We start from the raw sequence: 576,716 nt of genomic DNA on the forward strand, positions 1-576,716 counted from the left end.
TACCATCACACAGCATATGTGGCGGATATTACAGATCCATGCATACTCGGATTGGACTTTTTAAGGAAATACAATTTTTCCTTAGACTTGAAAAACAACAAACTGCTTTCAGGATCTGAAGACATGACTATCCATCCTAAGAAGGGATCCTCACCTGGAAATGCCGACGCTTTGTCCGAAAGAACCAGCTCGAGAAACAGCCGAAATCATGCTAGGGTCGAAAAGAAACACCAGACTACCAGCTATTCTCCATCTCAGATGCTCTTCGGTCGAGACCTTCGTCTGCCTTGTGACCGCCTGTTTCATCGCCGTACGGATGCGCCTTCATCGCCTGAGGAACACATCCAAGATGTCAAGGCCCGTTTTGAAGTGATGCACCGTTCCGCTCGAAAGCGAGTGAACTTGGCGACGGAGAAAGTGAAGACCAGATGCGACACAAGAGCTACTAGACAGAGATCCAACAAAGGAGACAAGGTGTGGTTTTGGAACCCAATTCAACGAAAAAGACTGAGCCCTAAATTACAGTCACCTTCGGATGGTCCATATACAGTGCTGAACACGAATGACGTCGTGGTTCGGATCCGTGAGTCTTCGAACTCTTACGAAAGGTTAGCTCATTACTTTGGCCATAGTACGTAATGTAAATAATTGTAAATAGTATCAGACCATGGTCTTTTTTGTTTATAAATGTGTATTTGATTTGATTTGTATTTAGTATTTGATTTGTATTTAGTATTTGATTTGTATTTAGTATTTGTTTTGTATTTAGTATTTGATAGCATTTGATTTGTTTAAGCTAGTTATTGCATTTATTGTTTATATTGTTTGATATTGTAATGTAATGTTTATGCTTCAGTTGCATTTATGCCACAGTTGTAAGTTTAGCTTCCTGTCCAGGGATTGTACTGCCCGGGACGTGCAGTCCTTGGGAAGGGGGCAGTGTTACGAATTTGGTATTTAAAAAGCTAATGTTAATTCAGTTATAAATTAAATGGTTTTACTTCTGGCGCAGTGCAGCGCGTGACGAATATTAAAAGAAAGCTAAGCCAAAAAAAAAAATTAAAAATATAAGAGCGCGTGCGTTAAATAAATAAATATCTCTTTTTGATTTCGAGAAAGTGCTGGAAAATTCTAGCGCGTGATTTTAAAATCTTATAAAAGGAGGAAAACATCTCAGTTTGTAGTAGTTGTTTAGTTTGTTGTTGTTTAGAAAACTACTGTTGTTGATTGTAGCGAATTCGCGGATTAGCGTTCTTTAGCTGTTTTGAATTACGTTCTTTAGCTGGACATTTGAGTAGTTAAAAGATAACTACTGCGAGATATTGTAATACTGCATGATAATTTGAGAAAATTTAAGCATTTTTGTTGTGATAATAATAAATTTTTGTTCATTTTTCATCGGACTTGTGCATTCATTTCATAACGAACCCGTACGCACGCAACAATATAAAGGAAGTATTATAATCACGAAAATTTTCAAGTATCACATTTCAGTGGAAATATCCATTTTGTCCATATCTGAATCCATTTGGATTATTATTGTGCGACATCTCATACGGACAGAATAAAGACTTCTTCCTTTTCATAGTATATTTTACAATGCATTCAAAAGGGATTTTTTCGTGTTCTCTGTATGTATGTAGATATAATATATGTGTGTATGTATCTCGCATAACTCAAAAACGATTAGCCGAAGAATATTGAAATTTTTCTAAAGAGTAGGCTTGCTTCTCTCTTTATATTGCAGGTTAGCTGTACCAACCGTATATGTATATGCTCACGTATATGTACACCAACATCCTTTATCCGGCTTAAAAGTCCCTACACGACCTTTATTTTTGCAATCGTTGCTTGTAGTAATATACTTCCAGTTATCGAAATGTTTTTAAATCACGAAAATATTCATGTTTTGGCGATGTCAAATATTTAAAAAAATTCTTTTTTGACAAATAAGTAAATCCAAATTTTAATACAGTCTCGCGGTTCGTATACTTACATTTGGGAAAGTTTCATACTTGTTATCTATATAGTATATAAAGAAGAAAGTTTGTGTGTTTGTCCTCTCATAACTCGGTCACTACTATAGCTATCACCACCAAACTTTCTACAATTCTTTTATCGGTCCCAGAATAGGTCGACGTCACTTTTCTCAAAAAAAAAAAAAAAAAAAAAAAAAAAAAAAAAAAAAAAAAAAAAGTAGCTAAAATCAGAGCTATAAATTAAAAACTCGGAAAAACGATAATTTTCTTTCTCATTTTCCGAGTGGCAACAGTCTCGCAAGCTGGAGATGAAAATCTGCTTTATTTCGAAAGTTGTTACCATTGATCTGTTTCAAATCCTAGAGTTTGTTAAAATACGAAAATAGATAAAAGATGAAATAAAAATAGCTTTCCCAAATATTAAATACGTTATTCCCGATTCCGAAAATTCGAGGGAAGCCATTTCGACTATTCTCATCTTAACCACTTTCATGAGCCAAAATACTAATTAAAAATTCTGAAAGTTCTAATTTTCGCACTCATTTTTCCTAGTGGTAACAGTCTCGGGCGTTGGAGATAGAATTGTTTTATTTCGAAATGTGTTGCTACTGCTCGCTTGCAACTCGTACATTTTGTTAATAAAAAAATTTGTAAATTTTACATAACCTATATATATAAAGAAGAATGTCTGTTTGTGTGTTTGTTTGTTTGTTTGCGTTATTGATTTCTGATCAATTATGATAATTATTTTGCGACATTGAATCGACTAAAGTTGAATATAGGTGAAATATTGGATGGAACTTGAGCTGTTATGGCCATTTGATTAGAAAGACGAAAATCACTAAAAGCTGAGTGACATTGCTTCTGATACAATGAGAGAGAATTATATTTTTCTATCGAAATTTTTTATGTGGGGTTGCATATCGCACCAGACTGAAAAATGTATAACTATGAATCGTATTTTTTATATCGTTAGAGAAGGATTACAACGGTATCGTTCTCTTGATTGTTAGATACATTGCTTTCAATCTAACTTAATTGACATCGGGTACTTCCGCTAATAAAGAAATAAAATTAGAAAAAATTCATAAACGCACGACCAAAATTGTGCAGTATACGTAATTTCAAAATCAGCAACTTTCTTTTAGGAATCGGGTATTCAAGTTTGAAAAAGCAATTCGAAGAAATAAATTTAAATGATCAGCAGCAAAAAGTGTGTATATTTTAGTAGGCCTTATAAGGAAATTCACATAACTTATAAGGAACAACACATAAGGCCTTACAAGACCTTATTTGTTGTTCGCCTGAGATTTTTGATTTTAGTGAGCACATAATTTTTCGATTTTTTTCATTCGAAAAAATATGCGTCTGTTTCTCGTACTTTTCTAATATACAGTGAATTATTTCATAAGGGCATTACGCGGAAGTTTCTAATTATTAGTTTACATATAGTATATAGACATTGTCAAACATTCGTTTCCTCCAGATGTAAACCACCTGTTTCTCGACCGGGCCCAAACAGCTTTTTACATATTGTTAACTGCAAACAATCATTCGATTTACTGCATAGTTAAATGGAATGTATTCTGAGAGCTGAAAAATGTCATCTAAGCAATTTGCAATTTGATTCGTTACTAGTAAACCTGAAATCAGTTTCGTTATTTTAACAAGAAAGGGCGTTTTTATGCATAGTGCTGGAAACAGATTAAAGATTTAATAAAAATTAAATTTTAGATTCGAGTTCCATTTGACGAATATCAAAATGTTTACCTTGAAATATTAATAAAAGTATTTTGAAAATAGGAATGTAATTTTTAATTATTTTAAATCTATTTACTCTAAAGCAAAATGCCGTTACATTAAATATCAGAGGCACAAGTAGAAGATATAGAACTGGATATAAATGGCTAGAAGTAAGAAACAAACAGAAAAGAAAGAGAGAGATCAGAGTAAAATTATTCATGTTAAATTCAAATGGAAAGAATTTGAAAATGCTATATTTCAATAGCTAAGATTTAGTTAACTCTAACAGGGAGAAGTACCTCATATGGGCATAGTATACATCATAAGTGAAGTGGTGAAAGCATACGGTATCGTGTTTTTACTATTTGAACACTTTCGAAGATCTGAATGATGAGTTTATATATGTCAAATACTCTATTAATTACTTATATCTATCTATCTGTAATTATACACGTACTGTCCAGCAATGAATGCTCGATGTATAGGTCACAGCCACTATCCCACCAAAAGAGAAAACTTTCATTTATGAAACTTCCTAGTACGTCTGCCAGGGAAACGAAAACAGGCTTTACATCTAACATTATCCTGCACATTTTTATGAAACATTAACATTTTGATTCGACCCTTTTGTTTTATTTTGTTTTGAGTTTTGTTCAAGCAAACGTTTCGAAAATCATTCCTACTTGTAAATACCTGTTTGTTTCTTGTATGTTTGGGGCACCATTGGTCATGTGGTTAGGATTGCAGAATACTGAGAGTTTTATGGAACTGATCATCCCAATTGTAATTTCCATTATTTATATACAAAAACAATATAGGAGCATGAAAAACACCAATATGGATAGTTTAATAAGACGAAACTTCAGCTCGTAAGTGCTGATAAAAAACAATGTACAATAACTAAATGTTACTGTAGGATGTTTATTATAGCTTAATAAACAATATTCTGTTTTTGCTCAAACACAGCGTTAAAAATACCAAGTGGTTGACACGAAGCCACATAAATTTCATTTGACTAATTATTAATATATTATTATATCATAATATTAGTTAATAGTGGTAAATCTAGGTATTAAAAAACCGTAAACACGATATTTTGAAAATTTTAATATTTCTCCTTTGGCCACGTTTGAATTATCCATTTGAAATTAGGCATCAAGAAGGTGGCAAGGGGCCTTCATTTTCAAGGAATGATTTCTACCGGCAGTAATTTTACAATAATATTATAAGATTAGACATAAGAAATCTGACAGCATGAATGCATTATATGAAAAAAACCAGGAATTTGCATTATTTTGCTGTAGAATGTTATACTAATTCTCGATTATCCGTGTGTGGAATAGCCGTCTTGCAATTTGGAACTAGGTACCGTTGAAGCAATTTTAAGCGACCAGCGAATATATTTTTCATTTAGTCAATTTGTCGAAATTTTAATCTTTTTAATTGCAGTTTTACATTATTTTGATTACCATTAAAAACGAACTTGAGTAACTCATCTGAAAATCTATAAGCTGTGAGAGAAATCATATTGAATGATCTGAGCATACAGAGGAGACTAATTATATGCCTTTGGCTTTACAATCCTTGTTAGAATATTTCATTTTCAGAGTAGTGTTTTTGTGTTTATTGCAGCTTGTAGGATGATGAGTGAAATTCCTTGGAACTCCGTGCATTAAATAAGTGCAAACATTGGTTACAGACCTTGTTAATTTAAAAAAATTAAACTTTACAAAAAATAATGTTACAGAATACATATATTTCTTTTACATTCCGAATCAATTTTTCGTACCTAGTTGAGTCACATAAATTATGACAAACTTTGAGAAATTAATTTAAAAGAATTAAATATGAAAAAAAAAAGAATTTAACAAAACAATTATAACTTGGCTGTGCGAGAAATCTCACAAATACTACGTTTATGTTTCTGAACAAATGCATAATATTCCCGCCATTTCTATCTATCAATTTTATCATTTATCTCTCACACCCTTTTTTTATGAAAATCTGTGATAACACTTTACAAACATATAAACAAATAAATGAAACTTATACAGATTGGACTGTCAAATACCTCGAAAAATTAGTTGTTAAATTTCAAAAAATTTCAGATTTCATTACGAGATATATCTGACATCGAAACAGGTCTCAATTCGATAATGTCATGGATTTTTAGAATTATGTTTACAGTTTGAAATTATCCTTATTATATGAAAAATATTAAATAAATTTGTTATATATCAGTTTCCTTGCACACTCTTGTCCTATATGTACTTTAACGTACAAAGAACGTTATAGAATAATACGTTATGGAACGTTATAGAATAGTGTTATCAATGGTTATTTAAACCAAACTGCTGTGCGTTTTTAAGGCCGAGCGGTAGCTTTCTAATTAACACGCTGAGTTCGGCGCCGAATTTGCTGTCCTTTCCGTTCAGCCGGCAGCGAGCTAAGCCGTATTTTTGTTTAGAATGTTTCAATACATTTCATTAATGCTAAATTTGATCACATTTCATTGAGACTATATTTATTTTTTAACTTATACTGTCGGTTCCGTGGAACGACGCCAGGCAAACGAAAATTCCAGTGTCGGTTCCCAGGGACCGACGCCGGCCACACGGAAAGTTCACTATCGGTCCCCAGAGACCGGCGCCGCGCTCAACGTGTTAAGAAAGTTTCGGGCCGGTAAGTAAATATGTATTTAATTCAAGTATATGAATTGATATGTAATCTATATATATGATTGATTGTATTTGAGTTCCATTTCGAATACTCAAAACTTAAACACAAAGAACTAGAGGCAGCAGATACATAAATCAGTTTATTGAACGCAATTTAACAGAATCGTTACAGGTGATGAGATGTGGGTAGCTCACTTCACCACAGAAAACAGCAACTCACGATTGATTGGCGTCACAGGGATCCACGCGCCGGACGAGCCTCAGTCTATGCACGGAAATTGAAGTCCACGGTATTCTGGGATAGTAAAGGCATTCTGCTCATTGACGTATTGGCGAGTGGTGCTCTGGTGAAAGCTGATCTTTATTGCGCTTTACTAGAGAACATCTGAAGAGCCATTCAGAACAAATGGTTTGGGATGCTCAGTGCTGGTGTTGTGGTGTTCTACAACAACATCGGACGCATACGGGGAATTCCACAAAATATATGTTGCAGACGTTTCGCTGGGAGATGTCTGACCATCCATTCTGTGGCTCCGATCTTGCTGTTAAATACTTCCACGTGTTATTGCACCTGAAGACGTTCTTGTCTGGGCACACTTTCCTACAGGTGAAATGTTGCAGACAAATGTGATTTGATGCCTTTCTTCCCAGGCGACAGACTTCTATGACACTCTAATGGAAATAGGTAACCGACGCTATGACAATTGGTATAGTTCCGATGTTTCTTATGCTGAGAAGTAGCAGAAATATAGCTGTATCTTTTGCAATAAGTTTTTCCAGGTAATAAGACTTTGTTTTTTATGGTTTACGGCAAAGTAATTTTTCGGACGACCCTCTTATTGTTTAAATAATCATTATCAAATGAATATACCTTCATCTAAATCAATATCTAACTCATTAAAATCATCATCTATATAAATTTCCTTCTAAATCCAATCAACTTCATCTGCTAATCTAAGACATCTAACTAAGCATAACTACCCAAAACACATCTTCATGTTAAACCATCATATATATATTATCATCATCATCGTCATTGAAAATATCGCCAAATTAAGATAAATCATCATAGCTCAAATCAACTAAATAAAAAGCAGTATCATCTAAATCACCACCATCAACAATATGATTCTCATTTGATCATCGTCTTCATCACCTCAACCTTCTTATTCACCATCAAAATTGTTCTCTGAATAACCAAGAAAGAAATTATAAAATTATCACCAGATAATTCAAAACCATCATTTAAATAATCATCATCATCGAAATCATACCTTCAGTTTAAACCGTCGTATATGTCATCATCACCATTATCATCGTCGAGATAGATAAATCATAATCTTCCAGATCATCTAAATAGAAAGCAATATCAACCAAATCATCATCTTCTTCATCCTCATTTAATCATCGTCTTCATTGTCTAACTCCTCTAAATTATTATATAAATCACTCTCACATCATGTATAAAATCGTCATCAGTCAAAACTATGTCACCATCAAATTCATCTAAATATTTATTATCACTTAATACACATCGTCATTTTAACCATCATGTATATCGCGTCACCATGATCATCGTCAGAATAAGATAAACCATCATCACTCAAATCACATCAGTCATTCTAAACCATCCTATGTATCATCTTCATCATCATCATTGAAGTCGTCGTCAGAATAAAAGAACTTCACCTAGATACAAAGCCCGATCACCTAAAGTTTTATTATCATCCTACTCAATTATTCATACTCTTCATCACTAAACCATATACTCACGATCACCTAAATAAAAAATCATCAGCAGTTAATCTAAATTGTCGTCCTCAAAATTCCAGTTAAATTATTCAAATCATCGTCGTTTAAATCATGACTTTTTAGTGTTTCGCTAGTGTGCCGTCAAATAGAGCCAGTTTCATTCAGGTACAGACAGAAGGATATCACTGGAAGTTCACTATCGTTGGTACAGGTGTAGTAACCAACCGCCCTCAGGAGATGCCAGAGGCTTGGTGACGTAGCCGAAACCTATGCCATCTTAGATAACGTGACACTCGGAAGTGACGTAAGAGTTTGAATAACGTAATGTTTCAAAAAGTTTGATTTTTGTGACAACGAAAATATTTTTTAAAGTTTCATTTCTTCCGGAAACGACGAATTGTTTTCTTTTTTTTTTAGGCAACGGCCTCTTGAACCCCTTGAAATCTTGTTTGTAATGACATTAAAAATTTCCCTTTTATCATTAAATCTGTATTTGTTTTTAATTGAGCATCTCATTATTTACTGTTTGTTCATTTCGCATAATTTTAATATAATAATAATAAGCCAAATGCAAAATGTTAATCTTTAATTTGTCATTGAATACTTTGATAATTGAGAATTTTTACATAAAATCGCGTTTTTCCCCCGAACGTTATTTTTTATACTCGATGTAGTACCTGTTCTCAAGAACTACTGCTCACAGGTATCTGAAATTTTTATACCTTATTTACTACGCTTCCAAATATTTGCCGAAATGAGCTTTTGATTATAATCAGTGCTAAATTTTACTATGCGTAACAAAATATACTGTAAAATACTCTAAAATTTAAAATGATAAAAAAGCTCGTTTCAGGATATTCAGCTAGGTATTGTGATGTTCCTTCCCTTAGCGAAAGACGTTTCCAGAACATTTTATCCGCGAGGGGCGAAAGACGGTTAAAGGAAGGGACGTAGTTACGCCGGAAAACAGAGTGGGGGCAAGCTGGTGGGAAGAATACGAGACTTGTGACTTTTGCGGTTGGACCGGCTGTCATGCCGTGTGCAAAGAGATAACTTAAGCTAAATGTATAGTAGTGGTATTTGTTTTATTGTGTATTGTTTAATAAATTAGTGGATAAAATTTCAAAGCTGATGGAGATTATTTTCCTATTATAGCGAGTGCATGAGAAATGACCGAACCCGCCTCGGAGTTGAAACGGCGCGAGGTGCAAATCGGCGCAGTCAATAGGATAAGATTGTGAAAAACAAAATCACTAAATAGTGAAAATAATAAATAAATACGGTTGTAAAAAGTTACTGAAAGTTATAAAATGAAATTCGGTTTTTGAAATGAACTCATTATGCAGCTTGCCAAAAAAATTAAAAAGACTTCTCTCAAAATTTAATTTTCAACCTTCTATTTTGGAAATGAAAATACCAATTAACAATAGACAGAACTCGTCCTTGACTTTCTAAATTATTCTAGAAATCCTTGACTTCCTATAGCTGGTAAAAACCTGAAATCTCTTAGTAAATTTGTCATGGAATATGCCAGTAAATTTCAAACGTAAAAATGTGCGCCATTTGTTTTTACATAAAATTTCTCATATAAATAATTCTTGGTTTAGACTTTTTTTGAAAAGTATCTTGACCCAAAACGTTTAAACTGTTTTCTTAAAACATTCGTTTGCTATTGAAAATTTTATAAATATAACTAGACTGAGTTTTGAATAAATGAAATTACAACGCATAAGCACATTGTTGGAACATTTTGTATAAGAAAACGTAATCGCATATAAATCAAGTTCTTATATCGCTTAATTACAATGCATCAGATCTTTAGTAAATAAAGAAAGCAATAAAATACACATGGCGGTTTGGCAATACCAAAAACATCATATCCCGCAACAGCTCTTCTTGATTATTTCATACCTTAGGAAACACGAGCAAATATGTCAATTGCGGAAACATTGCAGTTTGGCAAGCGATAAGGTGCTGCGCAGGAGAATTGATTATCGGGGAAAATATTTCTGCAAGGTAGGAGGTGATTTGTATTCATTCTGGATGTGGAAGAGATTGTTATTCTAGGACTTCGAGAAATAAGGAACATAATTTGGATAAGAGTGCACTTTCGACCAAAGTGAATTTGCGGAATTAGGAGTCATGTTTCTTCTTTCTGTAGTCATTTGAAGTTGTGGTTCAGATGTCAACATCAAAGACTTAACGATATCACATTTGATTTTAGTGAAGTGTAGTTCATCCAGTGCTTTCTTCAGCAGTAGTTATGGCTTTCGCCGAACGAAACAAACACAATGCAAGTTTCAAATGTTAAGTCATTCAGTTTGCGAAAGAAAATGGAAATCATGCAGGTTGGTTTTCGTGAATGCTTCGTACACGAGTGGAAGAGGCATGAAATTTTACAATGATTATTGCGCCAAAGAATAAATGTGTATTGCATAAAGAAGTAATGAAATAGCTTACCGTCGGCGAAAGTGTTGGAAACTGCATTGTAGAAAATCCCCATCATCACTAGAATGGATTAATTGTAACAAGAAACAGCGTACGTTTCTTTGCCTTAAAAATAGAAAAAATGGTGTGCAAATGGAAGTGAAAACTCTAAAGCAAACTCAGATTGTGTATTCGATTTACTTCACGGAATAATTCAGTTCTCCGAGAAAAAGAGATAAAATTTTTTCAAAGGCTTCGAAAATATAGAGATAAAACTTTGATGAGCTTTTAAAAATATGTAAAAATTTATTTACTATCACGTGTTGCAAATATGGATGTCATTCCTGTAGTTTTGATATAGTAGGAGATAAAGAAACAATGATATGAAAGAAAAATAACGGTTAACATAAAATCAATAGGCCAACGAGAAATCTCACCTCACCGTACTGATCTCCTGCTTAGCCGACCGTGCGAAATTAAAAGCTCATCGATATCTTGAAAAGAAAGACTTTGCTGAAGTGCAGTTTCCCGAAAGTGTTTTCATCCGTATTCACGAGAAATGATCGGCGGAGAAAAATGTTGTGAAACTGTGGATAAGAAATATTTGGCAAAAGCTTCCTTTTGCCTCAGATAATCAAGAAGGTCTAATACTTTGGGAACATGCTCAGCCTCCATCTAACGGATAACACAAATATGTTGTTGAAAGAGTGTTATACAGATATGACAGTTTATCCAGGCGGATTATTGCCATTAGTTCAGATATTAGACATATATGTCAATAAATCATCGATAGAATATTTTAAACGTTAGTGGAATACTCGAACAAAAGTGAAGGTGAAAAAAACATATACAAATGGAGACCAAATACGTCATGCCAGTCCATAAATAGTGTGTCAGTAGATAATAAAATCACGGAATAAAATTAAACCCGTTTAATTTATGTGGTATATCTGACGGTCTAGATGCAACGAAAGATGATTATTTATGTGTGGATCAGAGTAAAAGTAACGGCAAAACTGAAACAGAATTCGATGATGTGCTTGAAGTTATTGCTTGAGACGTATATGAGGACCTTGGATCTGTCTATGCAAGTATGGATCAGAGGTGAAGGTGAAAATGAAACAGAATCCGATAACGAAAATTTTTAAATACATAAACTATGTTATGTTTCTCTTAAATAAAAAGCATTTAATTACACGCAGAAATCTAATTTTATCTAATTCTAATAACTTTTTCCATATTTCTAAACATAACATTTTTATAGCTGGCGTACAGCGCGTACCCATAAATTTCCATCTTGCATTTTCTTTTAAAAGTGCGCCTTATACGCCTGAATATACTATAACAAACATAGCTGAAACTTAAGTGATAGAGATATTTACATGCTTGCTGAAGCATTATATTCTGTTTTTTTTTTCCTTCTATTAGTGTATAAATGTTTTCAAAATTTCGATGTTACGTTTTTCAATCTTTGTGTTTAGAAAAGGGATAGAGAATTCAAACTTTTATCTCCGAAAACAAAATTCTAAATCAGATTTCTAATGAAGAAGGGAAATTCTCTATACCTTTACTTTCCGGACTAATTAAAATTAAGAAAAAGAAGAGAGGAAAAAAATAACTGATTTGGGTAAGCAGAATATTTAGCCATTCAGTATCTATTGATGGGAATGTATATAACTCTAATGAATAGTACAGAAATAAGATAAAGTTGAATTTAAGTTTGTAGGCCTTACATTTCAAAATGGTTTTAATACAGCTTAAAGCGCATAGCCAAAGATTATGCTCTCAACCGCTTTTTCAGTAATAACGTCAGAGAATAATTCTTACAGTTACAATGTTTTCAAAATATCCATTCCTTCAAAAGTAATCTATTGTACTAAGATAATGTGTTTTCGAGGGCAGAAAATGAAACAGAACGGCGAGATCCATCAGAGTATGATCCTGTAATGCTTTAACAAATCTTTCGCAGTCTTAAGTAATAGAGAAATGTGGTAGAGCTTCATCTTACACTATATTCTTGTATTCATATTATTTGTATTATGTGACTATGTGTCTCTATTCGATGTGTGGGAAAAAAACGTCTCCAACAGGTTTATATATACGATACCATTCAGATAAACGCAAAGGAAACCAACATTTCCATCTAATAATATTCATTTTATTTTAATTATACCATTTTCTAGTTAGATAACCAATTTGTGAGCAAGAATTTGCATCGTAACAGTGAATCATATTGCTGCCAAATTTCAAATATAAAAAACTAAAGCTCACGAATCACAAACCGAGAGTTTCTGTGAGATTTGTGAGGTGCGAAGGAATCTCCATTTTGAAAGAAATCGAAATTGATATAAATTCGCATTATAACATATTATTCAGTTTATTTATCTAATTATATTATAATTCTGATGTAATGTATACACACATTTTAAAAGTTATTTCTTTCGCTCATTTCAATTTGTAATCTTGAATTTTTACACTGAAAAAATCCTGAGTAGAGACGGAAACTGTGGTATGTCAAACTGAATTTAAACAAGGTGAAAGCAAATGAAAAGCTAATGTACATACTACAACAGCTTTTAATTTGTTTAGAATTACAATCTTAGTAATGCAAATCATGCTGATTAACACATAATTAAAAGTGGATAAACATTCCTTTTTGAACATTTCTTTGAACCTTGATATAAAGTTCTATGAATATCTGCAGTTGGATAAGACAGCTCAGGGTCAAAGAAATTTTAAAATGAAATTTGTATAAATTAATTTCATGAGTTCAATTATGAAAGATATGCCGTGCAATATTTATTTGCACAATTTAAAGCCAGTAGCACAACTTAAATTTATTGTTGAAAAATATTGTCATGTGTAAAGCTATGTGTTAAAAAAGTCAATAAACTGTGACTTTCCAGGTAAAACCGGAAGACCTCGCAGCTATGAAAGGCACTGAAAACATAGATCTGAACTACGAAAGAGTGTACTTAGTTGCTACTAAAAGAATACTGGTATCTTTAAGTTAGCATGACTAATTACTAGCTAATAATATATCAGTAGTTACACTTACCGAGCAAAATATTATCAAATGCCGTCCATATACTAAGAATACCATAAAGTTCTTGATAATAAAAATGTTGTTAATAATAAATTTTGGTAAAATGAAGCAGGTATATGATTTATTTGTTCTATTTTTCTTTTCCGGGTCTTGCTTCGTTTGGTCATTAAATCAATCGTTCTGCAGTCGGAATCCAGTTCTGGCTCTTTTCGCAGTTCAACCGGTTTCCTTTTCGGGTTTGACAGTTCTTTTCCGGTTCCAGCTTGTCTTTCAGATTTGGAATCTTTTCCGTTTTTTGCTTCTTTTCCAGGTATTGCGTCTTTTCAGACTCCTCTATATTTCCATTTCTGGCATCTTTTCCGGCTCTTGCTTCTTTTCCAGTTTTTGCATTTTTTCCAGTTCCTTCTTCATTTTCAGGTCTCTCTTTTTTGGTTTTTGCAATTTTTCCCTCAACTTTTGCCTTTCCAGTTCATTTTTGTGTGCTTGTTTTAGCATCTCTTCAATATGTTTCTCCATTTTCAGTTCTTCTTTCTTTTCTAGTTTTTGTATTCTTTCCCGTATTTTCTTCTTTTTCAGTTCTTCTTTCTTTTCTAGTTTTTGAATCCATTCCAGTAATTGCTTCTTTTCCAGTTCTTTCTTCTTTTCTAGTTTCTGTTGCTTTTCCAGTTTTTGTTTGTTTTTCAGTTCTTCCTTCTTTTCCAGTTTTTGCTTCTTTTTCTGCTCTTGTTTCATTTTCAGTTCTTGCTTCTTTTCCAATTTTTGCTTCTTTTTCAGTTCTTGCTTCTGTTCTAATTCTTGTATCTTTTCCTGTTCTTGCTTCTTTTCTAGTTTTTGTATCTTTTCCAGCTTTTGTGTCTTTTTCAGTTCTTGCTTCTTTTCTAGTTTTTGTGTCAATTCCAGTTTTCTCTTGTTTTTGAGTTCTTGCTTCTTTTCCAGTTTCTCCTCCTTTTCCTGTTCTTCCTTTTTATTCAGTTTTTGATTCTTTACCAGTTTTTGCATCTTTTCCGGTTCTCGCTTCTTTTCCAGTTCCTTCTCGTTTTCCAGTTCTTTCTCGTTTTCCAGTTTTTGCTCCTTTTCATGATCACAAGGAGGATTTTCCAATCTACAAAAAAATCGGTATATCTTTATTTCAGTAGTAAAATAGTGAAGGTAATGCAATGACGATCACGTTTAACATGTACAACACTTCCATATTTAGATACTATATAACACTTTTGGCTCAGTTTCATAGGGAAAAAACTCCCCGTAGATTATTGCCTGGAAGAATTGTTTTCTACAAAGGGTGAATTTGTTGTTTTCGTTGTTCTGACCTAAAGCCAAGCAGATAAGTTAAAGTACTTTGCGTTATTTGTATGCAATAAGCGGCCTCCATGAATCTCACGTAGAGCGTAATAATTTGCAAAGTTTCAGTGCCTTACTTTTCCTTACTTAATTTTTACATAATTTGCAATAATAATAACAGAAATAATAAACAGGTGGCTTAAAAACAGAGGGAAACAATGACGAAAATTGCAAAATAGGAGGAAAAAAGGAAACTGAAATGAAAAGGGAAACAACTACAAACAAAGGATGGAAAAAGCATTTTAGAAGATATACACGTAACGTTCTTTCTGAATCAGCAAAACCTGTATTTTAACGAGTCTCTTTGCATCGTCTCTGCACAGATTTCAAATTTTCTCTCGTTATTCCAAATTCGGATCATATTACTGGTCTTTTTCGTAGTCCAGCAGAGCCGCACTAGGATTTTTGCCACCATTTGTTTTCAATTGAAACTTTTATTCTCATTCTTCAGTTGCATTCTTAAAGTTTATTTATTTATACAGGAAGAAAGAAAGAAATCAATCAAATCAAAGTAAATTAGGAAAAGATATACCTGTTTTCTCCTATATTTATTGTTCCCTGTAATTTCTTTTGCCTGTTGCATTAAATTTATTGAAGGAAAATTTACAAAATCTTTCAAAATTTATTTCCTAAATCCTTATGCGAATTTAGCCCTTCTGATCATCTCGGCCACACTTTAATGGCTTTTAAAATTTGATGTTTGAATATTGACAGCTGCCTATAATGAAATATGTTCTCCATTGTCCTCGAAAAAAGAAAAATTAAAGTTCCAGGTAATTTTGCAATGAAGGACACATATATCTTATTTGAAGGGCAAGAGATAAAGAAAAAGATATTTTCGGATGGGAATATGTAGCATTTTAAACACCGTGTTTGTAAATGTCATCATATAGTAGCAACACTTGAGTCATAAGTAATTATACACATATATGAGAGAGACTACGATGACGAAAAATTAAATGGCAAAACATGGCCGAAAACACTTTCCTGGCCGGTGCAAACAACACAAAACACACGAAAGATCGGACACCAGTTATGCTTAGCACAAGATAAATTAAAAAGTAGGAACAAAATTGGATACTTATGGACCTCAAAAAAGGTGTTCGAAATTACGACCTGCACCCTGTTACAGGTATTCCATCTCTCGCACATCGAACATGAGATGTTCTGGAAAATACCGTGCATCCCCAGGACTTTCCCAGCACCTGCCACAATATGTGCCACAAGTTCCTGTTGGACTTCTAACTGGGGTTTCGTGCACTTATGTGTTGAAGTACCCCGAGACGAACTGATAATGCAAGTTAGGTCTCGTGATCTTGCTGAACAATGCACTGGACTATCCCTACCAAACCCATGTTTAGGATACGTTCCGAAGGAACTTTCGAATACTTTCTTTGATGGCGATCCCCTGCTTTTGTTCTTATTCCTTGGTTTCTGCTGCGCTAAGGAAAATAAACAAATATCTTTACAATGTTCGTACCCTATTTTTCTTGTGTTGTCTCTCGTCACTATGGGCCAGGAAAGCGTTTCCGACAATGCATTGCAATAAACGATTATATATATATATATATATATATATAAACAATATATATATATATAAACAATATATATATATATATAATCTTATAAACATATATTACCGTGAAAGACCGAAATTGGAGAATATCGACATTCACCGGAGAATGTCAACATTCACCAAATACGTCGGTGAAAGATCAAATATTGCATTACATTCTTCTACATTCGGACCCTCACCGGTGTATGTCGATAATCACAGATATGCTCTGGTGTAGATTGAAAAGAGCGGAGTATATGTACACACTGTTATTGCAAAAGGAAGTGTTCCACAAATAAATGCAGTTGTAAAAGCAAGGGCCTCTTGTGCAATTGAAAGTGTCATAACAGTTTAAGTTGTTGCAATAAATAAGATTTGAATCACGTAATTTAGTAAACATAGCTTGAGTAAGCTCCCTGTTCCGAGTCAGGATAGTTCATGTTTCCAAAGCAAGTAAAGAGGAATACAAGTCCTGATATTGGCGCCCGACAAAGAAGAATAACCATGGCCGAGTTTCAAGAAGAACCTGTGGTGCCTGCAGAAGCGGCTCAGAATCCAGAAATGCCAGCTGCCGCCCTGGAAGGATTTGGGTACATCGTACAGACAATGCGCGCATCGATGAAACCAGAAGCAACATTTAATGGAAACTCACCGGTAACCAGTTTTTTGGGAAAATTGGATGACCACTTCATGCTGTATCCAGTTCATGAGTTCCGTAAAGTCACCTTAGCTACCAGCGCTTTGAGGGGCCAAGCGCTTAATTGGTTCAAATGTATAGGCAGAAGCCTCTTGGGTCAAGCGGGAAGTCCCACCTATACTTACGAAAATTTTAAGACTGCCTTAGTAAAAGCCTTCCCTGTCGTAAGAGATCGTACAAGTTTAGAAACGGAACTCTTTAGCATATACCAGCAACGAATCGAAAATCTTTCCACCTTTATTTTAAGAAAAATTCACGTCTTTAAACTCTTGTATGGAAACCGTCCGGATCCTGAGATAATCCAAGTGATTTTGCCGAGTTTAGTTCCCCAAGTACAAGACTTTATTTAATTAGGGAATCCGACTACACTGGAAAAGTTATTTGAGCTAACAATCCAGTTTGAAAGTAGAAGAACGGCGGACATCGAATGAAGACGCCTGTATGAGCAACGAAGCCAATTTGGCGCGCCAAGACCACAGCAAAGGCAAGAACACGGCTACGGAAGCAAATCGAATCAGAGGGCAAGGAAACCTGAGTATCCAAAAACAACCGGCGAACGTCGACAGTTCAAAAGTAAGCCAGAAAAAAAGTCTGAAGGCCAGCGGAAAAACAAGGAAGGCATGGAAAGGAAGAAAGAAAATTTAAACTAAAACGGATTTCTGCTGACGGGAGGGTGCGGAAATCCGAAGGCCAAGAAAAGCCCTCTTTCTTCAAGTTAAATACAGTTATTGTGAAAAATTTGACTCTTCCAAAGATTGAAGTTAGAGTTTTATAAAAGATTTTGCAGCTATTGTTGAACCATTGTTAAAATTAAAAAGGAAAAAGGTAAGATTCTCGTGGACGGCCGAAGCCAATAGTGCTTTCGAAAAATTAAAGCAAGCATTAACGCAAGCCCCTGTTTTGAAATTTCCTGAAAACGATGAGAATTTAGAAATTTCAGTGGATGCTTCGGATTATGCGCTAGGAGCGGTACTTTCGCAAAATCAGCCGCCCGTGGCATTTTTTAGTAGAACTTTAAATCAAACACAAAGAAATTATTCCGCGACTGAGAGAGAGGCACTTGCAGTTCTGTTAACAGTGCAAAAGTTCCGAGTCTATTTTGGAAAGGTCCAATAACAGTGTATTCTGATCATGCGGCGGGAACTAGATTGTACTCAGGGAAAAACTTATCCCCAAGGTTAATAAAATGGGCACTAAAGTTACAAGAGTATAATCTGGTAATTAAACACACGCCCCGGAAAGGAAAATATCGTAGCAGATGCCCTATCCAGAATAAAAATAGATGAAGAAGGTAATACTGTAAAGGTGGCAATGCTCACAGCATGTAAGTTACATTCCCGAGAAACTGTGATAACCGAACTGAGTAAGGATCCTGAATTTTAAAATATTTATGATTATTTAAAGGATCCTGAAAATTTTAGCCACCAATATATTGTGGCGATAAGAAATAGGGCGGCCCATTACGAACTAATAGATGGTCTATTATTTTATACAAAAACTACGAATTCCAACAACGAATTTCGACCTGTTATCCCAGCTAGTCTTAGATTAAATATACTGCAGGAGTTACACGACTCCCCTTTAGCTTCTCATGCTGGTATTCAAAAAACCATCCAACGCGTACGCGAAGCAGTTTATTTTCCTGAGCTGCAAAAGTTAACAAGGGCGTATGTCCAGTCCTGCCCAACATGTCAAGCAGTTAATTATATTAATTTACGCCCGGCCGGGTTTCTAAATAGTATTAAATCGGAATTTCCAAATGAAATAATTGACATCGATTTATTGGGCCCTTTCCCAAAAAGTCAGTTAAATAAAAGTGGCTATCTCCTTGTTATGGTTGATCATTTTAGTAAGTGGATCGAAATTGTTCCCTTAAAACGAGCCTCCTCGAAATTAGTTACTGATTCTATTTTAAATAAATATATTTTAAAATACGGGGCGCCCCTAAAAGTAATATCGGATAATGGTCCTCAATTTGTAAGTAATATATTTGAAGACATGTGCCAAAAACTGGGCATACGTCATTTAAAAATGGTCCCGTATCGGCCGCAATCAAATATAGCGGAACGAGTCAATAGAAATATAATGAAAATTGTCCGTAGTTATGTTAAAAATTTTCATAAAAGCTGAGTTAACTATGTCAATGAATTAGGTTTCGCCCTTAGGACCGCAAAACATGATACGACGGGCAAAACTCCTGCTGAGTTATTTTTAGGCAGAAAGATTTTAACGCCGTTAGATAAATTATTTTATGTTCAACAAAGACCCCCAGAATTTAAAATGGGCAATATAGAAAAATAAATTAAAGAAGCAAAAAAGAACACTGAAGGAGCACAGAGAAAACAGAAGCTTTATTATGATATGAAACGACGGGGAGTAACTTATAAAGTAGGAGATGAAGTGTTAAAAATTAAGCATTAACTTTCTTCAGCACCAGAAGATAAAACTGCCAAATTTTATCCACGATTTGAAGGACCATATGTCATAGAAAAAGTAACTCAGGCTTAGTGGTGTTAAAAGCCAGGAATGATGAAACCTGCACCGCAAACGTAGACCAGATAAAACCATTTTATAACCGTAATAAAATGCCAATATTTCAAGATCTTTTGCAGGATCCGACACGGCAGGCACAAGCTCCGGAGGTGGAACAACGACAATCCCAAGGGCAAGCCATTAGTAGACAGGAGCAATTGAAAAGAAAGTTCCCCCGTTGGAAAACTGAAGGTAACAAGAAAAAGAAGTCGTTCCACCGACCAGAGAAGAGAGGGCACAACCACCCCCAGAATGAAGAATGGAGAAGTACGACTAATGCAAAGAAAGCCAGGAGAAATGACAGCAACTATAACACGGCTCCAAAACAGAAGATCTACCCATCGGATAGGAGTCTACGCAGCAAATGTCGAAGAATTGATGAAGGAAGACCAGCTGCAGATGCAAAGACGCAAGAAAAATTTGAACAGCCAGCAACGAGATCCAGGCAACAACGAGAGACAGTTGTCAGGGTTCCGCCAAGACCAGCTGCCATCAAACGGCCGAGACCACAGGCAGATGCTAAAAAAAAGGTCTTCAAGGGTGACCGAACTGGAAGAAAAAGAAAGCTCATGGAGGAAGGAACCGAAGGGCGAACCCGCACAAGAAGGAAGATCAACCAGACCGTAGTCTTCGCCACCTTCCAGGACTGGGCAGAAAAAAGGATGTCTGAATATCACAAAGATAAGTAAAACTTTATGTTACTTTGAAACCATAAGTTAATTTTTCAATCTTACTGCAAGTGGCAGAATTCAAGAATTTTTACCTCATGTGAGTCCTACCTTTATCGCCAAAAAGGCGAGAAAGGAGTTGTTACCTATTTTAGTATTGTTTTTCAATTACTCGCGAGTAAAACTAAAACTAATGTATAATAGGAATGTGTAAATACTTGAATATTGAAAAAGCATTGATAATCTTTGAGAAAGGTACCTTAAGAAAATTGTAAAAATTATTATATAAAATTTTATTTAAAATATTCTGGCAAGAAAGAAGTTTTAATCTGAAAGACTTTTGAAATGTAGAATTTCAATGCAGAAGAATTGGCACTTGCTTGGAAAAGAATAGAAGTTAACAATGTACTACTAATGTATGTTTTAAAATGCGTAAAATTAACGGCATGTTAATATGTCCTTATATACAATGTGAACTGTTATCTTAAAAGTTAAGAAATATTGTGATATGTTAAAAGTAAAAATATTAGAGTAATGCCAAAAATTTTAACTTATTCGTGTGACTGTAAAATGAGCAAATTATTGTGAATATGTGATAAAGGTTGAATGAATGTAGTTAGGCTCTCTGACGCTACACTTCAGAGTTAGCCACTTTTCAGAATAGTACCTCAGGGTTTAGAGATGAATATAAGGTGTGTTCTGAGGTTTTGTTATGTTGAATTTTAAGACGTTAGTGTTTTGATTGCAGGCGGTAGTGTTGAACACTTGTACATAGACACGCTCGTGTTTGGTGTTTTTCTTTACAACACAAGTCAGAGAGCAAGGGGAGATAATTAAATAACGTCATGAATGAAATAAGAATTTTAAAGGAGAAATATAAATATTCATGTTACTTGCCTTTTGATTGTGTAACATTTCATTAAACTAGTTTTCCTTCCATAAGGAACCATATTTCAACTAAGAAACTCCTGTTTATAGATGCAGTACAGATGAAAATACTTGTCCATAGAGATGATAATGTAAAAACGACTTTTTAATATCTAGTTCCTAGAGAGAAATGTTTGTAAAAGATTGGCCTCGCGTTAGATTCTAGAGCTAAAAGTTTTCAACAAGGTCGTTTTAGACCTCAGTTTCAAACTAATTAACTCTGGCGGGTAGTATGTAAGGATCCTAAGTTTTACTAACGTTTTTGATGTCATTTAAAACGCTTAATTACAGAGCCGTAGTACAATACACAACACCCCCCCAACCCCAGAAGTATAGCGATATACAATAGTGACGTGATCGAAGACATGCATATTCTATTTAAGTAATCGTAGTCATCGGCTTTTAATATTCTTTGCAAATGATCATTGTCATCAAATAATCATTGTAAAGAATCATTCTCATCGGATAATCATTGAAAATAATTCTTGTCGTTACATAAAGGGGCATACTAGCTGATGTATAAAGAATTGTACTCAAATTCTAATCAAAAGAATCGCATATGTATGCAATTTATCATATGATCATTATTTACAGCAATGATTCTTATATGTTTTCGACCTACGGCTCCTAATGACGTCGCGGAAAACTTGCGCAACAGTGACAAAAAGAATATTTAAAAATACAATAAAAGCTTGAAAGCTAGGGAAAATGTGTGAATTTATTTTCCTTTTATTTAAATGAAGCTTAATGTTTTTAAAGGAAATTGAATATTGTAAACAGGAATCAGCAGTTTAAATATATGTGGGATTTTGCGTCTTTGTTTTTTTTTCTTCATAACATCATATCCTCCGGAACGGGGGGGGGAGATTTGAGTTTAGAAGGAGGTACCCTCGGATTTCAAAAATTCTTGGTAAAACTTTTCGACTATTGTTATCTTCCTACGACTATCACTCGAGATGTCATATAAAATTTCGGAAAGCGCTGGAGATCAAATTGCTTTATTTAGAAAAATGATGGCTCTTCTCACTCTCAAATCGTATTGTTTAAGAGAAATTTTTAAGTTAAAAAAATATGTAATAAATAGTATTGCCAAACTCGAAACTTATTGTTATTATTTACGGTTATATTCTAAGTTGAGGAAAGCACGTGATTCCATATAACGTCACTGTATGTCGAAAAATATTTCGTTAATTTCAGTATTTTAAATGAATAGCTGCTTTTGGCAACTTTTATGGTTCACCTTTAGATACGTGACACGATATGCTATCGCTACGTTAATTCTTCTATTGAGATTTTGCAAATTTGTTATATTAAAATAAATTTAAATCATAATTTCAAATGTATTACCCCAAGTGTCAAAGTTCTTTGTTTCCTGACTGGGCAAGAAAAATTTATTTACGAATCGCTGGTTGCTTGGAAAGAATGAATACATTTTCTTCATAATGAAATGTTTCTATGCATTTTATGCTATTCTAATTTTATTTATAAAAATTTAATTTCTTTTATTGTATACTTCCTTTCTGAGTAGAAGTTTAAACTTCTGTAGGTATTTAACATATTTTAGATGCAATGTTACTTTACTACAGTTACATAATTTTTTTTTTTCAATTTACTAAAATGTCTGAACGCAAGAAGACAGCACAAATGTTACAGCGAGCTACAGAAAAAATGTAGTAAAAAGCACTAGGAGACTCAGCAGGCAAGTAGAAGAAAACTTGCATGCTTCAAAAATGAATGAAGATACAACTAGAAACTCAGAAGGCAAGCATAGTGACAAGAAAGGTTACGCATTCAAGAAACTGAAGAAGAAACGAATAGGAGTTCCAGCAGACAAGCAACAACTCAAGAAACTTCGCTTGCTCAAACTGTATCAGAAACTAGTAGCAGACGCAAAAGACATTCAGAAAACCAAGAATCACTGCGTGCTCCGGAAAGGTAAGCAGAAGCGAAACGGAGGCCCATTAGGCAAGCGGAACGTCAAAAGAATATGCGCGATGACGGGAAGAAGTCGCAAGTAAACGAAGGATGTAAGACTGTCCGCGTCATCGTCAGATTCGACAGGAAATACCAGAACAGCTCAAGAAGCTGCATAAACAACTCAAGACGCTGCAGATTACGGACAATTTCGGTTCGAAGAGGCAGAGCTCATACGAGGAAACAAGCTTCGCATGAACGCATCACGACATACACGTAGTACTCTTCACAATGCAGGAAGTTTACTTTGAGCAACACACTGTATATGTAGAGCTCGTAGACTTATATAGTAAAGATTTTGCTTTGTCAACAGTCCCCTAGTAAAATGTATGAAGTTTATATTGACATCTCACAATACCTGAAAGAAATTTTTCTATTTACTTCTTCATTTACTATTTTCTTAAATTTCTTATCAGTAATCCTGTCTATATATTATAGATATCAAAATCAGAAAAAATTAATTAATTATCTTTAAATGTATCTAAGTGATGAATACTTCGCCCCTGTTCGTACCGAAACAACACGATGTAATTGTAGATACCTAGAAAGTAAAATGTATTCAGCAGGCTGTACAGCAAGCGACAACTATAAATGGTGATAACACAAGAATTTTATATAATGTTATATACTGGCAGAATTTTAAAAAAAGAACATATACATCAGTGTTTTAAAAATACGAATTTTGCGTAAAATAAATTTTTAAAAATACGAATTTTGAATTTTGCAAAACAAATATCTTAAAATCTGCCTTTCCAGGCATAAGAGTTCAGGATTCGGAAAATTATATTTTCGTAAACGGTTTAGCAAAAATAACAAAAATTATTGCCTTGAGAAATGGATAATCTTGGTATGAATACGAATTACACCAAGACTACTCGTCAATGGTTGTTTTGAACACGCCCTTAATGTATATATATAACCCTTAAAAAACGTAAAGTGAGTGAATCTACTATTCGAGTGTGTCTTTATATCTTGAGTATTTAAGAAATAGGAATTGCATTTATCTATATCGATAAAGCTAACGCTATTGCCCGAATAACAACGTTTATTTAACACTTGATATTACCAACTTCATATATATCTTGAAATAAAACATAAATTTCCTAATCAGATACTACCAATTGCAGAAAAAATACAAAAATAATGGAATTTCTAATAACACTACAAGTAACATACCGAGGAATAAATTGCGCTGTAAAACTGATGCAATCTACAATATGTAAACCACAAAATTTATGTACTGCTATAGAAATGCAATAGAATGAGAAATGAAACTGTCATGAGATTTATAATGAAAAATTTACCATAAACTATTAGTATATGGTATAAGTAAATATATACTTTTAATACTGTTCATTTAAATATGTTCAAACGTTCATAATATTCATTACTTACAAACGCTTCTTCATCCATCGAAGCATAGCACAAGCCATTCTCAATTCAGTGCTGGTGCACGTCAATAAAATAAGGATAAATCCAAATTTTTACAAAAAATCAATCGCCTTGACTCGTTTCTCAAAAAACGTATGTCTACAAATGCAGTATTAATATATCACATCAATATAATTCGGGATCATAAAATCACCAAACAACGCATTAAACGCAAAAAATCGCATTAAGGCAGAATGAAGAATTTTCACTCTTACAATGACTTTTACAACAATATATAATAGAATCGAATTTCTAAACTAAGTGTTCATTGTTACACCATATTTCATTCTTGGGGAACCTTTCATGGTTGTTCAGTAATTCTAACTGTTAACTGGTATAAAAAGAATTAGGATTTCATATATATGCACAGACTTATATATGTATTATATTAACACGTATCTATAGTAACATACATCATCTTATATTATATGTATTCGCATAATTCTAAATTAATTATACTAGTCAACATAATTTGTATATTGATAGCAGCACAGTTTTAAAATTGTTTATTACTATCTGCTTGCTAACGATTATATAATTAAGTACAGTGGTACCTCGACAAACGAGTTTAATATGCTTCGTAACCTTGCTCGTATCTCAAAGCAATTTTCCGCATTGAAAGTAATCGAAATGCCATTAATCCGTTCCAGCTCCCAAAACACGACCTCAGCTGTTTTTTTAAGTGTTTTTGAATAAGAAAAATGTAGTTTCTTATTCAAAAACAAGAAGAAACATTTATTTATAAATAACAAATACATATTCTATAAAAAAATAATTAAAAGAAAAAGTGCCTACGGAAGCGCTTAATTTTTGTCACTGGTCTTCGCTCTTTTTGTCATGATCTGCTCATTTTCACCCGCAGATCGTTTAAAAAAACTGTCCAAGGAGGTTTGTTTCTTCCTACCTGTCAAGGTATTGCGGAATCGAGTTAGGCAAGTTTCGTTGAACAACTCCGATTTAGGACTAGTTGCAACTTTTTCGCGGTGACTTTTATCCACGAACTCTACAACTTTATCCCACATTCTCAAGATCTCTTTTATATCTCTTGTAGGGATAACCTCCTCCATCTCTGGCTCCTCTTGGAAAATTATTTTTCGTTGAACCACCGTATGCTCCTGCAAATGCAGATCGTGTAACTCCTCGGTTGTCAGCTCCTGAGACTTTTCCTCTACGAGTTCGTTCACGTCTCTCTCCTTCACCTCCAGACTCATGGATTTTCCGAGAGAAACAAGCTCCTCTACCACTGACACTTTGGTTTCCAATCCTTCGAATTCTCTTTCAGCTACAGCCTCAGGCCACAGCTTCTTCCATGCAGACGTTGTAACACCCAGCCAGGCCTGAACAATAATTCTTAGGCACATCACGATGTTAAAGTGGTTTTTCCAGAACTCTCGAATGGTAAGGTTTGTGTTCTCTGTCACCTCAAAGCAGCGGCGAAAAATGTGCTTGGTGTACAAATTCTTAAAATTAGAAATCTCCTGCTGATCCATGGGCTGCAGGATAGGAGTGGTGTTGGGTGGTAGGTAGGGAAATTTTATATACTTGAACTCTTCGAGTAAATCATCTTCGAGATTTGATGGGTGAGTAGGGGCATTGTCGAGGCCAACACCAGAACAGAACACCAGAATTATCCACTCCACAAAGAAGTTCATTCTGTCCCACGACTTCGGATTTGCCCTCCACATATCTTCTTAAAATTATAACTGGCAGGTTTTCTTTTAAAATATTATATGACTTAAAGCCTCTGGGGTTTTCCGAATGGTATACTAGCGGAGGCTTGATTTTACAGTCGCCACTCGCATTGACGCAAATTGCTAGATTTAATCTATTTTTAATGGGTTTGTGACCTGGCATCTTCTCCTCTGCCGTTATGTAAGTTCTATTCGGCATCCTTTTCCAGAAAGCCCTGTCTCGTCACAGTTGAGGACTTGCTGGGGGGGGGATGTATCCTTTGGCTACTATCTGTTCGGAAATCATTTTGATGTAAACATCAGCTGCCTTTACATCCGGATTTGCTGCCTCACCATGCCTGACGACGGAGTGAAGGTCGGTCCTTTCCCTAAAGTTGTCAAACCAGCCCCGACTGGCTTTAAACGGGTCTTCCGATTCCACGTTTGTAGAAGTGTGTGGGATCTTCTGTAGAAAATAACCGTAAATCGCTCGTAAATAACTCGTAATAGTGCCTTCTCACATATGATGCTTTGTGTTAAGGTTCCTCCTTGAAGCTGCTTCTCTCTCACTCACACCATCAGTAGTTTCTCCATGTCTTGACGGAGAGAGGTCGGAGCTTAAAAATTAGTGTAACGCCCTTAGTTGGCGTTATTCTTTATCAACTCCTTTTGTTTAAGCACAGTAAATATCATTGATGTGTTACGCCCGTACATCCTCCCCAAGTCAATTACTCGCACACCTTGCTCATGGTTTTCTATTATTTAACGCTTTAATTCAATAGACATCATCATCTTCTTTGGACCCAGGGTTATAAAAATAAATATGATAATGTTTTCTAAATGTACAAAAAGCAAAAAACGCGAACCCAACTTATCAAAAATTCTTCCAAAACGAGAGAAACAAGCACCAGACTGAGGACTAGTCTGAGGTGGGAGAAACTGTTAGACGCTGCACACGACACCTACATGCGCGCGCATGTTGCGGTCGTGTACAGCGGTGTAGTGTGCGATTCCTCGTATCTCAAATCTTGCTCTCGTCTCAAAGCAAAAACATCGCTCTCTCGGTAGCTCCTGTCTCAAAACACTCGTATGTTGGGGCATTTGTATATCGAGGTACCACTGTAAATACAGTTTATAGTTTTTTTAATGTGACAATCATTATAAGCCATGTAGATTTTTCCTTGTGGCTTCATTTGTTTTCTCTTCCAAAATTTCGAACGTCCAACAGTTTTGTCAGTTTCGGGCTTTTGGTATGGAGAGTTAGAAAATGAGATAAGACCAGAATGAACTTCAGTTCTGAACTTTGCAGTTCAGCATAGAGTAAGGAGTATTGACAGATTTATGTTCGCTCTTTACGTGCGCTTTTCATCGTATTTTCTTCATCATTCTCAGCACTTTAAAGTGATAACTACTAGCAGTGTTCTTTTATATTTCGTATATTTTTGGAATTATATTTTTTTACTCGTACTTTTCGAAAAACTCCAGAATTGTTCAGTGTTTTTTCGAGACAAATAATTTCTAACAAGCTACCAGCTCTTCCGCATGCTTTACGAACCTTTATGCCAGGAACAATTTTGGGTGTTAGAAGTAGGACAGATGCTAGAGACAAGAACAATTGAGGAGCATCTGAGGCAGCTTGTGACAGTCTTTGCTGCGTTCCAAGAAGATATAAAAGGAGAGGTTGATTCCTTTACAGAAGAGATAAATGCGTCCAACAAAAGAGGGAAAGGGGAAATAATACCAGTTCAAGGAAAGATGGAATCTATCCAAAATTGATACTTAAGCCTGTCAAGAAGAAATAAAAGACAACAGTAGAAGATTTTCGAGGATTTTGAAAGCAGAAATAACATGGTCGAAAGGAGAGTTAGAGAAACTGGAGAACGTGTTTCTGCTGTCAAACAGCAAATCAAAGAAAGAGTTAATGCTGTCAAACTACAAATCAAAGGAAGAGTTTCTGATGTCGAACAACAAATCGATGACAGAGTTTCTGCTGTTGTCGCCAAAGAATCTGACAGCTTTAACACATTCACAATGACAACTGGAAACGATTCTGATACCTTTAAATTGGTACCTATGTTTTCCGACCCATTTCTCATGCTTTCCACGTGTGATGGAAAAAACATTTGGCATATGTACAAGGCTCAGTTCTGTATAGCTCCAAATGGAAATGGGTAGGATTCCGAAGACAAACCTGTAATTTCGCAGCTTCTCTGAGAATAGAAGAAGACGATATCGGTCCCACTCTTCTAGAAACCCAGAGGCTAGATTTTGATGCTGTACCCGGTACGCGAAAGCTCTACTAAGAAGTGTTTAAAAGGCTACAGAAGGCTGCAGTTAATATCTCGATAGCAGAAGCTCACCAAAATAATCCAGAAGCTCGCCACTGATATCGAAATGCTCTCCCATCTCTCCTTTTTTGACTGCTCAACAGAAATACGTGAAGTACAATCCATGAAATACTTCCTCGGTGGCATACGGGAACCTGAGGTATAGAAACAACTGCGAATAGTGGATCTCAAGGATTTAAAAAATGCCTAGAGTGTACGCCATGAAACACGTAGCAGTCCTTTCAGAAACTTGCACACACCATTGCCCAATCGGAACTACTCCAACCCAGAAGCTAGTGGACAAGTGACAGCTCGTCCAGGCAGTCTACCCACTTAAGTAAGTGCCTTAAAGCGGAACAGACGTCAGACGAAAGCGACCTTAGTATGCTAGAACTGCAGTGGTGATGAACACTTACGAAAGAACTGCAGAACACATTAGGACACAGAAGATAATGCTGCTAATCAGCAAGAAGTCACGAAAACAAATCGTGGATGTTGAGCGGAATTTGCCAGAGATTGCCAGATATTGAGAAGTCCCACATAAAATCCTTTCAGATTTCGGTTATGGTTGGTGGAAATAATGGACTTTTCAATCATGAGGCATACAAATAGAGTTCCCTTTGTATAACAATCGATACATGAGTAATTTACCATCATCCAAAACCTCAAGTCGAGATGATAGAACCAGCATGAACAGAACTTTTCCTTCCAGGATTATAGCTGAAAACAGAAATTTCCGGTAAGGCATTATGAAATATGCTAAGAACGTTAAGAGCACGAAATGAGTACTAATAATATGTTCTTTCGTTGAATTATCAAGGCCGTCATTCCGGTGACGGTTGAAACGTAAGTGCCAAAGCTAAAGTCATTGGGGAATGAGAAGTGGTTGCATCACGTTCTCCATTGAACTACGTTAAGGGGTCTCGTACACCTTAAAACCCTCAAAATCTCTGAATATGATCCTGTTGTAAGAATTGGGATAGCATGTTTATTTTTAAAGCTATTACTTCCAGTTTTTTACAGCTGACTACATAGCACAGCTGAATTAGTAAGCAAATATTTTGTGTTGCCACAAATGTTTTTATAATTTAATCTTCTTTGTGAGGTAATTTTTTATATGTTCACGCAATACTCCCACTTTGCGTGCACAATTTAAAACATTCTGTTATATATTTTAACTTCATAGCTAATATACAGCTTGTATAGCATCTAAAGACTACTGTGAACCAAAAATCTTAAGAATTTCATGTTAAATTCTCATTTTATTTAGAACTAAATTTATACAATGCATTTTAATAAAGAATTTTTAATATTTCCATGCGTAAAACTTCTGACTATTAAAATATTCAATATATTTTTTGGTTCAGTTAGATGATAATACTCATATAAAGAAGTCCATTAAATTTAAAGTGTGTACCAAGAACCGTTTTTAAAATATCATGCGCGCAGCAGTGAAAATTTATGTTTTGAGATAATCAAGTTTTAATGTAAATATTTTTTTAAATACTTCTCTTGTTATAAAATATATAAAATGCTTATTTTCTGAGAGATATTTTAATATTATACAATTTCGAATAGTTGGTATAAGCATAATTAATGTAAAATAAGCTGCCATCATCAAAGTATAACATATCAACTAAAAATGATTTGAAACTTCTACGCTATCAATGATACAACTAAAATTTTTCTTACAAATTGGAACTTACTTATAGGCAAATGTTTCAGGTAAAGTTCTCTGTAATGTATTATTGTATATCAAACATATAAATCATTTAATAGTTCTTCCACAGAGTAACTTTAGCATACTCTAAATGATATGTATACAACTGGGAAAAAATGCATTTTAAGAAAATCGAGTTTTGATGCAAATATTTCAGTATACAACTTTCTAATAATAAAGTGCATAGTATATTTATTTTCGAAATGATATATTTAAAATGTATAAATCCTAATAAATTGCATAAGCTTTTGTCAATATGAAACACATTAAAATTACCATACTATATAAAATACCATGACAGAATGATAGCCGTGTATTAAAATACGTGTAGCATATTTGAACAAATAATTTATTTTTACATAACCACATCAGTTAAGTACTTTCAAGCATTTAAGCATATGATATGTATCATATTATGCAATATTATTTAAACATAGGTGGGAAAAAATCCTTTACGACTTATTTGAAATTGTATGCTAAACTGCTACATTCATCGAAGTATAACATATCGACTAAGAATGATAAAACTAAAACTTCCTTACAAATAAGAATTTACTTATAGCCAAATGTCTTAGCTCAAGTTCTCTGTAATATATTACTGTATATCAAACTTATAAAACATTTAATAGTTCTTCCACAATGTAACTTTAGCATACTTTAAATGCTATGTATACAACTGCGAAAAACCGTATTTTAAGAAATTTGAGTTTTAATGCCAATACTTCAGTATATAACTTTCTAATAATAAAGTGCATAGTATATTTATTTTGAAAATACATTTAAAAAGTATAAATCCTAATAAATTGCAGAAGCTTTTGTTAGTATGAAACACGTTAAATTTACCTTGCTATATACATTACCATGACAGAATGATAGCCGTATATTAAAATACATGTAGCATATTTGCACAAAAATTTATTTTTACATAACCACTTTCTTTTCTGCGTTATCTATTCTCTTGTTATCAATTTGTAAAAATCCTTCAATAGAAAACTTACTTCTAAAAAGCTGTAGCTCATTCATTACAGAATGTCTACCAACAGACCTTTCGTTAAAAGCAATTACTGCTTCATTTCCAGCAATTTGAACTATCCTACTACCAGCACGACATGTCTTTGTACAAAATTTCCAAATTAAGGAATTAAATGATTCATTAGTATTTTGTGTTTTGCCGCCAAGGCAACGTCTCAATAACGAAGGTTGTCACAAATCTATAAAAACTGGCTTTATTGCCTCCATTACAGCGACTGGTTCAGAATTTATATGCTTATAATCAGCTTTATTTTGCTTAGCTATATTGTATTTGCACCATGTGGTTTCATTTGCAGGGCAAACGTCATGAATCGGCTTTTCATCACTCGATATTTTGTGGTAGTAAATTGCCCAAATGGCATTTCTGATATCACTAACAGACTCATTATATTCTCTAATCGCATTACCATAATACGAAGTTATTTCATTTATTAACTTATCTGTTAGTCTCCCTTTCCCAGACAGATTTTACCGTCATTTAATTTTACTTTTTTTCTTTCAAGTTTTAATTTGCGTAGCCATATTCCCATTCGTTTTTGAATATGTCCAACACACTCAATTTTTTCTATATTTAATGAACCATATGGTTTGGCGTCAGTTATACCTGCAAATGGTTTTGCATCACCTATGTAAGGATCTTAAGTTTTACTAACGTTTATTTTATTTTAAATCTTTACTATCACTTCTTATTTTCTACTTCCGGCCAGAATTAAAAGCGTTAACTTATTTATGCAAAATTTGTGTGGCGAACGCCAAGTACTTAAGATGTGGCTTTTTGCCAAGCGAGAGAGAGGATGGAGTTAGTCGAAGCAGGCCGCTTACCTTAGAAGTTTTACTCAGTTGCTGGTTGCCTTCCAGGCCAGAGGTTTAATCCTCGTGATAATTTTTAAACGTATTGTAGTGTTAACAGTTATCTGTACTACATACGGCTTCCTGTTAATATAAGGCCAATCTTCCACGTTTATTATTCCAAAGTTAAGTTAGAGTTTAGTTAAATATTTTTATATTCTTACGTTTAGACCACAAGTAGTGGGTCTTTGTATTCCGAAGTACGGAAATTATTGTAAAGAGAGAAAAATAAAGGGTTTTGTATACCTTTCTTGTGTATCCTGTCTACTTCCCACAGTTATTGAACATAGCTTTAGTAAGCTCTCTGTTCCGAGTCAGGTCCTTGCATATTCCCGAAGAAAGTAAGACGGAACATTGAACCTGAGAGTGGCGCCCAACGAAGAAGAATAACCATGGCCGAGTTTCAAGAAGAACCTGTGCTGCCTGCAGAAGCGGCTCAAAATCCAGAAATGCCAGCTGCCGCCCTGGAAAGATTTGGTTACATCGTCCAGACCATGCGCGCTTCGATGAAACCAGAAGCAACATTTAATGGAAACTCACCGGTAACCAGTTTTTTGGAAAAATTGGATGACCACTTCATGCTCTACCCCGTGCACGAATTTCAAAAAGATACCTTAGCTACCAGCGCTTTGAGGGGCCAAGCGCTTAATTGGTTGATATGTATAGGCAGAAGTCTCTTGGGTCAAGCAGGAAGTCCCACCTGTACTTACGAGAATTTCAAGACTGCCCTAGTAAAAGCCTTCCCTGTCGTAAGGGATCGTGCGAAATTAGAAACGGAACTTTTCAGCATATATCAGCAAAGAATCGAAAATCTCTCAAGCTGTATTTTAAGAAAAATTCACGTCTTCAAAATCTTGTATGGAAACCGTCCGTATCCTGAGATAATTCAAGTGATTTTGCCGAGGTTACTGCCCCAAGTGCAAGACTTTATTGAATTAAGAAATCCGACTACACTGGAAAAGTTATTTGAGCTAGCAATCCAGTTTGAAAGTAGAAGAACGGCGGACATTGAAAGAAGACGCCATTATCAACAGCGAAACCAATTTGGTGCGCCAAGACTACAGCAAACTCAAGCACACGGCTACGGAAGCAAAGCGAATCAGTGGGCAAGGAAACCCGAGCATTCAAAAACAGCCGGCGAACGTCGACAGTTCAATAGCAATCCAGGAAAAAAGTCTCAAGGCCAGTGGAAAAAGAAGGTGGTGGTGTGGTGTATTTAATTATGGCAAAGCACACTAGGGCTATCTGCCTAAGGGGAGGGATGCCTTCGTGGAGGACTTTCTAAGGGAAACTGGCTCGTATACACGTTACACATGGGGAAAACCACGAAAACACCCATGCAGCCAGCCCGTTCGCGGGATTCGAACCTCGGACCGAACTACCAGTGTTCAGCGACTTTACCGCTCGGCCGCTGGTGGGCGGAAAAAGAAGAAGGAAAGCACGGAAATGAAAAATAATTTAAACTAAAACGGATTTCTGCTGACGGGAGGGTGCGGAAATCCGAAGGCCACGAAAACCCCTCTTCCTTCAAGTTAAATACAGTAATGGTGAAAAATTTGACTCTTCCGAAGATTGAAGTGTTGGTGAATAATATCCCAGCCACCGCACTCCTGGATACAGGCGCGCAGTGTTCCTGTGTGGCAGAAGATTTTTTTAGGAAGTATTTTCGTAAATATCGTATATATAATTCGGATAATACGACAGTGTTAGCTGCACAAGGAGAAAGATGTAAGTGTATAGGTAAATTACCGCTGTATGTCCGTATCAAGGACGAACAAGTAAAGGTTATGTTTTTCATAGTAAAGAATCTGCAAGCACATATTATCTTAGGAATAGATTTTCTTTCAGAGGCACAAGCAACGCTAGATTTTAATGAAGCGTCCCTTAAGCTGACAATGAAACTAGTTCGTGAAGAAAAGGCTGAACCGCCGATGTTAAACCTTGACCACCTGCCTAATGAAGAGCAACGAAGAATCCGACAAGTGGTAAGTGAATTTGCTTCGTTATTTAGTGATATTCCAGGATTTACTCAGGTTACTAACCATAGTGTTGACACCGGAGATTCAATGCCAGTTCGCCACAAAGCATACCGGTATGATAAGAATAAGGAAAAAATTATAGAATGGCATATCACGGATATGCTACGTAAAAAGATCATAACGCCCATCTCAAGTAGTTTTGCTAGCCCGGTGGTTTTATGTAAGAAAAATAATGACTATCCATTGACACATCCAAAAAGGTGGAGATTCGCAATTGACTACCGTAAATTAAACTCCATAACTAAATATCCGGTATATCCGTTACCTATTATTGAAGAAATTCTAAGGAACATAACATCCACCAAATATATGACGACTTTAGACTTAACGACTGGTTATTTTCAAATAGGGGTTAGGCCTGAGGACGTGCCTAAGACTGCTTTTATAACCAAGTCTGGCACTTATGCATTTCTGCGTATGCCGTTTGGCCTTTCAGGGGCACCGGCAACATTTCAGCGATGTATTGTGTTAAGGCCTGTTCATGGAAAGTCCACATTTATCTATTTAGAGGATATCATTATTACTAGTGATAATCTAGACCAACATGTACAGGATTTAAGACAGGTGTTTTCTTTATTAAATGAAGCCGGTCTAAAAGTTAATGTCAAAAAGTGCAAATTTGCAGCCCCTGAATTAAAATATTTAGGTTACAAAATATCTCAGAAAGGAATAGAGACAGACGAATCAAAAATAATCGCTGTACAAAAGTATCCGACTCCAAACACGGCGAAGAAGCTCTCTTCTTTTCTAGGACATTGTTCATATTATAGGTCCTTTATAAAAGATTTTGCAGCTATTGCTGAACCATTGTTAAAATTAAAAAGGAAAAAGGCGAGATTCTAATGGACGGCCGAAGTCAATAGTGCTTTCGAAAAATTAAAACAAGCATTAACGCAAGCTCCTGTGTTGAAATTTCCTGAAAAGGATGAGAATTTAGAAATTTCAGCGGATGCTTCGGATTATGCGGTAGGAGCGCTACTTTTGCGAAATCAGCAGCCCGTGGCATTTTTAGCCGAATTTTAAATCAAACACAAAGAAACTATTCCGCGACCGAGAGAGAGGCACTTGCAGTTCTGTTAGTATAAATCACTATCATATCCGCTATAAAATCGTCATTAGCCAAATCTATATCATCATCAAAATCATCTAAATATTCCTCACCACACAAAACACATCATGATTTTAAACCATCGTATCTCTATCACCATCGTCAGAATAAAATAAACCACCATCACACAAATCACATCATCATTCCATACTAATCAATCGAAACTATATATCATATACACCATCATCATTGAAGTCGTCAAATAATAAAATCACCTGAATACAAAGTACTATCACCTAAAGTTTTATTACCATCATACTCATTTAATCACATTCTTCATCACTATAACATATAATCACGATAACGTAAATAAAAAATCATCAGCAGTTAGTATAAATCCTCATCCTTAAAATACCAGCTAAATTATTTAAATCATCATCATTTAAATCAAGATTTTTTTTTTTTTTTGGTGTTTCGCTAGTATAACATCAAAACGAACCAGTTTCATTTAGGTACAGACATGTACAGGTAAAAGTGTTGGAGCTTCATTAAAGATTGCACAGGTATACATCCCAATAACTAACCGAATACAGCACGGAGGGAAGGCCAGAAGAATAAGAATCCTACTGGTAGTTCTTTAAAGAGAGATTTAGAAGTTAGTTTTTAAGTGAGGAGGACAAAAAGGGAGAACGGGTTATAGAAGAAATGAAGAAATCTAGAAAAAGGTTCATTAGAAAGTAGTAATAATATTGTAGTGGCTAAATCAGTTATTAGCCCAATGGATGAGTCCAGATCTCGAAACTTTGTGCTGTTGGAAAAGGAGGGAAATCTAATAAAACAAGTTTTATATCAAGCTTGTACAGAATACTAGCAGCTTAGCTGCCAGCCTTCGTCTGGCTTTTAAATGTACCGGGAAAATGGCTGAAAGAAACACCAAACTTGAAACTTTAAAACAGCGTAGAATTTTACTCTGCAGAACAACTTCATAAAAAAAAAGTTATTACGTATAACAAAATTACCATGAAATAAGCAATATCCCTTAATACAAATATTAATGATCTTAATAAATAAATTAACCAACTTCCCTTTGCAAAATCTTAAGAACTCAAATGGTATAAAGGAGGTTAAGAACTTTGTTTCCTAAAAAAATCACTCAAAACTTTTCAGTATCTTAAAATCAGTGAAATGAGCAACAAAGAACACAAAAGAAAACAAAAAACAAAAAAATTCTGGAAAGCAAAGTATAATTAATGATAATGCAAAGTATAATTAATGATATCCCTTGTAATGTTGCGCGCTTCCAACCTGCACGCAACAATAGTGGTGACTGCTAACAACTGGAAAGTAGACAAATTCTTGAGAAGGGTTTAAATCCCTTTTTATTCAACTTTAGAAATTACAAATGCGTGCTCTTGACGCTCGCAAACTACGCCGACCCGGCGGTAAAATAAAAATAAAAAACTAAAAAAAGAATAATAACAAGTGACTAACTACGAGGCTCTCTATACGTAACTAACCTCACCGCGTTCTAAGATACCGCTGATAATTCAGCAAACTTCTGAATATTACGTTGAAAAATTAACAACAAGAACCTAAACGCGTGGTTCTTCAATTTCTAACTAGCCACCTCCACGCTCGTGCAGCAAGAAACACACTTTCGAACTCGTTTCCCTTCTATTTAACTCAGATTACTTCCGCTGACAATTTGAATCCTTTGCGCGTTCTACTAAAATTTACATACTCTGGCATTGGCAATTCCAGGGGAAAGTAAGGCTTAACAGGAAAGATAGTTTAAACTTAAAATAAATATTAGTTAAAATAAATATAAACCCTACATTTGCCGCTGCCAGAATTTGGAAAACTTGGAAGCAGGTCCTAGAAACGACCTATTGGAAAGTTTCCACAATTCTGATCTAAATTTTAAGAGCCTCGTTGACATAAAAAAAATCTGTTATCTCACAAAAGGTAGAACAAATTTCTGTAGATACTTATTTAATTCTCTCTTCTTACAGCAACCTTTCCCGGACTTCAGCAATCAATCTGTTCTCTTCCTTCCAGTATCTGGAAGGAATAAGTATCAGTATCTTTCTAAATACATTATAATTTACACTTTCTTGACACTGAATAAGTTTTTGTTTTTGAACGATTTATTTTCCTTAGTTACTGCTTAATTCACATTCATTCAAGCATTCAAACATGAATTTAACTTTACCCTGGCTCTCCACCATGTGTGGTGTCAAACGGGAATATTCGTGTTTTAGTATTGCAACACTTCTCCTAACCACAATGATTTGTTAGAATTCAACGACCAAATAGACACACCTTACTCGACATTATACAACTCGATGAGCTACTTTAACATTCTTAAAATTCAAGTGTAGGTGGAGAACCCTACAAAACACATTCATTCTAAATTCCCCCTCATTTGTCTTTAGACATGCAGGCTTTCGCTCTAAAGCATGATTTTATCTACAGTTTAATACTTAAATTTGAATTCATTGCTTTTGTGCATTTACTTTTAGCATCTAAAATTTTATGCTTCTAGACTAAATTCTACTTTTACATAACTTTCAAGCAGTTACGTATATTTACAAAATTCTAATACATATGATTTTTACAATTTACCATAAAATGAATAAGAGAAAAATAAATTTTTACTTTACTCATTCTTCGCCAAGCTGGAGGCACTGAAACTAAAGTTGTTATTAATACAAGAATACGAAGTTATTTTTATCTTCGGCCAAATTTTGGCTTTAACATAAAAAAATTAGTCTTTCGACCAACAGAAACTGCTTCTTCCTAGATTTTATACTTAAAGAAAATAATACTTTTGCCTTAGCTAAATAAAGTAAAATAAAACTAAATCTCAACCGAGACACATTGACTTCCGTCAAAACATAGAACTTTGTATTTACGCATAACATTTCGGAACAAAAAAAAAAAAATGTTATAGAAGATTTTAACTTATCTTTGAGTTTTCGATGATTGTAACTCCGACATCCTCTTCTGGCAGAACTGCTCCCATGTTATAGATTTCATCGACGTCAGTCGTCTCCTTAGGGTCCTTCGAGTGTCGTCCACGTTGCTTCTTCTTTTTCGCCCTCTGCATGCTGGCCTCTTGGAGTGGTAGTCGTCGGGTTGCTGTCTTTTCCGTTTTGCCCCTGGACGGCTGGTCTTGGCGTCCTCCGGTCTGGAATCGTGCTTGGATTTCTTCTGTTGGTGGTGGTCTTTTCGTTCCTCCTGCCGTCTTTTCGTCCTCGGGAACGGCAGCCTTGTTTGCACCTGACTCTCTGGCCCTGGAAGCATTCTCCTCGATGCAGAATTTCTACTGCGATAAGTTGTAAGTGGTGTTTTCCTCTTTACCAAAGTGTCTTTACGCGGCGGCTTTGCTTTCTTGTATTTCTTAAATGCTGGAGTCTGACGTTTTCATTTCTTCTTTTCGGTACCGTCGCATGACTTATAGAACGGCTAGGTTTCTCTTCTTGTTCTCTGCTTCTTGGGTTGTGGAACGGGTGACGTTATTTCTGGACCTTCTACTTCTTTTACGCTTGAGTCCTGCAAGAAACTTTCAAGGATTTCAAAATCATTTTGATTATAATATTTTTCACCTGGTCGGGACTTGCTTTACAGATTTCCCCTCTCTCGTTGTTAAGGTACAATACGACTCCCTTGATTTCCTGAATTACATAGGGCCTTCAAATTTTGGAGCTAACTTTGCAGTAAAATTGTCTGGGGCACTTGATAAAGAAAATTTCCGCTTCAACACTTTATCTCCAACTTTAAAATCTGCTTCACGGCGTTTTCTATCATAGTATAACTTTTGCCTATTTCTTGCCGTATCCGATCTTTTAACCGCCTGGTCAATAAGTGTTTGCACATCTTTCTGTTTAAATTCTTGGTCTCTTTGTTGCACAAAGAATAATTTATCTAATGGCGTAATTAACTTTCGTCCTAAAAATAATTCTGCTGGGGTTTTCCCGTAGTATCGTGATTTGCCGTTCTTAAAGCATAAGCTAACATATTTATGTAGCCATCCCAGCGCTTGTGATGTGTGCTAACATAACTTGGATTTATTTTTACAATGTTTTTATTAACTCCTTCAGCTATGTTTGCCTGTGGTCTATACGGAACCATTTTGATATGGCGTATGCCAAGTCCAGTGCATATGTTTTCAAATATTTGGCTAACGAATTGTTTACCGTTATCGCTATGTACTTTTTTCGGTGCACCGTATTTATGTATCTGTGTAATGTATCTGTGTAAGAATGCATCTGCGACTGTTTTGGCTGACGCGCGTTTAAGTGGAAGAATTTCTGGCCATTTTGAAAAATGATCTACAATTACTAAAAGAAAACGATTTTTATTTAACTCACTGGAGGAAAGGACCAAGAAGATCTTTGCCTAAAATTTCATTCGGAAATGTAGCGCGAATGTACCGGCCGGGCTGTAATTAATATCATTTATTAACTGACATTTATTGCAGGACCTGACATACGCAGTTACTATTTTGTATATTTGCGGGAAATATACCGCTTCGCGTACCCTTTTTAAAGCCTTTCTGACCCCTAAATGACCCGCTGTTTTCGCGTCGTGTAATTCCATCAAAATGCTTATACGAAGCGAGGCTGGGATGACTGGTTTGTATTCCAGATTTTCGTTTGTTGTTTTCGTATAAAATAATAAATTATCTATTATTTCATAGTTTTCTGCTCTATTTCTTATCTCATCGATATCTGTGTGTTCAAAGCTTTCGGGGGTCTTTCAAATACGCATAGATACTTCCAAATTCAGGATCAGCTTTCAATTCAGCAATAATTGTATCTCTAGAATCTAAAATTTTTTGAAGTCAACACAGCGCATTTAAGTTCATTGCCTTCATCGTCCAGTTTTATACGAGAAAGTGCGTCAGCTACATTGTTTTCCTTACCCGGTTTATATTTGATTATGAGATTATATTCTTGGAGTTTTAAAGCCCATCTTATTAACCTGGGCGTTAGGTTTTTCCCCGAGTAAAGTCTACCAACAGCCGCATGATTCGAAAAGACTGTTACAGGCGCTTTGCCGAAATACACTCGAAATTTGTGTACAGCCATTAATACGGCTAATGTTTCTCTCTCTGTAGCTGTATAATTCCTTTGTGTATGATTCAACGTTTTACTAAAAATTGCCAAAGGATGGTCATTTTGCATAAGAACCACACCCACACCATAGTCCGACGCATCTGCTGCAATTTCCAGGTTTTCGTCCCCCTCCGGGAATTTCAAAACAGGGGCATTGATAAGCGCTTCTTTTAACCTTTCGAATGCGGTATTTGCTTCTGCTGTCCACATGAATTTACTTTTCTTTCTTTTAATTACTAACAAGGGTTCAACAATATTAGCAAAATCTTTTATGAATGGCCGATAATAAGAACATAACCCAAGGAAAGAAGAAATTTTCTTGGCGGTGTTGGGAGGTGGGAAATTCTTGATTGCTTTTATTTTTGAATCTTGAGTTTCTATACTCTTTTGCGAAATTTTTAACACAGATATTTAAGTCTTTAGTTGCGAACTTGCATTTTAAGGCGTTAATTGTAAGACCGGCCTCTGTTAATAATTTAAAAACTTCTTCTAGATCTTTAATATGTTGTTCCAAGATACTACTCTTTATAATTATATCATCTAGATAGATTAAAGTCGATTTTCCTAGGACAAGCTTTAGAACAATGTCCATAGCTCTCTGGAATGTTGATGGGGCCCTACACAACCCAAAGGACATGCGTAAAAATGCATAAGTGCCCGATTTTGTTATAAACGCGGTTTTATGTATGTCTTCGGGTCTAGGTAACTAGTTGGGGCAATTTTTTCCCACCCCAGTTGGGGCAATTTTTTCCCACCCTAGTTGGGGCAATTTTTTCCCACCCCAGTTGGGGCAATTTTTCCCACCCCCAGTTGGGGAAACTTTTTCCCACCCTAGTTGGGGCAATTTTTTTCCCACCCCCAGTTGGACAATTTTTTTCCACCCCAGTTGGGGCAATTTTTTTCCACCCCAGTTCGGGCAATTTTTTCCACCTTACTTGGGGCAATTTTTTGCACCCTTTTTTGCACCCTAGTTTGGGCAATTTTTTCCCACCCCAGCAATTTTTTTTGCACTCTAGTTGGAGCAATTTTTTTGCACTCAGTTGGGGTAATTTTTTTACATTTACATTAATAATTTATTTATCATTTATTTAATTATCCGTTTTAATTCTAAAAATAAAATTGAAAAGCAAAAGAGAAAAACATATAAAAATAATCTTATTATTATATTTAACTATCCGTTTTAATCTTCTTTTATTGAAACTCCAATTCCGAACAATATATGTAAGAATAATTAATCTTGTTATTATATTTAATTATCCGTTTTTATCTTCTTTTATTGAAACTCCAATTCCGAACAATGTATGTATTAGAATTCGTCTATTTGCATTAATAATTTAGCATTTATTTAATTATCCGTTTTAATTCGCATTTAACATTATTATTTATTAGTAGCGTCTCGCCCTAGCAGTGAACTTGCTTCACGCATGCGCAGTGACAAGCTTCGGTGGCGTTATTGGCTGCTGTCCGTTATACAGGATTGGCGATGCATCATCAGATCAGCTGAAGACATGTTATTCCACTAAATTCCACGTTGCAGAAGTTAAGCCTGAATAAGAAGTTTGAAGTTAGTTATGGTGTTACTGATTTTTTTATATTTAGCGTCATTAGTATGGAAGGTAACATCTACAAAGGCAGAATTGCGTTTACGCGTGCGCGTAAGACCTTTACGGCTACGAATATGAGTGTGCGCATGCGCGTTTAATGTATAACGGACGGTATAAATTATCTAATTCAGTTAATGTTGCAGATTGCGTTGTTCCTTAATCTTCGAATTGGATCCGGCTTATTATTTTTTGCAGACTGTTAGAGCAATTTTATAAAAGTAAGCTTGAACTTTCGATTATGTCAAATAGAATTTCCGATATATATTTACTAATATGTAAAGAATCTACAAAGCGAAAGTACGTTTCGAAATCCATTAACAGAAGTGGAACAGAAAGTGGAATTGCTGCAAAAAATGGATAAAGGCATATCCTTTGATTATCTAATCATTCCGAAATATGTTTATCAATTTCACTCTACTCTGCTGTGGGAGGGAAACGACGCGGCGCGCAATGAATTGGAAGTTGATCTGTCAGCACTATCCTTATCTTCAGGGCAGATGTTTTCATTTTATTTGGCTTATAATTCCCTACTAAATGTAGTATTTCATCTCGATGTACTCCGTCTTTGATATGATTTAAATAAAGTTCGACGTCATTATAATTCGTTTCCGATAGTGAAGAAAGTGACGCAGAGTTTATTGAAAACGAAAATTATAGACAGCAATTATTGACAGCAATTATAGGACTTGAACAGCGGAACTTTGTAACTAAACAAGAAATTATGTCTGTTTAATAGAATTAAAGAGAAAGTATAGTCACATGAAACGAAGCAACTTAAACAACTTACATTGAAAGAAATGTTTAATAAAGTAAACAAATGTATTTCCACATTTGTATGGTTTGAGTCACTATAACTAAAGAGTTCTGCGAATTTGTAGATGTAGAATGTGAAAAAGGATCTTCAACATAACAACAACCGTTTTCTTTTACTACTTCCAACTATTGCAAAATTCTTGAAATCTACAAAGGACTGAAATCTTATTTTATTTCACAAGAACACCTTGCAGAGATGACAATGATTGTAGTGAAATGTACTATTTGTGGTTTGTGCAAAGGCAACTTAAATTATTTAACAAAATTATCTATTAAGGAAAGTACAAAAGCAACTGCAACTGATATTGCCAATGAAATTGAAATGTAGAATTTTAGAATACTACAAAATGATGAATTATTAATCGTACAAAAGTTTACATTTTATGATAGATGTTTTGCTTACACTGAGCTATGAGACAACAGTTTTGGCGGAGCTGACTCTTTTATTTATATAAACAACAGTGAATTAACACGATATCAAACTGAAGCTTCAGATTAAAAAAAATTAATGAAAATGTCGCACATTATACAATTAACACGGATCTATTTTTCGAAGAATTAATGATTTCAAAAGCTTTTTGGTGAGCCAATTATAAAGTGCATATTTATGGATACATGTTTTCAGTCGTTTCATTGAAAAATACACTTCATTGCTCAGTTCCATTCAAATAATAGAATACATTTCCAAGGATGCCAAACACATCCACACCAGTCCAAAGAGTATTCTCATTAATGAACGTGATATGGTTTGCAGAAAGAAGTAAAATGGCTGAACCAAAGGTTGTAGTAAGCTGCAACATTAATAGTGAACAAAAACTGCAGTGAATTTTTCGATGCCATTAAAAATAACAAAGAATTTTTAAAGAAATTTCACACTAGTGAAAAACACGACTGAATGAGGTATGTTGAATCACCAGAAATTTATTTTAACTCATTGCTAATTTTTTGTTAACAACTTCTTTACCTGAAAGTAATACCTATACTTTTTGAATTACTACTAAGGTAAGATAATGTAATCAATATGAAAAGAAAGGACCACAGTATGTTATTTTGCTGAATGCCTGTTAAAAGATGAACTTTTATGATAAATGAGATTAAATTAATTATGTTAAGCTCTCAAGAATTATTTGCCAAGATCTTTTATGATACCTGTAAATATGAAATAAAAAAATTGTAAAATGAGGTTAAATTAATTGATTATGTCAAAGGACTGGAGAGTTATTTGCTTAGGATGAGACATGCCTTTAAGGAAAGCATGAATTTAAAAAAAAAATGTTGATAACGGTATAATATAAGATGAAATATAAAACAAATAATATAAGATGAAATATAAAACAAAAATACATTTGGAAATAAATGTAAAATACGGTTAACTGATTATTGCATGATACAAAAACACATGTAATTGCTACAACATTAATTTAGGCAACTCGAAAACATCATCAACACAAGCGAAAAAAAGATAACGTCTATTTCCCTATACGGTTTTTAAGTCCCCAGTAAATAAATTCTCATATATTTGTGCACAATGCGCACCCCGTATGTTTTTTTAAGCACCTAGCAAAGAAATGCTCGCATAATTGGGCACAAAGTGACGGAATTTCACGCATTCCACAACACTTCACTCAATTCTTTGACTTGACTTACGAATCATAGAAATCTCAAATCATCGCCAAGCCAAACATACATAGATGTTCTTCGTTCGGCCAAGCGACGAAGGTTACCATGCTGAAAATATGCCTATTGCGCATATGGTAAAATGGTCACGTTATCCACGCAGCAGAAGCGAAGTAAAATGGTCACGTGACCTTCAATATGAGCCCTCAGAAGTTTTCCCTAAATCCCTCCCGTTACTCCGGATTCTACAGTAACCTAAGGCTCCTATAGAGCCTTACAGTAACCTAAACGTCAGCAGAAAGTTGTCGGGGTCGGTAGCCGGGTTTGGCGGTGATCTCCCCCACCGGCCGCCGTAGCCAGGTCGCCAAGAGCGAAAACTGCCAAATATTCCAAATATCCGAAAACTGCCAAATATTCTTACACATATATATATTTTTTAGACCAAAGGGGCAATTTGCCCAGAAGGGCTATTAATTTCATTTTGGCATTTTGCGTTGGTTCACTATAAACGGTGTTTCACTTTTCGAATTTTTGCCCCAAAATTTGCCCAAGGCCTTGTATTACATTCAAAGAAATTAAATAATGAGGAATCTGCATGTTTCTCGTACTGTGAAAAAAGAATGGTACCTACAGACATCAAATTTTGAATAGCGTAGTCCTCCACTCGAATATGGACATCTGGAGGCCCAAATTTGGAATTTTTTTATTATCTACTTCATATTTTGTAAAACTTTAACGGATTTTTGATTCACAAACTCAATGATTTCAAAGAAAGCAATGGCAATACTCTATACGGGGGGGGGGACATTTTGATCTCCAGCGTACAAGATTGTATATTGGAAATTCTGAATATATGCTCTTTTTGCCTTACTCCATCTATCTAACCTCCGTGTTCGCACCTAAACTTGATTTTTCCTCCTGTGGCCAGAAAGACTTATAGTGGGTGCCAAACAACACGTCTGTCTGTCTACGCTCTCAGTTTTTCATTATATCGTCAGCTTTCAGCTATATCTGAATTCGGTCCTGATAACAGAACAACACCAAATAGAGGTGCTCATTTCCGTCGTAGCTACTGTATGACCTTAGGACCTGCTGTATGTAGGGTTTAAGTTGTTAAGTTGCTAAAATAGTTGTTATGTTACTCCAATGTCGGGTCCAATCCGTCATTAGACGTTGACCACTGCTAAAACCAGAAGCGGTGGTTAATTTATTATGGAGGCAACAAATAAGTGGGCTCCCGCCTTTGTTCCTGTTTCAAATTAATCAATTTCTGAACTTATTTTAATAACTTCGGACGAATGGAAATATATTTCGCAAAGAAAACCTTTTTAATTAACAACAAACCTCTTTATTTAGAATTCTAAACATATATATATATATATATAAAGGAATAGCCCGTGCGTTATCACGCTGAGACAGAAAAGCATATGTAAACAAAACATCACTGTTGCCATAAAAATTCTACCTTATAATGAACTTATTAAATTATTAATCCAAAGGGGCTTAAGGACAATTGTTTTCGTTTTGCGATTTTGCGTTGAATCACTATAAATGTCCGTTTCACTTTTCAAACTGTTGCCACCAAATGTTAGAGTCTTGCATTATATTTGAAGAAATTAAATAATGAAAAATTCGAGTGGCTCCTAAACACTATACCATCTGGGGGGGCAAAATCTTTTTATTATAAATTAATTTTAATAGAAAAGTTATTTTAACATATGTGGGTTTAAGAAAGAGCAGCGAAAATTTCCCAAAAACCCAAGAACATGAATTTTGGCAGCATAGTTTTGTCAAAAATTGCGCGATTTGGCAACACTGCGTTGCAACGTAAAGCTGATTCGCTGGTTCTGGTAGCGCCAAAGAACAAATGCGTAGTTTACTGTGTGCTTTGGTTTTTAAAAGTTCCGAGACTTGAATGGATATGGAAGCGGTTGATGAAGAAGAACGCTTCAAAAGGCTTGCTTTGTATGTATTCACTTATATATATTTTTTTCATACATTTAAATAAAATCAGGAAGCTAAAACAAAGTTAAAACTATCATGGTAACCAGAAGTGAGGTTTCATCGCCAAAATTTTTAAAAAATTGTCGCGAAGCGAAGGGGCACTCAATTCTACACTAGAGCGAAAATATTTATATTCGTGATCCATTTGTACATAGAAATTCAGTATACAAGTAAAGTAAAATGTTTGATATCCAAATGTAATCTAATATGTGTAGTTTCCTAAAAAAGTGCCAGAATATTTAAATGTGCGAAACTAAAAGTATAAAATGTTAGTTTCCTTGAATTATGCGTTTTCTTAGTCTTCATTTTATAATAAATCCAGATGTAAAGTATAAGTTCAAAAATAGGCTGATCGTATTTTCTTCATATCACAGTTAAGTTGACCATTATTCGGCTGATCTTTAGAATATGGTAACTGGTAGTTTAGCGACATTTTGCAGGTGATAAAGGTTACTACCTGGGACTTTGGTAATAATGTGAGCAGTACTCAGTTCCGATTACGCATTATTTTGTCTGAGGGAAATGAGAGATCGTGGGATATGTCATGTGATATTAATGGACGAATTACGGTTCTTTAATCGGAAAAGGGGGGAAAAAATCTGGAAATTTTGTATTTGGCTTTATTCTGTGTTGTGTTAAACAGTGTTCCTTAATTTAGAGGTAAAAGTTTTTGGATATTTTATTTATTTTATACGTGGAAATGTTCATGTTTGGAAAGGGTATATACTTTTTCGCTATCAGGTAATTTCATATATGTTCTTTTTACCGGGTTTAAAGATTCAGAAAATTGTCATGTATTTTTGTGAAATTTTTCTAATTTATGAGAAAAAAGTAGTGTACATGGATATAGTTAAGAGTGTGCACAATGCCATTTTTGTGTAATTCTGGGATGTTTTTTTAAGTAAAAATAAGTCGACGTGTACATGGTTTATGTGTATGTGTTATTTTGAAAAACGCGTAAGGAGTATGGTATTGTGCACTTTTTCCCAATTTTGCAGTGAATATTTGTCATGATTAAGCAGTTTTGTTAGATAAAATTTCTAGCATAAGTGTAATTTGGCTATTAGATTGTTGGAAGAACTGTTCAGTAGATAAAAAGAAAAGAAACATGGGTATCCATGTACCACCAAGTTTCGCCAAGGGGTACCCTAAACTATACTTTTACTGCATTGTCATCACAATGAAAAACAGCTGATCTTTGAAATATGGTAACAGGTAGTTTGGCGACATTTTGGAGGCGATAAAGGTTACTACCTAGGACTTTGGGAATAATGTGAAAAGTTTTCAGTTCCGATTACGCATTATTTTGTGTGAGAGAAATGAGAGATCATGAGATATGTCATGTGACATTAATGGACGAATGACTGTGTCTTTAATCGGAGAAGGGGGTATATTGTAAAAATATCTGCTGTACTTTATAGGAGTAGTTTCATTCTATGTTCTGTGAAACAGTGTTGTTTAATATTTGGATTCCATGGCCGTATATAAAGTAAATCCGAAATTTTTATTACGTTTATGTGTAATTGAAAAGAATTGCTTAATTGCGGATAAGTATGAATGTCCAATATGTGGGAATGAAATGAGATTGTGTGAAAGGAAGGATATTACAGATAGTTTGAATGGCGGTGCAAGAAACCTGGTGAAAATGGACATTTTGTGATCCGCCATGCACTCAAGATTCTGTAGAAGATTAGGTAAGTTAGTATTTTTAATTATTTGAAGTTATTATTTTTATGCATTGTTCTAACTGTAAGGAGTAAATAAATTAATATGGTATTATTGGAAAATTGTTATTAGCACTGATTTAGTTTAAAGTAATTAGGATTGTAAGCTAATTTTTATTAATTTAATGTATGTGCTTATTTATATTTCAAGTAGTGTTTTTTAATTTAATTATATTTTAATTTAATGATCGTGATTTTGAGAGTTATATGTTTGTAGTATTTTGGAATATGTTTGAGTAGAAGTAAATGTGCATGGAAAGAATTTAAGTATTTGACACTAACTATTTGTAATCATTTTTAATGTTTTGTTATAAATTCATTGGTGATGTTTATAATAGATAATTTAGAGGTAAAAGTTTTTGGATATTTTATTTATTTTATACGTGCAAATGTCTATCCTTGGTATATACTTTTTCGCGATCAGGTAATTTCATATATGTCCTTTTTACCAAATTTAAAGATTCACAAAATTTTCATGCATTTTCGTGAAATTTTTCTAATTTATGAGAAAAAAGCAGTGTACGTGTATATAGTGAAGGGTGTGCGCAATGCCATTTTTGTGCAATTCTGGGATTTTTTTTAAGTAAAAATAAGTCGACGTGTACATGGTTTAGTTATATTTTAATTAAATGATAGTTATTTTGTGACTTTTATGTTTGTAGGAATTTGGTATACGTTTCAGTTGAAGTAAACGTGTATGAAAATAATTTAAATATTTGACACTAAGTATTTGTAACTATTTTTAATGTTTGCGTATAAATTCGTTGGTGACGTTCATAATATAATAGATAATTTAGAGGGTAAAAGCTTTTGGATATTTTATTTATTTTATACGTGGAAATGTTCATTCTTGGAAAGGGTATATACTTTTTCACGATCAGGTAATTTCATATATGTGCTTTTTACCGGATTTAAAGATTCACAAAATTTTAATGCATTTTCGTGAAATTTTCTAATTTATGACAAAAAAGCAGTGTACATGGATATAGTGAAGAGTGTGCGCAATGCCATTTTTGTGCAATTCTGGGATGTTTTTTTAAGTAAAAATAAGTCGACGTGTAAATGGTTTATATGTATGCGCTATTCTGAAAAACGCGCAAGGAGTTTGCGATTGTGCACGTTTTCCCAATTTTGCAGTTAATATTTGTCATGATTAAGCAGTTTTGTTACATAAAATTTCTAGCATAAGTGTAATTCGGCTAGTAGATTGTTGGAAAAAGTGTTGAGTAAATAATAAGAAAAGAAACATGTCTTTACTTCGTGAAGACAAAATGGCGGCGGGAAAAAAAAAAATAGAGGGTTGCTGTAGCAGAGTTGGTCACCAAATTTTCGCCAAGTTACCATAATCCAAAGATCAACCTGAAAAACTTCTTTTATATCATCCTCATTTTTTACACCTTATCCACATTTCTTTATAAAATCCGTTAATTGGAAAATTTTACCTTTGTTTTCCTGGCTCTAGTGTAGAATTGGGTGCCCCTTCGATTGGCGACAATTTTTTTAAAATTTTGGCCGTGAAACCTCACTTCTGGTTACCACGATAGTTTAAACTTTGTTTTAACTTCCCGATTTTATTTAAATGAAAATAGATTGATGTGTACATGGACATATTTAAGGCAGTGCGCAATGTTTAGTTTGTGCAATTTTAGGATGTTTTTTCAAGTAAAAACAGATCGATGTGTACATGGACACAGATCTTGTGCAGCTCTTTGACTTCTTATTTTGGTTTTGGCCAACCAGCGGCCGAGCGGTAGAGTCGCTGAACACTGGTAGTTCGATCCGAGGTTCAAATCCCACGAACGGGCTGGCTGCATGTGTGTTTTCGTCGTTTTCCCCATGTGTAACGTGTATACGAGCCAGTTTTCCTTAGAAAGTCCTCCATGAAGGCATCCCTCCCCTTAGGCAGATAGCCCTCGAGACTTTGCCATAATTAAATTACTTAACCAAACCTAACCTTATCATGGTTTTTGTAGCGGCCATCTTGAAATTGTGTCTTCCTGGCGTTGATCTTGGCGTCAAGAAAGAATCGCCAATAAACAAGGGGCACCCAATTGTAAACTTTTACCGTTTTGCTATATCTGAAAACCTTGAAAATTAGTGGCTATCATCATCAAATTTAGCTATCCTTCACTGTACATATTTGGCTATGCATCATGAGCTTGGCGACTAACGACAAATTGTTCCGTTAAATTTTATCTTTCTTCTATTGCGCGCTGAGACAATTATGCCTGAATTATATTAGTTTTGTTATATATTATACTTATGTCTATTTCTTGCACGTCCTTAAGGCTTATTATAGTTCTGAATAAATAAATTCCCACATGCATTTAAGCCTTACTGAGGGCCGGCGCCGGATATCTTACTGCCTTGATGCAGTCTCTGTGGGTCCTAAATTCTCCAAGTCTGTGTGGCCATCCGACCCCTGGCGCTGGTTTTGGGTTTATGTGAATAACAAATCAGGGTACTTTTCCGTTTCGCCGGCGCAAATCTCGCCAAGTAGTCTTTATTGGCGACAACATACAGTATACACATAAAAAATGTTAAAAAAATGTTAGTTCTAAGAATTCTTTTTTTGAAGACATAAACATTTTAATATCGCTTAAAATTTTATAAAAAGCCAATAAATAAAGACAATAAATTTGTAAAAACACATTAATTTAAGAATTTACTATGCTTTCACGGTTCAACATTCTGATTCGCCGGTTTATATCACGTGACCCCAAGCGATCTCATCTCACGTAAACTACTCTACAAAAATCTAATGCTCTCAGTAATTATCTACATTAATTTCAAGTTAAATCTTAATTTGGAACACAAGTTTAAATGCAAGAAATATTTCAATTCGTGCGAATAGCTTACTCAGAAATTATGTAAAACTGCAGTGCTTTACTTTGCTAATGCATTCTCGTTAGAATTGATGAATTTAACCCTTGACTTTACCTTTTCTATATTTTCGGCTTCGGGTAAGCACTGTGATTGCATCCTAATTAACTTTATTACCGAAAATGGCCTTAGACATAAAACTGAACTATCTGATAAAAATTCTATGTAATTATATGCCAGTATTGAAAGAAACAATCAATCTGATAAGAAAAAGCTGCGACTTGTTTTGAAAATGAGGCTTAAAAGGTTACCAGCGAGAATGTTCCGTTTGGCATCGGTTGTACCATTATTGGCGACTTTATCGCTTGCGCCGGCAAAACGGAAAAGTACCCAAATCAGTTATTCTTAATTCAAATAGCCATAAATTTAATCTTTGGGTCTATGAGTATCATCAACGAAATCTAATGGAAAGAAATGTTTGGTAAATGTTTCCTCGTAAACGTTTTTTAGCACATTTAACTTAAATCTGTAATCATCGTCAAGCGTAATGTCAACATATAAGGTTACCATACTCCTTTATTATTCAATTACTAACAAAAAAAATTGTTTAGGCATCCCTACATGAGTCATTACTGAAGTTGTCATGTTTTGATAAACATGCGGTGATGAGAGGAAAGTATAATAAATAATGATTCCTCAGGTTGGCGTCAGATCAACGATGTATCTATGTGGAATGTTTTGGTTTGAGATGTGTACCAAAAAGCAGATACGCAGCAATGAAACCAAATTACTGATCCTGATCGTACATATTTATGCTAAAAGGTTTGTTTCTTCAATAACAAGGTATTTCATTTAGTGTCAAAGTGAAGTTAAGAATTGACACTCTCCAGATATTTTATTATGTGCGGAAGGGGGGTGGAATCAAATGTGCATGCGTAAAACCTAGGAGAAAAAGGCTATTGGTGGTTTTGAGGTCCGGATTTTAGATAATTTCGGATAATGGACGTCCAGATTTCTGACTTTGTACTGAATTTCTTATTTATTTTGATTAATATAGCAATTGGATTATATGGATGATCTTTAACTTTGTTAGAGATTTCTTACTCGTAACTTTATGCTTTCTTGACTACTGTTATTATAATGACTTTTGAAATTGCTTGTTTTCATGAATGTGTTTGATTTATTTAGAAATTTTGGGTTTTCATCCGCAGAGAACCCGTTGGCGCCGTTTGCTGTTTTACTCGCCAAGTTCACCTATGGTTGATCGGCGTCAGTTATGAGATATTAAAACACATGGAAGTAAGCCGCGTAAATGTGATATTTAATGAATATAATCAAACTAATTAAAGAATAAGTAACATAAATTCACGTTAGCCGAGAAAACAATATATTAAGCATATGGAAGTGAAAATTCAAAATTAACCGGTTAAACACAATATACGAAAATAAATTTGTATTGAATTCAAGTTAGCACAGAAAACAATATATAAAGCCTAACGGAAGTAGAATAATCATGTAATATTGAGCTTTGTAATAATGACCCTTTTTCTTGGCAATTTCTTGGGAAACTTGATACCTGTCTTTGAATATCTTTCAGTATTATAAAATTCCAAAATATTTATGTTTTTAACAGTGCAGTTTCTAAAGAAATTGTGAATTTACGATTAATATCTTCATTGCATAATTTTAAAGTACTTCCAAAACTATGATTGAAATTCCATTATTATCACATAAATGAAATCAATACGTATTCTCATTTAAATAGAAACTTAATTGCAACTGATTACATAAAAGGTTTTTTAGTAATAAATTATATTCTGCTCTGACTCATTTTTTAAATTTTATGCATATGCTCATGTATTGCACAAAAAAAAAAAAAAAAAAAAAAAAAAAAAAAAAAAAAAAAACACCCAACATATTCACTTTAAATTTGGCATATTCATTTTTATTAAGACTTGCTTTTTTGCATGTAACTCGTAACAGGAACCAAAGAATATATTATTTTTTGTTCGCTGCTTTGCAACTGATATACACCTCATCAGCAGCCAAACAGTAAAGTGTCTGGTAGTTTGGTTAACCAACTAATGGGCAAGTTGTATGATTGTTTTCATGGTATTCTCAATATGTAACGTGGATTCAAACCAGTTCCCTTCAGAAAGACCTCCTTGAAGGCATCTTTCCTCTTAGGCAGATATCTCTCCCATGTTTTTCCATAATTTAAACAAACCCAAATGATGTATGCTGCTAAAAATTTTATTTAAAGTCCACATTTAACAACATTAGAAAACTTGCAAATATGGTCCAAGTTAAGATCATTTGTAAATGCATATTAATTACACTAATTGTATATATTTATTATATGAATATTTTGAATGTCTATTTTATCATTAATTATTATTAATATATTTATGGACAACATTTCTTTTCTGATTGTTCTGTTCAATGTATCTGATTTTAATTTCACTTTTAAATTTTCACACCATAATTTTATCAAAGTCTTCTGAAATTTAGTCACAATTTCACTCAGTCAAATTTAACTGTGTAATTCACAGATGCAGCATAAAAACTATGTTAAATATCAGTCACCAAGGATGTATGGATTAGGTTTTTCATGCCATCTGTTTTGTTTATTTCATGCATATGATTGCATAAGAAGACTTACGTGAAATAAATGTGTCACAAGCAGTGACACTGAGATGTTATTTCACATATAACTGAGAAGTACAGCACTAATTAGCACTGTAATTGTTAAAGAAAGTATCCTAGCTTTTAAAAAGCTTCGTTGCATGTAATGTGAACTTAATAACTTTATCATTTTAAAAATAAGAAGGGTTTGTGTGTTTATTTAATTCAATGTGCAAAGCATGCGAGGGCTAGCTGAAAAAGGCATGCTTTTGTGAATTTTTTCTAGGGTAAATAGGCTCATATTTACACCACTTGAGGAAAACCACGAAAATGTCACAAAATACGTGCAAAAAAAAAAAAATAACCTGCCCAGCCAGCTCGTTTTTCAGGATTTGAGACGAGATTGAACTACCACTATTCAGCCCTCTTAACCACTGGTAGGACTAAATATGTAATACAGTCAAAAGTCTAATCCGGACTCGTCGGCGATTCCGGATTATCGGTTTTTCCGGATTATAGATCATCAACTTAAATCTGGTAAGAGGGCATGCAGAAATTATAAAATTAAAAATATGAAACCGTAATTTATGAAATAAAGAGCAATTATGATCTAATGGGTATCAAAATATAAACAAAAATAGCTTTATACTTATTTGTTTACTTTATTAAACATTTCTTTAAACTCGCGCATGCGTAAAGCATACATTACACATAGTCGAAATTAGAAAATTGCAACCAGAAAACTATTTGATGTGTATTCGTGATATTTATAATGACGAGGAATTTGATTTATATCATATCAAAGACGGAGTACATCGAGATGAAATACTACATTTAGTAAGGAATTATAAGCCGAATAAAATAAAAACATCTGCTCTGAAGATAAGTATAGTGCTGACAGATCAACTTCCAGTTCATTGCACGCCGCGTCGTCCCCCCCCCCACGTGCGCAGGGCAGCGTGAAATTGATAAACAGATTTCAGAATGGTTAGGGAAACAAAGGATATGTTTTTATCCATTTTTTTTTTTTTTTTTTTTTTTGCGGCGATTCCACTTTTTGTTTGAAAATACTTTCGCAGTCTTATGATACATTGCCAAAACAAAACATGCTTTCGCTTTGTAGATCCTTCACCAGCTCCAGAATCGGAAATTCCTTTTGACATAATCGAAAGTTCAAGCTTACTTTTATAAAATTGTTTTAACAGTCTGCAAAAAATAGTAAGCCGGATCCAATTAGATGATTAAGGAACAACGCAATCTGCAACATTAACTGAAATAGATAATTTTAGCTTATACCCTCCATTATACATTAAACGCGCATGCGCACATGCATGTGCGTACGCGTAAAGGTATTACGCGCATGCGTAAACACCTATGCGCATGTGTGAACCCATTACGCATTGACGCCTGCGCAGAAATTTTGTAGCTTTGAGGTCCGGATTATGGGTGTCCGGATTAACGACTTTTGACTATCATGTAATCAAAAGTTAACTATGTGTTGTGTGGCAGGATTGCTTTCTCAAGTATCGAGGTAGGAAACACTTAATCTATTCTTTTTTTTAAGTGTTTGGTCACGGTATTATTCATTACATGTACTTTCCATAATTCATATAGAATACTAATATTTCTACTACAAATGTCTTTTTTTTTTTTTTTTTCATTTTTTAGTATAATAGGTATAAATACAGTAGACGTATATAATCGATCGGGAGTGGCCAAACTTTAGGTCAGTGAGAGCCACAACTGCATGTTTACATCATTCTAAAATAGGTGAAGTAGGTTTCAGACAGCAAGAAATGTCGATTCCAAACACTCATTCAGTGACAGTCTTAGTTCAGTAAGAGCCATGTGCCTGTAATAAATTAATGAATGCTTGACTTTTAATACATCCATTTTACATAAACAGTTTTTCAGTGTTATTTTTTTAATGTACTTGTAAACAGTTTAAAGCATTTTATGTTGAAACAACTGCCTGTCTTTCATAGTATATTTGACAGTACCAATAATTTTCAGTACTGAAATTCTGTTCAGTAGCATTGTTAATAAAACTAGAAAATTGTACATTTTATTACTTTTGAAGAGTCATTTGCACTAGGATTCATTACACAAGTAGTGGTTTGCTAATTTTGATGACTTTGGGTATCCATAAAACTATTCCGTCATTTTAGAGAATAAATAATACTTTTTTATTTCAGTTGAATCATCTAATTGTGCATTAACAATATATTATCTGGTTGAAGTTTTAAGCCATAAATATTGTTTTTCTCATTATGACCATAACCAATAATAAAAACATTGCTTAATTAATTATTTTAAATGCATATTTTGGTGGCCCATGAAGTCAAAATATTTTATCGTTTGGAAACCTCATGATTCTGCGTGCTTAACGCTACGTTAACAGCCATGTTACCAATTACCATTAACCCCCTTCCACCATATTTTCTTCCACGAACTAGCATCTGTCACCGAAAACTTCCTTAATTATATGAAAATATTTCTATGTATTTATTAAAAGTTCATAAATAATAACGGGAAAATACAAAAAAAAAAATAATAAATAAGTGAAGAATAATTTAAATCGGCAAATGCGAACAACGATGGGGATAATTCAACAAAATGAACGTTAGAGTAATGATTGCAACCTTCGTACAAGCGAATAGGTTGAATCTGCCGGATTACCAGGTTTGAACTATTATCGGCAAAGTTGGGGATGTTTGCATTTGCCGGGTTCTTTGCGGAAGTGTATCGAAATTCTAATTAGATGTAAACAAATTTAATTTAATAATAATTGAATGCCCTGGAAAGCTTCAAACTTCTTTTTTTTTTTTTTTTACTAGTACTTAAAAGATCTAACATTGTGGTTCTCAACCTATTTTGCCCTATTCCACGCCTTTCACCATTGCTAGAAGATCATTCCAATCATGCCCTTCCTTGGTACTTGGAAAAATGCATATATATTTTTATTTAGATTGCTTTTTAACTTACTTTATAAATTAAAAAAAAAAAAAAAAAAAAAAAGAGTACAGAAATGTTGGTATATACCAGGATTCGAATAAAAATAGTTTTTTATATTCATAAACCACAGCTGCCAACTCTGGTTTTTCTTCTTGTCTCTTGGTAGATCAAATCTTCCAGTTTTCAATTTTTAGCCTTTATTAAGGAAAATGTTTCCCAGAAATAAATAAATTTCATTGAGTGAATTAAACTTAAATTGTGCTAATTCCATCTTTTCACCTTTAGTGATTTTCAGAATAATTTTTCTTATTAAGTTTTATTACACCTGAATTGTATTTTTTATTAATTTTATTAAACACCATCTGATCTGAATTATCTTAATCTAATGGAGATATTTGTAGATGTTTACATCAGGGTTCAAGCTGTGTTTAATCAATTAATATTTACGTCTAATTTAATTTTATTTCGATCTACGGTACATTACCGAGTTTATCCGGATTTAAAGTACTTTGATCAGTAAAAGCTTTTATTCACTACTTAAAAATTTCTCAATTCATACTCTATTTCGATTCTATTTTTACCATCAGTTCGTACTCTATATCGATATGTTGTTTAATGAGTAAGCTACAGTTGAACACATTTTATAAAACTTTCATTATTTTTTCTGTGGATGACAAAAGATATCTTAATTCAGAAAAACTGTAAATTTTAACATTACACTGATCATTACATTATGTAAGTATAATCAAACATCAGGCTGATCTTAACTGTAGGGTAACTCTTGGTTTCTGCTTGAAAAAAATCGGCAAGTAGTATTGGTTGTTTCTGAAATCTAAAAGCCCTAATGTTGGCGAAACTAGCCTTTGGGAAAATTGTGGGTTTTTTTTAAGATTTTAATAACTTAAAATAACCTAACCTACCTTTGTCATATTATTTAATAATGTGTTACTGCAGTTGGTTTATGTTTTAAAGGTTATAAAATATATTGTTTAGGCATCATTTAATGCACACAGTACAAGCTTAGCATACAGAACATTACTCACCTTTTTAAAACGTTGTAGTAGATGATGAAATCAGGCTTGTGTAGACACGTCACGTTCAAAACCATAACATTTTATTCCCCTTTAGGTGATAGGGTACTCTTTAAAATGTTTTGGTTCTGCACTTTATATAATGTAGGACATAATGGCTGTACAAGCTTTATCCATTAAGATCACTTCTGTAATTGTAAATGTAAGCAGGATCATTTAGTTTGAAATATTTGTATCTTCATTTTTCATAATTGACTGGCAGAGTCAGAATCAGTAATCCTAAGAGTGTGTTAAGTATGTAAATGATGATGCTTATCTTGTCTTAACCGTAAATTAGAACTACCACATGTTAACACAATAAGTCTGATATAATTCTTTTCCGTCTATATGTTGGTTAATGATGTTTTTGAACTTGTTTTATTTAACAGTATTTAATTTAGCATACAAATTCTTGACTTGAACTTTTTAATATTTTTTTGAGGGTTCTTGAGATTTAAATGGTTGTCCTGTTCCCCATGAATAATTCAGAACTCAAATCCACTATTATGATGATGTGACTGAGTTTGGGTCTAAAGTTAATTTTATGCTTCTTAAGATGTGACTAAAATTGCTACAGAAAATTCCAAGTTTGAGTTAAGTGACTACATGACAAGTGTTTATTTCTGGGAAATGCTGCTGATTTTTGAAAGAAGCTGCCGCAAGAAGGTTCATTGTATATTAAATGTTTAAATCCAAATCACGTGGCTATAGGATCCATTAGATTTTTTTAATTTAATATAATTTTTAAGTAAACCTCTTAATTTTTACTAGTTATAATTTTTGTGTTTTCCTATTCAGAGTTAAATACAAAATTAAACAATTGTTTCCTGTGCAAATACCGATACCTTTAATTGAAATCAAATGAGGAAAAAAAATTATGCGACATGTAATTAGCTAAAAATTGAGTAATATTCTAATTGAATAATAATCGCAAACCCTGACTTTAAATTGTATCTACAATGGTGAATCGAAATCTTTTTCCTTGGGGTCAGGCCTCGATTTCAAAAATCATTACCTGTCATGATTCAGCCCTCTATTTTTACTAATGGATAAGGCCAGCAGCTAGCATATCTTCTTGCAGTGGGCGCAGTGAGTGGATCTCCAGAGAAGTGAAAAGGGGGGGCAATGTAGCATCCTGGGTCTGGGGCCCATCATAAGATATAATATTTCTTTCCTCAAGTAGTTTTGAAAGTGGACTCTCGTTTATTTGCTTTTTCTGTTCCGAAGAGGCAGTTTGAGAATATCTGATAGGGGGTTGAACTGGCCATTTATATCGCAGGGGTCTTAATTACAAACATAGTCATAAATTACAAACAAACTTAAAGATGGAAAGTGCCGAAAAAGGACGTGACACAGCTCGCTTTGGAGGCATGGGAAAATGTAGGTGTCGTTTAAAACATCTAACTTCTCCGCATTCAATTTTATGGAGAGGAAAACAAGTTTAATTCTATGTATGAATGCAATTTTGTACAATAGGAATGGATTATTCAATGATAAACTGTAAGGCAAATAGCATCTTTTTTTTTTTTTTTTCTTTTTTTTTTAAAGGCATGGGAGTAGAAAGGTGCATATTTGTTACATCAATAAATCTATAGTGTAAATACCCAGATTTGCATTTCGAATGCTATGTTACATGTGTACGAAGTATCTGAAAAGTCTAAACACAAGTGGCTTTCGACCTTTTCACGTCTAAGGATCGTTTACCAAATTGCAAATACATTGCGGTCACTGCACTTTTAGTTAATTTTCTAACGCTGCGTAAACACTTAATTGATTTTGATTAGGGACTTATGAATAAAGTAACGCAAACTAGACTGCAGAAAATTCTTAAGAGTGCAGTTAATCTTACTGAACTGTGCATTATTGATGCAGTTTTTGGTTATATTCGTGTTAGTTAATGTGGAATTCTTAATTATATATATATGAACTTATAGCATCTAATTAATTTTTATATTTTTCCTTTTCGCATTTTTATTTTTTGAGTTTGTTCTACTAATAAATTCTTATTTTAATTTTCAAATGTTTAGATATTAAGTTAAACCTCTTATATGCAGTTGCAATTATTAATATTGGCGAGGAATTGCCTTGCTTTGATTCCAATTTAATTCTAACTTTAGATGCTTTAAGTTTATTTTACTTCAATCCTGCAGCTATAGCACAGGACGGGTTTAAAAATTTTGTTTTTAATTTTTAGCCTATTGTTATTTTTTTTATATGTATGTATATAGGCATAAATAAATGCAACAAAATATGGAACAAGGTTATAAGGTATTTCTCCTGCCTTCGTAGTGTAGTGGTTCTGCACGCTGAGCCGGTATTGTCAGAGGTCCGTGGTTCGATTCCCGGCAAAGGCGTTGTTAATTTTTCATCTTGCCTGCTTCCAGAAAAAAATACCTAATGTCTCTACAAGGTATAAAATATCAAAGAAAAAAATTTTAAATATACAATGTTCATTAATGTATATATATGTATATAATATCTATATAAATGTTAGGTTCTGAAGCAATTAGAAAATTTTTAATTACATATATATACCATTTTGTAAGCATATATAAAATATAGCGATTTTTAAATTACTTATATGGTTTGTTGTGGTTTATTTAAATATAGCAAAGCACTCGACGGCTATCTGCCTAAGGGTAAGGATGCCTCTGTGGAGCACTTTCTAAGCAAAACTGGATCGTATATGCGTCACACATGGGGAAAACCATGTAAACGCCCATACAGCTAATCTGTTCACCGGAATGTGAACTCCGGACCAAACTATCAATGTTCAGCAGCTTTACCGCTCAGCCGCTAATGAACCTTCTCCTCACATATACATGCATATATATATTATAATATTTACATGTAGAACATACGTTACGGTGAAACACTGAAATCTGGAGAATGTCGACTTTCACCGGTGAATGTTGAACATATAAGAATATGATATTTTCTTTACCGTAATTCAGTCGCGAAAAAACGCACTTGAGACTTAAAATAAGAACATAAGAATTTAAAACACACAATACATTCAAAATGAGAAAGGAAAATAATAGAAGTCAAAAACTTACTTGATTATACAGTGCGTTCTGAATGAGAAAATAAAATAATAGTAATAAAAAACTTACTAAATTATGTGACTCAAATCTTATTTATTGCAACAACTTAAACTTTTATGACTTTTTTTTTAACTCTCTTTTCGACCTACACCAGAGCATATCTGTGATTGTCGACATACACCGATGAGGGTCCGAATGTACAAGAATGTAATGCAATATTCGATCTTTCACCGATGTATTTGGTAAATGTTGTCATTCTCCGGTGAAAGTCGATATTCTCCAATTTCGGTCTTTCACGGTAACATATACATACACGTTAAATTATTAAATTATATTTACAGGTTGATCATTGATAAAAAATTATAAAATATGGTATGGAATTACTTCGCTTCCTAGATTTTTCGTAAGCTTCATCATATTTCTAAAACAGAATCTCAGTGGTGATCCCATTTCCAAGCTGTTTATATGTCTTATTTTGTCTGCACTGAATTATATTTAGAGAATTATTTCACATGATTATAGCTGAAAATGCAGTTTTACAAATGAAGAATTTAAGGGCAAGAAGAGAATTAGGTCCTTTTCTAATTATTCTTGAAGCATTTAAATTAAGAAAAACAAATGGCAAATTAATAGAGATCACTGAAGTAAAGTCTTCACAGAGGACAGATTAATTAGCAAATAAATTTTAGTTTTCATTAAGTAAAACAGAATTCATCCGCATTCTATGAGAAAGGAAACAATCCAAGAAAATATTTTTCTATTTTCGCAGTCATAATTTTTTTCTTAAATATTCAAAGAATTCATATTCAAATATTGCAATCTATTATAATCAGTAATAACTACCTAAAATGCAATTTTAATCTATATTAATTCTCATTTTCTCTCTGATAACCCCTCCTTAGAGTTAAATAGCAGTCGCAGCAGTTTTCGGCTACATTTTCCTTTATAATAATACGCTTACGTTTTCATTTACAACTTTTAATACTCTGGGAAAATTTCAATATGAGAACCCAGAAAATTATTCTTAACGATGCTAAGATTATTAAACATTGTCATGTCGCAGTGCTTCAAAAGAAATCCCGTTGTTTAAATTTAATATCCTTAACCCTCCGACATTCATATTCTGGCCTAAAAATAAAAGCTGCGAGTCAGAATTAAAGGGGTTGCTCATAGGCAACCTTAATTAAAAGTTAGAGGAAATGTTAATCAGTGCATAATATTATCTTTTGAATTAAACACTAACACACTATTTGATCAAGTTCAAATAGAAAACAGATATTCGGCATTTGATTTGAAAACAGATTGAACTTGCAAACAGATATTCGGCATTTGTAAAGAAAAAAAAGGATGAATCAATATGAGTTTGTTTTCCGACTGCAAAACCATCTTAAGATACTATCAAATTTGATCTTTAAATTTTTCCAATAATATTCAGAATAGAGGGGGGCACTATTGTTAACTAAAATTCACTAATGCAAATTCTATTTTGGGTTGAAATGATTTTCATTAATTACATTTTAGAACCTATTAGGTTACTTTTTTATAATACGCCGAGAGATATTTTTGAAAATGAGCGATGTCTTTTGCCAGGACTCGAACCTGAACCTTTCGAATACGCGCCGAGTATGCTGACCATCACACCACAAAGACATGCTGGAAGGAAAGAGAAAATACATTATCCCTTATAAAGGGCGAATGGAGATTAGGGAACCCGATCGTTAAATCCTGGTTGTGAAGAATCAACGCTCACCACGTTTTAGTTCGGGCACCACTGTAGAGTCATTAGGTTATTTTAAGGCAGGAGGTGTGAAGAATGTGCAAAGGCGTCGCCGGGACTCGAACCTACACCTCTCGAATACGCGCCGAGTGAGCTATGGTTACATTATGAAGGCATGCAGAAAGGAGGGAGAAAATACCTTATAACATTAATGAAAAAATACTAAAAATATCTAAAAAGTTAAATTTTTAATTACCTCAGTTTTTGTACTGATAAATGATAAACTATTATAATATGAAAGAACAAAAGGACTAAAATTAATTATTTGCTGATTATTTGAGAAAATTAGGATATTTGGGAACTCACTTTTTTACTTCCTTGTACGAAGTAAGTTGTAAATAATGAGACGGTCAATGAACGAAGTTGTTGTACGAAGTAAGTTGCACTTTTGTAAGAAGTGTCGCAATCATAAAAATTTTCGAGTATGATATTTCAATGAAAATACCCAAATATTAACTGCTATCGGATACAATGAAGGATGTTTTTGCGTGACATCTGTAGGTAAGAACAGAATAAAGGACTCTTTTTTCCAAAACGGGTTGCAAAAAGGATTTAAAATGGACTCAGGACAGATTTTTTTGCGATGTCTGGACGTACGTACGTATGTATGTATGTAACTCGCATAAATCAAAAATGAGTAGACTCAAAACGTTGAAATTTTGTATATGATATAACATGTAGTTGTGCACCTACCTTTTTGGTTGAATTCGGCTGCACCAAACATATATAAATATGCAAATATACCCACTTTGTTACTCAGCTGCGTGAGCTCATTTTTTAAAAAATTATTTTTATATGTTGGTAAATTGTGCATATTTTGCTTTAAAAATGGTTGAATTATGTTGTTCTTATCTTCCAGTTAAAGTTCTTATGCCTTTAGTTAATCTGCATGCAATAGTTGTAGAATTATTAGCTATATAAAAGTTTTTTAAGTGCGGTTAAACCTAATTTTTTTTTACTATAGCTGCCATATTTGTTTGCATTTGAAACTTAGCAAAATAGTGAGTTAAGTCCGTTTCTGCACCTTTAGTGTCTTTTTGCCGAGTGGGACCCAAAGTAAACTCAGTTTTGTGCACCGAAAAATCTGCCTTCTTGCTTGCTGGTGTAACTACTTGTTTTTGCATAGAAACAATAATTTTAATTGTAAAAATTGTTTTTTTTGTTTTAATTGTATTTGGTGTTTTAAGTTTCTCTATATTTTGCAATTTTTAATAAAGCTATTTTGAGGTTTTCTGTATTTTTGTCTTGTTGCGAAGTGAGAACTGAATTAATTTAAAGAGAAATCTATTTAATTTAAAAAGATTCGAGGAAATAAGTTTCAATGAAATGCAGCCAAAAAAGTGCTCATAATTTAATATTCCGTGCAAGGGAAGTCATGTGGTCTACACATCAGACTTTTTAATGCTGTGCCTACAACAATTGTTTAAAATAGATTTTGACAACTAAATATAGCAGGACAAAATCGGGTGTGTTTCATTCACTATATGCACGAAGTTCTTGATATAATCTATATCCATGACATTTAGGAGCTCACTTTCAGTTATATTAATACCAAGTAATTCAGTGAAATACTTAAACCAGCTAATTTAATAAAAGAAATTCACACTTGTATATCCACACACTGAAAATTTTCTTATCCGTAATATAAAACACAGCACAAGAAATAAATATTTTGCAAAACGTAAAAAAAAAAAAATTAAAAATTAAAAATAAATAAATAAATAAAATATTAACATTAAATAAGAATAAATCAGATCATGCAGATTTGAAAGGTAGTTCTGAATATTTTTAATTAGCTGTTACGTTGGCGGACGGCACGTCCAACTGTGTGACTGGAAAAAGTAGTGGTGCTGTCTGTTACAAAAGCAACTGTAAACACTTAAAAAACAGTTCATTTTAATTTACCGTAATTATTTATATACAAAAACTTTGAATGAAGCAAATTTAAACAGCATTTAGAAAGCAAGGGGAAAACCACGAAAGTGCCCATGCTGTCAGCCTTTCCATCGGAATGTGAACCCCGGACCGAGCTAACGGTGTTTAGCCTTTTTACCACTTGGCCGCTGTTGAGCCTTTGTGCCTACATGAAAAGCTTAACCCCTTCCGGTAAAATGACGAGTCAAGCTCGTCATTGGTTTTTCATGCCATATCGCACAATGACGAGCTACACTCGTCATGCATACTGTTGAATATGATAATTAATTTAGTTTAAAATTTCTAGTGTACTGAATTTGGCAACACCTTTTTTACTTGTGGAAATATCACAGATCCTATCACATGTTGTTACATAGAATTTCTTGGTACAAGTCACGCCCAAATTGTTGTTAGTCTGTAAGATTTCATTCTTGTAAAAATTTAGTGTGAGCATCGGTCAATATATATTTCTGTAAAGGAAAAATGGTACTTTTCCGTTTGGCTGGCGCAAATTTCCATTTCGCTGGCACAAGCGATAAAGTCGCGGAGTGTTGAGTGGTGTGAAGAATTAACTTCAGTTAAATGGTATGAAAAGTTCTTTCAATATTGTTCCAAAATTCAATATTTAAATATTTTTTATTTATGCATTCAAGATAAAAAAAACATCTTAGAACTAACATTTGCTGACATTTTTTATGTGTATACTGTGTGTTGTTGCCAATAAAGCAATAAAGTCTGCTTGGCGAGGTTTGCGCCGGTGAAACGGAAAAATAACGCAAAAATGTGTTGTATAGTAAATACCATAATAGATAAGAGTTTTGCAGACTATGAAGGTAAAGGTGATTGGAGCGATTATGAAGAATCAGAAGAAATAAGTGTACACTTACCTGATACTGATAATGAAGATAATAATAGTGAAATATTACCAAGAAAGCGAAAACGTGTTAGGCGACTAATAAGTGATGATGATTGTGAACCTTCTGGAATCGCAGACAAATCATCGGAAGAATGGTGTTGGAAGGAAATAGATAATGTGCCTGAAATAAAAAAATTTACAGGAATACCTGGTGTAAACCCTCTGATTATGCAAAACTAGGTGCTAATCCAAACCATTAGAGGTTTTTGAAGAAGTATTGAATGTGAACTTTTGGGAAATACTATCAATAGAAACTGACAGGTATGCGGAACAAGTAATAAAGAAAGAACATTGTCCAAGCAAGAAAATAGATGTAGAATGGTTTTTAATCTAGTAAATATTTCATACATCGGTTAATCTTTATTTCATACAGTATTTCGCAAGTTCATTTCTTGTATTATTGTAGACTCTAATATTTTACCTATATGTATTTAAAATTATGAGTTCATTTGTTTAATTAGTTTTGCGATTTAGAGACATGTTTTCCATGCCATTCTTTTAGAAAAAGAAACTCAGTTTTGGGAAATAACAATACAGATGTGTGATTTGATGATCGTGGATAGTTACCATTATGACATCAAAATGCTTTTTTTTAATTTGAGAGAAAATAATAAAGACTTTGAAATAAATTTTATTTACTTTTGAATAGAAGCTCAATATAGCAATATGCACGTAAATGGCACATAAGGTATCATTTTTGTTTTGAATCTGAAATCTTAGGGGATAAACTAGGGAGTAAAGTTAGGGGAGTCTACTGAGAGGATGATAGAGGAAAAGATTTGCTTTCATATTATTCTATCATACACCAAGAAGAGCTATGTGCGAAAGAACTAGGATTTGACCGCCTAATGAAAGTAGTGAGCGATACAATAAATTTTATTCACTGGCATGCTTTAAACCACAAGCAATTTAAGGAAATCCTAGAACATACAGATGCACCACATAGTGATCTCATATATTACTCTGAAGTATGATGGTTGAGCCGTAGAGAGCTTTGAAAAGGATTGCTGATTTGATTGATGAAATAATACTATCCCTTGATGAAAATGGGAAACAAACTAGGTTTTTAAAGGAAAAGGGCGTAGCTAGGGTTTCCAGCGCCCGGGGAACTCTAAAGTATGATGGTTGAGCCGTAGAGAGGCTTTGAAAAGGGTTGCTGATTTGATTGATGAAATAATACTATCCCTTGATGAAAATGGGAAACAAACTAGGTTTTTAAAGGAACAGGGGCGTAGCTAGGGTTTCCAGCGCCTGGGGAAAATTGAAGAATTTGCGCCCCTTTCTGTGTGCCAAGAATGGAAAACATTTCATTAGAAAATTTCATAGCATCAATTTGGCGCCCTTTGGATGTTGCGCCCGGGGACAGATGTCTCCCCTTGCACCACCCTAGCTACGCCACTGTAAAGGAACCATCTTTCAAGTGCGACTTAGCATTTTTAGTTGATGCGAGAGCCCATCTGAATGACCTAAACACAAAATTGATGGGAAAAAAACTAGTTCATCAATCACCTAACAAGCAGTATCTGCTTTCAAACTAAAACTCCAGCTGTTCTCAAAGCAGCTTGGCTGTCAAAATTTTGTCAATTTTCTCTACCTGAAGAAGCTAAAAGAAAATTTTCCTGATAAACAACTGGAAAGGCTGCTTATTTTTTTTGTAAAGTGATTTACAGACTTTGAATTGCATAAGATTAAATTTAAACTGTTCAGGGCTCCATTGTAGTCGAAGAAGCTCCAGAAGATGTTCAATCAGAACTTATCGATGTACAAACTTCTGACTTATGCAAATCCAGATTCCATGATTTAGATATTCTGGACTTTTGTAGAACTCCACCTGCCGAATTTTTGCACTTAAAAAATAATGCAAGCAGATGTGCTATCATGTTTGGTAGCATATATATATGTGTGAACAAACATTTTCTCTTATGAATCTAATGAAGTCAAAATTAAGAAATAAAGTGACAGATCAACACTTGCAATCTGTGTTATGAATATCAACAACTAACTTTAACCAAATATATCAAAAATTTTCATATAAAATTCAGTCTCAACCATCACACTAATGTATTTAATTATGGCTAACTTTACACATTTTTATTAAAATATTTGTATGCAAGTATTAAATTATCATGCAAAAGCATAAACTGTATTTTTTCCCCCAAACTGAACTGGGTGTTTTGGGTCCAGTAGTACATGCAAGGGAAACCGCATCCCTCTTAGCTTAGTATAACAATGGGCCCCCTTTTCCCTGAAGATGTGCAAATAAGTAAATCCTAATGGAGTTTCTGCCACACCTGAGTGGTATCGTACAAAGTTCAAAATCTGGACGTCCATTATCTGGAATGAGTTAAAATCCGGACCTCAAAGCCACAAACCATCAAGAAAATCAAAACCATCAACCATAATAAAATTTTTCTCGTAGGCTTTACGCATGCGCATTTGATTTCCCCCTCCGTGTATAATAAAACATCTGGAGAGTCCCAATTCTTAATTTCACTTCCACACCAAATAAAATACCTTGTTACTGAAGAAACAATCAATTTAGCATAAATTTGTATGATCAGTAATTTGGCTCCATTGCTGCGTATTTGCTTGGCACGCATCTCAAACCGAAACATTCTGCATAGGTACATCATAGATCTGATGCACACCTGGCAAATCATTATTTATTATACTTTCCTTTCATTACCACATGTTTATCTAAACATCTACTTGACTAATGACTCGCAGTACTCGTTATCTACTTGAGTAATGACTCATAGCAATACCTAAAAAAAATATTTTTTTTAGTATTTGAATAATAAAAGAGTGTGGTGACCTTATATGTTGACATTACGCTTGATTTCAGTTGTGCTAAAAATTGTTGATGAGGAAAAATTTACCAAAAATTTCTTTCCATATGCTAAAAATAGATTTTGTTAACCCAAAGATTACATTTAGGGCTCTTTGAATTAAGAATAACTGATTTGGTATTCACATAAACCCGGAACCAGCGCAGGACTCGTATGGTCACACTGGGTTGCAGAATTTAGGACATATTTATTCAGAACTCTGATAATGTGCATGTGCAAGAAATAGACATAAGTATAATAGATAACTAAACTAATACAATGCAGGCTTAATTGTCTCAGTGCATGATAGAAGCAAGATAAAATTTAATGGAACGACGTGTCATTAGTCGCCAAGCTCATGATGCATAGCCAAATATGTATAGTGAAGGATAGCTAAATTTAATGATAATAGCCGCGAATTTTAAAGGTTTTCAGATATAGCAAAGCAAAGGTGAAATTTTCGAATTAACAGATTTTGTAAAGAAATGTGGAGAAGCGGTAATAAATGAAGATGATATAAAAGAAGTTTCTTATTGTGATAACAATGCTTCTCAATCATCAATCAATTAATGAATAGCGAAATCTGTAGTATGGTTCTAGATCCAGAAATTACCGCTACCGATAGTGAAGAAAGGGACAGATAAGTTACTGAAAACGAGAAAATTTCGATTGACAAGTTAGTTGGAAGTCTCAAAACAGCAGTTACAGGACTTCAACAATGTAACTGAACAAGAGATTATGTCTGTCTACAGAATTAAAAAGAAAGTACAGTCAAAAGTCGTTAATTCGGACACCCATAATCCGGAATGATCTATAATCCGGACCTCAAAGCTACAAACTTTTTGCGCATGCGTCTTAGTGACGCATGCGTGTAAGACCTTTACGGCGGCGAATACGCGCGTGCACAAAATACGTTTACGAATGCGCGTTTAATGTATAACGGACGGTATAAGCTAAGCTAAAATTATCTAATTCAGTTAATGTTGCAGATTACGTTGTTCCTTAATCTTTGAATTGGATTCGGCTTATTATTTTTTGCAGACTATTAGAGCAATTTTATAAAAGTAAGCTTGAATTTTCGATTATGTCAAATAGAATTTCTGATATATATTTACTAATATGTAAAGGATCTACAAAGCGAAAGTATGTTTCGAAGTCCATTAAACAAAAAGTGGAATTGCTGCAAAAAATGGATAAATGCATATCCTTTGTTTATCTTTAACGCCGAAAAAATTGAAAACAAAAAAATTTCGATTGACAAATTAGTCGGTATTCTCGACACAGCAATTATAGGACTTATACAGCAGAACTTTGTAAGTGAACAAGAAATTATGTCTGTTTATAGAATTAAAGAGAATGTATTATCACATAAAAAAAGAAGCAACTTAAACGACTTACATTGAAAGAAATGTTTAATAAAGTAAACAAATAAATAATAAGCTTTTTTTTTTTATTATTATTATTATTATTATTATTATTTTTTTTTTTTTTTGTAAATTTTGATACCTTTTAGATCATAATTGTTCTTTATTTCATAAATTACGGTTTCGTATTTTTAATTTTATAATTTCTGCATGCCATCTTACCAGATTTAAACTGATGATCTATAATCCGGAAAAATCGATAATCCAGAATCGCTCAAGTCCCGACGAGTACGGATTAATTACTGATATTTATTTAAAATTGTGAATTTCTTTATTTTATTTAGTTTTGGGATTTAGAGATGTATTTTGCATGCCATTCTTTTAGTAAGAGAGTCTTTTAGTAAAGTCTGCTGTCACTACAATAAATGGTACATGTATACAGGTTTAAAAGAAACACTCATTTTAGGAGACTTTCATCTCACATTAAAAAAAGTGTCTTCATTGTTAATCTGCATTTGAAACAGCCTTCTGTGCCTGCCTTTTTGTTATCCAGAATAATTAATTTTATTTCAAGGCAGTTTAGTAAACAACGCTTTAGTGAACTGGTTTGAAATAAAATATAATTTGAAAAATTCTCTTCTGTTGACCAACATCTCCAGTATGTAAGTGTCCAGTTTTTGTGGCCCATAGGCTCTACTTGCATCGTGTGATGCTGTGCAGAAGCCCTGGTGTAAGTGAAGCTCTTTTTCGGATTTCTTCTAGTAAGCAAAGTCAAATAAAAGTGAAGCTTTTGGTAAAAGCAAACTGGTGTAAACTATTTCAAAGCAAACAATATGTGTATAAGAAGTTATATGAAGTGCAATATATTGCACATATCTAGTATAATAATGTATAAGAATTTCATGTTCTTTTGAATAGAATCTCAATATTGGAATATGCAAATGAATGATACATAGGGTATCAATTTCGTATGAAATTTGAAATTTTAGGGGATAAATTTTGGAAATATTAAATGTATTTATAGTAAATTCTCTTTAATTCATAATTCTGGGGTCTTAAGTTCTTCGTAATGTAGGATAGTATAACAAAATCTGACATACATGGCTCACCATAAATGTGCACGAAACTGTTGAACTCGAAAAATTCATTTCCAGCAACTCATAATTTTTTCATAGTTTATATTAGTTTTACTTGATGTCAGTGCACTCTTAAAACTTGCATGCAGCATTCTCTAGGTTTTGATATGTGATTGTAAATATAGGAAATGTTTGTAATATGCACACTAACTATTCTGTTAGTTGTTTCTAAATACGTTTGTTACTTTTATATGGCAGCATGAAAAGGAAGAGAACAGAAGCTGCTGCTCCATTGCCTCAAGTAAGTTATTTTTTTGCAACAGAACTAGAAGTAAATAATGGTTCTAATCTGGTAGCATTTTAGACATCTTGTATTTAATGATAACGATATTTTTTTTACATATTTCACAACACACTATTAATGCCAAAAATTGTTTGACAAAATACATTAAACACACCAATGTGAATTGGAATTTATAACACTAAAACTACATTAATCTTCAATACTATTCCATTTTTTGTATAAATATCTCTCTGGGTGACCACAAAAGTAGAGTTGTAACTGTAAATGTTATTTATAAACTTGAAGCATCATTAATGGGAATTTCTACAAATCTGTGTGCTTTGACTCTAAAATGCTAAATGATAAATTTTTTCTATAGAATCCATACAGCATCTCATTTTATCCAAAATATGTTTCCACAGTATTTATTCTGCTCATACGAGGGCTATCCAGAAAGTAGATTACGTTTTGGAATAAAAAAATAAACAAAGTATAGGAAACAAATTTTATTATATACAGATGAAAGCCACACTCAAATACTACTTTTCTACATAGTCACCATACAAATTAAGGCATTTATCGTAGCGATGTACGAGCTTGGAAATTCCTTCGTCGAAAAATTCGGACGCCTGCGCCTTCAACCACTTCGTTACCTCTTCTTGCAGCTGTGCGTCGTCATCAAAACGCTGCATAGCCAGCCACTTCTTCATTGCTGGGAATAGGTGGAAGTCGCTCGGTGCCAGGTCGGGACTGTACGGCGGATGAGGAAACAACTCCCACTTAAAAGATTCAAGAACTTTACGAGTGACATTTGCCGTGTGGGGCCGGGCGTTGTCGTGAATCAACAAGATCTTAGAGCTCAACATTCCTCTGCGCTTGTTTTGAATTGCTCTTCTGAGTTTTTGGAGAGTTTGGCAATACCTTTGAGAGTTTATTGTAGTGCCTCTTTCCAGGAAGTCCACCAAAATTACACCTTTTCTGTCCCAAAAAACAGTCGCCATCATCTTCCTTGCCGACATTGTTTGCATGCATTTCTTGGGTTTTTGGGGAGAACTTGTGTGCCCCCACTGCATTGATTGCAATTTTGTTTCACAGTTCACATGTTTCACCCATGTTTCGTCACCAGTAACGATGCGATCGAGTAAAGAGTCACCATCCTTATGGTAAGCGTCCAAAAAGTTCAACGCTGCAGCCATTCGCTGATTTTTGTGGTCCTCTGTCAAGATTTTTGGAATCCATCTTGCACAAAACTTGTGGTAACCAAGCTTTTCGCTGATGATTTCGTGCAACAAACTTCGCGAAATTTGTGGAAAACTCAAAGAAAGTTCCGTTATTGTGAAATTTCGATTTTCACGGACTTTAGCATCGACTTTTTCGAGAAGTTCGGCGGTCACTATGCTGGGTCTCCCACTTCGATCTTTGTCGTGAACATTGGTTCGGCCATTTTGAAATCTTATGACCCACTGACGCACTCCATCTTCAGTGATAATGTTGTCCCCATACACTTCACGAAGCTGCCGATAGATTTCTATCGGTTTACAGTTTTTTGCAGTCAGAAACCTTATTACTGAGCACAGCTCGCGGGATTTTCAATTAACGCAGACATTTCAAACCGTCACAGTATCTGAACGGAGCACAGCACGAACCTCTCACTAGCATGGCTAGATGCAGACTGAGCTGCGCAACGCTCTGACCCCAAGATGGCCGCGCTAGCCCCGCCCCTAGCGGACACAGACGGAAACGTAATCTACTTCCTGGATGGCCCTCGTATTTCTTACATTGTAAAAGGTTCTATATATGGGACACAACATATTTTGAAGACTAATGTTGATTATATGAAACTAAATCTTCAGAATTTCCATCATATCTTGTTTATACATATCTCGAAGATTATGCAATGATGTTTTTAACTGCAGTTAGGTTTTCTGTAACTGCAATGAAAAACTGCAGGATTCTATGTGGTGAGAGTTTTTAAAATGTTGCTTTTATATATTTAAATAGTTTACTGATATTTATTTAAAATTATGAATTCCTTTGTTTTATTTAGTTTTGTGATTTAGAGATGTGTTTTGCATGCCATTCTATTAGTAAGAGAAACTCAGTTTTTGAAATGGCAATACAATTGTGTGATTTTATGAATGTGTGATCTCAATATAGCAGCATAAACATAAATGTCATGTTGTAATCTCAAGGTTTTGATATGTGATTGTAAATATAAGAATTATTTGTAATTTATGCACTAACTATTGTAATAGTTGTTTCGAAATATATTTGTTCCTTTTATAGGGCAACAGGAAAAAGAGAAAAAGGGCAGAGTCTCCTGCCTCAGTGCTCCAAGTAAGTTATTTTTTGCAACAGAATTGGAAGTAAATGATGGTTCTAATCTGATAGCATTTTAGACACCTTGTATTTAATGATAACAATATTTTTTTACATATTTCACAACACACTCTTAATGCCAAAAATTGTTTGACAAAATATATTAAACACACCAGTGTGAATTGGAATTTTTAACACTAAAACTGCATTAATCTTCAACACTATTCCATTTTTTGTATAAATATCTCTCTGGGTGACCGCAAAAGTAGAATTGTAACTGTAAATTGTTTATAAACCTTCAGCATCACTAATGGGGATTTCTACAAATCTGTGTGTTTTGAGTCTAAAATGCTAAATGAAAATTTTTTTCTATAGAATCCATACAGCATCTTATTTTATCCAAAATAAGTGCATTTCTACAGTATGTTAATATGTAGTAAGGTTCTGCAAGTATATGCAGATCCTTAAGAAGAAAGTATTTTTCCACAATATTTATTCTGGGTTGAGAGGAAATTTTCAGAAAGGTGCCTTTTGATGCCATTTCCCTCTAGGCGTCAAAAAATTCCTCCCAAGGATATAACGATTCAAGATGGCGGAAAAAATTGCGCCAAGTGCCGCTTATCTGAGTTTTCCTGATTTTTAAATTCATAATTCAACTAAAGATTTTCTTAAAATTTAATTTAACTTGGTTAGTAGCTCGAGCGGCGCTGCTGCGGCACCCAAGTGATTTGAAGTCATAAATCGAACGACGCTGCTACGACACTATGGTCTTTTGTAACGCAATCTCCTTACTTACGATGTGAGATAAGATATTTTTCTTGGAAGTCTTTTCATGGACTAGGCTCCACTGACATTGTTGCCAAATCTTAGCTCAGTTTAGTTAGTCTCAGCATTCGCTTGAAACAGTCTTGGTAGTAAATATAGTAATTAAATAGTGTTTTACCCTAAAAATATGGAGGAAGATCAGATCAGCTCGAGTTCGGACAAATTCGATTTTGCTGCTTTGGATGACCAACTTGCAGCGATTTCCGACAGAGTCCGCCGCGAAACGAACGAATCCAGTGGAGAAGACAGTGATGCAGTAAGAGGTGTGAGAGGACGGAAAATTAGAATTATAGAGAGTGACAGGGAAGTTGAGAGTGATGTAAAAGAGAAGTTGAAAGTGAACCTGTGGAAGGTGCAAGTAGTTCAACATGAGTACTTTGTGGAGACTACGACGAAGTGCCTCCAAGCGTACAATTTATACCTGGCCAAAGCGTACAATTTATGCTTATTTATACCAAATTCATGGCCACAGAAACATGAATAGTTTCTAACATAAAACAACCAATAGATTTTTTTAAACTGTTTTTCACTAATGAATTGTGAAACTTGTGAAATTGTGAAACCAATACATATGCAAAAAGAAAATTGGAAGGGAAGACGCTATCTGCAAATTCAATTTGGCAAAGCTGAAATCATGCTCGAGTTGCTGGTGAGTGCAAAGGGTTAACAAAATAAGCTATATAAAAGCAGTAGATGCAGTTCGTAAGAATATTATTCTTTAATTTTCTGATGGATTCTGATCTGAGCACCATTACATATGTCCTGTTATTTGCTCCGTATGTATTGAAGTTCATGAACTTGGCCAGTTTCATGTATAAAAAAGATGGAATCACTGTTGGCAGCAGTGCAGGGCATTATCAAAGTTTTAAGAATTTCTGTTTTGCACATTTGGACCATCAGGGAGGAGATTCATTCTGAATGAAGTAGAAATCAGTACATCCGTATATCCTGAAACAAACATGCTACTTTCAGCTAAACAAGTTGTTTTTTAGATTGTGTTTGAGTGTTGCCTTCTCTCCATGTCAGCAGTCATGGATTAGCTGTCTCTGGGCTAAATCTGGATTTCTTGGGGAAGAAAGCTTGACTGTGCATTTGTCCAGTCTCAGAGTTTTTAAGTCCAGTATCTTCAATCCTACTCCACACATGGAAAAGACCTATGTAAATTCTTTGCATAAGCTTCTTGTTATAGCCATTGGAAGCTTTCTTTGCAATGTGGCAGTTTATTACCTGTTCAGAGGTACCATTATTAGCAAATAAGGGTCATTCTTTTGAAGTTTGAACTTGTTAATGATGTTGATCAATATGTCTATAAATGCGTTCTATCTCTTGGAATCAATTCAGCCAAATTCGGAGGCTACCTCTTTAGTTTACTTGAATGTTGGATGGTATTATCAGTTGATACTGGCTTTCCATCTTGGTGGTGTGGTGTGTTGAGAATACGGCAAAGCACACTAGGGTTATCTGCCTAAGGGGAGGGATGCCTTCGTGGAGGACTTTCTAAGGGGAACTGGCTCATATACACGTTACACATGGGGAAAACCACGAAAATGCCCATGCAGCCAGCTCGTTCGCGGGATTCGGACCTCGGATCGAACTACCAGTGTTCAGCGATTTTACCGCTCGGCTGCTGGTGAGCCTTCCATCTTGGTATGGCTCATCATATGAGGTTTTAATGCAAAATACTTTTGACCCTGGATTCTGCGATGAAAGACTAAAAAATCTGCTGTTACTACAATAAATAATAGAAGTGTGCAGGTTTTTGTAAGAATCATTCATTTTATGAGATAATTTGTATTTTAATCAGCTTCCTATGCCTGTCTTTCCATTATCTGGAGTAATGAATTTTATTTCAGAACTGCTCAGGAAACAACGCTTTAATGAATTGGTTTGAAATGCAGTTTGTTTTGAAAAATTATCTTCTGTTGATCAGAATCTGTACTATATAAGTTTCCAGTTTCTTTGGCCTGCAAGCTATTACTAGCATTGTCTAATGCTGTACAGAAGCCCTGGTATGAGCAAAACTCTTTTTAGGATTGCTTTTTGGTAAGCAAACACAAATACATGTACAGGTTTTCCATAAAAGTGCAGTGGTGTAAACTATTACAAAGCAAAGAATATATGTGTTAGAAATCATATGAAGTATAATAAAATGCTTTCAAATTCACTGAAGTTTTTATTTAAATGTAAAAAAAAATTTATTTAAATGTATATGTTTATTTAAATGTAAATATATAGTATGTATATGCAGCGCTCTAATTCTGATTTTAATCCTTTTCAGAATCTTGAAAAGATTAAAACTCTCTGTAAAGAGGCGGAGGGCATGCTCCAATGTGCAGCCTCCCTAGGTAATTAATAGTAATTTTTTTGGCATATGTAGTAATTTAATGTTTTATATATATTTAGTTTGATTTTCTTCTTTTTTATCACAATCAAGGTGCATTATTTTCTGTTTGGCTTTTGTTAATCTTGTAATGATTATAAATGTTTGAATATAATGATGTTTGAAATGCACTGAAACCATCTGTTAATGAATTTATACAATTTTTGATTATTTCCCTCTTCTGAGGATGTATTTGTCCTAGAGACAAGCAAGTTATTGCCTCATTTATGAAATAAGAACTGAGGTTCAAGAAAATTTAAGCAAACTTATTTTTCTAAAAAATTCTAATTTCTGTGAACAAAAGGCATGTCTGGTGTTCGTGTTTTAAAATTCTGTGGCTTCTTGGCTATCAGCAGAAATTTTATCTTTTGATTTAAGTTCATGTAATACTGAAGACTAGCAATGTGAAATAAATTAGGCTAGCAAAATAAATTCATAGTTCTTTGTGGTGCACTACACTTTAAAATCGGTATTTCAACAAGAAAATTTGTATGCAGTCTATCTACGCCTAAAGGAGTATACAGATAAAATTTTGTAAAAATTGTACTTACCGTTTCAATTCTGTGGGTGTTCCATGAGGTGGAACACTGCGCCACCAGAGCTCTTAAAAGAGCGACTAAGCGAGAATTGCAGTGAAGCACGGAAATTAGTAGAAGCTTATGTATAGTAATAAAAAAAAAAAAACACTGTATTATAGCTGTATACATGGTTTTCTGGATATACACAACTTTCTTGAATATATATGGATAAATGAGATAAATATATGTATATTCACGAAAAATGTGTAAATATTTTTGCATATACATAAATATATGTATATGCAAAAATATTTACACATTTTTCGATTTCGTAGCTTCATGAAATTTTCAAAACATGTCGCATCTTTTTGATAAAAGTACAAAACCAACTTTGCAGGTTTTGAACAATAAACTTGTTTTGTGTGGCTTCTGTTCCGTGCAACAATATGTTTAGAATTCCAAGTAAAAAGAAAGAGAAAAAGAAATTCTTTCCTCTTCGGAAAGAGTTTTCCTGCCATTTATGGAAAATTAATAATAAAAAAAAATTAACTGCAATTAATATTAACAATAAAAAAATAAGCTAAAAATTATACACACACAAAAAATATCTACACAATTATTATAAATAAACGGGAATGAGACTAAAAAGCGATAGCAAAATAATTCGTGCAGCTTCCCTAAGTAAAGATGACTCAAGCTGCTGATAAAATTCCCACCTGAAAACTACTCACAAAATTTCCCCCCAAAACAATGTAAATAGAAAACATATACAACAGATGTTTTCTCCTAAGATGGATGTTCTGATGCGTAATAGCATGAGATCGCTAAAGGCGCAGTGTTGCCACTAATGGAACACCCCATTATATTTAATGATTCTGCACATGCTTTTTGTATGAAAAATGTAAAAAAATATATAACAAGTGATATAGAGTACAGCCATCAAAATTATACAGAATTTTTTTTCAAACAATTTTTTTTTTTTTTTTTTTTTTTTTTTTTTTTTTTTTTTTTTTGCGTTGCCAAAAAATATAGAAAATAAGTGGATTTTAATAACACATCATAAATGAAAATTCTGGGTCTCCTTGTGATATGCTGCCATCTACTATTTAAAAAGAGAAGTTTGAAGTATATTATAAAGGCATTTCAGCAATAAGTTGCCTTCCCCCCCTGATTATTTTCAACCAAAAAACGTTACCCATATGAGAAGATATGATGTAGTCTATCAAAGTAAAGATAATGCTGTGATAAATCGTGAGATGAAATTTATGATGATTCACTAATGACTGAAAAAGAATTTCTGGATTTATTGGCAGATTCTGAATTGAATCAGTATTAAGGATTAGAATGAAATTCTTTAAAAACTTTGTACATATTTAAAAATTTTTTGGATTGGATTGAATTATTTAATTATGGCAAATCACACAAGGGCTATCTGCCAAAAGGGAGGAATGCCTTCATGGAAGACTTTCTAAGGGAAACTGGCTCGTATACCATTACACATGGGGAAAACCACGAAATCGACCATACAGCCAGCACGTTCTGAAGCAAATGCGCATTTAGGAAGGTTGCTAGTCAAATTAGGCTTTTTTAATCTCTTGTAAAACTCTTTATGAATGACATATTCATTGAGAGATGAGGAAGCAGTCAAAATATCCTATACATATATATAGAAAATAGTAACTGAAATCTGACAAAATTTGCATAGTTTGCGCAGCATTACCTAAAGCAAATGCCATGGAGTTAAAAGGAATAACTATTGCCAGTTTGGGTATGGCGTCTTTATTCATTGGCATCTGGTCATACACTTGAGGCATAAAGCCAGAAAATTTTCTTTATTGTTTAATTTTGACGTAAAATCATATTGATGCCTAATTGGATAGTTGTCTGGAATAGTGACAGAATTTAATTTAATGGTAGTTGTCGCAAGGTCACCAAAGACCCATCCGATTTGTTTTACCATATGCTGAGAGCTACTCCAGCAGCTTTTAGAAGGACTAAAATGCCTTTTTGTACTAAAGTGAAATCTGGTTTTGGAGCAGCGAATTTATAAGGCACTAAGGCTTCTAAACTTAGCAGCTACTGGAGAATCTTTAGTTTTGATTACGTGTGTATTTCATGGATATCCGTATCCAAAACCTGTTTTAAAACATCCTCAAAGAGAGAATCCTATTTTAAGTAAGTATATAAATACATGTAAATTTTATAAAACTGTAATTTTGGTTGCAATATCTGGAGATATCTCACCATCTGATGCAGCATCAGCTGTCAGTTGTTTTTGAGATTTAAAATTAACAGCTTCATTAATTCATTTTCTTCAAATTAATCATTTCTAGATTATTATTAAACACCAATTTGTAAAGAATAAGCAGATTTTTTTTTTTTGGGGGGGGGGTGGTGCAGTTAAAATCATGCAGCTTCTTTACCTTCCAAATCTTCTATTTTCTATTCCATTTAGCATTTATGTTTTGAGAATGCCCAGAAAATCATTTATGTCTTGCTGACTATGAGTTATGAAAGTGATGGCTTCTATGTATGATTTCCACTGCAGTTTTGCCCACCTGTCATTTTACACGGGAAATTCAAAATATCCAGACCGATCACATCCATGCTTTCCTTTATACGTTATTCTCTGAAGATCAACTACGTAGCAAGATCACTGTCCCCTTTTTTAGGTTTGGTTTTTCAAGCAGGCCTTTGAAGTATATAATTATGAAATAGAATATAGTATCTGCCCTCCTTCATCCTCTGGCATGAGCATTTAATAAAGATTTGAGAGGCTATTGGGTGTTCAAGCTTTGTGCTTGAAATTTGCCTACAGTTATGCTTTCGAAATTAGGTACTGCTTCACAAGAGGGCTTGATATTCCATCAAATGCTTCTGCTCTATGTTGCATACAGTGTGTCAAAAAGAGGGATCCATCCTCCTATTAATAAAGATGTTCTATGTCAGAGGTGTTCTTCACATGCATTCTTATTTTGTACCCCTCCTGATTTTATACTCCATAGGCTGCAATAATAAAAAGTAAATTTTTTAACAGATAGTGGTGGATACACCATATTTATAACATTCACAAGAATATACAGTATTTATTTAAGCACAGGCAGCAAAACTCACAGCAAAAATCTATTTATTTGAGACTAAGTTTTGAGAAGCTTCAAGCAGATTTTGGGAATTCCGGAAGGCCTGAGTATCGGAGCGAGAAATTTCTGGTATGGTGTGATTCCGAGGAACAGCCGAGCATTATTTTCCTGGATTGATTAAGGAGCCTCTGGGAAGTACATAACATAGATTGGGAACCACTGCTTTAGAGATTAGAATTTGCTATCAAAATTGTGTTTCTATTTATCAGAATTTTACATAATGTAAGGTATATACTTCTAACATAGAAAACAGCTGTTATCTGGCTTTCCACAATATTAGGCTTGTTTCTCTACCCCCCCCCCCAAAAAAAAAAAAATTTAAGATGTTTGTAATTGGTTTTAAGTCGCAGTAATATTAATATAATGATATATTTTTCAGTTAGTCTCCCAAAAATAAAACTTAAAATCATATTGATAACTAATTCTTTAACGCAGCAGTTGTCATTCCTTTAAAGAAAAGAGTGTTTATTGTTGTTTCTGCAGCTTTGAATTTTATTATGTCACCAATTGCTCTTGCCTGAAAATATATGTATACAAATAAACAAATAATTTCAGTAGCAAAAAGAGCTTTTTTTTCGCTCAAAATCAGTACATCTTCCTTTAAAACGTCAAATAATAATTTTTTTTTTTTTTTTTTTTTTTTAAGCTTACTGGGACCAAGCCCTCCAAAAACAGATAAAAGGAGTATGTATAATTTTCATGAAACTTTTCTAAATATTATCCATTTGATTTTTTGTTGATGTTGTCATCTGAGAGCAGTGGCCTCAAACATAGCATCAAACAAACACAAACATCTTTCTTATTCCAAATAATTGTAGTATGTTGAATCAGTGATTAACTTACATAAGCTAAAAATAAATTAGTTCCATTGTGAATTTTTTTCCGATTCTTGTACTTATTTTTAATGATAAGTAAAATAATGTAAAACTGCACGCTGAAAAATTTAAATATTGAACTTTGTCTTCAAAGTAATGGTAATTAAATTGCTGGAAATACTTCTGCAAGCCGTGTGAAACTGCTTCTACATGCAGCCTGCAGGTCACCAGTTTGAGACAACTGCTGTAGAAAAGTTTTCTTTTTTGTCAATATACTTCATTTTGAATTTTATTAAAATTAATCAGATTGGAACATTAAATATTTTTGTACAATTATATAACATATTTTTTCACTTTTTAAATGTACAGAAAATACATAATATTTCTCATGTCAGTCTAAATGAATATTCATCTAATTTCCTATAAAAAGTTTTGCTTTTCTACCTGGGCTATGTCTATAGACCAGTGATGGCGAACCTGTAGCATGCGTGCCACAGTCAGCATGCAGAACCTCATCAGCCGGCATGCGACTAAAATATTACTTCCTTAATCAATAACCACAATAAAATGATACTATGTAATTTAAATGAGTATTTTAGTTTGTTTAGTTAGTTTAAATAAGTATTTAGTCTTGAACGTTTCACTTACTAACTGATCGCATAATGCCACTGACACAGGGCCGAAGCCTATATATAAGCTTTTCATTTATCGCCACAGAAATGATATACATATCTATTGACCCAATTTATGACATTTCAATTGTTTGGGCCAGTCATATTACTCGTTACACAGCAAAGAATATGCCAAAGTTGAAGCAGCTAATGTTTGCTAAATGAATTCAAATTTATTGCAGACTGCCAGTGAGTTTTAATACTTTCATTGTTAAATAGATTCCACTTTTCACATCTCAGCATCCTGTTATGAATAATTCTAGTGTAATATATAAACAGAATACACAAATATAACGGAAAAACGTGCGATCTGATAATATAACAAAACACGAAAGCTTAGTAGAGAAGCCAAGCTTATTCACATGCGATGAGCCAGAATAAGCCCGATAAAGCCGAAAAGGAGCACATGAGGTCTAAAGTTAGAAGTTTAGCAAAGAGATGTCTGGGTTAATGGTTACTGCTATCCTCTGTTCCCATTTGGTAGCCATAGATTGTTGATTCGTGAAAATCCAATTCCTTGCTATTGGTTAATAATGTTGCCTCATTTTAGTATATGATCAATTTATATTTAATGCATCATTTTAAAATTTTGTGCTTTTCTCTACTCCATGTCTTGAAACCCTCGCAAATGAATCTAGCATAAAAGGAAAAATTCAACATTGATAGTGCAAGATCATTTCAAGAGACCTGGGCAGATTGACAAATCAGCATCTTTGACAAATCAGCTTCTTGTATGTCATTACCACTGCGCTTAGATTTTTTGGAAGGCCTTTTTGGCTCAGGGTTCTCAACATTCCCAACACAATGAGTATTAGATACACAATTTACATCAGTTTTAACATTGCATTTATCTGATTTAGCACTTTTAGCACATAGAGAAATAACATTATTAGCAATATTAGTAAAAAAAAAATTCCTCAGAATTGAGCACACCAAAAGATTCATGCTTACCTTTGAACAGTTGTACGAGTCCTTGGGGATTCCTTTTTCTTATGAAAACAACTAAGTTTCGTTTGTTTTTCATCTTCAGTCTTAGCACTAGCCAGTATCTCATCAATATCCCAATTCCTCTGACTAATGGCATTTTGTAGTATGCTAATTTGTTGAGCAACAGTGACATAATCATTTAAAGATTGAGTATTTCATTTAGTAATTCAATCCAGTTATCATCAAGCAATGCATTTGCATATTTATGTATTTCATCAGGTAGCCCTACCACGTGATTACGAACAGCAGCAGCAGCATCCATTTTGTTGAGCGGAGGGAATTCATTCTCCTCCATCATATATGTTAATAACCAAAGTCACAGCTGAAAATTAGCACACACAGCACAAAATTAACTGCACACTCATTCGGTTTAATCCACGGGAGACTGAGAACACTGAGATAGCACAGCCATAAAAAGAGCTTGAAAACAGCATAGAGTAGCTTGCTCTGCTCAGAACATCAAGCACTTAAAGACTCTCTTCTCTTGACCAGCATCTATACTATACATGTTTCCACTTTTGTGGCCCATAGGCTGTTACTTGCATTGTGTAAAGCTGTACAGAAGCTCTGGTGTAAGAGAGAATTTTTTCCGGTAAGCAAACATCAATACAAGTGCAGATTTCTCATAAAAGCACACTGGTGTGAACTGTGATAAAGAGAAGAATATTTATGTTAGAGATTATACGAAGTGCAATAAACTGCTCTTAAACTGTTTTTATTTCAATGCAAAAATAATTTATACAGCATTCTAAATGTGACAGGCACTAAAAAGTGTGACAGCAGTGAAGGCTTCTGCGGAAGTTGTTCTTAACTCAGGTAATTGATAGCATTTTTTTTTTTTTTTTTTTTTTAGCATATACAGTAGTTTAATGTTTTATATATGTGGGATTTTAAATCCATAGCTTATTATTTTTCCTCGTGCGCTGTCTAAATTTTAGCTGTTGACTGCACGAGTGAAATTGATAGAACTCTCGCCCCTTTGTTTTATGAGAGGATATGCAAGATGATATAGATGGGGTATTAAGAGATGTAAGACGTTATAGCTGCCATGTTAATAGATATAAGATGTTATAGATATCGTGGTAATAGATAAACGATGTTATATATTTTGTATTAATAGATGAACTATATTATAGATGTATTAATGTTTTATTAAATGTGTTTTGTTTGAATATGAATTGTGATTTCGAAACTAAAGAACCCACATATATATTTAGTGTCATTTCCATCTGTTTTTAACTCAATGGTTAGTGCAGTATTTTCTGTTCGACTTTTGTTAATATTGTAATGGTTATAAAAGTTTGTGTAAAATAAGCTCTCTTGTTTCCACTTCCAAATTAATAATTATTAATGGCCAAGAAACATGGAGTTAATAAAAGTAAGTGAAATTACTTATAAAATACAAATTACATGTAATGTCAAATCCCACAGATAGTATGAAAAAGTTAATCATAATATAAGAAAATAAACAATGGCAGTAAATGCTTTATTCCGTGAAAATAAAACTAAAAATGACTGAAACAATGACACTTCATATTTCCAATCAAATTCCATTGTTCTGAAAGTGACGATTTTGATACCTTAAGGGTCTTGAGAGAATGTTGATGTCATGAAGCGAGTCTTACTAAACGTATATTCTGAATATCTCTAACATGTTCTGTATTACAGTGCCATCACTAGCCATAGCAAATATTTTCTAGGCCCACCGGCAGCCGAGCGTTAAAAATCGCTGAACTTTGGTAGTTCGGTCCGAGGTTCAAATCCCGCAAACGGTCTGGCTGCATGGGCGTTTTCGGGGTTTTCCCCGATGTTTAGCATGTATAAGAGCCAGTTTCCCTTAGAAAGTCCTCAATGAAGTTATCCCTCGCCTTAGGCAGATAGCCCTAGTGTGCTTTTTCGTATTCTCAATACACCAAGCATTTTCTTCCTCTAGGAAATCATGGTTCATTTGATGTGTCTTCATTGTCAGCAATAAAAATAAAATCCTCTCAATACCTCCACGGGAAAATTTCATATAAGGTTAAAAGGCCCATTTTCGTAATGTTGGCTTATCACAGTGCTTGCATCGGAGACAGACACGAGATGAGAGTGGTCCTTGGGCTCTCTCGTGACCTTCGTGTACCTCGACACTTAGAAGACATAGCACGAAACTGCTATAACTGGTTCTAAAGATAGCAATGATTATAATCAGTATTTAACTAAGTGCTTAATTTATTTGCATTTCATAGTGGAAAAACCTAAGTTCCAACATTCTTATTTAAAATGAGATAATGATCTAACAAATAACATATATGACTGTAATATTTATAAAACTTGAATTATGTAGTGTTTGGAAGTATAAATACCAAAAGAAAAGCAATAGAACTGTAGTTGGCAATTAATAAAAATCTATCTTTTTTTTTTTTTTTTTTTTTTTTTAAATATTAAACAATCAAAATGCAATTATTGTGGATTACGGATATTTAGTAGTAGTGCTGAAGTCTTAAAATGTGACTAGATCTACCCAAATGTTGTTACCTGCGAATTCTCTCACGTGATTGAAGATGAACACAACCAGGGAAGGGTATAAAAGACCCATTTATTGTTCACAAAATATTTAACATTTGGCTCGGAATTGCGTGATTACAAGAAATATTGGCCACTTGCAGTGAGAACTTAAAACAGGAAGTAACAATAAATTTAAAGTAAAGAGAAGTGCCAGATTACACGATTCAATTTAAGCTAACAGGTAGACTCAGAAATCTACACAGGCAGAATACTAACTCAACCGCAAGAATGCGTAGCCACTTTTAAGTTTAACTACAGGTAGAAACCATTAACCTTCCAGCACATGCACTTGGCAATTTTACATGAGCACGTGTGTGCCATATTTTTTATGACATCTGTTATTATACCATTTTTGACACGAAAAAGGACAGAAATGAGTGAATATTGGTAATAAGTTTGTTAAAACATAAAATATTAACCTTATTATTGCAGAATACAAATGATGTCACATTTAAATGATAGTAAATTCTTTTTAAACACTTATATTAGTCAGGTGGAAAAGCAATGATGTATTTTACTATAGAAATTTTAAAAGGTATTATTTAATAACTGTATTTTAAAATCCAAGCTAGTTTTAATATTCGTCTGTCCTGTTGATTTATCGTCGGATCGAAGATAACTTCTCAGAAAGAATAAATCTCTTGTAGTACATCTCAGTTAGCTATTTCAATTCCAGTGCCATCACTTGAGAACAATTCTTTCGCATTTACATGGTATCCTTTTTTTATTTCCATCATATGTAACAATCTCTGTCTTTCGAGTATTTTATCTTTTAGCAAACTTATATATTTATTTGTACATTCTAAAATTTCATCAAGCATATTTATATCAACTATTTTAAAAAATGTTTCTATTTCATCCTTTACATTGTAATGTATTTTGCAGTAATTTACAAAACAGACAATCTTCTTAATAGAACATAAATTTTATTTCTAGTTCACAGTGATAGACAAATTTTATACAATTCTTAAGTGGCAAAATTTTCATCCTACTCCTTCTTCAGAATACTAATCTTTTTTTAACAATATCTCTCGTTGTTGAGTAACGGTTTGATACAAATATGTCGTTGCCACTTCAACAATAATTATACTTATTTATTAAATAACAAGATATTACAACCTCTCCCCCCTCCTTACTTTTTTTTTTTTTTTTTCAAAACAACAATATCAGCACAATACAGAATTGAAATACAAGATGTAACATAATAAGATACACTAAGGAAGAGAGGAAGGAACAAAATATTTTTTTTATCTACATAGAGAAACAAATTATTTAATCAGGCCAGGGAGTACGACTTAATGCGTCTACATTTTTATGGTTTTTACCACTTCGATGAACGATCGTGTAATTGTAGGGTTGTAGTACCAGTGCCCATCTCATAAGTCGTGGATTTAGACTCGCATTATTTTTGAGCCAAACTAAGGGATTATGATCGGTCATGATGAGGAATTTAGTATGCCCGTCTAAATAACATTGAAGTTTCTTTACAGCAAATATTATGGCGGCGCATTCCTTTTCTGTGGTGCAGTACTTTTTTTTCAGTTTCTGTAAACTTCTTACTGAGGTATAATACTGGATGTTGATTGTCTCGTTCATCTTTTTGAGCTAAAATGACACCCATACCAGAGTTTGACGCATCAGTTTGCAAAATAAACTCCTTATTGAAATCAGGTGCATGTAGTACAGGCCTTTGAGCTTTAGCTCTTCAAATGCTTTTGTGCACTCTTCTGTCCAATTTATTTTCCCTTTCTTTAAGTTTCCTTTCAAAGTTTCTGTTAAAGGTGCTGCGATAGATGAGAACATGGGAATGTAATGATTAGAATATCCCGCTAATCCTAAAAATGCTCTGACTTGACTTTTTGTGGATGGCACTGGAAAATCAAGAATAGCTTTTACTTTCACTTCACTTGGCATTCTTATACCACGACCTACAATATGTCCTAGATATTTTACTCTATCTTGAGCAAATTTACATTTTATTGGTTTAATAGTTAAACCAGCGTCCTTTATTTTGGACAAAACGGCTTTCAGGTGACTTAGATGTTCTTCCCAGGTGTTTGAAAAGATTGCCACGTCATCTAAATGTGGAACAGCAAAGTTTTCACAACCGTGAAGGATTTCGGCATCATTTTACTAAATGAAAATGGTGCATTTTTAAGTCCGAAAGGCATCTGTAGAGGTCTAAATGTGCCAAAACTTGTAACAAAAGTGGCTAATCTTTGAACATTGGGTGTTAAAGGTATTTGCCAGTATCCCTTTGTTAAATCCAAAAGAGTTATATATTTTGCGCCTGCTACCGTTTCTACTCGTTGTTCGATGTAAGGCAAGGGGAAGAATTGTGTTTTAGTCAATTTATTCAATTTTCTATAGTCGATACAAGGTCTTGGATCCCTCCTTGCTACTTCTACTAAAATCATAGGAAAAGTGTAATCTGAATCTCCTATTTCAATTATTTTATGCTGAAGCATTTTATCAATTTCTGTTTTTAATATATCCGTTTGTCTAGGAGACATTCTGTATGGTTTACAGTGGATTGGGGTGTTTTCTGTCAATTGAATATCATGCGTTATTAAATGAGTTTTTCCAGGTTTATTAGAAAAGATTTTTTAAAACTTCAGCAGCATATCATGCAATTCTTGAATCTGTTGTTCATTTAGCTTATCACTTAAGGAGCTGTTTTCTTTGATGTCCTCAAAATCGAACAATGTTGGTTCAGAGTCAATTGTTGGGAAATTTTCCTCCATATCATCAATTTCAGACTGATCTTCTGTAATCATAAGGTTAACCGATTCTGCTCATCTATGATAGGGTTTTAGCATGTTAACATGGTAGACTTGGTTAAAGTCATTTTTTTCTTCGAAACTCACAACATAATTAGTTTCGGATAATTTCTTCTCAACCTTCCCAGGACCTTTCCATTCAACTGCTAGTCTGTTTGGTTTATTCGTTGATACAACTAATACTAAATCCCCTTCAGAGAATTCTCTTTTTATAGCTTTACGATCGTACCACACCTTTCTTTTGGTTTGCATTTCCAGCATTTTATCTGTAGCCAGCTCTTTGCATCTTTTTAACCAATTTATCAATTGAAAAACGTTTTCAACAACATTATTTCCTTTGTCTTTAGGATTCATCCATTGTTCATATAATAATGTTACAGGTGTTCTAAGATTTCGATCATATACTAATTCTGCAGGTGTAAATCCCGTACTCTCGTGCGTTATTGTTCTTAAAGCAAATAGAGCTGCGGGAACTTGCTTCTCCCACTCAGGGGCTGCTTTGATACATAAAACTTTTTAAATTTGTTTGATTGTTCGGTGAAATCTTTCAACAGGGTTGCTCTGCGGATGGTGTACTGAGCTTCTAGTTTCTTTTATTCCAAATTTTTCTACAAATTTTATGGCTAGATTGCTCATAAAGGAGGTACCTTGATCAGTTTGTATTTCTTTCAGGAAACCCATTCTACTAAATATTTGTAACACGGCTTCAATTACTGACGTTGTGCCAATATTAGGAACAGGTACAGCATCCGGATATTTTGAAGCTAAACAAATAGCTGTAATTAAATATCTATTGCCATTCGGTGTTATTGGTAAAGGACCGCATGCGTCAAAGTTAATTTTTGAAAATACTTCTGCAATAATTGGTACTAAAGTCAAAGGTGCTTTGGCTTTATCATTAGATTTTCCCACTCTTTGACGTGTATCGCAAGTTTTAACATACTCTTCTATTTCTTTATAGCAATTAGCCCAGTAAAAGTATCTTGTTAATCTATCTTTAGTTTTCACAACGCCTAAATGTCCAGATGTGCTATCATGACATAATGACTTTATTTGATCCCTATATTTTTCAGGAATAACAATTAATTCCCTTTCATTTCCATTTTTATCTATTTTCCTTTTCACCAACAATCCGTTTTCTTTTACTTTGAAATCATTTGTCTTGCTGGAATTTTCATTTTTAGCTTCGTTAAGCAATGACGCTAGATCTCTGCTTTGATGCTGAGATTCAATTAATTCCTTTGAATTAACATTAATCACTTTCTTAATTTCCTTGTCTTCCTCATCAGCTTGCGGTAAAATATCTTCGTCAGTGTCAATAAACGTCAATTCTTCTAGTTTCTCCATTTCAATTTCTCTGCTTCGATCATCTTCAGGAGATCCTTTTACTTGAGATCGTGTCAAAACCGCATTTATTTTTCCTAAATTTAAGAATGATTTACTTTTGAACAATTGGGCAATTTTGTTACCCAATACATATCTGCCTGGATCATTTGTAACAACAGCTGCCTTTGTCTTTATATGACCAAGTTCGCAATTAATTTCAACTTCCGCTAACGGTAGACACACTAAATGGTCATTTAAAAGATATTGTACCCAGACATGTTCTCCAGTCATTTTTGCGTTATCTATGTAGTTCCGAGAAATAACATCAACAGTGGCTCCTGTGTCTCGAAGAATAGGCATTTCATACTCATTCACTAAACCGTTAATTGTATATGTCTCTAACAAATCATCATTTGAAGATACGCAATTTACCTTTTCATTTGGTTTTAAGCGAGGACACTGAGGCTTAAAATGTTCATATGATCCACACTCGAAACATCGTGGTCAATATCTTTTGTCATATAAATTTTCTTGTTTTTTTTTTTTTTTTTTTTTTTTTTTTTTTTTTTTTTTTTTTTTTTGAACTGATTCCTTTGCTGATGATCTTTCTTGTATTTTGAATCATCCCATCTATCAGAATGCTTAAAATGAGGTGGATGCTCTTATTTTTTTCACAAAATTATCATAACGCGGTTTAAATGATCCTTTGTTAAATTTCTCAGTCTGATTGGTAGAAAATTTCGGTTTTATTGTTTTTCTCACATCTTCAAAATTTTCTTAACCATTTCAGTAGGTGAAATGATGGTTGTCCATTGATCCATAAAATGTTCTTTGAAATCAGGAGAAGTACGCTTTTTTATTTGATCAACCAGCATGAGATCTTTTAGCTGTTCAAAAGTTTTAATGTTTAATCTGTTAAGCCATCCTTCTAAATAATTTTTTAATTCATAGTAGAAATCATACCAAGTACTTTCAGTAGATTTTTGGTGTTTATTAAATAGTTGTCGAAATTTTTTTGCAGTCAATTTAAATCGTTGTAACAGTAAAGTTTTTACATATTCATACTTTTTCTCTTCCTCTTCTGGTTCTCTAGCAATAAGCTGAACAATGTCAGGAGGCAGTAATGAAATAAGTTGAGTCACTTGATTTTCAGCAGGTATATTCATTATTTTAGCTTGATGCTCAAATAACACCAGGAATAAACTTATTTCATCTTCTTTAGGGTTGAAACGTGGCATGACATCGTGAATTCTGATTTTTAAAGGCTGCTCAGGTAACTGCGTAGTTTCTGCCGGCTGTGCTGTGGCAGCCATTGCTTCCAGCTGAAGTTTCTGTAGCTCAAAGGCTCTAATTCGCTCTTCTTTTCTTTTTTCTCTTTCGCGTTCCCTTTCTCTTTCTTCTCTTTTGCATTCCTTTTCTCTTTCTTCTCTTTCGCGTTCTTCTCTTCTTTCTCTTTCTTCTCTTTCTTCCCTTTTGCGTTCCTTTTCTCTTTCTTCTCTTTCGTGTTCTTCTCTTCTTTCTCTTTCTTCTCTTTTGCGTTCCTTTTCTCTTTCTTCTCTTTCGCATTCTTCTTTTCGTTCCCTTTCTCCTCTAATTGCAGCCAGTAGTTCTCAAGTAAACTCCTCATCATAATCGGGACTTTCAGTAATCAGTTTATGCAACTGAGCAATCTTAAATTCAGGTTTCACGGTTAAACCTAACTCTTCTGCTAGTGCTTTTAAATCCTGTTTTTTACTCCTAGCTAAGAATGACATGTTGACACAAGTTACTTTTAATAGGCTTCCTTTTGAAATTCAATCTAAAAGCTCGTACTTGTATTAAAAATATATAATTTCTGGCGAGATTTAATTTCTCGAATACGAAATTCACACTAACCAATTGGAGAGAATTATTTAAACAACTTTGCCAGGTTGGCACAAAATAATTTAATACTATGTCGGGTTGACGTTTTAACTCACTATTCACAAGCCTCATTAGCTATAACTATATAAACACCTTTGCCAGTTCGGCAATACAATGGAATTTTACCAACGTCAGTTTGACGATTTTACTATCTATCTCCACGCCTGGTTGGCAATAACAAAAACAATTTTTGCCAGTTTGGCAATACAACTTTTAGAATATACAATCTGTAATACGTCGGGATGACGTTACTATCTACCACACGCCTGGATGGCGAGAACTTAGACTTTGCCAATTCTGCAGTATAATCAATTCACTCTACGTCAGTTTGACGTTACTACCTATTTTCACGCGCCTGCTTGGCAACAAATTCAAAAACTCAGCAGTTTATATATATATATATATATATATATAAATGCCGGGATGGCTTACACATATCAATTATCAACATAAAATTTCAATACAAATAAAAGTAAAGCATAAATAATAATTTCAAAATACTTCTTTACCACGAATATCAATTATAAATTTAAGCTGAATAATTTGTGGGTCAGTTATTTTAAACAAAATCTTACACGATAAACTATAATTCTGAAATAAAGTATTAAAATTCAATAAAAGCTTTTTTTAAGAAAACCAAAAGTTAATCTTATCTTCAGAGATCAGCAGTATCCTATTTTTGACAGTTTTTGCTCAGACGTAAGTTACAGAAGCACAGAAGATAACCTTTGAATGATCCGCTTAAAATCTGGCTTTATAACGGCAGACTTCTTACATCCATTTCTCCTTGAAATAAAAAAAAAACTTGGCAATTGGTATTAGCAAACTTGTTCTAAAAAATTCAGTAAATTTCTGGGATTAGGAGACCAGCACCATCGAAATTGATAATTGCACTCCTAATTTCCAGTATCTCAGTGGAACCTCCAATTTATTAAGACTGTAATGTATTTTGCAGTAATTTACAAAACAGACAATCTTCTTAGTAGAACATAAATTTTATTTCTAGTTCACGGTGCTAGACAAATTTTATACAATTCTTAAGTGGCAAAATTTTCATCCTACTCCTAGCTGTAAAATCTTCAGAATACTAATCTTTTTTTAACAATATCTCTCGTTGCTGAGTAATGGTTTGATACAAATATGTCGTTGCCACTTCAACAATAATTATACTTATTTATTAAATAACAAGATATTACAACCTCCTTGGCATAGTGTTTTAGACCAGATAACGCTCACAATATTCATCTTGTTTGTCTTTGAGCAGTTTGTCTACTTCTGATTTTGCCACTTAGAAGATTTATCCTCCCTAACATAGAATATATCAGGGTTGGCCAAGCTTTATGTCAGTAAGAGCCGCACGTTTGATTTCAGGAATGTTCGAGAGCCGCATCTAGATTTTCTAAAAGCCACAAATTCATATTTACATCATTATAGAATTAGTGGAGGAGGTTCTAAATAGAAAGAGATCCCTGATAACTTTGTAAAAAGAGTCTAAACTAATTAATTACTTCTTTTTGGACACATCTAGATTTTCTAAAAGTTTGTTTACCATATTTCATACATATGTTTTATATGCATGAGCCACACAAATTGTCTGCAAGTGCCATATCAGGCTCGCGAGCCGCACTTTGGCCACCCGTGGAATATATCATCATCCTTCCATTTTTCTATATCATTATTACTATCATCATCTGAAATATAATGTTCAGATTTACAGCTGATATTATTTATCTCTATATTTTCCTTACACCTATCGCTATTATTCTCGCATCCAAAGGTTTCTTTGTCTTCTTTTTCTTCATCAGATAATTCTTGAAGAATGCAAGCAAAATCAGCTGGTTGCACTTTTTTTTTTTTTTTTTTTTCCTGTGAAAACCGATATAAAAATTATAGAGTCAAATTTATACAAATTAAAATAATACACGTCAATTAATAACAAAATTACAAAATATTTGAGAAAAAAATACTTTCCTAATTTTCAGCCACAACCATGCGCATGTCGTAACTTTTAAGAAGAAGCTGCCACATAGCGCAAAAGCCCAGTAATAAAACAAAAATGTCATATGACTTCCTGTTGGCGTATTCCATGATGTGGGGAAGGGTTGAAAGGAGAAATAAGAATGACATTCAGACGTCTCAGCCGCCATATGCGAGAAGTATGCATTAAAAACCGAATTTGTTGTAAACTTTGTGCATAGTGCGCATGCTGGAAGGTTAAACATGCATTCACAATAGCAAAAACACCGTCTAACCTTTTATCCTAAATACTCTCGTTCACCCTACTTTGTTTGCAATGTGGGGGAAAGCTAAGGGAATTCAGGAAAGGTTCACAATGTAAAATAAGTATTAGTAAAAATAAACAGAACCCCACAATATGTAGTCTACATTTTAGTTTAATGGTAGATTACTGTGATTATTTCATATGGTTTTTGAAACCAATACGTGGTACTAAGTTTTGTACATTAAAACCTGCACTTGTTAATGTTCATTGTTGCACAATGAAACTTTTTTTATCATTTACAGTACAAAGTCCGAAATCTGGACGTCCGTTATCCGGAATGATCTAAAAGCCAGATTTCAAAGCCACAAACATTTTATTATTATTATTATTATTATTTATTAATGCTTTACACATGTGCATTTGATTTTTCCTTCCATAATAAAAGGTGTGGAGATTTTCACTTAAAAATTCCGATTCTTAATTTCACTTAGGCAATAAATAAAATACCTCGTTATGGAAAAACAATCATGTAAGCATAAATTTGTGAGATTGATTAATTGGCTCCGTAGCTGAGTATCTGCTTGGCATACATCTCAAACTGAAACATTCACCTATTTTATATCCCTGATGCCGACCTGGCGAGTCATTATTTATTATATTTTGCTTTCATCACTGCATGTTTATCAATAAATGACAGTTTCAGTAATAACTCATGCTGTGATGTGTAAACTTTTTTTTGTATTAATAATTGAATAATAACAAGAGTACGGCAAACGTTTATGCTAACATTATGCTTGGCAGTGATTATAGATTTTTAAATGCTCTAAGAAATGTTGACGAGAAAAAATTCAATGAAAATTTCTTTTCATATGCTAAAAATAGATTTTATTAATGAAACTCATAGGCCAAAAGATTACATTTAGTGCTATTTTAATTAAGAATAACTGATGTGTTATTCACCATAAGCCCAGAAGCATCGACAGAATTTAGGGAAGACTAAATTTTTGGAATTTGGGGAAGCACCAAGGGGCAAAATCAAGGGATGAGAAGTTTTTATGATTTAGGGAAGGCACTGGGATCCAAAGTTTACGCATGGTGAAAATTTAGAACTTAGGAAAGTGCTTTGTAGCAGAATTTAGAACCCATAGAGACTGTACCAGGTGGTATCGAGCCCCAGCCCTAGATAAAGCCTTAACATTTATTCAGGACTCGGATTAGTTTGAAACATGTGCAAGAAATAAACATAGGTGTAGTAAATAGCTAAACTAATACAATTCAGGCTTAATTCAATATGCAATAGGAGCTAGACAAAATTTAGCGAAACAACTTGGCTTTCGTTGCCAATCTTGTGATACATAGCCAATAATCTATAATGGACGCTATTAAGCTAGGCTAAAATTATCTTTATTGATTCTAATTAATAAAGATAATCATTCAATTAATGTAGCAGACTGCACTGCTCCCTGATCTTCTAATTTGATCCAGCTTATTATTTTTTGCAGACTGTTATTATTACGGGAATTTTATAAAAACTAAGCTTGAACTTTCGATTATGTCGAAAAGAGTTTCCAATTCTGGATTTGCCAAAGGATCTACAAAGCAAAGCATGTTTTGATGTCCATTAAACATAAATTTAAACAACTTACATTGAAAGAAATGTTTAATAAAGCAAACAAATAAATATTGAGCTTTTTTTGTAAATTTTGATACCCTTTAGATCATAATTATTCTTTATTTCATAAATTATGATTTCATATTTTTAATTGTATAATTTTTGCATGCCATCTTACCAGATTTAAATTGATGATCTGTTGTCCAGAAAAATCCGGAATCGCTGAAGTCCCGACCATTCCGGATTTCGGACTTTGTACTGCATTATGAATTTCATTGCACTCAAATATAATGAAATCATGAATTTTTATTCGGTTTTCTTAATATCGCTTTTTATTATATATTAACTAATGTACACCTTGCCCCCCCCCCGAAAAGGGAGGGGGGACAGTTCTATATCTTCTGCTCTATTGGACCGATGGTCGAAATTTAACTTATGTTTTCCATGTCTCAAAAGTGCGACTTGACATGTATTAGATTTATATATAGCATTCTTCTAGCATAAATATATTTTGAGACAAAATTGGAATACCTGCAAAAAATGAAAGTTTTTATTCAAAATTTCCTAATATATACGTGACTTTTTTGAAATTTTGGCGCGTTTTGAAGTTTGGCATATTCATTAACCCTTTCCAGCACGCTACCTTTTAAAGTTGGAGTTTTGATTAAAAAAAATAAAAGATCGGCAGTCTAGGCCTAGAGAGTTGTGAAGATAGCACTTATCGTTTAATTCTGTGGGTGTGCCCAAAGTAGGCACACTGATTGAATAGAGTTTCAAAAAGAATTCTGAAACGAACATTGTTGTCTATGAACTGACCGATGAGATGCAGAGAAACAAAGAATACAGACTCTCAGTTGTCCTAGATTATCGGTGAGCTCGGTCTAGGCACACCTAGGGTTTACCGTTTGATTTTATTTCAGATTTCAAGGTTAAACATTAAAACTAATGTAGAATAAGGAGATTACCATACAGCCAAAAGAATAACAGAAATTTATTTTCAAACAATTCCTTTTATACCCTAAAAAAAAAAAAATTGGAAGATCTCTTTGAAAAATGAGGGTCTTAAAACTAAACATGGCTAAGATATATGGGCTGGTTTGTGTTGAGCTGCCATCTACTATAAATAAAGAAGGTTCAGAGTAACCTATAAATCCTTTTTCATTCAATTTTTCTGTGCATACAGAAGGAAGTTTTTAGGTGTGTCCACACCGGACACACTGTGCCGCAAAGCGTTAAAGACATTAAATAATGAATAATATGCATGAATGTATGCATGTTTCTCAGTAACCTAGAGTCATCCAATTTTGAATATCATAGTCCTTCGCCCGAAAAACCAGGCACACGAACATTTGCATTTTCCGTTACTTAAATATGCATTATCTAAACATGGAGAAAATCTTTCAAAAACTGCTATTCATTCAGTAGCATAATGAAGCTTTGTTTTTTCATTTAACGTTGGTATCCCAAATATGAAAAAATAAAGCCATGAAAACTTAATAATAAATAACATAAGTTCAAACATTCCTATTTATAATAGGTTTTGGGTATAACGCATGAACACGTTTAACTGATTTTTGAATGGTAATAAAGAAGCAGTGCTGTGAGTTGTGAATACTATTAAGAAAGTTGTAAAACTTCATTTTGGGATTAATGTTATAAAAATACTTTGTTGTGCTCTTTAAATTTTTGGTTAATTTGAAGCAGAAAACTTGCTTTCAGTTAAAACTTTGGTATAACTGTTGAAATGAATGTTTGAAAATATATTTAATATTCTTACAAAATGTTCAGCTGCAGTAAGATAGGGCAAGGCGGATTTAGGGTTGCCAGAAAGTGGCAAGGGAAAGCAGGTTAGTTGCCTTGGCACAAAATCTTCCACATGCCGACAATGTTGGCAATATGCCGTGGACTGACGGAGAACATTCTAGAACAAATTCTTACCGGTTTGACATGAATGTTCTTGAAGGCAACCCAAAAGCTATATAACCCTGCTGGTATGCGAAGTAGGAGTGTCTCGTAGTCTATCGAGTTGATGTATTCTAACGTCGAGGTGTCTAGTCCGAGTATTGTGAGTTGATGCATCGAGTGCATCACGATTCATAGCTCGGATAGTCTCGATAGTACGTAGAATTCCGAGAACGAACCGAGTCGGGAGCCATTCTCCGGTGTTTCACCGTGAGGCTTTCTTCACCTTTATAGCCTGAAGTCTGTGTTGCTGATTGTTTTAGCGTTATTTGTCGTAGTTTTTCAGTGACTGTAAACGTGTTTTTGGAGCTGTCCTAAGTAATACTGTCTAATAAATTGTGTTTCCATTCTTCATCAAATGTTGTTATTCGAAATCCAAATCTACGAACTCGTAAGTACCCCACAATATTTTGATGACAATATTGGAAGAAATTAAAAGGTCGATAGATTTCATTGCCAAATAGTCAACTATTAATTAGATGCATTTTAAGAAATAAGGACTAAATGCTGATTTTCTCCTTTATATTATGCTTTTCGTATTGTTTTGTTATAAATATTCTAAAAATGCAGTAACAACAGATATTATTAAAGGGAAGGTCTCTCAATACCATTTCTGTTTGAAATGGAAATGAATGGAATTAGGAGAAAAATCTGTGTCAAAGTAAGAGTGAACTGATGATACAGAGGAAGTACTGTTAATTTAAAATAAATTTACCCTTTGATTTGTTTACAATTTTGGTTTTTATTTATTTATTTACTTTTTAAATGAAGTGTTTTTCCCCCAAATCCATTTCATTGTTAGATTCTATGTTAATGTTAATTTTTTATTGAATATGCATTTTTGTTATTCATGCACTGTATACATACAATTCAATTCTCTCTCTCTCTCTCTTTTTTTTTTTTTTTTTTTTTTTTTTTTTTAAAGTTAGGGCAAGTCTCTGGGGGCCAGAAGAGGTAAGAACAATTTCCCCCCTCAACATTTCTCTAAAGCATGTCTTTAAAAAAAATTCATGAATTTTGATTTATTTTTATTTTAAACATTCAAAATATATTTTCATTGTTACAGCAGTATTTTTAACAGTGGAATTTAGTATTTTTCTTGAGTATTGTGTTTAGGAAATTCCTAGCAGATTTATTATTCTTTTTAGTATGGAGATTTAAAACTCGCAAAAGTTTCTATTTTTATAAAACAGGAATATCATCAGTGGTTCTTTGAACATCATAATACTATCTAAGCAGTTTCTCTTTTCAAATTTTAAAGAAAATTTACCGTATACGCTCGTGTAATACTCGCACCCCAACTTTACAGATATAATTTATGTTAAAAAAAGTGACCCACACAATGTCTGCTCCCCAAAAACTAAAGCATTTCTTACTTTAAAATATATATTTTTTAACATTCCCTTTTTCCCTTCAGTCAATATCATTTGTTGATAAACATCTTTAGAGAAAGAATATGCATTTGTTTTGTCTTTGGTTGATGCCAGGATGGAAAGCAGAGACTTTCCTGGCTTTCTGGTATCCAGTCATAACATGGGTGCAGACACGATAATAAATGAAGGCATTCCAAACAAATTTAGTAATACTTTGTAGTGGTGATACTAAAGGTTTTCAATTTTTGTTTAGATGGCACAATTAGGTAAAAGGTTGAGAACCACTGCTGTAAATGTTTGACATCTGATTGTAAATTTAAGAACTATTTGAATATGTGCGTTAACTATTGAAAGTTTAAATATATTTGTTACTTTTACAGAGTGTGAAATCACCTCCACCCCCACCACCCAAAGTAAGTTTTGTATATTATACTTCATATATATTATAATGAGAATAAGTATCTCTCAATTAAGAGTATGAATGTAAAATTTTATGTAACTTGGTTATTAGCTTTTTTATCAGTAGTCAACTTAGTGTAGGAGCTTTTATTAGACATCGGTCCTCAGTTTTAACTTGCCAGTTGAAGTTAAGTCTTGCTTTTTGAGAGCATTATTTATGTTAATGTTTAAATAATGTAAAATAATGTCCTTTATGGTTATTGCAAGAAATCTTCTTTTTCTTTTTTTTAATAGAAGATAATTTTGAGGTGTGTATGGATAAGTTCTTCATAGTATATCGAAATGAAGCAGTAAAGAAACATAAAATAATAGCCGAAGATTTTCCTATAAAGCTGTGTGAGAAAGTCAGTTCAAAGATCTTAAAATATCTTACGCTGTTGTAAAGCTGTGAGCAGCTTGGAAAATGATTTACTTTATTCTGTATCCTAACGGAGTTTAAGCCTCATCTGAGACTTTAAGTAATGACCGACATAATGCATCGTTTGTGCAACTGCCTTTCTCATCCTCTACAGCTATAACATCTAAAGAGTAGAAAGATTAAACACGAACACTGACATAATGCATCGTTTGTGCAACTGCCTTTCTCATCCTCTACAGCTATAACATCTAAAGAGTAGAAAGATTAAACACAAAAGACATGAAAGGTATTTTCTTGATTATTTATTGTTACTAAGAAGATCTTTGTAGGTTTTTTTTATGTAATATCTTAGCGGCACATTATTGCTGCACTGATCTCGTAGATATATATATATCTGGTACTTCTTTAACACAATGTCTTTCAATTTTAAGCATATAGAATTACAGATCTGTAAAACTATTTGAATGCTTAATTAATACAGAATAACAAAATAATATCAAGAGTCATGTTCCATTCATTAAAGCTCCAGTTTTCATTTTCCTTTCAAAATCGAAGAGACATAGCTCATGAAAAATGCGCACAAAGTTTATTAAAAAACTCGGATACATTTGTAGCAGCTGATAATGTTTTTGTAATTCATTTTGTTTTTAGTTTAACTTGATGTTAATATTTTATATAAACCGGCATATAGCTAATTCAGAAGTCAAACAACAAAAATCAGCGTTATATTTACAAAATTTTCACAGGACTAGTTTCGATGGTTTTACCGAACCACCATCCTCAGCTGCAAAATGCATACAGCTATTTAAGATTTTTTATATGTAATTGCAAATATAAAATATTTGCAATATGTGTTGTAACTATTGAAAGTTTCTATTTATATACTATTTGTATATTTATATACTATATACTATTTTTAAAGGACTCCTCATCAACGACGAGAAGCCGAAGGCAGCGCCGCCGGCTCCGTCCACGACGTCCGAAGCCTGTAAGTTTTGTACATCATCGTGTATATTATAAAGAGAACTGTTAATCATTTTCAGTTAAGATTTTGAATGTTTTTTAATTCATAATTTAACTATTCTTTTAATATTTCAATTAACTTGGTTATTAGAATTTTTATTAGACTTTATTTTTGGAGCTTTTATTAGACATCAGTTCTTTGTCTTAATTTCCAAGTTGAAGTTAACTCTTGTTTCTTAGAGCATGGTTTTGTTGTGTACATGTTTAAATAATGTAATTATAAATAATTTGTAATCATTTACTTGCAATTTTTATTTGTAATAATTAAATATCAGGAAATTTAATGTTTCTTCATGTGTCGTATACTTACCAAAAATAAATTAATTTTGAAATTTCAGTTGTCTGTTTAAGAACTTCAGATAAGAACAAATTTAAAAACGTTTTTCAAATACAGAACATTTCTGTGCAAGCCAAGAATTTTTAATATACTGTCTGTTACTGATGTTGATTCTATTCTGTACACAAATTCAATATGATTTGCAAATAATTTGAGTACGAAAGGTATATTTCAGATTAACCATTTGAAAAATGTTTTCATTTTTTATTTAGTTCTAAACTACATACTAGTCATATTTCTTATTATGAGTGTCTGAGTCAGAATCTGTTAGGAATTCCCCAAAGAAAGATTTTAATTTTTTTTTTCGTATTAACATTATACTGCAAATCCTCAGCTAGATGGGAAAACCAGCAAATTTATTTAAATCCATTGAAGACAGTAGGGCTGGAAGAGTGACAGGGGCCAAGTCCCTTTGGTATGTGGAATCTGAAATTTTAGCATAAATTTTATATACTAGCATAATTTTTATATACATGAAATTTTAGACATATGTGGAATCTGAAATTTTAGCAGATAAATTTCAAAAGTAATAAAAAGATAGTCGATTCTATTTAATATATAATTTTGGGGTCTTAAGTTCTTCATAATATAGGATAGTAGGCTTATTTCTAATTTATAAATTTTTATTCCAGCGCCGGCCAATAACAAGGTCATTATCTAAATCGCAGGGTCCTGGGACGGGGACGTTTCAGTAAAACAAATTTAGTTTAACTTTATGTTTTTTCATATATTTAAATTTTTAATGAAGATATTATGAGTTTTTATGTATTTTTGCCTTGCCATGAAGTGAGAACTGAATGAATGAGAAATATATCCCAAATTCGAGGAAATAAGTATAAATGGAAATGCAGCAAAAAATGTGTATTATGTACCCCATACAAGAAAGTCATATTTTGTTCACATCAGATTTTTTTTTAATAAGGAATGCTAAATTTTCCTAAATAAAAATGCAAAGAAATATATAAAATGATTTATTTTGAAATTTAGAATATTTCACGTTTAAAAATGACAACACATGAATATTTGGTTTCATTTAAAATACTTTTTTAAGTGGAAGACTGTATATCTGTGACATAAGTAAACAGACAAACAGTTATATAAGTGAAGGCCGGGAGAGGAACTTTGCTGGATTTGATGCAATTTGCACATATGTGTCTTCGATTTTGACTGAATTTTTGCAACAAAGTCTTGGATTGTATGCAGGTTCTCTTATATTTATATATAGCATTGTTCTAATGCAGGTATTTTGACACAAAATCAGATTTTTTCTGAAATGACAAGCCAATTGTTTTCCATATTTCGGTTCTGGGACTCAAATTATGCCTAAATATTAAATTTTGAAATTTTTGGTGAGAAATTTAAAAATTTATCTTGGCACATTTTTTTCAGTTTGCTCCAACAGTAACTCACTTGGCAAACTTCTTAATTTATAGTAATCTATTTTTTCCCTTTTTTCATTGTACACGAGCGGGGAAAAAAGTCATCATTCATACTTTATAATAATTGTAACAAAGTCTTAACCCAAATTTGGCGTTATTATCGCTTATAACAAATATGCCAAATTTCAAAACGCGCCAATATATAAATTCGCGTATGTTTTAGGAAATTTTGAATAAAAAACTCTAATTTTTTGCATGTATGCTTAAAAATACATCTTCTTTATGAAGGTATTAAAAATTTCATAGGTTATAATTAAAAATGTTTTTGAAAAATTTATAAAAAATATTTAAAAATAAATCATAAAAAATGAGCGAATTTTATTTGGAATGAAACAAAATTTCGAATTGTTGAAAACTTGCCAGTTTGGCATAATTTGAGTCGTTGAATCGAAATATGGAAACAAATTGGCATGTCATTTGAGAGAAAGTCCGATTTTGTTTCAGGATAGCTATATAAGAACAATGTTTAATATAAATCTAATGCGTATCCTTAGTGGAGCTTGTGATACATGAAAAACGCAAGTTGAATTTCCTCAATCGGCCCATAGAACGGGAGATGTAGAACTGTGCCCCCTCTTTTTTGAGCAGTTTACTTCGTGCATATTTTTCGATTGTGCTAAGCAATGTAATTTGCATTCACTTTGTTAATTGTAATATGGCTGCCTATTTGCCTGCCTTCACTTCACATCTTTTTGTGCTGCATTCAGGAGTGAGCAATGTATTCCATTAGTTGAATAAGCAATGTGCATGAACTCTGCTCACTATGGTTATTTCAATTGTATTTTTGAATGTTTAATATTTCTTGTTATTTGCAGCAGAATAGTGCTTGTTTGAATGTAGAGCAGTCAGATGAATTCTGTAGCTCCCTTTTTTTGTTTTCTATTAGTCGTCTTTCAAAATGGTTCGAAAAATTATTTAGTATCCTCTTACATAAAATTTTTGCCTTATAAATAAACGTCTTTTCACATAATATGATGCATGTGCATTGAGTTACAAATATATATATTTTTTAGTTTGCATATTTTATATCTAATTCTTGAAGCTGATTCATGAAATATCAATCCGTAGTTCTACAAAAATGAAACTCGTATCTTACATTTTCATGTTACCGGCAAAGTATAAAATCCAGCATTCTGTAAAATGCCTAGGCAGTTGTATACAATACCTATAACTAGCCGGCAATGAACTATTCATATTTCCTGGCTAGCCGGCAATGAACTATTCATATTTCCTGACTAGCCGGCAATGAACTATTCATATTTCCTGACTAGCCAGCAATGAACTGTTCATATTTTCTGGCTAGCTGGCAATGCCGGCAATGAACTATATTCGTATTTCCTGGCTAGCCAGCAATGAACTATTCATATTTCCTGACTAGCCGGCAATGAACTATTCATATTTCCTGGCTAGCCAGCAGTGACCTATTCATATTTCCTGGCTAGCCGGCAATGACCTATTCGTATTTCCTGGCTAGCCAGCAATGAACTATTCATATTTCCTGGCTAGCTGGCAATGAACTATTTGTATTTCCTGACTAGCCGGCAATGAACTATTTGTATTTCCTGTCTAGCCGGCAATGAACTATTCATATTTCCAGCCTAGCCGGCAATGAACTATTCATATTTCCAGGCTAGCCGGCAATGAACTATTCATATTATACTATGAAACTATTCATATTTCATACACTTCCTAGGCATTCTATGGAATGCTAAATGACAAAACGGCAAAGTAGGAAATACATTTTCGTTTTCGTTTCAAAGAATCGAAACTACTTACCAGAAGTTAATAAATGATGTGAACTAGCCAATACGACCACTCGGAAGGAACCACCGGACTACTGGCCCCTGAATCGCTAGAATGGGTTGTTTGTGGAAAGCAAAAGTACATTCATTTATCCTGTTAAAGAAAGCATCAGTACTATGTCACAGACGCCGAGTTATTTCCCATTCTTCATAAAAACACATTTGAGTACTGGACACGGACGAGGCGACAGAATGTTGAAAGAACTTTCCACCAAATACAAAAATGTTACGCGTAATGAACACTAGGGAAATTATGCAGTTCTTCAGATGCTATAATTTTTGTGCATTCTGAGTTATAAAATGAATGAGACGTAACGCTGTTAAGCAAACCTAGAGCCAGAGTTTTGCTATGGTAAATAAATACAGTGAATTTTAAAGAATGCATTTATTATATTTTGCTTTATGCACTATCAATGAAGTAGATTTAATTTAATTTTAGGTTAAGTATAAATGGAATGCAGGAAAAATGTGCATAATTTAATATTTACAAGGAAGCCATGTGGTGTGCACATCAAATGTTTCCTTTGAAATGCCCATAAAATATCCATCCATCTTCTCAGTGTTTATTTTTCCAAATAATCCCGTTCCAAATTTTCAAACTAGCTAGCCCAAAAAGCCTTTACAATCATCAACTTCATCAAAAGGATGATCTATGCTTACTGCATTATTTGCAAGAACTTCATTAATAATTTCACCCGAAGCTTCAATTTCAGACCCTGTTCATTCACTGCTGTATATCCAAATAAAAGTTTCTGTTTCATCAAAACTTCTTTCCCATGCCTCAGTGTCAGAAAGAATGTGTCGTAAAATGTTGTCAGCTCTTGTGGGCTCGTATTAATATCATTTATGTGTATTCTGGACTTTTAAAATTTGAACACATAAGCGGGAAAATCTGAATGACTGGCTGGGACGTAGGTACCACATCATCAGATGGGGTCAATTCCGGTCAAAAGAGGATGTCTGGTAAGCCTAATGATATTCCAAGTTTTCTGTCAATTTAGCTAATATCTTAATTTTCATAAGGAAAACTAATATTTAAATAACAATGTTCTGTTATGTAACAATGTTACGCTAACTGTGTTCTGTTAATAGCATTTTGATCTTTGTGTTTAAATGAATAAATGCTTATTTAAATATTGACTTAGTCAATATCTCTGTATTTAGCTTCTCAGCTAATATCTTAATTTACAGCTAATATTTAAATTTTGTTAATGTTTGTTTAGCTTTCGGGATAGCTAATATTTAAATAACAATATTCCGTTAACAGTGTTCTTTCAATAATATTATGTTTTATGTGTTTAAATGAATGAATAAATATTTATTTAAATATTGACTAAATATGTATTTAAATATCTTTTGAATTTAGGTGAACTTTTGTTAGAATAGGAAGGTCGTCAAGCTCGTATCATCCACCCAGATGAGCAAACTGTCAATGGCGCCATACATGTGATCCATCGTGTAATGATGATAAGGCGTGATCTTACCAAATCGGGTGCTCCCATTGGTTCATTTAGCAATGGCTTCTTATCCATCATTCCAGCTTTTTTTCGGTCGCCATATTTTTCTGAAGACCAACACATAGTAGAAAGAATAAAGGAACACATAATAAGGCAATAAAAACTGCTGTCAAACACTTACTGTGTTTAAGTAAAAAAAGAAAGATTTTTGTAAAAAACTGTGAAATGTGCATTTTAGAAGAAGAGGCTATTTCTGTGCAATCTTGTGTTCTTTTATTGTGTACAAACGTTAAACATCTTCAGACCAATGCCAGAAAATGTATTACAAATTCACGAACTGAAGTGTAAAAAAATGTATGTTTTGTAATAGAGTATGAATAATTCAGAAATTTGCTTATATTTCATAGAAAGCCAGTGAAGTGACACCATGGAAAAATTTTTGAGCCCTTTTGGGTAGAATTAATCAAAATGCGTTAAATGGAGAAGAGTAAAATTTATTACAATGTCCAAACTCATTTTTTAATTACAGTTCTGATTGAAAAATTTGCTGTCAATGTACAGCTTTTGTTAGTATTATCTATAAGAGGAGAAAGTTACCATTCCAGAATACTTGGAATTTTGTAGGAATATTCTATGAATCCTCTACTACGATTCTTCAGTACTTTACAAAATTTTAAATTTGTTATTATTGTATATTAACACAAAAATTGTTTGTTTAAGAAATGTTAAGCAATTATTCATGGCAAAGCAGATTGAAGTGTGTCGAAAACTATTTAAAGTACATTTATTTTATTAATGACAAATTCTATGTTTTGTAGAATGCAATCATTAGAGTCATAGTTTGCTTATTAAAAATGGCATCATGCAGCTGCTTCAAAAATTATCATTAGCTGTAGATCGAAAATGATTTAAAAACAAAGGGATTGTATATATTATAGTATGCCCATGTTATACTTATAAATTATAACTCGGATGTTAATTGAGTTAAAAGTACACGAGATTATTACTTCTTGAGTTCTATTTTCAAAAGCTTTGCTAGTGAAACTAATTAAAATTAATGAATTAGATCTGTTATGTGAGACCATGTTGTTTAATGTAGTTTCTTACTTGCATATTGTAGTAAATTGTTCCCCCCAAAATGACTGCTATTCTTGTGATACTAAATCATATTATTTGCAATAATGTTATTATTACTTGTGTAGCGAGATATTTTTTTTGTATACATGTAACGAAGAAACACACCCTTGCTGAAATCCTTCATAGCACACTCTGCTGTTTTGTCAGTTTGCAGTAATATATGCTTGAATGTTTATGTTTGACCAATTTATGGAAATGTTGTAAATTTTACTGTAAATGGATATAAATGAAAGGACCACTTCGGTTCACGAAATACTACAGCAAGGAAAAATAGTGACTTGCTTTAGTTTTTCGTATTTCTGTGCGCAGTTGGAATAGGTGGCACTATGATTTCGTAGTATATCGTATTGTTATGATTACTATTTAATTACAAAAATTGTTCGTGAATATTATCGCAGCAGCACACAATGAACCATTTGCTGTAGGTATTAGATGTGAACGAAACTTTGTTCGTTATGGTCCTCGTCCCCCCTCCCTTACTGTGAATTAATAAGATTGTAAATCCGGTATTTTAGAGAAGGAATTATTTGGAAAAAGACTTTTCCTTAATTTTTTGAACTTGTATTATAGTTGCAAATTTTATGATTGATATGACTTTTTTTCTATTAAATGATTTAGAGAGATTCTGATTTAAATTACTTGTTTTTAAACTATTCACTGTTATGTAATAAATACGAGGGCCATCCAGGAAGTAGATTACGTTTCCGTCTGTGTCCGCTAGGGGCGGGGCTAGCGCGGCCATCTTGGGGTCAGAGCGTTGCGCAGCTCAGTCTGCATCTAGCCATGCTAGTGAGAGGTTCGTGCTGTGCTCCGTTCAGATACTGTGACGGTTTGAAATGTCTGCGTTAATTGAAAATCCCGCGAGCTGCGAGGTGCGCTCAGTAATAAGGTTTCTGACTGCAAAAAACTGTAAACCGATAGAAATCTATCGGCAGCTTCGTGAAGTGTATGGGGACAACATTATCACTGAAGGTGGAGTGCGTCAGTGGGTCATAAGATTTCAAAATGGCCGAACCAATGTTCACGACGAAGATCGAAGTGGGAGACCCAGCAGAGTGACCGCCGAACTTCTCGAAAAAGTCGATGCTAAAGTCCGTGAAAATCGAAATTTCACAATAACGGAACTTTCTTTGAGTTTTCCACAAATTTCGCGAAGTTTGTTGCACGAAATCATCAGCGAAAAGCTTGGTTACCACAAGTTTTGTGCAAGATGGAAGGCAAGAAGAGGTAACGAAGTGGTTGAAGGCGCAGGCGGCCGAATTTTTCGACGAAGGAATTTCCAAGCTCGTACATCGCTACGATAAATGCCTTAATTTGTATGGTGACTATGTAGAAAAGTAGTATTTGAGTGTGGCTTTCATCTGTATATAATAAAATTTGTTTCCTATACTTTGTTTATTTTTTTATTCCAAAACGTAATCTACTTTCTGGATAGCCCTCGTATATGATTCTTTTCTATCTAATTGCAAAACTTCTAAGGTTTTTAAATTGCAAAACTTATATAAATTAGTAATTTTTAAGTAGTTTTTTAAAGCTGAAATTGAGATTTTTTTCAAACAAAAATAAATAAATAAAAAGTGAAATGAATATTTAAAAACAAAAATGGCAAAAGACGTTACTAGAAAGAGTTAAAGTCCAAATTATGTAACTTTAAGCATTTAACTTTTAGAATTTTAAGATAAAATATTATATATGCATACTCTAATTTTTAAATTGTGTAAATTTACTCGCTTGAATTTTTTTTAAGTTAAACAAAAATAAAAACACATAAAAATATAAACAAACACATTAATGAATAAACAAACACCTACAAAAAAATCTGATGTGTACACCACATAAATTCCTTGTAGGGAATATTAAATTATATGCATTTTTTCTTGCATTTTATTTAAACTTATTAGATTGAATTAAACCTACTTCGCCGACAGCGCATAAACCACAATAGAATAAATGCATTCTTTTAAATTCACTTTGTTTACCACAGCGACACTCTGGTGCTAGGTTTACTTAACAGTATTATATTTCATTCATATTATAACTCAGAATGCACAAAATGTATATATCATTTAAAGAATTATCTAATCGTTGCCACATGTTCTATTCAAATACTATATTAAAGCTAGAACTATGTATAAAAGAAATTAAGCAAACAAAACAAAAAAGAAACAGTTTTTCACAGACGATTGAGTATTTCTCATTTAATTAATTCAGTTCTCACTTTGCAAGAAGGCAAAAATACATAAAAACTCAAAATATCTATATTAAAAATTACAAAGTAAATCTCAAACGCTTATTTCCTCGAAAAAATTCCAGAAAGAATTAAGCATGATTTAATTGGCAATAATAAATGAATGCGTTGTCTTTGTTGTTGCGAAGCTAAGTTTCTCTAGATTGGCAACAAATCCACTAGTCTCCTGTTTCAAATGTAAACATCAATGGCCGCCATTAAAAACAGGCTTAGCGGCAATTAAACAACTTTAGAATTGTTGATAATTCTAAACATATTGCATACAGATTTACTAAAGGCATAAAAACCTTAACCGGAATATAAAAACAACATAATTCAATCATTTTTAAAGCAAAAAATGTGCAATTTACAAACATATAAGAGTAAAGAAACTGAGATCACTGAGCCGGGTAACAGAGTGAATATATATATAAATATATTTATATACGTTTGGTGCGGCCGATTGCAACCCAAATACGAGGTGCACATGTACATGTTATAGCAGTCCTATATACAAAATTTGAACGTTCTGAGGCTACTCGTTTTTGAGTTATGCGAGATAGGTACGCACGTACGTACATACATTCGTGCAGACGCCACGAAAAATTCTCTTCAGAATTAATTTTAAAGCAGTTTTATAATTTTTTGGAGGAAATGAGTCTTATTCTCTCCTTACATACAGATATCATGCAAAAACCGTTAAATTGCATTCGATAGTGGCCAAAATAGATATTTTTGTTGAAATATGTTTCCTGAAACTTTTCGCGATTACAATACTTCCTTTTTACTTCGTACAAGGAAGTAAAAAGCACATGAAATTAAAAAACTCTTTACAGTTTAATAATTATGAGTATTTTTTGTTTGAATTTTAGTATTTTAAACTTGAACTTTTATGGCAAAATTGCACACTTTGAATTTATCTGTTTTGATTCAAATTATGAAAGAGTTCTTAATGTTCTATCAGTTGGTTCAGGGATCAATATTAGTGACAGCTTTGGAAAATACATTTATATTTAACTAACACAACATTGATCAAAATGTTCAAACGGTAAGCGTATATTTTTTAGTCTAAATTGACTCAAAAATATGTTCCCCGTTTGATTTAATTTGTCAATATTAAGCATTTTTTTATTAATAATTTATATTAGGCATTTTTTCTTAATTTATATTTAGCTTTATAATAATTCATTTTTATTAAGCCTTTTTTTACTATTGCTATATTATATTAAGCCTTTTATTTTTATTTTTAATGCCTTAATATTAATATTTTTAATATCATAATCCCTTTTAATACCTGACAAGAAATGAATTTTTTTTAGTTATCTTCATGCCTGCAAATTTAGCACGAAATATTAAGTAAGTTTATTGCGTACAACTCACCGTTCTTTTACATTGAGTGCTGATTGATTGCAAAACAACATAGAAATTATTTCAGTATACTGTAGTAATTTTTTATCATGTTATTTCAGTATATTATAGTAACTGCTTATCTTGTTATTTCAGTATACTGTAGTAATTTTTTATTTCGTTATTTCAGTATATTGTAGTAATTCTTCAAGTAATCACTAAGTATATTAATATATTCGCTTAAGCGAAAAGTTTTCTTTCTTGTGCCCAAAATGCGATCCAATCAATCCAAAAATTAGCTTAATAAAAAGTCACGCTAACTTTGGAAAAATCAGTGCCATAGAAATGTATTATGCCCTCAATTATAACATGATTTTAAGGAATGAAGGTTGTAGAAAGAACCTTACGAAATAAATGAGCTGGCCTTAAATATATTATTGATACCTAACGCTTATATGTATTAGCCGGAATAGTCCACTCTTTGCATAACGCTGGAGATAAACTGAAAGAAAATAATTGTGATATAACCAACAGAAGGCGCTTTTCAGGTATAGGTCCTTTGAAAATTATAAAACATAAGCCTCATATATTGGCATAATAATTGGGGTTCGACTGAAAAATGACTGACGGAGAGAGCTCCTCACTAGGGGGCAGGTGTCAAATTTCCGTTGCAGTGATGTACTATTAATTTTTCCTTTTTATTTTTTTTTTCACCTTAGATTTTAGCTTTTTTTTTAAGCCTCCCCCAGTTAGCATTCGAATTCTACGTAATTAATGAAATGTTGAAAATACAAAATGTGCATAAATTTGGTGTAGCGACAAGTCGAGTAAAAACTGAATGAGGACATCCGGTTTGTAGCATCTTCCCATTACGAAATTCATTTCTAGCTCTAAATATTAAGTTCAATTTCTTTTCCAAATAAAACGAATACAGGCTGAAAAGTTTCATTGAAACTTCTAGAATAATAAATGAACAAATCAGATCCTTTTTATATACGTAAAGGGAAGTGTTACACTGTAATAGCACTAAAACAAATTATTGTAATGTTTTTTGATAAAAGAAATAAATTTAAAATCCGGGTAGAAAATTATTCCTGGTAGTATTAGGTTATAATAATTAACTGGAACAATAAAATTTGTAAACATAATTCCTTAGGATTTACACTAACTTAACCCCTTGTGTACGGATTTATTTGAGAAAATTTTTGCTTGTGGAATGGATATAATTTTTGGTTGCGATTCATCAATAGCTACTTCACTTTAGGAGTATAAATGTAACAAAATTTAATATTTAGATAATCCACTATATTTCTAATCTTCCTTATTCTGTCATCTTCATTATCCGTAAAATGTAGAAAGCTTGAAATATCAAAAGCCTATCGCATGCCATATAGTGCTGGCAAAAATTGGAGTACTTATTGCATATCGTTTTGACCAATACATATGCATTTTTGGCTTCTTTATGTGCAACATCAAGATGCAATATAAGCTTTCATTTCATCAGAACTTACAGGAAACCACTTTTTTTTTTCCCACAACCTTCTTTTTCTATCCCTTGTCTGGCATATCTATTTGTCTAAACCACCTTTTTTTTTACACAACCTTCTTTTTCTATCCCTTGTCTGGCATATCTATTCGTCTCTTCTACTATAGTGTCCCAAAAATCTTCATTCAAGACTTCTTTCAAAACATCCAAAGGTGTAGGATTACTACCTAGTCTATGCAGGCTCCTTCTTCTTCCCAGATTCATTCCTCTGATACTGGTCACGAGAAGATTCACTATCACTGCTCGATAGACGTCTTGTGCGTCTTCGAAACCTTGATATTATATTACAATTGTCATCATTTTCTAGTTTGATATCGTCTTCATCACCTTCGCTTTGTATTTCATTGCAATTGTCAATTTCAGGATCACTAAACAATTCTTCTTTAGATTTCTCAGTCACTTTCACTATCATAAAATATATTCCTTGTTTTTGACATAATGGGGCAGTGTATCGCAAATAATGTTCACCGAAATACTGTAATTGCCTCTTCTATTATGACTGATACAAGCTCCAATGAAATGAACAGAATTGTGCATAACCTCAAATATCATTTTAGACATGTCATCCGCTCCTAGGGAAAACCAGTGAATGCCGTCTCTCAGACGTCAAATGTACCCAAGAGTTTAATTTTTGGTTTGACGTCTTAGACACGTCAACCGCTCCTAGGGGGAAAAAGTGAATGACGCGTCTCAGACATCAAATGTACTCAAGGGGTTAAGAACAAACAAGTAAACTTTTATCTTTTATTTGTTTCGAACGGATTTTATAATATTGTGAGGAATTGATTTAAAATAAGGGCTGGAAAAATTGTTCGTCTTTCGACAACTGAAAAGCTTTAGCTAAAATATTTCCATTTCATTTCGTTTTCCCGCTCTTCCAAAAATTAAGCAAAACATAACATTATACGAATCCAGAAATTTCATTTATACAGAGTGGATCAAAAATATATAGCACAAATGTAAAGGGGATCGAAATAAGCCAAGTTTGTAATAGAATGTGTGCGTAGAATGGCACGTTGAGGACGTACATGGCGACCCGCAGGCAAAAATCTGCATTCCCCGTGCGAAATGTAAGTCTTATCTATCGTTCCATGAACGCAAAAAACCACCGACCTACATTTTATCCCTGGGGCTGCGGATAAATGGAGCAGTTATTCGAAGGAAGCGCAAAGAATTCTTCCCCTGTACTTCCTATGAATAACTGCTGCGTTCCTTTCGCCTGTGAATAAAATGCATATCGTCGAGCTCCGTATTCAGGTTGCGATGCATACCACTCAAAATTCACACAAAGAAAGAGATTTTACATAGCTTCATCATTTACAAGCCCAGTTCAATTGACTGGTTAATATCCAAAAAAAAAAAAAAAATGTTTCATTATTATATGATTAACAAGACCTTTCGATATGTTTCTCTGTTTTTATGTCAATAAAGAAAATATATGAAAATCTTTGTCTCATGTAATCTGGTTTGCATTGGAATTGTCATTTTTATAAAAAATCATGTATGCTCGAAATGAATGGACAGTATCAACTTTATAAAGTATTGACTTCGGACTATATTTTGCTTAGCCCAAAGGGCTAGTAATTCCGAAACGCCACTTTGCGTCGATTCACTTTTCAAATTGTTGCCGCCAAAAATTATCGCTATCAATTATATTTAGAGAAACTAAGTAATGAAGAATCTGCATGAATGTTTCTCGCGCTGTGATGAAACAACGGTACCTAGAACCATCCAGTTCTGAATAACGTAGTCCTCCAATCGAACATGGGCATTTAGAGGCCCGAATTTTGAATTTGTTTTATTATCTATTTAAAATATTGTAAAACTTTAACAAATTTATGATTAACAGAACTCTACGATTTCAAAGCGAGCAATGGCAACACTGTACAAAAGAAAACACCATTTTTATCCCCAGCGCTCGAGACTGTGTGATGGAAATGCTAAAGGTATGCTGTTTCGATGTGTTTAAATATTTTGCGATGTTGCTGTCGAATTGAATTTTATGTGTTTTAAGTGCAAGGAACGTGATAATTAATACGTAAAGGCAGCACACAAAACGTTAAAAGAAGCCCTTTTCGCCTTAATATAAAATCTGAAAGTTTTTTTTTTTTTTTTTTTTTTTTTTTTTTTTTTGGTTAACTTTAATTTCTTCATGTTCCACAAAATATACCATGTAAGAAGTAAGTTGTATCACAAACAAACTAAATAAACAAAAGTACAGTAGCACTTATAGTAATTTAATAAAAGAGAAAACTGAAATAAAATACTAATAATACTGTAAATGCATCTTTATTATATAAATTGATAACTGAATTCCTAAAAGCAGCAATTTTCTCTTTAGTTCGTAAAAATTCAGAAAACATTTTGGCCTGTGTGGTAACACAGGTACTTTAGAGTGGCCGGAAGTGTGTTAAGTTTCTGGACGTAATGAACACATTCAAGAAGAATGTGATTCGAGTTAATTTCAAACTGTTGAAAATTGATCAACTTGTGACGCAAGATTTTCCAAATATAAAAAGCAATATTTCTATAATTATATTCTGACTATGTTTAAAATAATCATAACGCAATTTTTTTAACTCGGAGTTCAATTAAAGTGTATTCCTATATTATCTTTAAAAGATGTGATAATAATTTAGCAGCGTCATATTTATTAAAATAACGCATTTTTTAAAACTACCTGTTTCTGATTTAATATCTGTAGTATCTACATACATTCCATAATGCTTCAAGTCTATGCCACATTTCATCAACCGTTTTACCTGGAGAGGGGTGGTGTGCCATTCTCTCAGGAACCCATGACCAATGTTTTCAATGGGTGACAAATCTGGAGACCAGAGCAGCAATCAAATGTGATGACCCTGTGTATCGAGGAAGATCAGAATACGATCTGCAACATATGATCTTGCATTATCTTCTTGGAAGATGGCGTTTGGCAGGCCTCGAAGATAGGGCACATCCACTGGACGTATAAGACACGAGAAATGTATCGATTTGCGTTCAAATTAAAGTCGATCCGAACCAGAGATGTGCGTGTCGTGTAACCAATGGCTGCTCAAATCATCACACCAGGTGCAGGGCCCCTATGCCGATATCGAATGCAAGCAGGCGACGTGCGGTCTTCTCGCAGCCTCGAGATACGCATACGGCCAACAGAATACTGCACGCTGAACTGGAACTCGTCTGAAAAGATGACATTGTACTATTCCTGTATCCAGCTTTGTCGTTCCGCGCACCAGAGTGGCCGTGTCTTGTCTACATTGTCAAGGGAAGACGAAGTAACGGTCGCCGTGTTGATAGTCCGCGCTGCTGCAAACGTCGACGCACCGTACGAACGAATACTGGGCGTGCTGCAAACATGCCCGTTTCCCTGACCGTCTGTGGTCGTACGGTTTTGCGGGGCTGACTTCACAACATGTCTGTCTTCTTGGTCGTTAGTCATGGAAGCGCGTTGAGATTCTGCGTGCCGTTTAGTATGACCCTCAGCAACTCATTGAATCCATATTCGCGTGACTGTGGTTGGATGTCGACCAATGCGACGGGCGATATCATGGAACGATAATCCACACTCTTGATAGGCAACGATCGTGCCTCTTTATTCTGCATTGTCAAAAACTCAAATTCCGACACTTGCTGGTAAGCATTTATTCTTATTATTCGAGGCATAACAGGAGATTCTGAGGAAACCCCGATCTTACAAAGCGCTTTCCAAATGAGAAATCCACTGCACAACTTTTCTTTTATGAAGTGTTTCAGATGTTGTTTCTCCGTCCTGCGTTGTCTAAATGCGATGAAATCATAATACTAAACATTTACATATCCCAATGTCTTCTTCCTCTCTTGGGATTTTGATGTTCGTCAGATTATTCCTTCCTGGTGTTGCAATTTTAATGGCCAGCAGCGTATATTTAATATTTTAAATTAAATATATCATTAATTTTATGCATTTTTATTTAATTTTAATAACTGCATCTATTGTTTTTAATAATCTTAATCTAGATAATTAATTAACAGGCAGATCAAATATGAGAGAATAATATATTACGCTTTTCCGAATGGCAGCAGACTCTAACAGGGTTCGTAGCGGTCCTTGCAAGTGCTTATAAGGCCTTATATTTGAAAATAAAATATAAAGGCCATTATAGGTGCTTACTTTTTGTTAGCCCTTATTTTTTTGTTTTTAGTGCTTATTTTTTGCTTTTAGTGCTTTTTTTAATGAATGCGCCCCGTGCATGAGACCCCTCAGCTCTCTTACAAAAAAAAATCACTTTCTCAGCCATTGGCTACTCTATACCACCTGACCTGATGATTCTCCAGCCTTCTCTCCGCCCACCGACGCCGCCTTCAACTTTGTTTCTCATCGCATCGACCTGATTCCTGGGAAATAGCCTCCGGTTACTTCTCCCCAAGTGCAAGTATCGCCACCTCACCATCGACTGGACTCTATGCCATATTTTTTTGCTTACTGACATATTTTCTGCTTATTGACACTCTGCCAGAATTCACTTATGCTCCCAACGTTCGAAAAGTGATTCAGCATCGACAGGGATAGGACTCTTCAGTCCGGGAGCCCTTCGAAAGGAACCTAAAGGTTCACGGATGATACCAAAGCCGAAACTAAATAAACAACTTTTCTTCCTTATATGGAACGTCAGATGGTGAATCCTACTCCCGGAAATAGCTTTTCCCCCTTTCTCTGCATTAACGTAATCTACGGTGCGCGCGAGAGTACAAACAGGTGCACATCGTTCTATTGGTCTAAGAATTGCGAAAACCGTAGAAAATTCCGGTACATTCGGTATTCTTTTCCTCCCACCCAAATACTACACACGTTTGAATTTCTTTCTATCAAGATTTTAATAATTTGCATTCTCGTTCCGCGTGGTCAGTTCATATTCGTGTTTATTATGATCGTTATGCTTATATTATGAGAATATGTATTTTTTTTTTTTTTTTTTTTTTTTTTTTTTTTTTTTTTGTGTGTGTGTGTGTGTGTGTGTGTGTGTCACTGTCCAATCTGCATTGAATAGGACTAAAAGTTCTGTGGTCTACCCAACCCAAGCGTTTCAAGATTTGTTTATGAACACTTAAAAGAATTTTACTGTGCTTTCTAAGCAGATTATTTCTCAGTTTGTTTGATAGTGGTCTATTTTTATATGATGCACATATCGAAATGTCAAAATCATTTATTTAGCCGAGAAATCTAAAGAACGGCTACAATCTCCCCTACTCCTCTTTTTCCAGTTACTATCCGGAATATTCGGCAATTTCAGAGTATGCAGGTTAGTTAAGCTTTTACTGTTGAAGGAGACTGCATGAAGCAATTTCACGTCTTCTGATTTCAGAAATGTGCCTCTTTTTTACTTAAATTACTTTGCTTGGAATAAATGTTAAGGGAAAACTGTTATGCAATGAAAATTTAGAAAATGTTCAGAATTTTGATTTAAGTTAAATTATTTAAATATTAATGTGAGTGGAAAAATAATTATTATTAGATGCCAAACGAATACAATTAAAATGGCTTATTATTATTTATTTTCTATATTTTGAACTGAAATTTCATCATTAAATCTTGTAATATAGTTTAGTTCTGCATAGTTTTTTTTTCCCTCTCATTATAAACTAATTCTGTAAATTGAACTGTCATTTAAAATTTAAAAAAAAAGAAGAAAAAAAGTTGTTTTCCATGGTTGAGGTAATGCTCATTTTCTTAATAAATATTGCAGTGCTCATATTTTAAAATACAAGTCTAATTTTTCTTTTAAGGTTATGCAGTTGTGTATAATGTGCTTATTTTTTTCTTAAAATGTGCTTGAAAAGTGCTTATAGGTGCTTATTTTTTTAACTAAAATGTGGCTACGAACCCTGGGGAAATTAAAACTGAGAAGTACAGCGAAAAAAAAATGGTCTCCCAAAGTGAGTTTTCTCTAAGCCCAAATCTACCAAGACGAATGGAATCTGGAAAGTGTTCAATTAACTTACTCTAAAATTATAGAAAAATGATTTAATTTAGATTTAACAGTTTATTTTCTTTGAAATGAAAGGAACGCCTGGGATTTGAGCTATGAAATGTTTATTATTTTAAGTTAAAAAATTCCAGTTTTAAATTTGGAGATATCATGGCTTTCAATACCGTTGTCTTGAATTTCACCGACACTGAAACGATGTAAATTAATCTAATTTTCTCCAACTTTTTCATAAAAAACAAAATTAGGCTAAAAACTACTGTTCGAATATTTTGGTTTATTAACTTTTGTTGTTTTCGGTTACCGACTGTTTCCCATTTGATTTAATTTTTATATATATTTTCTATTTTTTACTTTTTTGCAGATCATTTGCCATTGCTTTTACTTTGTAACTTGTGCTTTTTTTTTTAACTTTAGAAACTTAAAATTTTTAACGGACGAAAGACTAATAAATAATTTACTATTAATAACTCAGCAATAAGTTTGCGCATAATTGTTACTTATTTGAATGACTACATTTGGTAGTATTATAGCTTCGTTATTAATTCAACTTAGTTTTCTCATTCCCCGCTCCGACTACGTGTATCCGTCATTTTTAGCAGCAACAGTATCTATCCGCCGCTGTTTAAATTCATAGGCTAGTATACTCAGCCGCTTATTACGGTCTATTTTCCTGGAACCAAAATGAATACATGCCAACCAATTGAAAAACCGTTTAGTAAATTCATCTGCGCTGAGTATTAAATCCGACTGCCTAAAATACTAATTCTTCAGTGACAGAATATGCTACTTCTCCACATCAAAGCTTTCCCTAGTTCATCCATATAATGTTAACCAATAAATAAATAAATAAAAATTCTTAATGCTTTTTGATTTTACATTTAAAGGTCAGGTGCTGTAAGTGCGGACAAAACCACAGATCCAATACCTGTAAATTAAAACCAGATGAAAAAACAACTTGCATTTACTGTTAAGAAAATCACGTTTCTTATCGTGGTTGTAAGGTATACAGAAAAAGATTCAATCATTTAGAGAAGATAGAAAAACCACAAGAAATTCCTACTAATGACTTCCCCGAATTTATTCAAGTTTCAGGCCAAACTAATCAAGAAATGCCTAAAAACCTTTACAGTGACAAAGTTAAGCAGAAAAACCCGCAGGAAAATTTAGCAGAAATCATTAACATTTTCAAAGATCAGAAAACCCTTTTTCTCATTAAATCAATAACCACAATAATTCAGAGAATTAAATCAGCTAAATCAAATATGCAGAAACTTTGCCTAGCTTTTCAAGCCGTTGAGATGATTCTGAACTGTGCAGATAAAGATTAATTCGCAGCTTCTCTCAAGACAAGCATAGCCGAGCGGCAGAAATTCTCAAGTAACAGATCCTCACATCGTGGAGCCACGTTTACTTCTTTTCTAGAGACTCTGCACTAGGTGCAAAAAGTACGTTCTATCTTACTGGATTCAACTCATCTTTAAAGACACTCTACTTATAATATATTGGTAAAGGCCGCACTAGGCCGATTGCCTCTTAATAGTGTTATGACATAGACATAGAGATGATTTTACATTAAGCCCAAAGGGGCGTTTTTTTAACGTTTTGAATGTTACTTTTATTTATTAAATATCATGTTCTACGTACTCAAACTATAAAATTCAGTTCAACAGCAATATCTCAAAATAATTTTAAAATGAGCATATTTACAATTTCAGATACAGAGTCTCACGCGCTGGAGACAATTTTTTTTTTTTTTTTTTTTTAACACAGGGCGATAATATGTGGTGGCAACAATTTGAAAAGTGAAACAATGCTTATCGTGAATCGGCTCAAAATACCAAAACGAAATTAACCCTTTGTTGCATCATATCCACTTTAGTAGACGCAAGTTTAAATTTGTTTATTCTTTTGTAAATGCCTTAACAGATTCCATTCCTGTGTTTATTCATTCTATATTATTAGAACTTTCAACTGTGGATCATAGATGGCTGTATAACATCACTAAGTAAAGCATTGATATTTGGAAAATGGCTGCTACTTCTGTTTCCAAGTTAGTACTATTTCTCATAGTAAACATTCTATAATATTGCTTACATTTTCTTATACTGCCATTTTTTATTCATAATTAGTCATTTTAGACATTTTATTTTAAATGTCAGTTTGAGAAAATTGTGGAGTGGGTAGATAAAGATCTACCGAAAAGAGTGAATTGAAACCCAAGTACTACTTATCACAAGGAAACAAGGAAATGTTTATGTTTGGCAAGGAATTTCTAGAACATTTGACATTTGAATTCAACAGGTACAGGTTACAAAATCGTAGCAAAATGAATTCAATCACAATCGACGAAATGAAGGTATTTTGGGAGATCTGTATGTACATGTCAGTTGTAGATTTACCTTTAGAAGATGGTAATGATCACTGCAAACAAGGCAGGAAATGATTTCAATTTCAATGACCGTAAATCGTTGGGAAGAGATTTGTATGCATGTACGTATATGCATGCTGTCCACTGTAGTGAACAAACTGTAGCAATTATTTAAAACGAAATTTGAATAATTTTTTATTATTATTATTATTATTATTATTACTAAGGTTATTTTAAATAGAAAAAATACAAACATTTTCGTTTAACTTCTCTAGATTATTTGTATGCAACAAAGGGTTAACAGTCCTTCTGGGCTAACGCAGTTTGGAAAAAAAAATCCTGTAGAGACAGTGTAAATGAACGAGAATTCCTTCCCGAATTCTAAATGATCAGAAGTGGAAGTACAACTGATGTGCCATCTTTTAAGGTCTCCACATTCAAAACCTTCCATTTTGGGATAGATAATGTTACCAGCGAGTTATAAAAGGAGTTCATGAAGTGCATTTTACTATTATCATATCTTAAAAGTCTTCGAATGGAAAAGAATTGAAAAATTTTTCCAGACTGAAGAGAAAGCAAGAAAAGTAATTGTCATGTTAATAACCTTCATGCATGCTACAAGCATAATTTTCATGCTAATAAGCAATTTTTATGTTAATAAACAGACAGAAGCCAAACTTTCTGCAGGTTAGAAACGTAAATTTTGAAATTTGAATGAACCATTGGTAGGAGCATTTTTTTTTTTTTTTTTTTTTTTTTTTAAATTTGCCTGTATGCTTAACATGTGCCCTGTCGAAATGCCAAGCGAAAAGATTTAAGCCACAAATTCCAACATTCAGATTTTAATTTTAGCGTATTAGAAAAGCTTTCAAATGACATCACAGGAAATATTCAATAAATAATTGAATTTTGGGAAAATGCAAACACTGGGAAAGAGATAAGTAAGACGATATCTCTGTTAGAAGGCCGTACATATAACATAAATGCGAAGGCAAAGCTCTCTAAATCCTTTAAAAACTGTTCCCGAAAATATGGCATTTATGTAGAAGAAGCTTCGGCGAAACTGCAGGCTATAATCTAATGTTTCAAATATCAGTCAAAGAAGTTGTGTGCTTTCATTTTTAGAATCTGTGTCAATTCGCAAAGTTATTCAGACAACCTGTATAAAAACTAATTATGAATGTGTTTAAAGAACTGCAGAAATTGACAGCAAAAGTGATGCAATCCAACCATCCATCGAATCTAGAAAAGCACTGCAAATTCTAAGCAAAATTTTTGAATTAATTTGCGCTGTTCAAAACAGTAGTTTATGCGTTTGAAAATGGGTTATTGAACAATAATCAAGCAAATTCAAATAACGCAAACGAAACCGTTTGGTTTCTTCTTAACCTCCTCTAAATTCAAATAACGCAAACGAAACGTTTTGGTTTCTTCTTAACCGCCTCCAAACGCTAAACCGCTTAACTGCTTCCAAACGGTTGATTGTAAAATTTCATCGAGAACGTAATTACAAAAAATTTTTTATAATAAAATTTGAAATTAATGAGAGTTGCATAACTAATTTAATTTTAGCATTAATTTTTAGTCCAAAGGGAAAGAACTGCAGAACTGCGATAGCAGTTTTAAACTTTTCAATTAAAATAATAAACAACTGATTTATTAATTAATCCTAAAAATAATTAAAAAAAGCCTTTCAGATTAAAAAGCCTGAAACCTTTCGAATTTGAATCACTCTCAACGTTCGTTTCACTTTTCAAACTGTTGCCACCAAATATTATCGCCCTGTATTATATTTGAAAAAAAATTAAATAATGAAGAATCTGCTTAAATGTATGTATGTTTCTCACATTGTGATAAAACAACGGTACCTAGAGTCATCCAGTTTTGAAAGATGTAATCCTACTGCGAATATGGACAAAATTTTAAATTTAGAATTTATTTTATTATCGATTTCATATTTTGTAAACTTTAGCGAATTTTTGATTAACAAACTCAAGAATTTCAAAGCGAGCATGGCAACGTTGTACAGTAAAAACATTTTATTTAAAGGATCAAGGAGGTTAGAATAGAAGGAGGGAGGGTTCGCAGTTTCCTCCACTATCGGGGAATGAAACTCCACGGAACAAGCAACGTCCATGTTTGTTACTTCAAAACATTGCAATACGGCAGTGAAACGTACGTATTTGTAAGCTGTTCTATGCATGCATTTTCCAGTAAAAATATGTTAAATTTATAATGAAATGCTTCGCTATTGTTAGTTTTTTGTTTTAAAGTTATAAAGATGATGTCTGTAATTTACTAAGTACAGAAAATCATTAAGAAATAGTTCGAAATCTAAATGCATGTGCATAACATTAAAGCCTTTAAAAATTATGATTCTGCATAATTTCAAGAATTTGCTTAGGTTTTATTAGCAACTTCTCGGGTATTATACTTTCCAATTGTTTCTTTAAGAAGTGATATTTCTGATTTATTCGCAATATTATTATAATTTATTAAAGAATCATTTTTACCTGAAATTAATAACAGATAATTATCTAAAAAAATGGTAACATGTTGCTTTTTTTTTTAAATGAAAGTTTTAAATCGATTCTTTTCACAACCAATAATGAACTTATATCAACAAGAAAATAAATATTAATAAAATAAAACAGATTTATGTGAATTCAATGATTTCAGTTTATGCGCGTTTCATATTTATGAATCTCAAAGAAATTACCTTGAATTAAGCTGAATTACAGAAATATACCTATATAAATTTTTGGATATATCTTTTCACATGTTCAATTGTGTAAATATTTTACTTACATTTATCGCTATACTGCCCAGAAATGTGTAAATTTATGCAAAAACATGTTAACAACAGAACAGTTTATCTTGATCAAATGCACAAATTATATCCGTAACAGTTCACAAAACTTAAGAATGAACAGTAATTAATAAATAAAGAAAAGCGTTGCTTTATTTAACACCTTCACAATTCATAAAAATAGTAACAATTGATTTCTTACTTTTCATGAAAATTATAAAACGAATTATCTAAGCGTTCACATTATACAGTTTAAATCCTAGCATATATCATTGTATGTTAAGGAACGAAGATACCAGCTGTAAGCAAAACATTAAAATGTATTTAACATGTTTCGATTATTATTAAGTCATTTTTGTCACATCTGGAAAGAAAACAACATGACATTGTGATATTTTTAACATACTTATAAAATTACATAAAAAAAAGAAAATCAATACTTACGAGAGAACAGTAATCCCAGGAATATTTTTCGAAAATCTATTTGGGCATCCATATGCAATATAAGCTGACAAGCTTCAAAAAGAAAAGGAAAAAAAAAAAATGTTACAATTACAGACTTCCTTGCGCAAGTCACAGCGATAACAGTAACATGGCCGTCAAGCTTCACCGTTTAAGTTGAACCTTCCCTCCTTCTATTCTAACCTCCTTGTAAAGGATAGGGTGAATTTAAAATTATTTTGCGATATTGCTCTTGAACGAATTTTAAGGTTTAAGTGCCTTTTATTTATAGGCTCAATATGCGTTTAAGCAAATATTAATTGACAAAAACCAGTTTCTTCTATATCAATTGCATGAATTGGGTCGTCATTCGCAGCAATTCATTTCACATTCCGAATATGAGGTAATTAATATTTGTTTAATATTTGTTTTGTGAAAGTTTTCAGTTATTTGTGAATAAATAAATAAGATGTATGTGCGTTTGCTTTCAGAAAGTGGAAGTATGAACAAGAAATAGCTGGTCTCCTATAGAAAATTGTATTGCAGGATATATAGCGATATGGTTCGAATGGTTTTGTTTCATCTTCAAGTAGAGTAAGCATTTGAAATTAATTTTTTTTAATAACTTTCTACGATTTGGTTTGTATGATTAGGACAAAGTCTCAAGAGGTACGCCTTCGGAGAGGACTTTCTAAGGCAACTCGCTTGTATACACGTTACACATAGGTATAACCGCGAAAACAACCATGCATCCGTTCGCGGGATTCGGACCGAACTACCAGTGTTCAGCGATTTAACACCTCGGCCGCTGGTGGGCAACTTTCTACTGACTAGAGGTAGAGTAGCTTCAAAATTACTGGATGTAACCAAATACTCGAGAGCTATGCCACAGTTAACTTTTAACATGTTATTTAATCAAAAGCAATATGGGCTGTACCGTGTCCTTAAATCTGCATTTTGTATATTATAAGTACAGCACAAAGTAAACAACGTATGTTTCTGTGTGCAAATGTAAGAGCTCTTAATTTATTTATCTGTTGTATCAAGTTATTTATTTCTGTCTTATATAATTAAGTTATGTACTATATAATCAAGTTATGTCTTACTTAATCAATTATACGTTGTTCAAAATCTATGTTGAATATTCAAGAATAATGTTCAGCGTAATATGTTGAAAAGAATATACAGCGTATTAATTGTAGCATTGAGTTGTAAATGTTCCTTAAGTACAGTGCAATGATCAACGCAATGCATATTATGAAATGTATTGTGTAGCAATGTGTTACATGCGATGTAGCCAGGAAAATGTTTACTTCAGCATGACAGAAAAATCTATATTTTGCCCATGTACTTTGCCCTTGTATTGTTTTCTGAGTGTAGCTTCAGATAGTTGCGGGATCCGAACGATACCCGTATAACGTTGCGCGCCTCCAACTTGCACGCAACCAAGAGGTGACTGTGAAAACTTGTATAAAAGATAGAGCCTTGTGAAGGGTTTAAGTCCCTTTTTATTCAACGTAATAAATTACAATTGCGTCCTCTTGACGCTTACAGACTGTGCCAACTTGGCAGTCAAATAAAAATAATAACCTGAAAAGAAAGTAAAGACAAGATTCTAACTACGAGGCTCTCTAAAATAACTAACTCACCGCGTGTTACAATACCGCTGCTAATTCAGCAGGCTTGAAGCTCACTGGAACAATTACCACTACTTCCCGCCAAGCACATAGGCCGCAACGCGGGGTTCTTCAATTCTCGCTAACTACCTCCGCACTCGCTAAGTAAGAATATCACACCGAACTCATTTCCTTCTATTTAAATCAGAATACTTCCGCTGATAATTTGAATCCTTGCGCGTTCTACTCAAATTTACATATTCTGGCATTGGCAGTTCCAGGGGAAAGTAAGGCTTGACAGGAAAGATAGTTTAAACTTAAAATAAATGTTAGTTAAAATAAATATAAACCCTACATTTGCCGCTGCCAGAATTTGGAAAACTTGGAAGCAGGTCCTACAAACGACCTGTTGTAAGTTTATCTAATTCTGAACTAATTGGCGAGAACCTCGTTTACACACACAAAAAAAAAAAAAAAAAAAAAAAAAAAAAAAAAATCTTATGTAACAATTATACTAAAATTCTGTTGATCGTTACAAAGCTCTCTTCTTACAGCAACTTTTCCTGGACTTCATCAATCAATCTTGGTCTTTCCTTCCAGCATCTGGAAGGAATAAGTATCAGTATCTTTCTACATACATTATAATTTACACTTTCTTGACACAATAAATTTTTGTTTTTAAACGATTCGTTTTTCTTAGTTATTGCTTACTTCACATTCATTCAATTTTTCAAGCATTAATTTAACTTTACCCTGGCTCTCCACCGTGTGTGGTGTCAAACGGGAATATTCGTGTTTTAGTCTTACAACACTTCCCCTAACCACCATGATTTGTTAGAATTCAACAACCAAATAGACACACCTTACTCGACATTCTACAACTCAATGAGCTACTTTAATATTCTTAAAAATTCAAATGTAGGTGGAGAACCCTACAAAACACATTCATTCTAAATTCCCCCTCATTCATCTTTAAACATGCAGGCTTTCGCTCTAAAGCATGACTTTACAGTTTAATACTTAAATTTTGACTTCATTGCTTTTAAGCATTCACTTTTAGCATCTACAATTTTATGCTTCTAGATTAAATTCTACTTTTACATAACCTTCAAGTATTTACATACATTTACAAATTTTTAATACATATGCTTTTTACAATTTACCATAAAATGAATAAGAGAAAATAAATTTTTACTTTACTCATTCTTCGCCAAGCTGGCGGCACTGAAAGTAAAATTCTTATTAATACAAGAATACGAAGTTATTTTTATCTTCGGCCAAATTTTGGCTTTAACGTAACAGAATTAGTCTTTCGACCAACAGAAAATGCTTGTTTTTAGCTTTTACACTTAAAGAAAATAATACATTTGCCTTAGCTAAATAAAGTAAAACAAAACTAAGTCTCAACCGAGACATATTGACTTTCGTCAAAACATAGAACTTCGTACTTACGCATAACATTTCGGAACGAAAGAGAAAAAAAATTATAGGTTTTAACTTATCTTTGAGTTTTCGATGCTTGAAACTCCGTCATCCGTTTTTGGCAAAATTGATCCCAAGTTAGAGGTTTCATGGATGTCAATCTTCTCCTTATTGATCTCCGAGTGTCGTCCACGTTGCTTTTTCTTTTGCGTCCTCTACATGCTGGCCTCTTGACGGAGTAATCGTCTGGTTGTTGGCCCTTCCGCGTCTCCCTGGGACGGCCGGTCCTGACGTCCTCCGGTCTGGAGTCCTTCTTGAATTTCTTCTGTTCCTCGTATTTTTGTGCCTCCTGTTGGCGTTTCAGTTTCCGGAACGGCGGCCTTGCTGGCACCTGACTCTGTGGCCGTGTGCGCGTTCTCCTTGATGTATAATTTCTCCTGCTATCCTTTGTAGGTGGTGTTTTTCTCTTTACCACGGTTTCTTTACCCGGTTCATCTGTATTTTTGTTTTTCTTAAACGCCGGAGTTTGAAAATCATTTTTTCTTTTTGATACCGACGTCCGGGTTGTAGAAGTGCTAGGTCTCTCTTCAGTTCTCTGTTTCTTGGGTGGTGGAATAGTTGTTGTAGTCTCTGGCCCTTCTATTTCGTTTAGACTTGAGTCCTGCAAGAAACTTTTAAGGATTTCAAAATCATTTGGATTATAGTATTTTTTCACCTGGTCGGGACTTGCTTTACAGATTTCCCCTCTGTCGTTCTTAAGATATAATACTACCCCTTTGATTTCCTGAATTACATAGGGGCCTTCAAACTTTGGAGCTAGCTTTGCCATAAAATTGTCTGGGGCACTTGATAAAGAAAATTTCCGCTTCAATACTTTATCCCCAACTTTAAAATCTGCTTCACGGCGTTTTCTATCATAATAATGTTTCTGCCTATTTCTTGCCGTATCCGAGGTTTTAAGCGCCTGATCAATCAACTTTTGCACACCTTGTTGTTTAAACTCCTGCTCTCTTTGTTGCACAAAGAATAATTTATCTAAAGGCGTAATTAACTTTCTGCCTAAAAATAATTCTGCTGGAGTTTTTCCCGTAGTATCATGATGTGCCGTTCTTAAAGCATAAGCTAATTCATTTATGTAGCCATCCCAGCGCTTGTGATGTGTGCTAACGTAACTGCGAATTATTTTTACAATGTTTTTATTAACTCTTTCTGCTATGTTAGCCTGTGGTCTATACGGAACTATTTTGATATGGCGTATGCCAAGTCCATTGCATATGTTTTCAAATATTTGACTAATGAATTGTTTTCCGTTATCGCTAATGACTTTTATCGGTGCACCGTATTTTAAAATGTATCTGTGTAAGAATGCATCTGCGACTGTTTTGGCTGACGCGCGTTTAAGTGGAACAATTTCTATCCATTTTGAAAAATGATCTACTATTACTAAAAGAAAACGATTTTTATTTAACTCGCTCTGGGGGAAGGGACCAAGGAGATCTATCCCTAAAATTTCATTCGGAAATGTAGCGCGAATGCTATTTAAGTACCCGGCCGGGCTGTAATTAATATCATTTATTAACTGACATTGATTGCAGGACCTGACATACGCCGTTACTATTTTGTATAATTGCGGGAAATATACCGCCTCGCGTACCCTTTTTAAAGTCTTTCTGACCCCTAGGTGGCCCGCTGTTTTTTTTTCGTGCAACTCCTTCAAAATGCTTAATCGAAGCGAGGCTGGGATGACTGGCTTATACTCAAGATTTTCGTTTGTTGTTTTCGTATAGAATAATAAATTATCTATTATTTCATAGTTTTTCGCTCTATTTCTTATCGCATCGATATCTGTATGCTCAAAGCTTTCGGGGTCTTTCAAATAAGCATAGATATTTCCAAATTCAGGATCAGCTTTCAGTTCAGTAATAACCGTATCTCTAGAATCTAAAATTTTTGAAGTTAACACAGCGCATTTAAGTTCATTTCCTTCATCGTCCAGTTTTATACGAGAAAGTGCGTCAGCTACATTGTTTTCCTTACCCGGTTTATATTTTATTGTGATATTATATTCTTGGAGTTTTAAAGTCCATCTTATTAACCTGGGCGTTAGATTTTTCCCCGAGTAAAGTCTACCAACAGCCGCATGATCCGAAAAGACTGTTACTGGCGATTTGCAGAAATAAACTCGAAATTTGTGTACAGCCATTAATACGGCTAATGTTTCTCTTTCTGTAGCTGTATAATTCCTTTGTATCTGATTCAATGTTTTACTAAAAAATGCCAGCGGATGGTTATTTTGCATAAGAACCGCACCCACCGCATAGTCTGACGCATCTGCTGCAATTTCCAGGTTTTCGTCCCCCTCAGGGAATTTTAAAACAGGGGCATTAATAAGCGCTTCTTTTAATCTTTCAAAAGCTGTGTTAGCTTCCGCTGTCCACGTAAACTTACTCTTTTTTCTTTTGATTACTAAGAGTGGTTCAACAATATTAGCGAAATCTTTTATGAAAGATCGATAGTAAGAACATAATCCAAGGAAAGATGAAAGTTTCTTGGCGGTGTTGGGCGGTGGAAAATTCTTAATAGCTTTTATTTTTGAATCTTGCGTTTCTATACCCTTTTGCGAAATTTTATAACCCAGATATTTAAGTTCTTTAGTTGCGAACTTGCATTTTGAGGCGTTAATTGTAATACCGGCCTCTTTTAATAATTTAAAAACTTCTTCTAGATCTTTAATATGTTGTTCCAAGATACTACTCTTTATAATTATATCATCTAGATAGATTAAAGTCGATTTTCCTAGGACAAGCTTTAGAACAATATCCATAGCTCTCTGGAATGTTGATGGGGCCCCACACAACCCAAAGGCCATGCGTAAAAATGCATAAGTGCCCCATTTTGTTATAAACGCGGTTTTATGTATATCTTCGGGTCTCATAGCTATTTGATAGTAGCCAGACGTTAAGTCCAAAGTAAACATATATCTTGTCGATTTGATCTGTCTAATGATCTCGTCTATAACCGGCAAAGGGTAAACTGGAAATTTAGTAATACTATTTAGTTTTCTGTAATCGATAGCAAACCTTCAAGCCCTTTTATCCGAAGGAGGAAACTCGTTCTTTTTCCTACATAGTACGACTGGACTCGCGTACTCACTATTTATGGGCGTTATTATTTTATTCGTTAACATCTCCTGAATATGTTCTTCGATGATTAGGTCTTTTTGTTTATCATAACGATACGGTTTAGTCCTACAAGGTTTTTCGGCATTTAATTGAATCTTGTGAGTCACGATTTCACAGTTTCCTGGTTTTTCTGAAAATAAATGAGAAAAATTACTCACCACTTGCTGTATTGCTTTACTTTCCTGGTCATTCAGATGGCTAAGGTCCAATTCAGGTGTCTCCACAGGTTCCACCACACTCTGGTCCATCTCCAACACCACGGAACTATCTTGAAAATTTAATTTGGCCCTCGCGGCCCTTAGAAAGTCCATACCTAAAATAAGAGAGTGTTGCAGGTGTTTCACCACAAAAATTAATACTTTGAGATTTTCCTCTTTTACCTGTAAGTTTAATGATAATTTCCCGATGCAGTGACATGTTTTTCCTTGCGCTGCTATAACTTCCGTATTTCTGGTTTTAAATAGTCGTATCCTATAAAAATTCTTTTTGAAGAACTTTTCACTCATAAAATTTCCTTCTGCTCCTGTATCGATGAGGGCTTCTACTGGTACATCGCCAACCAGGACTTGTATAATTGGTAGCTGTGAGTTTTTTACGATGACCGTGTTTAAATGTCTATTTGAGGGTTTTTTTAAAACTTCCGGGGTCTGGACCCTCCCTTTCACAGGCCCCTCTAGTCGTTTAAAGCTTTCCTTTCAATCTGTGTCTTCTGGGTACGCGGATGTTTATTTTCAAATTTTCTTTTTGGGCCTTGACCTTCGAGTTTCGATGCGTTAGCTTGATAGTTCTTTCCCCCATACGAGCGATTTCCATTTCTGGTTTCCTCCTTCCTTCGGGTACTTTGAGAATATGTTTCCCCTCTCGCTCTTTCCGCTATTCTGCGATTTTGAAACTTCACCGCCAATTCGAAAAGTTCCTGCAACGTGCTTGGGTTTCTAATTTCAAAGTAGTCTTGGACAGCGGGTAACAATCTTGGTAATATTATTTCAATTATCTCCGCATCGGGTTTTTTTCCATACAGCATATCCGTTAGCTTGATTTTTCGTAAAATAAAGTCCGTCAATTCTGCTGTATCCTAGAAACTATATAGTTCGGCTTCCAGCCGTGCGCGGTCTTTCACTATGGGGAAGGCCTTTACTAACGATTTTTTGAAATTTTCAAATGTATACGTCGGGCTTCCAAATTCACCTAGAAGAAATTTGCCTATATTTTTCCACCATAGCGCGGCCTGTCCTCTTAGTGCTGATGTGGCGATGGCAACTTTTTGTCTCTCAGGCACAGGGTAGAGCTGAAAGTGGTTTTCTAGACCTTCTAAAAATACCGCCACCGAATTTTTTCCGTCGAAATGGACGTTTGGATTGATTGATGCTCTCAAAGTCTGGACCAGGTATCCAAATCCTTCTAACTGAGTTGTCATTTCTTGGTGTTGTCCAGCGGCTTCCATCCAGTTTTCGGCCATTTCAGTTCGATAAGTGTTCGGGCGCCAATATAACGTTGCGCGCCTCCAACTTGCACGCAACCAAGAGGTGACTGTGAAAACTTGTATAAAAGATAGAGCCTTGTGAAGGGTTTAAGTCCCTTTTTATTCAACGTAATAAATTACAATTGCGTCCTCTTGACGCTTACAGACTGTGCCAACTTGGCAGTCAAATAAAAATAATAACCTGAAAAGAAAGTAAAGACAAGATTCTAACTACGAGGCTCTCTAAAATAACTAACTCACCGCGTGTTACAATACCGCTGCTAATTCAGCAGGCTTGAAGCTCACTGGAACAATTACCACTACTTCCCGCCAAGCACATAGGCCGCAACGCGGGGTTCTTCAATTCTCGCTAACTACCTCCGCACTCGCTAAGTAAGAATATCACACCGAACTCATTTCCTTCTATTTAAATCAGAATACTTCCGCTGATAATTTGAATCCTTGCGCGTTCTACTCAAATTTACATATTCTGGCATTGGCAGTTCCAGGGGAAAGTAAGGCTTGACAGGAAAGATAGTTTAAACTTAAAATAAATGTTAGTTAAAATAAATATAAACCCTACACCCGATTTGTCTATGTAAGCCGTCCGGATGTCCGGACCTGCTCTGACCTGTCACCTGCCTTGCTATATAGGTATTCATGAGAAGATAAATAGGTACTCCCTCTATCGATGATAATTAGAAGCGCTGTAATTTCTGTCGGCTTGTATCAAACCGCTGTCCGTTGTATTTATATAGACGAGGCTCACCAGCGACCGAGCGGTAAAATCGCCGAACCCTGGTAGTTTGGTTCGACGTTCGAGCCCACCAGTGGCCGAGCAGTAAAGTCGCTGAACACTGGTAGTTCGGTCCGAGGTTCGAATCCCGCGAACGGGCTGGCGGCTTGGGCGTTTTCGTGGTTTTCCCCGTGTGTAACATGTATACGAGCCAGTTTCCCTTAGAAAGTCCTCCACGAAAGGCTTCCCCTTCTTATTCAGATAGCCCTAATGTGCTTTGCCGTAATTAAATAAACCAAACCGACGTTCGAATCCCGCGAACGGACTGGATGCATGGGCGTTTTCGTGGTTTTCCCGATGTGTAACTTGTACACGATCCCCTTGTACATGAGACCCTCCTTGTTACCTTAGAAAGTCCTCAACGAAGGTATCCGTCCCCTTAGCCCTCGAGTTTGAGAAAAGTGTTAATTTAGATTAAAAATTAAATAAATTCCCCTATTCTATATGTCGTACGTTTCAGCAAAGGAAATTCTAACTTTTTTAAAAGAACAAAATGAAATTCATCATATACCTTGATTTCTAACTAAAGTTTCACGTTACTAAAATTGTTACTAATAGTAGATGTGTGCTGTTAATTTAAATGTATTTCATTCAGATACCGCTGAAGTCACAAGATTTTGTAGGGCTACGAGATATACGGAATACGATTTGATTTTAGGATTACGTTTCTCGAGTATTTCGAGCGATTGAAAAGGCTAAACTAAACAAATGGAAGCGGTTTCGTGACGAAGCCAGAATTTCGTCAATCGAATAAAACTTTGCCTTCATTACAAGCATAAAAGAAATTACACGAGTTTCGCCAAAAGTGGGATCTATGTAATTTTCTTTAGTCTTCCTCAAATTAACTTTTATAGTGCACTTTATTTTAAAAAGAAACGGTATTATTGAATTTTGGTAAAAGGGCAAAATTTTAAAATTGTAATCCCCCCCAACAACCAGATGCACTACGCTTTACATAGATTACATCCTGTTCATATGTTATTTAATTAATTTGGACTTCTAAATGCAAGCAAAATTCGCATTCTTCTCTTCAGATTGGAAGATAACGAGGGCATACAGACAGCATTGATTTCGCAATGGTTACTAAGAAAATGTTATGTCAGCTGATTGTTGTGTGGCAACAACTTAATTCATTGCACAACAACGAGCCGCAGTTTTTTGGCTTAGCTGGCAACATTTATGAACAAAGAACTATAGCAATATACTAAAGCAACATTTATTATGAGCCGCCTAACCGGTATAGTGGTTAGCGTTGCTGACTGCCGTGCCGAAGGGCCCGGGTTTGAATGCCGGAGAAGACATGGATATTTGCAAATGTATAGTGTTTGTAAATGTATAGATGTTTGTAAACGCATGGCTGCTTTTTAAATATGCGACAAGCGGTTTGGTGGAAGGGAAGAGGAATGGAGACCCCCCGGGGTGCTCTCCATCAAAATGGGGGGCGGAACTGAGCTCAGTCGCACTGTTACCTGTAAGGTGTACAAGACTGGTTGCCAACGCTAGGTGTATCTTGCGCTTCTTGCCAAGAGGAATTTTGTGGGCGTGGACTGATGTTACTGTCAGACAAGTGAGCGTAAGTAACAACATAAAAATGGAATATCCAGTCCGCACCTCAGTGTTGAGGTATCACCGGAGCCATAGGCTAAGAATATTAACTAGTCAGCCAAAGCTAAGCTAAAGAAAATAAATTTAATAATCAGTTATTTTTTAATTTGAGTCCTAGCAAATTTTGAGGTCCGCTAACTGAAAGATGTATTGACCACGCCAAAGTCTTTATTTGCAAAAAATTATAAATAAAGTGATCAATCAATTTTTTGACATCAGAATTATAGATAATACAAAAACAGTGTCAAAGACCAAAATTGGGTACTTTTCCGTTTCGCCGGCGCAAATCTCGCCAAGTAGATTTTGTTGGCGACAACATACAGTATACACATAAAAGCTGTTAACAAACATTAGTTCTAAGAATTTTTTATTTTGAAGGCATAAACATTTTAATATGGTTTAAAATTTTGTAAAAAGCCAATAATTTGTAAAAAGGCATTAATACGCTTTCATGGTTCAACATCCTGATTCGCCGATTCATATCACATGACCCCAAGTAATCTCATATCACGTAAACTGCGCTATAAAAATCTAATTCAGTAATTATCCACATTAATTTTAAGTTAAATCTTAATTTGGAATACACGTTTAAATGCAAGAATTATTTCAATTCGTACGAATAGCTTACTCAGAAATCATGTAAAATCGCAGTGCTTTACTTCGCTAGTCCATTCTCATTAAGAATTGATGAATTTAACCCTTGATTTTGCCTTTTCTTTATTTTCGGGTGAGCGGTGTGATTGCATTCTAATTGATTTAATTACCGCGAATGGTCTTAGGGCATAAATTTAACTATCTTGTAAAAATTCTATGTAATTGTATGCCAGTATTGAAAGAAACAATCAATCTGATAAGAAATGGCTGCGACTTGTTTTGGAAATGAGGCGTAAAAGGTTACTAGCGAAGGTATTCCGTTTGGCATCAGTTGTACCATTGTTGGCGACTTTATCGTTTGCGCCGGCAAAACGGAAAAGTACCCAAAATTGAAAGATATCATAAGTTTTGTTACGGTTCGAACAGAAAATAAAATACAAAGTTAAGCATATAATAGAAAATCAAAATATTAGAAATACATTTTCAAGCCACAAATATTTTATGTTATACATAGATTGTGTTCTCATTGGAATACAGGAATTCCATAAATTTGGAAAGCAGTTGGCGACCTTTGTCTCATAGAATTAATTTGCATAGAAGGTCGAAAGTCAAGGTTTGCGGAAAAAGTTCATTTCTTTTTCTGTCCAAACTCGGACAGTGAAGAATGCAGTGCGTCCGCTGTTTCTTGTCCACATGTACAGCGACTGGGCGGAGTCTTGAGTTTGAATCTATTAAAGTAACTAGGAAAGGCTCCGTGATTTGAGAGCAGTTGATTAAGAAAGAAATCATTGAAGTGTCTTTTTTCAGAGATTCTAGGAAGGATCTTGTATTCTAGGAAGAATCTGCCCGTATCTTCTTCTTGCCATCGATGTTGCCACAGAGTGAGAGCTTTTTCTTTAGCTGTTCTTACTATGAAGCTCAGAGGAAGTTTGCAGTCTAGATGCACTTCAGAAGATGTGCCTTTTTTGGCGAGTTCGTCCGCTTTTTCGTTACCTCTGTAACCTTGATGGCCTCATATCCAATGTAATTTAGCTTTAGTTTGATAGACGAGCTTTTTAACTTCTATGATTTCTTGATTCAGAATGTCAAATCTTTCCAATGATTTCAGTACGGCTTGACTATCCGTATAAATGTGGGCTGTATGCGTGTGTATTAATAGCCAGTTTAGAGCTGATTTCAACGCTTGAGTTTCAGCTTGGAATACTGAACAATTGGGGTTCAGTTGAAAAGAAAATTCAGCTTTTAATGTGCCGTTCCAATAGACACAAAATCCCGCTCCTGTGCCATCTTCAATTTTGGAGCCATCCGTAAATAATTCATAATTTCTATTTAATGGGAGATGATCGTTCCATTCACAAGTCTTTATTGTGGCAGGATGGGTAAACCATTTATGTTTGGGAAAGTCGAGGGCTTCTTTTAAGAAGTGAAAATTTTCAAATGAAAAGTCTGACCAGCCTCTTTTAGTTCTTTGGATTGCACTTTCTTGATCCAATTTAATATCTAATGGAATCAGGCCGGCTAAGATCTATAGAGCTGAGGTCGGAACTGTTTTGTAGCATTTTGTCATAGCTAGTAGGGCTACTCTTTGAATAGTATTTTCTTTATTTCGCATTTTAACAGTTGGTGGAAACCACCAAGCTGCACAGGCGTATACAGCTGTCCTTTCTATGGCTCGTTTGTAAAGTTCCTTCATAACTGCTTTGGAGAGGCCAGGAAATTTCATAAGCCGATTTATAATCTTGCAGACTTTTGTTTTTATGTAATCCAAATGTGGAAGCCAGGTAAGGCATTCATCTATTATTATACCTAGGTATTTGATTTGTTTGCGCCTTTTAATAGTAGTGCCATTCAACTTTATTGTGGGGGCTGAATATGCTGCGCCCCTCTTTTTGACGGCAATAAACATTGAGCTAGATTTCTCCGGGGAGAAGCTAAGTTTGCTCTTCTTCGCCCATTCAGTTATTTGAATCAGGGCATTGTTGGCTCTATTATGGATTTGTTGGTGGGTAGCTCCTGATACTATAAATAGTACATCATCTGCATAAGCTTGTATTTGAACTCCCTCTCCATTTGAAGTGCAGTGTTCATGACAATATTCCAAAAAAGTGGTCCGGAGTTTGATCCCTGGACACAGCCTTTTTCTTGAGAGTGGGTAAGAGAAGTGTTGTTTGCTTCATAGATGATTTTTCTATTTTCCAGCATTGATTCTATTACTTTATATAGGTTGATTAGACATAGGAGATATTTCTCAGTTCTTGTAAAAGAAAAGGCCACCAAACGTTATTAAAGGCACTTTTAATATCGAGAGATATAATGTTCGTATAGCAGTTGTTTTTCCGGTTATTTTCAACTGTGTCGATTATATCTTTAATGGCGTCCGTGGAACAAACTCCAGCCGTAAAGCCATATTGTCTGTTACTGAGTTTGCTGTTTGAAAATAGGTAATAGTTGAGCCTGTTAGTTATTAATTTGTCATAAACTTTACTCCATGTATTTAATAGACATATTGGTCTGTATGCCTGTGGAAGTTCCAAGCTTTTGCCTTCTTTAGAAAAGAGAACTAGTTTAGCGGTTTTCCAGCATTCAGGAAAGATACCGCGTCTAAGAAGTTCATTGAATAATGCCGTGTGTACTGTTGGGTTGGCGTAAAATGCTTCTAGAATTATTTCTTTAGGAAGGTTATCCAAGCCAGGAGCTTTACCAGAATTAAGTGATTTAATCGTGAATTCAACTTCCTGTCTGGTGAACGGAAGATATTGTTTAGCACCAAATCGGGTCTTAATTTGAGTTCTAATTTGACTATGTTCTATTGAATCTGTGCTCCGGTCATCAGCTGGGAAGTGGTGCTCCAACAGCAATTTTAGAGTCTCATCAATGGTTTCAGTCATAGAATTATCAGGTTTAAGAAGCGCTTTGATTTGAAAAGGCAAGGAAATATTTCCTTTTGCCAGATCATAATGAATGCCAAATGGAGATTTTGGATCTATGCTTTCTAAGTGATTTTTCCAACACGTTCTTTTGGAACGGAGGATTTCTCGTTTATATTTGGCTAAGTCTTTCTTATAGATAGTCTTATAATAAGCTCTTAAGTTGTCGTCTTGAGTACAACGCTGATAGCGTTTTCTTTCTGCTAGAATTCTTTTCTTCATGATATTAAGCGATTGAGTCCACCAAGGGACCTCTTTGTGCTGTACGTTGAGGAATTTGCCCTTTGCTTTTATTGCTTGGTCGAAGATATCTTGGATCTTTTGGGTCCAAGTTTTTATTAAGGCTTTTAAGTCAACAGTATCTTTCACATATTGAGGATTAAAGGTAGAAAAATAACTACTGAGCTTTTCCTTAAGTGTAAGCCAGTCCATCTTGTTCAGTTTATACTTCCTTCGTATAATCTGATCTGTGCTTTTGTCACGAGAAATTTCAAAAGATACATAGCAATGATCGCTGAGCGATGAATCATCCAAAACTCGCCAATCATGAATAATATTTCCTTGGCTTGCTGTTAAGTCTATCCAGCTCTTTCCTCTGGAACAGTTATATGTTGGGGGACAATTTGGGTCATTTTCAATAATAAATTGTCTAGAAATCAGAAATTCTCTGACCATTCTGCCTCTAGGGTCTTCAAATGGAGAACCCCATATTTCACTTTTAGCGTTAAGATCACCCAGGATAATATTGTCTGTATTATCCGATAGATTTCTATCGACTAAGTCTAGGAGAGAAGTTAAGTCTGTAAGGTCCGTGATTGGTGGGCTATAACAGTTAAAGATCGTTAATGATCTTTGTTCAAATTTCAGTTTTATAATATTCAAAGTTGGAGTGGTCAGCGTGTTAAGAACCGTGAGGTTAGGATTTACGACCACAGTGGCCGTCTTTGGTAGTCCGTCGGTTGTTGAAATGACTTTAGTTTGTAATGGGAAACCAACTGGTTTGTTGTCAATACAGTATGGTTCTTGCACGAAGACCAGATCATAGTCAAAAATGTGCACTTTAAGTTGTGCGGTTGCAACATGAGAGCGTGCTAAATTAATTTGTAGTGCTCTTAAATAGTTCTTTTGAGGTAAATTATCCATGATTTATGCGTTTCTTAAGTTCGTCTATCTCTAAGATGCGGCATGGACAATTTTTATCGAAGCTTGAATGTCCTTCGTCATATTGTTGCTCGTTGTTGGCGTTTCGTTCCGCACAATTAATACATTTGAGAGTTGAGCTATCGCAGTCTTTGTGAGAGTGGCCCACCTCACCACAATGACCACATGCTTCTTCCGTCTGACATTGCTTTGAGATGTGCCTAAATTGGCAGCATTTAAAGCATTGTGTAGGTCTTAAATATTCTTTGATGCTAAATCGTTCCCAGTTAATACATACTTTTTTAATTTTTAGGAGTTGTTTGAATAATTCTGGAGTGGCCTCGCATACCCAGTGGTTTTTATGCTTTTGTTTAATGGGGAATTTAACTACTAAACCTTCCCCGTCAAGTTCTTCATTTTGAGCCTTTAATGATGTTAATAACTCTTCTTTTGTGATATCCTTTGGGATATCATAAATAATGATTCTTGGAGACCGTTTTAATGGTCACAAGCTCACTCTTGTTGGATGGAATTTAATGGAAGTTGATCGTTACATTTTACCGCGTTGCTGTTTATACATACAGCACAGTCCCGCAAACTCGACGTTATGTGGACTAAGGATCTAGGATCGTATCTTTTCTTCTGGCATCAACTTCTATGAGTTCTAACCAGTAGTTAAACATTTTACCAAAGGCCCTTAGTAATCATAATAAAATAAGAGGTGTATTGAAAAATACACCACACCCGAAGGCAAGATCGAAGTCATGAGATGAACTCAGTAAATATAATTTTTTAAATGCAATTAAATGGCATGTCATTAGCAGTGGTCGGTGCAAAATAAGTCCTAAGTTTCATAAAATTGCTGAATAAAACGTAAAATAAGACTGTAGAAGTAACACCACGTGATGCGAGATGGCCGTAGCGAGTGAAGGAGTCGTAAGACCGCGAACTAAAATTTTTCCCTGTAAGCAAAGTCTTTGCTATAAAGCACTTTACAGTACTAAATAAATTCTTGGTTAAATAGAAATAATAAGTAAAATAAGTAAGTAATCTAAGTTGCAATCAAAGTCCATAAGCTTTGTCAGAGCATTGTCCAAAACATAAGCAAAACTTGATTCAATGAAGAGTATTAAAATATGTGAAATAAGTAGAATAATATATATATATATACTGTACACTACCACCATAATGCATTAGGATGGATAGTTCGCGGTCTTTTTACTACATGTTCTTCAGTGGGATCATAGTTTGTGAGTTCTTTAATAGCCGGGTATTGCGAGTTTTTCATTTTTTTCAAAGAAGTTGTGTGCAGTAGTTAGTATTTGATCATGAATCGGCAGAATCTTTAAATCCTTATGAATTTGCGCGTTACGCACAAACCAAGGTGCTTTGGTAATGCTTCGAAGAATCTTATTCTGTAAGACGTTTATTTTCTGGCGTTCAGTTTTTCCAGCAGTCGCCCATGCAGGAACTGCATAAAGCAGAATTGGTCTGATGAATGTGATATAAAGTTTTCTCTTGATGTTTAGATTTAATTTAGATTTCCTTCCAAGCAGGAAGTAAAGAGACATGAATGCTGCATTAGCATTATTGATGGTATACTGGATATGATCCTTGAAATTTAAAGCTTTGTCGACGTACACTCCTAAGTATTTATATGAGCTTGATACAGGAACTGGTGAATTATCTATTTTTATAGTAGTTAATAGGATAATTTTTCTTATATCTGCGGTATAAAACAACACAACATTTAGCTGCGTTAAGTTTAATTTTCCAATCTTCACAGTATTTGTTGATTAGATTAGCTTGCATTTGGAGTTTGTCAAGAGCATTTTGTGGATTTCTAGAACTGGTTAAGATAACTGTATCGTCAGCATATTTATAAATACTTGAGTGTAGTGGGACAGGCATGTCATTTATGAAAATATTAAAATATTTCGGTCCTAAAACTGAACCTTGAGAGACGCCTCGGAAAATCGTTTTGAAAAAAGTATTATTACGTGCATATGGGTTTATAATAGATTATTCAATCTACAGAACCGGTGGTAACTTGACGAAATTTTTTCAAAAGAAAAAAATTTATTTAATATTCAATCATGCTGGAATGACGGCAGAAATGTTGCTACCCAGGAAAAGAGGGCTGAAATATTATCGATTTCATTTGCTGTAAATTAAAACGCCAAACGATAATTTTAATTGTGGTGACCTTATATGAAGCTAACGCATTCTTACCGTTCTTATGTTGTCTTATATGTGATCTGTGGTTTCTTTAACTAAAAAACAAGTTCAAGAGTGTAGAAAAAATGTTTCGAAATGGCGGGGATGCCAAAATCCAGAAAGGTGGAAGCACGTGGATAGTTTTCAGTCAAGCAGTTACAAATTTTGCCAACGTCAGATTTTGTGGTTTTGACAATGGAGTTACACAAACCAGAAATGTAAACCGTTTCGAAAATTAAATAATTCATTTTCACAAATCTAATGATATATTTCATTTAGAGTTAATAGTTTTTAACAAACTTAATAAATATATACTAGATAAATAAAAAAAGGCTATATTTAAGAATTTACCAATTGTGACCGGCTAACAGAATAGTATCTATATCTTCCTGATACAAGCGTATCGGTATATAAGCCGACCAGCTTAATTTAGCTTTATAAAAAAAAGTTTCTAAAATTCTTACCGTATATACGGAAATATACTGTGTTCTTCTGCAGAAAGCATGCGGATGTGTTCTAATTTAACAAGAATTTTGGAACAAAATCGTGTAAGTGAATAACAGCTTCGTATGCGTTTTTCCATGCAATCAAGTGTTACTTCCCTGGAAAAAATGGAACAAAAAACGAGTATCTAGGACATATCCCTACTAAATTTCCTGTTCTATCACCAATGTGTTTTTGAGCTTTTGGACTTTTAACCCTTTGGCCTATAACCACGAGCCTGACTTGTGGTAAAGAATTTGTGTCATAAACAAAAGCCATGAGTCTGACTCGTCGTCAGGAATTTGTGTCATAAACAAAAGCCATGAGTCTGACTCGTCGTCAGGAATTTGTGTCATAAACAAAAGCCACGTGTCTGACTCGTGGTGATTAATTTGTGCATAAAATGCCGCGTATTATTAGAACAAGCGGTTGGTGCTGATGTATTTAATTATGGCAAAACACACGAAGGCTATCTGCCTAAGGGGGATGCCTTCGTGGAGGACTTTCTAAGTGAAACTGGCTCGTATACACGTTACACATGGGGAAAACCACGAAAACGCCCATGCAGCCAGCCCGTTCGCGAGATTCGAACCTCGAACCGAACTACCAGTGTTCAGCGATTTTACCGCTCGGCCGCTGGTGGGCCCAACAAGCGATTGGAGTTATTCTACATCGAATATTTTTCCTTTGATTGTAACGTCAGTATTTTTTTTTCAGTTATTTCTGACGAAATTGGATGATCTGTTACTTTAGTTCCCCGTAAAGCTTCGTTACGTTCACACATTTCATATACAATTTCGTATAAAGAATTAAAAAACTCTTATACCCATCACATCCATCGTGCAATTATGTTTTTCAACTGTACAATTGATTACGATTACACACAATTGATTATGTTTTAAAATTACTATTTGTACCTAAACATTGTTTATTATTTCACCATTCCTTTCGTTACACTGAAATGTATATGTCATGAAAAATATACATTTTGCGCCAGTTCGGGTACACGGCTGAACAATTGAATGGCACGGCACGCGACCGATTTTCTTGTTTACTATAGCTCGCGCAATTGGCAGATATCGTGTAGTCCAAGGGGTTAAAAAGCGGTCTTTCTTAACGTCGACATACAACCTAATTAAACTTTGGAAAAGATGTTCGAGTTCTTCCGATAATGGTAAGCGCTTTATTGTTGTGGAAATGACGGTGTAGAAAAACAGTAAAGAAATATCAAATAGGTCATTTAAAACATAACAATTTTAGGTAAACTATTTCTGTAATTAGGGTAAAAAATGTACGAAAAGCCTCTGTACGTACCGATGTCACGAAAAAGTCTTCTGAATCTCTTTTGAATCCATTTTATAATCCGTTTTGAAAATCATCAGTTTAGCAGAATTTCGTTCGGTGTTCTGCCCACCAGCGGCCGAGCGGTAAAGTCGCTGAACACTGGTAGTTCGGTTCGAGGTTCGAATCCCGCGAACGGGCTGGCTGCATCGGTGTTTTCGTGGTTTTCCCCATGTGTAACGTGTATACGAGCCAGTTTCCCTTAGAAAGTCCTCCACGAAGGCATCCCTCCTCTTAGACAGATAGCCCTAGTGTGCTTTGCCATAATTAAATACACCACACCACAACACCGTTCGGTGTTCTATCGAACAGAGCGAGAAATAATCTTTTAGAAGAACACTACTAGTCTTTTGCAATACCGCTCCTGCGTATTTGTCAATCAATATGCAGATCAACCATTGTGCTTATTAGGTAGTGAATACAGCTTATTAGGTAGCTCCCTTACAGCTTATTAGGTAGTGAATTTTCTTATATAATTTATTAAAAGTGTGCGAGCAATGTCTAAGCTCCATCATAATTTTGAGATAACACACACACAAATATTTCGGCTCCAAACTTCTTAACCCTTTCGAGACGGCGCGCCTGTGTTTAAGACGTTCTCTCCGGACGGACGAGAGTCTAAAGGAACGCTTCCACAGGACAGGAGATTTTACAGCGCTAAGCCTAACTTTAGGAAAAAGAAATAATTAAAAAAAGTTCAAATCATAATTTTTACCATTTTAGATTGTTACTTAAGCTATCATGTACTTTAAAATTTAATAGTTTTTTCTTTAATTTACATGAAAAATCTTAAACGATTCTTACTTTAGAAATTTTAAATTTAAATAAAGTTTTAATTGGCAAAACACATTGATAAACTTAAAATGTAATTAAAAGATAGTATAAGAAATATTATTTACCAGAAATGACAAAATCTTTCACGGAAAGTGGAAGGCAGGCACTCAGAGAGCTCAACCTCTGACAACACGTGACACGCCCTGTTTGCTTTCCTTTCCCATCCTGAGTCATGTTTATCTCATTTTTAGAAGGTCAAATCTATATGTATCTCAAATCCTACGGACGTGCAAAGCCATTTTGTGTCAAAAGTTGTAGTTTTTGAAATGTTCTAAGACACTGGCACGAATATGTGACGAACATGTGACGAATATGACACGAATATGTGACGAATATGACACGAATATGTGACGAATATGACACGAATATGTGACGGTGGGGCAACAAGCAGACGATTAGAATCGAAATCCATTTGATAACGAGTATTTTGTCGAGAACAGCTTACCAAATAGTATTAGGAAGCATACATTTATGTTTCCGTTAATTTAGAAGCAAAGCACGTTCCGTTCTGAATGAAGCAAACCGTCAGACCAAGAAATCTAAATCATGGCAATGTAACATAAAAATGAAATCTACACGAATTTGAAAATGCAACAGATGCATATGCGCTTTGTTGGATAAAGAAAATCCATTGGATCAACAAATTAAACACGTTCTGAGATGGATGATGTAAATGAAATTATACTTTTCAGATGCTCAAGAGAGAAAATAATAATAATAATAATAATAATAATAATAATAATAATAATAATAATAATAATAAAAAAATCTGAAATCTTTCAGATTTTAAATTACGTCCAAAGGGGGCGTTTTTTAACATTTTGTGTGTTACCTTTCTTTATTAAATATCATGTTCCTCGCACTTAAACCATAAGATCCAGTGCAACAGCAATATCGCAAAATAGTTTTCAAACGAGCATATCTTTAGAATTTCCGATACAGAGACTCACGCGCTGGAGATAAAAATGTTTTTTCTGCACAACGTTGCCATTGCTCGCTTTGAAATCCTTGAGTTTGTTAATCAAAAATTCGTCAAAGTTTTAAAAAATAGGAAATCGATCATAAAACAAATTTCAAATTTCAAATTTGGTCTTCCACATGCTCATATTCGTTGGAGGATTACGTTATTCAAAATTCGATGACTCTATGTACCGTTGTTTTATCACAATACGAGAAATATACATACATTTATGCAGATTTTTCATTATTTAATTTCTTCAAATATAATGCAGGACTCTAACATTTTGTGGCAACAGTTTGAAAAGTGAACCGACGTTTATGAGTCCGACGCAAAATCGCAAAACGAAAACAATAGTCCTTCAGAAACAAATGCCTTTGGACTAAAAAAAAAAAAAAAAAAAAGACCTGAAAGTTTCCAGATTTTATATTACGCCCAAAGGAGGGGTTGTACCTTACTTTTATTAATTAAATATCACATTGTTTGCACTTAAGCCATAAAATTAAATTCAAAAGCAATATCGCAAAATAATGGGCATATCTTTTAGAATCTCTAAAACATAGTGTCGCACGCTGGGGATTAAAAAAAAAAAAAAAAAATTTTTTTGTACAGTGTTGCCATTGTTCTCTTTGAAATCGTTGAGTTTGTTAATTAAAAATTCGTTAAATTGTTACAAAATATGAAAGCGATAGTAAAACAAATTCCGAATTTTGGTTTTCAGATGCCCATATTGAGAGGAGGATTACGTTATTCGAAATTGGATGGCTCTAGGTATCGTTGTTTTATCACAATGCGATAAACATACATACATTCATGCAGATTCATCATTATTTAATTTCTTTAAATATAATACAGGGCGATAACACAGAGAGCTCAACCTCTGACGACACGTGACAGGCTGCCCCGTGTTTGTTTAGATTGTGCTTTCTTTTCTAATCCTGAGTCATGTTTCTCTCATTTTTAGTAGAAGGTCAAATCTACGTGTACAGTGGTGTTCAAATTGTGGACACTTTTGGAAATTTTTATGTTTTTGAACTTTGTATGCTTATAGAAAATGTTACGTTTCGCAAAATGCAAACTTGTGTATATCATTTTAAAGAGAATTTATTACTGAATTCAATACAAAACACAAAATTCAATTATTTGCAATACAAAAAAAGTTATATGTACTTTAATATAAATAAAAAACACAGTTATGAAGTGGTTTGTAATGTCTAGCTTTCCTGGTCAATCACTGTTCTTGTTCTGATAACCAATCAAATGTTAGTAACTGCTAGTAGAAGCTGACATCATGTTTACACTTGAAACAATTCATTATTTTACTTTGTTCTGTAGAAGGAGGACCTGTTTCTTATACACTGCAATTACAAGTAGGAATTTTTGTAAAAATGTTTAATATTTAGTCAAGAAGCAATGACATCAAATAAAAGAGTAGATCTGACATCTAAAAGATGTAATATTATTGTGTTATGAGAGAGTGGTCTTTCCTATGCTGAAATTGCAAGACAGGTGGGGGGTTCAGTGACTACATCTGGAGTCCGAAAGTTTTGTTTACGATATCAGGAGACAAATTCAATAAAAAACAAAGAAGGAAAAGGCCGAAAAAGGTGCACCACATCTATTGATGACAGAAGAATAAAAAGACTATGTCTCCAAGATAGAAAAATGTCATCAGCGGCAATCAGAAGTGATCTGAATGATGCTGGTGTTTCTGTCAGTTCAAGAACAATAAGGAGAAGATTAACAGATGTTGGACTGAGAGGTAGAATTCCACGAAAAAAGCCTTATCTTAATTTTCAGCAACGAAAGAAAAGACTACAGTAGGCAAAGGAACAAATTAATTGGACAGATGATCAGTGGTCACAAGTTATATGGAGTGATGAAACTAAGATATCGTTATTCGGTAGTGATGGGCGAAAATATATAAGACGTAGAATAGGAGAAGAGCTACATCCTGACTGCATTCAAGCAACTGTGAAACATTCAACCCAGTTAGTGTTATGATTTGGTCATGCATGTCAGCAGATGGTATTGGCCGCCTTCATGTCATCGATGGGACCCTAAATGCCAGAAAATACATTGACACTATTCTAGAACCAAAACTTCTACCTTCCATCAGAGATCTCTTTCCCAACAATGCTTTGTTTATTTTTCAACAGGATTCTGCTCCTTGCCACACGGCCAAAATATCGAAGGAGTGGTTTCGTACAAAGAGCATTAAATTGCTGTCATGGCCAGGAAACAGTTCTGACCTCAATCCTATCGAAAATTTGTGGCACCGTTTGAAAACTCTTGTCCGAATGAGGCGCCCATCAAATAAAAGGGAACTAATTGAGGCTATAATTGTTTCCTGGCATCATGTAATAACGAAAGAAGAGCTTAAAACTCTTGTCAGCTCAATGAAACGTCGAAGTGAAGCTGTAATCAAAAATAAAGGGTACCCTACTAAGTACTGATAACTCACTGCAATCATCACTATCGATAACTATTATCGTTTAACTTCTTTTGTATTGCAAATAATTGAATTTTGTGTTTTGTATTGAATTCAGTAATAAATTCTCTTTAAAATGATATATACAAGTTTGCATTTTGTGAAACGTAACGTTTTCTATAAGCATACAAAGTTCAAAAACATAAAAATTTCCAAAAGTGTCCACAATTTTGGCCACCACTGTATCTCAAATCCTATGCACATGCAATGCCATTTTGTGGCAAAAATTTGTAGTTCTTAAAATGTTTCAAGACACTGCCACGAATATGTGACGGCCGGATATGATTTTTCTTTAATAGTTGTGCCCTCGGATGTCTAAAGATGTCAGCGGATTCTCATCTACCGTATTTTTAGAAGTAAAATATGTTCTTTCTACTTCTAAACTTTTTTAACTATAAGACGTGGAGAAGAATGTTTACAGGATTTAGCATTGAAGAAACTAAACTCGAAATAACTTCAGTATTGATATATGCGCTTTCTCCGTAAACCTAATGCAGAACATTTTTCAAGCATATAAAATTTAATTATTAAATTTTTTAATGCCTTGAAATTTTTAACGGTAAGCTCTTTAGTAGACAGCAATCTGAAAATCTCAATTTCGAGTCTTTTTATTCATTTTATTTTTGATTTTAAACAGTAATCGGTAAGATAGGATAAAACGTACTGTAGAAAGGTGATTTTCTGAGACTGACTGGAAATGCGTGTGTATTTTAGGAGACAATTAATACAGGATATAATTTTCATAATGTCTGCTATAAAATATTGTCAGAGTTTTTTAAACAATCGCAAATTAAAATCAAATTAACGTCTTTAAAAAATAAAAATAAAAAATTTCCCCTCGTTCACTGTTTTGGTAGCAGAAAGCCGCATAAACTCTTAAAAATTAAAAGAAAATAACTTACTACCAGATTTTCTTAATTTATATATTTTACTTTTAACTAAGCGAACGGTCTTGGGGGGGGGACGGAATTTGACCCAAACTGCAAGGAATACGTTGTTAGCTCTTCCGGTTTCAAGTTTTAATTATCATTAAATTAGTATTCGTCACGTTGAGATAATAGTGAAATATTTCACATAAATTAAGATAACGAATAACACGCCCTACATTTCATACTATGATGAACTATCAATTTCAACTGCAGCTTCACTGCATAAAAAGATTATTATCTAAATACGCTGGATTTGGCAAGAAGTCGCCAAATGTGTAGCAAATTGGAGGAATTGAATATCCGCGGGCAGTTTACTGCGCATTGATAACTTGAAGAACAGGGTGAAAAGCTGTGAAAAGGTCGTTCTAGCTTTGTATGTGTTCTCAAGTTAGCTTGTCGCGAAGTGTAGTTGGTTCGTATGGTAATTAAGTGATTTATGATGTGTTAGCAAAGTTTTAGTACAACTATTTTTTCGGTTGGCTGGAAATTCGACAAGTATTTAGAAGAAGGTTTTGAACATTAATTTGTGAAACATAGTATGAACTTTGTGGATAGTGAGTCTGGCTGTCATATAAATAATAAATTAAAATTACGATGTCATAATAGATTACGTGGCGGCGGGTTAAAGCGACGTTGTCAACAGAAAATAGGAAATGCAATTTGGAGTTTTATTTGGTGGTATATTTTCCATCGTTGTTCTGACACGAGAGAAGAGGCTTTTAACAAACTTGTGGTGAAATTGTTTTGGTGATGTTTGAAATTGGTATTTCTGCTGTTCGAAGAAGCATTTATTTATGGTAAGTGCGTTTTGTTTTATTCTTGTTTTTAATCTAGTAGAATGTTATGTTCATTGTTTTTTTAGTATGAATTTCTGTCGTTATTGTGGTTTTTTAATTGTTCGAAATTTATTTTAGTTTATTTTGTTCATTAGTGCGCAATGCCTAGATTGTGCAATTCGTAGATGTTTTTTAAAGTTTAAACAGAACGCTGTGTACACGGTATTCTTGAAGCTTATTATTATGTTAATTTATTAAAGCGAGGTGTTCGTAGATTATTCGTTCGTTACCTAGATAACAGGATGCTGTGTACATGATATTCTTTGAAATTTAATATTGTTATGCTAATTTATTAAAAAGTGGTGTGCGTAGTTCGCTATTTTGTTTCGTTGTCCAGATTGTGCAATTCGTAGATTTTTTTAAAGTTAAATCATATCGCTGTGTACATGGATTCTTGTCAGATATTTTTGGTTAGAAACTTTACGTTTTTGCTATATAAATTTTTTGTTTTTATTTCAAATTTTTAGCTTAAATTGTGTGTTTAAAACATGGTTTTTGCATGTGCGAAAACCGCGTTTTGGGAGACATTTTAGGCTTAAAGTTCGAAATGTAGATGTTACGGTGAAACACCGAAATTTGGAGAATGTCGACTTTCACCGGTGAATGTCAACATTCACATAGTCACTTGGTGTATGTCCGAAATATTTTCCAAATACTCTTATTTCTGACTTACACCGGTCAATGTCGACATTCACCATGTACTAATGGTGAATATTGAACATATAAGAAAGTTATATTTTCTTCTCCGTAATTCAATCGCGAAAAAACGCACTTTTTTGACTTAAAATAAGAACTTCAGAATATTAGAACTTAAAACACACAGTACATTCAAAATGAGAAAGGAGAATGATGGAAGTTTAAAACTTATTAAATTATGTGATTCAAATGTTATTTATTGCAACAACTTAAACTATTATGACACTTTGAATTGCACAAGAGTCCCTTGCTTTTGCAATTGCATTTATTTGCGGAACACTTCCTTTTGCAATGACAGCGTGTACATATACTCCTCTGTTTTCGACCTACACCAGAGCATATCTGTGATTGTCGACATACACCGGTGAGGGTCCGAATGTACAAGAATGTAATGCAATATTCGATCTTTCGCCGACAGTTCTTCGGATGTTGGAAATTCAGTAGCTGTAAATTGTGAGATATTGTATGAGCCTGCAAAACATCACCGTTTCGTTTTGACCTCGAAGGCAGCATGTTGTTCCCGTGGGTCTCTTTTGAAGTTTTTCTTTCAGTTTTTTTAAAGTATTTTATCGGGGTACAGTGTTGTCAGAAAATTTTCAACTAAAGTAGCAAAAGAAGACTCAAAAAGTCTCCAAAAATGGCAAATGACGTCAGAGATCACGGAAGTTTGACGTCATAGTTACGCAGGCTCATATGACCTCTGATGTCATCACAAATTTACCGTCTATTGGTTCTGTAAGTTACAGACTATTCAATTCTTAGTCTTTTTAATTACATAACTTAGCTTTAACGAAAATTTTAAAACTATATTGCTCATTTTCAGTTGTTTATATATCCATTTCTTTTTTAATTAATTCTCATTTAATTTAGTTTCAATTTTTAAATTAATTTGCAGATATCCATTCTTAAGAGATTCCTCACGTTTAGACTGTTAGCTCTTTTGTATTAAATTTTTTTAGTTGGCAGTTAATTTTTTAATTTATTTTTTTTTGCTTAATTGTAAACAGTTTATTTGAGGCATGCTTTTTAGTGAGTTTTCCGTTCTGTGTGGTGGATCTGTTTCAGATCCTGATTACTTAAAGAATTTTTCTTTCACTGTTAAATTTATTTTTCTTGTTATTTAGAAAAATGCCGTTGCTTTCATTTTCAAGTCATTTCCATTGCTTAGTTCTTAGCAATATTATAATCAGGAGTATGAATTTATTTCTCTTTTGGGTACCCAATATATGGCGCGCAAGCTGCAAGTTCTTTGATTCGATTCATCATCACCACAGAGCTCGGGGGGGGGCTGACTGAAAAACAAAATTCACGGGGGACTAGGGAGGGTGGTGAGATGTCCCGAAGAATTTTTTTTCTTTCTTTTTACTTTTTTCACTTCCCTTAGCCCCTTTCTTGTTATACCAGCATCAGGCTGTGTAGTCTTGAAAATGGAAGCCCACATCTAAATAAGATTGCTAGATGTCAACTTCTATTTTAAGCCTAAATAAACTATTTTTAATATATATTTAATTGATAAATTATTTTAAAATAAAAGCATTTTACGATATATTAAAATAATCTTTGAAGTCGCAAAAAGTAGCATAAGAAAATGATAGATTTCGCAAATACTAAAATATTAGTAGCACAGGTTCGTCAAAAGTCGCAAATTTGTGCAATATCGCACGATCTGGCAACAGTGTCAGGGTACTACATTCTCAGATGATCCTCCAGCTTGGATGGTTTCATAGAGCCATTGCTTAAGACTTTGCACACTTTGTTAAGACGGCACATGGGCAGGTGGTTGCCCTACAATGAAGGAGTGAAGCCAAACTTTAAGCAAAGAACTGTATACTGCCTTTCTTTTTAGATTCAGCCGTGTCTAGTATCAGTTATTTGTGATCGAAAGTTAAGCTGTTTAAATGCAAGGCATAGCAATTCAAATTTGATTACCCGTTGTAATGTATTTTGCAGTAATTGACAAAACAGATAATCTTCTTAGTAGAACATAAATTTTCTTTTTCTTTTACGTAGATAGATAATTTCAAGAAAATTATTTTGTGGCAAAAATTTCATACAACTACTAGCTGGAAAAACTTCAGAATTCTAATTTTAAAACAATTTCTCACCTTGCTGAGCAACGGTTACATAATACAAATATGGCGTTGCCACTTCAACAATAAATATAGTTATTTATTAAATAACAAGATATTACACTGTGCAAAACCTTATTTTAATCTTGAGGAAATTATACAGCATGTTTTTTAAGTTGGAACATTACATTTATTAAGCTGTAGTACTTACTAAATAGAGTTACTCTAAAATTTTCATTATACAAGTAAGTTAAAAAAAATCCCGCTTTACCTCCACCAAAAAAATGTCTTCATTCGTCCGCAAGCAAAACATACTAATTACTTGGTCGATCTGAAATTGTGTTATACTCGATATAATGCAAAATGTTGTTTCAGAGGAATGCTTATTCGCCACGAGCATAAACAGTACTCAAAATACCTTTGTTGTTATTTTTAGACGCGCCTGCTTTAAATTTTATAAGTTACATTGTACGAAGGAACTACAAAAGTAATATTGTATTTAATAAAGATTAATTTTTCTTAAAATACACAGCATGATTCTTTTAAAATTGTATGTATTCTAAGCATTACGAATATTATGTATAATAGGTACTTATGTATTAATGCAACTACTTTAATAGAAATCGCCAAATTTTCAGCCACACCCTGGCAACCATGCGCCTAACGACTGGCAAATATGCCGATAACAGTCCTTCAGTCAAGCAGAGCCGCCATTTTCGTATGTCTTGTTTTTTTGTCCTATTCCAAGTTCCAACGGTCTTTATAAATAAATCGTGACATGTTTTACATTAGTTTTAAAATATGAGCTTGGGGAATTAATTTACCAGCAATAGAAGAAATTGTAGTAAAATTATTGCAGGAATGCAAAATTTTGCTGAAAATTTTCTGAAGGGAATAAGAAAGATATGCGTTTTCCAGATGGTCGCTGCTGCCAAGGTTTGCGCTAAGCCGAGTCTCTACAATTCTCTAATGTTTTTTAAACGAAAACAGATTGCTGTATACTTCGGGAAAAGAAAATAGCGCATTTGAAGAAGAATGTAAGTGTTTTATTTTTTAATGCATCACGTAATCCTTATTCCTTATTTTATAGCTAAATTTGCATTTTAAATTGCTAAAGTATGTTTTCTTTTCATATGTTGATAATGTTTGTTTCGCCATTCTTTGACGCAAACTGAAAAAAGTGCGCTAAGACAAATTTTTGACGTTTGACGGGATTTCTGCCAGCTTTCATGGTTCGATTCTAGCCAATTTGCATGATCGACGGAACAATGCTAACTGCCATAATTTTTTCACCTTAAGAATCAATAGATTTGATGGTACTTACGTACTATGACGACTACCTAGATATCTCGCCAAAACTGGCGACCCTTGTAGGTTTTACAAGTTAATCCTAACATAGGTCATAGAGGAGGTAAACGAAAGAACAAGGGACAACGTGGGACAAGCCGCCATCATTTGGATACCTATTTAGCTGAATTTATTTGGCGGGAAAAACACGAAACTCCTTTCGAATTGATTGACTATTTCAAAAGCTATTTCCCACCACTTTCCTCACCATTAACTTCAATGTTTCCTTTTAACCAGTTTTAGGTAAGTTAATATTTTTAATTCATATTTAGTATATAGTTTATATATATTGTTGCGTGCGTACGGGTTCTTTATGAATTGAATGCACAAGTCCGATGAAAAATGAACAAAATTTATTATTATTATAAAAAAAAGCTTAAATTTCCCCAGAAATTGTTATCTTTTAACTACTCAAACGTTCAACAGAACTTAATTCAAAACAGCTAGAGAGAAAACTCACGAGTTCGCTACAGTCCACAAGAGCAGTTTTCTAAACAAACTCTTAAAACAACTACTAACTAAATAACTAACCAATTGAGAGGTTTCCATGCCGCTTATATAAGCTTTTTAAATGCGCGAGAATTTTCTTGTATTTTCTCGAAATCAAAAAGAGATATTTGTTTATTAAATGTTAAATTCACGTGCTCTTGTATTTTTTTAAAATTATTTCCGCTTAGCTTTCTCATAATATTTGTCACGCGCAGCACTGCACGGGGAATAAAACAATTTAATTTATAATTCTACCAACATTAGCTATTTAAATGCCAAATCCGTAACACTATATATACATGCGTTTATTTATAATAATTTATATATATGTTACGGTGAAATCTGGAGAATGTCGACTTTCACCGGTGAATGTCAACATTCACACAGTCTCTTGGTGTATGTCCGAAATATTTTCCAAATACTCTTATTTCTGACTTACACCGGTCAATATCTACATTCACCATGTACTAATGGTGAATGTTGAACATATAACAATATTAGATTTTCTTCTCCGTCATTCAGTCGCGAATAAACGCACTTGAGACTTGAAATAAGAACTTAAGAACATGAGAACCTAAAACACACAATACATTCAAAATGAGAAAGGAAAATAATAGAAGTTATAAACTTACTTAATTATACAGTACGTTCTAAATGAGAAAATAAAATAACAGTAATAAAAAAGTTACTAAATTATGTGATTCAAATCTTATTTATTGCAACAACTTAAACTATTATGGCACTTTATAACCTCTCTTTTCAACTTTCACCAGAGCATATCTGTGATTGTCGACATACACCGGTGAGGGTCCGAATATACAAGAATGTAGTGCAATATTCGATCTTTCACGGACGTATTTGGTGAATGTTGACATTCTCCGGTGAAAGTCGACATTCTCCAATTTCGATCTTTCACCAGAGCATATCTGTGATTGTCAATATATATATTCGGTTTCTTTGGTTTTCCAGTTTTTGTTCCTTTATAATTAGGGCTTTTATTTAAAAAAAATTTATAAACATAAACCGCCGATAAATAATTTTTATCGCACTTTTGGTTTGGATTTGCTTCGAGCTGGTTGTCTTTCACGCATCCGGATTCTTGGTAAGCATTTTCAAGCTTTGTTCTTACGATTGTTTTCTTTTGATGAACAATGCCTTGCTTCGAGTTACGTTAAGGATCTCGTAAAGTTTAGGTTTTTGTTATGGATTTAGATTTTCTTAGGAATAGAGATTTAATTCATGATATTGTTGCGTGCGTACGGGTTCGTTATGAAATGAATGCACAAGTCCGATGCAAAATGAACAAAAATTTATTATTATCACAACAAAAAAATGCTTAAATTTTCTCAAATTATCATGCAGTATTACAATATCTCACAGTAGTACAATAGAACTACTCAAATGTAGTTAACTTTTAACTACTCAAATGTACAATAGAACGTAATTCAAAACAGCTAAAGAACGCTAATCCGCGAATTCGCTATAATCAACAACGGCAGTTTTCTAAACAACAACAAACTAAGCAACTACTACAAACTGAGATGTTTTCCTCCTTTTATAAGATTTTAAAATCACGCGCTAGAATTTTCCAGTACTTTCTCGAAATCAAAAAGAGATATTTATTTATTTAACGCACGCGCTCTTGTATTTTTAATTTTTCCGGCTTAGCTTTCTTTTAATATTCGTCACGCGCTGCACTGCGCGAGAAATAAAACCATTTAATTTATAATTGAACTAACATTAGCTTTTTAAATACCAAATTCGTAACACTGCCCCCTTCCCAAGGACTGCACGTCCCGGGCAGTACAATCCCTGGACAGGAAGCTAAACTTACAACTGTGGCATAAATGCAACTGAAGCATAAACATTACATTACAATATCAAACAATATAAACAATAAATGAAATAACTAGCTTAAACAAATCAAATGCTATCAAATACTAAATACAAAACAAATACTAAATACAAATCAAATACTAAATACAAATCAAATCAAATACACATTTATAAACAAAAAGGACCATGGTCTGATACTATTTACAATTATTTACATTATGTACTATGGCCATAGTAATAAGCTAACCTGTCGTAAGAGTTCGAAGACTCACGGATCCGAACCACGACGTCATTCGTGTTCAGCACTGTACATGGATCATCCGAAGGTGACTGTAGTTCAGGCCTGACTCCTTTTCGCCGAATCGGGTTCCACAACCACACCTTGTCTCTTTTGTTGAATCTATGTCCAGTAGCTCTCGCGTTGTATCTGGTCTTCACTTTCTCCGTCGCCAAGTTCACTCGCTTTCGTGCGGAACGGTGCATTACTTCAAAACGGGCCTTGACATCTTGGATGTGTTCCTCAGGCGATGAAGGCGCATCCGTACGGCGATGAAACAGGCGGTCACAAGGCAGACGAAGGTCTCGACCGAAGAGCATCTGAGATGGAGAATAGCTGGCAGTCTGGTGTTTCTTTTCGACCCTAGCATGATTTCGGCTGTCTCTCGAGCTCGTTCTTTCGGACAAAGCGTTGGCATTTCCAGGTGAGGATCCCTTCTTAGGATGGATAGTCATGTCTTCAGATCCTGAAAGCAGTTTGTTGTTTTTCAAGTCTAAGGAAAAATTGTATTTCCTTAAAAAGTCCAATCCGAGTATGCATGGATCTGTAATATCTGCCACATATGCCGTGTGATGGTAGGCGGCACTTCCAAATGTGATTTTCACGTTTAACTTCCCAGCTATGTCGATCTTATCACCAGACGCAGTCTGAAGGGTAACACAGGATGGCGTCCAAATAAGTTTATCTTTAAACTGTTCAGCTAAATCTTTCCTAATGATGGTAACGTTAGCTCCTGTGTCAATGATCATACTGCAAGGAACTCCATCGATATTCCCATTGATGGACAGTCCATTATTGTTGCCACTCACTGTATAAATTTTAAGAGCTTTAAAACAAGGTTTTTCACTATCTGGCAACCTCCGTTCCTCGAAATGGTCACTAATTTGTTTACTGCGTTGTTGCTGGGAAATGGTCTTATTTTCCGTACCTCGGGGTGTTCTGCAGTTTCTTCGTATGTGGCCTTCAACTCCGCAGTTCCAGCACTTTAGAATTAGTTTCTTTTCACTTCTGTTCCGTCTCAAGCCACTGACTTGTCTGGTAAAATCATCTGCTTTATATTCCGTACCCTGGGGTGTTCTGCAATTCCGTCTTAGGTGACCTTCACTACCACATCTCCAACACTTTAGAGCCACTTTCTTCTCGCTCCTACTCCGTATCAAATCTTCGACTTGTCTGGCTAAATCATCTAAACGAGCCATCAGTTGATCCACTGGCTCATGGACTCGCACAGCTCTAACTGGGTAGCGATCTCTATTAGTTGCTTCCTGGGCTGCCTCGAACTTCATGGCGTACAACAGAGCGCTTTTCAAATCTTTTACATCCGCCATTCGCAGTGCTTTCTGTATTTCAGGGTCCCGGATGCCATCGATGAAATATTGCAGGGACAGGATTTCCCTTGTTTCTGTCGGGCACTCCGAAAAGGCGTGATGTGACAGCCTTTCAACATCCGTGGCGAGCTCCTGAAGCGTTTCGGTGAGCTTCTGTTGACGAGATTTTAATTGGAGCCTGCTGTAGTCTTTTAAACATTTCTCGCCGAAGCGCCGGATAGAGCTTCGAAATCTAGCCTTTGATTTTCGGGAAGCGTCTGCAGGATATCCGCTGCGTCTGCTCTCAGAGAAGCGGCGAGATGACAGGCCTTAGCTTGGGAATCCCATCCATTCGCATCCGCAACGATAGAAAATTGTGTCCTATACACCTGCCAGGAGGTCTTCCCATCATATGTAGATAGTTTCAGAACGGAACGAGCAGGCATCGATAAAAATCTAAAACCTTCAGAATTGTTTCCTACCGTCGCTATGCACTTCTTTAGGCTGTCAACTTCTTTGGCGACGGCAGCAGAAACCCTATCATCAATTTGTTGTTCGACGGCAGAAACTCTCTCTTCTATATGTTCTTTTACAGAAGAAATTCTTTCTTCTACTTGTTCTTTTACCGAAGAAACTCTTTCTTCTATTTGTCCAACTTTAGTTTCAACCGCGTCTATTCTGCCTTCCATAGCCTCAAATTTATTTTCTATTACGCAGGTAATTTCTCTTTTCATTTCGTCCTGACCTGCTTTCATCTCGTCTTTAAGGGATTTCATCTCTTCCTTAACGCATTCCTGGCCCAATTTCATTTCTTCCTTAACGGATATTTGACCAGCATCCATTTTCTCTTGTACAGCTTTTATATCTTCCTTAACGGAGTTGACGGCTCCTTCCATCTTTTCTTGGAAAGCAGCAAATGCAGTCATCATTTGCCAGAATTGTTCTTCCATCGCTCTTGTTATTGGCATTCAAATCCCACTTCTGACACCAAAAATTGTTGCGTGCGTACGGGTTCGTTATGAAATGAATGCACAAGTCCGATGCAAAATGAACAAAAATTTATTATTATCACAACAAAAAAATGCTTAAATTTTCTCAAATTATCATGCAGTATTACAATATCTCACAGTAGTTATCTTTTAACTACTCAAATGTACAATAGAACGTAATTCAAAACAGCTAAAGAACGCTAATCCGCGAATTCGCTATAATCAACAACGGCAGTTTTCTAAACAACAACAAACTAAGCAACTACTACAAACTGAGATGTTTTCCTCCTTTTATAAGATTTTAAAATCACGCGCTAGAATTTTCCAGTACTTTCTCGAAATCAAAAAGAGATATTTATTTATTTAACGCACGCGCTCTTGTATTTTTAATTTTTCCGGCTTAGCTTTCTTTTAATATTCGTCACGCGCTGCACTGCGCGAGAAATAAAACCATTTAATTTATAATTGAACTAACATTAGCTTTTTAAATACCAAATTCGTAACAATATTATTGATAATGGCACTCCGGAGGATAAGTATAAGTTATGGATTAACTTAAATACGCATCGCAATCAAATTCTAAATGGAAAGGTTACTGTTGCTCTTGATATTCTTGATGAAATTTGTAAACTCACTGAAGTCCTTAACTTAGGCATGAAAATGTTCAAAAATGTTGATGAACTTAATGAAAATTTTCCCATTGATAATGAATCTTCTGTTAGTAAACCAACTGATTCTCAAAATATGCAAAGCATAATACCTCCCGATAATATTCAGAAGGCTACTGCTGATAAACAGAAAGAGGAATGGATCTATCCCCACCCCCAAAAAAAACCACCAACGCAATCTTAGCGAAGATAGCAATCATTCAACCACATCTGTTAAAAATAAATATTCCGCTTTCCCTAACGAAGACGATATGGATGTTCAAGTCATCAGTTCTCAGAACTCTCAAGATAGCGAAGGATTCGTTAAACCCAGAAAAACCGCTAATAGAATACCTCCTATAATCATTTCGGACGTAAACGATTGGAAAAAACTCCGCGATGAAATTAAAAAACTAACTTCTCAAATGGAATGCAACTTTAAAGGCACTGATATACACATCAAAGTTAAAAGTTCAGATGATTACAGATTAATCACTAAATTCTTAGATGATAAAACTATTCCGTATCACACATTTCCTCTGCCAACTGAAAAACCCATACGCGCTGTGATTAAAAAACTCCCAGCACACACTAAAACAGAAGACATCTTTGAAGCGTTAACTGAAAAAGGAATCACAGTTAAAGCTGTTAAGCAGTTCACCAAGAAAATTAATGGCGAAACTGTCAAAATGCCCACCTTTTTAGTGGAAGTAAAAAGAAGCATTGAAGGGGAAAATATTTATAAAATTACACATATCCTAGATTTAGGAATTAAAGTTGTTAGCTTCCAAACTACGCCAGGTCCGACACAGTGTCACAACTGTCAAAGGTACGGTCATAGTAAAACGCACTGCAAGCATAAAACGCGCTGCCTAAAATGCGGCCAAAATCATGCTACGTATACTTGTACTAAAGACAAAAAGCTACCTGGTACCTGTGCCCTTTGCGGAGGTCCGCATATAAGTTCTTATCGTGGGTGTGAAATGCACCCTGATAATATAAAAGAGAAATCAAGAGAAGAAAATCGTAATACCAGAAGAAATAACCCACCTCCACCTCCAAGGGACTTAGAAAATTTTCCGCCGCTTCCTACTCAAAATCAAACCCAAAATGTTGAAAATAATAACAACGAAAATAATACAAGTCAAACCAATCGGAACCCAGAAAGTTCAGGAGAAGCACAAAACTCCGCCCCCGGATTCATATTATGGCTAAAAAACTTATTCAACCAAGCCAAATTACTTTTCTAGAAATTTATGACAGCAAAATCACTAATTGACAAAATCCAAATCGGATTTGAAGCATTTGAACTCTTAAGCAATATGAACTATGAATTCTAATCCTTATATTAATGTTACTAGTTATCATATCACTGCCTCGAGTAGTTTAAATGTCGCATATTTTAACGCAAATGGTATAAAAAATAAAAATACCGAGATACTTAATTACATTAATCGTCAAGATATTGATATTTTTCTCGCTAACGAAACTCATCTCAGAGCATGTGACAAATTTATCGTCATGATATTGATATTTTTCTCGCTAACGAAACTCATCTCAGAGCATGTGACAAATTTAAAATACAAGGATTTAGAACTTATCGTTCTGACCGCTCTCATAATAGAGGAGGCGGGACTTTGATTCTTGTTAAAAATTATCTTCGCTCCACTCCATTTAGCCTCAGCGGCAATACCAGCATCGAACACACAGCTATCATTGTGCACTCTCGTACCAACGAACCAGTGGTTTTTATCTCTGCCTACAATCCACCAAGGAACACCATCAGTGGTCACGATCTCATCAGCTTTAGCAACATCGCTTTTCCGGTTGTCATAGCCGGCGACCTTAATGCCAAACATAATTCATGGAACTCAAGAATCAGGAACACTAATGGTAACATACTCTATAGTTTCGCACTAAATAACGATCTCAGAATTTATGGCCCTACTCACCCTACCTGTTACCACCATACAGGGCCCACCAGCGGCCGAGCGGTAAAGTCGCTGAACACTGGTAGTTCAGTCCGAGGTTCGAATCCCGCGAACGGGCTGGCTGCATGGGCGTTTTCGTGGTTTTCCCCATGTGTAACGTGTATACGAGCCAGTTTCCCTTAGAAAGTCCTCCACGAAAGGCATCCCTCCCCTTAGGCAGATAGCCCTAGTGTGCTTTGCCATAATTAAATACACCACACCACACCACCATACAGGTACAGCTGATGTTCTTGACATTGTCATTACGAAAAATATTCTTCAAATTCCATATCTTAAAGTCAATAATGAACTGAGTTCAGATCACCTTCCAGTCAATTTCACATTTTATGGATATGAAAGGTCACTTCCTCTCAAAAGCATCACTAACTGGACTAAATTTAAGGAAATTCTTGAAACACTACCTGCACATCCGGTTTTAGCTGATATTTCACACATCGAAGAACAAATCACTAAAATCAACAGAAGAATTAACACTGCTATTATCAATTCTACTACTTTTAAAGAATATCAGAAGCCCAAATTACCTGACTACTTAATTGATAAAATCAAAGACAAAAATAGGACTGCCTAGCAATGGAGAAGGACGGCTGATCCTACTATTAAAAACCAATTAAATAGAAAAATCCGTGAAATTAAAGAAGCTATTTCTGAATATAGGTCAAATTCTTGGGATGATCTCCTCGATTCCATGGACTTTAACCCAGGAACTGTCTGGAAAATTGCAAAAACACTCCGTAAAAATCAAGACTATAATATTGGTTCTATTAACACTAATTATGGCATCGCCTACTCTGAAAAAGATATTGCAGAAGCTCTTGCTCCCCATCTGGAAAATACTTTTACTAACAACAATTATTACATTGAGGAAATAGAAGAGGATGTTTATAATTTTAATATTCACCTCCCGGACCGCATTGCTAATGAGCATATTAATCCCACCTCACCTAATGAAACATCATCAAAAATCTAAAAGTCAGAAAAGCTCCGGGTTCCGACGGGATTTCAAATAAAATCCTAAATATTCTGCCCAAAAGCTACATTGTTCTAACTACTAATATCATAAATGCGTGTCTCAGGTTAAACTATTTTCCACAGCAGTGGAGACATGCAAATATTGTTACTTTCCTTAAACCGGGGAAAAATCCAAGAGAGCTTAACTCATATCGTCCAATTAGTCTGCTTCCTGGGCTGGGCAAAGTTTTCGAAAGGGTCATACAAACAAGACTTACAAAGCACCTTCAAGATAAAAATACCATAAATAGTGAACAATTCGGCTTCAGAACTGGACACAGTACTGTTCATCAACTGCTTAATGTAACAGAGTATATCGCTGATTCATTCGTTAAAAAGAATACAATTGCAAGTTGTTTTTTGGATTTAGAAAAAGCATTTGACAAGGTGTGGCATGATGGTTTAATTTACAAGCTACACCTTGCTCATCTGCCAATTAACTTCATTAAACTTCTAAAAAGTTATCTGAGAAACCGTACCTTTCAAGTAAAAATTAACAACACTTATTCTACGAATAAATATATCAAAAGCGGAATTCCACAAGGAAGTGTTCTTGGACCCAGTCTTTTTTGCATTTATACAAATGACATGCCCGTCCCACTTAATTCAAAAATAGTTAAGTTTGCTGATGATACAGCGATATTGACCAGATCAATGAAACCACAACTTGCTGTTGATAAGCTTGAAATTGCAGTGAATCACGTTGTGTATTACCTTAAATCATGGAGAGTCAGCATTAATCCCTCTAAAAGCAACATTCTACTTTTTCGCCGACATCGAAAATTCACCCCAGTTGAAGTGAACATTAAAATTAATAATCAAGAAGTTCCTGTGGTTAACAGCACTAAATATTTAGGTATCTATTTTGATTCACAATTGCTCTTTAAAGAACATTCCGAATATGCACTCAGAAAAGCGACTGTCGCAAAAATTGCTCTTCAACCCTTGATTGGCAGAAAATCCAAGTTAAATGTGAGAATTAAAAAGAAAATATATATTACACTTATTCGCCCGGGCTGCGGCGGCGTCTGGCGGCTTGGCTACTCGTGCTTTTTTCGTGCCTGGATTACTGTGATCGCCATGTGATTACAAGTTTTTCAGTGTGTTTTGCGAATCTACAACGTGTGATTTGTGAAATTCTGTTCACTCATCATGAGTGAAGGTGATAATTGTGTGAAAATTATGGAAAAGGCTGCTCGGCAAATTGTTAATTTCTCTGAGGATTACATCGATTACGGTAACTCGGTATTAGGTGGAAACTGGTGTGACATTCTTCATAAAGAGGATTTCGGACCTAGAGATTACATCGCCTGTGTGCAATTTCGTGACAAAATCAAAGCGGATATTAACTCACAAGGTCGATATTGTGCAAACAGCCTAAGGATTATGACGGATGATACCCAGAAACAGATTGTGGAAGAAAACTACAGAAAGACCAGAGCGATTGCCGAAGGACTTATTTCTGCATGCATAGGTAAGTGCCAGTTCTTTAGTAGTCTGGATCCTGGTTTTGTTAATCGATTTAAGGAAAATGTAATTAATAGGAATCGTAATTTATCTGATGTTTTGAATATGTGTAATGTTATTGATGCTTATAATACTACTAACAATGATAACAAACTTAAGCCCAAGGCTAGAAAAAACTCGGTCAAACGAGTTAAAAGATCAATAAATGATACTAGGGATTCTCTCGAAGAATACCTCCCGCCCTGTTAAATTAGTTAAAAACAATATTGATCTCCCTTTGGCCAATAAATTTGAAAACTGTCTTGTGCAAATAATGATGCTAATGAAAATGTACCAAATAATTGTAATGAAAATGAAGTTGAAATTATTGAAATGGACACGCAACAGGGTTCTGACAGTGTCATACCACCAGCTCTATCGCCAAAAATTCGGCCTATCATGGTTAAGCCTGATATAAAATTCAGCGACTTCATTAAGATATTAAAAACTGACAGCAAAGCTGACTTTGTAGGCAAAGTCAGTGGAGAATTCCTGAAAATCTTCCCGGCTACAGAAAATGACCACAGAATTGTTACGAGCTACCTGGACTCTAAAAAAGTGGATCACTATGTTATACTCACAAAGCATGACAGACCGATCAAGGTGGTAATCAGAGGGTTGCCAATCTACTGCCCAGTGGAAGAGATAAGCGAAGCGCTGCAAGACCAAGGATTCAAGGTTCGACGAGTCGCTCAAATGCACAGAATAAAAACCAGAATTCCTATGCCACTCTATCAGGCCCAAATTAACAATGTACCTGGTGTTGAGCAGGTGTATGACATTGTCAAGCTCCTGGGATTTTATGTTAAAGTGACTGCTTACCAATCAAACAGAAGTGTTGTGCAGTGTCACAACTGCCAACACTTCCATCATTCTTCAGATAACTGCAAATTTAAACCAAGAAGTGTAAAGTGTGCTGGGCCACACAAATCTGCCGAATGCTCTGCCAAAAGGCTTGATATTGTTAAATGCTGTAACTGCTTACAAACAGGGCATACTGCTAATTATAGGGGGTGCTCTAAGTTCCCCGTCAACAACACTATTAAAAACAAAAATGCAGGTGCCAAAGTTGGTTCTGATACCCTAAGCGCTCCCAAGCAGAGCGAAACCAATGTTCAAAATTCTCATGTGTCTAATGGTCGTACCTTTGCTGCGGCAGTTAAAAATGTTATTTTTGATAATTCTGAAAATGTTGTAAATAAGCCATCTACTAAGCCTCGTAAAAATGAAAATGTACAATCTCATGTTGATATTGCTAAAAATTGTAACCCCTCTGCTGAGGGAGGCTTTAGTGCCATTATGGAATTTTTAAGTTATTGAAAGAATTAAGCTGTGTTTTTAAAGGCCTCTCAGTAGGCAATGTTATTAGTAAAATTAGTGCCAGGCTGCCAGAGTTACAAGCAGCTAATAATGCCATTGACAAGCTATTTGTTGTCTTTAACATTTGTGAGGACATATTTGGCTCTAATAATGTAAATAATGAATAACTTGATGAATGATTGTGTACATATTTTTACATGGAATGCGAATGGACTATCCCGTAAAATTCATGTACTTCGGGATTTTGTAAATAAGTACGACCCCGATATCTTCTTCCTACAGGAACACCGCCTTGGCCCTTCATCACCTATCTTTGTGCAGAATTATGCTGTACACAGATATAACAGACCAGCTACAGATCAGAACCCTCATGGCGGGGGCACAGCACTTCTTATTAAACGCTGCATTCCTCACAACCCTGTTCCAATTCCACGGCTTTCAGCTTTTGAGGCCTCAGCCACCTCACTCATAACAAGCAATAATATAACATACATTTTTGTCTCCACATACATTCCACCCACACGTAACCCTCAACTTGTCCACATGGACTTGCAGGTTTTACTCTCACTTGGCACACATGTTATTATTGGTGGAGACCTTAACGCTAGACATCGCGCATGGAACTGCTATAATTCAAATGACATAGGACATGTAGTTTTCAATTTGGCCAAATCGGCGAATCTACACATAGCAGCTCCCAAAACACCAACACGGTATACTGCCCGTTCTACTGGAATCTTGGATTTCTTCCTGCTCAAAAATACCAGCGTTCCGCTGGATATTTCTGTGCTCGACGAACTCTCTTCTGATCACAATCCGGTCAGACTGATTCTGAACGTCAGCAGCTATACTCCACCAGACACAAGAGTCTTTCGCACGGACTGGCGAGCCTTCGCCAAAACTCTAAACAACATGCACTACACAACCCCCACAGTACAATCGAGGGATGACATTGATAGTTTAATCAAGATTTTTACCGATGATATCACTCATGCTTACTCTGCAGCCAGAAAGCCTGTGCCGAAGGGGCGCACTTACAGAAGCCAAGAGCTCAGACTACTCATCAGACAACGCAACGCTGCCAGACGTCAGTTCCAGAGGTCCCGCAACCGAGAGGACAAACAAAGATTCAACAGACTCTGCGGAGAGGTCAGATCTCTACTCAATACACAGGCACAACTCAGCTGGACCAGGTACCTTCAAAACCTCTCCACAGACGATAACTCGCTATGGAGAGCCATCAAAAGGTATACGAAATGCCACAACAACATTCCGCCCCTTAAAGGTCCTCAAGGGATCCATTACACCGAAATTGAGAAAGCAGAACTTTTAGCGCAGCTGGAATCTCAGTTTCGCACTAACAACATTCATGACTCCACCACTGAAAGCACTGTTCAATACTTTCATTCCACTTTCTCTATAAGCCCACGCACTGACAACATTATTCCAACCTTACCTTCAGAAGTCCTAGCTATTATCAAGAAACTCAAAAACAGGAAGAGCCCTGGCATTGATAACATCACAAACATCATGCTTAAGAAGCTGCCAGTCAAAGTCATCTTCATTCTCACCAAGATCTGTAACATCATCCTGGAATGGCAATACTTTCCTGAGTGTTGGAAAAAGGCTAAAATAGTCCCTATACTAAAGCCTAAAAAACCACCAAACAAACCAGAATCATACAGGCCTATAAGCTTGCTTTCGTCCATCAGCAAAGTGTTCGAAGCAGTCCTGCTCAAAAGAATCAACGCACACCTGGAGGACAACAACATTCTGATTCCCCATCAGTTCGGCTTCAGGAAGCAACTCTCCACGGCAAATCAGCTCTACAGGGTTGTTGAGACCATCGCTGAAGGAATGGCTAACAAGAGGATCACTGGTGGAATTTTTCTTGATATAGCAAAGGCTTTTGATAGAGTCTGGTTGGAAGCACTCACATACAAGTTACATGTTCTGGGTTTCCCAGAATACATCATTAACATCACCAATTCCTACCTAACAGGTAGATACTTTGTCGTTCATGTAGCAGGCACAAACTCAACTTTCCACCCCATCCATGCAGGGGTCCCTCAGGGGTCCTTGCTTGGACCTACATATTTTAACATTTACGTGAACGACATTCCCACCACACATGACACAACATTAGCTATGTATGCGGACGACACTGCGATCCTGGCACAAAGTGCATTTATTGGTCCAGCAATACAACGACTACAGAATCACATCCATGCACTTAGAGACCTGGCTCACCCAGTGGAAGATTGCAGTTAATGTCGACAAAACCAAGGCCATCCTGTTCACTAGGAAAACCAAGATCAAGAAAAATCTCCAGTTCTTTGGTACCACCATTCCCTGGGCCAAGCAAGTCCTATATCTTGGGGTGATCCTCAACAATACTCTCACATGGTCCCCACACATTACTTCTATTATCCAAAGGTTCCGGGTTCGTAAAGCGCAACTCAACCCCTTAATTGCTCGGAACAGAGTGTAATCTATAGACAACAAGTTACTTATTTACAAGTCCATTCTCAGACCATTACTCTGTTATGCCAGCCTTATCTGGGCCCACACACGCAAAACTAACAGAGGCAGGCTGCAGGCTTGTCAGAATATTGTTCTAAGGCAAATTACCAACGCAGAATGGTATATCAGGAATAATAGAATACATGAAGAGCTGGGCATGATGCAGCTCAGATCATTCTACTACAGGCTGGCCAAAAGATTTCACAGTAGGCAGCAAATTATTGACAATCCCTGCATCAAAATCTGTGAATATGATTATAACGATCTTGCGAATATTGATCGTCCCCTTGCTCAGCTCAATGTGTACATTATGTAATTTATTCCTGCTTTGTGTATACTCTTTCTCACCCTTTTACCTGCCTCTGATGTCATGTATGTTCTTATTTTTATTATCTTCTAATGTTTCATTAATTATTGCTCATATATTTTTTGAATCATGTATCATGTACTTAATGGATCCAGATTATTGACTTACTCACTTACCATGTAACTTTGTAGTCACGGCTCGACAGCTTTCCTGGGCTTCCACCATAACAGCAATTTACCCTCTAAAGACCTAAAAATTTATATAAAATATATATATATATATATATTGGTAATTACTTATATTGAATGGTTAACTGTAAATATAATATTAAATGGAACCAGACATATTCTACAAGGGGTAAGGCCTCTGGCCTAGGCACCCTGGTGTTGCAAACACCGCTCTACTGGGTAATACTTATTCGCCCGATACTTCTGTACGCTATCCCTGTTTGGGCCACCGTTTATAAAACCTACAGAAGAAGACTACAAATTTTTCAAAATAAAATTCTACGCGATATCATCAATGCGCCGTGGTTTGTCAGAAACTTACAGATTCATAAAGAATTGAAGATCCGGCCCATTCCTGATGAGATACTCACTACAAGCCACAGTTTCTTTCAAAAAATAGCTAACTCAAGATATGACCATATAAGGGAGCTAATTAATTATGATTCTATCCTGGAATGTGCTGCAAAGCACCTTCCATTATGTGAAGTGGTGAATTGTGAATAGTGTATATAAAAAATTATATTACATGAGATTGTATAATATCCCGCAGCATCGGACTTTGGATTAAAGCTCACTTATTCTTCTTATTTTCAACTACCTCAAATGAACATTGCGACATCCTAATGGATAATGGCATTGCTCTTTGGTAGCTTTTTATATTTTTCAAGTTCAATTTGTTTTCTACTACTTATGATTGACTTTGCGACACCCACATAGGTAATAGCTTAGCTCATAGGTATCTGCTTTTATGTACATATTGTGTATATACAGAAATTCACCACTTCGCGTTTTGAGAACAGCTACAGAGTACAAGACTAAAACCACTGTGTTCTTGGTTCATCAAGTGTTCTTTTGCTGTTTCATTGTGTATACATTTAATTTACTATGCTTTACAAGTATTGTGTGTCTTCAAGTGTGAATTCTTCATTTTCACTTTATAATTTGACTGTGCTTACCTGCAAGTACTGTTTTCTTTTTCCACCGGAATGTGAACTTTCAAGAAGCATTGGCCGAGGTCAGTTTACGGGAGGGTGACTCCTGTCGTAACTGCCGCCGACCTACGACGTTTCAAGCCACACCCACTGGGTAGAACTCATTGCAATTCAGCCTGTAAGTGCCTTTTGATTTAATTTATGAAATTCAAAGTATTAGTGATTTAATTATGATTGTTCATGACTAGCTTACTACATAACTTAATATATTTTCATATTTTGTTGCCAGCTCTAACAGTTTTCCCAGATGTACTTCTAAATTTCATTGTGTACTCATGTACTATTCTAGCTCCGCCTATAGAGGCGCGGCGGTTACCGCCTTATTCTCATTTTTCCAAGCCTTAGGGCAATACCATGACAGGCAGTTAAAGCTAAATGCTGTCTAAATCAGATAACTGAACTGAACTAATTTTTATCGGCAGATGTTGCCAAGTAGTCGTCATAGTAGGTAAGTACCCTTTTTTGCTGTAGCAACCGCTGGTATTGAGTCGGCAATCAACCGAGATATCTCGCCATAATCTGGTTGCGTATTTTTGTACCTTGTCACCGTGATCGTATATTAGTATAGTATTGTACAGAAGTATTGCTGCATTTCTGATGTCACTGCGTTTTCTTATATTATTCATTTTTGTTCAGGTTCTCGAGTTCGCATTATTTATTTAAAAATATATTCCCCTTTTTTTTATAAGTCCAAAGGGGCAGTTCGCCCTAAAGGACTATTAATTTCGTTTTGGCAATTTGTGTCGAAACTTTTAAAAGGCTGTATCACTTTTCAAATCGTTCGCACCATATGTTATCGCACTGTCTTATATTTAAAGAAATTAAATATTGAAGAATCCGCCTAAATGTATGCATGTTTCTCGCATTGTGATAAAACAACGGTAAAAGCCATCGAAATTTGAATAACGTAATCTTCCGCAGAATGTGGAAACCCTAATTTGAATTTGAAATTTGTTTCATTATCGATTTCGTATGTTGTAACACTTCAACGAATTTTGGATTAAACTAAGCAAGTAATGGCAACACCGTATGAAAAAAAAAATTATCTCTAGTGCGCGAGACTGTATATCGGAAATTGTAAAGATATACTCATTTTCCTAATTTGAATTTGAAATTTGTTTCATTATCGATTTCGTATGTTGTAACACTTCAACGAATTTTGGATTAAAAAACTAAGCGATTAAACTAAGCAAGTAATGGCAACACTGTACGAAAAAAAAAATTATCACCAGCGCACGAGACTGTATATTGGAAATTGTAAAGATATACTCATTTTAAAATTAATTTGCGATATTGCGGTTGAACTGAATTTTATAGTTTGAGTACGTAGAACATGATATTTAATAAATAAAGGTGATACACAAAACTTTAAAAAACGCCCCTTTGGACGTAATTTAAAATCTGAAACCTTTCATTTTTTTTTTTTTTTGTGAATATGACGTTAACAAGCTTTAATTTACCAAGTAATGAGGTAGATGCCCTATCGTTTTTTCAAGAAAGAGGTCTTTTGCCTGACAAACAAGTTTGCGAAAATAGCCACAACATGAAACTTCATGTTAACAACGAAACCATTTGTAGGTGCAATATTAAAAACTGCAGGAAGAAGGGTCTTTGTGTCGGACTTTGGCTCAGCAGTTCCAGAATATCGTTCGTCATTGCTATTATATATATGTATTCTAGGGCAGACGAGTTGACGTCCATGAAATGGTGTAATCAATAGCTTAATTTGAGTGAAAGTGCTGCAGTTGAGACTGGAATAGTTGCATGCGATAATAATCTCAATATATAATAAAAGGATGAGTCTGTCTCTCTCTCTCTGTGTTTCGTTCGTAAACTAATAAACCCAGGGCTCCGAAATTTGGTCCATAGGTCCATCTAGACAAGAGCCAGTGCACCTCGAAGCCTCAAATTTTTTAAAAATTTTAACAATGGCATACAGCCATTGTTGCCGATATACCACTGTTGTCACTCGGAAAAATGAGAGCGATAATTCTGTGCAGTTTTTAAATTTAATGTTTCTCTTGGATACTGGACATTTGTTTTCCGGTACATTGAAAAGCCAGACGAAGGCTGACCGCTTAGCGTCTAGTAATAAGAATAGTTAAAAGATTTAGGAAATGACAGTTGCATTTCAAACCGTACCATGCGCAGTTCCTGCAATAATTAAAGCCGGAGGATTAAACCCGTCAACCAGATTTTTGCACCAGTACTGGAGGACAAAGATTTTGCCACCAAGATGATATTCAGCGATGAAGTAACGTTCCACTTATCTGGTAAACTTGGTGATAGAGTGAAAAATACTTGGTGAGTTTGTGGTTCATTTTATATATTTTTCCTGTGCATATCCGTAATACTTTTGAAAATATAGCCTTTTCTAAATGAATGAATAATTTATGCTAACCCTGTATATTGTATTTTTACATTTGCTTTCACGAGTTTTGCGAAAATATAGCTGAGATATAGGCGCATATCTAAAATCGCCAAGTATGGATGGGGACTGCTATAACATAAAAGTACCAATTTAATAAGAGCTCTTTCGTAAAAATTCGCAGAAGATGTGCGTCAACGAAACCGATGGATTTAATATTAAATATTATTTGATATAAAATTTCATTAAATCGTTGCACTCTTTGAATGGACATCTTAATTCTAGCATACCCCTCTGATATCCTCTTACTGGAGTTCCTCCAAGTAGTGCCCACCAGCGGCCGAGCGGTAAAATCGTTGAACACTGGTAGTTTGGTCCGAGGTTTGAATCCCATGAACGGGCTGGCTGCTTGGGCGTTTTCGTGAGTTTCCCCATGCGTAAAGTGTATACGAGCCAGTTTCCCTTAGAACATCCTCCACGAAGGCATCCCTTCCGTTAGGCAGATAGCCGTAGTGTGCTTGCCGTATTCTCAATACACCAATCCTCCAAGTGGTAGAGTGACCTGGGTTCATATACTAAAAAACTTCAGTTTGGTTGAGAGTTTCCTTGGTTTCCCCATGTGTAATATGGATATGAGCCATTTTTTGTTAGAACATCCTCCACGAAGGCATCTTTTCTACTAAATAGATAACCTTTGAGTGCTTTGCTATGATTTAAATAATCCAATCCTTCTCGGAACTAACAATTATTAGTGATGACACAGGATGAAGAATTAATTAGGTATTAACGCAACCGCCTTATCAGAAGTCACCAAATTTTCAGAATGTGCCAAACTCTGGAGTTGATGAGCCTAATAATTCTTCAGTTTTAATGAGCAATTCCGTACGCCTTCCTTCTGTTTCAAGTTGCAACGATTTTTATTTAAAGCCCGGCGCCAGAGGCGATGCAATCCATTGTGGTGTACTTAGGAAAGGCAAAAATTTTGAATTTAGAGAAACATCCAAATTTAGGGATGGGGAACTTTCTAGAATGTAGAAAAAACACTGAGTATCAGAATTCCGGTGCGGCAAAATTTTTAGAATTTGGTAAGACGCATGGGCATTTTCGTTGCTTTCCCCAAGTGTTACATGGATAGGAGCAAGTTTCCGTTAGAAAGTCCTCCATGAAGGCATCCATCTTCTTAGGCAGATACCCCTAACATGCTTTGCCATAATCAAATGAACCAAATCACACCAAACTCTAGATGGAATTCAAATAAGCTTTCTCATAATTCAGTAATGCATTAAGTCTAATCTGTTCAAAAAATATTTAGTCGGCATTCTTCTTAAAATCACAATATATAAGTAACTCGAAAATCCCCCTAATATGCACAAAATAAAATTAAGTAATCAGTTTACTGAGAAAATAATCAGATAAATGTATTTTGCATAAAAAAACTTCAAATGTTTTTAATAGTTATATGGTAAAATCAGAACGTTCTCGACTAATAGAACGTTCTAAAACAAACTGCATTCCTTTTCTTTCACTTTCAGTATTTGAAGACAGGTTTTTCAGTGGTGGTTCAAATGCATTGTTTCCTTTGGAAACTCACGTAACTTCGTTTTTCTGCGTTGTGACAAGATTACTTAATAGTTAATTTTTATTTATTACATAAGCTAATATGAACTAGTTATTTAAAAATTTAATTTGCATCATTTGCAATGAAATTATGACATAAATCAGTATTGTTTAAATATTTTTCCCCTCCACTGTAACTAATTAAGGGGAATGATGCTTTATTGTTGGAATTTTAGGTCATACGATAAGGTTCAGAATAGGATGCTGATATTTCTTTGCAGGTGTCATGAATAATTCTTCCAGAGAAGCATGTAATAAAGCGAGCGAAAATCACGGAAAAAATTATTTCTCCCAAATGTTTTAAACTAAAGCCAAAGTTCTGTACTTTAACGTGACAAGTATGTGAAACGGTAACTATCAAATATTCAAAATTCTATTTAAGTGCAAATGTTTTTGGTATTTTATTTCAAATCAGCATTTTAGTTGAGGAAATGTGAAGCTTGAACTTTATTTTATACTTAACTTTAACCTTCAAAATTTACCTTTGAAGGCACAGCTGAATATTGGTAGTTCAATTTGGAATCGGGTTTTGGCGGGCTGGTGTATGAGCACTGTCATGTTTTCTCTCGTGTGCATATAAATAATAAATATTTGCCAAGGGATTGAGGTGGTTATACAGTAACTACTGGGTGAGGTTCGCTGTATCCTTAGCGTCATTGTCCTGTTGAAGTACGAATGATGTTCTTAAGCCAAGATTTTGAGCACTGAAATTCAAGTTATAGCTCAGTATGTAAGTGTACATGGTGTCATAATATTACCAATGAAGCATAGGTTACCAAGTCCGTTTGCTGCCATGCAGCCCCAAACGACGACGTTTTCTCCACCATGTTTCACAGTCGGAGTTACATGCTGAATTCCAGCTCGGATTTTGGCTTTCTCCTCACATATTGTTGTCCATCAGTCCCGAAAATGTTAAACTTCGATTCGTAGGAGAAAATAACCATGTTCCAAAGCTCGTCTGATAAATTAACTTAGGATTTTGCAAAATATAATCTCTCTGTCCTGTTTATTTTTGAAATGAAAGGTTTCTTTCTAGCTGCCCTTCCATAATAACTCCCCTCAGGTATAATATTCCGTAGAGTCTTCACATTGAACATTTTACGCGAAGTATTAGCAAAAGCTTTGGCTAACTGGGATGCACTTATTTGAAGGTTTTTCCTAACCTCTTTGAAAATGCCCGTTTTCCCTTGCAGAAAATATTCGAGGCCGTCCACTTCTAATCTTATTTTCCGTCGATCCTGTCTCGTTGAATATTTTTACAACACTTTTAGAAGTAAATAGACTTTCAGTTGCATTCCTATAGCACGATAAGTTAAACCCTCATTTCGGAGCTGAATAATCATGTTTTTAGCATTAACATCCAACTCCTTCGAAGCCATTTTATCACAGTATTAGTCAAATAACGTTTTAAAAGTTTTGAAGTAGCACTCCAGGCTTTATACTAACAGGGTGTCTTGCTAGTCTAAACACGTGAGCTCAACATAGCAAAATTTGTGTAAAAGCCATATTAAAATGAAAGTTTCATTACCTCCTGTGTTTATTATGACCAGTTAAAATTGTGAAGCATTTCCTTTGCTACCTAATATGATCAATTATAGGATATTGCCAATGCTTTCTTAATCCACTGTAGCTCCTTAAAGTGCTTTACCCTACGTGGAAACGCAAAACGAGCTCTAAATTTTCTCCCTAAACGCTTTGAGAGGGAACTTAATAGAACAAATAGTTTCCCTTTACACTTCCATGCGTTAATCATTTACGTATGTTCACGTACATCGTACAAATCTTAATCCTAGAGAATGCAACCTTCTTCACTTTAAACACTGTCAATAGTTTGTGTCATTGATCAGCGCCGAATTTATCAATAGTTTGTCTCACTGATCCCCAGCATGTTTGAATGCGTATTATATACATAGAGAACTCATCTAAACACGATATGTATGAGCATATACGCTTTCAAACGTGCATTATACATATCGCGTCATAAGCGTTTTACGTTATGATGCACATTACACGTACAACGTATTATACATATACCGCGATATTATACATGTTATACGTAAAATGCGATATGTTACATATCGAGTTTATACGTCACTATATATGCATGATATGCATTTAAATGCCATATATATACACGTGTAATGCTTATCATGTACATCACGTTTTCTGTAATTAAATTCTGCGACTGCGGGAATCTTTAGTGGGTTTAAATTCTGCTTCTAGATGAAATTTTATTGTGCCCCCGTGTTTGTGTTCTCTTTGCAACGTTTTCTGTAAGTATGGATTTAGCAATATTGATGTTTGAGTCTGTGGGAATATACGATCTCCAAATTATTATACAATGGAATATCAATTAACAAAACAATGCCATATTTAATTTCCCTTGGCTAATGTCGAGTTTTGTAATTCAAATTTGTAAAATTATGAATCTACTTTCTGCATTGTGAAACGATATTTGCTAGCATGCTTAAAGATGTGGGGTATGGTTTAGTTTAATATAGCAAATCATATTAAAGGGAGGGATGCCTTCGTGGAGGACTTTCTAAGGAAAACTGGTTCGTATACACGTTGCACATGGGGGGGGGAACCACCCATGCCGCACGAACAGTGTACATTTACAAATATCTATGTCTTTTTCAAGATTCGATGCCGGGCCTTTTGGTACGGCAGCCAATGTCATCTTACTACTATCTGGGTTCGGCAGCTGGTTTACCGTGGTACCTCTAAACCGTTATACATCATTACTCCACTCCTCCTTGGGGTATAGCAAACAAAATTTCTCAGTAAGAAATGAAAAGGCCCACCAAATTACTGTATTGGTAAAATTCCTAAACAGTAACTTGGCTTCAATTCCGGTCGAAAAGGCTGGCTGTATGGGCGTTTTCATAATTTTTCTCATGTGTAAGGTGTATACGTGCAGTCTGCCGTAGAAAGTCCTCCACGAAGAGGTGTATACGTGCAGTCTGCCGTAGAAAGTCCTCCACGCGTCCCTTAGGCAGATAGCTGTAGTTTGCTTTGCCATAATCAACTAAACTAACCAGTAAGAAGTAAAGGGAAAATAATCCTTTCTTGTAAAAAATCATCGAGCCTGGGCTCGATTCCAGATGAACGGGCTGGCTGCATGAGCATTTTCCTCATTTGTAACTCGTATACGAGCCAGTTTTCCTTCAACAGTCCTCTGCGAAGGCATCGCTCCCGTTAGGCGATATTCCTAGTATGATTTGCCATAACCAACTAAAATTATTTTTAATGCAACTACAAATGCAGTGGATGAAACCTATATATGATACAAAAGACGCACTGTACAAGAGACCGTACGCAAATGTTATTTTGCTGTCCAACTCAAAAGCAATTTTTTAACATGTTCCAAGTTGTAATGTCTCTGGTTATTCTTTGGTAATCGATTTTATGCCCTCCGCAGCGTTAGTCGATTCACTGCTGTCTTTCTTTTCCGCAGTCGTGCACAACATCGTGCTCGGCATACGGTATGAGAGAGTCAAATCCAGGATACTCATACCGTATTCGCACTTCGAAAATACACTAAAATTTTTGAAGATTCAGAGTTATAGCTGGGATTGTTTATTGATTAATAGCAACAGGCATACTGATGATCATGGCCAGTCGTAGCACAGTTTTGAAAGAGGTAACGAGGCGTACTGCGTGCAGTCGGTCATAACATCAACCTCGAGTCGTACTCTAAAAAATCAAAAACGTTTCGCATCCAAGCAGGGACGTATACCGATGTACTATAGTATTTGTTCAATTAAAATATATAATTTGTAGATACGTTAGGTTATTTTGAAGCAGGAGAAATGCAAGATGAGCTTTCATTATTTTATATTTTAATACGTAATTAGCATATGTTAGAATTATAATGGTATTTCTCAACCCATTTAACTTTGCATTTAAAGAGATTTTTAAAGAAGTCAAAATATTTCTGTGTGATAACGATTTAAGTTAAAATCTTTAGAAGAAGCCCTTCTCAAAATTGTAAATGTTATTGCTACGAACATATAATACATTCACTTCCAATATAATTAATCATTAACTACCATGAATGCCACATTAACATTTATAATTACGATTTTAAACAGATACTGCTATTATTTTAATTCAGTCTTGTGGCAGTATACTTAGTAATGCCATATTATTTTCGATTATTAGTTACAAGCAGCAATACTATAATGTTATTCGTATTTATTTTTCTCTGGATTGTTTATTATCTCACTATAAACTATAATATAAATTACGCGAATCGACCAGCAGCGAGTTGATTAATGGTTAGTCGCATTTAAAATAAGATAGTAAAGTTCCTTTGAATTCCTAAATAGAATATTACTTGTTGCAAAATTGGATCGTCTTTGTTTTTATTATATACTCTCTTGAGAGGAAAGCAATTTAAAAAATGATCTGATTATCTCAAAATTTTATACCGAGTATGCAAATCAGATGATTGATAACTTGATTAATAATGACTAATCCATGATCAGTGCAATGATGGTTAACTTCGAACGCAGCGCCTGTTTCTGTTGCGCAACTTGCATAGTACAGTGACGGTTTAATCTTTTCTCCTTCTTGGTGTTGCAGTTTCCTGGAAACACAATCAATAATGCCGTTAAGACGTTGTTGAAAATTTGATAGACAGTTGCACAACTTCGAACGTGGCCGCATTTTAGATTTTCGTGAAGCAGCAAGACGCTCATCGGCGGAAGGCGCTAGAAAACAAATGCTCACGGAAACGAGGAAAGATCAGAAGATTGTGTCACATGCCCAAACGGTGTAATTGTCCGCTATTTAACGTGCTACAGCTATCCACCCGTGGTACCTTCCGTCATCTCATGGCGCTTGCTTGAGGTGGATTTACGCTCACAGCGGCATTGAAGACGTCTGCCTTTATCTTCAGAATACGGACAGAGTCGTCTGGAGTGGTTTTCGTAACTGATCATCGTACTGCCAACCGACTGGCATCGTTGTGTAGTATTAAGCGTAGAGCTCAGCGATGAATCTCCATTCAGTCTTGGAGCAGATGACGATCACCTCCGCGTGTGGAGGAACCAAGGCCCAATCAGCCTTAGTTTGACAGTGGCCATTACTCTTGGTGTGATGTGTCTTACGACAGCACGTCATGTACTGGACAGGACAGGACAGGAAAAAAGTGTAAGGGGCACCATTACATCACATAAATGGTATTGCCCCTGTACACTAACTATCCAGAGGAACCCCGCTTCGGCATTTATTGAAACATTAAAATGTGGCACATACATGCATTGATTATACATAAATTTGACATGTAACATCTTAAATTTAACATTTACCATGCATTTTATATATTAGGCATTGTAACCTTATGAGTTTTTAGGCGATTCACAGAGTTTTTAAGGTACACAGTTCATTTGGTTTGTAAAGATATTCGAATAGTATTAAGTTCATAGAATTTGCAAGGCAAACAGTTCTTAGTTATACAGAGAGTACATATAGTTATAGGAAAAATCGTTTTCACAGTTCATGTGAGGCTTATGTAGTTTATAAAGTGCACAGTTCTTATGATCTCTTGAGTACACTGTTGTATGGTTTGATGAGTGTACAGGGTGTATCACTCATGGTTGGATTCTGTAGTATGCATGGTGCATTGATCGTAGTTTGCGAGGTGCACGCAATACACCTGAGTCACTATTAGTTGTTGTCTCTTGTATACTGGGCTTATTGTTACATATACTATGCATTTGTGGTTATTGCTTATATAGCACATATGGGAATAGACAACTTAACATGCATCCTGCATAGGCAATTTTAAACGGTTTGTTGATGACATCTGCAGCCGTTTGCGTTACCCTTCATAGCATACTATCCTATAGTATACTTCATAGCACATTTTGCAACTGCTCAGCCCCATTTTCACAGGAATGTACGAGAGCAGACAACCCTGGATCGGGAATTCTTAAACGTATACTGGTGTGCTGCTTTTGAAAGTTTTGTAATTTTCTGATTGAATTGTATAAGGTGTAAGTGCGAAGAAAATAATGCTTAATCATAGAGCTAAAAAGATAAAAAAAGGGGGTTAGTAGGAGGGAGTGCAACAGCAGACTGCGAACCTGAAAACCTTAGCAAACCGTTTTGGGCGAGCCTTAATATTCTGTCGAATATAATTTCAAACTTTTTATTTTTTATTTATTTATTTATTTTTATTTGTTTTTCTTTCAAAGGAAGGTAGTTTTCATTGTGCTGGGGATCTTTTTTTTTTTTCGTACGGAAAATGAAAGACCCTTTTGCCTCTCTTCCTAGAAATGGATAGAGTTTATTATAAAACCAAAGCTAACTTAAATTTGGAATTTTTACCTAATTTTATATTTGACACTGATGTTTCTTTTGACGTCAAAAAATAATTCACTAATTTGCAAATCACAGAATTACTTAGCTCATGAGTATATTGACCATTTCAGAGGTGAGGTAAGAATAAACCAATAAAATTTATTAAAATGCATCTCAGTTTCAAATTTACGTTTTTAAGAAATTAATTGTAGGAATTAATTTTACTCGCTGCTTAAAAATTAAGAAAATGTAATTTATTAATTATCCATGATGAGTTTTCAGTAAGTTTCATTTGAATTAGCAGCATGAGCTTTTACACAAGTTGTTCTTCTACGAAAGTAAAATATCGGACAATAAATAAATGCTTTTACTTACTTTTTTTTTGTTGTAAATTCTTCTTTAAGAATGTTTGTTACCTTGGTGGAAAATATCAGCATGTCTACTTTTTAAAGATCAGAATTCAAAGGAACCAGATCACAAATTTGTGCTTATAATTGTTATTTAAATTTATTTCATGAATTAAAAAAAGATAATTTTTTATACTTGTAACGTTTGAGAAAAAATAATTAACACGAGGTATGAAAAAAGAATCGTCTGAAAACGTGTACTGAAGAAATAAAATAATATATTTTATCGTAAGAAAATATTTGTTATTTTTAAATTTTCAGTATGTTAAAGATTGATATTTTATGAAAATGTATTATATTGGATAATTTTAATATTCGGGGTCATAACAAAGTTTTTGTCTTTATAATTAATATCGCAGGAAGATTAAAATACATTTGATTAATTTTACAAGAATAATTTATGTTGTGCATATTCCAAACATGTAATATTAAAGAATATTTGTTTCTGTCGAATAACGTGAGTGAGAATATGTATTTGGCTACGGGAAGGTTACCTTTAAAATTAATTTCATTTGTTAAAAGGCTTTTTTACAAAAAGTAGACAGTTATTTTAAATGGTTGACTCTGTTTCAAAAGATTCACATATACCTTGAAAAGATGACACATACTTTATATGGTATAAGTGTTAATGGTGGTTTATAATAGAGCTAAATAGACAAAGGAATAAAAGGGGGGTTGGTAAGAGGGAATGTAACAGACTCTTAGACTGCGAGCTTAGCGACAGCATGAAAACTTTGATCCTCTTGGGCGACCGTTAAAATCGTAATTCTTTCAGAATTTTGATTGTTATTGCTTTTATTTTAAATATTTTTCACCATTATTTGCAGCTACATTGAATATTTTAGAATATTATTTACGGGTGCTTTTCGCGTGTGAAAATACATGGTACTAAATTAAAATTTACCTTTGATTTATTCATAACTAAATTATAAGTGACCCTTATGGTTACAAATGTGTTGAATCTTTACATTTCATGAGTTAAATGCGTATTTGCACGGCATGAATTGCGGTAGGAAGGAGTATTTAGTCTAAAAGACTTTGACTCCTAAAGTAGTTACCCTACGGGGTACGTCGTAGTGGGGAAGGAGACCACTTTATGATTTTAAAGTGGAGAAGTTTTTAGTCCTACTTGTAGAAAAATGCAATTATTATGGTAGTTCTGCTCGTGCTGATGTGCTGTGCATTTGCAGCAATGAATATAACAAAGTTTTATCTGTGGCGCCCTTCGTTGGCGAACCCATAAAATAAAAACTGTTTAAAGTTTTGAGGTACCAGAGTATAATGCATTATATAAAATAATGTAATGTACTAAATTTTGAAGCGAAATTTGCACAATTTATTCTTCAGATCTGAAAATCATAACTTAGTATTTATAGGAATAAGAAAATCTTCTGTAGTTTCAGAATTCCTATTACGGCAATGTAGAAAATATTAGTAGAAAGTTAAAAAAATATAAAAATATCAATTTAAGTAGATTATGAGTACAAACACATCAACGAAAAAGACCTCATTTAAACCGATATTATTTTATCTGGCGTTTAAAAGATAAATTTTTGTTTTATTCAGCACAATGAAATCCATCCTTTTTAAACTACCTAGATATATGTGAAATTCCACGATTTTCTGACCGTCGCAAAGACTTGGATTTCAGGTCTTTGCTTACATTTTTCTTTTAAGCAGAAATATCGGTTTCGCTTTGTAATACTACATTCTCGTCGCAAAATGCGTAAGATGTTGGGTCATGCGACGTCGTTTTGAAATGCGTTGTAAAAGTGCACCTGTGAATTTCGGTCTAAATAAAAAAATAAAATAAAAAAAATTGAAATAATAATAATAATAAAAAAAACGCAAGTACAAATGCTTTATTTTACTCATTTATACATTTTTGTAATTTTTCACAATTTTATTAAAAGACTGTAATTTTATGTTTGCTATATACTTTATTATTATTCGACACCATAAATATTGAACAGAGTATACATATTCAGTTTTTGTTAGAAGTGGAAACATTTTATCGCTTGGTTGTTATAACTGAATACAAGGACAGAGAATGGAAAAATATTCACCAAAAGAAATTAGGAAAAAACACGAAAAAATAAGTTAAAGAATATATATATTTCTCGCTTACGTATTTTTTTAAACCAAGTGTTTAAAATAGTTATTAGGAAAAAAATATACAATTATAATGAGTCCTAGATTGATTTGACATGTCGAACTAACAATTAATAATAAAAGACACAAAGAACTTGTTGAAAGAACTAGTTGATTTTAAATCGCTTAATTTGGTTATCAGTAAGTGGCAGGTTATATACTGTGAAGACTGGAAAAAAAAAGTATTTTATGCTTCGCCAAATGGAAACAAATTGGAGCGTGAACATATTTCTTTGAAATTGCTGGTTTTGATGAAATTTGAAAGACAAATATCATAAGTCTTGCAGAGTGGCCATCTATTGCTTTGAAATCGTCGAGTTTGTTAATGAAAGTTAGTGCAAAGTATTAACTTTGCAAAAAGTAAATCTAAAAACTCGAAATTCGATCTTCGATGCACACGTGACCAGGTGTATGATAATGTGTAATCAAAACGGTGATCGTGAAATTTTAAATTGCCTTACGTGTGTTAAAATACTGCTAAGATTTTTTTTAGCAAATATCAATTTTTAAATTAGGTTAAGGCTTTCCATTTTGTTCTTTTTCTTTAATAAACATTAATTTATATTGAATTTATAGTAATTACGCACATGCTATTTAAAAGGAAAGATTCAATAGAGTTTCTTGCAAAACTGATATCTTTTTTAATGATGTAGTATAAAAATTGTCATAATTTTAAATAGTTTTAATATTAATGTATTTAAATACAAGGTTATTTATAATTACATGACGTGAAACATTTCAGTTTGTTTCACATATAGCTTTGCGAATTGAGCAGACATTTATGTGGCATGCTAAGATTTATTCGAATGCCACGAAAATGCCGTAGATGCGAACAAAAAGCTGGCTGATACCACAGTTGCATGAAAATAATGGCAGATTCCTCTTTGAAGTCTCAGCTTGTCCTTCAATACGACAGAAAGTAATATCGATATCTTTTCCAAAGCATCAAAATTTGCCGCAAAGCAGAGATGGTTGAGGAAAGTATCTGATTTTCAGTTTGCCACTGTAATGGGATGCAGGAGTAAATATAAGGCACTTTATGAAACATGGTAAGCCTAATTTTTATATTTTTTTTGTTTGCTTTAATTAGAAATATTCTGTATTTTAAAAGCGGCCTTTTTCTTCATTTTTTAGCAGTTTCTTAAACCACTTGGAATTTCTCAGATGGAGGGGGCTCCACTGCTGCTTCTACAGGATGAGCTGGAAAAGAAAAGAATTTTATGTACAAAAAGTGTTAACTGTATTTTGGATAGCTAGTCCATAAGACGTTTGGCTTCATCTGGCCGCAACACTACCAGGCATTGATTCAATAATTTTCTGGAATTTTACATTTTCCCCCTAAAGATTCTCAATAGGATTAAATCATTTAGGGTTTCTAGGTAACTAATTCATGACGCAGAAGTCAGAGGCATGGTGATGTAGGCATGCAGTAGGCAACCGGGACCTGTGAGAGGTGCAATTATCTTGCTGGAATACTGAATTTCCGTATGAAAGACAGGTGATGGAGGATGGGGACGCCTGAAGTTTAACAGACGTTAACAGGCATATGTTCCGCTTCCTCCCTGGGAGTTTATTTAAGAACTAAGTGTAGATACATAGCCCTACAGGGGCAACTGTTGAACATCTAGTAGTTGAGGTACATTTGCATTAACTTGTTGATACAGGCATGGTTAAAGAAACACTTAATAGGTTATATAAATGGATAGAGAAGATTGGCCAGCAACTCCACGTACCGAAGCATACGGAGGGAGATTGATACAAGTAGCAAAACATCGAAATAGTGCCAAAGAGAAAACAGCCCAAACCATGATTAAGTCGCCATGGCCTGGCATGCAGGATCCATTGCTTCATGAGCATGACGTCTTATTCTGAGTGTGTCGTCATTTTTAAGACTGATTACTCCCTGATACCAGATTCCAGAGTATTCCAGAGTCCATTTTCCGTGTTTTGTAGCTCAGGGAATACTCGCAGCTAGATCAACATACACAGAGCAATGGTTCTCTCTTGGGCACCCGAAGCACTTTTCAAGAAGTGTGGGTCGCATAGTCGGTTTACTGACTGAGCCCTGATTGAGCTGGGTGATAATTTAAGGTAATATTTGGCTTGGCTGGCTATGCAGAACTGGGGTGAGACGTCTTTGGAATTTGCTCGCTTGCTAACCCTGTATTCGGGGAAAAGTATTTGACAATGTCAGCCCTATCTCTGTGACACTTTAGGGAACTGAAGGGCAACGTGTGTGGAAAGCGTCGGTGATCAAAGGTGTGTAAAAATTTGAGTAATATAGTACTAGATACACAGCGGTTATCTTACGAAATAAGAGAGAGGGAGGGAGGGAGTGAGTGAATGTGCAAGAGTGAGAGTGTGTGCGTGATTGTGAGAGCAAGAGTGCGAGTGTGCAAGAGAGAGTGTGTACGTGCCAGAAAGTATGTGAGTGCGACAGAGTGAGTGAGAGTGTGTGTGGGTGTGAGGAGTGTTTGAGAAAGTGCAATCACACACTCTCTCACAGTCACACACTCTTTGAGATAGTGTGTGCGAGAGCTAGAGAAAGTGTGAGTGTGAGTGCAAGAGAGTGAGTGGGTGCGAGAAAGTGTGTGTGTGAGTGTGCGAGAGAGAGTGCATGTGAGGAGCATTTGAGAGAAAGAGTGCACTCTCTCTAGCACTCACACACTTTCTATCAATCATACACTCTCGAGTGCGAGGCAGAGTAAGTGAGAGTATGAGTGTAAGAGACAGAGTGAGTGGGTGTGAGGAGGGTTTGAGAGAGAGAGTACACTCTCTCTAGCACAATCACACACTCTGTCTCTCACACTCACTCTCTCTCTCTCTCAAGTGCGAGAGTGTAAGAGACACTCTCTCTCGAGTGCAAGAGGGAGTGGGTGTGAAGAGCATTTGAGAGGGTATTCTCTCTTGCTCACACACCTCTCTTTCTAGAGTGCAACAGCGAGAATGCGTGAGAGAGGTGCGTGTGTGCACGAGTGCGAGAGAATACTCTTTCGCACTCACACACTTTCTCCACACTCTCTTGAGTGCGAGAGAGAGTGTGCATGTATGTGCGAGACTGCAAAAGAGAAAGTGTGCGTGTACGTGCGAGAGAATACCTGTGTGTCAGAGTGCATTTGAAAGAGTAAGTACGCTCTCTCTCACACTCACAGGCATTCTCTCTTGCACTTGAGAGGCAGAGTGTATGAGTGTGACAGAATGCCTGCGAATCAGAGTAAGTACACTCCTGACACCCACTCACTCTCTCGCATTCACAGACACTTGCACTCTGCCGTTCTCGCACACTCTCCCTCTCTCTCGAGGAGAAGAGGGAGTGAGTGGGTGTGAGGAGTTTGTGCGTGCACAAGTGCAAGAGAATGCCTGCGAGTGTGAGAGAGTACTTACTCTTTCAAATGCACTCTGACTCACAGGCACTTGTGCACGCACTCTGTCAAACGTTTCTCGCACTCGAGAGAGAGTGTGTGAAAGAAAGGTGCGAGTGCGAGAGAAAGTATACTCTCTCACACCCACTCACTTCCTCTCTCTTGCAGTCATACTCTCACTCACTCTTGCTGTAGCACTCGCTCACACTCACAATCTCTCTCGCACTCGTGCACTCGAAAGGGGGAAGTGAAAGAGAGGTGTGATTGCGAGTGAGTGTGTGAGCAAGAGAGAGTACCCTCTCAAACGCTCTTCACACCCACTCACACTCTCTCTTGCACTCATACTCTCACTCGCTCTCGAGAGAGTGTGAAAGAGGTGAGAGAGTGCGAGTGTGAGAGAAAGTGTGAGAGCGAGAGACAGAGAGTGTGTGATTGTGCTATAGAGAGTGTACTCTCTCTCTCAAACCCTCCTCACACCTACTCACTCTGTCTCTTGCACTCATACTCTCACCTCTCTAGCACTCGCACACACTGTCGTACTCACACTCTCTCACACGCACATTCTTTTTCGCAGTCTCCCACTTTCTCTCTGCCACTCACGAACTCTCTCTCGCGCACTCACACACTCCCTCTCGCACTTGAGAGAGAGTGTATGAGTGCGAGAGAGATAGTGTGTGAGTGCGAGAGACAGACTGTGGGTCGCGAGAGTGAGAGTGCTAGAGAGAGTATACTCTCTCAAACGCTCCTCACACCCACTCACTCTGTCTCTCGCACGTACACGCACACTCTCTCCAATTAGGAGTAGTAGATGTATTATACCAAAAATAATAAACAACAGAAGAACCCGCATACTGTAGATATAGAAACTTCCGATTCCGACGTTGAAGAGAGTGACAATGAAGATAATGACAAGGTACAGGGTGATTATAATTAAAGTTGCGATTTCAGAACATTAACTTTAAAACTACAGGTCAGAATGACTTGATATTTTGCCAGAACAATCGAGAGGCAATGAAATTTTGTTTGGCGAAGGGAAAAAATAGTTCCAAAATGTGGCGATAGACTACGCTAGCAGGGGTAAGACCTAATCAATAACCACACGAATGTTGTTAGCCAAAAGAAAATAATAGACTCCAAGGCTTTAAGTCAGGCAAAAAGACGTGTTTACAGTGAATAGTTTAAAGAATATGTGTGTACAATGATAATGACAAGAGAAAAAGGAAAAGCTTCATGAAAACAAACGTGCATAAGTTGTTCGATATGGCATCCACCTTGTTTCGCTACTAGTTGGAAGTACAAAACGACATGTTCCAGTACAGTTCCGGAGGGTATCTGTGCTGATGCTATGAATGTGGTAAGTGATGGTTGCCTTCAAGTCGGCCAGATTCCCAACCTACCGACTGCAAACAATACTTTTCAGGTATCCCCCAAAGCCAAAAATCACATGGGTTTAGTTGGGCGAACGTGGCAGTAAAACTGTTGGAAAATGGCAGGTTATGATTTTATGAGTGGTCAGCAGTTCCTTCATAGAAGTAGCAATGTCCAGAGGAGCACCATCTTGCATCTTGTGCGAACCACCGATGCTGCTGAATTGCCAGAAGGACATGGTTAAGCAGTTAATGATCCCTGCAGATGTGATCTCGAAGAAGAACGGACCTATGACAAACGCTGCCATTATTCCGCCCCACAGTGACCTTTTTAGACTGAAGAGGTACTCGCTGTAGCAGGAACGGATTCTTGATCACCGATATCCTGCAATTTTGAGTATTTATAGAACCTTGCAAAACGGAATGGGCTCCCCCAGACCACAGAATATTCCCTGGCCATCCATTCTTCACTTCCATCCGGGCAAGAAATCACTGTGCAAACGATTCACATGTTTCCAGGTAAGCAAGTAGAAAGTTCTGCACATGAGTTAGCTTGCACGGATAACAGCGCAAGATGTTCCACAGGACATTACGCACAGTGCTGATAGGCATATCCAACATTCGTCCAGTTCCCCATGCACTGCTGATTCCTGTATCACTGTTCGTCTATTCTTGGAACTTTGTAGCCACATCTTCCACTGTCGCAACTGGGTTTCGTCCTCTACCTCATTTCACGTTAAATAAATCTGTCTCTTTGAATTTATCCATCAGTTTTCACAGGCCGTAAGCGGTTTTGGGGGCGAAGTTTATGCCCTTTAATGTCCAGAACTTCCTGATAGCTGTTAACGCAGAGTCATCGTTCTGACAGAAAAGTTTCACGAGCAGAGCGCGATGCTTAATTGTCAAACAACGAAGCATTTAAGCAAAGCATTACGTGTTCCGCTAATGTTCTGCATTTTTATCACAGCTACATCTGTGGTGTGCATGTCAAGTCTTGAAATATCCATATCTCTACAACAGCCATGTAAATCCTGACAACGGCATCTATCGGCACATTTTTTTAACTACCGTATTTGCCGGCATATATGACGCACCCCTTTTTTATACACATTTTTGAAGGATAAAACGTTATCACTGATCATCATAATGAATTTATAGTATTTTAAATATAAAGTAATACAAATTAATAATTTCTGCAAATATGCAATCTATACGGGGAAAGACCATCTTTTAATTTTTTTCGTCAAAATTCAGATACTCATCTCAAGAGCTAACTGGAAAGTCAATAGAAACTTTCTAAATTAGCATCAGAGTCCTCATACAACAAATTGTCCCCTGTACCCTCCAGTGCATTACTAATACCACATTTCTTAAATGATTTAAACACTATCTTTAGTTTCACAGCATCCCAGTTGACAGTTCTTATCATTTTATCAGTCGGGGTGGCCCGAAATGCCTATCTATAGTCTTGTTACCATACGCAATCACACATACCTTGTATGTTATGTTATAGCAATGCCGACAATGGTTTTTGAGCTATAACTTGGCAAGAAATTAAAGATAACTGAACAGTAGAAATTTCACACGCTTAAAAGTCGTTCACAAAAATTGGAAAGTTTTCAGCTGTGATTGTCGATATGTGCGCATGCGGGTTCAATGAACTTTTTGTAACTAATGTTCCCATACTCTGCAAAAAACAAGACAAAAGATTGTGCAACTCCGAATAGAGGAAATTTTGAGAAATAAATGTAATCGAAAACTGAGTAAGACGGATTCCGTTGTTCAGACCTATTTTCAAAGACAAAAAGTGCGTCTTATACGGCGGCAAATATGGTATTTTTCCTTCACTAAACAAAATTCAATTGTTTCACGATGGTTCAGATTCCATTCGTAAAATATCCAGTCATTCTGACTGGTAGTTTTAAAGTTAGAGCAGCGTTTTGATATCGCAACTTTAATTATAATCACCCTGTAATTGTTGAAGATATTGCTAATGAGGATGAAATATTAACTCATCAAGTTCATTATAATTAATCAAGTTTGAAAAATTGTTAAGACATTTAAACATTCTCCTACAAAAAATGCCTTATTTGAAAAATATATAATAACTGGAAGTAAAACAGAACATGTTTTAATATTAGATTCTAAACCACGTTGGAACAATTTACTCCTAGTGATGGAACGATTTATGAAACTGAAATATGCAATCCCCAAAAGCAACAATCGACTTTAATCTCCCAATTAATTTTTCCGATACGGAGAGATTCTAATTTCTTAACAGTTAGTGCAACAAGGAACAGCTCACATCACTATTTAAAGAATTATATATTACATTGAAAAATCGCACAGGAGAAAGGCATACTGAAATAGAAAATGGCTTACGGTATTTACATAATTATAATGATTTAAAAATGAAAAAGAGGAAGAGACTAATCAAATCAAGTTTATGTTAAATTTTCTTAAAATGAAAATAGAAAGAAATATTAAACTTTCTTAAATTACCCACAAACCTATCCACACACAGAAGAATTCGGTACAGTTATCGAAGATGATGATGGCACTAATGTCGATAGTGAAAAGAATTGTCTCTTGAACAAAAATTAGAATTAGCACTAACTAAAAAAAAATTCAACAAGCCAAAATAAAATACAGAAATCAGTTATATCCAAAACCATCCAATGAGAAATCGATTTATTTGAAGATGAGGGATTTCGAGATAAATACTTGGAAAAAGTATATCGCCCTTGCTAACAGTACCACCTACTAGTGTAAGATGCTGAAAGAGGGTTTTAGACAGCTGGTAATTTTTACACAAAATTACGCTCCAGGCTCAATTATGTTTTTTTAAGATCACATTTCAAAAATTTTAATAGAACTACAGAATACTGATATTTACACTTTTTTGTGATTTAAATATATAAGATGGTCCTCGTTTCTTTACAATTCTTTATATACTGTTATAATGTATAAATTATGAATGATTTTTTGGTGGTATATACTCTAATAAAATTGGCAAATAAAACAAAGAAACACCTGTGTTTTCTTTCTTTTTTTATAAAATTCCTACTACCGAATACAGGTATTGAAATTTTGGTCCGAAATTGCAATACCTAATCATGCCTACCTTACTCCACCCTAACCAGTTTAGCCTCTCTCCTCCTACTATTAGGGCTCCTACTTGTAATCTTGAAATTGGTATGGCTGAAAAGATATACGAGGCAGTTCCTGACGCTCTTAAAGCTTTTTCCTTAGAAGTTATAGCTACAAATAACCCTAGCTGTGAGTGGATCCACATTTCTACTGATGACACTGCACGTAAGGAAAATACTGGTGCCGGTTGTACTGTGAAGGATATTTTGCGGAATCCTATTCTGTTGATCTGAATGCCTCTAACTTCGACGCAGAGATTTTTGCCACAGGAAAGGCAATTTTAAATCTTCTTGTACCTGATACTAACTTTAGCAAGGCAGTTATATTTGCTCACTCCCGAGTGGGCAGCTGTCTCATACACCTACTGATTACTTTCTTGTTGAAGAGACCAAGATAAATGTATCCAATGCAATGGCTTTTGGCTCGGAGCTTGTTTTTCAATGGATCCCCAGCCACTGGAAATGAAAAAGCCCATCTTCTGCCTAAAAATGGCTGTAAGCTATCCTGGCGCAGCCCTTGTTTGTCATAAAATCTTGTCGATTAGGTGGATGGGGCTGCGCCCTATTTGTACCCTAGCCACATTATGCTATAATGATTTGAAATCTGAATGATAAAAATGAAAAATGATTACTTTAGCCACATTTCTCACTCTCCAATTAACAGTTTAGTTCTGAGGCAAAGAGGAAAGTGGACCAACTTTTAAATGTATAAACTCCTTTCAACCGATAAAGTGTGGAATACTCTTGTATTTTCGCCTATCCCAGTGGACATACCCCGTGCATTCTTTACGGCAAATTTTCAACTCTCGACAAGACATTTTATATAAATACCTGCACCGCATTGGTGTAGTTGCTGATGATGTCCGTCCGGTGAAACCATGGACTTTCTTCATTTGACAACTTGTACTGCACTTCATTTTATGATTTTAATTCTGACAACTTTCCAAAGGCTAAATTTTAATGGGGGCTGCCAGAGGTTTCATGGCAGATATCGCTACAGACTGACATAGGGAAGAGCATCTTAGCTGCATTTAAAAAGAGCATAAAAATGTGTTATCATACTTACTTTGACAGTTCCCATCGTAAAAGGTGACGTCATCAAGAGCAAAGTTTCCATCAGTGGTTTCACCTTCAAATTCAATCTGCATTGAAATAGATAATAATAAACTTGTTAGAGAAGATTTCAATTAAATTCATAGTAAATATATAATGTGCACACCATGCGACTGCCTTGTACTGACTATTGAAATTTTACTTTTTAAAATTCCTACTATCAGCTCACACTCAACCAATATCTTGTGCAAATTTTCAATTGTTAATAAAATACTTTCTATTCATCCACTGAAGTTCAAATACATTTTTTTAAAGTTGTAGTTGATGACACTTGATGTTAATATAATTTTTTCACATATTTAAAATTTTGTTGTATTTTTAAAATGTTTCTGTGTTGATCTAAGTAGGAATTGACTTTAGACAATTTTTTTATATTACTTGTATCCCTGCAATTTCTTTAGACTTATTTCCTCGAATTTCATTAGAAATGCATTTCTGTTACAATCAATCACTTCGCAGCAATGCAAAAGTACATAAACACTTCAAACATCTTCATTCGAAATTGTTAAATACAGAAAAATCTAAAATACCAAATACAGTAAACAACCCAAACAAAGTGAATTTATTGGTTAGCAAGTGTGAAGCGACGCCACTAAGAAAAATCACGCTTCCGAGACTAGAATTATTCGGCGCTTTGCTTGCTGCTCAGTTAGCAAGCAAAGTCAAGAAAATGGTGCATTTAAAAAAAGGCACTCAATGTTTTTTGGGCGAATTCAAAAATCACTCTGTTGGATTAAGAGGACAACAAAATGATAGAAATCATTTGCCACCAACAGAGTGAATGAAATACAGGGTTTAAGTGATACTGGTGCCCTGAGAAAGAAAATCTCGCAGATCTCAGCAGGAGAGTTGGTGCTGACATTTTATTGAATAGGTAACATTTGGTGGCATGGACCCAGTTTTTGAAAGAAAAGACTGATGTTTCTGTAGACAATGACATTCTAATTTCTTTAGATGACTTTTAGATGAACTAAAGAAAGCCAGTGAGCCTAATGATCCTATTGCCTTTATTGTTTTTAATCATAGCTCTATAGCTGATATTCTTTTGAGTAATAATTAACTATTGTTCATGTTATGTATTTATATTTATCAATAATGTTAAAACTAATGAAAAGCTTACCTTGAAAAAAAAAAAAAAAAAAAAAAAAAAAAAAAAAAAAAAAAAGGGAAAACATTTTAAGATCTACGCAAGTACAAGTTAACGAAAGGGAAAACTGTTCCTGATCAGAATTTTCTTTAAATTCTAAAGACAACATTTTAAGTCAAAATATACAAAGTAATACATATAAGATGTACAGCATTTATTTCATAATAATTTACACTGTTCAGCACTCTGTTTTATAAGTCCTCCTTATAAAACAGAGGTATCCTGCATAATTTTCACCTATTTTAATTTCAAACCAACATTAAAAAAGTCTGGATTGCTCATTATTTTTAAATGATTTGTTTTCTATAGAGAAAGCAGTTTTTAAGCAGAAAAGGCACTAACGTGAAGCAAACTGTGTATCTCTTGAATACGAATACTGCTGAATTGCTTTAAATTTATCTTTTACAGAATGGCAATGAAAATATTGGAATATGAATCTCTTAATTCTGAGGATAAATTTGATCATTTATTTCAATGCATGAAACCGAACTCGCCAGCTTATTAGAAGATTTTGCTCTCTAAAGAGAATTATGGAAAAGCTACAGAGCTTTTTAAATCTATATTTGGCAAGGAAGAGTTTTTAAATGAATATTACATATGTGAACTCAAGTGTATTTGAGTTAAAATGACATGCAAATAACTATTATTGCAGGAGTTAAACAAGCAACAAGAATTAGCACAATATTTATAAATTTACAGGACTAGTTTTGAAGGTTAAATATAGAAACTCCTTCTTCAACTGCAGAAGTGCAAATGATGAAGGAAAAAGCAGTAATAAGATTAGGCAATAAGAACGATAAGAAGGATGTCAAGCTGCTGGCACCCTCTATTGATGAAAAATGAAAACAGCTATCAAATAATTTCATTAGAAACTGAGGGTAAAGACGGATTGGAACTGGGATTGCTAACTAGAACTGAAAGATTTATATCAAAGTGAAATGCCTCTAGAAAATCTAATTTAAATAATCTTAAATAAAATTATTAATAATTAATCTTAAAATAATTTAATAACTTAAAATTTTAGAATATTGCACATGTTTATGGAGCTCAGTAATAATCATATCAATACATAATACAGTATAGAATACTGTTATTTATGCTGCATTATTATGTAGAATATTTTATGTAAAGAAGCTGTAAGAAAAATTTAAGCACAATTCAAGGACTAAGAAGGAAGAAGGTACTGAAGGATGATTGCTACATAGGGGGCTGGTTGGGCAAAGCACTCAAGAGCTATCTGCCTAAGATAGAAGAGATGCCTTCTTCCCTTTGTGGAGGGCTTTTTATGGAACACTGGTTCATATACACATTATACATGGGAGGGATAACTGCAGTCAAGAAATTTTTTCGAAACTTAAATGTACAAACATTCACTTCAGTGGAAGCATTAGTAGAATGCCTGTCTTTCATGTACATCACAGACAATCCATTATATCATGCTGAATAGCTTGTATTATCCAGAAATGCTGACCTTACAGAAACACTTAAATAATACAGAAAAACGGAGTTGGAGGATAAAACATTTGCCAAAAAGGTTGTTGTGGTTTGATGAAAATTTTTCTTTGATCAAAGAACACAAGTATTTGCATTCGAGCACATTTTTTACAAAATGCAGCTTCACACTAAATAGTCAAAAGATGCTTTAATTTCTATTTGCATGAGATCACCTGTGTATGCTGCCCCACAAGATATTACTTCACATATGTCTTTTATGAAGAATATACTAACATCCTCTAACAACAAAATTCAGTTGTTGCAAGTTTTACACATGTGATATGATTCTTCCACAAACTTTTTTTGAAAGAGTTATACATTTCATATTATGGTGGTATAACTACGAGGGTATACTTTGAGCTTATGTTACTGCAGTGGCTCTCAAGTTTTTTTGCCCCATGCAACTCCAAAACTCAAAAATGCATATACATCTACTTAAATTTAGATTATTTTTAATGTGCTTTTAATTAAACCAGAAGTATAGAAAATGTTGATAAAACTTGAATAAGAGTAATTTTTTATATACATAAACTAAAACAAGTTTAAGAGTAAAAGGCTGACCACATCCCACACATGAAACCATGAAAATTTTCCCCCAAGGGGAAATTTCAACCTGGCTGAGAACCCCTGTGTTATTGGGTATATATATTTCAGTCTATTCCATACATGTCATATATATACATTTTAGGGAAGAAGGATCATAAGTAGAACTTGATAATAGAATTATTTTATTTATTAACAAGTATATAAAACTTGTTAATAAATAAAATAATATGTTAGAATATAGATACATATTAGCTTCAATCATTAAAACATTTGTATAAAAAATAAATATATTAAAACACCAGGAACATTAAACTGCAGTTCTGACAAGATCTTCTCTCGGAATATCTTTCGCTAGTCAAGTCATGAAGAAAGAAAGAAAGACCAATCAAAGAGTACCAATGCAAACATTTATAGTGAACTATAGTTTTATAGTATAAAGCCATATGGCTTGTCATATACCTACATATGCATACCGCAATGGAAAAACTCATCCTTCAGAACATAACTACAAAAACCAGTGTGGAAATTCTAGATGCTGGCTGTAATCTCCTATTCCTAGTGATTGTCTCTATAAGGAGATAAACACTAGTTGTGCATACTTATTACATCTGGACTGAAAGACCTTAAAGATGTGTTAAATAGCTAGTGTAGTACATATATCTTACGTTCAATTTCACATACATACATTTCTATCCATTGACCTATAAGCAAAATACATATTGGCCATCTCAGCCTAGTATAATGATGCATCTTAGGTCATGCAAAGTCAATGACTCAGAAGGTAGTAATATTTAATTTATTATTTAACCTTTAGCTTTTTTATTTAACCTTTTAGCACCTTTAGCTGGCATTTCTTGACACATGGTCCAAGAAAAGTATGATTTTTTTAGTATTCTGGATATATCAAGGAAATTCGGAACATGGCTTTTGTAATACTTAAGCTAGAGGAATAAAAGTAAACAGGCAATTCAGTTTATTATGAAAAACACATATCATAGATAATTCTAGCTGTGTTACAGTAGTTTTCCCTTCCCTATGTTTCAGAAATCTCCACCAACAGAATTAATATTTTCACTTAATTACATATTAACCTGTCATTTACTATTCTTTGGAATTCAGTTTTTTTCACATCTGCAGATACAAAAATCTCCTTACTGACTATAAAATTCTTAATATTTTAGCTTGTGTTGCAACATACAAATGATAAACATAAGAGGTCAATATTTAATATATGATTTGATTTAGTTGATTATGGCAAAGCACACTAGGGCTATCTGCCTAAAGGGATGCCATTGTAGAGAACATTTTAAGGGAAACTGGCTCATATACAAGTTACACATGAGGAAAATCACGAAAATGCCCAAGCAGCTAGCACATTTGCCTGTAATCAAACCCAGGTCATACCTACCACTGTTCAGCGATTTTACCGCTCGCCCATTGGTGGGCACATTTAATATACGAAAAAATTCTGAAGTCTTACATATTAACTGTGTTACTGCAAATGAAATTCCAGTTTGCATAGACACTTACATGGTGTGGTTATTAAATAATGAGATTGATCTCTTTGTCCATAACATACAGTAATGAACAGCCCACATTAGATGAATTCATTAGAGAGAAGAAAAAGACAGCTGTTGCTTTCACTCAAAATCAATCTGAGAGCAGTAATTGAAAGGACAAGGATGGAAGCTTCGTCATGTCTGTTGCTAAAAAGCAAGCAATGGTACCTTTTGAACCTTTTTTGTTTCAACCTTTTGAAATTTTAAAGAAAAATTTCCAAAGGAAACGAAAAGTATGGTAGGCCATTATACATTCAATATAAAGGTGAAATATGTTGTTTTGTATACATCTAAAAATAAATAAAAATTTATTTTTCTCGAAACTTTTATGTTGGTCATTTAAAAAAAAAAAAAAAAACTTTGGAGTTGGGGGGAGGCAAAGTAAACAAAAAATAAAATATGGAAGAAAATATGCATATTCAGATTTTATCACCAGCTTTTTTTCCCCCTGTAAACCAGTGATTTTATCACTAAGATTTTAAAAACCTCAACAAATTAATTCAAATAACATACACAACTATGTTCACTCCACCTTCTAATATTACAAGCAACATACATATTATTAGAACTTGAAGCTCTTGCTCATTTTTTAAAGTTGTGCATTATTCTTTTGCAAACATGGAAATTAAAACTTTTTTTATAACTACATAGTTATAAAAAAAGTAAAACTGAAATTAAATTGTAATGTAAAACTCAAACTAAATTGGCAAGTTCAATGTTACTTGTAGATTCCTTCAGTTTTAGAAAATAATATATACTAAGATATCTGTTAACAAATTTGAATATTCTATTTGCATGACTAACTATAAACTACAAAAATTTGTGTCTCAGATATTTTAGAGGAATATTACTGCAAAATATGTAACTGTAAGATAATACATATTATAACTCTAATACATAACAACAGCTAGTAGAAGTACGGAATAAACAATGTTTAGCTATCTTGTTATAATTATTTCCATTTATCTAACATATAAATGTTATAATTACTATGCAAACTTATTTTTCTGAAGATAGTACCTGTATTACATCTTTGGTATCTAGGCAAAAATTACAGTCTCCAAAAATAAAGAATGGTACTTTCTCATATTGGTCAGTAGAAAACCTGTAATATATCAGTTTTATAACTTGTAATATATCATTATCTAAAATAGATACTAAGCAAAACAAAACAAAAACAAAAAAGCATTCAAGACAAATTGCAAAATGGCTATGAGATAATATTACAACAACTTTTTTAATGTAACACAGTCTTAGAGATTTGAAATAATAACATAAAATTGTATAATAAAAAATAATAAAATTAAATGCCTCAGATATAAATATGAAACTGATCAATTTGTCACAAATTTAAAATAACTATATACACAGAAGCATATTTAAAAGAACAAAATGCATAATCCAACTTGATGTAACCTTCAAATATGAACAAATAAAAATAAACAAACATAAAGGATCATAACACTATGCTCAATAACTAATGCTAATATCAGAAATTATTTTTAAATACTCAAGAAAGAATACTGTTCTCTTTTATTTTCAAAAACATTTTTTTATAATTATATTCTGTATACAAGGGGGGGGGGAACAGCAATGATTGTTTATGCAGTCAATATCGAATAAGAACATTCTATTTCCTATATTTTGAATAGCTTGCTCCTTTCATCATTTTCGTATTTTTGTTTATATTTTTTCTATTCTTTTGCAATATCTAAAAACAAAATAAATTACTGGCCCCATCAAGGGTGGTAAAGTTACAAATAATATTTAATAATTATAAATGAGAGATTAATTAGTCAACAATAAGCATGCTTTATAAAGCCTGCCTGATATGAATGACCATTAAGTTTTTGCAGCTAAATTAAGGAACAGACTTCTTCATGAATTTACCATTTGAAATGTATTTGACCCCTTGTCAAATACATTTCAAACATCTTAATGTGGATGCACAAACATTTGCAGCATTTCTCTATAACGAACAGTTATTATATGCTAAAATAAATTCCAGTACTTACATAGTAAAACTTATGTTTTCCACAAATTGTACAGAAACTTAATATAAACTTTCTCCATAAAGCAAATTTCTTCAATGCACAGAATTTAATAAGAAAAACTTGTTTTTGTTTTTGAATGATAATGAAACCATTTCTTGAATTTTTCCCTTCCCTAGCAATTGAAGTCTGATATTATCCCTAAAAGTCATGAATCAATCCCTGAGGTCATGCCACAAACCAACTTCACACAATCCATAAATGTGGAGTAATTTGCATTTCCACGGTCTTTTGAATGAATTAGTCACCTTCACTTCACTTCTTAGCATTTAAAAACACACTTTCAAGAAAATTTATTTTAGCAGTAGATCCTACATTTTTATTTGTAATTAAATAAACCTGAACTGCTTCTCCTTTTCTATTTTTGCTGATTCAAGAAATCTGAAACATTGCCATTCAGAAATTAAAAGGTAATATTTTAATATCATTTGGACTGCATCACTAATAACATTTCCAGATATTTCTATCATTGGAAGAAAGAGAAATATAGTCATAATCATGGAAAAAATCATCGTTTCTTTTTCAAGTGCAGATGCACAATCTGATCACTAACGGAACTGTATGGTTTTATGTCAGCATCACTTAATCCATGAATGCCTATATCATTTCAACTATAATATTAGGTTAAATTAATTATGATTAATTTTTTACTTTTAATTATGTTTTAACAGGTTCAGCATTACTACTATGCCCAAGACATTATTATTTAATTAAAAAGCATTATTATTTAATTAAATACTTATATGCATATCTATGAAGAATCCTAGATTTTCTTCAAATGTAATTAGTCAAACAATTTTTCAGCACGAAATTTTTCATAGTTCTTTCAATTCAGACAAACTTTGATGAGCATCCTTGAACTGAAGGGATTAAGAAGTCCCTTCAATTCAGCTCATTGAAATTTGATTGAATGCAAGGTTTTTTAATCTGCAGATTTTATAGGTGTTTTGTCTTATGAAATACTCACCACCTAACTACCCAAATGAATGAGCTATTTGGCATTCTATAATATTAAGAATATATGATAATTTTCCTCCTGAAAATGATCATCTGAAAAATCTATTTAAACATTTAAGAATATATTTCAATAGTTAATAACTTCAAACCTCTGAAATAAAACTTTATATATTTGCTTTCCTTACAGTATGATATTTAGATAAATTAACTATCTTCCTTGTGGGATGTATAAGTTATCTTTTGCATAATACGTTATTCTTAGTCCTAGAATCTTTTAAAAAATATGGGATTATTATATGTGAGGCCAATTAACTTGTAAGGATTTTATGTTTTACTAAAGTTTATTTTATTTTAAAACTTTAGTGTCTTCTCTTATTTTCCACTTCCGGCCAGAATAAATGTGGTTAGTTTTAGTATGCAAATTGAGCTTGCAAACTATTAAGTATTTAAGTTGTGGCTTTTAGCCAAGAAGGAGTTAAGAGAGAGAGAGAGACTTCTCGCCACCTTATTCCATGCATGCTTTTCAGTCAGTTGCTGTCCGCCTTTCAGGCCAGAAATTTAGTCCTCTTGATATTGAAGACATACTGTAGTTTTCCTGCATTCTGTGTATTACATACGTAAAGACCTAAAAGGCCAATCTTAGTGATACTAGTCTTTGTATAGTATTTGAGTTTAGCTCTTATTTAAATTTAGTTAGTTTGTAGTTCTTATTTTTTTAGTTCAGACCACAAGTACTGTTCTTTGTATCCTGAAGTGTGGAAGCAGCTGCAAACCATGAAGAATAAAGGGTAATTAAATCCTTCCCATCTTTGTCATATCTTCTACAATTTCATCGGACATACTTTAAAGTAAACTCACTGTTCTTCTCAGGACACCCACATGTTCGCCAGAGTGATTAGACGAAATAGTAGTCCGCATAAATTGAGCACAATTAAAAAGCTTCATAGAAATATATTATTTGCCTCAGAGCTAAAAAGCACAAAATAATGAGAGTTTGCTCTGGGTCTGACTTCTTTATTTCTGAACTGACTGAGTGAGTGAATTTTTAAAAATTCCAACACATCGATAAGCGAGTTTTCTTCACAGAGACCTTCAGAGTGGGCAGACAGCCTTGATGAGATAGCCCATAACAAAATAAATGAACTACATTAATATTCTCTTTCTGATGTTAAAAATTTTCATACTGGCTAATTAGAAACATATGCAGTTACAAAGTTCATTCAATGAAGTTTCAAACAGATTTCTATTTTTATGTACACCTATAAATATCTATTTTATACTTTTCATATATACATGCACATCTGTTGGGTTTACAGTTTAGACACTAAAGCACAGTACCAGCAAATAATAATATTTAAATGAATCACTAACAGCTCTTATATGAGAATATTTCATCAATCAGAGGCCAAGCAATTAAATCCACTGAATTCTAATAGTTTACACTGGATTTGGCTTCTGGCATACAGGCTGATGTTTTCTATAAATAATGTGAATACATAGCAGTTTTTCTTAGAAAGCATCCCTTCCAAGACAAATAACAAACAATAATTATTGCCACAAACACCTAAGAATCTAATTAGAATATTTCTCAAATATATTGCAAACTGGCATTATCAGAGATGAAATTTATTGATCATTCTTTTCAAAAATACCAAAACCTGCAAGATAACCCGAATATTTAAAAAAAAAAGGGGGGAGGCTTTTTATACCCATTACTGTACATAACAAAGTAACTAAATTCAGCAGGCGCAAGAGCTCAGTGAACAACTGCTTTTCAAACTGGAGGTAGAATTTTCTTGCCTCTCTGAAGCAAATCAATTCAGGAATATTTTCTATGCCACACTACACAGTTCATTTAATCCTTATTAACAACATAGCTGACTGCTCACTAGAGTATCAGCAAAACATTGATATTGTACATGATACAAATGTATATAAATAAAGAGGATATATACACAAGATGCAATTGGACATATAAGAAATACTCTTAAAATCAAATTACTCAGATAAAAATATCACCCGCAGAATAATTAAGGATAATGTTGCTCTGGGTACGTCACTTTTACTGACAATAATGTTGCATGTATAAAGGAACATGAAAATTTCTCTCAAAGAAGTGTGTCTTTATGAAGTAGCAACCAGTCCTCTAAATAGTGCATACATAATTGTACATGCAAGTATAGTTCTAGAGAAAGAAGTACAACTAGAAAAAAGTTTCCATAAAGTTTCTATTGAAAACTCAAAATATTTATGAATAATAATAATAATAATAATAATAATGATCCTGTAGTTTAATAGGAACAAGAAATTAACTCTCTTTACAAAACTCATGTATGATTTTATATCATGAATAATAAAAGTGTGGGGATTCCTTGATAAATTTATAAAGTAATATAATTTTAACAATGCAATTCAATGAAGATATTTTATTATTTAGGTTGGCACACTATTTGTGACGTAAACTGTAGATTAATCCTGTAAAAAACATTATTTAACGTCCTTCTCCAGATTTGTTTTCTTGAAATTATTTTCAATTTCCCAAACCTAAAATTGCCTCTCAAAGTAAAAAAAAAAAAAAAATACTTAAAAGTGACATGGCAAGGTAGCAATAAGTGCTTTTCAAACTGGAGGTAGAATTTTCTTGCCTCTCTGAAGCAAATCAATTTAGGAATATTTTCTATGCCGCACTCACAGTTCACTTAATCCTAGTAAACAACATAGCTGATTGCTCACTAGAGTGTCAGCAAAACATCAATACTGTACATGATATGGATATAGATAAATAAACAATATATACAAAGTTAAGTTGCAATTGGATATATAACATATCATTGAGTTACAATTGGATAGTGGATCCTCTCTCACAGCATTGCCCAAAACAAGCCTCTATCATTTGTTAAACAGGTTTTAACTCAATAGTATGTCCAATGAGCTTTGCTTGAAATTTAATCTGCAAGTGAAATATCTTTAAAATGAAAGGTGGTCTTCCTGAAAGATACAATTCAAATTTGAGAATTTGGCCAGAATACATAATTAATGGAAATATAACTGTTTAAAAACTAATGTTTTTGTGTCAACACTGAAAACAAATATTTCTGAAAGAAGGAAATTAGAAGAATGAACAACTGCAGAAAATCCATTTCAGAGAAGTTGCATGTTCAAAGCAAAATATCTGAATGTTCAAACCGTATTTTATTAAAATTTTTCAGGCAGTGTAGCACATCAAGTAGTTAAGCAAATGGGCCTATGTAAACTGAAAAGGGCCAAGATACAACTTTGTGGATGAATGCAAAAGATGATTATTTTTTTACTGAAGGGCTGTATAAATTTACATATGTCACAGAATGTTATATCGTAAATTGAAAACCCAAAGATGTCTCAGCCAAATGATTAAGAATTTATCCAAAGTTCAACAATCAAGTAAAAAACATTTATACCATCTAAAAACATTTAAATGTTGATGAAACTAGTCATTTCTTTCTTCTCCAGTTTTTAAAATACCTCACCTCTGAAGACCTTCAGTATCACGGTGAAAATCCCTTCACTATTTTATATTGAGCAAATAAGGAAAATATAGAAGACTACTCTTAAGAATGTTACAAAAACCAAGATGTTTCACAACTATTGACAATATGCAGCCCAAAAAAGTGAATGACAGCAGACATATTTGTAGAATGTGTCAAAAAATTGGCAAAGTATTAAAAACTCAAAAATAATTTTTTGCGAACTCATTTTTTTTATATTACACTATTTAATTCTTATGATTTAAAAAAAATGAAATATTTAAACTTATTCTGAAATACGCATAACATTTTAACAAACTTAAAAGTAAGATGATAAAAATGTAATAATATATAAAAAAAGTCACAATAACAAAATTGTTTAAAGCCAAGGCAATGAAAAACTGCATAAACAATATATGTATCTCCTCCTAAATTAAAATTCTATTATCATCTTTTTCATTTATATATTCTTCCAGAATGGCTCACTGAAAGACGTACGAATTGTGCTTACTATATTTCCTTTTTTTAAGACATCTATTTTTTAAATGCATCATGGTGTACACTGGTTCACAAAGCACTCTTTAAAAGGAAATGCAGTTAAAATAAATAAAAAACACTGAAAAAATTTATATTAATAAATACTTAAAAGTACACAATTCAAATGTATAAAATTAAATTTTTTACATAATTATTTAAAGGAATATAATTCAGTAATATATCTAAAGCAATTCAGTAAAATTTGAAAAGGGAAAAAATTCCAACAGTGATTAAAAAATGTAATATATGGCAAAAATATTTCTACGAAAGAAGAACTGAGACTTCGGCAGATTAAGAATGAAAAGAAAAGTGAAATATGTTGCCAAAAACTAGGAAGTTCTCCAAGTGAATTACTCTTGGGCACAATGTAAAAAAAGCGAGCAAAACTTAATTCTCAAATTTTTCCTTAAATTTCTGATCACAATTTATAAAATTCGATATTTGAATACATTAGTTCAGTCTTAGAATTGAAATATGGAAAAAAATTGCCATGCTTTTTCAGAAAAATTCCAATTTTATGTCAGAATAAGTATATTAGAATAACACTGCATATAAATATATCTTATGTTATCAAATATATATCTTATGTTATGCTTTCAAGACGTAAAAAATGCAAGCTGAATTTCAGCAACTGGCCGAGTAGAATGGAAGATACAGAATTGCTTCCCCGCTTTCTTTTATTTCCTTGATTCAGTTATACCTGAAAATGCCCTGCTAAGCTTATAGTTAGACACTCTTTAAATGCATCAGAATCCTTTACATGGAGAAAAGCATTTCCCTCACCCAAGTTTCATGAAAACATGCAATATAGCATGAATATAAATTCTGGACCAAGGCATCTCTAAAATATATGACAGGACATTTCTGTACGAATGACTATAATACTACAATAGAACACACCCTCCCAACACCTAGAACAACTCCCAATATTACTTCAATGTCAGCAATCAAATCTCTCAGAAGCTTTGCATGTAATCTCTACTTCAGCTGAAAATGTTTTAATTTTAGTGAAATTTATTCAGCAAAATTTACTTAAAACTGATTATTTGCGTTTACAGAAAAATATGGTTAAACATTAAATTTAACTTTTTAGAGCAGAAAAACAGACAATTGAAATTTCATAAAACAAATAATTTTCATTTATTTTGATACTATAATATTTAGATAGATGTAATATTAATTTAACAAATATAAACATATAGATACTGTATTTAAAATTTACATATTTATAAACATAGTATATACTTTACACATGCCACTTTCTCAAAAAAGACGCAATTTTTATACCATTTTCATTGCAATTCGCATGTTAATTTCCTTGGATAGATTACACATATTAGATGCTTTAACACATAATTTAAGTGCAATTTTGTCTTTGAAATTTTAAACCTTGTGGTTTGGTAAATGATTGAAATGTTTATAACTGCAAGATTTAAAATGCTTGTAAAATGTATGGATTGACAATCATACTGATAATGCTTTTATGAAATACTTGTAAAAACAATGATCTGAACAATGTTTGGTCTTTATGGCCGAAATTCAATTGTTTTAGAATTGTTTCTTTATTATGAGTAACTAAAATGCTTCAATTTAAGATTATCATTACCATAATGTTGCTAATATAATGCCAATACAAGTAACCCTCGTATAACACAGTAGATAGGTTCCTAGAAAATGCCGTGTTGTGTGAAATCATGTTGTACGAGACCCAGAGCCAATATAAAAAGGGGCTAACACACAACAAAGAATATTACATATTTTAATTTAATACAACTTTAGTGTAATAAATTTCTTCTTTGTCATTACTCAGTATAATCAACAGAGAATGTTTTTTCAGTGGAATGAGATCGCTTTCACTTTCATTATTTCTTCCTTCATTTAAAGTTCTGCCATTCTCTTCTCTCTTTACAAAATCTGTAATTTTACTTTGCTTACTAGTTCTTACCCGGTCATTTTAAATTTCTCGATATAGGGGTAGACATTAATTTAGAAGTCAAACAACAAAAATCAGCATTATGTTTTCAAATTTTCACAGGACTAGTTTCGATGGTTTTACCGAACCATCATCCTCATTTGCAAAAGTGCAAATGAACAAGATAAGATAAGAAAGATTGAACATGAGTTAAGTTACCGGCAACATCTATTGATGAAATGAGAGCTAAAACATAATTTCTTTAAAGATAATCTAATCTTATCCCTGTTGTATATTGTTATAGGGTTCTTGCAATTTATGAATCGTGTTACAGCGAAACCGTGTTACAGGATGCTGTGTTGAAGAAGGACTCCTGTACTTCTACACTGCTATGTGTCTGATAAATAAATAAAAATTAAAAAAATAAATAAATAAATATGCTTTCAGCTTTTTAAATTATCTAAAATTTTTCTTCAAATAGTATTCATATTTCTTAACAAGCTGTTTTATACTTATCAGTTATTTTACTCAATGTATGATGTTATAAAATTATCAACTGACACAATATGTTCTATTAACAAGTCTTAGTTCTGCATGCTTCACCTGCCATAGCCTTCAGATTTAGAATTTTCTTCTCTAATAAAAGAAGGCAATCAAAATGCATATTTTATTTCTAAAACAGCAACTAATCAAAACATTTCACCAAATTCATATTTGACATTTGAAAGGGTTTAAATGAGCACTGTACTTTACTTAGAAATAATTGCATAATGCAATGATTTTTACAATAGTAGCTACAAGATTAACCCATTTTTCACTGAGAATGAAGAAAAGTAACTTATATTAATATCAGAAACATGAAAGAAGGTGAACTGCATGTCACATTGGGATTTATTTTCATCTAACCAATGAAGAAAAAGTACACACTTTTGGAATTCTACAAGATGTTAAAATTATACCATTAGATATCCTACATGAAACAAATCATAGACTTCCTTCAACTTCAAACACAAAAATTCTATTCATTCCTTGAGCAAATTGGTTAAAAGTCACCTACAATTAATAAAATTAAAAAATATGCATGAAAGATACAAAGGCGGAGACACAACTGAGTGTCAAAATAACACACCCATTCAAAATAATGCTTGCCTGTTGCATCCCTCACACAACCAAACTGATCCCTTCACTTGATGTTACAATGAATATATTCACTAAAGAAAGAAAAGTTCAGATTGAGCCGGAGACTAGCAAACAGACAATAATGAATTTCTTTCTACTGAGGTGGCTTAAGCTCTGAAAATTATTACCTGCCAGATATCATTGCATGAAATTATAAAGTTAATGCAAGCCACATCATGCAGGTTACGAACTTTTAGCAAGCACCTCTTAGTGGCTAGCATCGAACTGTTCCTAAACCTAGAAGGCTTCTCTGAATCCTGGAAATAATACTGTATGGCTTGTTCAGCACTTTGTGGAGACATCAGTCCATGAATACTCTGCTTTGTCTTATGATTATTTTAACCTTCAACAAGTGGTTAACCTCATCTTCTTTGCAACTGATTAACCTTTTTAACAACAATTCTTCACACAAGGACTGCAAGACAATGAAGCAAGACAAACAGCCCATAGTGATTTCTTAACATGAATTATCATCTGATGATATGTGAAAATACAGATGAGTTCATTTAACTTTTTATGATGAAAAATAATTTTTGCATTTTTGTTGATTTTAACTCTTTATCACGCATTTTCAATAATAATGATTGATCCTCAAATGCCTTTATACAAACAGTGAATGCTTTTCAAAAACCACTCAAGGTTTCAGATGATTTTGGTCACCTCAGAGGTAATGTTTAATACCAGTGTTTGTTAATGTTCTCATGAAGTTAGCTGTCTACAAAAGGTGGTCATCACAGGAGAGTTCAGTATATTACAAAGCATTTGGGGGGGGGGGGAACTAAAATATACATACTATAAGATATCTAGAAAAATTAGTAAAATGAAAAAATATGCTTACTTTTGTAATAAATAACCTAATGCATTTTGCCTAGTTTTACTGTATCTTGACAGAAAATGAAATATAAAAATATTGGTCCAATCATATATCGGATAAGTTTAAAATGAAGTACATTGGTGAATATAAAATAATAGTAATACCAACTGAAAACAAAATAATAGCAATATCAAATAGAAGTAAACAACAGTAATATCAACAAACAAACAGTTTTTAAAATATGAATCTAATGATTCATATTTTAAAAAGCTTAAATGACAATGAAGCATTACGCTTTCAACATATTAAGCAAAATGTTTAACAATAATAATAATAAAAAAAAAAAACCACGTCAAATGACCAGTCACTTTAGCAAAAGCAAATTCAAACACAGTTTTTGTTTTTTTCTGTAAAATTGTTAATTCATAAACTGCAAAAAGCAGACCTAAACATCCACAACAATTTTTTTAAAGCTTCATTTAAACAAATATATATTTTCATATTAATAATAAATACTAAAAATAAATTTCAGAAATCAGCAAAGATAAAACTGCCTCTAATATAATCCTTGGACGATATAAAAGTAAAAACAGCCACAAAATAAATACATTAATAGATGCCAGTTTTCAGTTATAAAAACATATCTAAATTTACTGAAACTTTAAGCATTGCACCAGAAATCTAATATAAACATACATTATTAGTTTCATAAAATTTAAAAGTTAATTTGCCAACCACTGCTTCAAAAACTATTTTGCTGCAACACCTTTCAAGGTACTTAAAGAGTAGAAATTTTTTAATGCATGTTATAATCTCTTTCAGACATTATATGCAGTAATGAAAATCCTGTTCACTAGCAAAAAAATAATTTTAATACACTAAGTTTTCAGTAACTATATGCAATACAGCAAACTTAGCAATATTGATAGCAAAGAATGCTGATCAATATTGAAAAACAAACTTGGCAGTTGAGGCAAATAAATATTCATCTTTATTTCAATTGACATTTACAGCCACAATTCACCTGGCACTCTAGTCATGCCTATTAAAAAAATATTTACCTTTCTGATACTGTAGTAGGAATAGAGCAGCAAGGCAGCGTCTTAGCAAGAGCAAAGAGCAAAAGAGCATAGCTATTCAATATGAAAGTTCACTAAGAGAAAGATTTATTCTCAAAATTTTGAGTTCAAGTTCTGAATTAGTTACATCTTCAATGTTATGTAAGTCATATTATATGGACTGATCTAGACAGAACACAGTCCAGGAACAGTTAACAATATTTTTAGAACAGAGAGGGAAATGACCAAATTAAATATAAGGAATTAACTGGCTATTGCTAATTTAAATTGTAATTTTAATTCGCATATACTTTATCTTCCATATATGCATTTCCTACCTTTAGGGTTAATCAAATAAGGAAAAACAAGAAATGTTTCATGATAAGATGATACAGTTGGTAAAATCCAATTTTTTTTTTTTTTTTTTTGTCAACATAGTATGCTGGTAGAAATTTGCTTGTATCGAATAGAAAGAGAGTGACAGCGCGCTTTTACTCTGCATCAGATAAAAGAATGTCTGGAACAACAAATGTGTGATAAGAAGAATCTAGATGGTAGAATGGGATATTTCACTTAGCCGCCATCAGTCTGCGAAGAAAAATGTAATGAATGAAAATAGACAAGCAATGTGAAAAAAAGTTGGATCAATAAGGTAAAGTAGTAAGTACTTAACAAAATGTTAAGTTAAATAATTAACAAAATGTTAGGTAAGAATATCCGAAGGATATTTGTATTTTTCTCTAGGAAAATGGTAGAAATTTGAAAAGCACAGAAAATTTAGGTTGGTTGGTTGGAACTTTTCGGCACAAAACTCATGGTGGTATATTGATATCACCATGATTACCATGATTAATATTGCGCCAAACAAAAGATTATGTATTTTCAAAACTTAAACTAATAAAGACAAGAACACATGCACCATTCAGTGCATACTCACGAGTCATGATTGGAAATTTAAGACAATGTTACATATAGGTATAAAATAGCAAGCTATAAGATCAAACACACAATTTTCTTTTTTACTAATTTTTGAAAACCATGAAATACAGATAGTAAACTCTATAGTCAAAGGATAAATTCTGATGAATATGAATATAACTAGATCCCAGTTAGATCTGAACTCAAAGATTCTGAAACTCAAATTGGATTCAGGGCATCCAATTAACATGGTAAAGCTTTGTAGCTTTTAAAAAGTTAAAAATGTTAGAATGTGGTTCTTTACCAACTTAATCTTTTGCTGAAATCTCCCAAGTATTAAAATAAAAATTTCAAAAGCAATTAAAATTTAGACAATCAATTAAAATGTGTTTAATGGTTAAAACAGTGTTGTATTTAGCACAAACTGGTTCAATTTCACCCATCAATAGGTATCTGTGTATTAGCCTTGTGAAACCAATTCTTAATTGGGTCAGAAGGACCTCCTCCTTTCGGTATAGGGTTCATTTCCAATGTTCTATTTTATGTTTTGTATTTCATAATTTATTGGTTAACTGTGCATCCAAAAGATTTTGCCATTTCATCAAAATTTTCCTCCCAATCAAAGTGTTGTTATCTGAATAGGGAACGGGTTAGCTGAACAGGCATATTTTGCAGTGACATCCACCAGTTCGTTTCCCACAACACTAATGGATCCTTTATTAGACTAGAATAGAAGAGAAACACGCTAATATGACAATCAAAATCGTAAAAACAACCTTGTATTTAGCGTAAGTATTTTGAAACACTCAATCGATTTCAAGGGCAGCTAAAGGTCCCTCCTCATCAGGAAAAAGAAATAACAAGAAAGAAGAAAAATACAGGGAAAGGAGTCTTAGAAACACGTGGTCCTTATCAGCACTGCACGTGGTTGTAACCGAATTTTTAATCAGAGTTGCACTGGCCGGCTACTTTTACTGAGCCTGGCTATCTGATTTAAACATGTAACACAAAGGACAAGAAAAATGGCGAAGTTAAAAATAGGGAGCGAGGGGCAAATGCACCTTCACGCTCAAAATCTGAACTTCGAATAATGGAAAGCAACCACTGAACAGATTTTTATACCCTCTGGTAGTACCAAACGTGAGGAGGTAATGCCATCTTTCGGCAAAAATAACTGAATTAAGATAGTAGAATTTTAAAGGCATTAGGAAGGACTGGATTGGACTTCAAAACATTAACTAAACCTGCTAAATCTTTGTGAATGTGAAAAGCCTCAAGAAAATCCAATTCACCTATGGAAGAAGCCTTTTGGATGATTTTTGCAGATCCAAAATCAAAATTATGGTTAAAAGTCCAACTATGATACGCTATTGAAGACTTGTTAATTTCGCCTTTTCTGACATAAGATTCATGATTCATGTTCCCTGATACGAAACTTTAACGCTCTTTTTGTTTGGCCAATATATCTTAAACCACACTGACACGATATAATATAAATTCCCCAAGAATTCAAGACAGAAACGCAATCTTTTAGAATCGAAGGGTGAATTTTATTAATAGGCGAGAAACCGACTTGAAAATTGAATTTCTGGAGAATCCGTGCAATTTTATAGCTAACAGAAGGATAAAATGGAAGCATGACAAGGTCATTGTCAATCCTTTATTGATCCTTTATTGTACCCTTTATTGTAGGATCCTTTATTGTTGGGTACCAAGCCAAGGCTTAGTACCCAGCAATAAAGGATCTGGTAACCTTTGGCTTTTAAGCTAACACTGAACTTCAGAACTTCTACGAGTAACAGATTTGTGTTATCCACATAGGATTCAAGAGCTTTTAGCACACTAAGCGAGTGTGTGTAACTAATGAAATTTTTCATATGTTGTTTACCTATGGAAGATAGAGTTAATAGCAAAGCAACAATCTCTGCAGTGAAGATGGTATAAGCGAGATAAAGTTTTCTTCCCTCAACAGTATTCCCGCACACGAAGGCAGAGCCGACGTGATCCTGGGACTTAGATCCATCTGTATACACTGCAACATAGTCATTGAAAGCCTGTCTATGTTCATAGAAAATCTGCTTGTACACATCATCATTGGTGTTATCTTTAGCTAAGTTGGAAAATGTGTTGAGAAGCTCAATGTAAGCATCTTTCCAAGGAGGATTTCCAAATATTTTACTGCTTGAACTTTCACCTCTTAGAAGCCATGTTCTTGCATCCACTGTTGAATGCATAATCCCAAAGCAGGAATACAAGAAAGATGCACTTGGTAGAGCAAATAAAACTGGCTATCGAGCACTAAGTAGTTGGCTGAATTATCAGGATGTGAAACAGTTTTTGAAGTAATAGTGAAGAGACAACTACTCATGTCTCAGCTGAAGGAGTGGCTCGAAACATTCTACATACAAACATTGCACAGGCTTTTATATATTTTTGAACAAGGAAATGTGACATTTTATGCAATTCAGCAGATCTTGTCATAACCAAAAATAGGGGAACAATTTAGGTGTTTTCTGTACTTTCTGTAGTTTGAGGTCTTTTACTAGATGATTACTTGGCAGTTTCATGAAGTGTAATAAAATTTTGCAAAGCCATATTTGAAGGAAATAAAAATTCGAACCTGGCATCCCCACCCACCACAGAGTCCAACAAGGGGACTCAGATTCCTGCACCAAGGATAACCAGGTTTATATGCAAACTGAAGCCCCACAGTCAGCTTTCCTAAAAGCAGGTACTCCCGAGAGCTTGTCCCCAAGCCACTGACAAAAGGACCAGTGGCCAGCCGATTGATACCCATGAGTACGATAAAGTGCCTCCCATTTAGAAGAAGCAGAAGCCAAAGCAGTGTGTTGGGGACAGTACCTCGTCCTTCAACTACCAGGACCCTCCTTTCCAGTGACATGGATCTCCACGCACGCAGTTTTCTCACCATTCGAAAACTAGAGACAAGAACAGTTCTAGTTTCTCATAACAAACCTCAACCTCGGAAGAGGAATACCACAAAGCAGAAGAAAAAGAGAAAAGTTAGCATTTGAGAGGAGATGGAAAAAGGATAGAAAGGATGAAAAAGGCCTAGGATTGTGATACCCGATCACTAAGACAGTAATCCCCTGAAGGATCTTCACCTGCTATGCTTTAGCTGGGCATATTGAAATGGCCTTCATGTCTAAGGTGGCCCTATCAGGAGTTATGCTCCCAACATACTTCGCTCATTCTGCCCAATGACACACCCCGCCACTTTGATGCAGCATAGCAGAATTTGGGGGGGGGGGGTACAGGAAAATTCAGACCTTCAGTACATATTTCATTCTGCTTTAAGCATAATACAGTACAAAGTCTGTAATACAGACATCCACTATCTGGAATGATCTCAAACTCAAAGCCACAAACTTTTCTTTTTGTATGCTTTACGCATGCGTGTAATGTGTTTACACATACGCATTAACGCACGTTTGCACATGCGTGTTGGGAGGATGTGTCTCCAGATACGTTAAAAAATGCATGGCATAATTTATGGCCAGCTACCATATTTCATGGTGAGGACGATGAAGATGATAGCCGCAAATTTGAAGGTTTTCGGACATCGCAAACTAAAGGCGAAATTTTCCAGTTATTAAATTTTGTAAAGAAATGTGGAGATGTGGTAATAAATGAAGATGATATAGCAGAAGTTTTTCATTGCAATGACAATGCCCCCATCATCAATAAATGGACAGCGAAATCTGTAGTATGGTTCTAGATCCAGAAAATACCGTATAGCGAAGAAAGTGACAGAGAGGTTATTGAAAACGAAAAAATTTCAATTGACAAGTCAGTTGGTATTCTCGACACAGCATTTACAGGACTTGAACAGTGGAACTTTGTAACTGAACAAGAAATTATGTCTGTTTATAGAAAGAATATATAGTTTATAGAAAGTATTAGCAAAAAAAAAAAAAAAAAAAAAAAAGCGCAACTTAATATGAAAGAAATGTTTAATAAAGTAAACAAATAAATATTATTATTATTATTATTATTTTTTTTTTGTAAATTTTGATACCCTTTAGATCATAATTGCTCTTTATTTCATAAATTACGATTTCATATTTTTAATTGTATAATTTCTTCATGCTATCTTACCAGATTTAAATTGATGATCTTTAATCCAAAAAAAAGCCCTAATCCGGAATTACCGAAGTCCCGACAAGTCCGGATTATAGACTTTGTATTCTATTTATATTATCACTTCAGCAAAGAGAATCCACTCAGGTAAAAGTAGCAATGCAGAACAAACAATATGTTATGCACATATCCAGGACAGTACACATCTCTGTATGATTACATTCAGTTCTTTTGTCAACTATAAACTTTGAAAATTTAACTCCAGGCTTTCTGCATTTGTTAGCTGTAAAATTTAACACCTTGCCTTAACTATGGCATATGAGAGATGTGGTACGTCAATAGGGCCAAAAGTAAACACAACATGTGACAGACATGAGCTAGTTATATTCTTTGGGCTACATGCAACAAAACACTTATCAATTTTCCTGTCTACATTGGAATGTGAAGATATATTTCTTGAATATTAGATACCCTTGAAAATGTCTTCAAAAAGAATACTAAGCTTTGATGAGAGTAATAAAAGTTTGCTAACATTTTAAACTATGCTTTAACAGGTATTTTAAATAATAATATTGACAGTAGTGATATTTTACTTTCTGCATGAAAACATAAGCACGTAAACCATACAGCATGCAATTTAAATAAATAGACAAGACTTGGTTTCCTGTAGACTGGGACGACATGAAAATATAGTTTCCATTGTGTATAATAATGGTTGAACTGAAGCCAACAATTCAAATGAATTCCTCTAATGAGGGCAGTTAAGAAACTCCAGTATTCAGAAAAATGATGCAGTTCAACAGATTTTTGCAAATATCGGGTTTTAATCAAAGTTTCCCACCACTGCAAATAGCGTCCACTAAACAGATCACGTTCACCTGTTTAAACGCATTTTGTCAAATGATTTTTGATATTTGAAAGAAAGGAACTTGCTTTAGTACACCGTGTTGTAAAATTTGTAAAAAAATATTGTTAAGTAGAATGGGGTCACAAATAGAACTATCAGGCTACCACATTAGAAACATCATTTATTCCCAGTTCTATTGCAAAAAGTCAGCTACAAAATTTCGCCAAATCATGTGAACAGCTTTTGGTACTAACATTGTACCATATAACTCTGTGATGATTTAGTATCGAAAGTTCAAAAACAAGGACTATGACAGTGAAGAAGAAGAACGTTCTGGGCGAACATCAGTAGGACGCCCAGAACGTTCTGCCTGCCAGAACTTGCAGAAAAAGATCAGTATGCAACCACTCGAGAGCTTGCTAAGGAATTAGATGTTAGCGCCATGTCCACAATTCATGCAATGCATCGCATAAACTTGACATACAAGTTCAATTACTGGGTGCCGCATGAGACGAAGCAGATACAGACAGACATGTTCAGGCCTGCACTAATCCATTTGAATATCAATGCAAGGATAAAATTCTGGACTGCATCAACACTTCTGATGAAAAGCAAATTCACTTCAACAACAAAAACCAAAAAGGGGCTTGATCTGCATGCAGTGAACCTGTCGGCAGCATTGCAAAGTATAATTTTGACTAATAAAAAGATCATGCTTTGTATCTGGTGGGATAACCGTGGTATTATACACAAATAGTATCTGGAAAAAGGTAAAACCCCTGACAGTAAGGTGTACAGCAAGATACTAGTCCATGCTGATGCTACTATCAAGGAAAAATGCCAAACTGAGTTCTGGCGCAAGAAGGTAATATACTCCATCAAAATAATGAAAGACCACACGTGTCTGCATTCACCAGCTGGACTCTGTACAGACTTGAATGGTATCTTTTGCAACACCCACTGTACAGCCCTGACATTGCTTTTTTGGACTTCTACATTTTTTACATCTGCAGCTACATCTTGCTGAATAAAAACTGGTCTTCACCATCCCCCATAAGCATTCAAACATGATATCAAAATCATGAATGAAAAAAAGAGAGAAAAGCACATTAATAATGTCAAAACTAAATGTATTAAACAGATTTTCGAATCCAATAACAACTCGCAAGGCACATGAAACATATTACTCAACTTCCCTTTAAATTTCCAGTTACATTATATGGCAGTATCTTTCAGACTCTCCCTTGTTTTCATGCAAATCTGATTAAACATAAAAGTATAATTTTTGCAAAAGTTTCAGCAAAATCATTTAAACAAAACTTACATCATCCATGGCTATGAAATTTGATGCGTCATGAAAAAGATGTATCTTGACTAGATCAAAGATTGTATGACCAATACTCCAGCGTGTTCTCGTGAATCCTTTACTCTAAAAACAGAAAATGAAACAAAAAAAAAAAAAAAAAAAAAAAATAAGATAATGTGCATACAGCATATTTTAGAATTAAGTGTTTAATAGGTTTTAGAGTTAAGATGTGGAAAGTAGTACCAATGAATTGCTGTCTATTAATTTTTATAAAACTATCATATCCAAAACCTCGTAACAGTGTTTTCTTATCATTATGTAGGCCATGTAATATTTCAACACACTTTTTCTAACTTAATTTATAGCAGAACTCTGTCAAATTTTTTAATAATGTAACCAAACCAGAAGTCTAAGAATTATATTAAATAAATGCAATTTAAACATTTCAAACTTGTATATGAGATAAATTTTTAATGAAATGGGAATAAATTTCTATACATGAGTATTTTTTAAATTTGATTTAAGGTCCAAAATTTTAATTCCAATACTAGAAATGATATTGTTCATGCTTTTTACAAAAAGTGCTCAACTGATTTACTTTAATACAGCATTTATAATAAAAAGTCCAAAATCTGGATTTTTCATATTCGAAATGATCTAATATCTGGACTTCAGAACAGCCTTCAGCAATTTTTTAAGATTTTTTTTTCTTACAAAGTATTGGAATGGAGAGTATAATACTAAAAAAAAAGAAGCTGTTCCATAACAGTGATTTTTCTCATTGACTAACTGAGATTCCTACTCATAACATTCAAACACCTGCTGGCTAAGTGGCTATGACTACACTTGCCCTTGAATGGATGTGGGGGGATTAGCATTTTTTTAACAATGTAATTTATTTTTTAACATAAACAATAAATGAATGTCCAAGACATATTTTTTGGGAGCAGGATGTCGCTCATTCTAGTCTAAGTTGCTATGACTACACTTTTTGCCCTTGAATGGTTGTAGGGGGATTAGCATTTTTTTGAACAATATAATTTATTTTTTAACATAAACAATAACTGAATTTCCAAGACATATTTTTTGGGAGCAGGATGTCGCTCATCCTAGTTTCTGTTCACTGGCATAGCAACAGGAGAAGGAATTTGATTCTGAGGAATTTAAGTTCAGTTAACATTGCAAATTATGCTCTTTCTTAACTTTTAAATTTGATACAGCTTATTATTTTTTGGAGCTGGTATAAATGGCACTGCACTATTAAAATTAAAGTTAGAACTTTAGTATTACAAATTAAAAGTTTGAACTTTTTGAAATCAAAATTATGTTAGGAATATGGCACTGAAGAGTCACTAGAACAACAATGAATAACAAAAAAACTATTCATAATTCTAAAAATGATAATTATGACAAAGTAGTGATTGAATAGATGAGATAGCGATGCTGCACCATTGAAAGTCCAATGCTAATGGCTCTAGGCAAAATATTTAATGAGGATGAAGTTAAAGGCTTAATTCGTATATTCAACAGGTCAGTTAACCAAATTTAAAAATCACCATAGCATGAGGCAGTTCAAAATTTCAGGCAATAAAACTTCAGCTGATCCATGTGTATTCACCAAACTCATTAACCCCTTCGCGCCGACTGTCACGTATACGTGCCAGCAACGAACACACTTACCTACCGGCCGACACGCAGGCGTGCCAGAGGATTGTTCCGTTCTCTACCGACTGTCACGTATTTGTGCCAGTACTTTGGAACGTTTTTCAAACTATAATTTCTGCCACAAGATGTCACTGTATGTCCATATGGTTTCAGATACATGTAAATTAGACCTTCTACTCGAAATGAGAGAATACTCACATACACGTGTTTTTAATTATATAAACAAACGGGGAAATAAATGTTTCCGAATGGCGTGATTTATGACGTCTCTTTAAATCGCACTTTTTATTCGCACGTGGTAGTTGTTTACTGTAAGTAGAGAAGTTTTATTTGCTCTAAAGCATTGGGTATTTTGGTTTGCAGTTCAGTTTTTAGAAAATAATTAGATCTTGTTAGACGTGAATTCTTTGTTTTTACCGTTGCAATTTCGAAGCGTCGAAAATGTTTAACAGAGCATGAAATAGCAGAAATGATGCAAAATATTTCAGATATTGATTCGGAAAGATTAACTGAAAGACATTTTCTAAAACTTTGTTCAGAAGAGACTGATAAGAAAATGAGACGACGATGCTTCGTTTGTTCACATTCCCGGAAAAATCCTCCAAAACGGCAAATGAGTTATTACAAGGAATGTAACATAGGACTGTGTGTAGATCCCTGTTTTCAAATTTTTTATACGAAAAGAGAATTTTAAGTAATATATCTAGTTTTCAGATGTATAATGTTAAAATTCATAAAATGGTGAGTAATTAAAATAAAATATGTAAAATATGCTTTTAAACAAGAAATAAGGTAATTAAAGTATATATATAAAAATATTTATAAAGCATAAGTCATTTAAATACTCTATAGAGCATTATTAAACAATGCATTTATACTTCGGAAATTTCATGGATTTAGGCCCTATAGCAAAAAAGCCCCCGGCCCTGGAGAGACGCTCGTGTAAGACACTGCCGGCCTCAGCGATAAGCGCGCGTTTTCGCTACCCGGCTCGAAGGGGTTAAGGATGAAAGTTATCACCAGAATTGGCTGCTGTCATGACACTGGTGTTGCTTGGTAATATATGAATTTTGAAATACCCGAGCTACCTCTACAGAAAAGACCTAACCTTGTGTCAAAGATTCCAAAGCGAGACTAATCGTTCTGGTATGTGCAAATGTTACAGGAATGCACAAATTTAAACTTTACACAATTGGGAATAACACAACTTTGACTTTTAAAAGAGTAAAATTTTCTCTATCATCGTTTAAATATAAAAGCATGAATGACAGAAACATTAACAAATGACTGATTTTGAAAATCATTTCATACCAGATACTCAGCAAAGTTTGAAATTAGTTGATTCATCGGATGATGCAAAATTTTAGCAATTATAGACAACTGTTCGGCTCATACTTTACTTAATGTTTTAGCTAATGTCTCCATCTTTTTCTTTCCTCCAAATTAAACATAAATCATTTGCCCAATGAGTATCAGAGTGCGTTGTACACTGATGCAGATGTAAGATAGTCTTTTTAAAACCTATGTTGAATTTTCAGAACAGTAACAAGGCCATTCAAGAAATTTTCAAGTACACTGACATAAAATCTGCTTCGTGGATCATTGGAAGGTCATAGAAAGATGTGTCTGAAGATACATTTAGAAATGCTTGGAATAATTTATTGCTAGCTGCCATATTTCACGGTGATGATGATTACAACAATCACAAAAATTATACACAAGCTGAAGGCAAAATTTTCCAATTAATGGAATTTGTGAAGGAATGTGGAAAATTAAGGTCAGATCAACGCCAGCCATTCGACGTGTGGTCAGTTCAACACCATACTTTTTTTTTGTTTTTGTTTGACGCCATACTTTTCATATTTTTATTTATTTTTAGATTACGTTTGCACCACCATTCAAATAAATTTGGTGTCATCATCATTTGGTGTTTCACACCCCACATTATGGGAATTCATAGATGGTCTCAGGCGTGTTCAAAAATCAATTGATCAACGTTACGAACAATTTGTATGTAGAGATGAACCGCCGCACAAGTGGAATAGGTATCTGTGAGCTCATATGAGAATTAAAGTAATAGTTGAAGATTTTGAAAATCGAAAAATAATAGAATACCTGAAAGGTGTGACGCATAACTTTGCAATGGATTAGTATAATAACAGTTCTGCGATGTAATCTTATTTATGTGTAATCTTATTTACCTGTAATTATATTTGTCTGCAATATAACTACTTTGTAACCATATGTTTTTTTACCATTTGCGTATTTTGCATTTTTGATGCTGTTTTCTGAAATAAATAAATAAAAAAAAAAAAAACCTCCTTCATGTCCCGGGGCCTTGACGTTGGCGAGGGAGTTTCTCATTAATCTGGGACACAAACAAAAATCTAGAACACTTTCACACATATACACACATATATTTATTTCAAATATGCATGCAAACAATTGCTAATTCAATAAATAAAAATCAGTCATATTACTTACTTATATAATTTCATATTTATTCTATAAATAAATAAAAATACTAAAAAAATATGGCGTCAAACTGCCTTGGCGTCGAAACGACCTGCTTCGTTGAGTGCCATTTGATATGAGTTAAGCTTGTGTCAAGAAAGCATACAATAAACTAACTAGCCAGAGTTACATTACAGACATGAAAAAAAACTGTGGTTTTTCCCATATCTTCACAAGGACTTCAGAATTACCTTACAGCCAGGTAATGCACAATCATGGAAGCAATCAATGTCAATACTTCAGCAACACACAAAAGGTTACAATTCTGCCTTGACTGTTGGATTCACTAGATGTTTTCCCAATTGAACATGTCTGGTATACAAATACTGCACACACTGGAATAACAGAGACTACCAGCAGCTGCAAATGATAGAACTCTGGCAACAAATTTCAGTCACATGGATTGCAACATCTCAAGATACTGTATTTCCCAGCATATGAAACACAGTGTGATTTATCAGGTTAGAATTTAAGAAAAATACTTTGGTCAGACAGAAGAGGATCTATAATTTATCCTTAAGGTTTTATTCCAAGAATTTTTCTTAACTGATATCCCAGATATCATGAAACAGGCGAAGATTTTGCAACTATAATATTCGAGGACATGTCACACACATTTTAATTTAGTATATTGTTTAGGTTGAGTGTCATTTCCTCGTAGTTTTTTTTTTTTTTTTCTTGCCATTTTCCTGAAGTGCAACATTTACGCTGATATGATCTTTCTTCTGGATATTACGCTACGTAATTTGCTGATTGCGTTGCTACAGCCTGAATCTGTGGTGCCACGACTTAAGATATGGCCAATGACAGACAGCCACTGCAACCTCGATGAGCCAAACCACTAGATTCCCTGAAGTAATGTACAAGAATTTTTAGTTTTGTTACAGTCATATAGCCTAGGCATATTTTCACCTGTTTTAGCATATGAAATTGTTACAAAGCTGAAACAGCTGATTTCCCTTTCAGATACAACAATTTAACCAGAAATTCATTATTGAGCAATACAACTGACAGTGACTCATCAAAATTAGAAAATATAAAAAAACTAAATTTCAGCAGATGAACAGCTTAATCTCTTTGGCATTTCAATTACCCTACAGTATATATTCCTACTTGTATTCATTGCATATATTATGGTCAAAGTAAAAAATCCAGTGATTATTAATAATAATCCAGTTGTTGGTTTAATGTGATAAATAACACAAAATAATCACATTTACTAATAAATATTTATAATCATCAATGGGGTTTGGTCAATGCAAATAATTAAGCATACAAAACAGAAATTTTGAACTCTAATGAAATTTTAATGTCATGCAAACATGCATGAAATTAAAAAATGTCTTACAACAATGATTACTGTTATTTATTACATACTTTAGCATTTTTCTTAGCAGTGAAATTCAATCAATGAAAAAAAAAAAAATGTTTTATAGCAATGATTACTGTTATTTGTAAGATACATTCATTATTTACTACATCAAATAAATTATATTATGAACACCTTACAGCAACAAAAAATGCAAATAAATTGCATTATAAACACACTGCTATTACATTTTAAAGAAATTATTAACGACTGTGAAATATGAATTTACGGAGGGTTTCTGAATTTTTCCACTGTAGCGATTTGGGCTACCATTACTTGTGCAATTACAATATTGAAATCCCTGACTACGTAAATTTCTTATGAGCACATTTTCTTACTTATTTTAATATTTGTAACTTTATTGACTAAAATAAAAGCTTCCTAGCATACACTAGAATAATTCTTTGGTTAGAAGTTGGTTTAAAATGCCATGTTTTGAGCTTAAATTATTTTCATTTTGTTTAAAAATTGTAACAGCTATAATTCACCTTATCAGCCTTTCCCATGCCATCCCTCTGGTATTTTTATCCAAACGGTTTCTCCTAAATTAACAACTGCAGGTTTTAACTTAAAAAGTGCTAACATGTTTTCTTCTTGCTTATTTGGTGACAGTTTAGCACAGCGCTAAGTTTCTTGAATAATTTCTGAGAATTCATCAATTCTTTCTCTTTTCAACTTCAGAATTATGTTGCTCCTTTTCTATTACCCAACACTCTTATTTCTGTTTTTCATTACATCTGCAACAGTCACTACCTCCAAGTCTTCATTCAAATCACCCAGTTCAACTTCCATATTCATTGCACCAGTATCTTTATCCTCGACTGAGATTACTTTCTGAGGATGGATATCAGCCTTAGACTCTTAATAATGCCAGGTATTCTTCATCTTCAATTCCTATTAACTGGCAAGTAGGTTCTTAAACATGCTTTAGCTTTACAGCTAAATATAGCTTCATACGTGCTGTGATCTCTTTCTAAGCAATGTGCACCATTTCTCACAAATTGAATAAACTTTATGCCTTCTGACCACTTTGTATGTTTGTTTCCAAATCAGCAAGTAACACCTCTTCAATATCTTGTTTCAATATTTTTATTAGCAAATTATTTACCATTGCCAGTCTTAGCTCTCCATAACGTGAACACATCCAGCAGATGATAGGTAACTTAATTTGCTTTTAATGCCCTTTACTGAACAATTTTCATTACATGGTCTCATTAAACCGTTATAAACTTAATGTCTCTATTCGCTTCCGACTGTAAATCAGTAAGATCAATTTGACACCTTGGATTCAATTTAATGCTTTTAACAAAATAAACAAACAAAAAAGTTTTATCTTGTAACGAATTGTTTCTTTTGACAAAATTCACAAAGATTTAAATATATCAATTTTAATCACAATCTGCTTATATTTTGTCTTAAGCATTTTTATCATTCTATTGCACCCTCCATGGCCTCCAGAAAAGCATAAAGTATAATTAGGTCTTTTTTATTTTTAGCTGCAGCAATATGTTTTTTTAACACAACCAATTCTTCACAATATCATACCTTGATAGTCAATGATAATCTTCTGGTTATTTGCCAGAAGTCTTCTCTTCATTTTCCTTCTCTCTCTAGGGGGAAAAAAAAAAAAAAAAAAAAAAAAAAAAAAAAAAAAAAAAAACTTTCTAACTGAGAATTTTTTCTTTTTTCGATTTTAGCATATCAAAACCATCATCAAAATGTGCCCTCTGAAATCTAAATCATCATCCACTGTGCTTACAAAGAGAGTAAAATTTGTCAAAATTTGGAAACATTTATGTGTATGCTAGCAACTGACGAAAGTAGTACCAAATTGAGACACAGCAGAACACAGAACATTTGTGAATGCTGAATGTAAAGTACATGTGAGTGTTTTGAAAAATGTAAGTGCCTACAGTAGATTTTATTCAGTTGTGGCCAACAGGCAAAAACAAACATGAGTGTTCACCACCACTATTATACATTTGCAATTTCGTTAGGTGTTGATGCAGGAAAATCACACTCATGCATAATGGCAAATCTCAAAAGGAACCCACTGAAAATTGTTACACTTCCCTTCATTGATGGTAATTATTAATAACAAATGATTCATGTGATAAACTCTCATAAATTATTAATTTGAAGTGGTTTGTTATTATTAATAACTGAGTTTTAAAAATACCTGACCATAAAATATATAATATATGGTTAAATGGGAGGTTTTATATCTTGATTTACTACGTTAAGTTAACTACAAAAAAAAAAAAAAAAAAAAAAAAAAAAAAAGAATATTTATTTAACCGCTTCACGTGCTTTAACAAATCTGACTACTCATGATTCAGATTTTGTCCCAAACATAAACATCATGAGACAGGCTCGAGAACAGAAAGCAGAGCCACACATAAACATCACGATTCAGGCTTGTGAAAAGAAAGCTGGGCTAGTGAGCATTAACATCGTAATTTCATGGTTGTAACCCAATGTTAGTTCCTATCAGTACACTACATGAGTTAGTCACAATTTTTTATTATACAGTCAAAAGTCGTTAATCTGGACTCGTCGGGACTTCGGCGATTCCGGATTATAGATCATCAGTTTAAATCTGGTCAGATGGCATGCAGAAATTATAAAATTAAAAATATGAAACCGTAATAAAGAACAATTATGAAATAAAGAACAATTATGATCTAAAGGGTATCAAAATTTACAAAAAAAAAAAAAGCTTAATATTTATTTGTTTACTTTATTAAACATTTCTTTCAATGTAAGTTGTTTAAGTTGCTTCGTTTTTTATGTGATAATACATTCTCTTTAATTCTATAAACAGACATAATTTCTTCTTCAGTTACAAAGTTCCGCTGTTCAAGTCCTATAATTGCTGTGTCGAGAATACCGACTAACTTCTCAATAGCAATTTTTTCGTTTTCAATAACCTCTGTCACTTTCTTCGCTATCGGAAGCGAATTATACTGACGAGGAATTTGATTTAAATCATATCAAAGATGGAGTACATCGAGATGAAATACTACATTTAATAAGGAATTATAAGCCAAATAAAATAAAAACATCTGCCCTGAAGATAAGGATAGTGCTGACAGATCAACTTCCAATTCATTGCGCGCCGCGGCGTTAAAGATAAACAAAGTTTAGATAAACAAACGTTAAAGTTTAGATAAACAAAGGATATGCCTTTATCCATTTTTTGCAGCAATTCCACTTTTTGTTTAATAGACTTTGAAACATACTTTCGCTTTGTAGATCCTTTACATATTAGTAAATATATATCAGAAATTCTATTTGACATAATCGAAAGTTCAAGCTTACTTTTATAAAATTGCTCTAACAGTCTGCAAAAAATAATAAGCCGAATCCAATTCGAAGATTAAGGAACAATGCAATCTGCAACAATAACTGAATTAGATCATTTTAGCTTAGCTTATACCGTCCGTTATACATTAAAAGTGCATTCGTAAACATATTTTGCGCATGCGCACAGGCATATTCGCAGCCGTAAAGGTCTTACGCGCATGCGTCAATACGACGCATGAGCAGAAAGTTTGTAGCTTTGTGGTCCGGATTATAGATCATTCCCGATTATGGGTGTCCGAATTAACGACTTTTGACTCTATAAATGATATAATTTTTATTAAAATTATATATTAAAAAAATAATATATTTATAATATCTGCAAAAGGCAGAAGAATTAAAGTTTACTTCTACTAAAGTTTACTTACTTGAAGTATTATTTATTTATGAAATATAATTTTGAAACTGTTATTTATTACAAAATATATTTATAATATCTATGAAGGATTAAAGTTTACTTCCACGCCACCAGTATCGCACAAAAGTGAGTATAATACAGGCATTTATGCTTCGGCTTGTATTGTGATTGTTCTCAAGCATCAGTCTGGCTTGTTTACCAAACATTGACCCATAACACTTGAGCCCAAGTTTTGTCGAGGTAAATGGCATGGGAAGGAGTAAATGCAACATAAATCTTGAAAATATCAGCATTGCTTTCAATCATTAAATATGATAATTAAAAAATTGAAGCAATGCAGAAAAATGGTGGTGTGTGGTGTATTTAATTATGGCAAAGCACACTAGGCCTATCTGGCTAAGAGGAGGGATGCGTCCGTGGAGGACTTTCTAAGGAAAAGTGACTCGTATACACATTACACATGGGGAAAACCACGAAAACGTCCACGCAGGCAGCCCGTTAGCGGGATTCGAACCTTCGACCGAACTTCCAGTGTTCAGCGACTTTACCGCTTGGCCGCTGGTGGGCCCCGCTGCAGAAAAATGAGAAAGATAAATTTTTAAGCAGGTGTCCTTTAGATGTATCACAGCACTTTCTACATTACACTGCCTATTATATATATATCACAGTAATTATTTCAAAATTTTGGAAAAAAAAAAATTCTTGGCATGTGACTCAGTGTTTCCCCCATGAAAAAAGCAGAAAAGCAGAAACTAACGAATTAATGTTACCTCAGGAAATATCTCTGTGGGAAATTTTGATTTTTCTTTCATTCCAAAATGCTCAATACTTCCAATATAAACTTCTTTCCCTGTCAAAGGTAAGTACTTGTGGCCTAGACAAGTAAAAATATCATGATTTAAATTATTTTATTTAAAATATACTGTGCATACAAATGGTGAACATAAGTGTGATTTATTACAATAAAAATACACATGTAACAAATCATAAAAGCAGAGCAGTTTTTAAAGATCTTTTTATTTTATGCATAAAATTATATACAACATATCATTTTCAGTAATACCAGTATTCCAGATTAGTAATTCTTAAATTGTTTGGGCCCCAGCCATTTGAGTAAAATTGTTAACTCATGTTCTGCACCTCATAAGAGGCAAAATATAAATTGTAGTCTTCAGATTAAACACAGTACAAAGTCTCCAATATACGGAATAATCTAAACTCTGGACCTCAAAGCCACCAACAAAATTTATTCTTTACGAATTTTTTTTATGCTTCATACATGCACATTTGATTGTTTTCCCCATAATAAAACATGTAGAGTCCCGATTCTCAATTTCACTTCGGCACTAAATAAAATACCTTGCTATTGAAGAAACAATCATTTTAGCATAAATTTGTGTAATCAATAATTTGGTTCCGTATATGTGTATCTACTTGGCATACATCTCAAACAGAAACATTCTACGTAAAAACATTGTTGATTTTAAAACTTTTATATCTCTGATGCCAACCTGGCAAATTATTATTTATTATATTTTACTTTCATAACCGTATGTTTATCAAGACATGACAACATGAGTAATGACTCATTCAACGATGCCTAAACAATATTTTTATATTAGTAACTGAATAACAAGGAGTATGGAAACCTTTCATGTTGACATTTACGCTTGGCGATGATTACAGATGCGCTAAATGTTGACAAGGAAAAATTTAACAAAAATGTCTTTCCATATGCTAAAAATAGATTTTGTTAATGATGCTCATAGGTCAAAAGATTACATGTAGTGCTAATTGTTTAACACATAAATGTTACCGAGATTGTATGGTCCCGAGATTGTATGGTCGCACCTGGAGGCAGAATATATGGAAGAAAAGATTGTTGGAATTTAGAGAAGCACCGAGCAACAAAATTAAGGGATAAAAGGATATCTGGAATTTAAAGAAAGCTCTGGGATCCAAAATTTAGGGGTGGCAAAAATTTAGAACTTGGGGGGAAGTGCATGGTAGGAGACTTTAGGACCCATGGAGACTGCACCAGGCGATAAGATATCTAGTGCTGGCCCTTGATAAGCCTCAAGTATCTGCGGGAATTATTTGTTCAGGACTCCGATAAGTCTTAAACATGTGTAATAAATAGACATGAGCATAATAAATAACTAATAATTATGGCTTAATTGCCTCAGTGTGCTATAGAGGCAAGACAAAATTAAGCGGAACAACTTGTCTTTCATCATCAATCTCATAATACATAGCCAATAGTGTATGGCGGACGCTATTAAATTAGGCTAAAATGATTTCGATTCCAAGGAATTTCAATTCATGTAGCAGCTTGTGCAGTTCCTTAACCTTCTAGTTTGATCCAGCTTATTATTTTTTTTGCAGGCTATTTTTATTACAGCAATTTTATAAAAAATTAAAGTTTCAACTTTCAATTATGTCGAAAAGAGTTACTTATTCTGGAGTTGCAACAGGATCTAAAAAGCGAAAACCTACTTCGAAGTCCAATAAACAAAAAATGGAATTGCTGCAAAAAATGGATAAAGGTATACCTGTCTCAAAATTATGCGAGGAGTATGGCATTTGAAAGCCAACTGTATATGACATAAGATAACAGAAAAAGAAACTTTTTGAATTTTTTGTGGATTCCAACACCCACAAACATAATATAACAAACTCGCATAACAGAAAAATTATTCGTTATGCAAAAAGTGAAGATTATGGCAAAGTGATGACTGAATGGGTCAGACGGTGTCACAGCGAGGCATGCCATTGACGGATAAAATGCTAATGGCTCAAACTAAATTATTTGACTAAGAAATGAACTTACAAACTAAACATATTCGACAGGTTGGTTAACTAAATTTAAAAATCGCCATAGTATAAGGCAATTAAGAATTTCAGGTGAAACAATTATGATGAACTATTTGCAGATGAATTCATTGAACTCATTAGTTAAAAGTTATCTCCAGAACAAATTTGCAACACAGATGAAACTGGTCTTTTAGAGCAATATGTACCGTAAATTACCTTGGACACCTTTACAGAAAAGACTCCAACTCGTGTCGAAGATTTCAAAGCGAGATTAACAATTTTTGCATGTGCAGATGCTGCAGGAACGCACAAGTGTAAACTTTTCGTAATTGGAAAAAATACAGGACATCAAGAATTTAAAGGAGTAAAATGTTTCCCATCATATATCATGCAAATAAAAGAACATGGGTGACAAAAGTGTTAATGAATGGTTGGTTTGAAAATTATTTCATACCCAAGGCTTGGAAGAATTCGGTTGGTTTACGGAGGCCTGACGTAAAAATTGTTCTGATTGTAGACAACTCTTTGGCTCATATGCCACTCAAAATTTTAGCAAAAGACAAAGTAACCGTATTATTTTTTCCTCCAAATTGTACGTCCATCATTCAGCCTATGGATATTATCAGAATAGTGTGCATGCTGAAAATGCAAATATAAATTAGAATTTTTTCAATCCTTGTTACACTTCTTGAACAATGGCAAGACTATTCAAGAATTTCTGAAATATTTTAGCGTAAAATCTACTTTCTGGAGCATCACACGATCTTGGGTCTCTTCAGATACTTTAAAAACTGCTTGGCATAATTTATGGCCAACATTTCATGTTAAGGATGATGAAGATGACAGCCGCAAATGTGAAGGCTTTCAGATATCTTAAACCAAAGGTTAAATTTTCCAAGTAATGGATTTTTAAATGAAATGTGGAGAAGTGGTAATAAACAAAGATGATATAACAGAAGTTTTTCATTGCAATAACAATGCTCCAATCATCAATCAATTAACGGACAGCGAAATTTGTAGTATGATTCTAAATCCAGAAAATACCACTACCAATAGTGAAGAAAGAACACAGAAGTTATTGAAACTGAAAAAATTTCGATTGACAAGTTAGTCGGTGGTGATGTGGTGTATTTAATTATGGCAAAGCACACTAGGGCTATCTGCCTAAGGGGAGGGATGCCTTCGTGGAGGACTTTCTAAGAGAAACTGGCTCGTATGATAGTTAAACATGGGGAAAACCCCGAAAACACCAATGCAGCCAGGCCTATCGCGGGATTTGAACCTCGGACTGAACTACCAGTGTTCAGGAACGTTACCGCTCGGCTGCTGGTGGGCGACAAGTTAGTCGGAATTCTTGACATACCAACTACAGTACTTGAACAGCAAAACTTTGTAACTGAACAATTATGTCCGTCTATAGAACTGAAGAGAAAGTATAAGCACAAATAACGAAGCAACTCAAACAATTTACAATGAAAGAAATGTTTAATAAAGTAAACAAATAAATACAGTATAAAATCCAAAATCTGGATGTCCATTATCTGGAATGATCTAAAATTCGGACATCAAAAACCTCCAAAACATTTTTACTCGTAGGCTTTACACATGCATATTTGATTTCCCCCTCTGCGCATAATAAAACATCTGGAGAGTCCCAATTCTTAATTTCACTTCAACACTACATAAAATACCTTGTTATTGAAGAAAGAATCATTTTAGTGTAAATTTGTATGACCAGTAATTTGGCTCTGTTGCTGCCTATCTGCTAGGCACACATCTCAAATGGAAAAATTCCACATAGATCCATCATTGATCTGATGTCAACTTTGCAAATCATTATTTATTGTACTTTCCTTTCATCACTGCATGTTTATCAAAACATGACAACTTGAGTAATGACTCACGTAGCGATGCCTAAACAATTTTTTTATGTTAGTAATTGAATAATAAAGGAGTATGGTAACCTTTTATGTTGACATTACGCTTGTCAATGATTACAGATTTAAGTTAAATGTGCTAAAAATGTTGACGAGGAAAAATTTACCAACAATTTCTTTCCATACGCTAAACATAGATTTTGTTGATGATACTCATAGATCCAAAGATTACATTTAGGGCTATTTGAATTAAGAACAAACGATTTGTTATTCATATAAACCCAGAACCAGCGCCCATATGGTTGCATCGAGTCGCAGAATTTAGGACCCACAGAGACTGCATCAGGCAGTAAGATATCTAGTGCCGGCCCTCAATAAGGCTTAAGTATATGTGGGAATTTATTTATTCAGAACTCTGATAAGCCTTACACATGTGCAAGAAATGGGCAAAAGTATAATAAATAACTAAACTAATACAATTCAGGCTTAATTGTCTCAGTGCGCATTAGAAACAACATAAAATTTAACGGAACAATTTGTCGTTAATCGCCAAGCCCATGATGCATAGCCAAATATGTATGGTGTAGGATAGCTAAATTTGATGATGATAGCTGCTAATTTTAAAGGTTTTCAGATATCACAAAACAAAGGTGAAATTTTCCAATTAACGGATTTTGTAGAGAAATGTGGATATGCAATAATAAATGAAGATAATATAAAAGAAGGTTTTCATTGTGATGACAATGCTTCTCAATCATCAATCAATTAATGAATGGCGAAATCTGTAGCATGGTTCTAGATCCAGAAAATACCACTACTGTTTGTGAAGAAAGTTACAGAGAAGTTACTGAAAATGAGAAAATTTTGATTGACAAGTTAGTCAGAATTCTCGAAACAGCAGTTACAGGACATCCACAATGTAACTAAACAAGAGATTATGTCTGTCTACAGAATTAAAGAGAAAGTATAAGCACAAAGAACAAAGCAACTTAAACAACTTACATTGAAAGAAATTTTTAACAAGGTAAACAAATAAATATTAAGTTTTTTATAAATATTAAGTAAGAGGTTGGACATATTTGAAAGAAGATAAGTGACATTTACGTTTTACTAATAGTTAGCTTTATGTTGATTTTTTTTTATGTCTCATTTTGTCACATACTTGATCAGTCTAGAGCAGAGGTTCCCAACCAGTGGTACGTGTACCACTGGTGGTATGCAAGAAAAAAATAGGTGGTACACAAAGAAGCAAAGTATTTTAAACTATTTTTTTCAAAAGTTAAAATCCCAACATCCTGATTGAGTTTTTTCTCTTAACACTCGTAAATTTATGTGATCTGCGCTTTGTTCAAGATTGATGGTGGTAGTACTTTGTAGTAATGGTACTAAAGGGTTTCAATTTTTGTTTAGATGGTACACGTTAGTCAAAAGGTTGAGAACTGCTGGTGTAGAGGTTTAATAACAGGTAGATTTTATGTCAAACGGCAGAGGTTAAAATGAGAAGTAAGATCATAATCAGCATGATTCATAACAAAAGACTGAATATTATCACTGCTGCTGCTTGTCTAGAGAGAGACCTGCTGATTAGAACAAACTTGAAAGGCCTGATGTAGGCACGGTTAGCAAGTGTTGAAAGTTAGTCAAGCTCTGTTTGATGCAGTTAGTGTCATAGCTTTGTGCAGAATTCCACGGGTTGTAACCCAGTTAATATACTTTCAGGTTCCAATAAGCCATTCAAGCACCAAAGTTGATAAGTTGTATTATTTTAAGTCTCACTAGATGCAAAGAATAAGTTTTACTTGAATTTCTACATTTTTGTGTTTTATCTTGTGACCACAGTGAATATTAACCACTGGCGCTACGACTAAACTTCACGGTTGCGGTGCCATGCGCTACAATATAACAAGCGGTAAAGTGTCTCATTTACGCAGCTCCGCATCTGTGAGTACAATCCAGAACTGTAACTCGAGAAATAAACAATCTCGTTGTTAGGCGACGTGTGCACCACGTTATTTTCATTTTTAGGCATGGTTTGAGACAAAAGCATCTTGACGTGCGTGGCACGTCTTTTTAGCGCAAGTGATTAATGAAAGGCAATAACTCGCTTTAATACATGGAGATAATTTTTAAGGGCAAGCAGTTAGTTATAAATAATTAAATTAGGTAAATAGGTAACCTTAGTCACTATGCATTTACATGGCCACTATTAAATTTTTTTTCCAACAATATTTGTTAAAAAAGCCCTATTAAAATCAAAATCTAATAAAATTTCACAGTTTAAAATACATGTAATTTATGACACTGATTCTTAAATAATATTAGAAAAATTACACATTAAAAGCTACAAAACATGTATGTTTGTAACAACAACACTCAACAAAATATTTATCCGTCATTTTAATTTGAAGCCTTCTCAAACATTTTGGCTAGTTTGCTAATATGCAAACCAATGCTCTCACTAGTTTCTGCATGCTTTATCTCCTAACTTGTCAACCACTCCACAATGTACCTATGAGGGTTTACTTGATCTGGTAAAAGCTAAACAGTCCAAAACCCTCCAGACAGATGTCAAGCAAATTATCACTAAGTCTGAAAGTAACTACAATATCAGACAAAGGTTTAAATAAGCCTCTTATTTAAAAAGAACTTAAAACATAAATGCATGCATAAATGATGTGCTAACAAAATCTATTACAGCTCACGGTGACGTAATTAAACACAAATTCAAACTAAAAATGTGGACTAGTGGTCAAAGATTGTACAATTTAATTTAATCTGGTTCAGTAACCCTATCATATGAGGAAACAGAAATGGAAAATTATAGTAAAGGTTGAAATTATAAATAATTGGGTAATTTACATAATAACTGCACATATCTTTGAAGAATAATTTTCTTTATGTAGTCAGTTTCTTTCTTCAGCATGTTTCCTTTTCATTTTAGAATTTTTGGATTTAATTAAAGATGTCTGTTTTTCCAAAAAACACTAAATGCATTTAGAATGTATAGAAAAAAGTGACGAATTTAATTTCTTTAGTAATACGAAATTCAGAAGAAATATGAAATATATATGGTAAAGACCGGTTACAGAGATGGTGTGGCAGAATTTTTAGAATTTAGTGACACACCAAACAACAAAATCTAGAAATAGCAAAACTTTTATAATTTAGAGCAGGCATTGGAAGCAGAATTTAGAAAGGTACTATGCAGTTGAATTTAGGATCCACAGAGATTGAATCAGATGGGAAAATTTCTAGTGCCAGCTCTGTGTATGATGCACTAAGACATATTAGATGGACCTTTTAAATTGTAAGTTTTTTATTTCTTTATTAATTAAAAAATCCCTTTCTATAATCTTTCCTTTCTTTCCAAGTGATAAGATTAGAAGCATTTTTGATATTTTCCATGCTTGTGTCTAGTGAAAAGTAGAGAAAATAAAGGGAAGATAAACATGTTAAGAAAAAGATTCTAGTAGCAGGAGTAAAACATTCAAATATTATGCCTTCATTGTTCTTCCAGACGTTCTCCAAAAAGTAAGAAATTAATCGCAAACTTTCTGTAAAATACATCCATTACGCGTTTATACCATGGAGACATTTTTCACTTTGTCACATATTTCTCAAATCATCTAGAATCGAGGGTCTATAAATCTTGCCTTCAAATCCTTCTAAATTTTCCAAACTGCAATGTCAAAAATACTAAAGAAAAATTATCCCAACCAATTTTGTAACAGCAAAGAGCCAGAAATATTTTGGGGGAAAAAAAGGGGGGGATAAAAGTATAAAATTAATTTTATAAAGAAAACTGACGCATATTCTGAGAATTTTGAATATTCTGAGAGAATTACATCGGAAAAACGCTTACTATGAAAAATTAAAAAGGAGACTTTTTAATTAATTACACAGCTAACTTTGCATTTGCTAAGAGCTGTTTTGTAAAATGTGCTTTATAGCATTATACCTTGTTTATTTTTCAGATTTAAAATATTGTATAATAAGTTGCCAAAATGAAACTTTATAATATAACAGCGAAAAATAAAAATTGTTTATTTTAATGTTATTTTTAAAATATAATTTCAATATATTACCATTATTTTAATGAAATTTATCAATGTTACAATGTTTAAAAAAAAAATCGTCGAAAAATTCCCAGATTTCAGAATTAAAAATTTTCTATATAAACTGACGTTAAAATTGCCAAAATGTTGACAAGTCGACAAATTTAGAACTGCTTAATAAAAGAATTCACATCCCCAAAAGCGAAAATTGTTTAAGAGCTCTTTATTACCAAAAATGAAATTCGAAATGCTGATGTTTCACTTCTTGCTTTGAAACTCGAGTATCCCATGAAACTCGAGTAAATATTAGAAATACAAACAAATTACAACCCATAAACCCATTCAAAAAAAAAAAAAAAAAAAAAAAAAAAAAACATCAGTGAATCGCAAAAAAAATATTTCTCCAAAATGCTAATTCACACTCAAAATGGCAGTCGTAAAAACAACACAGAAATTTCAGATGATTAAAATTAAGGACCTTCTACTGATTTGGGCCAAAATTAAGGACTTTTAAGGACCAAAAATTGATTCCAAAAAAATTAAGGACTTTTAAGGACTGTACGAATCCTGTAATAGCATATCACAGCAACATAGATAACCACAGAGTTTAATAAATACAAGCATGATTGTTGCTCATAACATGTAATTGAACACTCCTTCAGAAATAGTTTACTCTCCTGTGTAATATTCTGAACCACTTAGAACTGAACTTAAAGACTACTACCACCAATTATGATAACACATGTTAAATGTTCTACAACAGCAAATTTGGATAATCATATGGACTTTTTGAAGTAACCAATCATTAAACATTAGGTGTCTGCTGTTACGATTTTATTAAAAGTTTCTTCATTTGCCCTGCAACTTATAGTGCATTAATGCCTTTTTTTTAATAGTGACTTTCTGTACCTTAATAGAGAAAGAGCCAATGTCTAGAGTGAGACTTGAATCAGTCACATCATAACCATGAGCTTTATCATAAAGAAAAGGTTTTCTACCATTATAACATTAAATCAGATTCCACTTTCAAGAGATCACCATGTTAAGCACTTTAGAATAAAAGAATATTGTAAAAATATTTAAAGCAATATGTGCATAAAAATAAAAAGTAGCAATTTACCTTTTCACTAATTAAATAAATAAAGAAAGACAGAAACTGCAGTACAATGCTTCTTTAACCCCTTGAGGACAAGTGTGCAGGAAATGAAGAGCAACCACAGGACTGAACACCATGCTGAATACTTTTTTGCTTCATATAAATCCATATTTTGGTTACATACTCCACTGTTGTTATTAATTTTGAATTTATTTAGCATACAAATTTATGACACTCTAAAACGTGACATATGTCAAAAATTCCTTTATGCATGTTTTCAGTGCCATTTTGCTGTTCACAGCTCATTTGTTTACATTTCACAAAATGAGCATGTTTACATCAGTGGAAGAATACACACATGCTTTTGAAAACAGCCCTTGTAAAGCTTCTTCTGGCTCTAAAAATAGAAAATATGATAGCGAAAAAGAGCCTAAAGAGGGGAGAGATTTCCTATAAGTTTAAAATTTTAATTCCAGTAATTCTGGTAGTGTCATTAATCAAAATGTGCCTACGCAGAATATAATATTGAAATCAACAAACAGATTCAATTTAGGGAAAGCCTTATTAAGAGGGTGTTTGTGAGCTGTGTAGTTATTTGTAATTTTTTATTAATAATCTTTTTCTCTCATTTAAGAGTGTAAAAATAACTTTAAAAGATGCAGTTTTCCTTTCAACAAAATTATCGGATGCATATTTTGAAAAGCATTCTTCACTTTCTTAAAATATTTTCCTATTTTATCTCTCCATTATGTTTTTCGACACTTGTACCGGTTTTTAAGAACAGATCTATCTGTATTAAAAAATAATTAAGGTATGAGTGCATTTTACTTATTCATGAGCAAATAATCTATACATATAATATAGAAATTAGAAAGAGCAAAATGTAAACAAAAGTCAGAAAGTTATAACCTATTATCAGCACAACCTGAACAACCATTAGTCCCAAAGTATGCAGATTATCGAAACTGTACAGTGTGAGTATATATAAATATATAATTTTCTGTACATGCTACATTACAACTTGAGGCTTAAATACCTACATTAAATTAAATTTGGACTTGGATGTTCCTCATGCTTGGCTTATCCTTTACACAGCAGGTCAAAGATTCACTTAAGAAAAGCAATTCTACTAGAGTTTAATGTTCAAAATATTTCTCATAAAATGTAAGAGCAGGCTTTAGAAAAAATTTAAATGAATACTTATGTTTGAAATCTCCTAACAAAAAAAGAATGACACAGGCATAAATACTGTAAGAAAACTAAAATTATATTTCAGTTCTAAATTTTATAAAATTTACAACTGAAATTATTGTAAAATTCCGAAGACCTTCAAAACAATCAGTTTTTAAATTTTGCACAGGCATAAATACTGAAAGAAAATTAAAATTAAATTTCAGTTCCAAACATCATAACATTTACAACTGAAATTGTTGTAAAATTCAGAAGACCTTCAAAACAATCATTTTTTAAATTTTGCACTCAAATGCTCTATTTGACAAAACTAAATTATGAAACATCACATAATAAAACTAACACACTATGTTTCCTCACATATTTTCCCCTTTTTCTTTTACTAACAGAAAAAAAAAAAAAAAAAAAAAAAAAAAAAAAAAAAAAAAAGGGGGGGGGGAAATAATGTGAATAATTTAATTTCCAAGCGATGCAGCTACAGCTAAGAAATTAAGAAATGAAAAAGAGTAGTCATAAATAAGCAACATGTAAATATTATTATTTCTTTAAAAGGAAACCTACATTCCAAGAAGAATACATAGCAGCATTACAGTACCTAATAATATATCTTCATTTTAACTTATCTATAACTTTAATCTCATACATTCTTATTGTTCTTATTCTTATTGTTTTCTCTACTTATTCTTATTGTTTTCTCTACTACTCCTTAGGCCTCAAATCATCCATAAATAATTAGAGAAGCTGAATGTGCAGCTGACTCAAACTAGATTGACTGACCGCTCATGTTTGCTAAACTGTGGCTAGTTGGTTCTTGTATTGGTCTGGCACGAAGTTCAATACAGTGTTGCTACCTTTTTAAAACTTCTGACCAGCATATTTTTAAATGAAATATTTAATTTAAAAAATTAACCTATTTTTTTCCAAATTTATGGTGAATAGAAAGTAAATATTTCTATTATTACATTTATTATTTATAATTATTTGTTAAAAATATTGAACTAATTAATTATGTTAAAATTAATAAACTGCTCTGTCTGCTTTTGCTTTACTATAAAATTCAATAGTAAAGAAACTATAATTGTCTAAGTTAAACAAAAGGTTTAGACAGCAACAAGGCAAAAATTGTGAATTTTATCTCTTTAACTGTTTATTTTCTTTAATTTATGCATTTACCATATATACTATAATATATATGTATATTCAGAACTGGTTGAATGACTGAATAATTAAAACAGAAATTAAAAACTTATAAAGTGAAACTAACATTCACTTTACAATAAATATTTTCAGGTTAGAAATTAAAAATTTCACATTTTGTCACTCGAAACCTTTAGATCAGTTTAGATAAAGGTCAAGTTATATTCATTATCTGTTCCAACAAAATACTCAAAAATATTTTTGCAAATTTACTTTATTTAATCATAATTTTTATAAAAACCGGACAAACTGACAATTAATTCAGATCACAAATCTAAAAATCGGCTTGTCTGGTGAAAACTGGCTTGGTGGGAACAATGGATTAAAAATTTAAGGGAAAGGTTCCGTGTGACCTTCACAAGTAGTTTCCAAGGGTTTGCATAAATGAAAACAATCACCATGTGGAAGAATCCATTTTAAATTTTAGGGAAGCTTGTTCTTTGAATGCAGCAAGGAAAGGAAATCATGCAAATATTTTTTAAATCTTCAAAATCAGGTCCTAAAAGGCTAGGAGATAAAATAGGAGAGGGGGGAATACATGAAGAAATACGGTATATTGTAAGGGTGAAATGACAAGCTCAGAGCACAGATATTTTTCTCTAATATTTAAATGAAAAAGAAATAAGCTATAATGAAATTATTAGAAATGTAAATGTTCATTAAGAATTAAAAGTAATTCTTTTCTGACAGACGTCTTATTTCCAAATAAAATGGCTACAGTATATTCAGATCTCATAATAGTGTGAAATTAATATTGTAAAATCTAAACTTTTTTAAAATCAGAGAAATTTAAAAATACAAGTACAATTTCCTAACTCATTTGAAATCACAGGATTTGGACATAAATGCAAGTCCTCTAATACTCTCATTAAATTTCACTCACTTAAAAAGGTTAAATCACAATAAAACAAACCATTTTTAAATAAATAATTCTTATTCGTATATTAAATTATTACATTTACCTCTTGACATACAAATAAAATAAACGTCTGAACCCCTTGACATACCAATAAAAAAATCTGATGTGTACACCACATGACTTCCTGGTACGGAATGTTAAATTACACGCATTTTTTCTTGCATTTTATTTAAACTTATTAGATTGAATTAAACCTACTTCGCCGACAGCGCATAAACCACAATAGAATAAATGCATTCTTTAAAATTCACTTTGTTTACCATAGCGACACTCTGGCGCTAGGTTTACTTAACAGTATTATATTTCATTCACATTATAACTCAGAATGCACAAAATGTATATCATTTAAAGAATTATCTAATTGTTGCTACATGTTCTATTCAAATACTATAATAAAGCTAGAACTATGTATAAAAGAAATTAAGCAAACAAAACAAAACAGAAACAGTTTTTCACAGACGATTGAGTATTTCTCATTTAATTAATTCAGTTCTCACTTTGCGAGAAGGCAAAAATACATAAAAACTCAAAATATCTACATTAAAAATTACGAAGTACTAAATCTCAAGAGTGATAACAAGAGTGATGGCTTATGACATCATAGTTTTTGGGAATGGTTTTTAATGCAAAATATATAAAGTAATTGTAGGTACTGTGGAACATATGAACACTATTAGTTAAAATTGCTCATTTATAGAAATAAATCAAGTGCACAGCCAAAATTTGGTACATAATGACTTCAACTGAAAAACAAGTGTTGTTCATACATTATTCTTTTTGTTTTTAAGTGTGATCCATTACTAATTTAATTTAATGATGATTTAATTTTACACAGTCAAAAAAAAAAAAAAAATCTGAAGATTGATTAGGTGAAAATACAGATAAACTGCTTAGTATTTTTCTGTTACTTGTATTATAATATGGGTAATTCTATTTTCCTGTGTTTTTGCCTCAGATTAAATGATTTTTAGTTAACCATAAGCATGTTCCACAGTATTACCCCAATACACCAAGAGTTTAGTAATTCATAGTCCCCTTGAAATATGTTTGCCAGCTATTTGATCAAAAGAAACTAGAGGGATTAAATTAATGCAGAGTAAGAACCAAAGATTTGTTATGAAAATGCTTTTAATAAAAGCAATATGCAAGGAAAACAAAGAATTTAATAGGAAACATTTTTAAGGCTTACAAAAATAACTGATTATGTTTCTTACTGTATATTTTTCTGGACATCTGATATCTTCATCAAGAAATATCCTTAACTGACCAAAAGGAGACAGCTGTTCACTGGTCATGAGAGCTCTAAAAATACAAATTATATACACTTTAACACTTTCCTGAAAGGAATAAATAAAAAAACTTCTACAACCAATGTAAAAACACTATAACATTTCATTACTTATCAGTATGCAATTACAGATGCTTTAGCAAGAAACTTAGAGAGAACAAAATATTAAATGTGGATAATCTCACCAAAACTGACATCAAAGCAGAATAGCACTGAAGTAATTTAATTTTTATTTAAATATATTATAAACATTTAAACAAAGTGTGTGGTCATGTGGACATCTTTGACAAGGTACATTGTTTTGCTGAAAATCATATTTACCTGCTCTGCTTAACTATCAAATAATTCTAATCCTAGAGGCACAAGAATCCAGTCAGTTAGTTTTCCCACTTTCGATTAACAAAATATATTAAAAGAATGTCTGCATCTGCCTGTTACATTATTATTACATAACAAGTTCTATGAAATACATGATGTTAGAGTGACAACCAATAAAAATGTCCAATGTTCATTCCTCAAATGAGTAATATAACATACATAAATAAAGATTAATTTTTGTAATCAAAGCAAGGTCTCTTCACAAGATTTCTCAGATGAGGTAAGTTTTCAGCTCATTTTATATTACATAAATATAGTTAAGAAATGAACTTTGATCACATCCTTATAGTCACTAAACATACTGAATGCTGATGTTAAGAATATTCTTTACATAGCAGCATCCAGAATGATGCTACAAGCTTGGAACACTCTATATCTTTTAAAAGCACACAATTCATTCAACTCAGAAATTTTATATGCTGAAAATAAATCCTCTATAATTTTCTACCTTCACCTTTCAAGCTACATGTGTGACTCATGAAAGCTGTATTAAATGATGAACAGTCTTTATGGCCGTAAAGGAAGATCATGATATTCAAGGAACCATAAGGAACACACAAAGGCATTCCATAAAATTAAGTTTTTTGAAAATATATTAATGATGAAAAATTTTCAAGCACCGTTTCATTGCTTTATGTAATTAAAAACATTGCTATAAAAAAGGAATTACATGATGGCTTAACTCATTATAAAAATGCTTTAAACTGAAGCATTAAAATTTTTGCCCTTATGATATATTTTATATTTTTATTTATTTATTGTAATTTATTTTTCCACCAATCATGCCGATTCCTCTAGAACATATTTCATGGTGTTAGCTATATTCTGCTGGTTTCTAAGCTGTAGGAAAAAAAGGTAATGAGTGCTAACCCTCCCCAAAACAAAAGGGAACAAAGAAATTCAATCCATTTAAATTATTTTAGTTTTTCTATTCTCCAACTTTTAGCAAAAAAAAAAAAAAAAAAAAAAAAAAAAAAAAAATTTGTATTCCCACATTTCTTCTAAATATTTTACTTCTGAAACATCCAGAATATGTAAAATTTCTCATCTAATATTTATTCAGAAAAATGGTTCAAAGCTAACCAAGACTGTTTTTTTTTTTAAATTATAGCAATGAAAAGTCCAAAAAGCACCAAAACTATAACTCCTCATGCATCTAGGCATCATTGCCTTCATTGAGGCAATTCTGTACTTCTTCAGAAAGAACTGCATCACTGCTGAGACTAAAAGTTAAGGCTGCACTTTTTTATCTAACTTGCATATTATCCCTCGTATATGGTGTTTTTTTTTGGGGGGGGGCAAGCACACTAAAATGAAGCAGACAATCAGTTGAATGACAAAAGGAGACAAAGATACTAAACACAGATACCAAAAACCAGGATTATAATGACCATATGGCAAAACTTTCAAATTGGCCCTTGTGACAGCAGGCACTTTCATGAAAAAAGGATGACAATTTTATACACCAGGTCTGAGCATTCTATGACCCACAGGTCACAGAGCAACCCACTTCAGTTTCAGAACTAAGGTAAAAGGCAAATATGAAACAAACACTTGAAGAATATATAAAAACATTAATTGAAACTAAATAACAATAACATTTTTGTTTGATTACAAAGTTCCAGTCAAGAACACACATTTTTATTTTTAAATTTAAATTGTAGTATAATTTCAAGAAGAAATTGATAAGTTTGGCAGTGCTGTTCTATAATTCTTTGACATCTGAGAACATTAATACTGTTAGCTCAATTCTCCTCATGCACTCTGAGATGTTCAGTAGTCCAAGAATGACTTCAGTAGCGAAAAAAATCGGCATTTTGTTCAACTTATAAATGCAAGCAAATATTTTCACGCACAAAATTTATTTTAAGTAAGAACAGGCAGAGCTTAAACACCAAAAATTCAGATGCTTTTGTTATTAAAATGTTATAAATAAAATTCACTTACGTTTGTTTTTATACGTAAAATTGTAATTTAAATTTTTACGTTTAAAGTTTAAAGCATATTAGAATTATTTTCTCAAACAAACTTATAATTCACCCAAACTGATGGTTTTAAAATGAAAACACCACTGGCCCAAAACATCTTAATACACACATTGTGGTTGATTTTAACCCACAGCCAAAAAAAGGTTGCCAACACCTGCTACACATCATTGCAAGTCAGTTCCACTAAACAGCATTTTGTATAGCACCTTTAATCTTTTGATGTAAAATTTTATGTTTTGAAAATAAGCTTTATCATTTTTGCATATCTACTGCTTCTAAATTTTGTAAATATCTGCAATTAAGATGTTTTTTCATATTAAATCAATAGTTGTCTTCGAATCTTTTTAAATTGCATGGGCCTTTACCAGCATAATAGGCCACAGGATCACTTTGCTCAGTTCTGTCCCGATTTTCATGGAGATCAACCCCCAAGGGTAAGGCCTAAAGATACCCCTCTTTCCTAATCGCTATCGCTAAGCCACTCAACAGGACTTCAGCTCACCATATATTTATAATGTCATTAAGCCACACAAACATCATGCCTCCCAGAGGATTCAAACCCAAACCCAATGAAATATACAGAAGCCAGGACTACTAAATATTATACCGATCAGGGCAGCATAAACCATATCATGATGTGACACTGATGACTTTTATATTTAACAGTTTAAAAATCTGAGCAGAACTTTGTTTCATTCATCATAGAAATCAAACTACAGGATGAACATTGCAAATCAGGGGCAGCTTACTACTGCAACATAAAACACATATCATACAAGGCTTAGAATATATATACTTTGTCAGCATCTGCTCAAGGAACCTGTAATCACTTTACAGACAGACATTTTCATTACAGAAAATTACTAAAATTTTCAAATTAGCCGAACTTCCAAAACTGCGCTGACATGGTATGTCATAATCATCTCAGTAAATTTCTTTTCCTACCTGAGTCACACTATTAATGCCATATTCTTTATAATGAGCGTAAATCTTTACTAACATAATCATAGGGAACAGGGGCATGTAAAGACTTATATTTCACAATTTTTATAAAATTTGTTTCAGAGTTACATTTTAAGTAAAAAATAAAAGCTTAAAACTTTTACTTAAAATAACCTTTTACTTAAAATAAGCCAAAAATTTTTGTTGCACACCAGTTTTATGAAACTGAATATAATTACAACTAAAAGTGTTTAAAAACAACAGATATATTCTTGATTATAAGGAAAAACTCAACCATAAAAATGGGGGGGGGGAAATAGCTTCTACAATCACTTCTACAAAAATAAAGTCATTACTGATCAAATAATAGCAAATTTATTGGAATTTCTCCCTAGTACCAAATCACTCCACATATGTACTCCATCTTTAGAAGATTTGATTATAAACTTTCCATTACCCCAGTCCCATCAGTCTGAAAATCGTTATAATCATATAAATCAGACATTGCCATAGTAGATACTTCAGGCATATATATATTATACCAAACTGTAGCAAAGATACTAGCACAGAAACTCAATATATGACTCAACATCCAGAAAATTATCAACAATGATTACTCAACATAAAAAAGGTATCTCCGGGTTCTCTGCCAGCCACTTCATTAAAGAAAATAGCAAATTTTTGGTTAAATTCTTCACCAAGCATCCATATTCAACAATTAAATGCGACAAGGTCAAAATCATACCCAAACCCTCTCAGAGTTCTCAGAGTTCAAATTACTTTATCTGCATTCTTTACACAACTTTTAATCTAGATTAAAATTTATTTCTATAGTGTTGCTTATTACATATATCCCTTCCTTGAACTTCTGATTTTTGTTATATATTTTACTATCTTCGGATTTTACTGGTTAAGTGCATAGAAGCATTAAACAATATTATTTTTAAAAAATTCTTTTTAAAATAATATTGTTTAATTCTTAATTTTTTTTAGTTAAAATTTCTTTTTTATTTTTAGTTAAAATGCAATCTTGCAGATAGTAAACTATTTACTTTTTAATTATTATTTAACTCTGAATTAGAATTTTCATAAAATTTGAAATTCCCATACATGAAATTCAGATATATTACTGTCGTATTTATAATATGTTATTGGCCATGCTTAGAACATTGCCATCAACAATGTGCAAAATTTGCTGAGTTTTTGAAAATCAAAGTTACAGCAGAATATACCCAATATTTGTCCATCAAATTGCTTTTGCCAATAAAGGTAAAAATATGACATTTGACACATAAACACTTTAAAATTTTGGTAGCAAATAACTTTCCTGTGCTACTGCAACCATATTATTACATAAAACTCTTTTAAATTTAAGGAAAAATAATTATGTAAAAACCTATATAATGTAATTTTTTATTCAAATCCTGGATCGCTACAGTTATATTTAAGAATATTTCACACTTTTCATAATTATAAAAAATAAAATTTTAAATTCAGATACAAAAAATTGAACCAGATTATTTAATTTCCATGTTTGAAATCATATTCAGAGACCATGCACAAACTGAACACAATGTTTACATTTATACATGACGAAGATAATATATAAGTTTATAAAAAGGTTTCTGATGTTAATATTGCATCATCTGAAAAATTCTGCATTGTTCAAATTGAAGTATGTTTTCTTATTATTTTATTACTTCTGATACTGAGTAACCTTGATCAAAGTGGACATGTTCAAATACAATCTTTTCTACTCGCACTGCATAATTCTAGAATGTGCTGGAGGCCCACCAGCGGCCGAGCGGTAAAGTCGCTGAACACTGGTACTTCGATCCGAGGTTCGAATCCTGCGAACGGGCTGGTTGCATGGGTGTTTTCGTGGTTTTCCCCATGTGTAACGTGTATACGAGCCAGTTTCCCTTAGAAAGTCCTGCACGAAGGCATCCCTCCTCTTAGGCAGATAGCCCTCGAGGCTTTGCCATAATTAAATAACCTAACCTAGAATGTGCTGGGCACAATTTTTTTTTTTTTTTTTCAGAACAGTGCTAAGAACAGAGAACCTATAAGTTATTTTTGTCATATTATGCTCATTTATTTTAAAATGGAAAAAAAAAATGCTAATTAGATTGCCAGCAAAATGTGTGCTGTTTCTTATGACACAGTTCCAAGGTAGTTTGAGAACTACAAGCCTGTAAATTTCAGCTCTGAACTATGCAACATTACATGAGAAAGATCATAAGGTTAGCCAAAATAACTCTTTTGGTTAGTAATACCAAAAGGGGACTGCATCCAAAAAAAATTAATGCTTTGTGCATGGAAAGACTACAAAGAAATTATATACTACAAATTGCTGCCACCAAATCAGACGAATTCAGAAAAATACTGCTTCCAAATGGCAGTTTTAATATTAAAAAAAAAATCAATGCAAAGAGCCTAAAAGTGACCAACCTTTCTATCACAACTATGATTGGCCCAACATTTCGATGAATGTCAGACGAAAACATACTGAGCATGGATGAGATGTTTTGTGTCACCCACCCCCATATTCAAGACCTTGCCCTCTTGGATTTGCATCACTTCAGGTTACTTAAAGAATCTCTGAATAGCCTGCAGTTCATTTTTTTTTTTTTTTTTACATTATTTAACAACATGTCAATAACTTCTTTTAAGAATGATCCTAATGATTTTTTAAAATGTAAATTTTTCAGGTGCTTGAGAGATGTCACAGAACCAAAACAAAAATTATAGGGGCAAAAACTCGGAATAAAATGATGCTAAAAAGTTCAATGTAGGTTTCCTATGTTTCTGCTCAGTTTCATTTGTATTTATCATCAGAAAATTTTAGATGACCCAACAGATTAACTGATAAGCATTCTATGCAAATTGTTATAAGTATTATTCAACATAATGCTTTTCAAAAATGAAATTTTATTTACAAAATCTTAGAGAACCCCTGTACTAGAAAACACTGGAAGACTTTAGTATTGACAAACAGCCAACTCGTAGCACTGTTTGAATAATTTTAAAATGAAAAATATTTCTAGTTTGACTTTCATTGTATGAATATTATATCATGATTCTAAAATAATAAAACTTTATAATTAATGAGATCCTCTCAGCATTTGAAAGCTTATCAATTAATTAGATAATTCATTCAGCATACAATATGGATGATAATTGAAAATTAAAGTAGGTTACCCTCTAGTAAACCACAAAAGAATACCACTGAATGACATTTCCGAAGGAAAAAAATCACCTCAAATTATTCTAATATATTTATTAATAAGGCATCTCAAGGCAAATTGACAATGATGCCAAAAATCCCAAATTTTGAAATTAAATATCTTACACAATTTTTGTCATATTGGAAGTTAAGCTTGTGTTTTATTTTTCATAACAGGGATATAAATTTCCTGAATGTAAGAATTACAGGCCCCAGGGAACTGCATAAAAAATACATTTTGTATCATTTGCAAAATTCAATTTTTTGAACAAAAAAGAAAAAAAAAAAGGGTGGGCTAAAGCATGAATATTCATGTTATTTAAAACTTTTTTTGTAACTGGAAGTAGATATCCTTGATTAACAGTTGTGAAAATAAAGGCTGTGTAATCACTTTTCTGGACATGGTTTATACGTGCGTATGTGTTTGTGTACATGTGAGTATTAAATGTTCATTTATCAAGAATAATTTGTCAATTTTTTAATTTTAAAAACCTATTATATTAGTAATGAAACAATCTAATTCTATAACTGCAAAATTAAATATATACAATAAATTAAGAACACATTTACCTTAAGAATTCTTCAACATGCCCCATAGATTCTTTAGTGTTTTTACCTCCAACTTCTTGGCAATGCAAGGTTATAAATTTTGGTTGATAACACTTAACCACTTGAAAAATTTCACTTTGAATGAGCACGTATAACATTAACTTTCTATGCATGCAACAGAAGGAAATAGTATTAGCCTCGAATCCTTTTTTATTCAAAAGGGGAAAATATAACACTGTCTGAACAAAAAATTAATAAATATTAATAAATACTACTAAATTTGCCCCTGGGATCAACTAAGTCTCATATACAATTAAATGAAAGATGACTTTGAAAGTTGAATGCTACAGAAATATTTTAATTCACCTTCAAAATTTTCTCATAGAATTCAAAATTTAATCTTACAAATGAAGTACTTTTTTGGTATTATATTCCCCCCTCCTTTGTTTTAAAACAGCTGATGATTTCATTTTGGTTAGAGCTATTTTAACCTCACTCAAACATGTATAATCTCAAATGTACGAGGGCCATCCAGGAAGTAGATTACGTTTCCGTCTGTGTCCGCTAGGGGCGGGGCTAGCGCGGCCATCTTGGGGTCAGAGCGTTGCGCAGCTCAGTCTGCATCTAGCCATGCTAGTGAGAGGTTCGTGCTGTGCTCCGTTCAGATACTGTGACGGTTTGAAATGTCTGCGTTAATTGAAAATCCCGCGAGCTGCGCTCAGTAATAAGGTTTCTGACTGCAAAAAACTGTAAACCGATAGAAATCTATCGGCAGCTTCGTGAAGTGTATGGGGACAACATTATCACTGAAGGTGGAGTGCGTCAGTGGGTCATAAGATTTCAAAATGGCCGAACCAATGTTCACGACGAAGATCGAAGTGGGAGACCCAGCACAGTGACCGCCGAACTTCTCGAAAAAGTCGATGCTAAAGTCCGTGAAAATCTAAATTTCACAATAACGGAACTTTCTTTGAGTTTTCCACAAATTTCGCGAAGTTTGTTGCACGAAATCATCAGCAAAAAGCTTGGTTACCACAAGTTTTGTGCAAGATGGAAGGCAAGAAGAGGTAACGAAGTGGTTGAAGGCGCAGGCGGCCGAATTTTTCGACGAAGGAATTTCCAAGCTCGTACATCGCTACGATAAATGCCTTAATTTGTATGGTGACTATGTAGAAAAGTAGTATTTGAGTGTGGCTTTCATCTGTATATAATAAAATTTGTTTCCTATACTTTGTTTATTTTTTTATTCCAAAACGTAATCTACTTTCTGGATAGCCCTCGTATCATAATTCTGTGTGCATTACATCAATAATATAATAATTTCATTCACAGACAGAATATAAATATTTAATACATCTTACTCCTAATGTTTCTCGTTTCTCTAGTGGATTTTTTTTTTTTTTATAATTGTTATTCGATTTAAAAGCGCAATTTTTTGTCTTCTAAAATATAAGCTATTATTTGAGGCATTATGCATTTGACATATAAAATTAAATCCTTAGCTGGGTAAACATAAATATTTTCATTACTTTTCTTATTCCAAATTACTCATTTCTACATCAGGCACTTAATATTCAGCCTTAAAGCAGTTCACTCATTTTTACACATCTAATTTATAAATGCTTGAATTAATTTTATTAAAAATATCATTCCATCATTTCTAGACACAATATAAAATTAAGAACGCAAAACAAAATTGTTTTTATATGTGCTTTCAACCAATTTTTAAAAGTTTTCTGTACTTAAAACTCATTACCACGAAAGGGAAAAGGAGATGCAGCAAAATTTGACAGATTGCAAGGACAGATTTAATATTCTAGATAATATTTCATATATCCTCAAGAGAACTTTTGGCAATGTCCAGAATTTGCCAACCATAAAATAATACTACTACAATTCAAGCTTTTTAATGAATTGGATAATACATCACTTTTTTTATATGCCATGATGAAGTATCATCCATGTAGTATATGTCATTTCCATGTCCATATGATTAACAGGGGAAATAATAGACTCAAACTTTTAAAAAGATTGCCTGGCATCACTTGGGGTTCCTTGACTGATACTCTTTTGACCTCATATAAAACTTATGTCAGGCCTGCTTTGGAGTACGGGGAGTGAACTTGCAAGCCACTGCCTCCAGAACCTGTCAAGAAGATATTAACTTGATGCAAAATAAGGCACTCAGGATTATTACTGGTGCAGCTGGTTCCATTCAAATTGCTGCCATAGAGATTCAGACTGACACCGAGTCTTTAAAATTTAGAAGAGAAAAGCAGGTTTTAAAACTCTGTGATAAGTATGAAAGATCGAATTTGAAACATTGGAATAAGTATTCCCCCGCCCCCCAACTGAAAACATACAAATCATTTATCACTTGTGTTGAGGAACTCTGTACCCTATATAACATCATGCCTACTTTACTCCACCCTTTCCAGTTTGGCCTCTCTCTTCCTACTATTAGAGCTCCTACTTATAATCTTGCCATCGGTATGTATTTTGACTCAAGATCCAACAACTTTGTTTAATATCAAATTTATTTCACTTTATAAACACATACATATTAATGCGACTATTTACATGTATAGTATAATGATCAAATGATCCATACATTTTAATGATAAAAAGCATTCAGTATCTCAGTAACGTAACTTAACTGCTGCTTACTTAACTGCTTAGAACAGGAATTTTCCGATCACAATATTCAAATTCAAAAACAAAACTGGTTGCCAGGTTCAAACATAAAAAAAATTACAAAACAAACTATTAAATAATAATAAAATGGAAATGCTAAACTTAACAGGAGTCACAACGTCCTCCTTAAAAACGAGCCTTAAAAGCAATGCAAATTGAAGCAGTGAAAATGTATACATATATAATACACATAAACTTTAACGAATGACATGAAATTGAACTAAGAACTATAAATGTGTGAATATAAATATAACAATACAGAACAATAAACACACAAATAACATTATAATTATCAACGTCTAAGAAAAAGTCAATAGCAGTTCATTAAGTCCATCCGTTCACCAGGCACTACTTGACGACCGTTTTGAATTACCTTTACATCTTCTGGAATTTCACTATCACAAGACCCAAGCATTTCACCCAGGCAGTTTTATGACTTTTAATTCTGACAACTTTACCAAGACTAAATTTTATTGGGCTGTCAGAATTCACATGGCAGATATTGCTTGCTACAGACTGACACGGGGGGGGAGTCCCTATTCTAGAGCAAAACCATGTTTCCCACAAAATTTTCAGCTTGCACTTTTATTATATTCATATTTAAAGTGAAAAAAATTTATAACTGTAAGTAAGGATTTAGCTGCATCTACCAAGAACACAACACCAAAACAGATTTTCAGTATTTAAGAACAATATAATCCTCCTCCTCCTCCCTTTTATTTTTGATTTGATAGTTATATTAAGATCAACCAAAACCTCAACCTCTTAAAAAAAAAAAAAAAAAAAAAAAAAAAAAAAACCCTTCAAATATACATATTATTAAGAACTTATAAATCATCTTTGAATGAAATTATTGAAAAAAATTATTATTTAACATACTTGGAAAAAAAAATTATTTCCTGCAAGATACCAAGCATTTTAAACAGTTTTCCTAACAAGTGAAGCAGAAACACAAGTATTGTTAGACACAGAGACAGTTTGCTACAATTTATTCAAATATATCCATCTCTTAAAAATTACAATAAAAAGGTGGTTTCCATTACAATTAATACAGTCTTGCTGCATTATATGAAAAGATACTTTATGATAATATACACCCATAATGAAATCGCAAATTTGCTATAGACTTTGAAGAGCATTTGTGAATTCAATGCCCACTTACAGCAGAAGTATTTGTGCATTTTAACATTTATTCCAATGATGTCCAGTTTGCTTATTATTTTACATTCTTTTTTTCCCACAGAAGAATGCTCTCCTCATGTACACAGTGATCTGTTTTCCCCTTAAACAGAGATTAAACACAAATTCAGAAGACAAACAACAAAAATCAGCGTTATATTTACAAAATTTCCACAGGACTAGTTTCGATGGTTTTACCGAACCACCATCCTCAGCTGCAAAACCGCAAATGCGGTTTTGCAAACCGCATTTCTTACAAAAGCTTGTCTTGAAGAGAAGCATGTTATCTACGGCTGTTCTCCTCTTTCGGAAACCGCTTTGATAAGGCGATATAATATTATTCTTTTCCAAGAAGTAGACTAGGCGGCTGTTTACCATGTTTTCAAACAGCTTACATATGCAACTCGTAAGGGTTAATTGGCCGATAGCTGGAGGGATTTCTTGGATCTTTCCCTGGCTTAGCAATAGGAATTACAACAGCTCTCCTCCATGCACTGGGAAAATTATGCTCCTTCCACACTTTATTGTAAAGAATGAGAAGGGCAATCAGTGAGTTATAGCACAGATGCTTTAGCATTTCATAATTCACGCCATCAAGACCCGGAGAAGACCTATGTGTCTGCAACAAAGCTCTCCTTAATTCAAGCAAAGTAAAGTCTCTTTTATAAGACTCAGATTTGAAAGAGTTGAATGCGATGGAATTTCTTTCTGAGCGCTGGATAGAAAGAAATGCAGGTGAATAGTTTCTCTTGGAAGAAATGGCAGCAAATGTCTCACCAATAGTATTCGCAATTTCTTCTATGTAGCTAATCACTCAGCCATCTTTTCCCAAAAAGGAAAGTGAGCGGTCTTAACATATTCTGCATGGTTTTTGAACTTTTTCCCAAACCCGCTTACTAGGCATAGAGGATGTTATTGATGACACATATGAAATCCAAGAATTCCTTTGGCTCTGCCTTCTTGCTTTTCATGCATTTGCTTTGGCTCTTTTAAATGCTATGAGGTTTCGCAGAGTAGGATATCTACAAAAAATGGTATACAATTCTCCGAAGTTCCCCCCCCACACACAAAGCATTCCTTTTTTAGGATGCAACCTCCTTCTTGATGTTACTATCATGTAACATTACTGTATAGAGCATTACTTGCATGGGCAAAATTTCTGTATTTAAACTTCTCAAACCATTTTCAAACTGTGTAATCAGAAACAGCCATTTGAACGAAACCTATGCCATAGCAAGATACTAGAATTACAGAAAGTGAGCAGAAAAGACCATATTTAAACATCTCCTTTGATAAAGTTCATTCTTTATCAGCAGTAATAAAATAATTAAAAGAAAATGCACTTGATTTAAAAAACTGCTGAATTTTCCAGATGATACAATATGTAATACCAATATATTACAGTAGCTTCTTCTACAAATTTTACAATGTACTGCATAATTTTTATGAGCTATCTGACCAGCACTTTTTTCCCTTATATAAAATAAATATGAGCATATGACCAAAAGGAATTGGAAGAATTAATACTGATGAGATACTGTTTAGCTAATAGTAGAAAAACACTCCTGTTTAAAAGTAAGCCGTTTGTCAGGTCCTAGTCTCATATACTTGAATGAAGTAAAGGCTTTTAATTATTTGCTATTTTATATATATTTAAAATAATTTTTTTGTTATTATATATATATATATATATATATATACTTAAGGAAATGAGAAGAGAAATTGTAGTTAGCTCGCCAAAAAGTTATCAGGAGCTGTGGCTCCAAGAAAAAGTTCAACACAGTTTTAAAAAAAAAACAATTACATTGAGGGGTGAAAAATTAGGCTACAAGCGAAATAAAATGTAAATTATAAAATACAATTGTTGGATACAAGTTAAAGTCAAAAAATACATTAAATACCTATCGATGTGACAAGTTAAAACATATAAAAAACCAATCGATGCAACAAGTAAAAACAAATAAAAACATATAAAAATTATAAAGTGGAAAATGGTAAATTAGCTCAATTCGAGGTCTAACCTGGCTTTTCAAGGGAAATTTCTGGTTAAACGTCGAACCAAGCTAACCCCATTACGCGTTTCGCCGAAACAGACAATTGAAACTTTAGCGTTACGAAATTTTTAATTAATTAGATAAATTGCCCTAAAAATTTTTTTTAGTCTCAATTCTCTGTTCCAATTTCCCAACGCGTCTGCTCAAAATGACACATTAAGGTGTAAAAAAATGAAAATGCAACTCCGATGTACAACAATAATAAAAATAATAATAAATAGCGGTCTGCTATTAGTCAAAATATACAATAACGTATGGGCTAGACCTGCCATCTTAAAGAATTAAACCTTTATAAATTAGAAATCTGAAATTAAATTTAAATGAAATCTAACAGTGTGGGTCTTGCTAAGACCAAGAAAAAATTTTTTGAAAAAGAAACATAAAAAACAGACCTGTGGTTATGCAGTCTTTTCTATCGTGAAGCATAAACTGAAAGAGGTTGTAACTCCCCTCTGTGTCTTTCAACGCTCTCCTACTTGTCGTGTGACGTAAGAAGGGGTAAACAAAGTCACTGGGCAACAGCCTATGTGATAAGACTGTCCGTTGGTGGGAACTCGCCCCAACAAACTAAAGGGGGGGGGTCGAAAGACTTGGAAAAAGTTCAAAATGGCGTCAGTCAAGTTGTTTTAAAAATAAGAACTGCCTCAAAAAGTGAAAATGGCTAATTCAGCTAAAATTACTTAACATGGCCACAAAAGTAAGAGTAAAATGGAAAAAGCAGTCATTAGTTAATAAAAGTCATAATTCTTCAAGGTAGAGAGCGATCAAGGCCTCAATGAAAAACGAAAAGGCCCGTTTGTTAATAACAGGAGTAGAATTGGCCACATTTTTAATATTTGGTTTCAAAGACATAAGTCCACACAAAACAGACATAAATGAATATGAGAAGAAACATGACCTTTTAGACGCAAAGAACTTGTTACTACTCGATAAAATTATTTTCAAGTGACTGCAAGAAAAAGGTTTATCTTTTAAACAACAAACCTTCTGAACAGTAACTATAGAAGTACTGGGTCTTTCCCAGATTTAGATTGAAGACTCCTTTGACGTACTTACAGTATCCAGCTTATGAGTCTTACAGTTGTCTCATCTAGTCACATTAACTGATGATTATTTCAATTTTCAGGGTGTCATTCACATAAACATTAAAACACAGTCAGACTGACAAAAAAGTTTAAAATACTGCAGTGGTTTGTAAATGTTTACTCAGGTGTGAGAAACGTATGACTGCTATATGCCTAAAAGAGGCATTCCTTTGTAAAGGACATTCTGAAATCACTGGCTTATACAGTACAAAGTCCGTAATCCAGACTCGTCGCGACTTCGGCGATTCTGGATTAGGGGTTTTTCCGGATTATAGATCATCAATTTAAATCTGGTAAGATGGCAAGCAGAAATTATACAATTAAAAATATTAAACCGTAATTTATGAAATAAAGAGCAATTATGATCTAAAGGGTATCAAAATTTACAAAATAGCTTAATATTTATTTGTTTACTTTATTAAACATTTCTTTCAATGTAAGTTGTTTGCTTTGTTTTTTGTGCTAGATGCGCATACGTAAACGCATTACAGGCATAAAGAGAAATTATGATCTAAAGGTTATCTAAATTCACACATACACACACACACACAAAAAAAGAGAGAGAGCTTAATATTTACTTGCTTACTTTGTTATACATTTCTTTCAATGTAAGTTGTTTAAGTTGCTTCATTTTTTGTGCTAAACGCACATGCGTAAAGCATACAAAAAAAAAGTTTGTGGCTTTGAGGTATGGATTATAGATCATTCCGGATAATGGACTTTATACTGTATTTCAGTTACCCTCATAAAGAAAACCATGAAAAACTTGTTCAGTGAGCCCTAATTAAAAATCAGACCTGGGCCAAGTGAGGATATTTTAGTAGCCTTAATCTTTCAGCCATTGGGTAGTCACTCCGTGGGAGATATAAGTATCAAACAACACAGTATATATTTGCTAAGAATTTGCCACATGTAATATGTATTCAGAAATCAAGATGATCAATTTATGTACAGATGCATCTGAAATGTCTAAAGCTGTTCTTTATTTTTTAACAAACACTAATTAGTTAAACATCAGTATTTAAAGCAAACAAGCAATGAGATTGCAGCACTGAAGCATGTAAGTAAAAATTCTGCCTTTACAGGTATAAATAAAAGCTGAATTTTTGAATTACTACTTCCCCCCCCCCCATTATATGCATATGTGTATTAAATGGCAAAAATATAGATAAAATATAAATCTTCATTATTTTTCTTTATAATTTGAAGCATCTCTGTCTTACAATGGGATATAACTCCAAAGTACAATCCATTATCAAAAAAGGAATCTGGCCATTAATTCCATAGCTTTACAATCATATTATTTCCCTATACATTTACAGACTTTTAAGAGTATATCCCTAGTTACAGCAAATTTTTGTCAAAGTGCTCAGGTGAAATAAAATACTTGAAGAGCTGGCCTCCATCAGTACTGCATACAGATGGAAATATATCCAACACAATATTAGAAAGGGATTGCAAAGCCACCTATTTAAAAAATATAGATATGTATTTACATATGTGTAAAATCTGAAAGCATTAATATGAAATAATCATTTTATATTATGCCCAAAGGGACACTTTTTTTATGTTTTGTAAGTTACCTTTATTAAATATCATTTTTTTCACCCTTAACCTGTAAAATTATATTCAACAGCAATATTACAAAAAAATTAAAAAAGAGGATATCGAAAATCAGAGTTTCCGATGCACAGTGTCGCGCGCTGAAGATAAAAACTTTTTTTTCCCCTCCCCGTACAGTGTTGCCATTGCTTGCTTTGAAATCATTGATTTTGTTAATCAGAAATTCATTTAAGTTTTACAAAATAGGAAATGCATACTAATACTAATTCCAAATTCGGGCTTCCAGATGCCCATATTCGAGTGGAGGACTAAATTATTTAAAATTTGATGCCTCTAGGTACCATTGTTTTTTCAGTGCGAGAAACATACATGCATTCATGCAGATTCTTTATTATTTAATTTCCTTATAATGCAGAGCTCTAATATTTGCTGGCAACAATTTGAAAAGTGAAATGCCGTTTAGAGTGAACCAATGCAAAATGGCAACCCTCTGGGCTAAAAAAAAACAAAGAATCTAATTAAAGAATGATCAACTACTGCAAGTTCATGATGTTCATACTTCTAATCTCAAATTTAAGAAGGCATAAGTTTAATTCTAAGTCAAAGCACAATCTAGCAACCTACATATTGTAATGCTTACTCATAAGAAAGATTTTCAGAGATTTCATGCAAACCATCTTGGAAAAATTACTGAGATACTTAATATGGCAAGCATTTAATGAAAAATTTTATCCATTTAATAAACTGTCAGTCTATATTTTACAGTCACAGCCTCTGTGTAATGAAAAAGAATAAATTTCTAGAAGGTTACAACTTAAAATTTCACATTAGCTGATAACTTAGGCACTAATTTTGTGTGAATGAAACACATTTATAATAGCTGTTCTAACCACAGTTTGTGCTAGGCAGTTTGCTACCCAAGTGTAGTCTCTATGGTTCCAAAATTCTGTAACTCAATGCCTCCATAAATTCTATAAATTTTGCCACTCTGCTTCCCATTGCCTCCCCTAAATTCTAAAAATTTTGCTACTCGATGCTTCTCAGAATTCTAAAAATGTTGCTCTCCCCCAGTGCAACCACACAGGTTGCACCTACTCTGGTGGCGGCTCTGGTTCTAACTTATTACACAAATATTTAATTTGGCTGAAGTTAAGATAGGCTCCTCCATAGATATCTCCCAGAAATATGCAGTAACAGATTATTATTTTTGAATAACACTCTCACGTTGATAAAATACAGAACTATTTCAGACAGTTTCCAGAGCACAAACAGCACAGGTTAATTGAAAATGTCTGGATAAACCTGAATATTCATAATCTGCCTCACAGACACCAAAAACCAGCTCATTCTTGCCGTAAGAGGACTGCAACATAATGAAATTTTGCATACTGTTACAGGAAGGTGCAGCATTTTCAATACTTATATGTGACTCACATTACCAAACCCAACTTCCTCTTTACTTTACCAACATTGGTATGGTTAACAACCGAAGAAAATTCTGAACTGACTGATGATTGGAAATTTATTGATAATGTGATGTACAGATTTTTCATGCATACTACTTTTATAGTACATGATTTTGATTTATGTTACTAAATTCAACCGCTGTTACATTAAAAGTCATGCTTCCACGGGCAATGCAACCAGTGCAGTCACACCATAAGCAGATTTTTTTTTTTTTTTTTTTTAATTTAGAAAAGCAACTTGTAGCAAATCTACAGATGGAAAATATTTTTAGAATTTAGAAGAAACACTGCCAGAATTCATGCATAGTAAAATTTATAGAATTTAGAGAAGTGCTGGACAGCAGAATTTAAAGACTCGCAGATACCACACTTGGAGAAAAAATGGTTAGCTTTGATCCTGATAATGCCACTGATATTACAGCCAAAATTTTCCACTGGTAGATATCCCAATACTTGTGGCCAGATAGCGCACTTTAGATAGTATAAAATTGACTGTGACCAAATAGCATAAAATTAATCTGGGAAACAAAAACAAAACAAAATCATAGGATACTTATAATACAGATATTTAAGTCACACTACAGAGCATACCTAAAAACAAGAGATCCTTTTCAGATCACATCAGATAGCCGATTTGTATAATATTTGGTACTAGCAATAATAGCTTAATACTTATGATTAAGAACAGGTACCATATATACCTGCGCATAAGTCGATCCCCCCGACTTTTGAGAAAAATAAATTTGCCACCGCTGATAAACAGCATGCCAATGTACTTGATAAAATTACACTCGCACTTTAGCAAATTTTTGCTTATTTCCATTTTAGCACATGATAAGCACGATGCAGTCGAAACATATCCCAAATCAAAAGGGAAGGTTTCCTTAAAATTACATATGGTTTTTAAAACCATAGATTTTGAAACCAATCAGTCATTAGGGTGTTGTCCATTCAACCATTTTTCTGGAAGCAAACATGAACACATGCTGGAAATGCTGTCAAATGCTGCACAAACAAATTTAATAAAAAACTAATAAATAAAATGGAAAGAATAAATAATTTTTTTTTTCTGTACGAACGATAACGATATATGTATGTGTGTGTGTGATTATGGCAAAGCCTCAAGGGCTATCTGCCTAAAGGGAGGGATGCCTTTCGTGGAGGACTTTCTAAGGGGAACTGGCTCATATACACGTTACACATGGGGAAAACCACGAAAACGCCCATGCAGCCAGCCCATTCACGGGATTCGAACCTCGGACCAAACTACCAGTGTTCAGCGACTTTACCGCTCGGCCGCTGGTGGGCCTAACGATACATGTAATAATCAAGTTTGCTGATGTGTCATCGATCAGTGACGGCAGATCTTCTTTTCTTTTCTTTTTTTTTCTTTTTAAAGGTTTTGCGTATAAGTCGACCCCCTACTTCAAAGTTTGATTTTTTTCCTTAAAATTGTCAACTTATACAGCATTTAAACTAAAAATTACCTTGTCATAGACATTAGTCAAATGTGAAAAGGACAATTTTATTATTTGTCACTCACTGTATTAACAATGGGTGGAGATTATAAAATCATGCAATCTTTTTCAAATTACTTTTTTTACTTATTTATTATGCCATCATAAAAGTGATAAGATGGCATGAAGGATCACAGGAATTACTGTAACAGAAAGTTACAAAAAAACATTTTGATAAACAATATTGTTTGTGCTTGAATGTTCAATTCATTGTTAAAGAAAAAATTAAATCATGAATCATAAATTAATCGTGAAGAATTATGAGTTATCAGTAAAGAAAATTCACTGTCTCTTATAACAGTAATGATAATCTACCTAGAGAATATTTTTAAAAGCTACACTAATTCAAAACCAAGAAACAGGCTCCACATATGCATATTGTGTAAAGATGATCAAATCAAAATAGTTTAGAATTTGTAGAATGAAAGATTATATTTGTTTCTTTCTTACTTAGAGATTACCATTACCCTAAGACAGATTCTGTGCTAATGCTGATAAAGCAAGCAAGCATCTCCAATAAAACCCAAATTTATCTACTCTTCACACAAATTTTTAAAAAATTTTGAAAACTTAAATGATGCCATGGATCTATTATACTCATACCTTTTTAAAAAGACCACAACTGCTAACTATAAGGTATTCAACAATATGTTGACAAACTTAGCATACATCAGATAAATGCTCACAATTAGATTATAAAGCTCATTTTACTTTTTGCCATGAATACACATTTTAAAATGACACTTTTAAGAGCATATACGAAGGCTCCTACCGATATGAAATTGACAATTTTAATTGATAACTATTTTACAAAAGCGTAAAAGCGTAACTGCCAACACTTTTTTTTACTACAAAGATACACTTTTACAGCACACACAAAGGCTCCTACTGATTTGAAATTGACAAGTTTTAATTGATATATATTCTACAAAAGCACAAATTGCTAATGTTTTTTCGTTACAAAGATACAGCAAATATGTAAAAACAATTTTTAAAAAAAGGTATGAGTTTTTTTAAAATAAGAAAAACATTCACTTTATATGGTATAGTAAGCATTTAATAAGTTTAATACTGTCTTCAAAATAAATAATACCTGCAAGGTAACAAAAATCATATTGATTTTTGCCATATCTACTCTTGAAGCTGAATTTTTACTGATTGTCATCAACTAATTAATGTTTTGTTCAAGAGATAAACATAGAATGCATATACATATATATTTTCATTAAAGCATGGTCAGGATTGTTTTATACATTTTGAAATGCTATAACATGAAAATAATTTTTAAGCAAATGCCAAAGTACATTCATTGTATATGGATAATTAATGGGGTAGTAACATATTTATCTCATTTTTCCACTTCCCTTAACCATTATACAATTAAAGCGGATAAAATTCCTCATTTTAAAACTTAGATCCGAGCTGCTTTATTGTGATCAATATGCCCTATAGTAATACAAATAACAGACATTTTTCTTACTATCCTTTCTTTATTATGAAAAAGAGATCCTTGTTACCTTGCATCATGTATAGGGCTGGTGCTGCAGATGATTTAACAAACAGAAAATGGTTATGGAGATAAATAAAAGAAATTTTCATGTCAAAGATACATTTTGCGCTGTATGACCTGTCACCACAGCTGTGGATAAAATCAAACGATGATTAATAGCACCTCTCATTTGATAACTAGTGAGAATGATGAGACACTTAATATTAATACCATTATGGTTTTGAGTCATATATGAAAGACTGGAAGCTCATTATTTTGGTACTACACTGCTGGCCATTAAAATTGCAACATGAGGAAGGAATGATCTGACGAACGTCAAAGGAAGAAGTTGGAATGTGCAAATCATTAGTATTTCAGCACATTTAGACGATGCAGGAGGGAGAAAAGACATCTGAAGCACAGCATAAAAGAAAAGTTATGTAGTGGATTTCTCATTCGGAAAGTGCTTTGTAAGGTTGGAGTTTGCTCAGAATATCATGTTATCCTCGGATAAGAAGAGGAAATGCTTACCTGCAAGTTTCGAAATTCGATAGAGGCAGGATCGTTGCCTGTCAAGAGTGTAGATTATCGTTCTGTGATATCACCGGTTGCACTGGTCGACATCCAACCACTGTCATGCGAATATGGAATCAATAAAGTGCTGAGGATCATACTGAACAGCATGCAGGATCTCAATGCCCTCCCATGACTAATGCCAGAAAGAACAGACATATTGTGAGGTAAGCCCTGCAAAACTGTATGACCACATCACGGACCATTAGTCAGGAAATGGGCAAGTTTGTAGCACGCCCAGTATCAGCTCATAAGGTGCGTTGACGTTATCAGCAGCGTGGACTATCAGGAGGGTGACCATTACTTCGCTTCCTTTGACAAAGTAGCATAGAGACAGACAGCGACAGGTGCACCAAATGACAAAGCTGGCTACAGGAGTGGCACAATGTCACCTTTCCAAATGAGTGCCGGTTCTATGTGCAGTATTTTGATGACCGTATACGTGTCTCGAGGGTCCCAGGAGCCTGCATGTCATCTGCTTGCATTTGATATCGACATAGAGGTTCTGCACCTGGTGTGACGGCTTGGGCAGCCATTTGGTACACGACACGCACATCTCTAGTTCGGATGGATGATAATTTCAATGCAGATGGGTACATTTCTGACTTTTTACGTCCAGTGGTTGTGCCCTATCTTCAAGACCCCTAAACAGTATATTCCATATATTCCTAAGCAATATATAGTAAAGATAATGCAAGACCACATGTTGCATGTCATGTTCGGACCTTCCTCGATACACAGGGTATTTGATTGCTACCCTGGCCTGCACAGTCTCCAGATCTGTCACCCACTGAAAACGTTTGGTCATGGCTAAATGAGAGACTGGCCCACCACCTCTCTCCAGCTAATACAATTGATGAAATGTGGCATAGACATGAAGCAGCATGGAATGAGTTGTCCATTTCTGTATTCTCAGCTCCATGCCTAATGGTTTAAAGGCCGTGTTAGCTGCCCGGTATGGCAGCTGTTTCTACTAAGTTTGCAACCCTGTAAACCTCCAATGTGCGTACATATTTAATCATTTTGTCTTCATACCACACTGTTTACATGCAATCTTTTTTGCATTTGCTTTCCTTCATGGTGTTGCAATTTTAATGGCCAGCATTGCACATTAATTGAATAATCAAAAATTTAGTGTTATTTGTCTGTGCAAGGTTTCATTACTTAAATGCAATGAAAATTAGTTTTTCCTCAAACAACTCATCACTGGAAATGAAAAGTAGACTTTACAATGTTAGTAAAAAAAAAAAAAAAAAAAAAAAAAAGATGGTCAAACCCAAGACGACCAACACAGGTGATCTCAAGGGCTGTTTTGCAGCCAAAGAAAATTCTTTTCTCTCCCTCTCTAGTGACAATAGAAAGAAGTCATATAATACAAGTTGCTCTCCAGCTAAATTTTTATTCCATTAAACACTGCCTATAATCAGAAAAAATGAACAAAGTCACTGAGAGGAAGAGGTCAGTTATTGCCAACAGAATAGGTACTGGAGTTCCACCATGACATAGACAAACTACATATTTGTATGAAGACTTGGCAAAAATTTTTATACTGATGTTTTAGTTCACCCATCATATTAACCCAGATCTTCAGCTTTCAGAGTACTATCTGTATATAGCTCTGCAAAATGCTTTTAATGGTTTAAAATTATCAGATTTAAATTTCTGTAAAAACACTTGAAGTAAATTTTAGGGAAAAGGCAAGAAAATAGAAAAAAAAAAAAAAAAAAAAAAAAAAGGAGGGAAGGAAGTAATCACCAAAAAATTAATTACATTAATCAATTGGGTCAGTGCCATGAATTCTACAAACAAGGTACATTTCAGCAATAAGAAAACTGGACGAAAATCACTGATAAAAATGCTTACAAAATCCATTATGTGTAATACAAAATTTAGAAATTTTAAAAACACTAAAAAATTGGGACAAATATATGTTACAACCTAGCAGCTATGACAAAGCATGTAAAAGACTATCTACCTATAAAAAAAAATAAAAAAAAAAAAAGGAAGAAAGTCATTATGGAGGATTTTTTTTTAAGGAACACTGGCTTGTATTTATGCTTCACCTATGGATAGCCATGAAAACAATTTAGTTTTTTCCAGTACAAAGTAAATTTCATATAGCACATAAAACCCAATCAAAAACCAAACTATTATTAATGTCCTATGGTTTTTTTTCCACACTGTCGTTGATCTGTATTAATAGCACTAAATAGATGGAAATATGTAAAACTCATTAAGTCATTATATATGGACATTTAATCCATGAAACAAAATAAGGACAGAAAAGTCAAAACTCATGGACTGCACTGCATAAAAAAATTCACACTATAGGCTGACTTTTACAGATGATGTCGATTTTAAAACTTAATTTTAAAAGCTTTCATACTTTGGCTGTAGTAGCCGCCCAAGCAGTATACTGGGTATGGGAGTCAACTGCGATACTGAAGAGCCCGGGTTCGAATGCCGGAGAAGGCATGGATGTAAATTGTCTGTCCCCTCATAGGAGGCAATGGTGGCCACCTAATAGGAGCCTCCATAGTAAAATGGTCACCACTTCTGGCCTTAGAAGTCGCCAATGCTGATAAGGCAAGTGCCTGCCATTCGAAGGGGGTAACTTTGGCTGTAGTCACACATTCACACAAAAAAACAGTCTCTAAAAATATATAAACAAATACTACGAAACTCAATAACTAATTCTTGATGCTTATCAGAACAAAAAGAGGAAAAATATTGTGTTAGAAGTATTTATCAGTAAAAGAGCAGTAGAATGTTTATTAAACATTAAACAACACTTTAAAGAAATTTAAGGAATCATCTTTAAAACAGCAAAAGATCTGATCACAGAAATCAAGAAAAATTAAAAGACTGAAATTCTAAAATTATATGCATAAAATCAATGATCCCTTTCAACTTAAATACTACAGTAACCTTATTACAGAATGTACGCAATTCATTCATTGTCTGTCTGGCAGTTTAGTCTCCTATGTGTCATCTTTTAAGTGCCCCAAAATGGTTAATTTCTAGCATTCTAATATGATGAACTAATTACTGATTCAAATTACTTGTTATCCCATACATTCGGTAATAAATATTTTCCATGATTATCATTAATACAATAATTATTTGTTCTATCTCAGATAGAAAAAATAATTTAGAATTGCAGAACAATATAAGAAATTTCACATATTTAACTACAAATATTTTTTGCTCTTTTCAATCTATGCAAAATATATAAATTATTATTTCCAAGTATGATCATTTTAAAATTACAATGCTGTTAAATCCAAATTCTAAAATTATTATGGCCTATGAAACTGCAAAGCTTCACTACATCAAATCTCACACAATTAGCACCAGCTCAAAATTTTTTTTCTTTCCATAAAGCCATTTACATGACACACACTAAGTTCTGCATTCCAATCTGAAATTTATGAACATTATGAACTAATGTTTGTAACTTACATAATTTTAACTCGTATCATAATTTTAATTCCAAAATAAGCATTTTATGTACAGAGTAATAGAAAAGATACAACAGATCAACTTAAAATTGCATGATATGCAAATAATCATGAAAGGCAATAAATTAATAGCAGTACACATATATGCCATTTATGTACCTCAGAAATACTGATTGGAAGCACTGTACATGGGTAGAACAAAGAGCTACTGTTAAGTTTCGGATTTGTGTTTTTCATTGCTCCTGTGCATAGGCAGCTTAAACTAGATCCTGTTAAGAAATATGGCTGCCATAAAAAAGATTTCCAACATTAACGGCTAGAAATCTATGGCATATTGAAACTGAAAACTACCTTTTGAGAAACTAACATTTGTGTTAAGATAGACTATTTGCATAGTGATGCAAACATGAGGAAAAATGGACTCAATGAAGTGAAAAATCACAACAGCTGAATCATATGAAAGACCATGATAATGGACATACTATATGCATAGTTAATTACTGGACAGTACTGCCACAACTCAAGTATTAGAAAAACTTGATGTACTGCAAAGCAACCAGTTACTGCACATATAGTTGAACACTGACATACCACTGGGAAATTTTTGCCAGGTACCCATTACTTCAGAATGCATATCATAGGTCTCTGAGACTGCTATGAGACCCTAGACTATTGCATATGATGGGATCAATGACATATAAAATTTTCATATGAATCCCCTCTGTAGCACCATGATGCCAACCAACGGTAGAACAGGGACAGACAGAGTAAGTCCCACATTACATATCAGAGTACCAATCCATCATCTAGCATTATGGTATAAGATGCCACTGGTTTCCAATTCTCACTGCACCGGATAACCACCATTACATATCTGAAGTGTAGCAGCCTGTTGTTCTTTCTCAGGCCATGCATTCACTAGATGTATCACCTAATAAATGCATCTGGTCATGATAGCACAGCACAGACCAATCTTAGCTACAGCAGATGAAACCTGATAACATACCGAAACTACTGAGTTGCATACCTCAAATACATAATGAACATAATTTCCCTTCTGTACTGGGATACAGAACGGCAGTTACCACCACTTACAGTGGCAATGCACTAGACTGACTTCTTTACATTAAATGTCAAACTAAGCAGCAATTATTTCTTTTTCATATAAAATAATATCTGTATTAAACATAAGGAGTTCATGGCTTTTTTTGTTACATAATACTGCACTTTTTCATGTGTGTATTTGTATATGCCACGAAAAAGTGAGCACCAGTAAGCCTAGCTGAATGTTACAATATTTAATTCTACAATTCTAATTCAAAGCAAAAGGATCGAATTATAAACACAAACAAATTCCTAATTCAAGACAAAAGGACAAATTGCAAACAAAAATTATGAAGATAAACAGGAAGACAAGGAATGACAAACTGTCCGCATTTCAAGTTTTGTCATCCTATAAATTAAATGCCATCAAATTAAGCTAGAGTTAGTTAGCAGGTTCACTTTTACTTATTTCCTACTTTTAATCCTACAGCAGCTCTGCACACAATATTTTTTTTAAGATATTAATATGTCTTTCATTTACTTATATATATATTGTTACGAATTTGGTATTTAAAAAAGCTAATGTTAGTTCAATTACAAATTAAATGATTTTATTTCTCGCGCAGTGCAGCGCGTGACGAATATTAAAAGAAAGCTAAGCCGTAAAATTGAAATTACAAGAGCGCGTGCATTAAATAAATAAATGTCTCTTTTCGATTTCGAGAAAGTACTGGAAAATTCTAGCGCGTGATTTTAAAATCTTATAAAAGGAGGAAAACATCTCAGTTTGTAGTAGTTGCTTAGTTTGTTGTTGTTTAGAAAACTGCTCTTGTTGATTGTAGCGAATTCGCGGATTAGCGTTCTTTAGCTGTTTTTAATTGCGTTCTATTGGACATTTGAGTAGTTAAAAGATAACTACTGTGAGATATTGTAATACTGCATGATAATTTGAGAAAATTTAAGCTTTTTTGTTGTGATAATAATAAATTTTTTTTTGTTCATTTTTTATCGGACTTGTGCATTCATTTCATAACGAACCCATACGCACGCAACAATATAAATAATTAAAGAAAGGAGAACAAATTAAAAAAGACCTTTGTGGTCAAGAACTTTTGTGCATTGAGCTGCAAAATTTAGAAAACAAGTTAAAAGAATAGTCTTAGTGCTTCCGCTAAAAAGTAGCTTAGATACTGCGGTTACAGTGAAACAAATTTTAACATACGGAAAATAAAGTGCAATTAAGTGTAAACATTATTATCACTAGAATATTTACAAATAAAATTCAAATCTAATTGTAAGTGAAATGTTGATCAAGGTAAGGCAAATTTTAAACAATAGAATAAAAGTGTGATATAAGACTTAAGCAAAAATACAAAAACAAAAAAGCGGTAAATGGTAAATTAGCCCAATTCGAATCTCATTACCGACCCTTCAGGGGAAATTATATAATGATATTCGAATCCAGCTAATTCCATAACGCATTTCGTCGAAACAGACAACTGAAACTATACACGAAACTCTTCTTGAATATTAACTGAAAAACTTAGTTAAAAACTTTAGTGTCAATTCTCTGTTCCATTTCCTGACGCGTCTGCTTGAAAAAACACATTAAGGTGTAAGAAAAACTATACATAATGGCCTGGTTAGGTAAATGTACAAAATAAAATAAATAGCGATTTGCTATTAGTAAAAAAATACAAGATTTTTAGGAAGGACCTACTAGCTTGTAGAGTTTAAACTTTGTGAACGTAGTTAAGAAATTAAAATAAAAAGCGAAGAAGACTATATATATATACACACTATATATATAAATTTTTAAAAAGTTAAATTATAAACAAATAGCCAAATTTTTTTCAAATAAATTTTAAACAAAATTTTAAACAAAAATTATTTTTTAAATAATAAATAAAAATACATTATAATAAATAAAAAATATATAAATCGATGAAAATTTAGCAGGTGAATGAACAGTCAATATTTGAGACTGAGATCTGAATGAATATTAATTTTTAGACCTAAAAATTCAAACAGCAGAAAATACATGAAAATTAAAAATGAATACAATTGTTTTATCAATGTTAGACCTGAACATCGTCAGGATGTATGTGAGCTTAACACTGATACAATTACCATACCCAGTCTACTAGATATGTTTCTGTTCATCCCAAATTAGCATAGGTTTCAAAATTAATTATTTTAAAATTATTTGTACCTCTAAAATTTAAAAAACGCTACCCCTACATACCATGCCTGCTAAAAAAATGTAAATACAATAATATAAACAACATTCAAAATAAAAATTCAAGGCATCAAAAAATACCTGTTGGATCACATGTATAAAAGTGAACAAAACTTCTCGCAAAAACAAAACTTCTCACAAGAAAACAATAAACAATTGTGTAAGTGCCTACTGAAATATAAATAATCTGGAATTATAACAATGTTAAAAATTGGCATCAAAATACAAAAATACAATTACAAAAAAAGGCGAAGAATTAATTAAAATTTATCAAGCAGTAGCTACTTCTAAATGACTGCTGAAAAGAATGTAGGCGGAAAGTCAGAGTAAGGTTATTATAGACGACAATAAAAATACTTTCTCACCTCATTCCTCCTCGCGGTTTAAAAAATTGGCTTTATTATGTAAAAGAATATTTATAGTCTGTAGAGGAAGCCAGCTTTTTTTCAGTAGTTTCTTAAAAATAATTAGGAATTTGATTATTGCCCACTTACTTGTGAAAGTAATAAAATTTCCTGTTGCTATTGCTCAACTTATGTGCAAATATTATTGATACGAACTAATTGATAATAAATAGTATTTTCTACAGCCTTTTTGAGATGTTACTGCTCCATTTAATTAACTTAATTGAATAAAAGTTAATCTCACTTCTTGATAATTAAAAATGCCAAGATTCAGAAAATTAACAGTCAGGTTTGCTCCGAGTTAGTGTTACTAAGATACGAAAAGCAAATACTGCTAGACTGGATATGATTAAAATTGTTGAAAGTAACAAAAAAGAAAGTAATGCGAGTGAAAGAAATCTGGGTCAGATAAGGTAACTGTATCAATAGGCTTACCTACTGACAATGCTCGGATCTGACAGTGATAAAATGACCATACCAATTTCAATTTTGATGTATTTTTGAATTTTTTAGAGTTAAAAATTTAAAACATAATGTTCGTTCAGATGTCACTCTCAGCCAAAGACTACTGACTATTATTCATTCAACTTCTAAATTTGCATCTATTTTTATATTTTTTGTTTCATACAATAATTACTTTTGTTTGCAATTTATTATTTAAAAAAAATACTTATTTGATTATAACTTAACATGTTTAAGTAATTTATGTCAATCTTAGCAGCAAATGCACAGGGTTCTAGGTTTGACAGTCATTCTTGCAATTTGCTTTTTTCAATTTTATATTAGTTTGTATCTGAGTAAGCAACTTAATATATTCTTTTATTATTATCTATTACTCTTATTTTAATAATTCAAGGACTTTCCGATTTTGAATTAATCTATTACTTTCAGGCAAAACTGAGGTTTCAAGTTTTTCCTTCATAAATCTTGACTGTAATTAAGGTTAGCCCCCTTTTTACTTTTATCATCTTGCTGATTTGAAATATAGGAATGTAAAAATTCCAATTGTTTAACATACAGACAGACATAATGCCCCACCAGCTAATCCAACTTGGTGAGAAAAAGCAGTCTGAAAAACATCTAATTGTATTTACTCTATTACTTGTAACAAATGTAGTAAGGTTTGTATAGGACAGACTAAAAACAATCAAGAATAAACAACTACAGATCTCGCATTAAAATGAATTGCTTGCATCAGCTCATACTTCTCAGGCCACAGTAGAAATAGAACATTTTAAAACACACAGTTTCACTGATATTTCAATTAAAATTTTAGATTTTATTCCTAATCTAAAAATTAGGCTTTTCAGAAAATCTGCACATTTTAAAAAACAGGGACTTAACACTTATCTTAATAAATGTACTTTATATTTTAATCATACTACTTATGGAAGATTTAATATTTTCAGTAAAAACGCTCTTAGAAGAACTAGATGAGGCAAAAAGACTACAAACAAAATACTAGTGGTTAATGTTAATAAACTTCAACTTAAGTTCATTAATTTATTTAATACTGAGATTTCACTTTAAAAAGTGTCACATTACTGCACACATTTACATTATCACAACTTCAATAGTACTTCATAGGTACTTTCAATAATTTTTCTGATATTAAAGACTTTGTATTAGATTTTATTATACTTAAATTTCAAAGTAACAGAAAGATGATGACCATGAATTTCTCTCTTATTAACTTTCTACATCTTGCCTTCAATAGAATAAATTTAAAAAAAAGGTTTAAAACATCACAATATCTTTTCCCACAACAGATTCCAGGACTCACGTCTGTTTCAACTACCCCCCCCAAAAAAAAACGGCTTTCCAACCATCAGGAACTGAACTGAAAAGCAACTTGATACTGCAATGATGTAGTTCCCCCCCTTCTTGTATGGATTCTCCCAATAAACACATTATTACTGGTAATTTTGATATAGTTGGAAGATTATTTTTTAAGGCAGCTTATGAAACAGAGTACTAAATTTACGCCAGTTAGTTGGCTCAGTTAATAAGTCATTATGCATTAAAAATGTTGAAGATAATACAGATGACTTCATTTTAAGAACCAGCTTCAAACTTTGCCTACCTACTCAAACCTTTATGGAATGGAAACATATATTAAACAATGGCAAAACAGCACTGTCTAAGCAGCAAAGTTCTGAAAGTTTTTACCTCTTGCAAGAACTCAAAAAAAATTTCTACTCTTAGGGCTAAATTTTTTATAACTAAAAACAAAGTCGGTAATAATTTCAGCATCATTTGTAACAGCTCTCTTGATGAAAGCGAACTTAAACAAGCAGTTACTTATGGTGTTGCTAAAAGTAACAAAAGAGCAATTATTAATAATAAACATCATGCTTTTCACAGAACACTAAAATTATTTCTTAATTCTGATTTCAGTAGATTTTCTAACTTATATGCACTGCTTAAGTTCCAAAAGAGCTCAGTCAACTTCAGATTTATTCCTAATGGCACGAGGAACTATAAGGAGGGATATGACTACATTTTTTTCTCTTAAATTCAAGCAGATTTGTAAACTTAATTTAAAAAATGTAAACAAAGAAAAACACTTCAATTGCATCATTTATAACAACCATCATGTGATTAAAATTGTAAAAGAGCAATATACTTAATATCAATTGCTATGACTTTGGGAACCTTTATACACCACAGCCAATGAAAAAAAATTTATACCAGTCTATTAGAATTACCAATGTTACAGATACGTAAAAGTTTAGATACTATTACCTGGAAGGTATATCTCCACTGCTCTCTTTTTCACAATTACATTTAGTTCCGAGATACTACTTTTCTGCAAATTAATGGCATCTTTATGGGAATGAATTATTCTACTCAAATATGTAACCTTTACTTATTTACTAAAAAGTAGAGATTTCTATAGATATATTGAGGATATCATTCTTTCAACAATTTTAACTTCATCAAATCTAGCAATATTTAGCCTTCCTGTCTTAAATTTAAGACAAACTGAGATTCATCAGTTTGACCAGCTGTCGATTTTCTGGATCTTAACATTTTTAATTACCAAAAGAAGTCACATTACTTGACAAAAGAGATTTCGACTTTAATTCTATTAAGCTACTTAATCGGAACAGTACATCTCCAAAAAGGTTATAGGAAATACTATTTATAATCAACTAGCTTGTATAAAAGATATTTTAAGGGAAGTCAACATACCAGAAATTCTATTGTTTTCACAAACATTCGCCAATAATCAAGTTAATAAATATGTTTAAAAATAATTAAAACTGAAAAAAAGCTGGCATCATCTATGAACTGCGATTTTTTTTTTAACATAATGAAGCCCTTTTTTTTTAACATAATGAAGCCCTTTTTTAAAGGAAGAATGAGATGAATGGGTGAGGAACTACTTTTAGTACGTAAAATTTGTAAAATATGTAATTTACTGTAAATTTGTATTTTTATTTCTACCATTATGGCTGTAACTTTGACTAATGGGGACATTTCAAATTTTCTGAAAGTTGCCACTGCAGCCAAAATAACACAAAGAGCTGTTAGTCTGTTCTATTTTTCTTTTTCTTAATTTTTAATTTAAGTTTTTATAGCAACTATTTCATTAATATTATTTGGCGAGATTAAAGGCTGCTCTGAGTTCAGATAATTTTCCCATCCACATTCTTTCCAACATTCATTTAGAACTACCTACTGCTTGAGTAAGTTTTAATTGATTCATATGATTTTTGTAATTAGACTGAAATATTGATTAACAAATTTGCTGCCGATCAGCATTAAGTTTTGAAAATATGTGCTAGTACTGGCATGGAGTGAAGGTTAGAAACTAGTTGTCAATGTATATAGTTTGGAATGAAGACAAAGTTCCATTTCATGCAAAGACCATACACGAATAACATTCAGAAATTAGTTTGTAGGAATATCATTGTAACTGTCTTATAACATATTTATTTATAATATATATATATATATATATTTGTTTGTGGCATAGTTTCATTCAAAAATAATGCATATTATTGTTACTAATTTTGATTCATTTTTAAATACCTTGTGCCAGGGTTCATGCAGCATTGCAAAAATAAATTTACCTTTAGTGCCAATCACACACTGGTGTGCAGTCATAAAATTCTATGCTTAAAGGCTTAGCAATCAATATGGTAGACATAATAATCTTTTGTTACCTCTTTTAAATCATATTTCTCATAAAGTTGGCATATGGGTACAATCTATTTCTATCACACAGCATTAACTATCAACATAACCTCACATGACCAGCAGTGAAAGTGTTAATGTTTATTGAATTCCAGATTTTTTATACTTAATTTTATGACTGCATTTACCACTTATATATTTACTGTGTTTATAGTTTTCCTGTAAAAAGTGTTGCTTTTGCCCACTTTGCCATTTTTATGCATACGACCCAACCGAAATTTTCTGATGCTTTGAATTTTCATTTTGAATGTAGTTTATACTATTGTATATATGCTTCTCTGGCTGGCCATATATGTAGGGATAGAGTCTTTAAATTTTCAGACATAAAAATGGTTTTTAAAAATGGTAAATATTACATTTTAAAGCCTCAGCCAATTTGGGATTAACAGAAACATATCTAATAGGCCAGGTATGATGATTGTATAGGTGTTATATCTACCTACCTCCTGACAATGTTCAGGTCTGGCAGTGAAAAAAATCAACATATTAATTTTCATTTATTTTAATCATGTAATTTATTAGTTCAAAAAAATTTGCATACGTGGTAATAATTTAACATTTTAAAGTAATGTACGTCAATTTTAGCAGCAAATGCACAAGATAATAATTCTCAAAGTCATTCTTGCAATTTGCTTTTGTCAGTTTTATATTAATTTGTGTGTTGTGTATGTGAGTGCACATGCATGTACATTTATATATGTGTGTGTGTTTACACAAGAAACAAAACCAAATGCTGGGTATTGGTGACTGGAAGAAAGCATTACTCATTGCAGAGTATCAGTAGCATGGCCATCACCTTGAATCTTGTTTGAAATTTTTAGCAGAGTATCAGTAAAAAGAAACAGTACAAACAGAAATGGGAACAGCAGCAACATAACAAAATCCTTCCATCATTTATAATGCCAATCTCATTTGAGTCCCAGACTTCAGGGCTACTTTAGATCAGATAGAAGGGAAAAAAGTAACAGGCACACAACAGCCAAATTGTGTCAACTTAAGATACTTATTCCTTTTAAAAAATAAGGTATGAAAAAATTAAATGCAATATAAGGTATTTGAAAATTCTAAAAAATTTTAACTACAATTCTTGCATCACATACCTCCATTTTGATTTACAAAGTTCATCGACAAGTCACGATAGATACCATAATAATCATACTCTTCAACAAGTAGCACTTTCACCACTCAAGACCTAAATTTGAGTTAGATTCCTGCAATGACTGTTGAAATAGATGTTATTAGGTTTTTCAAATCATATTATACTTAGAAAGAAAATAACTATAATAATACTGAAATGCCATTAGCTTAAAACTTTTTTTTTAATGTGAAAGGGTATGTACAACAGACATTTCTCTGTCAATTAATGTAATTATCTTGCAATATCATTTTTATTAAAAGGCTTGTGTTACAATATGTAGTTTCCTATTAATACCTATAGTTAATAAAAATCAAAACTTCAATTTGTGTATAAAACAACAAATAATTCTCACTGTGTTTTTTTGCACTGCAACTTTGTGAATGTAACCCCCCCAACCCCCCAAAAAATATCTTTGATAAACTACAAAAAATTTGATAATGCACTAATTATCAGGTTAGCGAGGGAATACTATATATTAGATTAAGCATAAATAGTTGCAAATCTCCGACTAATCTTGATGCAGAATAGAAAGTAATACAAAGCAAAAATTATGCAAATATTTTTCATGTGTATTATATAGAACTAAAGAAAAATCCAGCAACAATAACAACAAATGATGAAAGTTGGAATATATCATTTCTTCCTTTAAAAAATAAATTAAGAAAAAATCATAATAGCATAATGCAGATGACACATGCAAGCAGCAGGGAAAAGAAACTTTTACAAATTTACTACACATGCAACATAAGTGGCAAATGATAGAAATTCTTAATAAACAATTGTAAAAAGTTTCACACTTCTGTAGATGATATTGGAGCAGACAGTTTCTAGAAAGAGTAAACATGTAACATATAAATCATAATGAAAAATACACAGCATGCAAACAAGCTTTATATCAAACAAGTTTTGATTTAAAAAAAATAATAATATAACATCATATTAAATGAGGGGAAAAAAAAAAAAAAAAAAAAAAAAAAAAAAAAAGAAACTGAACATACTATAAAATATCCCACTTACGAATCTAAAACTCAACCTTGAAATATATTTATTCATCAACAATTACCTAAAGCATTCAAACTTGCATTAACTACCAATCAGAGTTTAGCAATTATATTACTTAAAAACATGCTAGGGAAATCTATAATGCTTGAAATTAAATGAAATATCAACTCCCCTCCCAAAAAAATTCTCTCATTCATTAGTATCATCATGAAATACTATATGGTTCTCAGGAAAGAATAAACATCCTATAAATTATAAAATGCTAAAAATAGTCTTGCATTTAAAATTAGCATAGAAGTCAATTTAGTATATCAAAAGTAAGTCACTACTTCACTTTAATCATTGATTTAAGACACAAATATTGATGGTACAGTAGGAAGTAGTATCTACAATGACAAGCATTTTAATAAACAAGGCAAGTGCATTAAATTGGAAAAATGACACTGCAAAAAAATAAATGTAAGATTCTAGGCAAAATTCATCCGCCCTTTATAATATTTTTGCTTAGTGTCTCACTTTGAAGTTCAAAGTCATATACTAAACTAAAGAAATTTGGGTACTTCTTCGATATAGCGACCCCCGAGATTGAATCGCCAATCAACTAAGATTTCTTGCCAGAATCTGGCTACAAGTTCTGACACTTCACAAAACGATCATATATCAGCTTTGGGTGCATGTTTTTATACCTCGCCACGTAATCGTATATTATTAGCTGCAAGAGCAAAAATGCACCATGCTGCATTTTTGCTCTTGCAGCCTGTTCTTACATTATTCCTTTCTGATGAGGTTTTTGAATTCACACTGTTTATTTTAAAATACATCCATTGCATTTTTTTTTTTTTTTTTTTTTTGTGAATATCACATTAACATTCTTTAATTTACCAAGTAATGAGGAAGATGCCATATTATTTTTCAAGAAAGAGGTTTTTTACCTGATAAACGAGTATGCAAAAATGGCCACAACATGAAATTTTATGTTAACGATGAAACCATTTGGAGATGCAATGTTAAAAATTGCAAAAAGAAGAAGGGCCTCCACATTGAAAATTTGTTCAGTAGTTCCAGAATATTATTTGTCACTGCTATTAGATTTAGGAATTCTTGGGCAGAGGAGCTGATGTCCATGAAACTGTATAACAAACAACTTAATACGGGTGACAGCTCAATAAGTGCTGCAGTTGAACAGCTGAACAGGAGCTGCAGTTTACTGGAATAATTACATGAGAGAAAATAATAATAACAAAGATTTTTAAAAAACATGCTTATGAGTATTTTTGTAATATATAATCTGTTGTTTATTTTTACATTCACATTTCATGAGCATGGAGAAATTATAGTTGAAATCTCGGCACAAATCTAAAATCACTAAACATGATCGAAGCCGCTGTAACAAAGTACTAAAATTTGATTATCAAGTAATGCATCACAGAAATGCATAGTATTAAGCAATGCATCATGTAATGCGGAATAAGTAATCCACTTATAAATGGTTTTTGAATGGAAATGTTTAATTTAAAAATATGAGATTTAAAAGGAAACACTTAAAATACAGCAGTCCGGTATTAACTATGCTGCAGCTTCACCTTGTTAGTTGTGCGTTATTATAACACTTATTAAAATGATTAATTTACAGGTGTATTTCCTTTTCTTCTGTATTATCAGTCTTTATACCCTAAATTAAGTCATATATCAAAGATAAATTAGACTCTGTTACTTTAAAACAGATCTCTCAAAGCAACTTATTGTCTCCTCTAGCTTCTCCAGTAATCATGGCAACATCTAAATATATATTCAAGATCCTATCTAAATATATTCAAGATCCTATCACTTTACTTCAATTTAACCATTTGCGCTACGACGAAACTCCACAGTTGCGGTGACATGCACTACAATATAACAAGCGGTAAAGTGTCTCATTTACGCCGCTTTGCATCTGCGAGTGCAATCCAGAGCTGTAACTCGAGAAATAAACAATCTCGTTGTTAGGCGACATGTGCACCACGTTATTTTCACTTTTGCGATAAATGCCTATCGATGTGGTGTTCATGTCGCATGCGGTTTGAGACAAAAGCATCTCGACATGCGTGGCATGTCTTTTTAGCGCAAGTGGTTAATGTGTTTCAGTTCTAGCTTAAGTCAAATTACATTACACAAAATTCTGAATTATTCCCGCAATCAAACATATTTCAAGACATCATATGTTTTCCACAAGAAAATAAATATCCCAAATTCTGTTCTTTTGATTCTATAGAAACATGTTAAACACATTTATAATGGCTATTAGAAAAATCTGGATTTATTATAAAGTCATATATTAAAATCTAATAGCAGTGTTCAAACAGCAAAATGTAAAGATTTCGTCCACTTAACAATTTTTCACGTAATGTATGAAATCAAAAAATTCAAGCAAGTACTACAATAAACTAACTTTACAACTCCCATTTATGCATAATAAATTGCCATATTTTATATCCATTTAAGCAGATATTCTTCTATATAATTAATCATGATTTTGACAAGGCTGTGAAGAATAAATTATTAGGCATTTAAGTTTAAATACCAGTTACATTTTTAAATAAGATCAAATTCTCATCAACTCTATTTCTAGAATGTTAAATAATTCAAATTAAAAGGCAAATTGCTTTATATACAATTGTGTTTTCTCAAAACTTTTGCCTTCTCAAGATTTAGAAAACCCTGAATTAGTAATTTATTTCTCAAGAATCTCATGCTTTTAACAAATTGCTTCAGTTAAAAACTAAACAAGTCTGCACTGATGTATGTAATAATACATAGCACTAGAAACATAGTAACAGTAATAATATAACAGCAGTGCTTCAAATGTTGATAACTTTTTAAATGATAGCAGGTTAAATAAATTTAAAACAAAGATTTTATGCTTTACTTTCTTGCAGCCCTTTAAAAACTGAGTAACAGTGAGATCAGGTGAAAGATAAATTAATCTTATTCTTCATGCGATAATAACACTTGTCAAGCTGTATGGATAAAAATACGCCATAGCATAAGGCAAGCGTCCAAATTTTTGGACAAACTCTGCTTAAGACATTCCTAACATTTACAGAGAAATATGCTTAAAAATAATAGGAAAGGGTGAAGTGCACAAAAAATCGTAGAATACAGAAACAGAAAATATTATTATATTTTACATTTATTCAATCAGTAGTTATATTACAAATATATAACAAGTTATGTTTTTCAGTTGCTGACAATTTTTACATAAAGCGTCTATTGCTTTATCTGCTAAACAGGTCCTGTGTTTAGATACAAAAATTCCAGAAATGGAAAAAATTTTCACATTTTGTGTTGACATTAATTTTATCCACTATGGTGTATTTCTCAGCATTTTCAAATCTCACAGTCATCTACAATATGTTTCTGGTATAGAAAGCTTCTCTAACTTCCCTACCCATACACTGACATCTACATCAAAAACAAACCCTTGCAGTCTTAATAAAACTCTGCAGCAGCATAAATATTATAACACTAACAAATATTTATACAAAAAGCAACCTCAAGAGATGTAACTAGGCAACTGGTAGGTGTGTGAAATTTTATTTTACACTTCATCAGCACCTTCTCCAAAATCCTGGATAGATATGATTGCATTCAGCCGCAATACAAATCTTGCTTTTTAAAGCAATTTATGGTTATGCTTAATGTTATATCATTCTCTGAAGCTCATTCAAATCTCACATCATCAAAAAGTCTGAGCATAAATAAGAAAATCTTAGATTTCCTTCCTACATCATTCAGTATTTTTTCGATATTTTATTTTTAAGTACCGTAATTTCCGGAAGAAACGCTGCAGCGTTTACGTGTTTAAAACTTAAATTTTCAGCGTGTGCGGCATTTCTACCCATGCGGCGTTTAGGTGTACTAAATATAAAATATTTCCTATGATGGTCATTGTACATAGTTTGGATGGCCTTGTCATTGTGCATAGACTGGTGCTGTTCCCACACAAAAGACCACTCAGTTGATTTTTGCGAACGTTATTTTGTTTACCTTCTTTCCCTTGAACGGATCTACATGCCTTATTCACCCTAAATAAGATCTCAGAAAAATAACATTCTTCCCCCTTTCAAATCAACCATCTCATCAGTTTGAATAGTCTCTCTCCTCTGCCATTCGATGAATCTTCCAGTACCCATCCTCTCCCCACCCCTGCCTTTTCTGCAATTTTTTTCAAAGGTGGATACAACTCCACCTGGCCTTGCAATAATGAACTCTGACATATTTCCCCTTCAGCATGAATCAATTTTTCTTGGCATTCTGCCAGATACAGATCCCATCAGTTTGGGTACAAGTACTTGTTGGATAGTTTTTAAGTAAGAAGAGAGTGGAAAATTTGTGAAAATGTCACCTAAACGGCACAGAAGCTATACTGCTGGTTTTAAGCTTAATGTAATTTCACGTGCTGAGCAAATTGGAAATCGAGCAACAGCTCGAGAGTTTGAAGTTGACGAGAGTTGTATTCGACGTTGGAAGACTGAAAAAGAACTTTAAAATATGCCACAACAGAAACGAGCGTAAGAAGTGATACTGTAAAGTGGCCGAATCTAGAGGACGACCTTGAAAACTGGAAAAAGGAGCAACGAGGAAAGGGAATGTAAAAGCTGTAAAAATTCGCTTACAAGCAAAATTTATAGCAAAACGAATGAATATAATGATTTCAAAGGAGGTGTAGCAGATTTATGAAAAGAAAAAATATTTCTGTGCCTACTAGAACAACAGTCGGGCAACAATTACCAATGGACTGGCAGGATAAAAAGGCATCTTTTCTAAAAATATGTGACAGATATTATTGACAAAAAAAAACTTCTTCGGTCACAGATGGATGAAACGCCGTTAGCTTTCAACTCTCCTGCAAACAGAAGTGTTGATGAAACTGGTGCAAAAACCGTATCTGTGCTTACGACGGGGCATGAAATAACGTCATTTACATGTGTGTTAGAATGTGCCACAAACGGTGACAAGCTAAAGCCGATGATCATTTTTAAACAAAAGACTATTCCGAAGAGAGATTTTCCTAATGACGTAATTATTTGTGCAAACGAGAACGGCTGAATGTTCGAAACAATCATGCATGAGCGGCTACAAAAAGTTTGGCAGTGTCGTATGGGATCTTTTTTCCAACCAAAAGGGTTATTGATAATGGATTCCATGGGTGCTCATTTACTTGAGTCAGTGAAAACCAGATGTCAAAAATTGTCTACGACTGAAGCAATAATTCCTGATGGTTTGACAAAAATCTTACAACAGTTAGATTTATCAGGTAATAAATCCTTCAAAGCTGAAGTCCGAAAGCGGTGGGAGTGTTGGATGAGTGAAGGATTGCATACGTATACCAAAAGCGATAAAATGTGTAGAGCATCTTATGAAGAAGTTGCAAAGTGGGTAGGAAGTGCGTGGAAATCGGTAAAAACATTGTCAATAATAGCAAGGTTCAAAGAAGCTGAAATTATATCCTTAGATAAACAGACTGTAAACCAAGAGGATGAATGTGATGATCTGGAAGACTTGGACTTACCATGCTGTTTGGTATTCAGTTACTAGTATTTAAAAAAAAAAAATTAATGAAATTTAAAAGCCAGGCCAATGATGCATGATCCCATGTGGAGCAGGAATTTTCTGCTGCAGAGACAATAATGGAAATGTCTTATGGCCTTAACTATGGCAAGCAACTCTTTCCTGGTCACACAGTAATTATTCTCCTGTTTAGATAACTACTTGCTCTATTAGGTCCCAAAATGTTTTCGGCTGTTAATTTCTTGGGACAAAACAGTACCGATACTTTCATTGCTTGCATTTGTGTTGCGAATAAATGGTTTGTTGAGCTGAGAATATGTGTTAGGATTGGAACAGATGTTAGAACCTCCTTCAGGTTGTTAAATGTATCCTCACATTTTTTTGTCCCCGGAAACTTTTGCTTGCTGTCTGTCAGCTTGTGAAGCGGTCTTGCGATATACGAATAGTCCTTCACAAATCTCCTATAGTAGATGCAAAGACCCAGGAAACTTCTCAGCTGATGCACATTTTCGGGGTGTCTCTAACCTTCAACTGCTGAAACATTTTCTGGATCCGTACTCACACTTTCGGCAGAGATGACACGTCCAAAGTAAGTCATTTCTAGTTTGAATAATTTGCATTTGGCGGGACTCAACTTTAGACAGGCTTCCTTCACTTTCTGAAATACCTTTCTAAGATTTTCTAAATGTTCTTCAAAACTCTTCCCGACGATGATGATCATCCAGGTATATCAGACAAGCATCACATGAAAGACCTCTCAGCACAGTCTCCATGAGGCATTTGAATGTCGCTAACGCATTACATAATCCAAGCGGTGTCCAAGAATATCATCAATTCTAGGAAGAAGGCAGCTGTATTTCTTCGCAACTTCGTTTAACTGGAGATAGTCAACACAAAATCTGGTTGAACCATCTTTCTTTCTGATGAGGACGATGGGAGATGCTCATGCACTTACTGAAGGCTCAATGAATTCGCTTTCTTGCATGTCCTTTAAAAGTGCTCTTACCTCTTCCTATTCAGCAATTGGTAGACGTCTTGGATGTTGCTTGATTTGTGGATGATCCCTGATATCAATTCTATGCTGTGTCAAATTGGTTCGACCCACATCAGAAGATATCTTGAAATTCTTGAATGACATGGTCGGCAGTACTCCTCTGTTCATCGCTTAATTTTACATTCTACAGTAACTCCAATGTCATGTTCTCTGAAGATGCGGATTCTGGAGAGTTACTGTTCCATTTAATGCTGATCACTGGAGTACATTCTACAACCACTTCATCTTTCCTAACAACTCTTGCCTTATCAGTTACATTGGCAAATCTCACTGGGACAACAGTTCTCGACAGGTTGACGAGTGCTGGGGCTACTAGTACCTATTTCGGGGTGTTACAGTTCTTTTCCACAATGCACAGAATGAGAGACCATAACTTTGTAACTTAGATTTTTCTAGTTATTTTGTTCACATATGATTTGTTTATATAGATACTTATTTATTGCATTGATTAATTAGATTTTGAGAAATACTTTTGGATAATATTGAAAAGGCTAAGGCAAAGCGAATGAAAATAAAGAACCAAGAGCCTTTAAATATAAAAATGAAAAAACAAGATTTCTACAAGGCCTTTCAAGAAATAGAGAAATATGACTGCGCTTGCAAGACACCTCTTTTGGAACTTATAAAAATCTATCCTGAAAAGTTAAAAGAAGTAGTCCTAACAGTAACAGTCTTCTTCCTACTCAAGTTAGTGTGGAAAGACTCTTCTCAGCTCTCAAGTTTATCAAATCGGATCTAAAAGTCTCATGTCCAGAAATTAATCCATGAACCATTATGCAGTCCAGAAATAATTGTCACTGTTTTTGGAATACAGAGGGAAAATACGCAATAAGTTCTGAATAAGCAACATCATCAGCTTTATGCGAGTCATACGTTATGGACTGATCTATAAATAATGCAGTCCAGAAATAATTATTACTATTTTTGGAATATAGAGACGAAATGCCCAAATTAAAAATGAGGAATTAAGGGGTTACTGATAATTTAAATTATAATTTTGAATTACATACTTTTTTATCTTATCCATATTATTAAAATATGTCTATTTTTATTTGCTTATAACATTATCTCCTCCAGAATGACAGGGAGTTGAATTTTGTAAAAAGTACTGTTGGATTCCAAAAATTCGTGAGAAGCCATTTTGACCATTCTCATCTTCGTACGACTTTAATAGCCAAGATATTAATTAAAAACTCTGAAAATGCTAATTTTCACTTTCATTTTTCCAAATGCTAACAATCTCGCATGCTGGAGATGCAAATTTTTTATTAACAAACTCTATGATTTTAATGATTTGAAAGCGAGCAGTGGCCATACTTTTCGAAATAAAACAGATTTTAAAGTTTTATGCCAAACATTAAACACATTATTATTATATAAGGCATTGAAGAATTAATTCTGACATTGAAGAAAGCAGAATATTGCATGTGACATAACAGCATGTCAAAAATGTTTCGTTAATATCAACATTTAAAATAAATAGCAGCTGCTAAGCAACTTTTTTGTTCTGGGTTAGGATAATTGACATGATATGTTATTGCCACATTAATTATTTTGATATTGAGAAAAAGTTGTTACATTACATTAAATTTAAATCATGATGTCATACGTATATACTATGTATTAACTTAAAGTGTCAAAAGTTTTGGCCCCCCAAAAAATATTTACCATTTGGTTGTTGCTTGGAGAGACTGAAATACAGTCAAAAGTCGTTAATCCGGACTCGTCGGGACTTTGGCGATTCCAGATTATCGATTTTTCCGGAATATAGATCATCAGTTTAAATCTGGTAAGATGGCATGCAGAAATTATAAAATTAAAAATATGAAACCGTAATTTATGAAATAAAGAACAATTATGATCTAAAGGGTATCAAAATTTACAAAAAAAAAAAAAAAAAAAAAAAAAAAAAGCTTAATATTTATTTGTTTACTTCATTAAACATTTCTTTCAATGTAAGTTGTTTAAGTTGCTTCATTTTTTATGTGATAATACATTCTCTTTAATTCTTTAAACAGACATAATTTCTTGTTCAGTTACAAAGTTCCGCTGTTCAAGTCCTATAATTGCTGTGTCGAGAATACCGACAAATTTATCAATTGAAATTTTTTTGTTTTCAATAACCTCTGTCACTTTCTTCGCTGTCGGAAGCGAATTATAATGACGAGGAATTTGATTTAAATCATATCAAAGATGGAGTACATCGAGATGAAATACTACATTTAATAAGGAATTATAAGCCAAATAAAATAAAAACATCTGCCCTGAAGATAAGGATAGTGCTGACAGATCAACTTCCAATTCATTGCGTGGCGCCGCAGCGTTAAAGATAAACAAAGTTTAGATAAACAAACATTAAAGTTTAGATAAACAAAGGATATGCCTTTATCCAGTTTTTGTAGCAATTCCACTTTTTGTTTAATGAACTTCGAAACATACTTTCGCTTTGTAGATCATTTACATATTAATAAATATATATCAGAAATTCTATTTGACATAATCGAAAGTTCAAGCTTACTTTTATAAATTTGCTCTAACAGTCTGCAAAAAATAATAAGCCGGATCCAATTCGAAGATTGAGGAACAACGCAATCTGCAACATTAACTGAAATAGATAATTAAATAATTTTAGCTTAGCTTATACCGTCCGTTATACATTAAACGTGCACTCGTAAACGTATTTTGCGCATGCGCACAAGCATATTCTCAGCCGTAAAGGCCTTACGTCAACCTGACGCATGCGCAGAAAGTTTGAAGCTTTGAGGTCCGGATTATAGATCATTCTGGATTATGGGTGTGCGAATTAACGACTTTTGACTGTAATTTTTATCACATTGAAATGTTTTTATACACTTTTCTTCAGCTGAACATAGAACTTAGAAATTTTGCTTTGGCTGCAGCCCGCTAATACATATATGTATAAGATGTACTAGAAATCTTCCTGGCTCAGCTAAAACATACCTATTTGGAGGAACTTCTTCATCGTTGTTGTCATGAGGATCATCTTCACTTGTCCAATCTTCATTAAACTCAATTCCAGGCCAAAAATCCAAAATTTCTGTTAAATCAGCCATTCTATCAAATTAAAAAAAAAAAAAAAAGGATTCCTCAGAGAGAAAAAAAAAATCAGAGCAACAAAAATCACTGTTTAATGCTGAAAATATACAGAAAGAAAAGTACTTTTTTAAAGAATTAAATGAATTAAAAAGCTAAACAATATCTGGTTTTTCATTTTAATTATAGCAAAGCTAAGTCTACCTGCTAAGGAAGGAATGAGGGAAACTGAATCCTATCTCATACACTCAATTAGCCTTAATTAATATCTGAAAGCCTCCGGCAGTACAGAGGATATTTTTTATTTTCACTTTTGTGAATTTATATGGCGACAGCAGTATACAGATTCTTTGGGATGTTAAGGAATTCTATGCGCTACTAGACACAGAAATTTCTAAATAAGTAAGTCGATATTTCCTTTTTGTTACTGTACATATTAGACATCATGTATTTCTATTTTCATGTTATTTCCTTGTTTTATTTTGATTTAAAATGCAGTTTATTGAGTTTATAAATTTTTTATGTTTTGGATGTTATTTTACTTGGAAATAGGAACAGTGCCAACAAATCAGCAAATTTTTTTTTGCCTGAAATAGAAATATATTTTTTAAGCCCTACCTTAGCACATTTTAATATTAAAAAGTGAGTCATCAGCGAGATATGAAACAATGTGTTACTATGTTATTAACGTGTAATACAGACAGAAAAATTAAGACTCCATTAGTCATCGGTGCAAGTAGAAAATCTCGTTGTCCGAAGGGTGCCTATTATAGCAATAAAAATGCTTGGATGACAAGAAGGATTTTTAGAGATTTACTTATGAAGTGGGAAAAAGAACTTCAGTAAGAAAAAGTGGTACACTTGTCAGATAACTGCACTGCCCATCCATATGATCTCTCACTGAAGAATATAAAATTAGTTTTCCTTCCTCCTATTACAATTTTCATTCTGATCAGGATGTTATATAAGCATTGAAGACCCATTACAGGAAGGAAGTGGTTTAAAATGTTATTAATGAAATTGGTACTCTTCTGTTATCCAATCCAGATTTATGTATGTATGCACAATATGTGTATACACACATACATATATATACATACATGTGTATGTGTGTATAGACAAATACATACATATATACATACATGAACACATTCATACATACATCTCTCAATCTGGTCCTGATAACAGAAAAGTACCATGAAATTGATATGGCTGACACAGTTTGTTCTTCTAGAGAAGCTGTTAAGTCGATTTCTCTTTTAGATGCTATGCATGTTATTTTAAATGCATGGGATGAAGTAACTCCCAATTGATTTCAAATTGCTTTAAAAAAGTCAGCTTTCATCCAAAGCAAATTCCTGGAAACTCTCGAGATGTGCCAGAAGACAAGGGTGGCGATGAAGAAATGCATGATGAGACCTGCCAAAAAAATATCAGGCTGTGAAAAGAGTGATGCAGAGATCATCCAAGTTATCAGGGAAAACAAAGGAATCAGTGAAAATGAAAGTGAGTTGGAAGATGAAATTCCAGTCCTGTACCAACAGCAGCAGAGTCTCGACAAAGCCATTAACAATTTTTAGAAAAACACTTGAACTTACAAGTGGAGATACAGAAAGTTACTAGGAAAGTCATGTCTTGGGGAACACCCTTGAAATGCTACTAACAAAAAAATATGCAACATGCTCAAATGGCTAAATTTTTAAATGGCTCTGGGTTAAAATTTACTCTACAGTACCCCTTGGCGAATCATTTCTTTTTTGACGCCAAGATCTTCGTCAGGAAGGATCTATGGTGATTTCCTGTTATGTTTTACCACCAATCCTCGAATTCCATATCACAGATTATGTTCTTACTGCATTAATATAAATATTAACAAGACATAGTGCACAATAAAAATTAAGCTTTATTTAGGAACTTCGCGCACACTGCCCGACAGCCTGCCTCTTTCGCTCTGCTCGCTACTCGTAAGAAACTTCTCCTCTAGGGTTGCCACACTTATCGGAGGGCGCAAGGCGCGCTCCTTATCGCCATCACCACAGATCTACACCAATTTCAAGATGGTGCCGATCTTTCCCCCCACTACACAAAACCAAAACAAGAAGTCAAAGACTTACACAAACTCGGTGTCCATGTACACATCAACCTATTTTAACTTTGGAAAAAAAAAAAAAAAAAAAAAAAAATCAGAGAATTGCACAAACCAGGCATTTCACACTGCCTTAACTTTGTCCATGAACACATCGACCTATTTTCACTTAAAGTTAAAACTATCATGTTGACCAGAAAAAATTTGCCGCTGCGTTAACTCACAGAGATGAACAAATAACCGAAAATGCATATTTCCTAACATTAAACAACAAATCTTTTAACAAAAATTAACATACGGAGACGAATAAATAAATGAAACGTCAATTTTTTAACATACCTTTTTATCATGAGCATACTTTCAAGCTTCCCACCACCATCTTCTCCATCTTCCATGTAAGCAATTCAATTAAATTTTTGGTTGTTTCGGCTATCTGCTGTTAATGGTGGATAAATACACATAATAGAACCCAAACCATCAACATTCATCCTCTTACTTACCTCAGACATATTCAAATGATGGTACCCACATCAAAATACAACACTAATGCACGTGCAACTGAACACATCAATTGAAAAGAATGGTAAGTATAAAAAAATCCCGGTCCATACTGAAGTAATACTATTACAAAAAATAGCCAAAATCTCAATTTATCACAACACATTTGGTGATATTCGCAGAAAAACGACTTCTTAACGATTAAAAAAAAAAATAAAAAAAAAAAAAAAAAAAAAAAATTCTCCAAGGCAAGTTTTGCCAACATTATCAACATTACGGTTACCAACATTGGGGTTTTTAGATTTCACGAACAACCAATACTACTTTCTGATGTTTCCAGAAACCAAGGGATACCGTACGGTAAAGACCAGCTTGATGTCTGATTATACTTACATAATGTATCGATCAGTGTAATGTTGAAATTTACAGTTTTTCTGAATTGAAATATTTTTTTGTCATCTACAGAAAAATAATGAAGATTTTATAAAAAAGTGTTCAACTGTAGCTCACACATTAAACACCAAATCAAAATAGAGTACGAACTGATGGCAAAAATAAAATCGAAATAGAGTATGAATTGAGAAATTTTCAAGTAGTGAATGAAAGCTTTTACTGATCAAAGTACTTTAAATCCGGATAAACTTGGTAATGTACTGTAGATCGAAATAAAATTAAATTAGAAGTAAATATTAATTGATTAAACAGAGCTTGAACCCTGATGTAAACATCTACAAATATCTCCATTAGATTAAGATAATTCAGATCAGATGATGTTTAATAAAATTAATAAAAAATACAATTCAAGTATAATAAAATTTAATAAGAAAAATTATTCTGAAAATCACTAAAGGTGAAAAGATCGAATTAGCACAATTTAAGTTTAATTCATTCAATGAAATTTATTCATTTCTGGGAAAAATGTTCCTTAATAAAGGCTAAAAACTGAAAACTGGGAGATTTGGTAATATACCAGGAGACCAGAAGAAAAACCACAGTTGGGAGCTGTGGTTTATGAATATAAAAAACTATTTTTATTCAAATCCTGGTTGTACATCAACATTTTCTGTACTTTTTGTTGTTTAATTTATAAAGCAAGTTAAGAAATCTAAATAAATATACATATGCATTTTTCAAGTACTGAAAAGGAAGGGCATGATGAGAATGATCTTCTAGCAATGACGAAAGGGGTGGAATAGGGCAAAATAGGTTGAGAACCACAATGTTAGATCTTTTATGTACTAGTAAAAAAAAAAGGCTAATCTTTGAAATATAGTAACAGGTAGTTTGGCGACATTTTGGTAAGGCGATTGTTGTACCTCTCACATACAACGAGAATAAGTCTGGCAACAGCTGCAGGAAGAAAAACTTGGCAGTGCTGGAATGGCAACAGCGGATGATATTCTATAGATTTTAATATTTTGATTTTGAGTCGATGTTTTTTGCATCTTTTGCGATACTATTACGTTATAACATTTGAGTTTTGGGTGAATGAAATGGAATCCGCTGTCCCGCTACGGATATTAGTAAAATATATTTAGAAAATTAGCTGCATTGGAAAGGATGAAACCTTGTGTTTGAATTAGCGGTATTTTTCCTGCTAAAGTTGCGTCGAGTTCAGAATATTATGCCAGGCTTATTCACGCTGGCGCAGATAAGTTCAAATTTTGTTTATTGTATTTATAGTGTATAACTTGCAAATATATGAATAGAATTCTATTAAATAAACATTTAAAATTCTGGAATGATGTTTCAAATTTTAGATGTAGAGTATTCAAATTGCTATGTCGGAGCCAGTGGCAGTCAGGTGCAAAATAAAATTGTTTTTGCTCTACGACATAACAGCGATAAAAGTTACTAGCTAGGACTTTAGTAGTCTACATGGATAAAGTCAAGAGTGTGCGCAATGCCATTTTTGTGCAATTCTGGGATGCTTTTTTAAGTGAAAGTTGGTTGACGCGCACATGGATGATACCGTGTATGTGCAATTCTTAAAAACGCGGCAAGCAGTTTGCGATTCTGCACTTTCTCCCAATTTCGCACCTAATCTTCGTCATGATTAAGCATTTGGTACAACTCTAACATACGCCCTAATTTCACCAAATGTGGCGATATGTGTTCTGCGATGGTTTTTGGCGCGATTTCGTGTTCTATGGCAACCCTGTTGACGTTGAAAAATCTTTCGCTGGAGCTCGTTGGTTCGCCTCTGTGTCTGAGAAGATGGGAGGGAAAGATAAAATGGTAGTTGTTGAATTGAAGTTCGGCAAAAGGAAATATGATTGTGGCTATCCTGTTGAGGGGTAGTGGGTATTTGGAAGTGTGGAAAGACGGTCTGGGAGATTATTTTTAATGGCACTGCATAATAGAAGTAGGGATTTGTGATTTTATTTATTTGTGAACCATAGTATAAATTTTCTGGATAGTGTGTCTGGCTGTCATGTAAATACGATAGTGATTACGTGGCGGCATGTTAAAGGCGGTATGAAATTTATATTTCTGCTATTCGAAAACGCATTAATTCATGGTAAGTGCATTTTATTTTATCCTTGTTCTTATTTTGTAGAATGTTATGTTCATTGGTACTTTAGTATGAATTACTGTCGTTATCGTTGTTTTTTTAAATTGTTTGAAATTTATTTTAGTTTATTTTGTTGTTTAGTGTCTAGACTGTACAATTCGTAGATGTTTTTTAAAGTTGAAACAGAACTCTGTGTACATGGTATTATTTGAAATTTATTGTTGTTATGTTATTTTATTAAAGCGAGGAGTGCGTAGATCGTAGATTCCTTCCTTGCCTAAATTGTGCAATTCGTAGAATTTTTTTTAAGTTTAAACAGGATGCTGTGTACATGGTATTCTTTGAAATTTATTGTTGTTATGTTAATTTATTAAAGCGAGGTCTGCGTAGTTTGTAGATTCGTTCGTTGCCTACATTGTGCAATTCGTAGATTTTTTTTAAGTTAAAACATGTCGCTGTGTACATGGATTCTTGTCAAATATTTTTGGTTAGAAACTTTACGTTTTTGCTATCTAAATTTTTTGTTTCAGATTTTTAGCTAAATTGTGTGTTCAAAACGTAGTTTTTGCATGTGCGAAAACCGCGTTTTTGGAGACATTTTAGGCTAAAAGTTCAAAATGTAGACAACAAATTTAGATAGTAATATGGCAGCGTGAAGGGCGAGAAATTTGGCGACTTGAGGGCGCATATCAGAGTAGTTCCAAGCATTTTTGTTCCATAAAAGTTCTAGTATAAGCGTAATTCGGCTAGCAGATTGTTGGAAAAAATGTTGAGTAAAAAAAAAAAAAAAAAAATGCCTTTACTTCGTGAAAACAAAACTAGCAGGTTGCTGTAGCAGGGTTGGTTGCCAAATTTTTGCCAAAAAATTGCCAAGTTGCCATAATCCAAAGATTAATTTAAAAAAAAAAATAAATAAATAAAAAAGAAGTTTGAAGCTTTCCGGGGCATTCAATTATTATTAAATGAAATTTGTTTACATCTAATTAGAATTTCGAAACACTTCTGCAAAGAACCAAGCAAATGTAAACATCGGGAACTTTGGCGATAATAGTTCAAACCTGGTAATCCGGCGGATTCAACCTATTCGCTTGTATGAAGGTTGCAGCCATTCCTCTAACATTCATTTTGTTGAATTATCACCCTCGTTGTTCGCATTTGCGGATTTAAATTATTCTTCACTTATTTATAATTATTTTTTCGTATTTTCACGTTATATTTTATGAACTTTTCCAAAATAGATGGAAATACTTTCATATAATTAAGGAAGTTTTCGGTGACAGATGCTAGTTCGTAGAAGAAAATATGGCGGGAGGGGGGTTAATGATAATTGGTAACACGGCTGTTAACGTAGCATTAAGCAAGCAGAATGAGGTTTCCAACCAATAAAATATTTTGACTTCATAGGCCGCCAAAATATGCATTTAAAATAATTAATTAATGCTTTTATTATTGGTTATGGTCATCTAAAATAACGAGAAAAACAGTATTTATGTCCTAAAACTTTAACCAGATAATATATTGTTAAAGCTTTTCCAACAATAACATTTGAGAAGATTTCAGGTGTGACACACAATTAGATGATTAAATTGAAATAAAAAGTATTACTGATTCTCTAAAATGACAGAATAGTTTTATGGATCCCCAAAGTCATCAAAATTAGCAAACCACTACTTGTGTAATGAATCCAAGTGCAAATGACTCTTCAAAAGTAATAAAATGTACAATTTTCTAGTTTTATTAACAATGCTACCGAATAGAATTTCAGTACTCCTGAAGATTATTGGTACTGTCAAATATACTATGAAAGACAGGCAGTTGTTTCAACATAAAATGCTTTAAATTGTTTTGCAAGTAAGGAACTACTCTGATATGCGCCCTCAAGTCGCCAAATATTTTTGGTGAGAAACTTCACGCTGCTATATTACTATCTAAATTTTTTGTCTACATTTTGAACTTTTAGCCTAAAATGTCTCCAAAAACGCGGTTTTCGCACATGCAAAAACTACGTTTTGAACACACAATTTAGCTAAAAATCTGAAACAAAAAATTTAGATAGCAAAAACGTAAAGTTTCTAACCAAAAATATTTGACAAGAATCCATGTACACAGCGACATGTTTTAACTTAAAAAAAATCTACGAATTGCACAATGTAGGCAACGAACGAATCTACAAACTACGCAGACCTCGCTTTAATAAATTAACATAACAACAATAAATTTCAAAGAATACCATGTACACAGCATCCTGTTTAAACTTAAAAAAAATTCTACGAATTGCACAATTTAGGCAAGGAAGGAATCTACGATCTACGCACTCCTCGCTTTAATAAAATAACGTAACAACAATAAATTTCAAATAATACCATGCACACAGCGTTCTGTTTCAACTTTAAAAAACATCTACGAATTGCACAGTCTAGACACTAAACAATAAAATAAACTAAAATAAATTTCAAACAATTTAAAAAAACAACAATAACGACAGAAATTCATACTAAAGAACCAATGAACATAGCATTCTACAAAATAAGAACAAGGATAAAATAAAATGCACTTACCATGAATTAATGCGTTTTCGAATAGCAGAAATATAAATTTCATACCGCCTTTAACATGCCGCCACGTGATCACTATCGTATTTACATGACAGCCAGACACACTATCCAGAAAATTTATACTATTGTTCACAAATAAATAAAATCACAAATCCCTACTTCTATCATGCACTGCCATTAAAAATAACCTCCCAGACCCTCTTTCCACACTTCGAAATACCCACTACCCCTCAACAGGATAGCCACAATGATATTTCCTTTTGCCGAACTTCCAATTCAACAACTACCATTTTATGTTTCCCTCCCATCTTCTCAGACACAGAGGCGAATCAACGAGCTCCAGCGAAAGATTTTTCAACGTCAACAGGGTTGCCATAGAACACGCAATCGCGCCAAAAACCAGCGTAGAACACATATCGCCACATTTGGTGAAATTAGGGCATATATTAGTGTTGTACCGCTAGTAAATTAAAAAAAAAATAATACTGAAAAACTGTTTATGTAAAATGGATGTATTAAAAGTCATGCATTCAGTAATTTATTACAGGCACATAGCTCTTATTGAACTAACATTGTCACTGAATGATTGTTTGGAATCCACATTTCTTGTTGCCTGAAACCTACTTCACCTATTTTAGAATAATGTAAATATGCAGTTGTGGCCACTCCTGATTGATTATATACGTCTATTGTATTTATACCTATTACTATACTAATTATCAGATACAATTTTGAGAATATCAACAAGCAAAACACTTAAAAAAAAAAAAAAAAAAAAAAAAAAAAAAAAACACTTGTAGAAATATTAGTATTCTATATGAATTATGGAAAGTACATGTAATGAATAATACTGTGACCAAACACTTAAAAAAAAAAAGAATAGATTTAGAAAAGAATAGTATTTCCTACCTTGATACTTGAGAAAGCAATCCTGCCACACAACACACAGTTAACTTTTTATTACATGATATTACATATTACATATTTAGTCTTACGAGTAATTCAGAGGGCTGAATAGTGGTAGTTAAATCTCGGCTCAAATCCTGAAAAATGAGCTGGCTGTGCAGGTTATTTTTTTTCGCATGTGTTTTGTGAATTTTGTGACATTTTCATGATTTTCCTTAAGTGATGTAAATATGAGCCTAATTGCCCTAGAAATTATTCACGAAAGCATGACTTTTTCAGCCACCCCTTGCATGCTTTGCATTATGAATTAAATAAACACACAAACCCTTCTTATTCTTAAAATGATAAAGTAATTAAGTTCACATTACATGCAACAAAGCTTTTTAAAAGCTAGGATACTTTCTTTAACAATTACAGTGCTAATTAGTGCTGTACTTCTCAGTTTTATGTGAAACAACATCTCAGTGTCACTGCTTGTGACACATTTGTTTCATGTAAGTCTTCTTATGCAGTCATAAGCATGAAATAAACAAAACAGATGGCATGAAAAACCTAATCCATACACCTTAGTGACTGTTATTTGACATAGTTTTTATGCTGCATCTGTGAACTACACTGTTAGATTTGATTGAGTGAAATTGTGACTAAATTTCAGAAGACTTTGATAAAATTATGGTGCTAAAATTTAAAAGTGAAATTAAAATCAAAGATACATTGAACAGAACAATCAAAACAGAAATGTTCATAAATATATTAATATTGAATGATAAAACAGACATTTAAAATATTCATATAATAAACATATACAATTAGTGCAATTAATATAAATATATGCATTTAAAAATGATCTAACTTGCACCATATTTGCAATTTTTGCTGTTGCAATGTTATTAATGTGGACTCTAAAAATTTTATTTAAAGTCCACATTTGATAACATATATTATACAATATGCGCCATATATAACATATTTATATGGCGCATATCGATGTGTACATGGACAAAGTCAAGAGAGTGTGCAGTGCCAAGTTTGTGCAATATTGGGATGTTTTTTTAAATGAAAATAGGTCGATGTGTACATGGATACCAAGTTTGTGCAATTTTTTTACTTGCCATTTTCAAGTTGGCAATTTTGAGAAACACGCAGAGATTCTGCACTTTCCCAGTTTGTCGCCAAGGGCTCTCCTAGGATTTTACCCAAATTTTAATTAACATAATCTAATATTTTAAAGTTGCAGTTGCATAACATTATGGGAAGAAACGTATTCATGGAAAGGTTGTTTCACATTATGGAAAGCTTCTATCAATCAACTTTTATTTATTTTTAATTAAAACAAATTTTAAGACTATTTAACAGGAAGCGAGAAATAAAATGGAACGGATCACAGGATAAATAGTAGCATTTAGGCTGATTAGCATACCTCAGCTAAATATCCACTGTATCCTTAATTCTTACTCATCTATTACAATATAAATATACCTAATATTAAAAGTTTCAAAAACAATATTATAATTAAACTGCCTTGGACTAAATATCTCACAAGATTAATAAAGTTCTGCTTCAAGTAAGAGAAAAGCAGTTATGTAATTAATTGATAATACTGTATTATATTCTACAAGACATCTTTGTTGGTTTTTCAAGAGGATTTACCTTTCGAATTCTGCCCTGCTTCAGAAAATATGTTAGTGTCAAAAGCTGTTAAATACACGATTTTAAAAGTTAGTTCTTTGGCGCAGCTACAAACAGCGAATCAAGTTGCAACGCAGTGTTGCCAAATCGCGCAATTTTTGACAAAACTATGCTGCCAAAATTTATCTGCTTGCGATTTTGGGAAATTTTCACTGCTCTTTTTTCTTAAATGCACATATGTTAAAATAACTTTTATATTAAAATTAATTTATAATAAAAAGATTTTTCCCCCAGATGGTATAGTGTTTAGGAGCCACTCGAATTTTTCATGTTTTAATTTCTTCAAATATAATATATACTCTAATATTTGGTGGCAACATTTTGAAAAGTGAAACGGACATTTATATTCATTCAACGCAGAATTGCAAAACGAAAACAATCGTCCTTTAGGGACAAAGCCTCTTTGGACTAATAATTTAATATGTTCATGATAATGTAAAATTATTATGGCAACAGTGATGTTTTGTTTACATATGCTTTGAGCGGTTTAAATACGAAAATTGATTAGAGCCACTCCGAGTAAGTTGTTCATAAGACAAGTAAGTTTAATTATTTTTTACCCTACTGTCTAGAATTTCTGCATGATTAAAAGAATATAATTAAACCAGATTTCAGTTGAACAGTTGAACCTTTATTTACTATCATTTTTCTTATCATCACTAAATACTTGTTTTATTCTTTTAATATTTATTTCGATTCCGCTATGTTTATCTTGAAAAACAGCATAAGTTAAAACTATACTTGAAAGTTATTTTGTACATTAAAAACTTCATAGTGACTTGCAATTAAGTTTCAAATATGAATATTTCTCGCATTTCTAAAATTCCTTTAACCTGCAAAATTGTATTTTTTTTTTTTTTTTTTTTGTTATGAAATACTTTTTTAGAAATATTTATTTTTGGTTTTCATCCGCAGAGAACCCGTTGGCGCCGTTGCATTTTTACTCGCCAAGCTAGCGGTTTAGCGACGATGAGCCGAGCCGTAAACGTTATATTCTGTAAACGTGATTTTTACTGCATGTAAATTCAAGTTAGCAGACAAAACAATATATTAAGCATATGGTAGTAAAAATTCACAGATAATAAGCATGTAGATGTAAAACTAACCGGTTAAACGTGATATACGATAATAAATTTGTATTAAATTCAAGTTAGCAGAGAAAAGAATATATTAAGCATAAGACAATATATAAGCATTTATAACGGAAATAAAAATTCATTTAATAAATATAAATTAGTATTAATATACTGAAATTAACCGGTTAAATGTGATAAGCGAAAAAAAATTGTCTTAAATTCCATTTAACACAGAAAACAATATATTCCTTACACCAGCAGTGGTTTGCTAATTTTGATGACTATGGTGATACATCAAACTATTCTGTCATCTTAGATAATCAATAATATTTTTTATTTCAATTTAATCATCTATTTATGTCACACCTGCCATCCTCTGAAAGGTTATTGTTAGAAAAACATTAACAATATATTACCTTTTAAAATTTTACACTATAAAAATTGATTTATTCTCATAATTTTAGATGACAATAAACAATAATAAAAATAAAAGCATTACTTAGTTATTTAAAATGCACATGCACATTTTTGCGGCCTACGGAAACAAATTATTTTAGAGGTTGGAAACCTCATAGTTCTTAGAGCTGTTAATAATTAAGAACACAATGTAAACGGCCATGTTACAAATTAGCATTCACCACCGTATTTTCTTCCTTTCATCCTGAACCGAGAACCGGCATCTATCTACGAAAATCTGCAAATGCGAATAACGACAGTGATAATTCAACAAAATGAACGCAAGAGGAATGGTTGCAAACTTCAAACAAGTGAATAGGATAAATCTGCTGGGTTACCAGATTTAAACTATTATCGCCAAAGTTGGCGATGTTTACATTTACCGGGTTCTCTGTGGAAGTGCTTCCTTTATTTTGTGTAAATCATTTTATTTTTTACGTAAGAGTTTATGAAATTTAATAATCATTTGTGTTAAATATCGCTGCCTCAGCTTGGCGACATGTTTGAGCAATAACTTGCGGATTCACGTGAAAGTATTGCAACGATCAGTAGTTAAAAGTGAAAATCAAATGCAGATATTTAATTAAATTAATCTAATTTGGAGACTTTAATACGTGGCTTGCCAATTTTTTTTTTAATGATAAAACTATAAACTGATGCAGGTATTTTCATAATAGCTTACTATCGAATGAATACTTAGCAGAGACTTTTAGTTTTTATTCCTTGCATACAATTTTTTCCATCTCTTTATATTTTCTCATATAAACAATAAAATTTTACGAATTAAATTCTTTAAAATTTTTTAAAGAATTTAATTCGTATTTACAACTCATTGAGGCATTAATTTTAAAATCCTATGCCTTAATGCAATCGGACACAGTAAGTCAGCATTATTACTACAGGAAATATAAATGATAATGCTTGATAAAACTTTGGTTGAAAAATGGGAGGGTTTTTCATTTTCGAAGGAAAGGCTAATCTTTGGAATATGGTAACAGGTATTTTGGCGACATTTTGGTAAGGCGATAAAGGTTACTAGCTAGGGCTTTAGCAATGTACATGGATAAAGTCAAGAGTGTGTGCAATGCCATTTTTGTGCAATTCTGGGATGTTTTTTTAAGTGAAAATAGGTCGACGTGTACATGGATATCGTGTATGTGCAAATATTAAAAACGCTGCAAGCAGTGGGCGATTCTGCACTTTTTCCCAATTTCGCACCTAATTTTCGTCATGATTAAGCACTTTTGTTCCATAAAAGTTCGAGCATATGCGTAATTCGGCTAGCAGATTGTTGGAACAAATGTTGAGAGGGGGGGGGAAAGTGCTTTTACTTTGAGAAAACAAAATGGCGTCCAAAAAAAAAAAATGACTAGCAGGTTGCTGTAGCAGGGTTGGTCGCCAAATTTTCGCCAAAAAGTCGTTAACTTACCATAATCCAAAGATCAACCAGATGTTTTTGAAAAATGAGGGGTTTTAAAAACTAAACATTGCTAAAATATATGGACTGATTTGTGTTGGGCTGCCATCTAGTTTAAATAAAGAAGGTTCAGATTAATCTATAAATCCTTTTTCATTTAGTTTTCTGCCATCTAGTTTAAATAAAGAAGGTTCAGAGTAATCTATAAATCATTTTTCATTCAATTTTTCTGTGCCTACAGAAGGAAATTTTTAGATGTGCCCAGACCAGGCACACCGTACCACAAAGGGTTAACTCCGATAATGAATAATCATGATGTCATCAGATCCTCTTTTTGACTTGAACTTGATTAATTCTTAATAAGCCATTTTTTTAAGAAGTTTTATTTCTTTACAATTACAACCTGATAATCGTTAAAAACTAATTTAAAGTATTTTTCATTTTTAACACTTGCAAATAATATTACAAATTGGCTATATGCCAATACTGAAGCCTGCCAATATAAATGAGCATGAATTCTATACAATTATACGACTAAGATCTACATTTAGGAAATAATAATATTGATCATTATTTTTTGTAATAATCTGCATAGAAATGCTGGTCACTAAATCTCTTAACATCAGAAAAACTGATATTTTATTGTTAGTCTGATCCGAATGCAGACATTTCGTTCTTCGCTTTGTGTATGGCCCCTGAATATGCCCATGGGTTATTTGAAATAATTGATTTGTGAATTATAGATTATTGATGTTTCTTTAAATACTAAGTGCAGATAAGCTGAAAGAAATGAATAATTTATTATTTATTATGAAGCACAATAAGTAGCACACACAACACAACAATAGCTAGAAATTACTCAAAGAAATGCAGATATTAAGTATTCCTTCTTAGTATGCAAAATATATTGTGAAGTTTCTCAAATACCTGTCAGGGTGGACCCTAACTTAAAATTCAGCTAACTGCTAAATATCATAGCTGATTCATGACTGAACTTTCAGGCTTTCTGATCTGTGTTTATGTACAGTGGACATGGGCTCTGAAATATCTTAAAGAATTGGCTTTCAGGGTTCGTATGGTCCTTAAAAGTCCTTAAGTTTTTTTGAATCGATTTTTGGTCCTTAAAAGTCCTTAATTTCGACCAAAATCGAGAGAAGGTCCTGAAATTTAATCTGAAATTTCTGTCTGTTTTTATGACTGCCATTTTGAGTGTGAATTAATATTTTGGAGGAATATTTTTGGAGCTGATAATCTTTTGGTTATCTTTTGAATGGGTTCATGGGTTATAATTTGTTCCTATTTCTAATATAAATAGTGGGATACTCAAGTTTCTGAGCACGAAGTGAAACATAAGCATTTCGAAATTATTTCATTTTTTATAATGAAGAGTTCTTAACTTTTCACTTTTTGGGGATGTGAATTTTTTTATTAAATGGTTCTAAATTTGCCGATTTATCAACATTTTGGCGATTTTAAGATCAGTTTCTATAGAAAATTTTTATTTCCGAGATCTGGGAATTTTTCAATGATATTTTTCAGAACATTGTAACATTGATAAATTTCATTTAAATAATGGTAATATTTTGGAATTGTATTTAAGAAATAACATTAAAATAAAGCATTTGTATTTTTCGCTGTCATATTATAAAGTTCCATTTTGGCCACTTATTATGCAATATTTTTGAATGTGAAAAATAAGCAAGGTATAATGCTGTAAAGCACCTTTTCTGAAACATTTCTTAGCAAAAGCAAAATAGCTATGTAATTAATTAAAAATCTATTTTAAAATTTTTTATGGTATTTATCGAGTTTTTCCCATGTAATTGTCTCAGAATATTCAGAATTCTCAGAATATGCATCAGTTTTCTCCAGAGCTTAATTTGCGACCAAGCCCACAGGAGCCCAGCTCCGGTACTTCTTAGTTTTGCAGTTAAATCATAATTCTACCCGGAGCCCTACACTTCTTTTATGTACCTGAGCAAAATTTCAGTAGAAATTACATCTTGAAAATTTTATTTTTACTAATAAAATTATATTAAAAATCATATTAAATTTTAATTTATCTCTTCGTATTTTGTTAAATTTTAACTTGCACTATTTACCGTATTTGACGGCATGTAAGACACACTGGCATATAAGACGCACCCTTATTCAGAAGGCCACACACATGTAGATGTAGAAAAAGTTATGTGTGTCTAGATCTTTATCCGGGCTAAAAATAGCATTCAGTATTGAAAGTGTCCTTCATGGATAAGATGCAGGTAACTTTTTTGAGACCAAATTTAGGAAAAAAAGTGTGTCTTATATGCCGTCAAATACGGTAATTATTTTAAGCATTGATTAGTGAATTATTTAATTTTTTAATTATTAATGATTTTATTAGTCATGCTGTTACAGAATTGGTAGGGGTAATTTTGCTTTAGGATTTTAGACATTGCAGCTTGGAAAGTTTAGAAAGATATGAAGGCAAGATTGATAGACCCACGATTACAGAAGATTCCAGAAAAATGTGACAAAATGAAAAATGTCTCGATGGTATTAACACGCAGTTTCTTACTTTATGGAGAACGTCTGGAAGAAAAGTGAAAACATTGGTTTTATAGTTGAAAGTTTTACTTCTGATACTAGAATCTTCTTAACATTTTTATCTTCCTTTATTTTCTCTACTTCTCATTAGACATGAGCATGGAGAATATCAGAAATGCTTCTAATCTTATCATATGGACAGGCATTATAGAAAATGTTTTTTACTAATAAAGAAATTGAAAACTGACAATTTAAAAGATTCATCTAATATGTCTTAATGCATCATATACATGGCTGGCACTAAGCATTTTCTCACCTGATGTAGTTTCTGTGGATCTTAAATACTGCTTCCAGTGCCTGTTCTAAATGCTAAAAGTTTTGCCATTTCTAGATTTTGTTGCTCGGTGTGTCAATAAATTCTGAAAATTATGCCACATCAGCTCTGTAACCGAACCTTATCATCTATATTTCATATTTCTTCTGAATGTTCATATTACTAAAGAAATAAAATTAGCTGCTTTTTTTATACATTCTAAATGTATTTATTTTATTTAGAATAACAGAAATCTTTAATTAAATCTAAAAATTCTAAAATGAAAAGGAAATGGAGAAGAAATAAACTGAATACATAAAGAGAAAGAAAATTATTCTTCAAAGATATGTACAGTTATTATTATGTAACTTACCCAGTTGTTTACAATTTCAGCCTTTACTCTAATTTCCCATTTCTATTTCCTTACCAGAATGCAAATCACTTAGACAGTTTTTAAACTGAGGTTTTTGGAATGTAAGACAAGAGTGTTTCTGACCTCCACTTGCTCCCTGCATTAGTTCCTGCCAGCTCTCATAATTTGTAATTATTTGTCTTTGCATTACCGTTGCCGACATTTGAGTTTGTTACAACGATAGAGTGAGTTAAATGAAATTAAGTTGCATAGTCTTTGACCGCTAGTTGATATTTTTAGTTTGAATTTGACTCTTCTTGTTTAATTACATTACCACGAGCTGCAGTTGATTTTGTTAGCATAAGAACATGCCTCTATGTCTAAGTTCTTTTTAAATAAGAAGCTTATTTAAACCTTTGTCTGACTTTGTAGTTACTTTCAGACACAGCAATAATTTGCTTCACAACTGTCAGGGGTTTGGGGGCTATTTAACTTTTACCAGATCAAATAAACCCTCATAAGTACATTGTGGAGAGGTTGACAGGTTAGGAGATAAAACACGCAGAAACTAGTGAGGACATTCTTTCGCATATTGAGACAAATTTATAATTGTTAGTAAAGATGGTTCAAGAGAAGGAAATCGATATAAATTACTCAAAATGTCTGGGAAGGCTTCAAATTAAAAAGATGCATAACTATTTTGTTGAGTGTTGTTGCTACAAAATATAAATGGTTTTGTAGCTTTTAATGTGTAATTATCCTAATATCGTTTTAGAATCAATGTCATAAATTATAGGTATTTTAAACTGTGAAATTTCATGAGATTGTGATTTTACTAGGGCCTTTTTTAACAAATATTGTAACAAATATTGTTAAAAAATAAATAAAATTTAATAGTGACCATGTAAATCCATAATGACTGAGGTTATCTAATACCTAATTTAATTACTTATAACTAACTGCTTACCTTTAAAAATTATCTCTGCATATTAAAGCAAGTTATTGCCTTTCATTAACCCTTACCGTGATCACAACATAAAACACAAAAATGTAAAAACTTATGTAAAACTTATTCTTCGCATCTAGTGACACTTAAAATACTGAAAAATAACTTATCACCTCTGATGCTTTATTGGCTTATTAGAACCTTAAAGTATATTATCTGAGTCGCAACCCCTGAAACTCTACATGAAATTATGACAGTAACTGCGTCAGACGGAGCCCAGCTAACTTTCAGAACCTGCCAACCGTGCCTACATCAGGCCTCTCAGGTTTGTTTTGATCAGCAGGTCTCTTTCTAGGCAATGACAACAACCAGTCTTTTGTTATGAATCATGCTGATTATGATTTCATTTTAACCTATGCCCCTTGACATAAAATCTGTTTACTATTTATTAAATCTCTAGACTGAGTGAGTATGTTACAAAATGAAACATTAATAATAATAAAAACATAAAGCTAACTATTTGTAAAACATAAATAAAATGCCACTTATCTTCTTTCAAATATGTCCAATTATTATAAGTGTAAAATATTTAATGCTACTTGATAAATTCCATAAAGTTAATTTTATTCTCACACTTATTAATTATAATGTTAATTAAGCTATGCTTAATAATAATGCATCCTACTTACGGATCTATATATTATTTATAGGATGGTGTTACAAAAGTGAAGTTCAGGCATAGATAATATTTTTAATTGAATTTATTCAGTTCCCATTTGTTCATAGGTCCTTAATTTTTTTTCATTAATGGTCCTTAAAAGTCTTTAAAAGTACTTAATTTCCATGTGCAGAAATGTGTACGAACCCTGGCTTTGAAAATGTGTTTTTGCAGATCTCCCATAAAAGCACCAAGTTGACAAGTTCTTATTCCCAAATGGGTAGCAAAAATTGCTGCCAAGGAATAAAGGAAATGAATTATTAAATCAAGTAAACCCCAAAATTATCAGCCTAAAAACAATAAATGAATAGAACACCACAAGAATGCAGAAAAACAAAAAGTGTAATCAGAAAGGATTCAGATGTTTACAAATATTCACAACAGCATTATTCAAGATAAATCTGCTGCAGTTAGTTTGGAACAAATGGGCACCCCATTGTTCTCAGCTACTGTAGCTAAAATAATATTTGAATGTAAGAAACGTTGATTTTCTAAAATATTTGTTTTTTTATTAGTATTTCGTATATCTAAGGATGGTCTATTCCTGAAGTTATGTTTATTCCTTGAAACTGTATAAAGATGAAAAAGATAGAGTTTTAATAATAATTTGAAGTAATTATTCTACATAATTTTATTTCATATTTTAACCTGCAGTTTAAATAACAATACATATACTGGGTTTACCTGCCTCTGCAAAATCAACTGATATTTGTATTCAGTGGTATCAAGAATCTGTAAGTGGTAGAAGAACTTTTAAGGTATGTTGGGCAATTGACAACACCATCATAAGCAGTGCTGCAGATCGTGCTAATCTGTTAGAAGAAAATTTTAATTCAACTGATCTTTTTTTTTTTTTTTTTTTTTTTTTTTTTTTTTTTTTTTGCTGGAGGAGTTATTGAGGTAACAATGAATAAAATATAATCAGTTTTAAACTTTGCTGAACCAAAAATCACGTCATTAGCAGTTTTAATATTTAATGGGTGAATAAAAGTAATTTTTTATAAGACATATTTTCATTAATTTTTTTTCTACTATTGGTTTAGATGGCATCATAAATCTGAAATGCATTCACCTTTCTATGTCTCTTTATAATTTTACATTTCTAATGTTATGGTCACACTGAATTGAAAAAAATAATAAGCTGTTAAAAACAATTTTCTTGTAAATGATAATCACTTATTTCTGTTTCTTCCTTATGTCTGCATGAGGTTTGGCTCCAGAAGCCATAGAATATAAGAGGGGGAGGGCACATGTATCCTTAAAAAGTAGTCTTTGTAATATTCTGCTGTTGTATGAATTGCTTGCTTTAATAAAATATATTTTGCTGACAGATCTGCTGACAGATTGCTGACAAATGCTGATCTCTTAGTGCTTCTGCAGTTAGGGCTGTTTAACATGCATTGGGCATCTGCAACATACTTGTGTCATTTTATTGGATCTTCAGTAGACAATTTGGCTAAGACTAGAATTAGAATGAAAGTTGAATGGATACTTTCTGCTTGACCATTTCCTCACAGAATGCCTGTAGTTTAGAATATGTACTGGTTTTTTTTCTTTTGCACAGTAATCATCTGGGCAGTTCTTTGAGGTGAAAGCCGTATCTCTGTTTGTAATTATTCTAAAAGGATCTCCAAAGATGAATCTTGGGCTGATGTCAGCTTTACTGATACAGCTAGACAAACTTTATAAAAGCATCTACAGGGGTCAATTCTTGTTTGTTTATAGTAACGGTCCTATAAAATCTTCATGAAGTGTGCTTAAAGGTACATTTTCATTGGTTTCATGCTCCCACCTTTTCCTTGCTTTTTGTTGCATAAAATACAACCTACACAATACACAGTAGCTTGCTGTATTCACTTTTTGAAGGTAGGAATGAAAAAAATCTCTCTTCAGTGTATAGAGTTTGATGCTCTTTCACAGCATAAACTGATATTCAAACTCCTAATGGACTTGAAGTGAATTATTGCTTGGCTGAAGATACTGACAAAGACTTCTGATGGTTAAAATATAACCTTTTTATTAAATCAGATCCTTGAACTGCACATCTCATGTTTAACAAAGTCAAACAATGACTTGTCGCAAGCTATCTTAAAAGTCACATTCAAATTCAAATTAAAACTAATCCAGTAATCAAATATTGCACAATTCATTTAATGGGAAGTTGGCTCAAACTTCTCACCAGCATAACAATTTAAATGTCAGCAGTCACAATCCAAAGCCAGAGACTTTGGATTGTGATCTTATCTGAGATAGTGAGATAGATATAATAATAAATTACTGAGATAGTGAAATCTAGTAAATGTGGCCTCGAGAAGCAGAAACAGGCTTTGTCTTAAAATCTGTAATCCTCAAGTTTTCTCGAACTAATTTGCATTCTGATAGGGAAATGAAAAGGAGAAGTGTAAATTTCTAAATCATAACTGGTTAAATTTACGTTCTTGTGTAGCATGAAATTTTTGGCTAAATAATTTTTGGCATAGGCATTCCAGGCATGATTCTAATGCTAGAATGACATATGAATGTAGAAGAGGATTACTTTTAAAGGGACAGAAGTTAATTGACTTCAGAAAACTTTTTTAAATGTTGCTATACTGTCCATGCTTCGTAGCTATAGCTGTCCAGTCAATTTTTTAAATCACTATGGAATAGCTTTTGCCTACATTTTGTCAGGTATTGAAAACAAACTTGTGTATTTTGTTTGTTACTAAATATAAGAAAATGCATCCTTATTAGATTCATTCACCTATGTATAGTCTTTTACTGCATACATTGGCAAATAAATCTAAATAAATAAACAAAGCTATTTTGAAAGCCATTCATCATAAAAATTCCTAAGTGCCAGAGTTTTTCTTTTGCCATGTCTAGAATTATGATTGTAGGAACAAAATTGTACTGTTAAATTGACTGAATCTTCTAGTCATCATCAATGAGAATTTTTTTTTATTTTAAATTTATTTAGGTATCATTTATTAACAAGTTTCATTGCATCACAAATTAGCAACTATATATGTAGTCTACTGTTTCTTTTAAATATATTATATTAGGGCTTTTGTAATTCAGTACATGTATGAACGCAATAAATTAATTAAGCAGAAATTACTACTGAGGTTCATGACCAAATGTTTGCGTGCAATAAAAATAAAATACATTTGAAAATTGCTGACAAATACAACTTTCTGGATGAATATTCAACTGTTAACACAAATTTATTTATGTGTCATAAATCAAGTGGATAAAGTAATTGTACATTGGCAGTTCATTCTATTTCAGTTCAAATATTATCTGTGTGAATATTTTCATTGCTTTCCTCATGTACTTCTCTCTGTATGTTGCAAACATGAATGAGTTTAATTTAAGCTAAATAAATAGTGCTAAATAAAAGTGCTAAATAAAAGGAAGCCTCGAGGACTGGATAATCCTTGCATGCATTGTCGTAATCATTTATTTGTGTACCTGAATTTTATTCAATAAGACAAACACAGTTATTTTAAAATCGTAATTGATGACACCGTAAATAAATAAAAACTGATAAAAATTATTATACGTAAATTTACCCTCATACACTCATAATTACACCTGGTTTACTCATCATGGACCTCTTAGTTGTATGCTTTATTTAAATATTTGAGGCTGTTTACCCGCAAATAATAATAACATAATAATTATTTTTGTGGAAATATTTGTGTGGCTTTGCTGAATCTGATTAGAACTTGCTTCATCAAAAAATTTAGTATACAAAAGGGAATTAATGTTTATTAATACTGTGTCTTTCATTGTATATTTAAGGTGGAAATATTTATTATTATTATTTCTTTTATTTTAGACATTTCTAAAAGAAAGTTTCCATGAAGCAAGTCTTGATCCAACATATTGCAATTATGTAGTAGGTGGAAGAATAGCATACCTGTGTTCTGTTCTTGTGGAAGATACTGCTGTTGTTTTCTGTGGTCCAGACCCAAGAATTCTGGTGGCAGTTGATTTAGATTTATGAGATGCTGTTCCTGCTGAAGATAGCTCCAACTTATTTAATGAAACTTAACTTCAGTAAGTGGACTGTAATATTAACAATAACAAATTTATTTTAACAAAAACAACATTATTGAATACTAGCACACGCATGTGCTTATAGTTACCTATGTAACTTAGTTAAAAGCGAACAACCATATGCTCCCACATCAAGTCAAAAATCATACATACTAATAAGGCAAAAACGAAATAACTTTAGGGTTACACTAAAGCCAAACTCTGCTTGGCGTAAAACAATGCTGCCAAGCAATACTCTTTCAGACACCGAAGACTAAGTAACACCTTTTTCTTTATGGCTCTTTTTATAAAATGGACTGATTAATTTTATTTCTAATTGTTTCTTTAGTTTTGGGATATATGCACATAGACATGCTTTGTCATAATCAAATAAACCGGTTTCTGCATATTACAGAAAACATATTTTTTCTGAACATTGGTGAGATATTTTGAATGATTTGGTGTCTTTTCAGTCAGTGGAAGATTAGCCGAAAGGGAAATTAGTATACTCAGAGCAGAAATTTCTCCCCCTCCCCCCCCACACAGAAAGGGAAATGAGGCAGGTTGCAAGTAAATAATACCTTTCCATTGAGAAAATATCTTGCATCTCTACCTGTCTTACTTGAGTGTTAACTTTTGCTTAAGTTGCATGTCTTCAACTGGCTTATATTTGGCAACTATTTGCCAAATTTTGCATATTAATTAACAGCGGTAACTTTTAGCCTCTACAGAGCAGGCTATTTGTGTTTTCTTCTATTTGCATTTTACTCGCGTTCTTACTTGAAGAGGAAAAATTAAACATGTTATTCTATATAATTTTGATTTAAAAAGAATCTAGACAAATTAACTTAAAGAAAGCTAAAATGCATGGATTTATAAATAACTCTCTTCCTTAATAAGTTTTAAAAGTAATTAGTTTATTCAGCTAGCTTGAGATTTCTGTCTTCAACATACTATTTTAAAAAATGATTAGACAACAGTAAATTCAAATTCTATTCCTGGAAGACAGTACTTTCATTTTAATTTGCAGTTATTTAATTAAATTAAATTTCATAGGATAAATTATAAAAAAAAATTTCACTGATGCATATACCTCTAAATTATTATTTTAAAATGAAATGAAACAGCAAGCATAACATACATGGCAAATGGCTACATTCTGACTTTGTAGTTTAATCTCATATTTGATATTTCTGTGTTAGATACATAAATTGCAATCAGCATTAATTAGAATAGTTAAAGCTTTAAAGACATTATAAATAGTATTAAAACATAATCTCAAAAGCTTGTGAGATCATATTGTGAGTTCAAACATGTGAGACAATTTGGAATTTTGATTTGAACTCATTTTTCATGGGAAAACCGAAAAATATATGAAATTTTAAATGAAAAATATGTAAAATATGAATATAACACAAAATAAAATGTTTGATTAATTATACAAACATTCCAATAAAATGAGAAAGCTGCTCAAATGACTGAGTAGCAAAGTTACTAAAAAATGTGTCTAAGGGATAAGATTAATTTTTCTTTTACGCATTTTGCAAGGGAAATGTTTCTGAAATTTCATTTCAGTTTGTTAAAATTTTCGTCAGTTCAGAAAATGCGATGCTCCCAAATTAACTAGCTACATGGGCATTTTCTTACTTTTCTCCTTGTGTAATGTGAGTGGGAGACAGTTTCCCTTAAAAGGTCTTCCATTAAGGCATCTTCACTTTAAGAATATTGTGCTTCCCCATAAAAACCATTAAACAAACAAACTGAAAATACAAAGCACTGTTAAGTTTTTGTCATAATTTGGGGTGTGGTCAGAAATTTTATAATTCATCAAAATTTCCTCCAGTAAACTGAACAGCCACATGCAACTCTTTGCCTCCTTAAATACAGTCAAAAGTCGTTAATTCGGACACCCATAATCCGGAATGATCTATAATCCGGACCTCAAAGCTAAAATCTTTCTGCGCATGCGCCGCATTGACGCATGCGCATAGGCGTTTTACTCGTGCGCCCAAGACATTTACGACTGCGCATATGCGTCTGCGCAAGTGCAGAATACGTTTTCGCGTTCGCGTTTAAGGTATAACGGACGCTATAAGCTAAAATTATCTAATTATCTATTTCAGTTAATGTTGATGATTGCGTTGTTCCTTAACCTTCGAATTGGATCCGGCTTATTATTTTTTGAAGACTGTAAGAGCAATTTTCTAAAAGTAAGCTTGAACTTTTGATTATGTCAAATAGAATTTCTGATGCTGGAGCTCCCAAAGGATCTAGAAAACGAAAGTATGTTTCGATGTCCATCAAACAAAAAACGAATTGCTACAAAAAATGGATAAAGGCACATTCTTTGTTTATCTAACCGTTCCGAAATCTGTTTATCAATTTCACGCTGCTGTGCGCGGGGGGGGGGGGAGACATCGCGGCCGGCGCGCAATGAACTGGAAGTTTATTTGTCAACACTATCGTTATCTTCAGAGCAGATGTTTTTATTTTATTCGGCTTATAATTCCTTACTAAATGTAGTATTTAATTTCGATGTACTCCGTCTTTGATATGATTTAAATCAAATTCCTCGTCATTATAAATACCATGAATACAAATCAAATAGTTTTCTGGTTGCAATTTTCTAATTTCGGCTATGCGTAAGGTATGCTTTACGCATCCGCGCGTTGAAAGAAATGTTTAATAAAGTAAACAAATAAATATTAGGCTTCTTTTTTGGTAAATTTCGATACCCTTTAGATCATAATTGCTCATTATTTTATAAATTACGGTTTCATATTTTTAATTTTATAATTTCTGCATGCCATCTTACCAGATTTAAACTGATGATCTATAATCCGGAATCGCCGAAGTCCCGACGAGTCCGGATTAAAGACTTTTGACTGTATAGTTTTCTTTACAATAAGCAGTAGTTTAATTTGTATAATTAAATATATAACTAAGTTAAATGTATAATTCAAATATCATGCTATGATGCTTGTTTATACGTATCATCAACTTCGTTTTTCATAGTATATTAATGCATATTATAATTTCAAAATGCATAAAATACATTAAATTTTTGAAGTATTAATAAAAGACCAGAAAATTCATTTCTGGACTTTGAGCAAATTGTTTTTAGAATGGGCTTTAACTGTTGAGACAGTATAAAAGACATATATTAGGAATACATTCTGCAATTTTTCAATTTTTTTCAGTCTTTTCTCAGTTTATTATATCAGCTGTATATCAGTATTCAGTTTTACCACATTAAATTCAATTTGACAGCAAAATCGCAAGATATTTAAAAGCAGCCAAACACCAAACTCGTACGGTGTTGCCACTGCTTGGTTTGAAATCATTGAGTCTGTTAACCAAAAATATATTAAATTTTTGTAAAACATGAAATAGATAATAAAACAAATTCAAATTTTGGACTTCCAGATGCACATGTTTGGGTGGAGGACTGCATTATTTAGTATTTGATTGCTCTACGGTTGTTTTTTCACAATGCAAGAAACATGCATAAATTCATGTAGATCCTTCTTTATTATACAGGATGCTAATATTTGGTGGCAACAATTTGACAAGTGATACAGTTAATCTATCTCAAATTCATATAAATGTATCTCATCATTGTTGGATAATTTCTTGCTTGAAATACTATAGCCAAACTTAAGACGTATTTCTTTAGTTTTAATTATAAACTAAAATTTATTCTAAACATGATCAAATTCATATGAATTGTATTTTAGAGATTTTTGACTGTTCTATCAAAGAAAGAATTACTGTCCATTAATATGCCAAATTTAACAGTTTTTGACCAAATGAGCAAAAAACTGAGAAAAGCAGACATTCAGGTAAAGTTGTTCATATGGATAACTTGGAGAAGAGGAAAACTTTTTTTTTTTTTTTTGATTCATTAGATTTATTGTACGAATTGGAAGATATGGAGACAATCTGGCATGCATTGGTGCAACTTCTAGGAACCACAGTGCATACTTACAATTTTTTACAAATGGAGGTAAATATGTTTTATCAAATTGAATATTACATGAGATATTATTTAAATGCTTGAAAATGTTTTTGAGTTATTCCATTATTTTTACATAATGCCATTCTTCCTTTACTTTAAAGAAATTATTAAGTAATGCATTTATAATTATTAAAATATTATACATAGTATTCACGTAATCATAACATGTCTGCTGAAGTGTCACTGTATTACGGATACTTGATTAGTAATAAGTTATTTCTCTGTTAACCCTGACAATGTCTATCACATGCTGAGGCTTACTTTCAAAAAGTCAGCAGAAATGTTTCAGGGGTAAGCCGTGCCAAACATCTAGGATTTCCCATGAATAAATTAAGAACACTGTGATGTTGGATGATTGGATCACACCTCTTCCTTCAAGATATACCAAATCATTTAATAAGTTTGGGTTCTTGGTGGCCATTTCAGAAAAGAGAATTCTGTAAAATGCTCATCAGAAGAGAAATTGTCTTTTTGGAGCACTCTATTTTCATCCAGATAGCAGAAAAGTGATAAGAAATGTGACTTTTGAGCAGTTTCACATACTTGTTGGTTCAAATAGCAAAGATCCCAAACATTGTCAAGGAAGCTGTCTCGAACCATCACTGAATCATCACAATCATCATGACCTTGTCCATTTTCAGACTGGCACATTGGAAGTTTGGCTTTATAAGGATAGTACCGTATTTCTAACCTTAAAGTCAGCTTAATGCATTTGGAATCAAGACTCATACCTGCATGCCACTTGCTTCCATTCATCAATGAACCAGTCATTGTGTTCTACAACTCGTAGAAGGCAGATGCTGATACAGTGGCATGCTGTTGGATGTGGTACTATCACAGTTCTTTGGCTTCTGAAGTCTGTACAAAGAAATAAGTAGTCAAAATTTATCTAATCAGGTGTAAAGAGTCAACTAAATGAGGCGCCCTGTCTGGATTGCTCATGTAGTTAGGTGATCACCTGAACTAAGGTTTAGTGTTATTGGCTACACATGATTATGGCTGAGACTACAAAGATCATGATCATTCAAGATTGCTTCTTAAATGATCAGGATTTTTAGCAATTGCTTCAAGATGCTAAACTTACACTTGTGCATATCCTATGGGAATATCTTCACATGTTCAAAAATGAGGCAGCAGTACCAGAATATCTGCATAATGATATTTATCCTTAGGGATGAATAGCATTGTGTAGATATGCATATGCACTTCATTGTGCATATAATATACAAAAAAGGTGAATGAAACCTTTTCTGCATATGAAGGCTTTTGTTATTATCCAGTTCTTATTTCATTTCCTGCTTCATTGTTATGAGAAGACACTTGAAGAAAGTAACTAAATGCTGGTATTTATATATAACAATAAAACCACTGCATAGAAACAGTTGTTAAAATTTCAGATTTTTTATCAGCAATTTGGTTGCCACTAAAAAGAAGAATCATTCAAGTTCTCTTTGCTTCATTAACTAAACACTACATTGTTGCAATTTAAAATGTACATTAAAGTTACCATTTGATTGACAATCATCCATCAATTTCTAGTGCTGAATTTTTATTTTCTTGCCCCATAAATATTTATAAGTACACACATACGCACAAAAAATATTTTAATGCATTAAAATGGTTTCACTATTTCAGTAATATTTAGTTATATCACTTTTTATTAATTTTTTAAAATTTTCAATTATTTTGCTCATTTCTCAGGCATACAATGGCATCTACTACATGAACTGAATTATTCTCATGCTCATGTTTATCCTATAGTTCTTCCTGAGAATGGCATCAACTGGAAGTCGTTGGTGGCAACCATCAGGTTTCTTTGAAGATGCCTGCATTAGATGATGACATTTCTATTGATGGTTCTGAAATCAATGCATTTGAGTTATTGGATGATTTGAGAGCAAGGAACTTGATCCTACAAACTGGTGGTTTGGGCCATACTCTGAGGTGAGAAAATTGAGTGTATTTTTAAGTTCTGTTAGGTATTGTGTTGCCCATTTAAGTTAAATTATTAACCATTGACTCATTTTATGAGAGAAATGGTTATTTTTATAGTAAAAACTGAACTCTGGGATGGTAGGTTTATGTAGATGTTTCTATTTTTAATTTTTTACTATCGCCAGATGTGCTCGCTTCTCATTCTTCTCCGCACCACTTTTATGTTCACATTACTTTTCAAATAAAATGATACTGCCTCTAAATGTTATTGTTATGTATTATTTTGAAAGAAATGATATAGGGAATTAAAAAAAATATTTTGGCAACACTTAATACTATATCAGGAATCCTAATGATATGCTGTTTTTAAAAATTTTGTGATTTTGTTATTGAATTTTGTGTGGGGTAAGTGCAAAGAAAGGGATGCTTAATAATAAAGTTAAAAAGACAAAGATAGTTGTGCAGGTCATTTTGTTAAGAAAGCTATGCATTGATATGATGAATTCAGAAATGACAATAGAAAGTAGGAAAATTTATGGCAACATTTAACACACTATTGAGAATTCTAAATGTGAATCTACTATTGAATTCTATGTGATGTAAGAATTCAGTGGGCAAGCTACAAATTTCATAACATATGATACCATTTTATAATATAGAACCATTAATTGCCGAACAAGCATTTTTGTCTTTTAAATGCTCCCTAAATTTGTTTGAAAATTTAAGCATTGAAATGGTATCTAAGTCAGAAAATTCATTCTTGAATATTTTTGTGAATTTGTCAGCCATATTTATGTGTTTAAATAAATATATAGGTACCCACCTACATACATGCATATATACATGATTAGGCATAATGAATATTTTACTTGGAATTTTTGTGCTACCGATACCATATACAATATTTGATTTTATATTTATAGACTTCTTTGATATACATAATTGAATTTATTTCAATAACTTTCTCTATCTTATTTTAAAAACTTCTGTAACTGGAAATCATTTCTAGGATTAATACTTTAGAAAATGAAAGATTTACTTAATATTTGCAATGTGACAGAAAATATCAAGAAAAGAAGTTACTTGCAGTTTTTTTATTTCTGTATTATAATAGAGTTTTCTTTTTTGCATTTTGTTAGCATTTGTTTTAAAAGGACATTTGCATTCTCAGTTTTTTCATTTAAAATTTCAAAGTTATACTCTGGCAGCATAATGAGAACATGAAGTGACTTTTCCGTAGACTAAATTCTTTATAATGTAATAGCTGGAATTAGTATATAAAATTGCATTTATATGAAGAAGACAATGCAGTAAAAAGGGGTGGCTAATTTCTTGTTAGTAGGAGACACATATTGGAGCTGAAGAGGATTGAAAAGTAATAAATATTATCTTTAAAATTAGTAAACCAGATTTAGGGTAGAAAGTAGTGTTTGAAGTAATTTAATAATATTTCACATTTCTTAATTCATAAAATCACATAGTAATAAACACAAAGAAGTAATTTTTTGCTCTTGCTCATTTATCAGGAAAATATGTTTAGTAGCTACACACATTTTTTTTCACGTGTTCATTTTTTCACATTTCGCACATTCGTAATAAACACAAAGAAGTAATTTTTTGCTCTTGCTCATTTATCAGGAAAATATGTTTAGTAGCTACACACATTTTTCTGCAATGTGTTGAACATTTTCTTACCCAAATAGGAAAACAAGTTTTTTCCTTTGATTTCCAATATTTATTTTCTTTCTGATTACAGCTATGAATCAATTTTGCCAATTTTAATCAACTACTACATTCAAAATAAACTTTTTCTTACCCTCCAAAGGTCAGATACTTGCTGGGTGCTTAAATCCATAACGGTGACTAAATTAATTACACATCAAGCTGAGAAATGAAACTTATTTTAAAATAAGCTTTAAACTTAGCACAATTTTTTTTTTTTTTTTTCATTCTTTATCACTAACAAACAGGGCAATCGTAACATGGGATATTAGCATACTGCCCAAAACAATAAGTGTAAAGTATATCTGTGGAATATTCCACTTCTTAATATAATTTCTAAAACTTACAGCACATAAAAATCCTTGTGCCTTTTATGATAATTTTAGTGTTTTCCTGGCCTTCATTGGAATGAGCCCAGAGACTTGGGGAGTCATTGCCGAAAATTGACATAAAATCGACTCAATTTGATCTAACAAAAGCACTTGGTTCTAGAATTTGGACCAGTCTTTTCTAGAATTAGAATTGCATTAAATTAATAATTATGAGTTAAATAATTATTTAAGTAGTAATGTCCTAAATAATTTCCTAAGCTGTTTTTAATTTGTTGAGTTTCTAAACTGTTAGAGGTGTTGCTTTAACTGGGTCAGGAAGCATCTTTTGCAATCAATTAATGCCATTCACTACTGAGTCCTTTTCAGAGCTTTTGTATTGAATGTATTGTTTTCAGTGTATTCAATAGTTTGATCATTGTCTAATATCAAAAGGCACTGAAAAAAACACTGCTCGAGGAACAGCAATTTGTATTTTCTTCAGATGAAGATTTTTTATCTGGAAATGCTTACCAAGGTTGTAAAATTTATATGTAATGAACTGTTATTTGTAGCTGTTGGCCATTTGAATCATTACACCATGACAGAATCATACATCAAATCTGAAATTTGCATAAAAAGTAGAACATGCTGGGATATGCAAATGTTCAGTATTCCACAGCATGTGTACATTATATGAAAGAGTAAATAACACTACAAAGTAATTTAAAAAGGCAGACTAAAATGCCAGTTTTTCATCCATACATTATGTTTACTTGTTATTTTGAAGGTTGGGGGTCATGTAATGTCTCATAAGACAAGAAGCAATTCATACTAACATGTCTCAGAATTCAGTTGCAAGGGGACTCAGTATTGTGAATTACTGTGTATCCCAACTGCTAATCATTTTGGTCTAATGATTTTTGCTAGCCTTTGCAGTTAATAACTCCAGGAGAACCACAGAGATTGGCCTGAGAATCTCATTGGTCTTCTCTCACTATTGCCCCAAATGACAGATATCTTGCCCACATGACTGTTAGGAATTTTTTTATAGGAAACTGGATATATCGCTTAACATCAAGTATGGCTCAATGGCATCTGAAGCATTGTAGATTATTTGTAAAGTGAGCATTACTTCAGCTTTCTTTCACACTCTGACACAGGAATCAATGCCTTTGATGGTGTGTTCAGCGCCAAACACAGGTTCATGAAAAGTGTGATGTCACCTTTTTGAATAAGTCCCACTTTTCTTTTAGAATGTTGTGATAGTCATATCCATGTGTGGAGAATGCATATTCGAAGCTTGCATTTTTCATCATTATGCTGGCCCAGCAACAGTATGAGGTGCACTGGATGCACATCCTGTTTACCTGTAGTGTGCATATCTGGTACTCTTACCAGTCACTATCATATTACTGAGGTTTTAATGCCCATGGCTATGAATATATCCAGGGCTTCTGTCCCCTCTCCTTTCAATAGAACAATGGGCAAACCAATGTTCCTCACATTGCCCTACATATTCTTTATACACAGGATGTTCAACTCCTGCTTTGCACAATGCATGTTCAAGATTTCTCACCAATTAACAGTTGGAGAGAGACTGAAATGACAATATTTACATGCCAGTGCAACACTCTAGCATAGACCTTGAAACCACAGGTGGACTTTTGTACCCATGACTGCCATCCGAAGTTTGTCTGACTCACAAAAACAATAGCAGGTAACATTCAGTTTCCTTTCAGCTGCTATAATGAGTTATGATTATTGGGAGTACTGATTTCTGCATCCTCCGTACCACTAAATTTCCTGAATTTTAATCAATTCATCCTTCCATTTGTAGTATTTATCTGAGTAAAATCTAGCAATAAAAAGAGTCCTTGGTCAAATTATTCAAGAGCTCATTTTTCATACTTTGGAAAGCAGGAGATAATATTAATCTTGTTGATCCTACTGATGTTGGGAAAATAACACAGAGAGCAGCCATATTGACTTTTCATCAGCAGGGAGCACTAATCAATACATGATACAATGGCAATAAAAGCGAGTCTAGATGATTGCAGCAGCGTCTTGCTAGGATGAAAGCTAGAAAGATTCAGAGGAAGAAGGAAGGGAGTCAAAAGTTTCAGTTTGAATTAGAAAAAGTTTCGATTTACAATTATTTATTATTATTGCTATTGATTTACAATCTTTTTGATTTCGCAAGAGGCATCTACATTAAGTGTTATGTAAGATCGCATGATTAATTTGAAGGACGCAGTTTAGACTTATAGAGCTATTTTTAAGATAGCGAGATGTTCGCAAAAATGTTTTACTCCTGAAGATGAGGGACTGTGCCTGATCGCCCTCAAAATCGATAGAGATTTATTGAAAATCTTCTCAGATAAGGTAGCTTTTCTGGGTAATTTTATAAGTAAAGCCTTTTCTAAGGGAAGTTTGTGAACATTTAAGTCAAAATCCTGTTTATGAAATAATGCTCTTTAATATAAATTACATTTTATTATTAAATAATCATTAAATTACATATTTTATTAATCCATTTAATTATGTATGATTTAATGATTTCCATTTAATTATGGATTATTTAATGATTTTTAATCATAATTGCATGATTATTATTTGTAATCATAATTACAAATCATTAAATCATTCTGTTTAATAAATTGCAATTTATTATTTACTATGTAAAAATCTCATATAGCAAATGAAAAGCAATTTACATTTGACTGAAATTTTTTCTGTAGGAATACTTCAGGTTTTGACACCAGGTGCCATTATTATTAAATATTAATTTTTAACACTTTTCCTATTATTAAGAAATTAAATTCTTAATATACAACTGTGTACATTTGTAAATGTATAGAACCAAGTAGATTAATAATATGTATTTCCCTTTAATTAATGAATGAGATAATTAAAGCTAACCAAAATAAATTTTACAGTATACAAGAGTTTCACGAGCACATTTAAATGCAATTTATGGGCTTTTGAAGAAATCCATTGATTAAAAAAAAAAAAAAAAATGCTTTTTCACATAATGTATAAAATTTCATTTGAAATATTTAAAAAGAAAAATACGTCATAAGAAATTCATTTGTAATAGCAAATAATTTTTAAAAATAAGATCAGGAATTAAATAGTCAAAAGGAGTATTGGTACAGCTTTGAAAATGGAAATAATATTTATTGAGCCTTTTTTAAATTAAATAAGATATTCTCATTAGATTTAAAAATAAATTTAAGTCAAATAAAAGCTTATTTCATGAAAAAGGCGTTTCCTAAATGATACATTAATTTGTTTAGTAGATTAATTGTTTTGTCATAGTACATTTATATTAGATTAACCACTCAGTGAAATTTAAGACTTTATTAATTTTCGAGAGAATTTAAATTACGATAAATATTTCTTAGTTTCATTCGAATAGGGAGATGTGTTTTATTTAAACTTTTAAAATTTAGATCCAGTTATTGATTAAAAAAGTTAAATATTCGAGTGATTCATGAAATATTCATAGAAAGAAGTTGAGTAATTTTCTCTTGAATAAAAAAAGACTAGAATAACTCTTCTTGAAATTCATAAAAACCCTTCTTAGTATGTTCAGAGGCCCACCAGCAGCCGAGCAGTAAAAGCCACTGAACTCTGGTAATTCATTTCGGAGTTTGATTCCCAGCAAACGGGCTAGCTGCCCAGTCGTTTTCGTGGTTTTCCCCATGCATAAGGCAGATACGAGCCAGTTTCCCTTAAAATGACCTCCACAGGGCATTCCTTCATTTCCGTGTAATGCCTAAAGGCGGAGCACGTAATAAGTAAAAATAAAAATATGTTTTAATATTAAAAGGCTTTCCAGCTTTTACTTATTGTTGTTGTCTTGACCATGAAAGAATGACCTTTTACTTGTTACTTGTACAACTGCTTTTAAAAGTATGGTTTTCTTCTGCAAACCCCTTATATTCTTCTCTATAATATACAGCATACCACATAAATGTAATAAAAATTATGGCACATAAATAACTTAATAATTAGAATATGAAAAATGGTTTACTAGGTTCTTGCCTTATTATTTTTTGTATTGTTATTGTTTTTGATTTTACAAATATACACAAGTTTTCAGAAACAGAATCACAGATTTTATTTGCACAATGGCTCAATTTTTATTACCGCGATGGCTGCGCTTGAGGTATTGATGTAATATTTTAAATATTTAGCATAAAATTGCTTAACATGATAGTTTCTTGGTTTCTACGGTAAATTATTGACTTATCTGAAGTCTGCTTCTACTAGGTAAGAAAAAGGGAAATGTTAATGATGTTTGTTGTTCGAAACCAATCCTTCTTCAATGCGATCAGTTTTTCTTTGATAGTTATTTCAAAATGAAACGTATGGCATTTCAGCGGTTCTATGCAAACACAATCAAGTTTTCACTTTATTAAAGCGAATATTAAAAGCTTTCAAATTTTGCAAGCGGCTCGTACGTAACACATATCTTCTGAGGAAGTTTTAAGTGCTTTGTAATTTTCGTGGTTGTGTTTTCTTGTGTTCCTGCCTTTTACATTTTTATATTGCACTTCTTGTGTAAAATTTTTTTATATATTTAGAAGAAATTAAAATTCGGTAAGGTTTAATATTTTTACGGTCGCTTAAATGAATTTGCTAAGGTTTTCTGTGCTTTCTCTCAGCTTGTAGTCTATTAATCTAGTCTTGCACTCGCTACTAGTTATCCATTTTTAAAGCTTTGTTATTAAGCATTGCTTTCTTCCCAATTACGCTGCTTACACTTCAGAAAAATGTCACATTTTTAAAAGCTGCATACTAGCATATGTTTTTGCAAATTTTGAATAGCGTAGTCCTGCATGCAAACATTCGCACCTGAACGCCCGATTTTTGAATTTCAAATTTGTTTTATTATTTATTTCATATTTTAAAAAACTTTTCATTTAAAATTTAAAATTTTTCATTAACGAACTCATTGATTTGAAACCACGGAACCTACGGCGAAACTTCGAAACTAAATATTTTTGTCTCCAGCGTGCGAAGCTGTTGCCATTCAGAAAAGTGGAAGTTATTTATCTTTCAATTTTAATAAACAAATTCGACTCTAACTTTTCATGATAACTAGTTTTTATAGAAGTAGTATAGCAAATATAAAAATATGCATGGTGTCTTCTTCCATTGTATCACCAATTTAAAAGTATGCTGTTTTTAAATATTTAGTGATTTTGCCGTTGGTATTGAATTTTATGTGGTGAAGTGTGAAGAACCTTATATTTAATAGATAAGGTTAATACACAACAATAAGAAAAAATTAACAATATTGTTAGCACATAGCAATATAACACAATGTTAATAACAAAATGTTAAAAAAATGTTTTGTAAGCCATCTTGCTATCAAAACTGAATACTAATATGATGAACTGATTAAAGACTGAAAAAAATATGAAACTGCATAACAATACTTGTTACTGTATTGGAAATTCTAAAGATATGCTGCATTAAATGTAAAATAATACTTTTGTCATTTTACCATTGAATTTTACACGGAGTAAAAGCGAAGAAAGCAATGTGTATAACAAAACAAATTATGTAAGTGAGTTCAAGAGCAGACTAATAAGCTGCGAACTCAGCGAGTGTGTAGAAAATCTTAATAAACTCTCTTGTGTGACTTTAAAATCTGAACACTTTCAGTTTTATTTCATTTTATTGTCCCAAAGGGGAATTTACCGAGGAGGGCCATTCATTTCGTTTTTGGCATTTTTGTGTTGATTCACTATAAACAGCATATCACTTTTCAAATTGTTGCCACCAAATATTAGAGCCCTGTATTATATTTAAAAAAAATTAAATAATGACGAATCTGCACAAATGTATGTATGTTTCTGGCATTGTGATAAAACAACGGTACCTAGAGACATCCAATTTTGAATAACGTAGTCTTCCATTCCTATATGGGGATCTGGAAGAATAAATTTGGAATTTGTTTTATACCCAAATTTGGAATTTGTTTATATTATAAAGAACATATTTAATAAATAATGGTAACACACAAAAACTTTAAAAAACGCCCTTTTGGGAGTAATGCAAAATCTGAAAGCTTCCAGATTTTTAAATTTTTATATTTACTTCCCTTCCTCCTCAGTTTAAAAAAAAAAAAAAATAGTAGTAACGCTTTTTCACTCACGTGCCCCAAGATGGCAATAAAACTCCTGGTTCAGTTTTCTTTTTCGAATCAACTGTTTGACCAATAATTAAGAAAAATATCTAACTCCAACTCAATGTCGGAAAGAAAAAGGAAGGCCATTATTTAAAAGAAATTAGTAGCTTGACATTCACTTGTCAAAAACCTAACACAGAATTTGCTAATTAGGCTTAATGAACCAGAGCAGTCAGAATTAACCAAGATAGCTATCCACTTATATTGCCTCTCGAGAGAATATTTTAATTCTACCATAATATTTTATTCTGCTTGACTCAAAGAGGTTTGAGAAGATTTTGTCTTCCTTTCTACATCTTTTTAATTACTAACAGCAGTCTATTCTAAGACGTTTTCGAGAAAAAAGCATTTTTTACATATTATGCATGTTCTTTCAGAGATCAAAACTATAAATGAGTCATTTTTATTTATTTACTTACTAGAGGAAGTATCCGATGCCAGTTAAGTTAAATTTAGAATAATGTATCTTGTAAATTTAGAATAATATAAATTTCTGTAGAAAAATAAACTAATTCTCTCCCATTATATTGGCAACAATCGCACACAGTTTTTAATGATTTTCGTCTTTCTAATCAAAAGGTCGTAAAAGCTCAAGTTCCGTCCAATATGTCACCTATATTCAATTTCAGTCCATTAAATGTGACAAAAAGTTTATCATAATTTATTAGAAGTCAATAATGCGAACAAACAAACACACACACACACAGACATTCTTCTTTATATATATATATTGTAACGCTTACACATTTTTGACTAACAAACTGCGATTTGAAAGCTAGCAAATGTATTTAATGTTGAGCAAAGCTATTTTTATTTCATCGTAAAACTTACAAATTTTTTTTTAACAAACTCTACCATTTGAAAGCAAGCAGTGACAACACTTCTCGAAAGAAAGCAGATTTTTATCTCCAACGTGCGAGATTGTTCCTACTCGAAAAAATGAGGTCGAAAATTAGAGTTTTCAGAATTAATTAATATCTCAGATTTTAGCTATTTTTGGGGAGGCAGTGGATGTCGACCTTTCTCAGGACCCAAAAAAGAACTGTAGAAAGCTTAGTGACGATAGCTATAGTAGTAGCTGAGTTAATTGCGAACAAATACACAAACATTCTTCTTTATATATATGTAGTGTTGGCAGTGGCGATAAATGCAAAGCATATTTTGCTTCCCTTAAAGCTAAGACTAATCTAAATAAAATTCATGCTTTATTCCGTAAATTAAAATAAGCTAACACTGTAGCCTTTACATTTAAAATCATTTGAGTGAAAGAAAACTAGCATTATGCTAACTCATAAAAACACACATTCGCTGATACCGACGTACATATAATACTCGACCAACCCGCAGATCTTGACGTCATTGGCCAATCAGCAGCAACCATGTTAGCTTACCACTGATTGACCTCCGATCAAAATTTGCATAAGGAAAAATTAAAGCCAACAAACGGCCCTGTTTTCCTCATGCAAATAGAAAAACAAAACTTACACAGAATTACAGAAGTTCATAGTTCAATTCTATTATACGAAAGCACTTATTGTCTTTAAACACTGAAAACATCTAAACAAAACTTCCTTAAATTAACAGCAGTCGCCGCTTTTGTAAATAAGTCCGCAGTATTTAATTTACTGGTGATAAATTCAAGGTCAAACACTCCATCATTTACTAGTCTTCTAATAAAGTGATATTTTATGTCTCTCTGCTTAGTTTGGCGATTTTCTATTGGCGATCTAGAAAAATCAATGGCAGACTTGTTATCACAAAATAGTTTATATTCTCTTAAATTAAACTTTAAAATTTCATCTTGTAAGACATTTTTTGTCCACATTAATTCCTTCGCTGCTTTAGATAAGGCGATATACCCCGCTTCCATGGTTGATAAACTTACACTTTTTTGTTTAACAGTTTTCCAGATTACCAGTACTCCATCTAAATATAATATAAATATAATAGGAATGACAAGTTGTCATTCCTATTACTTGTATAATCAGCATCTGAATAACAATATAAATTTAGATGTTTAATCTTCGATAAGTTTAATTTATATAATTTAGTACTATTGAGATAACCAAGCAATTTCAACAATGCTTCCCAATGCCTAATTCCAGGATTCTCCTGAAACTGTGATAAGATATTCACTGCATATGTAATATCAGGCCTTGTCCTGTTAGCTACAAGAACTAAACATCCCAACAGATTTCTAAAGGGTAATGTATGCATTTCCGCAATTTCTGCACTTGTAGATGGACAATCTAATTTGGTAAGAATAATGCCTTTATCTATGGGAAGTGAAGTTATTGGTATCAGAAAATGTTTAAATTTTTCAAAAGTTTCTTCTATATATTTTTGCTGATATATAAAAACCTCATTCTCGTTCTCTAAGAATTCAATTCTAAGTAACATTTCAGCTTTGCCTAATACTTTAAGATCAAAAAACTTACTCAGCTGTGAAATTACTTTATACCATATTGATCTGTACTAAAAATCACAATATCATCTACATATAACAAGAGAGTTACATCTGAACTTTTATAAACACAATTACACCATTGTATTTTCTTAAAATGTAGATTTTCTAAAGTACTTTCAAATTCACAAAACCATTCATGGCCGCTTTGATGTAGACCGTAAATGGCCTTGTGTAATAAACACACTTTATTTTCCTCTTCAATAAATCCCTTTGGTTAGGTCATATATAATTTTCATTTAGGTTTGCATATAAATATGCATTCTTTACATTTAACTGACAATTAGTCCATCCATATATAAACATACCAGTATAGTGAAAAATATTCTTATGATTGAAAAATTTACTACAGGACTGTAAACGTCATGAAAATCTTCACCTCTTTTCTGCCTGAATCCCTGTGCTTTGTATCTAACCACTTGATTCTTTTCATTTCTTTTTAGCATATAGAACAATTTGTTTCCTAGCATAGTTTTATTTTCTGGCTTTTCGACTAATTCCCAAACCTTTCTTTTCTTCATTGTGTCAATTTCTTCTTTCATTGCCTTATCCCATTCTTCGGCATTTACTGATTTTCGTGCTTCTTTAAAATTTTGTGATATAACAATTTCTACGGAATTTGCCTCTTCAGACACGGAGCTAGTCTCCTTTTCTACAAAATTAATAAATAATAAATTAACCCGAGTATTCGTTTTTTTCCAATAAAACCAAACTTATCTTTTTCAAATTTAATATTTCTTGCCTCACAATACATTTCAATATCATTATAGGATCTAAAACGGGTGTCTGTTCCCTCTACATAATAATATATGTCTGTACATCTTCCGTCTGGCCTTTTAACTGCTTTTCTTTGCCAGTTTAAGTCTGATTCTTCTTTCGGGGTAAATTTATCATCTGAGAACTTTATTTCTTCTCTAGAAGTTTCCTGTTCTTCATCTGATTCTGCTAATAGCTCAGGTTCCTCTAGTCTTTTAAACTTAGTTTTTGTCTGGGGTATATCTAATGCTAAAAAATTCATCCAGTAACTGAATTATCCTTGCTTTTTGTTTTGAGTTTGAATTGCTTCTGTAGAACTTCCCATGCTTCTTTACCACTTGAGCATTCTTGTATCAGCAGCCTGAACTCAGTTTTAATTCCATAATATAATGTAGTGAAGGCTCTGTTCTCTCTCAATGTGAATTCCTGCTTTTCATGTCTTGTTGTACTTTTATCTAATTCTTCTTCTTCGTCCTCTATGAAGATCCAACAATTTCTATCCAGTACCAGCATTTTAATATCGACTTTCCATCGATCCCAGTTTTTGTCTGATTTCTGTTCCAGGAAGCAAATGGCATCCTGGAACAGAAATCAAAGTATCATCAAATTCAATTTTTCAACGAACTTCACATTACAGGTTTCTATTAATCTGCGTTCTTCTGGTAGCCATATCCTATAACCCATAGTTTCCTTCACATATCCTACCATGATTTCTTCTTTGCACCTCATTTGTAATTTATTTTCTCATTTGTAATTTCTAATCTGTTTTCGCATGCCAACTACCAAATATTTTAAAATAAACAACATTGGGTTTTCTATTTAGAAACATTTCATAAGGGGTTCGGTTGCTTTTATGACATACTCTGTTCCATGTATGTATGAAACAGCCAAGAGCTTCTGCCCACCATTCTTTTCCCATTTTACCATCATTAAGCATATCTTTAACTGCATCTAATGCCGTTCGGTTAAAATGTTCACACACACTGTTCTCTTCTGGGCTGTACGCGTTTGTGCGTTCAACACTAATTCCATTTTCGGCTAAGTACCCTTCGAATTGCCTGTTGCAGAATTCCTCACCGTTATCGGTGCGTATACTTATTAATTTCCTATTCGTCAGTCTTTCCATTTGCCTATGATAATTCTTAAAGTTGTAGAATGATTAATTTTTTTTCATACAATACACTGTTACTAATCTACTATAGTCATCCACAATAGTGAGGAAATATTTACTCCCACCGTTAGATGAAACTGGGAGTGGGCCACAAACGTCTAAATAAACCGACTGCAATGGTTTATTTGATCTCTTCGGAACAGTTTTAAAAGTTATTCTACTAGATTTAGCAATAATACACGGTTCACACCTCTCCATTGGTTTTTCAATTTCTGGTAACCATTTCACGCTTTGATTCTTACTAGTATTCTTAACATAATCAAAATTTACGTGGCTAAATCTCCGAAGCCATAGCATCGTATTGTCTACTTTATTTAACTTTCCAATTTCTGTACCGTAACCAGCTTCCTTTTTATCTGTTGCATATCTAAATGGTTTTACGTGATAAAGTCCGTCATATCGTTTAGCGTAGCATAATCTATCCCAATTATTAAAATATATCCACATCTTCCCTTTTGAAATCACAAAATGAACACCTGCCTTTTCTAACCTTGCTCCCGATAGTAAATTTCTTTTTAGATTTGGATTATATAACACATTATCTAACTCAATCCAATTTATTCGATTGCCTACTTTTACTGCAAATTTGACGGTACCCTTTCCTTGTACTTTACTTTCAGAATTTCCTACAGCTAAAGACATACGTATATCATCTATTTCTTCAAAATTTGTCATTAAATTTCTATTATTACAGAAATGAGTTGTAGCTGCAGTATCTACGACCCAATTAAATTTACCTGCGTTACCTCCTTTATCTGTAGTTGTTACATAATTTTCTACTAACATTAATTCTTTATCTTTAAACTGTCCATTATTATCGTCTATTTTAAATTTCTGATTTTTACTTACATTTTCTTCACATTGAGCGATTAAGTGTCCAAATTTATGACAATGAAACAAGGTCCTATTCTCATATTCCCCATTTCTCTGAATTTGTTCCCCATTTCCCTGCGTATCTTTCCCTGCATTTGAACTAATAGTATTGAACACGCTTACCTTGCTGTCTTCTAAATCAGCATTTACCATAAGTCGGCTTTCTTCCCTTACCAGTTCTTCAGCAATTCTTTCCAGCGTAAAATCTTCGTCCTTCCACCTTAGATCAACTGTACAATGCCGGCGTATTCCTTGGGTAATCTCCTTATTGCCTGAAATCCTTTAAAAAGATCTGGCAAGTTGTGTGCAGCTTCAGCCAACTTTGCAGTCATTTTTATCCTCGCGATGAATAATCCTATTTCTTCATTTGGGGTATATCTAATGCTAAAAAATTCATCCAGTAACTGAATTATCCTTTCTTTTTGTTTTGAGTTCGAATTGCTTCTGTAGAACTTCCCATGCTTCTTTACCACTTGAGCATTCTTGTATCAGCGGCCTGAACTCAGTTTTAATTCCATAATATAATGTAGTGGAGGCTCTGTTCTCTCTCAGTGTGAATTCCTGCTTTTCACGTCTTGTTGTACTTTTATCTAATTCTTCTTCTTCATCCTCTATGAAGATCCAACAATTTCTATCCAGTACCAGCATTTTAATATCGACTTTCCATCGATCCCAGTTGTCATGGTTTAGCAGCTCAAAACTTTTAGGTAGTAATGACATCTTCAATTAAGCGTGAGCACAACGACTTGAACAAACTTCTAAGACAGGTCAGCTTCTTTTCATGGATAACGGCCCTCTTCATCTACATTCATTCAATGCTGAGTTGAACTGGGTAACAGGTTAGCTGTTGGCTCTGGGCCCATAACCCTTATGGCAGTGGAGATAAATGCAAATCATATTTTGCTTCCCTTAAATAAAGCTAAGACTAATCTAAATAAAATTCATGCTTTATTCCATAAATTAAAATAAAATAAGTTAGTACTGTAGCCTTTACATTTAAAATCATTTGAGTGAAAGAAAACTAGCATTATGCTAACTCATTATAACTCATTCGCCAATACCGGCGTACATATAATACTCGGCCAATCAGCGGCAACCACGTTAGCTTACCACCGATTGAACTCCGATCAAAATTTGCATAAGGAAAAACTAAAGCCAACAATTATAGCCATCAAGCGATGTATGTCAGGGGTAAAATGAGTCTGAATCTGTTAAGAATGAATGCGAAGTTGCTGGTTACGCTTTTTGCACCTCCGTATTTGGTTACATTAGTGGATACTCTGAGAAGACGATGTGTAGGATGTGCTTGAGCAGTTTATCTCAGTATTTCCCCTTACTGTACTCGCTGTCACTTAATGCACATTTAAGAACACAAATTTTCTTTCCTGGAAGGGTAACTAGCTGTAAGCATCGATAAGAATGCACTAGATAAGATGGCATGGCGAGAAATGTACGCGTTCCTAAACAAACTCCCCCAAATTTATTGCCCTTCTTAAACGGAAAGGTTTCCACATGTGAGTTGTGAGTGAGAGGACTTTACTTGAACGTCTCATGTTCTCATGAGCTCGTATTTCTAGGGAAATAGAGTATTGCAAGATCTGCTTATTGTTAAACTAAAACGTTAGGAATTCTAATTTTTGTCCTTGAAATTGTGGTTTAGTTTTATAAAAGTAGTACTGGAGCTCATCTTATTTAGGGCTCCGGTGTGTTCTGGCTACAATTGTAATTTATCTTAAAAATTTAGAAGCACCGGAGCTGGGCTCCGCCACAATTTAAGCACTGGGCATGCCACTTCTATTGTTCTGGTATTTTTACTAACCCAAACTGCCCAGCTGTGGCTCAAATGAAAAATGGACAGGACCCCTATCGTAATGTGCCCGGTGCTGCATGGAGCCTCTGAGGTGACAAGCACCGCACATCTACAATTAATTAGCATTCCCCTTGTCCAGAGCATCCAAGATGGTATGGGAAAGGGTGAGAGGCCTTAACACCAGTCGCTGATTGAAATACAGTGCCATACAAGAGGCTTGGCAGATAGTACATTGCCATACAATAATACTTTGGTTCATACACCATGTCGCATTTAAAGTACAACATATTACATATTGTTACGGATTTGGTATAGAAATAGCTAATGTTAGTAGAATTATAAATTAAATTGTTTTATTCCCCGTGCAGTGCAGCGCATGACGAATATTAAGAAAAGGCTATGCCTGAAAATTAAAAATACAAGAGCATGTGCATTTAATAAATAAATATCTCTTTTTGATTTCGAGAAAGTACTGGAAAATTCTAGCGCGTGATTTTAAAATCTTATAAAAGGAGGAAAACATCTCAGTTCGTAGTAGTTGCTTGCTTAGTTTGTTGTTGTTTAGAAAACTGCTCTTGTTGATTGTAGCGAATTCGCGGATTAGCGTTCTTTAGCTGTTTTGAATTACGTTCTATTGGATATTTGAGTAGTTAAAAGATAACTACTGTGAGATATTGTAATACTGCATGATAATTTGAGAAAATTTAAGCATTTTTGTTGTGATAATAATAAATTTTTGTTCATTTTTCATCGGACTTGTGCATTCATTTCATAACGAGCCCGTACGCACGCAACAATTTTTGGTGTCAGAAGTGGGATTTGAATGCCAATAACAAGAGGGATGGAAGAACAATTGAGACAGCTCATTACTGAAGAAAAGATGGAAGCTGGCCAAACATCTTTTAAAGAAGAAATGAAATTGGGCCAGGAATCCCTCAAAGGAGAAATGAAATTGGGCCAGGAATCCATTAAGGAAGAGATGAAATCTCTTAAAAATGAGATGAAAGCAGGTCAGGACGAAATGAAAAGATGTATAGATGTTTGTAAACGCATGGCTGCTTTTTAAATATGCGACAAGCGGTTTGGTGGAAGGGAAGAGGAATGGAGACCCCCCGGGGTGCTCTCCATCAAAATGGGGGGTGGAACTGAGCTAAATAGCACCGTCACCTGTAAGGTGCTCAATGCTGTTGCCAACGACAGGCGTATCTTGCACTCCTTGCCAAGAGGAATTTTGTGGGTTTGGGCTGATTTTACAGTCAGACAAGTGAGCATAAGTAACAACAACAAAGTTACTGGAGCACTAGGAGGGCAAATGATGAGATATTGGCTTTTAACATTATATGTTCACTGAGTTCTGTTTGCACAATACTGCATTCTATTGCATTGTTTGTACAATATCCTGTTTGTTTTGTGTGCATTCTGTTTTGTTTTGTTCTGTTTGTACGCTGCGGTTGGAAGTAAAAAAAAAAAAATTCTATAATTTGATTCGTTTCAAAAGAGAATCTGCATTTGTGACTATTCAAATCATTTCGTTTAAAGGAGATGTGACACGTTCTCCGGCTTTTACTTTTTCAAATGATCTAAGAAATTGCTCTTCATTTCATTTCAGTTCCATGAAATGGTCAACCGGGATGAATTGTGCAGGAGTTTATTGCAACGTTATCTGATCATCGTCTTCGCTCCCACCAGCAAGCCTATAGATAGGAACAAGGAATGGATTCTTGGTAGAGAGAACAGTGTTATGTCCTATCATATCTGTAAGTCTTTTTAGGATTTGATTGTTACCTGCTATAGGAAATAAGACATGGGAAAATAAAACAAGTCACTGAAACATAATTTGTAAACATAATTTCACTTTGATTTCTTCCCGACCGTAAAAGTGGGGGGGGGGGCAGAAAAGGTATTTGTGATGCGATTAAAACTACTGAAATATTTTTATATGTATCTTTTATTTTACACATTTAATTTTTGCATTTCTAAGCAATAGAAATGTTTAAAATTTAGAAATCGAAGTGTTTTAAATTTGAAATATAACTTTTTTATTTAAATTTAGTACAACTTCAACGTGAGGGTGGCATTGATTAGAAAAATGATTTTTAGCATTTCGAGCGATAATTTCACGTGGGTCTCTCATTTTTAAGCAGCTTTATTCTGCTTGGATTATGGAAAGCCACTGCAATAAAAGTTTTCATTTGTTGCTGTAAAAATCTGAATCAGTAATTGAAAGCTGAAAACTAACATTTTTGTTTAAATACAGAAAATCTCAACATCGCAATAACATTGATTGTAAAAATGATTATGTGCATCTATAAAGAGAGAATAATCTCATGCAGACTCTTAAAAATTTCAGCCGAAGCATACCGCAGTAAGATTTTGCATCTTTTTTTGCTAAAAATATGAAAAATTCAGAAAAAGGAAATTGAAATTTAGTATTTTTATTTTAATTAATAAAACTGCAGCCTCAAATGACATTGATTGTAAAAACCATTTTGTGCATTTTAAGCGATAATCTCGCATAAGTCTTTTTTTTTTTTTTCAAGTGACTGTATTCTGCTCGCTTCCTTGAAAATCTCAATAATGGAAGTTATTACTTAGAATTTTGATGCTTGAAAGCACTTTCCAACCATACAAAAAAATGGCTAACGCACAGATTTAAAATATTAATAAATTTCGATTGTATCTGTTCAAAACATCTGTTTGCGAATTCGCGGCAATTTTCCAGTATTTAATCTAAAATTCTCAAGACTGAGTTTGAGCAAAAATTAAGATGAGTAATATTTTCATTGCTGTAAATACATCACTATTATGATCAATAATTATATTAATATGAATTATAATAATTAGATAATTGTAGGATAATTTTTTAAACTGAAATAAATTCCTCAAACAAAAAATAAAGCTGCCAAAACAATTTAAAAGGCATTATAAAAATTGCCAAACAACAAAATGTCGCCAAACATCGTGGTTTGTAATTTTAATTTGAAATTTCAGTTATACATATTAGGTGCAAACTCAGCCTTAGTTTGATGTAGATTTTCAATAACTCTGTTGATTTTGAAAGCATCGGACACAAGTCTCTTCTCTTCAGGAGCAAACAGCCCACCAGCGGCCGAGCGATAAAGTCGCTGAACACTGGTAGTTCGATACGATGTTCAAATTCCGCAAATGGATTGGCTGCATGAGTCATTTCGTGGCTTTCACCATTTGAAATGTGTATACGAGCCAGTTTCCCTTAGAAAGTCCTCTATATGAAGGCATCCTTCCCTTAGATAGATAGCCCTCAAGGCTTTACCATCATCTCAATAAATAAAATCAGGAGCAAAGAAATTCTCTGAAAATATCTATGCCTAACTTGGCCGAGCAGTAAAGTCGCTGAACATTAGTAGGTTGGAATCCCGGCAAACGGGCTGGCTGCATGACGTTTTCGTGCTTTTCCTGATGTGTAACATGTATACGAACCAGTTTTACTTCGAAAATCCTCCACGAAGGCATCACTCTCTTTAGGCAGATATTCCTGGAGGGCTTTAGCGTAATTAAAATATAATACTGTACCCGAATAAAGTTACATTTTTTCTCGAATTTTTTCATCAAGGTTATTATTAGTGAGTTGTAAGTTATAAATAAGAACCGGTTTATTTCAGCGAGTGACCGGTACTCATCTGATCCCATAAAAAGAAGAAATTTCTACCCTAGAGAGAGTGTACGCTTACTTACTTACCACCAGCTCAGTTGCTGTACCTCCTGTTGTATGACTCAATTGATGGAGCATTCTATTATCACTAGGCCCAGCCAAAATTTTCCGTGGAGTATTAAAAATTGTAGCGAAATTTATAAGTTACTCTGGAAGATGGGTTATTAAAGAAACCCTGTGCTGAATGAGTATTTTAGCAGTGTTTTATGCATTGTGATTGTGAGTTTATAGAGAATGTTGACTGTAGAGTTTGGATATAAGAAGTTATTCTGATGCATTAAAACGAACAATATCAACTGGGTATATTAATGTGCATCCTATGTGCTATTCACATATTTCCAGAGTTCCTATTTAATATTTGCTTGTCACGTTAATTGTACTCACTCGTGTTGAGTTGAAAACTGTGTTCATTGAAAAACATGTGCGGTTCACTTTTACACGGAGCACCATTTTATATCTGCTTGGCATATTGAACTGGTTACTGGTAGCGAACACTTGAAGATGAGACTAGAAAATATTAAGAGTATATGCAGGACTAACGCTAGTTTACGAGACTTGAAATATTAGAGTATACGTTTAAGAACACTCATCTTTTCTACGGGTTTCCCTAGTAGAACGGCAGATATAGCATTGTCCCATTTTACTTTTTTATTTATTTTGTGCAGTGTGCTTCTTTGCATATTCTTCGATCATTCCTTAAGCAGTGTTAGCATCGGACACAAGTCTCTTCTCTTCAGGAGCAAACAGCCCACCAGCGGCCGAGCGATAAAGTCGCTGAACACTGGTAGTTCGATACGATGTTCAAATTCCGCAAATGGATTGGCTGCATGAGTCATTTCGTGGCTTTCACCATTTGAAATGTGTATACGAGCCAGTTTCCCTTAGAAAGTCCTCTATATGAAGGCATCCTTCCCTTAGATAGATAGCCCTCAAGGCTTTACCATCATCTCAATAAATAAAATCAGGAGCAAAGAAATTCTCTGAAAATATCTATGCCTAACTTGGCCGAGCAGTAAAGTCGCTGAACATTAGTAGGTTGGAATCCCGGCAAACGGGCTGGCTGCATGACGTTTTCGTGCTTTTCCTGATGTGTAACATGTATACGAACCAGTTTTACTTCGAAAATCCTCCACGAAGGCATCACTCTCTTTAGGCAGATATTCCTGGAGGGCTTTAGCGTAATTAAAATATAATACTGTACCCGAATAAGGTTACATTTTTTCTCAAATTTTTTCATCAAGGTTATTATTAGTGAGTTGTAAGTTATAAATAAGAACCGGTTTATTTCAGCGAGTGAACGGTACTCATCTGATCCCATAAAAAGAAGAAGTTTCTACCCTAGAGAGAGTGTACGCTTACTTACTTACCACCAGCTGAGTTGCTGTACCTCCTGTTGTATGACTCAATTGATGGAGCATTCTATTATCACTAGGCCCAGCCAAAATTTTCCGTGGAGTATTAAAAATTGTAGCGAAATTTATAAGTTACTCTGGAAGATGGGTTATTAAAGAAACCCTGTGATGAATGAGTATTTTAGTAGTGTTTTATGCATTGTGATTGTGAGTTTATAGAGAATGTTGACTGTAGAGTTTGGATATAAGAAGTTATTCTGATGCATTAAAACGAACAATATCAACTGGGTATATTAATGTGCATCCTATGTGCTATTCACATATTTCCAGAGTTCCTATTTAATATTTGCTTGTCACGTTCATTGTACTCACTCGTGTTGAGTTGAAAACTGTGTTCATTGAAAAACATGTGCGGTTCACTTTTACACGGAGCACCATTTTATATCTGCTTGGCATATTGAACTGGTTACTGGTAGCGAACACTTGAAGATGAGACTAGAAAATATTAAGAGTATATGCAGGACTAACGCTAGTTTACGAGACTTGAAATATTAGAGTATACGTTTAAGAACACTCATCTTTTCTACGGGTTTCCCTAGTAGAACGGCAGATATAGCATTGTCCCATTTTACTTTTTTATTTATTTTGTGCAGTGTGCTTCTTTGCATATTCTTCGATCATTCCTTAAGCAGTGTTAGCATCGGACACAAGTCTCTTCTCTTCAGGAGCAAACAGCCCACCAGCGGCCGAGCGATAAAGTCGCTGAACACTGGTAGTTCGATACGATGTTCAAATTCCGCAAATGGATTGGCTGCATGAGTCATTTCGTGGCTTTACCATTTGAAATGTGTATACGAGCCAGTTTCCCTTAGAAAGTCCTCTATATGAAGGCATCCTTCCCTTAGATAGATAGCCCTCAAGGCTTTACCATCATCTCAATAAATAAAATCAGGAGCAAAGAAATTCTCTGAAAATATCTATGCCTAACTTGGCCGAGCAGTAAAGTCGCTGAACATTAGTAGGTTGGAATCCCGGCAAACGGGCTGGCTGCATGACGTTTTCGTGCTTTTCCTGATGTGTAACATGTATACGAACCAGTTTTACTTCGAAAATCCTCCACGAAGGCATCACTCTCATTAGGCAGATATTCCTGGAGGGCTTTAGCGTAATTAAAATATAATACTGTACCCGAATAAGGTTACATTTTTTCTCAAATTTTTTCATCAAGGTTATTATTAGTGAGTTGTAAGTTATAAATAAGAACCGGTTTATTTCAGCGAGTGAACGGTACTCATCTGATCCCATAAAAAGAAGAAGTTTCTACCCTAGAGAGAGTGTACGCTTACTTACCACCAGCTGAGTTGCTGTACCTCCTGTTGTATGACTCAATTGATGGAGCATTCTATTATCACTAGGCCCAGCCAAAATTTTCCGTGGAGTATTAAAAATTGTAGCGAAATTTATAAGTTACTCTGGAAGATGGGTTATTAAAGAAACCCTGTGATGAATGAGTATTTTAGCAGTGTTTTATGCATTGTGATTGTGAGTTTATAGAGAATGTTGACTGTAGAGTTTGGATATAAGAAGTTATTCTGATGCATTAAAACGAACAATATCAACTGGGTATATTAATGTGCATCCTATGTGCTATTCACATATTTCCAGAGTTCCTATTTAATATTTGCTTGTCACGTTCATTGTACTCACTCGTGTTGAGTTGAAAACTGTGTTCATTGAAAAACATGTGCGGTTCACTTTTACACGGAGCACCATTTTATATCTGCTTGGCATATTGAACTGGTTACTGGTAGCGAACACTTGAAGATGAGACTAGAAAATATTAAGAGTATATGCAGGACTAACGCTAGTTTACGAGACTTGAAATATTAGAGTATACGTTTAAGAACACTCATCTTTTCTACGGGTTTCCCTAGTAGAACGCAGATATAGCATTGTCCCATTTTACTTTTTTATTTATTTTGTGCAGTGTGCTTCTTTGCATATTCTTCGATCATTCCTTAAGCAGTGTTAGCATCGGACACAAGTCTCTTCTCTTCAGGAGCAAACAGCCCACCAGCGGCCGAGCGATAAAGTCGCTGAACACTGGTAGTTCGATACGATGTTCAAATTCCGCAAATGGATTGGCTGCATGAGTCATTTCGTGGCTTTCACCATTTGAAATGTGTATACGAGCCAGTTTCCCTTAGAAAGTCCTCTATATGAAGGCATCCTTCCCTTAGATAGATAGCCCTCAAGGCTTTACCATCATCTCAATAAATAAAATCAGGAGCAAAGAAATTCTCTGAAAATATCTATGCCTAACTTGGCCGAGCAGTAAAGTCGCTGAACATTAGTAGGTTGGAATCCCGGCAAACGGGCTGGCTGCATGACGTTTTCGTGCTTTTCCTGATGTGTAACATGTATACGAACCAGTTTTACTTCGAAAATCCTCCACGAAGGCATCACTCTCTTTAGGCAGATATTCCTGGAGGGCTTTAGCGTAATTAAAATATAATACTGTACCCGAATAAGGTTACATTTTTTCTCAAATTTTTTCATCAAGGTTATTATTAGTGAGTTGTAAGTTATAAATAAGAACCGGTTTATTTCAGCGAGTGAACGGTACTCATCTGATCCCATAAAAAGAAGAAGTTTCTACCCTAGAGAGAGTGTACGCTTACTTACCACCAGCTGAGTTGCTGTACCTCCTGTTGTATGACTCAATTGATGGAGCATTCTATTATCACTAGGCCCAGCCAAAATTTTCCGTGGAGTATTAAAAATTGTAGCGAAATTTATAAGTTACTCTGGAAGATGGGTTATTAAAGAAACCCTGTGATGAATGAGTATTTTAGCAGTGTTTTATGCATTGTGATTGTGAGTTTATAGAGAATGTTGACTGTAGAGTTTGGATATAAGAAGTTATTCTGATGCATTAAAACGAACAATATCAACTGGGTATATTAATGTGCATCCTATGTGCTATTCACATATTTCCAGAGTTCCTATTTAATATTTGCTTGTCACGTTCATTGTACTCACTCGTGTTGAGTTGAAAACTGTGTTCATTGAAAAACGTGCGGTTCACTTTTACACGGAGCACCATTTTATATCTGCTTGGCATATTGAACTGGTTTTTGGTAGCGAACACTTGAAGATGAGACTAGAAAATATTAAGAGTATATGCAGGACTAACGCTAGTTTACGAGACTTGAAATATTAGAGTATACGTTTAAGAACACTCATCTTTTCTACGGGTTTCCCTAGTAGAACGGCAGATATAGCATTGTCCCATTTTACTTTTTTATTTATTTTGTGCAGTGTGCTTCTTTGCGTATTCTTCGATCATTCCTTAAGCAGTGTTATTTGCATTCATTCTATTATGCCTGCATTCTTAATATCTTTCTTGTGTTGCATTCAGGGTTGAGCAATATATCTGGAGACTAGCCTCCGTTAGGTGAGTAAGCATTGTGCATGCACCCTGCTCACTATGTTTATCTCAATTATATTGCTGAATGCTTAATCATTCCTGTTATTTGCAGCAGATTAGTGCTTGTTTTTATGTAGAGAAGTCAATTGAATGGCATAGCACCTTTTGTTTTGTTTTCTATTAGTTTTATTTAAAATGGTTCGAACAAATGATTTAGTATTCTCTTATGTAAACTTTCAGCCCTCATAGGCATCTGTTCACATGAAATTTCGCATGTGCATTATATTACTAAAACACATTTTTTAAAATTGTATATTTTTATATCTAATTCTTGAAGATGATTCATGAAATATGAATTCCGTAGTAATAAAAAAATTAAAAGGCATTGTACATAATACCTATAACTAGCTGGGAATGTATGAAATTATTCATATTTCATACATTTCCTAGGAATACCAAATGAGAAACAGGCAAAGCATGAAATACATTTTTGATTCATTTTGAAGAACCTAAACTACTTACTAGAAGTTAATAAATCATGTATGAAAACCCAAATGACTACTAAGAAGGAACCATGGGACTAATGGTTCCTGAATCGCTAAGATGTGTATTTGTGGAAAAGAAAAGTACATTGATTTATCATTTTAAAGGAAGCGTCAATACTGTACAGTACTACGTTGCGGATGCCGAGTTATTTCCCGTACTTCATGAAAACTCATTTGAGTACTGGACATGGGTGAAGCGACAGAATGTTGAAAGAACTTTCAACCAAATACAAAAACATTGCACATAAATGATACTGAACTGTACAACCACCTTTGTGAGCTCTGCCGGAAAAAACAAAAAGTTATTAATAAAGGGCATTGTTGTGAAACTTATGACTATTTCTGAAATTAATTTCCGTTGTCAGGTAGATTGTTGTCTTACTGATTCCCAGTCTCGACCAGATAAAAAATACAAATTTATAATGTTGTATCAAATTCATCTCGCTACTTTTTTACGTATTTTGAATGACAGATTTTTAATGGGACTCTTTCATTACTTTTTCAAAATAACATTTGTACTTTTGAGGAATGAACATCTTTTAATAAAGAGCATTTGTCATTCTATAGAATGTTTATGCATTATACACAAAGCCTAGGCAAAATATGTAATTCTTCAGATGATATAATTTATTTCTTCAGGTAATATAATTTAATTCTTGAGATGATATCATTTTTGTGCATTCCGAGTTATAAAATGAATGAAATGTAACGCTGTTAAGTGAAACTAGCTCCAGGGTGTCTCTATGGTAAATAAATACAGTGAATTTTAAAGAATGCATTTATTCTATTTTGCTTTATGTGCTATCGACGAAGTAGGTTTAATTTAATTTTAGGTTAAGTATAAATGGAATGCAAGAAAAATGTGCATAATTTAATATTTACAAGGAAGCAATGTGGTGTACACATCAGACTCCTTTGAAATGCCCGAAAAATATCCATCCATCTTCTCAGTATTTATTTTCCCAAATAATCCCGTTCCAAATTTTCAAACTAGTTAGCCAAAAAGCCTTTGCAATCATCAACTTAATCAATTATCAAAAGGATGATCCATGCTTATTGCGTTATTTGCGGGAACTTCATTAATGCTTTCACCTTGTTTAAAATTTTTGTATTCGTCTGCGAGACTATCTGCACAGTCGTAAAGCGTTACCATGGTTACCAGTTTTTGCTTTACCATTGTTATTGTTAAAAATAAAATAAAATGGCTGTTCTAAAGCTTCAAAGTTGTGTTTTAATTGTTTATTTAGACAACATTTTTTAATTACACCTGAAGCTTCAATTTCAGACCATGTTAATTCACTGCTGTATATCCATATAAGAGGTTCTGCTCCATCAAAACTTCTTTCTGTGCCTTAGTGTAATAATGAATGCATTGTAGAATGTTGTAAGCTCTTTTAGGTTTGTATTAATATCATTTGAGTGTATTCTGGACTTTTAAAATTTAAACACATAAGTGGAAAAATATGAATAACTGGCTGAGAGGCAGGCACCGCATCGCCAGACGAGATCATTTCTAGTCAAAAGAGGACTTCTGGTAAGCCTAATGATATTCCAAGTTTTCTTGCAGTATCTCTATATTTAGCTTCTCAGCTAATATCTTAATTTTCTGTCATAAGCAAAGTTAATAATTTAAATAACAATATTAACAATGTTCCATTATGTAACAGTGTTTCATTATGTAACACTGTTCCGTTAACAATGTTCCGTTAGCAATTTTCTGTTAATAACGTTTTGTTCTTTCTATTTAAATGAATGAATGAGTATTTATTTAAATTTTGATTAAATATTTATTTGAATCTCCTTTGAATTTAGGTGAACTGTTGTTGGAATGGGAAGGTCGTCAAGCTCGTATCGTCCGCCCAGATGTGTAAACTGTCAATGGCGCCCTACACATGATTTGATCGTGTAATGATGATGAGGCGTGATCTTACCAAATCAGGTGCTCCCATTGGTCCACCTAGCAATGGCTTCTTATCCATCATTCCAGCATTTTTGCAGTCGCGATCTTTTTCTGAAGACCAACACATCATAGAAAGAATAAAGGAAAACATAAAAAGGCAACGAAAACTGCTGTCAAACACTTACTGTGGTTAAGAGAAAAAAAGAAAGTTTCCCCCCCCCAAAAAAAAACTCTCTGAAAAGTGCATTTTAGAAGAAGAGGTGATTTCTGTGCAGTGTTGTGTTCTTTCATTGTGCAGGAACGTGAACCTTCAGACCAATACCAGAAAATGTATTACAAATTCACGAACTGAAGTGTAAAAAAATGTATGTTTTGGGGTAGGGTATGAATAATTCTGAAATTTGCTTATAATTCAAAGAAAGCCAGTGAAGTGACACCATGGACAATTTTTTGAGAGCTTTTAGATAGAATTTATCAAAACATGTTAAATGGTGAAGAGTAAAATTTATTGCAACATCTAAACTCATTTTTTAATTACAGTACTGAACACGAAATTTGCTGTCAATGTACAGCTGTTCTTAGTTCTATCTATAAAAGGTGAAAGTACCATTCCTGAATACTTGGGATTTTAGAGAAATAATCCACAAAACCTCTACTATGTTTCTTCCCTACTTTACAAAACTTTGTTATTGTATATTAATCTAACACAAAAATTGTTTAAGAAATTTATTTATTCATAATGAAGCGATACACAGATTGAAGTGTGTCAAAAACTATTTAAAGTATATTTATTTTATTAATAACAAATTCTATGTTTTGTGGAATACAATCATTAGAGTCATAGTTTGCTTATTACAAATGGCATCACACAGCTGCTTCAAAAACTACTTAGTTGTAGATTGAAAATTATTTGAAAACAAAGGGATTGTATATATTACATATATAGTATGCCCATATTATACTTATAAATTATATTAATTCAGACATTCATTGAGTTAAAAGTACATGAGAATATATCTTATTCAGTTCTACTTTTAAAAATCTTTGCTGGCAAAACTGATTCAAATTAATGAATTAAATCTGTTTTGCGAGACCATTTTGTTTAATGTATTGTACTAAAGCTGTTCCCCTAAAAAAATACTGTTATGCTTATGATGCTGAATCATATTATTTGCAATAATATTATTATTACTAATGTAGAAAGATATTTTTATGTATGTATATACGTGTGTGACGAAGAAACACACCTTTGTTGAAATGCTTCATAACACACACTGCTGTTTTGTCAGTTTGTAGTAATATATGCTTGAATGTTAATGTTTGACCAATGTATGAAAATGTAAATCTTACCAATGTATGGAAATATTTAAATTGTTGGATATAAATGAAAGGACCACTTTGGTTCACAAAATGCTACAGCAGAAAAAAAAATTGTGACTTGCTTTAGTTTTTCTTATTTTTGTGCCCAGTTGGAATAGGTGGCACTATATGGGTGCTATGATTCCGTAGTATGTTGTATTATTATGGTTACTATTTTATTACAAAAACCGTTAATGATTATTTTTGCAGCAGCACACAATAAAGCATTTGCTGTATTAGATGTGAACAAAACTTTGTTGTGGTCTTTGTCCTCCCCCTTATTGTGAATTAACGAGACTGTCAATCCAGAATTTTAATAAGAATTATTTGGAAAACGACATTTCCTTAATTTTTTTAACTTGTTTTACAATTGATAATTTACCAATTTCATGATTGATATGGACTTTTTTCCTACTAAATGAATTCGGAAAATTCTGATTTAAATTACATGTTTCTAAACCATTTACTGTTATGTAATAAATGAATTATTCTTTTTCATCTAATGATAGAACTTCCAAGGTTTCTAATCTGCAAAATTTATATAAATACATATTTCTTTTTCTGATGCATATAAAACTTTCCGGCTCATATTAGCATTTTAAAACAAAAAAACTAAATTAAATAAACTAGTAATTTTTAAATAGTTTTTTTAAAGCTGAAATTCAGATTTTTTTTAAACAAAAATAAAATAAATATAAAACATGAAATAAAGATTTAAGGGGAAAAAATGGCAAATAAAGCTACTAGAAATATTTAAAAGTAACTTTAAACGTTTAACTTTTAGAATTTTAAGATAAAATATTTAAGACAAATACGCTTACTGTAATTTTTAAATTGTGTAAATTTACTTGCTTGAATTTTGACCCTTTTAAATTAAACAAAAACACATATTAAAAATATAAACAAAAATATTAAAATACAAAAGCACAAAATAAAACATGTTACAATTTAAACATTGCAGGCATTGTTTTGTTTGAATTTTAGTATTTTAAACTAAAACTTTTCAAACAAAAATAAAATAAATATAAAACATGAAATAAAGATTTAAGGGGAAAAAATGGCAAATAAAGCTACTAGAAATATTTAAATGTAACTGTAAGCATTTAACTTTTAGAATTTTAAGATAAAATAAGACAAGTATGCTTACTGTAATTTTTAAATTGTGTAAATTTACTTGCTTGAATTTTGACCCTTTTAAATTAAACAAAAACACATATTAAAAATATAAACAAACATATTAAAATACAAAAGCACAAAATAATGCATGTTACAATTTAAACATTGTAGGCATTTTTTGTTTGAATTTTAGTATTTTAAACTAAAACTTAAACAGCAAAATTGCACACTTTGAATTTATCTGTTTTGATGAAAATTGCAGACGAATTCTAAATGTTCTGTGAGTTGGTTCAGTAAGTAATATCAGTGACAGCTATGGAAAATACAAATATATGGAAAATACAAAAAATATTAACTAACACAAAATTGATCAAAATATTCAAACGAGAAACTTAAATTTTTGAATCAGTTTATGTATTTAATTTGTCAATATTTAGCCTTTTAATTAGGATAGCTCCCAAAGCCTTTCTCCTCTCCTTACATAAAACAGTCTTGGCACTGGAGTATGCCGGTATTTTAGTAATAAAATCATAACCTTTTTGATATAATTCTGAAAGTAGTTTTGGAAATATATGGGGAACGGGAACTGATTTTTTTTGGGGGGGGGACTTTTCTTCTGCAAGTCTCTAACTTCCTTTTAACTTCGTTCTCAGTAATGTTGGGCACGCAGAAATGTACTTCGTATATGTACTTTCTTCAGTACTTTGTATTGAAAATTTCTCTTTACATTTCCTTTACAACGATGTGTCTTTTCTTTTACACATACCCAACTCATTCCTAATTTATTTTTTCGGTGTGGGTAATCATCTACAACTAAACATTCTTTTTTTGTAGAGAGTAATTTTTTTAAAATGGCTATGGGTTCCATCGCAGATTTTTTTTCGACGCTAAAAAAGACATACACGCTTCATAAGGATCAAACATCGACTGAGAAAATGAGAAAGACATTTTCTATTATAAGTATCGGCTTTTCTCTACAGCAGGTGCAAAGCTCGAAACTACACAATAGATGACATATGACTGATTAGGAAAACAACACAATAAGTGCGAGAATGTCCGCTCTGTCCACCTAGCTACTCTCACGTGTCCACTGTAGCCACTGTCCGCTCTGACCGCGTAACCAATACAACCACCAAGAACCGGCTCAGTGTGCGCAGGTGAAACAGAAATATCAAACTTCCATCCTGGATCCTGGTATGTCTGAAAAACTTAAAGGAAGACAAGCCTAAGATACTAATTCTGAAATGCATATTATTTTAAAAGATAACAAACCTATATCTCTGATACCCAGAAGATATAAGAGATAAAGAAAGTGTTCAACTAAAACAAGTAAAATCTATTTTACAATTGGATTTGGATGTTCATGAAGAACAAGTTATGTCTTTGGAAAGAAAACTTTCCGTATCAGGCTGTAGAAATTTTACAGAAACAACTATTAGATGCCAAGAATGAAATAGAAGCTGCGAAAATACAAATGTTTAAGGTACAAGAAGAAAATAAGAAAACATATAACTTTCGAAGACGTTCTTCAAAATGTTATGAAATTAATGATTTAGTAGCAATCACCAAAGATAAAATCCTGTCTGAGAAAGAAAATAAAGTTCAAAATGTTAAACTGAACATGCAAGAAATGCTAGCTTTAGAAAAAGATTGCATGAGGGAAATTATGGAGAAGAGATTATTTGCTAAACAAGCAGAATTAGAAAGGAAAATGTGTATCACTCATGAAGATATCAGAAAGGTTGTCGTCAGTTGCGAGAAATTCTTAATGCTGATGATTGGGAACATTAGGGAGACCTGTGTGGTGCTGATGCTGTTCCAACGCCATCTAGTGCGACTTCAACATCAATTTACAAAGCAACTAAACATAAGACAACGTCACAGAAGAGGCGTTTCTTGAAGAATCTTCTGTCCCCAAAAGAAGACTTTCTAAAGCAATATCAGCTGTTAATTTTATATCTGAAGTAAGCAAACAAAATGCTTTTAATTTTCAAGCAAATACTGATTATACTTCTGGAAAAGAAATAATTGACGCAGAAATTCAAAATAGTTTTGAAACTTACGGAGAAGAGCTTCGAAAAGATGCGAAAATACAAATGTTTAAGGTACAAGAAGAAAATAAGAAAACATATAACTTTCGAAGACGTTCTTCAAAATGTTATGAAATTAATGATTTAGTAGCAATCAAAAGGACGCAATTTGGACCAATAAGTTAAAATCAAAGTATTTAGGCTTGTATAAGATTGTCAAAATAAAGAATAATGACTCCTATGATGTTGTAAAAGAAGGAGATCATGAAGGACCCACTAAAACAAGTACATGCGCTGAATACATAAAACAATGGACTCAAGCAGAAGAAGATGAATAAAATAATACTGATTATGACGTTCTTAACCTGAAGTGATACAACTGATAACCGAACTGTGAGTTTCCACCTAATAATGACTTTTATTTCAGTAAATGCTATTTTTAAGATGAAATGAACATTTCCAAAACTGTTAAAGATTGAAGATATTTTTCGTTTTAGATGAAATATAGAAGGGACTGTTGACGATGTTATTGTGCAAAGATGGACAATTAAGATGTTTCCTTTCAATATTGTCCTTAGCACACAATCTTCCCCTCTCCCTTCGTACTTCTTTTCAGGTTTCGGCTTATTTACGATGATGGTTCTTTTTATGATGTCAAGAGTAGAATAATGTCTTCGAGGTCGACGCATAGCAGGAACCCGAATGTGGGATACTAAATCCATAGTTTAACAATTTTCTTCGCGAGCTGTCTAATTTTTAGCTGTTGACTGCACGAGTGAAATTGATAGAACTTTGAACAGTTTGTTTTATGAGAGGAGATGTAAGATGTTGTTTTATAGATATAAGGTGTTATAGATGTTGTGTTAATAAATGAACGATATTATACAGTCGGTAGATGGAGCAAAATGACAAAAACCTAATCCAGAAATCTTTTTTTTTCTTTTTTCCCTTTCTGAATATTTCTGAAAATCATGTCTCTATTTTTTGAGAAATAAATAAATAATAAAATTCAATTAAAAATTTTTACTTGAGATGAAATCAGAATGGCTTTCTAGTGAACAAATGTGAACAAATTTTCAACGAAAGAAGTACTCAGCAATAAGTACTACAACTTTTTCAAATTTAGTTTTCCAATTAGGAACACAAGATAGAGTAAAAAGTGGATTTCTTGTAAGATTTCATTTCTTTTTCTTGGAAAAAGTAGGAAATTACGTAATTTTGGAAACTTCCTCAATTGCTTTGAATGAAAAATTCTTCAATTCATATGCAGCCATTCTCAGCTTAATTGCTCATAGCAATCACAGCAGATTACGTTTTATGCTTTCTATAGATTTCTGTAGTGCAGTGGATTTACATTTTACTTTTGTTATTTAAAATTCATTTCCGTACATTGGAATCAAAATATTGAGAATGAATAATTTAAAATGCGAGCGTCCAAAATTCGTTTGCGAAGTTTTTTCAGAAGTTGACGAGTTCCATCGACATGTGGCAACAATTCGCATTTCATTTTCTTTTATCGTTTGCAGATATATTAATTTTTAATGAATAAAGAATTTTTCCTTTGGAAATTTCCCAAAATAGCGATTCTTATCGCAAAGAATCTGCGTGAAATTTTGTCCTCGCAATGGAAATCCGCTAGGTAAGTTTTTGAAACTTTGTAAAATGCTTTTGAAGGCAATATTTTATTCAGCGTAAGAGATTTTGAGTAGTGTAAGATGTTTAATGAAGGGATAGAATACATCGAAGACGAAACTCGCTTTGTTAGATCATTTACTTTAAATAACTGAGTGTCGATCAAGTCGAAGATTTGCTTAGCGATCATCGTTCAATAAATTGGGATATTATTAAAGAAATTTTCATATCATCTAGACCTGTCAAGCTTTTGAACTTTAGTTCATCGCTTGTTCAAAATACAGTAACATGTCTCAGAAACATATCCTTCTTAAAATATAAGAATATTGCTGGTAATGGAATGTAGATTAATGTAATTAATGCTTACTATACCTGAAATTTGATTTAAGGATTTAACTAAAGAATTTGTATTATGGAAGGGAAAACAATCCGAAAGTATTTATAAATATTTTATTTGGTAATGATGTAGTATGCAAACTACCACTTTTTGTTACTTTTTTCTCAAATAGTGCGATTAAAATTCTAATTTTTAGTATAAAAATAAATGCAATTAAGAGTACATAAATGAATATAATTCCATTACTAATTTAAAAACATATTAAATTTTTAATGTCATTGCATTGATATTTCCATTGCTTTATAAAAAAATCGAATGTGTATTACCACATGACTTCCTTGTACGATTTGTTTTTGCTGCATTTAATTTAAACTTATTTCCTCGAATTTCATTAGATATATATTTCTCATTCAGTTAATTCAGTTCACACTTCGTGGCAAGGCAAAAATACATAAAACATCAAAATAACTTTATTAAAATTGAAAAATATAGTCTCTACATAGTATAATAAAAGAAAGAGTCTGTCTGTGTGTGCGTGTCTTTCGTTCGCGCTGCACGTAAGTTAATAGACTCACGGCTACGAAATTTGGTAGATAGGTGCATTTAGACAAGAGCCAGTGCACCTCGAAGCGATTTTTTTCGAAATTCGAATTAAAAATTTTTTTATTTTATGTTTTGTGACGAAATCGCGTCATTTTGAGACATAATGGCCTATAGGAAACGAGATTTTACTCTGCACACTCCATTTTCACATCGTCATGAAATGTAGGCACTTAACTATTTTACGAACTTAAAATAAATTGATCAGGAATAGGATAAGCTTCAGGCCACTTGGTGAAGTAATCAACGACAACGAGTATGTATTTGTTGCCATCAGCAGTTCGTGGCAGAGGTCCCAGGATGTCAAAGGCGATTCGTTCAAAAGGCGCCCCTACGTTGTAACGTTGCAGCTTGCCTCGGCTGCGTCTCTTAGGTCCTTTCCGACCTGCACAGGCATCGCAAGATCGGCACCACTTTTGCACGTCATCCTTTGCATTATTCCAGTAAAAGCGCTCACGAACTCTCTGTAAGGTCTTCATTATTCCAAAGTGACCTCCCGTAGGGCTGTTATGTAGTTCTTTAAGGACATCAGGATTGCGGGATCTTGGAAGTATCAGCTGCCATCGGAACGTCTTCCCATCATCCGATTCGAATTTCCGGTATAAGACGCCGTTTCGAATGTGAAGTGAATCCCAGAGTGCCCAATATTGTTTGGTTGTAGGACTACAGATAGAAATGTCCTGCCAGGTAGGTTTTCTGTTTGACGACTCCATTAGATCAATTATGGGTTTAATGTCGCGGTCTTCCAGCTGGTCTTTCCTGACTTCATCATCACTCCACGGTTCTCGATCAGCCGATGTTGATGTTGTAATTTGTCTTGCGACCGGAGTCAGCAGCTCGTATTTCGCTTCCACCCTGGAACAATATGGACAGTTTTCTTGGCAAGGTCTTCTAGACAGGGCGTCGGCGTTTCCGTGTGATGATCCCTTACGATGACGGATAGTGATGTCATATTCTTGGAGTCTCTGTATCCACCTGGCTATTTGACCCTCAGGATTCTTGAAATTTAAAAGCCAGGTCAATGATGCATGATCGGTGCGGAGCAGAAATTTTCTGCCGTATAGATAGTGATGGAACTGTTCTACAGCTTTGACTATGGCGAGCAACTCTTTCCTGGTGACACAATAATTCCTCTCCGGTTTAGACAGGCACTTGCTCCAGTACGCCACTACACGTTCTTGGCCGTCTGTTTCTTGGGACAAAACAGCACCGACACTTTCATTGCTCGCGTCGGTGTCGAGAATAAATGGTCGGTCGTGCTGAGGATACGTCAGGATTGGAGCAGATGTTAAAGCCTCCTTTAAGTTGTTAAATGCATCGTCGCATTCTTTTGTCCACAAGAACTTTTGGTTGCTCTCTGTCAGCTTGTGAAGGGGTCTTGCGATGGAAGAAAAGTCCTTCACGAATCTCCTATAGTAGGTGCAAAGCCCTAGAAAGCTTCTCAGCTGATGGACATTTTCGGGATGTTTCCAGGATTTAACCGCTGATACCTTTTCAGGATCCGTGCGCACACCTTCTGCAGAGATGACATGTCCCAGGTAAGTCACTTCCTTTCGGAACAATTTGCATTTAGCGGGACTCAGCTTTAGATTGGCTTCTTTCAGTTTCTGAAGCACCTTTCTAAGATTTTCTAGATGCTCTTCAAAACTCTTTCCGACGATGATGATATCGTCCAGGTATATCAGACAGGCTTCATAGGAAAGTCCTTTCAAAACAGTCTCCATGAGGCGTTCGAATGTTGCCGGCGCATTACACAGTCCAAACGGCATCACCTTGAATTGCCAAAGCCCTTGTCCCGTAGTAAATGCCGTCTTTTCTCGGTCATGAAGGTGTATTTCTACCTGCCAATACCCACTCTTTAAATCAAGCGTTGAGAACCACTTGCTTCCAGAAAGAGTGTCTAGAATGTCGTCAATTCTAGGAAGAGGGTAACTGTCTTTCTTCGTAACCTCATTCAACCGGCGATAGTCAACGCAAAATCTTGTTGAGCCGTCTTTCTTTCTGACGAGAACGATGGGAGATGCCCATGGACTTGTTGAAGGCTCGATGACATCGCCTTCTTCCATATCTTTTAACAGTGTTCGCACCTCTTCCTGTTTAGCAAACGGCAGACGCCTTGGATGTTGCTTGATCGGGCGATGATCGCCGGTATCTATTCTATGTTGTGTCAAACTAGTTCGACCCACGTCAGAAGACGAGCGGGAAAAAACAACTTGAAGATCTTTAATAACGCGATCGGCAGCATTCTTCTCTTCATCGTTTAATTGCGCATTCTGCAATAACTCCGATGTAATTCTCTCTGAGGACACGGATTCTTGGATGTTACTCTTTCTTTCAACGGTGGTTACTGGAGTACATGCTGCAACCACTTCACCTTTCTTAATAATTCTCCCCTTCTCAGTTACATTGGCGACTCTCACCGGGATAACCGTTCTGGATAGGTCGACGAGTGTTGAGGCTACTAGTACTCCTTTTGGGCTATTACAGTTATTGGGATATTCTATGACGCCGTAGCGGAAATTTTTGTTTTCGGCTATGGATCCAGGAAGTAAAATTTCTGTTCTTGCCGGTATTGTGATATTGTCTTGTGCTATGATTTTATGGACAGATTTAACTTCATCATTGACTCCAAATAACGCTATGTCCTCAGATGTAGAATGCAATTCGTTATTTTTAAAGTCCAAGGAAAAATTGTATTTCCTTAGAAAGTCCAATCCGAGTATGCAAGAATCAGTGATCTCTGCTACATATGCCGTGTGATGGTAAGCGGCACTTCCAAACGTGATGTTAGCATTTACTTTTCCATCGATGTTGATCTTCTCACCGGACACAGTCTGTAGGGTAACGCAGGGCGGCGTCCAGATAAGTTTGCTTCCCAGTTGTTGAGCCAAATCTTTTCGGATGATGGTAACGTTGGCTCCTGTATCTATCGTCATATTGCAGGGAACTCCATTAATATGTCCTATTATGAAAAGTCCATTACTGCCGCCTCTCACTGCAGAAATCTGAAGCGCTTTAAACTGGGGCTTTTCATGATCTGGCAACCTCCGCCCCGCGAGATGGCCACTAATTAGCTTCCCTGCTGTTTGTTAGGAGCGGTCTTAGCATCCGTGCCCTGGGGTGTTCTGCAGTTTCGTCGGATGTGTCCTTCAGCACCGCAGTTCCAGCACTTTACGGTCGGTTTCTTGTCACCAATATTCTGACTCAAGGCGTTCAGTTGTCTAGTTAAATCGTCTAGACGAGCAGTGACTTGATCCCCTGGCTCCTGGACTTGAGCAGCTCTGACTGGATGGCGGTCTCGACGGGTGGCTTGCTGGGCTGCCTCAAATTTCATGGCATACACTAAAGCGCTTTTCAGATCTTTAACATCCGCCATTCGCAGTGCTTTCTGTATTTCAGGGTCCCGGATGCCATCGATGAAATACTGCAGGGACAGGATTTCCCTTGTTTCTGTCGGGCACTCTGAAAAGGCGTGATGTGACAGCCTTTCAACATCCGTGGCGAGCTCCTGAAGCGTTTCGGTGAGCTTCTGTTGACGAGATTTTAATTGGAGCCTGCTGTAGTCTTTTAAACATTTCTCGCCGAAGCGCAGCTCCAAAGCGCCGGATAGAGCTTCGAAATCTAGCCTTTGATTTTCGGGAAGCGTCTGCAGGATATCCGCTGCGTCTGCTCTCAGAGAAGCGGCGAGATGACAGGCCTTAGCTTGGGAATCCCACCCATTCGCATCCGCAACGATAGAAAATTGTGTCCTATACACCTGCCAGGAGGTCTTCCCATCATATGTAGATAGTTTCAGAACGGAACGAGCAGGCATCGATAAAAATTTAAAACCTTCAGAATTGTTTTCTACCGTCGCTATGCACTTCTTTAGGCTGTCAACTTCTTTGGCGACGGCAGCAGAAACCCTATCATCAATTTGTTGTTCGACGGCAGAAACTCTCTCTTCTATATGTCCAACTTTAGTTTCAACCGCGTCTATTCTGCCTTCCATAGCCTCAAATTTATTTTCTATTACGCAGGTAATTTCTCTTTTCATTTCGTCCTGACCTGCTTTCATCTCATTTTTAAGGGATTTCATCTCTTCCTTAACGGATTCCTGGCCCAATTTCATTTCTCCTTTGAGGGATTCCTGGCCCAATTTCATTTCTTCTTTAAAAGATGTTTGGCCAGCTTCCATCTTTTCTTGGAAAGCAGCAAAATCAGTAATGAGCTGTCTCAATTGTTCTTCCATCCCTCTTGTTATTGGCATTCAAATCCCACTTCTGACACCAAAAATTGTTGCGTGCGTACGGGCTCGTTATGAAATGAATGCACAAGTCCGATGAAAAATGAACAAAAATTTATTATTATCACAACAAAAATGCTTAAATTTTCTCAAATTATCATGCAGTATTACAATATCTCGCAGTAGTTATCTTTTAACTACTCAAATGTCCAATAGAACGTAATTCAAAACAGCTAAAGAACGCTAATCCGCGAATTCGCTACAATCAACAAGAGCAGTTTTCTAAACAACAACAAACAAAGCAAGCAACTACTACGAACTGAGATGTTTTCCTTCTTTTATAAGATTTTAAAATCACGCGCTAGAATTTTCCAGTACTTTCTCGAAATCAAAAAGAGATATTTATTTATTTAACGCCCGCGCTCTTGTATTTTTAATTTTTCCGGCTTAGCTTTCTTTTAATATTCGTCACGCGCTGCACTGCGTGAGAAATAAAACCATTTAATTTATAATTGAACTAACATTAGCTTTTTAAATAGCAAATTCGTAACAATATTGAAAAGTTTTGCATGACTTTTTTTCTTCAACGGGAAGTTGGTAAATTTTTTTATTAGGATAATTAATATTTGTATTAAGGGATATAGCTTATTTTATTGTAATGTTTTTTCTCTTGAAAATATAAGATAAAATATCATTAATTATATTTTGCTTTTCAGAATTTTTTGTTTTTTGTATTCTTTTAATGTTATTTATTGCTCATTTCACTGTTTTTAAGATATTGAAAAATTTTGAGTGATTTTTTTTAGGAAACAAAGTTCTTAACCTCCTTTATACCATTTTCTTAAGATTTTGCAAAGGGAAGTTGGTTAATTTATTTATTAGGATAATTAATATTTGTATTAAGGGATATTGCTTATTTCATTGTAATTTTGTTATACGTAATAACTTTTTTTATGAAGTTCTTCTGCAGAGTAAAATTCTATGCAGTTTTTAAATTTAACGTTTGGTGTTCCCTTCAGCCATTTTTTCTGTACATTTAAAAGCCAGACGAAGGCTGCTAGTAAATGTAAAACACCAAGTACAGTGAAAACAGTTATCAAATTTTACAATTAAAGCCAGCGGTCAAGAAGTCAGATTTTTCTGTGCACAAAACTGAAAGTTTACTTTTGGTCCCACTCGGCAAAAAGACACTGAAAGTGTAGAAACTGACTTAATTCACAGTTCTGCTAAATTTGGCTCAGCCTTATTTAAACAACTTTTAAATTGCCCCACCTATTGGGTGCCTCCATAATAAAAAGACCACCACATCTGGCCTTGTATAGATTAATGGACTGGGTTACATTTGTAATTATTCACAATCTGCCATTGTATTTCTAAAATTCCATACTGAGATGAAATTCTTACTGATCTTCCCGCACTTTATTTCAATAAAGTGAGAATTCGAATTTTATAAAAACTATCTTTGATAATATTTATAAATTTTATTTACTCTTTTGAGAGCACAAACATGATTCCTCCAGATTAATAATAGCGAGTACAAATTTTTATATTGGACCTTTAGAACATCTTCTGATGTTGCCATTTCGGAAAAACACAACTCATTTTACTTTTATTCATAATTCACGATCTTTACATATGTGTATTTTAAGATTCTCTATTAATGTGTTTCTGATTTCACAAACAGAAGTCTTCAATTATGGAGAGGAGATGTTTAAAAATTTAAAACCTGTTTCTTGAAAAATTAAATATAACTTCAATGCACATGCAAGTTTGTTTTGAAGGTCTTGGGGTGAACATGCACATATGGCAAACTATATTTCTTTACAGTTTCCTGCATTCAAATACTTAACAATAATGTAAAAGAAAATGCAAAGTATTTTAAAATACTACGTTAAAATTTTGCTCTTAACTCGTGTAGACCTTTGTTTTTATTATCCGCGTATGTTTGTTTATATTTAATTGTGCCTTGTACACACTTGCATTCAGCATTTGTTTTACAGTACACTGAATTAATATATATGTTTTCCAGTTTGTAATAAATGTTCAGTTCTTTTGTATCATTTTAAGTATGCTTAAAAGTAAAATTTTTATGCATTTGTACAATTATTTGAATGCACTTTATTTTTCACTTTATTTCTCAATTGTTCTTCCATCCCTCTTGTTATTGGCATTCAAATCCCACTTCTGACACCAAAAATTGTTGCGTGCGTACGGGCTCGTTATGAAATGAATGCACAAGTCCGATGAAAAATGAACAAAAATTTATTATTATCACAACAAAAATGCTTAAATTTTCTCAAATTATCATGCAGTATTACAATATCTCACAGTAGTTATCTTTTAACTACTCAAATATCCAATAGAACGTAATTCAAAACAGCTAAAGAATGCTAATCCGCGAATTCGCTACAATCAACAAGAGCAGTTTTCTAAACAACAACAAACTAAGCAAGCAACTACTACGAACTGAGATGTTTTCCTTCTTTTATAAGATTTTAAAATCACGCGCTAGAATTTTCCAGTACTTTCTCGAAATCAAAAAGAGATATTTATTTATTTAACGCCCGCGCTCTTGTATTTTTAATTTTTCCGGCTTAGCTTTCTTTTAATATTCGTCACGCGCTGCACTGCGCGAGAAATAAAACCATTTAATTTATAATTGAACTAACATTAGCTTTTTAAATAGCAAATTCGTAACAATATTGAAAAGTTTTGCATGACTTTTTTTCTTCAACGGGAAGTTGGTAAATTGTTTTATTAGGATAATTAATATTTGTATTAAGGGATATAGCTTATTTTATTGTAATGTTTTTTCTCTTGAAAATATAAGATAAAATATCATTAATTATATTTTGCTTTTCAGAATTTTTTGTTTTTTGTATTCTTTTAATGTTATTTATTGCTCATTTCACTGTTTTTAAGATATTGAAAAATTTTGAGTGATTTTTTTTAGGAAACAAAGTTCTTAACCTCCTTTATACCATTTTCTTAAGATTTTGCAAAGGGAAGTTGGTTGATTTATTTATTAGGATAATTAATATTTGTATTAAGGGATATTGCTTATTTCATTGTAATTTTGTTATACGTAATAACTTTTTTTATGAAGTTCTTCTGCAGAGTAAAATTCTATGCAGTTTTTAAATTTAACGTTTGGTGTTCCCTTCAGCCATTTTTTCTGTACATTTAAAAGCCAGACGAAGGCTGCTAGTAAATGTAAAACACCAAGTACAGTGAAAACAGTTATCAAATTTTACAATTAAAGCCAGCGGTCAAGAAGTCAGATTTTTCTGTGCACAAAACTGAAAGTTTACTTTTGGTCCCACTCGGCAAAAAGACACTGAAAGTGTAGAAACTGACTTAATTCACAGTTCTGCTAAATTTGGCTCAGCCTTATTTAAACAACTTTTAAATTGCCCCACCTATTGGGTGCCTCCATAATAAAGAGACCACCACATCTGGCCTTGTATGGATTAATGGACTGGTTTACATTTGTAATTATTCACAATCTGCCATTGTATTTCTAAAATTCCATACTGAGATGAAATTCTTACTGATCTTCCCGCACTTTATTTCAATAAAGTGAGAATTCGAATCTTATAAAAACTATCTTTGATAATACTTATAAATTTTATTTACTCTTTTGAGAGCACAAACATGATTCCTCCAGATTAATAATAGCGAGTACAAATTTTTATATTGGACCTTTAGAACATCTTCTGATGTTGCCATTTCGGAAAAACACAACTCATTTTACTTTTATTCATAATTCACGATCTTTACATATGTGTATTTTAAGATTCTCTATTAATGTGTTTCTGATTTCACAAACAGAAGTCTTCAATTATGGAGAGGAGATGTTTAAAAATTTAAAACCTGTTTCTTGAAAAATTAAATATAACTTCAATGCACATGCAAGTTTGTTTTGAAGGTCTTGGGGTGAACATGCAGATATGGCAAACTATATTTCTTTTCAGTTTCCTGCATTCAAATACTTAACAATAATGTAAAAGAAAATGCAAAGTATTTTAAAATACTACGTTAAAATTTTGCTCTTAACGCGTGTAGACCTTTGTTTTTATTATCCGCGTATGTTTGTTTATATTTAATTGTGCCTTGTACACACTTGCATTCAGCATTTGTTTTACAGTACACTGAATTAATATATATATTTTCCAGTTTGTAATAAATGTTCAGTTCTTTTGTATCATTTTAAGTATGCTTAAAAGTAAAATTTTTATGCATTTGTACAATTATTTGAATGCACTTTATTTTTTGAAACTCTGGTTGCAGAACTCTGAAACTTTGTGCTTTGATTTTTATTGATATTACGCAAATCTCATTAGGGTTATCTGTCTAGAGAAATGGATGCCTTCGTGGAGGACGTTCTAATTGAAACTGGCTCGCAGACACGTTACACATGGGGCAAACCAGGAAAACGCCCATGCAATTAGAACATTTTCGAATTATTTCGCTTGGCACAACGGATTTTAGAAATCCAAACCGGAAACTTACGCAGTGTTTTTCGCGATTGTTCTATGGAATATGAACACATGCATAATGGAGACGCACTCGTATGCGCATAACGTACATATACTTAATCCTTTGCAATGACGGAATTAACATAAAGGCTTTCACTTTACGTCATATGATGCATACTATACACAGAAACCTTATGAAATTCTATTTATCGTTCTTGAATACTAGGTATATAGCTTATAACCGTTTCAACCAGGTATCGTCAACGCAGTGCTCGCTGGTTCCAAGATGCTCCCTAAGCAGTTTCAAACTACCCTTTTTCAAATATTGGCCCACGAGCTGCCGAGCGGTAAAGTCGCAGAACACTGAGAGCTCGTTACGAGGTTCGGATCGGGCTGGCTGCATGGGCGTTGTCGTGGTTTCCTCATGTGTAACGTGTATGCGAACCAGTTTCCCTTAAAAGTCCTTCACGAAGGCATCCCTCCTCGTAGGCAGATAGCTCTCGAATGCTTTGTCGTAATCAAATAAACAAGCCAAATCTTTCAAATATCTAAATGGCAATTTTTGGATATTCGGAAGACAAATATTCGAAATTGTAACGAATGATTTTTGTAAATTTCTTATTTTTGCTTTCCCATGGTAAGAAATGTAAGAGCAGCAAAATTAGCCTTTTAACATAAACTGAATGCTAGCAAAATCAAAATAACACTTCATGACAAGATGAATCAACTTTCGATTGCTAGGAACATCTGATTCCGCATACAATGAACTATTTTCTATCCCCATTAACCTCATATACTCTGTCCAACCAGGTGCACTGCGCTTTACATAGATTACTTCCTGTTCATATGTTATTTAATTAATTTGCCTTCTAAATTCAAGCAAAATTCGCATTCTTCTCTTCAGATTGGAAGATAACGAGGGCATACAGACAGCATTGATTTCGCAATGGTTGGTACTAAGAAAATGTTATGTCAGCTGATTGTTGTGTGACAACAACTTATTTCATTGCACAACAACAAGCCTCAGTTTTCTTGCTTAGCTGGCAACATTTATGAACAAAGAACTATAGCAATGTACTAAAGCAACTTTTATTATGAGTTTTCATTTAGTTCACTAATGGCCCACCAGCGGGCAAGCGGTAAAGTCGCTGAACACTGGTAGTTCGATTCGAGGTTCGAATCCCGCGAACGGGCTGGCTGCATAGGTGTTTTCGTGGTTTTCCCCCACGTGTAACGTATATACGAGCCAGTTTCCCTTAGAAAGTCCTCCACGAAGGGCATCCCTCTCTTTAGGCAGATAGCCCTCGAGGCTTTGCCGTAATTAAATAACCTAACCTAACCTAGTTCACTAATGTTTACTGTGGGTGGCAAACTGGGCCAATGATTGGGCCTTGTCTCAGGTGAACTACTCGAAGAGGTGCCAAATTAGCCACAAAAATTTAGAAATTAGACTTCGGAAGTACATCAAGAAGTTGAAAAAGAATTAAAATACTTTCGAGTACTCCGGATGAATTAAGCGAAGAATTCATAATACTAATTTTTTTTTAAAGCGCTGAGGTTTCGCAGCACTGGATGTTTCTAACATCAAAATTTAATCTTCGAACAAACGTGTTGAATTTTAGCTCGTTGCAATGGCTCAACTAGCCTAGATAGCACCATGGCGCAGACGTTAATATTCTCTACTATCAATTGTTTATTAGCAAAGCAACAAATCATGTTTTTGGCATAGATTTAGTCAAGATTTAGAGATCTTGTCTAAATCTACGCCAAACATTAATTTTGTTGCTTTGCTAATTTTATGTTTCACTTTGGTGTGTTTCTCTTTTCTTGGGCTGAAGATTTTACTTCACCATAACAAACTTTGTAAAGTCTATTGAGTTTACATAAACTATATAATATCGATATCAATACTATACAGTATCGCAACAGTCTATTTTTGTTGCCAATGACGAAATGCTATAATTGGCTAGATCTTCTGCACTTTCAATACACCTTTCCTTGGAGAACCATGATCGCTGCGTGGAGCCCGCGAGGCAGCATATCAGTTGATCCGGAACAAATCTCACCACCTGTACACTCTCAACTTATAACTGATTTTGGAACTATTTTTGTCGCAACCCACATAAGGCATAAAGGCCGACTAGAATAGCGTTGAAGGATCTAAATGAAGGTATTTACCGATAAAGTGTTCCATTATTATCAAGTTTTTGCTTCACTTTTGAGTAAAATTTGTTGTCGAACGATAACCATGGTGCGAGGTTGTATTGATACTTATTTTGGGACGGAACTGTATAGTTAGTTTTGTGATGGTTATTTCTGGATTACACTGCTGGATGGATTAAATGAGTTTTCTGTCAGCCTGTTTCATTAATTGTTATGTCTGGAATACGATTGTATCTAAGGTAAGACATGACTTCTTTTTCTTCATTTTTGAGTTGTTCTCTTGTTTATAATGAAATAATAAATTTAATTTTTCATCATAAAATAGAAACGGAGTTTTAAATTTTTAACTTTTTTTGTGTGTGTGTAAGATTTAAGACGAGCCGTCGTGTCTGATTTTAATGCAACTGATATCGACATTAAAGAACACCTTATAAACGTTCAGTTTCGCTTCGTTGATTTTATAAGATAACCAGTATCGAATATATAATTTTAAAAGAATCTGTTCTTGTAACATGAATAAGTAAGCAATAAAATTTTGGAAAGAGAGAAATAAATGAAAAAAATGAATGAATTTTATGAAGGAACAGAAATAAATGAAAGCGATAAAGCTGTCAATTTAAAGATTTGAAACACGAAAATGAAATTAAAACATAAAAACCGGTTCGATCAGATATAGTCAATCTGATTAAATATTAAGAAAAATACTGAATCATCCATAATCAATGATTGATCCTCCAAAATTACGCCTGAGAAGACCGGAATTTAAAATAAAACGTCCACGGTCTAGAAATTTTAAAAGTTTGGAATTCTACCAATAGTCAAAGATTTGTGGAGGCATCCCGGTCATAAATGACGCGCGCAAATTGGAGAAGCTTTCAGCTAAATAGGTTTTAAATATGAAAAGTTCCCGACAGTTCCGGCCCATTTATCTTAATGAAGAAGGATGAAACACTCACGGATCAATTATGGCAATAATCATTTGTCATTAATCAAGATATCCGTTGGAAAGCATTTTAAGTGCCCTAACCATTCTCTCTGTCTGCGACACCCTTGATTTATCCTTTCCGTTTCCCAGGTACACGAGGTAAAGGAAGGAAATCGCTAAGCAAGCTATTCCATATGGGATTTTGGCACAGCATCCTTCAGAAAAAATTCTATTACGTTAATGATTTCTAAATCTTCTAATGTCCCTAAACCTGAAATATACATCACGTGAACTACACTGATGTATGCTGCTATCGTCTTGGAGATGTTCATCCAAGTTCGAATCTTGAGATTGCCAGAGTACAAGCTATTTGTGATTGTGAATCAGTTTAGGTAAAAGCTTTCTAACCGGGGGTGTGGAAAAGCAGCTCAAAACTTATAAGATTTGTGCTATTTTTGTTTTAAAAGGGAGTTTGATATCACAGCAAAGAGAAAAATACTTGTTCGGGCTGAATGTAGATTATGTTTATTGAAAAAAATTGGAAAAAAAACAGCATATCATCAACTAAAGGAATAGCATAACTAATATGGAGTTAGTACAACATCTTTTAAGAAGTGATATAGTAGTGTATGTTTGATAGCGATTAAGGTCCATTTTTACTACTTTCTGAGATGAAAATATTTAGATACATTTTTTGGAGATCCGCGGCGAATGCTAAACTGTGTTGTTATTTGTTTAGAGCAATTATATTTACTTGATAATTGTAATTTTAATTTAGAAGTCAAACAACAAAAATCAGCGTTATATTTTCAAATTTTCACAGGACTCGTTTCGATGATTTTACCGAACCATCAGCAAATCATGATGGTTCGGGAAAACCATCGAAAGGAGACCTGTGAAAATTTGAAAATATAACGCTGATTTTTGTTGTTTAACTAATTAATACTTGTTCGGCATGTTATTGTATCTTAATTGTAATTTTATTTACTTCATATTAAATTTCTGCTCTCACATTTTACCTCCATGAAAAAATATTTACTATTCTTCTTGTTAAATAAATTGACAGTTGACATCACAGGCATTTTGAAAAGAATTTTATGTATATTGGACTAAATATTGTAGATTTTAATGGGCTTCATATACTATGAGCTCAGTAATGCTGAATATAACTGATTTTATACTGCGAATTTAGTTGTTTTGAAAGAAAATTCCAAGCATCGCTACTTTAAAATCACAGTTTTTATTAGGTAGAGACGTTCTGAATTTTGAAACCATGTCAAATAATTAAATTTGTTTTTTATATAGCATTGCGTCTAAATACATTCTTTGAGGTACCTGAATTTTACAAATCAAGAATTGGAGGCGGTTTCTCTAATCATTTTAAACTAAACATAAGGCAGCCTTTAAGAGAAAACTTACTCATGTGTCATTATATGTCTCATTGCCTTAAATGCCTATTGTATTTTAAAATGAAACACTTACTTTCTTTTGAAAACTTTTGTATCTCTCTACAGTAGCAAATAATATCAAGAACCCCTCCCCCCCCATTTAAATCTTTGGCAATGTACAATGAATACTTACAATGCTGAAGGACTTTTACACATGTAATCTTAATAATCGTAGGCTCTAAACAGTTAGCTGTTAATTCTTAGAAAATAACCATTTTAGAAAATCGTTCGAGCTTCTACATCTGCTAATGTTAAATAAAATATTGTTTATTAGAAATTCTTCAGATTATGGATTAGACGCATTTTTTATATCATCACTTACTTTCAAAAGTAAATTTTTACGTTTCAATTAAAAATTACAAATAAGTAATATTTATTCTAAATTTCATGGAAAAAGTGATTTAAAGTTTTACGTCGCCTGTTTTCAAAATTCATTACTGGGATTACTATTGAATCAAGAGTCAAAATTTTCATTACGAAAATTGTACAAATTTTTTTAACTTGGAAGTGTTTACAACTTTGTGATATTAAATTTAATAGCACGAGTGATTAAGTAAAAAATAGTGATTTGTAAGTCAGAAGTAAATTATTTAAGCTGTAATAGGAAGAAAAGCTTATTTTGAATGTTAGATATTCCAAATAAATCAAACGAAGTACGGCATGCAATATATTAAAATAAAACTCTTTACTTACGCTGTATTTAAGCACATGTATTGGTATATAAAGGGCTACTTGTGCTGTTTACATATGATTTTGAAATATGTAAATCTTGAAACCATCCGCCCATTAAGTTTAAAATCCTTTCCTATAAAAACAATACAATTCTTTTGTTATATTTTGAACTCACAGATAATACCATTTTTATTCATTAGGCTATCCTGTACGAAGGCCAAGACAAAAATCTTGAAATGTGCCACGTTTTACTCACGTACGAAGTTATGTGCAGTTAAGAAAATGCTCTGAATTTTTTTCTGATCTTAAAATCTAAAAAAATAAGAAAATAATAAGCTATAGCATAAAATACATTTAAAAAATTTTCCTTTATCCTTCTCAAGAAAACTTCCCTATTTCTTTATAAAGCGTTTTTAATGTTTCTCTGGTTTTCAAGATTGCCATAAAAAAGATGGAAGAGAGGGAAAGAACGGTAGCGTTACATAAGATCTCTGGCTCTATAAAGAGCTAAAAAATTATGACTCTTTGTTAAGTTCATTTTATCTGGCGGAATTTCTTTCACGAAATGAGAAGGGAAATTCTCCTAGCATTTCTTTTTACACTCGATTCTGTTTTAAGCATGCTGGCATTGTAATCTGATTAAATCAAAACCAGGAGAAAAAAAAAAAAAAAAAAAAAAGAGGAAAGAAGATGAAGGGCAGAAAGGAAAAATAACAGATACTACAGATTAGAAAATGAACATATGAAAGAGATATCTCTAATTATCTTTCATTTGCAGAATCTGTTTTTAACAAAAAGATACTTTTTTATCGGCTTGCCTTAGGTAGTATACAGTAAAGATAGTTTCGACCGAACTACATTTTAATTGACTCGAGAACTAGATGTAATTAAAGAGCACGTTACTTATAAGGAATAGGATAAAAATACATTTCTAATAGAAGAAAAAGTATGATTTTTATGAAATCGATGGCGGTAACGCCACAAGTTGGCGACAACTTCTAGTTTACTTTTTTTGGTACTATTCGGTTTCGAGGGCCATAAAAAAATTGCAGCGAAAATGTATGCGCGAAAGCGCCAAATCTAGCATACACGCCCATTTACCAGCGTGCCAAATCTCGCGTACGAGCTGATTTCAGATTGCGTAAGTTTATATAGTTCTGTATTTCTTAAGACGCCATTGAAATACTAGTTTAATTTTTAATTCCTTTTTTGATATCCTATGGATCTAACAATTTAGGAATTACCTATGATGAAAAGTCTGCGATAGAACTTTGGGTAAAGTGCAGAATAACCCACTGCTTGACGCGTTTTTAAGAATTGCACATACTCGGTGTAAAGATCGTGACTTGTAAAGATCATGACTTGTGAAGATCGTGACTTAAAGAGAACGTGAAATATAAATAATAGGACAAGAACTTGCATTTTACGGTGTGGCAACAAGAAGAGGATTCGAAAGATTTTTATATATATATATTTGTTTAGAGAGTTGAATGTTTTTCTAATTTTTTGAATAGTTGTAAGAGTTTTAACTGAGTAGTTAAGAGTTTAAAATTTTGATAGTTTAGAGCTGCAGTATTTATTTATTTATTTTTTTTGGTTCTGTTTTAAAATTTAAATAAAAGTATTTTGTTTATTCTGAAAAATTAGCTTTATTCTTCCTACAAGATTCAATATTCAGTATATTGAAATAAGGAAAGGATTTTTACTGGCGCAGTCGACAGGATCGGAGTTTCCCCGCATATAATTACGAACCAAAATAACTCAGGTGAGAGCTCAATTTACCTTGGAAACGTAAAATAGTTAATTAAGATTATGAAAAGTTAATTATTGTTTCCGTCATGGAATCTTAGTTTATTTACTTGTCAAAGTAATGAATACGCCAGTGTTCAAATGTAATTTTCAAAGTAATGAATACGCCAGTGTTCAAATGTATCTACTTTTCTTAGCAAGAAGTAATTGCGAGCAAATTAATAGACATTTTAAAAGAAATTTATCTTAAGTGTCTTAGTGAATAAAAAATGCTTTTGGAAAATATACTCGGTAGAATTAAGACATTATGATAAATAAGCATTTTCGCTTGTAATTTTTTTTAAATATGAATTCTTTTATCAAAAATAAAAGTTTTCAAGGAGCTTTTTAAGGTGTTTGTTTTCTTGCAAGTATAGCTAGCAGTAAAATTTCAGATATTCATGTGTATATCATCATATTATAATTATTAATGTTCACAGTATTTTTCCGCACTCGATATGTTTTTTTTTTTTTTTTTTTTTTCCACTCCGTAAGCACAAATATTTCAAAAATTATCGAATTGATGATTTAAATAAATTTTAATAACTTATCTAAAACTGTCTGTGTTGAGAAACACTGCAGAAGCAGTGGTAAAGATTATTTCATGCAGAAAACTTCTTGATAATGATCTTAATCCTAAATCAGTATACTGCTAATGATTTATATTAATATCATTGATAACAATATAGTCCAGACTCTGATGTCTTTCTCAAACTGCCTTCTTTAAAAATAAAATTTCAAATAAATAAAAAAACTTATTATTAATATACATTGAATTGACTCCAGCCTAGAATTAATAATTCTATAACTTATTTAATTTCAATAGTATAGTCTAGTTACTCGCGTATGATTAATTACGGTGCGATCGCAATCTAGGTAAACTATACTTATCATTTACACTATTGCGCTTCTTAATGACCTGATGGATATTGATTTTTCCGGATAATTGCGTTTTCTTAATATGCTACTTCTAGTCCAACTGATTCCATTTGAGTTTTCTTGCTGTTTTATAAGCAATATGAAAACTTCTTATAAATAATGACTAGATAACCACTCCTTTGTTTTAGACTGGTTATGTACCTAATTCAAATCAATGTATCGGAATTTTAGTAATTTGTTTTCAAATTGTGCTGTTTACAGACAGAAAATAAGGTGGAATTTTCTCTGGAAAAAATTTAATGAGTAGATACATTATGTTTTTCATCAGCGTCCTGTTAACAGTGAGAGAAAGATTGAGTTCATAAGGCTAATTAGAAAGAAACTGTAAAAAGAAAAAAATGAACCCAAGCAGGATTTAGCAAGGAAGACAGGAATAATTCTACTTTATGCATATACAAAACTTCATTCTACTCTTAAGCCAAAACTGCAGACGATACTATATGATATAAATTTTATTTTATGGAACTCTTTTTCTTCGAATTTCTCAATTAAGTCTGGTGTTCAGAAGCAAAAAAAAAAAAAAAAAAAAAAAAAAAAAAAAATTAATATTAAAAAAAAATATTGTTATTATTTAATAGTAATTTTAAAACTCAGTTTTAAATCAAACGTTTAGTAAATATTTACGTAAATGAGGCAGAAAGAAGAAAATGTTATTAGAGTGTATCTCGTCATATTTCCTCATATTAGAAATTTTTTAGATATTTAATATGCTACGAAATATATAGATTAATAATTAATATAGATACGAAATGCATATCAATAAGAAATTTTTATCTAATTAACTTTAAAAAAATTAAGTTTACTTGAATCATAGTTTTTTTTTTTTTTTTTTTTTACCCTTTTTAAGTATTCTGTGACTTTTATTCTGTACCAATTTTAAACTGCAGGCTTAACAGCTACACTCTTAATGATATAACAAAAAATTTCTTCTGCGTGTGGTGCATTTTTTGGCTTCTGAAGATTATAAAAAAATAAGTAAATAACAAATAATTTTTTTTTGTAGATTTTGAGACAATGAGATGGAAGTAATGTTTATAATAAAAGCTGCTCGACATCTACGAATTAAAATGAAGACTACTATTAAGTCTATTAATATAATCCAACTAATAATTTCGGGTGCCTTATAAATGTTTTCTGGAAATTATTGACACAGTCAGGCATAATTTAATTTGTCACTATGAATTATATTACAGAATACTGCATTTTTTCAATAATAGTACCTTTTATTTTTATTCGGTGTCTGGAATTAAAATATATGCTTCGATTTAATTTTAAAATGTAACTAAAGATTTCTTTTACCTGCTTTTAGTCGGTGCTGTGACAAGAAGAGCTGTGGAAACAGAAATGAAACACCCTCCGATCCCGTGATAATTGACAGGTAGGATATGTGTTTCTTGGTGTATACTTTTCCATTCGTTGCATATATATATATATATATGCAACGAATGGAAAAGTATATATATATATATATATATATATATATATATATATATATATGCATTAGTTTTGTTATATATGTATATTAGTTTTGTAATACAATAGGTTATGGAGCAATAATGGTAAAATAAACTATTCTATTAATAACCATTTAAGCTATTATTATTATATAAATTTTCCAATAACTTGCAGTTTTATATTTCTTATTCAAAATAATAATAATAATAAGCTATTTTTTAAAGTCCTTAGTTTCTTTTAAATTGCTTAATATTAAATAAACAATCAAATAAGATCACTAATCGCTGCCACATCCAGCTCGTTTTCGATATTCATTCGCCTGATCTCTAAATTTAGTACAAATGTTTGCGCAGCAGATGGCTCTACAACTAGATCCAGTTACCCTGCCCTTACAGTACACCTCTGCCCGCCTTATATTCATCTTATATTCACGACAACAACAGTAGGAGGAAAATATGTCCGAATTTGCTTGAGTTTTAGTATTCTGAGTAATGCAGCTTTTAAAAGAGCGCAAGAACGGTTGGTTATGTTGCCAAGAGCCAGTGGAGTAATTCATGACACAATTATTAAATAGTGTGTAACTTTTTATAGCTAATTAAGAAATACAGATATGAAAATTAATTTTAATAGCTCTAAATGATTTTGATTGAAGGTCGTAATCATTTATCGCAGAAATATAATCTTCTAGAATAATTTCCCACTCTGTTTGGGTAACCGACTGAGAAGATTTCTACGTCATTCACGTTTCATCTTCGAGACTTTTTTGTATAAATGACATTAGGATTTATATCCTCCAACAAAGGGAAGAGGAGACGCTAGTCAGTTGTCTAATTTTCAGAAGATTATTAAATTTTCTATCAGTTACAGATATGTTTCTTAAAGATAGGGTGCCATCTGAACCATGTAACCCTCTGCGTCATACTAAAAGACTACATGAACTAGAAACATTTTGGGATATCTTTTATAACAGCCAGAGGATTCTTTGTGGTGGAACAGAACATAAATAATTTTGGTTGTTAAATTTTTTTATTTAATGTTGACTCATTTCTTACTATCAAAACGATACTAAACCAGCAATATCTTAATTTTTCAAAGCACATAAAATAGTTTAATGGCTATTCACTTGTTTTTAAATATGGAAAAGTATTATAGTAACACATAAGGACATCTTCACAGCATCTATATATTACATTGGCGAAATACATTTAAACAATGAAAATGACAGTACGAATGTTATAAATTTGCGAAGAAAACTTTAAATATTTCTGCAAGCAAAAGGTCATACAGCACATTATTTTAGATTTGATTATGAAGTTGTTTTGTTATTTTTCTAATAGTCTACTTTTTTCTATTCTTTATTTATCATTTTTCAGTTTTCCATATTTAACTATATATATACTTTCTTTATTTATCATTTTTCAGTTTTCCATATTTAACTAGTCAAGGTATGTTTCGTAAAACATACGTAAAATGCTGCAATATAAATTACATAAATTTTAGCGTGAAAAATCAGCTATCGGAAACAATTTTCCCCCCTATGTTGGAAATTATTTTAGAAGCTTATAATCAGACTAAAAGATATTTAAACAATTCAGAAAGGTTTTCAACCTATAATACAACCTAAAATATATTGTATATATATTGGCTTTCAGATTATCAAGATATGCATTGAAGCACACCTGAACTTGCTCTCACTTGCCACTAAATGCTTAGAATTAATTGAGAATGTATTAACAGGGATTCAAGTTTGCCGTCTCTCAAACTTGTAGTCAAAAGACTATTTGTAATCTCATAATGTAATTGATTTCTTTCTGCAAATGGAGTAATATTATATTAAAAATTACGTCATTTCAAAAAAGTGGTATTTTGCTTGAATTCAGCTATGTTCTACTATAGAATGGCTTAGGTATTTCTCAGGTTTTGAGAAAAATTTTAACTGCAGCCGGAGTTTTCTATAAGACAGTCTTCAATATTTCTTTACTATGATTAGAGATTGCAATATCAGCAGGGAAGTCCATTATTCACTTGATATTTCTTTTAGCATTAATAAGACTAATACTGATATTAGTTACAAAATACACATTGTTCATTGGGACCTTAGTTTCATTCGGAAAAATAAAGGTCCATGCCCCTGCAAAACACGCACAAGAAACATCCGAGGCTGAACCATAAGCCCAGCATCTAGTTAACGTAAGCTGAAAAAAAAAATGGATTTATATTAAAAATTTTTAGTATACGAGACATAAAGTTCGGCCAGTCGGAGACATGAAAACATATCACATTTCTGATTTCTGTTCACATTTGTTTTTAGAAGTAGAGGATAATAAGATTTCCAGTTCCAAATCTATATAAAACTGTAAAATTGATGGGAAGATTTCAGGTTAAATTTCAGTTACGAAGTTACTGCAAAGTTTGACATTTAATCAATAATTACCTTGTAGTATTTAATAATTTTAGCGCACGATTAAGTTTCTGTAGTAAACTTCTTTAGTGATAAGTTTTTAATTTAAAAATATATTTTTCATTAAATGTTGAATGCAAAATGCACTCCGTTGCTTTAAATGAACTTATATGCTATTAAAGAATATTTATTTTTTTTGTTACACTCTTATCAAATTTTACTCTCATAATTTACTCTTTTTCCATTTCTTATATTTCGTTAATTTTTTTGCCATATATTCATTTCGATTTAACATATTTTATTTCTTATCTGTCTAAGATAAATTTTATTTTATCTAATATATTATAATATAAATAATAAGATAAAGAATATATATAAAGAATTAGAATAGTTAATATTTATTATAAAACCATATAACCTATTTATCTGTATAGAGATTTATTTATATAATTTTATTATTTATATATGTAAAATGAAACATAGTTCTGTTACACACGCAGACTATAACAGCGTTCCGTAGAGTTACGCCATTTTTAATTTTAGAAATTAACTCTATTTGATACGGAAATATTCGTACATTTAGAGCATAGCATTGAGATAAATATCTATATTGAGGTAATATATTTTCCTTTGTGAATTAGGCGTAACAACAAACGTTTAGCTAAAAAACACTCTTGTTTTCCTCATTCAAAAAACATATTGCTACGGTAAAATAAATTTTGAGAAAAATAAAACATTTTAGAAGATAATTCAGAACTGCAAAGCAAATATGCTATTTGCGAAGGAAACTAAATTTTCAACCAAAAATTCTACGAAATATACGAATAAAACTAACTTTGGTACTTTTCCGTTTTGCCGGCGCAAGCGATAAAGTCGCCAATAATGGTACAACCCATGCCAAACGAAATATTCTCGCTGGTAACCTTTTACGCCTCAATTTCAAAACAAGTCGCAGCTTTTTCTTATCAGATTGATTGTTTCTTTCAATACTGGCATATAATTACATAGAATTTTTATCAGATAGTTCAGTTTTATGTCTAAGGCCATTTTCGGTAATAAAGTTAATTAGGATGCAATCACAGTGCTTACCCGAAGCCGAAAATATAGAAAAGGTAAAGTCAAGGGTTAAATTCATCAATTCTAACGAGAATGCATTAGCGAAGTAATGCACTGCAGTTTTACATAATTTCTGAGTAAGCTATTCGCACGAATTGAAATATTTCTTGCATTTAAACTTGTGTTCCAAATTAAGATTTAACTTGAAATTAATGTAGATAATTACTGAGAGCATTAGATTTTTGTAGAGTAGTTTACGTGAGATGAGATCGCTTGGGGTCACGTGATATAAACCGGCGAATCAGAATGTTGAACCGTGAAAGCATAGTAAATTCTTAAATTAATGTGTTTTTACAAATTTATTGTCTTTATTTATTGGCTTTTTATAAAATTTTAAGCGATATTAAAATGTTTATGCCTTCTTTTTTAAAAAGAATTCTTAGAACTAACATTTTTTAAATATTTTTTACGTGTATACTGTATGTTGTCGCCAATAAAGTCTGCTTGTCGAGATTTGCGCCGGCGAAACGGAAAAGTACCCTAACTTTCTATAATAGTTCATCTCATATATTTTGTATCATCATCTAATTTGTATAAATAATATGCATATTTCTAAAAGAAGTTTAAAAAAACTGATTCTATACTGTACAAATATTTAAAAAAAAATCATTAAAATGTATTCGCCACTGTCAGTTAACCCAGAGTCTTCAACAGGCGCGAAAATCAGAGTAACTGCATATATTTAGTCTTGTCTTTGAAGTATATTGTCGTTCTTTGGTGGATTTTACCGGAGTTCTTTAAACACTAGATTTTCCTCTTAATTACAAATGAAATGTAACTACTTTGCTGCTGATTCAATAACACGTTTTGCACGGTTATTTTCTTAATTTTCAAAAGGGCCAACCAGCGGCGGAGCGGCAAAATCGTTGATCACTAGCGAGCCCACCATTGGCAGTGTGGTAAAGTCGCTGAACACTGGTAGTTCGAATCCCGCGAACGGGCTAGCTGCATGGAGTTTTCGTGGTTTTTCCCATGTGTAACATGTGTTTCCCTTGGAAAGTTCTCCACGAAGGCATCCCTCCCCTTAGGCAGATAGCCCTCGAGGCTTTGCCATAATCACACACAATACAATACAATACAATACAATACGTTGATCACTAGTAGTTGGATCTGGGGTTTGAATCCCGGCGAACGGGCTGGTTGCATGGGCGTTTTCGCGATTTTCCGTATGTGTAACGTGTTGTGCGAGCAAGTTTTCCTTAGAAAGCCCTCCGCGAAGGCATACCTTTCCTTAGTCAGATTGTTCTCTAGTGCTTTCCCATAAATAAACCAAACTAAACTTCACTTTAAAAAACTTCTTAAAATTGTAGCTTTTTGATGCTTTTTCACTTTTCACTTTTTCTGACATTTTTATTTATTTTTATTTATTTGTCTTTTTAGAGCTCAAATGATTCTTCCGACAATCTTTTTTTTCAATTTTAATGAATTAGCTATTTTTTCGTACACATTTTCTGTACAATTCCGCCCCGCCCCATTTTAAAGAATATTATAAAAGAATAATTGCACCGAATTCCGCTTAGTGTGATATGTATTCCTTGTATTTCATGTATTGATTTAATTTTTTAATATATTTACAGTAGGTTTCACATTAATGATTAGGAAGAAACATAAAATGACTTGTCATTTAAGACAAAGTAAGTCAAGACAAGTCATTTAAAACAAGTTTGGTCAACACTTGAGTTAGTTCTAAGTAAAGAGCATTTCTATTTGATTTATACGATTTGTAGTTTATTACTCAAAGTACAGAAAACAATCTAGATCCCGGATGGAGCTGTACTGAACTGTTCTGTTTAAGAAATTGTACAATAGAACTTCTGTTTTTCAAATTTAAATAAGTCGAATGGAATGATGAAGTGTATATTCGAAATTGTTATTGCCTTTTCTCATTAGCTTGTAGAGACATTGGGTATATTTTTGGAAGCCGGAGAGATGAAAAATTAGCAACGCTTTCCCCGGAAATCGAACCGCGGACCTCTGGAATACCGGCCCAGCGTGCAGAACCACTATATTACGAAGGCAGGAGAAATACCTTATATACTCCCCCTTTTAAAGGGCGACTGGGATTTTTAGGGGACTCATTCGCCAAATCCTGGGTGTGGAGAATCCTCATCCAAAATCCTTTTAGTTAGGGTGCTACTGTAGAGACATTAGGTATATTTTTGAAGCAGGAGGGATGAAAAATATGCAATCGTGTTCGCTGGGAATCGAACCACGGACCTCTGAAATACCGGCTCAGTGTGCTGACCACTACACCACGAAGGCACGCTAGGAAGGCGGGAGAACAAGGTCGTAGCTAGAATTTCTAGCGCCCGGGAACAAATAAAGAATCTGCGCCCCTTTCTGTGTGACAGAAACGGAAAATATTTCATTAAAAAATTTCGTAGCATGACTTTGGTGCCCCTTGGATGCTGCGCTCGGGGACAGATGTCCCCCCTTGCCCCACCCTAGTTACGCCACTGCGGGAGAAATACCTTATAAGCTGAGCTTTCGATTAATTGAATGTCCCTTTATCTCCCTTCAGCTTCTGCTCGTGGAGGTTCCACTGCATTCCATTGCGCAAAGAGAAAAACCATAAAGAAACATCCACACAACCAGACAATTCTGTTGGAAATCAACCCCGTAACAAAACTACAAGTATTCTGTAATCTTATCCTCTGAGCCACTTTAGATAAATTCAATGAGTGTTACATCGCCATAGGACGATGCATACTCCAAGTATTACCATACTTGTAACATACCCGATAAAAATAGCACTGGATCTGTAGACTGCTGCTCGCCCGCTAGGAAACGATAATGGGTCGCGTGCCAGGAAGCCTTTATCAGACAGCGTCCTCGCTTGTTACATCAAAGACCCTCTAAAATTCGAATCCCCCGATTTGAGAGTCCCGCTTTAGCTCGACTGAACTGTCATCTCTCGTAGCTTTCTGAACCTCGGTGGTTTCCTTTAGCTGGCTGTCACAGAGACTCAATTGATAACTGGAGTCATTACTTATATTGAAATTAAATTATTGATTTAAAAGCAGAAATTAATTGAACTCCAGGGAGAAATTATTACCATTTCAGGCATTCCAAATTTTGTTGTAATTTCACTTTTCTTAAATATTTCATAAATTAGAGTAAAAAAAATTGATACAACAGTGGGAGAAACATTTCGTATGATTTTTTTACCTGTCATTTCGCAAAGCTGTTCGCTGCAGTAACGCTTATGTAATTGCAATTAATATACTCACTTCTAATCAGCAAAATTTACTGTACCGAATCTTCTGATTGTAACACTTTTAGAGCGGCTGCATTTTTAAAAAACCGCTGCGTGTTGACCTATTCACATACGTATACAGAAGAAATTTAGTAAATTTAAAGCGTGTTTGCTTTTCAGAATTTATTAATGACAAGCGTATGAACATATTTATGTTATCAGTTTATATCCTTCATGTCAGTGCTATATAGTATCTTTCATACCATAGCTTGAATATACAAGTAATACGGTTTCACTAGACGACCATCCAGAAGTCAATGCATTTAATTCGGCTAAGTGTACTTTCTAAAGTAAATGAATTAAGAAAAAAAAAAAAAAAAAAAAAAAAAAAAAAAAAAAAAAAAAAAAAAAAAATTGGAGCTAAAAAAAAAATTGAATCAGAGAAAGGCTTGAGCTTTCCTGAAATTTTCTTTGAAATTCTTACATAGTTTGCAGAGATCATTTTATGTTTAAAGTTGTTTTCAATTCGAATTTTCGGATTTTTAAGAGACAGCTTTAGTCTTAATTTTACCTCTTGCCGTTTGAAATATTCTCTCAAAACAGGGAAATATTGTGGGAGGTAGCCCAGATTCAACAGAAGAATTTTTCTTCTGTTAACCTTGTTCAAAAGGAGGAATGGAAAGCTTAAGAAATCAGACTTCACTGAACTGTCAATCTTTCGTGTTATATAAATCTAAACATTAAAGAAACGAAGACTGGGGAGAAATTAGGCGTACCATGCTTTAATACAGCCCAATACCCAGAGGTTTATATAAAAACGATAAGGAATTTTTAAATACCCTTGAAAACATCATATTCGTTGAAATACATATAAAATACAAAACTATTTTGTGGCCTAATAATTGATTTGTTAGCAGTAAAAATAAATCAGTTTACCTTTAAATGTACGGGCCCACCAGCGGCCGAGCGGTAAAGACGCTGAACACTGGTAGTTCGGTCTGAGGTTCGAATCCCGCGAACGGGCTGGCTGCATGGGCGTTTTCGTGGTTTTCCCCATGTGTAACGTGTATACGAGCCAGTTTCCCTTAGAAAGTCCTCCACGAAAGGCATCCCTCCCTTTAGGCAGATAGCCCTCGTGTGCTTTGCCATAATTAAATACACCACACCACCTTTGAATGTACGAAAATAAACTCAATTTTTTTCTGTTAAATGAAACGTTTCAAATATTTAAAAATAACTTCCTTGTTCCTTCCTTGTTTGTAGCGTTAAATGAACACAATATAGATGATTTCCGTAGGCTCATTTTTTCCTTTCTTTAAATTCTCTTTATCCATGAATTCTGTTTTGTAACTTTTAATAGATAGACTATCATATGAATGAATTGAATGGTCGTGCATGGACCCTCTCCACTTCTTTATAGAGCATGCGTGATGTCCTCCCTAGAGCAGTTGGAACTTCGATGAATTGCACATGGATTGTCTCTTGTAATGGATTTTGTTTGAAGATAATAACGAGTCACATTTTCAACATCTCAACGTATAATGTTTCTTTTCAACGAGTTGTTTCTTCCTTTATATTAAGATCCCCACCTTCTTACTCTATTATTAGTTCATATAAACACGTGAAACGAGTATTTTAGCTACTTTTGGCGTCATGTTTCCAACATTTTTCTGATACTTTGTGCGCCCTATAGCTCCTAAACGCTTGTCCCTCTGCCCTAAGATTTCCCAGTTCTTCTACTTGTGACATGAGCTTTCAGAAAAGTATATGGAGTTCCTTGAAACCGGTATCAAAGGTAGGTAGGTCACGGAGGACTGGAACGCCTGGTGTCTAACAGAGGTAAACAGGCATATGTTCCACTTCCTAGTCTAACTACAGCAAAAGCTCCCTGGAGCCGCACGAGGCAGCACCAGGAGATTATTGAGGTTGTCAAAGGGAAGTACATGGCCTTACAAGGGCATTAGTAGGATTATATTACAGATTGAAGAGGCAAGCTGTGGTGTTACAGATAGTAGGAAGTTAAACTGAAAATACTTTACAATAAGACGTACACATAAAAAGACCTAAAAACACATAGGCACACAATACACAAAACACAATGCGTAAAATGCATAAACAGAGAGCACATAAAACAGGTACATACACATAGTCACTTAAGGCACAAAAAGACAAATGGAGTACATGAAGTCACACGAGAGCTGGAGCACAAGGTTAGTGTAGGACTGTTGATTTTTCCGATAATAACCCTATGTGCTATATCTGACTTCGAATCTAAAATTTTCTGAAAAACACAAAAACCTTGTCTAAAACTTAAAGGTTTATTTAACTGGAACTTCAACACTGATGAAAACTTAACATCACAAACAAAAACTTAACATCCTGGGTGGAAAACTTCAAAGTGCTTTAAAGTAACAGCTATGCCGGCACGGTGAAGAACACTTTCCCTTAAAAGACAGAATCCATCTAGCCCTTTCGGCGTATATCTCCATTCCGCTGAATTCAGACATCCGCTCCTACGTGTTTTGGACTTAAACGGCCAGGCTGGAACTGGAATAGGACTGGATCAGGACCGGAACAGGACTGGAACAAGACGGGAACCGGAACAGGACTGGATCCGCAACAAGACGGGAACCGGAACAGGGCGGAAACCGGAATATCTCATCCCCTGGCTTCCGCCCCGGGCAGGTCTATTCTGGCTCGAACTAAAAGGAACTGCGGTGCCACTAAGGAAAGCACCTCCTTTTATTGCCGGCGGTTGCCGTTACTACAGGCGACTTATGCAAATATTTAACATCCTTCCACCTAAGGAAAAAAAAAAAAAAAAAAAAAAAGAAAAAAAAAAAAAGTGAACTTTCACATCAAAGTAAAACAATGCAAAAGAGCCTTAATATGCCAATCTGTCCGGCGGAGTTACAGTTCTACCAGATCGTGTTACAGGCCTGACAGATTTATCATCTATGTTGAGTTTAAGTTCAGACAAAGAATCTTGTTTTTCATTCTGCAGCTTCACGGGTACATCATTTTGCGCTACCTCTAAAGGATACAGAGTTCGAACTGCTCTAAGCAAAATTCCATTTCGGGTCTTTACTCTTGCAAGCCGATCCATTCCATCAGGTCCTGGAAGTAGTTCTATGACACGACCAAGTTGCCAAAAAAGTCTTTTGTCACTACTACCGATCAAAACAATATCATCTAATTTAATAGTAACTTTCCTTTCAGCTCTTTTATGCGAAACCTTGAGAATTCCCAAATATTCTTTACGAAATCTATTTTTAAATGCTTCTCGTACAGTTTGAATATACTGAAATCTTCTTTGTAAATTACTTGATTTAATACCGTATTTTATATCCCGCAAACTACTAGTTCTAATTTCTTTTAAAAAGTCGGCAGGAGTTAAAGCTTTAAATTCAGGATCGGAAGGAATTACTGTCAACGGTCGGTCATTAAGAATCGCTTCACAGTCACACAGTATCGTGTACATTTCTTCATAATTTAAACAAGCATGTTTAAGAACTTTTTTAAGGACTTGCTTCATCATTCCGATCAGACGTTCCCACCAACCACCCCACCATGGAGCACTTGGGGGAATAAATTTCCATGTTATCCGCTCATTGGCTGCCTGCCGATTAATTTGTTCAAAATCTATTAATTTAAATGCATTTGAAGCTCCTACAAAATTAGTTCCATTATCACTGTACACAGTTGTGGGTTTACCTCTTCGTGACACGAACCGATGAAAAGCCTGAAGAAACACTTCTGTAGATAGAGAAGTCAGCAACTCCAAATGGACCGCTCTATAAACGGCGCATGTAAAAACACAAATCCATGCCTTTTCTTTGTTTCTCAACAATAAAGGACCACAAAGGTCTATACCCGTTACTTGAAATACTGCTGAATCATTTACTCGCTCTATTGGCGGTGGGGCTGATATGTGGTCAACAGGTGCAGCAGAATATCTCTTGCAAGTAATGCATTTACTCAAAACAGAACGCACCGTTCTTCTGCCAGATAACAACCAAAACCTTTCCCTTAAGGTATTCAGTATATATTGTACACCTGCATGTCCTTTCTTTTTATGTTCTTCCATAATTAAATTCCTAACTAATGGATGTTCTCCTGGTAATATTATAGGTGTTCTAAACTCTAACGTGTCATCTCTTCGAAACGCACCAGTTTTAATTCTTAGAATTCCCGCATCGTAAAATGGACTAAGAGTTCGTAAGCATGCGTCTTCTATATCCTGAAACGATTCCGATTGAATCAAGCGAATAACAACCTTTTCTGCAAAATCAATTTCATCAACAGTGAGTTCACCTTTCCTTTTTTTCTTATTTCTGCAATTAAAGAAAAATCGTTGAATCCAACCAACAACTCTAACTGTTTTTCGATAGCTAGAAAATCGCTCACTCAAACTAAACCTTTCAGTAGACACTAGAGATGAAACCACTGCCTTTTTTTTCTCGCTGGCTATTTCCGCTTCATCAGTTATAAATTCGGCACTCGGCCAATTTTCTTGCGATTTTAAAAGCCAGCTCGGACCCTCCCACCATTTTGACCGGGAGAGTTGGCGAACTGAACACCCTCTACTTGGAAGATCTGCAGGGTTAAGGTGACGAGGTATATGCCTCCAATCCTCCACACGTGTCAAAAGCCTTATTTCCTGTACTCTATTTTCTACAAATGTCCCCCATTGTTCTTCCCTTTTTATCCATGCAAGGACAGTAGTTGAATCTGTCCAGAAAAATATACTTCTGGCCTCAAAGTCTTTTAGAGCGTCTGCAGCAAGACGAGATGCAATAGTTGCTGCTAACAATTCTAATCTTACAATGGTAGTTTCCTTTTTACCACAAGGGGAAACTCTAGACCTAGGCTGAAGCAACTGTACTTTAACTGATTCAGGTTCTTCTACACGAATAAAAACTACTGCCGCATACGCTGCTTGACTGGCGTCACAAAAAACATGGATTGAACACTGTTTTGGCTGATATCGTATCCACCTTGGAATTTTAATGTTTTTCAAAAGAAAAATGTCCTTTACCCATTTCAAAAATTTACTTTTAATTTCGGTGTTAACTTCTTCGTCCCATTTTACTTTTGTTTCCCATGTACGCTGTAATAACATCTTAGGTAATATAAGGACTGGACATGTTATACCGATGGGATCAAATACTTTATGGGCTATTGCCAAAATACTTCTTTTCGTAACTTTCTCGAAACAAAGATTTTGTAAATTAGCAACATTTATTTGAAGAGTATCGCCTTGTCTTTCCCATAACAAACCTAATACATTCGCAATAGATTCTGTTTCTAAACTACAGTCGGTATATTCCCAACCCCGCAATTCAAATTTTCGTTCTGCCATAACATCTGAAGATACTTTCATGAAGCGCTGTAATTCATCTTCACTTCCAACACTTGTTACACAGTTATCAACATAGAAACTATTCATTAATTTAACAATAATGTTGGAAGAATATTTTTCATCTGCATCATTTTTCTCCAAAATTGAATTTAAGTGATATTGAATAACAGCTCCAAGTAAAAGTGGACTACTAGTTACACCAAATACGACTCGACAATGACGAAAATGCTTCAAGCCATCTTCACCCTTTATCCAAAGAAATCGGAGGAAGTTTCTGTCACTAGAATTCAGGCCAATTTGTAGAAAGGCTTTACGAATATCAGAAATCACCCCTATTTTTTCTTGGCGAAATCTATTTAAGATTGTAGGAATAAATGAAATAAGGTTTAATCCCTTTTCAAGACAATCGTTGAGACTCGGAGAACCCTTTACTTTAGACGAAGCGTCAAATACTGGCCGTAACTTCGTAGTACTATGTTCCTTAACAACATGTCTATGTGGCAAATAATGATGGGGTAAATCTAATTCATTTACGGGTACTTCCTCTATTATGCCCTCTTTGAGCCATTCTTGGAATATATTTTCATACTCTTGGCGAAGATTATCTATTTCAAGTTGCCTAATCGTACCGTGCAACCTTTTAAGCGATAACTCAAAATTATCCGACAGGGGAGGGTGCCCTTCCAACCAAGGCAAAGACACTACAGAGCGGTCATCTTCTATTTTTACAGTATCAAGAAAATGTTGCCTGGTAGCCTCATACAATTCCAATTTAGTCTTTTGTTCGGATGGGTCCGTAATACCAAGCGAGTCGAGGGCCCATAAATCAGAAATACAAGCCTCTTTATTCAACATTGATGTAACTAAGAATGTTGAACCTTCACTATTCAACTCCCCGGTTTTTCCCATAACCGTCCATCCTAACTTTGTTTCAATAGCTACAAGACCGTTTGAAATTTGTTTACGATTCCCCGTTAATAATCGTCCTGCAACATCGGCTCCTATTAAAATTTCTATGGGTCCTTCTAAACGATCTGTTAAACTTATTCCACAGTCAGCAAGCTCTTTAAGCCATATTCCTTGTCCAATAGAAGGTATACTATTACAAATAACAGGCTGACTTAACGCATCAAAATTACAACTGTACGAGCCAGACATATTAGATAAATGAATTTTGTAAACTTTATGTTCACACAAACTGGTCGTTGTACCGCCAAATAATGCGTGGCTAAGGTATTCCTTTACCGTATACCTGTAACCCATATCTTGAGCTGCGCTTTGTAGAATATATGACCTTTGAGAACCAGTATCAATTATAGCTCGAGCCGAACGAGATTTTTTTTTATCTCCTTTAATTATTACTCTTATTGTTTGCAGCAAAACCTTAGGAGACCTTGAAGAAATGTTGGCGAGTGTTTCAGCCTGATTTGGAGGCTGTTCCGTTGCCTTGTCTCACTCATTTGTGAATGGCCCTTACATAGAAAAATATGATGCCTTTTGCCGCATGTAAAACAAACTGTTTTTAATCTACACCTCCTGACAGAATGTCCAGATTTCAGACACAGATAACAAGAGCGTGTCCTTTGGACCAAAACTTCTCTTTCTGACAACGATAAGTTACGCGCCTGAAAACATTCCGCAGAACCATGATTTATACTGGAACAAAATATGCAGCCTTTTCTAGCTTCATTAGAAGAAGTAAACAGTTCAGCTGCCGTAGGTTTTAAGCGAGGTTCTCTTATCTTTAAACCCGAATTCCCTTTCTTATTACCGTGAGCCAATCGATCGAAAACATTGAAAGATTTAGCTGCTAAAGAAATTCTTTCCTCACTTTCAACTTCACCGCGCAAGAAACATAAAAGGCGCTCAAGGTCAGATTCCCTTTCTCTTAACTCGGCGTTTTCGCCGGTTAAACTTTCTGATCCTTTACGCGAAAACCTAAGTCTCTCCCAGCAATATTTGCCTCTATTTATTCCCAATATCTCCAAGGCTCTTAGATTAGATTCGAGTTCATCATATAGTTCCCGCAAAGAATGTGTACCTTGTTTTTGAATAACAAGGGTTAGCAAATCACGAATATAAATCTCCGTTAGTAATTCTTTGTTACCAAAACGCGTCTGCAATGCTTCGATTGCGCTCTTGTAACTATCGCCAGTTGGCGGAAAGCTTTTAACTATTTCCTCTGCAGGAGAATTCTCCATAGCCTGTGCTAAATAAGCGAATTTATCATTATTATCTAATGTAGGATCTTTATCAATCTTTTGGAATTGCCCCCAAAATCCTAGCCATTTCTTCACGTTGCCGTCAAAGATAGGCAATTTAATCTTCGGATAATGTAACATTTTATTCTGAACAAAGGACGGATCAATTAAAGTTACATTCGGGGTTCCAAAAGTGAGATCTTTTACTTTACTTTCCAGAAGTCTCCACCTATCAAAATATAATTCAGATTCATCTATTTCCTTAATAAGTAAAGTCTCGTCTGTAATTTCTTTAAACATTAATTCTCGTATTTTCATTTCAGTATCAAACAAAATTTTAGCTTTCTCGGAAATAACTTTTATTTTAATTAATTTTTCTTCCTGATTATATTTAGTTTCTTCATTGTCAAATTCATTACAAGCTTTACTGAATAGTCTTCTATATTGAGTTCTTGCTAATTTTAAAGCTTCCATAATTCAAAAATAAAAAAGTCGCTTACCTTGCAGATAATATCCTGTCGCTTGATGCCAAATGTTGATTTTTCCGATAATAACCCTATGTGCTATATCTGACTTCGAATCTAAAATTTTCTGAAAAACACAAAAACCTTGTCTAAAACTTACTTATAAGGTTTATTTAACTGGAACTTCAACACTGATGAAAACTTAACATCACAAACAAAAACTTAACATCCTGGGTGGAAAACTTCAAAGTGCTTTAAAGTAACAGCTATGCCGGCACGGTGAAGAACACTTTCCCTTAAAAGACAGAATCCATCTAGCCCTTTCGGCGTATATCTCCATTCCGCTGAATTCAGACATCCGCTTCTACGTGTTTTGGACTTAAACGGCCAGGCTGGAACTGGAATAGGACTGGATCAGGACCGGAACAGGACTGGAACAAGACGGGAACCGGAACAGGGCGGAAACCGGAATCTCTCATCCCCTGGCTTCCGCCCCGGGCAGGTCTATTCTGGCTCGAACTAAAAGGAACTGCGGTGCCACTAAGGAAAGCACCTCCTTTTATTGCCGGCGGTTGCCGTTACTACAGGCGACTTATGCAAATATTTAACAGGACAGTTCTGTTGTACATAAATACAGGTACATCTTGAATGATGAATGATGAGTTCGTGAATACTCATGTGTGCAGAAGAGTGCAGTTAGATTGCTAAGGCGTTGATTATTGTAGCGTCGCTAAGAACATAGATAAAAAACACTAATAAAAAAGCACGACGATGTTGTAGCACTAATTATTGGGCAGTGCCCCAGCAATTAGTGCACCGTGAGGCACACAAGCGTTCACTAACACTGCATAAGAAGATGCTTGTTCACATGCTGTTGAAAGGATTACATATATATCATTAAGGAGGCATAATACATCTCATTAAGGAGAAGTCATGTATTTGCGAATTGTTAGTATTGCCATTTTAGATTGGTGGGAACGGGAGCTTAAACACACAGTTGTGGTGAAGCACAGATATTGCAAAATCCATTGGACTAGTGCTTCGAATCTCCTCCCCGTTTTAAAGGCCCACCAGCGGCCGAGCGGTAATGTCGCTGCACACTTGGAGTTCGGTCCGAGGTCCGAATCCCGCGAACGAGCTGGCTGCATGGGCGTATTCGTGGTTTTTCAAATATGTAACGAGCCAGTATCTCTTAGAAAGTGCTCCATTATGGCATCTCTCCCCTTAGCAATATAGCCAATGAGGCTTTGCCGTTATCACATAAAACAAACCAAATCTCCCCGTTTTAGGAAGAATCGTGCAGCCGAAGAAAAGTAAAATCAGCGAAAATTACTGGTTAGATCTGGGAACAAACCCCGTGGAACAGGTGGCTTTTTTTTCCGGTTTTCTCCACGTTTTACATTAGCACGAGCCATGTTCCTTAGAAAGCCTTCCTCAAAAGCATACTTCCTTTATGTTAAGGGGTGTTGGAACCCAAAAATCTTCAAAAAACGGTGACTGCGGATTTTTGTATTTTCAAATTCTCTACACTTTTATTTTTCTAAAAATACCATTCTTTAATCTCTATGAAAATTATAACTGTAGAAAATCGAGTTTTAATTTGTCATCGAATGCTTTGATAAACGAGGATTTTTACATAAAAACGCGTTTTTCTCCAAACGTGATTTTTTTTATACTCGATTTACCTTTTCTCAGGAACTACTGCTCAAAGGTATCTAAAATTTTTATGGCTTATTCCTAATGTTTAATAAAATGAGCTTTTTGTGATAAACTAAGAAAAAAAAATTTAAAAATGTTTTGTGTGAGAAAAGTGCTAAATTTTACTATGCCTAACAAAATATTTTGTAAATTACTCTAAAATTCAAAATGTTTCAAAAGCTCATTTCAGTATAATAAGATTAGTATACTTTAATTACTCCAAAAATTTCAAGCCTGTATCTACAGCAGGTTTTGAGAAAAGGTACATTGAAAATGGCCAATTATTTAATATTGTCGGTATAAGGGTTGCTGATACCCTTTAATGAAATTGGCGTGCTCTAACATAAACGAAATAATTCGTGAACTGTGAAAATACTGCTTCAGTTTATAGGGGCGAAACCGCTTATGCCGGGTTTCGAGTCCCGGGCTGAAATGCGAATCTTCAGCGACTTTACCTCTCTGCCGCTAACATCATGAGTACTGTGATTTCTGGGACAATATAACTTTTATTACTACTCTAGAAAGTATATTTTATCTTCTTCAGACTCCATTCTGCTCTAATTCCATTTGAATTACTTTTTGCCCTCTTTCCTTGGTCTTCACATCATTCATATTTAAAAATATACGCTTTGCAAAACTCGTTTTTTTTTTATATACTAGCAGCTTCGCAGCCAGCCTTCGTCTGGCTTTTAAATGTACCGGAAAAATGTCTGAAGGAAACACCAAACATTAAATTTAAAAATTGCGTAAAATTTTACTCTGCAGGACAACTTCATTAAAAAAAGTTATTACGTATAACAAAATTACAATGAAATAAGCAATATCCCTTAATACAAATATTAATTATCCCAATAAATAAATTAACCAACTTCCCTCAAATGGTATAAAGGAGGTTAAGAACTTTGTTTCTTAAGAAAATCACTCAAAACTTTTTAATATCTTAAAAACAGTGAAATGAGCAGTAAATAACATAAAAGAATGCAAAAAATTCTGAAAAGCAAAGTATAATTAATGATATTTTATCTTACATTTTCAAGAGAAAAAAATTACTATCAAATAAGCTATATCCCTTAATACAAATTTTAATTATCCTAATAAAAAAATTAAGCAACTTTCCGTTGAAGAAAAAAAATCACGCAAAACTTCTCAATATCTTACAAACAATGAAATAAGCAAAAAATAACATGAAAGCAACTCAAAAAACATAAAATTCCGCGCAGTACAGAACAACTTTATCAAAAAAAAAAAAAAAAAAAAAAAAAAATCAATAAAAATGTATTATATAACAGGATGAAAGTTTAACGTGTCCAAAAATCAAAGAAAACTGTACATTTTTCAAAATAAACATTTTTTTAAAAAATCCCGTTGAAAAGGTGTTAAGCTCCCTTTGTTAAATAAATTCAAATTTAATCGATTTATTGAAACACGAAATTTATTTTAAAATCGTAAAATAACTAAATGCCTATGTTTTATGACGATGTCAAAATGGAGTGTGTAGAGTAAAATCTTGGGTTCCTATAGCCCATTATGTCTCAAAATGACGTGATTTCGTCACAAAACATAAAATAAAAAAATTCTAATTCGAATTTCTAAAAAATCGCTTCGAGGTGTACTGGCTCTTGTCTAGATGCACCTATGTACCAAATTTCGTAGCGTGGGTCTGTTAGCTTACGCGCAGCGCAAACGAAAGACACACACACCACTTTCTTTTATAATATGTAGAGATTTACGCATCATATTTTATATAAAGAAAGTTTTTTTTATGGGCAGCATGTGTACAGATACACACTGCATTTAATTTTTTCTTCCAAGGAGGAAAAAAAAAAAAAAAAAAAGCGTCGTTGTTCTTTTCTGCTGACTGGGAATCTTTCGATGTTTTACTCGCATTTCATTCACATTTCGTCGCGCTTCTGCTAGACATTTCTTCTGCTTCTAGCAGCTTGTTTCTTGCTGCTTATTTTTATGCAGTGTTTATGTCCGCAGCCTGAAGATAAGCCAAAAAAAAAAAAAAAAAAAAAAAAAAAAAAAACGAAACATTGTCTATTATTTCAAGCTCCAATTCCAAAATATTTTAATTATTAAATAAGTCCACTTTGCTTTGTATAATTTATGCAAATTGCAAATATAAATATCTAGCTATTGTATAGTATATAGTTTCAAACTGGTGGCCTGCGGGTCGCATGCTGCCCCTGAAGGAAATTTATGTGGCCCGTACATTTCAGTCACGTATTTGTTTCAATACTCTCCTTAAAGATTTCGATAAAACATTAATTTATTGGGCAGTGGATATGTTTTGAGAAAAGAGAAAAGCACGAGAAAGCATTTCAGCAAAACCCGAGGTGGGCACTCGGCCAGAAGTGTGATGGTAGCTCTCTTGTCTAAACGTTCTTCCTTTTTAGTACTTTTATTTTTAAATTATACATATCTTATTTCTCCTACACACTTAATGCCCCCTTGCGGCGGTAAAGTCGCTGAAAGCTGGCAGTTCGATCGAGTACCACCATGCCACACAGACACTATACATTTATAAACATCCACGCCTTATCCGGGAATCGAAACTGTATTCTTCGGCGTGACAGTCAGTCACTAACCGCTATCCCGGTTGGGCGGATCCTGTAATATAATGACTTAATGCCCATCCATGAACTGTTTCTGTCTATGGCGTATTTCGATGTAGTGATTTTGCGGTTCAGCAAATCAAAGATTTGGTCATCGAACTTTTGGGAAAAATTGAAGATTTGGAGCATCGAAAACATTTGGATCACTAGTTCTTGCTCTCTGACCTGTAGATTATATAAAACTTCTATAAAACGTTTAAGATTTATATGATTTTAGTCTCAATTATTATTATGGTTAATCTTAGGATTCTGACGTTACCAAAAGTTATTTATTTACGTTATTAAAATATTCATCTAAAAAGAAGTCCAGATTTAAACATTCAAAGGAGAGAAACCTAAGATATTTTGAACCAGCCAATAAGAGTAAAATACGTCGAGTAAATCATTCCTCTCTCCTCTCAGTAACATTCACAATATCACCACAGTGGCGACATCACTTGGCAATTGATAGAACTATTTTAAAATATTCTAAGTAAAAAAAGGTAATAGATAATTTTGCATTTTTTTATTTTAAAGCATAAAGCTCAAAAACTATATTTTTACTTTTTCTTTAAAAAATGTAAGTTGAACAACAGGGAATACTAAAATAATAAATATGGAAGATATAAGTATGGAATATGTTTGAAGTATTAGTTACAAGATTTAAATGTAGATGACACCACTACACATTCCGTGGTCAAAAAGGAAAATCCCTGAAACTGCGTTATCATGAAGCTAAAAATGTAATTTCGATTTTAAATTTTTGTTTTATACCATTCAGAAATGTCCTAAACAAGCGTCAATGATTTGTTAATTTAATTAATTTTAAGGTTAAACTGCATTAAATTATCAATACCTGCAGTAAAAACGTTTAGTTCTTTTTTTGAACTTGTTTCGGAATTAGAAAAGAAAAAGCTTTATGATTCGAAATAATGGCTACTATTTTTTACTTCTTCCATATTTTTTATTAACTGAAGGAAATACTTCAGCGATAAAACTAATTTATCAGCTCCGCAAGAAAGTTTACCTGCTCCCAGTAAAAAGATAAACGCTCTCGTAGGACTTCATTTTTCGGAAATGTTATGCCAGTTATGATCATACGATGACGAGAAAGTTTATAACGGATCATGCTGGTCACTAGAATATGGAATTGGATGCTGCCTAAACTTGTGCTGCAGGCTTTCAGCAGGCTTGGTTTCGAAGTATAAATAAGATTTTCACAGTGGCGTAGCAAGCATAACTGGCACCCGGGGCAAAATACCTTTTTGGCGCCCCCCCCCCCACAAAAAAAACACTGATAGAAATATAATTTGTAGAATATATTCGTAATAAAAATAATGCAAATAATAATAAAATGCTGAATCTGCCATAAAATACTCTAAAATATATTAAGAATAGTCACTACCTAACCACACTAGCATTGGATTCTGAAATGTATCTGTATCGGCGGAAAAATCAGACTTACGATGATGTAGAATTAGTTAAAAAAGTATTATTTATTTTACATATTTTTATAATTGTTTTTAAAAAAGTACAGTTTTTAAACAATTAAAATTTTATATTATAGATAAGTAGATATATTTTTAATAATAATACAATGTTATAATACATTAATATAATTAATTACTATGTATACATTTTTCTTGCCTTGGATGAAGCAAATTTATCAATTACTTCATCAAAGTCGATCCTTTCAAATTCTTCTCTTTCCACATTCAAAAATGCCAGATGACTTAGGGGATCTTGTCCCATCGTTGATTGTAAATATGTCAAAATTAATTTTAATTTGCTGAACGAACGTTCATAGCTAGCATTTGATAATGAAATAGTTAGGAATATTTGAAGTGCAACTCTTAGGTTTAGAAAAACATTTTCTCTATAGATCTGTAATGGAGTTTTAGAACATTTTGCAGTCACATTCACTGCTCAAAACAATTAGGGAATATTGTGGTTCGGTATGAAATAACCATAAAATCAACAATCTATTTCAGAAAAGGAAGTAGAAGAGATTATAAAGGAAAATTATAATGTTTACAAAATTGGGAATATGTAAATTTAGTGTGTGACGTCGAAAACTATGCGTTTTAGATAAGGAGTAAGGAGCGGCCTGCAGCATTCCTTTTGTTGTAGCAGATTAAAAACAATTGACACGCGTTGAATGCTTTGTAGCAATGAATATTTGATGTCTCAGTAAGATGACTTAGTTGAATCGGTAACCAGGAAGGCCATCAGTCGTTTAAAGGACAGTGAAACGCAATCCTTTGTAGCGGAAGCGTTAGGAGTTTCCAAAAATGTAATTTTCAGACCATGGAATCGGTTTCTGGAAAATGGATATGTTTGAGAAATTCGGGACAAGGTCGTGTTATCGTTTTAAAATAAAAACCGGGAGCTTTACCTGCATTTCCTTTAAAAATATAAAAATATATCTCTATTTTAGAGAAATAAAGTGGTCAGAAGGAATGTTTTGTATACGGAGATATTTGGTTGATGTACTGCAAACATTTTATCAGGCAATACAAGGAAATAAATAATTAATTGTATTACAGTGATTATTAATTTTAAATACATTTTCCAGAAATCTATCAAAATAAAAATTGAAATTTTCCGAAAAATCTTGTTTGGAGACCATTTGGCGCCCCCTTGCGAGCGGCGCCCGGGGCATCATACATTCCCTTGCACCGCCCCCTCGCTACGCCACTGGATTTTCACCGTCGATTTATTGTTGATTTTTCATACAGGTTGAGCACATCTATGTTGTTGTTATTATTGCTGTTATTCTGACTTATCTCACTTCTCTGGCAGTAATATCAGAACAAGCTGACAAAATTCATCGTGGCAAAGAGCGCAAGTCATAGTGTCACTTGTATTGTGTTAAAGGCTATTCCTTTGGCAATAGCCTTTAACACAATACAAGTGACACTATGACTTTGCTCAGTTCTGCCTCCGATTGGGCAGGAACGGGTCTGAGAGCCTTCTACCAGCAACCTCTCTAAAAGACATATTTAAAGTGTCCCATGTCACACAGACACTATACATTTACAAACATCCATGCCTTCGAAACAGCAGTCAGCGTCGCAAATCACAATTCCGGTTGGGCAATGCACGTGTATAAAAAGTAATCTATGCCACTGTATGATGAAACAATTTTAGATTATTTGATGTCTTCTTTAACAAATTGTATCGGTTGCGTTAGATGGAAAAAGTTTTATTACGAATCTACAAAATTGCTTCATAATTTTGCAATACTATGTTCGTAATTTTGCGAGAGTTTTATTTTCCTGTTTTATCTGTCGTAAAACGAGAGAAAGAGCTTTTTAACCTCCTTGAAAAGCAGATTAAGCTCACTTAAAGCCTTTTCAAATTCTTTTCTGGCGATTAAACGCAAATTATTTCCACTTTAATCGTAGCACTTTTGGTAAGAGATGCTTTCAGCTATAAGTACATTGACGAGCCAAAACATTATGACCATCCCCACGTTTTTCAATGAACTTCTCTGGATGACGCAGGTGCTTGAATTTGAATGGTATATCTCGCTTACTTGCGAGTAATGGGCTCTAAGCGAATTTGACAGAGGGCATATTGTGATTGTCGAAGATTCGGAACGAGTATCTCCGAATCTGCACGACTTGGTAGGTTGTTTACGATGAGCCATTGTTAGTGCGTATGCATAGTTGATAAATGAAGGCGAAACCAGCAGTAGACGTCAATGTGTTGGATAAAAAAAAAGGTCTTCTAAGACTTTCTCGCTTTCGACGCCAGGCAGTGGCTCAGCTTACACTTTAATACCACATAATTTCAAGTACATGTGTGTCGGAAGACACAGTTCAGCGGATATTACTGGACGGCGCAACAGACGTCCCACTCGTCTGTTGATTAAGCGTCATTGCCAACTACGCTTACAATAGGACCGGGAATAACAAGATTAGACAATGGATAAGTGGAAGACAGCTGCCTGTCACGATTTCTCATTTATCATGTCGATGCTCTAGTCAGGATATGCCGTCTTCCAGGCGTGCATTCGCTGCCCCCTTCCCTGTACAGCAGGTCATACACAGGCGGGTGGTAGTAGCGAGTATTATGCTTTGGGGGACGTTCTTAGGGACGGCTCTGAGACCCTTAATTGATAGAACAGACCATGAAAAATGAGGGCTCTCTGAACATAATTGCTGATCAGTTGCAGCCTTACCTGTTTGGAGCTTATGTGCGATTAAATTGAATATATTTGCTTTAATTAGGGTTGTAAGTACTGTTTTACTTCTCTTTTAGTATTTTGCTAAGTGATTTTATGATATTTATTGTCCTCATCAACTTTTTAAGGCAGATTGCATGACTGAATTCGCCGGCAGTGCTTTACTTCGCTAATGCATTCTCATTAGAATGGATGAATTTAAGCCTTGACTTTACCTTTTCTATATTTTCGGCTTCGGGTAAGCGCTGTGATTGCATCCTAATTGACTTAATTACCGAAAATGGCCTTGGACATAAAACTGTACTATCTGATAAAAATCCTATGTAATATGCCAGTATTGAAAGAAACAATCAATCTGATAAGAAAAAGCTGCGACTTGTTTCTAAAATGAGGCGTAAAAGGTTACCAGCGAGAATATTCCGTTTGGAATCGGTTGTACCATTATTGGCGACTTTATCGCTTGCGCCGGCATAACGGAAAAGTACCGAAAAGGTTTATAAGACTTGTTTGATACAACAATAGCTTTTGCTAATGTAAACAATTATATTATTTTGAACATTACTTCATCAGATCCTCTCACTCATTTTAATATCACTAGGAGAAGATATAATAACTAATTGAAATGAAAAGGCAATAATCTTGAAAAGTAATAAGTAAATGTCATTAGTTTAACTTTCTAACTATTGAGTTTGATGTATATGAATTTATCTATGAATCATTTCAGAATTATCATGTTTAAATTAGTATATATTTCGACAATTTTGAAAGTATGCCTGACAAGTTTTCTTAGAAGGGGAAATAAATAAATAAAAATAACCCGTCGAATTAGGTTTTCTCCCGCAATAGAAGGGAGGGGAAGCTGTTTTTTAATTGTGCATTCTATTATCTGTTAATAAAATAAGTTAATTTTTTAAATATGATAGGCGCTGCCACAAATATAAGGCAATATTGCTTAATTTTCATATTATAAAATAAAAATGCATCAAACATTTAGGTTTTATGGCTTACATATAAAAAAGTCGTTTTGTTTCAGTTGAAATAAAAATGTTTAGACATGTACGAATTTTACTATTTAATTAAGTCTGAAAAAAACATGCCTTACATTTTTTAAAAATAAATACTGTTTTTTTAATTTTCTTATTTGCATTAAAAGAAATAAACATTTGATGTACATATTATATATTGGCATATACGTATATTTGTCAGTAAATACATATTTAGCATAAAATAAATACATGTATATAGCATATAAAGTCAACTGAATATCTGGAATTTTCAAAAATCCGGACTAGGTATAGTTTTTAATTTAAAACAGAGTAGAAAATAAAATTACCTTTTAGGACATTAACAGCATCTTCGGGAACTTCTTGCAGTTATAAAAATCTGATAATTTTGAACTATCATGTAATGCCTCCTGAAAAAAAAAGTATTTTATTGTGCTACAATTTAAAAGAAAGACAAGGGGCAGATAAATTTGACAATTTGCTGTGGCACAAGTATTAGGAATATGGAACCTATGCAGAATGGACAAGGTTTTTTTTTTTAGTCCAAAGGGACAATTCTCCCAGAAGGACTGTTAATTTCGTTTTGGCATTTTGCATATATTTTGCATTTTGCATATTCCCGATATGTTTCATTTCAAATTGCTGCCACCAAACATTATATTTAAAGAAATTAAATAATGAAGAATCTGCATGAATGTATGTATGTTTCTCGTATTGCAATAAAACAACGGTACCTAGAGCCAACAAAATTTGAATAAGGTAATCTTCCATAGAATATGGGCATGTGGAAGCCCTAATTGGAATTTGAAATTGGTTTTATTATTTGCTTTATTATTTAATATTTTCTAATACTTCAACGAATTTTTGATTAACAAAGTAAACGATTTCAAAGCGAGCAATGGCAAGACTGTACGAGTAAAAAAAAAAAAAAAAAAAAAAAAAAATCTCCAGCTCGCGAGAGTATTGGAAATTCTAAAGATATGTTCATTTTAAAATTATTTTGCGATATTGCTGTTGAATGTTTTTATGGTTTAACTGCGAAGAACATGATATTTTATAAATAAAGGTAACACACAAAATGTTAAAAAAACGCCCCTTTGGACGTAATTTAAAATCTGAAGCTTTCAGTCTTTTTTAAAGAATGCAAGATTTTTTTAAAATCGTAAACGGAAAGCCGTCTTAGCAGCTTTATTGGCCTCCCGGACTTCTGAATGTTCAAGAGGCCTTAGCTACACCTACACTCTCGAGAATAACAACATATTTGCAAAAATATAAGTTTTAGAATGTTGATATGACCCAGGTAGTGCTAGTATTTATATTTTGGAAAAATTCAGCTTTGCAACAGTAAGTGAATTTTATTGTCACAAACTATAAGCAGAATTTATAAAAAATGAAAGTTAAAAATCTATTAAAAACTACTAGAAGCTGAAAACGATATGACTTTAATAGGAAATTCAGTAAAGTATACGGTTTTTATTTCTTCCAATACTACCAAATAATTTACACACTTGTGTTATTAAAAAAAATCAAAACTTTAGTATGCATTTTTTTTTTTCCACCGCTGTTCTTCCTATTTAAAATAGGAATGCATGCAAAACTAAATTTAAATAATTAAATTCGATAGCTTTGTGTAAATTGTTCAAAAATAAAAATAATGTTAAGAATTATTTACAAAAAGTACCATCCATACGTACAGCTTTCATTGTGTTAGCATTACGTAATAAATAAAACTACGTTACAGCATTACACTCTTAAAGCAAATTTACAGACACCTAAAAAAAAAGAGCAAACTAAAACTACTTTTTATTACATACTTAAATTTTGACACATAAACTAACTATAATTTATAATAATTAAGATATTTATATTAAGAAATAATTGTATATATATTTTAAAAGCGAACTTACTTTTGGCAAAGGAGCTGTATCCATTGTTACGACTGTCCTCGCTTGAAATGGCGCTTAGCCAAAGAACGTTCTTTGGCTTAGCAAACTTGTTTGGTCAGTCTGGGTGGACAATGACAAGACAGGAGGTCGTCCTGCTCCTTCAATTCACTCCCTTCCCCAAGGTTATTATTGCAAGTGGGAAACATGTTCTGCTACCAAGACAGTAAATTTGCGTTGTTTGACACGAAACGGAGCGAAAACTGCTGTCACCATGGAGGTAGGAAGTAAGATGGAGTCGCCCTAAACAAGTTTCTCCGTACCCTGCTCTGAAGCACCGGCGATCCCTACGTGGTGACCAAAACATTGGGTCATTTACCATTGAGTTCTATGGGATTTGACGCGTTCGGGTGTAAATATTTTGTAATTACGTCGCAAATATACATATAAATGTATATATTTTCTTTTTCTACAACACTTCAGAGTCCTAAGTATGTGAAAACAACATATTTTTAAACAACATTTCATTCTGAACGGAATTAAATGCTATACTTTTCACAGGACAGTTTTCTCAGAATGGTTTAATTTGAATGAAATATTTTCACAAGTTTTCGTTAATTACATTAAAAAAAATTAAGGTAATTCGATTTTAAACGGTTAAGGTACAAAAATTAAGATCAAAGTTTATTGTATTATTAATATTAAAATTATGCATTATTTATAGAGCTTCTTCTTAAAATACTTTCTTAAATATGACATTATTTTTTGGCTTCTTTTAAATCGAAAAATGTAAGTCATTTTATAATTAATGCTCTATTCGGTTCATTTTAAATTAGAGAATTATTAGGAATTAGCGAAAATTAAATAGGTATTAAATAGTATTTGACTTTCTCTGAACATTTCTGAAAGGGAATAAAATAAGTGTTTTTTTTAAGTATTATTTAAAACTTGTAACTGAGTTATTATAAAATGTAAAGGGAATAATTCTTTTAATTATACTTATCAGATTTTTTTTTTTTTTTTTTTTTTTTTTTTTTTTTTTTTTTTTTACCCTTTCTTTCAACAATACATATTCCAAAACTCTTTATTACGTTCTTAAGTGCGCATCTCATAGCATTTGCTTTACAATACCTTTTAACAGATTGCTTTCCAATACGAACAATTCTTGCTTAAATAGTTTTATAACGTATTTGTCAACAGGATTTCAATTTATGTTTACAATTCAATATTAAGGTTATTATATATTTAGATAACATTTATAATCATTATAAATTAGATACATTTAATCATTAAATTTCTTCACAGTACTTTCACAGTTGTTTATAAGTGAATAAATTCTTCATTTCAAATACATTTATAAATAATTAAATGAATATTTAAGTATTTTGTCAAAGGCAGATACATGCTTTTTGCAAGCACATGCATAAATACCCATACATATTTCCTATTTATCATTTCCGGCATGTGCAAATCTTTAATTTCTGTGCATTCACTATATTTTTCGTGTAAAGTAATTTACACTAATTTAGCATACACCCGAAAGTTTTACATAAAAAATACATATGAATATAATTTGAATGAAAATTATAAGTATTATTTTTAATACCCACTCAGAGGTCAGTTTTTCTTCAAAATTCCTCCACGATGGCATCTCTCTCTTTAGGCAGATAGCCCTTGCATGTGTTACTCTATTTAATAAAAACTTAATCTGACCTATGTGCCTTATTACAAATATTTTAACATACATAATTTTATATTTACATTTAGTCATCAAGTTTCAAACTTTTCAAATCTTCTAGAAAATAAATTTTGGCAGATCTCTTTTAGCAATTTTCTTAAAATCTATATTTTTGTAGTGCAACTGCTTAGAATTTTATAAAACAAATTCATAATCAAAATCGCTGTTGTTAGTTATCGAAAAATAACCAAGATGTGATTTTTGCGTAAATGTCAGTAAACTATACAAATTGCTATTATCCATCACACTATGAATGTTTCTTTCATGCGAGAGTGTCCCTTTTTCGATTTCTATGGAACTGTCGTGTGTCGAAATACTATCAGAATCTTGTCAAACGAGCTTCTGAATGTAAACAAAGAACACCCCGTCTGGTGACCCAAGCTTCAAAGCAGTGCTTCACTTCTAGCGCGGAATGGCCCCTCCTCCCTTTCCTACCTCCATGGCTGTCACCCTCCAAATCCCACCCTGCGAGATTTATAGTGTAAGAATTTAGAAATGTTGAAAATATGTGCCCAACTACAAAGTCTTCCAAAGCTAAGAAAGAAAATTTAAATATTATTAGCCTTGAAGGAATTAAAATTTATCCTTTAATGCACGAATAAAGTGCTATTCAAATTCTTTAAAAAATGTCTCAAAATTATTTTCTACAAATAAGAAACCACTCTTTACTAAGTGTAGTATTTTATTAGCAATTTATAAAAATACGTTAGAATTGTGCTGCTCTTGATCTGAACACAATGTAAATTAAGCCAGCCTGGCTAAAATAATGTGGCTAAATGCCTGTAAAGAGTCTCTTGTTGGTTTAAGTCTTGGGGAACTTACATACGACAGTATAAACTTCTCCGGCTTTGTCCAGGTTTCGATAGAGAATACTCACCGGGATAGATTCAAATGTCTCTTACCTTTTCTTACTCTACGGCAATTTTTTTAAGACGAACAGTATTTTAAAAGTGCCCCCATGTCCCATATATGACATTTATGCCTTCCCTACAGCAATCCACGTAATGATATTTATACCTTTCCTAGTAGGTGTCAATACGATGGCCAATTTTTATTATATGTGGTTATAGCATATATATATATAAGAAAATCTGCTGATATCTGAGTCACTACTATAGCTATCGTCACCAAAGTTTTTACAATTCTTTTCTGGGTCCTGAAAAAGGTCTACGTCTACTTTAAAAAAAAATCTGATGTGTACACCACATGACTTCCTTGTACGGAATATTAAATTATACGCATTTTTCTTGACTTTTATTTAAGCTTATTAGATTGAATTAAACCTACTTCGCGGACAGCGCATAAACCACAATAGAATAAATGCATTCTTTAAAACTCACTTTGTTTACCATAGCGACACTCTGGCGCTAGGTTTACTTAACAGAATTATATTTCATTCATATTATAACTCAGAATGCACATAATGTATATCATTTAAAGAATTATCTAATCGTTGCCACATGTTCTATTCAAATACTATAATAAAGCTAGACTTATGTATAAAAGAAATTAAGCAAACAAAACAAAAAAGAAACAGCTTTTCACAGACGATTGAGTATTTCTCATTTAATTAATTCGGTTCTCACTTTGCGAGAAGGCAAAAATACATAAAAATTCAGAATATCTATATTAAAAATTACGAAGTAAATCTTGAACACTTATTTCCTCGAAGAAACTCCAGAAAGGATTAAGCATGATTTAATTCGCAATAATAAATGAAGGCGTTATCTTTGTTGTTGCGAAGCTTAGTCTCTCTAGATTGGCAACAAATCCACTAGTCTCCCGTTTCAAATGTAAACATCAATGGCCGCCATTAAAAAAGGCTTAGCGGCAATTAAACAACTTTAAAAAATAACAATGGTTATTTTTCAGTTTATAAAATATATATATTGCCATTTGTGCAGCATATTGGTTATTTGTATTAAATATACACACCTAAAAATATTAGATTAAAAATTGGTTACCATTTTTATTATCAAAATTTAAATTATCATACTTTAATTCTAAAATTTAGTGCGAAATTTGGGCCTGTTTAGTAGAGATCAGTTTCCTTATTATTTCACTTAGTTTTAATCGCAAATGAGGATCTACTTTTAATTTTATTTTATATTTATTTTTCAAAATTTTGTTCACGCAAATAGATTGTGTAAAAAAAGTAATAAAATTTAATAGCTTTATTTGAAATGCCTTTAAGTTATTTTTTCGTTTGAGCCAAATATTAACAAGTGTTATTTATGAAATCTTCAGTTAGGAAATATATATATCAAGTGTTCTTTTTTGTCACGAGATTTTTTAATTTATACTTAAAAGTCCTTTGTTTCTTTGTGTACCACCTATTTTGCTCTTGCGTACCACCAGTTGAGAGTAGAGAAACGTGTTTCAGAAAGTAAATTTTTTTTTTTTTGCATTTTTGTAAATGCGATGTTTTGTTTGGAAGAATTATTGGTAACTTCTATTCTTTCAAAATTCAATACAATTTTAAGTTGTTTGAACAATCTTTATTACATTATCGTGCAAACGGTAAATGCGCTGTTCTTACGACACTTGCAATTAACACATTGCATTTCATAAGTATATTCTTACAGAAAATTTAAAATTATATACTATTTAAGCTATAAAATTTAGATTTCTTATAAAAAATAAGTTATATAATTTAAAGCCAGCAACTGTAAATAGTAAAAATGATTATATAAAGCACTATAAAATAAAGCTTAAATATTTTGTAGATATAAAATAATTTAATAAAATAACTTTTCATTGTAAATGTTATTCAACACCATAGACAAAATATTTGTGCGTGATAGACATTTAAAGGTAAGAGATCACTAAGGAAACAAATTTGATAAGCAATGGTCTTTAAAAATAAAATCAATACCTGGAGGACAAAAACAGTAAAATGCCGTGCAATATGAGGTCAGTTTACTGTCCATTTTCTCCGGGTTTTTATGCGTTTTTACTTAAACCTTTTATTTGAGACACCTTTTCACACTTTCCAGATTGCAGTGAGAAGCATTTCTTTTTCTTCGATTTCAATAATAAGTAAACTTACACCACAAAACTTATTCTTACCTTGGACATTTGACCTTAGATCTCTTACCTTTAAATGTCTAAGTTCAAAGTCTCTAAGGTCCAACGTCAGACGTCTAAAGAAGTCTAAGGTCAGAAGTCTAAGGTCCAACGTCAGACGTCTAAGGTCCAACATCAGACATCTAAGGTAAGAAGTGTGAGAGTGTGTGTGAGTGTGTGTGAGAGGGTGTGTGTGTGAGAGGGTGTGTGTGTGAGAGGGTGTGTGTGTGAGAGGGTGTGTGTGTGAGAGTGTGTGAGAGTGTTTGAGGGTGTGAGGGTGTGTGTGTGAGGGTGTGAGAGTGTGAGAGAGTGTGTGAGTTGAGTGTGTGAGGGTGTGTGTGGGAGGGTGTGTGAGTGTGTGTGTGGGTGATGGAATGTGGTGAGGGGGTGTGTGTGTGAGGGTGTTGTGTGAGAGTGTTTGAGAGTGTGTGAGAGTGTGTGTGTGTGAGGGTGTGTAAGATTGAGAGTGTGAGGGTGTGTGGGTGAGGGAGTGTGGGTGAGGGAGTGTGTGTGAGAGTTTCAGTAAGGGTGTGCATGTGTGAGGGTGGGTGTGTGTGAGTGTGTGTGAGAGGATGTGTGTCTGTGAGAGTGTGTGTGTGAGAGAGTGTGTGAGGGTGTGTGTGAGGGTGTGAGAGTGAGAGTGTATGAGTGTGTGTGAGGATGTGTGTGTGAGGGTGTGAGGGTGTGTGTGAGTGTATGTGTGAGTGTGTGGGTGAGGGTGTGTGGGTGAGAGTGTGTGAGAATGTGTGAGTGTGTGTGAGGGTGTGTGTGTGTGTGAGGATGTGTGTGTGAGAGTGTGTGTGTGAGGGTGTGAGAGAGAGTGTGAGAGAGTGTGAGAGGGTGTGTGCGGGTGTGTGGGAGAGGGAGTGTGTGTGTGGGTGTGTCTGTGAGAGTGTTTGAGAGTGTGTGAGTGTGTGTGAGAGTGTGTTAGTTTGTGTGTGAGGGTGTGTGTGAGTGTATGTGAGAGTGTGTGTGGGTGAGGGAGTGTGTGTGAGGGTGTGTGTGTGAGAGAGTGTGTGTGAGTGTGTGTATTTGTGTGAGTGTGTGTGAGAGTGAGCATGTGAGGTTGTGTGTGAGGGTGAGTGTGAGTGTGAGTGTGAGTGTTGGATTGTGTGAGGGTGGGTCTGTGGGTGAGGTTGTGTGTGAGTGTGTGTGAGGGTGTGTGTGTGAGAGTGTGTGGGTGAGGGAGTGTGTGAGAGTTTGTGAGTGTGTGTGAGAGTGTGTGTGAGGGTGTGAGTGTGTGTGTGTCTGTGAGTGTGAGGGTGTGTGTGTGTGAGTGTGTGAGGGTGTGTGTGAGAGTGTGTGACTGTGTGTTAGAGTACGTGAGTGTGCTTGAGTGTATGTGTGTGTGTGTGTGTGAGTGTTTGAGAGTGTGTGAGAGTGTGTGAGGGGGTGTGTGTGAGGGTGCGGATGTGTGTCTGTGAGAGTGTGCGAGTGTGTGTGAGGATGTGTGAGGGTATGTGAGAGTGTGTGTGAGTGTGTGTGAGAGTTTGTGTGGGAGTGTGAGAGAGTGTGAGTATGTGTGAGTGAGTGTGTGTGGGAGTGTGAGAGAGTGTGAGTATGTGTGAGTGAGAGTGTGTGTGAGAGTGTGTGAGGGTGTGTGTTTGAGAGTGTGTGTGTGAGGGTCTGTGTGTGTGAGAGTGTGTGAGTATGTGTGAGTATGTGTGAGTGAGTGTGTGTGGGAGTGTGAGAGAGTGTGAGTATGTGTGAGTGAGGGTGTGTGTGTGAGGGTGTGTGTGTGAGTGTGTGTGAAGGTGAGTGTGTGTGTGTGAGGGTGTGCGTGTGTGCGTGTGTGTGAGTGTGTGAGGGTGCGTGTGTGAGAGATTGTGTGTGAGGGTGTGTGGGTGAGGGAGTGTGTGTGAGGGTGTGTGAGTGTGTGTGAGAGTGTGAGAGAGTGTGAAAGTGTGAAAGTGTGTGAGACTTGAGAGTGTGTGTGAGAATGTGTGTGTGAGGGTGTGTGTGTGGGTGATGGAATGTGGTGAGGGAGTGTGGGTGAGGGGGTGTGTGTGTGAGGGTGTGTCAGATTGAGAGTGTGAGGGTGTGTGGGTGAGGGAGTGTGTGTGAGAGTTTCAGTAAGGGTGTGCATGTGTGAGGGTGGGTGTGTGTGAGTGTGTGTGAGAGGATGTGTGTCTGTGAGAGTGTGTGTGTGAGAGAGTGTGTGAGGGTGTGTGTGAGGGTGTGAGAGTGAGAGTGTATGAGTGTGTGTGAGGATGTGTGTGTGAGGGTGTGAGGGTGTGTGTGAGTGTATGTGGGTGAGAGTGTGTGAGGGTGTGTGTGTGTGTGAGGATGTGTGTGTGAGAGTGTGAGAGAGAGTGTGAGAGGGTGTGTGCGGGTGTGTGGGAGAGGGAGTGTGTGTGTGGGTGTGTGTGTGAGAGTGTGTTAGTTTGTGTGTGAGGGTGTGTGTGTGAGAGTGTGTGTGAGGGTGTGTGTCTGTGCGAGTGTGTGTTAGTGTGTGAGTGTATGTGAGAGTGTGTGTGGGTGAGGGAGTGTGTGTGAGGGTGTGTGTGTGAGAGAGTGTGTGTGAGTGTATGTATTTGTGTGAGTGTGTGTGAGAGTGAGCATGTGAGGTTGTGTGTGAGGGTGACTGTGAGAGTGTGTGAGATTGTGTGTGAGTGTGAGGGTGAGTGTGTGAGTGTGTGTGAGTGTGAGTGTTGGATTGTGTGAGGTGGGTCTGTGGGTGAGGTTGTGTGTGAGGGTGTGTGAGGGTGTGTGAGAGTGTGTGGGTGAGGGAGTGTGTGAGAGTGTGTGTGAGTGTGTGTGAGAGTGTGTGTGAGTGTGTGAGTGTGTGTGTGTCTGTGAGTGTGAGGGTGTGTGTGAGAGTGTGAGAGAGTGTGAGTATGTGTGAGTGAGAGTGTGTGTGAGAGTGTGTGAGGGTGTGTGTGGGTGTGTGTGTGTGAGAGTGTGTGAGTATGTGTGAGTGAGTGTGTGTGGGAGTGTGAGAGAGTGTGTGTGGGAGTGTGAGAGAGGGTGTGTGTGTGAGTGTGTGTGAAGGTGAGTGTGTGTGTGTGAGGATGTGTGTGTGAGGGTGTGCGTGTGTGTGAGGGTGTGCGTGTGTGCGTGTGTGTGAGTGTGTGTGTGAGGGTGTGTGGGTGAGGGAGTGTGTGTGAGGGTGTGTGAGTGTGTGTGAGAGTGTGAAAGTGTGAAAGTGTGTGAGACTGTGAGAGTGTGTGTGTGAGGGTGTGAGTGTGAGAGTATGTGTGAGTGAGTATGTGTGTGTGAGAATGTGTGTGTGAGGGTGTGTGTGTGTGAGGGTGTGTAAGATTGAGAGTGTGAGGGTGTGTGGGAGAGGGAGCGTGTGTGAGAGTTTGAGTGAGGATGTGTGTGTGAGAGTTTGAGTAAGGGTGTGCGTGTGTGAGGGTGGGTGTGTGTGAGTGTGTGTGAGAGGATGTGTGAGTGTGAGGGTGTGAGAGTGAGAGTGTATGAGTGTGTGTGAGGATGTGTGTGAGTGTATGTGAGAGTGTGTGGGTGAGGGTGTGTGTGTGAGAGTGTGTGGGTGAGGGTGTGTCTGTGAGGGTGCGTGTGATTGTGTGTGAGTGTGTGTGAGGGTGTGTGAGTGAGGGTGTGTGTGTGAGGATATGTGTGTGAGAGTGTGTGAGTGTGTGTGAGAGTGTGTGAGAGTGTGTGAGGGTGTGTGGGTGAGGATGTGTGTGTGAGGGTGCGGATGTGTGTCTGTGAGGGTGTGTGTGTGTGTGTGGGAGTGTGAGTGAGTGTGTGTGTGACTGTGAGAGGGTGTGTGTGAGTGTATGTGAGAGTGTGTAGAGTGTGTGAGGGTGTGTGTGTGTGAGAGTGTGTGGGTGAGGGAGTGTGTGAGTGTGTGTGTGAGGGTGTGTGTGAGAGTGTGTGAGTGTGTGTGAGGGTGAGTGTGTGTGTGAGGGTGTGTGTGTGAGGATGTGTGAGGGTGTGTGAGAGTGTTTCGGAGAGTTTGAGTGAGGGTGTGTGAGAGTGTGTGAGTGTGTCCGAGTGTGTGAGGGTGTATGTGTGAGAGTTTGTGTGTGAGGGTGTGAGGGTGTGTGTGTGAGGGAGTGTGTGTGAGGGTGTGTGAGTGTGTGATGGTGTGTGTGTGAGGGTGAGTGAGAGTGTGTGAGTATGCCTGAGTGTGTGTGTGTGAGGGTGTTGAGGGTGAGAGTGTGAGAGTGAGTGAGTACGTGTGTGTGAGAATGTGTGTGTGAGAGTATGTGTGTGAGGGAGTGTGAAAGTGTGTGAGAGTGTGTGACTGTGAGGGTGTGTGTGAGGATGTGTGTGTGAGAGAGTGTTTGAGAGTGTGAGTGTGTTTGAGAGTGTGTGTGAGTGTGTGTGTGTGGGGGGGTGTGTGTGTGTGAGGGTGTTGAGGGTGAGAGTGTGTGTGAGGGAGTGTGAAAGTGTGTGACTCTGATGGTGTGAGTGAGGGTGTGTGTGTGAGGGTGTTGTGTGAGGATGTGAGGAGGGTGTGTGAGGGTGTGTGTGAGGGTGTATGAGTGTGTGAGGGTGTGAGGGTGAGGGTGTGTCTGTGAGGGTGTGTGTGTGATTGTGTGATAGTGTGTGGGTGAGGGTGTGTATGTGGGTGTGTGTGTGAGTGTGTGTGTGAGTGTGTGTGTGAGGGTGTGTGTATGTGAGAGTGTGTGAGCATGTGAGGGTGTGTGTGAGGGTGACTGTGAGAGTGTTGCATGAGGGTGTGTGTGTGAGGGTGTTGCGTGAGAGTGTTTGAGAGTGTGTGTGTGAGGGTGTGTAAGAGTGAGAGTGAGGATGTGTGTGTGTGTGTTTGAGTAAGGTTGTGTGTGTGAGTGTGTGTGTGTCTGTGAGTGAGTGTGTGTGAGCGTGTGTGAGGGTGTGTGTGTGTGAGGGTGTGTGTGAGAGTGTGTGAGGGTGTGTGTGTGTGTTTGAGGGTGTGTGAGGATGTGTGTGAGGATGTGTGAGGGTGTGAGAGAGTGTGTGAGTTTCTGAGTGTGTGAGGGTGTGTGAGAGTTTGAGTGAGAGTGTGTGTGAGGGTGTGTGAGAGTGTGTAAGTGTGTCGGAGAGTTTGAGTGAGGGTGTGTGTGTGAGGGTGTATGTGTGAGAGTGTGTGAGAGTGTGCAAGTGTGTACGTGAGTGTGTTAGAGTGTGTGAGTGTATGTGAGAGTGTGTGAGCATGTGAGGGTGTGTGTGTGAGTTTGAGTTAGGGTGAGTGTTGGAGTGTGTGAGGGTGGGTCTGTGGGTGAGTTTGTGTGTGTGTGAGAGAGTGTGTGAGAATGTGTGAGTGTGTCTGTGAGGGTGTGTGTGTGTGAGAGTGTGTGAGGGTGTGTGTGTGAGGGTGTTGAGGGTGAGAGTGTGAGAGTGTGTGAGGGTGTGTGTGTGAGTATGTGAGATTGTGTGTGTGTGAGGGTGTGTGAGGGTGTGTGAAAGTGTGTGTGAAAGTGAAAGTGTGTGGATGTGCGTTTGTGAGAGTGTGCGAGTGTGTGTGAGGATGTGTGAGGGTGTGTGTGAGGGTGTGTGTGAGTGTATGTGAGAGTGTGTGTGAGGGTGTGTCTGTGAGGATGTGTGAGAATGTTTGAGAATGTGTGAGTGAGTGTGTGGGTGAAGGTGTGTCTGTGAGGGTGTGTGTGTGGGTGAGGGAGTGTCTGTGAGGGTGTGTGTGTGATGGTGTTTGAGAGTGTGTGGGTGTGTGCGAGAGTGTGTGAGGGTGTGCGAGAGTGTGTGAGAGTTTGTGAGTGAGGGTGTGAGAGTGTGTGGGTGAGGGAGTGTGTGAGGGTGTGTGTGTGAGAGTGTGTGGGTGTGTGTGTGTGAGAGAGTGTGTGAGGGTGTCTGAGAGGGTGTGTGTAAGAGTGAGAGTGTGTGAGGGTGTGTGGGTGAGGATGTGTGTGAGGGTGTTGGTGTGAGGGTGTGTGTGTGAGAGTGTGTGAGGGTGTGTGTGAGTGTGTGTGAGTGTGTGTGAGTGTGTGTGAGGGTGTGTGTGTTTGAGGGTGTGTGTGAGTGTGTGTGAGAGTGTGAAAGTGTGTGAGAGTGAGAGTGTATGAGTGTGTGTGAGGGGGTGTGTGAAGGTGTTGTGTGAGGATGTGTGAGGGTGTGTGAGAGTGTAAGAGTTTGAGTGAGGGTGTGAGAGTTTGAGTGAGGGGGTGTGTGAGAGGGTGTGTGGGTGAGGGAGTGTGTGTGAGGGTGTGTGTGAGAGTGTGTGAGAGAGTGTGTGAGAGTGTGTGAGAGTGTGTGTGTGAGAGTGAGTGAGGGTGTGTGAGAGTTTGTGTGAGGGTGTGAGAGAGTGTGTGATGGTGTGTGTGAGGGTGGGTGGGTGAGAGAGTGTGTGTTGGGGTGTATATGTGAAGGTGTGTGTGTGTGAGGGTGTGTGTGTGAGTTTGTGAGAGTGTGTGAGTGTGTGTAAGTGTGCGAGAGAGTGTGAGAGTGTGTGTGAGAGCGTGAGAGAGTGTGAGAGTGTGTGAGTATGTGTGAGTGAGTGTGTGAGTGTGTGTGTGTGAGGGTGTGTGTGTGAGTTTGAGTGAGGGTGTGTGGGTGAGGGAGTGTGGGTGAGGGTGTGTGAGAGTGTGTGAGTGTGTGTGAGAGTGTGTAAGTGTGTGAGAGTGAGAGTGTATGAGGGTGTGTGAAGGTGTTGTGTGAGGATGTGTGTGTGAGGATGTGTGTGAGAGTGTGTGAGAGTGTGTGAGTGTGTCAGAGAGTTTGAGTGAGGGTGTGTGGGTGAGGGTGTATGTGTGAATGTGTGTGAGAGTGTGTGAGTGTGTGTGAGTGTGTGTGTGAGAGTGTGTGAGTGTGTCGGAGAGTTTGAGTGAGGGTGTGTGGGTGAGGGAGTGTGTGTGAGGGTGTTGTGTGAGAGAGAGTGTTTGAGAGTGTGTGAGATTGAGTGAGGGTGTGTGTGTGAGAGTGTGTGTGTGAGGGAGTGTCTGTGAGGGTGTGTGGGTGAGGGAGTGTGAGAGTTTGAGTGAGGATGTGTGTGTGAGGGTGTGGATGTGTGTCTGTGAGAGTGTGTGAGGGGGTGTGTGTGAGTGTGTGTGGGTGAGGGAGTGTGTGTGAGGGTGTGTGAGAGTTTGAGTGAGGATGTGTGAGAGTGTGTGTGTGATTGTGTGAGGGTGTGTGAGTGTGAGAGTGTGTGGGTGAGGGAGTGTGTGTGTGGGTGTGTCTGTGAGGGTGTGTGTGTGAGAGTGTGTTAGTGTGTGTGTGAGAGTGTGTGTGAGTGTGTGGGTGAGGGAGTGTGTGTGAGGGTGTGTGTGAGTGTGTAAGAGTGAGAGTGTGTGAGTGTGTGTGAGAGTTTGAGTGAGGGTGCGTGTGAGAGTGTGTGAGGGTGTGTGTGAGAGTGTGTTTGAGAGTATGTGAGTGTGTGTGAGGGTGTGTGTGTGAGTGTGTGTCTGTGTGTGAGAGTAAGTGAGTGTGTTTGAGTGTATGTGTGTGTGTGTGAGAGTGTGTGGGTGAGGGAGTGTCTGTGAGGGTGTGTGTGAGTGTGTAAGAGTGAGAGTGTGTGAGGGTGTGTGTGTGAGGTTGTGTGAGAGTTTGAGTGAGGATGTGTGTGTGAGTGCATGTGTGAGTGTGTGTGAGGGTGTGTGGGTGAGGGTGTGTGTGTGAGAATATGTGAGTGTGTGTGAGAGTGTGTGTGGGAGTGTGAGTGAGTGTCTGTGTGACTGTGAGAGGGTGTGTGTGAGTGTATGTGAGAGTGTGTGAGGGTGTGTGTGCGATAGTGTTTGAGAGTGTGTGAGAGTGTGTGAGTGTGTGTGAGGGTGTGTGAGGGTGAGTATGTGTGTGTGAGGGTGTGTGAGGGTGTGTGTGTGAGGGTGTTGTGTGAGGGTGTCTGTGAGGGTGTGTGTGAGTGTGTGTGAGGGTGTGAGAGAGTGTGTGAGTTTCTGAGTGTGTGAGGGTGTGTGAGAGTTTGAGTGAGAGTGTGTGTGAGGGTGTGTGAGGGTGTGTGTGTGAGAGTGTATGTGTGAGAGTGTGTGAGAGGGTGTGTGTCTGTGAGAGTGTGCAAGTGTGTGTGTGAGTACGTGAGTGTGTTAGAGTGTGTGAGTGTATGTGAGAGTGTGTGAGCATGTGAGGGTGTGTGTGAGGGTGACTGTGAGAGTGTGTGAGATTGTGTGTGAGGGTGAGTGTGTGAGTTTGTGTGTGTGTGTGTGTGTGTGTGAGAGTGTGTGAGAATGTGTGAGTGTGTCTGTGAGGGTGTGTGTGTGAGAGAGTGTGTGAGGGTGTGTGTGTGAGGGTGTTGAGGGTGAGAGTGTGTGAGTATGTGTGAGTGAGGGTGTGTGTGTGAGGGTGTGTGTGAGTATGTGAGAGTGTGAGTGTTTGAGAGAGTGTGAGAGTGTGTGTGTGTGAGAGGGTGTGTGAAAGTGTGTGTGAAAGTGAAAGTGTGTGGATGTGCGTTTGTGAGAGTGTGCGAGTGTGTGTGAGGATGTGTGAGGGTGTGTGTGAGGGTGTGTGTGAGTGTATGTGAGAGTGTGTGTGAGTGTGTGTGAGGGTGTGTCTGTGAGGATGTGTGAGAATGTTTGAGAGTGTGTGTGGGAGTGTGAGTGTGTGTGGGAGTGTGAGTGTGTGTGAGAGTGTATGTGGGAGTGTGAGAGAGTGTGAGTATGTGTGAGTGAGTGTGTGGGTGAGGGAGTGTCTGTGAGGGTGTGTGTGTGTGAGGGTGTGTGTGTGATAGTGTTTGAGAGTGTGTGGGTGTGTGCGAGAGTGTGTGAGGGTGTGTGAGAGTGTGTGTTTGTGAGAGTGTGTGTGTGAGGGTGTGTGAGTGAGGGTGTGAGAGTGTGTGGGTGAGGGAGTGTGTGAGAGTTTGAGTGAGGGTGTGTGTGTGTGAGAGAGTGTGTGAGGGTGTCTGAGAGGGTGTGTGGGTGAGGATGTGTGTGAGGGTGTTGGTGTGAGTGTGTGTGTGTCTGTGTGAGGGTGTGTGTGTGAGAGTGTGTGAGGGTGTGTGTGAGTGTGTTTGAGAGTGTGTGAGAGTGTGTGAGTGTGTGTGAGCATGTGAGGGTTTGTGTGTGTGAGGGTGTGTGTGTTTGAGGGTGTGTGTGAGGGTGTGTGTGTTTGAGGGTGTGTGTGAGTGTGTGTGAGAGTGTGAAAGTGTGTTAGAGTGAGAGTGTATGAGTGTGTGTGAGGGGGTGTGTGAAGGTGTTGTGTGAGGATGTGTGAGGGTGTGAGAGTTTGAGTGAGGGTGTGAGAGTTTGAGTGAGGGTGTGTGTGTGAGGGTGTGTGAGAGTGTGTGAGAGTTTGAGTGAGGGGGTGTGTGTGAGGGTGTGAGGGTGTGTGAGTGTGTGTGAGAGTGTGTGTGAGGGTGTGTGTGAGAGTGTGTGAGTGTGTGTGAGAGTTTGAGTGAGGGTGTGTGAGAGTGTGTGTGTCTGAGTGTGTGTGTGAGAGTGAGTGAGGGTGTGTGAGAGTTTGTGTGAGGGTGTGTGAGAGTGTGTGATGGTGTGTGTGAGGGTGGGTGAGAGAGTGTGTGTTGAGGGTGTGTGTGAGGGTGTATATGTGAAGGTGTGTGTGTGTGTGAGGGTGTGTGTGTGAGTTTGTGAGAGTGTGTGAGTGTGTGTAAGTGTGCGAGAGAGTGTGAGAGTGTGTGTGAGAGCGTGAGAGAGTGTGAGAGTGTGTGAGTATGTGTGAGTGAGTGTGTGAGTGTGTGTGTGTGAGGGTGTTGAGGGTGAGAGTGTGTGATTGTGTGTGAGAGTGTGTGGGTGAGGGTGTGTGAGTGAGTGTGGGTGAGGGAGTGTGGGTGAGCTAGTGTGGGTGAGGGGGTGTGTGTGTGAAAGTGTTTGAGAGTGTGTGTGATATTGTGTGATTTTGAGTGAGGGTGTGTGTGTGAGGGTGTGTGGGTGAGGGAGTGTGGGTGAGGGAGTGTGTGTGAGGGTGTGTGTGAGAGTGTTTGAGAGTGTGAGTGTGTGTGAGTATGTGTGAGTGTGTGTGAGTGTGTGTGAGGGTGTGTGAGGGTGTGTGTGTGAGGTGTGTGAGGGTGTGTGTGAGGGTGTGTGAGGGTGTGTGAGAGTGTGTAAGTGTGTGAGAGTGAGAGTATGAGTGTGTGTGAGAGGGTGTGTGAAGGTGTTGTGTGAGGATGTGTGTGTGAGGATGTGTGAGGGTGTGAGAGAGTGTGTGAGTTTCTGAGTGTGTGAGGGTGTGTGAGAGTGTGAGAGTTTGAGTGAGGGTGTGTGTGTGAGGGTGTGTGAAAGTGTGTGAGTGTGTCAGAGAGTTTGAGGGAGGGTGTGTGGGTGAGGGTGTATGTGTGAATGTGTGTGAGAGTGTGTGTGAGGGTGTGTGAGAGGGTGTGAATGTGAGGGTGTGTGAGTGTGTGTGAGAGTGTGTGAGTGTGTGTGAGTGTGTGTGGGTGTGTGGGTGAGGGAGTGTGGGTGAGGGTGTGTGGGTGTGTGGGTGAGAGTGTTTGAGAGTGTGTGTGAGATTGTGTGATTTTGAGTGAGGGTGTGTGTGTGAGAGTGTGTGGGTGGGTGAGGGAGTGTGGGTGAGAGAGTGTGTGTGAGAGTTTGAGTGAGGGTGTGTGTGTGAGGGTGTGTGTCTGTGTGTGAGAGTGAGAGTTTGTGAGTATGTGTGAGTGAGTGTGTGTGTGACTGTGAGAGGGTGTGTGAGTGTATGTGAGAGTGTGTAGAGTGTGTGAGGGTGTGTGTGTGTGAAGTTGTGTGTTTGAGGGTGTGTGTGTGTGAGAGTGTGTGGGTGAGGGAGTGTGTGAGTGTGTGTGTGAGGGTGTGTGTGAGAGTGTGTGAGTGTGTGTGAGGATGAGTGTGTGTGTGTGAGGATGTGTGTGTGAGGGTGTGTGTGGGTGTGTGTGAGGGTGGGTGTGTGTGTGAGAGTGTGTAAGTGTGTGAGAGTGTTTCGGAGAGTTTGAGTGAGGGTGTGTGAGAGTGTGTGAGTGTGTCCGAGAGTTTGAGTGAGGGTGTGTGTGTGAGGGTGTATGTGTGAGAGTTTGTGTGTGAGGGTGTGTGAGTGTGTGAGAATGTGTGTGTGAGAGTGTGTGTGAGAGGGTGTGTGAGGGAGTGTGAAAGTGTGTGACTGTGAGGGTGTGTGTGAGGATGTGTGTGTGAGAGAGTGTTTGAGAGTGTGAGTGTGTGTGAGAGTGTGTGTGAGTGTGTGTGTGAGGGTGTGTGGGTGATAGTGTTTGAGAGTGTATGTGTGTGTGGGGGGTGCGTGTGTGAGGGTGTTGAGGGTGAGAGTGTGAGAGTGTGTGAGTGACAGTGTGTGTGTGAGGGTGTGTGAGGGAGTGTGAAAGTGTGTGAGGGTGTGTGTGTGAGAGTGTGTGAGTAAGTGTGTGTGTGTGACTGTGATGGTGTGTGTGAGTGTGAGTGAGGGTGTGTGTGTGAGGGTGTTGTGTGAGGATGTGAGGAGGGTGTGTGAGGGTGTGTGTGAGGGTGTGAGAGAGTGTTTGAGAGTGTGTGTGTGAGGGTGTGTGAGAGTTTGAGTGAGGATGTGTGTGTGAGGGTGTGTGTGTGAGAGTGGGTGTGTGAGGTTGTGTGAGGGTGTGTGTGTGTGAGGGTGTGAGGGTGTGTGAGTGTGTGAGGGTGTGAGGGTGAGGGTGTGTCTGTGAGGGTGTGTCTGTGAGGGTGTGTCTGTGAGGGTGTGTGTGTGATTGTGTGAGAGTGTGTGGGTGAGGGAGTGTGTGTGTGGGTGTGTCTGTGAGGGTGTGTATGTGGGTGTGTGTGTGAGGGTGTGTGTGTGTGAGAGTGTGTGGGTGAGGGAGTGTGTGAGAGTTTGTGAGTGTGTGTGAGAGTTTGAGTGAGGGTGCATGTGAGAGTGTGTGTGAGGGTGTGAGTGTGTTTGAGAGTATGTGAGTGTGTGTGAGTGTGTGTGTGAGTGTGTGCGTGTGTGTGAGGGTGTGTGTGAGAGTGTGTGTGAGTGTGGGAGGGTGTGTGAGGGAGTGTGAAAGTGTGTGAGGGAGTGTGAGATTGTGTGAGAGTGTGTGACTGTGAGGGTGTGTGTGAGAGAGTGTTTGAGAGTGAGAGTGTGTGTGAGTGTCTGTCAGGGTGTGTGTGTGTGATAGTGTTTGAGAGTGTATGTGTGTGTGTGGGGGGTGTTTGTGAGGGTGTGTGTGTGTGAGGGTGTTGAGGGTGAGAGTGTGTAAGTGTGTGAGTGACGGTGTGTGTATGAGGGAGTGTGAAATTGTGTGAGGGTGTGTGTGTGAGGGTGTGTGAGTGTGTGAGGGTGAGAGTGTGAGAGTGTGTGAGTATGTGTGAGTGAGTAAGTGTGTGTGAGGGTGTGTGGGTGAGGATGTGTGTGAGGGTGTGTGTGTGAGGGTATTGTGTGAGGGTGTGTGTGAGGTTGTGTGAGAGTGTGTGAGAGTGTGAGGGTGTGTGTGAGTGTGTGTGTGACTGTGTGTGAGGGTGTGCGTGTTTGAGGATGTGAGAGTGGGATTGTATGAGTGTGTGTGAAAGGTGTGTGAGGATGTGTGTGTGCGGATGTGTGAGGGTGTGACAGAGTGTGTGAGTTTCTGAGTGTGTGAGGGTGTGTGAGAGTTTGAGTGAGGGTGTGTGAGAGTGTGTGAGTGTGCGAGTGTATGTGAGAGTGTGTGAGCATGTGAGGAGGGTGTGTGAGGGTGTTGTGTGAGAGTGTTTGAGAGTGTGTGTGTGAGGGTGTGTAAGAGTGAGAGTGAGGATGTGTGTGTGAGTGTTTGAGTAAGGTTGTGTGTGTGAGTGTGTGGATGTGTGAGGGTGTGTGTATGTGAGAGTGTGTGTGAGAGTGTGAGTGTGGGTGAGGGTGTGTGAGAATGCGTGAGTGTGTGTGAGAGTGTGTGTGGGAGTGTGTGAGGGTGTGTGGGTGAGGGTGTGTCTGTGAGGGTGTGTGTGTGGGTGAGGGAGTGTCTGTGAGGGTGTGTGTGTGAGGGTGTTGGGGGTGAGAGTGTGAGTATGTGTGAGTGAGTAAGTGTGTGTGTGTGTGAGGGTGAGGGTGTGTGTGTGTGTGTGACTGTGAGGGTGTGTGTGAGAGAGTGTGAGTGTGTGTGAGTTTGTGTGTGAGGATGTGTGTGTGAGGGCGTGTGTGTGAGAGAGAGTTTGAGAGTGTGAGTGTGTGTGAGAGTGTGAGTGTGAGTGAGGGTGTGTGAGTGTGTGTGAGAGAGTGTGTGAGTGTGTGTGTGAGTATGTGTGTGTGTGAGGGTGTGAGAGAGTGTGAGAGGGTGTGTGAAAGTGTGTGTGTGTGAGGGTGAAGTGAGAGTGTGTGTGGGAGGGTGTGTGTGTTTGAGGGTGTGTGTGTGAGGGTGTGTGTGAGAGTGAGGGTGTGTGTGTGAGGGTGTGAGAGTGAGAGTGTATGAGTGTGTGTGAGGGTGTGTGAAAGTGTGTGAGTATGTGAGAATGTGTGAGGGTGTGTGAGGGTGTGTGTGTGATAGTGTTTGAGAGTGTGTAAGTGTGTTAATGTGTGTGAGGGAGTGTGTGCTAGAGTGTGTGAGTGTGTGAGAGAGTGTGAGAGGGTGTGTGTGTGAGGGGGTGTGTGATTGTGTGAGAGAGTGTGAGAGGGTGTGTGTGTGAGTGAGGGTGTGTGTGTGTGTGAGTGTGTGAGGGTGTGAGTGTGTTTGAGAGTGTGTGTGAGTGTGTGGGCGTGTGAGGGTGTGTGAGTGTTTTTGAGTGTATGTGAGTGTGTGTGAGGGTGTGTGAGAGTGAGTGTGAGTGTGTGAGAGTGTGTGTGTGAGGGTGTGTGAGAGTGTGTGTGTGAGGGTGTGTGTGTGAGGGTGTGTGAGAGTGTGTGTGTGAGGGTGTGTGAGAGTTTGAGTGAGGGTGTGTGTGTGAGGGTGTGTGTCTGTGTGTGAGAGTATGTGAGTGTGTTTGAGTGTATGTGTGTGTGAGAGAGAGTGTTTGAGAGTGTCTGAGATTGAGTGAGGGTGTGTGTGTGAGAGTGTGTGTGTGAGGGAGTGTCTGTGAGGGTGTGTGGGTGAGGGAGTGTGTGTGAGGGTGTGTGAGAGTTTGAGTGAGGATGTGTGTGTGAGGGTGTGTGTGTGAGAGTTTGAATAAGGGTGTGTGTGTGAGTGTGTGGATGTGTGTCTGTGAGAGTGTGTGGGTGAGGGAGTGTGTGTGAGGGTGTGTGAGAGTTTGAGTGAGGATGTGTGTGTGAGGGTGTGTGTGAGTGTGTGTGAGGGTGTGAGAGTGAGGGTGTATGAGTGTGTGTGAGGGTGTGAGGGTGTGTGTATGAGGGTGTGTCTGTGAGGGTGTGTGTGTGATTGTGTGAGAGTGTGTGAGTGTGAGAGTGTGTGGGTGAGGGAGTGTGTGTGTGGGTGTGTCTGTGAGGGTGTGTGTGTGAGGGTGAGTGTGTGTGAGTGTGTGTGAGAGTGTGTGGGTGAGTGTGTGTGTGTGAGGGAGTGTGTGAGTGTGTGTGAGGGTGTGTGTGTGTGAGGGTGTGTGTGAGTGTGTGTGAGAGTTTGAGTGAGGGTGCGTGTGAGAGTGTGTGTGAGTGTGTGAGGGTGTGTGTGAGAGTGTGTTTGAGAGTATGTGAGTGTGTGTGAGGGTGTGTGTGTGTGTGTGTGTGAGGGTGTGTGTGTGAGTGTGTGTCTGTGTGTGAGAGTAAGTGAGTGTGTTTGAGTGTATGTGTGTGTGTGTGAGAGTGTGTGGGTGAGGGAGTGTCTGTGAGGGTGTGTGTGTGAGGGTGTGTGAGAGTTTGTGTGAGGGTGTGTGTGTGAGGGTGTGTGTGAGTGTGTAAGAGTGAGAGTGTGTGAGGGTGTGTGTGTGAGGTTGTGTGAGAGTTTGAGTGAGGATGTGTGTGTGAGTGCATGTGTGAGTGTGTGTGAGGGTGTGTGGGTGAGGGTGTGTGTGTGAGAATATGTGAGTGTGTGTGAGAGTGTGTGTGGGAGTGTGAGTGAGTGTCTGTGACTGTGAGAGGGTGTGTGGGAGTGTGAGTGAGTGTCTGTGTGACTGTGAGAGGGTGTGTGTGAGTGTATGTGAGAGTGTGTGAGGGTGTGTGTGTGAGGGTGTGTGTGTGAGGGTGTGTGTGCGATAGTGTTTGAGAGTGTGTGAGAGTGTGTGAGTGTGTGTGAGCGTGAGGGTGTGTGTGAGTGTGTGTGAGGGTGTGTGTGAGGGTGTGTGAGGGTGAGTATGTGTGTGTGAGGGTGTCTGTGAGGGTGTGTGAGAGTGTGTGAGAGTGTGAGAGTTTGAGTGAGGGTGTGTGTGTGAGTGTGTGTGTGTCTGTGAGTGTGGGAGTGTGTGAGGGTGTGTGTGAGAGTGTGTGAGTGTGTGTGAGCGTGTGTGAGGGTGTGTGTGAGTGTGTGTGAGGGTGTGTGTGTGTGAGGGTGTGTGTGTTTGAGGGTGTGTGTGTTTGAGGGTGTGTGAGGATGTGTGTGAGGATGTGTGAGGGTGTGAGAGAGTGTGTGAGTTTCTGAGTGTGTGAGGGTGTGTGAGAGTTTGAGTGAGAGTGTGTGAGATTGTGTGTGAGGGTGAGTGTGTGAGTTTGTGTGTGTGTGTGTGTGTGTGTGTGTGTGTGAGAGTGTGTGAGAATGTGTGAGTGTGTCTGTGAGGGTGTGTGTGTGAGAGAGTGTGTGAGGGTGTGTGTGTGAGGGTGTTGAGGGTGAGAGTGTGAGAGTGTGTGAGTATGTGTGAGTGAGTAAGTGTGTGTGTGTGTGTGACTGTGAGGGTGTGTGAGTGAGGGTGTGTGTGTGTGAGGTTGTGTGAGAGTGTGTGGGTGAGGGTGTGTGGGTGAGGGAGTGTGTGTGTGTGAGAGTGTGTGCGAGAGTTGAAGTGTGTGTGAGTGTGTGAGAGTGTGTGAGTGAGGGTGTGTGTGAGTGTGTAAGGGTGTGTGGGTGAGGGTGTGTGAGGGTATGTGTGAGGGTGTATGTGTGAGGGTGTGCGTGTGAGGGTGTGTGAGAGTGTGTGAGTGTGTGTGATAAAGTGTGAGACTGTGTGTGTGAGTGTGAGGGTGTGTGTGTGTGAGTGTGTGAGGGAGTGTGTTTGAGAGTATGTGAGTGTGTGTGAGCGTGTGAGGGAGTGTGTTTGAGAGTATTTGAGGGTGTGTGAGAGTGTGAGTGTGTGTGTGTGAGGGTGTGTGTGAGAGTGTGTGAATGTGTGTGAGAGTGTGTGAGAGAGTTTGAGTGAGGGTGTGTGTGTGAGGGTGTGTGTCTGTGTGTGAGAGTAAGTGAGAGTGTGTGAGGGGGTGTGTGTGAGGGTGTGTGGGTGAGGGAGTGTGTGTGAGGGTGTGTGAGAGTTTGAGTGAGGATGTGTGTGTGAGGGTGCGGATGTGTGTCTGTGAGGGTGTGTGTGTGTGTGAGAATGTGTGAGTGTGTGTGAGAGTGTGTGTGGGAGTGTGAGAGAGTGTGAGTATGTGTGAATGAGTGTGTGTGTGACTGTGAGAGGGTGTGTGTGAGTGTATGTGAGAGTGTGTAGAGTGTGTGAGGGTGTGTGTGTGTGAAGTTGTGTGTTTGAGGGTGTGTGTGTGTGAGAGTGTGTGGGTGAGGGAGTGTGTGAGTGTGTGTGTGAGGGTGTGTGTGAGAGTGTGTGAGTGTGTGTGAGGGTGAGTGTGTGTGTGTGAGGATGTGTTTGTGAGGGTGTGTGTGGGTGTGTGTGAGGGTGGGTGTGTGTGTGAGAGTGTGTAAGTGTGTGAGAGTGAGAGTGTATGAGTGTGTGTGAGGATATGTGTGTGAGGATGTGTGAGGGTGTGTGAGGGTGTGTGAGAGTGTGTGAGTGTGTCCGAGAGTTTGAGTGAGGGTGTGTGTGTGAGGGTGTATGTGTGAGAGTTTGTGTGTGAGGGTGTGAGGGTGTGTGTGTGAGGGAGTGTGTGTGAGGGTGTGTGAGTGTGTGATGGTGTGTGTGTGAGTGTATGAGAGTGTGTGAGATTGTGTGTGAGGGTGAGTGAGAGTGTGTGAGTATGCCTGAGTGTGTGTGTGAGCGTGTGTGTGTGTGTGTGTGTGAGGGTGTTGAGGGTGAGAGTGTGAGAGTGAGTGAGTACGTGTGTGTGAGAATGTGTGTGTGAGGGTGTGTGAGGGAGTGTGAAAGTGTGTGAGAGTGTGTGACTGTGAGGGTGTGTGTGAGAGAGTGTTTGAGAGTGTGAGTGTGAGTGAGAGTGTGTGTGTGAGGGTGTGTGAGGGAGTGTGAAAGTGTGTGAGGGTGTGTGTGAGTAAGTGTGTGTGTGTGACTGTGATGGTGTGTGTGAGTGTGAGTGAGGGTGTGTGTGTGAGGGTGTTGTGTGAGGATGTGAGGAGGGTGTGTGAGGGTGTGAGAGAGTGTTTGAGAGTGTGTGTGTGAGGGTGTGTGAGAGTTTGAGTGAGGATGTGTGTGTGAGGGTGTGTGTGTGAGAGTGGGTGTGTGAGGTTGTGTGAGGGTGTGTGTGTGTGAGGGTGTGTGTGAGGGTGTGTGAGTGTGTGAGTGTGTGAGGGTGAGGGTGTGTGTGTGATTGTGTGAGAGTGTGTGGGTGAGGGAGTGTGTGTGTGGGTGTGTCTGTGAGGGTGTGTATGTGGGTGTGTGTGTGAGTGTGTGTGTGAGTGTGTGTGTGAGGGTGTGTGTGTGTGAGAGTGTGTGGGTGAGGGAGTGTGTGAGAGTTTGTGAGTGTGTGTGAGAGTTTGAGTGAGGGTGCATGTGAGAGTGTGCGTGAGGGTGTGAGTGTGTTTGAGAGTATGTGAGTGTGTGTGAGGGTGTGTGTGAGTGTGTGCGTGTGTGAGGGTGTGTGTGAGAGTGTGTGTGAGTGTGGGAGGGTGTGAGTGAGAGTGTGTGTCTGTGTGTGAGAGTACGTGAGTGTGTTTGAGTGTATGTGCGTGTGTGTGAGAGTGTTTGAGAATTTGTGAGATTGAGTGGGGGTGTGTGTGTGAGAGTGTGTGGGTGAGGGTGTGAGGGTGTGTCTGTGAGGGTGTGAGGGTGTGTGTGTGTGACTGTGAGGGTGTGTGTGAGGATGTGTGTGTGAGAGAGTGTTTGAGAGTGTGAGTGTGTGTGAGTTTGTGTGTGAGGGTGTGTGTGTGAGGTGTGTGAGGGTGTGTGAGAGTGTGTGAATGTGTGTGAGGGAGGGTGTGTGAGGGAGTGTGAAAGTGTGTGAGTGAGGGTGTGTGTGAGGGTGTGTGAGTGTGTGAGGGTGTGTGTGTGAGGTTGTGTGTGTGAGGGTGTGTGTGTGAGGGTGTGTGAGTGTGAGAGTGTGTGAGTGTGTGAGGGTGTGTTTGTGAGGTTGTGTGTGTGTGAGGGTGTGTGTGTGAGGGTGTGAAAGAGTGTGAGAGTGAGAGTGTATGAGTGTGTGAGGGTGTGTGTGAGGGTGACTGTGAGAGTGTGTGAGATTGTGTGTGAGGGTGAGTGTGTGAGTTTGTGTGTGTGTGTGTGTGTGTGTGTGTGAGAGTGTGTGAGAATGTGTGAGTGTGTCTGTGAGGGTGTGTGTGTGTGTGTGAGTGTGTGAGGGTGTGTGTGTGAGGGTGTTGAGGGTGAGAGTGTGAGAGTGTGTGAGTATGTGTGAGTGAGTAAGTGTGTGTGTGTGTGTGTGTGACTGTGAGGGTGTGTGAGTGAGGGTGTGTGTGTGAGGGTGTGTGTGAGTATGTGAGAGTGTGAGTGTGTGAGAATGTGTGTGAGATTGTGTGTGTGTGAGGGTGTGTGAGTGTGTTTGAGAGAGTGTGAGAGTGTGTGTGTGTGTGAGGGTGTGAGAGGGTGTGTGAAAGTGTGTGTGAAAGTGAAAGTGTGTGGATGTGCGTTTGTGAGAGTGTGCGAGTGTGTGAGGATGTGTGAGGGTGTGTGTGAGGGTGTGTGTGAGTGTATGTGAGAGTGTGTGTGAGAGTGTGTGTGAGAGTGTGTGAGTGTGTGTGAGGGTGTGTCTGTGAGGATGTGTGAGAATGTTTGAGAGTGTGTGATAATGTGTGAGTGTGTGTGGGAGTGTGAGTGTGTGTGAGAGTGTATGTGGGAGTGTGAGAGAGTGTGAGTATGTGTGAGTGAGTGTTTGGGTGTAGGTGTGTCTGTGAGGGTGTGTGTGTGGGTGAGGGAGTGTCTGTGAGGGTGTGTGTGTGAGGGTGTGTGTGATAGTGTTTGAGAGTGTGTGGGTGTGTGCGAGAGTGTGTGAGGGTGTGTGAGAGTGTGTGAGTGTTTGTGAGAGTGTGTGTGTGAGGGTGTGTGAGTGAGGGTGTGAGAGTGTGTGGGTGAGGGATTGTGTGAGGGTGTGTGTGTGAGAGTTTGAGTGAGGGTGTGTGTGTGAGAGAGTGTGTGAGGGTGTCTGAGAGGGTGTGTGTAAGAGTGAGAGTGTGTGAGGGTGTGTGGGTGAGGATGTGTGTGAGGGTGTTGGTGTGAGTGTGTGTGTGTCTGTGTGAGGGTGTGTGTGTGAGAGTGTGAGGGTGTGTGTGAGTGTGTTTGAGAGTGTGTGAGTGTGTGTGAGCATGTGAGGGTGTGTGTGAGGGTGTGTGTGTGAGGGTGTGTGTGTGAGTGTGTGTGAGGGTGTGTGTGTTTGAGGGTGTGTGTGAGGGTGTGTGTGTTTGAGGGTGTGTGTGAGTGTGTGTGAGAGTGTGTGAGAGTGAGAGTGTATGAGTGTGTGTGAGCGGGTGTGTGAAGGTGTTGTGTGAGGATGTGTGAGGGTGTGTGTGTGAGAGGGTGTGAGGGTGTGTGAGAGGGTGTGAGGGTGTGTGAGTGTGTGTGAGAGTGTGTGAGTGTGTGTGAGAGTGTGTGAGTGTGTGTGAGTGTGTGTGAGTGTGAGGGTGTGTGGGTGAGGGAGTGTGTGTGAGGGTGTGTGTGAGAGTGTGTGAGTGTGTGTGAGAGTGTGTGAGAGTGTGTGAGTGTGTGTGAGAGTTTGAGTGAGGGTGTGTGAGAGTGTGTGTGTGTGAGTGTGTGTGTGAGAGTGAGTGAGGGTGTGTGAGAGTTTGTGTGAGGGTGTGAGGGTGTGTGAGAATGTGTGATGGTGTGTGTGAGGGTGGGTGGGTGAGAGAGTGTGTGTTGAGGGTGTGTGTGAGGGTGTATATGTGAAGGTGTGTGTGTGTGTGAGGGTGTGTGTGTGAGTTTGTGAGAGTGTGTGAGTGTGTGTAAGTGTGCGAGAGAGTGTGAGAGTGTGTGTGAGAGCGTGAGAGAGTGTGAGAGTGTGTGAGTATGTGTGAGTGAGTGTGTGAGTGTGTGTGTGTGAGGGTGTGTGTGTGAGGGTGTGTGTGAGAGTGTGTGTGTGAGGGTGTTGAGGGTGAGAGTGTGTGAGTTTGAGTGAGGGTGTGTGTGTGTGAGGTTGTGTGAGAGTGTGTGGGTGAGGGTGTGTGGGTGAGGGTGTGTGGGTGAGGGAGTGTGGGTGAGGGAGTGTGGGTGAGGGGGTGTGTGTGTGAGGGTGTGTGGGTGAGGGAGTGTGGGTGAGGGAGAGTGTGTGAGGGTGTGTGTGAGAGTGTGTGTGAGTATGTGTGAGTGTGTGTGAGGGTGTGTGAGGGTGTGTGTGTGAGGTGTGTGAGGGTGTGTGTGAGGTGTGTGAGAGTGTGTGAATGTGTGTGAGTGTGTGTGAGTGTGTGTGAGAGTGTGTAAGTGTGTGAGAGTGAGAGTGTATGAGTGTGTGTGAGAGGGTGTGTGAGGATGTGTGTGTGAGGATGTGTGAGGGTGTGAGAGAGTGTGTGAGTTTCTGAGTGTGTGAGGGTGTGTGAGAGTGTGAGAGTTTGAGTGAGGGTGTGTGTGTGAGGGTGTGTGAGAGTGTGTGAGTGTGTCAGAGAGTTTGAGTGAGGGTGTGTGGGTGAGGGTGTATGTGTGAATGTGTGTGAGAGTGTGTGTGAGGGTGTGTGAGAGGGTGTGAATGTGAGGGTGTGTGAGTGTGTGTGAGTGTGTGTGAGAGTGTGTGAGTGTGTGTGAGTGTGTGTGAGTGTGTGTGAGTGTGTGTGGGTGTGTGGGTGAGGGAGGGTGTGTGGGTGTGTGGGTGTGTGGGTGAGGGAGTGTGTGTGAGGGGGTGTGTGTGTGAGAGTGTTTGAGAGTGTGTGTGAGATTGTGTGATTTTGAGTGAGGGTGTGTGTGTGAGAGTGTGTGGGTGGGTGAGGGAGTGTGGGTGAGGGAGTGTGTGTGAGAGTGTTTGAGAGTGTGAGTGTGTGTGAGTGTGTGTGAGGGTGTGTGAAGGTGTGTAAGGATGTGTGTGTGAGGATGTGTGAGGGTGTGAGAGAGTGTGTGAGTTTCTGAGTGTGTAAGGGTGTGTGAGAGTGTGAGAGTTTGTGTGAGGGTGTGTGTGTGAGGGTGCGTGAGAGTGTGTGAGTGTGTCGGAGAGTTTGAGTGAGGGTGTGTGGGTGAGGGAGTGTGTGTGAGGGTGTTGTGTGAGGGTGTGTGTGTGAGAGTGTGTGAGTTTGAGTGAGGGTGTGTGTGTGAGGTTGTGTGAGAGTGTGTGGGTGAGGGTGTGTGGGTGAGGGAGTGTGTGTGTGTGAGAGTGTGTGCGAGAGTTGAAATGTGTGTGAGTGTGTGAGTGTGTGAGAGTGTGTGCGAGAGTTGAAGTGTGTGTGAGTGTGTGAGTGTGTGAGTGAGGGTGTGTGTGTGTGTGTAAGGGTGTGTGGGTGAGGATGTGTGAGGGTATGTGTGAGGGTGTATGTGTGAGGGTGTGCGTGTGAGGGTGTGTGAGAGTGTGTGGGGGTGTGAGTGGGTGTGTGTGAGGGTGTTGTGTGAGGGTGCGTGTGAGTGTGTGTGAGAGTGTGTGTGAGAGGGTGTGAGGGTGTGTGTGAGAGGTTGTGAGTGTGAGGGTGTGTGAGTGTGTGTGAGAGTGTGAGTTTGTGTGAGTGTGTGAGTGAGGGTGTGTGGGTGAGGGAGTGTGGGTGAGGGAGTGTGGGTGAGAGAGTGTGGGTGAGGGAGTGTGTCTGAGGGGGTGTGTGTGTGAGGGTGTGTGTGTGAGTTGTGAGTGTGTGTGTGTGTGTGAGTGAGTGATTTTGAGTGAGGGTGTGTGAGTGAGGGTGTGTGGGTGAGGGTGTGTGGGTGAGGGAGTGTGGGTGAGGGAGTGTGTGTGAGGGTGTGTGTGAGAGTGTTTGAGAGTGTGTGAGTGTCTGTGAGTGTGTGTGAGTGTGTGTGAGAGTGTGTGAGTGTATCTGAGAGTTTGAGTGAGGGTGTGTGAGAGTGTGTGTGTGACTGTGTGTGTGAGAGAGTGTGTGATGGTGTGTGTGAGGGTGGGTGGGTGAGAGTGTGTGAGAAAGTGTGAGAGTGTGTGTGTGAGTGTGTGTGAGAGGGTGTGAGGGTGTGTGAGAGGTTGTGTGTGTGAGGGTGTGTGAGTGTGTGTGAGAGTTTATGAGTGTGTGAGTGTGTGAGTGAGGGTGTGTGTGTGAGGGTGTGTGGGTGAGGGAGTGTGGGTGCGGGTGTGTGTGTGCGGGTGTGTGTGTGAGGGTGTCTGAGAGTTTGTGAGTGTGAGTGAGTGTGTGTGAGAGTGTGTGATTTTGAGTGAGGGTGTGTGTGTGAGGGTGTGTGTGAGTGTGTTTGAGGGTGTGTGAGTGTGTGAGAGTGAGTGAGGGTGTGTGAGAGTTTGTGTGAGGGTGTGAGGGTGTGTGAGAGTGTGTGTGTGTTAGTGTGTGTGTGAGAGTGTGTGATGGTGTGTGTGAGGGTGGGTGGGTGAGAGAGTGTGTGTGTGAGGGTGTATGTGTGAGGGTGTGCGAGTGTGTGTGAGTTTGTGAGAGTGTGTGAGTTTGTGAGAGTGTGTGAGTTTGTGAGAGTGTGTGAGTGTGCGAGAGAGTGTGAGAGTGTGTGTGAGATTGTGTGTGTGTGAGGGTGTGTGTGTGAGAATGTGTGAGAGTGTGTGAGAGTTTGAGTGAGGGTGTGTGTGTGGGTGTGTGAGAATGAGAGTGTGAGAATGTGAGAGAGTGTGAGAGTGTGTGAGTATGTGTGAGTATGTGTGAGTGTGTGTGAGTGTGTGTGTGAGAGTGTGTGAGGGTGTGTGTGGGAGTGTGTGGGAGTGTGTGTTTGTGAGTGTGTGAGTGTGATTGAGTGCGTGTGAGAGTGTGTGAGTGTGTGTGAGTGTGTGTGAGGATGTGTGTGTGAGGATGAGTGTGTGAGTATGTGTGTGTGAGGGTGAGGGTGTGAGTGTGTGAGGGTGTGTGTGTGTGAGTGTGAGTGTGTGTGAGTGTGAGTGTGTGATGGTGATGTTTGAGTGTGTGATGGTGATGTTTGAGTGTGTGAGAGTGTGTGAGGGTGTGTGTGAGAGTGTGTGAGAATGTGTGAGAGTGTGTGTGAGTGTGTGTGAGTGTGAGAGAGTGTGAGAGAGTGTGAGAGAGTGTGTGAGAGTGTGAGAGTGTGTGAGAGTGTGAGAGTGTGTGAGAGTGTGTGAGAGTGTGTGAGAGCGTGTGAGAGTGTGTGAGAATTTATTACAGATATTACAATGTGTATAATATGTGGATGTTACAATGTATATATACAATGTATATTACAGATGATATAATAAGTGGTGTATTTAGTTACGGCAAAGCAGTGTGTTATCTGCCTAAAGGGGGGTGCCTTCGTGGAGGACTTTCTAAGGGAAACTGGCTCGTATACACGTTACACATGAGGAAAACCACGAAAACACCCATGCAGCCAGCCCGTTCGCGGGGCTCGAACCTCGAACCGAACTACCAGTGTTCAGCGACTTTACCGCTCGGCCGCTGGTGGGCCAGATGATATAATAAACATCACGCGGAAGATCTAATATGTCTCATAAACGGTTAAAAACTACACAAAAAGCTTTTTTTAACTTCTAATTGTTTTGTTCTAATTGTTGTATGTATAATATGTCGATTACACAGTAATTATTTTAATTGATTCAATATTTTTGATACCTAATATTGAAACGATTTTCTAAGATTAAACGATAAATTTTGACACTTAATGTATTAAATAAAAATATCTGTTGTGACATCACATGACTTCCCTGTACAGAATATTAAATTATACCCATTTTTTCTTGCATTTCATTTAAAATTATTGGATTGAATTAAATCTACTTTGTCGATATCGCGTGAACCACAACAGAATAAATGCACTCTTTAAAATTCACTATATTTGTTTACCATAGCGACACTCTGGCCGTAGGTTCACTTAACAGCGTTACATTTCTTTCATTTTTTAACTCAGAATACACAAAATTTATATCATCTTAAGAATTATCTAATCGTTGCCCCATTCAAATACTATAATAAATCTAAAACGATGTATAAAAGAAATTAAGCAAAGAACAACAACAAAAAAGAAACAACTTTTCACAGACGATCGAGTATTTCTTATTCAATTAATTCAGTTCTCACTTCGCGACAAGGCAAAAATACATTAAAACTCAAGATGCCTGTATTGAAAATTCTGAAGTAAATCTTAAACACTTATTTCCTCGAATAAATTCCAGAATGATTTCATGAATGATTTCATGATTTCCAGAATGAACATGATTTAATTCGCAATAGTAAAAGAAGGCGTTATTGCAAAGCTTACTTTCTCTAGATTGGCAACAAATCTACTATTCTGCTCTTTCAAATGTAAACAAGCAATGGCCGCCATGAAAAAAATTATTAGGCTTAGCGACACTTAAACACCTTTTAAATTGTTGATAATTCTAAAAATATTGTATACAGATTTACTAAAGCAAAAAATTTTAAAACAGTTTTTGCGACAACGATTTTTTAAATCGAACATCTGTTTTTAAAACAACAGCGATATTTTAAAGCAAAAAATGCACAATTTACAAACATGTAAGAATAAAGAAACCGAGATCACTGAGCCGAGTAACAGAGTGGATATATATATATACATATATTTATATACTTTTGGTGCAGCCGATTGCAACCAAAATACGAGGTGCACATCTACATTTTATAGCAGTCCTATATACAAAATTTTAACGTTCTGAGGCTACTCGTTTCTGAGTTATGCGAGATACGTACGTACATACGTTCGCACAGACGCAACGAAAAATTCTCTTCAGAACTCATTTTAAATAAGTTTTTAAATTTTGGGGGGAGACTCCTTACGTACAGATGTCACGCAGAAACATCGTTAAATTGGATTCGATAGCGGTGAAAATGGATATTTGCGTTGAAATATGATGCCTGAAATTTTTTGCTAATACGATACTTACTTTTTACTACGTTCTGTCTCAATTTTAAAATTTCCTTCCCTTCCCCTTTTATCATAATTGTACTTTTACTTACTTCCTACGAAATCAGAAGATTTAATGGATTCATTTTTGATATCTGACATGTGAAACTCGGGAGCAGGCACACTTTTGCACGAAAAATAGTGTATCGCATTTTTTGTTTTAAAAATGAATAACTTCAAGTTAAGGTTTTTATGCCTTTAGTTAATCTGAACGCAATTGTTGTAGAATTATCAACAAACTAAAACTTGGAGAACTAATAAAGCGACCATTTGTTTACATTTGAAACTCTTAGTAGAATAGTTAGTTAAGTCAGTTTGCACACCAAATTGGGTGCCTTTCTTCCAGCTGGGACCAAAGTAAACTTTCAGTTTTGTGCAACGAAAAATTTATCTTCATGTGTGGTGGCTTATTTTTGCTTAGCTACTATAATTTTAATTGTAAAAATTGTTTTTTCAAACCGTTTTTTTAATTGCATTTTGGTATTTTACGTTTTTTTTTTTTTTTTTTTTTTTTTTTTTTTTGTATTTTACAATTTTTAATGAAAATTGTTTTAAGTTTTTATGATATAAGAAATCTGATGTGTACACCACATGACTTCCTTGTACGGAATATTAAATTATACGTATTTTATTTAAACTTATTAGATTGAATTAAACCTACTTCGCCGACAGCGCATAAACCACAATAGAACAAATGCATTCTTTAAAATTCACTTTGTTTACCATAGCGACACTCTGGCGCTAGGTTTACTTAACAGAATTATATTTCATTCATATTATAACTCAGAATGCACATAATGTATATCATTTAAAGAATTATCTAATCGTTGCCACATGTTCTATTCAAATACTATAATAAAGCTAGAACTATGTATAAAAGAAATTAAGCAAACAAAACAAAAAAAAACAGTTTTCCACAGACGATTGAATATTTCTCATTTAATTAATTCAGTTCTCACTTCGCGAGAAGGCAAAAATACATAAAAACTCAAAATATCTATATTAAAAATTACGAAGTAAATCTCAAACGCTTATTTCCTCGAAAAAATTCCAGAAAGAATTAAGCATGATTTAATTGGCAATAATAAATGAATGCGCTATCTTTGTTGTTGCGAAACTAAGTTTCTCTAGATTGGCAACAAATCCACTAGTCTCCCGTTTCAAATATAAACATCAATGGCAGCCATTAAAAACAGGCTTACCGGCAATTAAACAACTTTAAAATTGCTCATAATTCTAAAAATATTGCACACAAATTTACTAAAGGCATAAAATCCTTAACCGGAAGATAAAAACAACATAATTCAATCATTTTTAAATCAAAAAATGTACAATTTACAAACATATAAGAGTAAAGAAACTGAGATCACTGAGCCAGGTAATAGAGTGGATATATATATATATAAATATATTTATATACGTTTGGTGCGGCCGATTGCAACCAAAATACGAGGTGCACATCTACATGTTATAGCAGTCCTATATACAAAATTTCAACTTTCTGAGGCTACTCATTTTTGAGTTATGCGAGATACGTACATACGTTTGTAGAGACGCCACGAAAAATTCTCTTCAGAATTCATTTTAAAGCAGTTTTATAATTTTTTTGAAGGAAAAGAGTCTTTTATTCTGTCCTTACGAACAGATGTCACGCAAAAACATCGTTAAATTGCATTCGATAGTGGTCAAAATGGATATTTTCGTTGAAATATGCTGCCTGAAACTTTTCGCGATTACAATACTTCCTTTTTACTTCGTACAAGGAAGTAAAAAAAGGTCTATAGACTTTCTTCCTAAAATTAATTCAGTAGGAGTTTTCTGAGTCATATCGTGGGTCATTGTGCGTAGTGCAAACGTGACTTCGTGTAGTGAAATCGGCCGAATCATCCCAAAGTCTGTGATAGTTTTTTCGTTAAATTTTATGAACCTCTGAAGAAATTTTTATAACTAACTACATAATTCGTATACCTTGAGAAAATGTACTTTGCTGTTAAGTTTTTACTGTATAAAGCATCGTCTGCTATTCCAATAAAGTTCTTAATAAAATAAATTATTACAATTGCAATGCAGTAATGTTTGTCCACCCTATTTTACTAACATTAAAATGAGCTTCAAAATAGCACTAAAATAAGCTAATTTAATTAGATTAAACAAGAAACATGTAAACAGGAAGTTTCAAAGAATTTTAATTAGGAAATGCAGAAGTTTGCTTCGGAACCGTTCATAATGTATTTAATCGTATTTTCAAAGTTTAATGCAAAAGTTTATTTATGAACGGCGCATAATATTTCTTGAAATCACTTGACCGATTCCGTATCCCGTGACAGTAAACGTTCTCTTAATATTCAGAGAGCATTCCTCACTTGAATAGAACATGCCAATGTAAAATTAGGCAGAAAATGCAATCTTAGTTTGGCGTAAGTGTATTGTTACAGATTTTGTATTTAGTTAGATGTTTTTAGTAGAATTCTAATTAAATTGGTTTACATTCCAGTGCAATGCAGAACGAAACATATTTTTAAAGAAAGCTACGTCGGAAATTGTAATTGACTACTGTATTAGCTGTAAACGTAATTTTACTCTTTTGCTTTCCAGAAATCGAGAAAACAGACATTATCATAACTTTCTCGTGCCCGATTAAAATACTTTAAAAAGTCAGATAGAAACATCGCAGAACAAATTGAAAATCTATATCAAACTCAGATTTTTTGTTTTGGCCCAATCTTAAATGATTGACCGCTTCCTAAGCGACATTTTTCTGGCACTTGACAAATTTTATAATCTGTTTGCTCATATTTTTAGCGATTTTATTTCAATTTAAAAAATATATTCCACACTTTGATCACGGTCACCGACCTGTTGATCACAACAAACGAAGTATTTTCTGTGTTAACGAGCAGGACTTGGGCGATTCTATAACAACATCCGAATTATATCATTAACCTCGATAATATGAACCGCAGTCTACTGTTCTAAGATAATCAAGTCAATTATAGAAACTGATTTATTATTAGTCCAAAGGAAGAATTTGCACAGAAGGATTATTAATTTCTTTTCGGCATTTTGTGTCGATTCACTAAAAGCGCTGTTTCACTTTTTAAATTCTTGCCACGAAATATTAGAGCCCTGTATTATACTTAAAGAAATTAAATAATGCATTTCTCGCATTGTGATAAACAACGTTACCTAGAGCCGTCCAATTTTGAATAACGTAATCCTCCAACGAATATGGGCATGTGGAAGTCCAAATTTGGAATTTGTTTTATTATCGACTTCATATTTTGTAAAACGTTTTTTTACAAAATATTTTTGATTAACAAACTCGAGGGTTTCAAAGCGAGCAATGGCATCGTTGTACAAAAAGAACATTTTTATCTTCAACGCGCGAGACTGTGTATCGAAAATTCTAAAGATATGCTCATTTTAAAATTATTTTGCGATATTGCTGTTGAACTGAATTTTATGATTTAAGTGCGAAGAACATGATAAATAAAGGTAACACAAAATATTAGAAAAACGCCCCTTTCAACGTAATTTAAAATCCGAAACCTTTCAGATTTTTTTTTTTTTTTCAATTCTTATGTAAAATTTATTCTATTTTATTTATTAGTTCGTTACATTCCGAGTTCTCGTAGCATTCTTTGTGTTTTATCTTTAAATTAAATTTTCTTTAAAATAAATTTCATTTTCAGGGCAAAGCGGAAATGAAGACCTATTGGCTAATTAGCCACGATCCATCATCTGGTAAGAGACGGAACGTAGCTCGCGGAATGATAGTTCCACCTCCGCTTTTCAATATACGTGAATCAGAAAATAGAAGACAAAGTCCCAAAACAGAATTCTCCCATCGGACGACTCCAGCTCAAATCTACCGCTCTGTAGACGACGGCGTACCTTTACCTAACGACTCTGTTCCTGGAAAATCGTATTTCTTTGGATATCACAAGACAGTCCCCGCATACCAAAACGTCTAAATCCATCGGCTGTCGTTGCAACACGCGACGCTTCGCAGTCAGAACCATGGGATGGGAATGAATGGGGTTTTAATATGGCCTTTGATGATTCAAACCCAGACATCCTGGAGAGTTCAGATGAATGGTTTTGACTCTTCTGAAGCACCAAGAAGACTTTCTAGTAATTACAAACCTAATATCAAAGTAGCATCACTGACAGCTGCAGACGATGCGTACAAACGTCTTATTTATGCAAAGAGGAAGCAGGTTGAAAACTTGAGAAAATTTAAAAAAAAGAAAAAAAAAAAAAAAGAAAAAAAATCCTTAATGGAAGAGGTCGTGGTCTGCAGACAAGTTTGACCTCTCAAAGGAGTCTTTGAAGGAATGGTTAACAAACCTTTTTTACCACAAGTTTGCATGCTCAAGTTTCTGAGCTCAAAAGACAAGAATCAACTGTCGGGCCACTTCAGACAGTGAAAGAGAGCGATATAGAAGAAAGCGTAGTGTAATATGTTTGTACCTGTGCTAACTAAATATATCTGTGATATATCCGTGGCAGTTTCGGTTCGTACATACAGTTTTATTCGAAGTAAATGTGTTTTTGTTATCTAAAACTCATAAGTAAACTTATTTCTTACATTCTTTTCATTTTTAAAATTTTACATATTTTTTCCTTTTCACATTTTTACTTTAATGACAAAAATTAAAGTTATTTTTGAAGTTTAACTTTTTATCTTCGCTTTTTGTTTTAAAAAAAAATCTGATGTGTACTTCCTTGTACGTGATGACTTCCTTGTACGGAATATTAAATTATGCGCATTTTTTCTTGCATTTCATTTAAACTTATTAGATTGAATTAAACCTACTTCGCCGACAGCGCATAAACCACAATAGAATAAATGCATTCTTTAAAATTCACTTTGTTTACCATAGCGACACTCTGGCGCTAGGTTTATTTAACAGTATTATATTTCGTTCATATTATAACTCAGAATGCACAAAATTTATATCATTTAAAGAATTATCTAATCGTTCCCACATGTTCTATTCAAATACTACAATAAAGCTAGAACTATGTATAAAAGAAATTAAGCAAAGAAAACAAAAAAGAAACAGTTTTTCACAGACGATTGACTATTTCTCATTCAATTAATTCAGTTTTCACTTCGCGACAAGGCAAACATACATAAAAACTCAAAATATCTGTATTAAAAATTACGAAGTAAATCTTAAACACTTATTTCCTCGAAAAAATTCCAAAATGGATTAAGTATGATTTAATTGGCAATAATAAATGAAGGCGTTATCTTTGTTGTTGCGAAGCTAAGTTTCTCTACATTGGCAACAAATCCGCTATCTTGCTGTTTCAAATGTAAACAAGAGCAATAGCCGCCATCAAAAACATTATTAGGCTTAGCGGCACTTAAACAATTTTAAAATTGTTGATAATTCTAAAAATATTGTATACAGATTTACTAAAGGCATAAAAACCTTAACCGGAAGATAAGAACAACATAATTCAATCATTTTTAAAGCAAAAAATGTACAATTTACAAACATATAAGAGTAAAGAAACTGAGATCAATGAGCCGGGTAACAGAGTGGACATATATATAAATATATTTATATACGTTTGGAGAGGCCGATTGCAACCAAAATATGAGATGAACATCTACATGTTATAGCAGTCCTATATACAAAATTTCAACGTTCTGAGGCTACTCGATTTTGAGTTATGCGAGATACGTACATACGTTTGTAGAGACGACACGAAAAATTCTCTTCAGAATTCATTTTAAAGCAGTTTTATAATTTTTTTGGAGGTTTTAAAGCAGTTTTATAATTTTTTTGGAGTGTTTTATTCTGTCCTTACATACAGATATCACGGAAATACATCGTTAAATTGCATTTGAAAGAGGTCAAAATGGGATATTTTCGTTGAAATATGCTGCCTGAAAATTTTCGCGATTACCCGGAATTTCCTTTTTTCCTTCACTTCCTTTTTACTTCGTACAAGGAAGTAAGAAGAGTTTTTAAATTTACAATTTATTTATTTTGCAAAAGTTAAGATTTTTTTTCGCAAGTTCAATTTTTTTCTTTTGTTTTTTTCAAAAATAGAACTTTACTTTTATCTTTTCCATTGAAAATAACTTTAAATTTCCTTTTCATTTTTCTTCCCAAACCTAATTTTTTTCTTCTAAAATTTTTTCTTCTCCCATTTTTTTTATTTTACACTTCAAGATTTATTGAGCTATCAAGATTATTAAAACCAAAATAAGTTCTAATTTATTTCCTTATTTGCCAGTAAAGAAGGCAGCATTCATTAATTAATCAAAATTTTTAATAGTTTAAATCAGGTGCTCTAACCGGTGGTACGCAAGAGAAACATAGATGGTACGCAAAGAAAAAGTATTTTAAACTATTAAATTCAAAAATCTCGTGAAGAAAAAGAAAAATTGATAGAAGTTTCCTGTGATCGAACTCTAACTGAAGATTTCAAAAATAATGCACTGGTTAACTTTTATCTGAATCGAAAAATAACTTTAAAGGCAATTCAAATAAAGCTATTAATTTTTTATTCCCTTTTTGCACAAACCTATTTGTGTGAACAATGATTTTCATCCATGTTATATTTAAAAATTAAATGCGAAACAAAATTAAAAGTGGATCCTAATTTCCTGTTAAAACTAAGTGAAGTAAGACCAGACACAAGGAAATTTGTCTTCCTTAAACGGACCCAAATTTCGCACTCAATTTTAGAATTAAAGTATTACAACTTAAATTTTGATAGTAAAAATTGTAACCCATTTTTAACCTAATATATTTTTTATATATGCATATTTAATACAAACAGCCAATAGGTTGTGCAAATGGCAAAATATATTCATTTTTAATATTTCTGTTGAGAAACTGAAAAAAATCATTGTAAAATGTAGCGGTGGTACTTACGTTTTTCAGTATTTATTTACATGGTACTTGTTAGTCGAAAGGTTGAGAACCGCTGGTTTAAATAATTCACAATAATAATATTACAGAAATAGAAAATTTGCTTCAGTTTAATTTTCAAAGAACTCTGATTCCCATTTACTATTATTTATCAATATAGCAATGTTTTGTTTAATATTCTAACCGCCACTGAATGTTACTTCCTTGTACGAAGTAAAGGAAGTACAAAAAATTCCGGGTATCATATTTCAACGAAAATATCAATTTTGACCGCTATCGAATGCAATTTAACTATGTTTTTGCGTGACATCTCTACGTAAAGACACAAAGGGCTTTTTTTTCCTCAAACCAATTATAAAGTTGATCCAAAATAGATTCAGATCAGAATTTTTTTCGTGGCGTCTGTACGTTCGTTTGTATGTATGTATCTCGCATAACTCAAAAACGAGTAGTTGTACACTGTTACTCGGCTCCCTGAGCTCCGTTTATTCTTATATGATAGTAAATCGCGAATATTTACTTAATCATGGAAAATGGTTATGCTGTTCTTATCATTCGGTTAAGGTTTTTATGCCTTTTATGTACTCTGCATGCCATCGTTGTAGAATCATCAACAACTTAAAAATTGTTTAAGTGCAGCTACGCCTGATTTTTGATTAACATAGCAGCCATATTTGTTTACATTTGAAACTTAGCAGAATCTTTCTGCACCTATTAGATTAATTAAACCAGAATTAAATCAAATTGCAACCAGAATTAAATCTTTCTGCACCTTCACTGTCTTTTTGTCGAGTGGGACCAAAAGGAAACTTAGTTTTCTGCACCGAAAATCTGCCTGCTGGCCGAATTGCTTGTTTTTGTGTAGAAACTGAACTCTAATTTTAATTGTAAATTTTTTTTTGTTTTAAATGAATTGGCGTTTTATGTTTTTGTCTATCTTTGAGTTTCTAAAGAATTTTTTTTTTTTTTTTTTTTTTTTTTTTTGTATTTCTGCCTCGCCGCGAAGTTAAAACCGATTTAATTGAATCAGAAATATACCCCCGTAACACAAAACATCCTCAGGATGTCCTATTTAAGTCGAAATATCCCGGGACATAATTAGGATGTCCTGAGTATGTTGATTCTCAGATGTCCTGAGGACATCGTAATTTAACATCCTGAGGATGTCTTATTTAAGTCGCTATGTCCTGGGATATGAGAGGATGTCCTGAAGATGTTGATTCTCGGATGTCCTGACGACTTCACCAATTTCACATCCTGAGGACATTCATACTGCATTGTCCGGAGGACTTCAGTTGTCAAACATTCTGAGGATGTTCGTTCTCAAATTTACCAGTTTTAGTTTCTTGCACATTATTTAATTTTCATATGTATTTTACTAAGTTGTTTCTAAATGCTGTACATTAAAAATATTGATATGATTGAAGATTTATTCTTCTTGTTTTGTTATTAATTTTAACTGCTATTTTTTCTGACGTTTTTAAAAATTTACTTTATCATGGAAAAGATTTTTTCCAATGGATTAGCATTTTCTAGAATATTTGCTAAATTCCAATAACATATATTTTTTATAAAAAATGTATAACTCGAAGAAGTAAGTTTAAATGAAATGCAGAAAAAACTGCTTATAATTTAATATTCTGTATAAGAAAGCCATGTGGTTTCCGCATCCGATTTCTTTTCCTGTAGTTTCGAAGATTTGGCAGTTAACATTTTTGAAGACATATTGTAGATAACAGTAAAATTGCAATTCTGAATTACATTTTAATTCTCAATTCCTTTTAAATATTTCTGGAGTTTTCAACTTATTTGGTTCTTCTCGAGCTGAGGTATATTCCTTTCTTCTTAATAAAGAATCCATTGTCACAATAGCTTGTAATTCTTTGTGATTGTGCTAGCACAATTACTTACTCATAAGCTTAATAGTGTATTTAAAGATTTGATGCACACCCCATTAGTCATTATGGGACTGAATTTAGTTATGATGTTTGTTAAATTTGCTTTTGGATGTGCTCTTAAAAATTCGTAGCACCATCAAACTGCAAACGAAGCAATTCAAAAGTACGATTCAATTACTTTGGCCTTCGTGGCCTGTCGAAGGTATTTAATAACCTTCTATAATATAATTTTTACATAATTCTTTTAGATAAGTTAAAAACGAACTGTCAATGCAAGAGTCTCAAATGCTTTGCTCTTCTTTAATTTTCCCAAAAGAGAAATTTGCGAGTTGTTTGATATTTATCTCACCCTACTATGCTTTTGTTGAGGGTCAACAAGGTCTATCAGTGGCCGAGCGGTTAAGTCGCTGAATACTGGGAGTTCCGACCTAGACTCGATTCTAGGCGAACGGACTTGCTGCATGCGTGTTTTCCCCATCTGTAATGTGTATACGGAGCCAGTTTCCCTTAGAAAGTCCTCCTCGAAAGCATCCCTTCCCTTAGCCAGAGTTACGGCAAAGCGCTAGAGTGCTTTGCCGTAATAAAAAAACACCACTGGGAATCAATATATTTTAAGATGCCACCCTGCTGACTTTCTTGACTAAAATAAACACACAGGAAATTGCATCCAATTTGTATTGTGTTAGCACTGGAGTTTAAATGCAATAAAATATTGATTTTTAGATCTCAGAAGATCAGATTCAGAAGAATATTAATTCAGATCTCAGAAGTGGTGTTAGCACTGGAGGACTCGGAGTCCAACCCCTTCGAAACTGATCGATTATTACGAAATAGTGTATGGTTCGAATAATTACTGATGAGGATTAAATGAAATATAGCGTAACTGTCCCGCACATAAAATCTAACAGGTGTTGATAACCTGATGACAAAAGTTACTGCTAAAAGTTCTTTAAATACAAATAAAAGCACATAGTTACACAAGCAATTGGAACAGTTTTAGTCAACATTTACAATATATTAAAACAATAAAATAATAAAAACTGAAACCTTTAAGATTTTATATTACGCCCAAAGGGGCGTTTTCTTAATGATTCATGTGTTACCTTTATTTATTAAACATGTTTTTCGCACTTAAACCATAAAATTCAATTTAACAGTAATATCGCTAAATAATTAAAAAAAGAGCATATCTTTAGAATTTCCGATACAAAGTCTCGCGCGTTGAAGATATTGTTTTCGCATAGTGTTGCCACTGCTCGTTTTTAAATCGTTGAGTTTGTTAATCAAAAATTCGTTAAAGTGATACAAAATATGAAATCGATAATAAAACAAATTCCAAATTAGGGCTTCCAGATGCCCATATTCGAGAAGATTACGTTATTTAGAATTGGATGGCTCTAGGTACAGTCGTTTTATCACAATGCGAGAAACTTACATACATTTCTGCAGATACTTTATCATTTAATTTCTTTAAATATAACACAGGGCGATAAAATTGGGTGGCAACAATTTGAAAAGTGAAACGGACATTTAAAGTTTTCGACGCAAAATGCCAAAACGAAATTAATAGTACTTCCGGGCAAACGCCTATACAAATTTTGTAACATTTCTTATTATTTTTAATTACAGATAAGAATGTTATTTGATTTCCTAACATTTATAACAATTGTGTGCCAATTGTGCAAGTAGACATGAAATTGTGCTTTGCCAAATTCCTCATGAATTAATACATTGTTTTTTACAAACTACGGGTGAAGTTACACCCGGGGTCTGTCTCATACCTTCACACGCATCTTGTTCAAAAGCGCGTAGAGGGGATGAGAAAATGAATAGATTCAATTTCTCCCAGTGTTGTTGGCAAAGTTGGCCAGTTGGCAAAGCAACAGGTGGATGTAAACATGACTTGTGGCGATAAGTAGGGTTTTTAAGGATGAAAATCTAGAAGTTACTTAGCATGCGTGAGCGCCTCCTTTCTTAGAAAGATTCCTAAACTATCGGCATTTGTAGCAAGTTCGGTAAAGAATATCAACATAGGAAAAAAACTCACTTTAACAATTTAAAATAAAAATTTTAATTATTAAATAAAGATTATAATAACGCACCTAATAGGTGGGTACCGTTACCTCCTATAAAGGAACAGAATTTTTACACTCATGCCTTCTCCGGGATTCCAAACCGGGACCTTCGGTATCGCAGTCCGCGACCCCCTTTACCACTATGCCATGGCAAGTCGAAACAAACTAAATGGCCGATCAAACTTACTATTTTTTTAATTGGTAACTTCGTCAATTACGTTCCAATTTGACTGAAATTTTTATATACCGGGCAAAAAATTGCACAAATAAAAAAATCGCACAAACAAAGACCGCACAAAAACAGGTTTCAGTGTACTTTCATTTGACATCATATGGGTTTAATCACCACTTTCTTTCCAACTTTGAAATCTCCCCCCCCCCTGCGAGGTCTTGCTGAAGCAAACTGTTTTCTACTGAACAGCATGTGTTCATATAAAGAGTTGCTGCTTCAAACAACCTGCATGTTAGAATTTTCACATACCACACCTCAAAAATACACCCTACATTCAATTCTCAGCCCTCAGGCGCTAAGTGAAAAATTAACTTAGCATTCGCTGGTAAGCCTACCTTAAAATGTCATGGCTTTCTCAAAGTAATTTTCGTTTTTTACGTAAAATCTACTACTAGCTTGACTTTCATACATACACACTCATTCCTGTTTTACAAGCAGTTACAAAAATACTTTTAGGTTTACAATAACTTTAACTGAATTTCCTGAAAACAATTTTAAATTGTTTACATTCAATAAAATTCTTTTATAATAAAATAAAGAGTAACGAATTTGCTTCACTTAATTGGAAGCACTCCAAAGTTTCCTAAACTCAGCCTCTCAGATGAACAAATCGTTCTCATTTTTAAACTTAATTAATTTTGATAATTACAAAAAACTAACTTTAAATTTCATTCAATCTGAAGCTAGCTTTTATTTTTAACTTAAATTCTGTTAACTTGACTTTTAACTCTTTCACACATACAACCATATTTCTGTTTTTACTAGCATCGCAAAAATACTTAAACACATGTTCCACAAAACCTTTTACATTTACAATCACTTTAATCGAATTTCCGGTAAACAATTTTAAATGGTTTACATTCAATAAATTTCATTCATTTAAAGAATAACGAATTTGCTTCATTTAATTAGAAGCACTCCAAAGTTTTAGCTCTGTTTCTTGGACTAAAACGGAATATCTCGTTCTCATTTTTAAACTGAATATATTCTGGCAATTACGAAGCCTAATTTTAACTTCATGCGTTCTCAAACTAGTTTTTATTTTTAACTTAATTTCTACTATTAGCTGGACTCTTACACATGTATTAGTATCACAAAAATACTTTGTTTTAACACACATTTCATAAAAACTTGCATTTACAATCAGTTTAAGTGAATTTTCTGAGAACCATTTCAAATCATATATGTTAAATAAAATTCTTTAAAAGATTAACAAATTTGCTGATTCATTTAAGAGAAAACACGCTAACGTTTCCTGAAGTCAGTCTCTCAGACTAAAAATGAACATCTTGTTCTCATTTTTAAACTTAATATATTCTTACAATACAAAATAATTAAGTTAAAGGACGTCTTGCTCTATAAAGTGCTAAAATAAGATTATCCTTGATCAAGGCAACGATTGAAAGAAAATTTTTGAGAACAATTTACTTGAGAGCTACTTTGAGCACAATTTACTTTTAAATTAAGATTAAGTAAAACTACATATTCAAGTAGAGTCATTTTCACTTATCTTTCGTTTGTTGAAGTCAGAGAATATGTTCTGGATGAACTCATTCTAGGAATCGAATTAGGAAGTCTGCTGGACCTTCAGCCGCAGAGCTCCTTGCTCTGAGAGGATAAGGCTGGCCTGGTCAGACGAAGCAGTCCACTGGTTACTAAGCAGATTTCTTGCTCTAGAGAGGTTCATCAAGAGACATTTCAGGCATGGAATGGGTGCCAACGTGGTTAAGAACCGACCACTCACAACGAACACGTGAACTGAGTTTCGGTCTACGATTTCGCAGAGTCGCCCGCGCAGTCGTACCTGCGCAACAATATCTTCACTGACTGGCTACTGCTTAAACCCGTTTCCACAGGTATGAACGGCACTGATGATTAGTTTTTACACCTGAGTAAGCTACCCAACCTGCATTGTGGCTAGTGTTGCTGACTGTACCGAAGAGCCTGGGTTCGAATCCCGGAGAAGGCATGGACGATTGTCAATGTATGCACAAAAAGCTATTAAAATCAATCATACATATTTGTAAGAAAGTAAAACATTATTTTTGGTTCATGATGCTACAAATATGAACCCTATTGTTACAGTTTTTAAAGATTACAAATAACTTCACATTCAACAGATTTCTAATAATCTTTTGTAACTCTATATTTATTGCCGCCCAACCTGTATAGTGGTTACTGTCTCTGATTGCCGTGCCAAAGGGCCCGGGCTCGAATCTTGGAGAAGGCAGCAAATGTATAGTGTCAGTGCGGCTTGGCAGCAATCTAAATATGCAGCAAACCGAAAGTCCTCTCGTGTGGTTGGTTTGGTGGAAAGGGAGAGGTTTAATTGGATAGCTAATATCTCTACGCATATCTGGATATATAATTTATACCAGTGCGATCACGGAGAAATTAATTATTTTATTATTAGTACTCAGAGACTTTTGCATAGCGATAAGCTATTGCGATTTAGTCAGCTCATTACGTTTTAAAACTACATGCCCGGAAACTCGGCGGTAAAGAATCTCATATCCACGGTTCTTCAAATTTAAGTTTAACTTCAGCTACTACAGAATTCTGGGGAGTAGTAACATGTCTCTAATACTTTCCGTGAACTCACTATAAAATAGCTTTCCAAAAAGCAAGAGCGCATTATAAAAGAAATATCAGAATATCAAAAATTAATAGTTGGAAAACATTTTGCACTTCTACCTCCAAAATTTATGGCTCCGCCTTCAAAATAGCGCACAATAAAATTTTCACTCCTCCTTCATTATCAATGTACAGCTTCTCTGAATCAATTTCCTCTTCCCAAGCTGCGTTAGAAATTTTATCAAAACTATTCCCACAAGATGAATATAGATCGAATCATACACAGATACAGAAGCATCTAACAGTTCTTCTACACGTCGTCCTAATCCACCAACAGTTATCATCCCTCCAAAGATCGATGAATTGGAACATATCATCAAAAGACTAAATAACAGGAAAGCACCAGGTCCCGATGGTATCGACAACATCATCTTAAAACTTATTTTTTATAATTATCAACAAATTATTATATCATTCATTAACGCCTGCTGATATAACTTAACATTTCCTAATATATTAAAAAATGCAGAAGTTGTTTTGCTCCTCAAGAAAAATAAACCAGCCACAAACCCTCTACTTATAGACCAATATGCCTTCTTCCCACGTTGGGCAAACTCCTTGAAAAACTAATCCTTTCAAGACTTTTATATCATCTAAATAAGAATAAAATCATGCATGAAAATCAGTATGGATTCACACCAAATAAATCAACAGATCATGCTTTTCAAAAAATGCAAGAAGTCTTAAAGATGAATGAATCAAAGAATCTTCATTCAATAATAATTTCGATAGATATTCAAGCAGCCTTCGATTCTATCCGCTGGAAAGACATCATAACAATTCTAGAAATAATATCATGCCCTCAGGATATCCTTCATATTATCAAAGACTACCTATGCAATAGAACTCTACAATATTCTTCAGATTCCGGTGTAATAAATTATAAATTATCAAAAGGTTGCCCTCAAGGATCTTGCTTAAGCCCTACGTTTTGGAATCTTATAGCAAACGAAGTTTTAAAACTATACGACAATATTAATCATACCCATATCCAAGCATACGCAAATGATTTTCTTCTCATTGTGAACGCAAGTAGCCGGAAATCAAATATTAAAAACTGGAATATTCGTTTAAACAATAACAACTCAGTTTTTCAAGCAGAACTTTTTGCAATCAAAGAAGCCATATGCTTCGCAAAAGAACTTTCTTTACCATCCTTAATTCTCTCTGATAGTGCATCTAGTATTCAAGCTATAATTGGACACAGTCGATCGCCTATTGTACAAGAAATCCATTTTCTACTTTCTCAATTTCAAAACAATAATAGACCACATTTCAAATGGATTAAAGCACACATCGGTAATAGTAGTAACGAGCTCGCAGACGAACTAGCAAAAGGGGCTGCAAACAATTCTTCCCTTCCAAATTACTCAATTCCATATCCAATATCATTACTAAAAACAAAATTAGAAACAGAATTAATGCACTTATGGAAGCAAACCTGGACGGAAGCAACTACCGGCAGAAGAACTTTTACTTTCATATCAAAACCTTCAAGATCATTAATATCTACCAACCGTTCAATTACATTTTTCCTAACAGCTCATGGTCCATTTCCAAAATACCTTCATAGATTCGGACTTCAGCATACAAATCTCTGTACCTGTGGTAATGAAGGCACAATAGATCATTATCTCTTTCACTGCAACATTACTAAAGATTATCACCTTAAAGCATACAATTTAACTTCTGCTCAGTTATGGTTTCAACAGTTATTAAAAAGTAATATTCTCAGAAATAATCTTCATAATATAATAAATTATATCTCCGCAAACATCGATAATCTTAAAGGAACTTGAAATCATTATTCTTTGTTCATTTACCTTACTTAATAAGCCATTCTTTCTACTACCTCATTTTAATGCTTTCACTCAAGACTATCTTTATTTAAACCTTCAAGATCTCTCAAGCTCGATCAAGAATTTAAGGATATTTTCTAACTCCATCTCCTTAATATATTAATAAATTCTCAACTCAAGATTTTTAGTCAAGTCTTTTACTCAAGAATGACTCTCTATCAAGAATTTCCACGAACTTTTCATTCAGGTCATCCTAATTCATTCAAATACTATTTCTCATCAACTTTTATTCAATTACTGCTCTTCATTCTCCATAATGAAATACTTTACTCTTTACATATCTTACATTCTCAGCCTCTACTATTCTTATACATTATGTTGTTCATTTTCAAAATTTGTAATGATCTTCTTAAGTATTTACTTATCTATTTACGTTTCATTTACTTTCATATTTCTTTAGGTATTATGTTTTTATATATTTAATTTCTTCAATTTTTATTATATAATTCTCAAAATTCTGATACTTTATTTGACTTCATATATAACACCATTGTATTTATCTTTGTAACAGACCTATTTAAGTGTAATTGAACTATTTTATTCATGTCATGGACTGTAACCGAACTATTTTATTTAAACGCCATCTCGTGGCGATATGAAAAAACGTCAATCGACCTCCAGCCGCCATGATGATAGCTTACTATGTTATGTTATTCTCAATGTTTCATTTTTTATGTATATTTCTTTTGTTTGTAACCGTTCCTGTGTGCTCTGTTAATAAATCCTTTTAAAGCTAGCCGGCATTAGTGTCTATTGAGGAACGGCTACATCACATCTTATTCTAAATTTTTAACTTTTATTTATTGTATCTATTTATGTTTATTATTTATTGTATTATTTATATATTTATTTATTGATATTTTATTTTTATTATGTAATTATCAAAATTCTAAAATTTTATTGTATTTTACATAACAACACAGTTGGTAGATGATTCCATCAGTTGAGCGTAAAAGCTGAATGTCTTAAAGGCGGTGCAGCTGCTCATCTGATGGTAAATAAATAAATACTTTCCGTGCAATGAAGGAGTCCGTATAAATTATAAACTTTCTTTTGTACAGGATTGGATTATTCAGTTATGGCAAAGCACACGAGGGCTATCTGCCTGAAGGGAGGGATGCCTTCGTGGAGGACTTTCTAAGGGAAACTGGCTCGTATACACGTTTTCTTTTGCACATACCAGGTTATCAAGTTATTAATAAGATATAAAAAGAAATATTAATAAATACCAAATTAAAGTTCATATTCTGCAACTTTCGAAACTATGCTCATTCATATTCAACTACGTCTGTTTTTTAAATTATTGTCACCATACTAATTCAGAAGTCAAACAACAAAAATCAGAGTTATATTTTCAAAATTCTTTTTTTGAAATTTTGCAACTTTCAAAATTTTGAAAATATAACGCTGATTTTTGTTGTTTGACTTCTGAATTAGTATTTTTTCTGCGTGTTATTGTGTCTTAATTATTGTCATCATCTCAAAATCTTGCTGAAAGTATAATTAAATTATTAAAATTGGTAAATAAATACCTAACAAATTTCCCACAGTTTGAAAAACTACTTTCTGTGATTTAAATGTTCACTTTCAGTCTCCCTGCTTAACGAATTTGTAATATCTTTTCTTTAAGTTAACATATAACATACAGATATAAACAAACTTGTCGAAATTTTAAAAAATATGCTCTCTCAAATACAGTGATTCAGTTGTTACATTTCACCAAAATTCGCCATTTCAACGCATACGTATACTTCAATTAAAATCAGCTTATGAAGAAAATCATGCATGAAAATCAGTATGGATTCACACCAAATAAATCAACAGATCATGCTTTTCAAAAAATGCAAGAAGTCTTAAAGATGAATGAATCAAAGAATCTTCATTCAATAATAATTTCGATAGATATTCAAGCAGCCTTCGATTCTATCCGCTGGAAAGACATCATAACAATTCTAGAAATAATATCATGCCCTCAGGATATCCTTCATATTATCAAAGACTACCTATGCAATAGAACTCTACAATATTCTTCAGATTCCGGTGTAATAAATTATAAATTATCAAAAGGTTGTCCTCAAGGATCTTGCTTAAGCCCTACGCGTTTTGGAATCTTATAGCAAACGAAGTTTTAAAACTATACGACAATATTAATCATACCCATATCCAAGCATACGCAGATGATTTTCTTCTCATTGTGAACGCAAGTAGCCGGAAATCAATAGAAATTAACTCCACCTTTTCTTTAAATATCTTCCGCAACTGGACAGATAAATTTCATCTTAAAATTTCTACTACGAAATGTAAAGCAATATATATTCCAAAAAGAGGTACTTCCATAAAAAACCTAAGAAAGCCAATAATCAAAATTTCTCAAGAAAAAATCAAAATTGACAAGAGCATCACATATCTGGGAATAGTATTAGATACTCGGCAATCCTGGCATTTCCATATTCAATATCTCAAAAACAAAACTTTAACCCTTCACAATTCTCTTCGATCTGTAACAGCCAGCACTTGGGGTATATCCTCAAAATTAGAAAAAATTTGGTACATAACAGTTATTGAAAAAATACTACTATATGGTGCTTCCGTCTGGGGTTTAACCTTGAATTCTCAGGCTCAAAAACATTTACTTTCAATCCAAAGACCTTTCCTCCTCTCTCTAGCAAAAGCATATAGAACTACTCCAACTAGTGCGCTACAAATAATAACAGGCATCCCTCCAATTACTTTATCTCTAATAAAAGAAGCAAATAAAGTAAGAATATCAAAACTAAGAATTCAAAGCATAATGAATAATAATGTATTTCAACCCACAGATTTTGAATATCTTAAACACAACTTAGAGCTACATCCTACATATTTTTACACAAAATCCCTATTGGGAACCTTTGAACTCAATAAATATGAACTCACCATATATACTAATTGTTCGAAATCTGAAGCAGGCGTTGGTAGTGCATATTGCGCATTCCGAAAAAATTCAAGTATTAAAAACTGGAATATTCGTTTAAGCAATAACAACTCAGTTTTTCAAGCAGAACTTTTTGCAATCAAAGAAGCCATATGCTTCGCAAAAGAACTTTCTTTACCATCCTTAATTCTCTCTGATAGTGCATCTAGTATTCAAGCTATAATTGGACACAGTCGATCGCCTATTGTACAAGAAATCCAATGTACTTGCATTCAATTTTCAATGTATTTGCATTCCTCCCGAGCAATACAAATACATTGAAAATTTATGTCCAGAAATAACTTCCATAATAAGACTGGATGTGAAGGCTGCATTATTTTCTTTTCTAAACTCATAAATTGTGTAAAATTCCAAGATTCTGTCACAGCACATTCAAAAGAAAGTTGACCGAAATATTATCTAGAAAGAGGATTGGCATTTTGCGTATGAAATCTTATTTTTGTGTGTGTTTTGTGGTGAACGGATAGTGCCGCTCTGATCTTTATGATGATTAGCGGCGCTGACTACTGCACCGATATGCCTTTAAATGTGTATAGTATCTTTGCGGCATAGAGACATTCTAAATACTGGCAAATCGGAAATCCTTTCGAGGGTTCTGGTAGTACAGTAAGAGAGGCGAGACACCGATACCTGTACAACGAGAGGAGAAATTCTGGTGTCATGTCCACTGGAACTTGTATCTAAACTAAGTTTGAAAATATTTTTATGCGAAATACGCCACTAGCGTAAAAAGTGTTATATGGCAGTCATCGAGCCATCGAAAAAACAAAATCTTAGAAAAGTTGATCGAAATCTGAAACTTTTAACGTCAATAGAAGAAAGACAGAGAATTTATTCATTACTTCATTCGTTACTTTCTTCAACACAAAAGGTTATAAAAGTAGTTTAGTCGTTCTATTTGCTCTGTTCTTGAGGATGAAGGTATATAAGAAAGAAAGGATCAGTTTTGATATCGAAGGTTTGAATTTAGTTATTTTGAAGTTGGTGGTACACAGGTACGCATGTGATAGTTACACATACGAATCTGTTAGCATTTCAAATTAACTAGTTTGGTTTATTTAATTACGGCAAAGCCCCGAGAGTTATAGGCCTAAGGGGGGATGCTTTCGTGGAGGACTTTCTAAGGGAAACTGACTCGTATACACGTTACACATGGCTCGTATACATACTGCACAGAAACGTCCATGCAGCCAGCACGTTCGCGGGATTCGAACATGGGACCCAACTACCAGTGTTCAGCGATTTTGTCGATAGGCGGCTGAGAGGCATTCTACAGGGTGGGCCAAATAAGACCTACTAATGTTAAACATTGATAACGCTTGTAATAATTATTTATTTTAATTAATTTTTTATACATTAAATATATTTATGGAAATTATGCATGAAATATGACATCAGACCAAGGTCCACCCTTTTTCTCGATACGGAGATTGGCTCCTTTTAACGCGTTTTCCATTAAACCACGTACTGTTTCTGGTTGAAGGCTCAGTATTTCATCTCGAATATTCTGCTTCAGCTGTCTAATAGTCTCTGATTTATTAACATACAAGGTGTCTTTTAAATATTCCCATGAAAAAAGGATCCTTTTCCACTACTGGCCGCAAAAAGTATTCAATCATTGTTTTGTAAGAAGCTCCGGAAATCGTTTCCAGCGCTCCATCCTCATTCTCGAAGAAATATGGGCCGATAACCCTATTGACCACAACACCGCACCCAACAGTACACTGGAATTAAAATATTGCTGATATTTATGCTGCGTCATAACAATTGATCGTTGACAAGAGTAGAAAAACTCGATAATTTTAACGCGATGTATGGCTCCATAATAAATTTCCAAAAATTCAAATATAACCTACAAAAAGAAAAAAATAATTATGTCGAAAAATAAAAAAAAAAAGTTATTTGTGTTTAACGTTGGTCGGTCTTATATTTGGCCCACCCTGTAGATGGCGGCTTATTTCTAGCAAAAAAGGAATTTGCTAAATAATGAATTAACAAACCGTTTTCAATCATTTACAAGCTATGGAAAAGATTCAGAAATTATGTCACATGAATTTATCTAGGCGAAGAATTATGAATGAGGAGTCTGAATCTTACAATAAATTACACAGTAAATCTTTCCCACAGGAAATTGGGTCAGGGGCTGAAAAATGGATATATTACAATAAAACATAGCAAAAGAAATTCTCGAAGACGGAAAAGAAACATGCCAAAGTAAAAACATAAAATTAAGCAAAACAACAACCTTAAGCCGAAAACCTATTCGTTAGAACCGATGTTCCCAGAATCAAAGCGAAGAATGAGAAACAGAAGTTTAGAAATGATATCTTGTAGATGGAAAACCACCAAGTTGAATTTCGCGTCTCCTCTATCAGACTATATGCTTGACCCTCACAAATAGCCATACATTTCTCACTCATTCTCGATCCTACGTGAGTCCCTGGAATACGCTTAAAGTTTCTCGAAGCGAAGTTCATTTAAATGCAGGTGACTTGTGGATTTGGAATCAATTCTCATTGGATGTTCCTAGCAATAATATTACGATTTCTTAACATCATTTCAAGTTTGATTGGCGCATTTCATTTCTTTAGTAAAGTTGCGTAACTAGAAAGTGTTCGTTAATAAAGCTGATAGTAAAACATTAAACGATATAAAATCGTGACCACTTAAAAGCAGATTCTATGTACTGATATCTGAAGCCACTTATAAGAATGGAAAGCCATACGCAATGTGTTCTTTCTGTCGCACGTGAAGTAGGATGGTTGTGTGGAGACGTTGACATGGGCACGAAATAGCGACTGCTAGTGTCTCATTAAACGTTACGTAATGTCTTAATTTAGGCTTACAGTGCACTAGCATAAAAAAAAAATCTTGAAAGATTCGGATTTTAAATTACGTCCAAAGGGTCGTTTTTTTAACATTTTGCGTGCTACCCTTATTTATTAAATATCATGTTCTTAGCACTTGAACCCAAAAATTAAGTTCAAAAGCAATATCGCAAAATAATTTTAAAATGAGCATATCTTTAGAATTTCCGATACACAGTACCACGCTGGAAATAAAAATGTTAAGTAAAAATTCAAGTAGTAAAATTTCAAGTCAAATTCAGTAAAAATTCAAGTAGCAAAAATTCAAATGAAACTTTCAAACGATTAGACACATTGGGGACTGTTCGAAAAGCAAACGATTTTTATATTTTTGCCTAGCTTCTTTATCCAAACAAATTCCATAAAATTTCATGTTTAGTCCAAAGGGGTAATTTGCTCAGAAGGCCTATTAATTTCGTTTTGGCATTTTGCGTCAATTCCCGATAAGCGTCGTTTCACTTTTCAAATTGTTGCCACTTAATATTATCGCCCTGTATTATATTTAAAGAAATTAAATAATGAAGAGTCTACATAGTGTGAATGCATGTGGGGATGTTTCCCCTCTGCTTCAGAGTGCTACAGTTTTTTTTAAGGTATAGAAAACTGCCCAATTAATATTTTTAAATCATTATTGTATTGTTTTGGAAAACGGCTAAAAGTTACTTTTATAATCTGTGAAAATTTCTAAATTTTACATCGGATATGCTTTTATATTTTGAAATTTTAAAATCACAAACATCAAATAATCCAAAAATTCCAGAGATTTGAAAAAATTCAGAAATAAAGTTACAATTTTTATGCAAGTTTCATTGAAAATAATTTTTTTTGTCTCCATTCGATGGTGCGAAACAATAAAATTTTGATATCGTTCGTTAATGTGAATTGTTCGTTATGAAGACATGTGCGAAAAATCGTTTAAACATTAAGACTCGATTTTATAATTCTTCCCCCTTTTCATAACCGCTGAGCCAAGAGCCCCCAGTGAAGGTACACAACTGTTTTTCCGAGCTCGCGGGATAAGGTTAATTACAAATACCTAAATCAAATTTGGAAACAATTACATTCGCATTGTGTTGTCATGGACAACTGTTCCTTATAAACTGTATAAACTGCGTTGAACTCCATAGTTTATAAGGAAGTAGATTGAAAATAGATGGCAAAATTCCACTCGTAGTGAAGCACCACTAGTGAACTAAATAAAAGCTTATAAAACACAATATACAAACACTTGAATCACATGTTTCCAAACACTTTTACAAATACCAACGATATACAAACACTTTAATCAATACATTATCCCAACACAGTAATGAATAAAATATACAAACATTTTAATCATTAGCTTCATTTTTCGTAATATTAAAGGCTGATTAAGAGTATTTGAAATAAATATTATTATGGTACAAAAACAGTTTAAAATATAACGGAATTTCTTAAAACGCTCAAAAATGCTAAAGAAAAACCATAGACTTATTTGAAAAATAATAGCACAATAAACTATATGCTTCTTTGTATTCCACATAATATTATTCAAAAGGTACTCTAAAGAATCAAAATTTGAGAATTCATCAAAAAGTAATTCTGTATTTTTTGGCCTAAATACCATATTACAATTAAAAAAGAAAGCTTTTATTAGGAAAGGATTCCACAATAGAATTTTCTTTAGTACATGTACTAACAAACAATACAAAGACAAAGAAATTAAAGTCTACAAAATGCATATTACAAGCTGAAGAGACCAGCATTGCCTAGCTTTATGCAGAACAAAGAGGCTCCATTTAGAGCAGTGGTTCTTAACCGGGGGTGCCCGCAGCCCTAGGGGTGCGGGAATGTATTTTTGGGTGTGCGGGAGAAGCCCCTACCTAACCATAAAAATTTTTAAATATCATTTATTTAATTTATTATAATGTGGTATTGTGTATTCTGATTTGTCCAGAAACCTCTTGAGACTAATACATTCGTAATTGCCCGTTCAAGCCGAATAGGATTCAGTGATATTACAAACGTACGAACATTATATATATTATATTACATTGTTTCTAAATAATTAAATCGATTATAGTGAACCCCACTATGTCAAAAAAAATGACAAAGGAATGATAAGTATGCTGGTTATGGATTTACCTGCACAACCGAAAAAGATGGCACGCAGCGACCGCAATGCATCTTGTGTTCCCAGATATTTTCAAACAGCAATCTAAAACCATCAAATTTATTAGAGCATTTCAACAATCTGCATGGTGGCGAAAAAGCGCATAGCATGAACAGCTTGAAGTCAAAGAAGGCTCGGTTTGATACCAGTGGAACTATCCTAAAATTGTGCGGACCAGCAATTCAAAAACCTTTATTAGAAGCGTCATATCCAGTGGCATATTTATGTGAAAAAAAAAAAAAAAAAAAAAAAAAAAAAAAAAAAAGAAAGAAAGAAACCTCACGCGATCGCTGAAGAGTTGATTAAACCTTCTGCTTTAATTATTGTTAAAACAGTTTTAGATTCGGAAGCACATAAAAAAATCCAACAGATTCCATTATCGAATGATATTATACGATCGCGAATACAAGATCTCAGTGAAGATAGTTTAATGCAAGTAATTGAAGACATAAAAATCAGTCCACTAAAAATAAGCATGCAACTGGATGAGTCAACTGATGTTGATAATTGTAGCCAACTTTTGGTATTTGTCAGGTACGTGAAGGAAAAAGAGGTGATAGAAGAATTACTATTTTGTGAGCCACTGGAGTTGAATACGAGAGGAATTGATGTTTTCAATCGCATCAAAGTTTTTTTACTAAATATCAATTACCAAAGAATGTGATTGGCTCTATATGCACTGATGGAGCCCCAGCAATGTTAGGCAAAAATTCAGGATTTTTTCCACATATGAAAAGAGAATTACCGGAAGTTATAATAACGCATTCTATGTTGCATCGTCATGCACTTGCGTCGAAAGCATTGCCAGAAAGTTTAAAACAACATCTAACTACAGCAGTAAATGCAGTAAAATACATCCGAGGCGAGCGCTTAATCATCGCATTTTTTGTGGATTTAGTGAAAGATTTTGATAGTAATTATGCAATGCTGAGGCTGGCCTACTTAGCAGACATATTTAGCCATTTAAATGAATTGAATCTATCGATGCAAGGATTTGGCATAAATATAATAATACTTAGTGAAAAATTATCTTCATTTATCGCAAAATTAGAAATTTGGATACGTCGAGTAGAAAAGGGGAATTTTGCAAACTTTCCCTCGCTTGATTCTGTTATTGCGAAAAATGAAAAGAATACAATTATACCCGACATTGTAATACATTTGAGACGATTGAGCGAATCATTCAATGGATATTTTTCTACCGGAAATATTACCAAAACTCAGAGATGGATACTGGATCCATTTTTATTTGACTTAAATTTGATGATCTGAAAAAAGATCAACTTATTCAAATGCGAGCAAGTAGATATGTTCAAATGGAACTCGAACAATTAGAATTGCAGCAATTCTGGTGTTCACAGTTACAGCGTTATCGAGAGTTGATGAACGAAGCACTGCAGTTACTCTTACCCTTTGCTACCACCTACTTGTGCGAAATGGGATTTTCATCGATGGTGTGTATTTAATTATGGCAAAGCCCACTAGGGCTATCTACCTAAGGGGAGAGATGCCTTCTTGGAGGACTTTCTAAGGGAAACTGGCTCGTATACACGTTACACATGGGGAAAACCACGAAAACACCCATGCAGCCAGCCCGTTCGCGGGATTCGAACATCGGACCGAACTACCAGTGTTCAGCGACTTTACCGGTCGGCCGCTGGTGGGCCCCGAGATTTTCATCGCTTTTGCATATAAAAACCAAAGCGAGAAATCGCTTAAATGCAAGTGATCGCTTAAATTCGTATGTCTTTCAAAAAAGGAACCTCGCTTCGCCATTCGCCAGTATAATAATGAGCAAACAACAGACTAGTCATTAATAAAAATAATATTGTTTTATTTTTATATAAAATGTACAATGTTTTTCAATAAACAATAAGTTTCGCATAAAATGTACTTTTCTAGACTAAAAAAATTAAAACACATTTTTCAATGGGGTGCGACTCTCTAGAAAGGTTAAGAAACACTGATTTAGAGGAACAGTTTCTTTGAAATCTCAGATAAACTGAGATTTTCCCCTTATTTTGGTACAAGATGAACTAAGCAGAATTTAACCAAGCTCGCATAACGTACAACAACGTAAAACTAACACGGCGCCCTGTAATGATTTTAGTAAAAACTGATATATACTTCGTTATTTTTTTTTTTTTTTTTTTTTTTTTTTTTTTTTTTTTTAGGAAATGAGTTTTCGATAATCCCCACCCATTTTGGCAGATTTTTTTCACCGTTTTCGAAATATTCGCAAAAAACTAATACAGATCACGCATAATTCCGCTTATATTTTCTGCCCTCTTCTGTATAGTTCGAGCTGTTCTAAACAGTAAACGAATAGGGCGTCATTTACCGTTTTGGCCAATCTTTGGAATATGGTAACAGGTAGTTTGGCGACGTTTTGGTAAAGCGATAAAGGTTACTAGCTAGGACTTTAGCAGTGTACATGGATAAAGTCAAGAGTGTGCGCAATGCCATTTTTGTGCAATTCTGGAATGTTTTTTTAAGTGAAAATAGGTCGACGTGTACATGGATGATACCGTGTACGTGCAATTCTTAAAAACGCGGCAAGCAGTTTGCGATTCTGCACTTTCTCCCAATTTCGCACCTAATCTACGCCATGATCAAGCACTTTTGTTCCATAGCGTTCTAGCAGAAGCGTAATTCGGCTAGCAGATTGTTGAAAAAAAATTTTGAGTTAAAAAAAAAAAAAATGCCTTTACTTCGTGAAACCAAAATGGCGTCAAAACAAAAACTAGCAAGTTGCTGTAGCAGGGTTGGTCGCCAAATTTTCGCCAAAAAATCGCCAAGTTACCATAATCCAAAGATTAACCGATTTCTTTCACAGTTTTCGAAATATTCGCAAAATACTAATACAGAGCACGCATAATTCCGCTTATATTTTCTGCACTCTTCTGTATAGTTCGAGCTGTTCTAAAGAGTACACGAATAGGGCATCATTTAAAGTTTTTGATAGGAATTGATAGTTTTAACGCAACAACGGCACCTAACCCAAGATGAGTGATGTTGGCACGACATTCTAATATACATGCCATGAGACCTTGTGGGTGACACAAACGGTTTTGCATATTTAACCTTCATTTTACTTTTAAGTTCACAAGGGCAATATTTCATGAAGATAGAAACACAATTGTAAACTTGTATATATTATACACAAACAAAGAGACACTCATATCTTTTACAGATATAGAAGATTTTAATGAATTCAGGCGGTGTGATTTTATGGGTCCAGAAATAATCGAAATGGAACGATCTTTATCGCTTTAAAATCGCTGGCTTTGTTAATTAATAAGAGAATAAATGTGAATAAAAAATATCTCGTCTTCACTGAACGTTAAAACAGTGCCGCATGCAAGATAAAAATATATCATTTCGTGCAGTGGCAATATATTTCTTTTAAATTACAAAGTTTTTAATTCAATTCGAAAGACAAATATGTTGCGAGAAGCAATGCACTTCTAATCACCGAGTTTTTGTGGTTAAATTTGAGACATCCTTCCCTTTTCACAGTGGCAAAACAAAGCTTTACCCATGACACGCTGTCCTTACCGCGTTATATCATAAAATGTGAGCTACCATTTCTGATACGAGGAAATTTAAGTGTAAATTTCAGTTTTAAATAAAACGAATTTTAATTTCATATTATTGAATTAAACTGGAAAATACGCCAACATACCTCATATATCTCAACATTTATAGGTCTCTCATATTCCTCTTTCAATCAGTCTAACCCTCTCCCCCCCCTTCTGACAAATTTAGCCTCGGGCAGTAAGGACCGTCCGGATAGACTAATTCATTCGACTTTTAAGCTCTGAAAAAATATCTTTAATGTTTAAAATACAAAGATGAATATCAATAATTCGAAGACTATCTAGTACTCTTTGAAACGTCTTGAACTGTACGACATCGGTTATATTTAACATTAAATTTTGTTATTTACAGAAGTATCTTTCGGTTGAACTTGTATAAGACACCATTGTAACCCACCCTTCATTGCGTTGTGATCCCTTCTGTAAATATTTCAGGAATAAATTTCCATAACACAATTTAATATATACGCATGCTTAATTACGATCATACTTATTTTTATTAAATCATGCATTTTTTGTTGCAAATGCTGCAACCTTTGGGTTGGTTCGTTGTGGATTTCTGGCGCAAAATCTCAAAGGCTATCTGCGCCGAAACAGGTATCAGGTACTTGAAGAAGTAAAGTGAGTAAAAACACAAGTTATAGAGACACAAATAACGCAGAAAACTCAGAAGCAAACTAATATACACACAAAAAACTTAGAAGCCCTGATGAAATCAACAGAAATAATAAAATGAAGGAAGCTGAGATGAACGATAAAATTCAACTATTAAAACAGATAAAATTCATTTATTAAAACGGGTAAAATTCATATAGGATCAACATTTAAAATACATTAAAGAAATATTAAAACCATTTCAGAATGTGTCATGAAAACCAGTATCCCTTAAATATAAGAATATGTGTTGTCCAATTAGTTGATGAAGAGTTACCTCCGAACCATTAAAATATTTCCCACAAAGTGCATTCAAGTACGGGCGTTATACTAAAATGTAAACACACAGAATGTACAAACCTATATCTGCGAGAAATGGGCTGTTTCTCCACTTTTAAAAGGTAATTCAAAGGTAGGCCATGAACGGCGAGTAAAAGGTACAGTGCGCAAAAAACAAAATGAGGCAAGTCTATAGCCGTCAATTGACCATTCTCTGTTCCATTTGACGAAATTCAAATTGCGTTGTTCGTGTCTTGAAAGTGCGTCTTAGGATATATAGTAGACTTAAGTACAGCGTTGTTCTAATATAGGTAATTTGACATAAAATAGGACTTTTTCTGAAATGACATGCCAATTTGTTTCCATATTTCGATTCCTCTAATTCCAAACCTCTAACTCTGACTCATTTTCAAACCTCTGATTATGATAAAGCATCCAAAGGCTCTCTACCTAAATGAAGAGATGCCTTTATGGAAGACTTTCTAAGGAAAACTGGCTCATATCGTCGGTACACACGGAGAGATCAGCGAAAATACCCTTCGCATGGAAACGGGCTCAGGTCAAACCAGTGCTCAACTGCTTCAGTGTTCAGCGACCGTGAGTGCTGGTCGACTCCTCAGTTACTCAGAAAGTTATAATACTTGACCTAAGCATCTGCACATTTTCCAGTATAATTTGTACATTATGTATTTGCAGGCAATACTTGTAGAATTATCAACAATTTAAAAGTTGTTTTAGTCCGACTGAGTATAATTTTTTTTTAAATAAATGCCATATGTGTTTACATTTGAAACTTGGAACAGTGAACTAAGTAAGCTTTTTCTCACAATCACACAAACTTACCCATGTGTTTCAAAATGCATAAAACAGAAAAAGCACTGTATACATAAGCGTGAAATAAGAAAACATGCTTAAACAGCAAAAACAATTTTGTCATCCCCACATGCACGTATTTTAAAGTTATTAAACGTGACAGACTCAATCATTCCCTAATTATATTGTATGTAAATACATTTGCTTTACATGAAAAAGCGGGAAAATAAGAAAGCATAAAAACTATAAAATTCCCCAAAACTTGTCAAATAATCCCTTCTTTCACGCATAACAAAATTAATGAAGACAAAAATCAAACACAAAATTTCTTAAACAGAGCCAGTAAATGCTCCTAATATTCAAACTAAAAGCACAAAAGCACTAAGTCATGCATTTTCAACACCTCAGTTTAATTTCAAGGTCTATAAATTCTCAATGTCAAATGAAAACATACCTGTTATATTAAGTTTAATGGCTCCAGCACATAAAAGAACTCAAAATTCCGAATATGCTTTCTTATGACGTCAAATTTCTTTATAAACCAGTATCGAAGCACGTAGATTAACACAACGCAACACCAAAAATCCAACCACACGGTTTTTTTTCTTTCACCGAAATATCGCATAAAAACTAAAAGCTCATAAATCACACAAACATGTCGCCGCTCATGTGCAGAACTTCCCCAATTTGGCACAGGAAAATTTTCTGTAATATCGGGTATGGGCCCACGAACGGCCGAGCGGTAAATTCGCTGAACACTGGTAATTCGTTCCGAGGTTCGACTCCCGCGAATGAGCAACTACTGCATGGGCGTTTTCGTGGTTTTCCCCATGTGTAACGTCTAGGATTCGAACCTCGGTAGAGGATTCGTAGAGAGCTTTCTAAGGGAAACTGGATCGTTAGAACTTACAAATGGGCAAAACAAAACGCCCATGCAGCCAGCCCGTTCACCGGGATTCTAATCTCGGAGAGAAGTACCAGTGTTTACGCTGGGCCCACTAAGGGTTGAGACTAATACATTTAAATGCTTTCAAACAAGAGCTCATCTTCATATTGAGCTCGGCCCACCAGCGGCCGAGCGGTAAAGTCGCTGAACACTGGTAGTTCGGTCGGAGGTTAGAATCCCGCGAACGGGCTGGCTGCATGGGTGTTTTTGTGGTTTTCCCCATGTGTAACGTGTATACGAGCCAGTTTCCCTTTCAAAGTCCTCCACGAAGGCATCTCTCCCTTAAGGCAGATAGCCCTCGAGTGCTTTGCCGTAATCTAATAAACCAAACCAAACCAAAATCATATTGAGCTCATTCTCATTGCATTTGGTAAAACTCTAAGAACATATTTAAGGCTCTTAAATATAATGTGTGGTTCTCGATCACATACCTGTTTTAAATATCAACTCTGAAAAATTATAGATAATGATATGTATTTCTTTATGAAAATCTGTTCAGAGCTTTGCTTAAAAAGTACGACTTCTAGTTTTTGAATTTTAGCCAAAATCCAGAACGTTGTTCTCATTGATGCAAAACTTTTAAATACGAAAATTTGAAAAGTTTTGGAATAAGCGCTAATCGTATAAAATCCTTATTTATAATATCATTTTGTGGTCCGTTTTTCAGCATCGGTTACATGTTTGCAATGATAACATTTTTAGTCATTATTAAAACCTCAGCAATAAATTATAGGAAAACGATTAAATAAAGAAAAGTAGTTGAACGTCCTTCAAAGAATGAAGAACTCACTCTCATTATTCAGTGTTGGAAACTAGCTATAATAACATTGTTAAAACGATCATTTGAAATAATCGTGAATGGCATTAAAAAGAAAAACCAAATTCTGAAAGCCTTCAGATTTTACATTACGCCCAAAAGGACGTTTTTAACGTTTTGTGTGTTACCTTTATTTACTAAATATCATGTTCTTCGTACTTAAACCGTAATATTCAGTTCAACGGCAGTATTGCAAAATAATTTTAAAATGAGCATATCTTTAGAATTTCCGATACACAGTCTCCCGCGCGCATATTCACAAAGCCTACAGACCATTTCACTACGGTCTGCTCTCATTGGATGAAACATTTGTTCGGCGGTCATATTTGGAATGGCAAGTTATCGCCCTGTAGGCGTAGTAATTAACGCCAAACAAACGGAAACAGCGTTTATTTCATTCGATATTTTTTAAGTTTATGAATGAAATCTTGGAGGAATTGTGTGGAATATATTTTAAATAACTTACTGATCTTATTAATAGTTTATTTGTATTTGAATTTAAACTTTTAGAAGTACGTAATTGTTTTACAAGAAAAAGGTGTTTGCATGGAGATAGCATATGCACTTTTTCGTCATTTCTGTTAGAAAGAGTATGATTTGTAAATTTCCGTAGAGCATTCATTTATACAAATAAAGGAATATTAAAAATAAACCAAATGAAAACATTGAGTAAGCATTTAAGGGCGTCGGATACCTATTCTTTTTTACCTAAATTAAGTATAACTAAAATTATATTTTATTCCATTATGCGCTATTTCTATTGAAACGCTTTTCTGGATCTTGGATCGTAATCTTGCTACTGGTATCTACTACAAAGAGTACAAACCAGTAAATAAAAATGAGAAAAATTAACAAAAATAGAGACAATAAAGGTGTTTAATTTTTAACACCGCACCCGAAGGCGAAAAGACAAATAATGATAAAGTCATTCAATAAAGTTAAAATAAATATTAATACGTGTAGAGCAGAACTGATGAAAGCTACGAGCGAAGATAGAACCTGCGATCTGGAGGTCTGAGAATTCTTTTCCGCGCTCGTTACCGCTGAGCTGTGATTTCTCTGGTGAGTTACGCACAATTTTTAGTACACAAGGCTCAAACACAAATTGTAAAGGCTATGAATCAAAAGTCGCCAAGCACTAGGTTCTGTAACCCTACGTTTCCTTTTTTAAGCAATCGGAGCAAACAGCAGTAGAAACGGTCTGTAGGCTTTGTGAATAAGCCTCCTGCGCTGGCGATGAAAATGTCTCTTCCCGTACAGTGTTGCCATTGCTCGCTTTGAAATTGTTGAGTTTGTTAACCGAAATTCGTTAAGTTTTATAAAGTATGAAACAGATAATAAAACAAATTCCAAATTAGGCTTCCAGATGCCCAAATTTGCCAGATTCGGGTGGCGGATTACGTTATTAAAAATTCGATGGTAGCGTTGTTTTATCACAAGGCGAGAAACATAAATACATTTATCCAGATTCTTCATTATTTAATTTCTTTAAATGTAACACAGGGATATTGGATGGCAACACTTTGAAAAGTGATTCGCCGCATATAGCCTTTAGCAAGTTATAGAAACACAAATAATACAGATAACGTACAAGCACACTAATACACATCCAGATAACTTACGAGCACACTGATAAAATCAACAGAAATAACAAAATAAAGAAAGCTGAGATAAACGATAAAATTCGGATACTTCAACTATTAAAATCAGGAAAAGATCCTATATTATCAACTTCTAAAATAAATTAAAGAAATATTAAAACCATTTCAGAATGAGTGATAAAAAGCAGTATCTCAATACCAGAATGTATTTGTATTAAAGTCTTGTCCGGTTAGATGATGAAGAGTTACCTCAGAACCATTAGAATATTTCCCACAAAGTGCATTAAAGTACGGACGTTTTACTAAAATGTGAAAATCGGAATGTGCAGAAGTACATCTGCGAAAAATGGATTCTTTCTGTGTTATGTTGAGGTAGGCCATGAATGGCCAGCTCTAAGGCGAGTTAAAAGCCCTCCCTCTCTCCGATTTCTGTCTGTCTCCCAATTCTTTCGTTTTAATGTTCCTCAGCTTGCTTTTAAGCTGAGTATCCCAGAATAGTTGCCACTTGTACAAGGCCTTCTGCTTGATAACAATAACAATGCTGTGATCTTTATAAGGAATGAGCCAAATGGACATTTCAACCATATTTCCTGCTGAAAGCCAGTATAACCGCAAAGTTCCAAAGTTCCAAAGACATTTCAACCGCAGACTTTGCTGTGATTTCTGCCAACTCATTAGCTTTTATATAGTGGGTTAAAAAAAGTATTGGCAATTGTTTATAATTGATCCTATTTCCTAACAAAGGACATTTTTATCTGGATATAACGAACACACAAGTAATATACACACAAATCTAAAGAAGCTTTCATTTTAATATGCCTTTTACACAAAATATACAACAAAAACATAAATTTGCATGTAAAAAATATATTGGCAAATTTCTAACTTCTATGCAAATTTTGTTATGTTGAGGTCACGTGTTTAGAGTGACAAGAAACCCTGTTAATTTAAAGTTTGCAATGCGACTTCAAAACTTTTAAAACGTTATTTTGCTAATATTGTGATAAATTGCTAATATTGTGTTCGAGATCGAAGGAATTGGATGCTAATGTTAAAAACATGATTATTCAGCTGAGAAGTGAGGGTTTAACACATCCTGTTATAGGATTACAACTGAACATAAGTTTATTTACTGTTAGAAGTGTTGTAAAAAAGTTCAAAGAGACAGGACTGACTAAAAATAAGATTAGAAGTGGACGGCCTCGAATACTTTCTGGAAAATAAAACGTGGCATTATCAAAGAAGTTAAGATAAGTGCACCTCAGTTAGCCAGAGATGTTGCTAATACTTCGCATAAAACTTTTAGTATACAGACTATACGGAATGTTTGCCATAGAGGAAGTTAGTATGGAATGGCAGCTAGAAAGAACCCTTTCTTTTCAGAAATAAACAAGTGAAAAAATTGGATTTTGCAAAATCTGATGTTAATTTATCAGATGAACTTTGGAACACAGTTGTTTGGTCCTACGAATCAAAGTTTAACATTTTTGGGGAGTGACGGACAACAATATGTGTGGAGAAAGCCAAACACCGAACTAGGAAAACAACATTTAACACCGACAGGAAAACATGTTGTAGGGAGTATCGTAGTTCGGGGTTGCATGGCAGCAAAAAGAGTGAGTAGCCTACTCTTCATTGATGGCAATATGACAGCACATACATACACCGACATATTGCGCCATAACATGAAATTCAGTGCCTCAAAACTTGGCTTAGGAACATCATTTTGTATTTCAACAGGACAATGAACCTAAGGATACAGTGAACCTCAACTGGCAGTCGTTACTCTATAATACTCCTCGCGAGTTAAAGACACCGCTTCAATCGTCCGACATAAATTCGATTGAAAATTTATGGCACAAACTGGACCTAGAATTCAGGAAATATAAAATTTCGTATAAAGAGGAACTTAAGCGTATACTCCTGCAAGAGTGGCACAGAATCCCCATCAAAACTTTGGTTTTTCAAAATAGGACCTTTTAAATAACCAGGACTTGGGTTTTCTGTATGAGAAATAGATTACAAGCCGTTATGAGCGCAAAAGGTATGAGCACAAAGTATTAAATTTTGTTTCCTCATTTTCCTGTATGATCTTGCCAATACTTTTTCGACATCCAAATTTACGTTTTTGTTGTATATTTTGTGTAAAAGGCATATTAAAACGAAGGTTTTCTTAGATTGGCGTGTTTATTATCTCTTGTGTTCGTTATGACTGGCTAAAATTATGAAGCATTTCCTTTGTTACCTAAATGTGATAAATTATAGACAATTTCTAATACTTTTTTTTACCTAATTTAACGCCCAGGAACCCAGCAGTAAAGAATCTCATATCCACGGCTCTTCCAATTGAAGTTTAACTTCAGATCTTTCAACTACTACAGGATTCCCGAGAGAGCAGCTCGTGAGAGCAACTCAGCGATTTCTTTCGAAACCACGCTCGTGAGTTGCTCATTCATATTTGACTACATCTATTTTGTAAATTATTGTCATCCTCTCAAAATCGTGCTGAAAGTAGAATTAAAAAATTGCTTTTAAATTAGTATCTAACAGATTGCCTACAATTTGAAAAACTGCTTTCTGCGATTTAAATGTTCACTTTTGGTCTCCCTGCTTAACAAATCTGTAATACCTTTTCTTAAAGTTAACATACAGATATAAAACTTCCTGAATTTTTTTTAAAAAATTCTGTCTCAAATACAGTCATTTAGTTACTTTTCACCAAAAGTGGCCATTTCAATGCAGATGTATACCTTAATTAAAATCAGTTTATGAAGGAGCCGTCCAGAGTAATACAAATACATTGAAACTTTATGCGCGGAAATAACTTCCATAATAATAATATTCAATGTGAAGGTTACATTACTTCTTTTTTTAAACTTAGTGTAATATTCTAAGATTCTGTCACGGCTAGTGCCGCTCTGTTCGGTATAATGATTAACGACGCTGACTACCGTACGGATATGGCAATGCTCGAATTCTGTAGAATGTATGAATATTTAAATGTGTATAGTACCTTTGCGGCATAGATATATTCAAAATCCGGAAATCCTTTCGAGGGCTCTGATAGTAGAGTTAGACAAGTGACGGGAAGACGCGGGCCCCATCCCTCTACCATTAAGATTAATTGGTGTAGGGCCACGTTCCCCATTATCTAGAGTTTGACCAATGAGGCCACATGGGAGGCTCACACAGGGCTCCCAAATCCAACGCCTAGATCATCCGGTTGGCAGTCCTGCTGACCAAATGCCACCGGGGAAGACTCCCGTCCAAAGTGCCCGGGTCCAGTATTTATTTATTTGATCAAATAATACTGTACATGGATAGTGATACATTTGCAGTTGTTTACATACCTCTGTTACTTACTTTGTTACTAACATACAAGCAATAGTTATTAACATACAATTCAATTGCAGACATATATACCAGGATTGTAGATACCTAGTTATATAAAACCATACTTGCTTAAATGGATTATCTGAGCCAAATTCCTACGTGCATACCTTAAACATACCAGATTACCTTTATATATAAATACTGTAAATTGGAATACATATAAATTTGAAGGAATACATACTTAAATGGGATAACTGATGTTAATCACTATGTACATTCCTGAAACAGACCTTACATTTGCTCTTATTTCGCGGTTATACAGTGACATTATGCCGTTACACTAAATATTACATTACATTACATTTATTATGCTTCTAATTACATGTACCACAACTTCACATATAGTGTTATATATTACTTATTTCATGTTACATAATTACATACTGCACATTACATTATACAATATCGCCAAACCTGCTATTATATTACTTGAGTTTACATTAACAATGTGACATTAATGGTTCAGTTACATAATACATTAACATAGGGCTGGTTACTTTACGTTACATTTAATACATGATTAATCATATATTGCTTATATACATGCTCGATATTACATACCTCGTTTGTTAAATTCCTTCTTTACATATTGCTGGGTTTGCAGTATTACTTCGGGCTTACTGCCATTACTACGTATGCATTCAAATACGTTACTCATTACATATAATTCGCTATGCTTTACACAGTTACATGTCTTATAGAGCGGTTTACAGTGACATTATGCTGTTACACTAAACATTACATTTACTATGCTTCTAATTACGTGTACCACGATTACGCATTTAATATTATGTATTACTTATTTACATGTTACATAATTACATACCACACATTACATGATACGATGTCGCCAAACCTGCTGTAATATTACTTGAGTTTACATTAACAATAGGACATCAATGTTTCAATTACATAATACATTTTCATACGGCTGGTTGCTTTACGTTACATTTAATACATGATAAATTACATATTGCTTATATACATGCTCGATATTACATACCGCATTTGCTAAATTCCTTCTGTACATATTGCTGAGTTTGCAGTATTACTTCTGGAGTAGAGTTAGAGAGGCGACACACCGTCGAACCGTGCCGCGAGATGTTCTGTATAAAATTTGGGCGGAACTACACAGTTAGTTCAGTGGGGTTATATCTGTACAACTAGAAGTCCCAATGAACAACAAAATTCTAGTGTTCCGGCCACTTGAACCTGTACCTAAATTAAGTTTTAAACTAATATTTTCGTGTGAAGTATGTCACTAGCGTACAAATCTAACATTTTCATGTCTTCGTGTTATATGGCAATCATCGATCCGTCGTAAAGACGAAATCCTAGATCGAATTCTGAAACTTTTATTAACGTCAATAGATGAAGGAGAGCAAGTTACAAAGAATTTATTCATTACTTCACTCGTTACTTTCCTCAAGACATAAAGGTCATAAAGGCAGTTTAGTCGTTCAATTTCCTGTGTTCTTGAGGACGAAAATATATGAAAGAGCTAAAATTATCGAAGGTTTGAATTTAGTGATTTTGAAGTTGATCAAGGATACACAGACATGTGAAGGTTACACATACGAATCTGTTAGTATTTCTAGATGGCTGGTTTGGTTTATTTAAATTTCGGCAAAGCCTCGAGGGCTATCTGCCTAATGGGAGGGATGCCTTAGTGGAGCACTTTCTAAGGGAAATTGACTCGTATAGACGTAACATGGGTAAAACCACGAAAACGCACATGAAGCTAGCCCGTTTCGAACCTCAGACCGAACTACCAGTGTTCAGCGACTTTACCGCTCGTGGGCGTTCTAGAAGGCGGTTTATTTCTAACGGAAAAGGAATTTACTAAAGAACTGGGATTCAGAAACCGTTTACAAGCTATGGGAAAGATTCAGAATGAATGTCGGATAAACTTATCTAGACGATGAAGGATGACTACGTAATGAGGCCTATGAATCTTGCAATAAATTACACAGTAAATCTTTCCTACAGAAAACTGTGAGACACTCTGAAAAGTAGATATATTACAACAAATATATTACAGTAAAACAAAGTAAAAAAAAAAAAAAAAAACTCTTGAAGACGGAAAAGAAACACGACAAAGTAGAAACATAAAATTAGGCAAAACAACAACCTTATGTTATTCTTGGCTAAAATATACGCTAAAATATGCACTAAATACAAAATTGTTGCTGTACGATGCTTTGTCGATTTAAAAAAATAAAAAAAAAAAAAAACTAAAAACTAAAACTAAACTCAGTGGCATAACAGCCCTAGTGGGCAAAGGCCTGCAGTGCCCGAAATCTGAATTCTTGACAGTGGGCCCCGGGGTGCGTAAGCATATGCCCTAAACAAGTGATCAGCTTCTCGCAGGATCCCCAGTGTTTAGTCCCCAAGCGAACTTGGTACTCATGTTATCAACCCAAGTGACGGAAATCAAGGGATGAAAGTCTGAGTCGACCTTGCACAGCCCGGGAATCGAATCCCTGACCTGTGGTGCTGCTGCGCGATGCGCTAGCCACTACGCCGCCGGGCTTTAAAATAAATAAAAGCTGAATAAATCTAAGAATAAGAATCAAAAACAAGAATGGAAAACAGAAATTTTGAAATTGTATTCTTAAGGTGGAAAATCACCAAGTTAAATTTTGCGTGTCTTCTAGCTCGAAAACACAAAGATTCGAAAGTCGGTGGCATTACGTCGAGATAGCGACTTTACGCGGGTACCCGTTTTTATGAACCTCTTCGAGTTTGCCTGAGCCAACTATGCTTGGACCTCACTAATAACTGCACATTTGAGAAGTTGTCACTCATTCTCGATCCTTCTAGAGTTCTTGGAATACGCCCAAAGCTTCTCGAAATGTAGTCCATTTAAATGCAGGTGACCTGTGGATTTTGGATCAAACCACAGTGAAAGATCTTAGCAATCATATTGCTATTTCTTTAGCGCTTTTTCTAGGTTTAGGCGCATTTGATTAGTTGAGTAACTAGAAAGTGTTCATTAATAAATAAGATAGTTAAAACGGTAAACGATTCAAAATCGCGATCTCTTCAAAGCAGATTCTATGTACTAGTACGTGAAGATACTATGAAAATAGAAAGCTGTACGGAATGCAATGTGTTCTTCCTACTGCACGCTGAAGTAGGATGGTTGTGTGGAGACTTTGACATGGGCATAAAATAGCGACCGCTGTTGCCCCATTAGACGTTATGTTAACTCTTAATTTAGGCTTACAATGCCCTACAGTTACATCATAATAAAATTAAAATGTAAATAGCCTTTCATAAAGAGTAAAAATAGTTTAAAGTAGCAGGTAACGAGAGAACACGTGTTTGAAATGAACTGCCTATTATTGCAGAAACCGAATTTATTGTAACTCCTTTAATGATACTCTGAGGAATAATATAAAATAGCTCTTGAAACGGTACGTTTCATTGAACTTTGGAAGAAACTTTTTGTACGGTTACAGTTTTGAGAGTATGACGTTGAGAAAAAATTGAGATAATAGAGTAAAGTTAAAAACTTTAAAACATAATTTCGTTTCGAGGACACTTGGAGGTAAGATGTCTCTATGCCTTGTATTTCCTTACCATCTATACCTTTTATCCACCCAGACAATATGTCATATTCAAAACACCCTAGTACGCTTTGTCATATTCAAAACAGAATTATAATCCATGGGTCCTTCTCCTTAATGGATGAATTATAATCCATGGGTCCTTCTCCTTAATGGATGAATTATAATCCATGGGTCCTTCTCCTTAATGGATGAATTATAATCCATGGGTCCTTCTCCTTACCCATAGATTATGATTCTTAAACATCATTAATTTGTAACATAAAGAATGCGCCTGAAGGGCTCCCCGGTAGAGAAGCTGATTCTACAAATGGCTCTGCGAGTCAAAAGGTATAGGAACCACCGAGTTAGAAGATAATAAATAACGACGCTTCAAATTTTCTGATTATAGATATTTTTATCTCTTAAAGGTACATTGCGCTGTCTTGAAAATTCTAAAACATATGTGTACGCCCAAGAGCATTACATTTAAACAACGGAACTTTCCCAAGCGGAATTATCAAAAAACCAAACTCGACTCTTTCCTTTAATAGCCCACATGCGGCCGAGCGGTAAAATGTCTAATACTGGTAGTTGGGTCCGCGATTCGAATCCCGCCAACGAGCTGGCTGCATGAGCGTTTACGTGGTTTTCTGGAGTGTAACGTGTACACGAACAGTTTCCTTTAGAACGTCTTCGACAAAGGCATTCTTTCCTTTAAGCAGATACTCCGCGAGGCTTTGCTGTTGTCACATAACCCAAACCAACATTTCCTTTAATATCCAAAACTGCATTACTTATTCTGGGTTATTTGAACACTGCAAAGCCCACACTTGTTTAAGGAAAAGGATGCATTCACAGAAAACGTCAAAGAAAACGGGCTAAAATCTACGCTATCCATGGAGAAAACCATGAAAACACCCATCAACAACAGGTCCGCTCTGGGAGGTTTCGAACTCAGATCGCACTCCCAGTGTTCAGGAACTCTAGCTACTCGCCCACTGGTCGAAGAATCGCATTGGTTATTACAGTGTTGAGGAAGCTCCCGAATACAAGCTGCCTAAGAACAGGAACGTCTTTGAGGAAAATTTTCTAAAATGAACTTGTTTATATTGCATACGGGAAAGTTAGCAAAAATATCATACAGTCAACTGGGACCCACAGTATTTGATTTTCAAGTGCCAGCCCACAAAGCTATATTGCAAAGTGAGGACACAAATTGCATTTGAGTACATTAAATGTCTACTAAATATTCTTCAATTACGACAAAAGATATATAGAGATATGTCAAGACACTGCCATGTCCACGTGAACCTCATATATTTCATAACTTAAATTAAAATCTCAATTATTGTGTTAACAATTTAATATATTACAGTAAAACTAAAAATTTAATATAATTTAATAATTTAAGATTTGGGAAATATCTGAAACGTGTTAGAAACGAAGCGAAGTGATATAACAAGATAATTAATTGCCTCGAGAATATGATAAACGCAGAAAGTATCGAATAATCAGAAGATACATAAAAAAATTCAGGTCCTAGATACTTAATATAGTTATTACATTTCTGATAAGCTATGTAAAAAGATCAACGTACCCAGTTTACTAGTTTACTGTTATCAAAAAGGACAATTGATAAATTAATTTTGTCCAGCATGTTATTAACAAAAGATGTCACAGGAAAGAATGACTATATTCTGTGAATGTATTGGTATTTTTTATTCGCATTTGAATCTGAAAATCTCTTGTGGGGCCTGGCTTCAAACTGGCGTGGTAATCGGAGATTTACTGGCTAACTGTGAATACAAAATGAAATCACCATACACAAACAATTTCTTTAATGCTGGGAGATATAAATGGAATTTGAAGATATAAATGTTTTAAATATATTCCAAGGTCTCAATTATTGTAGAAAAATATTCAGATCCAAATGGCTAGAAGATGTCTTAATATTTTGGAGTAGTTTAAGGAGTTGGAATTCCCTATACCGACAATGTTAAATTGGCCATTTTCGATGTACCTTTTCTCAAAATCTGCTGTGTAGTTAAAGTACACATTATACTGAAATGAGCTTTTAAAACATTTTGAACTTTAGAGTAATATATAGAATATTGCAATAGGCATAGTAAAATTTAGCACTTTTCTCACAAAAAACAATTTGTGAATTTTTTTTTCTTAGTTCATCACAAAAAGCTCATTTCAATAAATATTAGGAAACACAATAAATAGTAATCAAGGACATGATAAACATGCCGCTGATAAAATCACGTTTCTTCCAGCAAGATGATTTTGAATTTATTAGCAATACAGATATTTAGAAAAAGAGTTTGAATATTGCATATAAAATCCATGTTTGTCAAAAGTAGCTTTCGTTAAAGGCTTCAACTATAACTGAGGTAACGTGTAATGCCGTTAAAAACTGAAATTTAGTTTCGAAAGTTTGTTATGGAAGCAAATGTTCAGCGATAAGAAAATAATGTGATGTATACATTTTCTCATATCACGCTTTAATATATTTCACTAGCTAAATAACACTAGGTAAATATAAGGATGTTGGTGTACATGATTATGTTAAAGCTTCGAGAATTATCTACCTAAGGGAAGGGATGCCTTTGTGGAAGACTTGCTCGTATACACGTTACACATGGGGAAAACCACGAAAACTCCCAAGCAGCCAGCATGGGCTAGTCGGCCTACAGACATAGGGAATTTATTTAGCGGAATATTTCATTCGCGATACCCTAGTCGTTAGTGAAATCTAAAGTTAATTTTCAGCTCAAACACATTTCTTACTTGCATTCAAATACGCATTCTTACACCTTGCATACAATAATGCCTACAGGTCTGAGATGTGTCAAGTAATTACTCGTCAAAAATGGTCAAACACTATTTTGTCCGCTAGATTTCAAACACTTTCAAATTGGACATCAAGATTGTCAGATAGATTTCAAACGGTTTCGAGTGATCAAAATTTCGCACCTCAAAACCAAAAGAAATTTACTTTGCTATTTAAAATCTTAGCGAATTATCGTCTAACAAAATCATTGTCATCATTCAACTTGAATAAAAGGCAATATTAAAATATTCACTATGCTTTATATAAGCTGCAGTCATTATTAGAAATAGCCTTTCTTCAAAATGGTTTATAACGTTTGACTAAGTTTTATTCGAGGAAATAAGCGTTTAAGATTTACTTCGTAAATTTTAATACAGATATTTTGAGTTTTTATGTATTTTTGCCTTGTTGCAAAGTGAAAACTGAATTAATTGAATGAGAAATAGTCAATCGTCTGTGAAAAAGTTTCTTTTTTGTTATATTTGCTTAATTTCTTTTATACATCGTTCTAGCTTTATTATAGTATTTGAATAGAACATGTGTCAACGATTAGATAATTCTTTAAATGATATAAATTTTGTGCATTCTGAGTTATAATATGAACGAAATATAATACTGTTAAGTGAACCTAGCGCCAGAGTGTCGCAATGGTAAACAAAGTGAATTTTAAAGAATGCATTTATTCTATTGTGGTTTATGCGGTGTCGGCGAAGTAGGTTTAATTCAATCCAATAAGTTTAAATGAAATGCAAGAAAAAATGCGTATAATTTAATATTCCGTACAAGGAAGTCATGTGGTGTACACATCAGATTTTTTTTCATTGCACTATTGATTTATTTTATTGCATATTTACTATGCAGATAGATTTAATTTGGCAATGTACTTATAAATTGCCCTACTTATTCATTGTATTACTTTTATGATTTATGCTCTGTTTCATATACTGGCATTGCAATATGCTCTAGAATCCTAGTTTCTTAAATCTGTAGCCATTGTACAGCCACCTAGCCTCTGCTAGGCCATTTTGCTGATGCAATAACGGGCGTTCGGATCCAAATGCGGAAAAATTGCGGGACTGTGTGAAATGGCGAAACAAAGCGTAAGGGGACGCTCGTAAACAAACGCTTGCATCTTTCGGTATTCGTGTGGTGATCTGGTGTTAAGTCAGCTGGAAAGACATTTGGAAAATGTGTTGTTCAAAGTAAGTACGAATAGAAAAAAGAAAACGCGGACGAAGAGAGTTTAGCGAGGTACCGTGTAGATTTTTATTGAAAGACGGGTGACCGCAGTGCGAAAGATATTGCATAACTATGGCCATTGTAACCTAAGTATCATGACTGCATCTAATTAGAAGTTATACTACAGGTACAGGTAGAAGCTAGCCAGCACCTCCGTAGTACCATTGGTAATTGAGGTACTGCTGAACCTAGCTAACTGTTAAAACTTTTCACCCCAATTTTGAGGGAGAACACCCCGGGGCGTGGTCCGAGGTTCTCCCGCCCCTCTTTTTTTTTTTTTTTTTTTTTTTTTTTACCATCAACCACTTGAGAGGACTTTCTGAGATAACTGAGTTCTGGTATTAATAGTGTGTAGTACTGCTTGAATTACTTGTAAAATGTTATGCGTGAAATTACGTTATAAATCCTCTCCAGTACAAAATATAACTACGCACACAAAATATAAAGGTTACGAAAGTTTTTTAAGTTCGGCGAATTCAGTCATGCAATCTACCTTAAAAAGTTGATGAGGACAATCAATATCATAAAATCACTTAGCAAAATACTAAAAGAGAAGTAAAACAGTACTTACAACCCTAATTAAGGCAAATATATTCAATTTAATCGCACATAAGCTCCAAACAGGTAAGGCTGCAACTGATCAGCAATTATGTTCAGAGAGCCCTCGTTTTTCATGGTCTGTTCTATCAATTAAGGGTCTCAGAGCCGGCCCTAAGAACGTTCCCCAAAGCATAATACCCGCTACTACCACCAGCCTGTGTATGACCTGCTGTACAGGGAAGGGGGCAGCGAATGCACGCCTGGAAGACGGCACATCCTGACTAGAGCATCGACATGATAAATGAGAAATCGTGACCAGGCAGCTGTCTTCCACTTATCCATTGTCTAATCTTGTTATTCCCGGTCCTATTGTAAGCGTAGTTGGCAATGATGCTTAATCAACAGAGACAGACGAATGGAACGTCTGTTGCGCCGTCCAGTAGTGTCCGCTGAACTGTGTCTTCCGACACACATGTACTTGAAATTATGTGGTATTAAAGTGTAAGCTGAGCCACTGCCTGGCGTCGAAAGCGAGAAAGTCTTAGAAGACCTTTTTTTTATCCAACACCTTGACGTCTACTGCTGGTTTCGCCTTCATTTATCAACTATGCATAAGCACTAACAATGGCTGATCGTAAACAACCTGCCAAGTCTTGCAGATTCGGAGATACTCGTTCCGAATCTTCAACAATCACAATATGCCCTCTGTCAAATTCGCTTAGAGCCCATTACTCGCAAGTAAGCGAGAGAACAATTCCTTATCTTTTCCAGCAGCAGCTGAATACCATTCAAATTCAATCACCTGCGTCATCCAGAGAAGTTCATTGAAAAACGTGGGGATGGTCATAATGTTTTGGCTCGTCAATGTACTTATAGCTGAAAGCATCTCTTACCAAAAGTGCTATGATTAAAGTGGAAATAATTTGCTTTTAATCGCCAGAAAAGAATTTGAAAAGGCTTTAAGTGAGCTTAATCTGCTTTTCAAGGAGGTTAAAAAGGTTCTTTCTCTCGTTTTACGACAGATAAAACAGGAAAATAAAACTCTCGCAAAATTACGAACATAGTATTCCAAAATTATGAAGCAATTTTGTAGATTCGTAATAAAACTTTTACTATCTAACGCAACCGATACAATTTGTTAAAGAAGACATCAAATAATCTAAAATTGTTTCATCATACAGTGGCATAGATGACTTTTTATACACGTGCGTTGCCCAACCGGAATTGTGATTTGCGACGCTGACTGCTGTTTCGAAGGCATGGATGTTTGTAAATGTATAGTGTCTGTGTGGTATGGGACAATTTAAATATGTCTTCTAGAGAGGTTGATGGTAGAAGGCTCTCAGACCCGTCCCTGCCCAATCGGGGGCAGAACTGAGCAAAGTCATAGTGTCACTTGTATTGTGTTAAAGGCTATTGCCAATGGCAAGCGCTTATCTTGCGCTCCTTGCCACGATGAATTTTGTCAGCTTGTTCTGATATTACTGCCAGAGAAGTGAGATAAGTCAGAATAACAGCAATAACAACAACATAGCTGTGATCAACTTGTATGAAAAATCAACAATAAATCGACGGTGAAAATCCAGTGGCGTAGCGAGGGGGGGGGCAAGAGGGTGTATGATGCCCCGGGCGCCGCTCGCAAGGGGGCGCCAAATGGTCTCCAAACAAGATTTTCCGGAAAATTTCAATTTTTATTTTGATAGATTTCTGGAAAATGTATTTAAAATTAATAATCACTGTAATACAATTAATTATTTATTTCCTTGTATTGGCTGATAAAATGTGTAATAAAATGTTTGCAGTATATCAACCAAATATCTCCGTATACAAAACATTCTTTCTGACCACTTTATTTCTCTAAAATAGAGATATATTTTTATCTTTTTAAAGGAAATGCACGTATAGCTCCCGGTTTTTATTTTAAAACGATAACACGACCTTGTCCCGAATTTCTCAAACATATCCATTTTCCAGAAACCGATTCCATGGTCTGGAAATTACATTTTTGGAAACTTCTAACGCTTCCGCTACAAAGGATTGCGTTTGATTCTCCTGTAAACGACTGATGGCCTTCCTGGTTACCGATTCAACTAAGTCATCTTGCTGAGACATCAAATATTCATTGCTACAAAGCATTCAACGCGTGTCAATTGTTTTTAATCTGCTACAACAAAAGGAATGCTGCAGGCCGCTCCTTACTCCTTATCTAAAACGCATAGTTTTCGACGTCACAAACTAAATTTACATATTCCCCATTTTATAAACATTATAATTTTCCTTTATAATCTCTTCTATTTCCTTTTCTGAAATAGATTGTTGATTTTATGGTTATTTCATACCGAACCACAATATTCCCTAATTGTTTTGAGCAGTGAATGTGACTGCAAGATGTTCTAAAACACCATTACAGATCTATAGAGAAAATGTTTTTCTAAACCTAAGAGTCGCACTTCAAATATTCCTAACTATTGCATTATCAAATGCTAGCTATGAACGTTCGTTCAGCAAATTAAAATTAATTTTGACATATTTACAATCAACGATGGGACAAGATCCCCTAAGTCATCTGGCATTTTTGAATGTGGAAAGAGAAGAATTTGAAAGGATCGACTTTGATGAAGTAATTGATAAATTTGCTTCATCCAAGGCAAGAAAAATGTATACATAGTAATTAATTATATTAATGTATTATAACATTGTATTATTATTAAAAATATATCTACTTATCTATAATATAAAATTTTAATTGTTTAAAAACTGTACTTTTTTAAAAACAATTATAAAAATATGTAAAATAAATAATACTTTTTTAACTAATTCTACATCATCGTAAGTCTGATTTTTCCGCCGATACAGATACATTTCAGAATCCAATGCTAGTGTGGTTAGGTAGTGACTATTCTTAATATATTTTAGAGTATTTTATGGCAGATTTAGCATTTTATTATTATTTGCATTATTTTTATTACGAATATATTCTACAAATTATATTTCTATCAGTGTTTTTTTTGTGGGGGGGGGCGCCAAAAAGGTATTTTGCCCCGGGCGCCAGTTATGCTTGCTACGCCACTGTGAAAATCTTATTTATACTTCGAAACCAAGCCTGCTGAAAGCCTGCAGCACAAGTTTAGGCAGCATCCAATTCCATATTCTAGTGACCAGCATGATCCGTTGTAAACTTTCTCGTCATCGTATGATCATAACTGGCATAACATTTCCGAAAAATGAAGTCTTACGAGAGCGTTTATCTTTTTATTGGGGGCAGGTAAACTTTCTTGCGGAGCTGATAAATTAGTTTTGTCGCTGAAGTATTTCCTTCAGTTAATAAAAAATATGGAAGAAGTAAAAAATAGTAGCCATTATTTCGAATCATAAAGCTTTTTCTTTTGTAATTCCGAAACAAGTGCAAAAAAAGAACTAAAAGTTTTTACTGCAGGTATTGATAATTTAATGCTGTTTAACCTTAAAATTAATTAAATTAACAAATCATTGACTCTTGTTTAGGACATTTCTGAATGGTATAAAACAAAAATTTAAAATCGAAATTACATTTTTAGCTTCATGATAACGCAGTTTCAGGGATTTTTCCTTTTTGACCACGGAATGTGTAGTGGTGTCATCTACATTTAAATCTTGTAACTAATACTTCAAACATATTCCATACTTATATCTTCCATATTTATTATTTTAGTATTCCCTGTTGTTCAACTTACATTTTTTAAAGAAAAAGTAAAAATATAGTTTTTGAGCTTTATGCTTTAAAATAAAAAAATGCAAAATTATCTATTACCTTTTTTTACTTAGAATATTTTAAAATAGTTCTATCAATTGCCAAGTGATGTTGCCACTGTTGTGATATTGTGAATGTTACTGAGAGGAGAGAGGAATGATTTACTCGACGTATTTTACTCTTATTGGCTGGTTCAAAATATCTTAGGTTTCTCTCCTTTGAATGTTTAAATCTGGACTTCTTTTTAGATGAATATTTTAATAACGTAAATAAATAACTTTTGGTAACGTCAGAATCCTAAGATTAACCATAATAATAATTGAGACTAAAATCATATAAATCTTAAACGTTTTATAGAAGTTTTATATAATCTACAGGTCAGAGAGCAAGAACTAGTGATCCAAATGTTTTCGATGCTCCAAATCTTCAATTTTTCCCAAAAGTTCGATGACCAAATCTTCGATTTGCTGAACCGCAAAATCACTACATCGAAATACGCCATAGACAGAAACAGTTCATGGATGGGCATTAAGTCATTATATTACAGGATCCGCCCAACCGGGATAGCGGTTAGTGACTGACTGTCACGCCGAAGAATACAGGTTCGATTCCCGGATAAGGCGTGGATGTTTATAAATGTATAGTGTCTGTGTGGCATGGTGGTACTCGATCGAACTGCCAGCTTTCAGCGACTTTACCGCCGCAAGGGGGCATTAAGTGTGTAGGAGAAATAAGATATGTATAATTTAAAAATAAAAGTACTAAAAAGGAAGAACGTTTAGACAAGAGAGCTACCATCACACTTCTGGCCGAGTGCCCAGCTCGGGTTTTGCTGAAATGCTTTCTCGTGCTTTTCTCTTTTCTCAAAACATATCCACTGCCCAATGAATTAATGTTTTATCGAAATCTTGAAGGAGAGTATTGAAACAAATACGTGACTGAAATGTACGGGCCACATAAATTTCCTTCAGGGGCAGCATGCGACCCGCAGGCCGCCAGTTTGAAACTATATACTATACAATAGCTAGATATTTATATTTGCAATTTGCATAAATTATACAAAGCAAAGTGGACTTATTTAATAATTAAAATATTTTGGAATTGGAGCTTGAAATAATAGACAATGTTTTGTAATAATTTTTTTTTTTTTTTTCGGGCTGCAGACATAAACACTGCATAAAAATAAGCAGCAAGAAACAAGCTGCTAGAAACAGAAGAAATGTCTAGTAGAAGCGCGACGAAATGTGAATGAAATGCGAGTAAAACATCGAAAGATTCCCAGTCAGCAGAAAAGAACAACGACGCTTTTTTTTTTTTTTTTCTCCTTGGAAGAAAAAATTAAATGCAGTGTGTATCTGTACACATGCTGCCCATAAAAAAAACTTTCTTTATATAAAATATGATGCGTAAATCTCTACATATTATAAAAGAAAGTGGTGTGTGTGTCTTTCGTTTGCGCTGCGCGTAAGCTAACAGACCCACGCTACGAAATTTGGTACATAGGTGCATCTAGACAAGAGCCAGTACACCTCGAAGCGATTTTTTAGAAATCCGAATTAGAATTTTTTTATTTTATGTTTCGTGACGAAATCACGTCATTTTGAGACATAATGGGCTATAGGAACCCAAGATTTTACTCTACACACTCCATTTTGACATCGTCATAAAACATAGGCATTTAGTTATTTTACGATTTTAAAATAAATTTCGTGTTTCAATAAATCGATTAAATTTGAATTTATTTAACAAAGGGAGCTTAACATCTTTTCAACGGGATTTTTTAAAAAAATGTTTATTTTGAAAAATGTACAGTTTTCTTTGATTTTTGGACACGTTAAACTTTCATCCTGTTATATAATACATTTTTATTGATTTTTTTTTTTTTGATAAAGTTGTTCTGTACTGCGCGGAATTTTATGTTTTTTGAGTTGCTTTCATGTTATTTTTTGCTTATTTCATTGTTTGTAAGATATTGAGAAGTTTTGCGTGATTTTTTTTCTTCAACGGAAAGTTGCTTAATTTTTTTATTAGGATAATTAAAATTTGTATTAAGGGATATAGCTTATTTGATAGTAATTTTTTTCTCTTGAAAATGTAAGATAAAATATCATTAATTATACTTTGCTTTTCAGAATTTTTTGCATTCTTTTATGTTATTTACTGCTCATTTCACTGTTTTTAAGATATTAAAAAGTTTTGAGTGATTTTCTTAAGAAACAAAGTTCTTAACCTCCTTTATACCATTTGAGGGAAGTTGGTTAATTTATTTATTGGGATAATTAATATTTGTATTAAGGGATATTGCTTATTTCATTGTAATTTTGTTATACGTAATAACTTTTTTTAATGAAGTTGTCCTGCAGAGTAAAAATTTTAAATTTAATGTTTGGTGTTTCCTTCAGACATTTTTCCGGTACATTTAAAAGCCAGACGAAGGCTCGCTGCGAAGCTGCTAGTATATAAAAAAAAAACGAGTTTTGCAAAGCGTATACTTTTAAATATGAATGATGTGAAGACCAAGGAAAGAGGGCAAAAAGTAATTCAAATGGAATTAGAGCAGAATGGAGTCTGAAGAAGATAAAATATACTTTCTAGAGTAGTAATAAAAGTTATATTGTCCCAGAAATCACAGTACTCATGATGTTAGCGGCAGAGAGGTAAAGTCGCTGAAGATTCGCATTTCAGTCCGGGACTCGAAACCCGGCATAAGCGGTTTCGCCCCTATAAACTGAAGCAGTATTTTCACAGTTCACGAATTATTTCGTTTATGTTAGAGCACGCCAATTTCATTAAAGGGTATCAGCAACCCTTATACCGACAATATTAAATAATTGGCCATTTTCGATGTACCTTTTCTGAAAACCTGCTGTAGATACAGGCTTGAAATTTTTGGAGTAATTAAAGTATACTAATCTTATTATACTGAAATGAGCTTTTGAAACATTTTGAATTTTAGAGTAATTTACAAAATATTTTGTTAGGAATAGTAAAATTTAGCACATTTCTCACACAAAACATTTTAAAATTTTTTTTTCTTAGTTTATCACAAAAAGCTCATTTTATTAAACATTAGGAAACCTAAGAAATAAGCCATAAAAATTTTAGATACCTGTGAGCAGTAGTTCCTGAGAAAAGGTAAATCGAGTATAAAAAAAATCACGTTTGGAGAAAAACGCGTTTTTATGTAAAAATCCTCGTTTATCAAAGCATTCGATGACAAATTAAAACTCGATTTTCTACAGTTATAATTTTCATAGAGATTAAAGAATGGTATTTTTAGAAAAATAAAAGTGTAGAGAATTTGAAAATACAAAAATCCGCAGTCACCGTTTTTTGAAGATTTTTGGGTTCCAACACCCCTTAACATAAAGGAAGTATGCTTTTGAGGAAGGCTTTCTAAGGAACATGGCTCGTGCTAATGTAAAACGTGGAGAAAACCGGAAAAAAAAGCCACCTGTTCCACGGGGTTTGTTCCCAGATCTAACCAGTAATTTTCGCTGATTTTACTTTTCTTCGGCTGCACGATTCTTCCTAAAACGGGGAGATTTGGTTTGTTTTATGTGATAACGGCAAAGCCTCATTCGCTATATTGCTAAGGGGAGAGATGCCATAATGGAGCACTTTCTAAGAGATACTGGCTCGTTACATATTTGAAAAACCACGAATAAGCCCATGCAGCCAGCTCGTTCGCGGGATTCGAACCTCGGACCGAACTCCAAGTGTGCAGCGACATTACCGCTCGGCCGCTGGTGGGCCTTTAAAACGGGGAGGAGATTCGAAGCACTAGTCCAATGGATTTTGCAATATCTGTGCTTCACCACAACTGTGTGTTTAAGCTCTCGTGCCCACCAATCTAAAATGGCAATACTAACAATTCGCAAATACATGACTTCTCCTTAATGAGATGTATTATGCCTCCTTAATGATATATATGTAATCCTTCCAACAGCATGTGAACAAGCATCTTCTTATGCAGTGTTAGTGAACGCTTGTGTGCCTCACGGTGCACTAATTGCTGGGGCACTGCCCAATAATTAGTGCTACAACATCGTCGTGCTTTTTTATTAGTGTTTTTTATCTATGTTCTTAGCGACGCTACAATAATCAACGCCTTAGCAATCTAACTGCACTCTTCTGCACACATGAGTATTCACGAACTCATCATTCATCATTCAAGATGTACCTGTATTTATGTACAACAGAACTGTCCTGTTAAATATTTGCATAAGTCGCCTGTAGTAACGGCAACCGCCGGCAATAAAAGGAGGTGCTTTCCTTAGTGGCACCGCAGTTCCTTTTAGTTCGAGCCAGAATAGACCTGCCCGGGGCGGAAGCCAGGGGATGAGAGATTCCGGTTTCCGCCCTGTTCCGGTTCCCGTCTTGTTCCAGTCCTGTTCCGGTCCTGATCCAGTCCTATTCCAGTTCCAGCCTGGCCGTTTAAGTCCAAAACACGTAGAAGCGGATGTCTGAATTCAGCGGAATGGAGATATACGCCGAAAGGGCTAGATGGATTCTGTCTTTTAAGGGAAAGTGTTCTTCACCGTGCCGGCATAGCTGTTACTTTAAAGCACTTTGAAGTTTTCCACCCAGGATGTTAAGTTTTTGTTTGTGATGTTAAGTTTTCATCAGTGTTGAAGTTCCAGTTAAATAAACCTTATAAGTAAGTTTTAGACAAGGTTTTTGTGTTTTTCAGAAAATTTTAGATTCGAAGTCAGATATAGCACATAGGGTTATTATCGGAAAAATCAACATTTGGCATCAAGCGACAGGATATTATCTGCAAGGTAAGCGACTTTTTTATTTTTGAATTATGGAAGCTTTAAAATTAGCAAGAACTCAATATAGAAGACTATTCAGTAAAGCTTGTAATGAATTTGACAATGAAGAAACTAAATATAATCAGGAAGAAAAATTAATTAAAATAAAAGTTATTTCCGAGAAAGCTAAAATTTTGTTTGATACTGAAATGAAAATACGAGAATTAATGTTTAAAGAAATTACAGACGAGACTTTACTTATTAAGGAAATAGATGAATCTGAATTATATTTTGATAGGTGGAGACTTCTGGAAAGTAAAGTAAAAGATCTCACTTTTGGAACCCCGAATGTAACTTTAATTGATCCGTCCTTTGTTCAGAATAAAATGTTACATTATCCGAAGATTAAATTGCCTATCTTTGACGGCAACGTGAAGAAATGGCTAGGATTTTGGGGGCAATTCCAAAAGATTGATAAAGATCCTACATTAGATAATAATGATAAATTCGCTTATTTAGCACAGGCTATGGAGAATTCTCCTGCAGAGGAAATAGTTAAAAGCTTTCCGCCAACTGGCGATAGTTACAAGAGCGCAATCGAAGCATTGCAGACGCGTTTTGGTAACAAAGAATTACTAACGGAGATTTATATTCGTGATTTGCTAACCCTTGTTATTCAAAAACAAGGTACACATTCTTTGCGGGAACTATATGATGAACTCGAATCTAATCTAAGAGCCTTGGAGATATTGGGAATAAATAGAGGCAAATATTGCGCGATATTATATCCATTGGTAGAATCAGCATTGCCGAATGAAGTCTTAAAAACCTGGGAGAGACTTAGGTTTTCGCGTAAAGGATCAGAAAGTTTAACCGGCGAAAACGCCGAGTTAAGAGAAAGGGAATCTGACCTTGAGCGCCTTTTATGTTTCTTGCGCGGTGAAGTTGAAAGTGAGGAAAGAATTTCTTTAGCAGCTAAATCTTTCAATGTTTTCGATCGATTGGCTCACGGTAATAAGAAAGGGAATTCGGGTTTAAAGATAAGAGAACCTCGCTTAAAACCTACGGCAGCTGAACTGTTTACTTCTTCTAATGAAGCTAGAAAAGGCTGCATATTTTGTTCCAGTATAAATCATGGTTCTGCGGAATGTTTTCAGGCGCGTAACTTATCGTTGTCAGAAAGAGAAGTTTTGGTCCAAAGGACACGCTCTTGTTATCTGTGTCTGAAATCTGGACATTCTGTCAGGAGGTGTAGATTAAAAACAGTTTGTTTTACATGCGGCAAAAGGCATCATATTTTTCTATGTAAGGGCCATTCACAAATGAGTGAGACAAGGCAACGGAACAGCCTCCAAATCAGGCTGAAACACTCGCCAACATTTCTTCAAGGTCTCTTAAGGTTTTGCTGCAAACAATAAGAGTAATAATTAAAGGAGATAAAAAAAAATCTCGTTCGGCTCGAGCTATAATTGATACTGGTTCTCAAAGGTCATATATTCTACAAAGCGCAGCTCAAGATATGGGTTACAGGTATACGGTAAAGGAATACCTTAGCCACGCATTATTTGGCGGTACAACGACCAGTTTGTGTGAACATAAAGTTTACAAAATTCATTTATCTAATATGTCTGGCTCGTACAGTTGTAATTTTGATGCGTTAAGTCAGCCTGTTATTTGTAATAGTATACCTTCTATTGGACAAGGAATATGGCTTAAAGAGCTTGCTGACTGTGGAATAAGTTTAACAGATCGTTTAGAAGGACCCATAGAAATTTTAATAGGAGCCGATGTTGCAGGACGATTATTAACGGGGAATCGTAAACAAATTTCAAACGGTCTTGTAGCTATTGAAACAAAGTTAGGATGGACGGTTATGGGAAAAACCGGGGAGTTGAATAGTGAAGGTTCAACATTCTTAGTTACATCAATGTTGAATAAAGAGGCTTGTATTTCTGATTTATGGGCCCTCGACTCGCTTGGTATTACGGACCCATCCGAACAAAAGACTAAATTGGAATTGTATGAGGCTACCAGGCAACATTTTCTTGATACTGTAAAAATAGAAGATGACCGCTTTGTAGTGTCTTTGCCTTGGTTGGAAGGGCACCCTCCCCTGTCGGATAATTTTGAGTTATCGCTTAAAAGGTTGCACGGTACGATTAGGCAACTTGAAATAGATAATCTTCGCCAAGAGTATGAAAATATATTCCAAGAATGGCTCAAAGAGGGCATAATAGAGGAAGTACCCGTAAATGAATTAGATTTACCCCATCATTATTTGCCACATAGACATGTTGTTAAGGAACATAGTACTACGAAGTTACGGCCAGTATTTGACGCTTCGTCTAAAGTAAAGGGTTCTCCGAGTCTCAACGATTGTCTTGAAAAGGGATTAAACCTTATTTCATTTATTCCTACAATCTTAAATAGATTTCGCCAAGAAAAAATAGGGGTGATTTCTGATATTCGTAAAGCCTTTCTACAAATTGGCCTGAATTCTAGTGACAGAAACTTCCTCCGATTTCTTTGGATAAAGGGTGAAGATGGCTTGAAGCATTTTCGTCATTGTCGAGTCGTATTTGGTGTAACTAGTAGTCCACTTTTACTTGGAGCTGTTATTCAATATCACTTAAATTCAATTTTGGAGAAAAATGATGCAGATGAAAAATATTCTTCCAACATTATTGTTAAATTAATGAATAGTTTCTATGTTGATAACTGTGTAACAAGTGTTGGAAGTGAAGATGAATTACAGCGCTTCATGAAAGTATCTTCAGATGTTATGGCAGAACGAAAATTTGAATTGCGGGGTTGGGAATATACCGACTGTAGTTTAGAAACAGAATCTATTGCGCATGTATTAGGTTTGTTATGGGAAAGACAAGGCGATACTCTTCAAATAAATGTTGCTAATTTACAAAATCTTTGTTTCGAGAAAGTTACGAAAAGAAGTATTTTGGCAATAGCCCATAAAGTATTTGATCCCCTCGGTATAACATGTCCAGTCCTTATATTACCTAAGATGTTATTACAGCGTACATGGGAAACAAAAGTAAAATGGGACGAAGAAGTTAACACCGAAATTAAAAGTAAATTTTTGAAATGGGTAAAGGACATTTTTCTTTTGAAAAACATTAAAATTCCAAGGTGGATACGATATCAGCCAAAACAGTGTTCAATCCATGTTTTTTGTGACGCCAGTCAAGCAGCGTATGCGGCAGTAGTTTTTATTCGTGTAGAAGAACCTGAATCAGTTAAAGTACAGTTGCTTCAGGCTAGGTCTAGAGTTTCCCCTTGTGGTAAAAAGGAAACTACCATTGTAAGATTAGAATTGTTAGCAGCAACTATTGCAGACGCTCTAAAAGACTTTGAGGCCAGAAGTATATTTTTCTGGACAGATTCAACTACTGTCCTTGCATGGATAAAAAGGGAAGAACAATGGGGGACATTTGTAGAAAATAGAGTACAGGAAATAAGGCTTTTGACACGTGTGGAGGATTGGAGGCATATACCTCGTCACCTTAACCCTGCAGATCTTCCAAGTAGAGGGTGTTCAGTTCGCCAACTCTCCCGGTCAAAATGGTGGGAGGGTCCGAGCTGGCTTTTAAAATCGCAAGAAAATTGGCCGAGTGCCGAATTTATAACTGATGAAGCGGAAATAGCCAGCGAGAAAAAAAAGGCAGTGGTTTCATCTCTAGTGTCTACTGAAAGGTTTAGTTTGAGTGAGCGATTTTCTAGCTATCGAAAAACAGTTAGAGTTGTTGGTTGGATTCAACGATTTTTCTTTAATTGCAGAAATAAGAAAAAAAGGAAAGGTGAACTCACTGTTGATGAAATTGATTTTGCAGAAAAGGTTGTTATTCGCTTGATTCAATCGGAATCGTTTCAGGATATAGAAGACGCATGCTTACGAACTCTTAGTCCATTTTACGATGCGGGAATTCTAAGAATTAAAACTGGTGCGTTTCGAAGAGATGACACGTTAGAGTTTAGAACACCTATAATATTACCAGGAGAACATCCATTAGTTAGGAATTTAATTATGGAAGAACATAAAAAGAAAGGACATGCAGGTGTACAATATATACTGAATACCTTAAGGGAAAGGTTTTGGTTGTTATCTGGCAGAAGAACGGTGCGTTCTGTTTTGAGTAAATGCATTACTTGCAAGAGATATTCTGCTGCACCTGTTGACCACATATCAGCCCCACCGCCAATAGAGCGAGTAAATGATTCAGCAGTATTTCAAGTAACGGGTATAGACCTTTGTGGTCCTTTATTGTTGAGAAACAAAGAAAAGGCATGGATTTGTGTTTTTACATGCGCCGTTTATAGAGCGGTCCATTTGGAGTTGCTGACTTCTCTATCTACAGAAGTGTTTCTTCAGGCTTTTCATCGGTTCGTGTCACGAAGAGGTAAACCCACAACTGTGTACAGTGATAATGGAACTAATTTTGTAGGAGCTTCAAATGCATTTAAATTAATAGATTTTGAACAAATTAATCGGCAGGCAGCCAATGAGCGGATAACATGGAAATTTATTCCCCCAAGTGCTCCATGGTGGGGTGGTTGGTGGGAACGTCTGATCGGAATGATGAAGCAAGTCCTTAAAAAAGTTCTTAAACATGCTTGTTTAAATTATGAAGAAATGTACACGATACTGTGTGACTGTGAAGCGATTCTTAATGACCGACCGTTGACAGTAATTCCTTCCGATCCTGAATTTAAAGCTTTAACTCCTGCCGACTTTTTAAAAGAAATTAGAACTAGTAGTTTGCGGGATATAAAATACGGTATTAAATCAAGTAATTTACAAAGAAGATTTCAGTATATTCAAACTGTACGAGAAGCATTTAAAAATAGATTTCGTAAAGAATATTTGGGAATTCTCAAGGTTTCGCATAAAAGAGCTGAAAGGAAAGTTACTATTAAATTAGATGATATTGTTTTGATCGATAGTAGTGACAAAAGACTTTTTTGGCAACTTGGTCGTGTCATAGAACTACTTCCAGGACCTGATGGAATGGATCGGCTTGCAAGAGTAAAGACCCGAAATGGAATTTTGCTTAGAGCAGTTCGAACTCTGTATCCTTTAGAGGTAGCGCAAAATGATGTACCCGTGAAGCTGCAGAATGAAAAACAAGATTCTTTGTCTGAACTTAAACTCAACATAGATGATAAATCTGTCAGGCCTGTAACACGATCTGGTAGAACTGTAACTCCGCCGGACAGATTGGCATATTAAGGCTCTTTTGCATTGTTTTACTTTGATGTGAAAGTTCACTTTTTTTTTTCTTTTTTTTTTTCTTTTTTTTTTTTTTTTTTTTTTTTTTTTTCCTTAGGTGGAAGGATGTTAAATATTTGCATAAGTCGCCTGTAGTAACGGCAACCGCCGGCAATAAAAGGAGGTGCTTTCCTTAGTGGCACCGCAGTTCCTTTTAGTTCGAGCCAGAATAGACCTGCCCGGGGCGGAAGCCAGGGGATGAGATATTCCGGTTTCCGCCCTGTTCCGGTTCCCGTCTTGTTGCGGATCCAGTCCTGTTCCGGTTCCCGTCTTGTTCCAGTCCTGTTCCGGTCCTGATCCAGTCCTATTCCAGTTCCAGCCTGGCCGTTTAAGTCCAAAACACGTAGGAGCGGATGTCTGAATTCAGCGGAATGGAGATATACGCCGAAAGGGCTAGATGGATTCCGTCTTTTAAGGGAAAGTGTTCTTCACCGTGCCGGCATAGCTGTTACTTTAAAGCACTTTGAAGTTTTCCACCCAGGATGTTAAGTTTTTGTTTGTGATGTTAAGTTTTCATCAGTGTTGAAGTTCCAGTTAAATAAACCTTTAAGTTTTAGACAAGGTTTTTGTGTTTTTCAGAAAATTTTAGATTCGAAGTCAGATATAGCACATAGGGTTATTATCGGAAAAATCAACAGTCCTACACTAACCTTGTGCTCCAGCTCTCGTGTGACTTCATGTACTCCATTTGTCTTTTTGTGCCTTAAGTGACTATGTGTATGTACCTGTTTTATGTGCTCTCTGTTTATGCATTTTACGCATTGTGTTTTGTGTATTGTGTGCCTATGTGTTTTTAGGTCTTTTTATGTGTACGTCTTATTGTAAAGTATTTTCAGTTTAACTTCCTACTATCTGTAACACCACAGCTTGCCTCTTCAATCTGTAATATAATCCTACTAATGCCCTTGTAAGGCCATGTACTTCCCTTTGACAACCTCAATAATCTCCTGGTGCTGCCTCGTGCGGCTCCAGGGAGCTTTTGCTGTAGTTAGACTAGGAAGTGGAACATATGCCTGTTTACCTCTGTTAGACACCAGGCGTTCCAGTCCTCCGTGACCTACCTACCTTTGATACCGGTTTCAAGGAACTCCATATACTTTTCTGAAAGCTCATGTCACAAGTAGAAGAACTGGGAAATCTTAGGGCAGAGGGACAAGCGTTTAGGAGCTATAGGGCGCACAAAGTATCAGAAAAATGTTGGAAACATGACGCCAAAAGTAGCTAAAATACTCGTTTCACGTGTTTATATGAACTAATAATAGAGTAAGAAGGTGGGGATCTTAATATAAAGGAAGAAACAACTCGTTGAAAAGAAACATTATACGTTGAGATGTTGAAAATGTGACTCGTTATTATCTTCAAACAAAATCCATTACAAGAGACAATCCATGTGCAATTCATCGAAGTTCCAACTGCTCTAGGGAGGACATCACGCATGCTCTATAAAGAAGTGGAGAGGGTCCATGCACGACCATTCAATTCATTCATATGATAGTCTATCTATTAAAAGTTACAAAACAGAATTCATGGATAAAGAGAATTTAAAGAAAGGAAAAAATGAGCCTACGGAAATCATCTATATTGTGTTCATTTAACGCTACAAACAAGGAAGCAACAAGGAAGTTATTTTTAAATATTTGAAACGTTTCATTTAAAAGAAAAAAAATGAGTTTATTTTCGTACATTTAAAAGTAAACTGACTTATTTTTACTGTTAACAAATCAATTATTAGGCCATGAAAATATTTTTGCATTTTATATGTATTTCAACGAATATGATGTTTTCAGGGGTATTTAAAAATTCCTTATCGTTATTATATAAACCTCTGGGTATTGGACTGTATTAAAACATGGTACTTTGCCTAAAATCTAACCAGTCTTCGTATCTTTAATGTTTAGATTTATATAACACGAAAGATTGACAGTTCAGTGAAGTCTGATTTCTTAGCTTTCCATTCCTCCTTTTGAACAAGGTTAACAGAAGAAAAATTCTTCTGTTGAATCTGGGCTACCTCCCACAATATTTCCCTGTTTTGAGAGAATATTTCTAACGGCAAAAGGTAAAATTAAGATTAAAGCTGTCTCTTAAAAATCCGAAAATTCGAATTGAAAACAACTTTAAACATAAAATGATCTCTGCAAACTATGTAAGAATTTCAAAGAAAATTTCAGGAAAGCTCAAGCCTTTCTCTGATTCAATTTTTTTTTAGCTCCAATTTTTTTTTTTTTCTTAATTCATTTACTTTAGAAAGTACACTTAGCCGAATTAAATGCATTGACTTCTGGATGGTCGTCTAGTGAAACCGTATTACTTGTATATTCAAGCTATGGTATGAAAGATACTATATAGCACTGACATGAAGGATATAAACTGATAACATAAATATGTTCATACGCTTGTCATTAATAAATTCTGAAAAGCAAACACGCTTTAAATTTACTAAATTTCTTCTGTATACGTATGTGAATAGGTCAACACGCAGCGGTTTTTTAAAAATGCAGCCGCTCTAAAAGTGTTACAATCAGAAGATTCGGTACAGTAAATTTTGCTGATTAGAAGTGAGTATATTAATTGCAATTACATAAGCGTTACTGCAGCGAACAGCTTTGCGAAATGACAGGTAAAAAAATCATACGAAATGTTTCTCCCACTGTTGTATCAATTTTTTTTACTCTAATTTATGAAATATTTAAGAAAAGTGAAATTACAACAAAATTTGGAATGCCTGAAATGGTAATAATTTCTCCCTGGAGTTCAATTAATTTCTGCTTTTAAATCAATAATTTAATTTCAATATTTCAATATAAGTAATGACTCCAGTTATCAATTGAGTCTCTGTGACAGCCAGCTAAAGGAAACCACCGAGGTTCAGAAAGCTACGAGAGATGACAGTTCAGTCGAGCTAAAGCGGGACTCTCAAATCGGGGGATTGGAATTTTAGAGGGTCTTTGATGTAACAAGCGAGGACGCTGTCTGATAAAGGCTTCCTGGCACGCGACCCATTATCGTTTCCTAGCGGGCGAGCAGCAGTCTACAGATCCAGTGCTATTTTTATGGGGTATGTTACAAGTATGGTAATACTTGGAGTATGCATCGTCCTATGGCGATGTAACACTCATTGAATTTATCTAAAGTGGCTCAGAGGTAAGATTACAGAATACTTGTAGTTTTGTTACGGGGTTGATTTCCAACAGAATTGTCTGGTTGTGTGGATGTTTCTTTATGGTTTTTCTCTTTGCGCAATGGAATGCAGTGGAACGTCCACGAGCAGAAGCTGAAGGGAGATAAAGGGACATTCAATTAATCGAAAGCTCAGCTTATAAGGTATTTCTCCCGCAGTGGCGTAGCTAGGGTGGGGCAAGGGGGGACATCTGTCCCCGAGCGCAGCATCCAAGGGGCACCAAATTCATGCTACGAAATTTTTTAATGAAATATTTTCCGTTTCTGTCACACAGAAAGGGGCGCAGATTCTTTAGTTGTCCCCGGGCGCTAGAAACTCTAGCTACGACCTTGTTCTCCCGCCTTCCTAGGGTGCCTTCGTGGTGTAGTGGTCAGCACACTGAGCCGGTATTTCAGAGGTCCGTGGTTCGATTCCCAGCGAACATGATTGCATATTTTTCCTCCCTCCTGCTTCAAAAATATACCTAATGTCTCTACAGTAGCACCCTAACTAAAAGGGTGTTGGATGAGGATTCTCCACACCCAGGATTTGGCGAATGAGTCCCCTAAAAATCCCAGTCGCCCTTTAAAAGGGGGAGTATATAAGGTATTTCTCCTGCCTTCGTAATGTAGTGGTTCCGCACGCTGGGCCGGTATTCCAGAGGTCCGCGGTTCGATTCCCGGCGAAGGCGTTGCTAATTTTTCATCTCTCCGGCTTCCAAAAATATACCCAATGTCTCTACAAGCTAATGAGAAAAGGCAATAACAATTTCGAATATACATTTCATCATTCCATTCGACTTATTTAAATTTGAAAAACAGAAGTTCTATTGTACAATTTCTTAAACAGAACAGTTCAGTACAGCTCCATCCGGGATCTAGATTGTTTTCTGTACTTTGAGTAATAAACTACAAATCGTATAAATCAAATAGAAATGCTCTTTACTTAGAACTAACTCAAGTGTTGACCAAACTTGTTTTAAATGACTTGTCTTGACTTACTTTGTCTTAAATGACAAGTCATTTTATGTTTCTTCCTAATCATTAATGTGAAACCTACTGTAAATATATTAAAAAATTAAATCAATACATGAAATACAAGGAATACATATCACACTAAGCGGAATTCGGTGCAATTATTCTTTTATAATATTCTTTAAAATGGGGCGGGGCGGAATTGTACAGAAAATGTGTACGAAAAAATAGCTAATTCATTAAAATTGAAAAAAAAGATTGTCGGAAGAATCATTTGAGCTCTAAAAAGACAAATAAATAAAAATAAATAAAAATGTCAGAAAAAGTGAAAAGTGAAAAAGCATCAAAAAGCTACAATTTTAAGAAGTTTTTTAAAGTGAAGTTTAGTTTGGTTTATTTATGGGAAAGCACTAGAGAACTATCTGACTAAGGAAAGGTATGCTGTAACAGCTTTAAATAATATTAAAATCTTGTAGATTAAATAATTTAAATAGATGAACATTAAGGTATTTGTGAATGGCAAATGGATGGCAAATGAATGGTGAATGGATACCGAGTTTGTTCAGTTCTTTGATTTGTTATTTTCAAGTTGGCGATTTGAGAAACGCGCGAACCTTGCGCACTTTCCCAGTTTATTGCTGAGGGTGTGGGCTCTGCCAGGATTTTACCCAAGGTATGTAGGGGATGACTGAAAAATTAACTTAAAAGTTTTCTGATAATTAGGAATTATTCTTTATTCCAAACGTTCAGCAATTAAATTCGGTAGTTTCCCGCTTATCTCCTCGCAGTATCGTATAAGAACATATAATATGATATAATAGTACTCGATAATTAATAATAAGACAATGAAAAAATTAGAAGTGACGTTGCTTATGTCATTTAGTGTTTATTTCACATGGAAACTGTTTGCCTATTGCCGGCAGCCATACATTACATCACCCCGTAATCCTTTCTTTCCTGATATATAGATTCATATCATGAATATTTGAATATTTTCCATTACTTGGAAGAACTCCACGGGGAAAGTGCAGAATCACCCACTGCTTGGCTCGTTTTTTTAAGAATTGCACATATTCGGTATCCATCGACCTATTTGCACTTTAAAAAAAATTCTCGAATTGCACAAAAATGGCACTGCGCACTCCCTTCACCTTATCTACGTACACATCGACCTATTTTCGCTTAAAAAGTAAAAGAAAATTGTCAAAAATCCAATTCTTCTTACCCTTGTAAAAAGTGCCAAACAAATAAGTGGGCTATTCTGCACTTTAGCCGAACTCCACATTGCTGAAAATATTCTATCGAATCTTTTTCAGTGGATGGTCATTCAAAGGCACATGGCGAGACCAAACAACGCGAGACTCGAAAAGAGAATTTCGAGGATAAAAATGGACGCCAAAACATAATGAGATACGATTGCCAGATTTGCGGGCAGGTAAAGTACCTTAAATTCATTACTTGTCTTATCAAACTGTGTTTTTATTGTTTCGTTTGGCACTAAATGCCTTAGCAGGTTATGTTATATTTAAAATTTTAAATTTAGGTTATGTTATATTTAAATTGCTTGGTGTTTCATTTAAATTCGCAATTATTTATAGATGACACACATTTTTTTTCTTTTGTCTGGACTTTGAGCGATTTTTAGTATGAATCTGTACAGCTTATATAGAAGTTTGATGAACCCCCTGTGGTTCGGGGGGGGCGATCGTGCGTTTGCTATCGTCTGATATCATTTTCCCGGCAGAACTTGCGTTAAAAGTTAATGTTAAGATTTTTTAGAATTCTGAATGTAAGGTATACTTTTTGCTTACTACGTTTAGTCTATTCTTAATTCTTTTTCTCTGGATTACCTGATTAATTATATTTGGTTTATAATTCAGTCTAATAAGTTTATGTAGGAGTCTAAATTCTGTATTCAGTCTAATATGTTCATGTGTTAAGAATTAAAATTAGAAAAACTTGGACAACAAGGTCTTCATGCGAGAATCTCATTTATTTCTTTAGTGTAATGTATTTCAACGTGGGCTAAAAATTTTCGAAGAGTTGGTGGTAAAAATTCAACTATTCGTGGTTTTCCCCATGTGTAACGTGCATACGAGCCAGTTTCCTTTAGAAAACAATTTTTTTTATTGCTCTCTATCTAAATACCATGCTAAATCTAGAACGAGAAATATGTAATATTAAATAAAACTAATGAATAAATGAGATATTTTAAACAACTTGCCTTTAAATACGAAATTAAGATAATGTTTCGGCATTGAGGTACAAATATTATAAAGAGCGAGTTCTAGTAGTTACACATCGACCTATTTTTCACTTAAAACCCGTGGAGGAAAGATTTTAAACATAGAAAAGATACAGTTTAAGACCTACTTTGCTAACCGAGGTAGGCCCAACATCATCCGAGCAGTAAAGTTCGCTGAACACTGGTAGCTCAGTAGAATTTCCAACAGAAATACAGCTGGAGAAAAACTTGCCACGAAATGGTACAAAATAGACTCGGAGAATTCATAAAAAGGGAAGTAAGTCCAATACATTATTATAGCAATTTTGACAGAGTTTTTATTTTTAAATATATTTGTGTGCCCCGATAAAATGGTTACCATTACTTTCTTGTTTGCACGCGAAAAGTGCAAAATTTAATATTTATTTTATTTTTAGTTCATTTCAAGATTTCTCGGTTTCGTTCGTCTCTACGATATTCCATGTAATAAAAAATAATTCAGAATTAAAATTTAATTATTCTTTCAAAAAGTGTGTGAAGTCTTGTTCTACGAGAATACTTCTTTGATTCGCTGTTAAGTCTTCTTTCTTTTCAGCAAGACCATTGGCATTCAGAGGTTTGTCAGAATGTTTCTGGTTTTATTCGGCCCGAAGTTTGGAACATTTTTCTATTATATAAGCCATGAGGACGAATTTATTAGTTTCCTTTTTGATTTCTAGCTTATCAAAGGTTATTATGGTCCAAATTTAAAAGCTTGATAAATGAAATGTTATTGATGAAATCAGAGCTTTCATAAACCAACATAATGAAAGCCGACTAGAGCTACAGTGGCATAGAGTTAAAAATGTGAGGTTTACAGTTGATCTAGAGATTTGTTTAGTCTGGCTGTGAATGAAGTTGTTAGCTGCACATAAGTTTGTGGAGGATTCAGATCTATCTGCACGTCTTGATAAAGGTAGCACATAGTTAAAAAAAATAAAAGTAGAACTTAGATAAAGGTAGCACTTAGTTTGATAAAGGTAGCACTTAGCTAAAGGAAAAAGTTCTTTCCCGTTTGAGCTTTCGTTTAGTTTAGAATTCGAAACTCTTCTGCTGAATGCGAAATTCTGCAGCATTGCATCGTCGTTATCGACAATCACGCTATTTGTTTCTTAAGTGTCACTAATCTATTACTAGCTGTAATCGAAAGTTCTGAGTTAAATAACTTCCTTCTTTTAGCCAAGAGAGTGGTTTGGTTGAAACCAGCAGTAAGACATCTAACGTTTTTCTGCCGGAGAGAGCGTCTGCTCTCCGAAGATGTTGTTGTTGGCTGTTAGCTCAGCGTCAGTTCGGAGTACTGAGACATCTCCGAGTAGCTTTCTCTTTAACTGCGCTTTGCATTGCATTGTGTTTAACATTCATAGTACTTTGAAGTGCAACTACTGATTGTACTCTGTAATATCGTGAAGAGTTGTACGACTATCTTTGTAGAAAGTTCCAGATTTCTGAAACGTTTCATTCGATAAAATAAATCTTATCAACATTTCATCGGAGATGTGTGCATTCAACCCATTACGAACCCGTATGCACTGTAACAGTTTTAAATAGTATTAAAATCTTGTAGTTTAATTAATTTAAATAGATGAACATTAAGGTATTTGTGAATGGCAATATTTGAAACCAGACTCGAGTGCCTCGTGCGACTCTCGCACGAAGAATGTAATTTATTTTTAAATGATAGAATATGTTTTCTCTTCTTGTTTGTATGTCGCCATTTTGAGTGCTAAATAAAAGTTATTGCTGTGTTCCATCATTGGAGTTGCTTCATTTCGCCAAAGAAGTATCACAGTCATAATTATTTTGGAGGCACCAACCGACGAGATCGAATAATCGTGCGTATTTTTATTTTATTAGTTCATCATTGAACATAAGGTGCTACTTTGGTAGACGGTTGCACGGATTTTTGGCGATTTACGTTGGCCGAATTGTTGGCGCGATTTTTACAAACGTCAGCCATCTTGAAAAACGCTGTTTTTACGCATAGTAAAGTATTCGAAACTTAAAAAATAAATAAATAAATATCGTTAAAAGTAATGGATTAATTTTTTGTTGAAAATGTCGTTTTTTAAGATGGCAGGCAAGTGTAAATAAATACATTTACTATGAGTATAAAATACTAAAGTAAGGTTATTATTACTTTCATATAGCAAAGAAGAGAATAAAAACACCGCTATAAAAATATTGGCTAACAAACAATTAAACAAACGTTTAATTAGATTAAAATATTACTGAAATTGAATATCGAATTAAAAACCATCATACCAACATTTAAAAGAATTAGAATATTATTAAATTCAAATACTTTAAAATACGTTATATAGAATATAATTAACATTAAAACATATGGACAATAATTATCTCAGCAATTTCTGAAAATAGTGTATTAATTTTTTTAACAAAAATTGAAGTATACAATTATAAAATAAAAGAAAAATATGTACTTACATTTTTTTGAGTGTTTAACCTGTTCTTTACTGATAAGTACCACAATAAAAAATCAGAATCATAATTTAGATAACATCTTTGAAGACATCTTTCAAGGAATTCGAAGATATAAGTTAAATTTTAAAACGGCGCGGAAATGCACAAATTGTCAGTAACCAATCAGGGAGCTGATTACAGCTCGTTAATGCACAAATATTCTATAACCACTCAGAGAGCTTATTACATCACGGCTAGAATTAAAATTATTTAAAAATTCATACATAATACAATCATTTTTAAAAAAATGCAAAATTAAATTGTATTTTAATATTTAAGAGCCATAAATAATGTTTAAAACATTAGATTAAATTTATACATATTAAAACGAATTACTTTCTAAGTAAGGTGACGTCATTGATTACATCATCCACAACATAAAATTTCATAAAATATGATAAACAATAAAATTTTTATTTCAAATAAAAATGCAAAATTAAATTGATTTTTAATATTTAAAAGCCATAAATAATATTTTAAACACGGAATTTATGCACAATAAAACGCATTATTTTTTAAATAAAATGACAACAAAGTATCGGTTACCATAAATAACTTATCCAGCAATGGGTTTACCATAAGTTGTATTACTCGCCAAAGGAAAATCGCCAAAATCCGTGCAACCGTCTACCAAAGTAGCACCGAACATAATATTAGTGATACCAGATTATTACCTCCTGTTAATATTGAATTGCTTTATTTTATTAGTTCATCATTGAACGCAATATTAGTGATACCAGATTATTACTTCCTGTTAATTTTGAGTTGCTTTATGTTATTAGTTCATCACTGAACGCAATATTAGCGATACCAGATTATAACTTCCTGTTGATATTGAATTGCCTTATTTTATTAGTTCATCACTGAACGTAACTTCCTGTTGATATTGAATTGTCTTATTTTATTAGTTCATCACTGAACATAATATTAGTGATACCAGGTTATTACTTCCTGTTAACACTGAACTGCCTTATTTTATTAGTTTATCATTTGAACGTAAACTTAGTGATACCATTTTAATGCCATTTCTACTAGAGCTCAAAGGAAAAGAAAAATAGCTGAAGAGCAGATCTTGGAACCGATGAAGGAAGAAAATAAAGCATCCAGAGATGTATTTGAAGAAGAAGTTAAATCACCAGAATTAAAAGAGGAAGATGTTCACGAAAATTTAAAAAACGATAAAGAAATTAATATTGAGAATCATTTTGCAATGCAGCGTTATCATCATCTTTCGGCTTTTGATTTAATATCAAAGCCGCTACTAATAGACGAAGAAAACAATTGTCGAAAGCAAATGACAAATGAAGATTATCCGAAAGGCACAGATGAACTGAGGAAAGGCTTTGCTGTGAATTATAGCCGAGGAACTGGTCCACCATGGAAGAGATCTAGGCGTCGTCAAGAAAAAAAAAGAACGCTAATTTGAACACTGGTCCATTTTCTTCCTATTTAAATGTGGTGTAAAAATACTTGTTTAAAACTTAAAATTTTCGGTCTGAAAATTTGGAAACTTATGAGAGAAGTTATCTTTTCTCTTTAAGCAATTTAGCAAGCCGAGCTTATAAACTTACGAATTTTACAGAACTTTTCCCTTCGGCAAAAGTCTCTCCGTTGGGGGAGAGGTTGTAACAGCTTTAAATAATATTAAAATCTTGTAGATTAAATAATTTAAATAGATGAACATTAAGGTATTTGTGAATGGCAATATTTGAAACCAGACTCGAGTGCCTCGTGCGACTCTCGCACGAAGAATGTAATTTATTTTTAAATGATAGAATATGTTTTCTCTTCTTGTTTGTATGTCGCCATTTTTGAGTGTTAAATAAAAGTTATTGCTGTGTTCCATCATTGGACTTGCTTCATATCGCCAAAGAAGCATCACAATGCCTTTGCGGAGGGCTTTCTAAGGAAAACTTGCTCGCACAACACGTTACACATACGGAAAATCACGAAAACGCCCATGCAACCAGCCCCCGTTCGCCGGGATTCAAAACCCAGATCCAACTACTAGTGATCAACGTATTGTATTATATTGTATTGTATTGTGTGTGATTACGGGAAAGCCTCGAGGACTATCTGCCTAAGGGGAGGGATGCCTTCGTGGAGGACTTTCCAAGGGAAACTGACTCGTATACATGTTACACATGGGAAAAACCGCGAAAACTCCATGCAGCTAGCCCGTTCGCGGGATTCGAACTACCAGTGTTCAGCGACTTTACCACTCTGCCAATGGTGGGCTCGCTAGTGATCAACGATTTTGCCGCTCAGCCGCTGGTGGGCCCTTTTGAAAATTAAGAAAATAACCGTGCAAAACGTGTTATTGAATCAGCAGCAAAGTAGTTACATTTCATTTGTAATTAAGAGGAAAATCTAGTGTTTAAAGAACTCCGGTAAAGTTAACTGACAGTGGCGAATACATTTTAATGATTTTTTTTTTAAATATTTGTACAGAATAGAATCAGTTTTTTTAAACTTCTTTTAGAAATATACATATTATTTATACAAATTAGATGATGATACAAAATATATGAGATGAACTATTATAGAAAGTTAGTTTTATTCGGATATTTCGTAGAATTTTTGGTTGAAAATTTAGTTTCCTTCGCAAATAGCATATTTGCTTTGCAGTTCTGAATTATCTTCTAAAATGTTTTATTTTTCTCAAAATTTATTTTACCGTAGCAATATGTTTTTTGAATGAGGAAAACAAGAGTGTTTTTTAGCTAAACGTTTGTTGTTACGCCTAATTCACAAAGGAAAATATATTACCTCAATATAGATATTTATCTCAATGCTATGCTCTAAATGTACGAATATTTCCGTATCAAATAGAGTTAATTTCTAAAATTAAAAATGGCGTAACTCTACGGAACGCTGTTATAGTCTACGTGTGTAACAGAACTATGTTTCATTTTACATATATAAATAATAAAATTATATAAATAAATCTCTATACAGATAAATAGGTTATATGGTTTTATAATAAATATTAACTATTCTAATTCTTTATATATATTCTTTATCTTATTATTTATATTATAATATATTAGATAAAATAAAATTTATCTTAGACAGATAAGAAATAAAATATGTTAAATCGAAATGAATATATGGCAAAAAAATTAACGAAATATAAGAAATGGAAAAAGAGTAAATTATGAGAGTAAAATTTGATAAGAGTGTAACAAAAAAAATAAATATTCTTTAATAGCATATAAGTTCATTTAAAGCAACGGAGTGCATTTTGCATTCAACATTTAATGAAAAATATATTTTTAAATTAAAAACTTATCACTAAAGAAGTTTACTACAGAAACTTAATCGTGCGCTAAAATTATTAAATACTACAAGGTAATTATTGATTAAATGTCAAACTTTGCAGTAACTTCGTAACTGAAATTTAACCTGAAATCTTCCCATCAATTTTACAGCTTTATATAGATTTGGAACTGGAAATCTTATTATCCTCTACATTTCTAAAAATAAATGTGAACAGAAATCTGAAATGTGATATGTTTTCATGTCTTCGACTGGCCGAACTTTATGTCTCGTATACTAAAAATTTTTAATAAAAATCCATTTTTTTTTCAGCTTACGTTAACTAGATGCTGGGCTTATGGTTCAGCCTCGGATGTTTCTTGTGCGTGTTTTGCAGGGGGCATGGACCTTTATTTTTCCGAATGAAACTAAGGTCCCAATGAACAATGTGTATTTTGTAACTAATATGAGTATTAGTCTTATTAATTCTAAAAGAAATATCAAGTGAATAATGGACTTCCCTGCTGATATTGCAATCTCTAATCATAGTAAAGAAATATTGAAGATTGTCTTATAGAAAACTCCGGCTGCAGTTAAAATTTTTCTCAAAACCTGAGAAATACCTAAGCCATTCTATAGTAGAACATAGCTGAATTCAAGCAAAATACCACTTTTTTGAAATGACGTAATTTTTAATATAATATTACTCCATTTGCAGAAAGAAATCAATTACATTATGAGATTACAAATAGTCTTTTGACTACAAGTTTGAGAGACGGCAAACTTGAATCCCTGTGAATACATTCTCAATTAATTCTAAGCATTTAGTGGCAAGTGCTCTCACTTGATAGTAAGAAATCACAAGTTCAGGTGTGCTTCAATGCATATCTTGATAATCTGAAAGCCAATATATATATAATATATTTTAGGTTGTATTATAGGTTGAAAACCTTTCTGAATTGTTTAAATATCTTTTAGTCTGATTACAAGCTTCTAAAATAATTTCCAACATAGGGGGGGAAATTGTTTTCGATAGCTGATTTTTCACGCTAAAATTTATGTAATTTATATTGCAGCATTTTACGTATGTTTTACGAAACATACCTTGACTAGTTAAATATGGAAAACTGAAAAATGATAAACAAAGAAAGTATATATATAGTTAAATATGGAAAACTGAAAAATGATAAATAAAGAATAGAAAAAAGTAGACTATTAGAAAAATAACAAAACAACTTCATAATCAAATCTAAAATAATAAATATTTAAAGTTTAAATATTTAAAGATTTCTTCGCAAATTCATAACATTCGTACTGTCATTTTCATTGTTTAAATGTATTTCGCCAATGTATATATGCTGTGAAGTCGAAATACATTTACATGCTGTGAAGATGTCCTTATGTGTTACTATAATACTTTTCCATATTTAAAAACAAGTGAATAGCCATTAAACTATTTTATGTGCTTTGAAAAATTAAGATATTGCTGGTTTAGCATCGTTTTGATAGTAAGAAATGAGTCAACATTAAATAAAAAAAATTAACAACCAAAATTATTTATGTTCTGTTCCACCACAAAGAATCCTCTGGCTGTTATAAAAGATATCCCAAAATGTTTCTAGTTCATGTAGTCTTTTAGTATGAAGCAGAGGGTTACATGCTTCAGATGGCACCCTATCTTTAAGAAACATATCTGTAACTGATAGAAAATTTAATAATCTTCTGAAAATTAGACAACTGACTAGCGTCTCCTCTTCCCTTTGTTGGAGGATATAAATCCTAATGTCATTTACACAAAAAAGTCTGGAAGATGAAACGTGAATGACGTAGAAATTTTCTCAGTCGGTTACCCAAACAGAGTGGGAAATTATTCTAGAAGATTATATTTCTGCGATAAATGATTACGACCTTCAATCAAAATCATTTAGAGCTATTAAAATTAATTTTCATATCTGTATTTCTTAATTAGCTATAAAAAATTACACACTATTTAATAATTGTGTCATGAATTACTCCACTGGCTCTTGGCAACATAACCAACCGTTCTTGCGCTCTTTTAAAAGCTGCATTACTCAGAATACTAAAACTCAAGCAAATTCGGACATATTTTCCTCCTACTGTTGTTGTCGTGAATATAAGATGAATATAAGGCGGGCAGAGGTGTACTGTAAGGGCAGGGTAACTGGATCTAGTTGTAGAGCCATCTGCTGCGCAAACATTTGTACTAAATTTAGAGATCAGGCGAATGAATATCGAAAACGAGCTGGATGTGGCAGCGATTAGTGATCTTATTTGATTGTTTATTTAATATTAAGCAATTTAAAAGAAACTAAGGACTTTAAAAAATAGCTTATTATTATTATTATTATTATTATTTTGAATAAGAAATGTAAAACTGCAAGTTATTGGAAAATTTATATAATAATAATAGCTTAAATAGTTATTAATAGAATAGTTTATTTTACCATTATTGCTCCATAACCTATTGTATTACAAAACTAATATACATATATAACAAAACTAATGCATATATATATATATATATGCAACGAATGGAAAAGTATACACCAAGAAACACATATCCTACCTGTCAATTATCACGGGATCGGAGGGTGTTTCATTTCTGTTTCCACAGCTCTTCTTGTCACAGCACCGACTAAAAGCAGGTAAAAGAAATCTTGAGTTACATTTTAAATTTAAATCGAAGCATATATTTTAATTCCAGACACCGAATAAAAATAAAAGGTACTATTATTGAAAAAATGCAGTATTCTGTAATATAATTCATAGTGACAAATTAAATTATGCCTCACTGTGTCAATAATTTCCTGAAAACATTTATAAGGCACCCGAAGTTATTAGTTGGATTATATTAATAGACTTAATAGTAGTCTTCATTTTAATTTGTAGATGTCGAGCAGCTTTTATTATAAACATTACTTCCATCTCATTGTCTCAAAATGTACAAAAAAATTTATTTGTTATTTATTTATTCTTTTTTAATCTTCAGAAGCCAAAAAATGCACCACACGCAGAAGAAATTTCTTGTTATATCATTAAGAGTGTAGCTGTTAAGACTGCAGTTTAAAATTCGTACAGAATGAAAGTCACAGAATACTTAAAAAGGGTAAAAAAAAAAAAAAAAAAAAAAAAAAAAAAAACTATGATTCAAGTAAACTTAATTTTTTTAAAGTTAATTAGATAAAAATTTCTTATTGATATACATTTCGTATCTATATTAATTATTAATCTATATATTTCGTAGCATATTAAATAACTAAAAAATTTCTAATATGAGGAAATATGACGAGATACACTCTAATAACATTTTCTTCTTTCTGCCTCATTTACGTAAATATTTACTAAACGTTTGATTTAAAACTGAGTTTTAAAATTACTATTAAATAATAATATTATTTTTTTTTAATATTAATTTTTTTTTTTTTTTTTTTTTGCTTCTGAACACCAGATTTAATTGAGAAATTCGAAGAAAAAGAGTTCCATAAAATAAAATTTATATCATATAGTATCGTCTGCAGTTTTGGCTTAAGAGTAGAATGAAGTTATCTTGACTGATACCTTATCGAATTTATATGGCGCCAAGCTCAAGCTGTTAATGGCGAAGACGGTTTTCAATCAGTGCTAAAAGTAATAGCCAAAAGATTTCCGCCGAAAAAATAATTCTGCAACTTATTCAAATTCGAAACCGGAAGGGTTTAACTGCTATTTTATATTTTAAAACAAAATAATATAAAAAACTGTATTAAAAATTATCTGTAATTAATAAATGTACATTTTCTTTCTATTCATACTTTTTTACTCAAACTTACAAATCGCACCAACCTGGTTGCGATAATACGTAAATACCGAAAAGGTAAACATAATTATATAAAGGAAAAGGGATAATTACTACGAATAAAAAGAGAATTAAAAATTATGGCCTACAGTCCGAAAAAAAGAAAAAGGAAATTAACACGTCTTTTATTCTCATCAATAGACTTTGGTAGGGACTGTTTTAACTTAGACGGAAACCAAATTCCTATTACTAAAAAATAAATTAAAATGCACATTTCTATGATTTTGTATAATTGAGAACTAGAAGGAGAAAAATTTTTTTGCTAAACTTATATTTTATTCAATGTAATCATACAAATATTAAAACCGGAGTACCGAAAGTGAAACTAAATTAATAATATAGAGAAGAAAAAAAAAAAAGTTACTATTCGGTTTCGAGGGCCGTAAAAAATCGCCAAACTATTGTTGATGCCAGTGCTGCCAAAAGTAATTGCGGCAACCCTAACGCAAGAAAGTAATTATAATAGTAAATATCTATTTAAATATTGATGTTTTAATTTAGATGAAAAGTTAATTTCATATAATATTTCGCTACCGAGTTATCGCTAAAGCATAATGTCATCTCGTTGGTTGTTCAAACATAATTTTCCATGATGAATGACGCCTTTTCTTTGAAAACACTTTCGGTAAAGTGCAGAATCGCCCGCTTATTTCTTTGCCGCTTTTTACAAGGGTAAAAACAATTGGAATTTTGTCAATTTTCTTTTACTTTTTAAGTGACAATAGGTCGATGTGTACATAGATAAAGTCAAGGGTGTGCGCGGTGCCATTTTTGTGCAATTCTGGGATTTTTTTTTAAAGTGAAAATAAGTCGATGTGTATATGGATACCGAGTATGTGCAATTCTTAAAAACGCGTCAAGCAGTGGGTGATTCTGCACTTTACCCAAAATTCTATCGCAGACTTTTCATCATAGGTAATTCCTAAATTGTTAGATCCATAGGATATCAAAAAAGGAATTAAAAATTAAACTAGTATTTCAATGGCGTCTTAAGAAATACAGAACTATATAAACTTACGCAATCTGAAATCAGCTCGTACGCGAGATTTGGCACGCTGGTAAATGGGCGTGTATGCTAGATTTGGCGCTTTCGCGCATACATTTTCGCTGCAATTTTTTTATGGCCCTCGAAACCGAATAGTACCAAAAAAAGTAAACTAGAAGTTGTCGCCAACTTGTGGCGTTACCGCCATCGATTTCATAAAAATCATACTTTTTCTTCTATTAGAAACGTATTTTTATCCTATTCCTTATAAGTAACGTGCTCTTTAATTACATCTAGTTCTCGAGTCAATTAAAATGTAGTTCGGTCGAAACTATCTTTACTGTATACTACCTAAGGCAAGCCGATAAAAAAGTATCTTTTTGTTAAAAACAGATTCTGCAAATGAAAGATAATTAGAGATATCTCTTTCATATGTTCATTTTCTAATCTGTAGTATCTGTTATTTTTCCTTTCTGCCCTTCATCTTCTTTCCTCTTTTTTTTTTTTTTTTTTTTTTTTTCTCCTGGTTTTGATTTAATCAGATTACAATGCCAGCATGCTTAAAACAGAATCGAGTGTAAAAAGAAATGCTAGGAGAATTTCCCTTCTCATTTCGTGAAAGAAATTCCGCCAGATAAAATGAACTTAACAAAGAGTCAAAATTTTTTAGCTCTTTTATAGAGCCAGAGATCTTATGTAACGCTACCGTTCTTTCCCTCTCTTCCATCTTTTTTATGGCAATCTTGAAAACCAGAGAAACATTAAAAACGCTTTATAAAGAAATAGGGAAGTTTTCTTGAGAAGGATAAAGGAAAATTTTTTAAATGTATTTTATGCTATAGCTTATTATTTTCTTATTTTTTTTAGATTTTAAGATCAGAAAAGAATTCAGAGGATTTTCTTAACTGCACATAACTTCGTACGTGAGTAAAATGTGGCACATTTCAGGATTTTTGTCTTGGCCTTCGTACAGGATAGCCTAATGAATAAAAATGGTATTGTTGCGTGCGTACGGGCTCGTTATGAAATGAATGCACAAGTCCGATGAAAAATGAACAAAAATTTATTATTATCACAACAAAAATGCTTAAATTTTCTCAAATTATCATGCAGTATTACAATATCTCACAGTAGTTATCTTTTAACTACTCAAATGTCCAATAGAACGTAATTCAAAACAGCTAAAGAACGCTAATCCGCGAATTCGCTACAATCAACAAGAGCAGTTTTCTAAACAACAACAAACTAAGCAAGCAACTACTACGAACTGATATGTTTTCCTCCTTTTATAAGATTTTAAAATCACGCGCTAGAATTTTCCAGTACTTTCTCGAAATCAAAAAGAGATATTTATTTATTTAACGCACGCGCTCTTGTATTTTTAATTTTTCCGGCTTAGCTTTCTTTTAATATTCGTCACGCGCTGCACTGCGCGAGAAATAAAACCATTTAATTTATAATTGAACTAACATTAGCTTTTTAAATAGCAAATTCGTAACACTGCCCCCTTCCCAAGGACTGCACGTCCCGGGCAGTACAATCCCTGGACAGGAAGCTAAACTTACAACTGTGGCATGCATGCAACTGAGGCATAAACATTACAATATTAAACAACATGAACAATAAACGCAATAAGTAAAACAAATCAAATGCTATCAAATACAAATCAAACACTAAATGCAAATCAAATACTAAATACAAATCAAATGAAATACACATTTAAAAACAAAATGGACCATGGTCTTATACTATTTACAATTATTCACATTACGTACTATGGCCATAGTAATGAGCTAACCTGTCGTAAGAGTTCGAAGACTCACGGATCCGAACCATGACGTCATTTAGCCTGTTTAGGATTGTGTGCGAACCATCCCAAGGTGACTGTAAATCAGGCCTGACTCCTTTTCGTCGAATCGGGTTCCACAACCACACCTTGTCTCCTTCGTTGGATCTATGTCCAGCAGCTCTCGTGTTGTATCTGGTCTTCACTTTCTCCGTCGCCAAGTTCACTCGCTTTCGTGCGGAACGGTGCATCACTTCAAAATGGGCCTTGACATCTTGGATGGCGATGAAGGCGCATCCGTACGGCGATGAAACAGGCGGTCACAAGGCAGACGAAGGTCTCGACCGAAGAGCATCTGAGATGGAGAATAGCTGGTAGTCTGGTGTTTCTTTTCGACCCTAGCATGATTTCGGCTGTTTCTTGAGCTGGTTCTTTCGGACAAAGCGTCGGCATTTCCAGGTGAGGATCCCTTCTTAGGATGGATAGTCATGTCTTTAGATCCTGAAAGCAGTTTGTTGTTTTTCAAGTCTAAGGAAAAATTGTATTTCCTTAAAAAGTCCAATCCGAGTATGCATGGATCTGTAATATCCGCCACATATGCCGTGTGATGGTAGTGTGATGCTTCTTTGGCGATAATAAGCAACTCCAATGATGGAACACAGCAATAACTTTTATTTAACACTCAAAAATGGCGACATACAAACAAGAAGAGAAAACATATTCTATCATTTAAAAATAAATTAAATTCTTCGTGCGAGAGTCGCACGTGGCACTCGAGTCTGGTTTCAAATATTGCCATTTACAAATAACTTAATGTTCATCTATTTAAATTATTTAAACTACATGATTTTAATACTATTTAAAGCTGTTACAACCTCTCCCCCAACGGAGAGACTTTTTCCGAAGGGAAAAGTTCTGTAAAATTTGACAGTTTAATAAGCTCGGCTTGCTCATTTGCTTAAAGAGCAAAGGTTATTTCTCTTATAAATTTCTAAATTTCAGGCCAAAAAATTTTAAGTTTTAAACAATACTTTTACACCACATTTAAAAAGAAAGAAATGGAGAACGTTCAAACACATTAGTTGAGCATACATTAAACAATAAAATTAATTCTAAACGTGGTTACATACACTAAGAGTTACATTACTTAATTCTACTCAGAACATCTACGTTCTTGTGCAAAGATCCTTTGCGATGAATAACCTTAAAATTATAAGGTTGTAATGAGAGTGCCCAGCGCATCAATCTAGAGTTACATTTGGCGTTGGATTGTAGCCAGACCAAAGGATTATGATCAGTTTGAATCAAGAATTCTTGCTGACCATCCAGATAAAAATGCAGTTTCTTGATAGCGTAGATGATAGCAGCGCACTCCTTTTCAGTAGTACAATAATTCTTTTCAAACTTAGTAAATTTTTTGCTTATATACAAGATAGGATGTTCACGTTGTTCATCATCTAATTGGCATAGTACTATACCCATGCTATTGTCTGAGGCATCGGTTTGTATAATAAACCTTTTATCAAAATCGGGAGCATACAGAATTGGTTTCTTGCATAGCAACTCTTTTAAATTTTTAAAAGCTCTGTCACATATTTCAGACCATTATATATTTCCTTTTTTTGTTACCGCCTTCAAATCGTCCGTGAGGGGTGAAGCAATTTCTGAAAATCTCGGTATGTACTGGCGATAATACCCTACCAGTCCTAAGAAAGCACGTACTTCTGTTTTGGTTTTAGGTGTAGGATACTCCTTTACAGCCAGGATCTTTACTTCATCTGGGGTTCGTTGTCCTTGTCCCACAACATGGTCTAGGTATCTCACTTGATCTTGTGCAAATTTACATTTTGATGGTTTTAGTCGTAAATTTGCTTTCTGTATTCTTTCTAGAACAGAAGTTAAGTTTTTAAGGTGCTCTTCCCAGTTTTCTGAGTAAATGGCAATGTCATCCAGGTATGGTACAGCGAAACCTTCGCATCCAGCCAGGACTTTAGTCATAACTTTGCTAAAAAAATATGGGGCATTTTTTAATCCAAAGGGTAAACGTAGAGGCCTGAAACTTCCAAAACTAGTTACAAACGTTGCATATCTTTGGGCTCTTTCTGTTAACGGAATTTGCCAGTAGCCTCTAGATAAATCTAATAGGGTAATATATTTTGCTTTTGCTACAGTTTCGATACGTTCTTCAATATTAGGCAAAGGATAGTATTCAGTTTTAGTAACACCTCGTCCAGTAAAAATATCTAGCAAGTCTGTCTTTGGTCTTTTTGACACCCAAATGACCAGAAGTTCCTTCGTGGCACATCTTTATAATTGACGGCTTGAGTTTTTCAGGTATAACGACAAGCTGTCTTTCAAAGCCCATTTTATCCGTCGTTTTTTTAACTAAAAGTTCTTTTCCTGTCAGACTATAGTTCTCATTTTTGCATGTACCTTCTTTAACTTCTTGGATGATTTTAGACAGTTCCTTATCAGCAAGCTGAAGTTGTGCAATTTCTTCTGAGTCAATGTTTACCAGTTTCATGAGAGTTTCATCTTCCGAATTTAGCTCCGGTAAATTATCTTCTTCTTCAAAAACATCTCTGGATGCTTTATTTTCTTCCTTCATCGGTTCCACGATCTTCTCTTCGGCTATTTCTCTTTTCTTCTGAGCTCTAGTAGAGACAGCATTAACCTGGTGAGGACAACTATCAGGTTCCTTTCCTTGTTTATTCAACAGTGCAAAAGTTCGATTGCCTAATAAATACCTTCCTTTGTCGAGTTCATTTCTAATAATGGCAGCCTTAGTTATTACTCGCCCAAGATCGCAATTTAGTTCGATCTCAGCCAATGGTAAACAGGTTGGATTCAAATCTAATGGCTGTTGCACCCACACATTTTCACCTGTCAGCATTTCCGGCGTGATGTATTTGCGACAAACTATATCAATACTAGCACCTGAATCCCTTAATATAGGAATTTTATGACCATTTACGTAACTCATACTAGTATAAGGTAATGGAAATTTATCCTCTGGTTTTGCACTAATTCTGTTAAGATTAGCAGGAGATTCAGTACTATTCTTAAGTTTTGGACATTGGGGTCTTAAATGTTGATAGGACCCACACTGATAGCATTGTGGCTTTTTTTCTTTTTGCATATTTATCATCTGGACGTGGACTTCTAGGTCTATGAAACCAGCTTTGCGTATTAAATCCTGATGACATTTTGTTTTCAGTTTTATTTTTATTATCTGAACTCAATTTACCTTGAGTTAGTGCATTGTATCTTTCTTTCAGCCTATCCACTACAGGCTTTTTTTTAAAGTTTCCGCAAACGTTTTCATAGGCATCAAGTTTTTCAGCTAATTTTTTAGATGAAATCATCTCTACCCACTCATCAAGAAAATGATCTCGAATTTCAGGAGGAACTCGACGCTTAAGTTGGTCAATCACCATCAAATCTAGCAACTGATCAAAAGTCTTAACTCCTAGACCAGTCACCCATTCCTTGCAATAATTTTCTATTTCATAATTGAAATCCACCCATGTGGATTCGGTACTCTTTTGATGTTTCATAAATTTCTGCCTAAACTTTTCCGGGCTTAGTTTAAACCGTCTTAACAATAAATTCTTCACGTGTTCATAGTCTTTAGCTTTATCGGAGGGTTCTCTAGCTATTAACTGGGTTACTTCGTAAGGAAGTAGTCCTAGTAAATGAGATACAAATTCTTCTTTATCAATTTTAGCCCATTCTGCTTGCCTTTCAAACAATAGCAAATATAGACCGATATCTCCTTTCTTGTCATCGAATTTCTGCATAAGGTGACGCAGCTCCGTTTTCGGCCGGATCTGTCCAGTATTTTGAGACTTTGTCTCTGCTTCAAGTCTTAATCTCTCTAATTCATACTGTTCTTTCCTTCTCCGCTCTTCCGCTTCTTCCTGTCTCCTACGTTCTTCTCTTTCCCTTTCCTCCCTCTCTTTCCCTTTCCTCCCTCTCTTTCCGTTCTTCTCTTTCAAAATAATTAAGACTGTGATGCTTCTTTGGCGATAATAAGCAACTCCAATGATGGAACACAGCAATAACTTTTATTTAACACTCAAAAATGGCGACATACAAACAAGAAGAGAAAACATATTCTATCATTTAAAAATAAATTAAATTCTTCGTGCGAGAGTCGCACGTGGCACTCGAGTCTGGTTTCAAATATTGCCATTTACAAATAACTTAATGTTCATCTATTTAAATTATTTAAACTACATGATTTTAATACTATTTAAAGCTGTTACAGTAGGCGGCACTTCCAAACGTGATGTTTACGTTTAACTTTCCAGTTATGTCGATCTTGTCACCAGACGCAGTCTGAAGGGTAACACAGGATGGCGTCCAAATAAGTTTATCTTTAAACTGTTCAGCTAAATCTTTCCTAATTATGGTAACATTAGCTCCTGTGTCAATGATCATACTGCAAGGAACTCCATCGATATTCCCATTGATGGACAGTCCGTTATTGTTGCCACTCACTGTATAAATTTTAAGAGCTTTAAAACAAGGTTTTTCACTATCTGGCAACCTCCGTTCCTCGATATGGTCACTAATTTGTTTACTGCGTTGTTGCTGGGAAATGGTCTTATTTTCCGTACCTCGGGGTGTTCTGCAGTTTCTGCGTATGTGGCCTTCAACTCCGCAGTTCCAGCACTTTAGAATTAGTTTCTTTTCACTTCTGTTCCGTCTCAAGCCACTGACTTGTCTGGTAAAATCATCTGCTTTATATTCCGTACCCTGGGGTGTTCTGCAATTCCGTCTTAGGTGACCTTCACTACCACATCTCCAACACCTTAGAGCCACTTTCTTCTCGCTCCTACTCCGTATCAAATCTTCGACTTGTCTGGCTAAATCATCTAAACGAGCCATCAGTTGATCCACTGGCTCATGGACTCGCACAGCTCTAACTGGGTAGCGATCTCTACTAGTTGCTTGCTGGGCTGCCTCGAACTTCATGGCGTACAACAGAGCGCTTTTTATGTCCTTTACATCTGCCATTCGAAGAGCTTTCTGTATTTCAGTATCTCGGATGCCGTCGATAAAGTATTGTAAGGACAGGATTTCCCTTGTTTCTGTCGGGCATTCCGAAAAGGCGAGATGGGACAGCCTTTCAACATCCGCGGCGAGCTCCTGAAGTGTTTCGGTAGGCTTCTGTTGACGAGATTTTAATTGGAGCCTGCTGTAGTCTTTTAAACATTTCTCGCCGAAGCGCAGCTCCAATGCGCCGGATAGAGCTTCGAAATCTAGCCTTTGATTTTCGGGAAGCGTCTGCAGGATATCCGCTGCGTCTGCTCTCAGAGAAGCGGCGAGATGACAGGCCTTAGCTTGGGAATCCTATCCATTCGCATCTGCCACGATAGAAAATTGTGTCTTATACACTTGCCAGGAGGTCTTACCATCATATGTAGATAGTTTCAGAACGGAACGAGCAGGCATCGATAAAAATTTGAAACCTTCAGAATTGTTTCCTACCGTCGCTATGCACTTCTTTAGGCTGTCAACTTCTTTCGCGACGGCAGCAGAAACCCTATCATCAATTTGTTGTTCTACGGCAGAAACTCTTTCTTCAATTTGTTGTTGGAAGGCCGAAACTCTTCCTTCGACTCGTTGCTCCACAGCCGACACTCTATCTTCTATTTCATCTTTGACAGAAGAAACCTTTTCTTCAATTTGCCCGAATTTATTTTCGACAGCTCCTATTCTGTCTTCCATAGCCTCAAATTTAGTTTCTATTACGCAGGTTATTTCTCTTTTCATTTCGTCTTGACCTGCTTCAATCTTTTCTTGTACAGCTTTTATGTCTTCTTTAAAAGTTACTTGACCAGCTTCCAACTTTTCGTGAACGTCTTCCATTTCCTTTTTAACGGATCTCATCTCTCCTTTAACGGAATCTTGGCCCAATTTCATTTCTTCTTTAACGGATTCCTGGCCCAATTTCATTTCTTCCTTAACGGATTCCTGGCCCAATTTCATTTCTTCCTTAACGGATTCCTGGCCCAATTTCATTTCTTCCTTAACGGAGTTGACGGCCCCTTCCATCTTTTCTTGGAAAGCAGCAAATGCAGTCATCATTTGCCTGAATTGTTCTTCCATCGCTCTTGTTATTGGCATTCAAATCCCACTTCTGACACAAAAAATTGTTGCGTGCGTACGGGTTCGTTATGAAATGAATGCACAAGTCCGATGAAAAATGAACAAAAATTTATTATTATCACAACAAAAATGCTTAAATTTTCTCAAATTATCATGCAGTATTACAATATCTCACAGTAGTTATCTTTTAACTACTCAAATGTCCAATAGAACGTAATTCAAAACAGCTAAAGAACGCTAATCCGCGAATTCGCTACAATCAACAACAGTAGTTTTCTAAACAACAACAAACTAAGCAACTACTTCTACGAACTGATATGTTTTCCTCCTTTTATAAGATTTTAAAATCATGCGCTAGAATTTTCCAGTACTTTCTCGAAATCAAAAAGAGATATTTATTTATTTAACGCACGCGCTCTTGTATTTTTAATTTTTCCGGCTTAGCTTTCTTTTAATATTCGTCACGCGCTGCACTGCGCGAGAAATAAAACCATTTAATTTATAATTGAACTAACATTAGCTTTTTAAATAGCAAATTCGTAACAGTATTATCTGTGAGTTCAAAATATAACAAAAGAATTGTATTGTTTTTATAGGAAAGGATTTTAAACTTAATGGGCGGATGGTTTCAAGATTTACATATTTCAAAATCATATGTAAACAGCACAAATAGCCCTTTATATACCAATACATGTGCTTAAATACAGCGTAAGTAAAGAGTTTTATTTTAATATATTGCATGCCGTACTTCGTTTGATTTATTTGGAATATCTAACATTCAAAATAAGCTTTTCTTCCTATTACAGCTTAAATAATTTACTTCTGACTTACAAATCACTATTTTTTACTTAATCACTCGTGCTATTAAATTTAATATCACAAAGTTGTAAACACTTCCAAGTTAAAAAAATTTGTGCAATTTTCGTAATGAAAATTTTGACTCTTGATTCAATAGTAATCCAGTAATGAATTTTGAAAACAGGCGACGTAAAACTTTAAATCACTTCTTCCATAAAATTTAGAATAAATATTACTTATTTGTAATTTTTAATTGAAAAGTAAAAATTTACTTTTGAAAATAAGTGATGATATAAAAAATGCGTCTAATCCAAAATCTGAAGAATTTCTAATAAACAATATTTTATTTAACATCAGCAGATGTAGAAGCTTGAACGATTTTCTAAAATGGTTTTTTTTTCTAATAAAGAACAGCGAACTCTTCAGAGCTTACGATTATTAAGATTATTACGATTATTACCAGTCCTTCAGCAATGTAAGTATTCATTGTACATTGCCAAAGATTTAAATGGGGGGGGGTTCTTGATATTATTGCTACTTTTTGACTGGTTCTTGATATTATTTGCTACTGTAGAGAGATACAAAAGTTTTCAAAAGAAAGTAAGTGTTTCATTTTAAAATACAATAGACATTTAAGGCAATGAGACATATAATGAGACATGAGTAAGTTTTCTCTTAAAGGCTGCCTTATTAGTTTAAAATGATTAGATAAACCGCCTCCAATTCTTGATTTGTAAAATTCAGGTAGCTGAAAGAATGTATTTAGACGCAATGCTATATAAAAAACAAAATTAATTGTTTGACATGGTTTCAAAATTCAGAACGTCTCTGCCTATAATAAAAACTGTGATTTTAAAGTAGCGATGCTTGGAATGTTCTTTCAAAAGAACTAAAAGTATAAAATCAGTTATGTTCAGCATTACTGAGCTCATAGTATATCAAGCCCATAACCTACAATATTTAGTCCAATATACATAAAATTCTTTTCAAAATGCCTGTGATGTCAATTATTTAACAAGAAGAAGAAGAGTAAATATTTTTTCATTGAGTTAAATGTAGAGTAGAAATTTAATATGAAGTAAATAAAATTACAATTAAGATACAATAACATGCCGAACAAGTATTAATTAGTTAAACAACAAAAATCAGCGTTATATTTTCAAATTTTCACAGGACTCCTTTCGATGGTTTTCCGGAACCATCATCATTTGTTGATGGTTCGGTAAAACCATCGAAACGAGTCCTGTGAAAATTTGAAAATATAACGCTGATTTTTGTTGTTTGACTTCTAAATTAAAATTACAATTATCAAGTAAATATAATTGCTCTAAACAAATAACAACACAGTTTAGCATTCGTCACGGATCTCCAAAAAATGTATCTAAATATTTTCATCTCAGAAAGTAGTAAAAATGGACCTTAATCGCTATCAAACATACACTACTATATCACTTCTTAAAAGATGTTGTACTAACTCCATATTAGTTATGCTATTCCTTTAGTTGATGACATGCTGTTTTTCTCCAATTTTTTTCAATAAACATAATCTACATTCAGCATGAACAAGTATTTTTCTCTTTGCTATGATATCAAACTCCCTTTTAAAACAAAAATAGCACAAATTTTATAAAGCACTTATAAGTTTTGAGCATCTTATAAGTTTTGAGCTGCTTTTCCCCACCACCGGTTGGAAAGCTTTTATCTAAACTGATTCACAATCAAAAAGAGCTTCTACTCTGGCAATCTCAAGATTCGAACATGGATGATCATCTCCAAGACGATAGCAGCATACATCAGTGTAGTTCACTTGATGTATATTTCAGGTTTAGGGACATTAGAAGATTTAGAAATCATTAACGTAATAGAATTTTCTCTGAAGGATGCTGTGCCGAAATCCCTTAGGGAATAACATGCTTAGCGATTTCCTTCCTTTACATCGTGTACCTGGGAAACGAAAAGGATAAATCAAGGGTGTCGCACTCTGTGACAGAGAGAATGGTGAGGGCACTTAAAATGCTTTCCAACGGATATCTTGATTAATGACAAATGATTATTGCCATAATTGATCCGTGAGTGTTTCATCCTTCTTCATTAAGATTAATGGGCCGGAACTGTCGGGAACGTTTCATATTTAAAACCTATTTAGCTGAAAGCTTCTCAAATTTGCGCGCGTCATTTATGACCGGGATGCCTCCACAAATCTTTGACTATTGGTAGAATTCCAAACTTTTAAAATTTCTAGACCGTGGACGTTTTATTTTAAATTCCGGTATTCTCAGGCGTAATTTTGGAGGATCAATCATTGATTATGGATGATTCAGTATTTTTCTTAATATTTAATCAGATTGACTATATCTGATCGAACCGGTTTTTATGTTTTAATTTCATTTTCGTGTTTCAAATCTTTAAATTGACAGCTTTATCGCTTTCATTTATTTCTGTTCCTTCATAAAATTCATTGATTTTTTTCATTTATTTCTCTCTTTCCAAAATTTTATTGCTTACTTATTCATGTTACAAGAACAGATTCTTTTAAAATTATATATTCGATACTGGTTATCTTATAAAATCAACGAAGCGAAACTGAACGTTTATAAGGTGTTCTTTAATACCGATATCAGTTGCATTAAAATCAGACACGACGGTTCGTCTTAAATCTTACACACACACAAAAAAAAAAAAAAAAAAAAAAAAAAAAAAAAAGTTAAAAATTTAAAACTCCGTTTCTATTTTATGATGAAAAATTAAATTTATTATTTCATTATAAACAAGAGAACAACTCAAAAATGAAGAAAAAGAAGTCATGTCTTACCTTAGATACAATCGTATTCCAGACATAACAATTAATGAAACAGGCTGACAGAAAACTCATTTAATCCATCCAGCAGTGTAATCCAGAAATAACCATCACAAAACTAACTATACAGTTCCGTCCCAAAATAAGTATCAATACAACCTCGCACCATGGTTATCGTTCGACAACAAATTTTACTCAAAAGTGAAGCAAAAACTTGATAATAATGGAACACTTTATCGGTAAATACCTTCATTTAGATCCTTCAACGCTATTCTAGTCGGCCTTTATGCCTTATGTGGGTTGCGACAAAAATAGTTCCAAAATCAGTTATAAGTTGAGAGTGTACAGGTGGTGAGATTTGTTCCGGATCAACTGATATGCTGCCTCGCGGGCTCCACGCAGCGATCATGGTTCTCCAAGGAAAGGTGTATTGAAAGTGCAGAAGATCTAGCCAATTATAGCATTTCGTCATTGGCAACAAAAATAGACTGTTGCGATACTGTATAGTATTGATATCGATATTATATAGTTTATGTAAACTCAATAGACTTTACAAAGTTTGTTATGGTGAAGTAAAATCTTCAGCCCAAGAAAAGAGAAACACACCAAAGTGAAACATAAAATTAGCAAAGCAACAAAATTAATGTTTGGCGTAGATTTAGACAAGATCTCTAAATCTTGACTAAATCTATGCCAAAAACATGATTTGTTGCTTTGCTAATAAACAATTGATAGTAGAGAATATTAACGTCTGCGCCATGGTGCTATCTAGGCTAGTTGAGCCATTGCAACGAGCTAAAATTCAACACGTTTGTTCGAAGATTAAATTTTGATGTTAGAAACATCCAGTGCTGCGAAACCTCAGCGCTTTAAAAAAATTAGTATTATGAATTCTTCGCTTAATTCATCCGGAGTATTCGAAAGTATTTTAATTCTTTTTCAACTTCTTGATGTACTTCCGAAGTCTAATTTCTAAATTTTTGTGGCTAATTTGGCACCTCTTCGAGTAGTTCACCTGAGACAAGGCCCAATCATTGGCCCAGTTTGCCACCCACAGTAAACATTAGTGAACTAGGTTAGGTTAGGTTATTTAATTACGGCAAAGCCTCGAGGGCTATCTGCCTAAAGAGAGGGATGCCCTTCGTGGAGGACTTTCTAAGGGAAACTGGCTCGTATATACGTTACACGTGGGGGAAAACCACGAAAACACCTATGCAGCCAGCCCGTTCGCGGGATTCGAACCTCGAATCGAACTACCAGTGTTCAGCGACTTTACCGTTTGCCCGCTGGTGGGCCATTAGTGAACTAAATGAAAACTCATAACAAATGTTGCTTTAGTACATTGCTCATAGTTCTTTGTTCATAAATGTTTCCAGCTAAGCAAGAAAACTGCGGCTTGTTGTTGTGCAATGAAATAAGTTGTTGTCACACAATAATCAGCTGACATAACATTTTCTTAGTACCAACCATTGCGAAATCAATGCTGTCTGTATGCCCTCGTTATCTTCCAATCTGAAGAGAAGAATGCGAATTTTGCTTGAATTTAGAAGGCAAATTAATTAAATAACATATGAACAGGAAGTAATCTATGTAAAGCGCAGTGCACCTGGTTGGACAGAGTATATGAGGTTAATGGAGATAGAAAATAGTTCATTGTATGCGGAATCAGGTGTTCCTAGCAATCGAAAGTTGATTCATCTTGTCATGAAGTGTTATTTAGATTTTGCTAGCATTCAGTTTATGTTAAAAGGCTAATTTTGCTGCTCTTACATTTCTTACCATGGGAAAGCAAAAATAAGAATTTTTACAAAAATCATTCGTTACAATTTCGAATATTTGTCTTCCGAATCTCCAAAAATTGCCATTTAGATATTTGAAAGATTTGGCTTGTTTATTTGATTACGACAAAGCATTCGAGAGCTATCTGCCTACGAGGAGGGATGCCTTCGTGAAGGACTTTTAAGGGAAACTGGTTCGCATACACGTTACACATGAGGAAACCACGACAACGCCCATGCAGCCAGCCCGATCCGAACCTCGTAACGAGCTCCCAGTGTTCTGCGACTTTACCGCTCGGCAGCTCGTGGGCCAATACTTGAAAAAGGGTAGTTTGAAACTGCTTAGGGAGCATCTTGGAGCCAGCGAGCACTGCGTTGACGATACCTGGTTGAAACGGTTATAAGCTATATACCTAGTATTCAAGAACGAGAAATAGAATTTCATAAGGTTTCTGTGTATAGTATGCATCATATGACGTAAAGTGAAAGCCTTTATGTTAATTCCGTCATTGCAAAGGATTAAGTATATGTGCGTTATGCGCATACGAGTGCGTCTCCATTATGCATGTGTTCATATTCCATATAACAATCGCGAAAAACATTGCATAAGTTTCCGGTTTGGATTTCTAAAATCCGTTGTGCCAAGCGAAATAATTCGAAAATGTTCTAATTGCATGGGCGTTTTCCTGGTTTGCCCCATGTAATGCCAGTTTCAATTAGAACGTCCTCCACGAAGGCATCCATTTCCCTAGACAGATAACCCTAATGAGATTTGCCGTAATATCAATAAAAATCAAAGCACAAAGTTTCAGAGTTCTGCAACCAGTTTCAAAAAATAAAGTGCATTCAAATAATTGTACAAATGCATAAAAATTTTACTTTTAAGCATACTTAAAAAGATACAAAAGAACTGAACATTTATTACAAACTGGAAAACATATATATTAATTCAGTGTACTGTAAAACAAATGCTGAATGCAAGTGTGTACAAGGCACAATTAAATATAAACAAACATACGCGGATAATAAAAACAAAGGTCTACACGAGTTAAAAGCAAAATTTTAACGTAGTATTTTAAAATACTTTGCATTTTCTTTTACATTATTGTTAAGTATCTCGTAGTTTGCCATATCTGCATGTTCACCCCAAGACCTTCAAAACATACTTGAAGTTATATTTAATTTTTCAAGAAACAGGTTTTAAATTTTTAAACATCTCCTCGAAGTGGCATGTGCAACAGTGGCATGTTCAAAATATTAAGGTATGCCATAAGTTTTCTTGTAACTAATAGGTGTACATCAGTGTTGCCAGAAATTTAATTAAAGTAGCAAAAGAAGACTCAAAAAGTCGCGAAATGACGTCGAGGATCACGGGATTTTTGTGACATCATAGTTAACCTATGTTCACATGACCTATGACGCCATTACAGATTTACAGTCTGTTGGTTCCTTAAACGTTTTTCAGTCGCGACCCCTTTGTATCACCGAGATTTTTTTCGCAACTCCCACGGGATCCATAATATTTACGAAAATTGTGTGGGACCCCATAAGCATTGTGCAAATCCGGCACACGCGTGAGTGAAACAGTCAATTTTTTCACTTGCTTACTGTAATATACTATTGCAGTTTTAGGTCATTAACTTTAATTTCTAATTTTAAGACATAGAACAATGTGAAAATTTTAAAAGAGTAACAGACGAAATGACAGCGTCACGTGCAAAGCAAGGAAAATGAACGTTTATATTATACAAAGAATGTGTCGAAACGTTTTCGTTTTTTTCTTTGTCTGTATTGTCTTATCTCTATCTATTTTCAGATACATTGTGTAAAAATATTTGGTAATTGTAAAATTATTATAATAAGTTAAAGAAATATCAGAACTGCTAAAATTTTTGGCGACCCCCTGCCGCAGGTCCCGCGACATCCATGGGGGCCGCGACCCACAGTTTAAGAAACTCTACTAGAGACAACATTGTAATTGTTGTTAGTTATGCCTACTTGTCTTACAGTAACACCAGCTCAAGCCCAGGAAATTCCTCGTGGCATGGAGCGCTCAAGATACGTCTGTCGTTGGGAACATGCTCGAGCACCTTACAGTTGACAGTGCGATTTTGCTCAGTTCCACCCCCAATTTCGATGCAGGGGAAAGGTCGGAGGGTCTCCCATCCCTCTTCCCTTGCACCAAACCACATGAGAGGACTTTCGGCTTCCCGCATATTTAGACTGCCGCCATGCCACACCGACCCTATACATTTATGAACATCCATGACTTCTCCGGGATTCGAATCCGGGCCCTTCGGCACGGCAGTCAGCGGTGCTAACCACTATACCAGCTGGTCGGCACAGATAACACTAAAAGATTATGGTACAGCAAGTAGCACAGCAGATGGTTGTGCTTACAAACATGGATTCTGATTCGGTTAGTTAAATCATTGTTAAGGGTATTAGAATTATCTGGTTATAGAAAGGGAATTCTTTGTGAAGGACTTTCACAGAAAAAATTGCTTGTATTGGTGTTGGATATGGAAAAAACAATACAACCCATCTTTCAGCTAGCCGTTCACCGAGCTTTGAACTCCCATCAAATTACCTCTGTTCAACGGTTTTAGTCGCTCGATTACTCTAGAGCTACATGAACAGAATATAAGAAATGATTTTCTTATATTATTACTCCATACCACTTTATTAAAAAACTACATACTTGAAAGAAATTCAGCATTATTTTATCTTTCTTAATGTCATTCAATTAAAATTCGGTTTCATTAAGCTTTAACTGACTGATGTTTTCGAATAAGTCAACACCAACTCAATTAATCGTATGCGAGAATTCACGGCTGGAAGATAATATTTTGATTCCTAAGTACCTCGACAGAAACTGCTTACATTCTTTTGTAATTCTTGTTTAACTAAAGGAAGCAAGTGTGATATATCCAACATACCTTCTTCTTAGCAAACAAAGTTTTTAACTCCTTCTTTCAATTCAGCTCACAAAAACAAAGGAAAAAAATTCTCATACCATAAAAAATTTAACGAAAGAAGTTCTTGTTCTTTTACTCGAAAGAATATGTTAACATTTTTATTCAGTGAATTAAAGACGGCAAGAATAATAAAAAAAAAAAGTAAATTCAGCAAACTCGTCTAGAATGCATTCATTCAGGCAAAAAAATAGGTGACATCGAGAATAAAATTCATGAGTTGATTCCGCCTTTGCTCCTTTCGAAATACTCCGGGGAAATAAGTGTGGAAATCTAATCACTCTTAAAGGCCGTAATACATACAGGTTTGAAGAACGGATTGCTATTGTTGAAAATTGCAGTGATCAAGTTTTTGCTGACAACAAATGCAGATCTATGGCCTGTAAATCCAGTAACGTGTTTCGGAAAAATACATGAGAAAAGAAAGGTATTCTATTAATTATATTTTTCGATACCAACATAAAAAAATGAAATTCATACATTATTTTTACTCGTATGCACACGACGGTGATGGATTGCTCGATTACCTTCGGCACAAATGTGTTCTTTTTTATAACACTCATGCCTCTGATCGTAATTTACTGGACCATATAACTTAATGATACATATGCGATTTCTCCGCAAATAACATTGAATTTTTCAAATTACAGCCCACAATATCATGTTGAATAATTTACAGACCCGCAAGAAAAATTACTATTTGATGACATAAACGCATTCATTGATATTTCGGTACATTCCTATTTTGCAATCACGTTCGCGGTAGCCGTCCGAATGGTACCGAAGGTTCCGGGTTCGATGCCCGGAGAAGGCATGCATATTTGCAAATGTATAGTGTCTTTGTGGCATAGGGGCATTCTAAATATATGGAGAGCCGAAAATCCTCTCGTGTGGGTTCGTAAAAGGGGAAAGGGGTCGGAGACCCTCGTACAACACCACCCGGGGTGCTGTCCCTCAAAATTGGGATTGAAATAGAATTCCACCCCCCTTGAGGCTCTGATAATCATTTTTACTTATTACGTGCTCGTCTCTTAGGCACTACACGGAAAGAGTATAATGGGTATAATCCCCGTGGAGGTCTTTTTAAAGGAAATTGGCTCGTATACACGTTACACATAGGGAAAACCCCGAAAACACCCATGCAGCCAGCGTCGCCGAGACTCGAATCCCGAACCGAACTCTCAGTGTTCAGCGAATTTTACCGCTTGACCTCTGACATTCACTCTTTCCTGAAATTCATGGACAACAGCAACCTTCTCTGTAAATCAGAAGTCAAACTCTGGTAACCATGCGTTTGACAAACATTCAGTTTCGCACGCGTTAATTTTGTTGTATCATGTAATCCATGTAATACATTATTTTGCAACAAAATCGCTAAAAGAAAAATGCTTCGAATTCTTTTACAAAACGATCGCCACGAAATTTCTATCACAACAAAAACCCATTTGTAACTAGGTTTACTTATTGCCTTTTGAAATAAATATGCAGTTGAAATGCAAAATATGTAAGTAATACATAATTAAAAATAATAATAATTCGCTAAACTGCGACAAAGTGGTTGAGGTTACATGCAAGTACCGATATTTTGACTAATTATAAATTTCTGCAAGTGGAATTTTTGTGCATATAAATAGCAATTAAATAAAGAAAACTGATTTTTATACAATATACAGTCATACTTCCGGACTCGTCGAGACTTCAGTGATTCGAAATTTTAGATCATCAGGTTAAATCTATTACGATGGCATGAACATATTATAAAATAAAAACATAGTTTTTTATGAAACAATTTATGACATCAAAAATTACAAAATACCCTCAGTATGCATTTGTTTCCTTTATTAAAAGTTTCTTTCAATGTAAGGTGTTCAAGTTACTTTTACAAGTTACGTAATTTCTTGTTCAGTTATAAAGCTTCTGAAATTGCCAAATGGAGAATTTCCATTAAATTGCGAATCGTAATGTTTTCGTTCTCAGCCACTTCTTTGTCTTTTTCTTCACTATAGTAGATATTTAGAACCATACTTCAGATTTCGACTAATGTCTCTTTAGTTTATATATATATTATTAATATATATATATTCAAATTTCTATTCAAACTTGTTTTCACTAATATAACTATTCGATGTAAGTTGGAAAAACCAACATAATTGTATTTATAAATGTAATTTGCTTTGTAATTAATTAATAACGAATGACCTGTAGTGCCCAATGAGAGGCAAGGCAGGCTAAGAATAAATATTATTATTATTATCAATGTCTCTTTTTAACATAACTCAAGGTACTTACGTACTATCGCAGCCATCCTGGCGCAATCTGACGACTCTTTATGGATGAAAATGTTAAGGTTAGTTAGCATGTGCAAGCTGGTGGGTTTTCGGGCCTTCGTTTTTAGAAAGATTCCCAAACTATCGATATTTATAGAAAGTTTAGTAAACAGTATCAACATAGAAGAGAAAGCTTAATTTAACATATAAGAGAACATAGAAGAGAAAGCTTAATTTTAATTTAGCAATTTAAAATACAAATTTAAATAAATAAGGATTATGTCGTACATCAAAAAGTAAAATACTTATAGTCTTCGAATCATTCTGCGTTTTTCTTTTTTTTCCCTGTTGTTGTTGTTATTTTTTTTCCTGAAGTACACAGCGATCTGTTTTCACTTAAAAAAAAAAAAAAAAAAAAGCCGGCTTCGTGCAATCTTTGGCAACAGCGGCTATTTACAAAACACATTTCCTCGTTGTTCCCTTTAGAAAATTTTCAGCAAAATATGTATTACTGTCGAAATTTTACGGTAGTTTCTTCCATTGCTGTTGAATTCCACAAGCTCACATTTTAAATCTAAGTTTAAAGCAAAAAATCTCACGATTTGTGTATCAAAGATTGCTATAAGCATTGGTTGCCGGAAGAATGGTTATGCGCATAACTGAAAGAGTTCGGCAATTTCTGAAAATTTGGCTACTTCTACTAAGATGGTTGAGATAGTTCGTAAGTAGCTAGCTTAACGTTTAATTAGCGTCTACTATACACTATTGACGATGCATCATAAGACTGCACACTAAATTTTATTCACTAAATGTTCCACTCTATCTTATCTTGATTTTGTGCGCGCTGCTGAATTACATTATTTATTTAAATATACCTACATCTATTTCTCGCTTACCTGAATCTGCAAAAAGTAAATTCTAGCATATATATATATAGAGGCTTATCTGAATAATAAATGTGTCATTCTTATCAGACACCAATGGGCGTAAATCTTTTGGTGTATGAGTATCTTTTTGCGTATGGAAAGAAAATATCTGTTAAATTTTCCACAGGTTAACAAACTCACTTCGAAGTGCGTTTGAGTGAAGTCTGCAATCATTGCCAAGCATAAACGTTTCCCATGCTGTTTTATATTCAATTAATAGTATTTATTAGAAGAGACATTGCTCAAGCAGCTATGAGTTGATAACTGCATGATGATAAAAGCGAAAAATAACAAAAAGGTGATTGCAAGGTTGCGGTAGGGAAGATATTCAAGAGACGTAAAATCAGCAACATACTTTGGTAGATTGTTTCGGCTTGAGATGAAAGCCAAGCAGAATTGTGTCAAGAAGTTCTTGGTGGCATGGCTAATGACTGATTGTATCTCTTCGACATGGAAATATTTTATTTAGTGCCGAAGTGAAATTAAGTTTATTGCATACTTTACTATGAAAAAATTTCTAATGTGCATGCGTGAAACACGAAGCGCAAAACACAACGTAAATTCAGCAATATACTTTGGTAGATTGTTTCGTTTTGAGATGTAAGCCGTCTCAAGAAGTTATTGGTGGAATGGCTAATAACTAATTGTATCTCTTCAAGATGGAAATATTTTATTTAGTGCCATCACATGCTTCCAAACCTAGCTCGGATTGCTCACTTATTTTCTTGCCAGGCGTGAGTTTTGTCTCTTTTCGCTTCTATGTAATTGGCCTACATGCAGTAGAGGGGACAATGATCTCTCCCTCTTTACCTCACTTTCTTGACCGTTCTCGGAATTCCATTCGTTAGCTTGTCAAAGCCATGTGCCCTGAGAGGCTTAACATTTCTATCTAGATTAATAAGGCCTTCTCTGGGGTCACATTAGCAACCTCCTAATTCGCATCCGCATCAATAATGCTATACTCACCAGAGTCGATTGGTAAGACCACTGAACACTGCTAGTTCTACCTAGGTCTGGCTGTCTGTTAACAAAAACGCTTTCTGCAATGAAAAAGAGTATAATGTTTCTAACTGCTTTGTCTAGCAGTAATGTATGCAATAAACTTAGCGGAAACCTTGTTGAACTATGTAACTACTTCTTACTGAGTGCAAATGTGTAAATGAAAAGTCCAGAGAAGAGTTGATCTCCCTCTTTATTATCTCAAACTAAGAACGCAGATGGCCTTTTTCTTGGGCTTACAGAAAAGCCTCCACTTGGGCTTCAAATCAAGGTAAGAAAATAAGAAACTAATCTAATGCTAAACTAAACTGAACTTAGCCGAAGCTGCACAAAATTATGTACCGCAGTTGATTAAGTTAAACTTAATTAAATTAACCGGTGAATATCAGCAGGCATGTACAATACGGCCGAGAGCAGTTAGCTTTAAACAAGTAGATGGGAAACGAGAATAGACAGTAAAGCATGTTTAAAAGTTAAAACAACAATTAGAAACTTAAAATAAACTCTACAAAGTGCCAGTGTTGTATCGCTAAAAGCATTTCTGCAAAAAATATATACATCAACTTTTATTGTCTTTCTTTTAGACTCGATTAACGAATTTATTTGAACTTAAAGTGGTATTTACATAACTAAAAAGGAAGGGGAAAAAAAAAAAAAAAAAAAAAAAAAGTCCGTTACTTGCAGTTAGACAGAGATTCAACTTATTTACAAATCAAAATTTAAAACCTTAGAACCTGGCTCAGCTACTTCAGGTAAATTCACGGAATGATAACAAGAGTGCGAAAGAAAGACAATACGAGATACTTTCGTTTTTGCAAAACAGATATTGCCTAACCTCTCCCTATTAAATTTAAGTCTTAGTTCCTATTTAAAACACATTCCATTTACATATTCTGCTGGAGTATACAAAACATTAGAAGTACAGGAATGTTTTAAACATAAGAAAAGCACATTACTTAAAGCAAACCTTACAAGTATTTATGAAAAAGAAACCCAATAATTTTTTTTCTGTCACTTCTGTTTGTGAAATCAGAAACACATTAATAGAGAATCTTAAAATACACATATGTAAAGATCGTGAATTATGAATAAAAGTAAAATGAGTTGTGTTTTTCCGGAATGGCAAAATCAGAAAAAAAAAAAAGATGGTGAATTATGAATAAAAGAAAAAGAGTTGTGTTTTTCCGGAATGACAACATCAGAAGATGTTCTAAAGGTCTAATATAAAAATTTGTACTCGCTATTATTAATCTGGATGAATCATGTTCGTGCTTTCAAAAGAGTAAATAAAATTTATAAGTATTATCAAAGATAGTTTTTATAAGATTCGAATTCTCACTTTATTGAAATAAAGTGCGGGAAGATCACTAAGAATTTCATCTCAGTATGGAATTTTAGAAATACAATGGCAGATTGTGAATAATTGTTACCCAGTCCATTAATCTATACAAGGCCAGATGTGGTGGTCTCTTTATTATGGAGGCACCCAATCGGTGGGGCAATTTAAAAGTTGTTTAAATAAGGCTGAGCCAAATTTAGCAGAACTGTGAATTAAGTCAGTTTCTACACTTTCAGTGTCTTTTTGCCGAGTGGGACCAAAAGTAAACTTTCAGTTTTGTGCACAGAAAAATCTGCCTTCTTGCCCGCTGGCTTTAATTGTAAAATTTGATAACTGTTTTCACTGTACTTGGTGTTTTACATTTTACTAGCAGCTTCGCTGCCAGCCTTCGTCTGGCTTTGAAATGTACTGAAAAAATGGCTGAAGGGAACACCAAACGTTAAATTTAGAAACTGCGTAGAATTTTACTATGCAGAACAACTTCATAAAAAAAGTTATTACGTATAACAAAATTACAATGAAATAAGCAATATCCCTTAATACAAATATAAATTATCCTAATAAATAAATTAACCAACTTCCCTTTGCAAAATCTTAAGAACTCAAATGGTATAAAGGAGGTTAAGAACTTTGTTTCTTAAGAAAATCACTCAAAACTTTTCAATATCTTAAAAACAGTGAAATGAGCAGTAACTAACATAAAAGAATACAAAAAATTCTGAAAAGCAAAGTATAATTAATGATATTTTATCTTACATTTTCAAGAGAAAAAACATTACAATGAAATAAGCTATATCCCTTAATACAAATATTAATTATCCTAATAAAAAAATTAACCAACTTTCCGTTGAAGAAAAAAAGTCAAGCAAAACTTTTCAATATCTTACAAACAGTGAAATAAGGAAAAAATAACATGAAAGCAACTCAAAAAACATAAAATTCCGCGCACAATTTTACTCTGAAAAAAAACTTTATCAAAAAAAAATTAATAAAAATGTATTATATATAAAAAAAAATAACAATGAAATATGCCAATGTCTTAAAAACAGTGACATGAGAAAAAAGATGAAAAATTGTTGCCAAACAATTCAAAATGATGCGATTTCATCAAAAATCTACCAACAACAATAAGAAAGGAAATTTGTTGCCCAAATCACATTTTTAAAGATGTGAGAAGTACTCGGAAGCTTCATTTAAAAAAATTTTAAAAAATACAAAATATCATTTTTCCAAAATTCTTTTTGTAAAAGTAGTCGCGAGGATGAAAGTTTAACGTGTGCATTTTAGTATTTTTCCATTAATTTTATTAGTATTTTTTCCATGCGTTTATTTGGTGTTTTTTCCATTGGTCTTTTAGTATTTCTTCCATGCGTTTTTTGGTGCTTTTTCATTAATTTTTAGTAATTTTTCCATGCGTTTTTTGGTGTTTTTTCCATGCGATTTTTGGTGTTTTTTCGATTGGTTTTAGTATTTTTCCTTGCGTTTTCGTACTTTTTTCCATCGGTTTTTAAGTATTTTTTCCATAAGTTTTTTGCTGTGTTTTCCATTAATATTTTAGTATATTTTCCATGCGTTTTATGGTATATTTTCCATTGAATTTTTAATATTTTTTCCATGCGAATTTTGCTGTTCTTTTCGATTGGTTTTTAGTATTTTTTCCATGCGTTTTTTGCTGTTTTATCCATTAATATTTTAGTATATTTTCCATGCGTTTTTTGGTATTTTTTCCATTGAATTTTTAGTATTTCTTTCCATGCGATTTTTGGTGTTATTTTCGATTGGTTTTTTAGTATTTTTTCCATGCGATTTTGGGGTTTTTTCCATTCGTTTTTCAATATTTTTTCCATGCTTTTTTTGGAGTATTTTCATTGGATTTTTAGAATTTTTTTCATGCGTTTTTCGGTGTTTTTTCCATTGCTTTTTTAGTAGTTTTTCCATGCGATTTTTGGTGTTTTTTCCATTGGTTATTTAGAATTATTTCCATGCGTTTTTTGGTGCATTTTCATTAATTTTTTAATATTTTTTCCATGCGGTGTTTGGTGTATTTTCCATGCGATTTTTGGTGTTTTTTCGATTGGTTTTTTAGTATTTTTCCATGCGTTTTTGGTGCTTTTTTCCATCGGTTTTTAGTATTTTTTCCATGCGTTTTTTGCTGTTTTATCCATTAATATTTTAGTATATTTTCCATGCGTTTTTTGGTATTTCTTCCATTGAATTTTTAGTATTTTTTCCATGCGATTTTTGGTGTTATTTTCTATTGGTTTTTTAGTATTTTTTCCATGCGATTTTTGTGTTCTTTCCATTCGTTTTTCAATATTTTTTCCATGCTTTTTTGGAGTATTTTCATTGGAGTTTTAGCATTTTTTCCATGCGTTTTTTGGTGTTTTTTCCTTTGGTTTTTTTAGTACTATTTCCATTAATTTTTTAGTATATTTTCCATGCGTTTTTTGGTGTTTTTTCCATTGGTTATTTAGTATTTATTCCATGCTTTTTTTGGTGCTTTTTCATTAAATTTTTAGTATCTTTTCCTTGCGTTTTTTGGTGTTCTTTTCGATTGGTTTTTTAGTATTTTTTCCATGCGTTTTTTCGTGTTTTTTCCATTGATTTTTTAGTATTTCTTCCATGCGTTTTTTGGTGCTTTTTCATTAAATTTTTAGTAATTTTTCCATGCGTTTTTTGGTGTTTTTTCCATGAGTTTTTTGGTGTTTCTTCCATGCTTTTTTTGGTGCTTTTTCATTAAATTTTAGTATCTTTTCCATGCGTATTTTGGTGTTCTTTTCGATTGGTTTTTTAGTATATTTTCTATGCGTTTTTTGGTGTTCTTTTCGATTGGTTTTTCAGTATTTTTTACATGCGTTTTTTGGAGTATTTCCATTGGATTCTTAGTATTTTTTCCATTATTTTTTTTAGTATATTTTGCATGCGTTTTTTGGTATTTTTTCCATTGAATTTTTAGTATTTTTTCCATGCGAATTTTGGTGTTCTTTTCCATTGGTTATTTAGTATTTCTTTCATGCGTTTTTTGGTGCTTTTTCATTAATTTTTTAGTATTTTTTCCATGCGATTTTTGGTGTTTTTTCGATTGTTTTTTTTAGTATTTTTTCCATGCGTTTTTGGTGTTCTTTCCATTGGTTTTTCAGTATTTTTTCCATGCGTTTTTTGGAGTATTTTCATTGGATTTTTAGTATTTTTCTATGTGTTTTTGGTGTTTTTTCCATTGGTCTTTTAGTATTTCTTCCATGCGTTTTTTGGTGCTTTTTCATTAATTTTTAGTAATTTTTCCATGCGTTTTTTGGTGTTTTTTCCATGCGATTTTTGGTGTTTTTCGATAGGTTTTTTAGTATTTTTCCTTGCGTTTTCGTACTTTTTCCCATCGGTTTTTAAGTATTTTTTGCATAAGTTTTTTGCTGTGTTTTCCATTAATATTTTAGTATATTTTCCATGCGTTTTATGGTATTTTTTCCATTGAATTTTTACTATTTTTTCCATGCGAATTTTGCTGTTCTTTTCGATAGGTTTTTAGTTTTTTTTCCATGCGTTTTTTGCTGTTTTATCCATTAATATTTTTGTATATTTTCCATGCGTTTTTTGGTATTTTTTGCATTGAATTTTTACTATTTTTCCATGCGATTTTTGGTGTTCTTTTCGATTGGTTTTTAGTATTTTTTCCATGCGTTTTTGCTGTTTTTTCCATTTATATTTTAGTATATTTTCCATGCGTTTTTTCGTATTTTTTCCATTGAATTTTTAGTATTTTTTCCATGCGATTTTTGGTGTTCATTTCCATTGGTTATTTAGTATTTCTTGCATGCGTTTTTTTGGTGCTTTTTCATTAATTTTTTAGTACTTTTTCCATGCGTTTTTTGGTGTTCTTTTCGATTGGTTTTTAGTATTTTTTCCATGCGTTTTTTGGTGTTTTTTCCATTGGTGTTTTAGTATTTTTTCCATTAATTATTTTAGTATTTTTTCCATGCGTTTTTTTGGTGTTTTTTCCATTAATGTTTTAGTAATTTGTTTTGCGTTTTTTGTTGTTTTTTCCATGCGATTTTTGGTGTTTTTTCGATTGATTTTTAGTATATTTTCCATGCGTTTTTGGTACTGTTTTCCATTGAATTTTTAGTATTTTTTCCATGCGATTTTTATTGTTCTTTTCGATTGTTTTTTTAGTATTTTTTCCATGCGTTTTTTGGTGTTTTTTCCATTGGTTTTTCAGTATTTTTTCCATGCGTTTTTTGGAGTATTTGCATTGGATTTTTAGTATTTTTTCCATGCGTTTTTTGGTGTTTTTTCCATTGGTTTTTTAGTATTTTACCATTAATTTTTTTAGAATTTTTTCTATGCGTTTTTTTGGTGTTTTTTCCTTTGGCTATTTAGTATTTCTTCCATGCGTTTTTTGTTGCTTTTTCATTAATTTTTTAGTATTTTTACCATGCGTTTTTTCGTGTTCTTTTCGGTTGGTTTTTAGTATTTTTTCCATGCGTTTTTTGGTGTTTTTTCCATTGGTGTTTTAGTATTTTTTCCATTAACTTTTTTAGTATTTTTTCCATGCGTTTTTTTGGTGTTTTTTCCATTAATGTTTTAGTAATTTGTTTTGCGTTTTTTGTTGTTTTTTCCATGCGATTTTTGGTGTTTTTTCGATTGATTTTTAGTATATTTTCCATGCGTTTTTTGTAGTCTTTTCCATTGAATTTTTAGTATTTTTTCCATGCGATTTTTATTGTTCTTTTCGATTGTTTTTTTAGTATTTTTTCCATGCGTTTTTTGGTGTTTTTTCCATTGGTTTTTAAGTTTCTTTTCCATGCGTTTTTTGCTGTTTTTCTATTAATATTTTAGTAAATTTTCCATGCGTTTTTTGGTGTTTTTTCGATTGGATTTTTAGTATTTTTTAATGCGTTTTTGGTGCTTTTTTTCCATCGGTTTTTAAGTATTTTTTCCATGCGTTTTTTGCTGTGTTTTCCATTAATATTTTAGTATATTTTCCATGCGTTTTTTGGTATTTTTTGCATTTAATTTTTACTATTTTTCCATGCGATTTTTGGTGTTCTTTTCGATTGGTTTTAGTATTTTTTCCATGCGTTTTTGCTGTTTTTTCCATTTATATTTTAGTTTATTTTCCATGCGTTTTTTCGTATTTTTTCCATTGAATTTTTAGTATTTTTTCCATGCGATTTTTGGTGTTCTTTTCCATTGGTTATTTAGTATTTCTTGCATGCGTTTTTTTGGTGCTTTTTCATTAATTTTTTAGTATTTTTTCCATGCGTTTTTTGGTGTTCTTTTCGATTGGTTTTTTAGTATTTTTTCCATGCGTATTTTGGTGTTTTTTCCATTGGTGTTTTAGTATTTTTTCCATTAATTTTTTTAGTATTTTTTCCATGCGTTTTTTGGTGTTTTTTCCATTGGTGTTTTAGTATTTTACCATTAATTTTTTTAGTATTTTTTCTATGCGTTTTTTTGGTGTTTTTTCCTTTGGCTATTTAGTATTTCTTCCATGCGTTTTTTGTTGCTTTTTCATTAATTTTTTAGTATTTTTACCATGCGTTTTTTCGTGTTCTTTTCGGTTGGTTTTTTAGTATTTTTTCCATGCGTTTTTTGGTGTTTTTCCATTGGTTTTTAAGTTTTTTTTCCATGCGTTTTTTGCTGTTTTTCTATTAATATTTTAGTAAATTTTCCATGCGTTTTTTGGTGTTTTTTCGATTGGATTTTTAGTATTTTTCCATGCGTTTTTGGTGCTTTTTTCCATCGGTTTTTAAGTATTTTTTCCATGCGTTTTTTGCTGTGTTTTCCATTAATATTTTAGTATATTTTCCATGCGTTTTTTGGTATTTTTTGCATGGAATTTTTACTATTTTTCCAAGCGAATTTTGGTGTTTTTTCGATTGGTTTTTAGTATTTTTTCCATGCGTTTTTGCTGTTTTTTCCATTTATATTTTAGTATATTTTCCATGCGTTTTTCGTATTTTTTCCATTGAATTTTTAGTATTTTTTCCATGCGATTTTTGGTGTTCTTTTCCATTGGTTATTTAGTATTTCTTGCATGCGTTTTTTTGGTGCTTTTTCATTAATTTTTTAGTATTTTTTCCATGCGTTTTTTGGTGTTCTTTTCGACTGGTTTTTAGTATTTTTTCCATGCGTTTTTTGGTGTTTTTTCCATTGGTGTTTTAGTATTTTTCCATTAATTTTTTTAGTATTTTTTCCATGCGTTTTTTTGGTGTTTTTTCCATTAATATTTTAGTAATTTTTTTTTGCGTTTTTTGGTGTTTTTTCCATGCGATTTTTGGTGTTTTTTCGATTTGTTTTTAGTATTTTTTCCATGCGTTTTTTTGCTGTTTTTTCCATTAATATTTTAGTATATTTTCCATGCGTTTTTGGTATTATTTCCATTGAATTTTTAGTATTTTTTCCATGCGATTTTTATTGTTCTTTTCGATTGTTTTTTTAGTATTTTTTCCATGCGTTTTTTGGTGTTTTTTCCATTGGTTTTTCAGTATTTTTTCCATGCGTTTTTTGGAGTATTTTCATTGGATTTTTCGTATTTTTTCTATGCGTTTTTTTGGTGTTTTTCCTTTGGTTATTTAGTATTTCTTCCATGCGTTTGTTGGTGCTTTTTCATTAATTTTTTAGTATTTTTTCCATGCGTTTTTTGGTGTTCTTTTAGATTGGTTTTTTAGTATTTTTTCCATGCTTTTTTGGTGTTTTTCCATTGTTTTGAGTATTTTTTCCATGCGTTTTTTGGAGTAATTTCATTGGATTTTTAGTATTTTTTCCATGCGTTTTCTGGTGTTTTTTCCATTGATATTTTAGTATTTTACCATTAATTTTTTTAGTATTTTTTCCATGCGTTTTTTTGGTGTTTTTTCCATTGGTTTTTTCGTATTTCTTCCATGCATTTTTTGGTGCATTTTCGTTAATTTTTTAGTATTTTTTCCATGCGTTTTTTGGTGTTTCTTCCATGCGATTTTTGGTGTTTTTTCAATTGGTTTTTTAGTATGTTTTCCATGCGTTTTTTGTTTTTTTTCCATTGGGTTTTCAGTACTTTTTCCATGCGTTTTTTGGAGTATTTTCATTGGATTTTTAGTATTTTTCCATGCGTTTTTGGTATTTTTTCCATTGAATGTTTACTATTTTTTCCATGCGGTTTTTGGTGTTCTTTTCGATTGGTTTTTAGTATTTTTTCCATGCTTTTTTTGCTGTTTTTTCCATTAATATTTTAGTATACTTTCCATGCGTTTTTTGGTATTTTTTCCATTGAATTTTTAGTATATTTTCCATGCGATTTTTGGTGTTCTTTTCCATTGGTTATTTAGTATTTCTTCCATGCGTTTTTTGGTGCTTTTTCATTAATTTTTTAGTATTTTTTCCATGCTTTTTTTCGTGTTCTTTTCGATTGGTATTTTAGTATTTTTTCCATGCGTTTTTTGGTGATTTTTCCATTGGTTTTTAAGTTTTTTTTCCATGCGTTTTTTCTGTTTTTCTATTAATATTTCAGTAAATTTTCCATGCGTTTTTTGGTATTTTTTCCATTGAATTTTTACTATTTTTTCCATGCGTTTTTGGTGCTTTTTTTTCATCGGTTTTTAAGAATTTTTTCCATTATTTTTTTAGTATATTTTCCATGCGTTTTTTGGTATTTTTTCCATTGAATTTTTAGTATTTTTTCCATGCGATTATTGGTGTTATTTTCGATTGCTTTTTTAATATTTTTTAATGCGATTTTGGTGTTTTTTTCATTCGTTTTTCAATATTTTTTGCATGCTTTTTTTGGAGTATTTTCATTGGATTTTTAGTATTTTTTCCATTCGTTTTTTGGTGTTTTTTCCATTGGTTTTTTAGTATTTTTTCCATGCATTTTTTGGTGTTTTTTCCATTGGTTATTTAGAATTTTTTCCATGCGTTTTTTGGTGCATTTTCATTAATTTTTTAATATTTTTTCCATGCGGTGTTTGGTGTATTTTCCATGCGATTTCGATGCAGGGGAAAGGTCGGAGGGTCTCCCATCCCTCTTCCCTTGCACCAAACCACATGAGAGGACTTTCGGCTTCCCGCATATTTAGACTGCCGCCATGCCACACCGACCCTATACATTTATGAACATCCATGACTTCTCCGGGATTCGAATCCGGGCCCTTCGGCACGGCAGTCAGCGGTGCTAACCACTATACCAGCTGGTCGGCACAGATAACACTAAAAGATTATGGTACAGCAAGTAGCACAGCAGATGGTTGTGCTTACAAACATGGATTCTGATTCGGTTAGTTAAATCATTGTTAAGGGTATTAGAATTATCTGGTTATAGAAAGGGAATTCTTTGTGAAGGACTTTCACAGAAAAAATTGCTTGTATTGGTGTTGGATATGGAAAAAACAATACAACCCATCTTTCAGCTAGCCGTTCACCGAGCTTTGAACTCCCATCAAATTACCTCTGTTCAACGGTTTTAGTCGCTCGATTACTCTAGAGCTACATGAACAGAATATAAGAAATGATTTTCTTATATTATTACTCCATACCACTTTATTAAAAAACTACATACTTGAAAGAAATTCAGCATTATTTTATCTTTCTTAATGTCATTCAATTAAAATTCGGTTTCATTAAGCTTTAACTGACTGATGTTTTCGAATAAGTCAACACCAACTCAATTAATCGTATGCGAGAATTCACGGCTGGAAGATAATATTTTGATTCCTAAGTACCTCGACAGAAACTGCTTACATTCTTTTGTAATTCTTGTTTAACTAAAGGAAGCAAGTGTGATATATCCAACATACCTTCTTCTTAGCAAACAAAGTTTTTAACTCCTTCTTTCAATTCAGCTCACAAAAACAAAGGAAAAAAATTCTCATACCATAAAAAATTTAACGAAAGAAGTTCTTGTTCTTTTACTCGAAAGAATATGTTAACATTTTTATTCAGTGAATTAAAGACGGTAAGAATAATAAAAAAAAAAAAAAGTAAATTCAGCAAACTCGTCTAGAATGCATTCATTCAGGCAAAAAAATAGGTGACATCGAGAATAAAATTCATGAGTTGATTCCGCCTTTGCTCCTTTCGAAATACTCCGGGGAAATAAGTGTGGAAATCTAATCACTCTTAAAGGCCGTAATACATACAGGTTTGAAGAACGGATTGCTATTGTTGAAAATTGCAGTGATCAAGTTTTTGCTGACAACAAATGCAGATCTATGGCCTGTAAATCCAGTAACGTGTTTCGGAAAAATACATGAGAAAAGAAAGGTATTCTATTAATTATATTTTTCGATACCAACATAAAAAAATGAAATTCATACATTATTTTTACTCGTATGCACACGACGGTGATGGATTGCTCGATTACCTTCGGCACAAATGTGTTCTTTTTTATAACACTCATGCCTCTGATCGTAATTTACTGGACCATATAACTTAATGATACATATGCGATTTCTCCGCAAATAACATTGAATTTTTCAAATTACAGCCCACAATATCATGTTGAATAATTTACAGACCCGCAAGAAAAATTACTATTTGATGACATAAACGCATTCATTGATATTTCGGTACATTCCTATTTTGCAATCACGTTCACGGTAGCCGTCCGAATGGTACCGAAGGTTCCGGGTTCGATGCCCGGAGAAGGCATGCATATTTGCAAATGTATAGTGTCTTTGTGGCATAGGGGCATTCTAAATATATGGAGAGCCGAAAATCCTCTCGTGTGGGTTCGTAAAAGGGGAAAGGGGTCGGAGACCCTCGTACAACCCCACCCGGGGTGCTGTCCCTCAAAATTGGAATTGAAATAGAATTACACCCCCCTTGAGGCTCTGATAATCATTTTTACTTATTACGTGCTCGTCTCTTAGGCACTACACGGAAAGAGTATAATGGGTATAATCCCCGTGGAGGTCTTTTTAAAGGAAATTGGCTCGTATACACGTTACACATAGGGAAAACCCCGAAAACACCCATGCAGCCAGCGTCGCCGAGACTCGAATCCCGAACCGAACTCTCAGTGTTCAGCGAATTTTACCGCTTGACCTCTGACATTCACTCTTTCCTGAAATTCATGGACAACAGCAACCTTCTCTGTAAATCAGAAGTCAAACTCTGGTAACCATGCGTTTGACAAACATTCAGTTTCGCACGCGTTAATTTTGTTGTATCATGTAATCCATGTAATACATTATTTTGCAACAAAATCGCTAAAAGAAAAATGCTTCGAATTCTTTTACAAAACGATCGCCACGAAATTTCTATCACAACAAAAACCCATTTGTAACTAGGTTTACTTATTGCCTTTTGAAATAAATATGCAGTTGAAATGCAAAATATGTAAGTAATACATAATTAAAAATAATAATAATTCGCTAAACTGCGACAAAGTGGTTGAGGTTACATGCAAGTACCGATATTTTGACTAATTATAAATTTCTGCAAGTGGAATTTTTGTGCATATAAATAGCAATTAAATAAAGAAAACTGATTTTTATACAATATACAGTCATACTTCCGGACTCGTCGAGACTTCAGTGATTCGAAATTTTAGATCATCAGGTTAAATCTATTACGATGGCATGAACATATTATAAAATAAAAACATAGTTTTTTATGAAACAATTTATGACATCAAAAATTACAAAATACCCTCAGTATGCATTTGTTTCCTTTATTAAAAGTTTCTTTCAATGTAAGGTGTTCAAGTTACTTTTACAAGTTACGTAATTTCTTGTTCAGTTATAAAGCTTCTGAAATTGCCAAATGGAGAATTTCCATTAAATTGCGAATCGTAATGTTTTCGTTCTCAGCCACTTCCTTGTCTTTTTCTTCACTATAGTAGATATTTAGAACCATACTTCAGATTTCGACTAATGTCTCTTTAGTTTATATATATATTATTAATATATATATATTCAAATTTCTATTCAAACTTGTTTTCACTAATATAACTATTCGATGTAAGTTGGAAAAACCAACATAATTGTATTTATAAATGTAATTTGCTTTGTAATTAATTAATAACGAATGACCTGTAGTGCCCAATGAGAGGCAAGGCAGGCTAAGAATAAATATTATTATTATTATTAATGTCTCTTTTTAACATAACTCAAGGTACTTACGTACTATCGCAGCCATCCTGGCGCAATCTGACGACTCTTTATGGATGAAAATGTTAAGTTTAGTTAGCATGTGCAAGCTGGTGGGTTTTCGGGCCTTCGTTTTTAGAAAGATTCCCAAACTATCGATATTTATAGAAAGTTTAGTAAACAGTATCAACATAGAACATGGCGTTTTTTGTTGCTTTTTCATTAATATTTTAGTATTTTTTCCATGCTTTTTTTCGTGTTCTTTTCGATTGGTTTTTTAGTATATTTTCCATGCGTTTTTTGGTGATTTTTCCATTCGTTTTTCAATATTTTTTCCATGCTTTTTTTGGAGTATTTTCATTGGATTTTTAGTATTTTTTCCATTCGTTTTTTGGTGTTTTTTCCATTGGTTTTTTAGTATTTTTTCCATGCATTTTTTGGTGTTTTTTCCATTGGTTATTTAGAATTTTTTCCATGCGTTTTTTGGTGCATTTTCATTAATTTTTTAATATTTTTTCCATGCGGTGTTTGGTGTATTTTCCATGCGATTTTTGGTGTTTTTTCGATTGGTTTTTTAGTATTTTTCCATGCGTTTTTGGTGCTTTTTTCCATCGGTTTTTAGTATTTTTTCCATGCGTTTTTTGCTGTTTTCTCCATTAATATTTTAGTATATTTTCCATGCGATTTTTCGTATTTTTTCCATTGAATTTTTAGTATTTTTCCATGCGATTTTTGTGTTATTTTCGATTGGTTTTTTAGTATATTTTCCATGCGATTTTGGTGTTCTTTCCATTCGTTTTTCAATATTTTTTCCATGCTTTTTTTGGAGTATTTTCATTGGATTTTTGGTATTTTTTCCATGCGTTTTTTGGTGTTTTTTCCTTTAGTTTTCTTAGTACTTTTTCCATTAATTTTTTAGTATTTTTTCATTGCGTTTTTTGGTGTTTTTTTAATTGGTTACTTAGTATTTCTTCCATGCTTTTTTTTGGTGCTTTTTCATTAAATTTTTAGTATCCTTTCCTTGCGTTTTTTGGTGTTCTTTTCGATTGGTTTTTTAGTATGTTTTCCATGCGTTTTTGGTGTTTTTTCCATTGGGTTTTCAGTATTTTTTCCATTCGTTTTTTGGAGTATTTTCATTGGATTTTTAGTATTTTTTCCATGCGTTTTTTGGTGTTTTTTCCATTAGTTTTTTAGTATTTTTTCCATTAATTTTTTAGTATTTTTTCCATGCGTTTTTTCGTGTTTTTTCTATTGGTTTTTTAGTATTTCTTCCATGCGTTTTTTGGTGCTTTTTCATTAATTTTTTTAGTATTTTTTCCATGCGTTTTTTTGGTGTTTTTTCCATTAATTTTTTAGTAATTTTTTTGCGTTTTTTGTGTTTTTTCCATGGGATTTTTGGTGTTTTTTCCATTAATATTTTAGTATATTTTCCATCCGTTTTTGGTATTTTGTCCATTGAATTTTTAGTATTTTTTCCATGCGATTTTTGGTGTTTTTTCCATTGGTTTTTCAGTAGTTTTTCCATGCGTTTTTTGGAGTATTTTCATTGGATTTTTCGTTTTTTTTCTATGCGTTTTTTTCGTGTTTTTTCCTTTGGTAATTTAGTATTTCTTCCATGCGTTTGTTGGTGCTTTTTCATTAATTTTGTAGTATTTTTTCCATGCGTTTTTTGGTGTTCTTTTCGATTGGTTTATTAGTATTTTTTCCATGCGTTTTTGGTGTTTTTCCATTGTGTTCAGTATTTTTTCCATGCGTTTTTTGGAGTATTTTCATTGGATTTTTAGTATTATTTCCATGCGTTTTTTTGCTGTTTTTTCCATTAATATTTTAGTATATTTTCCATGCGTTTTTGGTACTCTTTTCCATTGAATTTTTAGTATTTTTCCATGCGATTTTTATTGTTCTTTTCGATTGTTTTTTTAGTATTTTTTCCATGCGTTTTTTGGTGTTTTTTCCATTGGTTTTTCAGTATTTTTTCCATGCGTTTTTTGGAGTATTTTCATTGGATTTTTCGTATTTCTTCTATGCGTTTTTTTGGTGTTTTTTCCTTTGGTTATTTAGTATTTCTTCCATGCGTTTGTTGGTGCTTTTTCATTAATTTTGTAGTATTTTTTCCATGCGTTTTTTGGTGTTCTTTTCGATTGGTTTTTTAGTATTTTTTCCATGCGTTTTTGGTGTTTTTCCATTGTTTTCAGTATTTTTTCCATGCGTTTTTTGGAGTATTTTCATTGGATTTTTAGTATTTTTTCCATGCGTTTTTTGGTGTTTTTTCCATTGGTTATTTAGAATCATTTCCATGCGTTTTTTGGTGCATTTTCATTAATTTTTTAATATTTTTTCCATGCGGTGTTTGGTGTATTTTCCATGCGATTTTTGGTGTTTTTTCGATTGGTTTTTTAGTATTTTTCCATGCGTTTTTGGTGCTTTTTTCCATCGGTTTTTAGTATTTTTTCCATGCGTTTTTTGCTGTTTTATCCATTAATATTTTAGTATATTTTCCATGCGTTTTTTGGTATTTCTTCCATGCGATTTTTGTGTTCTTTCCATTCGTTTTTCAATATTTTTTCCATGCTTTTTTGGAGTATTTTCATTGGATTTTTAGTATTTTTTCCATGCGTTTTTTCCTTTGGTTTTTTTAGTACTATTTCCATTAATTTTTTAGAATATTTTCCATGCGTTTTTTGGTGTTTTTTCCATTGGTTATTTAGTATTTATTCCATGCTTTTTTTGGTGCTTTTTCATTAAATTTTTAGTATCTTTTCTTGCGTTTTTTGGTGTTCTTTTCGATTGGTTTTTTAGTATATTTTCCATGCGGTTTTGGTGTTTTTTCCATTGGTTTTTCAGTATTTTTCCATGCGTTTTTGGAGTATTTTCAATGGATTTTTAGTATTTTTTCCATGCGTTTTTTGGTGTTTTTTCCATTAGTTTTTTAGTATTTTTTCCATTAATTTTTTAGTATATTTTCCATGCGTTTTTTCGTGTTTTTTCTATTGGTTTTTTAGTATTTCTTCCATGCGTTTTTTGGTGCTTTTTCATTAATTTTTTTAGTATTTTTTCCATGCGTTTTTTTGGTGTTTTTTCCATTAATTTTTTAGTAATTTTTTTTGCGTTTTTTGGTGTTTTTTCCATGGGATTTTTGGTGTTTTTTCCATTAATATTTTAGTATATTTTCCATGCGTTTTTGGTATTTTGTCCATTGAATTTTTAGTATTTTTTCCATGCTATTTTTATTGTTCTTTTCGATTGTTTTTTTAGTATTTTTTCCATGCGTTCTTTGGTGTTTTTTCCATTGGTTTTTCAGTATTTTTTCCATGCGTTTTTTGGAGTATTTTCATTGGATTTTTCGTATTTTTTCTATGCGTTTTTTTGGTGTTTTTTCCTTTGGTAATTTAGTATTTCTTCCATGCGTTTGTTGGTGCTTTTTCATTAATTTTGTAGTATTTTTTCCATGCGTTTTTTGGTGTTTTTCCATTGTTTTCAGTATTTTTTCCATGCGTTTTTTGGAGTATTTTCATTGGATTTTTAGTATTATTTCCATGCGTTTTTTTGCTGTTTTTTCCATTAATATTTTAGTATATTTTCCATGCGTTTTTGGTACTCTTTTCCATTGAATTTTTAGTATTTTTTCCATGCGATTTTTATTGTTCTTTTCGATTGTTTTTTTAGTATTTTTTCCATGCGTTTTTTGGTGTTTTTTCCATTGGTTTTTCAGTAATTTTTCCATGCGTTTTTTGGAGTATTTTCATTGGATTTTTCGTAATTCTTCTATGCGTTTTTTTGGTGTTTTTTCCTTTGGTTATTTAGTATTTCTTCCATGCGTTTGTTGGTGATTTTTCATTAATTTTGTAGTATTTTTTCCATGCTTTTTTTCGTGTTCTTTGGTTTTTTAGTATTTGTTCCATGCGTTTTTTGGTGTTTTTTCCATTGGTTTTTAAGTTTTTTTTCCATGCGTTTTTTGCTGTTATTCTATTAATATTTTAGTAAATTTTCCATGCTTTTTTTCGTGTTCTTTTCGATTGGTTTTTTAGTATATTTTCCATGCGTTTTTTGGTATTTTTTGCATGGAATTTTTACTATTTTTCCATGCGATTTTTGGTGTGCTTTTTGATTGGTTTTTAGTATTTTTTCCATGCGTTTTTGCTGTTTTTTCCATTTATATTTTAGTATATTTTCCATGCGTTTTTTCGTATTTTTTCCATTGAATTTTTAGTATTTTTTCCATGCCATTTTTGGTGTTCTTTTCCATTGGTTATTTAGTATTTCTTGCATGCGTTTTTTTTGGTGCTTTTTCATTAATTTTTTAGTATTTTTTCCATGCGTTTTTTGGTGTTCTTTTCGATTGGTTTTTTAGTATTTTTTCATGCGTTTTTTGGTGTTTTTTCCATTGGTGTTTTAGTATTTTTTCCATTAATTCTTTTAGTATTTTTCCATGCGTTTTTTTGGTGTTTTTTCCATTAATTTTTTAGTATATTTTCCATGCGTTTTTGGTATTTTTTCCATTGAATTTTTAGTATTTTTTCCATGCGATTTTTATTGTTCTTTTCGATTGTTTTTTTAGTATTTTTTCCATGCGTTTTTTGGTGTTTTTTCCATTGGTTTTTCAGTATTTTTTCCATGCGTTTTTTGGAGTATTTTCATTGGATTTTTCGAATTTTTTCTATGCGTTTTTTTGGTGGTTTTCTTTTGGTTATTTAGTATTTCTTCCATGCGTTTGTTGGTGCTTTATCATTAATTTTTTAGTATTTTTTCGATGCGTTTTTTGGTGTTCTTTTCGATTGGTTTTTTAGTATTTTTTCCATGCTTTTCTGGTGTTTTTCCATTGTTTTGAGTATTTTTTCCATGCGTTTTTTGGAGTAATTTCATTGGATTTTTAGTATTTTTTCCATGCGTTTTCTGGTGTTTTTTCCATTGGTTTTTTATTATTTTACCATTAATTTTTTTTGTATTTTTTCTATGCGTTTTTTTGGTGTTTTTTCCTTTGGCTATTTGGTATTTCTTCCATGCGTTTTTTGTTGCTTTTTCATTAATTTTTTAGTATTTTTACCATGCGTTTTTTCGTGTTCTTTTCGGTTGGTTTTTTAGTATTTTTTCCATGCGTTTTTTGGTGTTTTTTCCATTGGTTTTTAAGTTTTTTTTCCATGCGTTTTTTGCTGTTTTTCTATTAATGTTTTAGTAAATTTTCCATGCGTTTTTTGGTGTTTCTTCCATGCGATTTTTGGTGTTTTTTCAATTGGTTTTTTAGTATATTTTCAATGCGTTTTTGGTGCTTTTTTCCATCGGTTTTTAAGTATTTCTTCCATGCGTTTTTGGTGCTTTTTCATTAATTTTTTAGTATTTTTTCCATGCTTTTTTTCGTGTTCTTTTCGATTGGTTTTTTAGTATGTTTTCCATGCGTTTTTTGGTGATTTTTCCATTGGTTTTTAAGTTTTTTTTCCATGCGTTTTTTCTGTTTTTCTATTAATATTTCAGTAAATTTTCCATGCGTTTTTTGGTATTTTTTCCATTGAATTTTTACTATTTTTTCCATGCGTTTTTGTCGCTTTTTTTGCATCGGTTTTTAAGAATTTTTTCCATTATTTTTTAGTATATTTTCCATGCGTTTTTTGGTATTTTTCCCGTTGAATTTTTAGTATTTTTTCCATGCGATTTTTGGTGTTATTTTCGATTGCTTTTTTAATATTATTTTCATGCGATTGTGGTGTTTTTTTCATTCGTTTTTCAATATTTTTTCCATGCTTTTTTTGGAGTATTTTCATTGGATTTTTAGTATTTTTTCCATTCGTTTTTTGTATTTTTTCCATTGGTTTTTTAGTATTTTTTCCATGCATTTTTTGGTGTTTTTTCCATTGGTTATTTAGAATTTTTTCCATGCGTTTTTTGGTGCATTTTCATTAATTTTTTAATATTTTTTCCATGCGGTGTTTGGTGTATTTTCCATGCGATTTTTGGTGTTTTTTCGATTGGTTTTTTAGTATTTTTCCATGCGTTTTTGGTGCTTTTTTCCATCGGTTTTTAGTATTTTTTTCCATTCGTTTTTTGCTGTTTTATCCATTAATATTTTAGTATATTTTCCATGCGATTTTTCGTATTTTTTCCATTGAATTTTTAGTATATCTTCCATGCGTTTTTTGGTGTTTTTTCCATGAGTTTTTTGGTGTATCTTCCATGCTTTTTTTGGTGTTTTTTCCATTGGTTTTTCAGTATTTTTCCATGCGTTTTTTCGAGTATTTTCACTGGATTTTTCGTATTTTTTCTATGCGTTTTTTTGGTGTTTTTTCCATTAATTTTTTAGTATTTTTTCCATGCGTTTTTTCGTGTCTTTTCCATTGGTCTTTTAGTATTTCTTCCATGCGTTTTTTGGTGCTTTTTCATTAATTTTTAGTAATTTTTCCATGCGTTTTTTGGTGTTTTTTCCATGCGATTTTTGGTGTTTTTTCGATTGTTTTTTTAGTATTTTTCCTTGCGTTTTCGTACTTTTTGCCATCGGTTTTTAAGTATTATTTCCATAAGTTTTTTGCTGTGTTTTCCATTAATATTTTAGTATATTTTCCATGCGTTTAATGGTATATTTTCCATTGAACTTTTACTATTTTTTCCATGCGAATTTTCCTGTTCTTTTCGATTGGTTTTTAGTATTTTTTCCATGCGTTTTTTGCTGTTTTATCCATTAATATTTTAGTATATTTTCCATGCGTTTTTTGGAGTATTTTCATTGGATTTTTCGTATTTTTTCTATGCGTTTTTTTGGTGTTTTTCCTTTGGTTATTTAGTATTTCTTCCATGCGTTTGTTGGTGCTTTATCATTAATTTTTTAGTATTTTTTCCATGCGTTTTTTGGTGTTCTTTTCGATTGGTTTTTTAGTATTTTTTCCATGCTTTTCTGGTGTTTTTCCATTGTTTTGAGTATTTTTTCCATGCGTTTTTTGTTGTAATTTCATTGGATTTTTAGTATTTTTTCCATGCGTTTTCTGGTGTTTTTTCCATTGGTTTTTTATTATTTTACCATTAATTTTTTTTGTATTTTTTCTATGCGTTTTTTTGGTGTTTTTTCCTTTGGCTATTTGGTATTTCTTCCATGCGTTTTTTGTTGCTTTTTCATTAATTTTTTAGTATTTTTACCATGCGTTTTTTCGTGTTCTTTTCGGTTGGTTTTTTAGTATTTTTTCCATGTGTTTTTTGGTGTTTTTTCCATTGGTTTTTAAGTTTTTTTTCCATGCGTTTTTTGCTGTTTTTCTATTAATGTTTTAGTAAATTTTCCATGCGTTTTTTGGTGTTTCTTCCATGCGATTTTTGGTGTTTTTTCAATTGGTTTTTTAGTATATTTTCAATGCGTTTTTGGTGCTTTTTTCCATCGGTTTTTAAGTATTTCTTCCATGCGTTTTTGGTGCTTTTTCATTAATTTTTAGTATTTTTTCCATGCTTTTTTTCGTGTTCTTTTCGATTGGTTTTTTAGTATGTTTTCCATGCGTTTTTTGGTGATTTTTCCATTGGTTTTTAAGTTTTTTTTCCATGCGTTTTTTCTGTTTTTCTATTAATATTTCAGTAAATTTTCCATGCGTTTTTTGGTATTTTTTCCATTGAATTTTTACTATTTTTTCCATGCGTTTTTGTCGCTTTTTTTGCATCGGTTTTTAAGAATTTTTTCCATTATTTTTTAGTATATTTTCCATGCGTTTTTTGGTATTTTTTCCGTTGAATTTTTAGTATTTTTTCCATGCGATTTTTGGTGTTATTTTCGATTGCTTTTTTAATATTTTTTTCATGCGATTTTGGTGTTTTTTTCATTCGTTTTTCAATATTTTTTCCATGCTTTTTTTGGAGTATTTTCATTGGATTTTTAGTATTTTTTCCATTCGTTTTTTGGTATTTTTTCCATTGGTTTTTTAGTATTTTTTCCATGCATTTTTTGGTGTTTTTTCCATTGGTTATTTAGAATTTTTTCCATGCGTTTTTTTGTGCATTTTCATTAATTTTTTAATATTTTTTCCATGCGGTGTTTGGTGTATTTTCCATGCGATTTTTGGTGTTTTTTCGATTGGTTTTTTAGTATTTTTCCATGCGTTTTTGGTGCTTTTTTCCATCGGTTTTTAGTATTTTTTTTCCATTCGTTTTTTGCTGTTTTATCCATTAATATTTTAGTATATTTTCCATGCGATTTTTCGTATTTTTTCCATTGAATTTTTAGTATATCTTCCATGCGTTTTTTGGTGTTTTTTCCATGAGTTTTTTGGTGTATCTTCCATGCTTTTTTTGGTGTTTTTTCCATTGGTTTTTCAGTATTTTTCCATGCGTTTTTTCGAGTATTTTCATTGGATTTTTCGTATTTTTTCTATGCGTTTTTTTTGGTGTTTTTTCCATTAATTTTTAATATTTTTTCCATGCGTTTTTTCGTGTCTTTTCCATTGGTTTTTTAGTATTTCTTCCATGCGTTTTTTGGTGTTTTTTCCATGAGTTTTTTGGTGTATCTTCCATGCTTTTTCGGTGTTTTTTCCATTGGTTTTTCAGTATTTTTTCCATGTGTTTTTTTGAGTATTTTCATTGGATTTTTAGTATTTTTCCATGCGTTTTTGGTGTTTTTTCCATTGGTTTTTTTGTATTTTTCCATTAATTATTTAGTATTTTTTCCATGCGTTTATTTGGTGTTTTTTCCATTGGTCTTTTAGTATTTCTTCCATGCGTTTTTTGGTGCTTTTTCATTAATTTTTAGTAATTTTTCCATGCGTTTTTTGGTGTTTTTTCCATGCGATTTTTGGTGTTTTTTCGATTGGTTTTTTAGTATTTTTCCTTGCGTTTTCGTACTTTTTGCCATCGGTTTTTAAGTATTTTTTTCATAAGTTTTTTGCTGTGTTTTCCACTAATATTTTAGTATATTTTCCATGCGTTTTATGGTATATTTTCCATTGAATTTTTACTATTTTTTCCATGCGAATTTTGCTGTTCTTTTCGATTGGTTTTTAGTATTTTTTCCATGCGTTTTTTGCTGTTTTATCCATTAATATTTTAGTATATTTTCCATGCGTTTTTTGGTATTTTTTCCATTGAATTTTTTGTATTTCTTTCCATGCGATTTTTGGTGTTATTTTCGATTGGTTTTTTAGTATTTTTTCCATGCGATTTTGGGGTTTTTTCCATTCGTTTTTCAATATTTTTTCCATGCTTTTTTTGGAGTATTTTCATTGGATTTTTAGTATTTTTTCCATGCGTTTTTCGGTGTTTTTTCCATTGGTTTTTTAGTATTTTTTCCATGCGTTTTTTGGTGTTTTTTCCATTGGTTTTTCAGTATTTTTTCCATGCGTTTTTTGGAGTATTTTCATTGGATTTTTAGTATTTTTCCATGCGTTTTTGGTGTTTTTTCCATTGGTTTTTTTGTATTTTTCCATTAATTTTTTTAGTATTTTTTCCATGCGTTTATTTGGTGTTTTTTCCATTGGTCTTTTAGTATTTCTTCCATGCGTTTTTTGGTGCTTTTTCATTAATTTTTAGTAATTTTTCCATGCGTTTTTTGGTGTTTTTTCCATGCGATTTTTGGTGTTTTTTCGATTGTTTTTTTAGTATTTTTCCTTGCGTTTTCGTACTTTTTGCCATCGGTTTTTAAGTATTATTTCCATAAGTTTTTTGCTGTGTTTTCCATTAATATTTTAGTATATTTTCCATGCGTTTTATGGTATATTTTCCATTGAACTTTTACTATTTTTTCCATGCGAATTTTGCTGTTCTTTTCGATTGGTTTTTAGTATTTTTTCCATGCGTTTTTTGCTGTTTTATCTATTAATATTTTAGTATATTTTCCATGCGTTTTTTGGAGTATTTTCATTGGATTTTTCGTATTTTTTCTATGCGTTTTTTTGGTGTTTTTCCTTTGGTTATTTAGTATTTCTTCCATGCGTTTGTTGGTGCTTTATCATTAATTTTTTAGTATTTTTTCCATGCGTTTTTTGGTGTTCTTTTCGATTGGTTTTTTAGAATTTTTTCCATGCTTTTCTGGTGTTTTTCCATTGTTTTGAGTATTTTTTCCATGCGTTTTTTGGAGTAATTTCATTGGATTTTTAGTATTTTTTCCATGCGTTTTCTGGTGTTTTTTCCATTGGTTTTTTATTATTTTACCATTAATTTTTTTTGTATTTTTTCTATGCGTTTTTTTGGTGTTTTTTCCTTTGGCTATTTGGTATTTCTTCCATGCGTTTTTTGTTGCTTTTTCATTAATTTTTTAGTATTTTTACCATGCGTTTTTTCGTGTTCTTTTCGGTTGGTTTTTTTAGTATTTTTTCCATGCGTTTTTTGGTGTTTTTTCCATTGGTTTTTAAGTTTTTTTTCCATGCGTTTTTTGCTGTTTTTCTATTAATATTTTAGTAAATTTTCCATGCGTTTTTTGGTGTTTCTTCCATGCGATTTTTGGTGTTTTTTCAATTGGTTTTTTAGTATATTTTCAATGCGTTTTTGGTGCTTTTTTCCATCGGTTTTAAGTATTTCTTCCATGCGTTTTTGGTGCTTTTTCATTAATTTTTTAGTATTTTTTCCATGCTTTTTTCGTGTTCTTTTCGATTGGTTTTTTAGTATGTTTTCCATGCGTTTTTTGGTGATTTTTCCATTGGTTTTTAAGTTTTTTTTCCATGCGTTTTTTCTGTTTTTCTATTAATATTTCAGTAAATTTTCCATGCGTTTTTTGGTATTTTTTCCATTGAATTTTTACTATTTTTTCCATTGAATTTTTACTATTTTTTCCATGCGTTTTTGTCGCTTTTTTTGCATCGGTTTTTAAGAATTTTTTCCATTATTTTTTAGTATATTTTCCATGCGTTTTTTTGTATTTTTTCCGTTGAATTTTTAGTATTTTTTCCATGCGATTTTTGGTGTTATTTTCGATTGCTTTTTTAATATTTTTTTCATGAGATTTTGGTGTTTTTTTCATTCGTTTTTCAATATTTTTTCCATGCTTTTTTTGGAGTATTTTCATTGGATTTTTAGTATTTTTTCCATTCGTTTTTTGGTATTTTTTCCATTGGTTTTTTAGTATTTTTTCCATGCATTTTTTGGTGTTTTTTCCATTGGTTATTTAGAATTTTTTCCATGCGTTTTTTGGTGCATTTTCATTAATTTTTTAATATTTTTTCCATGCGGTGTTTGGTGTATTTTCCATGCGATTTTTGGTGTTTTTTCGATTGGTTTTTTAGTATTTTTCCATGCGTTTTTGGTGCTTTTTTCCATCGGTTTTTAGTATTTTTTTTCCATTCGTTTTTTGCTGTTTTATCCATTAATATTTTAGTATATTTTCCATGCGATTTTTCGTATTTTTTCCATTGAATTTTTAGTATATCTTCCATGCGTTTTTTGGTGTTTTTTCCATGAGTTTTTTGGTGTATCTTCCATGCTTTTTTTGGTGTTTTTTCCATTGGTTTTTCAGTATTTTTCCATGCGTTTTTTCGAGTATTTTCATTGGATTTTTCGTATTTTTTCTATGCGTTTTTTTTGGTGTTTTTTCCATTAATTTTTTAGTATTTTTTCCATGCGTTTTTTCGTGTCTTTTCCATTGGTTTTTTAGTATTTCTTCCATGCGTTTTTTGGTGTTTTTTCCATGAGTTTTTTGGTGTATCTTCCATGCTTTTTCGGTGTTTTTTCCATTGGTTTTTCAGTATTTTTTCCATGTGTTTTTTTGAGTATTTTCATTGGATTTTTAGTATTTTTCCATGCGTTTTTGGTGTTTTTTCCATTGGTTTTTTTGTATTTTTCCATTAATTATTTAGTATTTTTTCCATGCGTTTATTTGGTGTTTTTTCCATTGGTCTTTTAGTATTTCTTCCATGCGTTTTTTGGTGCTTTTTCATTAATTTTTAGTAATTTTTCCATGCGTTTTTTGGTGTTTTTTCCATGCGATTTTTGGTGTTTTTTCGATTGGTTTTTTAGTATTTTTCCTTGCGTTTTCGTACTTTTTGCCATCGGTTTTTAAGTATTTTTTTCATAAGTTTTTTGCTGTGTTTTCCACTAATATTTTAGTATATTTTCCATGCGTTTTATGGTATATTTTCCATTGAATTTTTACTATTTTTTCCATGCGAATTTTGCTGTTCTTTTCGATTGGTTTTTAGTATTTTTTCCATGCGTTTTTTGCTGTTTTATCCATTAATATTTTAATATATTTTCCATGCGTTTTTTGGTATTTTTTCCATTGAATTTTTTGTATTTCTTTCCATGCGATTTTTGGTGTTATTTTCGATTGGTTTTTTAGTATTTTTTCCATGCGATTTTGGGGTTTTTTCCATTCGTTTTTCAATATTTTTTCCATGCTTTTTTTGGAGTATTTTCATTGGATTTTTAGTATTTTTTCCATGCGTTTTTCGGTGTTTTTTCCATTGGTTTTTTAGTATTTTTTCCATGCGTTTTTTGGTGTTTTTTCCATTGGTTTTTCAGTATTTTTTCCATGCGTTTTTTGGAGTATTTTCATTGGATTTTTAGTATTTTTCCATGCGTTTTTGGTGTTTTTTCCATTGGTTTTTTTGTATTTTTCCATTAATTTTTTTAGTATTTTTTCCATGCGTTTATTTGGTGTTTTTTCCATTGGTCTTTTAGTATTTCTTCCATGCGTTTTTTGGTGCTTTTTCATTAATTTTTAGTAATTTTTCCATGCGTTTTTTGGTGTTTTTTCCATGCGATTTTTGGTGTTTTTTCGATTGTTTTTTTAGTATTTTTCCTTGCGTTTTCGTACTTTTTGCCATCGGTTTTTAAGTATTATTTCCATAAGTTTTTTGCTGTGTTTTCCATTAATATTTTAGTATATTTTCCATGCGTTTTATGGTATATTTTCCATTGAACTTTTACTATTTTTTCCATGCGAATTTTGCTGTTCTTTTCGATTGGTTTTTAGTATTTTTTCCATGCGTTTTTTGCTGTTTTATCTATTAATATTTTAGTATATTTTCCATGCGTTTTTTGGAGTATTTTCATTGGATTTTTCGTATTTTTTCTATGCGTTTTTTTGGTGTTTTTCCTTTGGTTATTTAGTATTTCTTCCATGCGTTTGTTGGTGCTTTATCATTAATTTTTTAGTATTTTTTCCATGCGTTTTTTGGTGTTCTTTTCGATTGGTTTTTTAGAATTTTTTCCATGCTTTTCTGGTGTTTTTCCATTGTTTTGAGTATTTTTTCCATGCGTTTTTTGGAGTAATTTCATTGGATTTTTAGTATTTTTCCATGCGTTTTCTGGTGTTTTTTCCATTGGTTTTTTATTATTTTACCATTAATTTTTTTTGTATTTTTTCTATGCGTTTTTTTGGTGTTTTTTCCTTTGGCTATTTGGTATTTCTTCCATGCGTTTTTTGTTGCTTTTTCATTAATTTTTTAGTATTTTTACCATGCGTTTTTTCGTGTTCTTTTCGGTTGGTTTTTTTAGTATTTTTTCCATGCGTTTTTTGGTGTTTTTTCCATTGGTTTTTAAGTTTTTTTTCCATGCGTTTTTTGCTGTTTTTCTATTAATATTTTAGTAAATTTTCCATGCGTTTTTTGGTGTTTCTTCCATGCGATTTTTGGTGTTTTTTCAATTGGTTTTTTAGTATATTTTCAATGCGTTTTTGGTGCTTTTTTCCATCGGTTTTTAAGTATTTCTTCCATGCGTTTTTGGTGCTTTTTCATTAATTTTTTAGTATTTTTTCCATGCTTTTTTCGTGTTCTTTTCGATTGGTTTTTTAGTATGTTTTCCATGCGTTTTTTGGTGATTTTTCCATTGGTTTTTAAGTTTTTTTTCCATGCGTTTTTTCTGTTTTTCTATTAATATTTCAGTAAATTTTCCATGCGTTTTTTGGTATTTTTTCCATTGAATTTTTACTATTTTTTCCATTGAATTTTTACTATTTTTTCCATGCGTTTTTGTCGCTTTTTTGCATCGGTTTTTAAGAATTTTTTCCATTATTTTTTAGTATATTTTCCATGCGTTTTTTTGTATTTTTTCCGTTGAATTTTTAGTATTTTTTCCATGCGATTTTTGGTGTTATTTTCGATTGCTTTTTTAATATTTTTTTCATGAGATTTTGGTGTTTTTTTCATTCGTTTTTCAATATTTTTTCCATGCTTTTTTTGGAGTATTTTCATTGGATTTTTAGTATTTTTTCCATTCGTTTTTTGGTATTTTTTCCATTGGTTTTTTAGTATTTTTTCCATGCATTTTTTGGTGTTTTTTCCATTGGTTATTTAGAATTTTTTCCATGCGTTTTTTGGTGCATTTTCATTAATTTTTTAATATTTTTTCCATGCGGTGTTTGGTGTATTTTCCATGCGATTTTTGGTGTTTTTTCGATTGGTTTTTTAGTATTTTTCCATGCGTTTTTGGTGCTTTTTTCCATCGGTTTTTAGTATTTTTTTCCATTCGTTTTTTGCTGTTTTATCCATTAATATTTTAGTATATTTTCCATGCGATTTTTCGTATTTTTTCCATTGAATTTTTAGTATATCTTCCATGCGTTTTTTGGTGTTTTTTCCATGAGTTTTTTGGTGTATCTTCCATGCTTTTTTTGGTGTTTTTTCCATTGGTTTTTCAGTATTTTTCCATGCGTTTTTTCGAGTATTTTCATTGAATTTTTCGTATTTTTTCTATGCGTTTTTTTTGGTGTTTTTTCCATTAATTTTTTAGTATTTTTTCCATGCGTTTTTTCGTGTCTTTTCCATTGGTTTTTTAGTATTTCTTCCATGCGTTTTTTGGTGTTTTTTCCATGAGTTTTTTGGTGTATCTTCCATGCTTTTTCGGTGTTTTTTCCATTGGTTTTTCAGTATTTTTTCCATGTGTTTTTTTGAGTATTTTCATTGGATTTTTAGTATTTTTCCATGCGTTTTTGGTGTTTTTTCCATTGGTTTTTTTGTATTTTTCCATTAATTATTTAGTATTTTTTCCATGCGTTTATTTGGTGTTTTTTCCATTGGTCTTTTAGTATTTCTTCCATGCGTTTTTTGGTGCTTTTTCATTAATTTTTAGTAATTTTTCCATGCGTTTTTTGGTGTTTTTTCCATGCGATTTTTGGTGTTTTTTCGATTGGTTTTTTAGTATTTTTCCTTGCGTTTTCGTACTTTTTGCCATCGGTTTTTAAGTATTATTTCCATAAGTTTTTTGCTGTGTTTTCCATTAATATTTTAGTATATTTTCCATGCGTTTTATGGTATATTTTCCATTGAAATTTTACTATTTTTTCCATGCGAATTTTCCTGTTCTTTTCGATTGGTTTTTAGTATTTTTTCCATGCGTTTTTTGCTGTTTTATCCATTAATATTTTAGTATATTTTCCATGCGTTTTTTGGAGTATTTTCATTGGATTTTTCGTATTTTTTCTATGCGTTTTTTTGGTGTTTTTCCTTTGGTTATTTAGTATTTCTTCCATGCGTTTGTTGGTGCTTTATCATTAATTTTTTAGTATTTTTTCCATGCGTTTTTTGGTGTTCTTTTCGATTGGTTTTTTAGAATTTTTTCCATGCTTTTCTGGTGTTTTTCCATTGTTTTGAGTATTTTTTCCATGCGTTTTTTGGAGTAATTTCATTGGATTTTTAGTATTTTTTCCATGCGTTTTCTGGTGTTTTTTCCATTGGTTTTTTATTATTTTACCATTAATTTTTTTTGTATTTTTTCTATGCGTTTTTTTGGTGTTTTTTCCTTTGGCTATTTGGTATTTCTTCCATGCGTTTTTTGTTGCTTTTTCATTAATTTTTTAGTATTTTTACCATGCGTTTTTTCGTGTTCTTTTCGGTTGGTTTTTTTAGTATTTTTTCCATGCGTTTTTTGGTGTTTTTTCCATTGGTTTTTAAGTTTTTTTTCCATGCGTTTTTTGCTGTTTTTCTATTAATATTTTAGTAAATTTTCCATGCGTTTTTTGGTGTTTCTTCCATGCGATTTTTGATGTTTTTTCAATTGGTTTTTTAGTATATTTTCAATGCGTTTTTGGTGCTTTTTTCCATCGGTTTTTAAGTATTTCTTCCATGCGTTTTTGGTGCTTTTTCATTAATTTTTTACTATTTTTTCCATGCTTTTTTTCGTGTTCTTTTCGATTGGTTTTTTAGTATGTTTTCCATGCGTTTTTTGGTGATTTTTCCATTGGTTTTTAAGTTTTTTTTCCATGCGTTTTTTCTGTTTTTCTATTAATATTTCAGTAAATTTTCCATGCGTTTTTTGGTATTTTTTCCATTGAATTTTTACTATTTTTTCCATGCGTTTTTGTCGCTTTTTTTGCATCGGTTTTTAAGAATTTTTTCCATTATTTTTTAGTATATTTTCCATGCGTTTTTTTGTATTTTTTCCGTTGAATTTTTAGTATTTTTTCCATGCGATTTTTGGTGTTATTTTCGATTGCTTTTTTAATATTTTTTTCATGCGATTTTGGTGTTTTTTTCATTCGTTTTTCAATATTTTTTCCATGCTTTTTTTGGAGTATTTTCATTGGATTTTTAGTATTTTTTCCATTCGTTTTTTGGTATTTTTTCCATTGGTTTTTTAGTATTTTTTCCATGCATTTTTTGGTGTGTTTTCCATTGGTTATTTAGAATTTTTTCCATGCGTTTTTTGGTGCATTTTCATTAATTTTTTAATATTTTTTCCATGCGGTGTTTGGTGTATTTTCCATGCGATTTTTGGTGTTTTTTCGATTGGTTTTTTAGTATTTTTCCATGCGTTTTTGGTGCTTTTTTCCATCGGTTTTTAGTATTTTTTTCCATTCGTTTTTTGCTGTTTTATCCATTAATATTTTAGTATATTTTCCATGCGATTTTTCGTATTTTTTCCATTGAATTTTTAGTATTTTTCCATGCGATTTTTGTGTTATTTTCGATTGGATTTTTAGTATTTTTTCCATGCGATTTTGGTGTTCTTTCCATTCGTTTTTCAATATTTTTTCCATTCTTTTTTTGGAGTATTTTCATTGGATTTTTGGTATTTTTTCCATGCGTTTTTTGGTGTTTTTTCCTTTAGTTTTTTTAGTACTTTTTCCATTAATTTTTTAGTATTTTTTCCATGCGTTTTTTGGTAATTTTTTAATTGGTTATTTAGTATTTCTTCCATGCTTTTTTTTGGTGCTTTTTCATTAAATTTTTAGTATCCTTTCCTTGCGTTTTTTGGTGTTCTTTTCGATTGGTTTTTTAGTATGTTTTCCATGCGTTTTTGGTGGTTTTTCCATTGGGTTTTCAGTATTTTTTCCATTCGTTTTTTGGAGTATTTTCATTGGATTTTTAGTATTTTTCCATGCGTTTTTGGTATTTTTTCCATTGAATTTTTACTATTTTTTCCATGGGATTTTTGGTGTTCTTTTCGATTGGTTTTTAGGATTTTTACCATGCGTTTTTTGCTGTTTTTTCCATTATTATTTTAGTATATTTTCCATGCGTTTTTTGGTATTTTTTCCATTGAATTTTTAGTATATTTTCCATGCGATTTTTGGTGTTCTTTTCCATTGGTTATTTAGTATTTCTTCCATGCGTTTTTTGGTGCTTTTCCATTAATTTTTAGTATTTTTACCATGCGTTTTTTCGTGTTCTTTTCGGTTGGTTTTTTAGTATTTTTCCCATGCGTTTTTTCGTGTTTTTTCCATTGGTTTTTAAGTTTTTTTCCATACGTTTTTTGCTGTTTTTCTATTAATATTTTAGTATATTTTTCATGCGTTTTTTGGTATTTTTTCCATTGAATTTTTTGTATTTCTTTCCATGCGATTTTTGGTGATATTTTCGATTGGTTTTTTAGTATTTTTTCCATGCGATTTTGGGGTTTTTTCCATTCGTTTTTCAATATTTTTTCCATGCTTTTTTTGGAGTATTTTCATTGGATTTTTAGTATTTTTTCCATGCGTTTTTCGGTGTTTTTTCCATTGGTTTTTTAGTATTTTTTCCATGCGTTTTTTGGTGTTTTTTCCATTGGTTTTTCAGTATTTTTTCCATGCGTTTTTTGGAGTATTTTCATTGGATTTTTAGTATTTTTCCATGCGTTTTTGGTGTTTTTTCCATTGGTTTTTTTGTATTTTTCCATTAATTTTTTTAGTATTTTTTCCATGCGTTTATTTGGTGTTTTTTCCATTGGACTTTTAGTATTTCTTCCATGCGTTTTTTGGTGCTTTTTCATTAATTTTTAGTAATTTTTCCATGCGTTTTTTGGTGTTTTTTCCATGCGATTTTTGGTGTTTTTTCGATTGTTTTTTTAGTATTTTTCCTTGCGTTTTCGTACTTTTTGCCATCGGTTTTTAAGTATTATTTCCATAAGTTTTTTGCTGTGTTTTCCATTAATATTTTAGTATATTTTCCATGCGTTTTATGGTATATTTTCCATTGAACTTTTACTATTTTTTCCATGCGAATTTTCCTGTTCTTTTCGATTGGTTTTTAGTATTTTTTCCATGCGTTTTTTGCTGTTTTATCCATTAATATTTTAGTATATTTTCCATGCGTTTTTTGGAGTATTTTCATTGGATTTTTCGTATTTTTTCTATGCGTTTTTTTGGTGTTTTTCCTTTGGTTATTTAGTATTTCTTCCATGCGTTTGTTGGTGCTTTATCATTAATTTTTTAGTATTTTTTCCATACGTTTTTTGGTGTTCTTTTCGATAGGTTTTTTAGAATTTTTTCCATGCTTTTCTGGTGTTTTTCCATTGTTTTGAGTATTTTTTCCATGCGTTTTTTGGAGTAATTTCATTGGATTTTTAGTATTTTTTCCATGCGTTTTCTGGTGTTTTTTCCATTGGTTTTTTATTATTTTACCATTAATTTTTTTTGTATTTTTTCTATGCTTTTTTTTGGTGTTTTTTCCTTTGGCTATTTGGTATTTCTTCCATGCGTTTTTTGTTGCTTTTTCATTAATTTTTTAGTATTTTTACCATGCGTTTTTTCGTGTTCTTTTCGGTTGGTTTTTTAGTATTTTTTCCATGCGTTTTTTGGTGATTTTTCCATTGGTTTTTAAGTTTTTTTTTCCATGCGTTTTTTGCTGTTTTTCTATTAATATTTTAGTAAATTTTCCATGCGTTTTTTGGTGTTTCTTCCATGCGATTTTTGGTGTTTTTTCAATTGGTTTTTTAGTATATTTTCAATGCGTTTTTGGTGCTTTTTTCGATCGGTTTTTAAGTATTTCTTCCATGCGTTTTTGGTGCTTTTTCATTAATTTTTTAGTATTTTTTCCATGCTTTTTTTCGTGTTCTTTTCGATTGGTTTTTTAGTATGTTTTCCATGCGTTTTTTGGTGATTTTTCCATTGGTTTTTAAGTTTTTTTTCCATGCGTTTTTTCTGTTTTTCTATTAATATTTCAGTAAATTTTCCATGCGTTTTTTGGTATTTTTTCCATTGAATTTTTACTATTTTTTCCATGCGTTTTTGTCGCTTTTTTTGCATCGGTTTTTAAGAATTTTTTCCATTATTTTTTAGTATATTTTCCATGCGTTTTTTTGTATTTTTTCCGTTGAATTTTTAGTATTTTTTCCATGCGATTTTTGGTGTTATTTTCGATTGCTTTTTTAATATTTTTTTCATGCGATTTTGGTGTTTTTTTCATTCGTTTTTCAATATTTTTTCCATGCTTTTTTTGGAGTATTTTCATTGGATTTTTAGTATTTTTTCCATTCGTTTTTTGGTATTTTTTCCATTGGTTTTTTAGTATTTTTTCCATGCATTTTTTGGTGTTTTTTCCATTGGTTATTTAGAATTTTTTCCATGCGTTTTTTGGTGCATTTTCATTAATTTTTTAATATTTTTTCCATGCGGTGTTTGGTGTATTTTCCATGCGATTTTTGGTGTTTTTTCGATTGGTTTTTTAGTATTTTTCCATGCGTTTTTGGTGCTTTTTTCCATCGGTTTTTAGTATTTTTTTCCATTCGTTTTTTGCTGTTTTATCCATTAATATTTTAGTATATTTTCCATGCGATTTTTCGTATTTTTTCCATTGAATTTTTAGTATTTTTCCATGCGATTTTTGTGTTATTTTCGATTGGTTTTTTAGTATTTTTTCCATGCGATTTTGGTGTTCTTTCCATTCGTTTTTCAATATTTTTTCCATTCTTTTTTGGAGTATTTTCATTGGATTTTTGGTATTTTTTCCATGCGTTTTTTGGTGTTTTTTCCTTTAGTTTTTTTAGTACTTTTTCCATTAATTTTTTAGTATTTTTTCCATGCGTTTTTTGGTGTTTTTTTAATTGGTTATTTAGTATTTCTTCCATGCTTTTTTTTGGTGCTTTTTCATTAAATTTTTAGTATCCTTTCCTTGCGTTTTTTGGTGTTCTTTTCGATTGGTTTTTTAGTATGTTTTCCATGCGTTTTTGGTGGTTTTTCCATTGGGTTTTCAGTATTTTTTCCATTCGTTTTTTGGAGTATTTTCATTGGATTTTTAGTATTTTTCCATGCGTTTTTGGTATTTTTTCCATTGAATTTTTACTATTTTTTCCATGGGATTTTTGGTGTTCTTTTCGATTGGTTTTTAGGATTTTTACCATGCGTTTTTTGCTGTTTTTTCCATTATTATTTTAGTATATTTTCCATGCGTTTTTTGGTGCATTTTCATTAATTTTTTAATATTTTTTCCATGCGGTGTTTGGTGTATTTTCCATGCGATTTTTGGTGTTTTTTCGATTGGTTTTTTAGTATTTTTCCATGCGTTTTTGGTGCTTTTTTCCATTGGTTTTTAAGTTTTTTTCCATACGTTTTTTGCTGTTTTTCTATTAATATTTTAGTATATTTTTCATGCGTTTTTTGGTATTTTTTCCATTGAATTTTTTGTATTTCTTTCCATGCGATTTTTGGTGATATTTTCGATTGGTTTTTTAGTATTTTTTCCATGCGATTTTGGGGTTTTTTCCATTCGTTTTTCAATATTTTTTCCATGCTTTTTTTGGAGTATTTTCATTGGATTTTTAGTATTTTTTCCATGCGTCTTTTGGTGTTTTTCCTTTAGTTTTTTAGTAATTTTTCCATTAATTTTTTAGTATTTTTTCCATGCGTTTTTTGGTGTTTTTTAATTGGTTATTTAGTATTTCTTCCATGCTTTTTTTGGTGCTTTTTCATTAAATTTTTAGTATCCTTTCCTTGCGTTTTTTGGTGTTCTTTTCGATTGGTTTTTTAGTATGTTTTCCATGCGTTTTTGATGTTTTTTCCATTGGGTTTTCAGTATTTTTTTCATGCGTTTTTTGGAGTATTTTCATTGGATTTTTAGTATTTTTCCATGCGTTTTTGGTATTTCTTCCATTGAATGTTTACTATTTTTTCCATGGGATTTTTGGTGTTCTTTTTGATTGGTTTTTAGTATTTTTTCCATGCGTTTTTGCTGTTTTTTCCATTTATATTTTAGTATATTTTCCATGCGTTTTTTCGTATTTTTTCCATTGAATTTTTAGTACTTTTTCCATGCGATTTTTGGTGTTCTTTTCCATTGGTTATTTAGTATTTCTTGCACGCGTTTTTTTGGTGCTTTTTCATTAATTTTTTAGTATTTTTTCCATGCGTTTTTTGGTGTTCTTTTCGATTGGTTTTTTAGTATTTTTTCATGCGTTTTTTGGTGTTTTTTCCATTGGTGTTTTAGTATTTTTTCCATTAATTTTTTTAGTATTTTTTCCATGCGTTTTTTTGGTGTTTTTTCCATTAATTTTTTAGTAATTTTTTTGCGTTTTTTGGTGTTTTTTCCATGCGATTTTTGGTGTGTTTTCGATTGGATTTTAGTATTTTTTCCATGCGTTTTTTTGCTGTTTTTTCCATTAATATTTTAGTATATTTTCCATGCGTTTTTGGTATTTTGTCCATTGAATTTTTAGTATTTTTTCCATGCGATTTTTATTGTTCTTTTTGATTGTTTTTTTAGTATTTTTTCCATGCGTTTTTTGGTGTTTTTTCCATTGGTTTTTCAGTATTTTTTCCATGCGTTTTTTGAAGTATTTTCATTGGATTTTTCGTATTTTTTCTATGCGTTTTTTTGGTGTTTTTTCTTTGGTTATTTAGTATTTCTTCCATCCGTTTGTTGGTGCTTTTTCATTAATTTTTTAGTATTTTTTCCATGCGTTTTTTGGTGTTCTTTTCGATTGGTTTTTTAGTATTTTTTCCATGCTTGTTTGGTGTTTTTCCATTGTTTTCAGTATTTCTTCCATGCGTTTTTGGAGTAATTTCATTGGATTTTTAGTATTTTTTCCATGCGTTTTCTGGTGTTTTTTCCATTGGTTTTTTAGTATTTTACCATTAATTTTTTTAGTATTTTTTCCATGCGTTCTTTTGGTGTTTTTTCCATTGGTTTTTTAGTATTTCTTCCATGTATTTTTTGGTGCATTTTCGTTAATTTTTTAGTATTTTTTCCATGCGTTTTTTGGTGTTTCTTCCATGCGATTTTTGGTGTTTTTTCAATTGGTTTTTTAGTATTTTTCCAATGCAATTTTGGTGCTTTTTTCCATCGGTTTTTAAGTATTTTTTCCATGCGTTTTTTGCTGTTTTTTCCATTAATATTTTAGTATATTTTCCATGCGTTTTTGGTATTTTTTCCATTGAATTTTTACTATTTTTTCCATGCGGTTTTTGGTGTTCTATTCGATTGGTTTTTAGTATTTTTTCCATGCGTTTTTTGCTGTTTTTTCCATTAATATTTTAGTATATTTTCCATGCGTTTTTTGGTATTTTTTCCATTGAATTTTTAGTATATTTTCCATGCGATTTTTGGTGTTCTTTTCCATTGGTTATTTAGTATTTCTTCCATGCGTTTTTTGGAGCTTTTTCATTAATTTTTTAGTATTTTTTCCATGCTTTTTTGCGTGTTCTTTTCGATTGGTTTTTTAGTATTTTTTCCATGCGTTTTTTGGTGATTTTTCCATTCGTTTTTCAATATTTTTTCCATGCTTTTTTTGGAGTATTTTCATTGGATTTTTAGTATTTTTTCCATTCGTTTTTTGGTGTTTTTTCCATTGGTTTTTTAGTATTTTTTCCATGCATTTTTTGGTGTGTTTTCCATTGGTTATTTAGAATTTTTTCCATGCGTTTTTTGGTGCATTTTCATTAATTTTTTAATATTTTTTCCATGCGGTGTTTGGTGTATTTTCCATGCGATTTTTGGTGTTTTTTCGATTGGTTTTTTAGCATTTTTCCATGCGTTTTTGGTGCTTTTTTTTCCATCGGTTTTTAAGTATTTTTTCCATGCGTTTTTTGCTGTGTTTTCCATTAATATTTTAGTATATTTTCCATGCGTTTTTTGGTATTTTTTCCATTGAATTTTTACTATTTTTTGCACGCGATTTTTGGTGTTTTTTCGATTGGTTTTTAGTATTTTTTCCATGCCTTTTTTTGCTGTTTTTTCTATTAATATTTTAGTATACTTTCCATGCGTTTTTGGTATTTTTTCCATTGAATTTTTAGTATTTTTCCATGCGATTTTTATTGTTCTTTTCGATTGGTTTTTTAGTATTTTTTCCATGTGTTTTTTGGTGTTTTTTCCATTGGTTTTTCAGTGTTTTTTCCATGCGTTTTTGGTGTTTTTCCATTGTTTTCAGTATTTTTTCCATGCGTTTTTTGGAGTATTTTCATTGGATTTTTCGTATTTTTTCTATGCGTTCTTTTGGTGTTTTTTCCTTTGGTTATTTAGTATTGTTTCCATGCGTTTTTTGGTGTTCTTTTCGATTGGTTTTTTAGTATTTTTTCCATGCGTTTTTGGTGTTTTTCCATTGTTTTCAGTATTTTTTCCATGCGTTTTTTGGAGTATTTTCATTGGATTTTTAGTATTTTTTCCATGCGTTTTTTGGTGTTTTTTCCATTGGTTTTTTAGTATTTTACCATTAATTTTTTTAGTATTTTTTCCATGCGTTTTTTTTGGTGTTTTTTCCATTGGTTTTTTAGTATTTCTTCCATGCGTTTTTTGGTGCTTTTTCATTAATTTTTTAGTATTCTTTCCATGCGTTTTTTGGTGTTTCTTCCATGCGATTTTTGGTGTTTTTTCATTTGGTTTTTTAGTATTTTTTCAATGCGTTTTTGGTGCTTTTTTCCATCGGTTTTTAAGTATTTTTTCCATGCGTTTTTGCTGTTTTTTCCATTAATATTTTAGTATATTTTCCATGCGTTTTTGGTATTTTTTCCATTGAATTTTTACTATTTTTTCCATGCGATTTTTGGTGTTATTTTCGTTTGGTTTTTAGTATTTTTTCCATGCGTTTCTTGCTGTTTTTTCCATTAATATTTTAGTATACTTTCCATGCGTTTTTTGGTATTTTTTCCATTGAATTTTTAGTATATTTTTCATGCGATTTTTGGTGTTCTTTTCCATTGGTTATTTAGTATTTCTTCCATGCGTTTTTTGGTGCTTTTTCATTAATATTTTAGTATTTTTTCCATGGTTTTTTTCTTGTTCTTTTCGATTGGTTTTTTAGTATTTTTTCCATGCGTTTTTTGGTGTTTTTTCCATTGGTTTTTAAGTTTTTTTTTTCATGCGTTTTTTCTGTTTTTCTATTAATATTTTAGTAAATTTTCCATGCGTTTTTTGGTATTTTTTCCATTGAATTTTTACTATTTTTTCCATGCGTTTTTGGTGCTTTTTTTTGCATCGGTTTTTAAGTATTTTTTCCATGCATTTTTTGCTGTGTTTTCCATTAATATTTTAGTATATTTTCCATGCGTTTTTTAGTACTTTTTCTATTGAATTTTTACTATTTTTTCCATCCGATTTTTTGTGTTTTTTCGGTTGGTTTTTAGTATTTTTTCCATGCGTTTTTTGCTGTTTTTTCAATTAATATTTTAGTATATTTTCCATGCGTTTTTTGGTATTTTTTCCATTGAATTTTTAGTATATCTTCCATGCGTTTTTTGGTGTTTTTTCCATGAGTTTTTTGGTGTATCTTCCATGCTTTTTTTGGTGTTTTTTCCATTGGTTTTTCAGTATTTTTTCCATGCGTTTTTTCGAGTATTTTCATTGGATTTTTCGTATTTGTTCTATGCGTCTTTTTGGTGTTTTTTCCATTAATTTTTTAGTATTTTTTCCATGCGTTTTTTCGTGTTTTTTCCATTGGTTTTTTAGTATTTCTTCCATGCGTTTTTTGGTGTTTTTTCCATGAGTTTTTTGGTGTATCTTCCATGCTTTTTCGGTGTTTTTTCCATTGGTTTTTCAGTATTTTTTCCATGCGTTTTTTTGAGTATTTTCATTGGATTTTTAGTATTTTTCCATGCGTTTTTGGTGTTTTTTCCATTGGTTTTTTTGTATTTTTCCATTAATTATTTAGTATTTTTTCCATGCGTTTATTTGGTGTTTTTTCCATTGGTCTTTTAGTATTTCTTCCATGCGTTTTTTGGTGCTTTTTCATTAATTTTTAGTAATTTTTCCATGCGTTTTTTGGTGTTTTTTCCATGCGATTTTTCGTGTTTTTTCGATTGTTTTTTAGTATTTTTCCTTGCGTTTTCGTAATTTTTGCCATCGGTTTTTAAGTATTTTTTTCATAAGTTTTTTGCTGTGTTTTCCACTAATATTTTAGTATACTTTCCATGAGTTTTATGGTATATTTTCCATTGAATTTTTACTATTTTTTCCATGCGAATTTTGCTGTTCTTTTCGATTGGTTTTTAGTATTTTTTCCATGCGTTTTTTGCTGTTTTATCCATTAATATTTTAGTATATTTTCCATGCGTTTTTTGGTATTTTTTACATTGAATTTTTTGTATTTCTTTCCATGCGATTTTTGGTGTTATTTTCGATTGGTTTTTTAGTATTTTTTCCATGCGATTTTGGGGTTTTTTCCATTCGTTTTTCAATATTTTTTCCATGCTTTTTTTGGAGTATTTTCATTGGATTTTTAGTATTTTTTCCATGCGATTTTCGGTGTTTTTTCCATTGGTTTTTTAGTATTTTTTCCATGCGTTTTTTGGTGTTTTTTCCATTGGTTTTTCAGTATTTTTTCCATGCGTTTTTTGGAGTATTTTCATTGGATTTTTAGTATTTTTCCATGCGTTTTTGGTGTTTTTTCCATTGGTTTTTTTGTATTTTTCCATTAATTTTTTAGTATTTTTTCCATGCGTTTATTTGGTGTTTTTTCCATTGGTCTTTTAGTATCTCTTCCATGCGTTTTTTGGTGCTTTTTCATTAATTTTTAGTAATTTTTCCATGCGTTTTTTGGTGTTTTTTCCATGCGATTTTTGGTGTTTTTTCGATTGGTTTTTTAGTATTTTTCCTTGCGTTTTCGTACTTTTTGCCATCGGTTTTTAAGTATTATTTCCATAAGTTTTTTGCTGTGTTTTCCATTAATATTTTAGTATATTTTTCATGCGTTTTATGGTATATTTTCCATTGAACTTTTACTATTTTTTCCATGCGAATTTTCCTGTTCTTTTCGATTGGTTTTTAGTATTTTTTCCATGCGTTTTTTGCTGTTTTATCCATTAATATTTTAGTATATTTTCCATGCGTTTTTTGGAGTATTTTCATTGGATTTTTCGTATTTTTTCTCTGCGTTTTTTTGGTGTTTTTTCCTTTGGTTATTTAGTATTTCTTCCATGCGTTTGTTGGTGCTTTTTCATTAATTTTTTAGTATTTTTTCCATGCGTTTTTTGGTGTTCTTTTCGATTGGTTTTTTAGTATTTTTTCCATGCGTTTTTGGTGTTTCTCCATTGTTTTCAATATTTTTTCCATGCGTTTTTTGGAGTATTTTCATTGGATTTTTAGTATTTTGCCATGCGTTTTTTGGTGTTTTTTCCATTGGTTTTTTAGTATTTTACCATTAATTTTTTTAGTATTTTTTCCATGCGTTTTTTTCGTGTTTTTTCCATTGGTTTTTAGTATTTCTTCCATGCGTTTTTTGGTGCTTTTTCATTAATTTTTTAGTATTTTTTCCATGCGTTTTTTGGTGTTTCTTCCATGCGATTTTTGGTGTTTTTTCAATTGGTTTTTTAGTATTTTTTCAATGCGTTTTTGGTGCTTTTTTCCATCGGTTTTTAAGTATTTTTTCCATGCGTTTTTGCTGTTTTTTCCATTAATATTTTAGTATATTTTCCATGCGTTTTTGGTATTTTTTCCATTGAATTTTTACTATTTTTTCCATGCGATTTTTGGTGTTATTTTCGATGGCTTTTTAGTATTTTTTCCATGCGTTTCTTGCTGTTTTTTCCATCAATATTTTAGTATACTTTCCATGCGTTTTTTTGTATTTTTTCCATTGAATTTATAGTATATTTTTCATGCGATTTTTGGTGTTCTTTTCCATTGGTTATTTAGTATTTCTTCCATGCGTTTTTTGGTGCTTTTTCATTAATTTTTTAGTATTTTTTCCATGCTTTTTTTCTTGTTCTTTTCGATTGGTTTTTTAGTATTTTTTCCATGCGTTTTTTGGTGTTTTTTCCATTGGTTTTTAAGTTTTTTTTCCATGCGTTTTTTCTGTTTTTCTATTAATATTTTAGTAAATTTTCCATGCGTTTTTTGGTATTTTTTCCATTGAATTTTTACTATTTTTTCCATGCGTTTTTGGTGCTTTTTTTGCATCGGTTTTTAAGTATTTTTTCCATGCGTTTTTTGCTGTTTTTTGAATTAATATTTTAGTATATTTTCTATGCGTTTTTTGGTATTTTTTCCATTGAATTTTTAGTATTTTATTCCATGCGATTTTTATTGTTCTTTTCGATTGGTTTTTTAGTATTTTTTCCATGTGTTTTTTGGTGTTTTTTCCATTGGTTTTTCAGTATTTTTTCCATGCGTTTTTTGGAGTATTTTCATTGGATTTTTCGTATTTTTTCTCTGCGTTTTTTTGGTGTTTTTTCCTTTGGTTATTTAGTATTTCTTCCATGCGTTTGTTGGTGCTTTTTCATTAATTTTTTAGTATTTTTTCCATGCGTTTTTTGGTGTTCTTTTCGATTGGTTTTTTAGTATTTTTTCCATGCGTTTTTGGTTTTTCTCCATTGTTTTCAATATTCTTTCCATGCGTTTTTTGGAGTATTTTCATTGGATTTTTAGTATTTTGCCATGCGTTTTTTGGTGTTTTTTCCATTGGTTTTTTAGTATTTTACCATTAATTTTTTTAGTATTTTTTCCATGCGTTTTTTTGGTGTTTTTTCCATTGGTATTTTAGTATTTCTTCCATGCGATTTTTGGTGTTTTTTCAATTGGTTTTTTAGTATTTTTTCAATGCGTTTTTGGTGCTTTTTTCCATCGGTTTTTAAGTATTTTTTCCATGCGTTTTTGCTGTTTTTTCCATTAATATTTTAGTATATTTTCCATGCGTTTTTGGTATTTTTTCCATTGAATTTTTACTATTTTTTCCATGCGATTTTTGGTGTTTTTTCGATTGGTTTTTAGTATTTTTTCCATGCCTTTCTTGCTGTTTTTTCCAATAATATTCTAGTATATTTTCCATGCGTTTTGGGTATTTTTTCCATTGAATTTTTAGTATTTTTCCATGCGATTTTTATTGTTCTTTTCGATTGGTTTTTAGTATTTTTTCCATGTGTTTTTTGGTGTTTTTTCCATTGGTTTTTCAGTATTTTTTCCATGCGTTTTTTGGAGTATTTTCATTGGATTTTTCGTATTTTTTCTCTGCGTTTTTTTGGTGTTTTTTCCTTTGGTTATTTAGTATTTCTTCCATGCGTTTGTTGGTGCTTTTTCATTAATTTTTTAGTATTTTTTCCATGCGTTTTTTGGTGTTCTTTTCGATTGGTTTTTTAGTATTTTTTCCATGCGTTTTTGGTGTTTCTCCATTGTTTTCAATATTTTTTCCATGCGTTTTTTGGAGTATTTTCATTGGATTTTTAGTATTTTGCCATGCGTTTTTTGGTGATTTCCATTGGTTTTTTAGTATTTTACCATTAATTTTTTTAGTATTTTTTCCATGCGTTTTTTTGGTGTTTTTTCCATTGGTTTTTTAGTATTTCTTCCATGCGTTTTTTGGTGCTTTTTCATTAATTTTTTAGTATTTTTTCCATGCGTTTTTTGGTGTTTCTTCCATGCGATTTTTGGTGTTTCTTCAATTGGTTTTTTAGTATTTTTTCAATGCGTTTTTGGTGCTTTTTTCCATCGGTTTTTAAGTATTTTTTCCATGCGTTTTTGCTGTTTTTCCCATTAATATTTTAGTATATTTTCCATGCGTTTTTGGTATTTTTTCCATTGAATTTTTACTATTTTTTCCATGCGATTTTTGGTGTTATTTTCGATGGCTTTTTAGTATTTTTTCCATGCGTTTCTTGCTGTTTTTTCCATCAATATTTTAGTATACTTTCCATGCGTTTTTTTGTATTTTTTCCATTGAATTTTTAGTATATTTTTCATGCGATTTTTGGTGTTCTTTTCCATTGGTTATTTAGTATTTCTTCCATGCGTTTTTTGGTGCTTTTTCATTAATTTTTTAATATTTTTTCCATGCTTTTTTTCTTGTTCTTTTCGATTGGTTTTTTAGTATTTTTTCCATGCGTTTTTTGGTGTTTTTTCCATTGGTTTTTAAGTTTTTTTCCATGCGTTTTTTCTGTTTTTCTATTAATATTTTAGTAAATTTTCCATGCGTTTTTTGGTATTTTTTCCATTGAATTTTTACTATTTTTTCCATGCGTTTTTTGCTGTTTTTTCAATTAATATTTTAGTATATTTTCCATGCGTTTTTTGGTATTTTTTCCATTGAATTTTTAGTATTTTATTCCATGCGATTTTCATTGTTCTTTTCGATTGGTTTTTTAGTATTTTTTCCATGCGTTTTTTGGGGTTTTTTCCATTGATTTTTCAGTATTTTTTCCATGCGTTTTTTGGAGTATTTTCTTTGGATTTTTCGTATTTTTTCTATGCGTTTTTTTGGTGCTTTTTCCATTAATTTTTTAGTATTTTTTCCATGCGTCTTTTCGTGTTTTTTCCATTGGTTTTTTAGTATTTCTTCCATGCGTTTTTTGGTGTTTTTTCCATGAGTTTTTTGGTGTATCTTCCATGCTTTTTTTGGTGTTTTTTCCATTGGTTTTTCAGTATTTTTTCCATGCGTTTTTTGGAGTATTTTCATTGGATTTTTAGTATTTTTCCATGCGTTTTTGGTGTTTTTTCCATTGGTTTTTTTGTATTTCTCCATTAATTTTTTGAGTATTTTTTCCATGCGTTTATTTGGTGTTTTTTCCATTGGTCTTTTAGTATTTCTTCCATGCGTTTTTTGGTGCTTTTTCATTTATTTTTAGTAATTTTTCCATGCGTTTTTTGGTGTTTTTTCCATGCGATTTTTGGTGTTTTTTCCATGCGATTTTTGGTGTTTTTTCTATTGATTTTTTAGTATTTTTCCTTGCGTTTTCGTACTTTTTGCCATCGGTTTTTAAGTATTTTTTCCATAAGTTTTTTGCTGTGTTTTCCATTAATATTTTAGTATATTTTCCATGCGTTTTATGGTATATTTTCCATTGAATTTTTACTATTTTTTCCATGCGAATTTTCCTGTTCTTTTCGATTGGTTTTTAGTATTTTTTCCATGCGTTTTTTGCAGTTTTATCCATTAACATTTTAGTATATTTTCCATGCGTTTTTTGGTATTTTTTCCATTGAATTTTTAGTATTTCTTTCCATGCGATTTTTGGTGTTATTTTGGATTGGTTTTTTAGTATTTTTTCCATGCGATTTTGGGGTTTTTTCCATTCGTTTTTCAATATTTTTTCCATGCTTTTTTTGGAGTATATTCATTGGATTTTTAGTAATTTTTCCATGCGTTTTTCGGTGTTTTTTCCATTGGTTTTTTAGTATTTTTTTCATGCGTTTTTTGGTGTTTTTTCCATTGGTTATTTAGAATTTTTTCCATGCGTTTTTTGGTGCATTTTCATTAATTTTTTAATAATTTTTCCATGCGGTGTTTGGTGTATTTTCCATGCGATTTTTGGTGTTTTTTCGATTGGTTTTTTAGTATTTTTCCATGCGTTTTTGGTGCTTTTTTCCATCGGGTTTTAGTATTCTTTCCATGCGTTTTTTGCTGTTTTATCCATTAATATTTTAGTATATTTTCCATGCGTTTTTTGGTATTTTTTCCATTAATATTTTAGTATAATTTCCATGCGTTTTTTGGTATTTTTTCCATTGAATTTTTACTATTTTTTCCATGCGATTTTTGGTGTTTTTTCGATTGGTTTTTAGTATTTTTTCCATGCCTTTTTTGCTGTTTTTTCCATTAATATTTTAGTATATTTTCCATGCGTTTTTGGTATTTTTTCCATTGAATTTTTAGTATTTTTCCATGCGATTTTTATTGTTCTTTTCGATTGGTTTTTTAGTATTTTTTCCATGTGTTTTTTGGTGTTTTTTCCATTGGTTTTTCAGTATTTTTTCCATGCGTTTTTTGGAGGATTTTCATTGGATTTTTCGTATTTTTTCTATGCGTTTTTTTTGGTGTTTTTTCCTTTGGTTATTTAGTATTTCTTCCATGCGTTTGTTGGTGCTTTTTCATTAATTTTTTAGTATTTTTTCCATGCGTTTTTGGTGTTTCTCCATTGTTTTCAATATTTTTTCCATGCGTTTTTTGGAGTAATTTCATTGGATTTTTAGTATTTTTCCATGCGTTTTTTGGTGTTTTTTCCATTGGTTTTTTAGTATTTTACCATTAATTTTTTTAGTATTTTTTCCATGCGTTTTTTTGGTGTTTTTTCCATTGGTTATTTAGTATTTCTTCCATGCGTTTTTTGGTGCTTTTTCATTAATTTTTTAGTATTTTTTCCATGCTTTTTTTCTTGTTCTTTTCGATTGGTTTTTTAGTATTTTTTCCATGCGTTTTTGGTGTTTTTTCCATTGTTTTTTAAGTATTTTTTCCATGCGTTTTTTGCTGTTTTTTCAATTAATATTTTAGTATATTTTCCATGCGTTTTTTGGTATTTTTTCCATTGAATTTTTACTATTTTTTCCATGCGTTTTTTGCTGTTTTTTCAATTAATATTTTAGTATATTTTCCATGCGTTTTTTGGTATTTTTTCCATTGAATTTTTAGTATTTTATTCCATGCGATTTTCATTGTTGTTTTCGATTGGTTTTTTAGTATTTTTTCCATGCGTTTTTTGGGGTTTTTTCCATTGATTTTTCAGTATTTTTTCCATGCGTTTTTTGGAGTATTTTCTTTGGATTTTTCGTATTTTTTCTATGCGTTTTTTTGGTGCTTTTTCCATTAATTTTTTAGTATTTTTTCCATGCGTCTTTTCGTGTTTTTTCCATTGGTTTTTTAGTATTTCTTCCATGCGTTTTTTGGTGTTTTTTCCATGAGTTGTTTGGTGTATCTTCCATGCTTTTTTTGGTGTTTTTTCCATTGGTTTTTCAGTATTTTTTCCATGCGTTTTTTGGAGTATTTTCATTGGATTTTTAGTATTTTTCCATGCGTTTTTGGTGTTTTTTCCATTGGTTTTTTTGTATTTCTCCATTAATTTTTTTAGTATTTTTTCCATGCGTTTATTTGGTGTTTTTTCCATTGGTCTTTTAGTATTTCTTCCATGCGTTTTTTGGTGCTTTTTCATTTATTTTTAGTAATTTTTCCATGCGTTTTTTGGTGTTTTTTCCATGCGATTTTTGGTGTTTTTTCTATTGATTTTTTAGTATTTTTCCTTGCGTTTTCGTACTTTTTGCCATCGGTTTTTAAGTATTTTTTCCATAAGTTTTTTGCTGTGTTTTCCATTAATATTTTAGTATATTTTCCATGCGTTTTATGGTATATTTTCCATTGAATTTTTACTATTTTTTCCATGCGAATTTTCCTGTTCTTTTCGATTGGTTTTAGTATTTTTTCCATGCGTTTTTTGCTGTTTTATCCATTAATATTTTATTATATTTTCCATGCGTTTTTTGGTATTTTTTCCATGGAATTTTTAGTATTTCTTTCCATGCGATTTTTGGTGTTATTTTGGATTGGTTTTTTAGTATTTTTTCCATGCGATTTTGGGGTTTTTTCCATTCGTTTTTCAATATTTTTTCCATGCTTTTTTTGGAGTATTTTCATTGGATTTTTAGTATTTTTTCCATGCGTTTTTCGGTGTTTTTTCCATTGGTTTTTTAGTATTTTTTTCATGCGTTTTTTGGTGTTTTTTCCATTGGTTATTTAGAATTTTTTCCATGCGTTTTTTGGTGCATTTTCATTAATTTTTTAATATTTTTTCCATGCGGTGTTTGGTGTATTTTCCATGCGATTTTTGGTGTTTTTTCGATTGGTTTTTTAGTATTTTTCCATGCGTTTTTGGTGCTTTTTTCCATCGGGTTTTCGTATTTTTTCCATGCGTTTTTTGCTGTTTTATCCATTAATATTTTAGTATATTTTCCATGCGTTTTTTGGTATTTTTTCCATTAATATTTTAGTATATTTTCCATGCGTTTTTTGGTATTTTTTCCATTGAATTTTTACTATTTTTTCCATGCGATTTTTGGTGTTTTTTCGATTGGTTTTTAGTATTTTTTCCATGCCTTTTTTGCTGTTTTTTCCATTAATATTTTAGTATATTTTCCATGCGTTTTTGGTATTTTTTCCATTGAATTTTTAGTATTTTTCCATGCGATTTTTATTGTTCTTTTCGATTGGTTTTTTAGTATTTTTTCCATGTGTTTTTTGGTGTTTTTTCCATTGGTTTTTCAGTATTTTTTCCATGCGTTTTTTGGAGTATTTTCATTGGATTTTTCGTATTTTTTCTCTGCGTTTTTTTGGTGTTTTTTCCTTTGGTTATTTAGTATTTCTTCCATGCGTTTGTTGGTGCTTTTTCATTAATTTTTTAGTATTTTTTCCATGCGTTTTTTGGTGTTCTTTTCGATTGGTTTTTTAGTATTTTTTCCATGCGTTTTTGGTTTTTCTCCATTGTTTTCAATATTCTTTCCATGCGTTTTTTGGAGTATTTTCATTGGATTTTTAGTATTTTGCCATGCGTTTTTTGGTGTTTTTTCCATTGGTTTTTTAGTATTTTACCATTAATTTTTTTAGTATTTTTTCCATGCGTTTTTTTGGTGTTTTTTCCATTGGTATTTTAGTATTTCTTCCATGCGATGTTTGGTGTTTTTTCAATTGGTTTTTTAGTATTTTTTCAATGCGTTTTTGGTGCTTTTTTCCATCGGTTTTTAAGTATTTTTTCCATGCGTTTTTGCTGTTTTTTCCATTAATATTTTAGTATATTTTCCATGCGTTTTTGGTATTTTTTCCATTGAATTTTTACTATTTTTTCCATGCGATTTTTGGTGTTTTTTCGATTGGTTTTTAGTATTTTTTCCATGCCTTTTTTGCTGTTTTTTCCATTAATATTCTAGTATATTTTCCATGCGTTTTGGGTATTTTTTCCATTGAATTTTTAGTATTTTTCCATGCGATTTTTATTGTTCTTTTCGATTGGTTTTTAGTATTTTTTCCATGTGTTTTTTGGTGTTTTTTCCATTGGTTTTTCAGTATTTTTTCCATGCGTTTTTTGGAGTATTTTCATTGGATTTTTCGTATTTTTTCTCTGCGTTTTTTTGGTGTTTTTTCCTTTGGTTATTTAGTATTTCTTCCATGCGTTTGTTGGTGCTTTTTCATTAATTTTTTAGTATTTTTTCCATGCGTTTTTTGGTGTTCTTTTCGATTGGTTTTTTAGTATTTTTTCCATGCGTTTTTGGTGTTTCTCCATTGTTTTCAATATTTTTTCCATGCGTTTTTTGGAGTATTTTCATTGGATTTTTAGTATTTTGCCATGCGTTTTTTGGTGTTTTCCATTGGTTTTTTAGTATTTTACCATTAATTTTTTTAGTATTTTTTCCATGCGTTTTTTTGGTGTTTTTTCCATTGGTTTTTTAGTATTTCTTCCATGCGTTTTTTGGTGCTTTTTCATTAATTTTTTAGTATTTTTTCCATGCGTTTTTTGGTGTTTCTTCCATGCGATTTTTAGTGTTTCTTCAATTGGTTTTTTAGTATTTTTTCAATGCGTTTTTGGTGCTTTTTTCCATCGGTTTTTAAGTATTTTTTCCATGCGTTTTTGCTGTTTTTCCCATTAATATTTTAGTATATTTTCCATGCGTTTTTGGTATTTTTTCCATTGAATTTTTACTATTTTTTCCATGCGATTTTTGGTGTTATTTTCGATGGCTTTTTAGTATTTTTTCCATGCGTTTCTTGCTGTTTTTTCCATCAATATTTTAGTATACTTTCCATGCGTTTTTTTGTATTTTTTCCATTGAATTTTTAGTATATTTTTCATGCGATTTTTGGTGTTCTTTTCCATTGGTTATTTAGTATTTCTTCCATGCGTTTTTTGGTGCTTTTTCATTAATTTTTTAGTATTTTTTCCATGCTTTTTTTCTTGTTCTTTTCGATTGGTTTTTTAGTATTTTTTCCATGCGTTTTTTGGTGTTTTTTCCATTGGTTTTAAGTTTTTTTCCATGCGTTTTTTCTGTTTTTCTATTAATATTTTAGTAAATTTTCCATGCGTTTTTTGGTATTTTTTCCATTGAATTTTTACTATTTTTTCCATGCGTTTTTTGCTGTTTTTTCAATTAATATTTTAGTATATTTTCCATGCGTTTTTTGGTATTTTTTCCATTGAATTTTTAGTATTTTATTCCATGCGATTTTCATTGTTCTTTTCGATTGGTTTTTTAGTATTTTTTCCATGCGTTTTTTGGGGTTTTTTCCATTGATTTTTCAGTATTTTTTCCATGCGTTTTTTGGAGTATTTTCTTTGGATTTTTCGTATTTTTTCTATGCGTTTTTTTGGTGCTTTTTCCATTAATTTTTTAGTATTTTTTCCATGCGTCTTTTCGTGTTTTTTCCATTGGTTTTTTAGTATTTCTTCCATGCGTTTTTTGGTGTTTTTTCCATGAGTTTTTTGGTGTATCTTCCATGCTTTTTTTGGTGTTTTTTCTATTGGTTTTTCAGTATTTTTTCCATGCGTTTTTTGGAGTATTTTCATTGGATTTTTAGTATTTTTCCATGCGTTTTTGGTGTTTTTTCCATTGGTTTTTTTGTATTTCTCCATTAATTTTTTTAGTATTTTTTCCATGCGTTTATTTGGTGTTTTTTCCATTGGTCTTTTAGTATTTCTTCCATGCGTTTTTTGGTGCTTTTTCATTTATTTTTAGTAATTTTTCCATGCGTTTTTTGGTGTTTTTTCCATGCGATTTTTGGTGTTTTTTCTATTGATTTTTTAGTATTTTTCCTTGCGTTTTCGTACTTTTTGCCATCGGTTTTTAAGTATTTTTTCCATAAGTTTTTTGCTGTGTTTTCCATTAATATTTTAGTATATTTTCCATGCGTTTTATGGTATATTTTGCATTGAATTTTTACTATTTTTTCCATGCGAATTTTCCTGTTCTTTTCGATTGGTTTTTAGTATTTTTTCCATGCGTTTTTTGCAGTTTTATCCATTAACATTTTAGTATATTTTCCATGCGTTTTTTGGTATTTTTTCCATTGAATTTTTAGTATTTCTTTCCATGCGATTTTTGGTGTTATTTTGGATTGGTTTTTTAGTATTTTTTCCATGCGATTTTGGGGTTTTTTCCATTCGTTTTTCAATATTTTTTCCATGCTTTTTTTGGAGTATATTCATTGGATTTTTAGTAATTTTTCCATGCGTTTTTCGGTGTTTTTTCCATTGGTTTTTTAGTATTTATTTCATGCGTTTTTTGGTGTTTTTTCCATTGGTTATTTAGAATTTTTTCCATGCGTTTTTTGGTGCATTTTCATTAATTTTTTAATAATTTTTCCATGCGGTGTTTGGTGTATTTTCCATGCGATTTTTGGTGTTTTTTCGATTGGTTTTTTAGTATTTTTCCATGCGTTTTTGGTGCTTTTTTCCATCGGGTTTTAGTATTCTTTCCATGCGTTTTTTGCTGTTTTATCCATTAATATTTTAGTATATTTTCCATGCGTTTTTTGGTATTTTTTCCATTAATATTTTAGTATAATTTCCATGCGTTTTTTGGTATTTTTTCCATTGAATTTTTACTATTTTTTCCATGCGATTTTTGGTGTTTTTTCGATTGGTTTTTAGTATTTTTTCCATGCCTTTTTTGCTGTTTTTTCCATTAATATTTTAGTATATTTTCCATGCGTTTTTGGTATTTTTTCCATTGAATTTTTAGTATTTTTCCATGCGATTTTTATTGTTCTTTTCGATTGGTTTTTTAGTATTTTTTCCATGTGTTTTTTGGTGTTTTTTCCATTGGTTTTTCAGTATTTTTTCCATGCGTTTTTTGGAGGATTTTCATTGGATTTTTCGTATTTTTTCTATGCGTTTTTTTTGGTGTTTTTTCCTTTGGTTATTTAGTATTTCTTCCATGCGTTTGTTGGTGCTTTTTCATTAATTTTTTAGTATTTTTTCCATGCGTTTTTGGTGTTTCTCCATTGTTTTCAATATTTTTTCCATGCGTTTTTTGGAGTATTTTCATTGGATTTTTAGTATTTTTCCATGCGTTTTTTGGTGTTTTTTCCATTGGTTTTTTAGTATTTTACCATTAATTTTTTTAGTATTTTTTCCATGCGTTTTTTTGGTGTTTTTTCCATTGGTTATTTAGTATTTCTTCCATGCGTTTTTTGGTGCTTTTTCATTAATTTTTTAGTATTTTTTCCATGCTTTTTTTCTTGTTCTTTTCGATTGGTTTTTTAGTATTTTTTCCATGCGTTTTTGGTGTTTTTTCCATTGTTTTTTAAGTATTTTTTCCATGCGTTTTTTGCTGTTTTTTCAATTAATATTTTAGTATATTTTCCATGCGTTTTTTGGTATTTTTTCCATTGAATGTTTACTATTTTTTCCATGCGTTTTTTGCTGTTTTTTCAATTAATATTTTAGTATATTTTCCATGCGTTTTTTGGTATTTTTTCCATTGAATTTTTAGTATTTTATTCCATGCGATTTTCATTGTTGTTTTCGATTGGTTTTTTAGTATTTTTTCCATGCGTTTTTTGGGGTTTTTTCCATTGATTTTTCAGTATTTTTTCCATGCGTTTTTTGGAGTATTTTCTTTGGATTTTTCGTATTTTTTCTATGCGTTTTTTTGGTGCTTTTTCCATTAATTTTTTAGTATTTTTTCCATGCGTCTTTTCGTGTTTTTTCCATTGGTTTTTTAGTATTTCTTCCATGCGTTTTTTGGTGTTTTTTCCATGAGTTGTTTGGTGTATCTTCCATGCTTTTTTTGGTGTTTTTTCCATTGGTTTTTCAGTATTTTTTCCATGCGTTTTTTGGAGTATTTTCATTGGATTTTTAGTATTTTTCCATGCGTTTTTGGTGTTTTTTCCATTGGTTTTTTTGTATTTCTCCATTAATTTTTTTAGTATTTTTTCCATGCGTTTATTTGGTGTTTTTTCCATTGGTCTTTTAGTATTTCTTCCATGCGTTTTTTGGTGCTTTTTCATTTATTTTTAGTAATTTTTCCATGCGTTTTTTGGTGTTTTTTCCATGCGATTTTTGGTGTTTTTTCTATTGATTTTTTAATATTTTTCCTTGCGTTTTCGTACTTTTTGCCATCGGTTTTTAAGTATTTTTTCCATAAGTTTTTTGCTGTGTTTTCCATTAATATTTTAGTATATTTTCCATGCGTTTTATGGTATATATTCCATTGAATTTTTACTATTTTTTCCATGCGAATTTTCCTGTTCTTTTCGATTGGTTTTTAGTATTTTTTCCATGCGTTTTTTGCAGTTTTATCCATTAACATTTTAGTATATTTTCCATGCGTTTTTTGGTATTTTTTCGATTGAATTTTTAGTATTTCTTTCCATGCGATTTTTGGTGTTATTTTGGATTGGTTTTTTAGTATTTTTTCCATGCGATTTTGGGGTTTTTTCCATTCGTTTTTCAATATTTTTTCCATGCTTTTTTTGGAGTATATTCATTGGATTTTTAGTAATTTTTCCATGCGTTTTTCGGTGTTTTTTCCATTGGTTTTTTAGTATTTTTTTCATGCGTTTTTTGGTGTTTTTTCCATTGGTTATTTAGAATTTTTTCCATGCGTTTTTTGGTGCATTTTCATTAATTTTTTAATAATTTTTCCATGCGGTGTTTGGTGTATTTTCCATGCGATTTTTGGTGTTTTTTCGATTGGTTTTTTAGTATTTTTCCATGCGTTTTTGGTGCTTTTTTCCATCGGGTTTTAGTATTTTTTCCATGCGTTTTTTGCTGTTTTATCCATTAATATTTTAGTATATTTTCCATGCGTTTTTTGGTATTTTTTCCATTAATATTTTAGTATAATTTCCATGCGTTTTTTGGTATTTTTTCCATTGAATTTTTACTATTTTTTCCATGCGATTTTTGATGTTTTTTCGATTGGTTTTTAGTATTTTTTCCATGCCTTTTTTGCTGTTTTTTCCATTAATATTTTAGTATATTTTCCATGCGTTTTTGGTATTTTTTCCATTGAATTTTTAGTATTTTTCCATGCGATTTTTATTGTTCTTTTCGATTGGTTTTTTAGTATTTTTTCCATCTGTTTTTTGGTGTTTTTTCCATTGGTTTTTCAGTATTTTTTCCATGCGTTTTTTGGAGTATTTTCATTGGATTTTTCGTATATTTTCTATGCGCTTTTTTTGGTGTTTTTTCCTTTGGTTATTTAGTATTTCTTCCATGCGTTTGTTGGTGCTTTTTCATTAATTTTTTAGTATTTTTTCCATGCGTTTTTGGTGTTTCTCCATTGTTTTCTATATTTTTTCCATGCGTTTTTTGGAGTATTTTCATTGGATTTTTAGTATTTTTCCATGCGTTTTTTGGTGTTTTTTCCATTGGTTTTTTAGTATTTTACCATTAATTTTTTTAGTATTTTTTCCATGCGTTTTTTTGGTGTTTTTTCTATTGGTTTTTTAGTATTTCTTCCATGCGTTTTTTGGTGCTTTTTCATTAATTTTTTAGTATTTTTTCCATGCGTTTTTTGGTGTTTCTTCCATGCGATTTTTGGTGTTTTTTCAATTGGTTTAGTATTTTTTCAATGCGTTTTTGGTGCTTTTTTCCATCGGTTTTTAAGTATTTTTTCCATGCGTTTTTGCTGTTTTTTCCATTAATATTTTAGTATATTTTCCATGCGTTTTTGGTATTTTTTCCATTGAATTTTTACTATTTTTTCCATGCGATTTTTGGTGTTATTTTCGATTGGTTTTTAGTATTTTTTCCATGCGTTTCTTGCTGTTTTTTCCATCAATATTTTAGTATACTTTCCATGCGTTTTTTGGTATTTTTTCCATTGAATTTTTAGTATATTTTTCATGCGATTTTTGGTGTTCTTTTCCATTGGTTATTTAGTATTTCTTCCATGCGTTTTTTGGTGCTTTTTCATTAATTTTTTAGTATTTTTTCCATGCTTTTTTTCTTGTTCTTTTCGATTGGTTTTTTAGTATTTTTTCCATGCGTTTTTGGTGTTTTTTCCATTGTTTTTTAAGTTTTTTTTTCCATGCGTTTTTTCTGTTTTTCTATTAATATTTTAGTAAATTTTCCATGCGTTTTTTGGTATTTTTTCCATTGAATTTTTACTATTTTTTCCATGCGTTTTTGGTGCTTTTTTTGCATCAGTTTTTAAGTATTTTTTCCATGCGTTTTTTGCTGTTTTTTCAATTAATATTTTAGTATATTTTCCATGCGTTTTTTGGTATTTTTTCCATTGAATTTTTAGTATTTTTTTCCATGCGATTTTTATTGTTCTTTTCGATTGGTTTTTTAGTATTTTTTCCATGCGTTTTTTGGTGCTTTTTCCATTGGTTTTTCAGTATTTTTTCCATGCGTTTTTTGGAGTATTTTCTTTGGATTTTTCGTATTTTTTCTATGCGTTTTTTTGGGGTCTTTTCCATTAATTTTTTAGTATTTTTTCCATGCGTTTTTTCGTGTTTTTTCCATTGGTTATTTAGTATTTCTTCCATGCGTTTTTTGGTGCTTTTTCTTTAATTTTTTAGTATTTTTTCCATGCTTTTTTTCTTGTTCTTTTCGATTGGTTTTTTAGTATTTTTTCCATGCGTTTTTGGTGTTTTTTCCATTGTTTTTTAAGTATTTTTTCCATGCGTTTTTTGCTGTTTTTTCAATTAATATTTTAGTATATTTTCCATGCGTTTTTTGGTATTTTTTCCATTGAATTTTTAGTATTTTTTTCCATGCGATTTTTATTCTTCTTTTCGATTGGTTTTTTAGTATTTTTTCCATGCGATTTTTGGTGCTGTTTCCATTGATTTTTCAGTATTTTTTCCATGCGTTTTTTGGAGTATTTTCTTTGGATTTTTCGTATTTTTTCTATGCGTTTTTTTGGTGCTTTTTCCATTAATTTTTTAGTATTTTTTCCATGCGTCTTTTCGTGTTTTTTCCATTGGTTTTTTAGTATTTCTTCCATGCGTTTTTTGGTGTTTTTTCCATGAGTTTTTTGGTGTATCTTCCATGCTTTTTTTGGTGTTTTTTCCATTGGTTTTTCAGTATTTTTTCCATGCGTTTTTTGGAGTATTTTCATTGGATTTTTAGTATTTTTCCATGCGTTTTTGGTGTTTTTTCCATTGGTTTTTTTGTATTTCTCCATTAATTTTTTTAGTATTTTTTCCATGCGTTTATTTGGTTTTTTTTCCATTGGTCTTTTAGTATTTCTTCCATGCGTTTTTTGGTGCTTTTTCATTTATTTTTAGTAATTTTTCCATGCGTTTTTTGGTGTTTTTTCCATGCGATTTTTGGTGTTTTTTCTATTGATTTTTTAGTATTTTTCCTTGCGTTTTCGTACTTTTTGCCATCGGTTTTTAAGTATTTTTTCCATAAGTTTTTTGCTGTGTTTTCCATTAATATTTTAGTATATTTTCCATGCGTTTTATGGTATATTTTCCATTGAATTTTTACTATTTTTTCCATGCGAATTTTCCTGTTCTTTTCGATTGGTTTTTAGTATTTTTTCCATGCGTTTTTTGCAGTTTTATCCATTAACATTTTAGTATATTTTCCATGCGTTTTTTGGTATTTTTTCCATTGAATTTTTAGTATTTCTTTCCATGCGATTTTTGGTGTTATTTTGGATTGGTTTTTTAGTATTTTTTCCATGCGATTTTGGGGTTTTTTCCATTCGTTTTTCAATATTTTTTCCATGCTTTTTTTGGAGTATATTCATTGGATTTTTAGTAATTTTTCCATGCGTTTTTCGGTGTTTTTTCCATTGGTTTTTTAGTATTTTTTTCATGCGTTTTTTGGTGTTTTTTCCATTGGTTATTTAGAATTTTTTCCATGCGTTTTTTGGTGCATTTTCATTAATTTTTTAATAATTTTTCCATGCGGTGTTTGGTGTATTTTCCATGCGATTTTTGGTGTTTTTTCGATTGGTTTTTTAGTATTTTTCCATGCGTTTTTGGTGCTTTTTTCCATCGGGTTTTAGTATTCTTTCCATGCGTTTTTTGCTGTTTTATCCATTAATATTTTAGTATATTTTCCATGCGTTTTTTGGTATTTTTTCCATTAATATTTTAGTATAATTTCCATGCGTTTTTTGGTATTTTTTCCATTGAATTTTTACTATTTTTTCCATGCGATTTTTGGTGTTTTTTCGATTGGTTTTTAGTATTTTTTCCATGCCTTTTTTGCTGTTTTTTCCATTAATATTTTAGTATATTTTCCATGCGTTTTTGGTATTTTTTCCATTGAATTTTTAGTATTTTTCCATGCGATTTTTATTGTTCTTTTCGATTGGTTTTTTAGTATTTTTTCCATGTGTTTTTTGGTGTTTTTTCCATTGGTTTTTCAGTATTTTTTCCATGCGTTTTTTGGAGTATTTTCATTGGATTTTTCGTATTTTTTCTATGCGTTTTTTTTTGGTGTTTTTTCCTTTGGTTATTTAGTATTTCTTCCATGCGTTTGTTGGTGCTTTTTCATTAATTTTTTAGTATTTTTTCCATGCGTTTTTGGTGTTTCTCCATTGTTTTCAATATTTTTTCCATGCGTTTTTTGGAGTATTTTCATTGGATTTTTAGTTTTTTTCCATGCGTTTTTTGGTGTTTTTTCCATTGGTTTTTTAGTATTTTACCATTAATTTTTTTAGTATTTTTTCCATGCGTTTTTTTGGTGTTTTTTCCATTGGTTTTTTAGTATTTCTTCCATGCGTTTTTTGGTGCTTTTTCATTAATTTTTTAGTATTTTTTCCATGCGTTTTTTGGTGTTTCTTCCATGCGATTTTTGGTGTTTTTTCAATTGGTTTTTTAGTATTTTTTCAATGCGTTTTTGGTGCTTTTTTCCATCGGTTTTTAAGTATTTTTTCCATGCGTTTTTGCTGTTTTTTCCATTAATATTTTAGTATATTTTCCATGCGTTTTTGGTATTTTTTCCATTGAATTTTTACTATTTTTTCCATGCGATTTTTGGTGTTATTTTCGATTGGTTTTTAGTATTTTTTCCATGCGTTTCTTGCTGTTTTTTCCATTAATATTTTAGTATACTTTCCATGCGTTTTTTGGTATTTTTTCCATTGAATTTTTAGTATATTTTTCATGCGATTTTTGGTGTTCTTTTCCATTGGTTATTTAGTATTTCTTCCATGCGTTTTTTGGTGCTTTTTCATTAATTTTTTAGTATTTTTTCCATGCTTTTTTTCTTGTTCTTTTCGATTGGTTTTTTAGTATTTTTTCCATGCGTTTTTGGTGTTTTTTCCATTGTTTTTTAAGTTTTTTTTCCATGCGTTTTTTCTGTTTTTCTATTAATATTTTAGTAAATTTTCCATGCGTTTTTTGGTATTTTTTCCATTGAATTTTTACTATTTTTCCCATGCGTTTTTGGTGCTTTTTTTGCATCAGTTTTTAAGTTTTTTTTCCATGCGTTTTTTGCTGTTTTTTCAATTAATATTTTAGTATATTTTCCATGCGTTTTTTGGTATTTTTTCCATTGAATTTTTAGTATTTTTTTCCATGCGATTTTTATTGTTCTTTTCGATTGGTTTTTAAGTATTTTTTCCATGCGTTTTTTGGTGCTTTTTCCATTGGTTTTTCAGTATTTTTTCCATGCGTTTTTTGGAGTATTTTCTTTGGATTTTTCGTATTTTTTCTATGCGTTTTTTTGGTGTCTTTTCCATTAATTTTTTAGTATTTTTTCCATGCGTTTTTTCGTGTTTTTTCCATTGGTTTTTTAGTATTTCTTCCATGCGTTTTTTGGTGTTTTTTCCATGAGTTTTTTGGTGTATCTTCCATGCTTTTTTTGGTGTTTTTTCCATTGGTTTTTCAGTATTTTTTCCATGCGTTTTTTGGAGTATTTTCATTGGATTTTTAGTATTTTTCCATGCGTTTTTGGTGTTTTTTCCATTGGTTTTTTTGTATTTTTCCATTAATTATTTTAGTATCTTTTCCATGCGTTTATTTGGTGTTTTTTCCATTGGTCTTTTAGTATTTCTTCCATGCGTTTTTTGGTGGTTTTTCATTAATTTTTAGTAATTTTTCCATGCGTTTTTTGGTGTTTTTTCCATGCGATTTTTGGTGTTTTTTCGATTGGTTTTTTAGTATTTTTCCTTGCGTTTTCGTACTTTTTGCCATCGGATTTTAAGTATTTTTTCCATAAGTTTTTTGCTGTGTTTCCCATTAATATTTTAGTATATTTTCCATGCGTTTTATGGTATATTTTCCATTGAATTTTTACTATTTTTTCCATGCGAATTTTGCTGTTCTTTTCGATTGGTTTTTGGTATCTTTTCCATGCGTTTTTTGCTGTTTTATCCATTAATATTTTAGTATATTTTCCATGCGTTTTTTGGTATTTTTTCCATTGAATTTTTAGTATTTCTTTCCATGCGATTTTTGGTGTTATTTTCGATTGGTTTTTTAGTATTTTTTCCATGCGATTTTGGGGTTTTTTCAATTCGTTTTTCAATATTTTTTCCATGCTTTTTTTGGAGTATATTCATTGGATTTTTAGTAATTTTTCCATGCGTTTTTCGGTGTTTTTTCCATTGGTTTTTTAGTATTTTTTCCATGCGTTTTTTGGTGCATTTTCATTAATTTTTTAATAATTTTTCCATGCGGTGTTTGGTGTATTTTCCATGCGATTTTTGGTGTTTTTTCGATTGGTTTTTTAGTATTTTTCCATGCGTTTTTGGTGCTTTTTTCCATCGGGTTTTAGTTTTTTTTCCATGCGTTTTTTGCTGTTTTATCCATTAATATTTTAGTATATTTTCCATGCGTTTTTTGGTATTTTTCCATTGAATTTTTAGTATTTTTGCCATGCGATTTTTGGTGTTATTTTCGATTGGTTTTTTAGTAATTTTTCCATGCGATTTTTGTGTTTTTTCCATTCGTTTTTCAATATTTTTTCCATGCTTTTTTGGAGTATTTTCATTGGATTTTTAGTATTTTTTCCATGCGTTTTTTGGTGTTTTTTCCTATGGTTTTTTTAGTACTATTTCCATTAATTTTTTAGTATTATTTCCATGCGTTTTTTGGTGTTTTTTCCATTGGTTATTTAGTATTTATTCCATGCTTTTTTTGGTGCTTTTTCATTACATTTTTAGTATATTTTCCATGCGTTTTTTGGTGTTCTTTTCGATTGGCTTTTTAGTATATTTTCCATGCGTTTTTGGTGTTTTTTCATTGGTTTTTCAGTATTTTTCCATGCGTTTTTGGAGTATTTTCAATGGATTTTTAGTATTTTTTCCATGCGTTTTTTGGTGTTCTTTTCGATCGGTTTTTTAATATTTTTTCCATGCGTTTTTTGGTGTTTTTTCCATTGGTGTTTTAGTATTTTTTCCATTATTTTTTTTAGTATTTTTTCCATGCGTTTTTTTTGGTGTTTTTTGCATTAATTTTTTAGTAATTTTTTTTGCGTTTTTTGTGTTTTTTCCATGGGATTTTTGGTGTTTTTTCGATTGGTTTTTAGTATTTTTTCCATGCGTTTTTTTGCTGTTTTTTCCATTAATATTTTAGTATATTTTCCATGCGTTTTTGTTATTTTGTCCATTGAATTTTTAGTATTTTTTCCATGCGATTTATATTGTTCTTTTCGATTGTTTTTTTAGTATTTTTTCCATGCGTTTTTTGGTCCTTTTTCCGTTGGTTTTTCAGTATTTTTTCCATGCCTTTTTTGGAGTATTTTCATTGGATTTTTCGTATTTTTTCTATGCGTTTTTTTGGTGTTTTTTCCTTTGGTTATTTAGTATTTCTTCCATGCGTTTGTTGGTGCATTTTCATTAATTTTGTAGTATTTTTTCGATGCGTTTTTTGGAGTATTTTCATTGGATTTTTAGGATTTTTTCCATGCGTTTTTTGCTGTGTTTTCCATTAATATTTTAGTATATTTTCCATGCGTTTTTGTTATTTTGTCCATTGAATTTTTAGTATTTTTTCCATGCGATTTATATTGTTCTTTTCGATTGTTTTTTTAGTATTTTTTCCATGCGTTTTTTGGTCCTTTTTCCATTGGTTTTTCAGTATTTTTTCCATGCGTTTTTTGGAGTATTTTCATTGGATTTTTCGTATTTTTTCTATGCGTTTTTTTGGTGTTTTTTCCTTTGGTTATTTAGTATTTCTTCCATGCGTTTGTAGGTGAATTTTCATTAATTTTGTAGTATTTTTTCCATGCGTTTTTTGGTGTTCTTTTCGATTGGTTTTTTAGTATTTTTTCCATGCGTTTTTGGTGTTTTTCCATTGTTTTCAGTATTTTTTCCATGCGTTTTTTGGAGTATTTTCATTGGATTTTTAGGATTTTTTCCATGCGTTTTTTGCTGTGTTTTCCATTAATATTTTAGTATATTTTCCATGCGTTTTTGGTATTTTTTCCATTGAATTTTTACTATTTTTTCCATGCGATTTTTGGTGTTATTTTCGATTGGTTTTTAGTATTTTTTCCATGCGTTTCTTGCTGTTTTTTCCATTAATATTTTAGTATACTTTCCATGCGTTTTTTGGTATTTTTTCCATTGAATTTTTAGTATATTTTTCATGCGATTTTTGGTGTTCTTTTCCATTGGTTATTTAGTATTTCTTCCATGCGTTTTTTGGTGCTTTTTCATTAATTTTTTAGTATTTTTTCCATGCTTTTTTTCTTGTTCTTTTCGATTGGTTTTTTAGTATTTTTTCATGCGTTTTTTGGTGTTTTTTCCATTGGTTTTTAAGTTTTTTTTTCCATGCGTTTTTTCTGTTTTTCTATTAATATTTTAGTAAATTTTCCATGCGTTTTTTGGTATTTTTGCCATTGAATTTTTACTATTTTTTCCATGCGTTTTTGGTGCTTTTTTTGCATCGGTTTTTAAGTATTTTTTCCATGCGTTTTTTGCTGTTTTTTCAATTAATATTTTAGTATATTTTCCATGCGTTTTTTGGTATTTTTTCCATTGAATTTTTAGTATTTTTTTCCATGCGATTTTTATTGTTCTTTTCGATTGGTTTTTTAGTATTTTTTCCATGCGTTTTTTGGTGCTTTTTCCATTGGTTTTTCAGTATTTTTTCCATGCGTTTTTTGGAGTATTTTCTTTGGATTTTTCGTATTTTTTCTATGCGTTTTTTTGGTGTCTTTTCCATTAATTTTTTAGTATTTTTTCCATGCGTTTTTTCGTGTTTTTCACATTGGTTTTTTAGTATTTCTTCCATGCGTTTTTTGGTGTTTTTTCCATGAGTTTTTTGGTGTATCTTCCATGCTTTTTTTTGGTGTTTTTTCCATTGGTTTTTCAGTATTTTTTCCATGCGTTTTTTGGAGTATTTTCATTGGATTTTTAGTATTTTTCCATGCGTTTTTGGTGTTTTTTCCATTGGTTTTTTTGTATTTTTCCTTTAATTATTTTAGTATTTTTTCCATGCGTTTATTTGGTGTTTTTTCCATTGGTCTTTTAGTATTTCTTCCATGCGTTTTTTGGTGGTTTTTCATTAATTTTTAGTAATTTTTCCATGCGTTTTTTGGTGTTTTTTCCATGCGATTTTTGGTGTTTTTTCGATTGGTTTTTTAGTATTTGTCCTTGCGTTTTCGTACTTTTTGCCATCGGATTTTAAGTATTTTTTCCATAAGCTTTTTGCTGTGTTTTCCATTAATATTTTAGTATATTTTCCATGCGTTTTATGGTATATTTTCCATTGAATTTTTACTATTTTTTCCATGCGAATTTTGCTGTTCTTTTCGATTGGTTTATGGTATCTTTTCCATGCGTTTTTTGCTGTTTTATCCATTATTATTTTAGTATATTTTCCATGCGTTTTTGGTATTTTTTCCATTGAATTTTTAGTATTTCTTTCCATGCGATTTTTGGTGTTATTTTCGATTGGTTTTTTAGTATTTTTTCCATGCGATTTTGGGGTTTTTTCAATTCGTTTTTCAATATTTTTTCCATGCTTTTTTTGGAGTATTTTCATTGGATTTTTAGTATTTTTTCCATGCGTTTTTCGGTGTTTTTTCCGTTGGTTTTTTAGTATTTTTTTCATGCGTTTTTTGGTGTTTTTTCCATTGGTTATTTAGAATTTTTTCCATGCGTTTTTTGGTGCATTTTCATTAATTTTTTAATATTTTTTCCATGCGGTGTTTGGTGTATTTTCCATGCGATTTTTGGTGTTTTTTCAAATGGTTTTTTAGTATTTTTCCATGCGTTTTTGGTGCTTTTTTCCATCGGGTTTTAGTATTTTTTCCATGCGTTTTTTGCTGTTTTATCCATTAATATTTTAGTATATTTTCCATGCGTTTTTTGGTATTTTTCCATTGAATTTTTAGTATTTTTGCCATGCGATTTTTGGTGTTATTTTCGATTGGTTTTTTAGTATTTTTTCCATGCGATTTTTGTGTTTTTTCCATTCGTTTTTCAATATTTTTTCCATGCTTTTTTGGAGTATTTTCATTGGATTTTTAGTATTTTTTCCATGCGTTTTTTGGTCTTTTTTCCTATGGTTTTTTTAGTACTATTTCCATTAATTTTTTAGTATTATTTCCATGCGTTTTTTGGTGTTTTTTCCATTGGTTATTTAGTATTTATTCCATGCTTTTTTTGGTGCTTTTTCATTACATTTTTAGTAACTTTTCCATGCGTTTTTTGGTGTTCTTTTCGATTGGCTTTTTAGTATATTTTCCATGCGTTTTTGGTGTTTTTTGCATTGGTTTTTCAGTATTTTTCCATGCGTTTTTGGAGTATTTTCAATGGATTTTTAGTATTTTTTCCATGCGTTTTTTGGTGTTCTTTTCGATTGGTTTTTTAATATTTTTTCCATGCGTTTTTTGGTGTTTTTTCCATTGGTGTTTTAGTATTTTTTCCATTAATTTTTTTAGTATTTTTTCCATGCGTTTTTTTTGGTGTTTTTTCCATTAATTTTTTAGTAATTTTTTTTGCGTTTTTTGTGTTTTTTCCATGGGATTTTTGGTGTTCTTTTTGATTGGTTTTTAGTATTTTTTCCATGCGTTTTTGCTGTTTTTTCCATTTATATTTTAGTATATTTTCCATGCGTTTTTTCGTATTTTTTCCATTGAATTTTTAGTATATTTTCCATGCGATTTTTGGTGTTTCTTCCATTGGTTTTTTAGTATTTCTTCCATGCATTTTTTGGTGCATTTTCATTAATTTTTTAGTATTTTTTCCATGCGTTTTTTTGGTGTTTCTTCCATGCGATTTTTGGTGTTTTTTCAATTGGTCTTTTAGTATTTTTTCAATGCAATTTTGGTGCTTTTTTCCATCGGTTTTTAAGTATTTTTTCCATGCGTATTTTGCTGTTTTTTCCATTAATATTTTAGTATATTTTCCATGCGTTTTTGGTATTTTTTCCATTGAATTTTTACTATTTTTTCCATGCGGTTTTTGGTGTTTTTTCGATTGGTTTTTAGTATTTTTTCCATGCGTTTTTTGCTGTTTTTTCCATTAATATTTTAGTATATTTTCCATGCGTTTTTTGGTATTTTTTCCATTGAATTTTTAGTATATTTTCCATGCGATTTTTGGTGTTCTTTTCCATTGGTTATTTAGTATTTCTTCCATGCGTTTTTTGGTGCTTTTTCATTAATTTTTTAGTATTTTTTCCATGCTTTTTTTCGTGTTCTTTTCGATTGGTTTTTTTAGTATTTTTTCCATGCGTTTTTTGGTGATTTTTCCATTCGTTTTTCAATATTATTTCCATGCTTTTTTTGGAGTATTTTCATTGGATTTTTAGTATTTTTTCCATTCGATTTTTGGTGTTTTTTCCATTGGTTTTTTAGTATTTTTTCCATGAATTTTTTGGTGTGTTTTCCATTGGTTATTTAGAATTTTTTCCATGCGTTTTTTGGTGCATTTTCATTAATTTTTTAATATTTTTTCCATGCGGTGTTTGGTGTATTTTCCATGCGATTTTTGGTGTTTTTTCGATTGGTTTTTTAGTATTTTTCCATGCGTTTTTGGTGCTTTTTTCCATCGGTTTTTAGTATTTTTTTCCATGCGTTTTTTGCTGTTTTATCCATTAATATTTTAGTATATTTTCCATGAGATTTTTGGTATTTTTTCCATTGAATTTTTAGTATTTTTCCATGCGATTTTTGTGTTATTTTCGATTGGTTTTTTAGTATTTTTTCCATGCGATTTTGGTGTTCTTTCCATTCGTTTTTCAATATTTTTTCCATGCTTTTTTTGGAGTATTTTCATTGGATTTTTAGTATTTTTTCCATGCGTTTTTTGGTCCTTTTTCCGTTGGTTTTTCAGTATTTTTTCCATGCCTTTTTTGGAGTATTTTCATTGGATTTTTCGTATTTTTTCTATGCGTTTTTTTGGTGTTTTTTCCTTTGGTTATTTAGTATTTCTTCCATGCGTTTGTTGGTGCATTTTCATTAATTTTGTAGTATTTTTTCGATGCGTTTTTTGGAGTATTTTCATTGGATTTTTAGGATTTTTTCCATGCGTTTTTTGCTGTGTTTTCCATTAATATTTTAGTATATTTTCCATGCGTTTTTGTTATTTTGTCCATTGAATTTTTAGTATTTTTTCCATGCGATTTATATTGTTCTTTTCGATTGTTTTTTTAGTATTTTTTCCATGCGTTTTTTGGTCCTTTTTCCATTGGTTTTTCAGTATTTTTTCCATGCGTTTTTTGGAGTATTTTCATTGGATTTTTCGTATTTTTTCTATGCGTTTTTTTGGTGTTTTTTCCTTTGGTTATTTAGTATTTCTTCCATGCGTTTGTAGGTGAATTTTCATTAATTTTGTAGTATTTTTTCCATGCGTTTTTTGGTGTTCTTTTCGATTGGTTTTTTAGTATTTTTTCCATGCGTTTTTGGTGTTTTTCCATTGTTTTCAGTATTTTTTCCATGCGTTTTTTGGAGTATTTTCATTGGATTTTTAGGATTTTTTCCATGCGTTTTTTGCTGTGTTTTCCATTAATATTTTAGTATATTTTCCATGCGTTTTTGGTATTTTTTCCATTGAATTTTTACTATTTTTTCCATGCGATTTTTGGTGTTATTTTCGATTGGTTTTTAGTATTTTTTCCATGCGTTTCTTGCTGTTTTTTCCATTAATATTTTAGTATACTTTCCATGCGTTTTTTGGTATTTTTTCCATTGAATTTTTAGTATATTTTTCATGCGATTTTTGGTGTTCTTTTCCATTGGTTATTTAGTATTTCTTCCATGCGTTTTTTGGTGCTTTTTCATTAATTTTTTAGTATTTTTTCCATGCTTTTTTTCTTGTTCTTTTCGATTGGTTTTTTAGTATTTTTTCATGCGTTTTTTGGTGTTTTTTCCATTGGTTTTTAAGTTTTTTTTCCATGCGTTTTTTCTGTTTTTCTATTAATATTTTAGTAAATTTTCCATGCGTTTTTTGGTATTTTTGCCATTGAATTTTTACTATTTTTTCCATGCGTTTTTGGTGCTTTTTTTGCATCGGTTTTTAAGTATTTTTTCCATGCGTTTTTTGCTGTTTTTTCAATTAATATTTTAGTATATTTTCCATGCGTTTTTTGGTATTTTTTCCATTGAATTTTTAGTATTTTTTTCCATGCGATTTTTATTGTTCTTTTCGATTGGTTTTTTAGTATTTTTTCCATGCGTTTTTTGGTGCTTTTTCCATTGGTTTTTCAGTATTTTTTCCATGCGTTTTTTGGAGTATTTTCTTTGGATTTTTCGTATTTTTTCTATGCGTTTTTTTGGTGTCTTTTCCATTAATTTTTTAGTATTTTTTCCATGCGTTTTTTCGTGTTTTTCACATTGGTTTTTTAGTATTTCTTCCATGCGTTTTTTGGTGTTTTTTCCATGAGTTTTTTGGTGTATCTTCCATGCTTTTTTTTGGTGTTTTTTCCATTGGTTTTTCAGTATTTTTTCCATGCGTTTTTTGGAGTATTTTCATTGGATTTTTAGTATTTTTCCATGCGTTTTTGGTGTTTTTTCCATTGGTTTTTTTGTATTTTTCCTTTAATTATTTTAGTATTTTTTCCATGCGTTTATTTGGTGTTTTTTCCATTGGTCTTTTAGTATTTCTTCCATGCGTTTTTTGGTGGTTTTTCATTAATTTTTAGTAATTTTTCCATGCGTTTTTTGGTGTTTTTTCCATGCGATTTTTGGTGTTTTTTCGATTGGTTTTTTAGTATTTGTCCTTGCGTTTTCGTACTTTTTGCCATCGGATTTTAAGTATTTTTTCCATAAGCTTTTTGCTGTGTTTTCCATTAATATTTTAGTATATTTTCCATGCGTTTTATGGTATATTTTCCATTGAATTTTTACTATTTTTTCCATGCGAATTTTGCTGTTCTTTTCGATTGGTTTATGGTATCTTTTCCATGCGTTTTTTGCTGTTTTATCCATTATTATTTTAGTATATTTTCCATGCGTTTTTGGTATTTTTTCCATTGAATTTTTAGTATTTCTTTCCATGCGATTTTTGGTGTTATTTTCGATTGGTTTTTTAGTATTTTTTCCATGCGATTTTGGGGTTTTTTCAATTCGTTTTTCAATATTTTTTCCATGCTTTTTTTGGAGTATTTTCATTGGATTTTTAGTATTTTTTCCATGCGTTTTTCGGTGTTTTTTCCGTTGGTTTTTTAGTATTTTTTTCATGCGTTTTTTGGTGTTTTTTCCATTGGTTATTTAGAATTTTTTCCATGCGTTTTTTGGTGCATTTTCATTAATTTTTTAATATTTTTTCCATGCGGTGTTTGGTGTATTTTCCATGCGATTTTTGGTGTTTTTTCAAATGGTTTTTTAGTATTTTTCCATGCGTTTTTGGTGCTTTTTTCCATCGGGTTTTAGTATTTTTTCCATGCGTTTTTTGCTGTTTTATCCATTAATATTTTAGTATATTTTCCATGCGTTTTTTGGTATTTTTCCATTGAATTTTTAGTATTTTTGCCATGCGATTTTTGGTGTTATTTTCGATTGGTTTTTTAGTATTTTTTCCATGCGATTTTTGTGTTTTTTCCATTCGTTTTTCAATATTTTTTCCATGCTTTTTTGGAGTATTTTCATTGGATTTTTAGTATTTTTTCCATGCGTTTTTTGGTCTTTTTTCCTATGGTTTTTTTAGTACTATTTCCATTAATTTTTTAGTATTATTTCCATGCGTTTTTTGGTGTTTTTTCCATTGGTTATTTAGTATTTATTCCATGCTTTTTTTGGTGCTTTTTCATTACA

At 33.7% G+C, this 576,716-nt stretch overlaps 3 protein-coding genes and 1 long non-coding RNA gene across 39 annotated transcripts; 3 read left to right on the top strand and 1 right to left on the bottom strand.

The window, feature by feature from the left end:
* Positions 1-46,397: 46,397 nt before the first annotated feature.
* LOC146999027 (uncharacterized) lies at positions 46,398-107,005 on the top strand. 4 transcript variants are annotated; one of them, XM_085812248.1, is made up of 10 exons: positions 46,399-46,554; positions 70,968-71,010; positions 73,279-73,329; positions 76,415-76,481; positions 80,821-80,858; positions 83,409-83,463; positions 97,923-97,951; positions 98,751-98,783; positions 100,110-100,175; positions 105,155-107,005. In XM_085812248.1, exons 1-10 carry the CDS (start codon positions 46,505-46,507, stop codon positions 105,167-105,169), a joined length of 447 nt encoding a protein of 148 aa, XP_085668374.1. In that variant the 5' UTR covers positions 46,399-46,504; the 3' UTR covers positions 105,170-107,005. The 4 variants fall into 4 exon arrangements, with proteins under 4 accessions (XP_085668375.1, XP_085668376.1, XP_085668377.1 ...); XM_085812249.1 differs by lacking the exon at positions 97,923-97,951 and having other exon boundaries at positions 46,398-46,554; XM_085812250.1 differs by lacking the exons at positions 83,409-83,463; positions 97,923-97,951 and having other exon boundaries at positions 46,398-46,554.
* Positions 107,006-180,001: 72,996 nt separating this feature from the next.
* Positions 180,002-386,398, bottom strand: LOC146999028 (inositol polyphosphate-5-phosphatase A-like). Of its 17 annotated transcripts, none has more exons than XM_085812256.1 (9): positions 386,345-386,398; positions 384,767-384,847; positions 280,694-280,807; positions 270,924-270,953; positions 236,836-236,948; positions 223,268-223,371; positions 213,247-213,351; positions 189,253-189,328; positions 180,002-181,508 (listed from the first exon to the last, which is right to left on the bottom strand). In XM_085812256.1, the coding sequence occupies exons 3-9, from the start codon at positions 280,804-280,806 to the stop codon at positions 181,450-181,452; spliced, it is 600 nt and encodes a 199-aa protein (XP_085668382.1). In that variant the 5' UTR covers position 280,807; positions 384,767-384,847; positions 386,345-386,398; the 3' UTR covers positions 180,002-181,449. The 17 variants fall into 17 exon arrangements, 14 of the variants coding, with proteins under 14 accessions (XP_085668382.1, XP_085668380.1, XP_085668381.1 ...); XR_015039914.1 differs by lacking the exons at positions 384,767-384,847; positions 386,345-386,398 and adding exons at positions 205,023-205,165; positions 283,212-283,366 and having other exon boundaries at positions 181,359-181,508; XR_015039913.1 differs by lacking the exons at positions 180,002-181,508; positions 384,767-384,847; positions 386,345-386,398 and adding exons at positions 195,066-195,150; positions 205,023-205,165; positions 283,212-283,366 and having other exon boundaries at positions 189,274-189,328.
* LOC146999029 (uncharacterized) lies at positions 285,497-336,653 on the top strand. Of its 9 annotated transcripts, XR_015039923.1 has the most exons (7): positions 291,369-291,574; positions 302,663-302,883; positions 306,771-306,868; positions 308,642-308,824; positions 319,156-319,254; positions 325,734-325,881; positions 334,955-336,653. It is a non-coding gene; the product is annotated as an uncharacterized LOC146999029 (long non-coding RNA). The 9 variants fall into 9 exon arrangements; XR_015039925.1 differs by lacking the exons at positions 291,369-291,574; positions 319,156-319,254 and adding an exon at positions 285,497-285,891; XR_015039924.1 differs by lacking the exon at positions 319,156-319,254 and having other exon boundaries at positions 291,366-291,554.
* On the top strand, positions 337,311-432,856 carry LOC146999030 (transcription factor unc-3-like). Of its 9 annotated transcripts, XR_015039917.1 has the most exons (4): positions 352,800-353,221; positions 360,064-360,132; positions 419,638-420,487; positions 432,604-432,715. XR_015039917.1 is itself a non-coding variant. In XM_085812266.1 (3 exons), the coding sequence occupies exons 1-3, from the start codon at positions 341,089-341,091 to the stop codon at positions 432,749-432,751; spliced, it is 315 nt and encodes a 104-aa protein (XP_085668392.1). In that variant the 5' UTR covers positions 337,311-341,088; the 3' UTR covers positions 432,752-432,856. The 9 variants fall into 9 exon arrangements, 3 of the variants coding, with proteins under 3 accessions (XP_085668392.1, XP_085668394.1, XP_085668393.1); XM_085812266.1 differs by lacking the exons at positions 352,800-353,221; positions 419,638-420,487 and adding an exon at positions 337,311-341,186 and having other exon boundaries at positions 432,604-432,856; XM_085812268.1 differs by lacking the exons at positions 352,800-353,221; positions 432,604-432,715 and adding an exon at positions 341,074-341,186 and having other exon boundaries at positions 419,638-420,525.
* Positions 432,857-576,716: the final 143,860 nt, after the last annotated feature.

This window comes from Stegodyphus dumicola, chromosome 2 (assembly GCF_044657685.1).
Source record: "Stegodyphus dumicola isolate Sdum_Otavi_A_Nest chromosome 2, ASM4465768v1".
NCBI classification, from domain to species: domain Eukaryota; kingdom Metazoa; phylum Arthropoda; class Arachnida; order Araneae; family Eresidae; genus Stegodyphus; species Stegodyphus dumicola.

Coding starts and splice junctions, on each gene's coding strand:
- LOC146999027 (XM_085812248.1), top strand. CDS start 46,505: ATGGATATGGAAGCGGTTGATGAAGAAGAACGCTTCAAAAGGCTTGCT. Junction 46,555..70,967: donor CGCTTCAAAAGGCTTGCTTT/GTATGTATTCAC, acceptor TTTATATGGCAG/CATGAAAAGGAAGAGAACAG. Junction 71,011..73,278: donor CTGCTGCTCCATTGCCTCAA/GTAAGTTATTTT, acceptor TTCCTTTTATAG/GGCAACAGGAAAAAGAGAAA.
- LOC146999028 (XM_085812252.1), bottom strand. CDS start 283,267: ATGGAAGATGGAGAAGATGGTGGTGGGAAGCTTGAAAGTATGCTCATG. Junction 270,954..280,693: donor GAAGAAGTTCCTCCAAATAG/GTATGTTTTAGC, acceptor TACTCTTTCTAG/AAACTGTCTGCTCCAATATC. Junction 223,372..236,835: donor AAACATAATCAGTTATTTTT/GTAAGCCTTAAA, acceptor TTACTTGTCTAG/GCCACAAGTACTTACCTTTG.
- LOC146999030 (XM_085812266.1), top strand. CDS start 341,089: ATGAATAAAGAATTTTTCCTTTGGAAATTTCCCAAAATAGCGATTCTT. Junction 341,187..360,063: donor TCGCAATGGAAATCCGCTAG/GTAAGTTTTTGA, acceptor ACCTGCTTTTAG/TCGGTGCTGTGACAAGAAGA. Junction 360,133..432,603: donor GATCCCGTGATAATTGACAG/GTAGGATATGTG, acceptor TCTTTTGTACAG/GATTGGATTATTCAGTTATG.